The sequence below is a fragment of the Hyaena hyaena genome, unplaced genomic scaffold, assembly GCF_003009895.1.
Source record: "Hyaena hyaena isolate Hyena2069 unplaced genomic scaffold, ASM300989v1 scaffold_446, whole genome shotgun sequence".
Classification (NCBI taxonomy): Eukaryota; Metazoa; Chordata; class Mammalia; order Carnivora; family Hyaenidae; genus Hyaena; species Hyaena hyaena.
Window position 1 is genome coordinate 1,092,404 of NW_024081081.1, and position 475,471 is coordinate 1,567,874.

The 475,471-nt window shown below is 44.3% G+C and overlaps 2 protein-coding genes, 1 long non-coding RNA gene and 1 other non-coding gene across 10 annotated transcripts in view; 2 read left to right on the plus strand and 2 right to left on the minus strand.

The window, feature by feature from the left end:
• ZMAT4 (zinc finger matrin-type 4) overlaps positions 1-162,253 on the minus strand; it is a 338,356-nt gene extending 176,103 nt beyond the window's left edge. Inside the window, exons 1-3 of the mRNA XM_039253399.1 lie at positions 162,189-162,253; positions 92,881-92,986; positions 32,645-32,734 (exon numbers count right to left, since the gene is read on the minus strand). Of these exons, the coding sequence (XP_039109330.1) occupies positions 32,645-32,734; positions 92,881-92,982 (192 nt within the window). The 5' untranslated portion in view covers positions 92,983-92,986; positions 162,189-162,253. The remainder of the gene's footprint in view (positions 1-32,644; positions 32,735-92,880; positions 92,987-162,188) is intronic.
• A 38,912-nt stretch (positions 162,254-201,165) lies between these two features.
• Positions 201,166-456,840, minus strand: SFRP1 (secreted frizzled related protein 1). 3 transcript variants are annotated; one of them, XM_039253402.1, is made up of 3 exons: positions 455,973-456,840; positions 450,703-450,780; positions 201,166-201,273 (listed from the first exon to the last, which is right to left on the minus strand). In XM_039253402.1, the coding sequence occupies exons 1-3, from the start codon at positions 456,514-456,516 to the stop codon at positions 201,263-201,265; spliced, it is 633 nt and encodes a 210-aa protein (XP_039109333.1). In that variant the 5' UTR covers positions 456,517-456,840; the 3' UTR covers positions 201,166-201,262. The 3 variants fall into 3 exon arrangements, with proteins under 3 accessions (XP_039109333.1, XP_039109331.1, XP_039109332.1); XM_039253400.1 differs by lacking the exon at positions 201,166-201,273 and adding an exon at positions 411,228-414,811; XM_039253401.1 differs by lacking the exons at positions 201,166-201,273; positions 450,703-450,780 and adding an exon at positions 455,031-455,604.
• Positions 204,451-204,535, plus strand: TRNAK-UUU. The gene has a single exon. It is a non-coding gene; the product is annotated as a tRNA-Lys (tRNA).
• Positions 220,227-227,622, plus strand: LOC120246081. Of its 5 annotated transcripts, XR_005531961.1 has the most exons (6): positions 220,227-220,313; positions 221,552-221,728; positions 224,204-224,309; positions 225,525-225,669; positions 226,500-226,832; positions 227,256-227,622. It is a non-coding gene; the product is annotated as an uncharacterized LOC120246081 (long non-coding RNA). The 5 variants fall into 5 exon arrangements; XR_005531962.1 differs by lacking the exon at positions 224,204-224,309 and having other exon boundaries at positions 225,525-225,704; XR_005531958.1 differs by lacking the exon at positions 224,204-224,309.
• Positions 456,841-475,471: the final 18,631 nt, after the last annotated feature.

Below are 475,471 nucleotides of genomic sequence, written 5' to 3' on the forward strand. Positions count from 1 at the left end.
GATGGGCATGGAGGAGGGTATTTGTTGGGATTAACACTGGGTGTTATATGGAAACCAACTTGACAGTAAACTATTTAAGAAAAAATAAATTAATTAAAAAATGAAAAAAGACATTTTTAACATATTTGCACGAATACGCCATCATATGGTGATCACTGTTGAGTTACCTACCCTAACCTATTGACAACATTGCATCCTTTATTGGCTTTAAAATACTTGATTCGTACACATTGTATATTTCTGTGTATGTGAATTTTTAAATGTCTCCAACATGTGTGCCATAAAATAGTTCAGACCTAAGTATATACACAGAGGGTCTGATTGGTGTAGTCTTGGCAAGAGTCTCATAAGGATCTGGGAAGTCTTGGGGAAATAGCGCCCACTGAAGGAAGGATCTGGCTCAAAGGAAGATCAACCGGTGACAGGCACTGGGAGGCAAGAAGGCCCAGCATGCAAGGGAGAGCAGGCTTTGGCATCAGTCGCCTTTAGAAAGCTGCAGCACAAACAACAACGATACGGGGGCTGCAGCACTTGGAAGCCTGGGGGGAAGCGAGGCACCTGCCATTAGCACAGTGGATGTGTGGAAGCAAAGCCCAAGCCATTGGGCTGGATTTGTGACCAGAAATCCTTTTGTCCAGGAGGCAATGGAAACTGACAGGAATGGGTTCCTGACTCAGAGTAGCAACTAAAGCCACCAAGACAGGACTCAAGTAAAGGAGGAAGGACAATGTGACACCTATCTAAAGTGTCCAAGTAGCCCATGAGGCCAGGATCAGTCTTGAAGCAGGCATGACTGATGCTGATTTCAAGAATTGTGGGACAATCCTTCATCACCCCTTCCCCAAAAACGGTCTGAGGCCTGCATGCCCCACATAGTTGTGGGAAGGAAAGGAATGCAGAAATTGGGAACCAGGAACACCCAGAAGCCACAAGCTGATCGTCACCTCTTGTTTAAAAAAAAAAGATCTTGGGGAGCTTGGGTGGCTCAGTCGGTTAAGCTCCTGACTTCAGCTCAGGTCATAACCTCTTGGCTTGTGAGTTCAATTCTTGCATTGGGCTCTGTGCTGACAGTTCAGAGCCAGGAACCTGCTTTGGATTCTGTGTCTCCCTCTCTCTCTGTTCCTCCCCTACTTGCATTTTGTCTCTCTCTCCAAAATAAAGGTTAAAAAAATTTTTTTTTAAATCTTGGGACACCTTTGTGGCCCAGTCGGTTAAGTGCCAGAGTATGGCTCAGGTCATGATCTCCTGATTCGTGAGTTCAAGCCCCCCTGTCAGGCTCTGTGCTAATAGCTTGGAGCTTGGAGCTTGGAGCCTATAACCTGCTTTGGATTCTGTGTCTCCCTCTCCCTCTGCCCCACCCCGCTGCTCGCACTCTGTTTCTCTCTCTCTCAAAAATAAACAAAAAAAAATGTTTAAAAAAATCTTAACATTCTTTCATAAGAGCCTGAATCCACCTTTGCAGGGAGAAAGTTATCTCGGGGGTTCAGTGGGCAGAACAGACTCCATTCTTTAACCTCCAGTAGGGCCGCTAATGTCTTTGCAAAAATCAGAAACTCTGGTATATTTCACTTCCAAAATGCCTCGGAACTCTCTTCTGTTCTACATTTTCAAAAGTCTTTGCCAGGAAGAAGGTAACTGCGTCTAATTTGTAATGCATGCCTAGTCATAATGTTAATTTGCAGGACTTGTATTAATAATATTATACACTTCAAAGTGAATCCTGTATATTCTACAGAATTAACTGGAGTGGTTCAGGCGCCTGTTAACAAGTTGCTGAAATGCAGAAGCTTTTGGGGTTTGGGCAGTCACAGCCTATTACAAGTTGTGTCAAGGCAACTCGAGGGGCAAGCAAAAAAGAATTGCTACCTCTGCACTGCTTTTGAATTTCATTAAGAATGACATATCCATGGATTCCAGATAACTATTATAGGTGGGCTTCATTTTAAGAAATATTAGTTATGAAAGGCAACCTTAGAAATTGTCTAGATTAGCAAGAAGTTATTTGCTTCAATAAAGGATTTTCTATTTAATCAGCAACTACCATTCATTCATTCATTCATCCAATAAGTGCTGAGACTTCCCCTGAGTGATTACGCTATGAGTAAAACAAGATCCCCGCCCTAAAGGAGCTGACACCCCTGACGGAAGATATTAACAATTAGCCATATCTAGGCAGTAACAGGTACAAACAAAACGTTCTGAACATTAAAATAAGAGAGGCCACTTCCAGCAGAAAAATTCAAGGAAGGCTCCGCAAAAAAGATGGTAGAGACTCAGCGATAGCAGGATATTAACTGTTAGTGATTGCAGGTAGAAAAGATGAACAAGCTAAACATGCACAGAGGAGTGAGCAAAGAATGAGAACCGGAAGCAATAAGGCATGTGTGAGGTGTGCCAAAGAGATCTATTTGAGTGTGGCTTTTGAACGAGACTGGGAATTAGAATTGTAAAGGTAAGTTGAAGCCTAATCAAGAAGAGCCATAAATGCCAGGGAAAGGAATGTGCGATGGATTCTGTTCAGCAATCAAAAGCCGCTAAGCTGTCTGTGAAGAGAAAGAAAGGGATTAATGCTTATTTAATGAGAACAACATTTGCTTCTGAAATGCTGTGCATCTTCTGTAGGGACAGAAGATTGAGAGCAGCAATATCAGATAAAAGTACATCACCAGAGTTTGGTAGAGAAGTGATAGGGGCCTGAGCCCACATAGTGTTATCCACTGAGTGTGTTAAAACAGTAATGTCACATGAGCTGTTGCCTGGAGGATGTTCCATTGTGCTACACAAGACATGTCACGGAGCTGCCAACATTGAGTACTGAGTACAAATTTTTAGTTGAAACTTCAAAGAGAAAGAGATTCTTCCTGCCAGAAGAGTTTTTCAGTGGCCCCATCACCACTGGCCTTGAGAAGATGCTGCGCGCACACACACACACACACACACACACACACCAGGTTAGAGGGATAGAACCATAGCACAGGTACACAGGACCAAACTATGACCAAGTTATTGATGAGTTCTGAAGCACGTACTGGAAGTTCCAGAGCAGACCAGACTCTTTGGGACAAGAGCAGTGGGAGCCTCAGAGATCAGCTCAGAAAGAATTTCCACGGAGTTGCCAGTAAAGGTTACTTCACTGCATCCTTTAGGAAGGATGAACTGCAGACTGACCTGAAAACCCACTGTCTATTCTTACATTTTGTTGCATGTAAAGCTATCAGAAAACCAAATATCACTCCTCTTGGAGATGTAGATGGGGTTATCCACAGCACACTCTCTTGTCAGGGCTGGGTACCAAGAGGAATGAACCTCTAGGACCCTTCTCAAATTTAAAGCCCAGATTCCTGTGTCAGAGAGCAGGTGTTTGGAGGTCAGGTCAAGAAGTTATGGCTTGAGGCTTGGATACATGAAAGAGAGGAGCGAGTATGACTGGATGTTTGAGCTCGGGAAACTAGGAGAACAGTGATACTCCCAGTCAGATGATAGGCAAGACGGAGAAACAATTTGGTTAAGATGATCATTTCAGTTGAGAATATGCGGAGTTGAGGTGGGGAATCCAGAGCAAGATGCAGTAACTGGAAAGACAGGATGAAAGATCAGCAGAAAAGTCACGGCCCAAGATCAAAGATTTCTCAAAATAAAACACAAACCAATAAAAAGATACTTTTGGAGCAAATTATTCCCACGTAGAACTTTCTAGAACTATCTCAAAAGTTTAAAATGAGGTATGCCTTTAATTACCTTAATAGTATATTTGATATTAAATTGAAAATCCTTTTATACATTTTAGAGTAGTAAGTAAAAAACTACTATTTTTAAGGAATTGTAATGTTCTTGTATGTTCCTCATTCTTGGATTAGTCAATACTTTTCTTGAGATAATACTATCGTGACAACACAAATTTTTGGGTGCAATAATTGCTAGTAATCTCAAATAGAGGTGGTGGATGTTTTAAGGTATTCTGAGCATCAGGTGTGCTTTTTATTGCAAATTAAGAATCAGTAATTTGCAAAATGTTATTAGTGTTTATGATATTTGAAAACACAGAACTAGGGGCGCCTGAGTGGCTCAGTCAGTTGAGTGTCCGACTTGGGCTCAAGTCATGATCTCACAGTTCATGGGTTCAAGCCCCGAGTCAGGCTCTGTGCTGAATGCTTGCTCAGAGCCTGGAGCCTGTTTTGGATTCTGTGTCTCCTCCTCTCTCTGCCCCTCCCCAGCTCACACTCTGTCTTACTCTGTCTCTCAAAAATAAATAAATGTAAAAAAAATTTTTTTAAAGGAAATACAGAACTAAATCCTAATTCTAAGGATTAAGACATGTTTTATGTTTCTGTCTTATAGATCTTTCTCCCCCACTGTCACCCAGATGTGCTGATCATTGGAGTTAATAACTTTAAGTCCCTCTAGAAACAGAATTTATAAAGTGTTTCATACTGTAAGGCAGCCCACCCATGCCCCTTGAACTTAAGGCCATCTGGGCAATTGTTTTTCACCTCTGCATTCAAAACAAAAATAAAACACACCTAAGCAAATTCCTGAAGTGAAGGAAACACAAGCACATTAGATCACTAAATTACTCCAATTCACAAGGACAGAGACTTTATTCATTATATCCTCAATGCCTAGAAAACTGTCTGGAATACAATAAGTGTTCAGTAAATACCTGCTGAATCTCTCAATCAATCAATATCAAAGTTAAATTTTTATTTCTCAGCAGAAGCACTTTTGTCATCTTAGATGGGACTGCTCTCACCTGTGAAATAGTCCCTTGTACCTTGCAAGACAGAGGATCACTCGCCATCTCCCTTTCAATGCCATTAGACTCTACTGTAGCAACCCAAAACACCCTCCCACATTTTCAACTGACTCTTGGAGGAGGTACTGGCTCCACTTTAAGATCCAGTATGTGAAATGTGTAATTAATGACTGGAGTCTGTCTATGAACCACAACCAATTTCATGAGACTCTGAAAAATTAAAGAAAACAAAATATGGAACATTGGAGAGCAGACTTTGATGATTTCCACATGAAGGGAAAAATGCCTCCTGCTAAGAAAGCGCCCAGTGTCCCAGATTCTGAATTAGAAAAGTACTACATGTGGAGACAAATAAAACAGGAGTGACCTGCTAGCATGAGACCATGTCTTACATTCAAGAAGACCCTGGCAAGCGGCCCTTCTTCAGAAGACTATATTCATCGGCCTACTCCTCACCGTCTATAGAAAAGCATGTTGTGGATTATAGTAAAAGTCAAAGGGGAAGGAAGTAGGATTCACTTTACATCATTTAGCAAATTTTGTAGAACACAGCAACTCCACAGGGCTACAGATAGCTACTCCAGTGACCAATCTTGAAAGTTCCCTACCAAAAGAAACCTGAGTTGCCCTAAATTTAAAACATTAATGTCTTTAAAGACATTAACACAGAAATTACATTTTTGCAACAATGCCTTCTTGTTTGAATTTTACAACAAATATTTTTGGCTTTGGAATTAAATATATGTGCAAAGATTTGAAAAATACCCTGAGGTGCCTGGATGGCTCACTTGGTTAAGTGTTGGACTCTTGATTTCAGCTTAGGTCATGATCCATAGTTCATGGGTTTGAGTCCCACATGGGGCTCTGGGCTGACAGTGTAGATCCTGCATGGGGTTTCTCTCTCTCTCTCTCTTTCAAAAAAAAAAAAAAGAAAGAAAAACAAATCATAAAAATATTTCAAAATTTTTTGAAAAAGGAAAAATACCCTAAATATATCATATGGGCTCTATGTCACCTTTTATTGCAAATAATACAGTAAAATCAGTATCTATTGTGAGCTAATAATTACAGGGTTGGTTGAGTTCGAGTTTTAAACAACATAAACTATTTCCAGCTCTTTCTTGGGAAAACACCCAAAACTAGATGCCTAAAAGACTGGTCTGAGGCACGGCTGACTCCACTTTTAACTGATGGAACATGTGATGATCTGAACTGCTCGCCAAACTGGATGTTCTGGGCAGAAACTCCACCTTATCATTACTCAAAACTCCAGATTTAGTATATCACAGCACAATAGTCAAGGTGTGTAAGTGGAGCCGTAATAGCAAGGAACCTCTGGTGGTGATAAATCTGTACATGAAGATACTAAGTCCCCAACACTTAGCACTGTGCTTGGCACATATTTGGAGTTAATAAATATTTGCCAGTTAAAGGAGTAAAAGAGATGACCTTAGCCACCCAGAAAATTTAAGTTCTAGTCAATAATTTCTGTGAATAGTGGATAAGATAATGTTCCATACAATTTTATAAGGTTTTCCATCAACATGGTTAAATATTTCTAGTGCTCACAAGAGTAATAGTCAATTATCTGAAAATGATTTTTGTCTAGCATAGTCCATTTCTAGACAGCGCCAGATTTTTTAAAGTTTCTATTTAAATCCCAGCTAGTGAATATACAGTGTCATATTCATTTCAGGTGAGCAACATAGTGATGCAACATTTCCATACAACACCCAGGGCTCATCACAACAACTGTGCTCCTTAATCCCCTTCACCTACTTCCCCCATCCTCCCACCCAGCTCCCCTTTGGAAACCATCAATTTGTTCTCTATAATTAAGAGTCCGTTTCTTAGGGGCACCTGGGTGGCCCTGTTGCTTAAGCATCCGAATTCAGCTCAGGTCCTGATCTTGTGGTTTGCGGGTTCGAGCCCCGCATTGAACTCTGTGCTGACAGCTCAGAGCCTGGAGCCTGCTTCAGATTTTGTGTCTCCCTCTCTTTCTGCCCCTTCCCTGCCCATGCTCTGTCTCTCTCTCGCTCACTCTCTCTCTCTCTCTCTCAAAAATAAACATTAAAAAAAGAGTCTGTTTCTTAGTATGTCTTTTTTTCCCTTTGCTCATTTGTTTTGTTCTTAAATTCCACATGAGTGAAATCATATGGTATTTGTCTTTCTCTGACTAACTTATTTTGCTTAGCATAATACATTCTAACTCCATCCATGTCATTCTAAATGGCAAGATTTCATTCTTTTTAATGGCTGAGTATTATTCCATTGTATGTGTACATGACTTCTTTATCCATTCATCAGTTGACGGACACTTGGACTGTTTCTATGATTTAGCTCGAGTGGCTAATGCTGCTATAAACATCAGAGTGCATGTACCCCCTTCAAATGTGTATTTTTGTATCCTTTGGGTAAATACCTAGTAGTGCAGTTGCTAGATCTATTCTGTTTTTCCAGAGTGGCTGCACTAGTTTGCATTCCCACCAACAGTGCACAAGGGTTCCCCTTTCTCCACATCCTCGCCAACACCTGTTGTTTCATGTTGCTGATTTTGCCATTCTAACAGGTGTGAGGTGGTATCTCATTGCAGTTTTTACTTTGTATTTCCCTGATGATAGTGATGTTGAGCATCCTTTCATATGTCTGTTGGCCGACGGTATGCCTTCTTTGGAAAAATGTCTATTTGTGCCTTCTGCCTATTTTTAATTAGGCTATTCATTTGGGAGGTGTTGAGTTTTATGTTTTTTATAAATTTTGGGTACTAGACCTTTATCAGCTATGTCATTTGCAAATATCTTCTCCCATTCTGAAGGTTGCCTTTTAGTTTTGTTGACTATTTCCTTTGCTGTACAGAAGATTTTTATTTTGATGTGGTCCTAATAATTTATTTTTGCTTTTATTTCCTTTGCCTCAAGAGACATATCTAGAAAGAAGATGCTATAGGACAGTGCCAGGTTTTTTTTTAAATTACTAAAATACAGGATATGAGTTAGAAGCTTGAAAAACATGTTTGGGAGCTGGTTTTAGGGAGTTAACCCACTCTAAAGCCCGAGGAAATATATTTTTGTTGCAGCCACGTTTCCAACTCTCTTCACAGAGAATGGACATTCAAGAAGCCAGCTACCATCACTGGCAAAGTGTGATGGTCAGTCCGGGCAACAGTGCTCTTAAAGCAGTGAGCTAAGCATCTTTCTGTTAAGACACCGCAAACAAAGGCATATGGGCGTTTAACTACAGAAACCACCAAAGTACCTAAAATCCCAGAACAGCATGCCAGAAAAGAAGCTGGGAAGGTACCTTTCTTTTACAGAAAAAGAAACAGGCACAGAGAGTCAGAGGGACTTGTTCCAGGCCACATAGTACGTTGGTAGTCGATATGAGACTAGAAGTCAGATCTTCTTAATAGCTAAGAATCCCAGACAAATTACAGAGGAACACGAAAAGGAAAGATGAGAAAAACATCACCCTGCAATGCAGAGCAGCAGAAACACAATCAACTGTGCGCCTTCTGACTGTTCAAACCTACAGCCCACCAGGTGGAACGAGGAAGAGCCTGACTCATCTCATCTGAGTGCCAGGGCTGCACAATGGTCTCAGGAATATGAGGAAGAAAAGCCATCAGAGGAGGTCATTTGCAGTCTGGGGGCCTGAGTCCAAGAAAACGTATAAGGCCTACTGGTAAAAATTATGTTGGCTCCTCTAACTTTTTCCGGCCTATTGCCAAGGGCCCACCATGAAAATGCAAATAGAGGGAGGGGCCCTCTGGACCGTGTTATACCAATAACAAGGAGCCAACATCAGTCGGAAAATGGCAAGCACTTTCCTTCAAATTTGGATATGACCCAGAAGACTTTGCTTTCCTAGCATTTTTATAGGAAATGTTATTTTTATATCTTTCAACACTAAGTTTTAGCTAATAATCTCAAAGTAGTGTCCTGTGGTAGTCATTCATTCAGTAAACATTTGTCGAGCGCCAACTATGAGAGACGTAGAATACAAGCACTGTGGGATACAGAGCGAAAAGGCACAATGGCTGCTTAGGAGGAATGTAATCAAACTAGAGAAGAACAGCAAGAACAAAGAGCTGCAAAAATGCTGGAAGTATTTTATAAGTACATGACAAGTTATTGAAGAGGAAAAGGAAGCAGCCCCCAAGGAGGAGAATAGGGTAGGGTTGGAGGTAATAGTGTGAGCAAGGGAAAAGTCATCAAGGAATGGGTTTTGAATTTGGAAAGGTCCTCTGCCAGCTATGTGAAAGATGGGGATGGGTGAGGGAGGGACATCAAAACCAGAATGGCGCTGATTGGAAGAAACAGGTCACAGAGGCTATGTGGGTACACAGATGGGACTTATTATGCACTGAAAGCAGTGGATGAAAACAAGAATGACCCTAGGATATCCAGCTTAGAGCCTCATTTACCGAGACTGGAAATTCATAGAATGGGTTTAGTTCTAACTAAACATAAGCCATGCCTATGGGACGTCCAGATGTCCCATATGGAGAAATCAACGAAGCATGTGGATATCCAGATCTGGAAGTAGGGGGGAGGGCTGAATGTGAGTAGGCAGGGAGGCGACTGAATTCATGGAAGCAAGTGAAAGAACACAGACAGAATATTCAGAAAGAGAAAGCATGGGAGCCAAGGATGGGGTCTCTAAGTATATCAGAATTCAAGAACTTAATGAAAGGCAAGTAATCAGAGGAGAATGAAAAAAAGAGAAATAGAAGATGAAAGAAAAGTCATAGCATCTGAGAACAAGTTTGTTTGTTTTAATAATATTAGAAATCACTTCTGTCCTATGCTCAAATCAGGTGAGAAAAGAACTAAAAAGTCCCTCTGGCAGTGGTCATTAACAGGTCATTGCTAACCTTGGCCAATATGGCAGCTCTGCCTGCTGTCAGTGTGGGTGGGACGTAAATGAGATGAGAGGCCAGTATAAAACATGCCTTAGACAAGGAAGTGAAGTTGAGGAGAGATCTGATTGTATATCTCTACATTTATAAGCATAGATATAGATATACATAGACTTATCCAGAAATCTCTGTCTAGATATAGATTATGGACAATGACAAGGTGTCAACTCTGTAACTTTTAAAGTGTTTGATATTAAGCAAGTTATTTCATCCATTTTATCCTCAGCTTAATTTTTTAATGGACAGAATAATAGTACCCACTTCAAAGAGTCACAAGAAAGAATGCACGTAAAACATTCAGTTGAGAGTCTGGCACCCCTCGCTGCCCTCAGTAAACCTAGTCGCTAACATCACTACCACTACTGCTACTATAGCTAGGACACCGCAGGTGCCGGCCAAACACTGGTCTGGGCGGGCACAGAAAAAACATAGCAAACAGGGAAAGTGCTGGATGGGTTGAAAAGGAAAGAGCAAAGGAGCTACAGATCAGGGTGAGGTAAAGAGAAGGTGACTCCACAGTTAGGAACTGGAAAGTGAGAGGAATGGGAAGTTGCGACTAGAAGTTTCCATGCTGCAGGTTAACATTTCAGAAGAGGTTCAGCGCTGGGTAATAACAAAGGAGTGGTGAAGAAGGCAATGAGGGGCTGAACTGGAATGGAGACGAAGATCATTCATTGAGAAGACCTTACAGATGACTAAAGGAGAGCTAGAGGCTGATGGTGCGTGGCTGGAAGGAACTTGGATGGAGGAAGGGGTTTTGCAGGATAAATGGAAGTTAGGGGCCAGGAAGGGGCTGAACTGCTTGTGGGGCCCACAGATGGGGGCGCCAGCAGCATCTGCTCCTTTGGACAGTGGCCAGAAAGTGCCTTCCCCACAGAGCGGGAGTTTCCAGCGGAGTGAAGGTGGTGGAAGAAGGGTTCTGTGCAAAGCCCGAGTGTAAAGACTGAAGGCTCGCTTGGGGCAGCACAGCTCCCAACTGGCTGTACAGGCGGGGCCTCAGAGCCTAGGTCCTTTCCACCGCCTACAAAACAGACTTGAAAAACTCAGCTCCGAAATAGGAAAAGAAAAGTGCAAAATTGCTATTACTAAATGTTTAATTAAATGTACCTAAAACGTATCATTATGTCAACTTCATTAATTGTTAAATTTAGTGCTCATAAAAATTTCATTGCGTGTAGAAAACAATTTGTTTGTTTCCTGCTTTGCAAGAACCCCTGAGTAAGCACAAAGGTTGTCAAGAAATCGCAGTCAGTTGTAAATTAAATTAGTTTCTTTTTTTTTTTTAATGTTTTATTTATTTCTAGGAGAGAGAGAGACAGCATGAGCAGGGGAGGGTCAGAGAGAGAGGGAGTCACAGACTGAAACAGCCTCCAGGCTCTGAGCTGGCAGTCAGCACAGAGCCCGACGCGGGGCTCGAACCCACGAACCGCGAGATCATGACCTAAGCGAAAGTTGGACGCTTAACCGACTAAGCCACCCAGGCGCCCCTAAATTAGTTTCTTATAATCAAATAATTTAAAAAGTAAAATTACTATAACTCTTTTGAATGTTTATAATAAAAATGTATTTAATGTGGAATATGGGTGGATGCTAATATAGGTGACATAACATTTGAAAAGCTTCCTTTGGCTCATATCACATACCCCGGAGAGAGAGGAAGGATGCCAGAAAGCAGGAGTCAAGAACCCTAAATTCTCATCAAGGAATAAGTTAGAACGTTTTGGTAACTTTACCACTCTCTCCAGCTGAGATTCTTAATCATATGTGTCTTGGATGCCTTCAAGAATCTGATGAAGCCTAGAAACCCCTTCTCAAAATAACATTTTTAAGTGCATAAAACAAAACACACAGGATTACAAAGGAAACCAACAGCAGTGAAATGTGACTAGCAAAATATTTAATGTATTTGTGATTTTAAAAAAAGGAGTAACGTATGCTTTTTTATAAAATAGCAAAACTGGTTTCATTTCATAATAGTGATATGCATAAACGATACTGCAGGATCTCTTCAATAGCATGTGATTTTAAAGCAGTTGTGGTTTTTACCGGTGTCAGCTACCAGGAACTGCTAATATTACTGTGGTTTGCTGCTCACATTTTCAGTTGAAAGAAATGCTAAATTTCAAGACATCAGTGCACATAAAGACGTAATTTCTTCCTATTTAAGTTTACGAACCTCTATCATTCTACCCATAAATTCCTTGGAAGTTCATGGAACTCAGGTTAAAAACCTTAGCCCTTGGAGCACCCGGGTGGCTCAGTCAGTTAAGTGTCCAACTTCAGCTCAGATCATGATCTCACGATTTGTGGGTTCAGGCCCTGAGTCAGGCTTTGTGCTGACAGCTCAGGGTCTCTGATTCTGTTTTCCTCTCTCTCTTCCCCTTTTCATGCTCTGTCTCTGTCTCTCTAAACATTAGCCCTTGTGAAAACCAAATGCACAGGGCAAATAAGGAGATGGAACAGGAACATGCCAGCCGACACACAGGGACCTCAAAGTCAAAGGCGCTCTCCCAAATTTCCATTTCCTCTTTCTCACCTACTCCATACATTCTGGCAGAGTCTGTTTCAGTTGGTTTTGGTTTCATTTACTTTATATCCGAATAGTACTGACCTTTGACAAATATACATACACATGCACACACACGTCCCTCAAAGTTAGAAGACAATTTCCCAAATGGTGTGGAGGTGGGGACAAAGAACAAAAGTAAGTCAGTAAATAAGGATAGATGACATAATATAAAAATTGGAAAAAGTAATGAATGTGTAGACAAGATGAACATGCACAGCACATGATAATCGACCTTGCACAAAATAATGAAATCTTATTTTTACCTACCAAACTAGCAGATTGAATTAAAAAGGTTAAAGCAGAAAAATCAAAAAGATTAATATCTAGGGGCAACTGGGTGGCTCAGTCAGTTCAGCATCCAACTCTTGATTTTGGCTCAGGTCATGATCTTACATTTCATGGGATCGAGCTCCACATCAGCCTCTGTGCTGACAGTGCAGAGTCTGCTTGGGATTCTCTTTCTCACTCTCTCTCTCTCTGCCCCTCCCCCATTCACATGCACTTGCATGCTCTCTCACTCTCTCTCAAAATAAATAAATAAACGTTTTTTAAAAATTAAAAAATAAAGATGAATAATATCTAGCATGTGTGAGGATGAGATAAAATGTACATTATAATTCACTGATAGTGAGATATAATCAGTACAATCTTTTTGGTGGGCAATATGACTATATGTATATAGTGATATATATATATCAAAAGGCTATAAAATGTGCATACGTTTTAACGTCAGTAAGACTTTATTCTAAATAAATAACTGTACAAGTGTTTGAAAATATAATTAAAAAGTTGAAATAATATACATAAGTATTAAAAAGAGATTGTTAAAATAAATTGCAGAATATTCTTTCAATTTGGTATTAAAAATGATAAAGCATTAAAAAATAATAAGATGTATCTGTTAAGTGTTGGATTAGGAATCTGACTAAACTTTTTTATTACACAGAACATTATTATGATGTGACCCCATTTCTGTCAAAATGTATATATGCATATATAGTTCATACGTAAATCTTATATATAGCTTATATATAAATGTTGTATATGTATAAATACATATGTAAATATCAAAACATAATGATAGAAATGTTATATATATAACATATACATATATACGCAGGTATGATCCAAGTAAAGAAACCAGAAAGGATTTATACCATACTGTTAATGATACCTCTCAAGAAAAGGATCTTCATTTTTAACTAAAATAAATGAAACAATATAGAAAACAACAATCATTGTATATCATTTTCTAATCAGAAAGGGAAATAATTAAATAGTTCTGTTTGACAAAAGGTAACTTGGTCTGTGTTTGCAAAAGGTAGACTTCTTTGAAAGGAGCCTTTGAATAATTGAGCTTTTTCTCTACTCCACAAGAATTCAGGGCTTTAAAACACTTGCTTAATTGGGTCATTTCAGTTAACACCTGAAAGCAGTAACCCAAGATGACAGCTGAGCAGGGAGCTTCCATCCTGATTATTTCCTAACAGTCCCATGATGTCACGCAGGAGCCCCAAACAGCTGATTTGAGGTTGCCCGCTAAGCATTTCCTAAGAACCAAAAAGTCCACTTTAAAACTAATGACATTCTGCACTGACAGATGTCTGGCTGCAACCCAAGGGCCATTCTATCATGCATAGATTCACCCACCCTGCATGTGCTAAGTACCTCCATGAAAAAGGACTAATACAGCCCTTGCCCTCTGGATCTTAATATGGAGAGAGGGGAGGCCTTGGTATACAGGAAGCACATGTGTGTGTATGTGCGTGTGTGTGTGTGTGTGTGTGTGTGTGTATAAAATGCAAAACAGAGTGCTGAGAAGGGGTCATAGGTCAAGGTGGTTGTCATGATTCAGGTGCTATTCAAGCTGGACCATGAATGAGGAGTGGGCTTCTCAAGGTATAGAAGGGGGAGAACAGGCATTCATTCTGGGAGGGTGAAGAGCTTTAACAAAATGAAACAAGGTTAATGGTGAATCTTTCCAGGGATGGGGAGTATCTGATCTGACATGATCTTAGGGTTCATCTGAGTAAATGCCAGGAATAGAGTCCAGAAGGTTGACTGGGATGGGATAATGAAGGCCCATAAAAGGGACTCTTTGTAGAAAATGCCATACCTGGGACTGAAGGTTCCCTGGCACTGCATACTAGATGTCTCTTGAGGGAAGTCAAAGGGATTGATTCACAGATTGTGTCTCCTGTCATAGGTTCTTTGCCCAGATTCTCTAAGAACTCTGGGTCCCTAGCCCTGCCCAAGGGTAGTGGGTAGCAGGATAAAGAAATAGAGGAGAAGCCATGGGGCATGCCCCATCTGTAGCTCCCAGCTGGTTGAATCATAATGCTTGCTCTCTTTTATGTTTCTATAAAACACCAGGATGCTCTGCTCATCAGTGTCCCAAATGAGGTCAAACAAATGTGATCAGATGCATTCAAGGGCCTGTCATTTCTGTCCTAAGTAAAAGGATACATGGGATCTGATCCCTCTGTCACTTCCAGCACCTTCTGTTGTGTAGTCACCTAGAACTACTTGGCTCTAACTCGCAAGTGTCCCTCTAATTGAGTGACTGAACAACATCAGCCCTGGATATGGGTCCCCTGTACATTTCCATAACTGCATCTTCAGACAGAGGCATAAAACTACGGACACCACATTTGGCTGGGAAATCCTTTGGCCAGTCTTTGCCCTCAGTATCCTGCAATTCCTAACTAATTCAAGGAAAAACGAGTGAGGCAAGCCCTCAGAAGGGGCCACGGGCACTTATAAGAAAGTGCATCATCAAAGCTGTATAAAGAAGATGGGGACAAGATCAGATCTAGATATAAGAAAGGTAATTCCGGTGACAAAATTTCTAGGCTAGATAGAAGACAAGAGAGATTTAGAATAAGGGTCAGGAGGCAGAGGCCTCCAACCAAGTGGGAGTTGATGAAGGCTTGATCCGCTTCTGAAACAGCAGGAAGGGACAGAGATGAGGTGAACAGGGTCAGACAGGGCAGAATCCCAGGATCAAGATGTGGCAGGTTAGCAGAGCCAAATGTAATTCAATAGTTTTCAGCCTGAGGAAGCGGAGGAAGTTTGGTATTATTAAGTCATAAAAGGACATATAAGAAGGGAAACAGGTTGTTGTGGGGATAAAAGATAAGTCCACTGAAGTGTGGTTATTCTGGATTGAAAACACCTAAAAGTCCACAATTCTGGGTCCGTAGGGCTCTATTTTCAATATATAAAAGCAAGCTGCACAGTAGTAATCCAACGAAGTGGCACATTAAAAAATCCTCTCTACACTCATATAATTGCATTTTCCATCCTCTCTGTCCCTCTCTCTCTGTCCCACTCCTGCTTGTGCTCTCTCTATCCAAATAAATAAATAAACTTTAAAAAATTGCATTTTCCAGAACAGAGAGAGATTTCTGGTTTAAGATTTAGTGACATATGAGATACACACACACACACACACACACACAGACACACAGGAATATTAGCCATAAAAAAAAAAAAAGAATAAATTCAAAGGATGACTTCTGAAGGCATTATGTTAAGTGAAACAAGTTGAAGACGGACAAACACCATATGATCTTACTTGTGAATCTAAACCAAAACAAAATAAAACATGATTGTAGATACACAGAACAGACAGGTGGTTTCTAGACGTAGAGGGAGTGGGGGAGATAGGTGAAACGGGTAAAAGTTGTCAAGAGGCACAAACTTCCAGTTATAAAATAAAATCATGGAGATGCAATGTATAAAATGGTGACCATAGTTAATAATGCTGTATTGCATATTTACAAGTTGCTAAGAAAATAAATCTTAAAAGTTCTTACCACAAGAAAAAATTTTGTAAATTTTGATGGATGTTAACCAGATTTATTGTGATGATTGTTTTGTAACATATATAAATGTTGAATCATCATTATACATCTGAAACTAATATAGTAGTCTATGTTGATTAAACCTCAATTTTTAAAAAGTACTAAAAAATATTTAATGATCTGAGCAAAACAAAAGACAGGCTTGTCAGTCAGTTGTGCCTTAGTATGAATTAGCTTATAAGGTCCTTTCCCAAACAAAGGCTTTGGGGGAGAGGTGAAGAGAGTGTCTGAGAGTCAAGTACACTGGCCCTGGGAGGAAATAAAGATGCAGAAAGAAGACTTCTGACTTTACAACTGGGCCCAGAGCATCAGCTGCCAGACAACATTGTTCCACTTCCAGCTAGACAATGGGCTTATTCTATGCTGTCTCTAAGGTCACCAGAACCACTGTCCCTCAACCCCATGTGTCAGAAAGGAAGAAAGCCAAGGGACATTTGATATTTATTAGTGCTCATCACTCAACTCCCCTCTTGGGATACAAAAATAGGCCATTCAGTATTGTGGTACTGAATATACATAGTAAAATGTGCAAACTTTTGTTTTATAGCTAGTTTTATCCTCTATCACTACTTTGATAATAATCACTAAGCTTCCCTTACACAACACACTCCTATTTCATGTCATCTCCTAACTGTCCTAATCGCTTCTCAAAGTCAACATGTCGAAAGTAAACTGTCCCTCTTCCACCATCTCCGCTCAATGAACAGCTCTTGTAGCTACTGCTGGGTAACAAAGCATGCCAAAACTTAATGGTCTAAAACCACAACTGTTTGTTTAAGTCCACGACTCAGCAGGTCGGCAAGTCAGGCAGGGCTCAGCTGAGTGGTTCTCCAAGTTGGAGCCAGGCTCGCCTGCTCTCCACATTTGAAGTCTGCTATTTGATTTGCTCAGCTGGCGCTGGCTAGATTTTGAGGTTTGTGATACCCACACTCTCCACGTGTTCGCTCAGTCTTGTTGCAAGAGTCCAGGAGTATCAAGAGCCTAAGTGCAATCCTCGCATGTTTTTCAAGGCTCTGCTTGTGATGGGTTTGCTACTAGTCCACCGGCAAAAGCAAAGTGCCTGCCTGAGCCCTGAGTCAAGCTGGGCAGATAATACCAAAGGGCCTAGACATAAAGAGGTGGAAACAGATTAGGGCCTGTAGTGCAATCAGTTCTCCATCGATGATGTTAACTTTAAATTCTCTCATGTCTGCTCCCTTCTGATCTCTGCTAACTTCTTATTCCTCTTAATCTCTACAATAGACACCTAACAGGTCCCCCCACTCCATTCTGGGGCTTACTAAAGGAAGTAATGTTTCTACACATTGCAACAGAGCACTTTTATTTTCATATTTATTTTCACTGAAGAAAAACTCACATACAATTTTATTTGAGGTTCAGGTGTACAGCATGGTGATTCAACATTTGCATATATTACAAACTGATCACCACAGTAAGTCTGGTGACCATCTGGCACTGTACAAAGTTAATACAATATTATTGACTGTATTCCCAATGCTGCACTTACAGCTGCATGACTTATTTATTTCTAAACTGTGGAAGCCTGTACCTCTTGATCGCCTTCACTCATTTTGTCCACTCCCACCCCTCCCTTCTGGTAATCACCAGTTTATTCTCTGTATCTATGAGTCAGGATTTTGCTTTGTTTTGTTTGTTTAGATTTCACATAGAAGTGAAATCATGCAGTGTTTGTCTTTTTCTGTCTGGCCTCAAGGTCCATCCATTTTATCAAAAATGATATGAGTTTATTTTTTTTATGGTTGGGCAGTATTCGTGTGTGTGTGTGTGTGTGTGTGTGTGTGTGACATCTTCTTTATCCCTTCACCCATCATCGATGAACACTTGGATTGCTTCCATATCTTGGCTACTGTAAATAATAATGCAAGAACATAGGGGTCAGCATAATTATTAAAAGCCAAATCTGATTACTTTAGTCTCCTGGTTTAAAAGCTTTCAGTGGATTCTGGTTGCACTTAAAATAAAAACCAAACTTCTTAAAATGGCTTTTAAGTAGAGTCTTCCATCCTACATATTGGGTCCACCTGTTGTTCAGTTTCATTACTGTGAAAGTGCCCTTTCACTTTCAGAGGTGTCCAGGTTTGGATGATGAATTACACTGTCACCCTCCCCCAAAAAAGGGGTCTTCCTCTTACTTCATGACCCTTCTAGCCTCTTCTACTATCACACTTGCTGTATTCTGCACAACTCATACTCACCTTCTATCTATCCCCACATGCTATTGCCTCTCCCTGAAATGGTCTTCCTTTATCTCTTTATCCAGTTAATGCCTGTCCACCCTTCAGATGCAACTTAGGAATCACTGCTCAGAGAAATCTTCCCTCAATTCCCAGACAAGTCACCTCTCCTGAACGATCTCTCTCAGCCCCATGCCCATTCAGCCATAGCCTTTATCAGCATTGCGATTTCAGTTGAAGGCAAGGACTCTGGGTCTGGCTTTGCTCACCACTCACTCTATGTCTGGAATATACACAAAGCAATTATTAATGGATTACATGGCTAAAAAATTACTACATTAGAAAATAAAATAAATATTTGTAATTATAAACAGTCCATGATCTAGTTTATTTATGAATCACAAATTCTGGTTTCCAGAAAATGTTTAAATCACAATTAATTAAAATTAGAAAGCAACAAATGATCATTTAGTCCAGAGGAGGAAACAATCCATGAATGATTAATGAATGACCCATCCAAGATCTCTCAATCTTTCTTGAAGTCCAAGTGAAATGCAGACAAGACTAACAGTTCTGTTTTATTTTTAGGTGACAAGACTTGCATTGAGACGACTTAAAATCCCTTCCAGGCTCAAATATTCTTTGGTTATAATTTAACTTTACCTTTGCCTTGATAGCACTTTCTTCCTTTTTGCTTCCCCTTCCTTCTCCTTCTCTCCTTTTTGCATCATTAGCTATGAAAACAGAGAAATGCTGTCCAGGACACTATGTCACAATGCAAAAAATATATAAAAATGAAAAATCTGTATGGAGAAAGGGATGGGCAGGAAAAATACACCAACGACTCTTATTTCTTGGCCTCCAGAAAATTTCAGGTCATAAATCCATCTTGAATGTTTCCATTCCCCATTACAACAATGGATACAATAGATAATGAGAAATCAAACAAACTAATCTGTCAATTCTAGGATATGATATCATGACCATTCATTTCTAGGGTTGCTAATGCCAACCAGTGACCTTCTAGGATTATGTACAGCTGAAATGTGAAGAGGAAATTTAATTAAAAAAGGTCAACCATCACTCAGTACACCGATAAAACAAGATTTTTTTCTTTTACAATAAAAGCTCAAAAATTAAAAAAGAAAACCAACATTGTCTCTTATGATACACATTCAGTGCTTACAGCCCAAACTATAATGACTATTTAAACTATATGGACGATAATATTTGCTGAGCTCTTGAGTATCTAAAGTCATAGACATTCCTTTAAAGGTCAGCTGTAAAACCGAGTTAATAACTCCAAAGAAAAATGCCTTTTTCCCATCAGGAATTCACAATAAAAATCATCTCCTTCTCTACACAATTTAAACTACGCTTGGCAAAAAGACAAAACTAATAGACAAATTAAACATGATTACAAGACTATTTGGCTATTCAGTGTCACAGATCAAGAGGAACGGTTCCCGTTGCAAGCAAGTAATGGCCCCGTACCACATTCACTCACATATGCTTCCATAGAGAGTTTCGATGGGGCTTCAAGAATGACACGCTCAAACAGCCACATTTTTAATATCTATTAAAGTCACTGTGCCATGACTGCACAACGCCACCTGTGAGCAGGAGGGAGGGGAATCCGAACAACGGCACTGTGCACGTGGCTGAGGGGAGAGCGGGCTGTCACCCAGAGCTGCTCCAAATATCTGACTCTCTTCCAGCCAGACTGAAATATTGGTGTTGGATAACGGCCAAGTAATGACAAGATGTACGCATTCCCCCAAGCAACACTCCAATGTGCTAATGCCAACACCATATTTTTCCCTCTTTGTATTAGTTTAGGTTCTTTAAAACAAGAATGCTATTGAACACTGTAATATTTTCACAGTTTCTCTGATTCCTTGGCAATTACTTAGGGCTTCTACTGAAAACATCTCTTTCATCAGCATTGAGTCCTAGAATACAGACTGATGAATTTCCCCCACCAGCTTACTCTAATCGGCCAGTTGTGTGTTTTCTCCTGATCAAATATAATATCAGAAGGAAAGACAACCCTTACCCAGTGCATTAGAAAGGAGGAAGGAATGTGGGGCACCTGGGTGGCTCAGTCAGTTAAGCGTCGAACTTTGGCTCAGGTCATGATCTCATAGTTCATGAGTTCAAGCCCTGCATGGGGCTCTGTACTGACAGCTCAAAGCCTGGAGCCTGCTTTGGATTCTGTGTCTCCTTGTTTCTCTGCCTCTCTGCCTCTCTCTCTCTCTCTCTCTCTCTCTCTCTCTCTCTCAAAAATAAGTAAACATTAAAAACAAGAAAGGAGGAATGAGTGACAGTTGTTGGGCACCCACCTTCTAGGCCCTGTGCTCCCTGCTTTGCATTTACGTGATCATTTTCATCCTTCACAGTAGTCATGGGATAGACAGGCTATTTCCACCACTTTTCAGATGGCAAAACTAAGTCTTAGAAAGATCAAGGAATTTGATGAAGCCGACCCCGCTAGCAGGAATTGGAGGCCATTCTCGATCCCAGGGCAGTCCCCGATGCCTGTGCTATTCCTTTACATGACACTGAATTGGGTGACACCATAGTAACCACCTCTCAGATTTTCAGTATGTCTATAAGGCCATCAGTCCTCAGTGAGGGACCTGACAAAAAAACGAACAGGATTAGGATGACCCAGTGAACATTGCCCTAGCCCACTGGAGCCCTAAGTAGCTGGAGCCACGCCCATTAAAAGTGTCCTACAGGACACCTAGCACTACTAACATCACTGATACATGAAATGGCTGAGCCAGAAGGGAAATGAAATGCATCAAAGGCAGCCACAGAGATGTGGCTGGGTGGAAAAGGCCCTAGAGTTAGATGACCTCTAGTTTTGTATGCTTCTATTCCTCTCTGAACCTTCTTTATCTCATTTATAAAGTCGGCATTGTAATGCTCACATGATAAAATTCTCTCAGATTACCTAAGACCAGTAGGCAGAGCTCCCAATGTCGTTTGTGATAGGGGGCAGATACATGAGAAAGATTTGCCGGATCCAAATCCAAAAAGATATTTTACTTCAAATTAGTAGAACTCAGTGCATCATCAGTATTTTTCAAATATATTTTCTCTAGGTTTTCTGGTGTTTATCAGAGGACATTCATCATTGTCTCAGCATTACCTGCACCAAATCCAGGTCACATGAAGTTATAAATGTATCTTGTATTCTAACGGTACAACCCTTGGCTGCTTCTAGGGCAAGAAGAAAAAATATATATTCCTAAAAGAACGCAACAGTCTAAACAAAGCCAAACAGTCACAAACCAGAATGTCGTGAAGGAAACAGACTTCTATGTTCTGCAAGAATAATATTCTGAGCATGAGGAATGCCCAGAGGTGACTAAGGAGAAACAGAAAGGGCACATGGGGTCGCTTAATGGGAAGACAGCAGGCATGATTTATGACATAGCCTTAAGAGAGTAAAGACTCACTGTGCTGTGTAGGGCAAAGGAAAGAAGGGAGGCAAGACCCTCTCACACCCCTCCCTATAGCCGGGGAAGAGATGGAGATAAATAGACCCAGACCCATAAGGGAAGACATCTGATTAAAAGTGGGTGGTAAAATTTTTCAGGAAAGAGTTGGGATTTCAGAGAAGAACAAACTTAGGTTTTGTGAGATTCTAGGATGTGAATCAAGGAAATATATTTATCAGGGGAAAATACTAAGAAAGGGAAAATAGCTTGAGAAGAAGACACCTGAAAAGAGGAAACACAGCAGACAGGGCAAAGAGCCCAAGAGTGCGGCTGCCGCATGTTCATGAGCCATCAAGCTGCATTAAGCTGGGTAGAGGCTCCTGGTAATCCCTGCTGGCCCTCTGAAAGAAAAGCCAACATATAGACTGACATCTCAGAGCTGACATTAGAGAGGTCTGTCATCCCTAGAATTCTTTTATTAACTACCCTAAACAAACACATACTTGATTTGTTTTCAAGAGCCCATTTGGTGTGCAAAGTGAAAGACATGTTAAGGCATTTGCCCTCTACTCTCTTACGTGTTTTGCATCAACCAGTAAGTATGATCCATCTGTGGACCTTGGAGGCAATACCAAAATGTCCTGCAGAGAATTTCCTATCAGTTTCCTTTTTTCTTATGGCTGAAATTAGGTGGGTGTCTGGGAAGGACATTTACCTCCATTAGCTGCGCATCAAACCCTGCACAAACAGCCTTGGTTTGCTGTAAAATAGGGCCAAGCCTCAAGGGCAGACAGGAAAAGACAGACAACAGCTCACCTGAGAGCAGCCAGTGAGATGGAAACTAATAAGTGAGCAGGGTCTGCTGGGGCAGGGTGGTTACAGACAGGCCAGATGGAGCCAGAATGTGTGGGTCCCCACCAGAAGCACCTGCTGGAGAGACCAGCTTGTGCTCTGACAGCATGACCTCTCAAATCCTCCCCCTTTCCTTATATGTTTCCTGTTTGAAGATCACCCACATGAGACCAAGAACTTGGATAAGATTCTCATTGAAACAGGGTCCATAACTCTCAGATTTTCTTAAACCCAATTTCACAAAATCTTTTAACAAAGGTACTTTGATAGGGATATAACTAAAAGATAATTTCATGGTAATACTCTGTATGATTTTCCATACAAATGACAGTTTTTTTATTAACAACTATTTTATATTGTATGGTTTTGAAGGAAAAATAGGATAATATCTTATTATGAAACTATGAACAGTAATTTATGGAATGCCCCTGTGGGAAGGGGTATAAAGATTAATAAGTTAAAGCCCTTGCCCTCATGAAGTATAAAACTGAGGGTCTTACCATCTCTGCCTTTCCACCTAAGGAGGAACAGGATGGACCCACTGAGAGTCACTGGATCTAGGCCCTAAGACCACATCTGAGCTGTTCCAACTCCTTAAATAGCCTCCTATTGGATGCACGTCATTTAACCACCGACAACTTTGGCATCTCTCTGTAGAAGTCATCCAGAGAACTCCCTGCTGTCTTAATTCAGGATACCAAGTTTCTGATACTAACCTTTCCCCAGCCCCTGAACTTAGTGACAGCCTTGAATTCATTCAGCACACTGTCCTGGCTTTGGACAACAATCAGCCACCTGTAGGGAACCTCTTGCCCGTGCCTCTGTGGGATCCAATTCCTGGGCTGGCCCCTGGCTTGGCCTCACCTTCCCTAGTAGAAATGTAGAAAATCTTCACCGAGAAGAAACTCTGAAGACCAAAGTCCACGAGTCACTTCTCCCGTACTCTCCTCTACTATGAGGTGGGAGGCAAATTCACCTCTATGCAACTTCAGTTCTACTCAGCCTGGATCAACATGGAACAACCTGGAGAAAGGGTCTTCCTCACATCCTTCTCCCATGCTCACATCTTTCTGCTCTCTGGCTCATGCCCTTAAGGAGGAAGACTACTGTGTGCAGGAGGGGCAGCAACCACCCAGTGAAAGTGCTGAACCAGAAGTCATTTGGAAACGCCCTTCTGTTTCACATCTGTTATCCAGTTGATCCATTTTTACCGACTTAATTATCCCTCAAATTCATGTATTTCTCATTGTTGGCTGCTGTCATCAGCCTCATCCATGGCTGTACTCTCAGTGACCTATTGAAAGCCTGATGATCAACCATTCACCTCTGCTTCTCTTTCTGTAACTGATATCACTGCCTGCTTCCATGTCTGAACACTGGCTTTCATTTTCTTCCTTGAATGTGCCATGATTTCTTTGACTGAAGGGACTTTGACCATACTGTCCCCTCTGCCTGGCATTCTCTGGCTTCCCCTCAGTTCTTTGACTAGTTAAACTATCCTCACTTTTCGGACACAGATGAAGCATTTCTTGTTCAGGAAGGGTTTCTCTGATCCCAAAGACCTATGATTTCCCCATTCTATGCTTTTTCTATTACTTTCTTTTATTTGTATATTTGTATGATTAAAAAAAAAATTAATGGCCTGGCACCTGGGTGGCTCAGTCGATTAAGTGTCCGACTTAGGCTCAGGTCATGATCTCACCACTCATGTGTTCAAGCCCCGCATCGGGCTCTGTGCTGATAGCTCAGAGCCTGAAACCTGCTTCGGCTTCTGTGTCTTCCTCTCTCTCTGTGACCCCACCCCTTTTCTCATATTCTAGCTCTCTCTCAAAAATGAATAAATGTTAAAAAAAATTTAAATAAAATAAAAAACTTAATGGCCATTTCCCCCACTATCCTGTAAACTCTGTCAATACCAATTGTGTTTAATTCACATTAAATTCTCTCAATCAACAAAGTACCTGATTCTTAGTCGGAAGTCCATTAATGTTTCTTTTAAAAAAGGAATAAATGAAGAATACATAGTAATGCTGAGCTCCAGTTCCAGAGCCAAACTGTATTGTGTTTGAACCTTGGCTGTTTCATTCACAACAAGGTCTGTGAGTTTATCATAAGATATTTGACCTAAGCTTCAGTCTTCACCCCTTTTTAAATAGAGGCAGTAAAGATTCCTACTTGCATTTGTAAAGTTCAAATGAAATATATATCAAGTATTTAGTATTGGACTTGACACATAAAGAGGGCTTTATTAGTGGCCAGCTAACAAGAGACTATATCAGATGATATGTCAACAGTAAAATCAAAAACCCGTTACACTACCTCTGTTGTGGGGGAAGAAATTACTTTCATAGCTGCCTTTTGGGGAAACCTTTTTTTCCCTCCCCTCTGGATCAGATTTTAGATAGAAGTAATAACTATGATATATGTTTTAGCATAAATGTGTTTCAGAACCACAGTGCCAAGCTAGAGACCTAGTCTGGAGCCCAGAGAGTCATATACAGCCAAGTGCCATACTGCACAAATGCATTAATGAGGAGTTCTGGGTTGTTGTTTTTTCCTCTAAATTATTACCTGTGTGCCTGTATTACAAAATCTCGATTCCACTTTTGGGCACAGTCTGGAGAGGAAATGCTGGACTTTCCAGGACATACCACTGATTTGTAGTGACAAGAACGAGTATTCTAAATCAGGGTTATCTCAAAAAAGTCCAGGGTCTTGGGTTACCATAAGCTGCTACTGCTGTGTTGATGGCATAAGAATCCAAGTGTCCTCATTGCATTCACAGTGTTGCAAGCTTCAAACAAATTCTTATAACATACCCCTTCCTAAATTTCAAGAGATCTGCATTGAAAAAACCTAAGCAGAACAGCAAGTGTTGATTCTCGCACAGGGGTTTGGAACGATACTTCTTACTGGATAAAACCTTCAACTTGTTGCCACTAATAAACCAAAACTCAAAGGAACAGAAGGTAAGGCAGCTTGAAGAGTCTGGAATGACATGCATGGGTCATTCCGAGCTTGGGTGGCTCAGTCGGTTGAGCAATCAACTTCAGCTCAGATCATGATCTTGCGGTTTGTGGGTTTGAGCCCCACCCTGGGCTCTATGCTGACAGCTCAGAGCCTGGAGCCTGATGCAGATTCTGGGTCTCCCTCTCTCTCTCTGCTCTTCCCCCACTCACACTCTCTCTCTCTCTCTTTCTCTCAAAAATAAATAAATATTTTTTAAAAAATGTTTACAAGAGTAAGGAATGACCAAAAGGTGTCATCCCTGTGAGTAGACAGACACACAAAGAGAGGACTGACAATGCCCCCTCTTCCTTCACCAAATCTGTCCACTTCACATGGGGGCCAGCAAACACCTTCTGTGATGGGCCACAGGGGAAACAGTTTAGGCATGTGGAACACACAGTCCATCGCAACCACCCAGTTCTGCTGCTGCCCTGTGAATAGAGCTGTAAAGAACTGAGCATGGCCATATTCCACTAAGACTTTATCTATGGACATTAAAAGGTGAGGTCCATGTATTTTTCATGATAGTTTATTCTTCTTTTGATTTTTTCCCCCCAAACATATAGGAATATAAAACCATTCTTAGTTTGCAAACCTTACAAGAACAGGCCATGGGCTGCATTTGGCCAGCAGCTGTTTTCTGACTCTTGTTTTAAGACACATCAATAAACACCACCTCACACTTACTGGTGCCCTAATCGCTCCTCAGGTGTTCCCCGTGAACACAGCGGGTCTGCCCCTAACCGGACTAGAGAAGTTGTATATCACACAGTAAAGACCAATGATTGGAACCAATAGACCAAAAAATTTTAAACTCTATGAATGAACACTTCACACACACACACACACACACACACACACACACACACACACTTTATAGTTTATCATGCAGCTTCACGAATAGGAAGCTTTTATTTGAGTCTCTGAACAACTCTGAGAGGTAGGCAGGGCAGGGTTTATAGGCCCTGATTATAACCATGGCAGTTAAAGTTTAGAAAGTCCGAAACAAAGTTGTGAAACTAATATATGTAGCTGAGCCAGGGACAAAATCCCCACTTCTAGCTATAAATGTGCAGCTGGAGGCCAAAGCACACAGCTTTTAGGGGTAAGTGCACCTATCTTTGTGAACTGCTCATGAATTTAGCTGCAGACCACTTGAGAAAGCAGAAAATGTTGACAAAGCAAACGTTAATATACACAGCAGACGTGTGTGCCTTTCCCCACCACCCCATGCTTCACTTGTCTCCACCGCTCCACTGAGTGAATTCTGTGCTCCCTAAATTCATGTCCACCTCGAACAGGAGACATTTGAAAATAGGGTCTTTGCAGATTAATTCATTACAGTTATTATAGTGGCTTTCATTCTGACGACTGTTGGTCTTATGAGTAGAAAAGAAAACACACAAAGATACATGCAAGGGAAGAGACCAGGTGAAGAAAGAAGTGGACAGGCATGATGCAGCTCAAGTCAAGGAACACTGAAGGCTGCCAGCAACCACCAGCAGTGAGGAAAGAAGCACAGAACTGATTTTCAATCAGACCCTCCAGCGGGAAGCCCTGCCTACACCTTGATTCAGACTTGGAGCCTTCAGGACTGTAAGAAAATAAATTTCTGTTGTTTTTAGCCACCCGGTTTGTGGTAATTTGTTACAGCCATCCTGGGAAAGTAACACAGCCTCCCACCAGCATTTCATGCTCTAGAAATACCTTTGAATTTTGCTTCCCTGAAGACATTACTCATTTTGGCTCCACACTCAGAAGAGCGCTTTGCTCCCCCTTATTCACTGGGCTCACCCACATGTATCCCTCAAGAGTCAGTTCAGTGTCACTTTCTCCAGGCAACTCAGTCCCATCCCATCCCACCAGGAGATGTTGGGGACCCCTCTGGTGTGCTAGATGATGCCCTGGGATATGTCTGTGGGAGCACGTGTATCCGTGGGAGCACCTGTATCCATGGGAGCACCTGCACAGCCATCACACTGTCTTAAAAAACATGACCACACATTGGATCATCCCAACCCCCTCCTGAACTAGACCATGATCTCTGCTGCGGAAGGGTCCATGTCCTTTCTCTCTGTACCCCTAGCCCTTACTAGCTGATTACCACCTATTTCAGGAAGTGGCATGGTAAGCTAGTTTGCAGCACTAGAGGAATATTCTTCTGCTCTGTGCCACTTACCAGCAGTGCGACCAGAGTCAAGTGACTTAATTTCTCTATTTCAGTTTACTTTTCTGCAAAGTGGGGATAATGATAGTTCCCACCCTATACAGGAGTGATGATCAAATGTGTTAATATATGTAAAGCATTTAGAATGTAAGTGGGAGGTGCCTGCTAAGCACCAGCTATTATTACTTTGCCCCAGAACAGCAGTGCTCTCTGGCTCTGGACCCAGCAATGGCTTCAATGTCTAAATATGAGATAGAATTTCAAGATATGTGGGAGAAGCCTAGGAATAGAACTTAGGGAAGCAGGGAGGGTCTCAGTCTCCGGCCTGACCAATTTGGGCAAGTCATGGTACTTCTGTGGACCTTATTTTCACCTTTGTCACCAAACGAGTTGGATTAGATAGTCCTCCTGACCTGGAACCCAGGATTTTAGGGACCCATGAAAGTGATCCTGGAGGTTCTCCAGCTTTGCTGAATATTCCAGACCTACAGGAAATCATATAAGTATTTAAAAGTGATGAGCTTGATCACACTAACCAAATGTTTTTTTCCACTTAGGAGGAATTCTATTAACTCGATGTAAAAACACTATGTACTTAATACTGACTGGTGGTTTTTGTTGGCAATTACTTATCCTTACAGAATAAAATTAAAAGTAAAATGAAATCCTCCTTTTACTTTAAAATGTTGTTTCTTAAGTAGACTTTTTTTTCCAAAGCAAAGTGAGAAGATACTAAAAAGTGTCTTGAAAACCTGAGACTCTCAATGAACTAGATGTTCTCTACAGTCCTTTTTGGCTCTAATGCTCACAGGATTACAGAAAATTTCTCAAAGGCAATCAACTATAACAATTTATTTTGCATTTAATTTTACTCTGTGGCCTCAGGAGGAAACTCTCTTGCTCTAAGATTTCAGGGGGGAAAAAAACCATAGAAGATCTGAATGAGGATTCTAAAGAATAAAGCACCATGAAGGGGGAATTTCAAAAGCTGGAAATACCAGGATAGAAGGCAGAAATGAATTTTTAAGTTTTTGAAAAGCAACAACAAAGTCAAATGACCTGGAGTCAAAATGGAAATCGACCCTGGGAATAATCATAGGCACTTGTGTTCATTTGGAGTAGATTTGGAGTTACTGCTATTCCCAGAGGGCTAAGGAGTCGGGAGGGAGGGATGATTGCCATTACTCATCAGCCCCATCAGTTTTAGGAATTACTGTGGGCCTGAGGTTCAGGCGCATTCAGGATTTGGAGACTCAGCAACGAGTTTTCTCTAGTTTCGGAAGTCACTCAATTTGTTGGGTAGTCAGGGCAGCCATGAAACTGTTCCCAGTCAGGTAAGACTGGGATACAAATCTGTCACAGCCTGGGGAAGCAGAGCAGTGGGGAGGATGCGCAAGGATGGAGAGGCAGGTGGGACAGATTGTTACATTCTTCTAAGAACACAGAGTATTTGTGGAGAGGGAATCGATAATAATAACACAGGGAGAAAGAGCTTTGAAAATAAAATGCTGAATAAATGAGTTATCTCATTTGGGCCTTATGCTAAACCTGTATGTTAGGTGTTATTTTTATCTCCATGTTGTAGCACTGTGGAAATAAACAAGACCAACCAAATGTGCTATTTATTCAGAGCTTACTAGGCAAGGATGTCAGCTACCATCACTGGCCTTGGACTCCAAGGCAAGCGGATAAGTGGTAAAGCTTGTAACAGAATAAAGGGGAAGCCTCAGGTATGAGGCCTCAGCCTGACTGGAGGCTGCTCGTGTGCGGAAACTGTAGGTAGACGAACTAGAGGCGGACATCCTACATGATTGGTTAGGGGTGCCTATTTGGTTTTCTCTGGCTGGTTCCAAAGTGGGAGCAGGCACAAACATTAGGAGAGCTATCAAGTATTAATCAAGTCCAAACCTCTGGAGCCTATTGTTATAAGGGTTATTGTCTGGCTTCCTGGATTGTTACTAGAGATCGTGGTCTGACTTCGTATAAGTTTAACTTAGACAGGCTTCCAGGACTGGTTACTATATATTAATGGGTTAGATTCCCAGGATGGTTGCTAGAAGTTGTGGGTCAAAGTTCTATTTTTGTTTATTTATTTTTTTAGTTAAAGGATAGTTGAAACTTAATGTTATATTAGTTTCAGGTGTATCAAAGTTCTATTTTTATATGGCTGGCCATTGTCTATTTGCATACTCAGGCTTTCAGCCCTTAGGTATGAATCTGTACAAAAGAAAGTTGGCCAAATAATTACCAATTTTAAGTTTCATGGCCCCAGTGAGGGACCAGGGCAGCTTCCATGCTATATCCAGTATGTCAAAATGCATAAGGCAAATGATGTATTTACCTATGAAATCTACACACACACACACACACACACACACCCTAATAAAAGCATCGACAATCTCTTTCAAAAAGTAGAGTCATTATGTTGCTTTTCCTGCTTACTGATTTGCTCTTATACTATGATTATAGAAAGCTATAGAAAATGATTTAATAAATAAATCATTGGCAGGAGTACCTGGGTGGCTCAGTTGGTTAAGCGTCTGACTCTTGATTTCAGCTCAGGTTATGATCTCACGGTCTGTGAGTCCAAGCTCCATGTCAGGTTCTTCACTGACAGCACATAGCCTGCTTGAGATTCTTTCTCTCCTTCTCTCTCTGCCCCTCCCCTACTCACACATACACATGTGCCCTCTCTGCCTCTCCTGTGCATTCTTGCAAAATAAATAAATAAACTTTAAAAAAGTAAATCATTAGTAGATTCAAGTTTTCAAAACTCAGGATACATCAGAGGAAAAAGTTCTCAAAGGGGGCTTTGGTAAAGAATCTTCGCAAATAGTTCCTGCTCTGAAAATCCAAACATCTTCCTCTCCATAAACCATCCCCAGTGCTACTGGCAGAACCAGGCCCGAGGAAGTAAATCATGGGTCTAACCAGAATGGCAAAGACCATGTCCTCACGTAACAGCAGTTTAAGACCCAGTGTCCCCCTTCTGTCTGCCCAGTCAAGCCCTCCCTAGGAGCTCAGATATAAATAAGCACAACATTCATGATTAGAACTTGAGCGGATAGAAAATAATCTGTGTTCCAAGAGCTAATTGTCAAATGTATATGAACCCTATTGTTTTTGACTATTATGATAGGACATGAAGTAGCTACTGAATGAAGGGACACAGGCATCATCACTGGATAATTTCAGGAAAAGAAACTAATTTTGTCCTCTCCACTAATGGAAAGAATGAAAGCAGGATTCTGCTATAGCTACAAGGTTCTGAGACTACACGAAAGCTGGCTCAGGCCAACTCGCCTGGGGAATACACCCAAGTTTTTTGATAGGAATACACCCAAGAATGCATGTGTCCCCTCCCTTCCTCCTACTGGTACCCTCCATTCCAGCCCAAAGACCCCACCTCAAATGCCAGCTCTCAGTGACACCATCCCAGAGCAACTCATCTTGACATGGATAACTTGACCTTTGTCTCCATGGGATTTTGTGCAGAATGTTAAATAAACACCTACACTATATAATTACAATATTTTAAACAATGTTCATCTCCATCACTCCACTCTGTTTCTTTATGATAAGTCTAGGCCTTATTCATCTCTCTTCCCTCAGTACTTTGCATATAACAGTACACCTCACAGAAGCCTGGTGAGGAAAGTGTGATTATTATAAACTCACTGAGGAAACAGGTTGAGAGAGATCAATTATTTGCCCAAGGTCGTAAGGTTAAGAGCTGACAGAATCTGTCTCTATCCCACTGCTTAGCAGCTTGCAAAGTTTTTGTGACATCTTTTGCCTCCAATAAGGTCTAAGTGCTGTTTCACCAAGGCAGTAAAGACAACTCCACAGTGTTCCCGATTAGCCTGCCTATGCACAGCTCGTGTGTGATGTAAGAGCCGCGCTTGGAATTCGTTAACACCAGCCCTGAGGCTCACTACTTGTGGTCATCCACAGTTCTCTTGTTCTCTCTTTTTCTCTTGTGAAGAACACACAAGTGCAATTCTTGTCAAGTGTCTTCAATGATCATATATTAATTTTTAATAAGAAAAGAAGACTGGCATCTATAAGGCAGCAGAAGGAGAAAGGAATCACAAGTACTAGCAAAAGCATAGGGCATAAATTCTACGCCTGCAGCCTCCTCACAGCTCAAAGAACAAGTGATTTCTGTTTCATCTTGCAGTGTTTATCACAGAGGACCTCTGCAATGGATGGATATGAATATTCCACTTATTAGGAAAAGTAAGCCTGCTGGGAGGAAGGAATATTTATTTTACCAATTTCTGCCTTGGCCTAGCTGAGGTAAACCCTTTGCTCTGACTTTATATCCTCAAAGCAACTTCCTAATTGTCATTCTCTTCCCAAGTAAATGTTCTCTCAGGGAGAGGGGCACTGATCAAAAACCCTCAGTATTTTTATTTGCAAGATGTGCATAGTCTTTATAAATGAACAAATTGGCATTCAGTTGCAGACACCAAAGGAAAAACTAAATATGTTAATAGCAAAATATCTGATATTTCTGACAGGTTTTCTCCTTAGGCCATCTTTATGTGTTTTATTTTTTTCTTCCTTCTGATGGCTCCTGCCTTCCCTTACCCAGCTGCTCTTGGTCCCTTCTGTACCTTCTTTCTCTGCTCTGCCCTGGTGTGGAATCATCACAAAGTTCTCCAACACCATACTGGCAAGTGTGGGTGGGAAAAAGGAAAAAGACTTGCTTATGTGCACTATTTTCTGTAATATTTAATGAGAACAATTTCTACTCACTTAGCTTTCCTGCTAAGGTGGACATGACTATACTTCCTAGACTTGCAAAGTTCTTAGCAAATGGAACAAATCGTCTAAGGATATCAGACGGTGCCAGATACTCACGTTTTCTGACCGAAGCCTCTTGGCAGGACACCCGCCATCCCTGGGGTGAAGCATGTAATACAGTCGGACTTTGCTTGCATGTTTTCGACTCTACGAAGGAAAAGCAGAAGCAGATACTATGAAAGAGAAAGCATTTTAAACCCTTGGAAACATAGCCAGTGACCATAAGCGCAATAAAAACACTTTCACACGCTTCTGAGGATGATGTGGAGTGAAGCTTCACATAGGTTTAGTAACGTGCGCAAAGTTATAAAGCCAACATAATTTCAGGATTCGACAACGCAGTTAAGGAAGACAGTTAAAGTTAAAACACTGGGATCTTGAAGCGTAGAGTGCATAATATAATTGTCCTCAAAATAAGAACAGGTCAGCAGAGAGAATAATACAAGGATCAACTGTGATGGAAAACTTAGATCCCCTGTCTTGTGTCGCACTCCCACTTCCTAGCCACGAGGAGCTGGGAACTGCACCCCCCCATCCCCGACCCAGGAATTGGCACACATAGTATCCAAGAGAAGCCTTTGTCTCTGGTTTTCCCATGCTAGATCGAGCCTCCCTAATAAGCTCTCAAAAGAAATTTTTCAGAGTCAGATATCATGAGCAAACAAAAGATATCCTATGCAAGCCTGAGGACTGATCAGAGTCCAAGCTGCATGCAAGCAGGCAGAAGAGTTGAACAAATAAAGCCCCACCTCCTGGACGATCAACAGGAGTATGGGATTATGTCTGTATTGAACAGTCCACTCCCAGCGTGGAAAATTGACCACGTCTTAGATCCATCTTTCTTCTACTACTTTGCTCAACAGGGAGCCCACCTGAACTTCCCACACCTTTAAAGAATACTGCAGTTCTAACTTCCGAGTTGCTACCTGAGGCAGGATGCCAGAGTGAGACGGGCACTGCCAGTCACGAGTTCAGAACTCAAGTGCGGCTCCACCACCGTCTGGCTGTGTGATATTGAGCAAGTCAGTCTAATTTGTTTATAGCTAAAATGAGTCTTATTTTCTCTGTGTACAAAATGAACATGATATTTATTAGGGCTGCTGTGAGAATCAAATGAGGCAGCACATATGAAAAACTGCAATCCATGTAATGCTTAACGTGTCTCACCAGCGAGTGCACCAATCCTGAACTCCGAATCTGCACTGCTCTGATGTCAATTCTCCTTGAATCCATCACTACCTAATTCCCATCGCCTACCCCCTTCCTATGCTCAGGGCTGATTTCTTTCTTTTCCAGGCATTGGTTCTCCTTTACTTACAGTTGGGGCCTGGCCAGCCTGCTGCGTGATGATTTGCCTTTATGGATTAGCCACAAAGGCAAAATGATTTTCGGAGAACGCACAGCAAATTGCAACTTGTTTACAGGATATGATATAAATCCCTCTGTCTGGTTTTCCTTCCTTACCACATTTTTCATCCCCTCATTGTGCCTTGAGTAAGAAAACCGTGCTTCTAAAACAGTCCTTGAATACTTTCAAGGCCTTTAAATGGGGCTAAAAGGGCTAATGGAACAAGAATGATATTACAGGGGCGCCTGGGTGGCTTAGTCGGTTAAGCGTCCGACTTTCACTTAGGTCATGATCTCGCGGTTCGTGGGTTCGAGCCCCGCGTCGGGCTCTGTGCTGACTGCCAGCTCAGAACCTGGAGCCTATTTCGGAGTCTGTGTCTCCCTCTCTCTCTCTGACCCTCCCCTGCTCGCTCTGTCTCTCTCTCTCTCTCCTAGAAATAAATAAAAATATTAAAAAAAAAAAGAATGATATTACAGACGTGTAAAGGTACTGAAGTGTGATTTTGAAATATATTTGTAGCCATTTCCAGGTCATATTCTAAGTTTTAATCACGAGTTACCTGGAATCTTGCGTGCCTGGGAAATTGGTAGGACAGTGAAATAGAGACCTATGTAGACCTGTGCCAGATGATTTCGACAGCATGGTTCAGTTTCTGCACGTTCCTGAGAATGATGCAGTACAGACTGGTGCATTTTTTTTTTTCAGATAAACATGTTGATTACTAAAACCTGTCCATATTTTCCAGTTCTGTTGGTTTTTTGGAGGCAAGGAGTAGTGGTAAACTTAAGAATACTGCTACAGTCAAAAAGAGAAAAAAAGAACATTTAAAAACCTACAGGATGCTGAATATGGCCACACAGCCTGAGCTGAGGAAAAGCACAACAGACAGGTAATTAGTGAAAAGACAAAGCGGTACCAGTGTGAGCTCAAAGCTGGCTGAAGTGGGCTTTCAATGTTGCATTTGTTCCCATAGAAGAATGTATCACATTAAGCACCACCATCAATCTACTCAAAGCCCTGGATTCTAAGAAAACAAAATCAGGGCCAAATTGGAAATCTCATAATGTGGCCTGTTCCGGGGTTGGAGCTCTTCTCTTTGCTAAAATACTACGTTTCTTTCCAAAAGACTCTTCCCAGCAAAGGCAGAGGTCACTGGGCTCTTTCACTGCAGTTTGACAAAACTAGTAGGAACCGATTAGCTAAAAAGAAAAGAGAAGTGAATGATACGTCTGCTGTAAAGCCATTAGTGATGAGAGATGTTGGGATTTGAGTCTTATTAGCGGTTTTCTTCATTAAAGGCCAGTTTTTCTCCTTCAGTTCTGCCCACCTCCAATTTTGATAGAACAACTGACTGCCCTCCAGCACTGTCTTTGCCCTTGTGTGTGGGTGAAAAGAAATCAGAGCTTTGGGAAAACCCCGCGTCATTCAGGAATGATGGCAGAGACATCCTAGTTCATCAGTTAGCTGCTTCTCTATTGCCTGCTCTTCTCTCTCGCCTCTGCCCTCCCACTGCCTTCCCTGGGTCGCCTATCCTGGGTCCACTGCTTTTCCCACCCACAAGCCACCCCTGACTTCAGACAGACACTAAAAACTCCAAAGCCAGCCCACTTCTCAGGGAGAGGAGTGTGGAGTCACCCTTCCAGTTAGACTGATTCAAACCCTGTGCCACTTCCGAATGCTGTCAGTTGGGAAAGATAAAGAGGTTGCTATCAAAATGCTCTCAGGCCCCTTACAATTCCCCTGCCTCAGCTCAGGGCCCAGCTCTGCTAGTGAATCCTCTCCTTTCTTCCTGACATACTCACTTCTGCCTCAAGGTGGAACACACTGAGGAACCCACAGTGCTTTTCCCGCTTGGCTCTTCTCAACCCCTTTCCTACCAGAAATTGCTTGAAATTTGACATCGTGAGCTCCCTCCTTCCATTTTATTCTCAGACCAAACAAACAAAAATCTTCCCACAAAAGGTTAAACTTAGATCTGCGCAAAGACGTTCACTGTAGCATTATCAAGCTAGGAACGAAAAATTGGGGAGGCAGCTACATGTTGGATACGAGGCTTGTTCAAGTAGCCACTGGATGCCCTCATGTTCAGTTGGAGATTGAAAGAAATGCTTCCTACATAATGAATGGTGAATGGAAAATGCTAAACTGAAAATTGTGTACTGTGATTAAGATGATACAAGTATCTGTAAGTGTATCAGTAAGAGGTGGTAAGGAAAACGAAAAACGAGCATGGGTAGAGAAAGTACAGACGGTTTTCATTTTTTTATTTCCACAACCAATTTTCCCTTACCATAAAAGTAATAACTTCACAATGCTCAAGCCATTGTAATTCCTCAATAAGTATACTTTCTACTCACAATGATTGTAATTAGCAAAAAACACACTGATTTGGAATGCTTTTATACTCATAGATATTCATATACTGGCATAATTGACCACATTCCCAGCTACCCCTGTTAACGTCTTATCAACATTCAAATGCTTTATTTTTTTCACTGCAATCCTTGCTGATTAGATGAGACTACTTAACCCAAGAGCAATACACGTTACTTTAAATTTTAAACTTTTATTTGGGAACAGACAAGTGTCATGGTAAGAACGTGTCCTTTTCACAATGTGGTCATTTCTACTTCATGTATGGAGACTATGGGGACAGTGGTCAAGCGCAGTCCAGACAACCAACTTGGAAGGAAAGTTACTTCTGAAACAGATTTACATCATCCAAGTAAATATGAACAACAAAAACAAATCCTTATGATTTTTTTCAAATTTATTAATACCTCATACATGCACTGCTTTTAAGAGTTTAAAGGGACACCTGGGTGGCTCAGTCGGTTAAGCATCTGACTTCGGCTCAGGTCATGATCTCACGGTTTGTGGGTTCGAGCCCCACGTTGGGCTCTGTGCTGACTGCCAGCTCAGAGCCTGAAGCCTGCTTCAGATTCTGTGTCTCCCTCTCTCTCTGACCCTCCCCTGCTCACGCTGTCTATCTCTCCCTCTCAGAAATAAATAAAACATCAAAAAATTAAAAAAAAAGAGTTTAAAAAGACAAATTGCCAACTGAAAGGAAATATAAGGAGACAGAAGGACCTACATGTTAAATGTACATACGGCAGAGTTTCAGGGAAGAAAAGGGCCATTTCTTTAAGGGAAAAGACATGAAAAAGAAATTACAATCTCTTTCACTTGCACCAAAAGTCAGTCCCTGATTCTCACATTAATATTTGCATTTTAAGCAAAAGTCATTACTTTCATTCAAATCACATCAACTTTAAGCTTCCCAGAGAGGTCAGAAATTACCAACTCTTCCATTTTAATTAAAGCCTTTGCCCCTGATGCTGGGCATTGTGCAGGGGGCAGACCTATCTGCAGATTAGTTTCTTTGGCTGAAACAATCTCTTGGCACTCAGAGAAATAGTCTAAAGTAGAAATTCAGGCCAGCCTTCTCTTTGGGGGGATAAAGAACAAGACAAACCTCTATTTCCAATGTATTGTGTGAAAGAAGGGGGTGGACCACATGGAAATAGAATGGCTTTGTGCTTCACCTAAATAGCCATCTTCCATTATCACATACCCTTAAAAAAAATTCACAACTCAAATTTGCTTCCAGCAAGGCTACTGATTTCTGGTCTCATAAAATGTGAAGATAACAAAGCAACTTAGTATTTGCGTAATGCTCCAAACAGCCTTCAAAGCCCTTTGACATTCACCATTTCATTTTATCCTCAAATCACAGTTGTGAGGCTGGCAGGAGAGGTGTTATTTCAAATAAGCTTTAAGATCCATTCCTGATTCCCTAGTTAAGTCTTCACCATTTTATTTCATCTTAGGTATCTAATTATACCTCTTCCAAAAACCAGCTAAAATAAGCCTTTTTCCTATAAGAAAAAGGGAAAACCTGGAACAGACTGATAATTACAGAAGAGTGATCCTCACACACCACCAATTTTGAGCTGTTTCTACTCACTCTAGGGTAAAGAAGAGCCCATTAAGGGAAGGACGAAAATACTAAGGGTCTAACTCCCCAGCTACCCAAGAATGACTGGCTGATGTGAGAGGGGGCTGCACCTCTCAGGAAGGAGGAGAAGGTACCCCGGCAGCACCCCACCTAACATTCCCAGGCAGAGGGCCCCATGGCTGAGCCCTGGAAAAGCTGGAGTGCAACTTCACTAGCAAGTCAAGGTTAAGTGCAAAGAAAACCACAAGTGTGAGAGATACCCCCTGCTGACTAGGACTCTTTCCCAGAGTGATGTGTCATTCCTTCTTATCACAGGGAGGAGGCTTGATACAGAAACTGCCTGTCCCTAGAGTGGACCAATTAAAAATCTCAGAAGAAATAAATAAGAAATACATGTCCTCGGGGCGCCTGGGTGGCTTAGTCGGTTAAGTGTCCGACTTTCGCTTAGGTCATGATCTCGCAGTTCGTGGGTTCGAGCCCCGCGTCGGGCTCTGTGCTGACTGCCAGCTCGGAGCCTGTTTCAGTCTGTGACTCCCTCTCTCTCTGACCCTCCCCTGCTCACACTCTCTCTCTCCTAGAAATAAATAAAACATTAAAAAAAAAAGTTTTTAAAAAAAAAAAAAAAAGAAAAAAGAAATACATGTCCTCTGCTGGAACTGCCCAAAGACCTGGGTTCCAGACCTCCTACACAGGCCAATGAAGTGGTCCTACAAATGGAATCAGATCAGAAGATCCTGCAAGCTTTCAGGTATAACACGAAAGAATCAAAGGCCAATCATCACACACTAAGGACAAGTGACAGGACCTCGTAACCTCTGTTCACTAAGGATCAGTGGCACCTAGGAATGAATTTTGTAACAGAAAAGAAGACTTTGGGGAAACTCCCAAAGGAAAGGCATCAAGCAAGTATTTGCAAAATATTTCCCACAATAAATAGAAGTACATTTTAAATGCACAGTCTTTGTGCCGTTTAATGCAAGAGAATACAGACTGAGGGTAAAAGCTAAAAGATGAGATAACACAGCTGATTGAAGTAAAGATGTACTGCCTGCATTAATAAAGAACATTAAAAATATCATGCTTTGATTTTGAAGGTCTTTTCACAGCAGTAGAGGAGCAGAATCAACCCTGCAGATCAGTGTGTTAGTCAATATAGAGACCCTTCCTAGAATACAGAAGGATAGAATAAAGAAGTAGAGAGAAGTAATACTGGAGATCTTATATCGGAGAGATCAGAACAGACAGACAAATAGAATAAAAAGTCCCAAAACGAGGGCGCCTGGGTGGCTTAGTCGGTTGAGCGTCCGACTTTCGCTTAGGTCATGACCTCGCGGTTCGTGGGTTCGAGCCCCGCGTCGGGCTCTCTGCTGACTGCCAGCTCGGAGCCTGGAGCCTGTTTCAGTCTGTGACTCCCTCTCTCTCTGACCCTCCCCTGCTCACGCTGTCTCTCCCTCTCTCTCCTAGAAATAAATAAAAAACATTTAAAAAAAAAAAAGTCCCAAAACGGAACCAATAATTTGGAACAAAAAGAAAATTAGAAATACAAATAAGTATATATAACTTTGTAATTGGAAAGTTTTCTGAACAACAAAGCAAAAGAATGACTGATAAAGTGTAAAAATTAGGTGTTTCAATCTGAAATACATGTAAGAAGCAAGCCATAAAATAGGAAAAATATTTGCAATATGTAAAATAAAATGGTTTAGTACCTAAGATGGAGTACTCTAACACATTTATAAGAAAAATAGATTAAAAGAGGCAAAAGATAAAAATAGGAATTACAGAAAAGCAAATAGCTAAAAGACTTTTATAAAAAGTTCATCCAAATTCTACCTTATAACTTTTAAACTAAAAAATATATTTTTTCCACCATTAAATTGACAAATGTTTACAAAACAAGCATATCTATATTGGTGAAGATACAGAAAAATGAAGATCTTGTACATAGTTATTAGGCATGTAAGCTAATACAAGATTCCAGGATGGGAATTTTGCAATATGTATTCATAAGGGAAAAACTTGTTTGATCCAACAATTCTACTTCTATGAATTGATTTTAAGAAAGTGGAGATATATTTTGCCATTTATTTATAAGTGAAATCCAGAAAGTAAATTATGTATCCTAAGTCAGAGGGATAAACATTTTATCTGTATGATAGATTTCCAAACTGCCATCAAGAAATTATTGTAATAATATCAATGGCATTTTTAAAAATCTATGAAATCATACAAAGGACAAAGTCCCTTTGAAACCAAAATATAAATGATGCCAAGTTTTTTTTAACAATAACAACAAAATATATATATACGCACACACATATATACACATGTATACATATATGTGTATGCACATATATGTATGTATGTATATGTATTTCACATAGACATATAAAAAGTCTAGGGAGAAACATACCAAAGGTTAACATTGTTTATCATGGATCACGGTGATTTCAATTATTCCTATACATGCTTTTTAATTTTTTTCCCTGTCACTATACAACACAATTACACTACCATTGGCTATATTCCCTATGCCATGCCTTTTATCTGCATGACTTTTATTCCATACCTGGAAGCCTCTCACTCCTCTTCACCCATCTTGCCTATCACACTGTCCCCCTCCACTCTGGCAACCACCAATTTCTTCTCTGTATTTACGGATCTGTTTCTGCTTTTTTGTTTGTTCATTTGTTTTTCTAGATCCCTCATATAAATGAAATCATATGGTATTTGTTTTTCTCTGATTTATTTCACTTAGTATTATATCCTCTACCTCCATCTATGTGGTTGCAAATGGCAAGATTCTCATTCTCTTTTGTGGCTTAGTAATACTCCATTACACACACACACACACACACACACACACACACCCCACATTTTCCATTTTTTTATTCACATATAATTAACATAGAAAATTATATTAGTTTCAGATGTATAATAATTCAAAAGTTGTGTACATTTCTCAGTGCTCACCAGAATAAGTGTACTCCTAATCCTCTTTATTTTATCTATTTATTTTTTTATTATGTATGTATATATGTATGTAAATCCATACCTCCTTTATTCATTCATCTATCTATGGATATTTGGGTTGCTTACCTGTCTTGACCACTTAAAAAGTACTGCAGTAAACAGGGGTGCATGTAATTGTTCAACTTAGTGTTTGCTAATATTTTGTTGAGGATTTTTGCATCAAGGTTCATCAGGAATACTGGCCTGTAGTTTTCCTTTTGTTTAGTGTCTTTATCTGGTTTTGGTGTCAGCAATGCTGGACTTATAGAATGAATCTGGAAACTATCTTTCCTCTTCTATTTTTTGGAATACTTTGAGAAGAATAGCTATTAACTCTTCTTTAAATGTTTGGTAGAATTCACCTGTGAAGCCATCTGGTCCTGGGTTTTTGTTTGTTTTGAGTATTTGATTACTGATTCAATATCATTGCTAATGATTGGTCTATTCAACTGTTTTATTTCTTCCCAATTCAGTTGTGGAAAGTTGTATGTTTCCAGGAATTTATCCATTTCTTCTAGGTTGTCTAATTTGTAGGTATATAATTTTTCATTATATTCTCTTATAATTCTTCCTATTTGTGTGGTATCAGTTGCTATTTCTCCTCCTTCATTTCTGATTTTATTTACTTGCATTTTCTCTCTTATTTTTTTCATGAGTATGGCTAAAAGTTCATCAATTTCATTGATGTTTTCAAAGAATAAGCTCCTGGTTTCATTGGTATGTTCTATTGTTTCTTAATTTTATTTCATTTATTTCTGTCTTAATCCTTGTTATTTCCTTTCTTCTCCTTGCTCTTCTTTTTCTAGCTCCTGTATGTATAAGTTTAGGTTGTTTGAGTTTCTTCTTGCTTCTTGGGATTGTCCTGTGTTACTACAGTCTTCCCTCTTAGAACAAATTTTGCTGCATCCCAAAGATTTGAGATCCTTATGTTTTCATTTTTATTTGTCTCCATGTATTATTTAAATTCGTCTTTGATTCCTTGGTTGACCAGTTCATTGTTTAGTATCATGTTATTTAAGCTCCATGTAGTTGTGTTCTTGCTAGATTTTTTTCTTGTGATTGATTTCTAGTTTCATACCATCATGGTCGAAAAGATGCATGAAATTATTTCAACCTTTTAAAATTTATTGAGACTTGATTTTCAGCCTAACATGTAATCTATTCTGGAGAATGTTCCATCTGTACTTGAAAAGAATGTGTATTCTGCTGTTTTGGGATTAAATATTTTGAATATATCTGTTAGGTCTAACTGGTCCAATGTGTCATTTAAAGTCATTGTTTCCTCAACCTCCTTGACCTCCACCGCAGCAACTTCTTACTTGACACATCCCCAAAAGCAAGGGAATCGAGAGCAAAAATAAACTGTTGGGACCTCATCAAGATTAAAAGCTTCTGCACAGCAAAGGAAACAACCCAGAAAATTAATAGGCAACCAACGGAATGGGAAAAGATAGTTGCAAATGACATATCAGATAAAGGGTTAATATCCAGAATCTATAAGGAACTCACCAAACTCCACGCCCGAAAAACAAACAACCCAGTGAAGAAATGGGCAGAAGACATGAACAGACACTTCTCCAAAGAGGACATCCAGATGGCCAACAGACACATGAAACGATGCTCAGCATCCCTCCTCATCAGGGAAATACAAATCAAAACCACACTGAGATACCACCTCACGCCAGTCAGAGTGGCTAAAATGAGCAAATCAGAGAACTCTAGATGCTGGCGAGGATGTGGAGAAACGGGCACCCTCCTGCACTGTTGGTGGGAATGTAAACTGGTACAGCCCCTCTGGAAAACAGTGTGGAGGTTCCTCAGGAAACTAACAATAGAACTCCCTTATGACCCAGCAATAGCACTGCTAGGAATTTACCCAAGGGATACAGAAATGCTGAGGCATAGGAGCACATGTACCCCAATGTTCATAGCAGCACTCTCCACAATAGCTAAAACATGGAAAGAGCCTAAGTGTCCATCAACAGATGAATGGATCAAGAAGATGTGGTTTATCTATACCATGGAATACTACATGGCAATGAGAAACAATGAAATCTGGCCATGTGTAGCAACATGGATGGACCTTGAGGGTGTTATGCTGAGCGAAATAAGTCAGGCAGAGAAGGACAAATATCATATGTTTGCACGTATAGGAGGATTAGGAGGAACTTGACGGAGGACCAAGGGGGAGAAGAAGGGCGGAAATGGTGGGGGAAAGGGAGAGAGGCAAACCATGAGAGACTCTTGAATGCTGACAAAAACTGAGGACTGATGGATGTGGGGGGGAGGGGGGGATGGGCATGAAGGAGGGCACTTTGGGGATGAGCACTGAGTGTTATGTAGAAACTAATTTGACAATAAACTATTTGTAAAAAAAATAAATAAATAAAATAAAGTCATTGTTTCCTTTTTTATTTTCTGTATGTATGATCTATCCATTGATGTAAGTGAGGTGTTAACGTCCCCCCAATAATAGTGAATTACTTCCTTATGTCTGTTAATCATTGCTTTATGTATTTAGGTGTTCCTTTGCTGGGTGCATAAATATTTACAATTGTTATTTTGTCTCTTTTGGATTGTTCTCTTTATCATAAAGTAGTGAGTCTTGTTTTCTTATCCATTCAATTGCCCTATATCTTGATTGGAGCATTTAGTCCACATGTAAAGTAATTATTGGTAGGTAAGTACTTATTGCCATTTTGTTATTTGTTTTATGGTTGTTTTAATAGTTCTTCTCTGTTCCTTTCTTCTCTTGCTCTCTTCCCTTGTGGTTTAATGGCTTTCTCTAAGGATATGTTTGGATTCCTTTATTTTTTGCCTATCTATTACAGTACACCACATCTTTATCCATTTATCTATCGATAGACAATTGGGTTGCTTCCCATATCTTGGCTGTTGTAAATAATGCTGCAATAAACATAGGGGACAAATATCTTTTTGAATTAGTGTTTTCATTTTCTTTGGGTAAATACCCAGCAGTGGAATTACTGGATCATATGGTAATTCTATTTTTAATTTTTTCAGGAACATCTATACTATTTTCCACAGTTGGCTACATCAACTTACCTTCCCAAGACATCTTTGCCAAGTTGTGTTATTTCTTGTCCTTCTTATTCCATTCTGACAGGTATAAAATGATATCTCATTGTGACTTTAATTTACTTTTCTCTGATGATTAGTGATGTTGGGCCACCTTTTCATGTCGTCTGCCCATTTTTTGACTGGATTATTTGTGGGTTTTTGCGTGTGTTGACTTGAGGAACTTATTTATATATTTTGGATATTAACCCCTTACTGGGTATGTCCTTTGCAACTATCTTCTCCTGTTCAGTAGGTTGCCTTTTCATTTTGTTAAATTTTTATATGTGTTTTTTTTAATTTTCCAAATTCTTTAAGGAACCCAATCCTTGCAGTAATTAGAGGGAGGGGGAGAATCACAGTTTTAAAGATTCAATCCAGCAATGATGATTTATCATTCTTACAGTCCTACCTTAAGATGAGTATAAGTCTCAAAAGATCAAGGGACTTGCTAAAGATCCCACAACTTAAATTCTCAGAGAATAGAGATTATATCTGTTTTATTCATTGCTGTATTCTTATCAACCATCACACATAGTCAGTGCTCAGAAAAGGTTTGTCAGCTGAGTGTCTGAAGGCATGAATGAAAAAATGAGACAATCCCAGATGAGCCCAAGACCTTTGATTAATCAAAGCAATAGTTTTAAAGTGGTGTGCACATATTGTTATAGATTCCCTTCTATTCTAAAATGAAATCAAACCCATTACTCATCTATATCCATCTCTGTACCCCACTGCTGCAGTGTAGGTCAGAGAGAAGCAGGGAGCCTGCAGGCCAGAGAGAGTTCTAAGCAACAACTCCTGCAGGCATTTTGCAGAGTGTGCACATTGGAGGAAAAACTCTCAGCAGGTGAATCGATGAAAATTGTGCATGAAGCATAAACACTGAAGAAACTGAGGAATTGCTACAACTGGTACAAAAGTCAAGATTCAGAGTAAGTCATATTGCCAACAACACCATGGCACATGTGGATCTAGCTTGTTGAGGTAGAGGAGGTTTGGGACATGACAGAGTCAATTCCTCCAGTGTTCCTAAGAATTCCCCATTCACCAGATGCTGCCTTGGTAAAGTCTCATTTAATGTGTGGTCGGATAGGTAAGATGTTGTGGCATAGGATGATATTTCTCTTAATTTTTAATTATAGAATCTTGGGCATTTGTGCTGCATAGACTGAACTGTGTCCCTCCCAAATTTCATATTAAAGCTCTAATCCTCAGTGTTACTATACGTTGGAGATAGGGTCTCTACACAGTTCATTAAGATTGGATGTGGCGCCTAGGTGGCTCAGTTGGTTGAGCGTCCAACTTCGGCTCAGGTCATGATCTCACAGTTTGTGGGTTTGAGCCCTGCATCGGGCTCTGTGCTGACAGCTAGCTCAGAGCCGGGAGCCTGCTCCAGATTCTGTATCTTCCTCTCTCTCTGACCCTCCCCTGCTCATTCTGTCTCTCTCTCACACAAATAAATAAAAACATTTTAAAAACTAAAAAAAAGAAAAAAAAGATTGGATGGGGTCAGAAAGGCGGGGCACTAATTCAATAGAACTGGCGTCCTTTTCAGATGAGGAAGAGATACCAAAGATCTCTTCTTTCCATATGCACAGAGTAAAGGCCATGTGAGAACACACCAAGAGGGAGGCCTTTCTGCGGGCTAAGAAGAGACACTACCAAAAACCAACTCTTCTGGCCCTCACTCTCAAACTTCTAGTCTCCAGAACTGTGAGAAAATAAGTATCTTGTTTAAGCCACCATTCTATGGGATTTTGTTATAGCAACCTGAGCTAAGACATGTGCCCCCCTCTCAACTAGACACTTTCTTGGAGTCTTCCTTCTTGTACCCAGTTATCAGTCCATTTTTCAAAAGTGAAGTTTCTAGAGTTAGGTCACTTCAATTTTTCTGAAATAGTTTTTGAAGAGCATTTGAAATTATCTTAAGCCAGTATTAGGAAAACTTAATTTTTGTTGGAGAAAAATGTATATAGTGGGATGTGTAATATGCATGACTGTAAAAACATGTTTGCATTAAATCTGTACTTCTGTCTGCCCACGCAAGTGACTACATCAATGCATTACAATTTTAAATCAATGTCTTGCAACTCAAAAAATTAAATTACCACCAAAGTGTGGAGGAACCATTTTTTAGTGGTGTGAGTTTAGAGCTAAATATGTCTCCATGATGTCTGCATATTTTAAGCAGAATCATATGAAATATAAGAAAACACTGGAGGATAAATAATATGACATACCTCATCAGGACTTCTGTTTTGCTGTTTGGGGAAAAAAATATTTCCCAAGAGCCCTTTGTAAAGAAATTAAAGTTAGAGATAAGGAGAAAAATAAAGCCAGTGTGATCAGTAATTAAAGTCAAGGAATACTGAGCGATTTGCAGCAACAAACCTATAAAATCCTTGTGATTTCTGAAAGCTTAAGCAACATGAGCCAGTCTTGGGCTATCATTTCCCAAGGTCTTTTGGTTTCTCATATAAAATTCATTCCTGGAATAGGAAAAAATTGAGCATTTTATATAAACAGCACTGTGAAAAGTCTTCCTAGATTAACCCGACCACTACCATGGACAGATACTAGTGTAGTCTCCACCTATTTATTTGGAGTGAGGTTTAGCCTTAACTTAACCAAGTTAAGTTAGAGTCCCTGCCCTCATGAAAGGGATGACTAGCTGACAACTAGCAGGACAACCACCCAGACAACCACAATAAGGACAGCAGCAAGAAGGCTCACATCTAGCCTCTTTACTTGAACATTTTCACATTAGATTCTCTTTTTACCCTATTATTTTATACTCCCAGGCATGTACCATATAATTATTCTCAAATAGAACTCTGTTTTTATGACTGAATCCTTAATTTCTTGTTATTTTTATTGTTCTGATCCATCCCCACAATGCACCTTTAAAAATTCTGCACAGAACAGTTCCTCTACAAAAGCTTGTTAACTGTTTACATAGCCAGGTGAAGAAAGCTTTTCCATTCTGTAGTCTCACTTGCTTATTTTTGCTGTTCTTTTTGTGTTTGTTTGATAGTCTCACTTGATTATTTTTGCTATTGTTGTCTTTCCTTTTGTTGTAAAATTCAAAATACAATCATTGCCAAGACCAGTGTCAAGGAGATTTTGTCTATGTTTTTTTTCTAGGAGTTCTATGGTTTCAGGTCTGTGTTCAAATCTTTACTCCATTTTGAGTTGACTTTTGTGTATGGGTAAGATAGGGATCCAGTTTCATTCTTTTCCATGTCACTGTCCAGTTTTCCCAACACCATTTATTGAAGAGATTATCATTTCTTCATTGTATATTCTTGGCTCCTGTGTCATAAATTAAATAATCATATAGGTGTGTGTTTATTTCTTGGCTCTCTATTATGTTCTATTGACTTATGGGTCTATATGTATGCCTATATCACACTGTTTTGATTACTACAGCTTTGTAGTATAGGTTTGAATTAGGAAGTGTGATGCCTCCACCTTTGTTCTTCTTTCTCAAGATTGCTTCAGCTACTCAGGGTCTTTTGTGGTTCCATATAAATTTTAGGATTGATCTTTTTCTGTGAAAAATTCCATTGGAATTTTGATAGCATTTACATTAAACCTGTAGATTGCTTTGTGTAGCATGGACATTTCAGCAATATTAGTTTTTCTTATCCATAAGCACAGAATACCTTTCTCATTTTTTTTTTTTTTTGGTATCTTCTTTGATGTCTTTCATCAATGTCTCGTAGTTTTTAGTATACAGAGCTTCCACCATCTTGGTTAAATTTATCCCTACGTAGTTTGGTTTTTTCAATGCAATTGTAAATAATTTTTTTAATTTCTCTTTTTTTTAAATTTTATTTTATTTTATTTATTTCTAGGAGAGAGAGAGAGAAACAGCGTGAGCAGGGGAGGGTCAGAGAGAGAGGGAGTCACAGACTGAAACAGGCTCCAGGCTCTGAGCTGGCAGTCAGCACAGAGCCCGACGCGGGGCTCGAACCCACGAACCGCGAGATCATGACCTAAGCGAAAGTCAGACGCTTAACCGACTAAGCCACCCAGGCGCCCCTTAATTTCTCTTTTTGATAGTCTGTTGTCAGTATATAGAAATGCAACAGATTTCTGTATATTGATTTTGTATCCTGCAATTTTGAATTCCTTTATTACTTCTAACAGGTTTTTTTGGTGGAGTCTTTAGGGCTTTCTACATATATCATGTCTGCAGATAAAGGCAATTTTACTTCTTTTCCAATTTGGATGTATTTTACTTCTTTTTCTTGTCTGATTGCTATGGCTACTGTGTTAAATAAACGTGGTGAGAGTGGGCATCTTTGTCCTATTCCTGATCTTGAAAGAAAAGTTTTCAGTTTCTTACCGTTGAAGCTATGGACTTGTCACATATGGCCTTTATTATGTCGACATACATTTCCTCAATACTCAGTTTGTTGAGAGTTTTTATCATAAATGAATGTTGAATTTTGTCTAATGGTTTTTCTATACTTATTGAGATAATCATATGATTTCTATCATTCATTCCGCTAACATGATATACCACATTGATTGATTTTAAATGTTAAGCCATTCTTACATCCCTGGAATAATTTCCACTTGATAATGATATGTAATCCCTCTAATGCCCTGTTAAATTAAGTTTGCTACTATTTTGTTGGGGATATTTGCACTTGTGTTCATTAAGGATATTAGGCTATAATTTTCTTGTAGTGTCCTTGTGTGGTTTCAGTATTAGGGAAATGTTGGCCTCATAAAGCAAGTTTGGAATTGTTTCCTTCTCTTTCATTTCTTTGGAAGAGGTTGAGAAGAATTGGTATTAAGTCTTCTCTAAATATTTGGTAGAATTCACAAGTGAAGTCATCTGGTCCTGAGTTTTTCCTTGTTGGGAGATTACTGATATAATCTCCTTATTCACAATAGCCAAAATACTGAAACAACCTAAATGGCCATCAATGAAGGAATGGATAAAGTAGATGTGGTATGTGTATACAATGGAATATTATTCAGCCATGAAAATGAAGGAAATTCTGCAAATTGTGACACATTAATGGGCCTTGAGGATATAATGCTAAGTGAGATTAGATAGAGAAAAATAAATATTGCATGATATCACTTGTATGTAGACTCTAAAATAAATACATAAATAAAAAGTCAAACTCAGAGAAATGGATAGAAGGTGGTTGCCAGGGCCTGAGTTGGTGGGGGCGTTGGTAGGGAAGATTGGGAGAGGTTGGAAAAAGAGGAAAAATTTTCAGCTATAAGATGAATAAGCTCTGAGAACCTATCTAATCTGAAACACTGTGACTCAAGTTTATAACAATGGATGGTATAATTGAAATTTGATAATAGAGTAGAACTTAAATGTTTCTTTACATATTATATGTATATATTAATATTATATTATATGTATATTATATTAATATTATATATTATATTAATTAAAGCGTCTGACTTTCGCTTAGGTCATGATCTCGCGGTTCGTGGGTTCGAGCCCCGCGTCGGGCTCTGTGCTGACTGCCAGCTCAGAGCCTGGAGCCTGTTTCAGTCTGTGACTCCCTCTCTCTCTGACCCTCCCCTGCTCACGCTGTCTCTCCCTCTCTCTCCTAGAAATAAATAAAATAAAATAAAATTTAAAAAAAAGAGAAATTAAAAAAATTATATGTATATATTAACATTGGTATATTTATATATAATACATTATTAATTATGTATATAATATGTGAGGTGTTAGATTAATTAACTAGATAGGGAAAATCCTTTCACAATGTATATCAAATCACCATGATATGCACCTTAAATACCTTTTAAATTTATTTGTCAATTATACCTCAAAAAAGCTGAAATAAATACGTGACTCAGACTATATAACATTAAATCAGGCCTCAATAAATAACTCAATAAAATAAATAAATAAACAACAAAACAGTAGACTATCTGCCTAAGAGATCCTTTAACTTACAAAAGTTTTATATTTTAAAGTCAGAGGGGGGTGCCTGCATGGCTCAGTTAGTTTAGCTTCTGACTATTTCAGCTCAGGTCATGATCTTGTGGTTCCTGAGATGGAGGTCTGGGTAGGGTTCTGCACTTATAGCATGGAGCCTGTTTGGGATTCTATCTCTCCCTCTCTCTGCCTCTGCCTCTCTCTCTTTCTCTCTCTCTCTCTCTCTCTCTCTCTCAAAATAAATAAACTACACAAATAAATAAAGTCAGGTTCCTCTGGTGCACTTGAAACATGACTTTATATAATGTCAAAAAAACTAATCAGCAAATTTATTAGGAACATTTCTCAGTGTAAAATAATTTTCACAGAATAGCATATCCACTTCTCCTCACCTAGTGTTTCCCACCATGTTTAAGCTAGAGATTTGCACATGAAATTAGCCCACTAAAGTGGGGGAGGGGTGGGCATCCTCACTGCTGCTGAATTTGGAAAGGTCCAGTTGTGGTACTAGTGGCTGGTAGCTTTATTTCACCTAATGACCAGGAAATTGAAATTGTGTTAGAATCCCCAAACAGAGTCAAGTACCCAGAAGCATATTCAATTTTGCCAGCAACAGTTGTTTTGCTTAATACCACGCTACAGATCCTAAGGGGAAACATGCATGTGTCTGCCAGCTGCAAATCTGCTCTCGCCTGCTGCTCCACCACTACCTGATTTTCAATTTGCTTATTCAAAATCCCTGACTTTAGTCTGTTTTCTGGTTGTTTTGAACTGATAGCATGATTAAAGAAAAATTGGAAATTTCTGAAATAATCCATCCTCTCTAGGTGGGTGGTTCAGAGAGATATGTGTGTTCAGTAGAAGATGACTGTATTCAATGAATAGTCCCCAGATGTTCCCAGAGTCTTACTGTCACTCCTTGCCCTCAGCTAGTGGGACAAAAGAGGAACACAGCAAGGGTTCACATTTCCAGATGCTGTGGAATGCAGAATGCCCCCTCTTGGGGATAACAAAGAGGGGAGTGCAGGAATTCCTAGGTTCCACCTCATTGCCTACCCATCTGCATAGGGAGTAGACCTGAAGTAGTCATTTCCCTTCCAATCTTTCTCAATGTTTCGTTTTTGTGTCACTTGATTCAGAATTGCAGAGAGTTTGTTTTTGGTTTTCATTTCTCATAATCTCCTCTTTCCTTCTCTCTCCCAACATCCACTCTCTTCCTAACTGCTTTCTGAATGTTCCGCTTAGCTATCCTATTATCCTATGCAAACTCAATACTTCCCAAGAGAAGTCATCAACTTTTCTCCTGGGTCTAGTTCCCTTTTCAAGTTCCCATCTGTCTGGAACACCAACATTCTTGCAGGCAGACACAAAACCAAGTGAAGCAAAAATACCGGAATACACAAACCAAAACTATTAAATAAGAATGATAAATGGTTTAAGGAGTTGAGAAGATACCACCAATATGAGATAAAAACACAAAATCATAAAATATAAAAAGCAGAAATGTGAAATAGGAGGATTGTACACCATGACCATGTGAGGTATGTTGGTGTAACAGATGAAGATTCATCAATGTAATATACCTTGTTCACAAACACTGAGCCATGTAAAACCAATGTCCTTGTAAGTAAAAAAAAAAAAATGACCAGGGGTGCCTGGGTGGCTCAGTCAGTTGAGCAACTAACTTTTGATTTCAGCTCAGGTCATTATTCTTGGGTGGGAGGATCAAGCCTCATGTTGGGCTCTGCACTGGGAATAGAGCATGCTTGCAGTTCTCTCACTCTCTTTCTCTCCTCTCTCTCTCTCTCTCTCTCTGCCCCTCCCTTCTGTCCCTCTCCCCAGTCACTCTAGCTCTAAAATAAATAAAAAGGAAAAAATTTTTAATGATCAAATATTGGCAGTTTCACATGGATCAACCTTTTTACCTTTGTTCATCAGAAAAAGAAATCTTGACTTAATTGAAAACTTATGTCCACACAAAAGCCTGCACATATATGTTTATATAACAGAGAGAGACAGAGCATGGGCATGGGAGGGCCAGAGAGAGGAAGAAACACAGAATCTGAAGCAGGCTCCAGGCTCTAAGCTGTCATCACAGAGCCTGATGCGGGGCTTGAACTCAAAAATCGCGAGATCATGACCTGAGCTGAAGTCGGACACTTAACCAACTGAACCACCCAGGGACCCCTATAGCAGTTTTATGCATAATTGTCAAAATTTGGAATCAAGTTTTGAGACGTCCTTTAGTAGGTAAATGGATAAATTGTCATACACCCAGACAATGGAATATTATTTTACTCTAGAAAGAAATGGGCTGCCAGGCCATAAAAAGACAGGGAGCAACCTTAAATCCATTTTACTAAGTGATAGAAACCAATCAGAAAAGGCTACACACTGTATGATTCCAACTATATGACATTCTGGGGAAGGAAAAACCATGGAGTAACCAAAAAGATCAGCATTTTCCAGAGGCTAGGGAGAGAGAGAGGAATGAAAAGGTAAGGTGCAAAGGATTTTTAGGACAGTGAAAAAACTCTATGATATTATAACAATGGATACATATCATTATGTATTTGTCCAAACCCATGGAATATGCAACACCAATGATGATACTCTACAGTAAACTAGGCTCTTTTGTAACAGATGCACCAGTATTGTGGGAGACGCTGATAATGAGGGAGGCTATGCTCGTTTGGGACAGGGTATATATTGGGAACTCTGGACATCCCTCTCAGTTTTGCTGTGAACCTAAAACTACTCCAAAAAGACAAAGTCTATTACATTTTTTAAAATGTAGATGCCAAAACACTTACGTAAAATTAATGAACTGAGTACAACACTGTGTTTTTTAAAAGGTAATGCGTCATGATCAATCATGGATTATCTAAGAAGTGCAAGCATGGCACAACATTAAAAAAAAATCAATGTTACTTACCACAATAATAGACTGAAGGAAGAAAAAAATCATACCTCAACCAATGTAGAAAAATCATGTAATAAAATCCAACACCTATCTATACTTTTTAAAAATCTTAGTAAACTAGGGAAAGACAGGAATATTCTTTTCTCCAATAGGTTATATGAAGAACCTACAATAGCCATTATACTTAATAAAAAAAATCTGATAACATTCCTTTAAAGACTAGTAACAAGTAAAATATGACCACTGTCACTGTTGCCACTGAACACAGCACTGGATAGAGTTCCTTACAGATACCACTGGGGGAAAAGAAAGAAAGAAAGGAAAAGAGATCTAAAAATAGGGAGGAAAGAGCTAAAATTCATATAAAAATGGTAAAAAATATTTCTTTAGAAAATGTGAAGGAATCAAAAGAGCATTGGAACTAACAGGAGAGCTTAGTCACGTTGATGGACATGGAGATATACCCCTCAGATCGCTCTGCTGCTCCTGCTACTGGGAGGGAGTAGACAGTCCTCAGCCATCAACCCTTTTGGGGATTGTCTGAGCGACAGAGAACTGCCTTGCCGAAGGTGAAGTCCTTCCCAGGGTATGAGCATACAAGTGCATAAATAAGTAAATAACAGGGAGGCACCTTGCATAGACCAATTTTGAGAATGCATTATGAACTTTAAGTGTGATTGATTCATATATCCCTCTGGGCTTGATGCTAAGTTAAATTTAGCTTGTACAAGTCTGCACACAACGAGTACGTAGTGCACGTTCCTTGGAGAGCAGGGATTTGAGACTAGGTTTTGTGATTTCAGAGATTAAGTCTTAACTACAATGTCATGCCAACAGGATATTGTCCCCTTACTATTTATTGTAAGATCACAAAATGCGTACTCCTGTTTCTGTGTTTGTTGATTGTCTTCCCAGTTCCTGAGATACACATTACCTCCCACGGCACACTCACACGCAACAACCCTTTTATATCTGTCCCAAGACTGACTTCTCTTCCCCAACTGCTCCAGACACTAATATCATCCTATTCTAACCCCTCACAGCTCTCATTGTCTTTATCATGTATTTTAGCTTCCTTATTATTTTTATTTAAGCAATTCGTAAAATACTCCCCAGCATATCTGATGCATATCTAATAACTCCTGCATAGCTCATGTGGCCCCAAACCACAACCACCTGCAATGGGCAGTGTATGAATCTTCTAGATTCTCACAAGGCAGGATACACAGTAGATGTCCAAGGCTTCTTGATTTGAATTGATTAATACAGTCTATTAATTAGTCTTGCTGCCTTAAGACAGAAATTAAAGCAAAGGAAACAGAACTGTCAAACTCAGTTCTGCTTGTCTTGCTCAAACAGATACCAGGCTATAATTTCTGCCTTGCCCTCATCATTCTTGACAATCCAATTTGATCCAGAATCTCTTCTCAAAAGTCAACTCATAGATAAATATGCATATATGAAGTTAGCCCAAGAGTACTGAGAAGTGTGTAACCAGTGCAATCATGCATTGAAGCTGGACATTTGCTCTTCCAAGGAAAATAGCAATGTCTTCATGGTTATTGGGCACCAAACGATTATGCAGCACCAACATAGCCCCTTCCCTCCTGCCACCTGCTCTTAACTAGATTTCAAGTAAGCCTGCCCCACTTCTTTTTACCTGCTAACTGAATTGTGGTTTCATATAAATGTACTAAAATTTTGAAAACCGATGAAGAATAAGAGAATAAAAATTATGACTATTATTTTTTTAAAAAAAGGGGGTGCCAGGCTCAGCTGTCTTCAGCTCCTCCACAGCCCACTGCAGTTGTTTCTGGCTTATGTGACAAAACACAGCAGCCAAGGGGAGGCTGCGGCTGCTGGTTCCTTTCTTCTTTGCTGAATTAGGAATCCAGCAGAAATTAGTGCCTTAAACACAACCATCTGTTCTCCTCAATGCAGTCCTTTCTTCTGGACTTCAACAAGGGGTGATACGTTGATTCTAAGTCACGTTTAAATCTAATTCCTGGTATTTCAAACCTTATTCCTCTCAGCTGAGAGTGCATTTATGAAATTGGGCCAACAGGAGAGAGGAAATTAACTAATGCTGGTGCCCTATTAACTTTCTAGTTTTCTTTTGCTAGATTAAATCGACTCTACACGCACACTCACACACACAAAATCCTGTGGTTATTTCAGCTATGAGAGGAGCTAAATGGCCATGGACTGAGACAGGCAAATAGTGTGTACAATTACATGAAAGCCACCCATTCATTTATTTATTCTCCAAAACCTTGATGTGTATTATATTCAGACAAGGGTCAAAAATCAGTATAAGTCTTCTGACATGTGGATTATTTTTGGTTGAGTTATTGCTACCAAAGAAAGAACAGCCAGTATGCACCATCTAGTTATTCTTTTGTGAAATCTTACCATCACCTTCCATGAACATCCATTTATTTATCCTCCTCATTCAGTCCTTGTGCCTGTCAACTTATTGGCCAGAATTCACTCAGCCACTCTTCTTCGGCCTGATATTTCTTGATCCTCTTTTGGCTTTAGTACATCTAAAGGCACTCCCCTTCCTTGAGGGTCTGGGTCTCAGAAGGGATGTATATAAACACAGGTCACACTACCAGAAGAAAATTGGAGTTGCATTTTGCCAAAGGCTATTCCAGGTCCAAGAGTGAGTAGGTAGAATGTACTTTTAAAATCTGTTACAATGATTAAAACAGAACAGAAATCTGAAGTTTGTTCCTGCGCATAAAGATAGGTTAACATTCCAAAACTGGTTTCACAAGAAAATTTTTTTGAATTGTTTAAACACTAATAGAGGAACATACATTAACTTTGAGGTGATGGCTAATTTATGATCCCTTAACTATAAAATGCAAAGGTAGAACATGATCATTTTGAATGTCCCAATCAATGTTAACACTGTGATTCATGATATAGAGAATTTGAAAATGCCATTGCAACTGTAGAGCAGTAAATGCTTATATTAAAAAAGAAGAAGAAGAGGAAGAAAGGTCTCAAATCAAGGACTTCAACTTCTACTTTAAAAAAAACTAGAAAAGGAAGAATAAATTAATCCTAATGAAAGTAGAAGACAGAAAAGATAACTATCAAAATGGAAATCAAGAAAGTAGAAAACACAACAAAAGAGAGAAAAATCAATAAAAGCAAAGGCTGTTTTTTAGATGACCAGTAAAATTGATAAGCCTCTAGTCAGACTGGTCAGCCAAAAAAGAGATAAAAGACACAAATCATCAATACCAAGAATGAGAGACATAACATCATTACAGAGTCTACAGATACTAAAGTAATAAGAGAATATTAGAATGCTATGCCAATTAATTCTATAGCTTATATAAAATGAAAAAAAAAATCCTTGAGATACAAATAGTCAAAGTTCATTCAAGAAGAAATAACCTAAATATCATATCTATTAAAGACATTGAATTTGTAGTTAAAAATCTTCCCACAAAGGCAACATCATACTCAGATGGTTATAACAGTAGATTCTACCATTTAAGAAAAAAATCACACAACTGTACACAAACATATCCAGAATATTGAGGAGGACAGAATATTTTTCAACTCATTATGTGAGATCAGCATTATTTTGACACCAAAACCAAAAATATTACAAGGAACAAAAACTCAGCTAGTATTTCTCATAAACATAGATGAAAGAATTCTTCCTAACAATTTTTTAGCAAATCAAACCCAATGATGTATAAAATAGATCATACATCATGACCAAGTAATTTACCCCAGGAATGCAAAGTAGGCTTCATATGTGAAAATTAGTCATTGGAGTTCACCATACCTTAACAAAAATCAATAAGTAAAAAGGAGAGAGTAAAAGAAGAAAACTCATATGAACATCACAATAGAAGCAGAAAAGGTATTTCAGAAAATCTGACATCAATTCCTGATTAAAAAAAAAAAAACTTTTAGCAAACTAAGAATATAAGGAAACTTCCTCAATTTGATAAAAAGGCATCTGTAAAAACCCTAATGCTATCACTATACTTGATGTGAAAAACTGAATGTTTTCCCCAAGATGGATTAGGCAAGGATGTCCACTCTCACCTTTTCTATGTAATATTGTCCTAGAGGTGAGAACAAGTACAAGGCAAGAAAAATAAAATAAAATGAACTCAGATTATAAAGTGAAAGATTAAATATACAAATGGACAATGGCCAGACTGGATGTAAGTTTGGATCTCTGACACACAACAGTAGCAACTGGTTCTAAAAGTCAACCTACTACCTGCAGCTACTGGTCCACGAAGTCAAAATTCTATTTGTAGCAACCAGTACAAGAAGCCAAACAGCAATGCCTATAGCAATAGCCCCAAACTGTCAGAACATGATTAATAACTGAAGCTTCCCTAATAGTTTCCCCTGTTTACAGCTTAAGATCAACTGAAGAAAGACAAATACCTGTCCCAAACCAATCACATAGAATAGAATGCCCAATTCCGGTTAACCCACCTATAGCTTCCCGTTGCCAAAAGCTTCCAGTCAGGGCATGCCTGAATCCCTGCCATTTTTCAACTATTAAGCTTTCCCACTCTTCTACCTGCCTTTGAGTCTCTGCCAAATGCAAGTGATGGGGGATGACTCCCTAATTATAGCAAACTATGAATAAATAGCCTTTGCTTGTTCTTATTTGAGTGGTCTTCATTTATTTCTGCATAATGAAGAAATAAAACTGTGCTTATCACAAATAACATGATTGTATGTGTAGAAAAAACTATAGAATTTTTTTTTAAAAAGCTCTTAGAACTAAGTTAGGAATGTTTCAGGTTACAAGACTGATATTTAACAGTCACTTGTATATGTACTACAACTAAGAAATAAGGAATTGATTTTTTTAATTCACTATTTACAACAGATCAAAAATGTGAAATATTTGGGATAAATCTGACAAAATAGGTGTAAGACCCATACACTAAAAGTTATAATACACTACTGAGAGAAATTAAAGAAGAGAAATAAGTCAAGAGATGTATTGTGTTCATAGGTTATAAAACTCAACATTGTTAAGATGTCAGTCCTGTAAGTTATCTGTACATTCAGTGCAATTAAAGCCAAATTCTGCACTTATAAATATTGTTGAACTGAGTATAAAATGCATACGAGTCTCAATGTACTTAGAATAGCCAAAACAATTTTGAAAATAAAGGGCAAAGTTAGAGGACCTACACTATCCTATCAAGACTTATCATAAAGCTACAAAACTCAAGAGAGTGTGGTGTTGGTATCAATATTTAAAAAAAAAAAAAAAGATCAGTGGTACAGAATAGAGTAGTAGAAAGAAAGAAACTCATATACACATGGGCAATTGATTAGATCAAAGATAAGTTTTTCAACAAAAGGTACTGGAAAAATTGGATACCCATAGATGAAGGAAGGAAGGAAGGGAAGGAAGGGAAGGAAGGGAAGGGAAGGGAAGGGAAGGGAAGGGAAGGGAAGGGAAGGGAAGGGAAGGGAAGGAGGGAAGGAAGGGAAGGGAAGGGAAGGGAAGGGAGGGAGGGAGGGAGGGAGGGAGGAAGGAAGGAAGGAAGGAAGGAAGGAAGGAAGGAAGAATAAAGAGAACTTTGATCCATACTTAATACCATATTAAAAACATTAACTCAAAATGGATCAGAGATCTAACTGTGAAACCTAAAACAATAAAATTTCTGGGGAAAACAAGGAGAAAAATTTGAAACTATAGATGAGGCAAAGATATTATACATATGACACAAAAAGTGGAATCCACAGCATGTGAACAAATGGACTTAGTTAATGCATTAATTAATTAAAGTTGGACTTAATTAGAATTAAGAAGTGGTGCTTTTAAAAGATGTAGTTAAATTTAAAAGTGAAACCATCAGCTGCGAAAAAAAATCTGCAAATCACATATCTGATAGAAGACTTGTACACAAATATGTAAAGAATTTTCAAAACTCAATAAGAAAATAATCTGATCTTTCAAAAAGAAGCCAAGGATTTGAACAGACATTTCTCCAAATGTCAAATAAATTCATGAGAAGATGCTCAGTTGACACCATTAGGAAAATGTCAACTAAAACCATGACAAGACACCACTACACATCTAATAGAATGCTAAAATTAGAGTGACTGACCACACCAGTGTTCACAGGATGTGAAGCAACTGGCACTTTCTTACACTGCCGACGGGAATGCAAAATGGTACAATAACTTGGGAAAAGAGTTTGGGAATTTCTTAAAAACTTAAACATGCCAGTTCATCAAGGCTGCCATAAACAGTTTCCCAGACTGGATGACTTAAACGCTATACATTTATTTCCCCACAATTCTAGGGGCTAGAACTCCAGGACTGGCATGTTGGCAGCTTTGGTTCTCCTGAGATCTCTCTCCTTGGCTTGCAGAAGGCTGCCTTCTCCCCGTGGCCTACACGGTCATCCCTCTGTCTGTACTGTGTCTTAATCTCCTATTCTCGTAAGGACACCAGTCTGGGCACCTGGGTGGCTCTGTCAGTTGAGCATCCAACTCTTGATCTTAGCTCAGGTCGTATTCACAGGGTCATAGAATCAAGCCTTGCGTCAGGCTCCATGCTGAGGGTGGAAGCTGCTTAATATTGTTTCTCTCCCTCTGCCCTTTCCCCCCACTTGTGCATGGTCTCTCTCTTAAAAAAATACACCAGTCATATTAGATTAGGGCCCACTCTAATGAAACCACTCTAACTTAATGACTTCTTTAAAAGTGCTATCTACAAATACATTTGGAGACACGAGGGGCTAAGACTTCAAGCTATGAATCTTAGGAAGACACAATTCAGCCCATAACACTGACCATATAATCAAACTATTTCACTCCTAGGTATTTTCCCAACAGGACTGAAGCATATGTCCATACAAAGACTTATAAATGAAGTTCGTAGCAGCTTTATGTGTAATAGCTAGGAACTAGAAACAAACCAAATGTCCACCAGCAAGTAAATGGATAAACAGATTGTAGTACATTCACAGATTAGGATGCTATTCAGAAATAAAAAAGACTGAACTTTTGATATTCGTAACAATACCTATGATTCTAAAGCAAAAGACACAAGAGAAGATTATATATTATTTGATTCCATTTAACACAATTTCCAACAATGTAAGTAAGTGCATATGACAGAGCAGATGAATTATTTCCTGATGGAGCTGAGGGTAGGGAGAGTCGGGAAGAAGGAATTCTAAAGAGACACAGCAAACATTTGGGACAGATAGATATGTCTCTCTACCTTAATTGTGCCGATAGTCTCCCAGGTGTATACATATACCCAAGCGTATCAAAGTATACATGTTAAAAATATACACTTTACAGCATGTCAGTTATACTTCAATAAAACTGTTGAAAAAAATATTCCCATGTCAGGCAAGAAATGACAGACCTTTATCAGAATTGTCCCCAACTAATTGCTAGTAAAACTTCCATAAGAAACATGTGGACCCTTTATTGATTTATTAAACCAATGTCAATCTGTGTTACCTCACTAGGAAAGATGAGGCATGTGCTGGACATACTTTACCCACCAAATCCACTTTCCCCTCACCTCCACTATTCTGTGGGCCCCAAGATGCTGATTTGTATAAATTTCTCCTGCCAGCCTTCTTGTCCTCTGGCTTCTGGTCAAGTTCAGCCTCTGGGAAGCATGCAGGAAGGCCAGCTTCATGGGTATATGCTCTAAATATAGCATATTAGTAGAAGATGTGTGTATAGTAAGGCCAACAGATCAGGAGACAACTACTTTTGAAAGATAGTCTATTACTCACAGTTCCCAAAAGAAGAGAGCACAGTACATACACAAAGGCGGTGTTTGGGGGGGGTTCATATTGGGGAGCAATGTCTTAATTTATTAAAGCTCAAGGTCCAACCACCTCTGCACCCTCATGCCCTCTCAGTGCCTGGCTGAGTCCTTCCAAGTAGAAATGTAGAGCAGGTGGCAGGGCCTGGAAGCCTAGGGTTTTGTGCCCTCTCCCGCCAGCAGCTCTTAGGCCATGAAGCCTCCAGAAACCACACAAGGAATCCCCTGGGCAGTCATGATGTAGAGAGAGGGGAACGTGGGCAAGAGCTTTTATTGTGTTTTCCATAGGAAGGAATGGATGAGGCAGAGTGAGCAAATTTAGGGGTGGCTTGATTGACTGATTTCAATGTGCTCTAGGGCGCAAAGACTGTCTCTAGTTGTCCGGTACCTGGCCCTGGGATGATTAGGACAGGTGTATACTAGTCCGGGGTAGAGCCCAATATAGGAGGTGGTCAGGTGTGTGGGCTCCAGACTGGATGGTTTGTATCTGAAAAGTGCGCCCCAGGAGGAGTCCTCCTGAGGTCAAGAGGAGAGGAGGGAGGCAGGGGGCCAAGACAAGGTGACTCGGGAATATTCTCAGGTTGTCCAGAGCAAGGCATGTCCAGCCTATGCATGCAGGCAGATGTTAAAGCATCGAGTCTACAGAAGCTAGCAACACAGTTAACACAGTGCAGTCCACACAGTCACAAAGGCCATGGCACTTAGAAAGGCCTTGCACTTGGTTTAATACTCTGCTCTCACCATCTTGAAATTCTTAATAATTTTTGAACAACATCCCATACATTGTATTGTGTAGCTGGTCCTGCACGGAAGAGCAGGAGAGAAAGAATTCAGGGTATCTATTCCTGACTGCCCACTACCTTTCTGCTAGGCGATGCTTTTCCAGTGCCTCCCTTTGTTCTGCCACCAAAGGCCACAGCCTCTGTTACCTGGCCCTCTCCAGCTCTAAATCCCCCAGGTTCCAAGGATCACACAGCTCCTGTGTCTCCTGAGGTGGTAAATTGAAGTTGTAAACCCCAGGGAGGTTCGCTGCTCCTTGCTGGTTTTCCTAAACTCTTACCTAGGCTTTGTGACTCATCTTTTCAGCCAAACCTCCTGTGTGCCCTGTTTGCAGCCTGGCTGGACCCTGCCAGAACCTTCTGAGTAAATGGATGCACAGGAAGAGGAGAGGAGGAATACAGGATGACATCCAGAGAGCATGGAAGAAGTAAAGATTTAAAGGTACAGAAGTACCTTTACAGAAGTATGGAATTAAAGGCTGCATGGAATCTAAAGGGCCCTAGGAGTTCCCATGGGTCTTGGCCTATGAAAGCCCAGCCTTTCCAAAGCAGAAGACAGATTTTGAAAGCCAATAACCACGGAAATGACCCTGAGAGAACAATGCATAATTTACAGAGTAATTTCAAATACACTAGCCCATCTCTTCTGATCCTCTAAGAACGCTGAGGTTCAGAGAGGCTGAGCAGACTGTCAACATCACACAGGCCCCTCATGGTGGCTTTGGCTGAATCAGGACGTCTGCTCCCCTCCCCCCTCTCCTACATCCAGGCCTCCTCGGAGTAAGCTCCTTGAGGGTAAGAGCTAATCAGAGTCATCCATTAACTCTCCAGAGCTCAGAACAACACGTGGCATAGAGAAGCTTTTAGTATTTGTTGACCAATGATTGACTCTGAGGCCGGTACACCTTTCATGACACTGAGCAGTATGCCCCCCAAGGTTTTGTCTCAGCCTGACTAGTCTATGCTCTGCTTTATATGCTATATACAGAGAAGCTGTAGAAGGCCAGACCTGTGTCTTGGTGCCTATTGGCCATCTCACCTAAGAGATCACTGTGAGCATCAGCAGGCTTAGTGGGGAGGGTCATGGCATAGCAGAGGTGTGACATCTCATGGAGCGAGTGGCTTCAAAACACAGTAGTGCTGCTGCCCAGCCAAGATGTTCAGTGAGTTTACCTCTTCTGGGATTAGGGAGAAGGTTCAGGCTGGAATGAGGTATCTCTGGGTGAGACAAGTCTAGCTGAGCCCTGAGGCATGACACACCCTTTCTGTGATTTTATATCCCTTTACCTGTAATAAAAATCCTGTTCTACTTTCAATTGTCTACACTTCTGTATTTGAGCTATATCCTATGAGCATATATTATGTGAAACCACATTAAACTGCCATCTCTATAAGTGAATAAGGTCAAATATTGGCAATTTCATATGGTTCAATTATATATTTATTTGGTGATAAGGAAAAAAATTCTTGATTTAAAAAAGAAAACTGAAAACTTGAGTCCACGCAAAATCTGTACATGGATGTTTAAGGCAACTTTACTCTTAATAAACAAAATCTGCAGACAACCGAGATGTCCTTCAGTAGGTGAGTGGATAAATAGCCCACGCTACATCCAGACAATGATGTATTCGTGCTAAAAAATTAATGAATTATCTATGTATGCAAAGACATGTAGGAAACCTAAATACATATTACTGGGTGGAAAAAAAGCAATGGGAAAAGGCTACATACTGTATGATCTCACCAAGATGACATTCTGGAAAAGGCATTATGGAGACCATAAAAAATTCAGTGATGGCCAGGGGTGAAGGTGGAGTGAGGGATGAATGAGCAGAGCACACAGGATTTTTAGACAGTGAAAGTACTCTGTATGGGATTCTAATGATGGTATGTCCTTACACATTTGTCCAAAGCCATGGAAGGTGTAACACCATGAGAAGTAAAACTAGATTTACTAAGGTGAACTATGGACTTTAGGTGGCTCTGATGTGTCAATGTAGGCTCATCCTGGCTTTGAAAACAAAAAGTACCATTCTGGTGAGTGATGTTGATAATGGGGGAGGGTACGCACGTGTGGAGGGCAAAGTGGTAGGTGGAAAATCTCTGTACCTTCCTCTCAACTGTGCTGTAATCTAAAACTATTCTCTCAAAATGGTCTTTAAAAATAGCAGACTAAACATTTATATTTTCCCGATTTTGCCACTTTCTCCTATTAATTTTAGCAATTCTAATATAACTTAAGGAATAAAAACCTCACCATCAACCACCAAGGTACAGTAGGTGAGTGGATAAACTGGACTGTGGTACATCCAGACAACAGAACACTGTTCAGAGAAAACAAGAAATGAGCTACCAAGCCAAGAAAACACACAGAGGCAAGTTAAATCCATATTGCTAAGAGAAAAGCCAATCAGAAATGGCCACCTACTCTTAGAATTCCAACTATCTGACATTCTAGAAAAAGACACAGTGAAAAGACCAGCAGATGCCCAGGGTTTAAGTGGACGGAAGGATAAACAGGAGCAGCACAGGGGAATTCAGGGCACTGAAACTATTCTGTGCGGTTCTATAATGGTGAATACACACCTCTAAGCATTTGTGAAAACGCATAGAATGTACAACACAAACTGGAAACTATGGGCTTCTGGTGATAATGATGTGTCAATGCATGTTCTTCGATTGTAACAAGTGTACCACATGAATGCAAGATGAGATAGGAGAAGCCAGGAGGTAAGGGAGTATACAGGGACTATCTGCACCCTTTGTTCAATTTCTTGTTGTTGTTAAGCATAAAACTACTCTAAAAAATGGTTAAAAAAATAAAACCACCTTGCTTTTCATCACCCAGCAGAGAGACTGGAGGTTAAGGGGAGAGAGAGAGAGAGAGCTTGGGATGGAACGGCAGGCTCAGTGTCCACAGGAGGGGCCCTCGAGGAGTTCAGGCAAGTCCCACAGACACACTCCATCAATTTTCCAATCTGCCTAAGGCTGACCTTTCTTTCCTAATAGGAGGACTTAACAACCACCTTAAAATCCTTTGGTGTATTTCCTTTCGAGCATTACAAATGTTCCATTTGGGGGTGTTTCTAAAGCTCTAGTGATGTTCCATCTTATCTCCAAGTCATGCTTCAAAGTCCACCACTTGCAACCATTTCCAAGTAAAATGAATAGCTCATGACACGTAGAGTCTCATTTTTATCTACGTCATTTTTCTGGCCCTGAGGTTTCTCAGGGTTGAGGGGTCCCCGGAGATGTGACGTCTGTAATTACACTCCATCTAGATTCCTCTCATTACTTTCTTTAGGAAAAGTGTGACAGATTTGCCCCTCCTTTTTGCTGTCTTGGTAGAAGCACATATTTGTGTATTTTCTGCCCCGGACCTGTACACCCCTCAAGGACATCTGCAAACTTCCATCCGTGGAAAACAAAACATGTTTCTTTCTCCCCATTCTCCTGTGTTCTCGTTCAGTTAACCAGAATGTCCACTTTCAGTGAAAAGAGAATTTCCCTTGGAATTTGTGATCTGTGGGCTGATTTAGGAGGGGTTAAAAGGACATTTTTATTTTTAGCTTTAAGAGAATTATTCAAACTAAAATGTAAACATCATTAAATAAAAATCCACGATCCATTCATTCTGGTACATAATATGGCACCGTACTGGGAAAATGCAACTCGCCAGCTCTCTCCAGAGACTGGGATATATTAAGGAGGGAATTGTCCTCCATGGCATGGATGAGAACTAGATTGCTTGCCTGCACCATCATCTGAGGAGACTTCACCGGAGGGCTGGGATCTGCCCTGAATGAGACATTGAGTGCTTGACACATGTTCTTGTTCAACACAAAGAGAGCACTTCATGCCTACATTGTGGATATTAACTCAGACCTGGTACACCTAGGGAGGAAATACAGGTACACTGTGTTGCATTTCATAGTGCTTCACCAACCAAATGACCCCAGACACTCTCTATAAGGGAGTCAATAGTTAGTTTTCAGGCTTCTTGTTAAGGTGCTTACTTAGGCTTTTTACTCCCTCACTGTGGACCCGCTAAGTGATAGGAGAAAGATAAGTAAGGAAGAAGCAACAGACCGCTCACCAGGGTGTGTGGTTTGGACCAGGAAGACACAAGACAGGGTTCAGATACACACTATACCCTCCCCATCCAACTCCCTTACCTTGTGGACACAGGCATTCGCACACCAGGTATTTCCCAACCTTGTAGCTTCATTCCCCTCCTCCTCGGGCCTCTGTCTCAGCTGGGAACCAGACGGCCAGCAGTTATCACATAGGTGTGGTGCTATTGTGTGACAAGGTTGTGTTACTGGGGGTCAAGAACTTAGAGATGGAGATGCAGGGGCAAGATGGCGAGGAGTAGGGAGCTCTGTACATCTCACTCGCCCCCATCTCTCAAACCGAAAAGGCCTGAAGCCATAGGAACCCTTACAGGACGGCAGGAGTTTGGGAGGAAGAAGAGACAAAGTCAGCTGAGAAAGAAAAAACAACAACAAACCTTATAGGTACCTGAGTATGAACTGGGGAAAATAAAAACGGGCCGGCAGGGACCCAGAAACGCGGAGGGAGGGAAAGGAGCCCCCTTTGCAGGGAGCTGCAGCGAGTCGAAGGGAAAAGAAGGAGCGGCTGAAACTGCTCAAAGAACTATCCCTGTCCCTAGAGAAGAGAAAAACCTCGAATCCGGTTTCCAGCCTGTGGTGCTGACTGTGAGCTGAAAGCCCTGGTCCTGGCCGGGGTGGGGACAGGAGAAACTTCTCCGCTGCACTCTCCGCTCCATCTGCAGGGAAGCGGTGCGGCTTGAAACCTCTCTGTAGCGCCCACCCGCTAGACCCCCCCAGTGGGGAGGCGGCGGGCTTGAGGCAGCTCACCAGGACTGGGCCTGGTGAGTTTATATTTCCGGCGGTATCAATAAAGCGGGGGGACTGAGATCTGGAAACGAGGCGGGGCTTGGGATGTAGAGCACGGCCCACCCTGGCTACGCCTGTGGCACAGGGAGATCAGACCCAAAAGAGTGATTTATGAAGCTTAATTCCAGAGGGGACTGGGGCGCCGCCATTTTTCTTCCACAACCACCAGAAGGAGACCTCAGGGAGCTGCCCCAGGATGCACTGGAGGCCAAGACCTGCCTACACCAAACCACGCCCATCCCCCCAGAGAGCTGCCTTCTTTTTTTTTTTTTTTTTTTACTGGAGACCCGGGGTAAGACCAACATAGATGCCCTGCTGTGATTAATTCTAGATCAATTCTTTCTATTCAGATATATTTTCCCTTGTCTCATTCATAACCCTCCATTCGGCTGGACTGGGCACTCTGGTCACTGGTTTGCTTAAACAGTCACGTTTAATCCATTCTCTAGATGCGTATTCTACATGCACGCCCGCCACTACTTTTCTCTCTCTCTCTCTCTCTCTCTCTCTCTCTGGAGTAATCAGGGTATATAGTTCCTCTGAGTAACATTATCTTCGATTCTTTCTCCTCGCCTCTCACCATATTCTCCTCTTTCTCTCACTGAGTTAAGCCTCTTAGTCTCTCTGCCTGGTCATCACCCAATTTCGCTTTCTCCTCACCCTGTATTTTCTCTCTTTGTATATGTTCCTCCATCAGCACTGCAGACACCCTGCTCTTTATATGTAGCTGGGAATTCCAATTTTATGCTTTTAGACTGTCCTTTGTCTTCTGGGTTTTTTTTTAGTTTTATCTTTTCATTTCTTCTTTCTTGTGCTTTTCCTCCTTTTTCCTCTTTTTTTTTTTCTTTTTTCTTTTTTTTTCCTTTTCCCATTCGATTTGCTTGTTTGTTGGATTTGTATGTGCATTTGTGTGCCTTTGTTCCTGGTGTGTTTGTCTGTTTTCTTTTCCAGGGCTACCTCAAGAAACAAGCCAAAGTACACATGGTGTAGAGTCCCAAATACCAATACGAGTAGGGAAATAAAATAACCAACGTCTCAACAAGAGAGACCAAGAGACACCATTCAAAGAACACTTCCTGAACAGACAGTCAAAGAGCCTTCTGTAATACAGCAGTACTCGCAGGTGCAGAGTGCATAACAAGCTTTTAAATCTAACAAGAGATTTGGCTAGAAAGCTAGCCAAAATGTCGAAACAGAAGAACTCTCCTCCAAAGAAATTCCAAGAAGAAATGACAGCTAAAGAACTGCTCAAAACAGATATAAGCAACATTACTGAACAAGAATTTAGAACAATAGTCATAAAATTAATCGCTGGCCTTGAAAAAGCCATGGGAAACATCAGAGGAACTATTACTACAATGACTATGGAGCTTAAAAATAGTTGTGACGAATTAAAAATGCTATAAATGAGGTGTACAATAAAATGGAGGCGTCCAATGCATGGATTGAAGAGGCAGAGAGGAGAAAAGGTGAATTAGAAGACACAATTATAGAAAAAGAGGAAGCTGAGGAGAAGACAGATAAACTGATCCAGGAACACGAAAGGAGAGTGCAAGAGCAAAGTGATACAATCAAACAGAACAATATCCGTATCACAGGAATTCCAAAAAAGAGAGGGAAAGGCACTGAAGGAGTACTTGAAGAAATTATAGCGGAGAAACAGACATTGAAATCCAATAGGCACAGAGAACTCCCCTCCGACGTAACTTGAATCGACCTTCTGCACGACATATCATAGTGAAACTGGCACGATATAAGTACAAAGAGAGAATTCTGAAAGAAGCTAGGGATGAAAGGGCCCTAACATACAAAGGGAAACCTATCAAAGTGGTGACAGACCTACCTACTGAAACGTGGCAGGCCAGAAAGGAATGGCAGGAAATCTTCAATATGATGAACAGAAAAAACATGCAGCCAAGAATCCTCTATCCAGCAAGCCTGTCATTCAGAACAGAAAGAGAGATAAAAATCTTCCCAAATAAACAAAAATTGAAAGAATTCGTTACCACTAAACTGGCCCTACAAGAATCCCTGAGGGGGACGTTATGAGGGAAATGTTGCAAGGAACACAAGGTACCAGAGACACCACCACAAACATGAATCCTATAGAGAACACAATGGCTCTAAACACATATTTATCAATAATAACACTGAATATAAATGGACTAAATGCTCCAATCAAAAAGACAGAGGGTAGCAGAATGGATTTAAAAAAATACAAAATCCATCTATTTGCTGTCTACAATAAACTCATTTTAGACCTGAGGACACCTTCAGATTGAAAGTACAGGGATGGAGAAATATCTATCACGCTACGGGAAGTCAAAAGAAAGCTGGAGTAGCTATACTTATATCAGACAAACTGAACTTTAATGTAAAGGCAGTAACAAGGGATGAAGAAGGGCATTATATAATAATTACAGGGTCTATCCGTCAGGAAGAGCCCACAATTATAAATGTCTATGCACCGAACATGAAAGCACCCAAATACATAAAACAATTAATCACAAATAGAGACAATCTTGTGGACATGAATGTGGTAATAGTAGGGGACTTTAATACTCAACTTACAGCAAAGGATAGATCAAATAGATAGAAAATCACTAAAGGAACAATGGACCTGAATGACACATTGGACCAGATGGATTTGACAGATCTATTTAGAACTCTACATCCTGAGGCCATAGATTTCACTTTCTTCTCAAGTGTGCATGGCACATTCTCCAAGATAGAGCACATACTGGGACGTAAAACAGCCCTCAATAAATATAAAAGAATAGAGGTCATACCATGCACACTATCAGATCACAATGCTATGAAAATTGAAATCAACCACAGGAGGAAGTCTGGAAAACTTCCAAAATCATGGAGGTTAAAGAATACCCTACTAAAGAATGAATGGGCCAATCAGGCAATTACAGAAGAAAGTTAAAAAATATATGGAAACAAATAATAATGAAAATACCACAATCCAAATGCTATGGGATGCGGAAAGTCAGTCCTAAGAGGAAAGTACATTGTACTCCAGGCCTATTTCAAGAAATTAGAAAAAGCACAAGAATCTAACAGTGCACCTAAAGGAACTAGAAGCAGAGCAACAAGAGCACCTCAAACCCAGTAGGAGAAGAGAAATAATAAAAATCAGGGCAGAAATAAACAACATAGAATCCAAAAAAAACAGTTGAACAGATCAATGAAACCAAGAGTTGGTTTTTTGAAAAATAAACAAAATTGACAAACATCTAGCCAGCTTCTCAAAAAGAAAAGAGAGAGCACCCAAATAGACAAAATCATGAATGAAAGTGGACTCATTACAACCAATCCCTCAGAAATACAAGCAATTATAAGGGAATACTATGAAAAATTATATGCCAACAAACTAGACAACTTTGAAGAAATGGACAAATTCCTAAACATACACTCACTACCATTATTCACACGGGAAGAGATAGAAAATCTGAACAGACCCATAACTAGTGAAGAAATTGAATCAGTTATCAAAAATCTCCCAACAAATAAGAGCCCTGGGCCAGATGGCTCCCCTGCGGAATTCTACCAGACATTTAAAACAGAGTTAATACCCATTCTTCTCAAGCTAGTCCAAAAAAATAGAAATCAAAGGAAAACGTCCAGACTGATTCTACGAAGCCAGCATCACTTTGATTCCCAAGCCAGACAGAGACCAAGCAAAAAAAGACAACTGCAGGCCAATATCCTTAATGAATACGGATGCAAAAATCTTCAACAAGATACTTGCAAATCGAATGCAACAGCACATAAAAAGAATTATCCACCTTGATCAAGTGGGATTCATTCCTGTGTTCCGGGGCTGGTTCAATATTTGCAAATTAATCAATGTGATACACCACATTAACAAAGAAAAGATAAAAACCATATGATCCTGTCGATAGACGCAGAAAAAGCATTTGACAAAATACAGCATCCCTTCTTAATAAAGACCCTCAAAAAAGTCGGGATAGAAGGAACTCACTTAAACATCATAAAAGCCAATTATGAGAAATCCTCAGCTGACATCATCCTCAATGGGGAAAAACTGAGAGGCTTCCCCCTGAGATCAGGAACAGGACAGGGATGTCCACTCTCACGACTGTTGTTTAACATAGTGCTGGAAGTCCTAGCATCAGCTTCAGACAACAAAAGGAAATAAAAGGCATCAGCATTGGCAAAGAAGAAGTCAAACTTTCACTTTTCACAGATGACATGATACTCTACATAGAAAACCCAACAGACTCCACCAGAAGCCTACTAGAACTGATCCATGAATTCTGCAAAGTTGCAGGGTACAAAATCAACGTACAGAAATCAGTTGCATTTCTATACACCCATAGTGGAGCAACAGAAAGAGAAATCAAGAAACTGATCCCATTCACGACTGCACGAAAACCCATAAAATACCTAGGAATAAACCTTACCAAAGATATAGGAGATCCGTATGATGAAAACTAGAGAAAACTTATGAAGGCTATTGAAGAAGACACAAAGAAATGGAAAAAAAAAATTCCCTGCTCATGGATTAGAAGAATAAATATGGTTAAAATGTTATTACTACCCAAAGCAATCTACACGTTCAATGCGATCCCAATCAAAATTGCATCAACAGTCTTCTCAAAGCTAGAACAAATTATCCTAAAATTTGTATGGAACCACAAAAGACCCCAAATAACCGAACTCATATTGAAGAAGAAAACCAAAATGGGAGACATCACCATCCCAGACTTTAGCCTCTACTACAAAGCTGTCATCATCAAGACAGTATGGTATTGGCACAAAAACAGACACAAAGACCAATGGAATAGAACAGAGAACTCAGAACTGGACCCACAAACACATGGCCAACTAATCTTTGACGAAGCGGGAAAGTGTATCCAGTGGAAAAAAGACAGCCTCTTTAACAGATGGTGCTGGGAGAAGTGGACAGCAACATGCAGAAGAATGAAACTAGATCACTTTCTCACACCATACACAAAAATAAACTCAAAATGGATAAAGGCCTTGAATGTGAGACATGAAACCATCAAAACCCTAGAGGAGAAAGCAGGAAACAATCTCCTTGACCTTTACCGCAGCAATTTCTTACTTGACACATCCCCAAAGGCAAGGGAATCAAGAGCAAAAATGAACTATTGGGACCTCATCAGGATAAAAAAAACTTCTGCACGGCAAAGGAAACAATTAATAAAACTAATAGGCAACTAACAGAATGGGAAAAGATAGTCGCAAACGACATATCAGATAAAGGGCTAGTATCCAAAATCTATAAGGAACTCAACAAACTCCACACCCAAAAAATAAACAATCCAGTGAAGAAATGGGCAGAAGACAGGAACAGACACTTCTCAAAAGAGGACATCCAGATGGCCAACAGACACTAGAAATGATGCTCAGCGTCCCTCCTCATCAGAGAAATACAAATCAAAACTATACTGAGCTACAACCTCACGCCAGTCAGAGTGGCTAAAATGAACAAATCAGGAGACTATTGATGCTGGTGAGGATGTGGAGAAACGGGCACCGCTGTTGGTGGGAATGTAAACTGGTGCAGCCCCTCTGGAAAACAGTGTAGAGGTTCCTCAGAAAATTAACACTAGAACTCCCCTATGACCCAGCAATAGCACTGCTAGGAATTTACCCAAGGGATACAGGAGTGCTGATGCATAGGGGCACATGTACCCCAATGTTCATAGCAGCACTCTCCACAATAGCCAAAACATGGAAAGAGCCTAAGTGTCCATCAACGGACAAATGGATCAAGAAGATGTGGTTTGTCTATACCATGGAATACTCCATGGCAATGAGAAAGAATGAAATCTGGCCATGTGTAGCAACATGGATGGACCTTGAGGGTGTTATGCTGAGCGAAATAAGTCAGGCAGAGAAGGACAGATAGCATATGTTTGCATGTATAGGTGGATTAGGAGGAACTTAATGGAGTTAAAGACCATGGGGGAGGAGAAAGAGAAACATATTTGGGGAGATGGAGGGAGGCAAATCATGAGAGATTCTTGGATGCTGAGAACAAACTGAGGGCTGATGGGGGTTGGTGAGAGGGGAAGGGGAGTAACGGGCATGGAGGAGGACACTTGTTGGGATGAGCACTGGGTGTTAAATGGAAACCAACTTGACAATAAACTATTTTTTAAAAAATAAATAAAAAATAAAGTGGTAAAAGAAGTCAGGAAAAGGGATCAACAGGGACATAGCCAGCAGAAGATCAACATGTAAGGGCTCTGTTAAAGATAAAAATAAATAAAATAAAGAAGATATTACTAGGAGGCTTACAAATGAGTGGCCAAGAGGATAGGAGGGAAATTGGGATAAAATGGTATCAGTAAAGGCAGGGCAAGAGAGGGTTTCAACAAGGTAAATGTGTTCAATAACTGTGGCACACCCTGTGAGCTGCCTCCTTAATTAATATTCATTCTCCTCTTTTTTCTGCTACTGAAATCCTTATTGTTTTTCAGAGTCACAATAAACCTGGTTGAAAAAAAGAACTTACAGATGGAGTAGGAGGGAGATTGGAGAATAGTGTCCAATGGAACCTCATCCTCCTGACGACAGAGGAGAAAGAAGGCCATGGAAGCTCAGAAGAGGAAGACTAACAAATGCAGAAATAATTGGTCTCAGCTTAAAAACCCAAGACAAAGCCATCGGAAGCTCCTTCTGGGGCCTGTGCTTCCGAATCTGCTCACTAAGGTCTCATCTGCAATTTTATTTTATGGGTCTGTCATAATGATCATCACTTCTGAGACCCTTGTCCAATCACACATCTACTCTGGCCTTGAAAGCCCTAACCTTGAGCCTATATTTATGACCACGCCTCCCATCACATGACCTGACTTGGGGGTAGACCTCCATGAGTAGTCATAGCTAATGGCTTGAACATCCCTACCATGCACTCCTGCAGAGAGGCCCTGATGCCCCTGATTCCCAAATACGAAGACAGAAATGCCACTGCATCTGATCCAGTAGGCATTCAAAGGCAGGACTGAAAGCTGCAAGGTATCCTTATGAAATACCATGATCACCAGACCATGAGACTGCTTTTTAGTGCAATTTCTAGCCAACACAGTTAACTCTAGAATTTACAGTCACAGAAATTCAATTCAGAGTCTCGGCTGTCCTTAGGCTGAGGGGAGAATTTAGTGTCACACCTGCTTCCTCCCTGGGGGCTTCCTATTTGCTTTGACTGGCTGCACTGATACATCAATTGGGAAACTGTTCTCATCAGTGGAGTATTGATTTAAAGGTCTGAGGCTGTGGGACTCAGGGTATAAACCTTCTCCCCAGATTTATTTTATATATCCCATTGCATTAATGCTGCATATAAAATGTTCCCCATAACTTATAGTAAACATTTTCCATTCTGCAAATTGCAAACCGATGGCATTCTTGAGCACCCAAAGTGATGTTTGCTATTCCATTCACTATCACTACAAGCATCTTAGGGTTTATACAAGATGCCGCTTACACAGATTTTTGTCCCTTCCTATCACAAAATGAACCTGAAAAGCAAAAGAAGCGCTTAGAAATATAGCTGTGACTTTTAAATTTTCCACATTTTCTTTTTCTCGGTCTCTGTGCTCCCACCTCTCTTTTCCACTGAGTCTTAAATAGCGACTGGAACTGTGCAAGGAAATGGGGAGGTTTATGCTGTATATAAGAACAACCTCACTCCCACCCTCTCTGGCTGGCTGTCAGGGGCAGGGTCGGATATATGGAGATGGAAGTCACAGGCCATATTTAACCTGCCTTGAAGGTTGGTCTGGGCGAAAGGTATGTATCTACAGGGAAGCGTGCACCTAACAGAGGCTCCAGGGTGCAGTGCTGGAGAGAAATGTGGGACCTGCCATTGCTGTCCTGCCCCAAACTTACACCAGCCGCAATCCTCCCCACCTTTCCCTTCCGAAAAATAGTCTCTGCTTGAGTGTACTCTGAACAGCGCTGAAAGTGAAAGCAAGAAATTGATATTCCATCTCAGGATGTTTCTTTTTGTACCAGTTAGCAAGGAGGACAGGCTGAAGAAAGGAAGTCAAAGAATAAGCGCTTAAGTCAGCAGTTCACAAAGCAATTCACAAAGTTGTCCGCAAACTGCAACCGGTGAATTTCACCCAGCTCTTTATCATTGTCTCCGTGGTATTTCAAAAACAAAACAAAACAAACTTTCAAAACAGCAGACCTACGGTTCTGCCCTTCCGTGCACTAATTAGAACATCTCCTTCCCTCCCGGGCCCCGCCCCTTGCAGCTGCTACTGGAGACCCGGAGGTGAAGGTGCCTGGGTGTGCAAGCCTGAAGCAATTTTTACAGCATTTCCTTCTGCCTCTACATCAAATCCAAGCTGGAATTCATTCCCCCTTCAGCCAAAAGTCACCTTGTGGTCTCTCTTCGTTTTGGGTGTCTTCCTTTTGGGAAGCTTCATGAAGTTCTAGGCCAAATAGCCACTTGTGGTGTTTGGAGAGCTGACCAACGCCCAGACAGGATTAGCTTCAGCACAGACCCTTCCAGCCCCACACCCTGTCGCCTCTGGAGTGATCTCCCCCTGCATGGCAGGGACGGGCAGACACTGGGGCCACAGTAGGTCACGCTTCTCACTCTGGGCTCCGGCCGAACCACGCTGCACACCATTCCCATGCAACTCTGCCTTCAGAGCTCTGTGCCACCGGCCTGTTGTCTCCTTTTTCCGTCTCACTGCTGGAACCTTCCTCACACTTCAGAGCCTCCCTCAGCCCTCCTCTGTGAATCCAGCCTGAAGATCCCCCACGCTCAGCTGCCAGCCCCACCAAAACAAAGTGCCAGCCGCCGTCTGGACACCAGACCTAACACTTGGGGCGACCCGAGGTGTCTGACACGGGGCACACACTCGCCCCGGCCCTCCAGGGAACCCATGCGATGACAGAGACACCACCATTCATCCCATTTTCTTGGACCCTGGGCTCAGAGCCTGGCACATTCTGAGGAAAGAGTACATGCTTGAATTGGAGACAGATGGATTCAACTGCACTGTCACCTGTCCCGTCTCAGACAGAGGCAACGGGGAGCATGACGGGACCAGACAAGGTAGTATTGGGGAAACCGCCTGAATAGCGGGGCCTGGGTATCACAGCTGCACAAATCATGCAAGGTCTTGAACTGCAATTTCTTCGAAGGGCAAGTGCAAAATCATACCTAACTTGAGAGTCATTGAGAGAACGACATGAGATGATGCCTATGAAGGCTGGCACAGGGCTGGTCCTCAGTATATGAAACTGTTGCCATAAAATAAGGTCTGGGGAGGGGAGCACGCCAGGCAGGGAGGTAGTTGGCCAGTCTCACACTCCTCACCTGCAACATCCTCCATGTTGAGATTGCTTGGTTGGTAAATACCCTAGAACAGGCACTTTGGACGTGGGGTAAGACCGCTAAGTCCAGGTCAAAGCCCTCCATGGGTGAGCGAGGTGGGAAACAGGTAAAGGTATCAAGGAAGGCAGTGTCATGGCCTTGACGGCCACCCAACTTCATAGCAGGGCCGCAGGAGGACACAGTGCACACTGAATAAGGCTCTACTACAGGCTGAGGGATCGGCTACTTGTCCCCTGCCTCCACTCAGTCCGGGCAAGTCTTCAAAGAACTCTAAATCCAAGCATGAACCAGGGCAGCTGTGCCTAGAAACCTGATCTGCAAGTTAATGTCCCCTCCCGGCCCACACACACACGCTCCTCAGGAAGAAGTTTCTGGTGTTCTCTTCCTCCTCCCCTTGCAAATATTTATTAAACTCCACAGTGGGATCTGTTCTTGCCAACCTGCGTGGCTGTGTTCCAAGGTCCTAACACCAGGCTGTTAATGTATGACAAGCCGCAGTGGGCAGGACATCTTATTTTTCAAAGCCCGCTCGCGAGCCAGATGAAAAAAGACGTTCTGAAAAGCAGAAAAGAACACTTAGAAACCAATAAACCTCTCTACCCCCTGACCGATTCTACTTGAAGAGCTGCCTTGACTTTCCATATGCTGCATAAATCTACCCTGGTTTGGAGCCACGGAGGTCCCTGCGGATGCTCCTCACAGTTCCAATCACCTCCAACTTCGGTGGGCTCCGACAAGGGAAACCTTCCCTGATAAAGGAGACAATGTGCACTTGCTTTCCCAAAGCAGCACTCAGTGGAGATTAATCTTCTCTTACCTTCACTGCTGTGGCGGCGATTTCTAAACCTTACTTCCCGGGGCTTCATCCCGGGCCAACACAATGTTTCACCAACACTAAACAGTGACTAAAATTATAGACAGTTTTAGTGAAAGGACCTTCCTCCATCACCTGCCCCCTTCTCCATTCCAGGTTTTGAAACACTTTTCTACCATGAAATGGGTTTATGTTTTTTCCCAGACCAGAGCTTCCTCAATTGAATGTGAATAGGACATATCCCTGCTCTTTCTCCCTTTGCATCTACTTGACCTTATCTCTCCTTGTGTTTGTTTGTCTGCATCTCTCTCTCAGACAGATAGATAGGAGATGATGGATAGATGATGGATGGATGGATGGATGGATGGATGGATGGATGGATGGATAATCAAAAGCTCTGTTTCTCTCTCTCTCTTTCTTTCTAATATACGGACAGAGACAGGTATATATTACATCTCTAATATATATGGACAGAAAGAAAAAGAATCAGACAAGAAGGGATACAGTTTTTTTTCCATTATTCCAAATGTTCAGATTTGTCCCCTTCACCAATGGAGTTTTCTCCTGAGGGCTCTCCCTCTCCCAACAAAATGGTTTTCAGCTTGAATATACAAAAAAAGGGCAGCTATTCAAAAATTTTTAAATATAAAAAATTTTAAAGCATCATTAACATACTTAGAAAATTAATATAGCTATCATTAAGTGAATCAATCCAGTGATCATTTTAATAATATAAATCATTGCCTGACTAGCTTTGGAAGTCATTGGCACAAAAGCAATTTAAAAATATTAAGACCCCAAAGGAGTGATCAAATAGTAAACTCCAAAATGCAGTATGGTTTAAGCCAATCTTTCTCAACTATAAGCAGGAGAAGACATTCTCAAGTGTGGACAAGAAAAAAATTCTCAATGATCTGATGACTCCTGTCTGAGAAACAATAACTTCACTATCTAAAGTCTTATTTTATAAAAATGCCTTTTAATTGTTACCTCAGAAAAGAGAAATGTTTCCTCTCTATATCTGGTCATATAAAAGCATTAAAAATATCATTAAAATTTTTTGAAGTCTAAAAGAATATGCAGAATCTCAAGATTACATCTGTGTGTGTGTGTGAGCGCACGCTTGGTTTGAGGGCCATTCCAAAGGTCTTACATATGGACAGTCCTCGGAGCTACAAACTCCTAAAACCCTAGGGAACCAAACACTCCAAACACTGAGCATCACTGTAAGGGTTCTGCTTTGTTTCTTCTTCTTGTTTCCTTTTCTCTCTTTCTTTTTCTTTTTCTTTTTTTTAACTTAGGGCCTTAGAAATGACTTTATTTCCTGAAGACAGGGATAAGTACTTCCTTATGATCACACACAAATGTCCAAGTAAAAAAAAAAAAAAAAAAAGGCAAGATTTCCTGAAGTGTGACCTTGAGCAGCCTTAATTTTTAGAGATGTGCTGCTGTAATCAGGGCTTTGTTCTGTATGCAAAGCAATCACATTTCCCCTTTTTAATTATTTAATATATTATAATACATATCTAGTCTACAGACAAGACACAGGCAGTTCTTTTTATTATTTTCACATTTCATTAAATAGAGACGAATAAGTCAAATTGCCTTTTCCTTCTAAGCAAGTCATTTTAAGTCTCTGTGATGCATAACACACACCTATGCTTCTCGCCTGCTGCTCACCCCCTTCTCATTTGTATGGCTGTCATTTCTGCGCCTGCCTTAACTTCCTACCCGAAATAAGTGCACTATCTTTGTCTTTTTCATCTAGGGATCCCCATAGAGGAAGAAAATGGAATCTATTATGGTGCATTTACAGAGCGTAGATGTTCAGGAAAATATGTTGGGAGAATAAATGCAGGCAAATGTCAGAGGTGTTCATCATCATGCTCCTAACTCGGAAGAAAACGTTCAGAAATAGCTGCAAGTCACCCACCTCTCAGAATCCAGCACTACTTGGCTGACCTAAATATAAACACCTTAACCAGTGTGTCCTTCTGCACACAACTGTCACAGAACAAACTGGAGAGACTTGCAGTTGCCTACATGAATGTCCCCAGAGGGCAGGATGAGACCCTTCTGAATTCCGGAGTCAACCCTGAAATGAAAGGCTGAGCATGCTGATTGGAGGGGAATAGGTTCACCCCAGGTACTCCATATGGTTCAAAGATTTAGGAGATGGCCCTGGATCTCAGGACTCAGTGCTACTCTTGATTTAAAAGGGCATATGTATCTCCACCACATTAATATTTTAGCTAGAAGATTGCTTTGATGAGCAAACACACTTTAGTTTTTAAGGTGCTAGTGTAGTAAACATGATTTTGTATTCCTTTAATCAGATATCATTTCATGAAAAATTCTAAATGCCATAAAGACCCAGTGACATCAGATTAACTTCAAAACTGTGTTTCCTCCTCAACTGAATCAGAATATTGATTAGCCCGTAACTATCACCCACCAGTGTCTTATCTCAGGCATGCCGAGACAGTCAAAAGACATTTGCGTTCTTCAAGTACCAGAACCAAGGAATCTCATGCTTCTTTAGTGGCCTCAACTTAGCATTAGACTTTTAATGATTTCTTTCCAATGTAGTCTTGCCTTCTCACTGCCCACAAGTCTCAAAGCAAACTGACTTGATTAATTCCTTGCACAGTGACATAATCAGATTAAAACAGCTTTTAAGCTAGGAAAACCTCATTATCATATAGCTTATTGTTATATTGCATTTGGAAAGGGCATGGGTCAGATCATGTCTCTGGATATGAGAATTATATAGATTGAAAAGCAGACACAAGGCAGTAACACCCAAAAGGGTAGGGGTTAAATATGTCACTAGCAAAATAAAGAGGATCTACTATGACACTTTCCTTTAAAAAATTTTTTTCCCCTTTAGTTCAAAGGAGACTATTAAGGGATCACCTGAAACAATAAAAATTTCAATAAAGAACATTAGAGCACTTTACAAAGAAAATGTGGTAATGAAAATGCAGCTTAAGGGTGAAATTGGAAAAAAAAAGATAGCATATTTTGGCTTTTTATTACAGGATATTTAAGAGACAGCTTGGCAATAAATGTTAACATCTTTCTAATGGCTGGGAATGCAGTTGTATAAAGCTGAAAACTCACCTTGACTTATTGACACAGCAGAGTTTTAAGTTACATTGCTCATCCCCAGAGGAAATGTACCACATTGCAAAAAAAAGTGCTTAGCCTCACTCAATAAATGGAGGTAGGTGTGAGCTACTGTTACATAGCCACATTAGGCATTTTGACCCAGGGGAGACAGATAGAAGGGGCAACCACACCAGTAAAGAAGAATAAAAAGGGGAGGGGGAGAAGTCAGAAGGGAAAACAAACAAACAACCCCAGTAGTCATTATACCCCTCTAGGTTGAAATACAGTGAAGGGAAATAAAAAACAATATTAAAAGCATGGCCCTGTGGGGCGCCTGAGTGGTTTCGTCAGGGTTAAGCATCTGACTTTGGCTTAGGTCATGATCTCACAAGTTCCTGAGTTCAAGCCGTTCAAGCCCTGCACCGTGTTCTCTGCTGTCAGCACAGAGCCCGCTTCAGATCCTGTCTCCCTCTCTCTCTGCCACCCCCCACCCTGCAGTTTCTCTCTCTCCTCTCTTTCTCTTTCTTTCTCTCAAATAAATAAATAAACTTTCTAAAAAAGCATGGCCCTTGTCTTCAGCATAATTACAGTTTAGTTGAAGAGCAATAATCAAACCTTAGCAAAGAATAGGACAGAATATACACATTATTAAGAACTAAATTACACAACAATTATATGTGCTCCTGTGTTAGATGTTAGATTTATTTCTGAAAATTTAATATGGAAATTGACTTAAAATGAAATGGATAGTTATCCCTTCCGAAGCAGGGCATGACCTGATACTGTAAAAATCCTAATTCTCTTCAAATTAATTCTTACATTTGATGGAATTCCAATACAAATTTCAACTGAGTTTGTGAAATTTGTTCAAGCATTTATACCAACAACAAATTACACACTGTGTAAAAAGCTAAGTCAACTCTGCAACAGAAGAAGAAAAATAGGACTTGTCACTCTCAGATATTAAGACATAACAGCAAGGGATGGTAATTAAGTATAGCATGGACGGACCAGATGAAGACAAACAGAACCACGGAACAGTGTTGAAAGGTCTGATTTGGGGTCAAGCACGTGAAGAAAACTAACATACGGTAGAGTTGAACCACAAATTATGGGAAAGAAGAGGTCGTAGGTGGTGATAGGAAAGCTGGTGAGCTGCACACAGGAGAATCAAAGTGGATTCCTACCTTACACGATATATGAATGCAGGATCCAAATACAGTTAAAGATGTGAATATAAAAAAATAGCAGTGTCAAACTAATAGAAGCTAGAATATGGAATGTTTTTGTGATCTATCCATGGGAAGAACTTCTTAAACAACGTATAAAGCAAAAAGTTTGTTAAATTTTTCACATAAAAATTGACAAGCTGGGGTGCCTGGGTGGCTGAGCCAGTTAAACATCTCACTTTGGCTCAGGTCACGATCTCACCATTCGTGAGTTCGAACCCCGCATCAGGCTTTGTGCTGACGGCTCAGAACCTGGATCCTGCTTCGGATTCTGTGTCTCCCTCTCTCTCTGATCTTCCCCCACTTGCACTCTGTCTTGCTCTCTCAAAAATATAGATTACAAAAAAAAATTTTCTAATTGACAAGCTAAACAAACAAAATTAACAAAGCACATCATGAATACTTTTCATAAGATGACCTAATAGAAGACATTTACAATGCCTGAATCCAATGAGGAATAAATGAGGAAATCAAAATGAAAAATACTAGAATACCAACAGAAAAACTGATGCAATATATGAACAGAAATCACAAGAAAAGGAAATCAAAAGGACTAGTAAGTATACCGAAACTTGTTCAAACTTCCTAATAATTAGAGAAGGGTGATTTAAAATAACAAGATATCAAATATCCAGCAGATTAGAAAAAAATGAGAAAGCTGAATATGGCCAATTACCATCAGAGATGTGGATATGGGGAGCCCTTATGTACTGACCCACTACCAAGCAAGGCTTGGACAAGCAAGTAATAATATGGCTTTCTGATGCACAGGATCTACTCTTGCCTTACATCCATCTCACATAAATTCCCACACAGGTTCTTTTGGAAACATGTTTAAGGATGTTTGTGACAGCATTACTTTCATGAGGGGGCCCCGGAAGCAATCTGAGTGTCCATCCCTGGAGGAATGGGAAATCAAAATATGATCAATGGAATGTCATACAGCAATTAGGAGCAAGAGATTCGACACCGTGTGAGAACATAGATGGTTCTTAGAAACACACCACTGACTGAAATAACCAGGTAAGAATGAGATTCACATCACAATGACTTTTGTATACATTAAAAATACATGCCTACACTGTGCATAATGACTTGCTTCCAAAGAGAAAAGGGTAAATTTACAGTGGATTCATCTGACAAACACTACCTTGAGCTAGAAGATCAAGGTGAACATCAACAGTGATAAGTCATGTTGATAATACTACCCTTGATAAGCTGTGATGTGAAGGATACTTCACCTCTGATAGCTTCCTCACCAAGAACACAGAACCCTAGATGAATCGTGAGAAAAACACCAAAATATCTCCACTGAGATATTAGTCATTCAAATAACAACCTGACCAGTAGTCCTCAAAATTATCAAGGCCTTCAACAAGCCCTTTCCTTTACTTTCCCAACAAGGAAAGTCTGAGAACCTGTCAGTCTCTGGGAGCCTAAGGTGACTACATGCAGGGAGGGATCCTGGAACAGAAAAAGGACATTTGGTAAAAACTAGGGAAATCTAAATAAAGTACAGACTTTACTTTATAATGTAGGTTACATAATAATAGTAATAATTATAATAAATATTGTGATACATCACACATGTCAATAGCATGACAAATGTGCCATAGTAATGCAAGATGTTTATATTAGGAGACACAGGGTCAGGGTATACAGAAATGTTCCATACTAGGTTTGCAACTTTTCTGTATACCTAAAACTAATCTAAAATGAAAATTAAAGTATACATTCCCACAAAGCAATACATATTTTAAAGAACACACACAACTAAAAAGCACGTCACCCCTAATAAAAGGATTACCTGTGGAGATGGGCATGAGGTGTGGGGATAAAACGAGAGAAGACATTGAACGTCCTCATGTTACAGAAGAAGAAGCTATATTCTAGAAGGGTTAAGTTACTTGGCCAAGATTGTACTTACAACATAGGCCTTCTGACCTTGAGTATACCAGAAGCTCTTTTTATAACTCAGCCCTGCTTTGCTTGCTCTAAGGAAAAGCTGAGAGTGAATTTACTATACAGACAGAAAATAGTTTAGCAGATGAGCCAAAAAGGAGCATGAACTTTTCCATAAAGTTGAAAAGGATGAAGGTATTGCTCTGGGGCTTAAAGCAAGTGACGGTACCCCAAAGGCTTCTGAGGTTAAACGTGGGAGCTGGCTTTAGGGCCATAGAACACTGGGGAGTAATATCAAGAGGTATTGTTTAGGCAGAAACTGGAGAAGCTTAGTTTCTAGAAGATAGACTTATCAACATTAAGCACATAGCCACAAAGAATGGATACAAACATGAAACGAGTAGGATTTCTTGGATCAGAACGCAGGGCAACGTCTCAGGTCAGGGGCAAGATTTGTGACCGCAAGGCCAGAAGAGGTCCTCTAGAAGTCCGGAGGAAGATGAGTAGCACAGGTAGAAAAGAGTTTTGTTCTAATTTTCCTATTTTCTTGGTAAAATCTAAAAACTGCCTGCAGGTTTTTCACGATGAAGGAAGGACTGTTTCTAAATTTGAATCAGTAGACAGTAGACCTAAGAGCCCTTTTAGCAGAGGACATAGTGATGGCCTCCCAGTGACCAAGGATACCTGAAGGCATGACCAAGAACACAGGAGCTATAGGCACAGGAGGGAGTGATTTGGAGGTGGCATGGACATTTCCTGACAAGGTGCATTTACGTCTTTATATGATCCTCAGGGAGAGTGATAGAAATCAAAGTTAGAAAAATTCTACCCCAAATTAAGTCATCTTAGTAAAAGCCTCAGGAAACTAATTAAATTCTCAAATCACAGAGAAGAAGGAAAGCACGATGTCTTCAACACCCTCTCCCATCATCAGAAGAAATACAGACAAAGACACAAGGCTTAGATCAACACTCAAGCCCACTTACTTCAGTCATTAGCCTTTAAGAATCCTCTGTCTGCTAATGCCTTAAAAAAAATTCAACAAGCCCAGATGGCTTGGTGATGAGAAGGTCAGGAATGCATATGTTTCCAAGTGAATGCTGGGAATGGAAAGCTAGAGGAAAAACTGTCCCTTTCAATAATAAACTAGTACAGGCTGGGATCTGAAAATCAACAGACATGTAAGTGCCTCACTCAATGAGGGCTCACAGGGAGAAAGGTTTTTTTCTACCAATTTTATCAGTGCTACCAAAAAGTCATCAGTCAGTTCAGTAAATATTTCTGTACAAATTATGACACATTCGTGTAATGGAGATCTATTTCCCAATTAAAACAAATAAAAAGTGGAGGGTCTAGCATGTCGCCACTTGCAGAAAATATCTCAAAGGAAAAATTAAGTTTTATCTATATGCATAGATAGATTTCAAAGAAAACTGGTCACACTAATTTCAACTGAGAAGGATACTTGAGGAGATAATGGACAGGTGGGAGACTTTTCACATTACACACTCTTTCATGCTTCTTCAATTCTGAATCATGTGAATTTACTGCCGCTTCAAAAAATGAATAAAATGCTAAAATAAAAAGATTAAATATTTACATATTTATACCCCACTATTTTCCTCAAAGACTTTAAGAAGACAGATCAAGTTACATCTACGTCTAATGCAAAAGTGTAAAATAAAGAACTGAGAGATACAGATTTAAAATAAAACAAGGAAAAGAAAAGAATAGAATCTAGACGTAAAGTGAGGACAGAAAAATCCTATATAGAATCCTGTCTAGGGGCACCTGACTGGCTTATGTGTCGGTTATGTGTCTGACTCTTGATTTTTCAGCTCAGGTCATGATCTCCCGGTTCCTAAGGTTGAGCCCCACATCAGACTCCTTGCCAACAGCGCATAGCCTTCTTGGGATTCTCTCCCCCTTTCTCTCTGCCCCTGCCCTGCTCATGCTCTCTCTCTCTCTCTCTCTCTCTCTCTCTCTCTCTGTCTCTCTAAAATAAATAAATAAACCTAAAAAAAAAAAAAAAAAAAGAATCCTGTCTAGTTTCTGGACATGGACACGAATTTGATGACAAAAGCAAAGCAGGAAACAAGATCAAAGAGTCCAGTACCAATAATAAACTAGCCTCTGAGCAGAGGAACAACCTTTCCTACAAGGGCAAGAACATGGAAATTTCTCTCAAACACCCATCTTTTAGAAGACACTGAGATACCACGTCTGTGTCCTCAGCCTCAGCGCACAACTGGACACCTGCAGAGGCTGCTCCTGAACCACCTGAGTGTGGAAAGAGCAGGCCTTTCAACTCAGAATTCAGGGCCTGGAGAACCAGTTGCCTAGGCCCACGAAGGTAGAGCAGAGAAGAAATCCTACTCATCTGACATGCCACTCGGTACACAGGCCCCAAGTTCAAAATGGAAAATCCCTGTGCTTGACCAATTAAGTGAGAGGAACTGGAGAGAAAATCCTATTCTGATAGCATTTTATGCCCTTGTCTTTTTTTTTTTTTAATGTTTATTTATTTTTGAGAGAGAGAGACAGAGTGCGAGCGGGGGAGGGGCAGAGAAAAGGAGACACAGATTTTGAAGCAGGCTCCAGGTTCCAAGCTGTCAGCCTGAAGCGGGGCTCAAACCCACAAACTGTGAGATCATGACCTGAGCTGAAGTCAGCCACTCATTCGACTGAGCCACCTAGGCGCCCCATATTCCCTTGTCTTTTAGACAAACAACATGTTTGTTTCCGTCTCCTACACAGCACTGTGATGAATAGGTACCACCTTCATGGTAGCCCCCAGGCACTTGATTTCCAGAGTCATTTCTGTTTGTTTGCCAAGCCCACTCCCTTTGGGATGCATGGCACCGCCTCTCTTTCTCTCTCTTCTCCACCCCTACCTCATCCTCAATATCCCCAAAGCACATCCTAATCACCACATCCCCTGAAGTGTCACACACATCATATAGTGCACTGAGCCAACACTATGTGCACACCAAACTGACTCCATTTTCTTCCTGAGCACATAGCTAAGCCCATTTCCCAACCTCTCATATAGTCAGAAGAAAACACAACTGAGTTTTGGCTAGTGGAATGTGTGTGGATATGATGTTTCTTCCAGGCCTGGCCCCCAAAAATGTCCTGCACAAATCACCCACAATGCCCATCAGTTCTTCAGGTGCCTTCTGGATTTTGATACTCAGGTCAATATCAGGAGCAAAGATGGTGGAGCCTCTGTTAGTTTGAGTCTTAAATGATTACGCAATACAAAATCCCCCTTTGGTAACACACAAGGGGCTATAATGTGAGCAATAAATCATTTTTATTTTTTTATTACTGCATTTAGCCCACGTTGGCCAACACAGAAATGGAGGTTCTCCCATAACAAAAAAAACTTAAATATTTGACATTGACTTAGATCAGACAGATGGTAAGAAGGGAAGGTACAGATATGGCAGATCCAGGCTATTCAGTGGCAAACACTGGCAAAACTATTGACTACAATACCATGGAAGGTAGACCACCTGCAGACTGAGCTTACAGTTCTTGGGGAACTAGATGGTTCTGGGCTCGGAGATGGTTACAGTTCTAAAGAACCAGAAGATGATGGAAAAACAGAATACTTGCATACATGTTGTTTGCTACTGTCTGTTATTGATTATTGGTCAGGTATTTTATAAAAGAATCATAAAATTCTAAGAACTATAATGTGTAACTGGCACATTAGCAGATAGAAATAAAAAAAACTATTCTAGAAATTTGGGACTTAGTTAGAAAGGTCATTTATTTGCTAATTGCTCCCAGTCACCAAAAATGAAAGATGTCCTATTAAAAGACATTATGTGTTGAAGAGCCAGTGAGACTTCTCAGTTGCACATCGTGGCTCAGGACTTTGGCAAAAACCAGATTGAGGATGTTATCTTTCTACCTACTTTCAGATAACCACAAGATGGCCACCATTAAACTAAAAAATAGAAAGAGGCACATAGACAAGGCAGCAATAAAACAAGAACCAGCCTTGAAATTGTGTCTAAGAAAGAATTGTAAGGTGACAGCACATGAAACTTTCTGAAGGAAAATAAATCAGAAGGCTTCTATATCACTAAGAGAATTGTATTACTGAAGCAATTATTACCATGAATGAGAAAAGCTTTGAATATGAGGTAGGCCTTAAATCAGTCTCAGGAAGGAAGCGGTCTATGAATACTGGCAGTCTCCAAGGAAAGTGTAGGACCCAAGATCCATTTCAGATGTGGTGAGGACAATGGATGGTGAAAGAACTGTGGAGGGTAGAAGCAAGGGTCATTAAGCAAAATGGACAAGAACATCCTTCTCACAGAGGAAGATCAGAATCTATTCGGGGAACCTCCCCCACTCCCTGAAAAGAGATACTTCCTAATGCCTTCCCTGCAGGATGCCAACTCTGCTATGGGCCAGTGATTCCTCTGGCTGCTTTTCTTCCTTTTTCTGAGTCAGAAATTACCACTGTCCTCACCACTCTAAAGTGGGAGGAGGAGGACTGACCTTTCTGTTTTCCTCACCGGCTACTGAGCCAGAAGAATCACATCACATCTGAAGCATAGACTCACTCCCTTCCTGGAGACTCTGAAATTTGAGCTGAACAAAGTGACTAGGTAGGGGTTGAGGGTGTTCCCATGGAGAAGGGACATGTACTCTATGTGTCAAAAGAAAAATGGAATGGATTTTTGGTGACCAGAGGCGTAGACTGTGGCAGAAATGATCCTATGTGTTTTTTGAACTCCTTTTATTTTCCTTCACATTTAAATTATTTTCCCCAACTTCCCCTGCAGCGAAGTGAGACCAAGTGATTGAGTTCTAGACAATGGAAGGCAGCCTGGCTCCTAAAATCCACCAAGTGATGTCATATGCTCTCAGCAAATGAGAACTCATGCTACAGAGCATCCTCTACTACCCTTAACCAATGAGCATTAAGCACACACCACCTGACAAAAATTCGTAGCCAATGTGTGTGTTGCCCTGAGTTGAAATTGTTCTTCAGCCTACTGCTGTTCACTTCATTGTAGCCTCTCTATTAACCATTTATTTTGTGTTCCAGTGAACTATTTTGACTAGTAATAATTGATAGAAGATACAATGAATAGACTTGCTGGAATAAAAACAATGGAAAATATAAGAATAGTTAGAAATTTTAGAGGCTCAAGAGTCTTCAATGAAAGCGTCAAGAAACAGAGGTAAAGACCATTAGGCAATGGGGAATAGGCTGAAGTCCTCTGACATTACAGAGGGTAACAAGAATAGCATGAGCGTTGGCAAATGAGCCAATAATTGTATTAACAGCATCTGGGAGAAATTAAGCATGTCATGACTGTAAGAGGTTCAGAGAGACTGAAACAGTGATTCCCAATGCACAGTGCAAAGAAGCATCTCCACGGGAACTTTGCTATAAAGATCTTTTATTGTCTTCACCCAGGTAGTATCTGCATCTCCAGGAGCATCTCACCTGCAATACCCAGGATGGCTGTTGACCCAGTGAGCCCCGACAGAGCTCAAGGCCAGTTAGTACGGCTGACAGGTTGCAGAAATGTAACACAATATTGACCAACTAGTCTCATACATAGAAAAAGAGTTGTCCAGACTGCATGCTTACTCAGAAAAAAAGAAAAGGAAAAAGCAAAGTTGAGAAGGTATGAGAGATGAAGGGAGGAAAGTCATTAAAGCCTTAGTAGTAGAAAACATCATGCTGCTTTAATTGGCACATATTAGGAACCTCAGTTTTTACCTTGTTATCACTAACCAGAAAGCACTTACATCCCGCCAACGACCAGACTTACAGAGACCAGAAGGTCACCCTTTGGCTATTCCCCTGGATTAAACAGAAGCTAGGGAAGGCCACGGTTCTGTTGGAAGACATTGAAAACAAGTGAAATAGGAAAAATCGGTTTCAGCATACCTCTGTAGACCGTATGTGCCTGCTGTTTCTCTGACTAGAGAACAGTCCTGGACTCTGCCACTCCTGGGTGGCTTAATGGGGTCCATTTATCAAGAATGACATTACTTCAAGACTCAGAAAGGTTTGAAGGTTTTTTCATCAATTTAGAGTCGTCTTTCCTATTAACTACAAAACTATCACCTATACCTTGAGTCCTGAGCACAGCTCCTGAGTACAGATTGACCCCCAATGTAGACCAACACCTCTTCTGGCACATCCATCAATGCTTCCAGTAAACTTAACCCACTGCTTCTTTCTACCGGTCCCCAACCTCAGCCTCTTCATTAACCTACAAGTGCCTATGAGCCACAATGGGTCAAACTCTAGAGTGGGCACTGTAGAAATAAATGAAGAAACTCAGCGCATGGCTCCTGCCTGCCCTCAGGAAGCCCACGATCTTGTTTGAGAGTGCCAGGACACCTGAGCCATTGATTTTGCAAGGAACAATTAATTACACAGGAAGAAACAAGCAGCAGGGACTGGCCCATTTATGCTGACTTCATTGAGCCTGCCTGACAAGAGTTCTCTCTTTCCTTCTAGATCACTCATTCATATTTTTCCTTTAGCTTTACTCAAGAAAAAAAAAATTCTCTGTCTTTTTTAGTTCATTTCTCATGGCCTTCCCTATACAAATCCTCTTCTTCCTACACGCCAGAAAACTACTCACTCCTTCACTCGTGCAAGCAACTCTTTCCTTTTGCAGAAAATTATTCTTTAGCCGCTTAAAATTATCAACCAACTACTCAAGTAGCCTCACTGGAAAACTATTACTAACCTCTGTACCATCCGAGCATGTTGAAAGGCACACGTGAAAGCTTTCTCTTCCCCCTCTGCATCTGTGCCTGCTTGTTCTATTGAATCAGTGAGCAGAGACAACATCTAATTATATTTTCCACCAAAACATTAACATGTTATTAATGCTTAGCAAGTAAGAAAAATAATAATGTCTTTATATTTCCCATCTTTTCCACTTCAGGATTTCATATGCAAAAAGAGATTTTAAAAGTATAGCATGCAAGGGTTTTTGGTCCATTAGATATATATTAGGTTTCTCTGTCCTCCTCTACAAAGGTTCGGCCTTTCAAATGAGGCATGCAGCTATTAAGCATTAACCCATCTGTTGTGTTTTTCTCTTTTACTTCAAAAGACTGGCACACTAGTCCCATAGCAAAAGTCATACCAAAGCTGTTCTTTTCCTAACAATACACCTTGACCACCACCAATGGACTGTCATTCAGAAATGCTCAATTATACTGTTAAGTTCCCAAATGCTTAAGAGCCACAGGGGAGTACAAAGTCCCCTTTCCTTTACCTTCTGACCCCAGGCTACCCCTACGTACTACTGTGCACCTCCCTTCCCTCACACAAATCCTCCTCAAAGCTCTTTGGAGATACCAAGACCTCTCATTCCAGCAACCCTTAACTTAACCCATCCATCAAGGTCTAGATTATTCATGACATTTCCAACAAATCTTTCTTGACCATAGTAGCTCTTAGTGGTGACTTGCTCTTTAGAATTTGGAACACGAAAAGATCTAAAAAGTTAACAGCACGACATAGCATATATCAGAAAGTCAAATGAGCAGAAGAATTAACACTGTTTACATCACATCAGATCAGCAGCGCCTTCAAAGCAGGCAGCAGAATTCTTACAGATCACGTCCTCAATATCACACACATATTTATACCACACTGAACCACCCATGGCTTTCCGCCCAGCAAAGTTTATGAGCTTCTTGGGGGCAGAGACTGTTTCTCATACAGCTTCAGAATTCCCTGTAATAACTAACACTAATAGTGCTGGACATGCAGAAAGTACACAGTGGATTCTTTTTGATTTGCCCCATAGGGAAGCTGGGAATATTTTCTAGTTGAGTAAAATCAAGCTAAAGCAATACATCAGTGATAGAGCACTGAGACTCAGTGTGATAACATTTTCAATGAACTGAGTGGGATTCAGACTCATAGAGACCCACTCTTCATGCAATTTCAGCAGAGAGAGTGTATGTGGCAGGCGGGGCAGATGAAAAGGGTCAGATTATCAGTTCTCAAATGGCCTTCAAGAACATCAGATGGAAGCCATCCTCTTAAGAGATGAAAAAGTAATTGGGGAAACCTCCTAACTGAACCTGGAAGACCAGATTGCTCATGAGGTGTGAGCCCTGTTCACAGCTTTGCAGTAACAATGTGCAGTGCTGTTTGTCCCTGAAAAATAAAGTGCCCCACCTCTGCCTCGAGGCAGGGAGTGAACCATCATTCAGAGTCCCCATCCATGCTTAATGGAAATGCATTTAATGTTGCTTTGATGATGTGTAACACTGTTGATTGCAGATCTATTGTAATTGCTTTCTTTTTTCTATGTCATCTATGCCACATGCAACAAATAGTAACACATTCTCTAAACAATTAAATTGTGCCACAGCAGAATACAGAGCGGCAACGGGAAAACCTGCGTTCAAATAACCAAACCCTTAATTGAGCAGCTAAGATTTTTTTTTCAATTTTCTGACATTACTTTTCTAGCTCAGATAGCAATAAAGCAGTGTTGGACTGTGTCACCCAGATATTTTTGTTAACAAGCACTAACTGCACATCTGTGATGTGCCAGCACTATTCCAGGAATTACGGAAGATCAAATGAATAATCTCTGCTTCTGCCCTCAAGAATCTTAGTAAGAAGATTAAAAATGAACACAAAAAGTCTAATAAAGGGAGAACATAAAAGGCTAATAGGAAGCTATGGAATTTGAGAGTAGGAACAAATTCCCTAATTTTCCTTAACTGGGGAAATCATATTAATAAAAACCATGTGTGTTTATAAAGCAATATCCACCGAAATTAGAAAGTTCTTAATTTCAAAAGATGGATATCTTCCATTTTAGATCATTCTTGTGAGCTCACATTTACTTCTAGCACTTGATTGCCTACTGACAAAACAATATGCTAACTTTTTCACAGATTCTGATTTTTAAAAGTTTTCTCAGAAGAGCACGCCTTATTTGCCTCTATCAGAATATTGCTGCCATGGAGTTAATAATGAAAAGCAATATAATTTTGTATGTCCAGCACACTTTAAAGCTTCCAAAGCATTTCCACAAACACTATTTCAATAGGTCTCATTTGGTCAAGACAAAACCCCAGGAAGTATGCAGGGTCAGTTGATTGTGTTCCTGGGTGTGTATGTGTGCATGTTAATGTTATTTTTTTCATCATGCGCAGAGGAACCGGAGGCTCGGAGAAGTCTGGTGAGTGACAGTGACAACTGGCATTTGTCAGGCTTGTCAGACAAAAAGAAAATTGCTGGCTAAGCCCTCCAATCTAAAATTACTCACAAGTTATTACACTTGAAAACACGTGTTCCCACTGGTATATGTTCTCTCGAAAAGTGAGTATGTCCTGGGCAGGACTCAGCATCTGGGGGCGCCCCGCATCCCCTTGTCTCCATGTGCGGCCCCTTGTTCTCTTCCAGGACAATGGCCAACTCCCCTTCTCTCATTCTCTGTTCTCAGCAGAGGAATAAAAGGCAGGTATTTGTTCTTCCATCCTAAAGAGCCAAAGCTACTGAATTATGTCCTTTCAAAGTATTTGGATTTTAAAACTTCGCTACAACTTTACAAGGAACGTCCTTATGCTGATAAACACATTTAGGGCAGCGGCCATCGTGTGGAAGGAAGTTGACACTGAATCACTGATGCTGCCATCTCTTTGGACAGTGATTAACAAAAGGCCTCTGAGCTTATCTTCAGGGTCATAGAAGGAAAGAGAAGCTGGCACTAATGCACCCTGCCCTGTGTCCCTGAAAGGAATTTCAGGGATGAGCAATGACAGATTTAACAAGTAGAGAAAGCCCACTGAGTCTCCAGGGGACGAGGCACCAAAAAAAAAAAAAAAAAAGAAAAAGAAAAGAAAAAGAAAAAAGAAAGAAAGAAAAAGAAAAAAAAGAATCTGGGAAGCAGCCAGAGCCTGAGACTGAGTCCCTTGGCCTCTCTTCCCACCCACCCAAGCACATTTGCCCCAGCTGATCTCAGACCGTAAAGGCTCAAGCCCTGTGGTTCTTAAAACATGCCCCAGGACCAAATCTGTCCTCAAGTCCCACAACCCGTCTGCACCACTCTGTCTTCCACTGAAAACATCGAAGGGGAAAAGCCGTCCTTACCTCGTAGTGAGCCACGCGCTGAGATTCGGATATCAGTTGTGCACTGCACACTTTGCAGTAACTGTCTGTAAATAAATCCTGATCGATATCGGAGGACTTCATCAGGCTAAAGGAGAATCAACAGAAAAGAAAAATGAGTCCACAGCTTTGATGTTTATGCAGGACATCAACTGCGTACAAAAGCCAGAAGCACAGTAACAGACCCCATGATCGTAGCAGTGGGGGAGCCCTCCCTACACCTTAGGTGATACCATGTCAGTTAACCACGGTAAGTGTAGAGTTTATAATTTTCTCATAAATGCCCAGTAAGACTGCTGGTACCCTGCAAAATAGAAATGCACCTTTGGTTTTCTCTTTTTGACCAACCAGACTTCTATCTAACGCACTGCCAAGGATTTATGTGAGAGGATATTTTCATACCTGATTTATATTAACAAACTATTGTAAGCATTCAATATACGCAACATAAGAAGGAGGTGGAATGAATTTTGAGATATCACATACTAGACTATGTTGCGCCTACCAGATCCAAATGCAACTCAAATTCTTCTTTAAGAGAATGTTTAATGAAATAGGAAAAAGTTTACCTTTAACAACAGAAGTGTTTACAAATCAGTACGTACAGTATTATCCTAAATTTGTTTTAAACTATGTATAGGTGCATAGAAAAGCATCCCAGGAAGTTTTAATAAAGTCTTAATAGCAATTATCTTTCAGAGATTATGGGTAATCACTTACGTAATTTTATTTTTTAATTTTCTATAATGAACATATATTACTTTTGAAGTGCATAGAAAAAAGTTAGCTTTGTCAAGAACCTTATAAGCAATATAAAATTTAGTTTTGAGTTCAATAGCTATATTACAGAATTAAAAAATAAAATCAGGCTAAACTATAACTTTTCTTGCAAGCCTATACCTTATAAAGTGAGAAGCCCTCACCATCCATGCTGACTTTTCCACGTTTAGGGTTACTGATATTCATAAAAGCCACCTCCATCATTATACACCGCAATTGAGCCCACAAAGGCAAATAAACATATTGTCAAACCCCAAACCCTGAATCAAAATGCAGCCAAGGATCTCACGCTTGTGAAAGCGATCTGTCACAAAGGTATCTCATAGCAGCTGCAGTGTAACGTTACCACCGTAGAAACACACACCAACGCAATGCTTTCCTCCAACCCAGAAACTCCACTTCATTTTACCTCCTACCTGCCAGGTAAAAAAGTAAGGACTGTACCCAACAGCAGGCATATAGAGAGGCAAGAGAATTTCAGACAACAGTGAGTTTATTTTACTCCCATGCCCTCATCTGATATACGAGACTGAAGTCACATAGTTGATTATTGGCAGGGCCATATAAGCTGCCTGATTTGCATGACTCCAGTTTCCACACTGCAAAACCATCCCCGGTCCAGCCCAGGTTTCATGATACTTGCCAGCCGTGTGATGTTGGATGAGTCACTAAACCTTCTAGACTTCGTTTCCTCCTACACAAATTAAGATAAAATATTATCCATGCCTTTTTTAGAGAACTGTGGTGAAACTCGGGGGAAATATAGGAGAAGGTACTCTATAAATTATAAAACTCTCTTCATTTGAAAGGGGTAATCGTCACATTTTCAATAATATCCTAATGTTGATAAGATGTTGGCCAGGTCTTAACCAATGCAACAAAATAAAGGACAGTGGTTTGTTTTAAGTGATTTTTGAAATCATCTAATTTTGTAGCTGGGTTACAAAATAAAGTACCTGCCTGAATGAAAAGCTGCCTGACTCAACAGCTGCAAATCCACTTTCTATCCTTGGCCTCGGCTGTAGTGGCCCATTCAGGGCATTTGATTTTCACATTTCAAAAAGATACACAGATTTTGCTCCTGAGAGATGATGGTGGTTCTGCTTTTTCAATGCCCTGAGTGCCAACAGTAATGTCAGGTAGTAAGGACTACTGACTCTCATAGCTGAAGTGGGTTGTTATTTCTGGAAGGCTCATTTCTGGCAGAAAATTCAGTCAGCCTGGAGTCTAGCACCTGCAGTGCCTGGAGACTCACTACCTAACATGGCAACCTGTTCCAAAGAGTCTGGCAACACTAGCAGGTAGGTATTTTTCAGCTTGAATCAAAGTCTGTCCCACTGTAGCTTTCACTCACTGATCCTGTCTTTGGGTACAACATGCAAAAATTTTACTCCCCTTTTTCACGAGATATCCCCTCTCACGTGTTTGAAGATAGTTCTCTTCTATCTATTTTGAACCCTGTCCTGACTTACCATCTTGGTCTGTGTCTATTTCTTTATTGCCCATCTTCAAAGGCAATGCCAAGAACAGAATGAACATTTCATATATGGTCTAATCAGGCAGAGGATCACAAATCCAAATGACCATCCAAAATATCCATCATCATGTGTAATGGTCTCGATTCACTTCCCAGAATGCAAATGGAGAAGAGGTGTTTTGATGATGGGAAAATGTAGTACAACATTTTGAAATGTCAAATGGGAAAAGAAAACTTACCAAGGTGTATTTTTTAAGCCAAGCTTCTATAAGTAGTTGTGTTTAAATATCATCATGTTCCCTGCTATTTCTAATAAAGAAGTGCACAAAAATAGATTCATGGGTGACCTGGTTAATAGGAATCTCCAAACTCACTGCACACTCCTTCCTCATTATACAAGCGACTGCAGAAATCAAACACTGTGAAAGGATATTCAAGGTACGTGTCGGACAGAGTGGGGCCCGTAGGAGTCTGAGTCTCGGTAAAGCAGCTGTGCAGCAGAAATAGCTTTAAAGGCAGAATATAAAAATGTGTATACTAAAAAAAAAATTCAAAGGAAGAAGAGAATATCATGGCTTTTTCCACTGTTTTATATAAGAATATCGATTCGAAGAAGCCCATATGCAGTAAAATGGCAATAAAGACCCCTCTGAAACATACAAGGCCCAAATGGAAAACCTAAATAAGTTAAATTCCAATGGGAAGCAATTAGTAGGCAAGTGTCGCCCTGGCTTATGTATAAGGCCGTTTCTCTAAAAAAGAGAACTCTCTCAGTGTAGGTCACTTTAGACAACTAGAGAGCCTGATTTATGATTCAAAGAGTGGAATTCCCCAGGAAGAGGGCTGCCATTTGTTTCCTCCTCTGGCTTGTTTAGAATAGAATTCTCAGCTTCTGTGGCCTTCAAAAGTACAGGTGAGCTGGTAAGAACAAGGAAGGAAAACCAGACTAGCTTTCTTTAGCCTTGTCCATGGTTCTGAGTCAGCAGCTAGAGCAGAGACAGAGCAGGGCCATTGATCCGTTAGTAACCGCTCAGCCCTACTGTCTCATCAGAGCCAATGTGTAGGTCTGTCCTGCCAACCTGGGGACATGCTGACTATCCTGCATTCTGAGGCCCTGGCACATTCTGACGAGGGAGAGAAAAGCAAGGAATGGAAGGAGTTTGATTTCCTGGATTTGAAAGTGACCTGAGTGAAAACTTCCTCAGTGTTCCCCACCCAGGCATGTTCCAAAGCAAACACTGATGATTTGAATAACCTATCACTCTTCAGTATTCACAGAGGACAGTGTGCTACCTGTATTTTACTAAAGAAGCCCAGAGGGAAGTTGGAGGCGGTAGTATAACAGGAATCTGATCAGATTCTCATTTGCTGTCCCAGGTCTCTATACAGTAATAAATCTATTTACATCTGGTAGCAGTGACAAGAGTAAGGCTCAGAGGTGTAGCTAGGTGTACAAATAAAAGAAATATAGGGGCAAGAGCTTTTGTTTATTCCATAATTATTACTGACCATCCACTATGTGTGAAGCACAGGAATAACAGAGGGCACAACTTCTGTCTTCCAGGCCTTTATGAGCTATTGAGTGAGAAGAGATACACGCACACGAAATATCTAAGGCACAGGCAGCAAGTGTAATTTGGCTGGTACAAAGCGATACAGGATTTGAGAAGACAAGGTGATTATAAGGAAGTCTTCAAGAAGGCTCTATAAGAGTTAAAAATTTAAGAATGAATAGGATTAAAGTAGAGGGAAGTGGGTTTAAAACCAAAAGGTTCCAATTCTTTTTGCTGGCATGGAGAAAAATATTACTAGTAGGCATGAGAAGATATATGCAAGGGGCTTCAGTGGGACTTATTTGGGAATGTGACATAAGGGAAGGAGGCAGCGAAGTGCAAAGGAGAGAAGGCTACACAAAGCTCAAGACCCAGATGGAAGGAGGAGAGACTGAGGAAAAACAGCAGATCCCAAAATGTTTCTCAAGGTGCAAGGAATGGCCTTTTTTAGGATCTTTATATGCAGACATGAAGCCTTCCCCTCTGCTTCTTTCTGGTTCTCAAGAACAGATTTCGGGGACACAGTCTGAAAAGCCAGAGAAACCTGAGGTTTCGTGGCCAAGAGTACTATTCTTCATTCCGTTCCACTTCTGATCATGCTAAAATAGCTTCTGACTCAAAGGTCCTAAAACCTATGCGGGGCTCATCAGAGGAAAAAGACATTACTTCAAATCCATGTTTGGTTCCTTGACAACTTGAGTTTTTAGTGTGAAGTTACACATCCTCCCTGGGCCACCATTTCCTCCTTGGTGAAACAGGAAAAACACGCTCACAGGTTCATTGTGAGGATTAGAGAAGATGTAGATAAAAAGCACCAAAAAAGACTGTAGCATATGGCAGACACTGAAAACTGGATATTACCACCATTATGATGAACATTATTAATACTGCATTATCATTACTCCTACTTCCAGAAGGGATTCTGTCAATATTTAAGTAAAGAAATAAACAGATAAATAGAACCACATTGAAGACTAAAGGGGCAGTTGGTATGTGGAAATCCTAACTTTGATGGTCATCACTGGCCTCCTCTTCTGTATTGACAACATTTTCCACCAAAATGGCTCACTCCCACCAAATTCCACTGCCAGCTGACACTCAAGCCATATGCCCATGAGGACCCCATACTTCACAAACATTTAAATCCATTTTTGTTGCCAGTAGGTGCCGATATCGGCAGATGGAGCAGTTTGATGAGAACTCTTCCACCTTCTCTGTCACCCACTAGAGATCAGCTGGCTGTGACTTGCCCCCTGTGGGACACAAAGGAAAGCGCATGCCATCCAAAATCTGAATTAGACCAGCTTTCTGGACCCACAGCCACTGACTACAGCAGCTCTGATGTGACCACAGCAGTCCTGCTGCCCAAGTGGCTTCTCCTTTACCCCAGTCCCATGTTGAGAGAAGCCCTTGGCTTCTTGATCACCAGTGTGTGTCTTGTCACAGGTTTGGGCATTTTCACTCATCTATAAGGGGGTGCCTGGGTGCCTCAGGTGGTTGAGCATCCAACTTCAGCTCAGCTCATGATCTTACAGTTTGTGAGTTCATGTCCCACATAAGGCTCCCTGCTGTCAGCGAGGAGCCACTTCAAATCCTCTGTCTCCCATCTCTCTGCCCTCCCCCTCAGGAATAAATTAAAAAAAAAAAAAAAAAAAAAACATTTAGCAGAACTCACCTGTAAAATATAACAACTGTTTTCAGCCCATTTTTCTCACCACACTAGTCTTTTTAAAAATAGTATTTCAGACCCATGGCAATTTCAACCAAAGATCTCGTCTTGCCTTTAGGGACAGAGTTATGAATTTCTAAACTGTCACTCCATATGACTTTGTGGACTCTTCAGTATCAGGGATTGTGGCTCCTTTAAAGATGCTCCCAACAGCACTTGACCCTCATGAAAGCTCTGGACCCAGAAGGCATAAAGATTTTATTTTACCATTATAAATATAGGAAGTGCTGCTCCTTAGCCAGGCTTAGTGCTAACAGCCTTACCACCTGATTTAATTCTCCTCAAGATGCAGGTAGAGTCATCAGCCTCATTTTCTAGATGAGGAAGCTGAAGCTTAAGAGTTGAGTAACTACCCAAAGGTCACAAGGCTCCTAAGTGGCAACGAGGTTGCCAAGCCAGGGCTGACTATGCCCACTGGCTTAACCCTCACCCTCTGCTGCCTCTCTGGGGCAGAACTCAGTCCATCAAGCCCTTCGGTTGGCTCCCTTAACTGCCACAGTGTAGGGAGCTCCACACAAAGCACTTAACATGAAAGTAGAGGGCAGACATCTTCCCCAGAATTAACACGCTGGGGCCTGGAGAGCCCCAACTGTCCAGATGGAGTCATGCAAACTGTAGTTCCTTAGGGTCCAGACTCTCTTCCCTGTGTTTATCTGAACCAAGCTGGGACGCTTCCCAGACACACTTCTCTGCCTCTGTCTGCTCATCCAGAGTCTGTGCCTCTGGAACCCAACTCACCCGCAGACCTAGTACCTGCTTCTCTCACTCTGACACCCGGAAAAGACCACTACTCCCTTCTGTCCAGCCTGCCTGGCTCCTCTTCATCCAGTCCAAGAGCCTCCGTGTATGCCACATGCCCAACCCGTCCAAAGGGCCCAGATCCCAAGGCCACCACTCTGGCAGCTCTGATCTTCTGCTTCCTGTGCCCAGTGCAGAGACACTGAAAGAGGGCCTGTCCTCTTTCAGCTTTGATAAGCTGAACAGTAGACAAAAATGCCAGAAACTTCCCCTGGTTAGGAACGTGAAACAGACATGAGCCATGCCACTGTTACTTGAAAGCAGCCACATTGTAAAATTACTAAAATCCGAAGGCTATAAAAATTGTTCCTGCTTTGTTTTTTCAATACTGGAGGAGATTCCACTCTGCTCAGAAAGGAGAAAGCTAGGAAAATGAGAGCCGGCCCATTTCCAGCATGAAACAAATAAGCCTTTGTGATCTTTACTCCACTTGCAAAAGGGCCCCAGAACCAGAATCCACCTTGTGGCTGCAGGTTGGTTTCTACTCCATTCCTGTTTCAGACCCTGCTACTGTCCTTTCCCTCTAGCCTCCCTGGCAATAAAAGGAAAAGATTTGTGAGACACACCTGTGGCTTCAGCAGGCATCTCCACAGTGACCACCCACCCCCACTCAGGCCCGAGAGCCCAAAGGGTGAGCTGGGAGCAGGGTCTGTCCTGTCCCCTTCACACCTCCCTCCACAAGAAGGGATAATGCAGGGGCACCTGGGTGGCTCAGTCGGTTAAGCGTCCAACTTTGGCTCAGGTCATGATCTCACAGTTCATGGGTTCAAGCCCCGCATCGGGCTCTGTGCTGACAGCCAGCTCAGAGCCTGGAGCCTGTTTCAGATTCTGTGTCTCCCTCTGTCTCTGACCCTCCCCTGCTCAGCCTGTCTCTCTCCCTCTCTCAGAAATAAATATAACATTAAAAATTAAAAAAAAAAAAGGGGCATAATGTAGGGCTGGCTACCACAGCAGCAGACCCAGCAGCCTTAGAAGGAAAACAGCCATGAACATATTCCAGAAAAGAAAGTGGACTGGTCTCCAGTGAAATTATACTAGAGAAAGGGGCAGGGAGCAGCACAGGGCAGCTCAGAAGAAATAGATGCCCCAACCCAGCTCACGGGGGTTGCAAACTCCAGCACATCCTTTCCTTTAATTCACCACACCCCACACAGGTGGCCAGACAGGGGAATCTGGAACCTCCTGAGAAGCTGAGATCTGGTGAAGGTCAAATACACAACCAGCCTAAAGAATCTTTGGAGTCCCCCTCTCTGTGGATGGATCCCTTTCCCAGGTCTGATGCTACGACTGCCATTGCTGATGTTGCTCACATAAAGGGATCTGGCTGTCCAGCCCGTACCGTACATCATCCACACGCAGGTGCAAGCTCTGCTATCCAGCCTGGGCTTTGTTTAAAAAAGAGAAAGAAAGGGAAAACTCCCCACCACCACTCCTTGCCCTTCCCTGGCATTGCCAGAAGCTGCAAAGCTGACTCACACCACTGGAATAATTGCCTTTTAATGGCACCATTTTCCTCACTTGTAAAACCCGGCTCTGTGATTCCTGACTCGGAGGCATCTGCCACTGCCGGGCACACACGCGTCACCCTCAGCCCCGGGCAGTGGAACCGAATCTGTCGGTCTCATTCACATATGGCACAGGCTAGCCTGATGACATCTGGGAAGGAGAGCAGCAATGCCCCCAGCCTGGGCCAGTCCTATGGGCACGCACGTATGCCTCTGCCACATCTGAGGAGGCGCGCGCATGCCTGGGTCCTTGCCGCTTCTCCCCATCTGGCCCCCTGTCCTCTGTCTGAATGTGCAGTCTGAATAGTAGGTTCCCAGAGCCAAGAGTCCAAGGTTCCAGACCCACTCTAGCCCCTCGGATTTTGTGAGACAGTTCACCAAGTGGTCTCTACCCAAGTCCCGCACATTACACAGCTCCTTGGGATTCCTCCTTCATTCATTAAACAGATTTTTATAGAGCATGTACTGTGCATGATGCTATCTAGGCACTAGGCTTGCAGCAGTGAACAACACCCACAAGCGTTGATCTTGTGGAAAAAGCTCATATCCTGGGATCTAGCGTACACCGTTCTACATAAACATGAACAGGATTCCTGTCTCCATCTACACATAAATAAAATATTCACCTCCCCGCTGGTAGACCATGGCTCTTGCTCTCCCACATGTCATTCTAGAATCTCCACTTGCTGCATGGCCCAACAGCCTCACCAAGATTCCAGTGTGGGACCTCTGTCTCCACCTAATAGTAGAGGCTGAGGACGTGCACAGAGGCAGACAGGCCAGCAGGTATTTCAAATGATGAAAGCCATTCTGTCTGGGTTTCCAAAAGGCCCTTTCAAAGGCCTTTGTGGGAGGGCCTGAGGTGTCTGGCAATAACTCCACCCAGCTGACAAGTCTGGGCAGCATGACGGTGCTCTCATCGGAGAAAACATCGTTTGCTTTTGTAGGTTATTAATGGGGAAACTTGAGCACCTTTGCCCGTCAGTGGGTCAGAAGCATTTTTTTTTTCCTGCACTTTCAGAGAGACAGAGGCCGTGGATGGAGAGTTCAGGTTTTCCACTGGTTCATCATTTCAAGCCAAAGTAAAAGCGAAGCCCCCCACCAGAGGAGGGAAACCAGAGGGAGAGAGAAAAAAGATCACTAGTGTAGAAAGAGAAGGCGCGAAGAGGAGGAGAAAACACGAGGCAGCAGACCATGCTTACGTTCTCTGTCGCTCATTCCATCAGACTAAAGGGCTGTGCACCCACGTGGAAAAGCCACTCATATTTTAAAAACTAGGCTCCCGCCTGCCCCCACCACTCAGAGGAGGCAAGCCGACCTGGATCGCTCACTTTCCGATACGTTAGCTTCCTGTTTGGAGAAGGTGCGTACTCGAAACGGGAGGATTTTCTTAACAAGCTAAAAGACAACAAGGCCTTTCTTTTTAACAGTGGTTACAAGCCTTCGAAAATACGGTTCATACATAAGTATTCCATCACTATAACTTGTTTACATGATTTATCTTCACAAGGCTGCCCCTACTGAACCAGACAGATTGAGGGCAGGTTTAAATGGAGCTATCACATCCAGAGCTCGGAGGCACAGTTCTGCACCTGTACCCAACTTCAGAGAAGGGCACAGACAAGACAGACCACGCTGCTGCTGGGAAAACTATCACTTTTATTGTAATCTGTTCTCGAGGCTGCTGCACCGGCTGTCAGTCGGCCAGCGGACATGTTCAGCTCCGTTCTCCACCGCAGCATACGGACTGGACTCAGCTTCTCTGAGGAATCCTGTTTGGTCTGCATTTGTCTTCTCCTTTTCCTAAAATCAGCAAAATTGTAGAGTCCACATATAAGCGCCTGGAGCAGCCAAAGATGGGAAGACACAGGAATTCATATGTTGCCAAGTTAAGGACTGCCCGTCCGTAAATTGATAAAAGCCTGCACGCAGGTCTGCCCCTTCCCTGAAATCTTTCAGTCAGAATTTATTTTCCAATCCGAGAGATGCTTGAGATCTTGTGCCACCTCTTGCATTGTGATGCAGCAAGAAGTATTAGAAACAATGAGAGCTTAGGAAATTCAACTGTCAGGGGGAAGCTAAGCATCTAAAAGTATGCCTATTATGCTCAATAAACAATAAAGGTATTAGTAAAACTTAAAATATCTGACGGTATCAAGTGTTAGGAAGGGCATGGACACACAGGACTTTTTACACATTTCTTGACAGGAGAGACTGTTGAAAAGTTAAGCATGATCTCATCAAGTTAAACAACCCAGCAACCACACCCCTAGTTTACAGGCAGGAAGAAAACTTGTGCTCACATACAACACGAGGCATGTAAAGGATGATGATAGCAGCATTGCTCCAATAGCAAAAGCTGCCATCAGCCCAAATGTGCATCTACGGGAACATGGACACATAAATAGACTGAGGTACAGTGACGACAGGAATGAAGTAGGACAACACATCAGAAAGTGGATAAATCGTAGCAATGGAAGATTTACATGAGAAAAGTAAGTCAAAGAGCACATACGCCAAGATCCTTTTCATAAAATCAAAACAAGAAAAATGCAAATATAGACGTCTTGGGGATACACAGAAGTTAAGATACAACTCGAAAAATGTTTGGCAAAAAAAAAAAATATATACACGCGCACACACACACACACACACGGACAGGATTCAGAATGAAGATTACCTCAGAAGGGCAGGATGAGAGAAAATCATGTGACTAAATACAAGTTCTTGCCAGATCCTCACTTTGCTTTGGAAAATGTTATAGGGGTGCTCATTATATTATCAAAGATGGTAAAGGATAAACAGACGACGATGGGTACGTAGGTAGATAGAAAGATAGATGCCAAGTATGCACCAATGATGAGAGATGATTTTCTGGAAATGAATCCTCCACTCTAACAGAGACATATTTTTTTCTCTTCCCTCAGCCACAAAAAATTAGGCTGAAATTCTCACCTTCCCTTGTAGTTAGTATGCAAGGTCACTGAGTTCTGGCTGATGGAATATAGGTAAAGGTGTTGTGCACACATCTAGGCCTGGCCCTTAAGACCCTGCTACATGGGGCATGGCGGGGGGGAGCGCACCTGGGTGGCTTAGTCGGTTAAGTGTCTGACTCTTGATTTCAGCTCAGGCCATGATCTCACGGTTTGTGAATTCAAGCCCCACATTAGGCTCTGTGCTGACAGTGCAGAGCCTGCTTGGGATTCTCTCTCTCTCCTTCTCTCTCTCTGCCCCTCCCATGCATGCTCTCTCTCTCTCTCAATAAATAAAATAAACTTAAAAAAAAAAAAAACCTGCTGCATGGTCTTCTATCTGCTCTCTCTTCTGCAGGTTAGATACTAATGTCTTGGTCAACATGGGAAGTCACAGATAAACAAGACAGGCTCTCTGAAAGCCAGAGCTCCTGAATGACTAAGTGGAGTAGAGCCTTGTGTCCCCAAGACTTGGGGGGCATGGGATTTTATGTGACTGGGAAATAAACTTCTAGTACACTAAGTCGGGGTTAGTGATTCCAGCATTTATCTAGCATTATACTCAACCCAAACATTAGTAGCTTGACCATCTGGACCACAATTACACACAAGTGTACTTTTCACCTAGTTACACCTCTTACACTATTTGCGAGGTAGCTGGAAGAAGACAAAGACTTTCAAAGGTCAGAAATGTGAAGGAATAGATTTTAACACTGCCTCTTCTGCTCAGTGCCCTGGGTCATGGCATTCAACAGCCCAGACTTCACTGAGAATGTTCATTTGGGCCCGTACCAACCTATTCCTCATTTTAAGGGAATGTGGTGTAAAAACAGAGGCTCTAAAATCAAGCAATGTATGAGCAAGCATACATCATTTCAGGACACAGACTTTGTGCTGATGCATAGGCTGGGAGCCCCTTTTTAGGTATTTGAACTCGGAGTGCCTTTTCAAACAGCATTGCTACCCTCTAGGAAGGCCACTCCATTTCTCTCTAGTTTTGGGCATATTTCACTCACCTATCCCCTGGCCTGCTAGTGCTGGTGTCTTGCAAAATCCGCTTTGCCATCTTGTGAGGGGGCAAACTGAGCAGATGGTCATGACCACTGGGATGCCAGGTAATGAGCAAGTGCCTCACATCAGAGTATCGGGGTCTTGTCACCTCGCCAGAAATGACAGCTTGGCTGTCTGGCAACAGCCCTGATGTTGGGAGGAAGCACACATCGCACCACTTCAGTTCCTAATGTGGTCATCCTTCCAAATTCGTGCCCCAAATCAATTCTTCTCATCTTTTCAGCTGAGGTGAGCACAGATTGGATGGTTTCCAGGTAATGAAAGAAACCATATTGATATAGATTCATCACCTGGCTGAACAGTTTCTGGCTTCAGGGAAAAGAGCAAGCATATCAAGTACAGGCAGGGTGATGCCTTTTGAAAGCACTCCTCACTCTTCTGTGATAGCCAGACTGACCCTAAATCAATGTCACCACCCCCGCTCCTTCCTCCCCACCTTCCCTACTTGCCAGGAGCAGGGAGGGACTGCTCAGCTGAACTGCAGATCAGTGTCATGTAACATGGACACTTCAGCTGGAGCTAGAAGTCAAGGCAGGAAAAAAGTAAAGAGGCATGGAATTCAGGCAATCCAGAACTGAGTAGACCCAGAGAGGGCATGAGTCCACATCCCGTAGTGGAGAAATCACAACACTAGAAAGGACCTTAGGGATCACCTAATCTCATCCTTCACATGCACAGAGACTCAGAAAAGACACCCAGGAAGATTATGGGAATTAATCATATTTGCCTTGTAAGTCAAAGGGAAAATGGGGGGTACTTAACCCCTAAAATAATATTCGTCCCTCACACCTTACTGCCAGTCCAGGATATTTACTATCTTCCTTTTAGGAATCATTTTGGGCCAGGGGGATATCAAACCCTTTTAAACCTGGGGAAATTCAGACACTTGTGACTTTGACCAGAGGGAGCCAGTCATGGAGAGATACTCAACAAAAACCGTCCTCAGGTCAGATCCCAGGAGGGCCAGGGAGAGGGGCTGAGACGAAGAGGAGCATCTGAGTCAGGGCAGGCTCACCTCTTCTGCCACATCCTCAGATTTCATGGGCAAGCATTTTGTCAAGAATGATAAATCCTAGAGACCTGTGATATGTGAAGATGTTAGGGTCGGAGCAGGAAGTAAATTTAAGTACTGATTTCACATAAAACTGAGCCCTAGCAATGCAATTCTTATCGCAAGCGGCAATTTCTGCTTCTCACCACGCAAAAATAATAGGCCATCCTCCCAAGTCATTGAGCTGTGACTTGCTTACTGACTGAGTGATCTGGACACACATCAAGGAGTACTTGGAACTTCTTATGGAGGACAGGGACACGTGTGGCCCAGATGCCCTTTTGAGGAAGAACTTGTCCTAACTATTCCAATGGAATTGGCGTTCAGGCTTCAGCCGTCTACTCCTTTAGGAACGGCATTTGCTGTGGACAGCTGTTTCACCCAAGGTCACAGCCATACCTAAGCTGGCCCGAACCCAGTGACTGATGATGCAAGGATGAAAAGCCCAGCATGGGACAGACCAGACAGGCTCCTATGGCCCCAGAAGTCCTCACGAGCTGGCTGAGACTACTGCATCTGCACCAAAGCCTAGCTGTCTGACCCTGCCTCTGCTCCTCCCTTCCTGGGCATCCATCCCCAGAGCCATCCCTAACAAACATCCCAAGCACTTAACTCTGTAGGGTCTGTCTCCTGGCAAACCCTCAGTGGATGGACATTTCTTCACACTTGCCTCCTTGTGAAGCAAACCTCACATGGTGGCTCCACTATGGACCTCACCACTTCAGAAATTCAGAGACCTGATCAATTCCCAAAGCCTCAGAACTTCATCAGGAGTCCAAAAATGTAAATTCCCTTGTGTCATTTTCGCGGTAGTAGGCAAAGAATTGTTTCTGGTAATGCTGTATCCTGAGACAGGCTCCACACTATTTAATAATACGCAAAAAAGAGAAATATGCTAGTGTTGAATCCCATTTCCCCGTTCTTTTGATCCACGGTCTCCAATGTGGTAACAGTTACTATTGTACCATCTGACTTGAACTGATGATTCTAAGTTCCATAATGTCAAATAAGTCATATTTCAGCAACACTTCCTACCCACTGCTAAAAATACTGTTTCTTCCCACACAGTTATTCCTAATGAGATATTTCAAGCCACCTGACACCCAGGGAAGTTCCCTGGCTAATCTTCTATGGAGCCCCACAAAATGGAAGCCATATACAATAGAATCCCATCAGATGCTGGTGTCAGAGGGCAAGAAGAGCAGCGACAATACAGGTTATTTTGTCCTACAGTAAGAGATGTTCTTTGGAGAGATGTCATTGGACCCACAGTCACTGTGACCCTAGGGAAAACAGTACATTACTATGTGTTTTTGCAGGGAACACACCAAATTGGAGTTGGCCCTGGTTACCGGCTGGCTTTCCTCCAGGACCTTAGCTGCTCTTACAGTTTCTCATGAGAACCAGTTTGAAATCTGAACAACTGTGAACTCCCACTGAAATGTAAATGCATCTGGGAACCAGGCAAGCCTTCTGTCCAGCTGCACTGCCAACTGATTCCAGCCATTCCCAAGGCTTGCCACGCCTTGCTGACAGCATGCCCTGTTTGCCCTTCCTTCTCTATCCTGTGAAGTGCTACACTGAGTTTTCACCTGTTCATCACCCCACTAGGCCATGTGTTGGGTGTTCCTTCCCTGGGACTCTTCCTCCACCTTTCAACCAGGCTGGGCCAGGGCCTCTTTCTAGATTTTCCCAGCTCCCTGCATATGCCTGCACATAACAGATACAGTGTGCCCCTGTAACTGTGTGCTCCCTCACTCTCTGGGAACCTTAAGAAGCAGAATTCACTCTTCCCTGTCCTCAGTATCCAGCACCATTGTAGGCACTTCAGCTAGTACTGCAGTAGCAAAACTAAAATGCTCTGGTGTGGCCAACCGTGTCTAAATGGCACTTTCTGCTTCTATTCTTTGAGCCTTAAAATTATTAAGAAGAGCACAGAGGAAACTCCAGAAGCACCTCCAGGACATGTGTGGGCTGTCCCAGTCAGGGCCTCCTCCAGGGAGAGCTAGGCAGCACACATCTACTTGTGCAGACATGTCAGTACCTTCATGTAGGGGCTCCACTCTCTATGTGTAAGTTGAGGCTAGGTCTGGAAGTAGAGGTCAGTATTCTGTCTCCCTTCTGTCATCACTAGCCCCTCCTTCACAGTGGAAGGTCTTAGCTAGAACAGGAGGTAACACTGAGAGAAAGAAACAAATGTGCCTTCAAATGTCAGCAGCATCCCAGAACAACCAAGTGAGTTCACTAACTCTTCCTCTTCCCACAAAGTTCATCTCTAAGTCATATCATCTCATGACCTTAAATTGAGCTTCATCCACTAATCAGACCACATCTGTGGGACATCTGCGAAAACGTTACTAGATACTCATCTTCATAGCCAACTTCAATAGCCAATTCAACTAACTTATGGGTTGAATTGTGTCTCTCAAGACAGGTATGTTGAAATCCTTACTCTCAAGACTTGTGAGTGTGACCTTATTTGGAAATAGGGTCTTTGCAGACGTAATGAAGTTAAGATGAGGTCATACTGAATGAAGACTGGTCCTAATTAGTGTCCTTATAACGAGAGGGGAACTTGGACAAACAAATGGGGGAAAATGCCATGTGAAAACAAAAGCAGAGATTGGAGTCATACATCAACAAGCCAAGCAATGCCAAGAACCATCAGAAACTACCATCAGCTAGAATAAATAAGGAAGCGTTCTCTCCTAGAACCTTCAGAGAGAGCAGGGTCATGCCCAACCCTCAATTTCTTGGGAACTAATACACTGACCAAGCATTTATGCCCTATTTAGTAGTCTCACACAGTGATTTTACACAAACCTCACAATTATGCTGGAAGTTGGATACCGAAGGCCCAGAAAGCCCATGTGACCTGCCCAAGGAATGGTCAGTATAAGGTCCATATAACTAGCATAAATAGAGCAAGGATTCAACCTGATTCCAAATCCAGCCATCTTTCCAAAGCTTTTAAATCAAATTGCTGTTTCAGCATTTGCTTTAAGGATCTTCCAATCTTTATTTAAAACATTCCAGCTACCTTCGTTTCTTCCCACCTGCCAAAAGGAGAAATAATTTGAGACTCTTGTGGAATTCCAGATCTCATGGGCAGGAAAGGTGAAGCCAGTTGCAGCTCCTGCCTGCCCAGTTTTGTCAGAGATCCTGACTGGGTTGCTGCACTTGATTTGGGGGTCAGGAGAGAGCAGTAATTTACAAGCTGTCTTCACCTGCCAATGTCATAAAAGGAGTCCATAAGCGATTAGGCACTTCTAATCACTTAATCCACTTCAAATCTCTGCAAGAGGAAGGTAATAATTATGGAGCTCCGATCTGGCTGGTCCTTGGTCGGCCTTCAGTCAACCAGAATACTGCAGAATATTAGAAAATGTATTTCCTAAAGACTTCTGCAAAGGATCTGTGGCCCTGAATTCGAGCCATGTTAAGGAAGGCAAGGCCAGGAACAATTTGGGTTTCCCTCTGCATGAAGCTGCACTGACTCAAAGTCCCCCACTACCAGGATCTTGATTATAAATAGGAAGCTGATCCTTCATCCCATCATGTCATGTGGGTGACCTCCCCATCACCACTCAGCTCCATAGCCCCATGACAAAGGCCCATATATATATAATTTACCAGGTTCTGCTGGATCAGAGTCCCAGCATAATCTCAGGGCCTCGGTGTCCAGCTCACTGCAAGGTGGCATTTATATGCTGGAAAAGAGCACAGAACCATGGAAACTGAGGAACAGACTAATGCAATCCCTGTTTCTCCAGGGAGCAGAAGGCTTTCCAAGGGCATGGACACTCCCTCCATGTGCCTGACTAAAAAGTCTCCTCGGACCTTCCCAAAGCAGCAGAGTTAGCAGTTTGAGATATTTCAGGCTTTTATCTCCAGGTCCCCAGAACTTCTCCAGGCTTCCACACTCTCAGTGGTTATTCCATGGAAGTATATTATTTATTCAACAGCTGCCAGTTCTATGTACACACGTGTCATACCTGGTCTTCCTGGTCTACCTTCTGGAAAATTTGTGCCTTCAAGTCACCAACACATCCTGGTGATATGAGAGGCTCTCCCTCAAGAATTACCAGCCAAATGAGGATCTGTTGAATGGATCTGTTGCCAACTGTGATTTTGGGGCAGTGGGGCAGTGCAGAGTGTAACTGGAAAATGAATCCAGCCTTGCAATGCATTCATTCTCGGTGTCTATCCCTTCTTTCTTTCCTCTCAGTTTTACAGGCTATGTAGACACTGCATCCAAAAAATCCAAGACTCATACTACCCAAATTGGAACAATTCAGCTAAAGCCTGACCAATAGACGCTGAACACCTTCTTCAGCCCAAGGAGACCTCTGAACAATGCCCAAGGGTATAACCTGCAGGCCTGACAACTGAAAAATGATGAAGAAAAGGACATTGGCAAAAAGCAAGCAAACAAAAGTATATGTGCACATAGGAGTTAAAGAAATACTAGTTTGCCTTGAATTAGCAACAAATCTAATTTTCCCAAGTGAGACTACATACCCTCATGACATTTTAAACTCACTTGGGGTAGTAAAAGTATCTTCATCTCACATCTGACAGAGGAGAAACTGAAGCCTAGCAAAATTGAGAGACTTGACTTATGTCACATGGATTGCAGCAAATTTAGGGTATGAACTCAGGTACTTGTGCCAGTTGTGTGAGCAGAAATAACGGGTTCTTTCCGGAGGAAGTACACAGGGTAGCCTCAGTACTGTGGACTGTGTGTCAATGGGACAAAAGCAAAGGTACAGGATGCCCTATACACTGGGAGAGCGGCTATTTTAAATATTCATTTATTTTTGAGAGAGAGAAAGAGAGAGCAAACACACATGTGCGTGCATAGGAGGGGGAGGGGCAGAGAGACCGGAGGACAGAGGATACAAAGTGAGCTCTGCACTGACTGCACAAAGCCTGATGTGAGGCTCAAACTCATGAACCATGAGATCATGACCTGAGCTGAAGTTGGACTCTTAACTGACTGAGCCCCCCAGTTATCCTGAATGTAGGTGCTGAACAGGGCTCTGAACTGTGTATCAACTACCAAGAAAGATCACATCTGCCAGTGCTTAGAGCCCTATCTTCAACTAGTTCAGCTCCCTCATTTCCCTGTGAATTGGGTCTTCTCCTGAAGAGAAGTGCGTGGACACCCTGGACCTATTCCCAGATCAATATGTCTGAACAGAATCAAATAGAACATTTGATTTTAAGCATCTTCATTATTACTTTTAAAAGCTTTGCTTCTCCGGAGAGAATACTCTTGTTTCAAAACTCAACACTCTGCTGACTGCCCATGGAAGGAGACAAAAAGTTTAAAGTTATTAACGGCCACCTCCAGGCAATTACGAACACAGTGCCCGCACTTAGGTTTCTGGTCTGCCCAGATGCCATGTGCCAGTTGGGAGAGACTGCTGCTTCTGAGAGATAATGCAGCCTCTGCTGCAGTTGCTCAGATGCTCTCACAGACCTGCAGGTTGGGGCGCTTCTGAAAAAATAGCGGCATCCTTTAATTTGACTGCAGGCAAGACAGTTGCTCGTGTTCAGGCAAGATAGTCTTGACACGGCAAGAACCCCAGGAGATCACTAGGAGAACACGGTGAAAACCTGTGTTCACTGTGCCAAGGAATCACAAAGAGGCTGTTCTGAAATGTTTCGACCCCACACTTAATAAATGCACTTGCTGGTTTATAAAAACAAAACAAAACAAAAAAACAAAAACTAAGGTTGGAGGGGGCAGTGAGGGTGAAAATGTATTTAACAAGATAGAACCGGGCATCAGTTAGGACCAGCCCCAAGAGGAGGCAAGATGTCAAAAGAAGGGAGCAGCCAGCTGACATATGGGCTCCATGCAGAGAGGAGGCAGGACCTCTCCTGCTCTGTGAATCCCGGAATTCCAAAGCTTGGACTTCAGCCTTGTTCAAACCCCAGAGCGAGTAGCGTCACCAGAGCCTTCCTGAAGCATCGGAGAATGGATGTGCCAAAGTTGCACTAAGTAGGCTGCAGACCAGCCCGCTCTGGCTGAGACCTGGGAGCCAGCAACTACTCATGAGCTCCCTTCCCAACAGCTGCCCCAAACAGCACTTGTTTTATCCATCGGCTGAATGTCACGTATTTCTCTCCCCTCAATCCATTCCACCATTGCCCTGACCCTCACACTCAACCCAATCAACCTTCAGCCCCCGAGGCAGACAGATCCCCCCGTTTCCCTGTGCCCTTCTCAGACATGAAGGAGAACAGGGGTCCCAGGGGAGCTTGGGTCTAGGGACCATGGAGGTCTGTTCCGCAGGGGGAAAGAGTTCCCTGAGCAAGGCTGCAGCAGCCACGAACGCGGTGAGGGCTACCTCTGAGCTGCCTGCCTCTGGATTCCGTAATTAAAGTCACCGGGTGTTTGATCACCTCCTCGATGCAGAGTAATTAAAATTGCTGCACTGTTTGTTTTTCATTTCCTTTGATAAATCGTGAGAGTGTTGATGAGCAAAAGCAGCAATGTTCATCCTCCCTCACCCTGGCTTCCTCATTCATACAGGTGTTTTGCTTCTGTGCCCTGCTTCTCTCTGGCGGGAGCACAGGAGCAGAGACTCCGCGGGATGGATCTGACCGGCTGCTGGGAAAATGTTTCAGGATGACCCCTCAGGGAGAGCTGGCTCTGTCCCATCAACCTCTTAAGGGTAGAAAGGGTCCAGGTAGGTTTTTGTTCCAGAAGGAAAACTACAAGTATTAATCTCAGGCCGTTGTTTGGCTTTTAAATGCATCCCCCTTCCTCAAGCCCTTTTAAGAGAGAAATGGGGCCATTCAGTCACCCTGGAGAAAGCAGCCTCTCTGTTTCAGTCTCTCCATCCAGAAAACAGGCATCACCACATTTGCCCTGCTGATCACACTAAGGTGTAATGAGGACTGAATGACACGTTAGACATGAAAATGCCACACGAACCACAGTGCTCTATGTGACTTCCGTAAGTTCCTTGCATTATTCTTGCCTCCCTGCGATGCTGAGTACACAAACCGAGAGCTTGGCTGGTTCCCAAAGCAATGTAGTCTCTCTAGTTAAAGCCCAGGCACTGAGGAAGGACAGGGAAGGGGAGGAGGTGGGAAACAAAGGGCATTCCAGGGCAATTTCCCCACCTTCCTCTCTGTAGCAGGAGTTCACCACCCTGCCTGCACACTTGGAAAAGGTGATCCTTTAGACCCAAGGCAGCTGGCTGGCCTCACATCCCACAGGCTGCTCTCTCAAAGAGCTCCACTCCATTGGCAACTGGAAGAAAAATGCCCTGCCTCTAATAACTTACATGGTCTCTGTAATTTGGTTGTGAGGCAAATGAAGGCAGCTGCAGAGGTGACTCCTGTCCTGGACTGTTCCCTGGTATCACCTCTACATGGCAGCGAAAGTCCCTCACCCGGTGCAGGCCGGACCCGCTTCAGTCAAGCCTGGTGCCTGCAGGGCTCCGACAAGAAAACCTGAGGTCAGCCCTTCCTGGCCTCTAGAGAGCGCTAACCTACCCGAGGATTATGAGAAATCTATTTCAAAAGCACACACGATACGGCCTCTAATTTAAGCCCCAGACTTTTCCTCAGAACAACAGGGACCAGGCAACCTTCTAGCACCGTGTGATTTTGACAATGAGGAAAGGCTTATCTGCTGGATTAGATGCGCCTTCTAGTCTACCTCTTCATGCCATCAGCTATCCTGGGAAATCAATGTTAACCCGAACAGAGGAAAATGAGATCCAGCAAACTAGAGAAACAAGGGGAAAGGGCTTTGAATGGTAAACAGCGATCATTGGAAGGAAATGCTTCTGTCCCAAAGCAACACTGGGCCATGAGAAACAAGGCCACCCTGAAAGTAAAACATCTCCACATTGATGACACTTTCCTGTCCAGGACTCCGGACTACACCCGTGGCCGGCGTCCATCATGTCAGGTCCTACTGAGTGGTCCCAGAAATGAAATAAAGTGTTTTAAATAAAGGCCCCCACCAAAATCACCCCCCAAAAAGACAGTGATTATTTGTAGTTCTTTGGAGGAATCTAAGGCAATTTAGCTTTGGGGGGAAAAAATTTAGCCTTTTGGGAGGTGAGTCAGGCATGAGTTAGACGACAGAATGTAATGGAGAAGGAAAAGCACCAGGACATGTACATCACGGTGTGATGGCCACCTTGGCTACTTGCTGCTTATATGACTTTGGGGGAGTCATTTAGTCTCTGACCCTCAGTTTACTCATCAGAAAAATAGGGATGTTAACAACCACATCATATCATTGCGGTGAGGAGAACAAAGAATATAAGCTCTTGGTGCATATTAGGGATTAAATAAACAGTAGCTACTATTTTCTTTATTACTACCAATAATGCCACTGCTTTAGGTGGGGGAGTTGTATAATTCTTCAACCATTCCCTTCCCCAGTTCAAAACTCTCTTCACTAGGCTTCCTGGTCATAAACAAAAAGTCAGCACCCGCATCATTCCAGCTGCCCCCAAAGAATTTGTTTTAGGGAGGACTCCAGATTTGGCACCAGGGAGAGCTTCTCAGGGGTCCCCTCAGAGGCCAGTGCTCTCTATTCCTGGCAGATGGCAAGTCATGCAGGGAAGACAAGCTACTGTGAGGTTGGCAGATGCCACCCCATGCTAGCATCACAGGTTGCCAGACCAGACCAGCACAGCTGCCTGGGGAGGGCCAGAGAACCCAACCTGCAAATCTAGAAATGATGTGTGGCAGGGAGGAGGTGGGTGAGGAAGACACTAAGCCCATCAGCCTCTTCCCTGATCTGCACTCACCGTGGCTGACCACAGGCAACTCGCAACACACAACTGCCCCGATCTCATTGTTTTTAAACCAGACAAACATGGCCAGACGCTCCACAAGGAACAGTCTTCTTTTCTGATTTTCTGAGTACTTTCATTATTTACTCATAATATATTTATAAGTAATGACATTCTTCCGCCCACCTCTCTCCCACAGATACAGGAAGGAGGAGGAAGATGAAATGCTCTAAGCTTCTAAGGAGAAAGAGATAAAAGACTTTATACTGATGTCTCTTGGGTATGCTTGCCCAAATATGCCACCTGTTCCCTTGAAGAAAACACAATACCCTGATTTCTAGAGGTTCCCCTATACCTGTACCTTGGTCAACATATCCCTGCTACTGGGGTGGGAAGAGAGGAGAATTCACCCAGATGGCATTAGTCACTCCATTTCCTCTACTTCCAAAGCATTATGATGAGAGAGATAAATAAACATGATGTGTGTGTTTCTGTGTGTGACTCATGAGGATCTCCTTCAATACCTAGATCAATGACCAGCACAGAGTAGATCCTAGACCAATGTCTGCTTAATTAGATTGTAGTGTATATACTTGGATAGTCCACAGGGCTCAAACCCAACCTGAATCTAAAGAGAACTACTGAATACCATCTGCAAATTCACTGCTCTCAAGGTTTCCCCGTCTCAGTAAACAGTACAACCATTCCCACAGCTGCTCGGGACAGAAACCTAAGATCCCTCTTTGACTGCTCTTTCTTTCCTGCCCACATCCAATCTATTGGCAAGACATGCTCCTTCTAATTCAAAACTGGATCTTGAACCTGATAATGTCTTACTATCATCGGCAGCACACCTGGAGCCTGAGCCACCAGCACCTCTCCCCTAGACTACTGCAAGGCACCTAACTACTCTCCCTGTCTCCAACTTGCCACCTTAGAGTCTATACTTCATGCAGCTAGGATGAGCTCACCAGCCAATCAGACACTCTCACTCCCCTGCTTAAAGCCTAGTAAAGCTTCTCAGGCAAGGAGAATAACATCAAACCCCCGATCTAGGCCATGAGCCCTATGTGAGCTGGATGCTGCCTGCCTGTAGCCACATCTTCCTGGACTCTTCTACTCACTTATGACCCTCTGGCTGCACTAGCCCTCTCTCCACCCAGTCGAAAGTGCCAAGCTCATACTTGGAATGTTCATCCACCAGGTCCTCACCTGGCTGCCTTCCTCCAAATATGACCAAGCCCAACATATGCACCAACCAACTCTTTCCTACTGACATCACTCTCTATCACATCAGCCTATTTTTTCTGCTTTAGAGCACAGACAGGTATATAAAGTAATGTGATTTTTTTCATTTATGTCTTGTCTAACTTTCCTCCAGAGAGGAAAGTTAAGCTCTTTAGATAGAGACTCTCTCTGTTTTATGGATAGCTATATCCTGAGGATCTGGAATGCCACCAGGTACACAGTTGATGCTCAGTAAACATTTGTGAGTTGACCAAACTAAGTGGCTTGATCTCATGTTGTCTCCAGCATCCAGGGTTTTGCTCACTGAATCTAGTTTTGTACACTTGTGTAGTTATAGATTGCATTGAGGAAGGGGAGGAGGGAGGGAGGAGGGAGGAAAGGGAGGAGGGAATAAACTCTCCAGAGATATTATATAAACCCTCAACCTTATGACTATCCTTGCGGCTTGCCGTTTGCAAATAAGATTACTCTTCTCTTACGGTATATTCTCAAGCATTTTGTTCTCAGGACCCCTTTACACACTTAAAAATTATTGGGACTCCAAAACAGCTTTGGTGGTTCATATCTATCAGTATTTATGGTGTTAGGGATTAATGCTGAAATTTAAAAAAAATATTTATTAGTTTATTTTAAAATAATAACCATAACAGTTTCACATATATATTTATAAAAAATTAATTATTTTCTAAATGCAACATGGTATCCTAGATTGAACCCCAGAACATCAAAAGGACATTGATAGGAAAGTGAGAGAAATCTAAATAAAGTCTACAGTTTAGTTAATAGTTGCATACCAATATTAATTTCCCAGTTTTGACAAAATATCCCATGGTAATGCAAAATATTAATGTTAAGGGAAACTAAGTGGAAAAATACACAGAAACTCTTTGGACTATGTTTTAAACTTTTCTATAAATGTAAATTTATTTTAAAATAAAAGGTTTATTTTTTACAAGTATTTTTTTAAAAATTTGTGTGAAGAGTGGCATTGTTTTATGCTTTTGCAAATCTTTTATGTCTAGCTTATTAGAAGAGAGTTGCATTCTAGTATATCTGTCTGTTTTTAATTCTGTTGTGATGTGTTGTTTCAGTTGAAGTATATGAAGAAAATCGAGTTCACACAGATCTGTAGTCGGAAAGGGAAGATATATTAGCCTTATCAGATCATTATGAATATTTTTTCTTTGATACTACACCAAAATTTGACAAGGGTTAAGTGTTAATTGTAATGTGAAATATGAGACCATGATCGGTGAGTTTTTTGTACTGCATTTTGTTAAACTCTGTTGGCTTATCTTGCATTTTGGACAGATCTTTTTCCCCTCAATGATTTTGTAACAACGTGCACCGATCATCTGGGAAACAATCGAGTTGTATAGATCTTCCAAATGTTGACAAATTTCATTACATAATGTCAAAGAAAGAACATTCATTAATATCAACCATCTCATCAGAAAAGTCTTTAAGGTATAGAAAGCTGTCAAGTTCATTGTTGAGAGACATAAATTTTCAAAAATTCTAATTTTTGCTTGAATGCGTAAATTGTATCCCTGGAAAAAAAAATACATTCAGATGCATGCCTTGAAATGACAGGCTTGTTTCATTCGCTTTGAAGAAAATGTTTCCTAAATATTTAAATCTGAATAGCCACAATTTGTCTGCCAGCCATTTTTTTTAAAGTAAAAAGAGTGTTCATGAAAAGAATTTTAAGTCAGTTCATAACCCAAAAAACTGCACAGGTACTTACCCATAAGACAATCTTTGTACATCAATATGGAACAGGAGGGCCTTATGTACCATCCCCACTTAATCACACAGGATATTTAAAAGATGGCTGCTTGAGGCTTGGCATTTATAACACAATACTCATTTCTAAAACCTCAACTAGGACATTCTTAAGTGAAACTGGCATCTTGTTTTTGTTTTTATTTTCTACTGCAAGTGTGTGGCAGTCACACTGACTTCTAGTATAGTTTGGTTCCATCACCATAATTTGAGCAGGCAACAGCAATTTTACCCCATCTTCACTTCTGCCTCATCAGTCTAAGTGGGAAAAACAAATAACCCTTTACTATTATTATGAAACTAATATCGACATCACAGAATTCCTGAAAGGATCTTGGGAAATCCCTGTGGTCTTTGGAATCATATTTTGTAAACCAGTGTTGTAAATGATTTACCAGTAAGATACCTCAAAATGCAAACACTTATGGAGCACTAGCTCTATGCAGACACAGCTCTAAACATCTGTGGATAACAAGGCTAGGACAGCACAAAAGAAATGAAGACCAAGTCCCTTCCCTGGGAGTTTAAATTATAGTGATGTAAACAACAGTGATATTCCCTGAGCAATGTCTGCGATAATAAAGTAGAAATTACAGTGAGAATTCAAAGTGCTAAGGCAGTGTAGACTATAGGCCTGCAAGACTCAGGTGGATTGGGTAGGTAGGGATTCCAGGTCAGTCCTCCGGCAGTGTTAGCTCAGGCTTCTGGATTTCTCCTCCCGCCTTACTCCAGCAGTCAGCCTAATGTGTGTTCTGAAGACCATGGCCTCAGCCCAAAGACGGCAGGTGAAACTGGAGCCAGCACAGGCAGGGAGGAAGGAGAGCAGAACGATGCATGAAAATGGCCTCTGGAAGTCACAACAGTATAGAAGAGAAAAGCAAAAGACCCTGGCCAGATACCAGTGGTGACCAATTTCTACGTTTGGGTAAAAGAAAGAAAAAAAGGATAGGAAATACTAGGGGATGTTCCAAAAGGGTTAATTTTTGAGGGCAAACAAAACAAAACGACGCACAAAGTTTGTTTAACAGGAGATCAAAATCCAAGGACAGGTAGGACATTTTTGAGATGAAGTTTATACCAGATGAAGGCTGTGCACCAGCAATATCTGAAATTCCCACAGCTAATCTGAACACAGTGGCTTTCACGGTTTTCCTCCATCCCCCGTTGTTTGTGTTCATTTCAAATGACACTAGATTTCAAAACTTGGCCACCTGCCCACTTAACTTAGGCTCTTTGTAAATGGTTTGTCCAGACCAGAAGCTATTTGAGCCTGCATTATTTTTCTGACAAGCTGTGGTCTTTTACCCTGCAAAGCCAGCATGTCCTGAATCCTAATGGAGCCCAATAGAGTCCATCAGAGGTGGTTATGGGCTTTTCTGCTGGCTGCTTTGATGGCCCTGGTGCCAAATGACTCAAAACCCCTCAGGCTCTCAGTTGCTAAGTTCCGATGATTCCAAGCAGAGGGCTAGAGACACCTACAGCAGAGATAAAAACTGCTGCTCTCCCAGCAAATCCACAGGCTCAGTAGGGGTGGGGAGCCACAGCTCTCCACCACAGAGCCAATGCCACTTGGTAGAATCAGAGCCAATTCTCATAGAAGCTGGAGCATTTTCCCAAAGAGAATTGACTAGTAACAAACATCAATGACAGTAAAACTTGTCTTCAGGCCTTCCAGCCACTTATAGGAATGACTCTATCTCTTGGGCATTGGGTGCAATCGTGAGGCCCACCACAACTTTTTAAAGAGAGGTTCCCACCCAGTGATCATCTCCCAGAAGACCCTAGCACTCTGGACAGCGCATAAACGGCAGGAAGTCATAGTCCACTCAGGCTGGATAAGCCAGGGAGGCAGTTCAATGAAGTCCAAATCATGCTGTTACTATCTCTTCCTCTACGTTTGTCCCAAATCTCAAGAGATGGTAGACCTTTAGGAAAGATATGATAAGTGATAAAGGAATTTAGAAATACTAAGTACAATTCAGAGGAAAAAGACTTCACTGTTAGTGAAGGAATTCGGGGATAGCTTAGAGAGGAAGTAGAATTAAGGGGCTGATAGAAGGTGGTAAGAGTTGGAAAAAGAAGTCGAAGGGAATAGGGTATTCCAGGTGAGGGAGGACATTGCAGGCAAATGTGTGGAGAGGGATCTTTATGCAAAGTGTATATAATATGAGCAGCACTCAGGCCAAGGTGCAAGGTTAAGGCATGGAAATTAGTGAACATAATATAAGAAAAGTAGGTTGAGACCATAACATAGAGAAAATGGAATGTGGGGCAGCTGGGCATTGGGGAAGCAAGGATGACCAAGAATGTTGTAGCCTAGTGGGGCTGTATGGGAAGGAGGCAGCACAAAGCAGGGAGACATCAACACTACAGACCTCATGAAGGATGGATATTTGAGCATCTTGACACAAAGAATGCCATATTTCCCTGGGCAGACCCTGGGAGATGGACAGAGAAGCCCTTTCCAAGGACAGGGAACGGCAGAGGCAGAGCCCTTATGGCTTGGAACTCCATTTGAATTCAGAAGCTAAAAGCACTAATACATGGCTGGAAGGAAATATAATGGAGATGTGGGAGCTGGTGCTCCAGAAGCAGACAGGTAGCAGGTCAGGGAGTGTCTGGTCAGCTGGCGGTTCCCAGCACATACAGTAGAGAACACGACGGATGCATAAATGACCGTCAGAAGCCCTGACTGGGCAGTGAGGACAAATGGAGATCATGAATAAGCAGGTTCCCATCCCCTTTTAACCAGATGAGCTCTGTCCTGAAGTTTTTCAACACAGTTATACTTAATCAAAAGTTTGAAAATATCAGCATTAGTCATTAAAGGCTTTCAGCAGCAAAGACCTGACGTGATCAGGAGGCCACCAGGGCAATATTGCAGCCTGAATGCCTTCAGAAAAGGAGGCAAGTGAAGAGATAGATCATTGCTCAGTTCAGATGAGAGATGATCAAGACTGGCATACGGCTATGCAAGGAAGGAAGGAAGGAAGAAAGGGAGGGAGAGTGGGAGGGAGAGAGGGAGGAAGGAAGAAAAAAAAAAAGGAAGAAAGAAAAAAAGGAAGGAGGAAGGAAAGGAAAGAAGGAAAGAAGGAAAGAAGAAAAAAAGAAAAAAAGAAAGAAAGAAAGAAAGAAAGAAAGAAAGAAAGAAAGGAAGGAAGGAAGGAAGGAAGGAAGGAAGGAAGGAAGGAAGGAAGAAAGGATACATCTAAAAGACAATGTTAAGAAAATATTCACTGGTGCTGAGGCATAGGAGCACATGTACCCCAATGTTCATAGCAGCACTCTCCACAATAGCTAAAACATGGAAAGAGCCTAAATGCCCATCAACAGACGAATGGATCAAGAAGATGTGGTTTATCTATACCATGGAATACTACATGGCAATGAGAAAGAATGAAATCTGGCCATGTGTAGCAACATGGATGGACCCTGAGGGTGTTATGCTGAGCGAAATAAGTCAGGCAGAAAAGGACAAATACCATATGTTTGCACGTATAGGAGGATTAGGAGGAACTTGACGGAGGAACAAGGGGGAGAAGAAGGGCGGAAATGGTGGGGGAAAGGGGGAGAGGCAAACCATGAGAGACTCTTGAATGCTGACAAAAACTGAGGACTGATGGATGTGGGGGGGAGGGGGGATGGGCATGGAGGAGGACACTTGTGGGGATGAGCACTGGGTGTTATGTGGAAACTAATTTGACAATAAACTATTTGTAAAAAAAAAAAAAAGAAAATATTTACTGGGATTTGATCAATTTTACATGAGGAACTACAATGAATTGCTGTGCATCTACTAAAATGAGTACAACAAAAGGCCAACAATACCCAGTATTTGGGAAGAAAGAGAATCTTTCAAACTCTCATGCATTGCTGGTGAAAGTGAAATATTACACATCCACTTTGGAAAACTGCCTAGCAGTTTTGTTAACATAAAATATACACCTAGTCTATAATTATTTCACTCCCAAATATTTACCCAGGAAAAATGAAAACATATGCCCCTGAAAAAACCCATGTAAGAATATACATAATAACTTTGCTCATAAAAGTAAAAAACTAGAAATATTTCATATACCTAGTAGCAGGAAAATGAATAACCAAATTTTAATATATTCATACAATGGAATACAACTTGACAATAAGAAGGAATGAACCACCAACATAAGGAACAATCTCAAAAAGTATAATGCAAGCAAAAAAGTTAAGAATAAAAAAGTATATAATGTATGATGCCATTTATATGAAGTTCATTAACAGGCAAGACTACACAGTATGAGATAAATCAGAACAGTGCTTGCCTCTAGAGAGGGGGAGGTATTTAGAAAGGGGCAGGGACAAACTTTCAGGGGTGAGGGACAGGTTGTATATTTTTATTTGGCTGAGAGTTACACAATGTAAATATTTGCCAAAATACATTGTACTTAACTCTGTACTTAAGATCTATGCTTTTTACTGTATGCTTCAAAATATATTTCAATGATTTTTTTTCAACAGGAGGAATTTGGAAAAAGGAAAAGTCAAAAGTGACTCAAGAGTTCAATGAGCTCACCTGGGTGGCTTAGTTGGTTAAGCGTTCGACTCTTGGTTTTGGCTCAGGTCATGATCTCACAGTTTCATGAGTTCAAGCCCCTCATCAGGCTCTGCACCAGCAGGCTCTGGCCTGCTTGGGATTCTCTTTCTACCTCTCTCTTTGCCCCTCCCCTACTCACCCTCTCTCTCAAAATAAATAAATAAACTTTAAAAGAGAGAGAGAGAGAGAGAGAGAGTTCAACAGGACAGATGGGAAAAAGACACTTGCCACTAATAAATTTCACCTCCTTTGAAACATACTCTTTATCAATATTTGGTTTCTGTCTCTCATCTTCTACTAGATCACAAGCTCCCTGAGATCTCCTTAGTACCAGGTCTTGGGAAGAACAGCCCCTCAGTCACTGAGTGCTGTCTGGGCACTGAGATCGGACGGTGACTTTGTCTCTTTCCTCTGGATTGACAGGTTTCGTAAGTTAGCATACGGAAGCATTTATGAAGGTCAACAGGTCAAAGTGTTACATGTGCCCAAAAAGACGGCATCACTTCTGTGGGTCTTAGACTCATGCCTGGATCCAGAGGAATGGCTGACCAGAAGGGTATAGGCACCATGGAGGGCTACCAGCTGATGAATGAAGAGGCTTTCCCGACCCCTCAGCTCATATTGCCCACTCCACCCATGAACCTGAGTTTTCCAGGTACTGGCGAAACCCTTCTCATTCCTTCTCCTCACAGCTCTCCTGCTCTGTTCCACCACGTTCATCTGCCTGCCGTTGTGGTCCTTGAAAACATGATCAAACACGTGAAATCTATCCACCTTCATTATCCATGGGTCTTTGCCATTCACCTACTTGGGAGAAAAATGGTGGCCCCAAAGGACAGCCGTGCTGTGACCAATGGTAAAGCATGTTGTGTCCTGGCATCATCTTGTCTTTAAGATACATTTCAGTCGCATGTAACTAAATTGAGGCAGGGTCTCCTGGGTTCCAAAGAAAGCCTTTGTAATTGCCCTTGACCACAGAAGAAACACTATGTAAATGCTGTTTCCTCCCCAGCTGGGACAGGCTGCCAATGCCCGCCTTGCCATCCTGACCTCAGTAACTTCAGAAGGATTGTGTTTTCCAGGGAAATGAGATTTATGCAAAATTCCCAGAGAAGTCACATGCCTGCCCTCAAGGCCTCCCTGCTTCCCTTCAGCCTCAGAATCTGTGAGGGAGCAGTCCCATGTAGCTCTCCCTGACAGGGATGGTGGACCCCACCCTCATCAGAGGATGAAAAGCCTTAGCCAGCATTACAAATCCACAGAGAGAAAATTGACACTCCTTTCTGTTTCTCCCCACTCCATCCTGTCCCCACAAGCAGCAGAACATGCATGGGAACCCAAATCTTTAATCTCCTAAATTCCCTGGCAGTGGCAGTTGGTGAGTCTAGTAACACACACACACACACACACAGACACACACTCTCACACACTCACATACACACACACACACACACACACACACACACACACATTTTAAGGATTCTGAGTTAACTGGAAAACATAAGGCCAGCTATTGGCTTCAGTGGACCTTTAACGTAAGCAAGACAACTCTGATTAAGAGCAGAAAGAAGCTCAAGGTAAGATGTAGCAACTCTGCCATGAGTCTACACATGTCCCAGCCAGTATCAAAGCCACATTCTGTGTGTTCACATGAGAGATGTTAATTATCAAGAGCAATTATAAAGGCTTTCTTTGGACCCCAGGACAACCTGACTCAATTTAGTTACATGCAAGCCAAAGGCATCTTAACGATAAGAAGATGCCAGGACATAACAGACTTTACCATTTGTCATAAACACGGCCATCCTTGGGGGCCACCTTTTGTCTCCCAGAGCAGATGAATGGCAAAGACGCATGCATTTGTAGTGGTGGTTAGTTACCAACAGTATAACCAAGCTGCTCTATAACTGGGAAGAGCTGAGTTAAGACACGAGGGTTAGTGGAAGAAGAGGGGAGGAAGGCTCACAGGATTTCACATGCACACTCTCTTCAACATCTCCCACATCTACCTCTCAGCCTTACTACTCAAACCACCCTAAAATATAGAAAAGGATGCTGAAGCTGAAGGACGAGTTGTGAAATCTGTTGACTGAGAAGTGATACAATTCTGTGTGACATGGCCAAAGGAATCAGGACTTTGTGGCCAGTTGGATCAAGGTTTAAACCCAGCTCTGGGATCAGTGCCTGGGGCAAGTCACAGATTGTGTCGGCTCAGTTCCATATCTGAAAATATGGGTAATAATATTTGTTTATATAGTGTTTGGTAATGACCCCAGCCACAAAAGCCCTTTTTTAAAAAAGAGATCTTCCAATCTAAAACAAAATGATCATTGGCATGGTTTTAATACTAGCCTTAGGTGAGGCAAGGGATTTATCAGATGAGTGGCAGCAAACTGAACCCAGATAAGAATCATTATCATACTTTGCCCCTGAGAATGTATAGGCATGCTTAATTTATTGATTAGAACAGATGTATTTTCACTTATTAGAATATCCACTCTCTTCATAGGTCCTTTCAAAGGATAGGCTATTTCTTTTGGTCATGATATTGTTACTTTGGACAATGGCAATGTCACTTCCTGCTTGCTTCCAGGGTCACACATGAAGCTCAGAAGAGCCATGATTGAGAGTGACACACAGCTCAAGAGATGCAAGTTGGTCACCTTGGATATTAGGAAAATGGCTCCCGAATATTTTTGGGCCATGGAGAATTCTGGCAGGGAACACAGACCATATATGACCGTGTCTCTCCCATTATTGGGAAGAGCTTCCAAGTTTACCTAATACTGTCAACAGATACTCATGAACATTCACTCGTGTGCTGGAATTTGGAGATACAGAAAGCCAGTCTCTCATGGAGCTTACAGTCTGGAGATGGGCAGGCGATTGCAATATAATAGAACAAAAAATCTAACAGGGAAGCGTGTGGTGCCACATGAGCCCCATGGAGGCCATTAAACACAGCTGGGAAGGCCAGGAGAAGCTTCCTGCAGGAAAGACATCGAAGAAGAGCAGCACTCAGATTTCCTCACTGCCTCAAAGAAGCCCTCCTGACCTCTCCTCCCAATCTAAATGAGGCCCTTCTCACATCTCATATAGCCCTGTCCTTTCCCATACTTATCACAATTTGCATATTCATATTTAACACTGGCCTCCCTAACTAATCAAAAACCTCTGAGAGGAGGAACCATACCTATTTTGTTCACCAGCCCTCAGTACAGGACCTGGCACCTGCTTCGTGCTCAGCATGTATGTGTTGGATGAATTAGGACTGAAAAGCTGTCCTAGTCAGGAAGCATTAGCTGTGCAAAGGACTGAGGGTTATAAACAGATGATGCATTCAGAGAACAGAAAGCCATTCAAGTGATCCAGTGATCTTTTGGAGGACAAACATAGTAGCAAGAGAGGAGTCTGGAAAGGAAAAGAAAGCAGGGAGCAAACCAGACAGTGCCATGTAAGCCTTATAAAAGATCTTGGATTCTATCACAAGAAAATGTGGACTTTGGAAGAACCTTAAGTAGGGAAGTGAAGTGATCAGATTGGCATTTCTCTTACTACGGGGTAGAAAACGTTTGGAAAGAACCAATACTGAAGGGGAAACTCATTAATAGCATATGTTTAGGGGCACCTGGAGGGCTCAACTGGTGAGGCCTCCAACTTTGGCTCAGGTCATGATCTCACGGTCTGTGAGTTTGAGCCCCACATTGGACTCTATGCTGACAGCTCAGAGCCTAGAGCCTGCTTCAGATTCTGTGTCTTCCTCTCTCTCTCCCTTCCTCTGCTCATGCTCTGTCTCTTGCTATCTCAAAAGTAAATAAAGATTTTTTAAAAACAATTTTAAAAAGAGTATATATATATATATATAACTATGTGAAAGATTATGGTGAGCTACTCTAGAATTGAAAGAGAATTTTTTTTTGAGAGAGAAAGAGAGAGAGCATGCATGTGACTAGAGGGAGAGGGGGAGAGAGAGAGAGAGAGAGAGAGGGAAAGAGAGAATCTCAAGCAGGCTCCATTATGTCAGCGTGGAGACCAATGCTGAGTTCAATCCAACAAACCATAAGATCATAACTTAAGCTGAAATCAAGAGTTGGATGCTTAACTGACTGAGCCACCCAGGCACTCCTTGAAAAAGAATTTTGAGAAAACTGAGGTACAAAGAAAATAAGCAAGAAGTATAATTTGCATGCATTGAGGATACTTTGAAAATGGTTGAAGAAAAGGAAAAGCCAAGCTGTGACATTGGCTTGAATGGTGGTGCCACTCACTGGGGCAGAGAAAACCCCAGAGGTAGGTGGAAGATGAGGCTGGGAGAAGGGTTAAGTTTAAATTCCTATGAAACTTCCAGCTTCTATAGAAATGTAGAAGAATAACCGAATGTACCAGAGTAAAGTAACTCAGAATAAGAACTAATCTGGAGATATAGATTTGAGAGAAATCCATAGAGTGGCAGTCACTGAAATGGGAATAGATGAAATTCCTCCCAGAGCTAATCAGAATAGTATACTTTTATGAGATACCAATTATAGAAGACCTTGTGAAAATCATTAATTTATGTCAGAAACCAAAGTAAAGCTATCTATCATGAGTACTCATAATCAAGTATTCATTTCAAGCGCACACACACACTTTCATTGCAGCATTTACCTATATAAAGTAATTATCACACGTTATTTCTTGCTCAGTAACAAGATCATAAAATCCTGGAATACTGGAATATATTTGTATTCATATTTTATTCATCTCTGTATTTCTTGTGCCTTGCACAACATCCAAAATATAGACAGGACGCAAGCAATGTTTGCACATGGCACAGAATTGTACGCCTTGATTAAATGACCTTCCGAACCCCTTCCCCAGTAAATAAATGCATCTGACTTTGGCTTGGAGAGAAATACAGCCGGGTTGTATTGTCCCAGGCTCGGGAAATTTGGTCCACCTCAGACAGAAAAGCCAGTTCAACTGTCAGTGTCGTGATATCAGCAGCAAATGGCCTATGTTGAGATGCATGTCCCCTTTGAGAGTTTCCTCCTCTCCCCTTACTACACTGGATATATGCGCACAGATCAAACACAACACTAATACATCACCTACCTTATAATGTTTGTATTTCAAAAGAATTTGGAAGAAAATTGAGAAAAATGACTCTGTAATGGTGAGGTGACCCTAGAATAGATGGCCCTAGGTGATTTAGGATAGTTAGCCATGCTGGCATAGCTCAAGTCCTCCCCATCTAGGCAGGAAGGGACCTCTCTGATGGCTGAAGCACCTTAGTGGCAAAGGCTAAAGAGGTCAAGTGCCACGCTTACCCTGTGTGGCGTGGATACCGCCACAGTTGGTGGCAGCCATGACTGGTGACAGCATCATGATTCCGGGTCATTCAGGTGGCACAATGTCTCCGTTCTAAATTCTTGGTCTCTGACTATAGTGGGGTCATGACTTGCCCAAAGGACGGGTATTTTTATGCACTGTGATGGGATAAGTTGAACTTGAGCAAACACAGAGACAGCCTCTAGCACATTAGGAGATGGCTATAAAAAGTCCACCAAATTACATTTCTCAAAAACTGAACTCTATGTCACCACCTATCAAAAACTGAAAATGCACTGAAGGTGATTTGGATGATATGAAATTCCAATATTTATGAAGTACCAACCTCCTAAAAATAGAGAATCCTGAACACTTTTATGGAAACACTTATTGAAATTCTTTCTGTATTTAGGAGGTTGGTTCTTTGAATCAAAGAGTGACGCTGCAAGCAGCACAGAATTTTACCGAATGAAATCTGAACAGGGTCAGGCAAAAATGGGAAATAAAATGGTATTGGCAAATTTTGATTCAAGATTCCCCAGAAAAATGTTGCTTTGTGCGTGAGCGTGGATATCTCTCAGCAAAGGAGAGGGCTGAAAGAATCACCCTTTTGCTGAATTCACAAGTTCTCAACGACTCGTGGCAAGAGTGACAAATGCTACTTTCTCCCACTTCTGAGCTTCACATAGTGTTTTGCATTACAAAGTCCAACACAAAAAGGAAGTCACGAACGCAGAGTCAAATGTGCCAATACAGGCCACAACTGACATCCCTCAGAAAATGTCCACTTCAAACAAAATCTCACCCAAAATTCTGCTGGCACTGCCATCGGAGCAGGCAGAGAGCATGGCAGAGAGGGTCTTTCAGGCATCTTAGTGGCAAGACACGATCTGACCCTCAGGACGATCTCCCAGTGATCCCAGGGCTCTCCACTCCCAGGTCCACAAAGGATGAGCAATGAACACTGACCCAGCATCTGTCCATGCTAACCCCCAGCTGGGTGATTTAAATACATAATTTGTCTCTCCCAGCAACAGCCTAGGAGGGATTGCATCATTCATACTTTACTGGAACCATAAAGAAGCTGGAACTTGGAAAGTTAGTTACCTAAAGCCCACAGCCTCAGTTAATAAAGCAAAGCCTTAACCCCAGACGCTGTGATTTCCATCTTTTGCTGTTTTCGCTGCACCAATCAGGACGCAGAAGTCCAAGTCTAAAAGATGGCCTTCTTTCTCCTACTGTTTGCTGGGTATCAATCTGATTTTTCCCAGCAAATGTTTGGTTTATAGGACACCAAAGCAACTACCTTTCCACCTCCTCCAAAAGAAGCAGAGCCATGAAGCAAGTGAATGGGGGTGCAAAAGCCTGTGCTCCAGGAGCCGCCTCAGATATACCTGACAAGCTCCAAACCAGCGTGGTGCTTCTGAAGGTCTCCTGGCTGAGAATACCGTTCAACAATTCTGTTTCACAGCATCCGCAGAACACAGCAGCATCCTCAGAATGTCGTACGGCGGTCCCTGACCTTCCAGGGCCCCTAAGAAGAAGGTGATTCCTGCAGTTCCCCCTCTGGAATCTGAATCTGTCACTGCACAGGCACGATGCCTGCTGCTGCACCTCTTTGTTTGTGTCCCGTCTCCCTGGCCCACTTGTAAGGGTTGGTGAGCCCTGGAGCATCGAGGGCTGAGCATGAGGGCTCTACATGCAGTGCCGATGTCCCAGGCTGCTTACAATTGTGTCCCATTGTAAGCAGATCCATTTCCACTAATAGCTGGTAGATGTGCATTCCGAGCCCACAGGCACCTCAGGCACATTTCCAACAAACGATGTGGCACACACAGGAATTCATCCGAATCCAGCAAAAATCACTTAGCTTAATAACGCTGCCCTGATTTAATTTTAACTTTTCATAAAGCATGAGAGATGAGTGGGGTGTGTTTGGTGTTTTATGGATTACTGATGAGACTGGGCTCACATCTGGCTGTTTTATGTGGGGGTTTTTTTATAACTTCCAAAAAGGAGGGGGTTGAGAAAGGAAGTAGATGGATAATTAAGAGGAGGGCAACACCTGCAAAATGTGCAACCATGCTCTACCCGTGGCCAAGGGGAAGTTTTTGCTTCTCTCTGGTGGGTGAGTAGCTGGTGAGAGCCTGGGAGTCCGGAGCTGATGGCCTCTGTTAATGGATTCAGTGTGGTGGATGTGAGTGTCCAACAGGAAAGACACCACACGTGCACATGCACACATATGCATGCATACACATGTGAACACATGCATGCATACACACACGCAGATATCGGCACACATAGGGCACACAAATGGAGGAACATTTTATACTCTTTTCTACTGGTCTGCATTCAAGCAGCACCTTCAGGGCACAGTAAGCCCAATGGCTACCCACAGAGTGACTGTGGTTTACAAGCACTAGATTGGAACAGATGTGCTCACATAGTCCTTAACTCTTCACTTCCTACCCTAACCTCAAAATGTGCCCAGCGCGTCGCCATCTCTACAGATATGCTGTCGGAAGGCACCCATCATCTCTCACCTACAATGAAACCATATTCTCCTCCCAGAAAATATGGGAGATCCTCCTTCCCCTTATTCTATTCTCAAAAGGACAACCAGAGTGATCCTGATCAACGTTAAGTCAGATCCTATGATCCTTTTGCTAAAGCCTCCCCAGTGACTTCTCATTCCCCTCAGAGCAAAACCCAAAATCTTTATAGGGGCTTAGGGCCATGCAGAAGGTGTTTGGTGTGCGCCCTTCCTCCCTCTTTGCCTATTTGTCTGAGTCACACATTGCCCTACCCCTGCCCCTTAGCTGCAGCCACACTGACCTCCTTACTGCTTCTCAAACATGCCAGGCAAGCTCCACCTCAAGGCCTTTGCACTTGCGGTTTTCTCTATCTGGAAGGCTCTTCTCGGGTATCCATGTGGCTTACTCACTCCTTTTGTGTCTTTGTTCAAACAAAGGTCACTAACCATCTCATGTAGAATTCCATCCATCTCCAGCTACCCTTCCCCCAGCATTTCCAATTCTTCCCACGCTGCTTTATTTTTCCACCCTGCACCCACCATCCTGTAAAGCACTACAGAATTTGCCTATTTATTTTTCTCATTTGTCTCCACCTAGCAGACTGTGAGCTCCATGAAAGCCGGGGATGGCCATCCTCAGCTGTACCCCAGACACTAGCACAAGGTCTGGCACAAATAAAGTTGAGCCCTGCAAGTGGGAACTGCACAAGCCCATTTACACACTGATTTTTTTCAATAAATATCTAAATCTGGTAGCAATAAGTACAGTGCAGCACTATAAATGTGTTTCTCTTCCTTACAATGTTCTTTTCTCCTTTTCTCTAGCTTACCTTTTGTAAGAATACAGTATATAATGCAAATAACATTATATAGTCAACAGTAGCCTATTAATAGTTAAGTTTGGGGAGAGTCAGAAGTTGGGATTTTTGACCACATAGGGGTCAGTGCTCCTAACCTCCACATTGTTCAAAGGTCAACCATACGGGGGCCCCTGGGTGGCTCAGTTGGTGAAGTGTCTGACCTTGGCCCAGGTCATGATCTCGCCGTTTATGAGTTCGAGCCCCGCATCAGACTCTGTGCTGACAGCTCAGAGCCTGGAGCCTGCTTCAGATTCTGTGTCTCCCTCTCTCTCTGCCCCTCCCCTGCTCATGCTCTGTGTCTCTCTCAAAAATAAACATTTAAAAAAGTTAACAGACTTGCATAATATATATATAGTAATACGTTATGAATATATGTGTTGAATAAAGAATCAACAAACGATTTGCTCTGATTTTCAGGTATATTTGTATAAAAATATTTAATTCCATTAAGTTTATATTTATAAATCTCCTGTATTCAAAATAATAAAGCTGGACAAAATCAGGAGAGCCATGGGATATCAGGAGACCAGTGGGCAAAGCAACCATGGCCAGAGCAGCTTGGAAAACTCTGGGAGGGGAACAAGTCGTGTTCTCCTCTGTGCTTGTCATTCCCAGCCACTCTAGGACACTGCCTGAAGGAATAGCTACGCTCTGCTACAGAACCATGGACACAGAATGAAATCTGGCACACCTCCTGTCCTGCACTGTCTGAGGCTTTTTTACTCCAATGGCTTTCTCAGGACACAATGCCTCCCTGCCCTGAGACTGGGGTCAAGAAAGCCCATTAATCACAGCCTCTATGTGGACATTATCAGAACTCGACCAGGGCCAGGACAAGAAAGCCAAAGGAAAGAAAATGTAGGGTTAAAACGTTTAAGGCGAACAGAGGCAAAAGTCACTGACCTTCCCCCACCCCACCCCATCTTCAGGCAAAGATCATCACAATCCCCTCCTTTTCCCAAAGCCGACTTGGTGGGCCCTAAAGTTGAATTCTTACTTTAACAAGCTCTTAAGGAACATCTGTCCATCCCTCTCCATTGCTACCAAAGGCCGTACACCAGTCAACCTCCCCGACTTCCGGCTCCACTCATTCTGGCTCTTCTGCACACCACCACCAGATTCATGACTTTACACACCATCACTCGAATGAAGCCACCTTATTGAAAAGTCCGCAATTTTACCTATTACACTAAACTGAAGCTCTCCTTCCTGACCTCACAGTCCCGCAAGATGGGCTTGGTTTCACCTGTCCAACCCCGTTTGCCACAGCAGCCCCCCCCCCCCGAACCGTCTGGTTCAGGCACCATTCTTCATTCTCGCCTACCTTACATGTCTCATGCTTATCCTCACCTCTACTCACTTATGTTTATGCTATTGCCTTTCACTGGATGACCTTCCCTTTAGCCTTTCAACTACTACTCATGCTTCTAGAAGACTCAGCTCAATCTTCATCTTCACCAAGGAAATGTATTCCTCTTCTACAACTTTATAACATATTTGGTTTGGTCTGCATAGCACCACTGTCTTATGTAATATGCTATTAGTTGGATATATATAAGCCTCCCATAAATATTTACCAACTGACTGGTGCCTACTGCCTTTGTACTGATATCTGGAGGATTATTCTTTGCCTGTGGGTGAGGAGCATAACACCATGCTTCAGTGTCAGGCAGAGGTGAACTTAAACCTCCAGCCTGCCACTTACTATGCCCACATTTGGCATATTACTTAAAGACCTAACTTCTTTTAATCTCAAATTCATTCTCTGCAAAAGACGAATAAAAATATATGCCTCCCAGGGCTATTATAGGGACAAAATGAGATGATCCCCAAACTCTATTAGGGCAGGGACTTTGCCTTAGTCACCTCCGTGTCCAGGATGATAACTGACACACGGTTTTTCTCAGTAATAAAAACCGTGAGTGAGTAGCGTGCATAAAACTCATGTAATCTGGTGAGTGGTAGATAATTTGAAAAAAAACAGAGCTCTCACTGAGAGCCTCGTTCTGATGCAAACTTAGAATAACGTACAACCTCTTCCTGAAGAAATCCTCCATGCACCTGACAGCCATCAGCAGGACCTCCTCACCTCTCTTCTGGATGAGGCAGGCCCCTTAGCTCTTTCTTATTGACCTCATTCCCTCATCTTTTCATCACCATCCTTGAGGATCTTTCCAATTTCACACAAGCTAAAAATTAAGAAGTCTAGTTAATTCTGGAAGGGAAGATGATCTTTCCCGCAAGTTATTTATTTCACTCGTGTCTTCCTTGTGCTACTACAGACTTCCATACTAGCCTTCCGGTACCTGTTCTATGTTCTCCTCCCAGACTGAAGACGGGTACCTAGAGCTACAGAGTGGTTCTGGTACGTATTTGTCCATCAAACATCATGTACACAATAGGTCCTGAAAAAATACGTGTGGAGCAATTGAATGAATGTACCAAGTGATTAAGTAAAGCCAATTTTGCAACCGCGGACCTTAGAAACGACTGGCAGAAATGAGTCTAAACTATGGTCTTACAAATAAAGCAGAAACTTTCTTTCCAATCTAAGGGAGAGGATACTAGTGCAACCACAGTCTTAAGAGACACTCTCTCTGACAAGGAGCTTTTGTTTGCGGGGCCAGCTGCCTATTATGCATACTTATCGGGATGCCTGTGTCAATCCTCCCCTCCCTTCACCAGCTCCTCTATTTGTAGAACAAGTCCCGCGACCTTTCCATGACCTTCCAAGGAGGTTAGCTGATGAGTGAGACGGTTTACTGGAAACCTTCTCCAACCCCCAGAGAATGGGAATGCTTCAAAGGAAGCGTGTTATTACTCCACTGTCAGGTGAAGATGGAGCTGATGTCTGACTGCCCCACAGAGATGCCAAGAAAGAATTTCTGTTTTATAAGAGTTGCTACACCATCTGCTTAAGATTGATGCCGGGCAGGTAAAGAGTGTGAAAAAGAGGAGGAATTCCTGAAAGGGCCTACCTCTCCCTCATCTGTGGGAATGTAAACACAACCAGAGTAACCAGGGGCAGTGGAGAAAAGACTACCATACTTCTCCAGAAATTTCAAGAGCGTTAGTTTGCAATGGACAGAGATTCTCAAAACCTCCATGGCACCTCAGAGAAGGTTAGGGAGGAGTGGAAGCAAGGAGCTGGTCGGGAAAAGCCATGAAGGAGAGATTCCCCACCTGATTATGAGGTGAAGGACAATATCGCCAATAGTGAGCCAGTCTTCCAGAGGATAAGTAGGACCCGCCAGCCAGCCTGGGACAATGCTGAGATGTGAAAGTAGCCATCCTATACACCCACCCTGTTTTCCACTGAGCACCTCTCTCCCTCTGCCATGGAAGCCTACCCTGCCCTTCTGTTGGGTGGCCCAGCTCCCTTGCTCTTGTCTCCTCTGTTAAAGAAGTACTCTCGGGGTTCCTGGGTGGCTCAGTTGGTTAAGCGTCTGACTCTCGACCTTGGCTTAGGCCATGACCTCATGTTTTGTGAGTTCGAGTCCCACATCGGGCTCTGCGCTGATAGCGCAGAGGCTGCTTGGGATTCTGTCTCTCCTTCTCTCTGCTCCTCACTTGCTTGTGTGCATTCTCTCTCTCTCTCTCTCTCTCAAAATAAATAACTAAACTTTTAAAAAAAAAAAAAAAGAAGTGCTCTCAGGAACAGATCTGATAAACTGCTTCCTGTTGAATCTGTTGAATATATAATGATAATATGAACTCATGAATTACCACTCCTAAATATATGTGTTTTGCAGCTCAGATTAAAGCCTAATGTGAAAGAAATTCATCTCAATTTTGGGCTTTCTGGGAAACGCATGTGACATGATTTCCAAGAAGGATGGGACAGCTGAAATTAGAGCCAACTTGGGCAAATTTGGGAAGTGTGGTCACTGCAGCCTCCAGCCCAAGGGGTTGGCTTCTGTTTGAAAGCTGAGGGCCACTCCAAGACATCTGGAATCATCCCGACTGAGCTGCTGCATGCACTCCATTCCTCAGCACGGCCACCATGCTCATGCATTCACATGCTCACACACACACACACACACACACACACACACACACACACACTGACACATGCTCACACATACACATGGGCACATGCATGCTCTCACATACTCATGCATACACATATGCTCACACACATGCATGCTCATGCATACACATGGGCACATGTGTGCTCTCACACACTCACAAACATGCTCACGCATACACACATACACACACTCACATACATGCGTATGCATAAACATGGGCATATGCATCATTACACATATGCTCACGCATAAACATGCACACATGCGCACACGCACATGTGCACACATATACCTGTCCATGCATACACACGTACAAGTGCTCTCATACATACTCAAACACACACAGGCTCACATGTACACATGCACACATGCATGCCCCTACAAATGCGGGCACACATGCTCATGTGTACACACATGTGCGTGCATGCTTATACACATGCATGTTCACACATGCTCACGCGCACATACACATTCTCACACACACACACACACACACACACATGCTCATACACTCCTCACACCTTAGTAGGGAGGCCCCTGTTCAGGGCAGGAAAGGCACCTACAGTGGGAAACTCTGAAGGAGGTGCCCCACAGAGCAACCCAAGATCTCCCCAGCCAGCTCGGGGAGCAGCGCAGGGAGCCTCTCCAGGTGCCAGTGAACACATCTTTCCTTCCAACACAAGTCCTGTCACAGGATGTGGCTGTTGCTAGGTAACAAGGATCCCCTCACCTTCCGCCTTCCCACCCTGGACAGGAGCACAAACGACCTGGTAAATGCCTCCAGTGTGTTCTCAGAGCTCCCTCCTAGGAAGGCAGGCCCCTGGTCCCGCCTCAGTGAGCTAAGTGGTGACGGTGTGGCACTCCTTCCAGCAGCCCCTCACCCTGACCCCCTCACTCCCCCCGAGGGTAAGCCCTGAGTAAACTGCGTGCAACATTTCTGCCACTTCAAGTTGTCAGACAATCATCAAAGAATTAGATCTGGATTTGAGGAGAGACGGTTGACGGTGGCGTGGAGGCGTGCAGGGGACTGGCTTGTTTTTCCTATTTGTCAGCTGTTTTAGAATTTAAAGGGAGGTTTGCTAGTCCATGTGGCCCTTAGAGCGTGTACCACCAGGGTGGTCAGTGGGGGCCAGCCAGCTGAACTCTCTGTGGACCAGCACAGCAGAAATCGTGGCCTCCAGGATTTTAAATAATCGGGGGCTGTCAGTACCAATAAACCTCAGTCTCTGAAGCCCCGAGAGGTTAAAAAAAATCCTCCATGCAAGGTGACAAAGAGATTTAGTCGAAGAATCCTTGGGGAAAGAAGGGGGTGGCCACAGCCTGGAGGGATGTGTTGACTTCGGCCCATCTGAGAAACCCCCGGTGTCACCTCACTGGCAATCCAAGCCCCCAAATCAGTCTTCCCTGGATGCATAGGCACATGTGCACAGAAAAGATAATGTTAATGTCGCTCCTTATTTGTTTTTCTGTCTGCAAAAATGCCCACTTATCAGTATTTAATGACTCTCAGAAATAAGCTATTTTAGAACATCATCCAAGATGCAAATGAGTCGCTGAAAGCTGTCGCTCTGACCTTTCCCTGTCACTGGGTAGATGTTTCCAAATCAACAGTCGTCTTCCCAGTGGTCTAACTCAGTGCCAGCATTCCCTGATGGAGCCAAGGAATGCCGATTGCTTAGACCCCTAGCCTTTGCTCTGGGGAGTGACAGACCCCCAGATGGGCCACAGATCCTTGAAGAGGAAGTCCCTGCAGCAGTGATAGATAAAATGTTGTCTCATCAAGAGGTTGTTTCTTTAGCTTCCTGGCCTCGATGAGGAAGCCAAGTCTTTTGGTGACTGGTGACAAAGAAGCCCTACCCAGAGAGCCCTCAGTCATTCAGGAGATCCAGACACACACAAACTGGTCACATAAGTCCCCCCAACAAAGTAGTCCCAAACCTCTGAAACTAGTTAACGGCACTGACCTTGTAGAGCTCTCCCCATTGTTTTCGACTCCTGTTGTCTCTGATGATGTCAATTCCACTTGGACAACCTGATTCCACCCTCAGACACTCAAAGAGTCAAGGTGGTTACTATTAATTGAGTAAGCTAGGCTCACAGGAGGGCATCCCACTCTCACCACACACAGACTGTTCCCACTTCAGAGGAGGAACAGGTGAAGGGAGCTGGTGCCAGCATGACCACCGAACCGCATTTTCTCATATCCAAGATTCTTTCCCCACAGGAACACACTCAACGTGACTTTTCTTCTCTTCAGCGGCCACCCCAGGCACCACCCTTTATGGAACACTCGGACTTGTTGGCAGGATTTTCGTATTTCCCTAGATCCGAGAATCCCCAAACTAAGCCATCCTAGACTCTTCCCTTTCCTCATTCTCCAAAGACCATTCTCTCTTCTTCATTCTCTTCATCCATGAAATGGGGTGCTCTCTCCTATCCTGGGGTAACAGTGGCATGGTTAAGGGAAGAGACTGTGAAATCCCTGTTTATGTGAGGCGTTGGGCAGCTTATCCAAATCTATGCCTCAGTTTCCCTCACACAGGAGTTCTTAATAGTACCTACCTTACAGAGTGGTTGGAAAGATTAAGTGAGGAAAGTGTGCAGCTCTTAGTAAATGCCATCATTATCATTATGGAGGAGTTTTAAGGATCAAAAGTAACCTAGGTGCAGCAAGGTACCAATGCCTCTCCAATTGGTCACCACCATTAATGCCTGGAATCTATGTCACCATCACTTCTTGCCTGGACTGTTGTCAAAGCCTTTCATCTCTCTAACTCCTGAATCTCACCTCTCCAATCCCTCTTTCATGAAATTCTAGGGACCCTGTCATTAATTTTCATCATCCCTCTGCCCACAAGCCATTCATATCTATCTGTTGTTTATTTGATAAAGTTCCAACTCCTTATTATAGCCTAGGAAGCTCTTCATGACTGGGTCTGCCTCTTCAGCATCATGTCCCCTCACACTGCTCCCATCTGCCTGAAATGGCCTTCCCATTTCATCTGCCAGAACCACTGGACACCCTTCTCCCCCCAGCTCAACTGCCATCTTCTCTAGAAAGCTCTTCTGGGTAAGGCTGAGTAACTGATCTCTACCTCTTCTGAGACTCAACTCTACCTACCCCTGTTTATACATCTGTCTTTTCTAGTAGAGAGTTAAAAACAGGGACAGTATGCCAGGCCTCCTTATGTTCCCCCATGCTTGGCATGATGGCTGGCACAGAGTAGATGTTCCCTAAGTACTTGTGGGTGAAGAGTCTACTCTTGCAAGGACATAAACATAAGCAAGTTCAATGTCAACAATTCAATCACTGGTACAACCCCATTGGGGATATTTTAACAAAGTAACCTCTGTGTTATGCCTCCAGCCAAATCTCTATACAATGACGTGGGATTCTGCCCAGAAATCTCTGTAGCATAGGGCTATATGGAAAGCCAAACACACCATCCCTTTCCTCCCCACCCCCATTCTAGTCTCTCCAGAATCCAAAAGGAACATTTAGTTTTTAACAGTACTCACACTCTGTTGGCATACTAATTAACACCAATTAATCATCTTCATTAGGTGTGATAATGACTGGGAGAGAAAAGATTAGTTCCAACAAAATATTCTGTGCCTATATCAAGTATCCTGGTGGCTCATGAGATTAACACACCTAAGGTCAAATTTTCATCAAACTACCCCTGCTCTGCTGGAGACCTGTCACTAAACCTCTGGATGATGTCAAAGAAGCAAAAATGTCTTTCTGGGGAAGCAGCCAGACATAGGATCTACTCTAAACAATCATGGAGAACCTAATAGATGACCTCCCAAAGCAGGAATTCTTTGCAATCTTAACAGCCCCGGAATATGACACACCCATCAATTACAATTCCTGAGTCCCTAAGGAGACAGCAGAGGGCATCATATGACCTACCTATTCCTACGTTGTTTCCAGTCAGTGAGGACCAGTTCAAACACTCCTCGCTTACCAACTGCCCCTCTCACGGCCTGTCCCATCACCGGCATTGGCAACCCCAGCCTTTCAACTATTCAGCCAAAATCCTTGCAGTCATTCTTGGTTACTTTCCTTCTCCCATTTATCACAAGCTACTCATTAAAAATAAAATTCAAGGGGCGCCTGGGTGGTTCAGTCAGTTAAGTATCCAACTCCTGATTTTGTCTTGGGCCATGATCTCATGATTCGTGGGACTAAACCCCGAGTCAGGCTCCGCACTGACAGTGCAGAGCCTGCTTGGGATTCTCTCTCTCCTTTCATCTCTTCCTGCCCCTCATGAGCATGTACATGCACGCACTCTCTCTCAAAGATAAACTTTTAAAATAAATAAATAAATAAATAAAAATAAAATTCAAAATAAATACAGTATCTGACCACTTTCTCATTGCCTCCACCTAGACCACTGCTGACCACACCCTCTCCATTAATCTCCCACTTCCACCTTTTCCTGCCTTTGGTCCATTCTGAACACAGCATCCAGGGTGAGTCTATTAAACAATAAATCTTATATCACTCTTCTGCTCAAAATCCTGCTGGTCTCTGGCAGTCCTTAAATTGGGCTACAAGGCCCTATGTGATCAACCCGCCCCCTGCTCTTCTCAGACCTTCCCTGACTCTCTCTCCCTTTCTCAGTCTAGACAACAATAGGGCCTCCTTGTTGCTTGAACATGTCTGGCACACTTCCACCTCAGAGCCTTTGCCCAAGTCTGCACCAGGTAACCTTCTTCAGGAGGCCTTTTCATAGACCACCCTCTTTGAAATCATAACCTGATGCCACTAGCTCAGCATTCCCAGCCCCCAACCCCTTTATTCTGATTTCCTTTTTCTTTTATCCATAAGAGTTAACAGCTTCTAACATTTCATATAATTTACTTATATATCATTTATGTTATTCATTACCTGTCTTCTTCAGCTAGAATGTAAACTCAGTGAGAGCAGACGTCTTTGATTTAATTCACTGATTTATCCAAAGTATGGAGACTAGTGCCTGGTACATAGTAAGTACTCAATCAATCTTTACTAGTAAGTAGCAAGAACATTGAAGAGAAGTACACAAAAGTGACTTATGAGTATCCTTTAGAGCCAGGGATAGGAGACGAGAGATCAGGGCAGTTTCCACAGAGGACCTAACATCTGAACTGAACTTTGAAAAGACAGGGTAGGATTTGAACCTGTAGAGTTGAGGGGAAGCCTTTGGGTAGAGGGGCCAGTGTACAATGGGCCAACAGAGGGCCTCCTAAGAAGAGTCAGTGGTTCAATTAGGCACATGGCAAGTGGTGGGCAGGTAGGTGGTGGAGAATTGGGCTGAACAGAAGCCACAGCCTTGCTGGCCAGGGAAAGGGCTTGCTAATGGCAGTGGCTAGGGATTCTGTGAGGAGATGGGGGTGTCCCTTCCCTTCATCACTGCTGCTTTATAGAAACATGAACTAGGAATGCTCTGCAAAGCATCATCAACCTTCAATGGCTGGTGGCCAAGAGACCTCTAGGGTCATTTTCCTTTTCATCTCACCTGCCACACTCATGCCATCTAGAAGCTTTTGCTGGTGCCACCATCCCAGTCAAGTCCCTGGCTTCTTCTACCTCCCTTACTTCCTAAGACTGACTGAGCCCTAGCTCAACCCTTCCTTGATCTTGCACTTGCAGCCTTCTCTGACCATGACCCTTCCTTGATCTTGCACTTGCAGCCTTCTCTGACCATGACCCTGTGGTCACCCTCCTCTTAATGTTCACTGCATCCTTCGGTACCCATGAGCCTTTCCTCGCTCTCTGGTCATTTGATGTATGTCTGTCTACTCATCTACATTTTGCAGCTCGTGGGCAGGGCCAATGTCTTAGCCTCTCGTGGTCTTGGCACACTCGTGACCACTTAGAAGGTGCCGCATTAAATGTCTGTGCCCAAGTGCTCTTCTTGAAGCCCACTTGGTCTGGGCCACTGTGGCATCTGTAACAGTGCATGCATCACATCCAGCTGCTCAAATCATCAAAATTTGTCTTTCTCTTGAAGAAAAGAACCTCTGAGACAGGGAGCGTTACACATTCTGGGCTCACCTTGAGATAACAGGGGCGGAAGGTACTGGTAAAGTATGTGTTTGTTCTATTTGTTTTTAAATGAACAGATATAACGAATAACATATACTGGGAATGGGGGCGACCGAGTGGCTCAGTCGGTTAAGTGATCGATTTCGGCTCAGGTCATGATCTCACAGTTCCTAAGTTCAGGCTCTGTGTCAGGGTCTGTGCTGACAGCACAAAACCTAGAGCCCACTTTGAGTTCTGTGCCCCCTCCTCTCCTCAAAAATAAATAAACATTAACAAAGTTTAAATAAGAAAACATATACTGGGAAGACAAGTGGAGTAAACTCCAGCATTCACCTAGCAGTTTCCTACCATGTTGTTGGAACGATCCATCCACTAAATATTACAACTGGGGGTCCACAGCCATGGCTGACACCCCCAGAGGAGAATGCTCCCCCAAGCTGATGAGATACAGCTTTCCTAAGCTTTCCCTTCAGTCCCATCCTTAGGTGAAAACTATCAAAGCCTGCTTTACATTTGGCATTGTTCCTCGAACCCCTCCCAGGGCAGCTGAGCGTACTTAATTTAAACACAATTTCTTAATGGTTACACTTTTGCACATGAACGCTTCTTGGCTACTGGACCTTTTTTAGTGTATCTGATCAGTGGCCCAAGGCCTTCCCTAATTATAACTTTCTCCAGACTGGCTGCAGCAGGTGTGGCTTCTGACATGGCTTATCCTAGTAGCAAAACCAAAGAAGGCGGTGGTGTCTGTATTCATAATTCAACAGAAGAAAAATGCCTCCCCTTTTTCGCATTTTCCTTCTGGACTTTCCATCTGTATCACACAGAATGTCAGAAGCAGGGCGGATGAGAGAAAGAACATGTACCTGCCCATCATCCATGCATTGACTCTGTGTCTGTGTCCGGAACTGGCCACTATATTCCCCTGCAGCATAGAGAAAGGTATCAGGACGTCCAGGAACAAAGCTAAATTCTTTCTTCTCTGTCACAGCAGGTTCTATGCCGGTCTTTTGGGTTCTGGCTCTCCTTGATTCTCCCTGAGCAAACTTATACCCCCCTTGGCTTCCTGTCCAAAGGTCACCTATGGGAATACACGTAAAATCTGGTGTCCAGGTGGGTATACTTAATACAAAGTTATCCCGAGTCTAACTCTTGCCTCTGCCCAACACCATCCACTTCGATGTACTGAGCGTGGTATGAGAGCATGAAACACTGAGCGAGGAGACCAAAGAGCATGTAAACTTGGTTCAGACAAGGGGATAGGTTAAAAAACAAAACAAACAAACAAACAAAAACAGCTAAACACATGAGTATGTGTCTGAAAAGTATTAAACACAATACAGCACACTGGTGCCCGCAGCCCATTAGATAAAAAGAAATGAATGAGCATGTGTCTGAAAAGTATTAACTACAATGCAGCGCCCCCTGGAAGCGACAATGCTAGCTATTAACTATGGGATGTCCAAGTTAAGAAGAACAATGGAGAAACAGGCGCTGTGTGTTGTATATGCTGTCTTCACCGGGTGTGGAAGAAGGAGTGAGACATGGTGTCAGGGCTTGGGCCCCAGAAGATAGCTAGGCTGGGAGCTGAATGCGGATGAGCTCCTCCCCTGTCCCCAGCAGCCAGAAGTCCACCCACAGTACTCAGGGTCACCCAGCTAGAGAAGGACAGGACCCCCTCCAAGATGTTCCTTATAAGATCCCACTGGTCAGGTTGCAGGGAGGCCAAGACAGGAGTGGGAAAGGAGACAGAACGTCATGTCCTTCAAGATGGCTTCTAAGCCACCAGATCAAGGCAGGCGGCCACCTGTCCTTCCTTGGCTCCCCAGAAGAGGATTTGCCTACAGTAAGGAGGATCGGTTTAGTAAAATTAAGTTTTAAAATAACGTGCGAAGTGGAAACCCATCCCTCAGTGAGGGAAGAGGGTGAGAAATATCATCAATCTCGGATGGTTTAAGGAAAATTATTCCCAGCTGTTCAAGTGTTACCTAAAAGACTGTTGTGCATTGAATTGTGTCCCCTCCCCCCAGAAAATTCATATTTGAAGTTCTAACACACAGCACCTCAGACCGTGACCTTATTATGAGACAGGGTCTTAACAGAGGTAATCAAGCTAAAATGAAGTCATTAGGGTGGCCTCTAATCCAGTCTGACTGGTACCATTAGGAAAGGGGGGAGATTTGGATGCAGTGACAGTCATGTAGAGGAAAGACAACATGAGGAGACACGGGGAGAATGGTGGTCGTCTACACACCAACGGGAGAGGCGTGCAACAGCTCCTGTCCTCAGGCGCTCAGGAAGAACCCTGCCTGCTGACTCCCCAACAGAGGACTAGACCTCTAGCCCCAGGACACAAGAAACTTCCGTGGCTTACACCACTCAGGCTATGGGACTTTATTACTCCAGTCCTAGCAAACGAATACAGCCGTTAGAGATTCCTTCCACAGCTATTAAAAATCTCCAGGAATTAACAAAAGGATTTTGTTTCCATGTTATGCCCAGGAAGCCTGGTCGGATTAGTTCCTAACAAAGCTGCCCTCTTGCTGGACTGTGAGTTTTGGTGACAGGGAGCGACTTAATGGAATACTCTGCCTGGACATCGGAGATACTTGGGAGAGTCATTTCGTTTTCTGTTGTTGTTGAAAGCTCTTTAACTCCTTTTTACCCCATTCCTAAAAAAACGAAAGAAAAAAAACATAATATGTGTTTGAACACATTCAGGGTTTTTACTTATGTCTAAATATAACTATGAGAGAAAGGGAGAGAGCGAGAGAGAGAGTGTGTGTGTGTGGTGTGTGTGTGTGTGTGTGTGTGTGTGTGTGTGTGTGTGTGTGTGGAAAGAGAGAGAGAGGGAGAGAATTTTCTCCCAAGACTTTCAGTGGGTGGCAGGAAAAAATATCAGCATCATGCCAGCATTATAGCTGATGTTTGGTACTATTTATAGAGCCGGCCATGGCCATGTCAGATCTTTAAGAAAAGCAAAACATCTGGGTGCATTCCAAATCAGACAGGAAAAACCTAAGTCACAATATGTTGTACAGAGGAAGGCCGCATCTTTACAAAAGTTACAATTTACATTTGCTAAACATAGTCCTGTACCTCAGAGGATCTTCGGGAACCTGATTCTGGCCTGAGCCAAATGAAAAAATAACACAATAACCGTCATGTTTTCAAGGTTAAAAAAGTTCTGAGGTGATTCCCCCACCCCCACCCTCCGCCACTGACAGCCTGACAGAGGGGATTCTCTCTTCCCTCTCTCTCTCTGCCCCTCCCCCACTTGTGCTTGCTAGCTCTCTCTCTCTCTTTCAAAATAAATAAAACCTTTAAAAAAAGTTCTGAGGTGAATGAATGAACGGTTTCCAGAGGACAGAGAACACACTGCATCTCCTCAGGGAAGGGCCTCCAAGTGGCCAGTGGCCATCGACAGTCAATCAAGACAGACAGCCTCATTGAACTGAAGTCAGCAGCCGCTCTGGAATGTTTTCAGCAGGGCCAGAGTTAGAGCCAAAAGTGTTCCTTCCTGCACCTCACTTGAAGGCAGGCAGCTCCCCCTCCCTGCCCCGTCTCGCAGAGACGTCATAAGGATGAATTAAAGAAAAATATTTAAACTTATGTAACTCTTGGGACATCTGCACTAAGAGAAAAAAAAATCACTATTTCTACAATATTTCGCAGACCTAAAACAAGTGTGTCCTACTTTAAGCAAAACCAATATATTTTTAAAATTCCAGATTTTCAAAGATCTATATCAGAGCTAAATTGTCCAACGTAAAGAAAAGAGTAAAGAGTAAAATCCGCAAGGATTTGGGGCTCTGCTTCATGCACGAGGGGACACCCCACGCCAACCCAAGACCTGGTACCTGACATGCCCTCAAAAGGTATTTGTTGAACACAAGAATTATTTCTGTTAAACATCCAGCTCCATCAGTAAACTCAATGAATTCTAAAATTTGCAAGCGTTCGGTTCAGATGCTCCATCCTGCAAAATGCATGATGCGATAGGTGAGACACTTCCGTAACACAGTCCAGGCTTGGGGACAGCTGTGTCCTGTGCAATGCCCCTGCCCTTTCCTACATCATCCCCAGCATCTCCAGCCCGCATGTTCTGTGAGCACCCATGAAGTTTCAAGATAACCTCTTCCTGGGGCACCTGGGTGGCTCAGTCGGTTGAGCATCTGACTTCGGCTCAGGTCACGGTCTCATGTTAGAGGATCCAAGCCCCACATCAGCCTCTGTGCTGACAGCTCAGCGTCTGGAGCCTGCTTTGGATTCTGTCTCCTCCCTCTGTCCCTCCCCTGCTCACGCTGTGTCGCTCTGTCTCTCAAAAAATACATTAAAAATTACAAAAAAAAAAAAAAAAAAAGATAACCTCTCTCTGGTTTCCTAGTGACAACCGTAAGGAAAGAAGGCAACAGATTTCAGTCTGGCTGTGGCCTTGGTAGTGACTATACACGTGGGTTGTTACCATCTGTGGCTCCCGGGAAGCTACTGGATTTCAGGGCTGAGAGCACACCAGGGCAGGCTTCCACTCCGCTTGATTCTGTCTTCACAACATACCCACTGCTGCCTCTTCATTTCTAAATGTCTGTTTTTATCTCCACAACATTTGTTTCTTCCACACTGGTCCGGAGCGGGGTGGGGGGGGAGACAGAGAAGGAACCATACACAGCCTCCCGACAGGCTTCCGGGGAATCCACACCAGGCCCGATCCACAGAGAAACACTTCCCAAAGAGGGCGAGAACCTGATCCACTCAAGGAGCTGGATTTCAGGTTCTCTCCATAATTTTTATTACTTTTATTACAAAAATTCATAACAGCTCACTGTAAGATATTTGGAGCTGCAGAAGAACATGTCAAAAGGAAAACAAAAATCCTCCATAATCTCACCGTCTGCAGAGAATCTCTATTAGCTTCCTAATAGGAGGCCGCTGTATTCATGTTTGTGCACACAGGTATGTATTTCATTACGCAGTTTAGAAGACAGCTTTAGGGGCACTGTCTCGTGTCACTGACCTTCTTCGAATATTTTTATTTGGCTGCCTACTATTCCACTGTATGGATATACCATCATTTATTTAACTAGTTCCTGTTATGGCGGAGAGTGAGCTCCAGTTTTTCAGAAAAATAAATAGCACCACAGTGTACAATTTTATACACGCATATTTCCTCACATCTCTGATTACCTCTTTAGGATAGAATCTTAGACGTAAATCAAAAGTTCGGAACTCCCCAAAATCACGCTTACCAGGACGTAAATCAAAAGTTCAGAACTCCCCAAAATCACGCTTACCAGGAAGGTTGCACCAACTGTGGTTCTAATAATAGGGCCTGATACCATTCTATCATATCTCCATGACAGTGAACAATGTCATTTTTAACCTTCAGTAATTTTACAGCTGGAAAAATGGCATCTCATTTCCATTTTAATTAGCACTTTTATTATTGTTATTATTGAAATTGTTATCAGCGGTAAAGCTCGACTGGCCCTTAGTCACTGCCCCACGGCATCCCTGTGCAGGGTAGGCCCTCTCATCCTCACACCACAGGGGGAGAAACTGAGGCCCACCTGAGTGACTGTCACAAGGTCGAAGAGCTAACTTTCAGAGCGTGGATCGAAGCCTGACTCCAAACCCCCATCCACCTACCTGTTCGACTCTGCTGATTAGTGCTAGAGTCACATATCTGTCTTGTGTTTTCAGTCACTGTATTTCTCTTCCTCTGAACTCTAGTAAATTTATTTTTCTGTGTAGAAAAACAACCCTCAGCATTTTGGATGTTTTGACACTGCACGCTTGTGCCAAGATTCACACAGCACCCCCCGGCCCCTCCTTCCATAGCCCAACCCAACCACCCACCCATCTCCTTGCACATTGAGTGCAATACTTCAAGTGTCTCCTCTCTGTGTTGCAAAAAGTTTAAACCGGCCTCACCTAAACCCTCTTGAGATTGCTCGGAATGCCCTGGAGTTTATCTAAATCCAGAACGGGAAATATCCATACATAGTCAAAAATGTGATACTCAATCTTAACCGCACAGGGCCAGACAACATGGAAGGGCTAGAAAACGCAGCTGTCACAAGCACCCATCCTACTGGGGCATCCACTCCTTTACTTGTAGGAGGCAAGGCAGAGCAAGAAATGCTCTCTCCAGACAGAGACAGGAGTATCTCCTGACAGACAGCTCCACGTTTAAGTGCACAGGCCAGTACCTGTCCACCACCGTCACTCCTCAGAGGCCCATCCCCCACACACAGGCAAAATCCTCTCGAACGATGAGAGCCCCAGGGGCTCTGCCGCGGGCAGACTGGAGAACACCCTTCTACCCACCAAACTGCCTCGCACTGACAGCTGAAAGGGAACTGGCTAAGGGGGATCCCCTCCTTGGGAGGTACCTGCTTGCCCTAGAATTCATGTCGCAGGAAAAGTTCTGCAGGGTCATAAACCAGCCTTGCGCCTGCCTCAGAGCTCACTCTGCAACTTGCAGCCATCATTTGCTTGATTCAACTCAGGTTAGGGAGATGGATAGGATTTTCCCACAAATCACTTGATTAGTGTGAGAAATCTATGTTCCTGCTGTTCTAAGCATTGCAGGGATTTTTTGGTTCCCTTTAAATCTCTCTCAATATTATGGTTCTTGCAGCTTTCAGAGTTTCTTCCCCAAGATTTATTTTTTTGAAGGCACTGCACTACTTGGCAATTCTATATTGTTCCTCTCTGGTATGTTGACCAGCAATATTTGGGAAGAAGCATCTGAGCTCTGAAACTCAGAAACAGGTATTCGGACCTTTTTACTAACCACTCTGGGATGCAGAACGTTCTGGCAGCAGGATGACATGGAATCCATCATCTGGCTCCTGCTTACCCCAGCCCACTAGCCCAGCCCATCCTGGCCCAGCGTTAGAGAGAAGCCACCCCTCTCCCCCACACCATCATCACCCTGCATTCCCATAGATTCTTGCAAACTTGCTACATTAGAGGTACTACATGGGAAACTTGATGGCTACTATTCCACTTAATCCCTACAACAAATCTGTAAGATCGGTATCATTAGGCATTTGAGAGAGGAGAAGCTAAGGTTTGGAACAGCCACACAGACTCCTTGAGCCAGGTCTGTGGAGATACCTTGGCTTTAGGCAGACTCAGGGTCCCTACCCTCTACTTTTGTGTACCCTCCACTTTATCTCAGAAAGACCGTACCCTCTGTGTTTCCGTACCCTCTACTTTATCTCAGAAAGACCATCAGAAATAAGATTTGGAGAAAAGATGAATGCACCCTGTTCCTTAGTCAGCCCTGAACCACAAACTCTTTGCTGCCTTTGTCACTCACACAAACAACCTCGTATCCTAAATATCCTCAGTGTTTTGGACCCTTGGCCATCTCTGAAACACAGATGGGCCCAGCGGCAGGTGCGTGTCTTACACTTGCCAGGTTTTGCACGAAGCCACACCCCTTCCTGGGCTGTCCTGACAGCACTTGGAGGCAAACCTGGTCCCTCAGCACATTTTCGGAAGTTCCCCGAGCAACCCCCTCCCCTCAAGCTGCAGTTACCCCTAAGTCCTGCACATAGAACAGTCTGGGAGGTAAGTTAACTGCTCTGCTTTTCTGCTGGGCCTGCGATCTTAGATTCTTCTCTTTTCTAAAGCCCCCAGGTCGTTTCCTTCCACCAATCCCGCCTGCCCCATGGGCTGTTTTCCTTGTTGTCTTCCTTCAGACGTCTAGCTAGAACTAAGGAGAAGTTCTAGTTCTCCCTATATATATGAGTGGTTTCCTCTTCCCGAACTGTAGGGACTTCTCTCTAGTCCTAGGGCATCTGAGAGGAAGACACCAGAGGGCTCAGCCTCACCTTATGGGTTCCACTCCACATTCAGATCAAGGACCTTTGATACATCCCTTTCTCCCCAGAACAATGTCTGCAGGTAAAAATTAAAGAAGGAATTTCCCTCTCCTTCCTCTCTCCTGCCGCATAAAAAGATGTAAAAAAAAAAAAAAAAAAAAAGAAAAGAAAAGAAAAAGAAGAAGTCTCAAATAAAAAACTTTAGGAGGAGAAGGGGAAAAAATGTAGCGAGCCTCCCCCTCCCCCCACCCCTAGGCCAGTGATCGCTCTCACCTCACGTAAGGGTCTGATTTTGGAGAAGTTACGGGAACTCCAGTAAGCAAGTCCATTTTCTGAGAATACAATTGTACCAAAAAAAAAAAAAAAGCAACTATGCATAGTGATGGATTTAACTTGACTTATTGTGGTGATCATGTTACAATATATCCATATATCAAATCATTATGTTGTACACCTGAAACTAATATAATGTTATATGTCAATTATAGCTCAATTAAAAAAAAAATACAGCCACACAAGAGCTACCTGGGTAGGCAGCTCCAGGCCCGTGGGAATCTGAGACTCTTTTTTGAGGACTTTTAATCCACACCCTCATCTTGGCCTTATTAATTCAGTCATAACTCTTCAGAATTTACAAGGCCCCTTTTACAGTGAAAAGCTCAAGTGATGGCATCAGCACAAAGCTTTTAATTTTGATTTAGAGACTCAGACCCTCTGTCACTGTCTCCGTCCCACTTCCCCTGTGCTCAGGGGACATCTGTTTCCAGGGCCCTTGGCAGAGGTCCCCTCCCACCTCCCAGCTCTTGACGTTCCTTCCGACTCACTGACAAAATGAAGCAACAGGAGGGCGTCACCACTCTGATCCCCAGCTGCCCCACCACACCCTACACCCAGCCAGCCACCCAACTGCCTTCTCACCATGGCTGCCCTTCCCTCCCTTGGCTGTCCACTCAGCAGCCTGGCCATGCCTGCCCCATTCACTGGATCCCAGGCCCTCCCTCAATCCCTCACTCATGACCGTCTCCCAGAAGTTCTCCCCAGCTTCTCCTATGTCATCTTCATGCTCTTGACTGGATGCTTTCCACCAGCACACAAACACCCAAATAGCTTCCCCATTTTAAGGGAGTAATACTAACTTTGACCCCATCCACCCCTACAGTTCACCTTTCATCTCCTCGCACCCCTTCCGACCCCACTCTTCCAGAAGGTCATTCACATAAGCTATCTCCAACACCTCTCCACCAACCGGCTACAACAGGGCCCTCCCCTGGTGCACTGTCAGCACACCAATGGCCTCCATGCTCTTGTTCGATTCTCAGTCCCCACCTATTTCACACACCAGCAGTCTGTGATCCAGCTGATCACTCCCTCCTCAAAGATGCTTCACTTTGTTTCTGAGACAACATCATCTCATGGGCTGCTCCTTCTCAGTCTCGTTTGCTGGTTCATCTGCATATCCTGGAACAAAGGTCAACAAACATGGCCAGCGGACCAGTTGCCTGATTCTGTAAATAAAGTCTCACTAAACACAGCCATACTCGTTCATTTATATGTTGTCTGTGCCTGCTTTTGCGCTACAAAGGCAAAGGGGACTAGTTGCAGCAAAGACCATATGGCCCACAGAGTTTAAAATCCTATCTGGCTCATCGACAAAAAGTTTGCCAACTCCTATTCTAGGTCTTTAAATATTGGGATTCCCAGAATTCAGTCTTCATACCTCCTGTTTACACTTGCTCTCGAGATTATCTCGTCTGGTCCCATATTTTAAATATTGTCAATACACTGACAACTTCCAAGATTTTTCTCTAGCATAGACTTCTTCTCTGAACTCTAGATGCATAACCCAACTGACTAGCAGGCATTTCGTTTAGATAGCCAACATCTCCCTAACACAAACATCTCACCTCCGGTCTCCTCCGATGTGTTCCTTCCACAAGCTTATCCGTCTCAAGCCAAAAGCCTTGGAAGTCATCTTTGAACCCTCCTTCTCTCAAACCCTACATTCAGCCCATCAGGAAATCCAGCTGGTACCACCTTCAAAATATATCCAGAATCTGAGTGCTCCTGACTCCCCACTGCTACACTAATCCAAGCCACCACTTGACCTGGCCAGAATCATTGCCTCCACGCAGCTTTCCTACAATGTGCTCTCAGAGCACGTACCAGACAGCCAGAATGAGCCCTTGAAATCCTACACTATGTAACGCCTTTGCTCAAAACTTTCCAGGGGTTCGATAAAGCTCACCTTGGCTTCACCTCTGTAAAATGAGATGGCCTATATCTGACACCACAGGGGTCTCCAGCTTCAGGGCCTATCCTGGCGTGGACAGCCCTTCCCGCAAATATCTGCAGGGATCACCCTCCATGGCCCTGGGTCTCTGCTCCAGTGTTATTGTATTACTGAGACCCTCCTGGACACACCCTCTCCACACATACTCTCCATCCCTTTACTCTGCTTCATTTTCTCCCCTTTCACACATCAGCCTACCTACATATTGACTCATTTGCTTACTATTTGTCTCTACCACCACCCCCCCTACCTAGAACATAAGCCCTGAGAGGATGGGGACTGGATCAGTTTTGCCTACTACTGCATTCTGAAAGCTTAGAACTGTGATTGTCAATTCTCGATGTTCTGAGCAATGAATAAATGAACACATAACATTTCAGGAGCTCACGTCCCTGTTAAGGAAACTGAAGGATGAGGGAGAGAAGCACACCATTTCCATCATGGCCACGGCCTCAAGCTCTCCCAGCCCAGTAGCCTGCAGCATCCCTCACTGACCTGTCCCAGGGAATGGACAAACAGCCCGGTCCCCAGTGACAAGTGGCCTGCCTGCCTGCTTCTCCTGGCACCTCTCTGCAGAGCCTCCTGGAAGTAGGGGGAAAACAGAACAGAGAAATGGAGAGGGGCTACTCTGCAGGCAGAGGGAACCCCATTCTGCTCTCCCTCAGACCCCCCACGGTCACAAGGTCTGGGGCCAGAGGGGGTGGCCCAGCCAACAGAGCACCAGGCTGCAATCCGCCACTGCCTGGCAGTGTTACTGCTGACTGTTGGCCACGAGGTAGCTCGCCTCAGTTTCCTCAGAAAAATGAGACTGATGACCAACTGTTCAACAATTTGAAAATCGGGGCCTCTGGGTGGCTCAGTCAGCTAAGCATCGGACTCTTGGTTTCAGCTCAAGTCATGATCTCAGGGCTCATGAGATCAAGCCCCACATCGGGCTCTGTGCTGACAGGACACAGCCAGCTTGGGATTCCGTCTCCCTCTCTCTCTGCCTCTCCCCTGCTCACCTTCTCTCTCTTTCTCTCTCTCTCTCAAAATAAATAAACACTTTTTAAAAATGAAAATAAAGGGTAGCCTCAGACTCTCTTTCCTGCCTTATTGTGTCTCGTCACATTTTCAAAGACTACAGTTTAGACAGAGGTTACACTTCTGCTTTTCAGTGCGCTAGAAAGGCTCCCTCGCTTCCAAACACCCCTCCTGGGTCCGCCCCCCCCCCAACTCCCCAAACCTGCTCCCTTTTTCTCACTTTCCCTGTTGGCTCCTAACTTTTCCTTCCTCTTCTCCCATTCTGGAAACCCAAAGTTCCAGGCAGGCAGAGGAGGCCTCGCAGAACAGGAACCATCCCGATCCCCCTTCCTGTCTTCCCGGAGCCCGACAGGGAAATTCCGTTTTCAGCAGAGGCAAAACCAAGAGTGGCAGCGAGAAGGAGGGAATCCACACGAGAACCCCAACTCATTTCCTCCTCCCGCCCAGTGGCGTTGCGCCCAGCTTATTACACAGGACGGATTTCCAATAATAAAGCAGAGCCTGGGATGAGGGACACCAAGCCACTCTCCCCGTCAGGCCCTGACTGAGCCACGTGACCCCTCGGCAGCCCCCAACATGGCTCACGGGCTCTTGGCTCTGGCTGGCCGCTCACACCAAGAATGTCCCTCCTTCTGTCCAAATTGCCCTCATCCTTCAGGGCGCAGACTTTGGTGACCACACACGTTCTCTCTGCACCCCACTTCTCCGGGCGCCGCCTGGACCCGGCCTCGGGCGGGACTCAGCTAAATGCACTCGTCTTTTGGAAGTCACCTCACGTGTGTGCCACTGTCAACTCATCAAGTGTCTGTCAGGGCCACACAGGGCGCTGTGCCCCCCCCCCCCACCACTGCACCCGGGACACGCAGGCCAGCAGAAGCCCCTGTCCATTAGGAGGTAGGGTGGGGTCTGCAGGCTCCTTCCAAAACTCCGGCCCTTGTGTCTACTGCCCAGACTGGGGCAACGGGCGTTACCTTCCCAAGTATCAGTTTCCTCCCGTGCCCAATGAGGATAAAGACGCCTGCCCCCCTCCACCTCCGAGGCTTGCGAATGCAAAACACCATACAAACGTGCCGTTATTATCAAAATAAATAGAGCAGCAAATCAGCAGGGCCCGCACCGATCCTCACCCAGGCCTACCCAGCCGTACCTTCTCCGGCCTCTTCCCCTTTGCCCAGTTAAGCCTGTGAAAGCCCCAAGGCCGTGCCCATCCGGAGCCGCCCCCTGCCCTGAGGAGGGAAATGGCCCCGGAGGCCCCCCCACCCCCACCCCCACCGTGCAGCCTGGACACACACCGCGGGGCCAGCCGGCTGTGACTTTCGCGGAGAGCGGAAAGGAACGCAGCAGCCGGGCAAGCAAAGGCGCTCTGGAAAACCGGCAGCAAACGAGGCGCAAAATCAAGAAGCAGAAAGGCGAGGGCGCCCCCAGAGACCCCCGCACCCAGCGTCACTCCTCCAAGGGTGATAGCTGTCGGTGCCTTCGCCCGGTCTTAATTAATAAGTGAATGAAGCACAGGCATGGCTTCTGGGAAGGAGGGGAGGGCGGCTCCACACCTTCCCGCTGGACATCTGCCAGCTGTCCTCAATAACACAAGAAGAGAGCCCCCTGGAGAAAGGGTGCACGGGCTCAGACACCCATGCTCCCTGCCACCTAGCTCTGCCACTCGTGAGATCTGCGACCCTGACCGAGTCACAGCCTCTCTGAGCCTCAGCTTATCCACCCAGGATGTCTGGAGATGCATGTAAACACAGCCGCTGAGGCCTAAACTAGGGTCTGACCACTGTAAGGGACAGGCTGGGGGTGTGTGTGGAGAGGGGAGGAGGGGAGGAAGAAGGGGTAAGGTTGCCACTGCCCGTGGGCACCTTTCCCTGCACAGAGATCCTGCACCCCCAACATGTGAAGCAGTCTTTTCACAGGGTAGCATGTGGGTAGCACGTGCATTTATCTGATCTCACCAAGCAGATTGAGAACACCCGGCTGGCATGACTTTTTTTTTTAATGTTTATTTATTTTTAAGAGACAGGGGTGAGGGAAGGACAGAAAGAGAGGGGGACAGAGGATCCAAAGCAGGCTCCATGCTGACAGCAGAGAGCTGGATGCAGGCCTCGAACTCACAAACCGTGAGCTCATGACCTGAGTGGAAGCTGGATGCTTAGCAACTGAGCCACCCAGTCTCGCCATGTTATGACTTTTAGCGGGCAACACAGTGCCTGACACATTGCTACCTCGATAGTCCCTGCCAGAACATTTGCGGTTTGAGTAACGGATTTACAAAGCGTGTTTGTCTGGTGTGTAAGGTAACACGTTTACTCTAAGGAATTTGGAAAATACAGAAGAGTTTAATAAAAGAATCAGGTGTTTCCTGAAACCCAGAGATATCCACGGTTATCACTCTGATATATTGCATCCCACTCCATTTTTCATGTCTGTATGCATCTTTTTTATTTTCATAAAATTGCATCTATACTCTATTTACTTTTAAACATTTACTTGATATATATTATTAGCATTTTCCCATATCCTTATACATTATTCAATGTAACTTTAATGGCTTCCTTGATTTCCATTTTATGGATGAGCCATATTAGATTTAATTAATCCCCCCATACAATGTTTTGTTATAATGAATAATGCTGAAAGGAATATCCTTGATTGGAACTATTTCGCACAGCTCTGATTATTTCCGTAGGATAAATTCCTAGAAGACCAACTGCCTACTAGTTTAAAGGATTTCTTTTTGAGACAAGACTCCCGTGTTTGCAAATGATCTTCCCACCAGCTATGTCTGCAAATGTCCACTTCTGGGCATCTCAACCACACGGAGTGTTTCATTTTCATTTTTGCTCCTCTGGTAGGTGGATAATGAAACCTTGTTTTTAACGTAATATTTTAGTTATTCGGGAGGCTGGACACTTGTACGTCTTTTTCTGGACCTTTGTTTCTTTTCTCTTTGTTTGAGCTACCTATTTACACCCTTTGCTCACTTTTCTATCAGGGGACAGACTGATTTTTGAACACTCTATGGAGAAGAGAATTAGTCCATAGCAGTCTTCGCTGTCCTGGCCCCGTGTCCCCATTAAGGCATTAATATGAATGTCTAGCTTACCCATTTCCTTCTCCTGTTGTTGAAACCCATTTGCCCCTATCCCGTCTTCAGTGGGGAGCACTGCTCTCTCTGTCATCTACCCGTGTGACCTTCCTTGCCACCTGTCCGCATCTCCTCCAGGGGATGAAAAATTCCTCATTGTTGCCTGATCAAATATAACTTAAGAAGTCAAAATATCACCCACTGATGCTGTCCCCTTCTCTTCTTCCATTGCCACCATTTCCTTCAGGTCCTCGTCACTGCTCACCCAGAGGCAGCAAATGACTTCAGGACCAGCCTCCCTAGCCCAGCCTTGCCTCTCCCAAACCTCACCCACACCGTCCGTTCCACAACTGCTTTGTCCTAAATGCAAATGTGACTGCCTTTTCCTGCCTAAAACCCTTCTGCTCCTCAGTCTGGCCAGCTGGTCCTTCCCTACCTGAGTACACGTCCGCCCCCTCACTCTCCCGCACCCCCAAAAACCAACCTCATGTGCTCAAGATGTAGCAGCACCCAGGTATTACTCATAGGGCTCTGACACACTGTGCTGTTTCATGCGTCTGTGTCTTGCCAACATGGCTGCCCTCCTTCTCACCCCCCATCCACCTGGTGGGATCCTATTTATTTCTCAGGTGTTCCTCTCCCCAAGAGGCCTCCTCTGACCACGCCGAATAAGGATAACCAGGTGCCCCCTGCATCCAGGACATAGTACCAGCAGGCCCACAACACCTTGCTGCGTCCTAGTGCAGTCTATGGGACCAACGCTGTGGCTGTGAAGTGTGAAGTCAGCTGACTGCCGTTCTGAACGGAAAGGGACAGTGGCAGTGGGATTGCGACAAGGCCACCCTGGGTTAGCCCACTCTTCTGATGAATCTCTCCAGGTCCTCTCTATGGTCACGGGCTCTTTCACCTTCTAAAGACAGGTTCTGGCATCCCTTGGCTTTCTGTCATTTCTTGTGCACCCACTCCCTGCCTCTCCCCCAGCTCCCCCAGCTCTCTCCACCCTTCAGGGCTGCCTCACCACCCGGGCAGCCTGGCCCCTGGTGCCTACTGTGTTCCCTTCTCCTTTGGCTCCTGCTGGGCTGCCTCAGGGGCTCATGGTCTTCCCAGGCACGTTCCCACAGGACAAAGATCACACCTATCTCCTTCCTGAGTGGTGGCCAGAGCACTCAGGATGCCTTTGTTAGCACAGAGACGCGCCCTAGACACCCCCTGCAGGCGCCTGGCTGGCCCAGCACAGACCTCCGTGGTGTTTCCTTCCTCTTAGTGACCACACACGTGCACTTCTTAATTATGAATGTATTTAGCTGTGTTCACTTCACCTATTCATCTTGCTTTCTACATGGCTCAAACCACTGCAAGGCAAAGCCCGTACAGCCTCTCGGCCTCATTCTTGAGAGCGTGAGGCTCTGTTTTCATCCGGAGGCTGCCAGGGGGACAGCAGCACCCTGTTCCTCCCCTGAAGCCAGAGGGAGCCTGTCTCTGGGCCTTGAGACTCCCCCCTCCCCCCACTGCTGCATGCTCCTGCCCTGGGCCTTCCTGAAGGGGCTCCGAGCACGCCCAAGAGATGTGAGTGCCCAGAAACAAATCAAGTCTGGCTGGAAGGAACACGAAATTGCAGCCCCACGTTGTAGAAGCTTCTCTCAGAAATGACAATCTGAATGAAATTCCAAACTCTGCTTCGTCTTATAGAGGTAACTGGCGATATAAGGGTCTATCCAGATCTTACACGCACTGTGGGCGCCTAGTTTAATTTACCCAACAAGGAGCTCGAACTAGACGTCTGAAGTTGCTCACCTCTGTAAGATTCAGATTAAATCATTGTTTTCATATCACTCCCGCTGGCGCCCCCCCCCCCCCCCCCCCCCCCCCCCGCTGCACCCCATCCCCTCTTTTCCACTGCACTTCCTGGCAGGCATTTCTCCAGCCCTGGTCTCACGGCAGTGCTGCCCAATCACCGACTGGAGCTGAAGAGTTTGCTGTGTAAATCAGGGAAGGTGGACTTGAGTACGCCATGCTAGTAACAGGCACTCCATAAACACTGCTTAACTGCAGGTGCTTGTCTCCACCATTTGCTTAGAGAAAAATTAGGAGCCCAGAAAAAGGAAATCCAATTTGATTTGGACGCGAGGGGGAAAAAGAAGCCACAAAGCAAATAACACTGCCTTACGGGACGGAAGACCGCGATCCTGGTTCTGGCTCTGCCATGGGTCAGTGTGTGAGGGGGACACCGAGGCCCGCGTCCTCTGGGCCTCATTTGCCACATCTGGAAATGAAAGATTAGACTCGAAGAGAGAGGGCTTCAAGCAGTAGACAGGATCTGTCAGTCAAGGCAGCACCTGGAGGGCCAGCAGGCTGGCCAGCCCTGCTGTCTTGGCCACTCTGATAGCCCCAGAGCAAAGGGGAAGTTTCTGAGAAACCCAAAGGGCCCTCCTGGGGAAAGGGCCAGGATCCCTGGACCAGACGGGTCCCTCCCTCCATCTCCTCACAGCGCTCCGCCTCCTCCTCCAGCTGAATCTTCTGCTTATCCATTTCCTAAAGATCATCACGGAGGCTCCACAACCTTCCCTTTTTAACAACTCTTGCTGACGGAAAATTCTTCCTCATACCTAATCTAAGTCCATCTGCTGCAATTTCTGTCTATTTTCTCTCGTTCAATCCTACTGGAGATGGAGAACAGCTGGTCGCCATCCTCCATATAACATCCCCTCCTAAACCAAAATCAGTTATTACATCACCCTCAGCCTGTTTTTCTTGTGGCATTGCATCCACCGTCCCTCCGACCTGCGTCCGTGGATTCTAGCTCTGGAAGCATCACTGAGCACCATGGCCCACACTGGAGGACGCTCTGGGAGCTCCAAGTCCTTCCGGGGCCATAACATCCTCAGCTGGACGTAGGACTCCAGCGGCAAAATCCAGAGAGAAGGTCAGAGCAGAAAGGGATCCATGAGAATGTAGTCCAAGTCCCCGGCTTTATGTATGAGAAAACTGAGGTCAGAGAGGACAAATAAGTACAGAGCCCAAGGTCAAGTCTGAGGGATCAAGCTCCAAGTGCTATGCCCCAAATATTGCCAGCACAGTGCCCTGAGTGGCTGTAGTGTGTCCTCGACACAGTAAGAGTAGGACCAGTCTTCACTGACAAGCAAAGGCTCACAACTGCCCTATCCCAACTCCATCTTCCAAACCCCAAGGCCGATGTCTGCAACTCCACTATACGTGCTTGGATTTCCATTTAGAGCTCAGATACCTCTGCAAGTGGCACCGCTCTTAACTATTTACACCTTAGTATGAATAAGTAGATTTGATCCTTTCTAACACTTGGTAGAGAAACTTAGGGGTAAGAAGAGAACAAAGAAATTGGGAGAATGACAGGCACATTTCACTGCTGGCTAACGTATCCAAGGTCAGCCCAAAGCCTGGGGACTGAGGGTGGGCAGGCCCCAGGGGAGCAGCAAGAGTCATGCCTGGTGGAATCCCTATGCATCTAACAGGCCTGTGCTCAGTACATCTGGCCCACCTGCCTCCCAAGGGGTGGCTACACCACCACAGGCGCTCTGGTAAGGTGTGCGTGGAACTGAACGTGGTGAAGGATTGCCTCACTGCTCCCGCAGGGCGACTCCATGTTCATCCCAGAATTCTTGACGTCCCCTGGTTAACTGTTCCAGAAGTGAGGTGAGCAGGATGTCTAAAATTAAATCTCAACCTCTAGGGTGCCCTGAAGTGACAGGAAGGAAGAATCAGAAGGGAAGGAAGAAAGAGAGGCATATATCAGATTAAGTAACACTGTTCAGTGTGCAATAGCTCCAGAATGGGGAGGGAGGAAGGGGCATGCGTGTAAGGAAAAGTAATTCAGGTGCACTATTTGCTAATCATTTGGGCTATGAAATCTACTGAACTGAAGAATGACAGGGGAAAATAACCGTGTGTGGTGAGTACATTTCAGAACCTAGGTTTCCAAACAGCCTTCATCCCATGATAAATAAACAGAAGCATCATGCCAATCTCCTCACCTTTCGAGGGATACTCCAGACTATTTCAAACCTCCAGACACGCCTCCCCAGGGTAGCCAGGGAGTTCGCACATCCACCCAAGAAAAAAGAAGACATCTCAACGGCCCCCTACAAAAACACCTACCACAATAAACGTGCTTATTTGATTTCCCCAAAATGACAAAATTAAATTTTCTCATAGAAAGACTAAAAGGCTCTTCTCTGATAAAAAAAAATTTCATATGTTTTCAATCCTTTTTTTCAGGGTTTCGGGGGACAGGTTTCTTTAACTGCAAAATTGGCACAAGATGACGAGATCAAAGTAGGTTGGCAAAGAGATTATTTACTGATGTGTTTATGATGAAAAGAGATGACAGGAAAGAGGACCAGAAAAGCAAGGAAGGGACTTTGATTTGCCAGGTAAGTCACCTGGGGCTCGCGAAGGCACAATGAGCCAACCCCGCTTAGCACAGTAGTTAAAAGAGAAAACCGAGTTGCCCAAATGGGGAGAGGAGAAAATGCTAGATCTGTAGATGGTGCTCGCCCAGGATTCTGGCTACAGCTACCATGTTTGATGAAATGACGAGTAACAAACTTAATTTTCTGAGCACCAATCAGTCCCTCCGCACACAAACCGGCATCAGGCTTTGCAAGGAACTAATCAGTCTACCACCAGAGACAGAATTGTCCAAAGTGGATCACAGCGGTGGGGCTGGATCCTGGATTTCATGCCCCATCCAAGATGAAGTTGCAGTGATGGTGTTTTGCATTTCATCAATTATTCTTCAGCTCCTATTATGCTTTTTTTAGTCTAGAGTTGTTATTTTAATGATCTTTGTTCCAAATGGGGAACTACAAGGAAGAGGGATGAGGAGGTGGAAGAAGGCAAGTGCTCCAGCGTGTCCCACTTGCACTTTCCACGCTCCCTCTGCCCCCTCCCCCCACCCTGCCTTTTTCCTCTCCCGGCATGAGTCACCATTCAGGAGCTGGTTTAAAAGCCTTACTTTGAATGTCCTCTATCATGAGAGAAATCTAGCAGATCAGCATCAATTGAAAGGACCCTCGGTTTTTGCTCCTGGTTTTTGATTCGAGGCACCCCTTGAACTCAAAAGCATTTTCTAGTTTTATGACTGCCTTCTTGAAAACCAAAGTGCCCCCTTTTCAAACTCCCCCCGCCCCCCACCTGCTGGGTGCTGCCTCTCTCTTCTCTCTGGGACTCATGTGCCCTAGACAGACCCCAGGGGTGAAGGCGTGTGGCCGAATATGCCCCAAACAGCAGATAAAAGCTCGGAGTCCACTCCAGGCTCCCAAACACAAAGGCATAATTTGCAGGGCTGCAAGTTTGTTGTGTTTACTGTCAGACAACATGTGCAGAAGAGAAAGCTGACTGTACCCTGACCAAAGGAAAAAAAAAAAGTCAGGCAGCTGTTTTTTTAACCGTTGTGAGTAGAGCTTCCACAATAACAACTGCCACCCGAAACAGCTGCCTAGCGGAGGTGGGGGACCTGTTGTGGCAGTTAAAGAAAAGAAGAGTTAAACACTGAAAGTGATTTGCAGAGCTAGAGAAGGGTGACTGTCATCTGCACCTCAGCAGCAAGGGTGTCCCAGGGACAAGGGGTTGCTGGAGGAGCCTTCCCAGGACTGGAAATTGAACTCCCCGGCTTCAGGTCTAGGATAGAAGTCAGGGTGAGGCCATGCACCTGACCCTGCTAAAGCCCCAGGGACTTGTGAGATCGGTCCCGGACAGGCCGCTTCAGAGCATCCCAGAGGTCAGAGGACAGACCTGGCGAAATGCTGTCAGGCATTCAAACAGGAGCTGCCTGCGCCAAAGCAGGCAGGAAGTTCAAGACCAAGCTTATCACCTTCTCTCCATGCTTCCCAGGGGAGGCCTACCTACCTAACATCTCCCGTTTGCAGAAGCTCCTGGAAAGGAGCCTTCCCCAGGTGCAAAAGTGGGTCTCAGAGCAAGTGAGGCCTTTGTGGTCCCGCAATTTAGAATACACAAGGGTGCTTCCACGCTGAACCAGCCGCTGGCCATGGGGAGATTTTTTGCTTGAAGAGCAAAGATCAGAAGCAGTGTAGATGGCGGCTCCAGCACCCTCTGGGGCACAGATGTACCTGCGCACCTAAATAGAGGCAGCCCCTCAGAGCCTGCCCCTCCCGGCAGCCTCCACCTCCCAGAGCCCTTGGCATCCTTAGCGCTGGACAGTCCCTCTCCGGTAAGGGTGTACCCTTCACACGGGATACAGTTTAGCTCCAGCCCCTTTATTTCAGGACACACCAAGCCTGGAAAGTCGTCTAGTTTTCGGGAGCTAATCAATTAAGTTATTTCTTTTCCTCTGAGAACTGTTTCCTTGGTTTACCACCAAGTTGTGTGTCACACAGATGCCCAGCAGGTCAAACAGGACAGCGGCCAGCACCCCCCAAGAAATTTCTTTTTCCACCAAACCAAATGAACTGAGACAGAGTGGGCACGGGGCAGGAGGGGGGAAGGAGGCAGAAGTTTGAGGAAGGACTCAAGTTGAAGGTCACATGGTTGGGGGAAGGCAGGTCAAGGTAGCGGAGAGGGGGCAGACCCTATGGCAGAAAACCCAACCAACCAGTCATGTTTCTCAGTCTCAGCCTCCCAACGACGGGTCCGCCGGGAAGCGGCACATCCAGGGGGTCGGATTCCCTTCACCCAGCAAACCTGAATTTACACCCCAGCCGTGCAGCCACCCTCGCCCAAGACCAGACCTATTTCCACAGACCTGAGTGCAGCTAATTGAGGGAGTAGTAAACAAAGCCAGTTCTAGACAGCGCAGAAGTTTTCCAAATTGTCAGCTTGTTTTCATCCCAGCAAAAGATGGTGATCTCCTAGATCTGTCACGTTTCCTCGCCTAAACTTTTCTCTTCTTTCTGCAACCCCTCTACATATGCTAAGCTGCCAGCCACCGAGAAGGGGAGAGCGGGAGCCGCACCCCCCGGGACGCAGGCAGGAGTACCTTTTCCGCGGAGCAGAGGGGCTGGTGGCCAGAGGCTCGCTGCCCTCCCAAGCCGTGGAAGGATGTTGCCGGGATGGAGCACGCTGAGGATTACGCGTTCGCGTCTCTGCGACCAGACCTTTCGGCAGCTCGGCCCAACTGTGCTAGCGATGCACTTAGCAATTATCTGCTGGCGCCGACGCCCCGCCCTCTGCTCCTGCGATTGGCTCTCCGGTCCCGGGCAGGACTGCATTGGTTTCAGCCGACCTCACTCATTGCTTTGGCTCCTACTATTATCTAAGCCATCAAAGGAAATAATTCCATGTTTCATTGACAACCTGTAAGGCTCTCCCCGGGCCCGGGTGGGGGTGGGGGGAGGCAGGCCTGGGAGTCCAGTGGTGGGAGGAAGGGAGAGTAGAAAAAGTGGGGGGGTGGGGGGAGGTGGAGAAAGAGAGCTCGAGAAGGGATGGGGGGTGAGAGAGAGGGAGAGAGATGGAGCCATCAAGCAATCAGATTCTCGCTCCAGCATTTTAACTTCCACAAAACAGAGCCCATAGCAACAATTTTCTGGCCTTATTTTTCCCCCAACTGGTGAACGTTCCTGAGGGCAGAGAGAAATCTAACAGTGGGGTTTCTGCCTGTGTTCAGGCAAGCTCTGGAAAGCAGAGCAGGTAAGGGCTGAAGGAATATAGTACTGTTCTTCCTGGGGCCACCCTGGAGGGCATGTGAAGGTCATCTTAGATTATTGGGGGAAAATATTATGCATCTTCACTTCATAGTTTATCCATCAGTTCTTTCCCTCATCGTCCACCGAAGCCCCCAGCCTGGGAGACGATTTCCCTGGCAGCCTATTCAGAGTCTCAGAAGAGCTGTTCTAAAAGTCAGTAAAAGTCTGGAATTCCTCACCGCTCTCACTGGGAGCTCCAACGACACAGGCATTCCAGAGCTAACCATTCAGAACCCTCACTTTTGCTTACTCTGACCTGGCTTCAATTAATGGTCTAGATCTGTGTCATCAGGCAAATCAAGGAGAGAGGGGGAAAAGAACTCAAGGGATGGGAACAGTGTAATGCTTCTCCACATTCAACAACAACAAAAAAAAAATCGTAAAGCGCACATTTTGGCCTTTATTTCCCCTAACATAATTTTTTTACCATACGGGAAGGACATTATTTGGTAGGTGAATTTTTTTTAAGAAGAAAGAAAAATTTAAGGGATCTTTTAAAGAAAGCTCTTAGAATGTCAAGTTTCAGATTAGTTAGAAACTAACCCTTCACCATTCTCCTGGGGTCTGCACAGCTTTGAGCCCAGGCTGCTGCTGTTCCGGTTCCACCGCCATGGCCTTGAACAACAGCAATCCTTATCACCATCTGTGTCCTCAGAAGCAAACGGCATGTTCCCCGTGCCTTGTCCAGTGAGCTTCTGCTTCGTGCGTACATGCCTGCCTTCCGTAAATACATCATCCGTAAGAGCAGAGACAGCATCATGTATATCTTTATAACTCCACAGACAGCACCTAGCGCTCAGTGAGTGGGTGGACTAATAAAACCCAATTCAAAACAAAAAGTGTGCATGGCACTAGCTTCTTGGAATCGTCATTCCGCTGTGAGTACTCACCCAGCTGGGCAGAGTGGGGAGGGGGCCGGCCTGGAGTCCAGGAGGTGAAAATTCAGGACTGACTCCATGGCCACTGCAGCTAAGAAAGTCCTTCCAAACTCTTGGTGCCTCTGTTCTCTCTGGAAAATGAGGCAGCTCTTCATCAGTGCCTTCCTTCTCCCTCGAGCATTAGAAGGAAATGAGATATGGGATGCACATTGTGTGAGACATATGCCTACAAAAATTAAGTTGTTTCATAATGGCTTTCCAAATATCGGTATAGCTAAAAGGAAGGTGACCAAATATTAAGAATTAAAAAAACTAGGACAGGGGATGTAGCAAAATATTTGTTTTCCATTTTATTCATTTGTCTAGGTGAAATCCTTATAAAGATGCAATTAAACTTAGCTCTTCATTTAACATTGACACTGCCCCAGAAAATCTGGCATGTTCTGTCATGGTGTAAAAACCACAAATAACACCTTTGTGATTTAAGCAGTAAGATTTCCATGTCCAGGGGAAAGCAGGCTTCAGCTTTGTTGCCTCACACTTTCCCTCTGTCCCCCCTAAAAAGAAATACAAGAAATAAACTAAATTATGAGAACTCTCCTGGGCATCGATCAAAAGTTCAGTTGTCCTTAAAGGAAAAGGAAGACATTCCAAGTGATTTTCTAAAATGTTTTGTCTAAAACAGCTTGTCCTTACATGTACTATTTGCCTTTTGAAGATGAGAGAGAGAGAGAGAGAGAGAGAGCGAGCTGCAAACAGTTGTTTATGTCAGTGCCTTTTAAACTGCCTGGTCATAAAATATTCTCTTTGAGAGAAGGAGGATCCCTTTGTGTCTCATAGATCAACTGCTTAATTCTGAGAGTTAGAGAATGCATCTTAAGTATGCAGTTTCCACTGGTACTCGCATTTGTATTAAATATCAGCTTCATACAAATTAAATGCATTGGGGTATGAAATGTACCAAATTCCATTTTGTGGCCAGTACCCTGGCAAAGCAGCCCATTTTGACTGAACAGTTTCGGTGCGTTAGCGGTCTGAAAGGCTTTGGGGGGTTCGTGTTCCACTTTGAGTAATTAAGGAAAGAATGTGGGCTTCTTTATTAAAACACAAATTAAGTAGCCACCGCTGGAACTACCATTTTTCTTGCGGGTAACCACTTTCTACGACAAATCACCCTGACCTTCCGTGGGAGGCTGGAGAAACCCTGCGTTTACGTTTGTGTTTATACCATTTTCTCGGTTATCATTTATTTATGCCAAATTCTGTTCCTAAAAGGGAGAAGAGGAGAATAAATCTAGGCAATGCCAAGAAAGAAGGAAATGTGTGAAAACAGGAGGGAAAAAAAGAGGGTGACTTTCAACACTACATCTTTGCTAATCGAGTTGAGCCATATAATACCATTTCAGTGAAAACACGATATTAGCGGAATTTCTTAAAACCGGCACTGGAAAAAGGGAAGGTTTCTCAGAAAACTTCTCCCAGCACAGCTCCCTGAGTAGAGACACTGGGAGGAAGATGCTCACAGCTCTCCCTTCCAGCTGATGGCAGTTGTGAAACTTCATGTAATCTAATTCCTTCTCTCTCCACCCGCCCCCTCCGCCCCCCAAATCAAACCTGTGGAGCCAGTGACATTTCCACTAAGTACGAGAGGGGACTGTGGCCGCCAGGAAGGTGTCAGTCACCATGAGCCATTCTTAATGATTTCATTAATTACTAATGAGTCTTCAGAAAGTTGGTATTAAAATAGACAGGGCTCCGTGAGGTTCGAAGACAGTAAGGAATCCTTTATTATTTAAAATACCCTGCTAAATGAAAGCAGGTGGTTCTGGGGGCACCTGGGTGGCTCAGTCGGTTGAGCATCCAACTTCGGCTCAGGGCATGATCTTGCGGTTCGTGGGTTCGAGCCCTGCATGGGGCTCTGTGCTGACAGCTAGCTCAGAGCCTGGAGCCTGTCTTCGGATTCTGTGTCTCCCTCTCTCTCTGACCCTCCCCTGCCCATGCTCTCTCTCTCTCTCTCTCTCAGAAATGAATAAAAACATTAAAAAAAAGAAAAAAGCAGGTGGTTCTGGTGGTTCAAATCAAGATTGTATTTACTAGCAAGCCAGAGTTGTAAATAACCTGAAGGAGAGAGAGAGAGAAAGACAGAGACAGAGATTTGGAAGATTAAATTGCCCACCGAAATTCTGTTTTGCTTCAGTTAAATTCTTGGTAAGAAATATGGAGCTGAAAGCTGTCATTAAATATTGTCCAGCAGTGCACCAATTGACAGAAGTTGGAGAACTGAATTAAGAAGGTCAGCATGCCTTCCGCGAGGCTGGCTGATCACATGTGGCATGAAGCCCCCTTCCAGAATACAGGTCTGCACACATGAATACAACTGTCAGACCCCCTGTCTGCCAGAACCCGTGTCCTTACATAGAAGTCTTCTCGAAAGGACCCCTTGAACATGTTCACAATACCGGCCACACATCATTTTCTCTTTTGTAAATCAGAGTAATAATAATTATTTCTAGGGCTGCTGAGAGAATGATGGCAAACCAACCTACAAAGGATTACAGAAATGACCTGCCACTTGGTATTAAGCAGTGATGTCTTGGCATGAGCCACTATTACTGTGATGCATAACTACTTCGCTCCACTGGTCCAGGATGTCAGCTCAGCTCTTGGAGTGGGACCAGTAGATACTCAGAGGGGCAGAAAATGTGCTCCAGGCACAGGGCACAGCTTTGGGTAATGCGGTTTTACTTCTCCCCGCCTAAGGAAATCCTCAACGTGGCCCATCAATGTGCAGCATGTGGAAGGGACTACCTACGCTGTGAGGGTGTCATCCGAGTGATCTGCTACAAGCCACAAATGTTTAAATAGACATATTTTATGGGGTGCCTGGGGCGCTCAGTCAGTTGGGTGTCTGACTTTGGCTCATGCCATGATCTCACGGTTCGTGAGTTCAAGCCCCACATCCAGCTCTCCACTCTCAGCAAGAGCTGGCTTTGAATCCTCTGTCTCTTTCTCTCTCTGCCCCTCCCCTGCATGCACATGCCCTCTCTCTCTCTCTCTCAAAAATAAATAAACATTAAAAAAATCAACATACATATTTTATTATTAAAGTCATGTCAACTTTGTATTCTACTACAAAATATATCCATGTTTGTTTTACTACATGAATTAAAGAATGATGTGTCCCAAATATCGTGTAACACCGAGTTTCCAGGAAGATGCTTCACACATAGGAGTAGACTGGGGTTTGAGAAACATAGGCTGAAAGTTCCTAGCCTGTTCTCTGTCCGGGTTCTGAAGTTAGGTGACACCTGGCACCAGCCCACCTGTCTAACCTATTTCACCTGATCTTCATGTACCCCAGGCCCCTCACAGCCCCCTTCACATGTGCATGCTCAACCTGGCCTCCGAGCCTTCCCCTGGCTCCTCTTCCTACCCTGCTGCCTCCTAGTGAGACCACAGCCAGCCTTCAAGAGCCAGGCACATCTCTCCTTCCCTCAGACTCCGGTCCGCTTGGCTGTTTCAGTTTCCCCTTCTGAACTACTCTGTAAAGACAGGTGCTGGTCAGCTCCCAGAACCCCAGCTTCCCGTGGCTTCTCCCCACCAAGACCCTCACTGGTTTGCTGGCAGAGCTCTGAGCCTTTTATCCTATGTCCTTGAAGGCTCTGACTGCTCTTAAAAGGGAGTCAATAAGATTCCATCAGGTTCCCCCTTGCCACCACCTCCTGGCAAAAACAAAACAAAAACAAAAACAAAAAAAACAGCCCCTCAATGAAGAATGCTTCTATTTTTACCACGTAGTTTATTAAAGGAACCAGACACTTTTTCTTCTGACTTTATTTTAGGATCATAAGATAATCAAGGCCTATTTTAAACAAGGTCTCTTCACTTGCGTGAAGAGTAAGGAAGAGACCAATTGTTGCTGACTCCCACAGAGACCAGGGCAGAGGGCCTGGCTTTGTCCCATGTTACAAGACAGATGGGCAAAGAGACGGGCTTGGGATCCAGGCTAGAGAACAGTCCTAGCTCTTCCAGGATCTTAGGAAACAGGAACAGCCTCCTCTTGTGGGAAGAGTTTCAGTGAAAAGTCCTCCTGAAGGTCAGGGTTCCACACTCCCTTCAGTTCCCCTCTTATCTCTCAACTCCAGTGGTGGATTTCTTCTCACCCCTCCTTCCTTTCCCTCATGCCTCTTTCCCTCCCCTCTTCCCTTCCTTAGGACTCCTGCTTTCCTTTTTAATTTCCAATCTTAGCCCCTCATGATAAATATTCCCCAAATTGTCTTCTTCCTCTTATAGTCAACCTCTACTGATCACTGAGCCATTTAGAGAAAAGAAGGCATGAAAATCTAACCAAATGGAATAAATAAGATTCCCTCTCTTTGTGTAGATTGCCTAGAGGGGGAAAAAAAGAAGAGCAAGTGTTTAGTTCTTCAAAGATTATTTTCTACAAGGTGTCTATGAGGGCAGAGTCTTATTGAGCATGTTCCTGATTTTGCTCAGGAGTTGAGTTGGGGGGTTATTCTCAGGTAACCTCAGTAAATGACTCTAAAATTAGCAAATTCACAACAATCAGCCCCATTTCTAAGCCTGCAGCATGAGTGTCTGAGGGGGTGGAGGATGAGGAAGGAAAGAATGATGGCGCCATTTTAGCTTAAATCTTCTTAACATTGGTTTTACAAAATGTCTGGGCGATGGAGTTTCAGAATCCAACTCTGACTTTTAGCTATTAAAGAACCGTTAAGAAGGTTTTAAGCTTCCAGAGGAAAGCTTTGAAATCAACACAAGCTCCTTAAGATAGTCTCCATAGCTCAAGACATTGAAGGGCTAGAAAAGAACAGATATGCCAATGTATTTATAGCAATGTCACTGCCATGATTAGGCATGGACTTTAATGTTTTTTTTTCCCCAACTTTCAAGGCACTACTGGGATTCTGTGATCTACACTTCTATGAACTGGTGTTCTTTTCATAGTTCTTCCCTCCTGGCTCCGTGGAGGGCAGCATTTCTGCAAGGAAATATGGTCCTTCTGCCCTTGTAAATAGGCACAGTGCAATGACCCAGTCTATGAGAATAAGGGCACGAATGTTGCAGACTCATAAGTGGAAGTTTTAATGAAGCTAATAATCAGTTGCACAGAAAGGCCCAGCTGGGATTCTCCATCTCTGCAGGTTAGAAAAATATTTCTTGATGTTATGAAGTGAATGTAAAGCTTCTCCAAAACTAGGCTGGGAAAATTCTGCTGGACACCTCACTATGATACTAAAGATGTTAATAAGCAGTATGCAGGGGCTGGGGGTGGTGCCTGGGTAGCTTAGTCGTTAAGTAGCTGACTTCGGCTCAGGTCATGATCTCACTGCTCATGAGTTCGAGCCCCAGTTCAGGCTCCGTGCTGACAGCTCCGGAGCCTGGAGCCTGCTTTGGATTCTGTGTCTCCCTCTCTCTCTGCTCCACCTCTGTTCACATTCTGTCTATCTCTTGCAAAAATAAATAAACATTAAAAAGAAGAAGAAGAAGAAGAAACAGAAGAAGAAGAAGAAGAAGAAGAAGCAGCAGCAGCAGCAGCAGGGTGAGGAGGGACATAAACATTTATCAAAGAGGCCTGACCAATGAAACATTTTAAAAACCAAGATCAATGAAAAGAATATTTGCTATTCAATATGTAATGATAATGGAAGTTGGGGAAACCCAAGAGCATCTTTCTGACCTGACAACAGCACAGAGTCTGATATACACTAGGGCTCCATAAGTATTTTTTGAAGAATGGATGAGTGGATGAATGAATTATATCAGTGGCTTACTTGGGCCCATTTATCATGATTTTCATCTTCTGCAGTAACAAACTATATGTTTGTAGGAGGGAATGATTTCTTTTCTGGACATTTAAAGATTAGGAATGTCCCCTAAACATCACATCCTTGTGAGTTCCTCTACACACAAGCAACTCTACACAAAACTACCTTTAACCTTGTCCAACTTATTTTGCCAAACATCTTCACCAAGTTTTGAGGGCTCCCTAACATTGACTAAAATTTCCTCTGGGTAATGGAGTATATATGATTAATAAAACTTTCTTTAGTTGCTCTGGAAGTCTCCTCACCTCATTGCTAACCCTTTATTTATAGCTGATCACTGTCAAGGTCACAGATGCTAATGAAAGGTAAGGAGTTCGAGTTTAGGGAATTATTATAAATAAAATAAAATGAAATGAAATGAGTTGAAATTAAATAATATAATATGTTTGCATTAGCATGGGATTATATATCAAAAATTCGTTTTCTCATAGCTCTAGAGGCTGGAAGTCCCAGGCAAAGTTCTGGCAGGGCTGAGTTATGGTGAGGGCTTTCTTCCTGGCTTACAGATGGCCATCTTCTCACTGTGTCCCCACAGGGTGGAGAGAGCTCACTGGTGTCTCTTCTTATAAGAACACTAATCCTATCAGATCAAAGCCATGCTCTAAGACCTCAGTTAACTTTAATTACTTCCCCCCAAACCCTACCTCCTATAGTCACACTGGGCATTAGGGATTCAACATATGAATTTGGGGAAGACACAATTTAGCCCATAGCTATGTTCTTTCATCTTACGGGACCAGTTTAATTCTGCCTGAACATATAGGAATGGAATGGTTGACAACCCAACATCTTATACCTCTCAAATTGTAATTTTTTGTGGCTGATGGGAACTTCCTTCCCTTTCCTCTTATTTTGCCTCTTCTTACTCTTTCTCTTCTTGCTCTTATTATTATTGACTAATTTTCAATATCAGAACCTTTAAAAAACATAAGAAAACAAAAACCTCACACTATTTTTACTTTACAATAAATGATATCTTACACTATTTGCAACCTTTCCTTTGCTATATTCCTCCCTTCCGTGGCCTCCAAGCTCCTTCAATCTCTGAAGCATCCTCAAAATCCTTGGTCTGCATTCCTCTTGAGTGATCTCCTCCTCTGTTTCCTGGTGACCTCGACTCTCCCAAGCCCTACAACCTGTCCCTTTGCGTAAGCAAACATTCTGCATGGCAGAGCAGCTTGTCTACTAGGAGATCTCTGTGCAAGGAGGGTCTTGTAGAAAGTAGGTGCTCAATAAATGCTTACAGAAGGAATGAAACATTTGTCAGTCTGACATAATTGCTATTTTCAGAGCTGACGTGAACAAAGAAATAATGGTTGACCAACATTTGGCACATTTTTTTAATTTGGCAAAACTGGATGAGGAATCAGAGGGTCTGGTGTTAAGTCTCAGCTGTGTCCTTTCCTACCCAGAGCAAGCAACCTTCACCATAACATTAAAAGGTATATTGATGCCTATCTTACAGTTAGAAGGATTGTTACATGAGCTACTGTATCTGAATTCATAGCACAATACTGGATATGAAATAGTTCTCAATAAATGTATTGTGAGTCTGAATAATGTGACAAGAGAATAATGCATTACTTCATGTTAATGTATACATGGAAGTTTGCTAGAGTATTTACCATCTCTTACGTAAATTCTCCTTGATTGAAGTGCAGTGTTACAAAGTAAATTATGGTTTCTCCCTTAGGAACATGAATATTATAAAATACTCAGCTCTTCTTAAAATGGTTACGTCAAAGGAGACCAATGATAATAATACTTTCCTTTTCTTTCCCCCTTGTAACCTAGTGAAAATAATATGTTTATCCTTTTAGACATGAACATTAATTCCAAATATTGTATTTGGGAACAATGTATTAAGAAAATCAAATAATAAAGACAGTTTGGCACTTTTAACAATTATCACACTTATTTTAATGTGACCTGATTTTATACTCCCAATGTTTGAGTCGAAAACTATTTCAAATAAGTTTATAAGTCTTAATCTTTATTCCTCTAATCAAAAGTCTTCAAGATCATGGTACTGACTCTGGCATTGTGGGGAGACAGGCCAATTCAGCATCAATAGTCCTTAGCTGTGAAAACACTATGTAATAGAAACTACAGAAAATAGTGTTTTGAAGAAAATTTTTAATAATGGATTAATAAAACAAAATGTTTCAAATAGTGGCACCTGGGTGGCTCAGTCAGTTAAGCGTCAGACTCTGCATTTCCACTCAGGTCATGATCTCAAGTTTGTGAGTTTGAGCCCCGCATCAGGCTCTGTGCTGGCAGCATTTGTGCTGTGTCTGCCTCTCTCAAAATAAGTAAATAAACTTTTAAAAGAAAGCAAAATACGCCTAAAAGAAACAGAAGCAATGGTTAATTAAAACAAAACCAGAAATTAATAAATTAGGAAACTAAAACTGGAAGGAGGAATCCATAATTAAATGGTTCTTTGACAAAAGTTAACAACAAAAATAAACTGCGAACTCACTCAATGATGCCAAAGAGAGATGTATAATTGTTCCAAATAAGAAGTGATAAGGAGGAAATAACCTCAAATATAGCAGAAGCTATCTAAAGAGAATATTTTGTTCACCTTTATGCAGATAAATTTGAAAACCCAGACACAATGGAAAATATAAGAGGCTAAAATTAACATAAATGAGATAGTAAATCCAAACAGACCAGTCACCATAAAAGAAACAGAGAAATTTGTCAAAGAACTACACCCCAAGAGACAGCGGGCCCAGCTAATTTGAAGAGGAATCTTGCCACAAACCTAAGAAAAAGATAAATCCAACATTATTAAAACTGACTCAAAGCATATCAAACAGAAAGAAATGATCGAAATCTTTCTATAAAGAGAAAAAGGTAATACAGATACCAAAATGTGAAAAAGATAGTGCATCCAGAAAATAATAGGCTAATTTTACTCATGAGTCAAAGCAACAATCTTGAATAGAACACAAGACAAACAGTATCAAGTAGTACATGCCTGCATGAAGCTTACTGTAGAAATCAAAGAATGATTTGATATTGGAAAATTGAATAACATAATTTACCATGTTATTATATCAAAAGAGATTACTATTAGACCATAAGCAAGTAGAGACCTGTCTTTTCTGTTTGTTAGGATATTCCCTGTAATTATAATATTCTCTGGGGCATGATAGGTGCTCTTATGCTGAATGAATCAAATGCTTCAGAAAGTATCATATAATAATTGCCATAGATTTCAAAAAGTACTTGATGAAATTAAAATCAATTATTGGTAATTTTTATGAAATAGAAATAAACAGGCACTTCATTAAAAAGTATAAGACTCTTATGTATGTATTTGCATGTATCCGGATATAGATATCACCCCAAAGCCTAGTGTGAGGCATACTATAGAAATAAAACAAGCATTCCCATTAAAATAAAAAATGAAATAATGACACATATTATCATCATTTTTATTTGACATAGATCTGGAGGCACTAGCCTATATAATTACATAAAGAAAGAAGAGATATGAATTTTGAAGGAAAGGAAATACAACTTTTATTATGCATGTATGATATAATTGCATACTTAGAAAACATAAGAGAATAAATTCACAAATAATACAAATAAAAACATTGATAAACAGTCTATGTCTGAGTATAAAATTAATATACCAAACGAAATAATCTTTATATAAATAAAAATAAACATTAGTTGGCGTATATAATTAAACAATAGTTAAGTACTAGCAAAGTTAAAATACTTGGGAAGATACATAAAAAATATGCAATATCTACTTCATTAAAACTTTAAAGGACAGTGAGGGACGTGAATGAAAAATTTAATGAATAAAAGGAATGCAGTGTTCTTGAGCAGAAATATTCAGCATCATTAAGATGTCAATTCCACCTAAATTAATCATAAAGTAATGCTACCCACAGTACTTTTGGAAGAAAAGGGGCAAATAGGCAAATGCGTTTTATTCTTCATAATAAAAATAAATAAGCAAAAAGAGTGAGCAATGTTTTTAAAGTAGTAGAATCCTACCAACTATCAAAATGTATTGTAAGCTGTAAGAATTAAAATGTTGTACAATTTCTTGACTTGCCAGACCAATTAATGTCTCCAAATAGAAGTAGATTTGAATTCATGTAATAAAATAGGATTTCAAATCAGTTTACTAACCCTGGATTATTTTATAGAAATGGTATTGGGACAGATGTATTAGCATCTGAAAAAAAATACAAGTATATTCTTTAGTGCATATTTTCCATTAAAAAAAGGTTCAGGTGGATCAAAACTTTAAATATAATAATGAGAATACTAAAAGTATTTGAAGTAGGGGCGCATGGGTGGCTCAGTAGGTAAAGCGTCCGACTTCAGGTCAGGTCATGATCTCACGGTTCGTGGGTTCGAGCTCTGCGTCGGGCTATGTGCTGACAGCCAGCTCAGAGTTTGGAGACTGTTTCCAGTTCTGTGCCTCCCTCTCTCTCTGACCCTCCCCTGCTCACGCTGCCTCTCTCTCTCAGAAATAAATTTTTAAAAAAACTAAAAAAAATTTTTAAAGCATTTGAAGTATACTATGAGATTTCATATTATAGTTTCTCATGGAAAAATTATTAGTAAACACTATACAAAATCCAAACACAAATAAAGAGAAAGATCCACACATTTGTTCACAATAAAGAAAGCTTCTGCATGCCCAATGGGGGGTAGGGGTGGGGTGAGATACAGGATAAAAAAATACCAGAGGCAAGTAACTAAATGGAGATATTTACAAATAATAGTACAGATGAGCAACTAATTTTCTTAATATAGAGAAATTTCTTATGAATTAGTGAAAGGCTGGTAACCAGTAAGAGAATGAGCAAAACAAACAGAATATTTATTTCTGCAAAGATTTAAACATAAGGATGTTTGACCTGGCACTGAATGCAAATGAAAAATACAACCAGATACAGATACTTTACCCCTATCATAATTTCACATAGCCTAAAAATTATAAATAAATAAATAAATAAATAAATAAATAGAAGCAGCTTGAAGCTTGATAGTTTCATGTGTTGGCCATGGGGTGGGCAAACAGGTATTCCATTCTTCTAGTGGTATAGAAAGTTAGAAACCAACAAAATGCAGGGCATATCCCCTTTGTCCCCATAACTTCACTTCCAGGAATTTATACTACAGATTTATTCCCGCATGCACAAAATGATGTATGTATAGAGATATTTATCCCAGCATTGTTTGAAAGAGCGAAGAGAGAACGCAACCTTCAAATGTGAGTAAAAAAATAAAATAAAGTCCCAGGACTTCAAGACAATAAAAGACTGTGTAGCCATTTAAAAAGAAAGAAGTACTGGATAGAATCTTGACATGTTAGCACTCCCCCAAGGTAAGTTGCTGCTGGGGAGGAGAAAATTTCTCCTAGATCCTTTTGGCTGGTCTAAGTAATCTGATGCAAGGCACATTGATAGGAGGGAAAAAATGTATTTCTTATGTGTAGGGGTCTCATAGTATAGCACCTGAAAGTGACCAGAGCAGTCTGTTTATATACCTTTAAAAAAAAATTTTTTTTTGTTTATTTAGTTTTAGGAGAGAGACAAAATATGAGTGGGGGAAGGGCAGAGAGAGAAGGAGACACAGAATCTGAAGCAGGCTCCAGGTTCTAAGCTGTCAGCACAGAGCCTGATAAGGGGCTCAAACTCACAAACTGAGATAATGACCTGAGCCGAAGTAGGACAAGTCGAAGCTTGACCAAATGAACCACCCAGGTGCCCCCATTTATATACCTTTTAAACAAAGAAACAATACATTTGTGAAGAACTGAGAAGACAAAGAAACAGGCTTCAGTGACAAACTTAAGCAGAATTTATTTACATAGCCTTCTTTCTCAGCCCTTTATCTCTTGCGGTAAGAATGTCTCTCAAATCCTGGCTCAGGGAGGGTAGCTTTCACATGGAGATTTATTTCCTGCTTTCAAGAGGACAGACAGGAAGGTCAGAATGTCCTCCTTGCACTGCCTATTTCTAAAGGAACTTTAATTCAACATAATCAACATGCACCTTTGACATATTTAGGGGCAGCCTGCCCTGAGCACCATCATTGCTAAATAATAAAAACAAGATGAAGGACATCATGAGGAGTGTACTTTCATTTGCGTAAACCAGAAAGAAGAAGAAAACTGCATATCTACATATGTGCTTATCCATGGATAGGATCTGAGAGGTACACAGGGGACCTGTTGCCTGTGAGCCCCTCAAGGATGGAGAGCTGCCTGGCTAGAGCCCAGAATAAGAAGAGATTGTTTTCTAAATCTGTCTTTTTCATAACTTTTTGATTTTTATCATATGCACATATTGTTTTAAAAAATAAATAGGGGTGGCTGAGTGGCTCAGCCTGTTAAGCGTCTGGTTCCTGATTTCGGCTCAGGTCATGATCTCAAACTTGATGGGTTCAAGCCTCCCATCAGGCTCCATGCTGATAGCACAGAACTGGCTTGGGATTCTCTCTCCATCTCTCTGTGTCCCTCCACTGCTCTCTCTTTCAGAATAAATAAATAAAAACTTTTAAAAAATAAAATAATAAAACAATATTTGAAGTCCTTGGCTTTTGTTCTTGTAAGGAGACCTTACTGTTTACGACTAATCAAAAAAACAAAGTTTAAGGGTCACCTGGTGGCTCAGTTGGTTAAGTGCCCAACTCTTGATTTCAGTTCAGGTCGCGATCAAGACCTCCATCAGGCTCCCCACTGACAGTGTGGACCATTGGTTGGGATTCTTCTCTCTCTCTCTCTCTGCTCCTCTCCTGCTTGCTCTCTACCTCTCTCTCTCAAAATAAATAAATAAATAAATAAGTAAATAAATAAATAAACTTTTTTTAAAAAAACTTTGATATTGGAAGAAAACAGAGTTTAAAAGGCAAATAGTACTAGAAACACAAATGTTCTTCACCTTTTCTACCTTTTCTGCACACAACTATTCAAAATTTGTGCATAACAACTACATCTCCATGACTGTCGGGAGGGTGTGCCTTCTCTCTCAGGCTCAATTCCTGCATTTTTATAATGAGATCATTGGAGTAGATACTTCCGAAGGTCCCTCTAGCTCCAGAATTCTATAAACTTCACTCTGATCTTTCCCTAAGGTCATTTTATTTGCTGGCTTCAACATTAGCCCACAAATTAGGGATTACCAGCTGCTAACCATTGCTTGAAACTTCTTCTTCATTTAAATAAAATGGCTCCCTCATCAACCTTTCTCTTAAAGCCAAGTTTATACGAACAGACTCTGTCTCTCTCTTTTTAATTAACAAAGCTTGTGTTTATATACTTTATACCATTTTCTGTTTTCTAAAAGCCAGTATTCCTTCTGGTTCAAACTATGTCTAACTGAAACTTAAACTATAGCAAAATTTATGTCTAAACTGGAGATATAAAGTAGTTTCCCCTTACAGGTTATTTGAAAAGACAAGATAGTGCTCAGGAAAGAATTGTTCACCTCCTGTTAATTTAAGTGATTTGCAGAAAGGTCCTCTGCTCTCTTTGCTGAAAGGCACCTGAAGCCCAGGATGTGCTCTCTTATGGAACCAGGCCCATCTACCCCTCACCGGAGGGGTTTCTAAAAAGTGGGTCTGTTTTGCAGCAGAGGCATTACTCATCAGTTTGGGTCCTTTTTCATTATTCCTGCTTGACTCTATCTTTTGGTCATTTCTGGGTAAGCACCAGTGTCCTATTTTCTGCTTTAGTGATAAGCCTGAGGGAGAGTTACTTAAGCCACTTGACCAAAATATGTTTTGGAGCATAGCCTTTTTGCAAATGACCGCAATTCAAATCCCTGTTGAAGGACTTGTTAGTTGTGACATAGTAACAAGACACACATTCCTCAGCTGGTCGGAGCCTCTACTTTCTTATTCATAACAGGAAAATAGTAACACCCACCTTGCAAGATTCTTGCAAAGATGGTAAAAAAAAAAAAAAAAAGACACAGTACATAAATATATGTAACATGTACCGTATGTATTGCACATATATAATATATGGAATATGATATATATTCCGTAATATATATTAGTGTGGGGGCATAAAAACATGGAACACTGTTATTTAACCACGCTGAACTTCGCTTTACATGTCAATAAGATAGGCATATTAGTAGGTCCTAACTCACAGTGTTGTCCCAAGGGTTAAATGATTGGACTTAAGCAGTTACACACTGTCCAGAAAACCATAGGAGCTCAACAAACACTGTCTGATGCCACTATATGGCAAGGGCCCCCTCACAACATCAGCACTCAGTAAGTGGTGGGCATTGTGGTTGTTCATTTCTTTCGGTGGCTGTCTGTGAGCACGGATGCAGAGGGTGGGTGGGATTTGAAGGGCGGCAAGGAATGGACCCCACGCAATACACCCAGGAGGAAATGACCCAGAACTGGCAAGGCAGGACTTCGGGAGAACAGCAGAACATTTGCTCTTCCTGCTCTCTCAGCTGAGGTGGTCTCTGTCCCTGGCTTTGTATTTTCAAAAGATGGCACAGTGGCTGATGAGGGTGGAGAGAGGGGGTTTCCACCTGCCACATTAATACTCCACCAATTCCTGGCTCTGATTCCTCACCTAATTAATGAGGATATGTCTAGTTTCAGGACAAGTATAGAGTATGATTCTTCAGAAATCTTACCTTCGGACCTGGTTCCTAGATCTCCTGGGAATGGATATGAGGGAGGGAGAGTGGAGGAGCGGGCAAGAGGGAAAATGAAAACAGAGAATGGTCGGGGGGGGGGGGGCGGGGTGTGCATTTGGAAGTGAGAGCTTCACAGAGGCTCCTTCTCCTGGGCCCCGAGCAAAGGAGCTGTTTGGGAAAAAAAAGAACTCCATCGATCAGGGGAAATCCCCTGAAGTCCCCTCCAGGAAAATTTCAAACCACAAGATGGCCAAATCCTCATATCTGAAAAGAAGAGATCACTAAAAGCAGATGGACGTCAGGGCACACATTAGAGTCCTGTGGGCACCAGCCGTTTTGAGGGCAAACTGCTCACTCCAGAGTATTGATTGAGCCACAGCAATAGGCATTCTGCCTAAAAAAGAAGTCGTCTGTGCATAGCAGTCCCATACCGTCGAGATGGAGAAGATGAACAGCAGCAAGGGGGGGACAGAGGCACCTGACCACATTCTCCCCAGTCCATAACTCCAGACACGGCCAGGAGCCCTTTATTGCCAGTGAGTTTTAGAGCATGAGGGAGAAGCTTCTGAACTCAATTAGCATTTAATAGTCCTGATGCTCAATCACAGGCATCAGCTGCGAAGTTACTAATGCTGGGTAACCAGGGACTGGAGTAGCCAGTTATGTTTGAAATGTCAGTGCATTTCACCTGACACCATCTTCCCCCTTTCACCATCCCTCCCAGTCAGAGGTCCTGATATTTAGCAGCATTTCACAAGGGCAGGGAGTCATCCTTCAGCTTGGCAATCAGGGACCTTGAAACACCCATGGAGTCCACCACAGTTTTTGCTCTGTCCCTGGGAAAATAAACCTGTGTTGAAATCTGAAAGGAGTTGGTGATACAGGCAGCACAGGCATGTAGGATCTTCAGCAAGTGTCAGCTCCTTGTCCCAGATGGGGTCCTGTGTCCTGCCAGAGCATCTGGGGAGACAGAAGAGCTGTAGGGTGAAGAACCTGAGAAGAGCTTTGAGAAGATGTGGGAAGACCCAAGCTCAATGTCTCTGTAAGCAAAAGACAATTCCCTGGTATTGGCAAAGGACCATGGGAATGTAGCCTTTTGTATTCTAGAAATCAGAGAGCAAATCGGTATGGCTGATTGTTAACCAATATCCTGTCCTTCCCCCTTTGCCTGAAGCTAGAATCCCTCTCCAGGTTCCTTTCATCTAGGTGGAGCTATGCCTTGAGTTCTCACCGGTGGACTATGAGCAGCCTCTGGGCTTCCTTCTTCTCCGTCTTCCAGATCAGAGGACTCAGTGCGGGGCTCTTAAGAGCTGAGCAGAGTGAAGCCACAATCTGGAAGCAACCTGAGTATCTGCAAAGCCATCTGCAAACAACAGAGCTCCCCCACTCCAACCTCAGACAGCAAACTGAACAAAAATCTAAACCTTTTTTTGAAGTTTATTTATTTATTTTGAGGGAGAGAGTGAGACAGAGAGAGAGAGAGAGAATCCCAAGCTGGCTCTGCACTGTCAGCACAGAGCCTGACATGGCACTCAAACTCACAAATTGTGAATTCATGACCTGAGCCAAATCCCAGAGTCAGGCACTTAACCAACTGAGCACCCATGCACCCCCAAAAACAAACCTTTTATCTGCTAAGAAACTGAGATTTTAGGTTATTTGTTTACATTAGCTACCGTCAAGTACTCTGACTAAAAAAAATGGCATCATCAGAATTACAGACAAAAATATTCATACAGATCTATTCATAAACAACAAAATATGTGAAATTAACTGTCCCAAACCAAGAGATTGGTTAAATATATTATGGTACATGATATAGCCATTAAGACTCATATCTTTAATAGAATGTTTAAGGACATAGAGACATGATATAAAGTTAAGTGAACGGAACATGTTTTTTGATTGTGGAGTCCAGCAACCAAAAAGGACTTGGTGTTGTTTGCTTGTTTTCTTTGTTCGTTTAAGTTTATTTATTATGAGACAGAAACAGTGTGAGGGGAGGGGCAGAGAGAGAGGGAGACAAAGAATCCCAAGCAGGCTCCCAGCTGCCAGCACAGAACTCAATGTAGAGCTCGAACCCAAGAAACCGTGAGATCATGACCCGAGCAGAAACCAAGAATCAGACACTTAGCCAACTGAGCCACCCAAAAAGTATTTGTAAAATAGCTCAAGTACCTTTGTTAGAGTCTTTGAAGGGGATTTATAACTCACAGAATTTTCTTTTAAATTCGCCTTTTTCTCTTCTGGCCACTCTTCTTGCCACAGGAGCTGCTCCCACACTTTTCAAAAATTTTGGCACCAATTCTCCTCCACCAGCCCACTCACCTATAGCTGCCTCCTTCCTTCTTCCTATCTGCGTTTGGCAGCCCAAACCTAAAGTACAGCTCCCAGGCAGAAAAGGAAGAATTAGCAAGAGGAAGCAAAGGTTGGTAACAGTCACACATCTGTACACATCATTCATCCCTCACTCACCACACCTGCGGCAGGAGGACCTTCACTCTTCTACATCTTCTCAACATCAGAATCTTGCTCACTTCTCCCCCAGGGTCGAGGACTCTGTCATTAGAGAAACATGAAGGAGCTCTCCCTTGTCAGCCGAAGTATGAAAGAATGCTTTCTAATGAATCTCAGGAAGGGAAGGAGAAGATGTGTAGCCAAGTAAAGGTCTTGAGACAGTGAAACCGAAGGGACACCATGAGAGAAAAAGCTGGGTTTTGGCCTTTGCTTCTTATCCGCCTTCTATTCTGGCTAGGACCTGTACCCCACCTCACTCTACACATGCCTCAGAATGCAAATAGCATATCTCCTCCTCCTGTGGGACGAGAAGTTAATGATTTCTCTAGAATAGATAACCTCTAAGGAAGGACCAGGTGAGAATGCCCAGAAGAAGCTATTGTGCATGTATTCCAGATCACTGGTGCTAGATATCTTGATGTCAAGACTCCTGGCTTCAGGGATTAAGTGACTCATGATGGACACCCGGACCTCGTTCTCATTCTGACCAGTTCCCGGATGCCTAAGATGACATGAGCACCACAGTCGTCAATAAAAAACCTCCAGCAAAGATAAGACTCCCTCTTTTCCTTTCCTAGTCTCCCAGAAGCTCTGTCTGTATCTCCCTACATATCTTGAGTAAACTCTGCTTTCACTTCTTGCTAGCTCATGTTTGATTTCCATTCTGTGTGAAGCCAAGGACCTTCTTGGCTGGTATCCTAGCGGACCCCCATCTGAGTCCTCAGACTGGCCTGCCTGCATCAATCTCAATCATGACATAGAAAGAAAAGGGTCAAAGTGATATTAAAATGAAAAATAAGGTAGTTCTCTTATTGAGACAAATCATTTTCTTGATGGTGAGATCATTTTTTTAAAAAAAATATATATTAGGGGCGCCTGGGTGGCTTAGTCGGTTGGGCGTCCGGCTTTCACTTAGGTCATGATCTAGCGGTTCGTGGGTTCAAGCCCCGCGTCGGGCTCTGTGCTGACTGCTAGCTCAGAGCCTGGAGCCTGTTTCAGTCTGTGACTCCCTCTCTCTCTGACCCTCCCCTGCTCACGCTGTCTCTCTCTCTCTCTCTCCTAGAAATAAATAAAACATTAAAAAAAAATTAAAAAAAAATATATATATATATATATTAGAGAAGAAAGTCAGATGCAGCCTGGATAGGAATTCCCTCCCCAATGCCAGCCACCTCCAGATGCATGTCCTATTTTCCACACCACAACGCCTTCCATGAAACCAATTTCCCCACTCCGTGGAGGGGGGTGCCCCTTGTTGGAATTATCCTAACTTCTGGAGCAGCTGCATATTATTTTGCAGATGGCTTAAACTTGAAAATGTGAAGACACAGAAAAGACCTGGTGGAATGGCATTGGATTATTTAGCAGGGAAGGGAGATACATCCTGGAGAAAAGGATACTGCAGGAATTAAAGGAAATGAATATGCAAAGTGAGAGAAAAGGGGTGTCAAATGGGACACACCAGCACCATCCCAAAAAATACCTAGATAATCGTGATTGGGTCCAAGAGTGAAATTGTTTGATCAGGGATACAATACTGAGCCAACTACCTGAAGCCTTTAATAAAAAATTGCTTAAGTTTTTACTGGGTCTCATGCATTCAAGTTTAGGAAAATAGCAACTGGTTTGGAATCCTCAGCAATTAATAAAAGTATCATCATCTTCAGACACTAGATGGCAAGAACTATTCCGCTAAACAAACCTGCCCTCCTCAGCTCCCCAGAGGGTAACTAGAGGCACAGCCCCATGGGACATGCCATTTCCTCATGAAGGATATGGCCCACCAATAAGGTGTATCGGTGTGTTTTTAATTTACCCAGTCAGCTAAAAGAGCAAACTCACAGAAATATTAAAAGTGGTTACCTCTCTGTGATAGGATTAACGGTGAAAAACGGTGTTTTCCTTTTTATATCTTCAGTACTTTCTGAATTCCCTACAATGAGAATAAATTAATGCACAAAGAGAACAAAAGAAACATCGTTGTAAATAAAACCGCTGTAATCCTATTACAAGTGAATGTGGCATCGAAGAGAAGCTGGATTTTTTTTCCCCTCAAATGAATTAAGTAGAGTGGAAGCTTAGTCCAGGGGTAATATGCTACTTGTAGGCACCACTGATTTTTAGCCCTCTCCATTAGCTCCCTGAGTCCTCACAGGATCCCTGGGCAGCTGGTGGCTATCACCCTCATTTTAGAAACTAGTAGCAGGGTAAGAAAGGCACCTCAGCTCTTAGTAAATGGATCCTAGTTAGAGTCCAGAGCATGGACTTGACACCTCGGGTGCCCCTGACCAGCACTGCCTGAAATGGGAAGCTTTCCCATCCACAACACATGCACACATACCCCAGGCCCCTATGGGCATAAGCCCACAGCTCATCTGCTCCCAAACATCTGAATCTGGGACTTAAGCAGGAATAAAGAAGGGAATGTGCACCCCCGACCATAATATTGAGCTCCTCTTGGTTCCATTGCAAGAGGAAGTAAGCAGGGTGGTCAGTAGAACCTGGGATTTCTCCTCTTTCAGATGGTCAAGGGCAGATACCCTGGGTGAGCTGCCCTAGCCTGTTAGCTGCTTCATTACACTAGTTACATGACCAGTTTATGACTGCACGACTTATCAAATCAGTAGCTCAGACTTACACATTGATTAATGATAAAATGCTTCCTCACCCCAGTAGCCACCTTCCTCCTTAGTCTCTGGCTTTTTCTAATCACTTTGCTAGGGAAAGTGTTTTCCCCACTCTACATGAGTCAGATAGGCTGGGAATGTGTCACTCTGAAAAGAAGATGCCCCAATACTTGTACATAAAAAAGGCAGGGTACCAGTTACCTCCACCTTGCCAGCTGTTCTGGACACCCATTCAGAACTTCAAAATGATCCCATTAGCTGGGCCTTCACAGTTGACAGATGTGAATTAGTTAAAGAAATAAAGCTCTAACTATTGCTACCATTATTTCATATCTCAATAAATCTAATCTCTTCTAAACAAACCAAAAAAAAAAAAAAACACCCAAAAATATAAAAATGAGAGCTCTAGACTGACAGAAGGGATAATTAATGGTGGTTCATAGAACACGTATTTTGTCCTTTTTAAATTTTTTTGCACCATGGAGGTCTTTCTCAACTCTGACCCCAACTGAAAGATACTTTTGCCCACCAGGTATAAATTTCAGCCTCAAGAGAACAGAAACGCCCGAGCAGACAGAGAGACCTCAGAAAGAGAAAAAGAAGAGAGCTGCAACACCAAATCTTACAGAGAGAAAGGCACTCTGCAGAGAGGCTTAGGGAAAGCACTGTTTCTATTTCACTGAAGATGACTCCACTCAAAACAGAACTTTGCACTCCTTCAGCTGCAGGGACCAGAACTCTCTCTAATTAGTAAATATGTATGGTTGCATCATCTCAAGAGAATATTCTCAGATAAGGCAAACGATAAGGTGTTGCAGAGTAACATAACCTTAGTTTTGAGTAAGGAGAAATTTGAACTGGAAAGAATGGAGGGTATTGTGCCAGACACAAAACGCTGAGCTCACCAATCCTTCTAAAGAAGGTTAATAGGAGGAACTTCAGTAAGGGGCGCTTGGGTGGCTCAGTCACTGAAGCGTCCGACTCGATTTCGGCTCGGGTCATGATCTCACGGTTCATGAGTTCGAGCCCTGCATCCGGCTCTGCGCTGATGGTGGGGAGCCTGCTTTGGATTCTGTCTCTCCTTCTCTCTGTCCCTTCCCCGCTTGTGCTCGCTCTCTCTCTCTCTCTCTCAAAAATAAATAAATAAACGTTAAAAAAGGCTTCAGTAAAAATCACTTAGAAATTGTTCAATTAGGGGCACCTGGGTGGCTTAGTCGGTTAAGCGTCCGACTTTCGCTTAGGTCATGATCTCGCGGTTGGTGGGTTCGAGCCCCGCGTCGGGCTCTGTGCTGACTGCCGGCTCAGAGCCTGGAGCCTNAGGGCTGATGGGGGCGGGGGAGAGGGGACGGGGGGTGATGGGCATGGGGAAGGCACTCGTTGGGATGAGCACTGGGTGTGATATGTAAACCAACTTGACAGTAAACTGTTAAGGAAAAAAATAGAAAATAATATAGGGGCGCCTGGGTGGCTTAGTCGGTTAAGCGTCCGACTTTCGCTTAGGTCATGATCTCACGGTTCGTGGGTTCGAGCCCCGCATCGGGCTCTGTGCTGACTGGCAGCTCAGAGCCCGGAGCCTATTTCAGTCTGTGACTCCCTCTCTCTCTGACCCTCTCCTGCTCACGCTGTCTCTCTCTCTCTCTCCTAGAAATAAATAAAACATTAAAAAAAATTTATAAAAAAAAAAAGAAATTGTTCAATTAATCCTTTTGCTGTCTTGATAAAAGCGAGGGGAAATAGCCTTAGTAGCTCTTCTGAATCAATATCTGGACTAGAGATGTGTCACTCACAACTGCTTACAATGGTATTAATAGCTATTCCTTGAGTGTCACATGGGCTGGGTACTTGCAAATATTGTGGCTGATCTGCCCAGCCACACTGCAGTGTAGGCAGGAGGAGTCCCATTCTACAGAGCAGTAAACCAAGGGTCAGAGAGGCCATGTGTTTCTCTATCGGAAGCCCCAAAACCCGAAGAGTGTAAAGGAAAAATTCCTCCTGGTCAAACTCCCACTGTTATTTTAATCACTTTCTCTGTACTGGTACTATTAAAATTTTAACAAAATTGGAATACTCCATCTAGTATTCTGTGCCCTGTGTTTTCACTATTTCCTCCCATCATTAAATATTCCTTGAGAAAATCATTGTTAATGAATGAACTGTTTTCCATTTTTTAGTTGTGCCGTTAATTATTTATCCAACCTCTTATTGTGGGACTTTTAGGTAGGTTCTCATATTTTTTCTATTGCACTAATGGCTGAGATGAATATTCTTGAATGTGAATCTTATACATAAATTTGATTGTTGCCTTCAGACAAAATCGTAAAGTGAAATCACTGGTTCAAAGTCTATGAACGTTTTAAGACTGTTGATACACAAATTGCCAAATTACACTCCAGAAGGTTTGCCCCCAGTTTACATCCCCACCAACAGTAATGAATGAAAACATCCTTTTCCCTATATCCTCAGCAGCAAATTTTGTGGGTTTTCTTTTAACTTTACACCAATTAGATGAGCAGAAAAATTATAGATTTATAACTTTCATTTCTGTGATGAAAAAAGTTAAACATCTTTCCTTGTTTATTGGGCATTAGCTTTTGTTCTATCACAAATGTCCCTTCATGTCCTGTACCCATGTAGCTATCATTGTTTGGAGATGCTGGCATTCAGACCCCTTCAGTGCTAAGTGAGGTTCTGCTCCTGACGTGGCAGAGTCCTCTCTCCACGAAAGATGACTGGTCCTTAATACTGAACAAAAGTTATCATCCTAGAACCTGGCCAGGGAGCTGGATGGAATACTCCCTCAGTCAAACCACAGAGGCTCTGTAGGAATTATCAGGCTTCTGGATTTAGAAACTCACCAACAACCAGGCCTTGTATCTCAAGACTAAATGACTCTGCAACGTATAATTTCTCACGAACTTCACCACGCCCCTGCCTTCACCCAATGACTGAATCTGGCCAAATTGCCATAGAGACACAGCTGTGGCTCTCCCCCCAGGCAGGAGTTGGGGCTGAAAGGCCAGCACATGAGCAGACCATCCCTGCAGATGGCAGGCATACCCTCGGGTGGCCTTGGGACGCAGCAAGAGGAAAGAAGGCTGGTAGTCCCCCACTTCCAAAGAGGGAGCAATGCTCCAGAAAAGGATGCAGCAGCACCGGTGGGAATCGTGGGAATAAACTTGAACCACAGCAGAACCCCTGATGAACGGGACCTCGGTAGTTGGAGTTCATAATCTCTTCTCTGTGCAAGCCCACCGCCTGCCCCATGCCTCTCTCCCTTGGGACGGTGTGTTCTGGGTTGCAATCATTAGAGTCGGTGGTTTACATCCTTGTCACCTCAACCAGAATGTCAGGTTTGGGGCGCCTGGCTCCTAGTATGGGCTCAACCCTGTGTGGTTGCTATAGGTGGATGAATGAATGAGTGAGAGAATGAGTAAAATAGTTATAGTGCTGCCCTCCAAACAACTGCAGACCCTGAAGGCATTTATGTCTCTTCAGATGCCCAGTACATAGGAGGGTAAATGCTTATTGGAGAAGGAACCTATTTCAACCACAATAACACCTACTTGTGCCCATCGTTTCAGATTCTCTTCCCTTAGGAGACAACTAAAATGCAGCAGGATTCTCAGCCATTCCCCATCGCCGCTCGTGCTAGATGGAGCTTTCTCCATTATTGTTCTGTGCTGGCCGTGGGCAGCTGGAGTAACACCGTGTGACAGCTGCCCCCACAGGACTTTCGAAATAATGAAATGTCTGTCTTCCCAGCCTGACGCTGCTGACTATACCACGCTTCCCAGAGAAAGAGAAAGATCCGGCCAGTATACACCTGCGTATGCATTTGTTTACATATGCAGATCATGACAAGAGCTGTCAGGACAGAAATCAGCTTCAATCATGGAACTTCACGGTCCCGGCCCCCGATGGCAGCTGAAAGGGGTGTTTGCAACAGACACAGCCTCAAACCAAACCCCAGACTGACTCCGACATAGATTCTGTTCGAAGAAATAGGCTGTTGCTACACTTTAATTACGAGCTTAGTCACAGGGAAGCACCCCAGAGCTCAAGCGCTCTGGGGAGAAGCTCCACGTCACCCACAGATCACGATAAATGACAGGCCTGGGCCAGCACCCCAGTTGGCCCAACAGGGAGGGGGGCCTCCCAGCCTGTTCCCGCCTTCCCAGACTCCCAGGGAGCTCTCGCCTTACTGAATAATTGAACTTCCCATCCAAAAGAGGTTCTGTTCTCTCCTCGTACAAACATTAGAGCTTCTAAATATTTCAGGATTCCTGGGTTGTGTAGGTCATTGGGCCCGCCCTTTGGATAATGGAAAGCCAGTGTCAGCTGCTTCAGGGAGGGCTTTGAACAAAACTGTACAGACAGCCCCTTCCTCCCCTTCCTCCCTAATCAGGGTCCTCCTCTAGTGCATTCAATAACCTGTCTGCTTTATGAGCATTTATTGAGCGCCTGCTGTGAGCAAAGTTCTGAGGTCCCTACAAAGAATGACCCAAAAGAGGTGGGTGTGTAAAGATGGAGTGCTCTGGGGAATCTCTCCAATGCCTTCCTCCCGTGCCTCCCACTATAGTGATGAGCCCCAGTTAATCACTCTGCTGCCCACCCACATATAGGCCCCCCTGGGGCCTTGAGAATGACTGCAACACAGCTCAATCAGCCTCAGGAGGCCTGTGGGACCACTAGGTCTCAAGCGGGTTACTTGGACCTTTCTGGGAACTCTGGCATTACCACAGAGCAAGCTCCGTAAATATCCAGCTTCACCAAGCTTGAAAACTCTGCCTTCTCCCCAACTCCATCCACATCCCTTCCATACACATATTTGTTTTTCCCACAAAGAACTCCCAAGGGGTGTGGATGGGGTGGGGGGTGCCTTACTGCTCTGCCATAACAATAGCTTAAAGGTGGCCCCTGCAAGATCCACCTGCAGCAGGGCAAGCCTGGACAAGCCACTGCCACCATGGATTGCCACCTCCCGGCTCCCATGCAAGCCCACAGAGGGTTCTTCACCCCATCAGAGCCACTGGCCCAACCAGAGCCACTGGCCATGGCCAGCTGCCCAAGCAATCACCACCCTCCTGCTTATCGCTGTGGGTTCCCCCAGTGCGTGTGCTCCTTCTCTGCCTCCTGCTGTGTGCACACCTCCCTGTGCAGACAGAGCACGGCCATGGCAGTGTGAGCCTCACAATAGACACCTATGCTTTGAGAAGCCAGAGGTGGCTGCTTCCAAGTTGGCTTCTCTCCCAGGGAGCTGATGGAACCCCACAGACGGGAACCCCACGGAAGCTTCTCCCTACCTGGAAGACAGACAGAGGGCGGCAGATGACCTGTACCCAGAGTTAGGCTCTCTAATGCCAGATCCCTCTCTCACCTGTCTCAGTCACCTGCCTGGGAACTAACTCTTACACCCCCTCTGAAGATATGAGCTAATCCTCCCTGGGCACAGCCTGGAGAAGGCAGCTCTGCATGGGGCCCAAGCACATCTCGCTCTCTCCTCACCTCCAGGCCCAGGAGTGAGGCCCGGGCCACACCACAACAGCTACACTCACAGCACTGCATCTCTTAAAACCCACCAAATGGCAAAAGGGGAGTCCACCCTGAAAAATCCTTACTCTGCTTCCAAGAGGCAACAAGGTCCTGGAGGTTTTTCTGAAACCACCACCCTGACTTTCTTAGCCTCGGTGGTGTGCACACCGGGGATGCCAGGGTACACAAGCATCCTTTCTCTATCCCCACTACCCTCACTTACAGTCTGGAGCTGCAGCATTAGCTGATAGTGAAGTATGAACTGTCCAGAGATTTCTCATTTCCAAGGGCTCTTGGATGCAGAAAGAGCTCTAGGAGTCAAAGGAATTTCCCTCTAATGGTGAAGTTACAGGTAATCTGGCAGATATCTAAGCATCCCTTCTATCTCTCCACATAGACAGCTGCCCATATGAAAGCCCCTCGGGCTGACATCCCGCACACCCCCTACTGGCCAGTGCGGTTCTCCTAAGGATGCTTGGCACATTGATCATGTTGCTGTAATTCCCAGCTGAAGACATAGCCTCTGGGTCCTTCTCGTCCCAGACCATCAGGCAATCATATTTACCCATTGAGCTACCATCTTCTTCTTTCCTTCCTCCCTCACTTTGGAAGCTCTAGCAAAACATATTTCGACTCCCACCTCAAAGTGAAATTATTAGCATCTAAATAATTAACCTCGCATCAATAGGAGGGCATGCAATCTGCACACACACCTATACTGGTCGATCTGCCCAGTGAGGGGAGGAGCAGAGCTTTCCCCCAGGGTTTTCTCAGAGCTTCAGAGACTGAAACTTGAGGATCGATGAAGTATACACATTTGGAGGTGAAAAGGGGAGACTATAACTGTAAGAGAGGAGGGAGACTCTCAGTGCTGTTCCCAGGTAGCAAGCTTTTGTATATATATATATATACAATATAACAAACAAGCCCTTCTAACACTAAAATATTTTTTAATATCTTAACTTTGTGTATTGTTTTACACAAGCTTCACTGAATGGTAGAATTAGAACTGGGCTCCTGCTTCTATAAATGGCAAAGTTAATAACTGATACAGCCAGGATGCACTGTAGCCTCCTGGGACCACCACACCCCCCTTCCTAAGTGCCCAAGACCACTGTGCGCTGATGATCCACCTGCCTGGTCATTGATCATCCACCTGCAGTTTTCCTGTCAATTGCTTACACAGGCCTCCTGTCTAGACCTTCCCAGAGCCCAGCCCACAGTGCTGGACTGTCTGAGCACCAAGCATCCAGAACCTCTTCTTCGGGGCTCATGGAACACTAATCTGGAGACAGATGCCACCCAAATAGGATCCTGTGGTCAATTAAATGAGAAATCTTGCACAGCTTATGCCCTCTCTAGAGATCCACAATTTTTTTTTGTTGGTAAAGCCTTTTAGATGACCTTCAAGAAGGACACCTACTTTTTTCCAAACTCAGTAACCTTTCCCCATAATGAAATTTTTATTATTATCCCGCAGACCTGTGCTCCACAAAAACACTTGGAAAGGCTTTTCCAGAATGGCATAGGATGATGTTTGCAACAATAGTTCTTCTGCAAATGCAGCAGTGAACTTTGCATGACTGTTTCAAGGATGTTTAATTAAAGCCAAGGGCATGGTTTCTAAAATGCAATTCAAAGGAGATAATTATGCAAGGAAATAAGCTAATATGGTTCAAGTAATTGGCCTTCTGATAGTCCAAGGAGATCCACAGGTCTCAGTGCCTACAGGGGTGGACAAGATGGGGGACCTTAGACAGTCACCCCCAAAATGGCACTTCTCTCTCAGACTTTGTGAGTACTAAATATCCTACGATTCGAGGTTTGACTCTCAGAAGGAAAACAAGAGCACCATTATCTTATTTCAATAATTGAGGGTAGAACCCATATGCTTTGGAAACAAGAGAAAAGCAAATGGCAAGATGCCAGCTGAGTAGGAAAATTGAAGAGCTGATTGGCATTCTTACCTGAATGGAAGTCTCCATTCTCTGCAAGGACAGGAGGCAAGAACTCACTTGCTTGAGGTCACACCATGAGTTGGTAAGAGGGGAAAGTCGCGTCCAGACTCTTGACTCTCCCCAGGATGACCCTGCTTGGTGATTACTCAGCCCACACTGATGACCCAAAGACTCTGCTTTTCTGGGTTATTTGGAAGTGAGCTGCACGCTGGGCATTTAGTGTGTCCAGAAGTTTTTATTATTTTCTTTTGTTTTGTTTTTATTAAGTAGATGGGAGTCTGGGACCACGGGCAATGAGGAACCAAAGAGGAAAGAGAAGGAAAAGAGGAAGAGGCAGGTGAAGTGCATGCTCCTGAACTCTTGCTATTTGTGCCTGAAACTTCATTTCCCAGTACTCTAACCATACACATAGTGGTGCTTCTGAGGGTGGTGGCTATCTTTTACTAAACGCCCGTTCTGTGCTATGTACCATGCCCTATCTTAAGCACATCTTCACAGACACTTTTGGTGGCTTTGTCTCATTTTTTTAACTTTTAAACATTGGAGTATACCACAAACTCCTTCTTAAAGGAGTTTATTTATTTTTTAAGAGAGAGAGAGACAGAATGTGAGTAAGGGAGAGATAGAGAGGAGACATAGAATTGAAAACAGGCTCCAGGCTGTCAGCACAGAGACTGACATGGGGTTCGAACCCATGAAAGGTGAGATCATGACCTGAGTTGAAGTCAGACACCTAACCAACTAAACAATCCAGGCACCCCTTAAATTTTTTAAAAATAATTACTTACTTTTGAGGGGGGAAAGGGCAGAGAGAGATGCAGACAGAGGCTCCCTGCTGTTACCACAGAGCCCAACAGGGGTTTGAACCCACGAACGTGAAATCATGACCTGAGCCCAAATCAAGGCACAGGAGCTTAACTGAATGAGCCACCCAGGTCCCCCCCACCCAGACCCCTTCTTTTCTCTATCCTCACTCACTCTCTTGATGACAACATGCAATCCCCAAATTTTTAAACTGTCTCAACACTGATGATTCCCACCCTGTATCCCAGCCCTAGCTTCTCCCCTGGGTCCCAGACTGTCTTTTGCAATTGTCTGCGCATCACCTCCACTGGATGTCTTAACAGACACCTGCAACCCAACATAGAGCCAGACTCTTCAGCACCCCCGCAGGCAACTGAAGTGTTTGCTTCCCACCACATTCCTCATTTCAACATACGACAATTCCCTTTCATGAATTGTTCAGGGCAAAAATCTTAAGGTCACTCTTTGAATCTCACTATTCACATACCTCACCCCACTTACCAGCAAATCCTGTAGGTTCTCCCTATAGAATATGTCCAGATCCTGACTACTGTTTTACCACTAGCACCACTGCCATAATCCAAGCTGTTGTCATCTCTCACCTGAAGACTCACTAGTCTCCCAACTGGTCTTCTTGCTTCTCCACTTAGAGCCTTAAAATCTATTTTCCACTGAGCAATCAGAGGGGTTCTTCTAAAATGTATGTCAGACCATGTCATTTCTCTGATCAAGGGCTCCAATGGTTTTTCCATCTCATTTAGAGTAACTCTGCAAGGCCCACATGATTCCACCATCAGCCACACACACACACACACACACACACACACACACACACACACACCTCTGCTCTCTTTTCCTCCACTCTTCACTCAGCCCCACCCCTCCAGCCATACACAACATCTTCATGTTTCGTGAACTTGCCAGGCACCCTTGTACCCCAGCACCTTTGAACTTGCTCTTTCCCATGTCTGGATATCTGTATGGCACCGCATTCTCTTCCAGTTTCTGTTTAAGTATCACTGTACTGAAGATGCCTTCCTTGATCATCCTCGAGGAAAGAATCATCCCCACACACATCCACTGTTTCTCTCTGTCCCCTTGCCCTGCTTTGTTTTCCTTCTTAGCATTATTACCACTGGACAGAGTGTATAACTGTTGAGATTTTCATCTCCCCACATTAGACTATAAACATCTTACAAAGAGAGACTTTGTGTCTCCTTCACTCCTTTCCTTCCAGCACCTAGAATACACCTTAGTATGTATTTATAACTGTTTATATTATTTGGTAAATAAATGAGTACAGGTATCATAATCCAACTTTACAGATGAAGAAGTTGAGACTCTTAGAAGTTGATAACCTGCTAAAGGCCAGACCATGGTGCAGGCAGCATGTGAACCCAAGTTCACCAGGCTCCAGTCATAGAGGCTTTCTCTGTAATCTTTCCCTGGTGTCCAGTCCTCCATGGGGTCACCACTTCCATTGTGTCTACAACGTCAAGCCTCTTCTTTCTGACTCGCCTGCCACCTTTGGGAAGGAAGAAGCTCTCAGGGGCCGTGGCCAGGAAATGAGCGAGCAGGTGCAACGGTTACAGAGGAGGCATGAGCTGTTTGAGGGTTTCTTTGTGCCACACACCCTGCCTCTTCTGTCTCTTGTAATCAGCATGCTGGACTGCCTGCAGCTGGCACCGATCCCAGAGCACCTACCTCAGAGGACAAGCAAGGCGCCCAAGAAGTCGGAAGCATCCCCACAGCCGCGCTGCGGCACCTCCTTTGAGCCCGCTCACCATGCGCGCTGTTTGGGCTTCTGTATTAATGATGAGATATGGAAAAGAGCAGGAAATCTATCTCCATAATTGCAACTCCGCTTGGTTCCTTAGGGCCTTTTCCTCCTCGGCAATGTGATCCCCACTTTGCTGGTCCTGAAGTCCCGCGGTCAAGGTGAAGGTACCTCGCCCCTCCCATTAGAACAGAGAGTGCCCTGGCCCGCCACCGACCGAAGCTGCAGGTGGAGAGTTGGTGGAGCTCCCTGAGTGAGACCTGCACCTGCACCTGCGCCGCCTGCATGGCAGGTCACACTGTCCTCCCGGCCCCCCACCCCCACCCCACCCCACACTGCCCACCAGCCCCCCACCAGGGCAGGGCTGCGAGGAAGAGGGCAGCAAGAGAGGCGCTTTAGCAATGGACAAGCAGGGGCACTTGGGTGGCTCAGTCGGTTGAGCATCCAGCTCTTGGTTTCGGCTCAGGTCATGGTCTCATGGTTCTTGGGATCAAGCCCCGTGCCAGGCTCCGTGCTAGCACAGAGCCTGCTTGGGATTGTCTCTCTCCCTCTCTCTGACTTTCCACTGCTTGTTCTCTCTCTCTCTCTCTCTCTCTCTCTCTCTCTCCCTCAAATAAATAAACAGACTTGCATTAAAAGAGAGAGAGAGAGGGGCGCCTGGGTGGCTTAGTCGGTTAAGCGTCCGACTTTCACTTGGGTCATGATCTCACGGGTCGTGGTTCGAGCCCCGCGTCAGGCTCTGTGCTGACTGCCAGCTCTGAGCCTGGAGCCTGTTTCAGTCTGTGTCTCCCTCTCTCTCTGACCCTCCCCTGCTCACGCTGTCTCTCTCTCTCTCCTAGAAATAAATAAAACATTAAAAAAAAGAGAGAGAGAGAGAGAGAGAGAGAGAGAAATACACAGGCAGCCTCCCGCTGTCGCCCTGGGAACACTGACCCCCGGCAGCCCTTCCCCGAGAACCTTGGCACCCGATCTGCATGTGCTCAGAAGAAGGCCACTGCCACAGCCAAGGAGATCTCAAGCTGTGTCCCTCATACTCAGCCTCCCAGGCTCTTCGCTGAGGCCACGGGAAGAAGTTTCACCAAAAGAATATCAATCTATTAATATGGGTCCCGACAGCCTTTCCGAACAGAATACCAAAGCCCAAGCCTGCTCTGTCTCCCGCTGCAGGTACACCTAGCAGCAGCCCAGGGCTCCACGTGCCTGAATCTTGACCAGAGCCGTGAGCTGAGCTCTCAGGTCTCAAGGACCCAGCCCTGCTGAGAGGTGTGCAGGGGAGCACTGGAGAGGAGGCAGCCACGCCGGCAGCAGCCCAGCTCCCGCCCCCACTTAGGAAACTTCACTGTTCCTCCTGCCTCTGACCATCACATCCTCTTCCCACTTCACAGACCGCTCTGACAGCCTGCAGCAGGCGGCAAGCTGGACCCTCTCTGCTGCTGCTGCTGCTGCTATCGCACTAGCTCTCCTGATGTTTCCCTCTTCTACTTTCTCCCCACTGCCCTCCTCGTAAGCCCCAAAGTGCCAATGAGTCTCCAGCATATTAAGAGCTGTCAGGTGCAGGGGAGCTATGGGGGGTGGGGGGAAGGTTGGGGGAAGTATCATCGCAAAGTAGGGAAAGTTGGGCAAAGGAAAAGTAAGCAGGTTTCTTTACTGCGGGACTTCTCAGACCCTTTAATATATATATTTAGATTGTGAATCCCCAGGAGGAAAATCCTAGTGTTCTCCTAACTCATTTTATGAGAGAAGGTATTTGTCGAGGTTCTCAGCTACAGACTAGGGCCACAGAGAGCCATTTTGGCACATAAATGGACGTGCGACAAGGGGAGGGATTGGAAAAAGCAGGCCATGCTACAGCTCTGGTGGCACAGAGGGCACCCCTTTCAGAGAGGCAGGACCCCTGCCCCCACTGCTCTACCCTGCCAGGAGCTGCCGTGTGTCTAGAAAGGAAGGGCTGGGGAGAGAGAAGAGCTGTGTATGAGGCTGAGGTGGGCACCCAGAGAGGACAGGGGATGACAGATCGGGGCGAGGAGCTGTGAGCCATGTCAAGCCATGCTAGCTGCCACCTCCCACATGCCTGAGACCACCCCCCACACCCCTGCACCCCTCGGCCTTTCCAAGAGAAGAGAGGGAAGAAATCGGAGGAAGGCTGGAGGAAATGTTAGACTGGGGCTTTGCTCCCAAAATTCAGGTTTCGTTCTGAATTCTGTCACGTGAACGTATGGAACCAAAGCATTTCTATGCACTTCGGTTCGTTCCAACCAGTATTGATTGCGTGCCTACCACGGGGCCAGCTCCGAGTCAGGGGCTGCGAGGAACTCACAGTTGTGTGCAACTCAGTGCAGCTTTCACAGAGCTGGCGGAGCTGCTGGAGAGACAGGACCACACAGGCAAACGATTAGCAAACAAGAGGAGGCTTCACCAAGAACAAAAAGGAGGAATACCGACAATCGGTGGCAGTGCCATCAGGAGGCAAGGGCTGTGTGCACGGAGACGAGTGAGGAAGGCATTGGACGGTCTCCATTTATGAAGATATCTGGAAGTGAGGAGGCACCCAGTCAGGGAGTCTATGTGTCCAACACAAGATGGCGGGAGCTGGAGATACCAGCCAACCTGTTGGTAGACTTTGGTCTTGTAAGGAGGCTGGAAGGATGATATGGATCCCCTACGGGGTGCCCTTAGACCTGGTAGGAAGGCAGAACCGGGGAGGGAAGGGGACAGTGCATGGTCCCGGAAGTGCATGGTACTGGTCAGAATACCCCCCCATGCGACCTTCGTCACCTTCCCATGGGCCAGACTTGAATGTTGTAGGCTCATATGGGTCCCCCAAACTCATATGATGACGTCTAACCCTTAGTACTTTAGAATGTGACTGTATTTAGAGATAGAGCCTCTAAAGAGGTGATAAGTTAATGGCTCCTAATCCAAAGTAGTGGGTATTCTTATAAGAAGAAATTTGGACACAGACATACTGAGGGAAGGCCATGTGAGAACACAGGGAGAAGACGACCATCTCGAAGCCAAGGAGGGAGGCCTCAGAAGAAACCAACCCTGTCAACACTTTGATGTGGGACTTCCAGCCTCCAGAACCGTGAGAAAATAAATCCCTGTTGTTTAAGCCACTTGGTCTGTGGTATTTTGTTCTGGCCGCCCAAGCAAACTAATACAGGGAATCTTGCCATCCCCCTAGCGTTTCCTCGAGGAGTGCAGCCAGGGTCCTTGTTTCCTGGGCTCATATCCCTTCTCTCCATCACTTACAGTCCCCTCTTCTCCACAACCCTGTTGCAAGATCAAATGAAATAGCAAGAGCGTGAACAATTTCTGAATGAACTTCATATAAACATCTGTCAAATAGCAATGCGGCACTGTACCGCACACCGGCAAGTCACAGATGCATAACACAGGGGCCTCCCTCACAATGAGCTCAGAATGGAATGGGAACGACATTCTCAGACACAAGTGACCGGATACTTGACAGGTGGGAACTCGGTGGAACTGGGGGAACCCAAGGAAAACTGTCCAAAGTGAGGGCATTCAAGATGGGATCCGAGGAATTAAGAGAAGATGGGCTGAGAAGCACAGCTGAGTATTCTCTGAAGGAAAAGAGCAGAGAAAATCCGCTTTGCACACAGAGGCACAGAATGTATCATGTGTTCAAAGCACGGTGAGAGGTTGGGGTGTCTGCATGGTTCACGTGGGGAGGGGCGGGAAGGAGCTGGGAATTCCGATGAGTGTTGTAGGCCAAGGATGCCTGGGAAACAGGCTGGCCTTTGACACAGACCTGGTGAGGAGCTGAGGGCGAGCACTGAGAGGGCCTGTGTAGGGAGAGCCCAGGGCAGTGAGTAAGCCAGCAATCTGTTTTTGGACCCCTCTGAGAGCGTGTGGCACATCCACATGGCAGGCAGCAAAGACACAGGCACACAGCTTAGAGGAAGGACCGAAGGGGGGCTAAGGGGCCGAGTAAGGTGGCCTAGACCACAAAGAGAAAAGGCAGTGGGAGCCAAAAGCCCATCTGGGCCAACTATTTAACCCTTCTGGGCCTCAATTTACGCATGGGTAAAACGTGGGAAAAAAGAGCTCTGAGCCAACATGACCATCATAAGAGGGACATAAACAAAAGAACCTGTGAGAAGCTCTCAGAAGGGCCTGGCAGGTATGCTTGATGACACTGGCCCTGACTGCTGTCCCTGGTCACGGAGGGACAGGATGGACCCTGCCCACACAAAGTGGAGTCACATCTAAAATGACCAAAGACACCAAAGCTCCTTGGAGGCAATGTTAGTCTCAATGCCTCATCTCTCCAACTATGGATGAGCATAGATTCAATCATCCCTGACTCCAGACGAAACCAATTCTGGATTCTGGAGGAGGGTGTGAAGCAGGCCCTGCTGGGAGGTTCGGGAAAGCAGGAATGGAAATTGCAGTGGGTGATTAGGGCAGCCAGGGAAAGGGAGAGCTCACAGAGGCCTGGAGAAGGCAGTTTGAAAAGTTGTCAGGAAGAGACTTGCAGGCTCAAATCCAAGTCTCATGCTGGGAAGGGGTGGGTGTTGTGTGGGTCTGGGGGCTGCAGCAGGCCCCACTAGGGGGGAGACCTTGTTGGGGGAGACCCTCAGGGCTGCCCTGGCCACCGGACGAGGCCTCTCTCCTTGAGCTCTGCCATTACGCTCTGGGTCCCCAGTGTCACCATGAGGAACACTGACTTGATTCTCCTCTTTGCATCTGAACCGCTGCATCTCAGGCACTCTCACCCCCCTTGGCAACTTTGGCTGCTCGGCCTTCACCTTTCCTGCTACTCAGCTGAGTGGAAATGAAAGCCGACGGAGGCAATTTTTACGAGGCAGACCAAGAAAGGTACTTGAAATTCAACACAATGGCACATTTAGATGTCTGGGATCCCCTGCATGGCTAGACTCCCCACTTAATCATTTTGAAGTGTAGCACGGAACACATTAGCACAGACTTTCCTCATCTAATTGAGGAGGCTCTTATATCTAATGCAAAAGTTCTATGGAAGATTGACGTTCGGAAGGTTACCTAGAAGCATTATTCTGCTTTTACATGGTGCTTTCCTTGTGTTTTTACATGGTGGGTTTACCAAAGGTTGGGCTCTGTCTGGGTCTCAGTTTTACAGATTAATAAATTAAATTTTATTGGTTCATCTAGGGATGAGCACATATTTGGGGCTGAATGCATAACCATTACATGCACAAAGCACTGATTGGTAATCCTTGCAATCACACAGGCCTGCCCAGCAGGTAACCCATTCAGGTCATTGCCTAAATTTAATTTGGGGTGGGTAGGTTCACACCCAAAATAAGATTTAAAATTCTGCTCAGCAAATGCCTTCTAAATTCTTATTATGAGCAAGGCACCAAGCCAGATGCTCTGGTGGGGACAGCAATGAGTTCCCCATGGGTCATGCCCTCGAGAAGCTTCCTTGCGCATAAATATGATACAGATAAAAATGTGCAGGAAGAAGGATGCGGAAGGCCCGCTAGGAGAGCACAGGGTAGGGAGGAGTACCTCGAGCGGGGGGTGGCGGGAGTGGAGAAGGAACCAGAACCAAAGAAAGGGGCAGCATTCGAGCTGCATCTTGAAGGAGCTGTGAAGGTTTGTACCCAAGGTTGGGGGGCTTGGGGGAGTCATTCCAAGGAGATGAGCAATGACAAAGAGAATGGGAAATGAGTTACAGGTTTGATGTGGTAGAGGGGAGGGGGCTAGAAAGATAAGCAGATACCAGATTGTGCCTCACAGTCACAGAACGCAGTGAGAGGGAGGCATGAGACATGGCCAATCAAGCGAGGAAAACTCAATGAAGTTGCTTTTTCCAGGGTATGGAGCCTTCTGTCTACATAATCAGAACTGGCTGCTCGAAACTGCTTCGTGCATGAATTGGGGGAGACATCCTGACATGCTTCAGTCTGTTCTGCTCAGGTCTCTAATTCATTCTCAGTCATTAACGTCCTCTGTCATTGCAACAGGACCTGTGACAGTATCTTCCAGCTCGTGAGACTGTAGCTTCCCTTGCGTGACTTACTCTGTACACTGGTGCCTTCCTGAGAGCGTCCTAGGGAGCACGCAGGTTCTCAGTGACAGCCACAGGGTCCTCTGCTCTTACCAGTCATGCAGAGGCACACTGCTCCCGGGAGTTGGCTCCTTTCTCGGAGACTGAGCTCCTCCACCTTTGGCAGGATTTAATTTGCTGGCATAACAGAGGGTGACATTCATGCCCAGCCTCAGGGTCCACCCTATCTGGCTTCCACAGTCCTCCCTGACTCCAGTGGGATTAGAACTAAAGACAGCTGGGGGCAAACTAAACATGGCCAGTTCGGTGAGGTCTGTGAGCTCCTGCAGCAGAGAAGCAGACATTGGAAATGGCAGATGACATTTCCACCACCCGATTGTCCAGGGTTCCAGAAAGGGCCTACACTTTGTGTCTGGTGAATATGGTTAGGAATTAGGACACTGTGTTTAGGAAGCTGGGTTCTAGACCCAAACAGATTCAAATACTAGTTCTGCTACTTACCAGCTGTGTCACCTGGGCATGTTATTTAATCCAAGCCTCAGTTTCCTTGTGTGTAAAATGGGAATAAAGATCACACTTACCTCCCAGGGTTGTTGTGGAGACTAACCGAGATGTCCACACAGCAGCTAGCAGTGCCTGGCCTGTTAATGAAGCTCAGTATGCATTGGCCATTCATTACCACGGGCTTCTGAGGCTTGCATGAACAGTATCAGGAAAGCCCGTGTGAAAAGCTGCATCTCCCTGGGGATCTGGGAGACTGAGATCAATTGCTGGCAAGTTAATCCTTCTTTTCTGAGGTGACTACAGTGGCTTTCCACTTGCCCTGCCTCCCCCCACCCCACCCCACCACCACCACGTCTGACTCTGTAGCGCCGTCAGGCAAGCCATGCAAAGCCACGGAGCTCAAAGGAACTCTCCAAACCTCCACGTGACTTCCCAGTTTCTAACTTCTCCATTGATGAATGATGCTGGGATCAGAGTCCTGGCCACCTGAGGCACAGGGAAGTAAGATGCCTTGTTCCACTGTGGCTGATGCTAAAAGGCATGATGGCAGCTTGGGTTTCTAAGCCACCAGAGGCAGCGGGACCAGTGGTGTGATGGAGAAGTCACCTACCAGCTTGTGCTAAGGCTTCAGGAAGTATGTGAGCCACTGGACATCCCATCAGTAGCATGAAATGGGTGGTGTGAGAGTATTAACACCACAGAAATCAGGAGCTGTTAACCAATCAAGGGTCCCCTTCCAACCCTAAGAGCCTCTTGTTAAACATTTACCAGTTGGCAAGACCTTTCTGACTCCCTGCCTCAGTTGCCTTTAACTACTCTCTCACACTTGCACCTCCAGACTACCCAGCTAAAACTCCAGTAGTTCTGGAATAAACTGCCCAACACAGGTCAAAGAGGAATTGCTTGAGAGGTAGTGCTCCTCGTGAACTGGTGTCAAAACTCTAGCTCTTTCCCTTTACTCCTCTCAGAAGGAAGTCAGTCAGCTGCTATTTTTTGTTTTAAGTTTTTATTTACTTGAGAGAGACAGAGTGCGAGCGGGGAAGGGGGAGAAAAGGGGGAGAGAGAGAATCCCAAGCAGGCTCACAGAGCCCCATGTGGGGCTCGAACTCAGGAACCCGTGAGATCATGACCTGACCCAAGACCAAGAGTCACATGCTTAACCTACTGAGCCACACAGGCAGCCAGGTCAGCTGGTATTTAGACGCAAGGACTCATCGCACCCATCAGTGGTGAAAGAGCTTCCTGCCGGTTCTCAGAGGTGTCCTGTGGATCAAAGGGGAAAACAAAGCAATGACTCAGAGCTCTGGATTACCGACCTCTGGGGGACCATGTAGGGTCACAGGGCCTTTTAGACAACACCAGAGCATGAAAGGAAGTCCCCGCAGAGAGGCCTCTTGAGTAGGGGCTTGTGAAAAAGGGAAACTATCCAGCGTCTTCTCCACCCCTGCCCCACAAGTGAGCACTTGCAACCCTTTGACACCGGAGCTTCACTGAGCAGCAGCACTTACAAGAATCCGGGAGTCCCCTGACCCTGGCAGTGGCACCACAGAGCCCCCATCCCTCCTCCCCCCATCCATCGCCAGCAGAAGCCGCTCCCCTCTGCCGCAGTAGGTTTCTCCCTTAACTGTATCCTTAAGTGTATCTGCTACATTCGCTACTGCAATATTCATGCCCCACATCAATTTTTAATCCATCCCATCACTCAGCTCTCCAGGGGACTTTGGAAACTTCTCGGAGTTCTCATTCTCCTTAGGTTGAGGTGGGGACCAGAGTAAAGCCCCTGAGACCTGCTTCCCCAAAGTTGGGGCCCCGGTCCTCTCGGGGCCCAGGATGCAGCAATCCAGCATCTGCCTCACTTTCCAGGCCGTTTACACTCCCATTACACCTCGCATATCCACAATTACCCCAGGTGAGGCACAATCGCAGCTTCTCCTCCTTCCTTGGGGGGCTCTTGCTGCCTCCACCACCTGGAGAACACTTCCCTCCCAAGATGCATCCAGAACTGCCTCTTCCTCCAAACCCAGACCCATGCCACACCATCCACGAAGCCACCTTTTCCCTAATCTAACCCTACATGTCCCTGTTCATCTGTTTCACCTCTGCCATAACTCGTGACTCCGCTGTTCCGTCACTCTTCTCTCCCGCTGAGCTGTGAGCGCTGTACAGACAGCCTAAGCTTCCACATCTCTGGGTTCCCCGCAGGGCTCCCCTATGTTGTGCTGGCTACGTGCTAGGTGCTTCATCAATAACTGGGTAAGTCAACAGCAAAAAACAAAACAATGGAAAATAAATCGTTATAAATAAATAATTTAATAAATAACTTGCTTTGTTGAAAGCATTAGGGATGTTTCCTGTAATAATTGCGCTAATCTCAGATGTAAAAATGATAATACTTGCAGACACATTCTTATCTCTGAGACATACATTAACGCATTAATTGTATTCATAATAATAATTGCTCTCATTTACTGAGCACTTATGCTGTGCTCAAAACAGCAACGTATTTTACAGGCATTTCCTTATTGACCTCTCAGGTAAATATTATTACAGTCTCATTTCACACGTAAGGGTCCTGAGACGCAATGAGGAGGTGACTAGTCTGAGGAACACAGCTCATACATGGTAGAGCACACACTCCAATGCCATAGTCTAGCCCAGGGCCCGTGCTCTTAAACATCACCTCGTTGCTAGCATCCCTGCACACATCCTACAGGAGGGTAGCCTGAAGTGTGCACATGAGCAGTAGCCGCCAGCCCAGCAAAAGACAAGAATCTTCAGGTAGATATGTGGAATAAACACAAGCATTTATACGTGCCCCCTTCTGAAACAGCGGCCATGTTCTGGTAAAGGAGCAGATCCGCAAAGACAATGAGAGAAGAGCCTATGGCCGAAGAGAGATATCAGCAAAATTCCAGGAGTCGGAAAGTGGGTGGGAGAGTGGGGACAGAGTAGAAGAAGCTGAGCCGCTTAGCAGTTTCACTTGAAGGACCTTGGGGTTCCCAGCTGAAGGTGCTGAATTCTGAGCAAAGTTGGGGAAGAAGAGATACTGAAAATAAGACCATCTGGAAGCTTCGATACAAATGTATCAGGACCCCAAATCTCTCCCGCATCCCTGCACAAACAAGGACTGACTCCCTTTATATGTCAGCTTGGGCTGCCACAACAAAATACCATAGACTGGGGGCTTCAACAACAAACCTTGTATCTCACAGTTCTGGAAACCAGGAAGCCCAAGATCAAAGTGGCCAATTTAGTTCCTGGAGAGTGCTCTCTTATAAATGGCTTGCTGTAGTTTCACATGACAGAAGGGAGGGAGGAAAGCTCTCTGGTATCTCTTCTTGTAAGAGCAATAATCCCATCATGGGGCTCTACCTTATGACCTCATATAAATCTACTTACTTCCCAAGGGCCCCCTCCTCCAAATCCCATCACATTTTGAGACTGGAGCATCAACATATGGATTTGAGGGAACAGAAGCATTCCGACCATAGCCCCCACAGGATGGACTGCAGTAAAGAGCACTAGAGGCACATTGGCAAAAGCATGGGTAAGTTATGAAGCTGAAGAAAAGAACTTAATGATGTCTGTCTACAGAATAAAGAAGCCACCCCTCCTCAGTCCCCCATGACTCCCTCCCACTCCCAGTCTCCAAATGCCAGTCACCAGATATATATCCCAACACAGGAGGTGGGACAATATTTTCTCAAGACACAGAATTCTACATTAACAAGTGATAGCCCAGAATAAATATACAGATATTTTGAGGGTCTCCCCATGAAAAAGCCCACTTGCAGCCCCACCACCCATTTGCAATGCCTGGGAGTCAGCGCCCTGCCACAAATCAGAGAGCTTCACATCAATTCTTGAGTCCCTTATTCTGAAATGTGGACAGATGGTAAAGCATCAACAGATTTTTAAGGAAAGCATTCAACATGAAGACCAAAACAAAGAAATGAATTTTTTATCAGGAAAGAAAGACAATAAGGAAAACAGAGGAAAAGTTCTAAAAACCATCAATATCTTTAGAGATATATAGAAAGATACTATGCTCATAAAATAAAAATAGAATGCTGTAATACCAAAATGGGAGCAATTAGAGAATAAAAAACTCCTTTTAACATAAAATTAAAACTAAATTATGAACCTTAATTTTTTTAAATTTATTTTTGAAAGAGAAACAGAGCATGAATGGGGGAGGAGCAGAGAGAGAGGGAGACACAGAATCCAAAGCAGGCTCCAGGCATTGAGCTGTCAGCACAGAACCCGACGCTGGGCTTGAACCCAGGAACCGTGAGACCATGACCTGAGCCGAAATCGGACACTTAACCAAATGAACCAACCAGGAGCCCCGAACCTTAACTTTTTTTAAATCAATATATGATTCAATAAAATCCAGAAGATATTTCAGAAAGTACTTTTAAAAGGAAGAAGAAGAGGGGCGCCTGAGTGGCTTAGTCGGTTAAGCGTCTGACTTTTGCTCAGGTCATGATCTCACGGTTCGTGGGTTCGAGCCCCGCGTCGGGCTCTGTGCTGACTGCCAGCTCGGAGCCTGGAGCCTGTTTCAGAATCTGTGACTCCCTCTCTCTCTGAGCCTCCCCTGCTCAGGCTGTCTCTCTCTCTCTCTCTCTCTCTCTCCTAGAAATAAATAAAACATTAAAAAAAAAAAAGGAAGAAGAAAGAAGACGAGAAGAAGAAACAAACAAATGAACTATAGATAGGCAGACAGGAAAATGCAATGAGCAATGCAGGTAATCCAACACTTAACTATATAGAAGTTCCATAAACAGAGAACAGGAAGAAGGGACAGAAAGATATTAACAAAGACATGAAATAAACAATATAGGAAAATTCCAATCTGGGAAGATAAACAGGGCCTATGTATAACCAATGCAATGAATGGGGGGGGAAATGCCTACAGCAAAAAACTCTAATCATGACATTTCACAATCAGGACAAAAATGATCATTGAAAGAAAAAGAGAATGAGGAGGAGGTGGAAGAAGGGAGGAGGGGAAGAGAGGGCAAAAGGAGATCTGAATGGCATTGGATTCTCAAGAATAACATCTACTAGATGTTAGAACCTCTTCAGAATTCTGAAGGAAAGCATGATTTTCAATTTTTAATCTAGAATCAAATTCTTAACCTAACCATTAATCAAATTTGAGAACAGAACAAGACACTTTCCGACATGGGAATACAGAATGAGAGTTCTATCTCCACCGCATTATTTCTGAGGACCTACTAGAAGATGAGTTTCAGCAATATATACACACATACATACACACATATTGTTGGCTTGCAGACTCCTTGGGAACATTCCAGGTATAATCTGAAACTGGCCCATGCAGTCAGAAGAGAGGACACTCTAGGTTGGTAGGCGGCAGTTTTTAATAAACAAAGGGAACTTTTATATACAAGGCTTGTCTTTGGTGGCAGCAAGACTAGCAGATCTTTCTACCTACCCACCAACTCTTACAAGTTTATGTAGAGGCTTTAACTGGGTTCAATCACATGTACTGTCCAGGAGGCCTCTGAAACACATCACTATCTCCAGGCCGTGTCCTTGGAGTGGCTTCTGGCAGTGGGGAAGACAAATGGAGCCCATATTCTGAGGACAAGGGAGAGGATCCGGAGCCTCTGACTGTCAGGGTCCAGCTCAGGGGTCAAGCAGGAGTCATATCTTCTCAACAATCCCTCCCAACACACCCATGCATACATCTGTACATAAAACTAAAAGAAGAGGAAGTAGGGATTAAATCAAGAAACAGGAAGGCTGGATCCAGGGAACCAGAGCTAAATCAAAGAAACAGTGAATAGAAGCCCCAAGATAGCCATATCCCCTGCCTGCAGAAAGGAGCAGAAAAGCAGAAGCTACAGGGGGAAGATACCCAGGAACAACAGTAGAACTTAGACACACACACACACACACACACACACACACACACACACACCTGGTAGTTCTGCTTTTGTATCAAATCCTGATCAATACCAAATAAAGCAAATGAAAAGAACTTCTAATTATGGGGGGGGGGTTATATAAGAACAAAATTATAACAGTAAGACACTATGTGACTTAGCAGTGAACAGCATTTGTGTGAGGCTAATAGTAGAACAATGAACAACTACTAGTTTATCCAAAACATGTGATATAACTATGTTGAGAAGATTGAAAGAGTATGCATGCATGCACGTAGAAGGGATAAGAAAGCTAAATCCTCAGACAAGTTCATTCCTACCTTTGGTCTCTTGCCCTGACCGTTTCCTCTGCCTAGAACACTGTCCCCTCAAACAGGACATGGCCCGCCCCCATTTTTTATTCGAGTCTCTGCTTAAATGTCACTTCTTTGGCCAATGTATCTAAAATAGTCTTCCCCCGGGGCACCTTGGTGGCTCAGTAGGTTAAGCGTCCGACTTCGGCTCAGGTCATGACCTCACGGTTCGTGGGTTTGAGCCCCGCATCGGGCTCTGTGCTGACAGCTAGCTCAGAGCCTGGAGCCTGCTTCAGATTCTGTGTCTCCCTCTCTCTCTGACCCTCCCCAGCTCACGCTGTCTCTCTCTCTCTCTCTCTCAGAAATAAATAAAAAACATTAAAAAAAAATGAAATAAAAATCTTCCCCCAATCTATAGAACTCATCATCTTTGGTTTATTTTCCTTGATAACATTTTCTAATGTGTATAATATAAGCCTTATTGAATCTAGCCTGCCCCATGGTAGACAACTTAATTGGTTGAATAAAATAGTGAATAAATTACCATGATGTGAAACCCATAGTTAAGCTTGAGTTTCCCCAGAAGCAGACCCTGAGACAAGGGTTAATGCAAAAGCCTATTTGGAGTGGTTACCCAGAGCTGGGGGCTGGATGGTGGAGGGGAAATATGGAGTTATTGTTCAGTGGGTACAGAGTTTCAGTCTGAGATAATGAAAAATTCTGATGTACTTAATGCTGCTGAAGTATACACTTAAAACAGTTAAAATAATTAATTTTATGGTATCTATATTCTACCGCAATATAAAAAGGTATATCTTAAAAAAAAAAATAAAAAGCTTACTTGGGAGTTACATAAAACACCGTAGAGGAGTGGAAAGAGGCCACCAACAAGAATTCATATCAGCCAGGATCCACCTGGGGCAACTAGATCTTAATTCCGCACAGAGAGCGTGGGGAATGTTGTGTGTAGCACATGCGTCCAAGTTAGTCTGCCAGCACTAGACAATGAGGAAAAGTGATACACCAAGTCCCACGAGGTTGGCTGCTACCTCTGGGGTAATTCCTCTACACTTCTGGCCTGCCCTCAGCACGGCAGAGCAGTGTCTGAAAAGTCTTCAGGCAAAGATATGCACAGATGGGCAAGTTAGAAGCAGGCCATCTGCACTAAAGAAGTAAGACCCAAGAGACATGAGTAAGACACGGGCAGGTGCTACAATGCCTAAAATTGATAATATGCACAGGTTTCTTAGAAACATGGAGTTAAATACCACAAGACACAGCGAGGAGAATTAAGAGGAGTTGTATCCGGGCAACAGGACTAAGACATGGGAAGGAAATTGCTCTATTTTGCCATAAATTCTTCTAATTTTTAAAGCACTATTTCACATCTAAACTATGTCCATATCTTATCTTGAAAAAAAAAAAAAGATGAATTGTAAATGAGTGTGAATACCACCAGGAAGTCATCCCACACTGATTTGGTTCTAATTTTTCATGAGAAAATGTCACAAAATGATTAACCAGCCCTGTGGAAAGGAAACTCAGTGAATGTTAATTGAAGAGAACTGTAGCCAAACATACTGGAAGCCAGTAATCAGTTGCATTCAATTGTGAAAACTTTTTGTTCGGCTCCTACTATGAGGCAGAGACTGTGCCTCATATTAGCAAGATGAAGAGGTAAAGACATGAGTAGTGGGGTGATTAGTGTCCCTCCAAACTTCATTTCCACCCAGAACCTCAATAGGTGACCTTATGTGGACATAAGGTCTTTGCAGGTATAATTAGTTGAGAGGAGGTCATATTGGACCCAGTGACTGGTGTCCTTACAAGGCGACCTTGGGAAGACACACAGTCACAGAAGAAATACCATGTGAGGATGGAGGCAGAGGCTGGAGTGATGTGTCTAGACCTAGGAATGACAAGGGCTGTCAGCAACCACCAGAACCTTGGGGAAAAAGCATGGAACAGATCCTTCCCTAGAGCCTTCAGAAGGAGCCCGGGCTTGCCAACACCTTGATTTCAGAATTCTGGCCTCCAGAACTGTAAGAAGATAAAGTTCTGTTGTTTTAAGTTTGTGGCAATTTGTTTGGGTGGCCCTAGGAAGCTGATACAACTCCGTTCTCAGATGTCTGTGGTCCAGGGAGGTGGCCTTAGCCTGAGGACAAGTGTCCTTCATCCTCCTCTGGGCCTCCCTGCTGGCTGGAGTGTGAATCCAATGGGCTGAGCTGGCATAGCCAACCATTTGGACAATGAATGGAAGCTGTATGTAAAGGGAGGTGGGTCCACCAGGTAGAAGCACCTGGCAGTCATTCCGGCCTGGGACCGCCAACTTACATGTGACTTGGAAACAAACACCTGCGCTGCACTGTTTACGCCACTGTTATTTGGGGTTTCCTGTCACTTGCTGCCGAATCTCCTCTTAATTCATATTGGGCGACAGATTTACAAATGAAAATATGCAATTCAGTGTGGTAAATAATATTGCAGAGACAAGCCGTGGTAGGGCGCAAAGAATAAAAGATTAACTTACCCTGGGGAGATCAGGGAAGACTTTTCAGAAAAAGCAATGGCAGCTGGTTTTAAGAACATGAGGTGTTTGCAGACAGCCAGGACACGGGATGGCAGATAGGCAGTTCAGAGGGACAGCAACAGTGGAGTGAAAGAACAGTTCCTTGGGACCACCTGTATGCAGTTCTGCATGGGCAACATATACGGTATGAGACAGGCAAAGGAAGGCAATAGATTCAAGGTGACGAGAAACTTAGAATGCCATTCCTGGGTGCTCGAACCATCTCATGTCACAAAGAAGAGCCACTGATGAGTGCACAACAGGCGCTATATTAATTATCACATTAACTTTTAGAAAGATCACTTTGGCTAAGGCGTGGATGGCTTGGAGGGAACAGGAAATAAGTCAAAGCAACCAGGAAGGAGGCCATTGCAGCGGTTACTTAGTTTTGATGACCGCAAGGCTCAGCACGAGAGCAGAGGCACCGGGGACAAAAAGGAAGGAATAACTTTAAAATACAATTTAGGAGGCTGTAGGACACGAGAAAAGACAGTGTCCAGGCGTGCCCCCACTTGGCTGGCTTGGGGCATGAACAGCTAGAGCATTACCTGGGACACGAGACACAGGGAGAGGAGCAGGTCTGGAGGTGAATGGAGAAATGCTAATGACCAATTCAGGTCCAAATCCTCCTGAATTCGGAAGACCACACGGCTCCTTTTCCAGAGGGCTCTGTGCTAGCTTCTAGCAACAGGGGCCGCTAGAGGGCGACCGGGAAGGAGAAGGATGAGCCCGGCTTGGCTTGCTTCCCACCAGGGCTGCCAGTGAGGCTCCTTACCGAGCGGCAGACGGAGATGCAGATGTTCTTGAACCTCCTAGAGCCAGCCTGATATGTCCCTTCAGAAACAGCAGCACCAGTGGACAGTCCCCTTATCAGAGCCCTGAGTCCCAGCCTGTGGTTTCTCCCAGCTCCTGAGGGTCCAGCAGCTGCCGCCGTGCGCCCTCCGCATGGTCTGAATGTCCGCTCTGCAGACAGCCCCTTAGAGCCTCTGGCTTCTGTCACCCCCACGTCTTCCTGGCTCACCTGGCTCGGGGTGGGGGCTGCTCCCCTCTGCCTCTTCCATCCCCCGGTGCCCTTTCACCGATTTCCCAGATTAAAATCACTCCAATAAGCACGAGGTCCTGAGGAATACAGTCATTGGCACACGGGGTGGTCTCAGGGAGGAGGCCCCCCCAAGATGAGACCATAGGGTTGTTTTTCCCCTACCCCAACCCACTCCCATCGGGGTCTCCGGAGAGGCAGCCGGTGCAGCTGTCTGGGAAGCCATGATCGAAGGAGTTAGGAAGGGGGCATTTGTGCACCCTTACCACGTCATTCCCCCCAGGAGCACAGGAAGCCAGAAGAGCAACGGCTGAGTCGGAACCCTAAGAGACCCCAGAGTTGAGGGGCTTATGCTGGGGACAGAATAAGACACCATGACCTGGGAAAAATCAGTGCAGAGCAATGTTTCCTCCGGAGGAGAAGTGGCCCTTATACAAAAGCTAAGGTAATGACTGAAAAGCAAACAATGGCTCGGCAGGAGCCACTCGTGACCTTGTGGAGGGTCCTTCGAGTGGCGTGGGGGACACGGAAGGCAATGGGAGAAGTTGGAGGAGCGAGTGGAAAATGAGACAAGGCAGACAGAGCATGAGCTAGAGGGCCTGCAGAGAGGGTTTCTATTTTTACCTGAGAGACTCCGAGCTCCTTTCCAAGCTGCGGGAAGGAGGCAGCAGCAAGTGAGGGGCCTGCAGGAGAGGATGGGAAAGAATGGGGGAGCCGCCAGAGAAGCCGCAGCAGCCGGTACTGAACTTCCACTGAGGCTACTCCTTCAGCTGACCCCCATTTCCCAGGGACTACGATGTGCCGGGCACTGTTCAAGATGTTGGGGACAGCGGTAAATAAGAGATCAAAATCAGAGGCTGGAAGCCAGGGGGCGAAAAGGGGCTCAAGTTGTGAGATATAAAGGAAACTGTCATCAGGTTTCCGGAGAGCAGGGCAGCAGGTTAGGAAGCTGACTTCCTCTCTCCGCCCCACCCCCCACCCCCCACCGGAAGATAATTGGCAGGTTATTTCCTGAGCGAGGTAGGTACCACCTGTATCTTGGGGCTGGATGGCTGAGTCCCAAGCCAACGATGCGTAACGCACCGTGGGGTCCCTGCCTGCGAATGAGAGGCACGGAGAGTAACACACTTGCTCCAAATGCCCTTTATATGGCCTTGGGCTCCACAGCCCGTGGGGATAGCTTTGACCATTCTTTTGGCTTTCTAATGCATGGCAGCTTTCCTTTTCACTGGATGCTGTCAGTGCAATTACTACTGATTACTATCATCACAAAGATGACCCACCAACCGTGTCTTAAAGGAAGACAGCAACTAGTGCGTGGATCCCAGACTGCAAGGAACAGCGACAGTTGGTCTATCGCAGCGTGGCGCTGCAGGGTCCATGAGGCTGAATTATTAGAACAGCCCCTCACAGGTGCCCACGGTTATCGTCTTCCCTTCCAATCCATTGGCCAAGCTCTCCATTTCCATTTTCAAAACCCTTGCGTACAAAGACATGATCCTCACCCACCCCTCAGAGGCAGCCTTGGGCACTACGTCGCGGCCACATAGATGTGTCATTCTCCCTTGTGAGTGTGCTGGTCTTTCTCTGTCTGAAACACTTTTTCTCCATTCTTTGGCCGACTTCTACTCAACCTTTCAAACTAAACCCAGCATCACCTCCTCCAGTAATCACTGTGACGGAACCTATCACTAATTGCCTTTTACTTACGTCGGGCATTTTGCAAGCATTATCTTGCACCACAGTTATAGAGACACGGAATGATGAAACTCTATCCTTCGCCAACCACTCGGGAAAAATCTAGCAAATAAAACACAGGTCCTTGAATCAAAATCACCCAGGGGCTTATTAAAATACAGATTCCTGAACCCCATACATGTTTACAAATTCACTGATTAATTTGGGCATGGACTTGTTACTATTTGTCAACGTAAGAAGTTAGGAAGTATGATTACCTGGGGCCAGAAGGGAAGTGAGTGTTCTCAGCATTATAAAGCCAGCATTATTTGTTCATCAGAAATAAAATCAGAGCCAAGATTTTAACAGTCATCTATCCATTTTCTTTTCAATTCGAGTATAGCTAACATACAATGTTATATTAGTTTCGAGTGTTATAGTGATTCAACAATTAATTCACATTACTCAGTGCTCGTCATGAGAAGTGTATTCTTTCATCCCCTTTATCCATTTCCCCCTCCCCCTCTGGCAACCACCAGTTTGTTCTCCATAGTTAAGAGTCTGGTTTTTTGTTTATCTCATTTTTGTTTGTTTTGCTTCTTAAATTTCACATATGATAAAATCATACGGGATTTGTCTTTCTCTGACTGATTCATTTCACTTAGCATTATACCTTGTAGATCCATCTACATTGCTGCAAATGGCAAGACTTCATGCTGTTTTATGGCTGAACAATATTGCCTTGTATGTGTATACCACATCTTCATCCATTTATCCATGTGTGGACATTTAGACTGCTTCCATATTTTGGCTGTTGTAAATAATACTGCAAACAGATATCCTTTTGAATTAGTGGGTTTTTTTAAATGTTTATTTTTGAGAGAGAGACAGAGACAGAGTGTGAGCGGGGGAGGAGCAGAGAGTCAGGGAGACACAGAATCTGAGGCAGGCTCCAGGCTCTGAGCTAGCTGTCAGCACAGAGCCCGACGCGGACCTCAAACCCATGAACCGTGAGATCAAGACAGATCTGAGCTGAAGTCAGATGCGTAACCAACTGAGCCACCCAGGTGCCCCTGAATTAGTGCTTTCATTTTAGAAGTATCCATTTCTTTATTCTCTTTAAATCCACTTACAGTCCTCATCCCTCCAGGATGAAGTGCTAAGCTCACTTCAGAGAGCTCAGCTTCATGAGGTGCCCAGAAACTGGGCAAGCCCCACAAGTTCTCGCTCAGTCCTGATAGGTGCTGGCAGAAGTTTGCCACTTGTGTGCTGTCCCAGAGGCATAGAAATCCTCGCTGAGGCTGGAAATCTCCCGATCCCGTGGGATGACCTCCCATTTCCATAGAGCTCCAACAAGGTGCAGCTTCTCATGGCTCCCAGGGTCCTCCAGCCACCTCCCTTTCCCCCGTCACTCAAAATCCCTTCCTCCTCTCTCCTCTTCACCCAAAGCTCTCCGTTTCTCTCTCAATGTCTCTCAACCATGACAACTAAAATAGCACAGGCCTTAAAGAAAACAAAAGCCTAGTAGGCAATGTGCTAGGTGCAGAGTTTGGCCCCACCTCCTGGGGAGAGCTGTCAGCCATGGAGACCAGAGCCAATCGGAGCACAGAAGCCATAGGTAGAGGGGAAAAAAGGCAGACTGTCCAACAATACCAGTGGCTACAGTTCTGGCAAGACATATGAAGAGACTGAAAAAACAAACAAACAAACCCTCCTAAAAATGTATAATTTCTATAGGGAAGAGTGACAGTTCAGTATAAAAGAAGAGGGGAAGAAATGACAAGCAAAGAGCTCTAGAAAGAGAAAACGACAGATGAACCCATATTACATGAAGAATGCCAACAGAACAAAAAGCCAAGCTATCAAGAAAATACTGGACAAAACCCTTAAATACTTGATGGAAGAAGAAACAAAAATAGCCAATAAAGATAAGGAAAGATGGGGCACCTGGGTGGCTCAGTTGGTTGAGCGTCTGACTCTTGATTTCAGCTCAGATCATGATCTCACGGTTTGTGAGTTAGAGCCCGCTTCAGGCTCTGCTCTGACAGCATGGAGTCTGCTTGGGATTCTCTCTCTCCCTCCCCTCCCTCTCTCTCTCTCTCTCTTTGATCCTTCCCCTACTCACATTCTCTTCTCTTTCTCTCTCTCTCTCACTCTCTGTCTCTCAAAAATAAATAAATAAACATTTTTTTTAAAAGAAAAGAGATAAGTAAAGGTGCTTACACAAAGCACCACAAGTTAAAACCACAATGAGGTACAGTTGTGTATCCACCATACTGTCCAGAATATAAAAATCTGGTCATATCAAGTGTGTTGAGAATACAGAGAAATGAGAATCCTTTTACTTCCTTGGTAGGAGTGGAAATTGTTGCAATCACTTAAAAGATAACTTTATGTTATCTAGCCAACAAGAAGATATGGATGCCTGTATAAACCAGCAATTGCACTACCGCACGTGTACTGGAGAGTGGAGACACTCCACACATGGTCCACAAACTCCTTCCCAGGGCGTCTGCAAGGTCAAAACTATTTTCATTATAATGCTTAGCTGTGTTTTCTTTTTTTTCACTGTGTATTATACACTATCACATACTCATATTTTTTAAATGCCATTATTGCTTCAGAAAGTCCTCAAAGCAGTAAAAGGTAGTAGTTTTATTAAATCTCAGCCCTCGATAAAAAAAAAATTTTTAATATTCTACATGATGAAATGAGAAATATACCTGCAACACTTCAGTTGCATATTGAAGTATAAAGATTATCCTGAGAAAAAGTCCTTGTGTAATTGTTTGGGTTGTGAGCTGAACTAACTACTTTTTTCATGGAATATCATTTTTATTTGAAACAAATACTGACAGACAAACCATGGTTATTCAGACTTGAATATTCGAGAGACATTTTCTCAGAAATGAATGATGCAAGCCTTTCACTCTAGGGAAAGCTAACATTATTTGTTGCCAATGGTAAAATTCAACCTTTCAAGCAAAACCCAGAATCTTGAAAACCTTGTAATTACCACCATGAGCTTGACAAGTTCCAATACTTAAAGACTTTTTTAATGAGATCAGTAGTGATATTAATGAATAGGACCTTTTGATAATTTGTAATGAAATGTGTCACAATTTATAATGTCCGCCTAACTCAGTGAAACTGATATCCAAATGACCAACATGTGAGGTTATAAAATCACACAGGAGTAAAAGATCCACTCAAAGTTCCAGATAGAACAATACATTTTAATATAACAGAGTACAAAAAGGTCGTAAAAATGGTTTCAGATTTTATATTGTAACTAATCTTTAGAGAAACTACTAGTTGTCAAGTTTGGGTATACTTGGGTATACAAGGAGGTACACTCCCACCTTACCTACAGGAGATACATTCCAAGACCCCCAGTGAAGGAAGGTTAGAAACCACAGAGAGTACCAAACCCTATACATATTATGTTTTTTTTCTAAACATACATACCTATGATGAAGTTTAATTTATAATATAGGCACAGTAAGAGATTAACAATAACCAGCAATAAAAGAAAAAAAACAATATACCATAATAAAAGTTATGTCAATATGTTCCCCCCCCCTCAAAATATCTGATTAGGCTGCACTCCCCCTTCTTCTTGTGCTGATGTGAGTAGATACAATGGTTATGTAATGAGATGAACTGAGGTGACACAGGCATGTGACATAGCATTACACTAACTATTGACTTTCTGATGATACATCAGGAGGGCCACCTGCCTCCAGACTGTGGTTGATCAAGGGGGCACTACTGTAGTATCAGAGGAAAATAACCCCAATGACCTGAAAAGACTACTAAAATATTACTATCTTTTCCAAATACATATTTGACTGAGGCCAGGTTTTCTTCATGTACTTCAACCAAAACAACAATTTAAAATAGATTGTAGAAGCAGTTGTGGAGATCTAGCTGTCTTCTATTAAAGAGATTTTTTAAAATGTAAAACAATGACACTCTTCATTAATTTTTCTTATACTGGAAAATAGAGCTATGTTTCACAAAGATATGTTATTTATATCAACCCATAATGGGTTTATTATTTTTTTATTAAGACTGTTTTTTAGAGTTTTTAGTTTGCAGCAAAATTTAGGGAAGGGTGCTGATATTTCCCGTATACCTGCTACTCCCACACATGCACAGCCTCCCGCATTATCAACAACCCCCCTGAGAGTGGGGGACATTTGTTACAATTAATGAACATACACTAACACATCATAACCACCCAAAGTCCGTAATTTACATCAGGGTTGACTCGGGGTGTTGTATATTCTGTGGGTTTAGACAAATGTACAATGACATGTATCCATTGTTATGGTATCATACAGAGTTATTTTCACTGCCCCAATATCACCATTGTTTAAAATGGATCAATAACTTTAAATTTTCCTCAGTTTTAATGCCTGATACAGTAAATATAATTGGATATAACCCATATAATCAAAAGTTTTTTAGAGTCCTCAATTATTTCTAGAAATGAAGGGAGTCCTGAGGCCCAGCAGGTTAAGTTCTATTGCAGGGCATGCTTGTCCATGAGCAGCAGGAGAAACATGTAAGGATGTTATGGCAGCATCACCACTAATAGCCAAATGCTGAAAACAACCCATTCAACATATGAATAAATCATTAATAAAATATGGGGTGTTCATACAATAGAATACTGTACATTTGTGAAAATTAATGATCTAAAACACATGTAGCAACAGATATTAATTTTGCTAATATAATGTTAAGTGAAAAAAAGAAAGGAAAAAGAGAAGAAATTGATTATAATTCCATTTATATGCAATTAAAAATAAGCAAAGCTAAAAACAAAATCTCAAGGGGCAGCTGGGTGGCTCAGACAGTTGAGTGACCAACTCTTGATTTTGGCTCAGGTCATGATCTTGCAGTTATGAGATCGAGCCCCATGTTGGGCTCTGTGATGATAGCATGGAGCTTACTTGGTATTCTCTCTCACTTTCTCTCTCTCTGTCCATCCCCCACTCATGCACTTTCTCTCCCTCTCACTCTCTCTCTCTCTCTCTCAATAAATAGATAAAAATCTAAAAAAAACAAAAAATTTCAAACCTAATAATCAGTTATATAAATTACCAAGACAAGCAATATGGTAAAGTTTGTGTTTGAAGGTAGAGCCACAAGAATGGGTTATGGAATAGTGCTCTCAGAGCTTCAAAGATAATGTTTCATTTTATCAACTGGGAGTAAATATATAGGTATCTATTATATGTTTATTCTTCATACCATACCCATGTTTTATAAAGATGTCATATCTTTCCACTTTTAATCAAAACAATAACAATATATAGGTGAATGAAACTCATAAAATTCTCAATCAATTTTGAAAATGAAGAGTAAGGTGGGAAGACTTTCCTTACTAAAAATACTATAACACCACCGAAATGAACAGTATAGAACATACATGAACAAACACAATCCAAAGGAAGAGAAGAAAGAGTTAAGATGGAGCCCTGTGTAGATACGGGATTGCACATCCCCACAGAATAGACCAGAACAAACCATCAATGCAAGGTTTAATGCATTAATGTCACAAGTAGGTAATAACAGAAGAAATAATGTTTATAATCTAGGACTTTCAGAAAACTACTTCTTAAAAAAATCAAAAAAGCATAAGGTAAAAAATGAATGGATTTAATAACATCAAAACTAAGGAATTTTAGGCAATAAAAGTTCATTGACAAATAGTGAGATGGAAGAAGATATTTACAGCATCCAAAACTGACCAAGGACTGGGGTGCCTTGATGGCTCAGTCAGTTAAATGTCCAACTCTTGGTTTCAGCTCAAGTCATGATCTCACAGTTTATATGTTTGAGCCCTGCATCCAGCCTGCATTGACAGTATGGGGCCTACTAGGAATTCTCTCTCCCTCTCTCTCTGTCCCTCCCCCACATGCACTCTCTCTCTCCCTCTCTCTCTCTCTCACTTTCTCTCTCTCTTTTTCTCTCTCTCTCTGTCTGTTTCAAAATAAATAAATAAACTTTAAAAAAACTGACAAAGGACTGGTATTGAAAATCTTCAAGGAACTCCCACAAATCCAAATATCAACAAGAAAAAGTCAGAGACCTCAAAGGAAAATGACCAATAACCACAGATAGTCAGTTCACAACGGAGGAGACCCAAAAGCACAGCAAGCACATGAAGAGATGCTCACGTTGATTAGTAATTAGAGAGAGCAAATTAAACACCAAGGCTCTGTCACTTAACATCTACCAGCTAGGCAAAAATCAGAAAGCTAGATAATGCCAGTAGTTTTCAAGGATGTGGAGATATAGGAGTCTTTGTACAATGCTGTTACAGTGTAGATGGGTGCAGCCATTCTGGGAACCATTTTGGAAGTGCTTACATTCAGCATTCAGATACTCTGTGGCCCAGAAACTCTGCTCCTGGGTATAGATGGCAGGGAAATTCTCAGAGGTACCCACCTGGGGCTGCATTGATTACAGTGTGAGGGTTAGAGCCAATCTAAAGGTTTATTTCTGGGGGAAGAATGGAATAAATATGGTGGATACACAGTGATGCACTCCACAGCAGTTAGAAGCAACAGATCAGAAGCACACAGACCAACAGAAAGAGATATTACAAATATACTGCTGAATTGAAAAAGGAGAGAAAAAAAAACCTCAATTCTGTTTATGTACATTAAAATACTTGTTCTATATGATATGTACTCCACAGTGAAACAAAACTAAAATGAAAAAATATATATCGAGGGCACCTGAGTGGTTCAGTCAGTTAAGCCTTTGCCTTAGGCTCAGTCATCATCTCACAGTTTGTGGGTTCAAGCCTCACGTCAGGCTCTGTGCTGACAGCTCAAAGCCTGGAGCCCACTTCGGACCCTGTGTCTCCCTCTCTCTCTCTCTCTCTCTCTGCCCCTCCCTTGCTTGCGCTCTGTCTCTGTCTTTTTATCTCAAAAATGAATAAATATTAAAAAAATTAAAAGAAAAAGGAAAAATATATATTGAGTATGTTAGAAAGACCTCAGACAGGGAAGGAGAATAAAAAGGAGCAGCATAGAACGAAGCATAGCACCAAGAAAGGGGCCCAATGAGAACATACGGTAAGATGCTCTGAAACGGGAAGAACGATGAACTGAATCCTCTCCACCTACAGTAAAAACAAACAAACAAAAACAATACAGAAGCAAGACTTTGGAAATCATAGCATGGCTTCCAGGGCCTCCCTCACTGCCTGGCCCAGAGGTCTTACCCCCAGTTAAAGGTTCAAGACAGAGGAGTTCCTAGGGCCACCACCTTCCATACTCTACCACTGCCCTATATTTCAGTGAAGAGATGCTTAAATTTCCATAGGGTCCGTGTGCATTCGGATGGGAGAAATAGTAGAGATCTGGCATATTAGTGCTCTCTAGAGAAACCGAACCCATAGGTGAGATAGATAGATAGAGAGATAGAGAGATAGAGAGATAGATAGGGCATGAGCCAATTCTGTGAAATTCCCTTTCCTTCTCTACATATAGATGAAAGACACATCTCTGTGTATGTATCACATATGATATATATAATTGATTATGATAATATGACATATATACACAGCATATTATGGTATATATGTATATGTGTGTATATATATATATTACATTATATATATATATGTATATATAATGTCTCTTTGTAGAGAGAGATTTCTCGAGTAAGATGTATTTCATCTATATAAAGAGAGAAAAAGAGATGCACTCAAGGAATTGGCTCATGCTACTGTTGGGGCTGGCAAGTCGGAACTCCACAGGGCAGGCCAGCAGGCTGGAGTTAGTGCTGCAGTCTTGAGGCATAATTTCTTCCTTCTTGGGGTAATCTCAGGCTTAAGGCATTTAAGGCCTTCCAACTAATGGCTTGAGGCCCATGTACATCATTGAGAATAATCTCCTTTACTTAAAGTCCTTTACTTTACTGATTAAAAATGTTAGCCACAGCTATGAAATATCATCACACCACCACTTAGGTGAGTGTGTAATTGAATAACCATGAACTATTGACCAGCCAATTTGGCACATGAAACCAACCATCACAGATGGTATACAGATCAAATGGGAATAGTCTTTGGCAACAGACTGATTATGGACAGTTGGCCGCCAAGGAATATCTACTCACAAATTCTACCCAGGTAAAACAGTAATATCACCCCTTCTCCCTTATTTTCTACCATATCCCCTCCCCAATTCCAGCATAGCTAGAATTATGTCCTATCAAACAGGTTGTAGCATTATCCTCTTCCTTTTACAAATGAGGAACCGTGTTCAGAGTGGTAATTTACATACCTTGCTCTAGGCCACTCGCTAGTGCTGGAATCAGTCAGATTCCTTCCACAGAAGTAACCCTGCTTTCAATATCCTACATCTTCCTAAGTCCCTTCCCCCAGTCACATCGGCTGCCTCTCCCTGGAGTTCTCATAATAGCTCATGAAAACCTCAGTTTTTAGCTCTCATGTCTCTATTGTTTCTATTCATTTTCTTGTCTCCCAATCAAAATCTGAATTCCTGGCCCTTTCTGTGTGTTCATTGCTTCATCTGACTGTGACATATACATGGCATAAGAAACAGCAGTCTCCAGTGGTCCCCTTTCCCGGAAAACCCTGAGAGATGAAGAGGTAGGGAGCCTCAATGTTTACATTTCCATGACGACCCTGTCTCTCTGGCAACAGCATATTGATCTCAGGATAGAGACCTCCCCTGAGCTGGGCCAGTCAGATCATCTCATGGGAATTGGAAGCCTAAACGAATAGAGGCATCCAGCAGTGACAAGGGAGAGGAGTCCAGGTAATGGCAATGCCCAAAGAGTCGATATACAAATCTAGCTGCTTGAGACGTCCAACGCTGCCTCGCCCTCCTTCGCAAGACTTGGCTGTTGTTCAGTTCTCTTGATTCAGTCTCCTGAATCAGTTAAGGTAAAGGTCAAACTGCTAAAACAAGGGGCCCTAAAATGCAGGGGCTCAAGGAAAGTAGAAGCTTACTCCTTGTACAGTAACCCTGGGACAGTCCAGCTCCATCCAGCCCTGCTTGCCATAGCTCCGCCCCTTTCAGCCCCACATGCCTTCACAAAGCTCCAAGGTTGAAGCCACTCCAGTCAGAGGGAGGAGGGAAAGATGTGCAGGCGTGAACCCACGAAGTCTCAGGGGCCAGGTCTAGAAGTAGCTCATGCATCCTGCTCATGCTTATTGGCCAGAAATTGGTCATCCAGCCTCACGGGCTATAGAGGTGGGACTAGGAAGTGTTGTCTCTGTCTGGGCAGCCACCTCCTGCTTCAACTCTCTTGCTGTGGAAGAAAGGAAGAGCAGCTCGGGTGGACCCCGGCAGTCTCCAGTGTTAGAAGTGTCTACAAGCTCTCTCCTTCCTGCCCTCGAATTAGTCAGAGTCTGTTTCTATTGCTTACAATCATAATACGCTCCGTTGATATAGTAGGTGCCCTATAGTCCCAGTGAGTGAAGGGTTCATTGATTGATCCTGTAGAATATACGCCTGGGGGCAGAGCTGCTGTGGGAGATCAACAAAGACTATTCCTAATCTGTCTGGGGCCAGAAAAGGACCGAGGTTTTAGGTCTCATGCAATCAAAGCGATGAGCTGAGAGTGCTCAGGTGAGAGTTGGTGAGAGTCTGACCTATAAGGAAAGACTGTTCTTAGGGACCCAGATGTCTGCCTCAGGAAGAACAGGACTCAGTGCTAAAGCCTTATCACATCAGCCCAGTCCTGTGTATAAAATGGGCAACATGTGGAACCACGGGAACGTTCAAAGGTCCCATTGCTACACACAGACCCCAAAGAGATGACCAGATGTTGCTAAGTTCTTTGTTTAGGGTCTGTTTCTTCAGAAGAATCCAAACGGCTTCGGGGGGGGGGGGGGAAGGGGGTACAGAGCCTGAGCACCCATGAACATGACCCTCCCCCAGGCCAGCCCCAAGTTCCTCAAAAACAGAAAATCCCCAAATGCCTTTAAAGTAGAGGTTTTCACAATCATTTGATAAGCTAATAAACTACATCTCTTTCCCAAATACAACAGAGCCCTCCCAGGTCCAGAGGGACCCAGAACGCAGCCACCCTAAGTCACCCAGGGACAAATCCGCACTGGACTGCATCCAGTGGTCCACCTGCTTGACTCCAGAGTGCCATCGCTACTGCTCCTTGCCAACTCCCTCTTGGAAGAAGCACAGATGGACTCCTGTCTGTAACGAAAAGGGTACTTTCAGTTCACATATTATGCGCAAGGGAATTTCCTTAAGTCACATACAAGAAAATAAGAAGGAAAAGGTCCATGTAGCGGGGGTTGGGGGGAGGGCTGTACACAGGTGAGGAGACATTGGAAGCTGTTTATATTAATCTTATAGATGTACGTCTTACCTGATCAGCTCTCTGTACTCTGACATACACCATCTCATTTGATTCTCAAAGAAACCTTGCCAGGTAAGTCACGCGTTTGTTTTCATTCCATTCTCTGAACAAGAAAACTGAGGGTTTCTTACAATACATTATATTATTTTCCCATATTTTTCATGTTCCTTTCTGAGTCCTAAGTCCAGTGACCCTAACTTCAGACATAAGAATCATTGTAGTTAACATTTGTAAGCGCTTGTTACACACACGAGGCAGCGTGCCTTCGCATGCACGATCTTATGTCAGTCTCCGAGCATTTAAACAACCCCGTGAGAGGTACCATTGTTACTCCCATTCGACAAATGAGCTAACAGGCTCCAAAATCCTGGGAGGAAAGCTTCCTACAAATCGTGATATAAAATCTGAACTTCACAGCATCATAAGATCTTAAGGCTGTGTGGTTTCAAGGGCTGACCTAATTCTTGCACCTGCCTTGAGCAAGAGACGAGTTGCAGAGAGATCCAAGAGATGATTTCACCACCTCCCTTGGCTCCTCTCACCAGGTCCCTTGTAGATTCCAAATCTTAATTGTAGTAACCTCTTTTTATTTTGGGTTTGGGGGTTGGGTTTTTTGATACAGACACAACTCTTAAAGCATGGAAAATGCCCCCCAAATTAATCTGTAACAAGAGACTCCAGATTGGCCTACACCATCTTCTCCCCAGCTATGTTCAGCAGCCTAGTGACCCTGTGCACTTTATGCATCAGGGAGCACCGTGCATCTCCAATTTAATTTAAAGTAAGACAAAACATGGATGAATAGCTTTCCTCCTGGGCTGCACTCTCCTGGCTACAAGCGATCCTCACTGGTGGGGGCTGTTGTGTTTCAGCGGCGGCAGGATTGCCAAGTTCTGGATGCATTCTCTGAGTTTCAGGCCACCTGTCCAAGGTTTCTCAAAGCTGTGAGTGAATTAACAGCAAACATCAGTGTAACACACACAATTTCACTTAAATAACATCTAAGTCTCAAATCAGACAATCCTTTAGGAGCACCTTTTAAAATCAGCCCACAGCCTCAGTGGATATTAGCCCGAGTTCGGTCATTGTCAAGCACCCAAGCCAGAAAAGCACCTTCTGTCCTGGACAGGGAATAAGATATCTCTCCAGGATAGTAAGACCTGTCTGAGAAGCTGTGTTCTTACTTGGTCCTGGCACTCGCTAGTTTCATATGTCAGTTTTCAATTAGACACTGTCACACACACTCCACTCCACTGTACCCCCACCCCAAACTACTTGGGTTCAGTTTACACTGGTGACTGGGAGCAGGGACTGATCCCTCGGCTTTTTCATCCTGCCTGAGATCCTCCTCCTTCACACGAGCTGTAAAATCTAATTGCTCTTTGTCAGACGTCTGTATTACTTTTCCATATGACTTGTTAATGGTGCTCAGAAGAATTTGAATGGCAAAACCCCTAATTTTAAAAATGCTATTAACAAGGAGGTAACACTGTCAACACTTGCTGGTAATGACACTCCAACTGCCTTTTGCATTTAAGCTTATTTATTTATGACTGACACCGAAACGATCCTGTTTCGGCAGGGAATCAAGGACAGCTCTTTGTGCCAAGCTCATTTTCTGTCCCCTCCAAGGGCCACGATGGGGACAGCAAATGTGTCGTGTGGAGAAGATGGCAACCACAGGGTAATTTGCTTTGAGAAACTTTGCTGGAGATTTTAACGCAGCAGACAGGAATGTTCTGCTCTTGGCAGTGTTTGGAATTTGCCAGTACTTACAGGCGGGTGCTCAAAGTTCATGCAAGATAAATCTGCAAATGTGCTACCCATTCCTTGACAATTAGCTGAGCAAACTGCCTTTAACGATAACAAACACATAGGCGTATGGAGCAATTTTATTATGGTTTTCCTTAAAACCTACAATTAAAAACATTGAAAATTTACTCATAGGGACAGTCCTGGCCTTCAACTTGGTTTCATATGGGGTCTGGGTTTTCTTCCCATTTCATCTACTGATCACCTAGAGAGAGGTAAGCATGCCACGGCACCCCATTTGAGGGATCCAAAAAGTTGGGACAGGACAGAGAAAGATAGAAGGAAGCAATGTGAATTATGACATGTATTTGGTCTCTCGGTAAACTATATGACCTTGCAGGCACTAGGGTACCTTGCAAATTCATGGAAATCTGTAAATGCTTTTTAAAGAAAGTAAACCTTTTTGCATCTGTACTAATTACTTTGAAAATATTAGTGGGTACATTTAGAATCAACACATTGTTTTACCCAAGTAGGTTATCAGTGGACATCTTTTGCTTATACCAAATAGATAACAGAAAGCTGGATGTCAGACGAGAGGCCTGGACCCAGGTCAGAAGTCCTGCATTCAGGTCCTTTCAAGTCCCAGCTCTGCCTTGGATCTGTGCAAACTTGAAGTAACTACTCTCCTTCTCTGGACCTCATTTTCCTGTATAAGATAGCAAGGCCACCTATGGTTTATAAGATCTGTGGTTTCTAGAGATGTTAGGTTTTGGGTACACACTATAGCAGACACTTTTGAGGTTCACCTAGACCTCACTGGCCCTCTGTATGCACACTTCCCTGCAGGATGGCCATACCTGCACTACTGCCATCCCTGGAGTCAACTTATCCCTAGTCCCAAAGAACTGAAGTGCCTGGGAGTCCTCATCTCCCTTCCTCCTTAGCCAATAACTGATTTGGGAGAGTAAGAGACTGGCAACCTTGCCTGAGTCAGGACAAACTCTGAGGAGCAATTCCCGCTCCAGAGCTCCACTGTGGGTCGGCCGGGGCTGGCCCCCTCACTTGGCTTCTTTCCTTCCCCATCTGTCTCCCTCTCCTACTTTCTCCAGAACCATCTTCTTGGTCTGCTTCCGGGGAACCTGACTTTCATGCACATCTAATAGGCATAGCAAAAATAATAACAATACAAGTAAAAAGGCTTTCTGTCCCCAAGATGCTGCCTTACTGAAAGTTACAAAGGTTTGCACCTGAAATAAACAGACACATAGAATTTCAGCACCTGGAGAGTCTGGATCTCCATATCTGATGGATGAGGGGGTGTTCTCGTAAGGGATCTCACTCAGTTTTAAACTCTTTCCATTTCCAAGCAGTCCTGAAGAAGCACCTCCATGCCCTGAGCTAGGTAACCCAACAAATGAGGGTGAGGCGGTGAGAAATGTGCATTGCAGGGCACCTGGGTGGCTCAGTCAGTTAAGCGTCTGACTCTTGGTTTTGGCTCAGGTCATGATCTCATGGTTTGTGGGTTTGAGCCCCTATTGGGATCTGTGCTAACAGTACTGAGCCTGCTTGGGATTCTCTCTCCCTCTCTCTGCCCCTCCACCGCTGTCGCTCAAAATAAATTAATTAAAAAAAAAAGAAACGTGCATTGGAATAAAGTCTAAAGGCTGATGGAGGGCAGGAAGTGGACAAAAAATGTTCAAAGCCAGCATTCAGCATTGGTTGGGTGAACAAACAGATGTCACCAGGAAGCAGGGTGTTATGTCAATTCTTCACCAAATACCCAGGTCCAGAGGACTGTTGAATATCGAGGGGCTTTTCCCCCCTGTATGACATGTTATGCCCTTCTTCTCCCCTCCCCTCTCCCCCTTCTTTCTCCCCTCCTGGACAAGAGTCAAACATCCGGCCACGCCCTGGATCTGAAGAAGAATCCATCCACGAGACTTAGGAGTCCAGGCAGGGCTAGGAGGAAATGCAATGACATATCATCAGGGGTGTTTTCATATTCTCTGCCAGTTACGAGGGAGGAATCCAATGGTAAGAAATGTCCTCCTGGAGAGGAGGGTCTTGAGGTGAGTCTTAAGAAAAGCCAGGTAGAAGCAAGAGGAGAGAGAAGGGCTTTCAGGGAGCAGGGAACCCCAGGAGCTGCCCAGATAGGGAGGCCCTCCGGCCACAGTGTGCGTGGCTGGGAAGACAGGGGGAAGGGAAGCCATCGGTTAGGCCAGGAGAGGCAAGCTTTAGCGGGAACAGCAGGAGGCTTTTTAATCCACAGTAAGGAGTTTGAACTTCATCCTGTGGACAGTGAGCGGGAATAGTAGGGCCTGCCCTCCAAATACCTCCAAGGGTCACTCTGTCCCTGCTTGCCTCAGCCCTCAAATCTTGGGAAATTTCTTTCCCTTCCCAGGACTTCCTATTCTTGCCTCACCAATGGTGCTGAAGGCAGAGACTGCTAATTTAAACAACCATTAAGCTCTGCTGCGGGTCCTGAAGCCACTTAATGAATAGGAGCCTGATAACCTGGTCTTCACAAAAGGAGGAATTAAGAACTCATTTATATCAGTGACAGGGTAGAAAGAAAACAGCAATCTTACTCCAGCCAGATCATGGAGATACCAGTCCCTGCTTTATGGAGTCTTAATTAGATCTCCTTGGTCCTCTTGTTTTTATTTTGTGGTTGCCTTTCTAAAAAATAGAGGAAGAGTACCGATCAGCTCACGCCACTGGAGTGCGTATTTTATGGAAAGAATACAGATGATGAGGCTTTGTGCCCTAAGAACTCACAGGGGTTTAAGGAGTGAGGGAAAGGTAGAATTTGCTATGCCTGAGGCCTGTGAATAATTACTTTTCCTAATGAACTCTCGTTCTAGAAACACCAGAGCTACCTGCAGAGGATGCTCTATGTGCTGCAGAACCTGAACACAGGTGGTTCCCTGGGAGAGAATGGAAGATGGGTTAGAGCAAACGATGGGAAGAAGTTGTAAGCTGTGGTGCTGAGACATTTTCTGGGGGGCTCTCCCACATGCATTGGCTTGTTCTTCTCAGACTGGAAATACAACCCACTGGAAATTTCCCACTCGGGAAAGAGGCACTGAGAAGGAAGCGTAAGGGGGAAGGTAGATGCAATGCAGAAGATAGATGCCAAAGTCAGGCGACTTGGGTCCTGCCCACAGCTCTGCTGTTGTCTAGCTGGGTGAGGCTGGGTGAGTTGTTTTATCTCTCTGGGTTTCTGTTTACTCATCACTGAAACACATTAAGTTAGACCCAGTGACCTCTAGCCCCCCCCGGATTCCAACAGGTTTCCAGTCTGTGTAGAAAGAGCGACACCTCAGAGATCCAGTGAGAGGCAGATAGAGAGGCCTAACATGGAGGAGGAGGGGGACAGAATGACATGCATATCCTCTGAGGGTCTCCATCGGCTCTGGGTGACATCCAAAAAGTCAAAAGATTTTTATCCATAACTCTCAGACTATAGGCCGGCCTGGACCAGAGTTCTCTAAATGAGTCCCTAGAGCCTCACCAAGCACTCTAGAGTTGGTTTCATTCGAGAGAGATTCTAAATAGTAGTCTCAGCTAACTTAGAAAACAAGCTTGGCTGAATTCTCTTCTTCATCCATCCATTCCAGAGATGGACACCTGCATTTTTCCTCTTGAGAATTCCACTGTGTCCTCTGGCACTGCCCTTGACTGGCCCCCTGGTTCTTCTTCTCTGTCTCTCTACATGTAGCTACATCAGCGTCAACTGTAATAAGAGTCCAGCCTGAGCAGAAGACGCAGCCAGCAGTTGGGGCTGGGTGACCAGGCTGGGGTCAGAAATACAGAAGTCATGGTCTACGGGATTCAGCAAATTGAAAAGAAAGTCAGGAGCACAGAGATCAAAATCAAGTTGTCAAGTCAGAGTGATAAGCTTCGGGAAGGGGATAGCAAACTATATAGTCCACGGGTCAATTCTGGTCTGTGCCTATTGTATAAATAAAATTTTATTGAAACACAGCCACACTCGTGTATTTATGCATTGTCTATGTGTGAGGCCTTTGCACTCAAGATGGCTGAACTGAGTAGTTGTAACAGAGTCAGTATGACCCACAAGGTCTGAACTATTTACTCTCTGGCACTTTACAGGAAGAGCTTGACAAAGCCTGGCTTTGACCATGCACTCACATGGCTCCCTTGCTTCTCCATGAAGAGTTGACAGGCCAGGTCTCCCTCCTTGACCTCCAAGCAGTTTCCTTCAGGAAGCACATCTACTCAGAGCAAATCCCATGCACAGCAATGACACTGGGCTCATCTCCCCGGTGGTGGGAGTGGAGAGAAGAACCCCGCCCTCCCCAGCTCCACACAGAGCCAAGGAAGATGGCAGCAGAGGAGAAAGCCACTGAAGCTCTTCCTCCCACTTGGAAGAGCCAACCCCGCTCCAGGTCCACATCACCACCATCTTGCCCACTGTTTCCCAGGCCCCACAAGAAGGACACCCCCACATCCATGAGAGCCCCATTTTTGAGAGCCATACCACACACTCGGCCACAGTTCTGAGCACGCCCACTCCCTAAGACAGGGCTTTCGTCAGCTCTTCATCTTGTTTGATCAACACAGGATTTAAATTGTCGAGGAGATCACACTGATCCACCCACTGGCTGAATCACGCCTGAGCACCCACTCTGTGCCAGGCACTGCGCTGAGCACACGGGAACGAGAAAAGTTACTGTTTGCCGGCCAAACCTGTGGCTCATAGTCCACTGTCCACAGTCTCCTTGGCAAGTGGGAGTGGCAGAAATCCCTATTCCTGATCATACAATTATTTATGATGTGTAATTTATGATGAGCCAATCCCCAAAGACTTAGAAGTAGAGACAAAGGAGAACGAAATTAAATGTGTGTACTTACATTTTTCATATATATTTGAAATGTATTATATGTACACATATTTCAGCAGATACAGAATCAGTTGCAAAAATGATATTGGGACAAGTTGTATCCAATGTGAGTGAGGGCCAACCTCAGGTTTTGGAACATCCTCAGAGATTTCTGGGGAGGAGCCTTCATGAGATACACATTTATGTATGGCTATTCCTAGTGATTGAGAAAACCATCAGCTCGCCAAGCGGGTTACCCTGATGGAGCAGAGTGATGGGGGAATAAGTACCTAAGGAACAAATACATATGTGAGCCAGAGTAGAGCAGAGAAGAGAAGGGGACAAAAAATGGAAAAGTGTTATGCATAGGCGGTGGGAATGTAATCAGGATGGGAAGATTGCTGTCAAGTCTGAGAGATGTGTATTGATCAGGGGATTTTTTTTTGTAGAAACAAGAACCTGATGACAGCCCCCTAATTCTCCCCCAGGTGAGATGTATTTCTCAGAGAGGTGAGATTTAGCCCAGTAAAAATGTGGGGAAGGTTCCCTCTCTTAGGGAGCTCCATCTTCTAACCAGACCCTGATTGACTCTTATGGGATTTGTCTTTGATAAAAAGAGAGAAATCAGTGAACCAAAGTAGTGGCTTTTGCCCTCCAATCTCTGTGAGAATCTTCCAAGGCCGTTTCCCTTCCTGTGCCTTCTGGGAGCATGGACAGAGCAGACACTAAAAGAGTCTCTTTGAAGCTGTGTTTTTATGAGAGGTCAACCAGTCTACACAGCACCAAAAAGAAATATTGGGATTGGGTCTCATGGGGTCATTTATCCCAGGAACAGGTAATTGTAAAGAAATTCCAATAATTTTAATAATGAATTGACATCATGTCTCACTGAATGGCCGACTACTCACCAAAGTTAAATCTGTGGCTTACGTGGATGGGCCTTTTCCTTCTGCAGTGTGGGTCCCACGGGAGGAATATGTAAACCCAGAGTTAAGTGTATGAGTTTCCGTATGGAGAAAGACTTGCTCTCAAAGCAGTCCAGTACCCCTCCAGGGTCCCATGACTGTGCGCCCACTTTTCTTTGTGCCTAAGGCGCCCCTCCCAGCTCCCTCCCTCCCACTTCTGTCCAGGCATTAGTGGTCTCTCAGGCTTCAGTCACAGCCAGATGGCAAGTTCCTCTGTATGGTCATCCTGGCCTCCCCCAGACAGAAGGAGTGGCCCCCTCCTCTGGGGTGACTTTTGCCCAGTCTCCATGAGAGCACCTAGACATGCAAATAATTCCCAGTGCTCTGACATCCCCCCACCAGACACTAAGCGCCTCAAGGACGCAGCTGCGTGATATCCATCTTCACGTCTCCTACTGGGATATTAGGCAATAAGACATAAACGATTTCAAAACCAGCTGGCAAATGCCTTGTGCATCTGCTGAAACAGGGCAGGGGTTCCTGAACAGCAAGATGGCTGAAAGACACCCCTAGGGGTTGAGGTCCCAGACGGAGGGCCCCTTCGGATACACAGCACCCAAAGCTGCTGTCCTGGGAATTGTTATCCCTGGGAATACACTGTCTGTTTCCTCATCCTCTCCTGCCTGAGTAGCCCTTTGCTTCCTTACCCCTCTACACCCACTGCCAGCTCAGCTCATTCATCCCTAACTATTTTGTGAGCAATCCCAACAGCAGTTCTGCCAGATGAAATCACCACCTGTCAGAGCTAGAAGGGTCTTCACACATCACTGGGGCTGGGGGGCTTCCAGCTGTACTGTGGAGAGCCTTTGGGGTAAAACAGAGACACCTCAGGAGCCACCCGTGTGTGCATTTTGAGGAGACATTCTCAATAGGCAACACTCTGGGCCATCCCAACCCCTCCCCTTCTCATTCAGAGCAGTTTTGCTTTTGATTTGATCTGCAATAACCATAAATTTGGCTTCCACATGAAATATCTTTTTAAAAAATGATTCTGCCAGTAAAACAAGATTGAAAACCTTGAGGGCTGGGAAAGAAAGGTGACTTGTCCAAGGTCACAGGACTAGTCAAAGGCAGATCAGGGAGTAAAATTGGGCCTTTTCACTCCCCCTGGCCCCCCACCCCAAGCCCTCCCCATCACCCACCTTCTGGTGGCAGCAGTGAGCCATTTCCAAACCCAGGTGCACTTTGAGAACCTGGTCAAAGCTCATGCTTTTGAAGTTACTAAGCAAATACCCAGAGGCTTCAACAGATGGTGACAGTTGCTGTTTACACGTTTAGGTGGAGCTTTACAAATGAATCCTCTGCATTCTACCATGTGACCATTTAATCACACTGCTGCTTAAGTCCCTACAGAAGTTTTTCATTGTGCACTCCACCCAAAGTCTGAGAGTGAATGAGCCCATGAACTGGGCAGAGCCAGTATGGAATGAATGACACCTGGAAGCCAAAAGCCTGAAGGTCACCATCTCTAAAACTACTGGCTCCCATGGCACCAGGATGGTTCAGTCGGTTGAGCGTCTGACTTCGGCTCAGGTCATAATCTCAAGATTTATGAGTTCAAGCCCTGTGCCAGGCTCTGTGCTGACAACTCAGAGCCTAGAGCCTGTTTCTGATTCTGTGTCTCCCTCTTTTTCTGCCCCTCTCCTGCTTTCTCTCTCTCTCTCTCTCTCTCACTCTCAAAATTAAGAAAACATTTTTTTAAATAAAAAATATAAATAAAGAAATAAAACTACTGTCTTTCATCTACCCTTTGCATCACCTTATAACATGACACAAAGCCCCTGGTACCATGATCTACCAGGGAATCCATCAGAACCATCTGGGCCCAAGCTGGGATCACAACCTGCTCTTTCCAAGAAGAGGTCTAGTGTCTCTGAGGTAGGACATCCATCCATACCAGATGAAGGAATATAGGGAGAGAGGTTTCAGTCTTCTATCCAACAATAATAAGTACTGTGAATATATGAGCCAAGCCCAATAGCATTATGATATAGGATGTATTATTACCCTACTTTTCAGATGAAAAATTGAGTCCTAAAGAAATATTAAGCAATGTGGGCAGGGTCATACAGATGGATTTCAAACCCAGGAGCCCACAAAACAGAGCACAAAGCTGCTAGAGTATAATCATCTATTGAAAAAAGGGACCTTTCTGACAAAAGGTACCAGAGGAGGGTGGCAGGCTATTGGATCAGAGTTTAGACAGAGACTTGCCATAGATACCACACTAGGAACTGTCTCATCCTACAAAACCCCTTTCAACAAAGTTTCTATCATCTCATAAATAATTACTTACCACCTACCCTCTATTGCCAGGCACTATTCTAGAAACTGGCTGTACAGTGATGAACACATCTGCCACAGTCTGACTGATAGCTCATCTTGTGCCTCCCGCCACCAGTACCCCCACAGAACAGACCTCCAGCAATGACTAAAGTCATTCTCAGGCTCTAGTCTCAAACCTCGTCTCATGATTTCACTTTCCTCCCTATATCCATGGCTCCCTGATTCCTCTTGCACTTCCCTTTGGACTCTGTTTCCTGTTTACAGCCTCTCATCACCCACTAGACCTTAGGCTAGGCACCAGCTGACCTGATCAGCTGCTGAGAGCACCCATGCAGCCTGGACCAGCTCAGGCCAGCCTGAAGCCCAGTGAGAAGTGACCCTGGAGATTTGTCACCAATAGGACAGCCATACACTGGAGGGCTAATGAAGATAGGCTGAAAAGGTGGGGTCCTCAGACAGGAGGAGATAGCATGGTTATGTCCAGCTCCTGGTAGAGACTGAGCTGTTAATGTACTGACCAGCTTGTGTTCATTCATTTATCCATCCATCCATCCATCCATCCAACGATTATTTATTGAGTGACGACCATGATCCAGGCACTGTTCCAGGCACTTAAAATACATCCCTGAATAAAATACGTGAAGATCACTGCCTTACAGAGTGTCAGTCTAGTGGAAAGAGAAAAGGAAACGATAAACATAATAAATAAATATATGCATGAATATATAGTCAAACGTGCTATGGAAAAAAATAGAAAACATAGAGCAGGATAATGGGCGTAAGGGTGCCAATAAGGTAGGGCGCTCAGTATTAACCGGGTGATCAGAGAAGACCTCATGAAAAGATGATGATAACTGAGTGAAAATTTGGAGAAGGTGAAGGGGGAGCTGATGAAGAAGATGTTGGGGAGAGGGTATTCCAGGTAGAAGGGTACAAAAGGAGCGAAGGCCAGCAGCCAGAGGAGGGCCCAGCCTGTGTGAGAAAGAGCAAGGAGGCCAGTGTGGATGGCGTGAAATAGTCGTGAGGGGTGGCAAGAAAGGACAGTGGGAGATAAGGTCAAAGAGGTAACAGGGAGACAGATTTTCCTGCAGGCTCCGGTAGCTATGGTGGGGACTGTGGCTTTTACCCTATAGGTAGGAGCACTACCAAAAGGTCTTTAATTTTTAAGTTTTTATTTATTTTTGAGAGAGAGAGTGCATGTGCATGTGCATGTGCATGAGCAGGGGAGGGGCAGAGAGAGAGGGAGAGAGAGAATCCCAAGCAGCCTCCACGCAACAGCATGGAGCCCGATGAGGTGCTCAAACTCACAAACCGTGAGATCATGACCTAAGCTCAAATCAAGAGTTGGAGGCTTAAATGACTGAGCCACACAGCTGCCCCCTAAAAGGTTTTGATCAATAAAGTGATGTGATATAAACATCACTGCCCATAGAGTGGGGATGAATAATGACAGGGACCTGGGCCAGGCTGGTAGCCATAGAGATGTTGAGAAATTGGTTAGATTCTAGACATATTTGGAAGATAGAATCAGTAGGAACCCCAGATAGGTTTGATTAAAGAAAGGAGGAGTCCATGACAGTGCTCAGCTTTCTGACCCGAGCAACGGTAAGGATTGAGTCACCATAAAGAGACGGTAAAGGCCACTAATGGGCAACTTTGAAGTGTGGAGACAGAAGTTCAGCTTTGCACATGTTAAGCTGCGATGGCTATTGATTGCCACATGGAAATGTTGGAAAGGCCATTGGATATATGAGCGTGGAGTTCAGCAGAGGGGCCTGAGGCCTGGAGGGGGTGCTGGGAGTCCCTGGCATGCAGGCGGGGATTAAAGCCACTGTACTCATACAATCACTAAGGGGGTGAGCATAGTGGAGAAGGAAAGAGGTCCCTCCCCAGGGAAGACCCAGCCAAGGTGATGGAGAAGGAGAGCCGAGTGGGGTGAGAGAGCCTCCAAAGAACATGTTGTCCGGGAAGGCAAGTGGAGGGCAAAAGTGCAGCCAGGGGCAGGGAATGGGTAGCGGGTCAAATGCTGCCTGTTCACACAAATGGAGAACTGTGAGCCAGCCCCTGAATTTACCAATGAGGGAGTCCCAGGGACCTTAGTAAGAGCAGTTCCCATAGACTCACGGTGCCAAATCAGCCCGATTGGAGAGGGTCCAGGAGAAGTGGGAGGAAAGAATCCTTGTTGCAAAACAAGGCAAAATTTGAAGAGAAAGTAGGTGGAAGAGGTAGAGTCAGAAGATATTTTGTTTTTGCTGATTCTAAGTTTATTTATTTTGAGAGAGAGAGAGAGAAAGTGCATGTGACAGTGAGCCGAGAAAGGGCAGAGAGAGAGAGTGTGAGAGAGAATCCTAAGCAGGCTCCAAACCATTAGCACAGAGCCCGACATGGGGCTCCATCCCACCAACCATGAGATCATAACCCAAGCTGAAATCAAGAGTTAGTCACTTAACCAACTGGGCCATCCAGGTGCCCCTGAATTTTTTTTTTTTTAATTTCTTAATGTTTATTTTTTTGAGTTAGAGATAGAGTGCGAGTATGTGAGCAGTAGAGAGAGAGGGAAACACAGAATCTGAAGCAGGCTCCAGGCTCTGAGCTGTCAGCACAGAGCCCAACACGGGGTTTGAACTCACGAACCATGAGATCATGACCCAAGACGAAGCCAGACGCTTTACCGGCTGAGCCACCCAGGTGCCCCCAAATGAGAAAATCAACAGCGTGTTTGTAAGCTGAGGGAGAGAGAAGGCAAAGTTGTTGGAGCCATGGAGCCATTGTCCCTGGATGGCGAGAGGGAATGGGCCCACATGCAGCTAGGTGTGCCCAGGGGCCTGGACCGCTTCTGCGTGGTGCCAGGCAGGGGTGTGATTCTGGGGTCTTGCGGAGTTCCCTTATGGTTCCTTCAATTTGCTTAGTGAAAGAAGGTGAGAGAGAAGTTTGAGGATCAGAGGAGAGAGGAAAAGTTTCCGTTGACATGTAGGAAAGGTAAGGCAAATAGGGCATGAATGCCTGCAAACATGAAGACCACTGAGGTTCCAATGCTGTGGAGTGAAGTGGGACCAGTCCTTGGGTGTGTGGGAGCCAGCCGAGGCTGGATGTCCCTCGGCCCCCTGGGCCTGCCCAGAACAGACTTCTGGTCCCTACTGCCATTTTTAGGGGTCAGACAAATGTGATGCTGAAACCAGGAGCCTACCTCACCTCTAAAATCCCATGATTCACCCTCCTACGTTGAGCTTTGAAAAGCAATAGATTTGGAATCCGAGGAACTCCTTTTGAATCCTTAGGCAGACTATCTTGAAAAGGGGGCATCCCATTAGTATTATTCCACTGAAATTGCTTCTAGGACAAGTCTATAGGATGCAATATGTGCCCAGGCTCCTTGGCCTGTAAGCACCCAGTGCCTGTCCAGCCTCTCCGTCTACACAGCTGCTGGCCTCCCTGCCCCTGCGTCGGCTCCCAGCAAGCTTCCCCTCCCAACAGCCTCCTCTCCTATTCAGGTAACTGACCGTGAGTCGCTTTGGTGCTCTCGGCCTCTGCTCTGAGCGGGTGTCTGAGGCCTTCTGAATCACACAGCTCTAAGTTCAGGAGGGGAACCACGCCTCCCAGGCTTCAGCCCAGGAGCAGTGAGCGGGGATCGCTGATCCGGCGCCAAGACCAAGAGAAGAGTGCAGAAGGGGAACGAACTCTGTCATCTATCTGCACGGTCCAGTTTCAGGTGTTCTGGGAACTCATCCCCTTTGCATGCGATTGCAAACCAGTATCGTGAAAAGTGATTGACTTAGACCTCAAAAGATAAAACCGTAGTGTAAGACAAGCGTCCGGCAGAGAGTAGGCGCCCACCCAACTACTGTTTTAGCGGTCTTCGCAGCGAGAGTTTTCTGAGTTCTTTCTTGTTTCTTTGTACTTTCTACTTTTAGGCTGAGCATAAAAGGTCAGAAGGAGGATTCCAGCCTGCCCTAAGTTCTTTATTTCGTCTCAAGTAAGAGACCTCCGTATTTTTGTTGGGAAGTCATTTCTGAGAACGCGTTTCAACAATTAGACAAGAAAGCAGCCGCACAACCAAGGGGTCAGGATTTGGCGGGCTGTCTTGATGACAGTACAAGCCTGTGATTGTGTGAGTTGGGGAGGGCCGAGGTGACACACATCTGTGCCGAGCCCACGTGCGAGCATCATCTTAGCAACACAAAGGAATGGCAGAAAAGCCATTCACCACTTTCTGAATTACTTAGAACAAGACAGCAGGGAGATGTTAACTAATGTCACAGGAAAGAACAACCACATGGGACGCTCGTCACTTGTGTCTACCTGTCCGTCGTTTCTCCCTTCTCTCCCTTCCACGTCCTCCCCAAGATGCTAACATTTTTGCCTGATCCAGTATAATAAGCGTGCATTGAAAGGGTTAAAGATTTACTTGTTTTAGTTTGTTTGTTTGTTTTTCTAAATAGAAAAGGCAATAAACATCACCAAGAATGTATCCGGAACATACATTCTCTCTGATGCATTAACAAAAGCAATCAATATAAATTATGCTGGTCAAGGAACATAGTCTGTGATGGAAGCCACGCCTCTGAGTAGGGAGTGGGCAATGGCCGGCAAAGAGCCCCTTTTCCAGGCACAACCTGCCACCTTGTGGAATATAGTGGAACTGCCGCCGCCTGTGTTTAAAACAAAACAAAACAAAACACGTCTTCTTGCAGATTTTCACTGCAAAGGGATGTTCTGAGCCAAATCCCAAGGCGGAAACGAAGCCAAAACCTCCTCTAGACAAAGATCAGTGAGAAGCTAATCCCATCCCACTTTCAATCAGCTTAGACCACCAAGGAGATATTTAAAATAAGAAGAGAGCTGGGTTTAAAAATCCAGCCCTGGCTCTAATTCTCCTGCCCCGGAGGTAAAAAACCATCAGAGGAAGGGAAGTTATGGCTCACCTACTCCATTCTCTCTCCTTTTTTTTTTAATCAACAGGTAAAGGAGGAGTGACAGGATGGCCAAGATCTCACTTGGGCGCTGGGTCCCTTTCTATTCATGATTAAGAGAAGGAAAGGCCCCCAGCAGACCCGGGTTATGAGCGCTTTTGATCCTGAGGAGTGAGTGGATGGAGGTTCCTCTCCTGCGCGGGCTCCTGCTGCCAGCACCTCAGAGCCGCTTTCCGGTCAGCCGGGGAGGCCCTTGGACAGTTCGTGGCCTGTCTCGGAGCAGGTGAGGGAGGGAAGCTGTTCTCCGGAGAACTGGGACCTCCAGGAGAGAGGAGATCCCGGGCCGGTCAGTGCACGGCTTCTGCGCACGCGCCAACCTCACCCCGGCGATGTGGCCTTGGCCTGGGGTAGACGGCATTCATGACGCAAGGCATCAGGCGGGGACCCCGCGCTCGTGGACCTGGGTGAGGTAGACACGGCCCTGCTCTGGCCCCTCGGAGCGTCCGTGCGGCCCTCTCCCGCCGCCCTGTTGCCTGTCTGCGGCCCACCTGGACTCTGAGCCTGGGCTTCTTCATCTACGAAAACCCCGGGGCCTAACGCAGCTCCCGAAGTGTTTGATGAAAGAGGAAAAGCAGGAGAGAGGAAGGGCGGGAAGGCCGGGCGGAGACAGAAACTGAGTCACGTGACACGGGACATTCCAAGGGCACAGTGATGAGAACAGTGGTTGGTTTGCCCTCAGATACATGCAAATTGTCCACCCTTCGTGCTCTCCTCACCAATCAGCAGGGCAAAACCTGGGGACGGTCCTCTCCCCCACCGTCTGGACATACGGACAGCAGGCTGATGAGGAGGAAGGGGGGGGGGGGGCGTTGTTTTGTTCTTGAAAATTTCAACACTTCTTTTACTTCAGACTCATCAAAAAAGTTAAAAGAAGGGGCGCCTGGGTGGCTTAGTCGGTTAAGCGTCCGACTTTCGCTTAGGTCATGATCTCGCGGTTCGTGGGTTCGAGCCCCGCGTCGGGCTCTGTGCTGACTGCCAGCTCAGAGCCTGGAGCCTGTTTCAGTCTGTGACTCCCTCTCTCTCTGACCCTCCCCTGCTCACGCTGTCTCTCTCTCTTTCCTAGAAATAAAAAAAAAAAAGTTAAAAGAATAATAGAACAGTGAAGCCAGTATTGTTCACTGTTTTATGAGGGTCTAGTTTATCCTTTGTATTTTCTCTCTGCAAAAACAATACATACACAGGTATGTATTTTAATTTCCCCACGCTTTGTATACAGAAGTTAACAAATGTTACTGTTTTTCCCATTTTGCTTTTTTCTGTTAATGTATTTTTTACTGTTTATTTATTTATGAGGGGGGGCAGAGGGAAAGAGGGAGAGAGAGAACCCCAAGCAGGCTCCCACTGTCAGCACTGAGCCCGATGTGGGGCTCAAACTCCCGAACATCGAGATCATGACCTGAGCAGAAACCAAGAGTTGGATGCTTAATGGACTGAGCTGCCTAGGTGCCCCTTCTGTTAATATATTTTGGAAAGGACTCAACGTCAGTTCCTAGAAATCCTCCTCAGCTGTAATGGTGTTAACGGTGCTCTGCTGGGTGAACATACCACTGTCTCTTCAGCCAGTCTCCTACTCAGAGGCTCTCATCTTATTTCTCGTTATCTTGCCTGTCCAAATACCTGTCACAGATAACTTTAACTTAAATTTGTGAAGAACGATTTTCAGGGGAAATTTCTGGAAGTGGGATTGCAGGTCAAAGGGTAAATGCACGTATATGCCTCTTGTTAGCTGTTTCCACGTTCCCCAGTCCACAGGGAGCATCCTATTCTGTCTGAGGGTGTTTGCTCCCCCGCATCCCTGCCCACCGTGTGCCCTTAAACCTTGACTTTTTGCCAAGTCTGCCGGTGAGAGGCGTGGCTCAGCCTGTTAAACATCTGAATCTTGATCTGAACTCGGCTCAGGTCATGAACTCCTGGTTCATGAGTTTGAGTCCTGTATCGGGCTCTGCCCTGACAGAGCAGAGCCTGCCTGGGATTCTCTCTCTGCCCCTCCCCTGCTCTTTGTCTCTCTTGAAAATTAATGAATAAACTAAAAAAAAAATTTTTTTTAGAATAGAGGTGAGAAATTACACCTCAAAGTGGTTTTAATTCACTTTTTTTTTTTTTTTACGGTGAGTGAAGTTGGACATCTTTTATAAGATTAGCAACCACTTAGATGTGTTTTTCTATGAACTGTGCTCATTACTTGTTAATTTTTCTCTCAGGTTTCTGATGGTCTCATCCACCTCAATTTCAAAGATTTCCTGGGGTGATTAGGCCAGTATCTGTGAAATATATTGTAAATATTTTCTTCCAGTTTGCCATTTCTTATGGTGTCTTTTGATGTTAAAAAAAAAGTTTTATAAAATTTTACGTAGTCCAACTTTTTTATGTAGCCAATTCTTTTATTACATCCGGATTGGCGATGTTAGCCATCTTGCCTTGTTCCCAACCTAATGAAAAGCCTCTAGTGTTTTATCAGTAAGATGCTAGTTTAAGCCTAAGGTGTGGTGGTCCACTTTGTAATGTACATGTATATATACATGATATATATAAATCATGTTAAAGAAATATCCATCTGTTACAGGATTCTTTACCTCAAAACCCAGGGTCTTGTCTCACCACTTGGAAGAATGAAGAGGTGGACACAAAACGAGCAACAGGCAAGAGTTTATTAGAGTGTTAAGATCAGAAAAGGAAATAGTAGGAAAGCTCCCTATGGAGAGGGGACATTCAAAAGTGAATGCCTTCGACTGTAGGCAAGGGTCCTTGTTTTATAAGGTTCTGGTCACTCCCCTTCCCCCTTGTTTCTTCTCAGGTTTTACCCTGACTGGCTGGATAACTCTAGGTGCTGGGTCGTCCATTCCTGATTGGCTCATTTCCATTGTATGAGGGCTGTTCTATGGCCATGTCATTCCTTGTGGATCATATGTTTTATGGTCTACTTATTTTTAGCCATGTCTTTTGTCACATTCCTGAGGAAAACCTGAGGGGTAGTAGGTGGGTCTGTTACATTCTTAATAGGAACCTTATGCCTGAGGGAGTTTGCTGCAGTCAGACACACCCAGCATTGTTCCAAAATATGTGTCTGTCCCCACCCTGGGAACTGTGATCCTAACCTTTCCTCTCTGCCTATTTTATCCTATCTTTTCTTATCATACATCAGTTACTATTTTATTGTATGTTGGATTGTGTTGAAGGCCTATACCCACCCATGGACATAAATGTAATTTTCCTATCTTAACTAATATGGTGAATTATATTAATACACTTCCTAATAGTTAACCTTTTTCTTGCATTCTTGAAATAAATCTCCCTTGGTCATACTGTATTATTTCCTTTTTTTTTTTTAATAGTTTATTGTCAAGTTGGTTTACATATAACACCCAGTGCTCATCCCAACAAGTACCCTTCTTCCTGCCCATCACCCCTATTTTCTTAAAATGATATTAAATTCTGTTTGCTGCCTTTTAGGATTTTGCCAAGATATTCATAAGTGAGCAGAGTCTGCATTCTCTTCTTTCTGTGGTATTTTTAGCACATTTAATATTAATATTGCATTGCTTCACAAAAGTAATTTTAAAGTAATCCTTTATAAACTCTGAAAAAAATTGGTACAATAGGTTTGATAGAAATTGATATCAAACAGATTTGATATAAAATTGGTATCTAAAGCCTTGATAGAAATCACCTTTGAAACTATCTGGGCTTGCTGATTTTTTTAATGCTTATTTATTTGTTTTGAAAGAGAGAAAGAGAGAGCACAAATGGGGGAGAGCCAAGAGACAGGGAGAGAGAGTATCCCAAGCAGGCTCCAAGCTATCAGCAAAGAGCTGGATGCAGAGTCTCTCTATCTCACCCACTATGAAATCACGACCTGAGCCAAAATCAAGAGTCCTAGGCTTAACCAACTGAGTCACCCAGGTGCCTGTTGGTGAGTTTTTTATTTTTATTTTTTGATGTTTATTTGTTTTTTGAGAGAGAGCAAGCACGAATTGGGTCGAGGCAGAGAGAGGGAGGACAGAGGATCCAAAGCGAGTTCCGTGCAGACAGCAGAGAGCCTGGTGAGGGGCTTGAACTCACGAACCACGAGATCATGAACTGAGCCGAATCAAAAGTCAGTCACTTAACTGACTGAGCCACCCAAGTGCCTCCATGAGTTGTTTTTTAATGGCATAGTTCCTTGACGTTCTGTATTCCTTGAATGGAAATTAGTCTGTTTAATAGCTCTCTCTATTGAAATCAACTTTGGTAAATTGCATTTTCCTAGGGAATTATCTGTTTCATCTAGGTTTTAAAATTTATTTATATAAAAAATAATGGTTCCTTCGTGATATTGTTGCGGAATCTGGTCTGGATCACTGGCGGAAAAACCAAGTGGCACTCGGAGATCTCGGAAGGGAGGAGGTTTATTTTACACTGGTGGTCTCAGAGGAGATTATTCTCCAGAGGTCTGAGCTCAGAGCATCAGCTGAGGGAATAACTTATAGCCTGTTACTTCCACATTCCTCATTAACTCATGCGACAAGCAGGGTGGGAAGAATAACCCAGAAGGGGGAGCCTTTGATCAGGGACAGGTGTTTCCTTATCAGTCCTGTCGGTCATCTTATAACAGATTTTTCTCTATCAATATTGTGATATAATACAAATATATACATTTTGGTTTTCATCTCACTTTTTTTTTCACGCAGCTTCTAAAACCCTGTAAGCTCCTGAGTAGCAGAGGTGGTAGGAGCATGTTTTGTTATAATACTTGCTCTTAGTCCCCAGTCCCTGACACAAGAGCTTCTAGACATTTGGAATCTCCTGAGTGATATGAGTGCCTTTGCATGCTAATGAGATGGTTGGTGGCTGAGGGTCCCGTGATAGATGGGGGCTGGTTGCCAGAAAGGCCCAGCCATGATTAAAGAGTTGGTACTCTCAGCCCCAACCCCCAACCTCTGGGAAGGGAGAGAGGCTGAGTGAGTTCAATCACCAATAACCAATGGTTTAATCAATCATGCCAATGAGGGAGCGTGGGGCAAGCTGAGGGCAAAGTACAGACTACCAGCACCCTCCTACCCTAGGTGGGATGTGTGTGACATCCCTCAGGCACTCCTGGCTGCCCAAGGACAAAGGAAAGGAAACAAATGGTTAAACTGATAGAGTCTCCATCAGTTTACAAATATCTTAGTAAATTACCAGAAAAAGACAATCTAATCAATAGCTTAATCTCCAGAAACCTGTAGACTCGGTTTCCTGGAGCCCCAACATCACCCTCCTCTCCATAGTGATTCGGGGAAACAACGGCAAGAAGGAAATAGCAGGTAAAACTAAATTTCCTTATAACCATTGACAAATAACTTGAGGCGGGCAGAGTAAAACATTTCTCCAGGAATTCCCACTGTCTTAATGTTAATGCTTTGCTCTGGGGAAAAACAAGTAGCTTCACAATAGCTAGGCTTCCGGTATCCTGAGTCTTTAGCATATGAAAGTAGCTTTGGAAACTCCCTCTAGACTTTATCTCCCCCATCTCTGTAAAAGTGTCACACACACACACACACACACACACACACACACAGACACACACTTGTAGTACAGCTCTTACCGACCAGGGGTCCTGTCCCTGTGCTTTAATAAAATGACTTTTTTGCACCAAAGACGTCTTCAAGAATTCTTTCTTGGCAGTCGGCTATGGACCCCATGAAACCCCGCTACCACCCCAAAATCCCTTTGATGCCTGTATAATGAAACCCCATAAAAACCCCAGAATGACAGGGTTCAGAGAGCTTCCTGGTTGGTGAACACATCTAATGCTGGGAGGGTGGTACCTGAGAAAAGAGCATGGAGGCCCAATGCCATCCCCACCCCATACCTTACTCTATGTATGTCTACAATTTGGCTGTTCTGTTATAATAAACCAGAAAACGTAAGTATAGTGTTTTCCTGAGTTTTAGAAGTCATTCTAGTGAGTTATCAAACCTGAGAAAGGAGGGTCTAACTTTATAGCCCATTGCTCAGAAGTATAGGAGGCCCAGGACTTATGATTGGCGTTTGAAATGGGTGGGGGGCTGTCTACGGCCATACCACCCTGAACGCGCCCGATCTTGTCTGAAATGGGTGGGGGGCAGCAGTTTTGTGGGACTGAGCCCTGAAGCTGTGGGGTCTGCACTAACTCTCGGTAGCTAGCGTCACCACTGAATCACAGTGTCATCCTTGCCTTGTGTTTGAAGTTGAGAATTTTGACACCCGTGCGATTTTCTTTCCTTTGTAAGTGATTTGACCCATTCTGGAGACCCAGAGGATTTTTTCCCTTTATTTGTAAAGTCAAAGTATTCTATTAGGATAATTGAAGTTGATCATTTCAACCCTCACAGGTACATTATAGGTTTTTCAATATAAGATTTCAAAAGTTATTTTTGGAAAGATTTCTGAAGCTATCGCTGCAAATATTAGTTCAGTTTCTCTTTTTCTCCTTCCTACTCCTTGTCTTCCTCCTTCTGCTTCCACTCCAATTATACGTGAGGATTTTCTTGGCCTCTTTATCTATACTTGTCATTTTCTCTCTGATCCCATTTATCTCTAATTTTCAATTTGTTTTGTACTTTCGGTTGTTTTTATTCCTTTCTTTAATGCCCCAATTTCTTTTGATTTGGTCATTCTATCTTTAATGTTCAGATTTAGGGTATCAGTTGCAAATCTGAATATTCTTATTTGGAATACATAGATTGGGTGAGGTGTTGAGCTACACTTTTTTCTCCGCCTTACAGTTGGTTTTGATGGAGAAGAGGGTAATATGTACTGTCATCTTTGACTTTCGTCTCAGGGTAGTTTTGTATGAATGTTGTATTTTGTGTTATGTTTTTCTAAAATGTCTTACATTTTCCTGAGTCAACAATAACAAGTGTAGGTAGGTGGGGCCAAGGAGTTAGGTGACTTGTTGGATTTCTTGACTCAAGATCTCACTTTTGTCTCACTACAGTCAAAGGAAGGTTTGTTTATTTTAGTTAAAGATGACTTCTTTTTGGTGTGTGCTTCGATCTTTGCACTCTTTTGTTTCTCCAGAGCCTTAATTTTTACCTCTTACTTCCTTCTTTCTCTTTCCCATCAAGCCTCCAAGGAACACCTGTCTCTTCTGAGTCACCTGCCAGAATTGGTGCTTTCCCAACAGCCGCCTCTGGCCCTCTGCACTTTCATTTCCTTTTCTTTTGATTCTCCAGTGGTCAAGTATCTGATCCCAAGTCTCAGACTCGCTTTTGTATTTCCCCCGTCAGGTAGGTCTCTCACTTTCTAAGAGTTTCTGAGATTTTATCTGAATTTTTTCACTAATAGGATCCAGATATACTTTCTTCTGTCCTGCACAGTCTCCACCCCGTGGGGAGGGCTCCAGAACTGAGGCCCTTGGTTCCGGATGTCTGTTCCTCACTTACACCTCTCTGAAGGTTGTTGTGTTCCTTGTCTTTTAGTTATATCATGGGCATGGGTTACAGGTGTTATATGTGTTCTATATAATTTTTACAGAACATGTACAGAGATTCCAATTCTGGCAGCTACTATTATTCAGAGAGCACTGGGAAGTTCCTTGACCTGACTTTTAAAGACTCTTTCTTACTTCAAAATCTCCCCTGAAGTTTTTTTTTTTTAACTTGGCTTCACTTAAAAAAATTGTTGAGTGGCAAAAAGGGAAGCCACAAAGAATGGTTGAACAGCCATTCCCTAACCTAAAAAGACACTTAACCTACTTAGGAAACATTTCTCTGTGTTCAGAGCACTTGCAGGGTCCAAAGATCCCACAGGAAGCCTATACCTCCATCTCCTCCTCTTCTGCATCTTCCTACCACCGAGCCGGCCACCCCATCAGTCATCCAAAAATAATCCTTTACCTCATCATTATAAATGAGAGGACAAGTTCTACTCACAGTGGGAGTAGAATGAACAAATGGTCCATATAGAGTCTAGCGCATCAAGATCGGGGCCAGAATATTTAGACTCCAGCTTCACTTCCATCTCTGCATCCCAAGTAATTACATGTCCCGGCAAAAGTCATTACCTCTGAACTCAGTGTGCTCATATAGAGAGCTGGAGAGTTATCTGACCTCAGAAGATCTTGAAATCTCTTATGAAACATGAAAGTGCTTTAAAAAAATAGACAATGCCGTGAAAATGTGAACTTTTTAATACAAGCCAGAGACAAACATATAGATATCACTGCATCATGTATTTCCTTAAGATTAGTGACCAGCTTAGATGCAGAGTTATTTTAGGCATTGGAAATGGAACACTAGAGGCAAAGGAATGAAGAAATAATTACCTTTGCTATTGACTTGAACATCATCTGGGAATGCTCTGTAAGTACCACGGAGATGTATATATTGGGTTTGAATTTCGAAACCCTAAATTAGTTCATAATAGTTTCCTCTGGCAACAGACAGTTTGGTACGAGGCCATTTGGGGACCAAACTGAGAACAAAGGCAGCTGCCCTTGGCATCTTTAAAGGATTTTTATTGTTTCTTTTCCTTCCCATCTTTATTTACTCCAAGAATAGAATACAAAAATTGAAAAAGGCGACAGCTTCTTCTCCATTTCTTGGCTTGCTAACCCTTTCTTGGGCTCCTAAACAAATGAAAGTGAGGGTTGCTTTTTACAGAATTTTAAGACAGAAACTTTAAAAGCTGCTCAGACTCAGAGTAGCTGCATTTGAATTTTATACACTTAGTTGTTTATAATATGGTTTGCAAAGTGACAGTCTGAAGCCTAGTTCTGCCCTCTCTGAAGGTCTTTGGGACCACCAAGGAAGACACCATCTTCTCTCTACTCTAGAACCCATTAACTTAACAGAGAGTCACTTAGTGTCTTTGATGCGTTTTCTTTGGAAAATTATCTCAGCACCTAATTTATGCTTAGTAATTTTAACTAATCTTCTCTGCTACCATTTTAGGAAGTTCACAAAAGAGAATTTATACTGTATTCTATAGTATGCATGTAGTATGCTATACTAAATAGACAGATTTAGTAGACACTGTTAATTACCCATCCATTTTCTATTTCTCCTTCTTCCTTGCTAATAGAATCCTATTTTGTTTAAGTATCAGCCTTGTGTAATTCAGGGAAAGGAGATTCCATTCCCAGGTGTAGATCCTACTTAGTCTAAGCCAGTTCTAATAATTCCATCTCCCTCCAGTGATTGGCTTAATAGTAGAGCATGGTTTAATTCTGACCAATGATACATGATAGGACATGTGCTGTGGCACTTCTGAAAAAGAATTTCTCACTTCTAAGAATGAGAGGAAAGAAAAAAAATCCCTATTTTATCATATATGGAGACAAGGACTGTAACTGACTCAGCCATCATGTTCCAGCCTGAGAAGAAAGCCAGACTTCTTGCCATGTGGAATAGTAAGCGTTCTTTGGTGTAAGCCAGTTACATCAGAGTTTCCAGATCCCACAACTAAAAATATCTAATACAATAATGTGGGTAACATAAACAACTTGTATTTTCAAATGTCCACACATAGTCATCCATACCAATCTTTGCATCTTTACAAACCTGAAGAGTAAAAATGCTTCTGTAGAAGAGAGAGTAATTTTGATGTACTGAAGATTTCTCCCACAACCCTTTAATACCACAGGGTATGCAAATTTTATACGAAAATAACTTCTCTACACTTAGGCACTTCTCAAGGAAAGTCTTGTTTTAAAAAGGTATACCTTGGGCATATGACATTTCAATTTCAAGAAAGTAGAAACCTTTAACTTATTCTATAAACTGTCTTCTCAACAAAGGCTAGAGACTAATAGAAGTTAGCAGCATTTGCCTAGCTTATAAAGGGGAACCCAAATTGAGTCTTCTCCACCAGCCATCTTGTGTGCATTTTCTCAGTCATTTTGGGTTTGCCATAAGATCCTACTATTCTAACCAGCTAGCCTAAGGTTGTTATCTTATTGAAGATGAAAAGAAGCTGAAATTGGAGCACTTTTAACTCCCATAAATATCACCAGAAAACCTGATAACAAAGTAAAATTAAGTTTATCTTAAGCCACTGTCACAAGGAAGAACATGGCCTTCATTGAATCTTAGCTGTGTCTTCGAAGAGGACACTTGGAAGTGGGCTATTTGTAAGGCTTTGGTGTCTCAGCTCAAGTGTTTAGGTTGGGTCCTTTAAGGCAACAAAGTGACTGGGGAGACTGAGATAAGATAGTATAGGATTGATGGACACAGTGAATCAAGAAACCAGAAGCATATCTTAATAGGTAAACTTTTACCAGATAAATGGTGGTCCACCCAGGTGAGTAGACAATTGTCTCCAATACAAGAGAGAAGCAGCATTGTTGATAGATTTGTAGTATTATATTTTCCCCAGAAAATTTTCTGTAATAAACAACTTAGTCATGTTGACACAGCTGATCTCAGCATTGTCACAAAAGATCATGTGTGTCAGGGAGCAAGAAAGATTTGAATTCAGAAGCGTCTTATTGCCTAACATCCCCCACTATATTCTGTCCAAAAGTGGCTGGATTTGTTTTCTTTTCTTTTCGAGGACATATGCAACTGTCCATGGGAGATGTTTTGTATCAAACCACTATCCATGCCCATGTGACCTTAAGCAAGTCACAGTTCTCCTGAGCCTTTATTTCCACAGCTAGAAAAAATAATAATACACAAGCTTCTGCACAGCAAAGGAAACAACCCAGAAAATTAATAGGCAACCAACGGAATGGGAAAAGATAGTTGCAAATGACATATCAGATAAAGGGTTAATATCCAGAATCTATAAGGAACTCACCAAACTACATGCCCGAAAAACAAACAACCCAGTGAAGAAATGGGCAGAAGATATGAACAGACACTTCTCCAAAGAGGACATCCAGATGGCCAACAGACATGGGCATTTAAACTTTGATAAAGGAGGCGTGAATATGCAATGGGAAAAAAGCAATCTTTTCAACAAACAATAAACAAATCTTTTTCCAGTGTTGAGAAAACTGTACAGCTACCTGCAACAAAATGAAACTGGACCACTTTTCTACACCATCCACAAAAAAATTTGTTTTCATGGAATGGGGACCAAAATATAAGACCCAAAACTATAAAAATCTTAGAGGAGACCACAGACAATAGTTTCTCTGACATTGATCATAGGAACATTTTTCTAGGTAGATCTTCAGAAACAAGGGAAACAAAATAAAAAATAAACTACTGGGATCACATCAAAATAGAACGCTTCTGTATAACAAAGGAAACAATCAACAAGACTAAAAGACAGCCTACTACTAAAAAAAATAAAATAAAATAAAATAAAATAAAAGACAGCCTACTGAATGGGAGAAGATATTTGCAACTACATAACCCAATAAAGGGTTAGAATCCAAAATATACAAATAACTTGCACAACTACACACACACACACACACACAAAATCCAATTTTAAAACAGGCAGAAGACATGAACAACGATTTTCCAAAGAAGAAATACAGATGCTAACAGACACATGAAAAGATGTTCAGCATTACTCTTCATCAGAAAATACAAATCAAAACAACAATGAGATATCACCTCACACCTGTCCGAATGGCTAAAATCAAAAACCCAAGAAACAAGTGTTGGTGAAAATGTAGAGATAGGGGAGTCCTCTTACACTCTTGGTAAAAATGCAAACTGGTGCAGCCATTGTGAAAACCAGTATGTTTTTTGAGAAACAGATGTTCCTCATAGAGCCTGCTTAAGATTCTCTCTCTCTCTACCCCTCTATTCTGCTCATGCTCTCTCACTCTCCCTCGCTCTCTCTTTCTCTCTCGCTCTTTCTCTCTCTCTCAGCACTGGGGTGACTCATTCAGTTGAGCACCTGACTCTTGATTTCAGCTCAGGTCAGGTCATGAGATCTCTCTCTGCCCCTCTGTGCTCCTCTCTCACGCACAGACACACACACAAAACATTTAAAAAAAGAAAATTTTAAAAATAAGAAAAAAGATTCTCTCTCTCCATCTGTCCCTTTTCCCTGCTCACATGTACTCTCTCTCTTTCTAAAAGCAAAATAAAACATAATAATAAGATGAGCAGAGGACTGGAAAAGACCTTTACTAAAGAAGACATACAGACAACCAACAGACACATGAAAAGATGCTGAACATCCCCAATCATCAGGGAAATGCAATTAAAAACCACAATGAGATATCACTTTACACCTGTCAGAATGGCTAAAGTCAAAAGGACAAGAAAAATGTGTTAGCAAAGATGTGGGGGAAAAAAGAAACCCTCTTGCACTGTTGGTGGGAATATAAATTGGTGCAGCCACTGTGGAAAACAGTATGGAGAGTCCTCAAAATGTTAAAGATAGAAATATTATATGATCCAAATATTCCACAACTGGGCATTTACCCAAAGAAAACAAAAACACTAATTTTAAAAAGATATATGCATCCCATGTTTATTGCAGCATTGTTCACAGTAGACAACATACCATATATTCATGTATTTATATGAATATTAACCATAAAAACAGAAGAGGTCTTGTCATTTGCAACAACATGGATAAACCTAGAGGGTATTATGCTAAGTGAAATAAGACAGACAGAGACAAATGTCACATGATTTCACTCATATGTAGAAAAAGCAAAACCTATAAAGCAAAACGTATAAATTTTTAAAAAGTAGAATCACACTCATAAATGCAGAGAACAAACTGGCGGTTACCAGAGAGAAGAGGGGTAAGAAGTTGGGCAAAATGGATGAAGGGGAGATACAAGCTTCCATTTATGGAATGAATAAGTCACAAGGATGAAAGTTACATCATAGGGAATGGTATTGTAATAATGTATGGTGACAGATGGTGGCTACACTTTTGGGGAGCACAGCATAATGTATAGAGTTGTTGAATCACTAACTTTCACATTTTAAACTAATGAATCATTGTGTGTCAACTACACGAAGAGAAGAAGGAGGAGGAGGAGGAGGAGGAGGAGGAGGAAAAGGGGAAGAGGAAGAGGAAAAAGAAGGGGGAAAAAAGAAACAAATGAAAAATAAGAAGTCCTTACCCCTACTCCTTACCCCTCAATATAAGTTCTATCCTGAATCCTTAACTGCTTGACCTCACAACTCAAAAACTGTGCCACATAATCTCACAAAGATGCCCTTTGCCAGTCCTTCTTGGAGCCACTGAATCAAAGAAGGTAGCTGGCACTCAATCTCTTCTTCTGTGTCCTACTCTAGCTCTTCTAATTTCCCAGAGATAAAGATGCTCTCAGGCAGAAGGTATCCCTACCCTAAAGGGCAGAAGCAGAGAGAGGGACTGAGACCCAGGGGCCAAAACTTTCCATCCTAAGACAGCCGCAGAATATCTCTCCCCCAAAAGACTCAGCTCCCGCTTGAGCACCCCAGCCTGTTACATCTCCATCAGGAAGCATTTCCTTTTTCTGCCCTGGGAGGCATAGTTGTCTCACTTCTTTCTCTACCTTTCTTTGACTGTCAGGACACCTGCTTACAATACTCCCTGAACTGTTGCAAGGCTGGACTTGAACTCAGGACTACTCATTCCTGCAGGGCTTGGGCTGGAGTGAAAAGCTACCTCAAACTACGGCTCCAGCAAGCCCACACAGATGCTGTGGCTATCGTGGCATCCATGTCAGCCTAAAGCTCCTGGAGAAACAGGTCTTGCTGACCTCTCATTTTAAATTGCACTGGACTTAAGAGAGACCTGCAAAATGGATGGGAATGCCCACACCCAGACCTTTCAGGTACGATGGTTCTGACTCTTATCGCTCTACAGTAGAATATAGGTGCTTTTCATTACATTTCTTACAGGCCCCTCCTAATTCAAAGTTGACTAAAGATAAGCCTTTTCCAGATTCCTCTCATGGGAGATGGAGAAAGCAGCAAAGAGCAGAGCTCCCATTGTAGAAAAGGCAGTGGTGCACATGGTATAATTCGGGGGGAGGAAGGAAGGAAAGAAGGAAAGTATCCTAAGTGCTACAACCTAGAACAGTCCATTTATTTATTTTAAAAAATTTTTTAATGTTTATTTATTTTTGAGAGAGAGAGAAACAGAGCACAATCAGGGGAGGGGCGGAGAGAGAGGGAGACACAGAATACAAAGCTGGCTCCAGGCTCTGCACTGTTAGCACAGAGCCTGATGCAGGGCTTGAAATCACAAACTGCGAGATCATGACCCGAGCCTAAGACAGAAGCTTAACCACTGAGCCACCCAGCCGCCCCTAGAACAGTCCATTTAAACTCCAGAATCACTTTGAAGAATAAATATTGATAGTCCCCATTGGAAAAGGCCATTGAAAAACCTGCCTAAAATCACACAGTTGATAAAGGACAGAGCCAGGGTATAATAATTCACATCATACGCAAAGTACTTTCTACCACATGTTATTTCTCAAACTTTGGTTTTTGACGACCACTTCAATGGTTTTGCCATGGACGCAGACAAATGTGCCATCACTCACTTGCTTTTTCTTCAAGTGGACCCCTTTTTAACTTAAATACACTCTATATTTATGTGTCTAATTGTATTTATATTTAACATATGTAAGTATATGTTATATTTAAGGCACATTATATGTCTTCAATAAATGGAAAACCATTTATGGATCAGTTACTACAAACAGAAGATAACTCTGAAGATAAACACAGTGCAAATGATATCAAGTTATTACTTTAGCTAGATACTATTATCTGCCCAATGGGCCAACCCTCAAGCCTCCTCTTTCAGTTTTCAGAAGGAAAATTAGCCAACATACGACAAAGGGTGGAAGTGACCTACAAAGGCTTTCTCCTGGAGGAATTGGAAGGACTGGTGGAGAATTAAACAACAAACAGCTTCCTCATTGAGTTATCCGATTTAACGCAATGCCTGTCCACCTCCTCAAATTATCTTCAGTAATACCCTCAGTAACACCCTACCTCACAGGGAAAACTTGTTCTTTATCTTACTGCTTCCGGGTCGGGGAGGAGCTGTTTCTGACTACTGTCTGCTCACACATGCACAGCACAGTTAGGAGTCTTTAGGGTCAGAGAGTGTGTCCTGGGCCGGGCAGAGAGCCAGCTTCACAGTAGGCTAATAGGGAGTGTTTGCCAAAAGGATAAATAAAAATGTTACCTGGAAAAATGTTACCTGGGAGGTCTCCACTAACCTCACCATAATGCATTAGTCTTGATCCCTTATGTTTCTACCAAAAAAGGAGATAAAAGGAAGTCAGTGAATGAAATGGAAGCAAGTTTCCTATTAGCAAGTGAGACAGGCCATAGAGTGGTAAATCTCAGGCAAAGATGGCCAGGTAGTCGGTAGGGGGACATGGAGAGAGAGACAGAGGGAGGCTTTTATAAAATGCTTTTTCAAAAATCCTGGCTTTAGGAAGAAAACCTCCAAATATGAGACCAGGGATGTTTTTGAAAGAAAAAAGCAAACTTACAAAGTACGTACAATGTGCCAGCCTGGTAATTAAATGGTATTAAATTATTTAATTCTCACAAAAACATTTTGTAGAAGATACTATATTTGCCCTTTTTACAGATAGGAAATTTGAGGCACAGGAAGTTCATGGCTAGCCAATGTCAGAGACAAGTTTCCACCCAAGCCCATCCAACACCAGAATCTGTGCTCTTAATCATGACCTTCATCTGTACATTAGGACACTATAGATTTTTCACCAGAGCATGCACGTGGGTCAGTTCATATATAGGCAGTTGAGCCTGTTCTAGAAACTTATGTGCCCTCCCATTCCCCCCTCCCAATAATCCATTGTTATGGGAATATTTAACGTTTGGGAGTAAACATGGGTGCCAAGATGTATTTTAGTTATGGTTCTGAAATTCCATATCCATAGGTGACTATCACAAAAGGGCACTGAGTATATATTACATGTCTAGTACTGTGGGGGAGATAGAAGAAAGATCAATTAGATGTAACCCTTTCCCCGATAAAGTCAATGGTCTAGTGGAGGGATCTGCCTCGTGCACAAGATTAAGACCTGTCATAACTACTTGTTCAGCTGCACGAAAGCGATGGCCAAGAGCCTGGGGATTCCAGCAGACATACTTGTCCTGGAATAGCCAGGAGATCTTCAGGCAAGAAAAGACGCTTGTAGGATGGTCAAAATTGGTAATGACACAGAAAGGAGAGGAGGGTGTCTGTGTGGGGACATGAGTAGTGGGTTTACCAGCAGTGAGGAGGAGAGGCACACGTGTGAGGTACAGCCTGGGGTCCAAGGGCAGACCCAAAGGAAGCCACCACCATAAAGTGCCCTGGGGTCAGCAGCCTCTGACACAGCCTTTCACAGTGTGCTCTCAAAATGCCTGCAAAAACACAGGAAAAGATGAAAACTTAAAACACCTGAAAGCTAGCATAGATGGCTAATCTATTTCCGGTATCTGGGAAGAATTCCAATTAACTATGAAACAGATGGAGGTGAACTAAAAAATACCCCACCTGTGCTCTGCTGACAGTCACAAGGTAATCCCATCCTCCTGAGAGGTGGTTGGGTCCCTCATCTCCACCCCCCTCTCTGGCACCTGGCTCAGAAACACGGGAGTGCCAGGGAGGTATCTATTTAACACACCAGTCTTTTTTGATGCATCCATGATCTCTCTTTCTATGTCCAGTCAAAGACTGTAGCATCCAGAAAACACGTGAATGGGAGGAAGAGCCTTGGGAGTAAGATGTTGGGAGATATGAACCCTTAAGTAAAGAGAGAGGCAGAGGGCATGTGCTCAGGGCAGCGGGAAGAGAGAATTTCATATCAGTCCAGGCCAGCAGCACTGGAGAAAAGCCTGCAACCACCATGAGTTTTGACACCCCAAATCCACTTTGACCATCATGTACGGGGGACAGGCAGTATAGCCTAAGGCAGTACATAAAACTTATCAGCATAGATGAACTCTTGTTAGAGTAAAGGGAAACATCTTTTTTTTTTTTTAATGCCTGCATGAGACCAATGAGGAAAAAACGCTGAGAATAAGGAAAATGGATTTGAAAATTTAAGAAGGAAGGAAGGAAGGAAGGAAGGAAGGAAGGAAGGAAGGAAGGAAGGAAGGAAGAGGGGGGCCTGGGTGGCTCAGTCAGTAAAGTTCAGGTCATGATCTCATGGTTTGTGGGTTTGAGCCCCACATTGGGTTCTGTGCTGACAGCTCAGAGCCTAGAGCCTGCTTTGGATTCTGTGTCTCCCTCTCTCTCTTCACCTCCACCACTCATGCTCTGTCTCTCTCTGTCTCAAAAATAATTAAAACAAACAAAATTTAAAAAACAAAAGAGGAAGAAAGAAAGAAAGAAAGAAAGAAAGAAAGAAAGAAAGAAAGAAAGAAAGAAAGAAAGAAAGAAAGAGGGACACCTGGGTGGCTCAGTTGGTTGAGCATCCAACTCTTGATTTCGGCTCGGGTCATGATCTCACAGTTCATGGGATCAAGCCCTGAGTCAGACCCTACACTGACAGCACAGAGCCTGCTTGGGATTCTCTCTCTTTCCCTCTCTTTCTGCCCCTCCCATGCTTGCATACACGTGCGCGCTCTCTCTCTCTCTCGCTCTCTCTCTCTCTCAAAATAAATAAATAAAACTCTTTTTAAAAAAGAAAGAAAAAGAAAAAAAACCTTACTTCTAAAAAGTACTTGCTATTACAACCGAATGAAAACCTTTAGGGTGACACCCAGGTGGCCCAGTCAGTTAAGCATCTGACTCTTGGTTTCAGCTCAGGTCATGATCTCAAGATTTCTTGGGTTTGAGCCTCCTATCATGCTCCATGCTGGCAGCACAGAGCCTGCTTGGGATTCTCTGTCTCCTCTCTCTCTCCTCCTCTCTCACTCATGCTGTCTTTGTCCTTCTCAAGATAAATAAAAATAATCTAAAAAAAAAAAAAAGAACAACCTTTGGAAAACTAATTTAGCACTGGAGGAAGGGAAAGAACAGGCTGTGAGAAAAAGATGGTAGCATAACCTCGGTGAGAGAAGATTTCAGGAAGACTAAAAATGCAATATCAGAATTCAAATTTACTTCTAAGCAATGAAGAGTGCAAATGCCGTTGGGAAAGTAACTGCCATAGTTATTTGCAAAACAAATTTGAAGAATGTTCCCTAACGTGTAAATGAAGAAGGCCACTGAAAACAAATTTTAATTAAAGTAAGATTGAGAATATAGAGCTATCTAAATTAAGCAGCATATGTGGTTTTGACTGTGTTGGACCCAGTTTGCACTCCTGAGTGATTTGTCTGACATCACCTGCCCTTTGGGTCCTTGGCCACTTGCTCAATGGAGAGCCTTGACCTATGGTGCCTTAACTCCTTGTACCACCAGTGCCTAGGGGTCCCTCATGGTGAGGAGTATTCCTCCATCATAGGCAAGGCCTCCATCATACTCACTGTGACTGAAGCCACAGGGGCAGCCCAGACCCCACCAGACCCCAGAGGCCCTGGATCCTCCTTCCAACATCTTGCTTCAGGGCATAGGATGAGTCTTCCCCAGTGAATGATGTTAGAAGAAACGAAGTATCAGAATCTGGAAATAAGGGAGAGTTTACATCCCACGGGGGAAGGTGGAGCATGAAAGGCTAGAAACTTTAAGGAAAGCCAGATCCTAGTCTAGTGATGGTCCCAAGGGGTGGTGCTTCCATAGCCCCCATTGGGAAGACATACTCATACTCACAGAACTAGCGATGTTATTTTATGAAGCTATAGCCCCCTCAGTAACTCAAAAATTCTGTTTGTTTCCTTTCCCTCCTTGCCTCACACTCAACCTTGGCCTCCTGGGATTGTACCTTTGTTAGTCTCAGCATATGTATGAACTTTGTCTCAGGTTCTGTTTCCTAGAAAACCCAGACCAAGACAAAGACCGTGCACATAAAAGTCCCCACAACAAGGATTAGTAAAGAGACCTGATACACGGACAGACTTTTGCAGTGTTGATGCAAAAATTAAAGAAAAGTTCTTAAAAGACTTCAATCCAGGGAAAACAATACACATTTTTTAAAGCTCTATAAATTGAACAAAAACCAGTTGACTCCATGTTTTTCTATAAAAATAAGTGCTAGAAGATAATGCAGCTACATATACTTCTGGGGGAGATGTTTGTGTCCCAAGAATATTTGAACAGCCATTTTGTTTTTCATGCATGAAACCTTTCAGATACCCAAACAAACAACTATATATATATCCTTATATGTTTATTGAATATTAACATAAGCTATATTAGAGCTAACCAATAAATAAAAATTAATAACTGAAAAATGGAACCTCGGTGATAAGAAGATAGACATTCTTTTGTTGTTGTCATAAAGCCCCACTAAAATGACATCAAGAGGCACTGTAATGAAAAGGCAGTACTTCTGAACCAGAGAATGAAGAGAGAAAGGGAGGGGGTGTCCTATGTATAGTTCCAACATACATATTTATGAATGAATCTATGAAATCTTATTAGCACAATAAGCTTATCATAGAAAGAAAATATTAAGGAAGAAAAGGAAATGTTTAAGTTTCTCAAAATAGGAGATGAGAACTTACAAAGAAAAAGTGGAGGAGAGATACTACCTTAAAGAGAAAATAAAAACCAGGAGGCAAATGTCCCAAGACGAAAGCCCAGGTCTCCTTTGGTTGCGTATCTTTGTGCAAATCACAAAGCAATGTCTTCATTTATAAAATCAGGGTCATAACGAAACCTACCTAACAGAGTTACTGCAAGGATAAATTGCATAACGCATGCTAAAGCTCTCACAGAGGACTATAAAAATGAAAGGAATTCTTATCAACGGAGGTATTCATTTTTGTTCTTACAGGTTCTCTAGCAAGAGCACACAGAAGAGGTATCTGTCCTTTCTAGACTGTCCCTGATCTTCTACATTGTTGTCCCGCCTCTATCTGTGAAGAAAGTATCTGCGGGTAAAAAAAAAAAAAGTCACATGGGAAAGTCATAAGTACCCCATTTGGATTTCCAAATATCTAAGTTCTAGATCTCACTGAAGAAAACTACGCAGATCTAACACATCTGCATCCCTGCGATGCAGAAAACACACCTCCTTTGCCTGGTTGACAGGCTCTCTGAAGTGCTGCTGTGTCCTAATCTGAACGCTAAAGCCAGTCCCCTCACCAATCCTTCCTACACAGACACATTCCTGTTGTCGCTGCTGGAGCTCCCCAACCGCCTCCGCTGGCACTGTCATGCTCACGGCTGGCACTGCCTTGTCCTGCCTCTGGCAGCAGCCTCTGCCTTCTGCATGGCCGGCCACCACTGCCGTCGCGAGAGGACCCAGGCCAGTGGAATGTATTTCTCTCATCTCCCGCCAGCGCCTCCTACTGGCAGAATGTGCCTGCGGAGCAGCCGGGATACAGGTCTGAGACGTGCCTTTCCAGGACTTCTAGCCCCTGAGACGCGGGAGGACACAGTGCATGCCAGAGACAAAGCCAAAGTGTGTTGGTCAAACATCAAATGACCAAAAATGTTAAATTCCACACTTGCCGACAGTCAAAGAATCAGCCTGAGACATTGTTCAATAGATAACTTAGTATATTCTTATCATTAGAGTGTTAGTGGTGAATCCGAAGAGTTTAATATTATTGTGTGGGAAAGATGGTATCTGCTTTGGGGGCATCTCATGTTTCCTACATACTTTTTTTTTTAAGTGAGCTCCATGCCCAACATGGGACTCTACCTCATGACCCTGAAATCAAGAGTTGCATGCTGTAGGGACTGCACCGGACAGGTGCCCTTCCTGTATACTTTTTTATACTCTTTATGTTTGAATTAATAATAGTCTATCTTGGGAGTCATAGCATATGATTTTGGAGTGCTTTTTTCTCTTTAGAAAGTTTTACATTTACAAAAATGACAATCGGCTTTGAATTCTTCACCAAATATGAAAAAGTCCAAACAGTATTTTGTCCTTAAAGAATTTGTGGCCTAAACGGGATTAAATGACAAAAATTAAATACAGTTTTCCAAGATCTTTTGAATGTTCAAGTATCAATTATAGAAAAATTAAAAGATCAGACAATAAAATTTGTATTATTCTGTGTCATAGGATTATCTAAATGTTTATAAGCATTTGCTGTCTCAAAAAATACATAAGCATCCTTCCTAAAATTATGCTACTCACATCCTGTCTCTTAAACTTGTATAGGATCAGTCTATTTCCCTGTTTATTTAAGAGTTCAAAGGTGCTTGATAACACAGTTTTCACAAATATTATTACAGATTTCAGTGATAGAATAGAATTGCAGCATACGAAGCACACAAGAGATTTTTCACTCCAAATTACCTCTAGAATGCTTACCTTAAATGAAAGCAAATATTCACTTAGTAATAATCCATGTAGATTATATGCCACGTGAATATGATTAACATTAAATATGCTATTAACCAATGTGACCACATAGTCTTTTTGTTTTAAGTTTATTTCTGTATTTTGAGAGAGAGACCATAAGCAGGGGAGGGGCAGAGAGAGGGAGAGGGAGAGAATCTCAAGCGGACTCTGCACTCATCATGCAGAGCCCAAACTCATGAACCCATGAGATCATGACCTGAGCTGAAACCAAGAGCCACCCAGGTGCCCAGCCACATGATCTTTGAATTCACAAGTCCAGAGGTGGCAGAGATGACATCGGCATCAGCATGGGGCTATTCGACTTTCCAAAGGCCCCAGTCAAAGCCAAATTACAGATTTTAGCAGAATATCAAGGCTGAAGTTACTCTTGAGGTATGGTAAGCTGTGTGTTTTATTTTGTTTCATTCTTCTTAACCAAAACACAAACGAAACGAAACAAGCAGCAAAACTCCCTTCGAGCCCACGCCTGTGTGGAATTGGCTGCACTGAACAAAAGCAGCTGCTGATGAGGCCAGGGCAGTTTCCTCCCCTGAAGAAAAGCCAATCCAGCAGGCAACTCCGGGCCATCCTCAGATCTTTTGGCAGCCACAGTATCAAGGAGGTCTAAGCTTCCAATGCACTTGTTTGTGTTTTCAAGCCAGGAAAGAAAATGTTCTTGCAGAAATGTGGAAGAGGCAAGCATTAAAAGCCTAAACCACGTGTCTCCAGGAAGCTCCTGTGTAATCGCCTGTCTGGCTGCACACAGCAGCTCAATTTCCCTCTCCTCCCCATCACCCCCACCAGCCCCTCAAAAGCCTGTCTTCTTACTAAAGATGAAAGAGTTTGGGAAAAGCATTCCTGGAAGGTACCCCAAGAGGAAGGCAAAAGAGGACATTTCATATCTGCTGTGGCAAAGCATCAAATTAAAAACCTTGTTCTATCTGCACATGAGGCTTTACAGTCCATTAGTTTCAGCCTGAGAGGACATTCCACCCTCCCGACCTGCTGCTGGTTGAGTTCTGACCCACCCTGCCCTTGAAGGTCAGCCCAGGGCCTTCCCTGAAGGAGTGTGGAGCCGGGGGCTCACCCTACTGACTGCCCCTCCCCCACTTCCCAGCAGGGTCTCTGGGAGAACAGCCACCATACATACCTTGGAATAAGACCAGGACATCACCAGGGGTTTGGCTGGAAGGGAGCAGTTGTGCTGAACTAACTCCATTGGCAAATTGGCCCGTGTGCCTGTTTTTATATCTTCTATGAGCTAAGAATGATTCTCACAGTTTTCGTGATTAAAGATTTTTTCACACTTAGAAAAAGAAGACCATTTTAGAACGTAAGAGTTAAATGAGTCCCAGTGCCATCACTGATAAATAAGTGGCACAGCCATGCCTGTCCATTTACAAATTGTCTGCCGTTGCTTGCACTCCACGACAGGCTTCCCTCCTCCAACAGAGACTGTACAACCGTAGGACACAAAGTATTTACCATCTTCCCCTCTGTAGAAACTGCACTGACCTCTGGCCTTAGTGATGGTGGGCAGTGGTTTACAAGTGACATTTAGTGTTTTGAGCTTCAAGCCTCTTTTATTAGCTTTTATCCAAACCACTCACTTGCCACATCATTGTCATGTTAAGGGACACTCCTCAAATCATGGGGCTCTGGTTGCCTCATTTGATCCCATGCCAGGGGATAGCCATGGATATAGCCCAAGTGTCGTTCCCTGAGCATAGGTGTTGATAACAATGGTGATGATGAAGATGATGATGATGAAGAAGATGGAGAAGAAGAAGCCTGTGTTAGGCTTATTTATCAACCCAGTCAATTCCCACACCACCCCTATGAGATAGATGCCATTGTTGCCCTCATTTAACAGATGAGAAAAACGAAGGCTTGGAGAGGCAGAGTATAGTAAATTGCCCAAGGTCACACAGGGAATGGTCGCACTCAGTGGTAGCCCAATTTTCCAAGTCCTGAGCCTGTGATCTTACCATTATGTCAGATTGCTCCCCCAGCCCCCTTCTGAGTCCCAGGAACCCTTCTGAATTCTGTGCTGCAACCATGATTGATTTCGTTCAATCAGACTGCCTGCTCAGCACCAGGGTACATAGGGAGACGAGGCAAATAGAGAGTTGTCAACAGCAAAGAAAGGTGATTCTCAGAAACACTATTAAAGGTAAGAAAATATCAGTCATCCACAACAAAGAAATATTCCCAGTGTCAAGGGACATCATTTCCAAGCCAAAAAATCAAACACAGTAATTAATTTCCCACACATAGAACTCAGGTACCTGGCCAGATCCAAATCTTTGTAAGAATGAGTCTTTGTGATGAATGAATAATGTTCTATACTTATAAATAAAGATTTTTAATAAATGTAAATGCTGTTGTGGCTTACTTAGAAAAGAAATTCATTCAAAGGAATTATGGGGTGTATATTACCTTTTTTTGTCAATATGCTTGCTTTTTTCCAATCAATAGTTTCTGAAATCAGAAAAACTCATCCTCGATATGTTCCTGCAGAAAAGTGATTGGGGACCACGAATGGAATATTTGGTCTGACAGCGGAACAAAATGTTTGTGATTGATGCTTTCCAAACAAACTCAGGGTACATGGGCACGGAATTCAGAGCCCCTCCATTTCCACGAGTCTTTCAGACTGAATCAGCCAGTTCTATCTATGTATATCCACAAGAAATGAATATGGAGAAAATTTATTTTGGGATCCATACAGAAGCTTATTCTAGAAACATTATATTTTTGGCCAACTACAAAGAAGGCACTTGCTAACATAAGCTTTCTGTTTTCTAATAATAAATGGCGGCCTCAAGCTGCAGTGAGCTCCCTGTCACTGGGAAAGTGTGAAGAGAAGCTGGATATAACCATTTATCAGGGTCACTGCAGATGGGATTTCTACCCTGGGTAAGAGATTCTGATAACCTCTAAGGTCTATTCTGATTCAAAATCTATTATTCTAAGACCCAGGAGCATTTTTCTGCGACTGCCCCAAAGAAAACTGAATAACTCCAGACACACAATGCCCCTTGTTCATTCATCATTTACCTGTGGCTACTGCCTGCCTCCCCAGCTTTCCGTTAAGTTCACAAAGAGTAAAGTTGGCTTCTGGGCTGCAATTTAATATGTGTGTAAAAGTGATATGAGGATTCTGCCATCAAGAGGGCTGAAGCCCAAGGAACAGAGCTTGCTTTATAAGTTCCTCATCAATTAAACAGGGAAACCTTCAGGTTCCAAAATGAACTCTGTCTCAGAGGCGACAGAGCGAGATTATTTTGTCTAAGGGAACAGAAATCTAGTGAGGACAATGGAGCTTCTGTCTCACATGAGAAAAGGGTGGGGGTATCTTATCTGCCTTAAACAGCTATTTCCAGTGAGGAAGAAAATCCCCTTTGAGGGAGGGGATGGCAAATAAAATTACTCAGGGGACTTTCTCAAATTCTATAAACTTTCCCACTAAGATTTGGATACATCCTACTCTTTAGGAACATACTCCTTTCCCTATGAGACTCTTCTTGTAAATATATATACATATAGGTAGTAGTGTCTTCTTTCCATTGACATGTTGGTACAGAAAAGATTGAGAACTACAAGCTGTGATAGGTGTGTGTGCATGGGGATAAGAAGAAGGTGGTGGATTTTCGGTGGTATCATGGTATACAGTGAAAGGTAGGGACTATAGAGTGATAATGTTAGAAAATGAGGCTGATGCTTATTTACAGAGGGCCTTGTGTGCCAGGCTAGATACTCCTGCAAGTGTTATAGAACCAAAAACGGATTATAAGAAGGGAAGATCTGTGAACCATCTCCTGGGGAAATATACTTGGATGACCCAGAGGCTTCAGAGGCCAAGGGAAAAGGCTTTGACTGCAGATATTAATTTGGATATCATCAAGGTATGAGTAGTTGATGAGGACATAGGAGATGTGAGGCCCTCAAGGGAATAGAATATATGAGGGGTGTAGAGAAAATCAGGAACCTATGAGTGAGATCAGAAAGCAGCAGTCAAATTGGTACAAGAGCAACCAGGAAAGCCAGGAGACCAGGGAGATCCAGAAGTCAAGATAGACACAATCAAAGCACCACAGCACACCACCCTCCTCTCATCCCAAACACCACTTCCTCTTTGGAGGATGGGCTGGGAGGGGGAGGGTGCCAGGAGCCACACAAATCTGAATCAAGGGTGACCAGTTCTTGGATATCAATTTCATTCTTGGAACTAGAAGAGAGGAATGCTGGGGGAGGGGACACAGGTTGGAAAAGTGGACAAGGCGCCAGTCCCAGTACCAAAAGTTTGAGTCTGATCTCTGACCCTTTCTGTGTGCCCCTGGGAAAGTCACCTTATTCCTCTTCGGTTTCATTGTCTCAACTGGAAATTCAGGGTGTTGACTAATCTGCTCCCTACTCTCAATTCAAACAAACTCCATTTCTATAAAGAGATGAGTTGATCAATCATCTCCCAAGGCCAGCTGGACCAACGATCGTCATCCTCATCAGTTGCCAGAAATACAGCAATAAAAATAGTTCTTGGGGGAAAAAAGACCTCTTACTACAGATAAAGGCAGTCCTCATAAAGAAATCCCTGACCACTTGTTCAAATAGCTATTTCCACATAAAGAGCAAATGTGACTGGAATGCATCAAGACAAGGGAATTGAGAAGTATCAGTGCTTCTCCCGTCACTTCTTCATGCGTCCTGATTGCCAACAAACGGCAGAATCTGTTTGAAAATGTTGAGCTCGTGGTCTTCAGCACACAATACTACAAGCATGTTACACTGAGATGTGTCAGCTGTTCACTCTATTGGTGCACGCTATAATGTACATAATAGCTGATGGAAGAATCATTCAGGGTCGAAAAAGATTTGATAGCAGGACACACCATCCTGGCCCACCCATGAGTGTTGGTATGCTGCCATTACACATCCCTAAGGGCTCACCCCAGTCCAGGTACCACCTCTCCAAACTACAAACCTGTGCCTAATTGCCACTGCCTACAAACCACTGCCTGGACCTTGAGTGATGGTGAGGGAGGAGAGAACCCTCACACGAGAGCTTCCTTCCAGAAACAACAGAATCCTGTGAGGCCTGAGAGTCTAACACCTGCCGGGGACTTTCAGGTCTCCACTCACCGGGCCCCACATCTCTGTTTTCATCCTGCATATTCCCAAATGTAAACTATTTAGTCTTTCATTGTCTATTCTTATCACAAGCTGTGTTCTTCTCCCCAAACCTGTCACCTGCACGCAGGCTTTTCCATTGTCCATTCTGGAATTCCCAGTCCTTGATGGTCTCATTCCCCTATGGCTATACACCAACAGTTCAAAGAATGGTCTGTAGCCCGGACTGCTCTCCTGAACTGCAGTTGGTATGTACATCTGAGCACAACACATCCAAAAACAACTTTGTCATCTCTGCCCCAAAGTTTGCTATTCCTACAGCACCAGTCTCAATAAAAAGCACCATCATTGCTCAAGCCAGCAATCTGACAGTCATCCTTGATATCTGCTTGTCACTTCTGCTCTTAACCTCTCTACATCCAACCCATCCTGAAATCTCTCTGCGACTTCTTAAATCTTATGGTACTGTTCACTTCTCTGCACCTGCATTGCTAGCATGTCTAGATGGACCATCATCTATATCCTGAACCATTGCCACAGCCTGCTAATCATTACCCCGTGTCCAGTTTCTGTCCCCTCTAATTCATTCGTCATACAAAAGTGATTTTTAAAAACAAATCTAATTAAGTCGTATTTCTGTTTAAAACCTCTCGACAACTTCCCTTGGCTTTTGGGCTAAGTGTACATCTTTGCTATGGCTGAGAGGCCCCCGAGTCACCCCTGCTTCCCACTATGACCTCACCCTTTCTTTGCTCTTTATTCCTTTATTCTCTGCTCTAGCAATTCTAGCTTTCTTCCAATTTCTTTATGTTCAACTTTAACATCAATTCCACAGGGAGGCTTTCTCTGTATTTCATTTTAAAATGCAGGCTCCATATTAACCTCTATGTCTCCAATGTCTACAACTGTGGAGGGCACACAATAAATGTATATTGAAAGAAGGTATTCATGAGCACATGAAGGAATTCACCCTTAACAGGGCCATTGGTGTTTCCAGGGAACTGTGGTTTGCAATGAGAATTGCAATTACTAAACCCACTTTGCCCTTATTAGTCAGGCCTAGGGAGACCTCATCGTTAGAGTGACCATTTATCACTCAAACTAAGACACTTTGAAAGTAAAACTGGGGGCGCCTGGGTGGCTTAGTCGGTTAAGCGTCCGACTTACGCTTAGGTCATGATCTCGCGGTTCGTGGGTTCGAGCCCCGCGTCGGGCTCTGTGCTGACTGCCAGCTCAGAGCCTGGAGCCTGTTTCAGTCTGTGACTCCCTCTCTCTCTGACCCTCCCCTGCTCATGCTGTCTCTCTCTCTCTCCTAGAAATAAATAAAACATTTAAAAAATAAATAAATAAAGATGTCTGCCTCTTGACTACAATTGCCAGGAGGACAGTAGAGGAGAGACAGCTGAGGTTGTCTGGTCCAGCAGATGGAAAACGTGCTCTGCATAGCTCTGGTAGAACCAGGCTTGTGGAGGGACGCCTGGGTGGCTTAGTTGGTTAAGCGTCCGACTTACGCTTAGGTCATGATCTCGCGGTTCGTGGGTTCGAGCCCCGCGTCGGGCTCTGTGCTGACTGCCAGCTCAGAGCCTGGAGCCTGTTTCAGTCTGTGACTCCCTCTCTCTCTGACCCTCCCCTGTTCACGCTGTCTCTCTCTATCCTAGAAATAAAATAAGAAAATATTAAAAAATAAAAAAATATTAAAAAAAAAAGGAAGTAAAAGTGGGTGCCAAAAACATTTAAATATATACATTTTTAAATTTGCATTTGTTGAATGCAAAGATAAAACTATTTATGAAAGTAATTTCAAAATAAAATTCTATTTCAAAAGTAAATAAAAATTCCAAAATAAAAATATTTTTAAAAAACTGAAATCCATCCAGTAAGGGAAAAAATTCACTTATTTATATTGATGACCTCAAATTTGAAAAATAACATTAGCAGACAATTTTTCTTTGGTACTATTGATGTATTTAAATTAGCCTGTGAAATTCATTTGTCACAAATCCCACACCACAAATTTTCCTGATTTTTTTCCAAAAAGATCTTATTTTTAATTCTTTCACAAAATTGCCTATGATCATCCTCAAAGTTGCACTTTATGATTAATAATATGAAAGTGTTGGCGCATTAAATGGATTCTTTCTATAAACCACAGTATTTTTGAGAAAATATTCTAAGAACAAATTCTGCTAAATGGAGGATAGTCTTGATTCTCATTTTTCTCATTATGAGATGTGGACATATTTCAGCTAAGGTATTTTCACAGAAAACTTTTCTTAACCTCCATTCACAGCTTTCTTTGACAAATACCTTAATAAGACGAAAAAACATCAAATAAATTGCCTGATCTTTTTGGATAGTTGACTATATTTAGATGCTGCGTTTTTGTAGATCTTGTCAATTTTAATAATGAACTTATATTTTTCCCTTAAAAACAGAAGCTCCCATAAATTGAGCTGTTTCAAAGTAAAGTCAGAGAATGTCAGTATTAGCTTTTGTTGACCATACACATTCACATTCCTTAAATTTGTTCAGGTCCTTCTTGACTTTGATAGGGATAAACTTCAATGTTTTCCCATCTGCAAACTTCATGTTCAAAAATTAAAACATAGCAATTTTCTAAATTTCAAAAGCTAGTGGTTTTTAGTGTTCTGTGTATTCAATACTTTTCATTAAAAGATGTTCAACAATGTTTGAGCACAATTCAAGTAAAATTTAGAGTACTCCTTTCCAAAAATGTCAAAATCATTTTTTGATTGATACACAAAAGTTCAGACATTTCTGAAGTCCAACTGGTGGCAAGTAATGAAGAAAGAAAATACAAGCGGACACTAGTTTTAGAATTGGATGTCAACTTCATCACAACAATTTTGTAGCTCAGTTATTCTTTGCATATCTGAAAACACTCGTAAATGGAGACACCTATGACTTCCATTTTGATTGTTACACTAGGAGAGCTTGTTTGGACACAAATATAAATTTTTAGTTTACCACCACCAATTCCAAGTAAACTTACTCCATACTTTTTTTTTAAATGTTTATTTATTTTTTAAAGAGAGAGAGAGAGAGCATGAGTGGGAGAAAGGCAGAGAGAAAGGGAGACACAGAAACTGAAGCAGGCTCCAGGCTCTGAGCTGTCAGCACAGAACCCAACATGGGGCTCAAACCTGCAAACCTGGAGATCATGACCTGAGCAGAAGTTAGACGCTTAACCAACTGAACCACCCACGGGCTCCTACTCCATAGTTTTTTTTTAAATTTTTATTTATTTATTTTTAGAGAGAGAGAGAGAATGGGAGTGACAGAGAGAGAGAGAGACAGATTCCCAAGCAGATTCGCACCATCAGCACAGACCCCAATGCAGAGCTTGAACTCTCAAACTGTGAGATCATGACCAGAGCTTAAACCAAGAGTCAGAGGCTTAACCAACTGCCTGCTCCATACTTTTCTTAATTAAGAACATTAGTTTTACCATAAAACTGTATCTTACCAGACTGTGTTCATATTATCACTGTAAAAATATTTTATCTTCAGTATTTATTTTTTAAATGTTTTATTTATTTCTAGGAGAAAGAGAAAGAGACAGCGTGAGCAGGGGAGGGTCAGAGAGAGAGGGAGTCACAGACTGAAACAGGCTCCAGGCTCTGAGCTGGCAGTCAGCACAGAGCCCGACGCGGGGCTCGAACCCACGAACCGCGAGATCATGACCTAAGCGAAAGTCGGACGCTTAACCGACTAAGCCACCCAGGCGCCCCATCTTCAGTATTAAACTTTATAACCACATTTACAATAGCATTCACAACAATGTCCAGATTTTGCCTTTGAGAAAATAAACTTCCAAAAGCTTTACTTGGATGTCACAAATTAGATAAAGTATCAAGCTTTTATTGGCATTGACTGAATTTTCTACTTGGAATGTCTGACGACGTTTTGTAAAATCAGTGTCAGTTAACTGTGTGAAAAGTTCTTCTCTTGATGGAGTCTGCACATCAGACACCGTGTTATGTTTTCTAAGTGCCCAGAAAAACTTGAAATTCAAGATGAGTGATTCTAGAGATCTGCCATACAAGATAGAGCCTATAATCAATAATACTGGGCTATACAGTTAACTATTTGGTAAAAGAGTATTTCTCGTGATTAGGTATTCTTTTTTTAGAAGTTTATTTATTTTGAGAGAGAGAGAAAGAGCACATGCATGCACAGGGTAGGGGCAGAGAGAGAGAGAGAATCTCAAGCAGGCTCCATGCTATCAGTGTGGAGCCCCACTTGAGGCTTGATCTCCAGAACCATGAGATCATGACCTGAGCTAAAATCAAGAGTCAGATGCTTAATGAACTGAGCCACCCATATGCCCCTCATGGTAAGTATTTTTACCAAATAAAGAAAAAAAAGGAAACTTTTGAACATAATGGTTCTGTTAGCTTCATCGTGGTAACGGTATCATAGGTGTATATAAATCCCAACTCAATAAGGTGCATACATTGCACATTTGCAGTTTCTTGTATATCAATTATACCTCAATAAAGCTGTTGAAAGAATTTTTAATAAAATAAATTTTTAATTTAAATGAGTGGAAATAATTTAAGAGATCTATATTATATAAATAAATAAACTGATAAAAATGAAAGTAATATTCTTCAGACTAATTTGAAAGTACACTTTCTAAAGCTACATAGTCTTCTTATATTAACTACCTGAGTGACTTGTGAAGCAGATGTGGACCTTTCTTTATCAGATTTGAGGTTTCTCATTTTTGAGGGGTCACTGATTCCCCTGTGGCTCCCAAAGAGGACATCAAAGACCAAGAACATTTTCTGCACACTCCATGCTCATTATCAAATTTCTTAAGCAGAAATTTAGTGTTTCATTTAATATTAAATATGCACTTAGTTTTCCAGCTCACTTAATTTTTCATCGTTTTTGCAAATGGATTTAGGGCAAAATAAAAATCATCCCAAAAAAAATCAAATAAATAGTTACATTGTCCCATAAAGGTAAATGACAAAATTACTGTAGTTCGAGTGTTTAAACTACTCGCTATCCGTGCTGCACTCTATACACCTATTTCACATACACCTAACCTAAAATTTCTCACACTTTCCTGCAAGCTGATGAGTGGAGTGACCTGGAGGCTTCCTCATGCAGGCCACAGCACACACATCAGCAAACGAGGCCAACACATCAGCTGGTCCCCAGGTGCAGGAATGGCTAAAGCTTCTTCCACCCTCGCTTGAGACCTGAGGAGTTTGCTGTCCTTAGCAGATCCTGTCTGAGAGTGCTTCATTTTCTCAGTCTTTGACAGAAATCTATTCTGTCTTTCAGCTGTGAAGGCCAGGAAAAGAGAAGAGTTGTTGCTGGTTATCTTCCAGATAAGACTGTTGAACATGCATCTCACGCCCTGCTGCATACGGCCATAGAGAAGGTTGGAACCACCAAGAGGAAGTCTACCAAAGCCATCCAGACTTATTTTAATGGAACTATTGATAATACTATTTCTTTTAAAAATGAAGAATCCAACAAATGCTAAACCAAACTGGATGCTGGGCCAATAGGCACAAACAGACTCAATCCCAGGCCAACTAGATCTATGCACCACTTTGTTCTGAGCTAGCACCAGATTTTCATCCATGTTCTTTTATTTTATATGGACCAAATATGATAAGAAAAATTTGGAAGATGTTTGCAACAATCAGTATGTATTGTCCACCAACAAATTTTCCATTTCAGGAAGTTGATCTTAGTGCAAAGGAAGGAGATGGGGAAGGAAGGCCAGGAAACAGACAAGACATCAACACTCAGACAATGGAACACAATTTTGGAACTCGTCATTTTAGAACAAAACAAAAGTGAAAAGTAGCCAGTTTTGCAAGCACTGTTTAAAAATTTTATGTGGGGGGCGCCTGGGTGGCTCAGTCAGTTAAACGTCCGACTTTGGCTCAGGTCATGATCTCGCGGTTCGTGGGTTCGAGCCCTGTATCGGGTTCTGTGCTGACAGCTCAGAGCCTGGAGCCTGTTTCAGATTCTGTGTCTCCCTCTCTCTCTGCCCCTCCCCAGCTCATCCTCTATCTCTCTCTGTCTCAAAAAAACATATACAAAAAAAAATGTAAAAAAAAAAAATTGTTTTATGTGGGAGGCCATCTTTCCCAACTGATTGGTGGACGTTGGTGAGACAAGACAGTAGAGAAAGCATGAGAACCATGTAGAGGAGGTGAGTGTGTGTTTTGGTGGTGTAGGGCAGGAAAATGTGTCATCCCCAAAGTATTATTCCCCTAAAGCCACGCCTTCTCTTCACAATAGCTGATGTTTTCCAGTTCTACCATGAAATCTTTTAGAAAACAAAGCAAAACAAAAACCTTCCTTCCAAATGTTAAACTTTCCAGTAAGTTGATGCTTGGAGCTCGGCATGCTACAGAATACAGACTAGGTTCCCAGAAGCCTTTGCTCCAACTCCCAAGCCTCCAACAGAGGCTAGAGGATCAGAACCAGTGTGAGGGGTGATTGGAGAGGGTGAGGAACAACTCTGGCCTTGGGTGTAATTCAAAGTGATCTTTGGCTGCTGAAATTTTAGAAAAACATCATTGTCCCCAAATCTGCACAAACGTCTTCTTCCCTCTAGCATGTCCCCTGAAATACTGCTTTAGCAGAGTCTTGCTAGCAAAATAACATGTGTCTTGTAATCCACTCCAGCCCCTAGGGCATCCCCAAGGTTAGCTATCTGTCTCTACAGAAGGTGCCAACGCCCTTTCCGCGCCCCCCCCCTGCCCCCCCTCAAAGGGAGTTGCTTCAGTTCAGGTTAAGAACTTTGGATGTTGTCATTAGCAGGATGAACCTGGCTTGCAAACTACCTAGAGTCAGAACTCATCAGTGCAAACTTGGTTAATCTCAAACTCACAACGGTTTCTTTGTCCTGGATGACGTTAACTTTGGCTGTGGTTACTACGCAGGGCACATAGGGGAAATTAAGGGCTGAGCAGCTGAACAATGGACGCAAATGCTTTCTGGGCAGTAAATTATTTTTAAAATTCTCAAGGCAGGGTGGCCTCATTATTTCTACTCTTTCCTCTGACAGTTGTGCTCAACACACGGGTATCTGAAAACTGAAGTACAGAATTTGGCTTCAAATATTTTCTATTACAGATATTCTGGTAACACACAGGAATCCAGCCCCTCTGGCTGCATGTAAGCATGGCTTTGTCAACTGGTCTTTTCTTAGCCAAGAGAGACAATATTGTCAGAGCATAGGAATCTACTATCAGCAGAGCCACAGAAGCACTGAGTGACCATGGACCACAGCAGGTTCCTCTCTGCCAGCTGCCCCAAGCATGTGGTGAGGGTTCCAGGTTCAGAGGGGCTGTGATTTCATGCAGGTAGATGTGGGGATGCAGCTGGGACAAGCCTTGATAGATAGTCACTCCCCTGAGGGCAGAGATCCAATGGCCTCATTCTCATATTCGCCACGTTACCAGGCACAGTGAGTGCCCTGCTCACAGCAGATACTCAGCAAACATATCTTCGACTGAGTTCGCTGCCCTCCTCAGACGGGCCGGTGCCAAAACAATGACTGTGTGCCTCTCTATCGGAATAGAGTTGCACCTCATTTTGCCTCCTGGCTTGAGTAAACCCACACTCCCAAGAGTGGCAAATTCGATTAAAAAGCACAAGCATTTTCTTTCCTTCTTCTCCTTTTTCTTTTTTTTAATGTTTATTTACTTTTGAGAGGGAGAGAGACAGTGCGTAAGTAGGAGAGAGGCATGGAGAGAAGGAGACACAGAATCTGAGCAGACTCTGAGCTGACAGCACAGAGCCTGATGTGGGGCTTCAGCCCACAAACCGTGAGTTCATGACCTGAGCCTAAGTCAGATGCTTAACTGTCCGAGCCACCCAGGCACCCCAAGCACAAGCATTTTCAAACAAAATAGTTTGGTCAGGACATAATTCTTTTCATCATGACCTAGACTGGGGAAGGCAGACTGATAAGGAGGCACTATGGAAATAGCGGGTCAAATAGAAGGAGGGTGTAGACAAGGAAAGACAGAGAACAGACTCAAAAAGAAGTATGCAATAGAAGTCTTTTTCCATAATTCTCCAAATTTTTCTTTGAAACAAGCTTGATTAGTTTCTCAACTTTTTGAAATGTTAACATTGTTTTTGTCTTGGCTTTCCACTTGTGAATAGGCTGCAGGGCGGTTGAGGGCTGAGAGGGACTGACTTTCTGGGTCTGCTCTCCTCTTTGTGCCCTCAGGGTCTGGCCCAGGGCCTGAACCACAGGGCTAGCGTTCAATTTTTCTTTTTTTATTAAAAACATAATTTTTAGTGAGCTTTCACATATATTATCTGAGATTCTGATACTATCCCCAAACCCTTGCTGAATCAGATGGTGCTCCCCAGAAAAATGGCACTCCCCAGAAAGATGGCACTGCCAGCTTCACCCCAGCAAGAAAACACAGTTCTTCCAAGAGGAGCAGAGGCTGGAATTCACATCCCAGGCAGTCTGGGTAATTCTTATCGGCCACACTGTGCTCTCGCCATTGCCAACACTTCAAGATCACAGATCGCAGCCACTTAGGGGTGAGGAAAACTGAAATTAAAGATACCATTGACAAAGACTCAAGAGCTTGACTGGGAGCATGTGCAGCCAGAGAGATTCAGAATTCTCTGTAATTAATATAGCAAGTGGCAGGGAAATGGATTGGTACTGCTTTTGGAACTCATCCAGCCAAGTTGAATTAAAGCAGGGATGGGGTGCTGGTTTGGAGTCCCTGGGGAAAAGGGTTGCCAGACTCATGGATTCCAGGGAGGAAGCTGAGACTTGGAGATACGTGGGCACTGCAGCTGTTTCATCATAGCATGAGAGTTTGGTCCTGCTGAGGAGTTAAGTGCACGAATGGGGGGAGCCCAACGTCTGCAAACGTTGCTCAAAAGCAGGCATTCTCATCTGAATATCTGGAGGGGCCTTGGAAACTATTCATGCCGGGGCCTCACGCCGGAGATACAGATTTCACCAGTCTGGGGTACAGTCTGGGTATCCACGCTGTTTACTTTTACCTTTGTCTTTTAAAAAATATTATTAAAAAAAATTTAATTTTGAATAATATTACATGTATAAGGCATAGAATTCAAAATGGACACAAGTGATAGGGAAAAATCTGTTATAAGATGACCGACAGGACTGATAAGGAAATACCTGTCCCTGATCAAAGGCTCCGTCTTCTGGGTTCTTCTTCCCACCCTGCTTGTCGCATGAGTTAATGAGGAAGGCGGAAGTAACAGGCTATAAATTATTCCCTCTGCTGATGCTCTGAGCTCAGACCTCTGGAGAATGATCTCCTCTGAACCCACCAGTGTAAACTAAACCCCCTCCCTTTCAAGAGCTCTGAGTGCCTCTTGATTCTTCTACCGGGTGATCCAGACAAGATTCCGCAACACAAGGACATTATAATAAGTCTCTATCCAAAGTCTGTCCTCGGCCACTCACTTCTCTCAGAGACAACTTCTAGAGATCATGTTAAAACAGATAAGAAATCATATATATTTACATATAAAATGAGGAAAGAATAACATGCAATGTTCAGCATTTTGCTTTGTTATGATATCTGTATGTCTTGACTCTCCTTGCTATTTAAAAAGTTTCCCCATTGGGGCGCCTGGGTGGCTCAGCTGGTTGAGCATCTGACTCTTGATTCCAGCTCAGGTCAAGATGTCACATTTCATGGGATCAAGCCCTGCATGGGGCTCTGTGCTAACATGCATTGTCTCTGTCTCTATCTCTCTCTCCCTCCCTCCCCAAAGTAAGTAAATAAACATTTAAAAAACATAAATTAATCTTTTAAAAGCAAATAAATAAAAAGTTTTCCTATTAATAATATCTTGGATATCATCATTGTATCTCTCCTTTATAGGATTCATCTAGGTGCTAGAGGTTATCTGTTACGTAAATACTAATCTCATATATTTTGCGAGAACTGTGTCCCCTCAAAAAGATACATTGGAGTCCTAACCTCCAGTACTTCAGAATGTAATCTTATCTGAAAACAGAGTCTTTACAGAAGTAATGAGTTAAGATGAGTCATTAGAGTGGGCCTTAGTTCAATATGACTGGTGTCGTTATAAAAAGGGGAAGCGTGGTTGCAGAGACTGATACGCACAAAGGGAACACCATGTGGAGATACGCAGGCCATGTGGCTGGGGTGATGTGGCTCCAAAACAAAAATCCCCGAGGAATGCCACCAACCATCAGAGAAGAGGCAAGGAAGGCTTCTCCCCAAAAGCCTTCAGAGGGAGACTTGATTTCAGACCTGTGACCCCCAGAACCAAAAAAGAATGAATTCTGTTGTATTAAGCTCTCCAGTTTCTGGGACTTTGTTACAGCAGTCCCAAGAAACTAGCACATCTGTTCAGGTGAAATAATCAAGGGATAATGACATTATGTACAGTGTCCAGGTTCACCCAGGTGGGAAAGGGGATCATTGCTATTTGTACTGTGGTCTTATTTCTGCCGCTCCACCTCACAACCACGGTGCAAATCTCGAGAAAGACGTGTTTCCCAGTCATGTGTAACCAGACTCAGGTAGACCCAATGTTATCAATTCAGCCAGGACTCTTGTGGCCCAGCATGAAGAGACTCTCATCAGGGGCTGGTGCCTGAACAGAGTTTTTTTCCCACCTGGATGAGCCACTGTTCTTGCCCATGTAAAAGGAGATTTTTCGGTAGGACATTTGACCCAATTTCATTTTGGAGAGAGATACAGAAAAAGGGCATTTACTGGGATCCTAATTACAAGGGAGAATTCTCTTCAAAACAAGGTGAATATAAGGTTAAGATCACAACCAAAATCCTGGGTAAATAATTTCCCCTTTAAAACACTCGCCTAAGGGTCACTCCCAAGGGGATCAACATGGAATTGAAGACCTAAAGAAATAGGGCTAGTTCAGGAGCTGCCCTGAATGAATGAGGAAGTGGCAAGTTGGATGAGTGAGCTCACAGAAAAGTGCTCTTTTCTTCAAATACAGAAACGAAGAGTGGGGTGAAATGTGGATCGAGCCAGGGTGGGTGGGGCTGGACTGGCTCCTTACAGAGGCGAGGGCAGGAGGGTCCTCAGCACTTCCTGCCGATGGCTCTGTAGTAGCCTGCGGCTGACTGCTCACTCCCTCACCGCCTGAGAGAACTTTTCTAGGGTAAGAGCTATAAACAGCTCCCCACAACCTGTCCTGCTTGCCCCTGACTTCTCTGCAAAGGGGGAATAGCACGTAGCAAGCATGCACATAGCAAGTGGTCCCTGAATGGAAGGTCATGCAGAATTTGTAAACAATCCAGAATGCAAAAATCACAACAGCACCAAAATGTCTTGTCCAACAGTGGAGTCTTCCCAGGCTGTTCCTTTCACTTACTTTAAGTCACGAGTAGACAACCGCTTCATCTGAGGAAGACACTAAGGAGGGGCACGTGGGTGGCTCAGTCAGTTGTCTGATTGTAGATATCAGCTCAGGTTATGATCCCAGGGTCATGGGGTTGAGCCCCATGTTGGGCTCCACATTGAGCATGCAGCCTTCTTAAGATTCTCTCTCTCTCTCTCTCTGCCCCGTGGAATCTCTCTCTCTAAAATAAAATTTAAAAAACAAAACTTAAAAAAAAAAAAGAGGAAACTAATGAAAAGTGAGCATGTTTGTAGAGCTTATTGATCAAGTAAAACACAACCAAGAAAGTTACATGTTTAGTATATATAAATGCTATCATATTACACGGCAAATGAGCTTAAATTATCAGTCATGTTCATAAATGACTGCTATTAATAATATTCATAGTGAGAAAACCAAATTTTAGATTGTTGTTTTCTTGCTATTCTGCATTATTCATATTTGACATCAATGCTCTTTCCCCTGTATTTTTCAGGTCTCAATTAATCAAGTATCCTTTGAATCTTTCAGTTAAACTGAAACTTAGAGACATTCTATTTGAGCTTCTTCTTAACACAGAAAATCTTTTCACTGTAAATGCCCACTAACACCCCCATACGCATGTACACGAGCACAGGTACACACACACACACACACACACACAGTCCTCAAACAGCTACCTCCAGCTCACTTTCTCAAAGGTAGATGTTCTAGGAGCTGAGAACCCAGATTTCAGACACTCTGGGTCTTGGTCCATGGCTAGACTTCCCAGAGGTCATGGTTACACACAAGGAGAAAAAATGAAGGGGAGAGGATATGGCTCTGGGAGAATCCTGTGCACTTGGGAGTCTTGGATTTGGAAGGAAGATGAGGTGGGTTAGAACTAAGAAGGAGGTAGAGAGAGGAGAAGGGACAGCCTGGTCCCCTACTGTCTCCTCCAACCCAGCTCTGCTCCCAGATAAACCACAGCACATTTACTTTCCCAGGCAGCCTTGGCCACAATGAGTTCAGTAGCCAGGAGAGGTCTATCTCCACCTCTCTAAAATATTACCTTGCTGATGCCAGATGTTGCTCTACCAGAGGCAGAGCACTCCTGGACCCATTACAAATATAAGCAAACACCTAGAAGGCAGAACTTATTGGTATGAATGAGTTTCTGTTACAGTGTAAAAAACATCAGATATTGTTGCTATTTTGATAGAGCCAGCCAGATGGCAAAGAATTCAAGCAAGAGCAAAACAGAAAAGAAGAAAAGGTCAGGGAGGAAGAACAATAGACTTTGGACTTTCTGATTCAGGGTTTGGCTGACAATTGATCTTATTTCCCAATACAACTTGAATTTTTTGTTCCATGAGTTTTAATACATTTCTAGCGTCTCCACCCTTGTGTCAGAAAACTCAGCTTTCTTTCCCAAGCCATGTGGCCCTGTGAATTCATTTTACAGTATTCCTTACTGTATACCTTGTACTGTACTTTGGGAGTATTAACTACCTCTCTCACTAACCCTTGAACATCTTTTTTTTTTAATATTTTTAATTATTTCTGAGAGAGAGAGAGAGAGAGACAGTGTGAACAGGGGAGGGTCAGAGAGAGAGAGGGAGACACAGAATCTGAAACAGGCTCCAGGCTCTTAGATAGCTGTCAGCAGAGAGCCCAACACGGGGCTCGAACCCACGAACCGTGAGATCATGACCTGAGCCAAAGTTGGGGGCTTAACCAGCTGAGCCACCCAGGTGCCCCTAACCCTTGAACATCTTAAGGGTCCACAGCATCTGTGCCTAACTTCTCTCTTTACGATAACTTAGGGTGTAGAAGAGTGGGCAGAAGGGACCTGTTATCAGGAGTCCTGAAGACCACCCTCAGGTTCAGTGATTCTCTAGAAGGACTCACAGAACTCAGAAAATCTATTATACTCACAGTTATAGCTTAGAATAGCATGAAGATACAGATTATAGTCAGCAAAGGTAAAGGGCACATAAACTGGAGTCCTGAAGATAGGGACCACATGTGAGCTTCTAGTTGTCCGCTCTCCATAGAAATTTACAGACAGGACATGACTCTCCCAGCAAACAATGTGTGACAAGACCACGAGGTATTGCCAACCTGGGAAGCTTACCTGAGCCTTGGTGTCCAGGATTTTTATTAGGGGTCAGTCACATAGGCATGAAGTGCCCACATAGTAGATCATAATTTCTCAATCTCCAGCCACTCCAGCAGTCAAACTGATACTGTATGGCCTAAGGCCAGCAGCATAAATCACATTGTGAGCATAAATTATCTGTTGCGGCTCAAGATCCCACTGAAATAGAGACATTTTCATCAGGCTGGATATTCTAAGGACTTAGAGATATCTCCTAGGACCAGTCAAGAGCCAGAACTTCTTTGTAGTGTGTAGGATTTGAACCTCCCAGATCCACTGAGCCAACCTCTTATTGCAAAGGATCAATGGAAGAGAAACTCTTTACCATGATATCACATACTGAGCAATCACAAGGTGTTCTAAGCAGGCCCTGCCTAACCTTATAACCTTTCTTGTAACTGAGATCCAGTTCTGGCTGATGACGTGGTTCAAAACCTTGGGAACTTCCAGGATGAAATATGAAAGTGGCCGCCATATACAGAGAGCAAGGAGAAGCCAAAGAAAGAGGCAGACCACTCCAGATTGGTAGGTGGCAGATGGCAAAGGAACTTATATATAAGGTTTGTCTTGGGCATCACAAGGTAAATAGATCTCTGCACCTGCCCACCAGCATCTGAAGAGTGCACCAGTCTTACAGAGTGGCTTTTAACTGAGCTCAGTAACATGGGTCAGATAGTCTTGACATCATCTCTCTCTCTCTATCTCAAGGCCATGTGCTTGAAATAGCTCTGCTGACATCAATGGTAAGGGGAATATATCTTCCAAGGACAGGAGAGGGAGGGAGAAGCCTCTGACTCCCCAGGCCCAGCTTTCAGGTCAAGTTGTAGTCATGTCCTCTCAATAATCTGCTTGAACAGGATGGAGTTCCTATAAATGAGAACAGTTAACTTCCTGGTCTTGAACGTTTAAAATGTTATATTTTATTATATTTATTATATGTATATATATTATATATATAAATATTTTATTATATTTATATATATATTTTATATATAATAAATATATATATTTATTATATTTTAAAAAGGAAAATGTCTCCAAAAGAATATCTCTCATCTTTGTTGAAGTTTTAGCCATGAATTTTATGATCTTCAGGGAAAATGTTAAAAAGAGACCTAAGGGCTTATGTTTCAATATGCCAGATACACCTGCTTTCACTACATGCAGTGAGACTCCATTACAATAAAGGATTGAAACTATAAAATGGAGTAAACCTATATCAAAAAGAGAATTTAAAATACCTCTGAAGGAAAGTGGATGGGAATGAGTTAGTGGATAAAATAGACCAAGAAAGACATGGCCTGGATGAGCAATTCTCAAAGTGTGGAATGCAGAACACTGGAGGCCTGCCTGATCCTTTCCCAGGGTCCATCAGGTCATTGTTATATTGTTATATTTTCATACTAATACTATGCTGTTACTGGCCTTTTTCACTTTGTTGGTGTTTGCACTGCACAAAAACAATGGTGGGTAAAATTACAGAGGCCCACCATGGACCTCGGTGGTACACTGCACCATACTAGTAATGATTGCATTATTCACCCCCCCCCCCATGAACTTGCAAACAGAAAAACAATTTCACTTAAGAATGTTATAACAATTGTTACATGTTGAAACAGTGGAAGTTTATTAATTTTAACTCTAAGTTTTGGTGTAGAATAGAATATACAGTTATCTAGAAAGGCTATTAAAATATTCCTCCCTTTTCTAGCTACATATTTGTGCAAAGTCAAATTTTTTCTCTGTATACTTCAACCAGAATAGCATATCACAACAGGTTGAATGCTGAAGTAGATAGGAAATCCAGACACTAACCTAGACATTCAAGAGATTTACAAAAATGTAAAACAATGCTACCCTTCTCACTAAATTGTTTCGACTTGGAAAATGTAGTTATTGTTTATGAAAAAACATTTTTCTATTAACATGCAATGAATTGTTTATTATTATTATTATGATTACCTTAAAATAAATGAATATGTATTCAATCTCTCATTTAATTTCTGGTATGGTAAATATTCACAGATATAACCCAAATAACAAAAGGCTCATTGGGGTCCACAATAATTTCTAAGAATATAAAGGCTCCAGAGACCAACATGTTTGAGAACCTCTGGACTAGATCAGTCCTCACAGAGGGAGTCAGTCTGTCTGGCAGTCTACCTGGAGATCTTGAGGGTGGGTCGACTCAAAGGGTAATTCTGGGAAGAGGAACTGAAAGCCAGGGATTAACAATAGGTCTGTACGGGAGACAGTTGCACTCTTACTTGTTTTCCTTCTCCCAGAGCATAGACGTTCCAAGGTAACCACTGCTTCACTTTGCTCAGGACTGTCCAGGTACTTTCACTGGAAGTCCCACATCCAGGGCAATCCTTTCCAGATGTGAGAAGTGCTGATTCCACCATAAGTGTGGGATACCAGGGCAAAGGAAGGGGGAATACAAAATACATACAGTGGCCCCTAAAATAGGGGCTGAAAGCAGCCCTATCTTCAACATCAAATAAACATGGCACAGATTGTCCACCTTCCACGAATGCCGTCCCTGTCATTTCTCCTGAGTGCTGATGTTGGTAAGCATGATTTCTGGTTCACTATATGGATCTTCCATTGCTTTGTCACCCTGAGTGACATGATTTATGTGTGTAATTTAAGTGCATTGTAATTTTGACTTTGCTTCTGGAGAACTGTTGTACTTTGGATTGAGATAGCGCTAGTTTAATTTTTCACATTGTGAATACTTTGATCGTGTTTTCTAAGAGTTCATACAATCAAAATGAGAACAATTACAATATGCATACCCTCATGACCCAGACATCAATGGACAAGAAGACTAAATGGCTGTGTTATATTCATGACAGATGCAAGGACACATACAATTGGCTTAGGGAAGTTAGTAACCAAAACAGAGCATACTACACAAAATGCCAAAAAGAATTCTGGTAGAGTGAAGAAGTGGGCATAAAAGCACACGTAGAAACTGGATCTCAAGTATCCGAAGTATCCGGGATGAGTCAGGCAAGTATTTCTACATCCACTCAAGGTTTTCTGTTTCCCCAAAGGACACCAATGTTGTGGTTGTTGAATCATCTTGAGTATATCATGGAAACACACACACATTATTGTATCCTTGACTGTTCTATAATAAAGTTGAGTAAAGTCATAAAATTACATATTCTGATTAAGAAAATGCAACTTAAATGCACTGGAGGTGAGGGGCGCCTGGGTGGCTTAGGCGGTTAAGCGTCCGACTTTCGCTTAGGTCATGATCTCACGGTTCATGGGTTCGAGCCCCGCGTCGGGCTCTGTGCTGACTGCCAGCTCAGAGCCTAGAGCCTGTTTCAGTCTGTGACTCCCTCTCTCTCTGACCCTCCCCTGCTCACGCTGTCTCTCTCTCTCTCTCTCCTAGAAATAAATAAAACATTAAAAAAAATGCACTGGAGGTGAATAAAGAGCAAATTCTGATAAATTTTGTGTTGGTCTCGTATACTAATTCTGCGGGATCTTCCCAATGATCATGCTTCCTACTGTATATCAACAACTGAATTGCAACAAGTAAAAAATTCTCCCCTCCAGCTCTTAGTTACTTTGATTTTAAAACTAGAATTTCAAATTATCTTAATCAACAATTTTTTCCAAATAAAAATAGACTTTGCTAATCTATCTGTATATTTGGCAAACCGTGCAAGCCTGTATTTTGACAAGTTCCATTCAGTCTGTAAACTTCCTTAACAAAGAAAATAAAAGGATTTTACCTGTCAAAAATGTCCTCCACACTTTGTACAGAACATTGCTAAAAAAGAGATGTGATTTGCTTACCTGTGATATTGAGGCTCTCATAAAGAAAGTTTTTGATCACTTTTCATGTTATTCAAAGTGTGCAGATCTCAAGTAATAATGAGAACCTCATAAAAAGCATCATAAAAGTCAAAGGTATCTTCTTGCTTACAAGATAGCTATCATTGTTGCCTGCCATAGAAAATAAGTTAAAAGGTTGGCCTACCATAAAATCATATTGTCTAAATGTGAGACAAGAATGCCCTTGTCTGTTGAGAAATATATTAAAGATGAGAATGGAGAAAAGGTAGATAGTAAAACAAGAATTGTATGCTGTGCCTCCAGAGCAGTTTGATGATGCATGAAGAGGCCATGAGGATCCTAGGAAAGGGTGAATGGACCGCAGGTGAGCTATTTGATGCTCTACGTAGGTTGCAATAAAATGTCACATAGCAAGAAAATAACTCACATTTTGGGAAAGAGGATTACTTCAGAACTCATAAAATTGTTACCAGAAATGAGCATCTCAGTTAAATAGAATTTCCTTAGTTTGTTTACTAAAACTGTAGCTTATTTGGAAGCTGGCTTTGATTTCACAAGTCCAAATTACTTCTGTGTTTTAAAGCCATTTTCCCTGAGAAAGAGATTTCATTTATGATGGCACCCAATGTGCTTCAGAGTGTTTAACAATGACAGACATTTTAGATATGTAGGATGACCTACATGATAAATCTATAGAATTTGATTGACAAACATCTGGTCTATAGGAACAAACCTGTAGATACAAAGTGAATGAATCCATCCCATGGGCGCCTGGGTGGCTCAGCCGGTTGGGCTGCCGGCTTCATCTCAGGTCATGATCTCACAGCTCGAGAGTCTGAGCCCCACATGGGGCTCTGTGCTGACAGCTCAGAGCCTGGAGCCTGCTTTGGATTCTGTGTCTCCCTGTCTCTCTGCCCCTCCCCCCGTCGCATTCTGTCTCTCTGTCACTCAAAAATAAGTAAACACTAAAAAAATATTTTTTAACTAAGTGAACAAACAATCTGGAGAGATGGAAAGTAATTCCTACAGGTCTGAAAACCTGCAATTGTAGTAAGTCAAATCCTAACTATCCCCTCTGGTTAAATGCCTTTGTGGAAGAGGATATGTAGCTGCAGACTGTACATTGGCCTGACGCCAGAAATCAGTATAATGTGGACTCGATAAGGGCAGAGTTGCAGGTCAGTAGATTTTCACAGTTTTCAGTTTTACCACTACAGAAAAGAAGTCTGTCCAAAAAGCTGTAAGCAGTTCAAAGAAGTATTATTGTAAAAGGAAGCAGAAGGAGTAAAAATATCCAAGTGTGTCATGGGACAGAAAAAAATATGTCACTGTTATCTTTCTATTAAATGTAAGTAATAACTATTTAGTTATTCCTATTATATTTCCCTTTTAAAAGGGATACATTTATATATCCTTAGGAATATACAAGGATATTGCTTAAAAAATGAAGATATTCATAAATAGTTTCCCCAAAAGTATTAAAATAAATTGTATTGTGGACAGAAACATTATAAAAATATTATTTCATTTCCTCACACATACTGTTTGCTTAGATACTATCGATTTTTTTTAAGTAATCTCTATTTCCAATGTGAGGCTTGAACTCATGACCCCAATATCAAGTCACATGCTCCACCGACTGAGCCATCCAGACACCACACTGCTATCAATTTTTAGAAATTATCTATTTACTATTAATTACTACCAGTTGCCACTATTAACTAGCCCTACTGTTATTTTGTTTAAATAATAATATGTATGTAACAGAATATTAGGTATTACTTTAAAAGTATTACAGGATATGGGGTGTCTGGGTGGCTCAGTTGATTGAGTGTCCCACTTCAGCTCAGGTCATGATCACACAGTTTGTGGGTTTGAGCCCCCCGTCAGGTTATGTGCTGGCAGCTCAGAGCCTGGAGCCTGCTTCAAATTCTGTGTCTCCCTCTGTCTCTGCCTCTCCTGCATTCATACTCTGTCTCTCTATCTCCCTCTCTATCAAAAATAAGTAAAAACATTCAAAAAAATTTTTAAGTATTATAGGATAATATATAGCTTCAAATAGCCAGCTGTTTTTCACATTTTTCTGTTACATTATAACACATACAGATATAATTAGTTTATATTACACTATTATAGGGTTTTTGGTTTTAATGTTTTGTTTTTTGGTGTGGTTTTGTCTATTACAGCCATATCCCAGGTTGGGTCTCTAAACAAAAAACCTGATCTACATTTACCGTTAGTATTGCACTATCCAGGTCTTCTCTAAATAAATCAGATCAATTTCAGGGGAAAGTTGGGTTTCTGGTGTGAATATTGATGCGAGAAGAAGGCCTTCTTTCAAGCATGGAGGTCAAGGAGGCCCTCATTCTGACAGTTTACTCTTCTCTCAGCTAAAGTAAAAACTGCCAGTTAAAAGGCCTGCTTTTCCTCCTGTGAAGTTCTTGCTAAGAATCCGTCCTAGAGGGAGAGGCCCGGCCAGGACCCAGGCTACTGAGCACCAGACGCAGCCCATCTGGCTACACAGTCCTTTCTCCCTAAATGTGAACAGAAAGCCAGAGATCACCAGGAATATGAAGAGAATCAAATATCTTCATTCGGAACAAAATTTTAAAAGAGAGGAGAAAAAAACAGAAGAAACAGAAACAACTCGGGAACACGGAAACACTTTAAAAACATCCTAGTCAAAAATATATTTTACATCGTCAAACAATAAAAATATGCCATTTAAAAAAAATCGGAGAATAAGAGACTTTAGAAATGTAAAGTATGTCTGATGAGGATCGGCCAAATTCAATAGAAGCTCCAGAGAACAAAGTGCAAGAAACTTCTCAAACTGTAGAGGAAAAAATATTAAGATGTGAATAAAGAGAAAGAGAGATTAATCGAGGAAGTCCACCTAATGAATGTCTCAGACAGAGCATGAGTCTAAGAAACGATCAAAGAAATAATAAAAAATACAGTTTTCTCCAGATGAAGGGACTCCTTAGGTAAAAGAGGCCTCCAGGGGTGCCTGGGGGACTCAGTAGGTCAAATGTCCTACTCCTGGTTTCTGCTCAGGTCATGATCTCACAGTTTGAGTTCGAGCCACACATCAGGATCTGTGCTGACAACTCAGAGACTGCTTGGGAGCCTCTCACACCCTCTCTGCCCCTCCCCTGCTCACAAGCTCTCGCTCTCTCTTTCAAAATAAATAAGTAAACTTATATATGTATATATTAAACTCACATATGTATTATTTATATGTATATGTGTATTCTTTATATATAAATATATTTTATATAAATAATATATCTATAATATTTCTTATATTAATATATAAAATATATTTAATATAAATATCTACATATTTATATTAAACTTATACATAAACTTATATATATATTAAAAAAGAGGCCTCCCGAGGGAGGATCCTACTCAATAAATGAAAAAGGCCTCAACCCGTTCTCATGAAATTATAGAACATCAAGGATAAAGAGAACATCCTAAGGACTTCCACTGAGGAAAAAGAAATTACCTACAAAGCGGGGTGCCTGGGTGGCTTAGGCGGTTAAGCGTCCGACTTTCACTTAGGTCATGATCTTGCGGTTCGTGGGTTCGAGCCCCGCGTCGGGCTCTGTGCTGACTGCCAGCTCAGAGCCTGGAGCCTGTTTCAGAGTCTGTGTCTCCCTCTCTCTCTGACCCTCCCCTGCTCACGCTGTCTCTCTCGCTCTCTCTCCTAGAAATAAATAAAAATATTAAAAAAAAAAAATTATCTACAAAGCAACAAAACGCAGACCAGCAGCAGGTTACTCTCTAGAATCACCAGTGGCTACAAGATAATGGAGTAATGACTTCTGCTTCTAATGGAAATAATTTTAATTCTAAAATTCTGTCAACCAAGAAATTAGAAGGGAGGGAAATGAAGGAGAGAGGGAGGGAAGAAACAGAAGGGAGAAAAAGAAAAAAGAAAGAGATAATTAGAAACTTTAGGGGAAAACTCTAAATGCCAACATGGTCCAAATGAGAGGAAGAATAAATTATGGCATAATTTGGACCAACAATAAAGTATGAAAAAAAAAAACCCTATCTTGCTTTAGGAACATGCTTCTTTGAGTGATGATGGCATCTCTAGACAGGAACATAAATACATTTCCTCTCCAGAGATCCCATCATCATTTAAAGAGACTCACACCACTTGGCGGAAATGTAGTAGTGTTTACTTAGAACTTTTTATTGGTTTTGCACTTTCAGATTTAACTTTGTGATTACAAGAGAGAAAGTAAATATGAGCAACCTGAATGAAGATGGTAAACTTACATGTAACTGGCAAAGGGTGAGGAGTAGAAATGCAAAACGGAAGGGGTAGGAATCCTGGTATCTTAATTGCAAAAAAAGGTATGGACTTTAAAGTTGTTGAAACAAGAATTAATAATTAAAGTACATTATTCAAGGGACACCTGGGTGGCTCACTTGGGCATCCAACTGTCGTGGGATCGAGCCCTGCATCAGGCTCCTTGCTGACTACGGAGCCTGTCTAAAATTCTCTCTCTCTCTCTCTCTCAAATTCTCTCTCTCTCTCTCTCTCTCTCTCTCTTCCTCCCTCTGCCCCCTCCCTGCTTGCACTCCCTCCTAAGTAAATAAACAAACAAATTAATGAATAAATACATAGGACATTATTCAAAGCTGAGAGAACCGAAATAGTCACACAAATATTAAACAGGAAAGAAGTGTGGAGCATACATTAGTTAAGTGCACCTAAGCAATATAAAAATTACTTTAAACTAAAAACATCTGGATGATCAGAAGCCACAGAAACTATCGAAACAATCCAAATTTGAGCAGATCCTCCAAAAATCAGCTGCCATTGACCCTCCTCCAAGAGTCTCCTGTTTGGGAAGGACTGATACTTAGACCATGAAGTGCACACAAGTCCAGCTTCCCATTAGCATCAAAAAGATCAATAGACTCTTCCATACTTTCAACTGAAGCCTAAACCACTCCCCTTTTTTTAAGTTAGTGTATAAACTTTTATCTCTAGCTGTTTACTACTGCATAATTCACTCCCTTATGCGCAATAAACTATTCTCCTGTTAATCTGTTTATTGCCAGTTAATTTGCAGGTCATTACTAGTTGGATCTAAGTGGATAAAGGAAAAGGTTTTTTCCCAAAAGCGTTGGTAACAAGGATTGGATGGACTCGCCCAGACTGCAGCTCAGTTATTAGGGGCTCTGACCAATTCAGCAAAAGTAAGCTTTCTTAACAGACTCCTAGATTCCTGCTCAGGGTCTGGTTGAATAAGGGCAGTAAAAGCCTCTCTCTCTCTCTTTCTCTCTCTCTTTCAGTAAAGGATTACCAAAAATTTAGATTTACAGAATAAAGTGTTTTTTAAAAATAGTTCTTGGGCATTGTGACTCTTAAATTTGTATTACTATCCCCCAGATACAGCTACCTTCTCTGTTTATCACTATCATTTGTGTTACTGTTTTTTATTGTTCTGTCTAAAAGTGTTATTATTTTTTAATCTTTTTAATGTTATTTTACTTATTGTTGAGAGAGACAGTGCAAGTGGGGGAGGGGCAAAAGGAGAGGGGCACAGAGGATCTGAAGCAGGCTCTGCACTGCTGACAGCAGTCAGCCTGATACGCGTAGGGCGTGAACTCACACACCGTGAGATCATGACCTGAGCCGAAGTCGGGCACTCAACCAACTGAGCCACCCAGGCGCCCCCCGAGGTGTTATTATTTTTTTAAGTGTTATCATTTTGTGTTTGGGGAGCTTAACTCTGGAAGCCAGAAAAGATGTTCTTTCTGCAAAGGGGCACAGATTGTTGAGTCTCTGTGTAGAGACGGCCAGCTGTCAGGCTTGTGATCTAACCATTCCTACTGATTGTTACCAGCTCTCCTATGATGGTCCGAATTCAAATCCTTTAGGATCTCAGTCATTGCCTTCATAGTGCTGAGAATTACCCCCTCAGTATCCATCCACAGTCATGAATTAATGGGTTTATGATTAAAGGTAATTGACAGTTTCAGCCTGTCACAGATTCTGTTATTCACAATCACATCCCAGAACTTTCCATCAAAGTTAAAATAGACAATCAGTAACTGAGTTTGTTTGTTTGTTTTTAACTGATACTGGTGCAACTTTCTCTACTATCCCCTCAAAAGAAGCTTGCAATTATAACGCCTTTCTCTTCCCCTATGAGATATACCTATGACCCAGAATTATCTTCTCAAGGTCTCCTCTGAGTAAGCAACAATTAACACTCTCCCCCTTCTTTAACTCTTGCTGACTATATACTCCACCACTCCACTCCAGCACTGTTTCCTTTCTTATTCGAATGGCTTTGCTACAAATAATTTACAACTTCAAAAGCTTCTTTGAGAAAACCTGAGATCGATCAGACTGGATTCCTTAACACCTTTCTTTTCCCATTCAGCCCTTAAACTTGATGTAGTCACTTAAGCATTAGGCCCCTTACTCTATCAGGGGAACTCAGGAACATCCAAAAGCAGCCACTCAAAATTAAAGAGGCTCACTGGAAGCAGACTGAATATTTTGTCTACTCAGGTGAGCTTTGGAGACACACAGATAGCTGTGTGATGGCCCCTGAGCCCTAAATTTAATCCACAGCCTTCATAAGATTACATACCAGGGCAAGTGAACATCCTAACAGTCTTCTCAACAAATATTGGTTAAAAAGCTTCGGCCTCACACTAAACAGATAACTCTGACTTGCTCTGTCCACCAGAAACACAGCTTGGATAAAAAAATAAAGATAAAGAGAAGCTAAGATGTGAACTGACTCTTAGGTAAACCAGTAAGTTTTGTATTACTGTGTTTATGCCTGACTCATAGCTATAATTTTGGACCGGAGGCTGTAGGACCTCTGTCTGCATCTGTCTGTATGCTCATGCAGTTATGTGCAGGTGATATTTTCCTATCTCCTGATGACATAGCCAATTAATTCGTAAAATCCCTTAAAGGAGCTCTATGCTAAATTGGCTTCAGAGAAAAATGAGCACTTATATAAATAAAATATTCCTAAAATTCTCAGAAATGTAGAAATGAGCCCAAATGCTTTTCAAGTTCACGTGATTTTGGTAAATCTTTGGTGAGTAAGACTAGTCGGAGGGGCGCCTGGGTGGCTCGGTCAGTTAAGCATCAGACTCAGACGCTTCGGTCAAGAATTTGACTCAGGTCACTATCTCATGGTCTGTGACTTCGAGCCCCACACTGGGATTCTCTCCTCCCCTCCCTCTCTCTCTATGCCCTTGCCCCACTCACTCTCTCTCTCTCAAAATAAATAAACATTAAAAAAAAAGTCAGACTAGTTTGAGATCATTAATTTAATAAAAATGGCCGTGGCTGCAGAGTTGTCAGAATCAAATACAATTCAGGCACACCCTGTTACTCTACCTGCGTTCACTAGCCAAAGAAGCTAATAGAATATCTACTAGATGTTTAAGATTATAAAATTTATAGATTTGAATGTCATCAAATTGAGTCATTGTGCTGATGAGTTTATTTGAAAAATAATTATATGTTATTATATCTGCCTAAAACTAGTCTCCAAAATCTTTTTTGGTGACTTGCACCCTTAGAGCCATGCAAAGATAAATAATGGATATTTATTAAAAATCTAAAATATTTTAAAATCAAGAAACTGCTAAAACATTCAGTATTAAACATAGATTCAAGTTTATATACTTCTGACTTCTTATTTGCTCAGTCAGTTAAGAATTCAACTTATTTGCTCAGTCGGCTGAGCGTTTAAGCCAAAATCACGGCTCAGGTCATGATCTCACGGTTTGTGGGCTCTGTGCTGACAGCATGGAGCCTGTTTGGGATTCTCTCTCTCCCTTTCTCTCTGCGCCCCCTCTGCTCTCTTTTACTATCTCAAAATAAATAAATGAGCATTGTTTTAAAAAAGAAACTAACAATTTATCTGCTCATAAATACGCTCTTTTCCCTACTGAAAGAAATGTTTACCTTAAAGAAACATATACTGTAGAAATTGTGAGATGGTGTATCTACTCATAAAATGTGCTACCCTTATGACAGACAATTCACAATTGTCTACTTCCTAGTTTTCTCTGTATAATAAAAGAGTTACTAATGGTTAAAAAAATATATAATCAACATATGTAAATGAAACCACTGGAAGTAATGAGTAGAGGAAAACAACTTTGTATGCAAGGAATGGAAGGTGTGTTTCAGTTAGGGGAAAACAGTACTTCTGTCCTAGGTTATTCCAAAATGAGAACTAGAAAAATAAAGGATGAAAGTGTTTTAAAAAATGTTTTTCATGTTTTAACTTATTTTTGAGACAGAGAGAGACACAGAGTATGAGTGAGGGAGGGGCAGAGAAAGCCAGAGATACAGAACTTGAAGTAGGTTTCAGGCTTTCTCTGAGCTGTCAGCACAAAGCCTGACATGGAGCTCGAACTCACAAACCATGAGGGATCATGACCTGAGCTGAAGCCGGGTGCTTAACCGACTGAGCCACCCAGGCACCCCAGGACAAGAGTTTGAATGGACATAGAAAGTTATAGAACGTCTGCAGAAAAAGAAGAGTGCTCAAATGGGCTAAGATTAATTCATAAGGTTTAATTTCCATATTTGTAAGGTTTTAAAATGAACTTTAATATCTATTAGTAGTGTACAGTACTACTAATATCTATTAGTAGTGTACAATAAAAACTAAGGTTTACTTAAAATGATTAAGTTTCTTGGGTTATTAGTCTGCCCTTCATAAGAGATGGTAAAAGGTGTTTCCTTACCCCTGAAGTAATCCATCCAGGAAACAGATTGTGTTTCTTAGAACAATTTCCTGTGCTGTGTTAATCACATGCCTGATTACTTAAGAGAATCACATTTTCTCATTGTTTAAAGAGCTGAGGTATTTTTTTTTTAATCAAACATGTTACCTCCTATATTTGCCTTTAGTATCTCTTATTGTCACTTTGGTTAAGTAGATAACTAAGTATTTTTTCACAGTGACCTCTGATTGTATTTAATCAAGTGTTTTGACACATTTGACAATTTTTGACAATCTGCCTTCCCCAAATCATATTGTAAATGAAATCTGTATTTCGAGCTGACGTGAAGATTTTTCTTTCACTTTCTAAAGGGTGTTTTCTTTTACCTGCTATGAAGAAAAATGTTAAAGCATAATTAGTTTTATTTATGTTAAACTGTACGAAAAGCACTGTCAAGTAAGAAGAGATACTTAACCGTTCCCTGGGTTATATTTGTATAGGCAAATGCTATTAATATAAGTTTAAGGAAAATATGAAATTCTTAGAAATTTGTCAAGGACCTTGCTGTTCTTGGTATGTCCTTAAACTGCTTGCCTGAGAATGGATAAAATGGCATAATGCTATCAGACATAAGTATTATTTTAAATGTTGTATGTCAACTAAATAACCAAATTTCTTAGTCAGTTGCATTATTTTTATAATGAATGCTCCTCAGACCTTTAATCATGGCTGCATCAGGTGTTTTAACATTCACAGATAATTATTGTTTCTCTCCAGTTCTTCTCTGAGAGCCCTTGCAAACAGCCCTAAATCACAGTTCCTCACCATCAACAAAAAGAAACTGTCTCAAAAACCCGTGAAAAAGACCATGTCTCAGGTACAAACTTCTGATGGCATTTTTTTAAATGTTTACTTATTCTGAAAGAGAGAATGTGAGTTGGGGAGGAGCAGAGAGAGAGAATCTCAACCAGGCTCCATGCTGTCAGCACAGAGCCCAATATGGGGCTCGATCTCAAGAACCATGAGATAATGACCTGAGCTGAAATCAAGAGTTGGACACTTAACTGACTGAGCCACCCAGGTGCTCCATGATGGCATTACTTAATCTTGATCTTATTTCAGATTATATCACTGGACTGAGTCAGGATTTCCAAAAACTCTAGTGGAGAAGCTGATGAGGTCATGAAATGGTAACCCCAGTTCAAGCAGAACAAGAATTAATTACCCAGGAGTAAATAAGCTAATGAAAAATAACTATGATATTTTTTAATGGCTTTTGTTCAGAAAATTGCTGGTTCTTTTTTGCTTTATTTTCTGGATATAAGGAATCGGGAACCTCAAGTAGAGAGGAATTCACCCACATCTGTAGGGCATACAGGTGAAGTCTGATGGCAAGTTCTTGGTATGGCTTCCTAGTCCCAAGAGGCTTTTAAAAGGTATCTGAGATTCCTTATAAAGGTTCCAGCAAAACTCCTTAAACAGGTCTGTGTGGTCAATTACTATTCTTGCTGCACTTAGGTAAATAATCAGGCCAGGTTCAACTAGACCAGACTTATTTTGGAAACGAGAATAATCCCACTTTGATTACCTTTGATCAAAGCAGAAGTTAACTGTAGAGAGAGTTCACACTTCAACAGAAAACTATAACACAGCTTTGTGGGCTATCATATTCTAGTCCTGTTTCTTTTCTTTGAGGTTTTATTATCTATTTGTAAACTGGACTAGATCATGCCATCTTACACAGTTTGCTGGTCCTCGCCAAATTATCTATTCTAGCTTCCTTCACTATCTGGTTATAACTCTCAAACTTCATGCTTTTCATTTTTCTCCCACCTTACTGACTTATTGTTACTGAAAACTAAGACCTTACTGTTCAGATCCTTACTGAGACCCTAGATTGGCTTGTAGTTGCTCTTTTACCCAAGGATCTGAAAAAATCCTGCAAGATGAAGCTGGTTAACTTGATAAAAACGTCAAAGGACTGATCACGACAACAGACCATGTATGTGATGCCATCACCAAAGATACTCAAACTGAAAACCAGAAAATCCGTGTCAAGTTCCCACTGCCACCCATGCTCCACCATCTTGAATCCAATATTCAACCCTCTAGATTCAGAATCTACACTCTTTCCCTTTGAGAGTTGTTCAGTTCCCAATTTGCAAACCAAGTCTTCTCTCCATAGCAACTAACCCAGCTCTTTGTTTGTGAAATTTCTTGGGAAGTTTCAATGGGGGAAATGAAGGGATTAACATCCCACCAAAGCAATATGAAAATTACTTTAATTCAAAAATATCTGAACAATCAGTAGCCACAGAAAGAAATATTACCTAAACTTGAGCAAAGCTCCCTCAAAATACAGCTGCCATTGACCTTCCCCCCTCCATCCCACCCAGGGAGTTTCCTGTTTATGAGAACTCTGGCCGTTCGCATTGGAAAGTGAGAATTCAGCTACCTAGTACCATCAAATGACCAGTCAAGCCTTCCAGACTTCTCCCATTAAAATCCTAACCTCTCCCTTTTTTGTTAAGTTGGTATATAAACCTTTACCTCTGGCCACTGAGCCAGTTACTACTAATTCTTAAGTGCTCCCACAAGCATAATAAACTCTTCTCCTGCTAACCTGCCTATTGTCCACTAATTCACAGACCAGCTTCCCTCCTAACATATATATCCAAAACTGTCTACAATTGATAAAGTCGGAAAACAGGAAACTACGTCTTATAAACATATTGTCTGTAGTTAGAAAGGTAACCGCAAAAAAATAAGCACAAGAGATTTTCTTGGGAGAATGGGAATGGGGCTTAGAAGGGAGAGGAGGAGCCTGGCACCTGTTTTTCATCACAGACTCTGTTATTAGTGTCTGATTTTTTGATGCGCACACGTCACCTTGAGGAAAAGAAAACAAAAGAAGTGAGTGCAGAGGAAAGTCCCCACAGTGCCTGAGGACAAGGTGTTCATACCTTCATCCAGTTTACAGGGCCGTTCTCTCCCTTCCCAGTCCTCAATCCCTTCAAAGGATGTAGCACAAAACTGTGATCACAAAACCCTTACCTCCCAGGGGACTCACATCTGGGCAAGAGTCCCAATAAGAGTATGAGGGGCACATGGAAACTGATTGAGACTTCAAACTCCAGACCAAATGTTAAGTGGATATTCAATTGCAAATGTGTCTGCTTTGCATTCCCTGAGGCCTCTGGTTGGGCATTCATGTGCTAATCAGAACTCACCAAAACAATGTTGCTCATCAGTAGCTAAAATCAGTACAAATTGTTAATGCAGAGAAACTTTCAAGAAGCCAAAAGGGAACATACTTCAAAGTAAAGAAGCCTCTTCTACTTTATTATGGAAAATGTGATTTCCCCACCTCCTCCAAATATGTTATGCCTTTCTTTGGACTATCAAAGGATGTGTACATAAGATCAATCTGAGTTTGCAAAGCTTCGACTCCACACACAAATTTCTCAGGCCTTCATTAACCCCCAGGCCTTGTTGAACTGTAGGCACTGCTCTCGCTATTTCATGCGTATGTGCCTTTTTCAAAGAAATCCTGAAACGGAAGGATCTAGCCAAAAGTTCCCAGATTCTCTAGGTTCATGGTGCCCTCAGTGTCTCAGTAATTTTTTGTTCCAGCATCGCCGGCTGAAACAAGTAACTAACAATTCACTTTATTAAACAGTTAGGTTCCAAACAACCCCAGATGTATTCATGTTCTACTAAAAATAGGAAAAAATAGTTGAAAAACTAATGGACATAAATTGAAAGGAAAATAATATTTCACTCTTAACCACAACTACTTGCCACTGGGTGTGTGCTCAGTGTGCACACGTTGTTGGGCACCGCCATCCTCTTCTCCTGTTCCGCGTTCATTTTTCACTTGATGTGAGAAGTGTGAGAAGTAGGGAGATGATTTATTACCAGAAATATCAAGTAAGAGCTGTGCTGTCTACAAGGTACTGGAAATATGCACGAACCCCCACCCCCCCCCACACACACACACAGTGGAGTCCCAAACCCATGGACACTTCACTTCCTGCTTCTTTCTTCTTCCCTCTTCAGTTCAAGGGTTTGTTTTCTTGGGCTTTACAATGAACATGAGCCTAAGAACAAAAGGAGGAGGGACTGAAATTCTCTCTATCACCTCAGGGAATGTACATTTATTCCAATCAGACTACTTTTGGGCTTACATGGACATAAGTGACTCTGAGTATAGGCTGTAACCTCTGTAGTACTCAGCCAATGAGGAACCAGGGGAGGGACTTGCATGCTCGGAATAAATCATTGGCTGTAACTGCCCCAAGTGTGCCTGTCCATCAGACATCGGCTCTCGCAAGAACGTTGATTAAAGCCTCACCTCACTGTGCTCCGAGTCTCCACACTCCTTTGATTGGGTCGGTGGGCTCATTTCTCACACATGATGCTTCATTTTCATCACAGAATAAAGAAAATAAAATAATTTTGCCTCTGCCCTTCTGAGTTCTTAGCTGAGACCCTGTATTTTTTTTTTTTAAATAAAAATTAAAAGACCGTGTAGGGGCACCTGGGTGGCTCGGTCTGTTAAGAAGCATCCAACTCTTGATTTCAGCTCATGTCGTGATCTCACAGTTCATGAGTTTGAGCCTTGTGGTGTGGGGCTCTGTGCTGATAGCTCAGAGCCTACTTGGGATTCTCTCTCCCTCTCGCTTTGCAACCCCTCCCCCCAGCCACTTGTGCTCTGCTCTCTCTCAAATAAATGAACTTGGAAAAAAAAATTTTTTAAGACAGGTTAACAAGAGAAAAACAAACACAAGTGTATTAACATGGATAGCTCATGTGTACATGGGACATACTAAGGGAAAATGAGTAACTCTTTGAGGTGGTTTAAAATTCAGGCTTAAATACAACCAAAATAGAGAAAAGGAGAGAGAATATAGGTCTTTTAGGAAAAAGCAAATGATTTTTAAGAAAGATGAATAGCCCTTAGAATAGTTGGGAGATAGGATAGTTTGTGACTAAGTTTATCTGGGTGTTTTATCCACTTCTACTTCCTCTTTTGTGGTAAGAGTTAATCGTCCCTGAAGACAAAATTCCCAGGAAGGGTATTTATGACAATGGAGATCTTTTGGAGACTCTATCTTTAAGCACTAATGGGAGTTCAGAGAAAGCCTTTCCATGCATTTGCTGTTTTTGAAGTTCTTACCCGTAATTTACATGCTAAAGTAGCTTATCTTGGGGTGGCATGTCCTGAACTCCCACAGTCACCTTGTTAGGGGTGAGAGGGAAAATGCATTATGTGAATGGTGGTCTCAGTCCGTGGATTCCCCACAGGAAGATTTTCGTGGGGATCCATGCTCAAATAAAGACAGCCAGAAGGAAAGTTGCAAGCACAGAGCAGTTTATTAAAGCAACTGTATACTCTCAAGGTGGGAGAGGTAGCAGCTTCCTGGAGATCCAACCCGCCCTTAGGTGGTTTTGGAATTGAATGTTATTGGCTGTCTGTGGAGCAGGAGGAATGTGAGATGCACTGGGGTGGTCTCTAACGGAAGCTCTTCCAATCATTTGGGAACCTCCTCCCACAGGTCGGGAGAGGGAGTTTTTGATGCTGCAAGGCTTGTGCCAGAACTGTCAGGGAAAGCTTCTCTCCATCCAGGGGGACTGTACCTGCAACGCAATTGAATTATAATGAGTCAACAGGTTATGCTGGGGCAGAGGTGGAAGAGAAGAGCACCTGTTCCACACTTGTGGCTCTTGAGCTGTCAGGCCTAAGGTCTTGGAAGCCACAAGGTCAGGATAGTAGGCATTAGGCTTATAATGTAAAGCTTTTTTATCAACATCCTTGTCTCCAGCTCATGTCTCTATCACTCCCCTTCAAGGACTTGGGAGTCTGTCTTGCGGCATTTCTTCCATTGCTCATACCTAACAAGGCTTTTAAGGGTCACATCCTGTTATCCCTTCAGCAGCTACCTCCTAAAATATAGGCTCGCAAAGATTTGATCGGAAGGAATTAATGAAATCATATTGAACCTATGGATTGTCTCAAGCTAGTAATTCATGAGGTGAATAAATGATGACGTGTCTGATGGGTGTCTTGTCCCCCACCCCCTCACCCCCCAAATTTCACTCCTATGAATCCAGGTGACTTAGCACATAGTTTAGAAATCATAGATCTATCCCAAGACAAAATTGAGGCCACACATACATTCCTAGAAAGTTAGGTAGATAGTATTAAGAGGCAAATGATGGGAATTGGAAGACTGTACCTTAATGCCAAGTAATCAGGAATTTCCAAAACTCTACATCTGAACTTGCTATCAGCAGAAGACCATTACTGCAAAAACTACTGGAGCATTCAAAATACTTCTTGTTCTAGAAAGCAAAACATGCGTAAGCCTCAAAGAATGCTTAAGCTAGGAGGCATGCTAGAGATTAAGTAGCCCAACTCCTTCATTTTAAAATACACACTATTATAACTAACATTATTTAATGTTTACATATATCAGTCAGCTTTCTAAGTGTTTTACTGCATTAACACCGCAATCCCCTGAGATGGTATTATTATTCTAATTTTATAGATGTGTAAAAACTGAGACCCAGAGAGGTTTTGAAATTTTGCCAGGATCACACAACATGCACGTGGAGAAACTGGCATCAGACTCCAGACAACTTGGCCCCAAAGTCTGAGCTCTTCCTGATATAGAAAATAGACCCCAAGAAGATTCTTCACTAGTTCTTTGGTTCAATACTTGACAATTTACAAAGTGCTTTCCAATCAGGTAGCTTCTCTGAGAACATAAAGTAGGCAGGGCAGGTATCATACCCAAAAATCAAATGGGAAACTGAGGCTAAGCAGAGTCCAATCCAAGGTCAGGTTGACAGGGAGTAGTGCTAGGGGGCAAGTCCTGCTTCTGTCTGACTCCAAGTTTACTGATCTGCACCACATTTAGGTGATTTTTTTTCCTCGTACATTCTCTAAGATAATACAAGTGACTTCTCAGAGAAAATTAAAAGGCTATTGTTCACGAATATTCAGATAAAATAACAATAGTTTGAAATCATTGCACCAGGTGCCAAGCATTTTACCTCATTAAGTCCCCTCAACAGCCTTACAAGATAGATGCTTTCCCCCATTTTTACAGATGAGAAAACTGTGGCTCAGAGGAGTCAGTTAGCCAGAATCCCTGTGAGCAGATTGTCTGGACTCTAAAAACTGAAGTACACTTAACCACCGTGCAGGCTTCACAAAACCTGATTTGCAAACTAATATGCTCAATTCCAGAAACTAAAGAGGGTTTTAAATGGCAATCTTATTTTCTGGGGGGGAAAAAGTATCTACTTGCTATAAAATACCATTGGAACTTCGTAATCACTATTTTCTGTTATTGGAAATTGGTGGAAACAACTGGAATGATAACATGAAGAAGTCAAGAGACACGGTCTTTATTTAATTTGGCTTCTTGTATAAGTAGAGCAGTGGAATTTTAAGGAGATTAAAAAGTCACCAAGAACTACAGGTGCAAAGAGTGTAACCTAGAAAAGCAAAAGGAAATGAACATGTATTAAACCCCTATGGTGTACCACAAGCTTAACACTATTTCCTTCTCAAATCCCCCAGCTGGTGAGGAGAGTTAAATGACCAGTAACATTCCCACAGTGACATTGGTTAGGGATGCTGGGTTTAACTCCCAAACCTGACCTCCTTCTCCTTACAAAATTCCAGACCACAGAAATTAAAAATGCAAATACTGGAAAGTAATGATTTGTGCAAATATGCAAATCCACAAATGAGAGCAATATTCTGTGCCCATTTCTAAAGGATCGATAACAGACAATTAATTTGAAGATCTCGTTTCATAAGGAAAGAGAAGTAAACAAACCCACTCAGAGCACTCAGAGGCCAGTCAGACAGGTTAGAGGGTGTGATCCTTGTCTCCCAAGAAGCCAATACCTTGTATTTTATATTGCCTTGATCAAAAAGCAAATCAAACTTTTCTTACCCATGAATGGTTCCCAAATATTGTGCTTAAAAGAAAAGACAAAACCGAAGGACACTCTATTAAATATGAACATCTAAGCTATAAACAGAAAGTTTAATACTTGCTAAGGAGTATTACAAAGCTTTTTTTTTTTTTTGTGAAAAGGTAAGTTCCAGAAGAAAATTACCAAAAAATGAGAGGAGGGGATGGGAGGGAAGGGATGGGGAGAAAGATTGCATTCCAATAACTTGTCAAAGGTATATGTAGTGCCTTTCTTGGTATTTACCAGTATAGTCTATCAACCCATGTTTTTTTGTTTTTGTTTGTTTGTTTCTTTCTTTTTTATGACAGAAGTTGACATGTATTAAACTAACTGTGACCCTTACAATACCACCCAGGCACACCCAGGAACAACCTTCAAGTACTCATGTATGTGGACTCAAGACTTACAGAAGAGAAATATGAAGTGTTTTATGGTGATCTGTACACTAACAGGAAGAAAAGAAGAAAGAGAGAAAGATAGAAAGGAAGGAAGGGAGGGACTTTTTTTGTTTGTTTTCCTTTGCGTTTTTCAGGTGAATATCCACTCTATGTGATTATTGTTAGGATAAATGAATTAATTTGTGTCAAGTCCTCAGAACAGTGTAAGCACATCATAAGCATTCCAAATTAATGTTGCCTACTATTATTATTACCATCATTATCATTTCTATACTCATTGGTCTATACTGGCATCTGTGTAAGGCTCAAAAGCCAGAAGTTGCAATTCCACAAAGGTCAGAACATGAGCTTAGCCGAGCATTGGTTTGCCCATCTCCAACCAAGGGAGCCGGTCTAGGTAGGACCATCTACTGAAGCAGATGTGCTTTCGGTGTTTAGAATGCCACTGCAACCATTAGAAGACACATCCTCACGAGCCTAAGTATTGAATCTGAATTCAGTGTTTGGTTTATTAGAATAAATTACTACTGCATTAGGAACTTGAAAAAAAATGGGTTCTGTTCTAATCCTTAATTTCAACCAATTTACAACAAGGAATAACATAAATCGATAGCATCTGTTTCTATTTCTGTAGTATTAAAAAAGAAATTAAAATAATAGGTGACGGAGGCACAGGAAGAAGGGAGAGGTGCAAATGGCAGACCTTACCACTTGCCAACAAGTGGAAGAACATAGAATGAAGAGCAAAGATTGATGGTTGGAAGCGGATTAAGAGGTACAAACTTCCAGTTACAAAATAAATAAATCATGCAACTGTAAAGTACAGCATAGGGAATATAGTCAATAATATTGTAATGACTGTGCACGATGACAGATGGTAACTAGACCTATCATGGAGAGCATTTCCTAATATACGTAATTGTTGAATCATTATGTCGTACACCTGAAACTAAAATAACATTGTATGTCAACTCTACTTCAGCTAAAAACGGTGGTACCACATATTTTTAAGTGTTCCCTTTCCCAAAAGTAACATGTCTATTATATCAAATAGAATAGTGAATAAACCTCTAACAGAGATCAGAAGCTTAAACATGTATGTGTCATTTTATGCAACCAGTAAACCCATACTGCACTTTCTCTGTACTATTCTTTTGGTCTTTTGTACCTCCTTGGCAATAAGTGAGTTACACGAATTTATCTCCCCCATTAGAGTTGAAAGCTTATTAGAAACTGAGATAACTTTTATCTTTGCATCTTCAGAGCATTCCCTTTTGTGATTTAGGACATGATAGCCTCCCGATTATGATTTACATGAATAAGCTAATCCAACATCCAATGAGTATTTAATGAATATCTACTTATTTATGTAGTCCTATCTTTACATCATGGAGGATACAGAGAAATATGAGAAATAGTTTACATCTGAAAAGAGTTCAGAATGTATTTTTTTAAATTTTGTTTAATGTTTTTTATTTATGTTTGAGAGAGAGAGAGACAGCATGAGCAGGGGAGGGTCAGAGAGAGAGGGAGACACAGAATCCGAGGACAGGCTCCAGGCTCTGAGCTTGCTGTCAGCACAGAGCCCGATGCGGGGTTCGAACCCACGAACCGTGAAATCATGACCTGAGCCGAAGCTGGACACTCAACCCACTGAACCACCCAGGCGCCCCTGAAAAGAGTTTAGAATTTAAAAGATTTGATAGAGAGATAGATGAAGAATTACAGTTGATTCTTCACATTGAAGCATGAGGAATAATGAGCATGGATATGTTGATTGAGGGTGGCCACCCTCCCACATCCCCATCCTGGAAAACCACACAGTGTATCACTAACTGCACATGGCAGGTGTCCTAACGCTGCGCGTGGACTGAATCAACAAATGTGACAAAAGCCATCAGATTTGAGCGCAAATTCAGAACTTGTGAGTCCAACTTCCTCATTTTACAGAGAAGAGCTATTCTTTAACAGGGGTCGTCTCATTCAGACCAGTGTCCCTCTTTTCCGTTTTTCGAGACCCAGGTCTTGTACTTCATCTTGGCAGAGTCTTTCCTGACTATCGCCATGCAAGGAGACCTTACAGCCCCCTGAATTCTTAGACATTTTTGCTTCTCTTCCTGATTTCTTTCTTCCTTTCTTCCCTCTTCCTTTCTCTGAGTGTCTAATTCATTAGTTACATAATGCACATACAATTCACTTATAATCTTTTAATTATGAAATATTTCAAGGATGCAGTAAAGTAGAAAACCAAAAGATAAAACAGAACCAAAGACCCACTATCCAGATTTATCAAATGTTTACATTTTGCCACATTTGCTTCAGCTCTTTATTTAAACATACGTAGTGAAAAAATTCTTTTGGGAGGTTATAGTCCAATTACAGTGTGGTAGTTATCTCTGAGAAGGGAGGGAGTTGGGAAGCAATCAGATGGGGACAGGGGCTGGGAGGTGAGCTATTAACTCTCTTAGAAAAATTGACAGCTAGGGGCGCCTGCGTGGCTCAGTCAGTTAAGGGTCTGACTTCAGCTCAGGTCAGGATCCATGCCCAGGTCCATGAGTTCAAGCCCTGTGTCAGGCTCTATTCTAACAGCTCAGAGCCTGAAGATCCCGTGTCTCCTTCCAGCTGCCCCCTCCTCTCTCTCCTCCTGTCTTTCTCTCAGAAATAAACACTAAGAAGAAGAAAGAAAAAGAAAATTGACAGTGACAACAAAACATTCTGGGGACTGATTTCTGCTTTCCCTGCACACTCCGCCTCCACCCTTCCGATTTAAGGATCCGACTGTTTCTTTTTCCCTGACTGAGGCCATCTGGCATGGTGAGGCAGCTTCTCTGCACTAAGTACTCATCTCATCCACCCATTTGATTGCAAGCTCCTAGAGGGTAGGGGCCATGTCTTACCCACATTTGTCTTCTACTCAACACAGAGCCACGTGGAACACATTGGAGGCTTATTTCATTTTATTAAACCTTGTAGTTCCCGTGAATATGGCACATGCAGCTCATTTTTGTAAAAAAGTTAATAAGGGTTTCTCTCTCAATTTATTAACTTCGCAACGTCTTCATTTACCATCTCATTCCAAGTCTTCCCAAGAATGTTGTTAAGTGTAACAAATTTACATATGATCTCGAACTTGTTTCCAAGGGATTCCCATTACAATGAGGATGAGAAATTGCCTGAGGCAGTTTTCAAACCCATCTGCACATACCAGTCTTTAGGGATTCATTAGACACATTTTCTTTGCTTATTTTGAAGATAAACTATCGCAGCGTCTCCATGCTAGGGCAGATGTAATCTTCCCTGGCCGGGTCCACGGCAGATGCTTTAGCTGCGTGGTGGAATTGAATGTCTCAAAGGGCAATAACTCTTTCTATCATTTTTCATTAAAGTGCTTGGAGCGAGAAGTTCCTGAAGGAATAATTATTTGGAATCTGGCAAACCGTTTTTGTTCACCCCAGTGAGTTAACCTTGAACATTCCACTCCAAAGCCAGCCCTTGACAGGTTTTTGTGGGGGTTTCGCCTCACACCTTGGAACAACTGAAATGTCTTAGGAAAACCACATTTCTAAAGTGAGAGTTCCCAGGCTGGGTGCAGAGACATGAAACTCTCTGATCACCAAGCAGGAGGGCGGGCAAATTTGCCAGATGGGGAATGGAGGGGGTGTGGGGGAGGGGAGAACCCTGGTGTGTGTTTCTTGAAATTGCTCTTTTCAAACCTGGGCTTCCTTATAGGTTCAGGGGGAGTCAAACAAAGCTGTTATTATTCTAAACTCCAGGCTCTGGTGACATAACCCCGTTCCTCTGCACAACCTCAGCTGGAACCAGACTCCCTGGTCCTGCCTGACCAGTAGAACCTACTAGTCCAAATGCAACTCCTGTGGCCAGAGATAAAGGTCTCTTGATCTGTAGTCAGACCCAGGCGGAGGCGTGATCCGGGTCTGTGGAGGCAGGAATGATGCAGTCCAGGTGGTCTAGTCCTTTCAGACTGGGCCGGAACATGACCTGTTGGAAGCATTGGAAGGTTCTCTGGCAGAGCCACAGAGTCATCTGTGCAACGCCCCAAGGAGATTTCCGTTCAGTTGGTCTATTAAAGTCTCTTTGGTTACAAATGATCCAAAGTGCTCTGTCTAAGGTAAACCACAAAGAGAACAGGATGGAAGAAAGCTGGGTTGGCTAAAGGAAGAAAAGACAGCTGAGTAACCCAGGTCTGCGGAGGCTGGGAACCACCCAGCCCCAAGGGCCTCGTAGACCTTTCCCCTGGAGCCGCTTTGTCCAGAGGAAATAAAATTCCAACAAACATAATTTCAAGTTTTCCGGTAGTCACATCTTAAAAAAGTAAAAAGAGACAGGAGGAACTCATTTTAATGATACATTTTATTTAGCTCAATATATTCAAAATATCATCAATTCAACATATAATCGAAGAACTGTGGATGAGATATTTTAGATCCCTGTCTTCATATCAAGTCTTTGAAGTGTGCGCTCTTCTCTCGAAGCCCATTTGCACTGGCCGTGTTTCGAGCGCTCAGTGGCCACATGTGAGATCGCTATCGGGCAGCACAGCTCTAGCGCACTACCACTGATGCAAATTATTACCAACAATGTAGTAGATCAATGGATCTTAGCTCAAAGCTCCAAATTTCTGGGAGACAGAGGTGTGACTCAGCCATCTACTTTCCTAGATCAATTAGCCAGGGCAGGGCAGGGCCACTTAGCACAGACATGGCTGCCCAGCGTCCAGATGCAGAGAAGGGGGGTTCAGCACTACCTCAGGAAGTGGCAGCCGGAGCAGATCTGGAGTGCACAGGGATGTTTTTTGTTTTTTTTTTTTTTTTAGAAAGACAGAGCATGATCAGGGGAGGGGCACAGAGAAAGAATCCTAAGCAGGCTCCATGCTCAGCACAGAGCCCAACATGGGGCTTGATCTCTTGACTCTGGGATCATGACCTGAGCTGAAATCAAGAGTCAGATGCTCAGCTGACTGAGCCACCCAGGTGCCCTGAGATTTTTTTAAGTCCCCTGGGTAATTGAAGATGCGGCAGACGTGCAGATCACTGACTATTACCCTTCTTTTTTTACAGATTAAGAAGTGAGGCCAGAGTGTTCATTTAACTGTTCAGAAATGGACGTCTTTTCCTGGCCATGTCGCTATAGTTTAGTGGTGAGGGGCCAGCAGCTTTGATGACTGTTTCTCCATCACTAAGGAGTTCTCAGTGAATGCTCCCAAGCTCCCAGGGAGGGATTGGCCCTTCTTAAACCCCAGGATTGGGTAGTTTTGGTCATGTGCAATTTCACCATCCACTCCACCAATACTTTAGAGCACTGTCTAGACCACATCAGCCCTTTCCAGCCAATGTCAGGCTGAAGGCTTCAGTGTGCCTCCCCATGGCTTTCCTTCTCCTGTAAGCAAGTCATGTCCCAGTAAAACTACATAGTGGGGGAAACAGGAGCTCTGATTTGTGGTACTTGCCAGTTTCTGTGGTGTAAATGCCCCCACTGTGGCCAGTTTCAAGTTACCAACGTGACATCAACCTGCCTGCAGAAGTCTTGAAAATTTAATAGTCAGGTCTTACAACTCAGCACAAGCTAGATCTGGCACACCCCTGCAGCAGACCCCAAACATTTCCTCCTCTGTGCCAGGCCTATTCTCTCCCTTCTCCCTGGACCCAAAAGCAGCAGCATGGGATGTACTCTGGCTTCAGAGTCAGGCAGAACACGGTCTGCCTCCTGGGTCAGTCTCTCTTACATAGCTAGCCGGGACTAGAGCCTGCATTCGCATACAGAAAAATCTTTGCAAGGATCTCAAGCTAAATTACCCAAATTCTGCAGGTCAGTATGGCATAAACACATACGACATTTCTTCTGGTCTCCGCAGGCATCCCTGGGAGCAAATGGGAGAAGGAGCCCAGGAGGGAGAGATGAAATTTCATTATGAATTGTGATGACCGGAAGTGAAAAATAATAGTCTGTCCTGCCTTAGTTCTTAGGGATGTTGTAAGGAAGCACCACAAAGTGAGTGGTGTCTGATAACAGACGTGTGTTCTCTCACAGATCTGGAGCTAGAAGCCTGAAATCAGGGTGTGAGCAGGGTCACTGTCCTCCCAAAATCTCTAGGGGTGGATCTTTCCTGGCCTCTCCCAACTTCCCAAGGGACCTCTTGCTAGATTTGAGTGGCCATCTCCAAGCGGTATTTTCTGACAACTAATTCTGCCCCCCACCCCTCCACTGGGGAAGTTTCCAAAAGAGGGGTGGTAATGTGCTTGGGGAAGGACAGAGAAGGAAGCCCTTAGTGGGAAAGAACTGACAAGAAGTGTGGGGAGCAGGTTACGAATAAAGGATGTTGTGGGAGGGAAGCACCTTGTGAAGAGGTTACCATGTGAGTTAGTTGTGAAAAAAGGGGCCATTTCAGGTGCGCTTTAGACCTTCTTGCCTTCTGTCACCACTAGTCTCTTGCCCTTCAGGAAAGATTGTTCGCACACCTGAAGCACTTTGCTGGCTGGTGGCAAATTTAAAGAGGAAAGAGACTGCCCCGAGCCCACCAGGAAGATGGAGCCCTTGTCTCAAAGCTCCGGAGGATGAAGACTGCATTGTGGCTCACAGGCAGGCCGGGGTCACCCAGTGGGTGACCTAGAGGGACACTTCCAAGGAGATTGCTCTGGAGGGACACCAGAGCACACCTGTGCTTTCCCAGCGTACATCAGGGAGGCCGAGTGGTGAAGGAGAAGACGGGACCCCCTTTATCTACCTCTTGCTTAGCTAGATGAAAGTGGCAGTGTCTTCAAAGCACGTATTTACAATTACCCAAGGCAGGCCAGGGTGACTGCAGCTGTGTGCGCAGCAATGGGGCTGTGGCTCTGGAGGGTCCAGCAGGGAAGGGAGAAAACCCCCTTCATCTGCCCTGCACTGTGGCAAGCCTCACAACCCTCTGCGCCTCTGTGTCCTGGCCTAGTCCCGCCCCAGCACCCCACAGATTGTTCTGAGACCTCCCAGCTCCGGGGTACCACGGTATGCCCCCGTTGTGCCTGGGCCTCTGTCCTGGCTGTCATGAAGGAGCTGACTGGCTTCCTTCCCCATGCTCCCACTGGCCTCCATAAGTGGAGGTTGGGGAGCACAGCAGAAAGCAGAGTCCCTCGTGATATATCTGTATTTCAAACCTGGGTGCGTGTCCCTAAGAGAGCTTCAGAAACAAGATGGTTGCCCAGGCCTGTTCCCCTCCTCCACACGCACCCCACCCCAACATCCTGCTGGGCCTTTTCCAAGAGCCTCTAGATTCAACAGCTAAGGAAAGATAAAGGTGGGGAGCGGCTCTCCCTGCCTCAGCTCTCTCAGCCCGCATTCCTGTCAGCCCCTGGAGCAGAGCCAGGCAGTGACTAATTACCCCCCTTTCCCACTCTTCATTCTCTTCCCCCTGAGGCAAACAAAATCCTTCAGGCTTTCACAGTTCTTAGAGAAGGCAGAGTCTTTAGGGCTTTTTTTCTGTGCAGGGATCAGGATAAGAAAAGGCAAAAACATCCCAAGGCCCAAACAATGAAGTCTTTTGTTGCTGGTCAAACTGGAGGCTGTGGTGCTGGGCCGCTGGGCCAGGGCTGGGTGAGGTTTGCAGGCCTTTTGAGCCCAGGCGGACTCTTCCTCACCAGCCTCAGAACCCGAGAAGGACTGTGGGGAGGTTATTTTAAGTAGATTCTAACAAGCAGGAATTGAGTATCACCCCTCCTCAGCACTGATTGTGCTGAGACAAAAAGACAGTGTCTGGTTGGGGGAATTTCTAGTAATTTTCGTCTTTAAGTCATCTTTTACTTCCCTTGCTCTTTCTTCAGTTCAAATTTAGTGAGCGCCTACTATTGGTAGTTCTCTCCTGAGGGACTCTGAGGGGGATAAACCCTGAATTACCTGAGGAAACTATAATGGACTCCCTCGAGGCAGTTTCTTTGTAAGACACTCCCGTTTCTCCTCCGGACCCACCCCTACACCCCTCTTTGCTAATAGACCTGTAGCTAGAGTCGGTTCCAAACGCTTGGAGACAGAGGCCAAGAGCCATCTGCCGGCACAGTTTTCTCTTGCTCAGGGGAAGTCCATCTTTGTTCTCATTCAGTCAGCCTTCAACTGACTAAATGAGATGCACCTATATTAAGAGCAGTCTGCCTCACTCGAAGTCCACTAATTTAAGGGTTCATCTCGTCCAAAAACACCCTCACAGAAACACCCAGCGTAATGATTGACCACATACCTAAGTGCCATGGCCCAGCCAACCGACACATAAGATTAAACCATCACAAGTTCTACCCTCTTGTCTGCTCGGTCTCATACACATCGTCTTAAACCAAACAATCTCCAAATGAAGATAACAACAAGGTTACACTTCCACAACATGACACAACTAGTTGCGTACAACCAGAAATGCACAAACCCCTTCCCCAAAAGAGAATACAAAGTCCTTGCATGACATTTATGCTTCTCCTTGGTGTCGTGTAAGTAATACTATGATGTAAAATTTAACAATACTTAAATACTACGATATAAAGTCGATACATCTTATGTTCCCCGATACAGGGATATCTGTATACACACGCACACATATTCATAACAAAACAAGGAAGAAGTACCCATGACAATGACATCCCTCCTTCTGTAACTGGTCACATGATCATGGCTGGTATTTATTTATGACTATCTTCTTTCACTACCCATTCTGTATTCCTTTTTCCCTCAGTAAGCACCTCACTTGGTCTTGGCTCTTTTTTTTTATCCAATTTCATTTTTTAAAGTGTATTTATTTATTTATTCAGAGAGAGAAAGCATGAGCAGGGGAGGGGTAGAGAGAGAGGATGAGAGAGAATCCCAGGCAGGCTCCATGCAGTCAGCATGGAGCCATACGTGGGGCTCGAACTCACCAACGGTAATATCATGACCTGAACTGAAATCAAGAGTCGGACGCTTTACCAACTGAGTTCCCAGGTCTTGGTTCTTTACCTGTGGAGTGACCCAAACCTTCCTTCCTGAAGGTTTTTGGTCATTAGTAGCCCTGCCTGGATTGGGCTGTTTTAATTTTCCAGTGACCTTAATCACAGGGCATGGTAGTACTAAGAGATTCCCTGAAGGAGCTTCTATATTTCAGACATACTCTTCTTCATATCCAGATTGTGCAGCAAAAGTCCAATTGCTCTTTGCTGGTCAACTCTTTTAACAAGCACCCATGCCTAGCCTCCCTGCAGGCCATTGAGAGCTTGTCTGTGCTGGTGGCTCCTGGAATCTTGAAAGGTCTCTCTAATGACTGTAATATGTGTCCAGGGCTGAGATCCACTAACCCCGTGGAAAAGTCAGAAAGGAAAGCAAGCGAGGGGAATTCCAGGTGGTTACAGCTGGAGCACGTGGGCAGGAAGGACACATCACTTCTGCTGTGGGTGCATCTGAGGAAGTCTTTAATGGGAACAAAGGCCCCATAACAGAATCTAACAAATGAAATGTCTCCTCAAAAGTCTAATCTGGGCCATAACATCTCAAGAAATTAAAAATATGGTGTAATTTGTGAAAGAATAAAATTAGCCTTGAACTTGAGAAGTGTGAAGGAAGAGGAGACAGTTACCAGGATCATGATTCAGAGGACAGTCCCACATTAGCCAAAGGATTTTTAAGCAAAATCCCAGGAAGCTGTGTTTCCTTTAGATACAAGAAGAAGCAGATAAACTAGCCTGAGTTTTCTCTTCATGGCTGATAAGGCTTCAACACTACTGGCTACTAAGTATACTCAATTTCCCTTTTACTCAAAGAAGTGCAAATTAAAACAAGGCACCACCTTATGCTCACCAGGGTAGGAGTAAGTTGGAAGTCAGTGTTCTCAGCACATTGATAGGTGTGTGAGTTGGACAGCCATTCTGAGATACCTTCGGGCCATCCTTCATGAAATCAGGAATGCATGTGGCTGCAAGTTGAAATATTCTTTCCACGGGGGAGGCTCCTGAGAAAGTTTGCATAGGTCTACTTGGAGATCACACACACATCTCCAACTATGCATGTTAAACTCATAGGACTAGGTGCATATTGGGAGAGTGGATAGGAAGAGGGATGAGGAAGGAGAGGAAAAAAATAACCTAAAAACTTAAAGCCAGACGGGAGCCTTGCAAAACCAGTTGTGATAGCATGCCATGAACTCCATGCCATGGCGTATAATTAACTAGACACTGTCCATTTGAACTCCAATTTACTTAATTAATTAATTGCTTTGACTCAGCCCCTCAGGGCCAGTTCATCCCTTGGCACTGACAAAAGGCAAGTCTCAGCCTTCCAAGCTGAGCCACAGCCAGTTGCAACCAGGCTTGCCTTGGATGATGTCATTATAGGTCATGCATGCAAATCATTTCTACAGGTAATAATATTTTTTAAAACTCTGTCATTCTGATGAGTGGAAAATGTTCAACTGGATATTGGAAGATACACAAGGTTTTAAAACTTAGAGATTTCTGTAAAAGTCAAATGTTTTTTTGTAAAGATTTAAAAAAATTTTTAATGTTTTATTTCTGAGAGAGAGACACACAGCGTGAGCAGGGGAGGGTCAGAGAGAGAGGGAGACACAGAATCTGAAGCAGACTCCAGGCTCTGACCTAGCTGTCAGCACAAAGCCCGATGCGGGGCTCCAACCTGTGAACCATGAGATCATGACCTGAGCCGAAGTTGGACACTTAACTGACTGAGCCACCCAGTAGCCCCTGTAAAGTAAAGATTTAGCATCCCCTGTTGATGTCCAAGAAATCTTGAACTGTCATAAGATATGGCTCCGTAATGAGATAGGCATAATTGTGATCCCCCCTCCCCTTGCAAATTCCACATCCTAATCTCTGGAACCTGTGAATATGTTGCCTTATAAGGCAAAAGGAATCTGAAGATGTGAATGAAGTCAAATACCTAGCGATGGGGGAGACTATGCAGGATTATCTCAGTGGGCCACATGTACTCATGCAAGTCCTTAAACACAGAGAATCTTTCCTGGCCATCATCAGAAGGAAAAATGTGACTGCAGAAGTAAGATCAGAGAGATAAGCTGTTGCTGACTTTGAGGATTGAGGAAGGGACCATAAGCCAAATATTCCAAGTGGCCTCCAGGAGCTGGAAAGGCAGGGAAATGGATTCTCCCCTAGAGCCTTCAGAAAAGAATGCAGCCTTGCCAACATCTTCACTTTGGCCCAGTAAGACTTCTGATCCACAGAACCGTATGGCAATACATTTGTGTGGTTTCAGACCACTACGTTTGTCATACTTTGTCGTAGCAGCAATCGAAAACTAACACAGTAAGCACAACTTGACCTAACTTGATCTTGGCAATCTAGAGTTAGCTTTTTTTTCTTTCTTTTTTCTTAACTTTTCCTGCTAAAACCCTACAGAGTCTTTAGCAGTATGATTCAGATGAGTCAGGACTGTGGGAAGCTCACAGAATGTTAGAATTGGAAGCCATCACCAAAGTTACCCCCTCCCACTGCCACCCAAAGCCAGAATCTCTCCTTCAACATCCCTGACTGTTGGACACTCAGCCTCTCCTTGAACCTCAGGAAGAAAGCTGTAGCTTCACATCCACCCACATCTACATTATTGAATTTTATCTTCACAGCTGACTTAGTTCTGCTGTCAGAGAACATTCCTCAGGACGAAGTCTGTGCATTGCTTGAGGGCTCTATTAAAATGTCTTTTCTTGCTGTGAACCAAAATCTATGCCTTAAAGTCCCTGTGTTTGGGCATTAGTTGTGTTCCAAAAGTGACATAGAACAAAAGATAAAGGGTGTATCCAAGGCTTTAGATAAGAAGATTGGGTTCAGAAGACAGACTAGCAGATTATTGAACTGTCATTCAATTCAAGCCTATCCCATTCCATATATGTTCATTGAGCACCTGTTTTATGCCAGACATTCTGTTCACTACTGTGTATATATTTGTGAGCACACAGTTACAGCCCCTGCCCTGTTGGAGTTCAAGTTTATGTGAAACAGTGAATAGATACTCTCAAAATAAAAATGTAATTACAGGTTGAAATACATTCTGTGAAAAATAGGTACAAGTATTATATGCATGTATAACAGGTACCTGACCACTTGTCACAAGGGTTCCCATCCTGAGGCCCAAGTCTAAGTTTGAAATGAAACTTTGTTTCATCACTAGACAATCCTTCAGGTTCTCAAAAGTTGAGATGGATATAAAGCTGCCAGTGTAACCTGACTATAATATGGTAGTTTGAATTCAGGTGCTTCTGATATGTTTAACAGAAAGGCATGGCTGCCTTCGCTATGTGTTTTTGATGGATTTGTCAGGATGCTTTTGCCTAAGGAGCCAATCCCAAAAGTTAGGCCATTGTTCCTGTACTTGCACACCCCATCACATAACCACATGGTCACCCTGGCCTGGCTTGGACAGCTACTCCAGAGAAGAGTCAGAACACCACCCAACAGATCCTACCAAGAGGACCCTGACAACTGCCTGGGTTGTCCTGAGACTTTACAGGACATCCCTCTCATTTCCGATGACCTCCTGGGACATACAATAAGAGTTTGTCCTTCCCCTGGCCAACCTGAGAACCCTCAGCTGTCAGGATCAGAAAGCTGGTGTATCTGTATTAATCTATGAATCTATGTAACTAATATTATCTATAGTAATATAGCTAACATTTTTGGTGAGAGAGAGGATCACCACATTATGATAATAGGTTCCATTTGCTTAGATGCTGCTGTAGACTGAATGTATCACCCCAAAATTCATATGTCAATACCTAATCTCCAACGTGACGTATTTGGAGGTGCATGCTTTGGAATGTGATTGGGTCATGGGTCATGAGATGGAGACCTTATGAAAGGGTTTATAAAGGAGATTCCGGAGAGCTCCCTTACCTCTTCTACCATGTGAGGACATAGCAAAAAGACAACCATCTATGAACCAAGATATGGTCTGGTCTCACCAGACACCAAATCTGCCAACACCTTGATTTTGGACTTCCAGCCTCCAGAACTGCAAGAAATCAATGTTTGTTGTTTATAAGCCACCCACTCTGTGGAATTTTGGTTATAGCAGCCCAAACAGACGAAGACATTATTTTAAAAATGTACATACCTTAAAAAAAAAGTCTGAAAATATACAAAGCAATAAATAAGATCAAACTTTAGGGACAAATAAGAAGTTCATCCTCGTAGTAGAATATTTAGGTATATCTTTTTTTGTTGTTGTTTTTGAATGATCTAGAAAACCAAAAACAAAAATCAAGAATATAGAAGATCTATAAAAGTCAATTTAAAAGCTTAACCTAATGGACAAATAATGCTGCACGTAACTTTAAAGAATATATATTTTTCCCCCCTTGAGAATACATGGTAGATTCCTAAAACTTGAATATGAGTGATATCATAAAGAAAAGCTCAATAAATTTCAAAAAATAAGTGACATACAGACCACGATCTCTGAATACAACACAGTTAGGTTAGAAATTCTCAGCTACCATGACCAAAAATTCATCAATACAGAAAGGGAAGAATATACAATAAAATATTATATAGCATTTGATAGTTTAGGGATCTGCCAACTTTTTCTATAGAGGGCAAGTATATTTAGTATGCTTAGTATATTTAGTATATTTAGGCTTTTGGAGCCAGTCTCCATCACTCAACTCTGCTTTTGTAGTTCTAAGGCAATCACAGACAATATGTAAATAAGTGGACATAGCTGTGTTCCAATAAAACTTTATTTATGGACGCAAAAAACTGAATTTCACATGAAACAAAAATCTTTTGATCTTCTTCATCTATTAAACATTTTAAAAACCATTGTCAGCTCATAAGCCATACAAAAGGCAGCAAGGAGGCTGGATTTGGCCCATAGGCCACCATTTGCTGATTGGCGGTGCAGATGAATGTTAACAACATGTTATCAGGTTAAGGGACATCCCAAAAGATTACACATAAATGAGACTCTTTTGGTAAATAAAGTTAAAAATGCAAATAAAAAGTTATACACACACACACACACACACACACACACACATATTTGTGTGTTGACATGAAACCATGCCCCATAGGGTTAATGAAGTTGAAACTAACAGAAAATTGAAGCTTGTTTTTCAGAGAACTATTTCTCCCTAATCAGCTACTGTGTCTTTTCAGACCCTACTAATCACTGCTGTCTCTACAGAAGCCTGGACTCAAGGTCAACTGATATGGTTCCAGCTTATGAACAAGCAAGGCCCTGCATTCTTTCCTTATGGGAGATAATGAGAGCCCAGGACCCCATCCAATTTATACCATTTCTTGGAGCAGACGCATAGCCTCTTCTCCTGACATCAGAGGCTGAAATTTGCCTCAATCCGGTAGTAAGTCTCCACCTCAAAATGAAGATGGGATGTATGTTACATATATGTTTGCTCAATGCACATGCTCCATCTTTCCTCATGAATATTATAAGTTTCCTTGCCCTTTTCACCAATACGTATGTAATCTCCTACCCTGAATTTCTCCTTTAAAAACCCTACTTCTTGACCCAGAATCTCAGAGTTGGTCTTTGGTCATCAGTCCACCATCTCTCCAGGGTGCCAGCCTCCTGAACAAAGCAAGCCTTCTTTTCCAACCAACGCTTGTCTCTGGAGTATTGGCTTTCCAGGGATGAGCAGCTTAACTTGGGTTTCAGTAGCATACAGATACTGCCCTAATGCCTATCCCTGCCCACATTCAATCCACTGATCACAGAGAAAGGACCATTTTATTGCCAGGCACAAGGAGCTCGGACTACAAATTACAATGAAAAAGCAATGAAATAATTCTGCACATGTATACTTGCTAGGAGCATTAAAAAGGACACAATGAACACAAGATGACCTCAAGTGAAGGGAAGGAAAGAGACAGAATGGGAAGATCATGGCTGTGGGTTATTATCAGGGTCCTGGCTCTCATATGTAATGGTGGGTTTGCAAGTGCTTATTACACCAAAAATAACTAACTGTATAAAAGTAAGCTGAGCATAGTGAGAGTATGTGATGGAACAAAGATTATAATTAATCCAATTCTATGTACTTGAGACCCACCAAAAGAAAGCTATAGGAATTAGGTAGACACAGGGAAAGGGTGTGGGGATAGGTGTAGGAAAAGTGATCCAGGGAGATGGGATTAGGTGTGCAGGAGCGTTGAGGAAGGGTCCTGGGAACCAGAAGAAGGCAGCACAATTGCCTCTGAGAGAGTAGTGCAGAAAGGGGATGCAGAGTTGGAGAGGGCCAGATGGCACAGGCCTTGGAAGCATTTGCATTTAGGTTCTAAGAGTGATAAGAAGCTACTGAAGGGTCAGAAGCAGAGGAGTAAAATGAGCAGATCTACACTTGATAATGATCACTATGGCTGCAGGGGGAAAGCCAGTCCCAGGAGTGAGGCAATGGCCTCTGGGGACCAGGAAGTTGATACTGAGGTCAAGGCTTGTGGTCTTCTTCTCTTTGACAATCCCTGTAGCCTACTAGATGTTCATGGGATTTTCCCCTGCTCAGGCCTCTCTTGACTTCAAAGGAAGAAGAAATGACCTTCACTAGACCTAAGAGTTGGAAATGGTAGGTCCAGGGAGCAAATGGTGCCTGGTACTTCACTTCTAGTTTTGTCTTTCTCCATCAACAACGGCAAACTCTCTCAATTACTTAGGAGCAGCCTATCACACTTTCAATCGTCTCGCAGTGTAGCTTCCCATGGAGCATGAGGAATACACGTCCTTTTCATTCAAATAACATGGACTTCTAGCCAAATCTCCCATTGTTGTATTGAAGGCATTCAGTGCTCCTTCCTGGCCTGTTTTCTCTAGTCAGAGCCCACATGGGGGGTTGCTAAGCATGAAAGTCTTTATGTGTCAGAGCTACCCCAGATAGTTCTCTCTGACCGCCAAATTTCTCTCTCTTGTAAATGGGGAGTAAAGGAAGACCATTTTTGTTCATTCCATTATATATGCAAGGTCTTTTTTAGGAGAACTCCAGCCTTAGCAGAGAATAAGGAGTGATAGGATTAGGAGGAATAAGGATGCTGAGCTGACTTGGATACACAGAATCTGATTATATAAGCAGATAAATATGAAACAGGGAAAGCAAAAGCTTGCCACATCTCCACGGCAGTCAACATGGAAATCCAATGGCACGCTTTGTCTTTTCGGTGGAATTGTCATTCCATAACAGGTAAAATTGTTTCTCACAAACGGATCAGTTAAGATGGGAGTTAATTGATCTTCAGTGAGTATTGGTGGTCAAAACTCATCAATACAGGGGCATCTGGGTGGTTTAGTCAGCTGGGCATCCAACTTCGGCTCAGGTCATAATCTCACAGATTGTGAGTTCAAGCCCTGTGTCAGGCTCTGTGCTGACAGCTCAGAGCCTGGAACCTGCCTCGGATTCTGTGTCTCCCTTTCTTTCTGCCCTTTCCCCACTCACACTCTGTCTCTCTCTCTGTCTCAAAAATAAATAAACATTAAAAAACAACTCATCAATGCTGATGTCTGGGGTCTTGGTGAAGACTTCAGTGGACTGCATGTCATGGGACAGAGGCTATAGTAATGGCTGGCAGATGGCGTAGGAGGAGTTTCATAACTGAATGCCTGAATGCCAGGTACAGTATGCCCTGAAAGGTTAAGAAAGTGATAAAAACAATTTGTAGATTTAGGGAATAGAGATTTTTCTTCCAAACTCTCTTCATTATCCCAAATAGAATTATTTGCAGGCCACATGCAAATGTTCTGATCTTCAAGGCACAGTAAGATGGGTCTGTTTGGACACCATGTCCCCAGCCCCTCTCCACTTATAGGAGAGAATCAAGGATTTGAGTGTTCAACTTGCTTCCTACAGAAGGCTAGGCGAGTGTGCCCATCCTCACCTTGATACCAGCCATGTGGACAAGGAAGTTCGCCGTGAAGAATTGCACCTTCCGATCCAGGTAGGACGGTGACCACAAAAGTGCGCTGGTCGGGGCTGATGCCAGGGAAGAACTAGTTGCCTGATATTAAAATATCTTGTCTAATGACTCGCTTATTCACATTCAATCCACTGACTGCAGAGAGAGAACTATTTTATTACCAGCCACAAAGGTCTCACTTTCCAACTTATACAAAGGTAATAAATTGTCCAACTAATTCAGTCTTATTACTTTTACTACCTCATTCCTCTATCAGACTAGGGGTAGTCTGGTTCATGATACTTTTCTCTTGGACCCATAAATTCCCAATACTACAGCCCTGGCTCCCAGGGCTACTCTGCATCCTTGTGTGGGCCCTGATCCACTTTCAAGTCCAATCCAGATCTGAGCTGTCTCTCTGAAGAACCCCAAGCCCTGACCTAGCTGCTGTCTCTTTCACTAGTATCCACCCAAGACCGTCTTTCCTGAGCCTTGCATCCCCAGGATCTTACTCCACGTCTAGACAAATTACTCTCTTCCCTTCTTGCAAATCTTCTCCAGATGTCTTGCCTTTGATTAATTAATGTATTAAAAGCTATGCTTGCTTGGAGAAGTCTAGTTTGACTCAACTCATCCTCTTATCTGATTTTGTTTCTTCTCCAGATTCCTTTATTGCTTGATTCACACTCCCACCCTCTACCGAGTGACTGCGCCTCTGGGCCCTGTGGTCACTCAACACACTGAGTGTGCTGAAGAGGAGTGTCGCCCACTTTGGGTCCCTAACCAGTCCCCATCCCCATTTTGAAGGAAACTTCCCCTGTTCCCTAACTCAAGCCTGTGTCCAGAGAAACGGCCCAGGGTGGGTCTTTTGTCTGCTCTTTGGTTCTGTGTAATTCCTTCCTCCTCCCGGTGGGCATCTGACCTCAGGGCAGACAACCTGAGAAAGCTCTGACCAAAAATGGATGCGAGGGAACAGCACAACTAATCAGGACCTGTCTCATGAGCAGTTTGGTTGAGGTGGATAGTCCATTCTCATTATTCGTGGTAGTTATGTGCCGTAAAGGGACCCTAAACACTGAATTAGCCAATACTGAACCATTGCTCCAAGGGAAAATACAGGGTTAGGTTTCTATGAGTCTCTGATCATAATCTCATCAACAAATTAATACGTAACCTCATTGTATGTCTATTTCTGTTTAAAGACACCTTATTTAATATATATTGTTGATTACCATTGAATCCACAGCCAACAGCGCTATAATGCATTCCTGAACGAAGCTTATACACATATTTTCTCCATAAGACATATCACAGCCTTCTTTCTTTAAGAACTAGACAGCACTTCAGCAATACCTTTGAACGGGTATTTCACTGTTTCATTTTAAACAGTGAAATCACCAACAAAAAGCACACAAGTGTCAAAAAAAAAAAACCATAGCATTAAACTACAAAAAGAACACATTTACAGTGTGAGAATTCAGGTGGGAACATGGACATTCAGCTAGTCTAATTTTTCATTGTTCTGCACATGTCCACAGATGACTTCAAAAGCCCCAAAGGATTGATCTGGGAGGTTACAAATAAATTTTAGTGAGCAGAACATTTTGTAGGTACAGAACCCTTAAATTATGAGGATTGACTACATCTGGTTGGTTGCTTGGCTGGTTGGTTAACAGTCAGAGCAAATTCTGAGAGATCTAAAGGGAGACACCACTTTGCATATTCTAAGGGGCCGTGGGAACCACAAGGCAGAAGAGACGTTATGGGAACATCCTGCTACAAGAGGTCTACTAAAGAGTCTCTGTTCCTTGCACTCAAAAGGCTAATCAGACCACAATATATAGGCCCAGACCCATATTTTACTCTTGCTTTGCCCTGGCAAGGAGATAATAAGAGTTGTGGTAGGTGATCGTTTGTTTCAAAAGGCTCTATTAAAACTGAATTTGCACTTGAAGTCAATGGGACTGGTTATACCACTTCTAGGTCATGTGGCTTTGAGTTCCCAAACTCAGTTGTTTCATCCTTATGGGACAGATACCTGTCCATAACCTGCCCATGAACCTCCAATTTCAGAGGGTTATTATGAAGGCCATGTGAGATCATGTATACATGGTCCTTGTTATCTTCTGGTCCAGCCTTTCATTTTTCTAGAGAAGGACTGCAAGGCTCAGCAGAAGGAAATGCAAAGATGGCCAACAAAGGAAATTCAGCAGGTTGACACTCCCCTACAGCAACTCCAGATCTGCCAACCTCACTTTACCCCAAAGAGAGAACAACGCGTTCCACAGCGGTTTGGGCAAATCTGTCCCGTTGCTCTTATGCGACAACTAGGCTGCAGGCAGCTCAGTGAGAAAATCAAGTTGTTTGGCTTCCTTGTCCAGGGAAACAATATCTTTGCTTTCCTGAATGAGTACAAATGGTCAGGACATGGGGATTAGTGGCCTCACTGTCTACAAGAATGGAGAATGCTCAGATTTCTCTCCCCCTGCGACTGTAACTTCCCTGAAAAAGTCAGAGCAAATTCTGGATTAAAATAAGCAGTCTGAACCTGGAGGGTTCCGTGAGAATGACAGACGGATACTTAGAGTACTTAATTCTTCCAAGCAATGGCTCCCGGGGGCTCCAGACCCCTGGTTTACCCTTATTTTTCCCCTCTGATATGGGAAATCAGTGTTTTCTCACATTACATCCGAAGCTTCAGATCCTCTGCCAAACAGATTATTTCAAATAATTTCAAATAACTCTCATCTCTATCTCTTCACTGGATTCCTTCTACTCACTTCAGGGCAGACTATTTGGGACATAACCATAAAAGTACAAGAAGATATTTTGGGGGAAGGAGAGAGAGGTAAACTTTTATTAGGCACCTACTCTACTATTTCACCATAGCCACTCAGTGTCCCAAATATTATGACCACCATTTAATAAATGAAGCTCAGAACAGGTGCTTGTCCATGGTCACACTGTTTGGCAGTGATGAGGTTAGAAGGTCAGCCCATTTGTCAAAGCCTGGCTTGTCCCCACAGCTTCTTAAACTTTCTCAGGACTACATACCACTAACGAGAAAGATAAATGAATCACACTTCTGGGTGATCTGGTGCCCAGTGGACACAACCCATGGTATTCAGACTGTATGGGGCATTCTTCCTGACCATTCACTGGGCAAACTCCCCTCTCATGCTTCCAATCTCAGCCAATTATCACTCCCAAGAAGCCATTGCTGAGCTCCCCTGTCTGGGTTTAGTTGCTCTCCCATGTGCTCCAGTGTTGCACGACCCTCTGAGGGCACACTGTGCTGCCTGCTTACTTGTCTGGCCCCAAGAGATCAAGTACTATGCCTGCCTCTGCATCTCCAGCTCCCAGCACACTGCTCAACATAGTACAGCTGTCCAGTGAATACTTACTGAGTAAATGTTGATGCTGGCTAAAGTTTCTCATGTGTGAATTGCCTCTAGAACAGCTCTATTAGTGACAATCCAGTCCATGCAAGCACAACATCAAAAACAGAAGGGGTGCCTGGGTAACTCAGTCAGTTAAGCATCCGACTTTGGCTCAGGTCGTGATCTCACAGTCTGTGAGTTTGAGCCCCGCATCGGGCTCTGTGCTAACAGCTCAGAGCCTGGAGCCTGCTTGGGATTCTGTGTCTCCCTCTCTCTCTGCCCCTCCCCTGCTCACTCTTCATCTCTTAAAATAAAGACATAAAAAAAATATTTAAAAAAAAGAACAGAAAACAAAGAGACCAACCCTTCCATGTTAATGCCACACCACATCCATTGTGCCTCATGTTCTCTGCACTCCGGCTACACTGGCCTTCCTTGAGTTCTTTAAACATGCTGCGTTCTCAATACCACAGGGCCTTTGCACATACTGTGCCCTTTAAGTGTACCATCCGTTTTTTCCTCCAGATCTCTGCTTAGTCATGGTTCATATTCTTAAAGCAACATATACCTATTCTTCATGTCATTTAGTACATAATCTAGGTCTGATTGCCCGCAAAGGTAGGTATGGAGCCTTTTTGTTTGTTTGTTTATTTACTCTTATATCTCTAGCATCTAGCACAGTGGCTGGCATATAATAGAAGTTCAGTATATTGTGCAGGAAAATGGGAGTGATGCTTAAAGTAAGACCTGTGTGGGGCAAAGAGTATTCTAAACAGGAGGAAGAGTTTGAGCAAAGCTTTGGACAAGAGACACACTGTACTTACAAGTGTGAATGAAGCCCAGTATGGCTGCATCACAACAGATGAGGGGGAGAGTGACATATGATGAGCTATAGAGAGGTGGGCAAGGCCAGACGCTGCAGGGTCTTGCAAAGCATGTTAAGGACTTGGACTTGATCCCAGGGCTAAAGGGAAGCCATCGAGGGGTTCTTCCACTCCTCACAGGAACCCTGCTAATCCATGTCATCACATGCCACCACACTTGTGAGGCTCATCTTTAGAACAAAAGTCAGCATTTTGCATGCACACCCACTGAGGGCCGCCATGTTTAACTACGTTCATTGTTCTAACCTCCTGAGAGCATTTGAGCGTCCCCTATATCTTGTCTTCCAGCTTAGTATCATTTGCATTTGGGTGATAGAAAATACCCCCACTGTTAAGAAATATTAGAAAAAAATGAAGGCAGCCAAATTCTTTTTTTTAATTATTTTTTCAATGTGTATTCTATTTTTGAGGGAGAGAGAGAGAGAGAGAGAGAGAGAGAGAGAATGAGTGGGGGAGGGGCAGAGGATGAGGGAGACAGAATCTGAAGCAGGTTCCAGGGTCAAGCTGTCAGCACGGAGCCGCATGGGGGGACTCAAACTCACAAACTGTGAGACCACGACCTGAGCCAAATTTGGAAACTTAACCGACTGAGCCACCCAGGTGCCCCAAAGGCTGCCAAGTTCTTACAAGTCTTCTGTCCACAGCTCGAATCTGCTTCTGTAGTATTATAAATTCCATCCTTAGGGTTCAAGGAATCTGACCACAGACACAAGTTAAGCAGCCTCAGTTCTCTGTATGCTATAAGTTCATGTATTTGTCTTTATATATATATATATATAATACATATTTATTTTACAAATAATTAATTTTTAATGAAATATATATATTTTTTAATTTCCATTTCTGGTCCTCTAGTTTCCCTGAGTTCTAGTTTTATGGAATACTATTTTAGGATAAGTATGTTCAATAAAGAGGTGAGGAAAAAATTTCCTTGCTGACTTCGTTTTCTTCCTACTTTCTGATGTGTTTCAATGAATGAAATAAGCTTGGTTATTGTTTACATACATTCCAAAAAAATTTAAAAAGCCCAAGATTTGATAAGCATTTTGAACTTAAGAGAAACTTCAGTTGCTGGCTCTTTGAGAGTGACAACCTCCTGGTTTGAAGCAATCATCACTGGGAGGGGGCCTCTGCTTCTATCCGACACAATTACACCAGGATGAACCACACTGATAGCTTTTTGTTACGTGTTATGTGTGTGTGTTTTATTTGATTTTGGTTTTTGAGTGTTTTTTTTCCTAGACATCAGATCACATGGACAGAAATAATTCCAAAATCACCGCTTTACCATTATCAGTTGTGAGAACCCAACTCTTGAAATGATTTCCCCAAATTTGTGCATTTTAAAAAATCAAAGTAGGGGCACCTGGATGGCTCAGTCAGTTAAACATCCGGCTTTGGTCAGGTCATGATCTTGCAGTCTGTGAGTTTGAGCCCCACATCAGGCTCTGTGCTGACAGCTTAGAGTCTGGAGCCTGCTTTGGATTCTGTCTCCCTCTCTCTCTGCCCTCCCCCATCCAACTCGCGCTCTGTCTCTCTCTCTCTCTCAAAAATAAATAAACTTTAAAAAGTTAAAAAGAAATCAAAGTAAAGAGTTGTCGGATATTTTTTTCATCTTTGGTTTATATGTAAGAAAACCAACAGAAGAAGGAAGAGGGGGAGAAAAGCAGTGGAGAAAAATGACTATGCCCTCTCTACAGCTCTTATTCCAATCTTGAAACACTAGTAAAGGGTGCCTGGGTGACTCAGTGGGTGAAGCCTCTGACTCTTGATTTTGGCTCAGGTCACGATCTCAGGATTCATGAGTTCGAGCCCGGCATTCAGCTCCTCCCTGACAGTGCAGAGCCTGCTTGGGATTCTCTCTCTCCCTCTCGTGCTCTCTCTCTCTGCACCCCCTTGTGCACTCTCTCTCCCTCTCTCTCTCCTTCTCTGTCTGTCTCTCAAAATAAATAAATCTTTAAAAAGAAAAGAAAAGAAAAACTAGTTGAAAACAAAACCCAGAATTACAGATTTGTTTTATCAAATTGAGACTAAAAGAAAAAGAAGACTGTTCTAAAATAATGAACCCAACAGTGGAAGAAGTCATTGTTAAGAACAGAGCCCGAGGCCCCAGCCAATGCTCAAGGCCTCTCTGCAGGGTAGCACCTGCCCGTTGGGGGCTTCAGCTTATTGCCTACTCTTGAGGGCCCCTCATGTCTCCATCTTGCCTACCAAGACATGAAGAGCGGTGGTCAAAGATTGTGCTGACACCCAGAGATCGCAAGCCGGGCCACTCCACGCCCCGCATGTTACCCACACACCAGTTTCAGAACAGGAAGAAGGCGAGTCTGTGCCAACTTCTCAATGCGTCTATCTGCGTCTGGTCATCCTGCTTCTTTTTCCGGTTGCTTATACACACCATTCCTTCTAGACTCTTGGCAAAGGTGGGTACCCAGTGCACGGCTTGCTGTGTCACAGGTGGAATGGACAAACCTGTGACGGCTTCTCCCACCTGCAGCCGTCCCGCACTCGGGCAGAGCCAGGCACGTGCTGCCCAGCGTGGCCAGTCCTTTACTCAGTCAGAGCCTGTGGCCTCACTTCAGGAATTTAATGAAGCAGCAGGCGTCCAAAAGCAAAGCATCTTCATTTGGAAGGAAACACATTCTTCCCGCAACATTTTTTAAGCCCAAAGAAAGTGCCAGAATGTTTTTAGATTTAAGGTTAAATGTGATTCATAAAGTGGACTCCACTGGGGGACGGGAACTTGAAGCTCGCGTAACACATGCCGAGGGCTGCAGGCCCGACTCAGCACCCCCTCCCTCTAAGGTCCCATAGGACTCTAGCGAAGAGTCCACCAATACCACAAAGAGGCCCCAGGGCCAAAGTCGGCTCCAAGCTGCTCATTCATAACAAGTCCATAGGGAAGCTCGTTGTCCAGGACTCTCCGCCCGGCTTCCAGCACCACCTCATAGCCCATGCCTAGGGGTGGGGACTTCCATGGGGGACTGGAAGCCTGATTCTGTTGCCATCCCACTGATTAAATCCAGGTGTTCTGTTTAGTTCAGAGTGCAAAAAAACACACCAAGAGCTTAAAACTTACGTTACAGACAGGAAACGGCACCGCAGAGACTCCTACGTCTGAAACTTAAAGACCACGCTGGGCCTGTTCTCAAACAGGGGCTGTTTCTTCCCCGGCTGGGGCCCTTGCCTGTGCCTCTGGAGAGAGAGGGCGCTTCTGCCTCCTCACCCTGGGCAGTTCAAGGCTCCGCTGGCTATAAATTACATATTTTAAATGTACTTAGTCGTCCCTTCTCCTTACTTTTAAAAGCAGATGGTTTAAACTTGATCCCGGCCACGCTGACTCAAAAGAGACAGTCCTTATAAACTGGCCATTAAAATCTCCCTCAAAATGTATTCCTAATGCCCAGCAAGAACAAGAGTTCTTGTTCTTCTATCTGGGCAGCCAAAGCGAGGAGCTGGGGAGGGAAGGGAGGGTTTTGAGAACAATAACAGCCTCATTAAATCTAATTACTTTCCAGTGCTTACTGAGACCCAGAGCCAGAGAGGGAGTTTGGGGATGGGATTTCTGAGTCCTTTGCATTAAAGTGACTCCGCTCTCCTCCCCCCCTCCAATCTCTCACGGGCAGACATCACATGCCTGCCTCCTCACTTTCCATCTCTCACATCAACAGCTCTGAGATTTTTTTAAAACGGACCAATCAGAAAAGAAACTTCTTTTTCTTCCTTGATGCATTAGAAGTCGCTGCCTCTTCTGTATTTTCGTGGGTGATGTGGATCAGCAAGAAAACATAAAATCCCATCATCTCCTTTGAGAGCCCTAACGCCCCATGTCCACCTCCCGGCTTGCGGACTGGGATCCCTGCAGCTGTGTGCTCTGGACAGCTTCAGTGCCAGCAACCGTTGGCCCCAGCAGATTGTGCACCCACGGACCAAGCCCTTCCCTGCAGCCCTCGGTCTCCTTGGCTGCCCAACAGGAAGAACCCAGGAGAACCCCTCGGGGTTTTTCAGCTCCGGAGTCTCAGTTGTTACCAAGCCCTCCTGGTTCAAGGAGGCTGCGTGCCTCAGGAGCCTCTGCTACAAACCCTCTCTGATACCCCACCGAAGCACGCAAGCAACGGAGAAAAGACTAGAAGGAAATTGGTTGAAATGTATCTGATGCGTCCACTTCAGAGCCTTTGGTTATGAGCTGTAACAATCTAACAATTTAAGAAAGGGGAGTCTGATGGACTGACTAGGAACACACGCAGACCAACCAGGAAGGGCAAGTGCAAGGGCAGATGTGGAGAATTTCTGGAGAAATTCTGTGAATAGGCCCATTTTGTTGCTGACATCAGAATGAGTCATCTCCAGCTGACTTCTGTTCCCGATTTCTTTACTAACCATCCCAGTTCCTGGCGGAGTCCCAGAAGGAGTAGGAATACATACCTACCCAGTGGCTACGGGCATGGTCCAGGGACTGACAGCCTAACCAGGACCTCGGTGGGAGGTGGGGGGAGGTGTCGTCCCCAAGAAAGGAATGCAGCACGGGCAGAAGCCCCAGCACCCAGGATCGGCGATAGCCTCGGGGATGCCATGATTTCCCTGCTTATTATGCTTTTCTGGGATCTGTAATTGTTTAGACATTAAGCAACTACTATTTTGCAATTAAATCAATCTATCTATCTACCAAGAGACTGCTTTAACCTAGAGGAGCTCCATCCAGCACTGAAACACTGAAAGCCCTAGTAGTAGAAAAAGCCTTACGGGTAATCGGGGCTCCATCAGTTCCACTCAATAAAAGTGGAATAGGGAAAAGCTACAGAAAGTGAAGATAAAACCCAACGACCTCATATGGAAACCAGTCCTATCCACCTGCAGTGACCCAGGTCACTTGACAACGTACCGCACCCCCACCCACCCTAACACACACCCATGTAAACCAACTCTATTGCTTTACTCCCTCTCTTCAGAGAATGGCTAGTAGATCCACTTGGAGAAGAATTTTTCTGTCTTTAATTTGTGCCTACAAATAAAGCAGAGGCTAAGTCTCTTCCTCAGTCCACGCCACTGCCTGCCCCAAATATGGCCTCATATTTGAAGGGCTGGTATGTTGAACAAGGCAACAAGTGGCATATGGAAAAGCATACGTCCCTATTCTATTTGATTCCCACTAGGCCATTAAACCTTTCTTAGCAGAGAAAGCTTTCCCTCTGCCTCTAGATGACAACTCAGCAAGTTAATAGCTTGTCTCTGTTGACTGTTAGCTTAGAGAGAGTCGTTTTGGAGAGAAACAGCTTGTACTTATCCATGAGAGCAGGTTCAGGCCGCCCTCTGGACGACGTGCTGTGTTGTCACAGCCCGAAATTTCCTTCCAAGTGACTAGTGCTGGTATTCTTGTCCCGAGGGGAGTAACCATTGCCAAAACATAGTCAAGAGCCTGGCTAGTTCTCTAAAGAATTTAAACTTGATTTTGTCCCCCACTCAAAGATTTGGTCAAGACAGGGATTTTGTAGAGAGAGCAGAAAGACATGAAGAAGTGGAGGCGCCTGGGTGGCTCAGTCAGTTCAGTGTCTTCCTCTTGATTTCAGCTCAGGTCATGATCTCACAGTTCTTAAGATCGAGCCCCGAATTGGGCTCTGTGCTGACAGTGTGGAGCCTGCTTGGGATTCTCTCTCTCTCTCCTCTCTCTCTCTCTCTCTTTTTTTCTCTCACTCTCTCTCTCTGTCCCCCACCTCAAAATAAATAAATAAACAAATAAAGTAATTAAATAAATAAGCAAAAATTTTAAAAAGAGAGAAAGACATGAAGAAGGACACGGGAAAGAGGAGGCAGAGAGAAAGGAGAAGGGGCTTCAGATAAGGAAAGGAAATCCTCCAGCAGCGTGGGGACTGCTACTCTCTGTTCCGCACCACCATCCACCTGTCCCCCACCTGTGGCCACTGAGACCCCATCATCACTGACTCCTAGGGACCAGAGCTCTGCAGAATTTATTCAACTTAAAAAAAAAAAAAAAAAGCTGCCCCTTGGGTGCTCTGACCTGGAGCCCCTTCAGCCGAGCCCCCCTCACTGCCATCTATGAAGACCTCATTTGGGCTCAAAGGCTGCTGAGTAACCCCAGCCACCAAAAGAGACACAGGGAGCTGTGGCATCCCCTGAGCACATCCCTCAAAGTCATCACTTGGAAGGTGACAAGATGGTCTTGTCATCTAGGCTAGGAAGAACACATGCTTGAGAAAGCAAGACCGTGAGGCCCAGGGAGGAGGTCCTCAAACATGGTTGTCTGTGTTAGGGTCCTGCTTCCCTCCTCCCCTCACCACTGGTGCAGGTCCCAAGCCCTCTCCCCCAGGCAGCCTTGCCCCGGGCCTTCCGTCTATACCTCCCGGCTTGCCTTCACCCCCTGGCTCCCTCTACAGGAGCTGGGCCGCTGGGCTTGGGCAACGAGACAGCAGGCACAGCCTCATTCACGTACATCATCTTGATGTCATTTTCTGCGGCTTGGTCGCCGCTCCTCATCTGAAGTGTAGACTCACGGAGGTCAAGGGTTGTATCCTGTTCTTTGATTACCTTCCACACACACGCCCCACCCCTCCAACCCCACCCAACACTAAACCCATGGTGGGTCCACTCAAAATCTGGCCCACACTATAGCCTGTGGGCCTCAGCCCTGTAGCTGGTAGCTTCAGTAAGCGCTGTGCTGCCTGGGGGTCAAACCCCACCCGGAGCTGGGGCCACGCGGATCCTCAGGGTCTGTCCCTCCACGCATCCTGAGCTCATTCCCTGTCTTGGCCATCAGATGGCACCACGGTTCCACGGGTCACCGAGGATTGTGGCGGCTGAAAGGGGAGATTTCCCACCCTGGTGCTGCCCCACTGCCCACCCTGTGTGGACAGGATTCCGGCCCCCACTTGCTCTCTGCAGGGAGTCTCGGGACTGTCAGAATGCCTGGGGCGGCACCCTTGTTTCAGGCTGTGTCCTTCTGCAATCTGGGGCTGGAGCTGTCCCCCACACACATCAGCACGGGCTGCATTGTCTAGCACGTGAGGACACAGCCCCTCCGTGCCCTGAGGGTGATGGAGCAGGTGCACGGGGGCTTAGCAGAGCCATCCAGTGGCTCTCAGCTAGGGAGGTTCAAGGAAGCATGAGAAGCCCAGCTTTATCAATGAAACACTGCCTTTAAAGAATGTTCCAGATGCCCCCAAATCCACAGGCTCCCTTCATCTCTATCTGCTCCTGGACCCACCTCCTCTCCCTTTCTTGATTTGAGCAGAGGAGTCAAACACTTGCAAAGTATTCCCTCATGAAGGTCATGGTAGACAAAGGAGAGACTGCGCCCAGAGGATACTCTGCCTCAGAAGCCACGTTTTCCCATATCCTTTAACATTTTCTCTAAACTCACTTTGATTACTAGGCCTTTCTATCAAACTCTCAGCAAATATATGAGGAAAAAAAAGTATTTAGGGGCGCCTGGGTGGCTCGGTCGGTTGAACATCCGACTTCGGCTCGGGTCTCACCATTTGTGGGTTCGAGCCCTGCAACGGGCACTGTGCTGACAGCTCAGACTCTGGAGCCTGCTTCAGATTCTGTGTCTCCCTCTCTCTCTGACCCTCCCCTGCTCACACTGCCTCTCTCTCTCTCTCTATCTCTGTCTCTCAGAAATAAATTTTTTAAAAAACGTTTTAAAATTTTTTTAAATAAATAAAAAATTTTTTAAAGTATTTAGCCACAGCATTTATTTTTTAGCAGTTGATCTTTCCTCCCTGAAGCCCTACAGATTGGATGATATTGAATAATCTCGATTTCAAATCACTGCAACTGTGACCACAACAGCAGTGGGAGACCTTTCCTCTGGTGCCCCTGACCTTGGTTGTGGGTCTGTGGATGCAGCCCTTTTGGGGTTGTACACAACCCGTAGAGCCTCCAATGGTGAGAAAGAAGAATGAAGGAATACAACTTTAAACAATTTACTAACAATTTAAAAGATACTAACAATTTAACTTAAAACCCACACAATCAATGTAGTATGTGTGAATTACATGAGAGCAATCGCATGGAAACACGCAGAGCGTACAGGGGTTCATCTGTAAAGTCGGCTTCGTTTTGAATTCACCTAATCCCTAGGACGGATTCTAAACTTCAGTTTTCTTTTTTCTCTTTTTCTCTGTCTCTTACACACCACACACACACGCACACATCCTTGAATCAGATGTCAATTGATTGCTTATGCCAGAAACTCTTCCTCGACCGAACAAAATTGAGTGTGACATGCTCCAGAGCATCTTAAACTTACTCTGAATTATAAATATTTGTGGCCCTCACTGCACTGTTGGCTTCTTGAGGAAGGCAGCCGGGCTCCATTCTTTGGTGCTAGCCCTGGGCTCTACAATATTTGTAAAACTGATGAATCCACATGCGTGGGGGCAGGGGGTGTGCAGGCACACACACAGGTGAGCACGGGCACGCACACACACACACACGCACACACACACACACACACACACACAAACACACAGGCTCTTACAAGCTCACCCTTTCACCTAGGAACTAGACTCGAAGGAAATCTTCAGGAGAGCCGCCACGGTCAGACGTTCTTTCCCAACACCCAAGGGATGCTTTTCCAAACGCCAGGTTGTCGAGAAAGGAACTTGTATAGACAAAAGCAGTCCATACTGTCCAGCCTGATACTTGATACTTGCTGACTGCAGGCTGGAGGCTGAGAGACGGATACAGACACTGCCACGTAACAAGTTAGTAGCAAACATACTCAAATAAGGCATATGTGCATCCTCTCTTCCCCTGGTGCCGACAGCCTTCTACTTGAGAAAGCTCCTGAGGCTGACAAATAGCCCAGCTTGTCAGGCACCCCAGCCACAGCCACTTCATCTCCCCATTTGTCTGTTCAGCCCCAGCTCGTGGGCAACTTTAGGCCAGCTCTCCCCCTCTGAGCCATTCCAGTGCCAAAGCACAGAAACCCTTCTCTCTCTCTCTCTCACTCTCTCTCAGTCTCTACCTCAAATCTAAATCCATAACCTGCTCTTTGGGATTTTCCCCTCTCACAAAGTTTCTACATTTTCTGGGACTGAAAATAAATGCATAAAAATGTTTAAAATCAGAAGACTTATGATCGTGCTCTCCCCCAAGATTTTCTTTTGGCCAGAATAAGTAAGAGATTCTTGCTCTCTGCTCCTCTTGGCTTCACAAGCAGATAGGGAGGCCAGCACTGCTCCTGGGGCATGTCCAGATCTTTCAGGGAATCAAAAGGCCCCACAGAAGTCAGGTCTTCCCTGTGGTCTCCACTCAGTGGCCCCAAGTTCACTGTCTGAAATATTCCCCCCACCCACCTCACCCCAGGCTCCCTCTTGCCCTTCCTCGGTTTTCTGTTTCTTCAGAGCACTTACCTCTGTCTGAATTATCATACATTAGTTCATTTGCCTGTTCACGGTCTGCCTTATTTTGCTAGAATTTAAGCTTCTTCAGGAAAACAACTCACCTCACTTGGTGCTGTAGCTGCAGAGCACAGACAAATGCCCGCCGCAGTAGGAGTCTGATAAATGTTTACTGACTGAGTGAATGAATGAATGAATGAATGGTGATCTTTTCTGTGCCTTACCCTCTCCAGCCCAGTCTCCCGAGCTCTTCCCCTGGGCCTCTTCCTGGGCACCCTGGGTTTTACTTCCCCTGCTCGACTTTCTATGCCTGCACACCTAACTCTCCTCCACCACCTAACTCATGTCCACGCCTTCCAGATCTCAGCCTCAGAGCCTCCTACCCAGCAAAGCTCCTCGACACCACCCACTTACCCCAAGTGATTTCAGCTCCCCACCACACGTTTCATACCTGCCTTTACTTTTTCTTCCCAGCATCTGCCACAGGGTTGCAATGTTACATTTATTTGAGATTATTCACTCTGTGACTGTCCCCTCTGCCCAGTAATTGCCTTCTTCTTACCATTATATTCCTTGTTCTTAGCACAGGGTCTGCCACATAGCAGGTGCTTAATGAATATTTGCATTTGATCATTTTACAACTAAATGAACCAGTTTCCTTCAAATCTTTGAGTTTGGGGTAAAGGGTACAATTTATAAAGAGGGAAGTCATGTCCCAGATTACCAACAAGTTTTTTTTTAAGCCTTTCTGGGCAGACTTTCCTAAATTTTCCTGTTTTAATAAGCCAAACCACATAGGATTGGACCCATTATTTTAAGCTATATACTAACCATAATTTTTTAAAGTGGCTGCTCATAAGGATGGATAGATGAATTCAGGGATGAGTGATAATGGTGGCACAGAAGGGTTGTCCAAAAGAAGAGGTAAAGGTTACTAGTTTGTTCTGAGTTTTTGTCTTTCCTCACTATCAGCTGCTTTCCCACCCTTCTCCATCCTATTAGGAAAAGTCAGAAAAAAAATCCGTTATTACAAAACACCTTGGCAATTAAGATTGTGACTATATATGCTTTTACTTACTGCCGTAAGATGAGCAAGACAACCTTTGATCCAATTTCATAGCATCTTAGAACACTTAAATGATTCCAGAGGAATCGTGCAATCTGACGTTCTCATTTTACAGATACAGGAACTAAGGTCTTCAAGCTGTCCAAGTTCACAGAATGCAGCACTGTCTCCTAGAACTATATGCCACTCTCTCAGTTGCAAATTTTTGATTTTAACATTAGCTAACACTTCCCACAACATCGTTTGCTGTCTGGAATATGGTAAGTAACTCAAGACTCCAGCCTGCTGGCAAGGACACCATGTTGTTTGTTACCCACACAGCATGTCTTCGTTTCAGTGTCCCCCAAACTAGCCACTGAGACAAGGATTTGAGTGCACATAGTTGATTTCAGAAAGGATGGAAGGGACAGAAGGGACATCAGGAAGCTGGGAGGAAGTGGGGAAGTGAGATAATGATAGGAAGAAAGCCCGTGAAGGTGGGGCTGTTTTTCATCTCACTGGGAATACCCTAGGTTGGACCCACTGGAGGCCAGGCAGCTGGGTTAGTTATCCACAGCCCCCACCCCTCCTCAAAGGTACTTTCGCAGGGCACTGATGAAAGAGCAGCATGTCCAGCCTACCAGCCGGCCCGCTAGCTGTGTTTCTTCAGAGACAGCATCCCAAGCGGAACATGGGTGGGGGGAGGGTCCAGCCTCTTTATCTCTAAGGTAGATGGACAGGCATTTGCAGACTCCCTCCCTAGCACTGTGTAGGCCATGGGAAATGCACAGCTGTATAAGGCATAATGCCTGATCTCAGGTCCCTGCAACGGTGAACGACCTTTGCAATCATCTCCTCAGAGGTTGGCAAACGTTTCCTATAAAAGGTCAGATAGTAAATGTTTGGGTTTTGCGGGCGGTATGGTCTCTATCGGGGCTTCTCAGTTCTGCTGCTGTCGTTGGAAAGCAGCTGTAGACAATATGTAAAAAGAAAATTGAGTGTGGCTCTGCTCCAGGCAAACTCTATTTGCAAAAACAGGGTGGGGGGTTGGATTTGGCCTCAGGTCATAATTTGCTAACCCCTAATCTAAACAAATCTTTTAGCGTCAAGGAAACTGAGACCCACAAACCTACATCTGCTCAGGGTCACAGTTAGGGACTTGCTTCCGAGCCAGCTCAGGTTTTGAGTGGATAGGCTTTCAGTCTGAAACAACCCAGGACTTTTCCTGGCCAAAATTGCTTGTGTTTCAACCAGTGGAGCCAGTCAGAACTTAGATCCTGCTAACTAAGCCCTCAGGGAGCAAGAAGATGCACAGGGCACCCTCTCTGCCCTAGAGGGTGTCATCACTGGGAAGGAGTTGAGCTAAATGCACAAAACAGGACCTGATGATATGGGGCAGTACAGAGAAGTCAATCACGTTCAGTAAGAAAGGTCTATGAAAATCTCTGAGGTCTCCCCTAAAATGCAGTGCACATGGTTCCATGCACACATGATTTTGGATATCTTCTGCTTTTGCCTTCAGACCCAGTTTCCATTCATCTCCACTCTGCTTTAAGCCCCTGGAGAATGAACTATATGAACCCCAACAGCAAGCTCACAGCCTCTGACTTCCTGTGGGTTCGCCAATGGGAGACACAGGGGGAAAAAGTAAGATCAGGAAATTTACTCTCTCATCTCCCTTCCTGATGGGTCACTACTGACTGGCTGCCTCCCGCTACCAACATCTCACAGGCTGGTTCTGATACTGGTTCCAGCCTTTGTTCCTTCAAGATTAGGGATGGTTAAAGCGCCCCCTGATGCCAGCTCTGAAGTCCTATGCTATCTTTCATGCCTTCCCTACTTCCTTCCCACACTTTTGTAAGAGAGACCCTGTATTAAATATCCCTCAAATTACCTTATTTCAATGTGCCACCTCTTTACCACTGGATTCATGACTGCCAAGATATAGCATGTGTCAAATGAATATCAAAGGCAGTATGTGCTATGGAACTCTGGAGGAAAAGGAGAATCTTCCCCTGGCTGGTTGAATAGGGAATGCTGAACAGGGCCTTGAAGATGGGCTGAAAGACATGCATGGGGAGGCCATGTCTGGAGGCAGAGGAGGGTGTGTGTGTGGCAGTGGTCAGTTTCAAATCCTTCCTTCAGCCTCAGCAAGAGCAGGAAGCCCAGGAAATGCAGTCCAGACCCCATGAAAAGGCAAAAAGAACCTGTGCTCCAAATGGGGAAAGAGTCTACCCCCAACCTGCCAGCTCTTGCCACAGAGCTGCATGAAGAAATTAATCAGAGTTGCCTCAGAGAGTGGGAGAGAGCAGGCATGTTCCCAAAGGGCCCCCAGTGCTCACCACAGACTTCTAGTCCATCCTAACATCTGTGGGGCGGCCAGGGAAAGTTTGCAGTTCTTCCCAGCAGGGTGTGGGGTCAGATTCAGGGCCTGGTGTCTCTGACAAGTCCTGCCCTGCCATTGGGGCCAGACCCAAGGTCCTAGGCAAAAAGCCAGAAGGTGAAGAAATCTGCAAGAAACAGTGGTTGCCAGGCCTCAAAAAGGAGGTCCTTCTCTCTTGGTGGACTGTACTGGGGAAAAAAGCTAGCATCTTGGTCGCAAGAGAGCAAGGCGTCAAAATCATGCCCCTCATCCCTTCCCCCAGTAGAAGCACAGAAACACTGAAAAGGAAAGTACACACAGACACATAGACACTCTCAAAAGCCAGGACATGTCGTTCCCCAGTGGATTACATGGCCCATTTAGCAGACTTCATCATGGATTACTTAGGCCCTGTTGGAGTCAGAGCTCTATAAATTGGATGCAAAATTCATGCAGGTTTCCTATAGTTTATCAGGCTGGTAACTCCCTAAAACCAAAACACAGAGCAAAAATGTGCCAAAGAGCTAAGGAGGGAGGAGATGAGAACTTTCTGAAGTTAACAGTACATTGAGAACACAAGATTTAGCATGCTGCTCACTCAGCCCAGGGGTATTTTGGGGAGGATCTGGTTCTTCTACTTGACCTCGGCCTCCAAGGCAGGAGATGTTGCCCCCGGTTATTTTTTATGGATTCATTACGCTCAAATGTCTTCTTTTTTTTTTTTTTTTTCCCTCTGCAGAGATTGGTATTGTGAATCCATGCTGACTCTTGAGCTCTCTAAATTTACTACCTATGAAACAGCAGTACTTCCTTAATTTGTGATTCTTCCAGGAGCGTGCCTGAATTGGGTATTCTGGAAAGTCTCTCTTCTGTCTAATCCCACCCATCAGCTTATTAGACTTGGGTCATTTTGCTTTAGAGTCTCATCCATCCAATCGACAAGTTAGCCTAGCATCTACCATGTGCCCGGAAGTAGATTCCCTGGCTCCTTGCCACTCGTTCCTTGGATTGTTTTGATTGTTCTTCCCTGTTTCCCCCTTGACTTAACCATCTAAGTAGCTTCATTGGCCCGCAAAGGCCACATGAAAGTACCACTCTCCTTTCTTCACAAACGAACTGTGGTGCAGAGGTATTTTACTCTCAGGGGACTGCTCCCGGGCTGCGGCCTCACAGGGTGGAGGGGAGCACTGAGGTTCACAGGTGTGGCCTGTGATCACCAAGCCTGCCAACCTTGGGCACACGGATAAACCGCTCTTACTCTGTAGAATAGGGAGAATATCACTTCGCTCAAAACCTTGTTGGGGAGTTAAAAAGAAAAAACTCTCACATGTGACTTGGAGCAGTTCTCTGCATGTGCCCAGATCACTTGTTTGTAGAAACAAGGCCTTTCTGCTAGAAGAAGACACAAAGCTGCATAGGAGGCAGGCTGGGGTTAGGAAGGCAAGAGTCAGGGATTCTTTGTCCTTCTAACATGATGCAGGTCATGAGGAGAAGACAAAATTAGCCTACTGCCAAGTGTGGCTTGCCCCACCTACTTGGAATACCAGCATCCTCTCCCATCGGCCAGTCTTCCTTCCGACAGACGTCATGTAGATGCGCAGAGGACAGGCGTATTTCCAGAGCCATTGGAAGGATTAGACCCTTCCACTCAAATATCAGGCTAATGCACTACATTTAGCTGGTGCTATTTTATGGAATTCTGAAAAGATGTGTCAGTTTTTTCAGTGTTTACCCTCCCTTTGGCCTAAGAAAGAATTTCCTTCTAGATGGGTGTGAATGCAGAGGCTGAGAGGTAAACGTGGTGCCCTACTGAGAATAAAATTCTCGCTAAGCTAGAGAGGCTCAAAACCCTTTAGAAGAATCCTTGGTTGGGGGCTGTGCAGAGGAGCTTGGCTGTTTAAAGTCACATTCTAGGGGCGCCTGGGTGGCTCAGTCGGTTGGACGTCCGACTTCGGCTCGGGTCATGATCTCGAGGTTTGTGGGTTCGAGCCCCGCGGAGCGCTCTGTGCTGACAGCTAGCTCAGAGCCAGGAGCCTGCTTCGGATTTTGTGTCTCCCTCTCTCTCTGACCCTCCCATGCTCATGCTGTCTCTATCTCTCTCTCAAAAATAAATAAAACATTTAAAAATAAAATAAATTGAAGTCACATTCTAGATCTGGAAGGGTGCTGGAGAGGGGCCCCCCATGGGCAGACCCACAAGGGGAGCAGGCTCTGAGCGTTTTGTCCCTCCTGTGCCCCCATCAGTGGAATTTGCAGTGACCAACTTGGACCCCACACTTGTTCTCCACAAGCTTTCTGGCAGATGGCTTGTGCTGTGTGCTACCCTTGGGGCCATGCTTCTTTTTAAAGGAATCAAAGATTTGAAGCCTCCCAGAATACTTGTGTGGCAGGTGGTGGCGGTTTGGTCAAGGATTCTACTGTGATCCGTTCCGGAGCCCGTTCTACTTGCCTGAAATTTAGTACAGCCTGACTAAAGCCTTAAACCTTCGTCCAACAGAACGTGAACTGGAGACTGGCTGGCCAAAGCTTTCCTGCTCAAAAATAATATTTGCACAAGGACAGAGCCGTGGTTCTGAGAAGCTCTGAGCAGGTCTGGAATCTTCTCTCACAGGCAGGTTCTGTGTAACCAGCCACTCCCCATCCTCAACCCCATCCATCTCTCTGCCCTTCAGGGGGACACACTGGCCCCCTCAGAAACTCCAACAGAAACCAGAAAACAATGGACAGGACCTTTGGGGAAGTGTTATGAATACCCTCTCTCAGAAAGAACGAGGACAAGCACCAAAGCTGTCTCATTCCAAATTATTTAGTGCTGTTTTCATTTGCTCTTGGAAGCTATTTGTACATCCCTCTGCACTCCTGGAGATCTTCAGAAGGTTTCCGAAGATCCAACTCCTTTTTCTTGATTTCATGAGGTTTTCAGAACCTCCAACACCCCCCTCACCGTGAACCCCTCTGCTCAGCACTTTCCCTTGCCATCCTCTTCCCCAAACACACTACCCACGCCATCGGGGCACACTCGGCCCTTTCCCGTATCTGCTGGCAGTGCCCTGGCCCTTTGGAGGGATCCTCACAGCAATTCCTCCTCCGGATTTAGGACCTCCTCAGCATCAGAACCATTCTGACAGGTGTGTGCATACGCTGCTCAGCATTAGGCAAGAAATATTAGAGGTTGTGGGGGTACGTATCCATCAGTAAGGTTCAGTGAACATGAATTCCTTGCACGGTGTATAGTGAGGTTCTGTGAAAGAACAGAAAACATGACCTCAAATTCCTGCTTTCAAGAAGCTCTCTCTGACGGTGCTGATTCTCCTTCACTCTGCAGACACTGGGAGCTGTTTCAGATAGATGGGCTCTGTGTAGACTAAGTGATTTAGGGATTTGGTCATCACTACCCTTCTGTCAAATGAGGACAGATTCCCACAGGTGACAAAGCTTACTCAGGGTCACGTGGGGCGGGGGAGGGGGGGTGGGGGGACATGGTAGGCTGTGATGCAAAGTCAATGTGTCTAACCGAAAACCCAGTGCCCTTCCCACCCAACTGGGCTGTGACACCATTATCAGGATGGGAGGTCTAGACCTGAGCTCACATTTGATGGGACTTGCAAGTTGAGCAGTAATGTGATGAAAGTAATTGTTCCTGGAAGAGCATCTGGATCCATGTATGAGATGGACTGGGAGAAGGAAGAGTAAAGATTGAGTCACCATCTAAGGAGCTGTTAAAAGAATCAATATGATTAGGTGACTTAGTGGCTATAAATCCTCTTCCAGAACTGTGATACTGTAATTTATAACATTAAATATATATTTGGTCTTCCTCCAGATACATGCACAGAGTTCCTAACACCAAATTTCTTAAGTGCTGAAGGCCATAAGGTGTCTTTTGTTAGTTAATGCAGTGACTTTTGGACTTTTGGACTTAAGTCGGGGCTGGTAGCCAGGGGAACCAACCACGTGATTGGAGGGTTGCCTCTTTCAGTCCCACCCCTTGACCTGCTGGGAGGGGAGACAGGCTGAAAATTGAACCTATCATTAATGGCCAATGATTTAATCAATCATGCCCCTATAATGACGTCTCCATAAAAAGGCAAAGATTGGGACTTGGAGAGCTTATGAGTTTGTGAACTTGTAGGGGTCTGTGGAGTGTAGCATACCCAGAATGGGCATGGAGTCTTTGTGCCCTTTCCCCATACTCTGCCTTATGTATCTCTTCCATCTAGTTGTTCCCCTTAAAATAACTGACAGTCTAGTAACTGGAACATTTCTCTGAGTTCTGTGAGCCACTCTAGCAAATTAATCAAACCCAAGGGGATCATTAGAACCTCTGATCTATAGCCAGTTGGTCAGAGTACAGGTGACAACTTAGACTTGGTATTGGCATCTGAAGTGGAATTGAAGGGGGGAGATTTTGTAGGACTGAACCCTAAACCTATAAAATCTGACACTATGTCCAGGTAGATAGTGTCAGAATTCAGTTGAATTGTAGAATTTAACTTTTGTAGAAGCAAAAAGAATTGCTTGGTGGTGTGGGGAAACTCCCATCTTCCTCACATTGGAATTGCTATGAAAACTTTTTAAGGACAAAGCTAAAATCACCCTTTCGTCAGAGGATAGAATTGACCTTTCCAAGAGAGCCTACTGAACATCTATTCTCTCAGCCCCTAGAGTGAAACTAGTTTTCAAGCAGCTCCTTTTGATGCTCTTCTGCCTGCAGACCCAGGTATGCTGTCCTTATTTTAACAAGGCCACCGAGTTGGAATTTCACATTTACTTCCCCTCACTATCACCCTGCATTTGGGGTGTGAATCCTGAGAGCGGTTTCAAGTTCAGCCCACAGTGTCCACCACTCCGTGCTCTACTCTTCTGACAGCAGAGTTGTGATCTACTTTGTGAGTAGCCCATGATTCCCACTTGATGGCTCCTGCCTTCCTGTCCACACCCCAAACTGAGCATACCGCTTCGCTTCTAGGAAGTATTCATTAACTCACTCATCGCTCATCCAGTATTTGTTGAGTGCCTGCTCTGTGCCAGGCACTGTTTGGGGCCCTGAGATACATTGATGGCACCAAACACCCTCTACTTCTGAGTTTACCATCTGTGGGAGAGTGACAGGCAATACTCACTTCAAGTGGGTAAAAATGAAACTACCAGGGGCCCCTGGGTAGGTCAGTTGGTTAAGCATCTGATTCTTGATTTCAGCCCAAGTCATGATGTCTCAGTTTGTGAGACTGAGCCCTGCATTGGTCTCTGCGCTGACAGTGCAGAGCCTGCTTGAAATTCTCTCTCTCTCTCTCTCTCAGAATAAATGAATAAACTTAAAAAAAATGAAACTTCCAGATAATTCATAATTCAGGATGCTGTGAAGAAAGAACTTTGGCAAGAGGTGGGGAGCACTAGTGAAGGCCTTTTAAACTGGTGGCTGAGGCCTGAATGACAGGGAGGTTTAAGCCTCATGAGAAGCTGGAAGAGAAACTGCCAGGCAGAGGGGACAGCTCGTGCAAAAACCCAAAGGCAATCACAACCTTCTGTGTTTGAGTAACATGGAGGCAGACATGGTTGTAACTCAATACCATGAGCAGCCTAAATCTCAGCCAGTAGGTCCTACTGCCCAGATGCTTGTTTTTTGACTAACATCTACTCTGGTTGGTCAATTGCCCATTTTATTTGGGCAGGTGTATCAGAACCAGAGAGTGAAAATTTTCAGTATCATCATGTGATGTGACCTGAGGTCAAAGAGGTAAGGGGAGCCTGGGTGGCTCAGTCAGTTTAAGTGTCTGACTCTTGATACCAGCTCAGGTCCTCATCTCATGGTCATGGGATCAAGCCCTGAGTCTGGCCTATAATGAGCATGGAGCTTGCTTGAGAGTCTTTCTCTCCCTCTCTCTCTGTCCCTTCCCTACTCTCTGTCAAAAAAAAAAAAAAAAAAAAAAGGAGGGGGCAAACAGGGGCTAAAACATGTAGGGCCTTGTGGGCTGTAGCAAGGAATTTGGATTTTATTCTAGATTTAGTGGGGACTTCTAAGCAGATGAGTGAAGTAGACTACTCATATTTTTAAAAGTAGTATGAGCTGCTACTTGAGAATTGATTGGGGGACAATATCTCTAGTATTTCTGATAGACGAAAACGTTTTGAGTCATGGCAGTGGGTATGGGAAGAAGGGGGCGTTTAGGGTGTATCTTAGAGATAGACTTGGTAGTTCTTAAAGATGGATGGGAGGTAGAGGACAAAAGAATGAGAAATTAAGGACCTCTATGTTTTTGGCCTCAGGAACTATATGACCAATAATTTCATTTGCTGAAATCGGGCAGAATATGGGAAGGGTAGGTCAATGAAAGTTTTTAAATAAATAAAAACTATCATTGATTGGCCTCACAAGAAACTCTGTGGTTTGTGGAGCACAGCAAGCAGCCCATACTGTTATACTTTAAGCAGGTTAAAGTTGTATAATCCTAAACAGCAGGATTTCATCAGCCTCTTGGCTCCCATGCCCACCCCACTGCAGATTTTCACCAGCAGGGTCTAACCTCAAGGATTTTCCATGGTGCACAGAAGACTTGTCCCGATTTGTACTAATGGAGACAGTGTGTCCTAATGATGGTAGTCAGGGGTGGGAACCAATCTCTGCTCCCAGCCTGTAGCAATTACAAAGGGCAGGGCCACCAGGGACCTAGGGTCTGCAGCTGGTTAGAAAAGAACATCTCGGATGAGGTCTCAAAATTCAGCTCTTTTCCCCTTCACTGGTTTTCCCAAAAGGACTAGATGAATTTAGTTTAAGGTCAACCTGTCCTTTTACCCTTTCAGCTCCTCAACGTTGTTTCTCCCATCCCTTTTATCTCTGCCATAACAATAAGCTCCTGCTGTGAACTGCGCATTCCAACTTTCAAAGTTCCGTTCCCTGCATCACCTCATTTGATCTTCTCGACAAGTAGAGATATCATTTCCATTATAGATAAAAACCTGAAGCTCAGGGGCTGTCCCTTGCCAAAGCCATAAAAGTAGAACCTATAATTTTCCCTCAGATATGCCCTTCCTTCAGTTTACTCCATACCAATAAATAGATCCACAACTACCCAATGATCCATGCTGGAAGCCTGGGTGATGCTTTTGACACTGCCTCTTCCCCAGCCTTTATCTCACCAATTACCAAATCCTGTTATCTTTATCTTCTAGATATCCCTTTCCATCTCCCCCACTAGGACTATCATCTAAGTCACATATCTCTCCTTGGTACTGATAAAAGAGCCTCCTATCTACTCTCCTAACACCACTCTTGCCCTACTTCTGTCCATCCTTCACACTATATTGATAATTGTTGCATAAGCACAAATCTGATCGTGTCACTCTCTAATTTAAAACTACTTACATGATCCCAATTATTACTAGTGAAAAAAAAAAAAAAGGCAGAAAATGCTTGACATGGCTCCCAAGCACTTCATGGTTGAGCACTGCCAACCATTCCATCATCAACTGCGTCTTCCTCCCCTAACTCTGAGCTCCGATATCTTCCTCCAAGTTCCAGCCACGTTGGCCTTTCTTCAGTTCTTCAAATGTTCTAACCATTTCCAACCTCAGGACCTTATACTTGCTGTTTCCTTGCCTGGAATGTTCCTCCATTCATTCCAACATCACTTTGTTTACTTAATTTCTACTTAAGCTTTGGGTCTCAGCTTAAATGTTCCTTCTTCAGAAAAACCTTCCACAATCCTCCAGATGAGGTCACGTTGTTCTCTTAGATATTTTCATATTTCCTCACATTTCTCCTTCATGACATGTCTTACATTCAGAATTCATTTATTGTTTATGTAATTATAAAAGTTACCTACTGCCACAAAAATAATGCCTGGCAAAACTCAGTGACTTCAAACACAATCATATTCTCATGGGTTTGCAAATCAACTCATTGTGGCAGAATTGTGTGTGTGTGTGCGTGCATGTGTGTGCATGTGTGTGTGTGTTGGGATAAAGAGCAATACTAAGGAGCTCAATTCATGTATGTTTGAAAATCCAGAGTTCTAGTGCCAGTTCCAGTTCTAGTTCTCTGAGTTTCTTAACTTAAAAGCCTAATTTATATTGGATATTTTTGCACAAAAAGTATTTACTCTCCCACCTTCACCCTTGCTACACCACATGCCATTCACTCCTACTTTTCCAATAGAATGGCATCGCAATAGAGACTATGATGGTTATTTTACATCAACTTGACTTGGCCATCAGGTGCCCACATACTTAGTCAAACATTATTCTTAGTGTTTCTGTTGGGAGGGTGTTTTAGAATGAGATTAGCATTTAAATTAGCAGACAGATTGCCTTCTGTGATGTGGAGGCCTCATCTAATCCACTGAAGGCCTGAATAGAACAAAAGTTGCTGTTCTTCCCCTGAATAAGAGAGAATTTCTTCTGCCTAAGAGCCTAAAGACTGGGAAATCAGCTTTTCTCCTGCCTTCAGGAACTGAAACATCAACTCTTCCTGAGTCTTGAGCCAGGTCCTGGACTGCAACTACACCATCAGCTGTCCTCATTGTCAGGCATCTGGACTCAGACTGGAACCACATTGTCAACTCTACTGGGTTTCCAGCTTATGGACTTACCTTACAGATCTTAGGACATGTAGGCCAATTTACTAAATTAAGTCCCCCCCACCCCAGATACACACATGCACACACACACACACACACACACACACACACACACACACATACCTTATTGGTTCTGTTTTTCTGGAGAATCCTGACTAATACAACAATGATCTGAGTTTGTGGTGATTCAAAGTTTGGTGAAGTGTGTAGGATGGATGATATGGATGATGGGTTTTGTTAGTCACATCCTTGGTGAGGGACAGGGACCCAATACAGGTGGGCGGGTCATCATTGCTGCAAGTCTGGCCCTATCTAGTCTGTGCTACTCTCAGGACTCACAAAAATCAGGATGCCTGACACAGGGTTGGGCACACTGGATAAGATGAAGTTTATCTGGGGGGCTACCCTGTTGGATCTCCTCCCACCAATTTTTCTCTGCATGTGTATTACCTAAAACACTTAAGAAGAGAGAGAGAGTTGTGGAAGACAGGAAAGCCTTGAAAAGCTACAGAAATAATCTCTTAAAGTAGATTCTGGTATTGTGGCATGTTCGTGGACAAAGGGCATGCTTTGGGAAGCAGGGTCTTCCTCCAGGCCACACAGAAGGCAGGCTTTGGGCTCCAGGTTTGTCATTGTGGATATGGATGACTGTGAGCCACGATGGTTCCCTCAACTTAACTGTTTGTTTGAATGACCTGGTCCTATATAAAAATATACCAATGATTTGAAAAAGAAGAGAACATTCCTGACCTCCAGCTGTTAAGAAGGGCCATGTTTTCTGTATCCTGGCAGGAGATTGATCTGGGATCTGGGACTCTTGCAAAACTCCCAACAATTTGGAGTCTTAAATTGCTCTGAAGTGGGAGCACCTGGATGGCTCAGTCCATTAGGCATCCAACTCTTGGTTTCAGCTGGTGAGATCCAGTCCTCCAGCAAGCTCTGTGCTGACAACATGGAACCTGCTTGGTATTCTCTCTCTCCCTCTCTCTCTGCCCCTCCCCCATGCCCTCTTTCTCTTTCTCTCTCTCTCTCAAAATAAATAAAAAGTTTTAAAAATTGATCTAAAGTGAAACTTTATTTTCCGTACCTTTGGCTTCACTTCCTTCTAGTCAATATTTATTCTACCATTTCCGAGATGAAGATTATTCTCTTTAGTGGAAAAGATATGGTAACTAAGGAATGACTAGCTCTGTGCTCTCAGAAGGTAGAGTAGAAAAAGGAACATTATACTAGTAATACTAGAGTTGGGTTCTGGTCCCACTTAACCACTAACTTCTCAGCTATTTGACCTTCTTTTTTTTTTTTTATTTTTATTTATTTCTAGGAGAGAGAGAGAGAGAGAGACAGCGCGAGCAGGGGAGGGTCAGAGAGAGAGGGAGTCACAGACTGAAACAGGCTCCAGGCTCCGAGCTGGCAGTCAGCACAGAGCCCGACGCGGGGCTCGAACCCACGAACCGCGAGATCATGACCTAAGCGAAAGTCGGACGCTCAACCGACTAAGCCACCCAGGCGCCCCTCAGCTATTTGACCTTCTTAAGGCACATAAACTCACTGGTCCTCTTTTCCTGTTCTGCAAAATGAGACAGATTGTGTGTTAATTAAGGTAATAAGCTGTTATAACAAAACACCGTAGAAAATAAATGTCTTAAATAAGTTAGAAGTTTATGCCTCTTTCTCATAAGATCTAAATGTTAGCAGCTCAGGGCTGGTAGGCCAGCTCTACTCAAAAAGGTCATCTAGGGAGCCAGGTTAGTGAATCACCTCTGCCGTGTTCACATGTGACTTTCACTTCTGGATCCAAAGCAGCAGAAAGAGAGAGAAAGCAGTTTTGGGAAGTTCTTTTTAAGGAGATTAAAGGAGATTACCCAGAATTGCATATGTCATTCTCCTCTCATCCCATCTGCCCTCGAACATAGACACATGGCCACTTAGCTACAAAGAAGGTTGGGAGATACAGTTTGTAATTGGATGGGTACGTATTGTGCTCAATCTCTGAGTGGGGAAGGAGAGGGAAATTGCAGCTATTAGTAAATAAGAAAAAGAAAGAATAAATATGAGGAGAGAGTCCACCAGAGACAAGATGGTCCTGGATGTCCTTTTGGCTCTTCAGAAAAGAAGAGGTCAGTCTCTTCAGCCATTACACAAACCATACACAACCTTTCCTAAGTATTGGTTCATCCTTTGTCATTTATTTACTCTCAATAATCCATTTTGTTGTTTGACAGATTTCACAATCCATGATGCACTGTGATCTGGAATCCCAATGACATCTTTCATATGGATTGGCCTGGTTATGTGCATTTCCTTCCATCTTTTATATGATCGCTCTTTTATTTTAATATTTTATTTATTTCTGAGAGACAGAGACACAGCGTGAGCAGGGGAGGGTCAGAGAGCGAGGGAGATACAGAATCTGAAGCAAGCTCCTGTCAGCACAGAGCCTGATGCAGGGCTCGAACCCACGAGCCTTGAGATCATGACCTGAGCTGTAGTCGGCCACTTAACCTACTGAGCCACCTGGCACCCCTTTATGATCACTCTTAAAATCTGAGCTCTTTAGAAAGCTGTATGTGCAGTTACAATGTTTCTTTGATACCTTCCCTTTTCCTCTTCATTGCCATTATTCTTGGTTATCATTTGGATTTTCACAAATCAGAATCTCTTGGATTATTTTCAGATTTTATTCCCTTGGTAATCTCCTCCCTTAATAACTGAGGCTTTGGGTTTTTTTTTTTTAAGTTTATTTACTTATTTTGAGACACAGAGAGAGAGATAGAAAGAGAGCACACAGCAGGGGAGGGGCAGAGCTAGGGGGAGAGAGAGAATCCCAACTAGGCTCTGCATTGTCAGTACAGAGCCTGATGCCAGGCTTAAACTCACGAACCATTAGATCATGACCTGAGCCAAAGTCAAGAGTCAGATGCTTAACCAACTGAACCACCCAGACACCCCAATAATTGAGACTTTTATCTGGCAATGCCCAACATCCTCTTCCTTTCATTTCCCCCAAGGTTCCCATGAGATAGTGTTCAGCCCTAATAGAGAGAATTAAGGCCAGGGCAACCATTCCCACATCATCTATTCCATCTTTCAAAAGTTGAAAGAGACTAAGGCAAAAAACTCACACGGGTTGGATTTTCAGCAGTCTCCCCGATTACTTCTTCAGCGTAGAGGGAAATTTCAACACTTTAATATTTCACGTGAACACAGCCATGGCAAGATCCACATTTCCCAGCTTTTTGTTGGGATTTCTCTCTGCTAATTGATGAACTCTGTGCACAAGTTATCATTGTCCCACCTCATTCAGCAAGTGCAGCCAGCCTGCCAATAATGCCCTTGATAGCACTTCTGTAGCATGTTTCCCTTGCCTCTTAAGCCACTTCCCCTCTTCTTCATTCTGGGGCCTCGACTGCTAGTGATGACTCTCATTGTCCAGAGAAGACAAGAACCTTGTCTGCAGGGGAAAAAAAAAAAAAAAAGAACAAAGTGTGCAGTGCTAAAGGAAAGGGGGGGAAGGAGCCAAGGAGAAAACTGAAAGAGAGCAGAGGTACGCTCTGGAGGACGTGGCTAACAAATTCCCTGAGCCCATGAGTGATGGCAACAAAGGAAGGAAGTGCAGCCAGCCAGCTGGGTGGCCCTAGAAAGCAAGAGGACGCTGGACTCATTGGTCCTCAAGAGTGCCCTTGGGGTGGGAGGAGTGGCGTGCCTGGGTGGCTCAGTTGGTTAAGCGTCCGACTTCAGCTTGGGTCATGATTTCACAGTTCATGGGTTCGAGCCCCATGTCAGGCTCTGTGCTGACAGCTAGCTCAGAGCCTGGAGCCTGTTTCAGATTCTGTGTCTCCCTCTCTCTCTTGCTCATGCTCTCTCTCTCTCAATCTCTCTCTCTCTCTCAGAAATAAATAAAACATTTAAAAAAATTAAAAGCAGTGCCTTTTGGGGTACAGCAAAGAGAAAGGAGTTTCTAAAAGCCAGGCCTAATGAGAGAGCAACAGCCTCTGCTCAACAGATGGAGGAGAGAGAATGAAGAACTCTGGACTTCAGTCTCCAGGATGTAGGTGAAGAAGACAGCCAATCCTAGAAAAGCAGAGCTGGTCAGCAAATCCATGTGGACAACTCAGAAATGTTGTCTTTTGGTGGAGAGGGGACTAAACAGACCCAATAACTCTGAAGCTCTGTAGAGGTAGATATGATAAATCTTTGCTCTGCAGAGTTTGTTCGAATCCATTCATGTTTTCCAGGTAAGTGAGTAAGGGAGAGATTGGTGCTAAGACAGTACAGAATGTCCAAGGGGGGGGGGGGGGCTTCCATTTCTCTGTCTCAGAGGCTGAAAATAAATAGTAATGACATTTAAAGCAAGCCTGAAGTTACCCTGGTTTGAGCTTTGTTTAGGCCAAGGACAAATATTTGAACAAGCTTACATCAGAATATAGAACTGGAAATACTTCTCTCTATTTCAGATTTAAAACCACCCTTAGAATTAGTTTCATGTTTAGCAGGAGAAGGAGGTGGTCAGGGGTAGTAACTCTTTGGATCTGGTGCAGACTTCACCTCTGTGGAAAGAACAATTGCTTCTTTTATGACTCCTCCCATTTAAAATCTAAGATCTAAAAAAGAAAAAAATAAAAATAAAAATAAAATCTAAGATCTGATGAGAATAGAGGCCATGCTATACCCTCCTCTACAGCTCAGGAAAAAGAAAGGCAGAAACCCCCATCCCCTAGTCAAGGTGTGAGGTTAGACGGAAGTCTTGGAAAACTGCCCAGATGGACTGGGGCATGATGAAAAAGACTTGCAGATAACATGGGACATGTATAGACATTCTTTCCAGAGGGGCTGCCTTCTCAGGCTCTGCCCCCTCTGACTTTGAGAGTGAGGTAAGTCCCATTCTCCACTCTAATCAAGCACTACAATTTTCTCATTACTCTAGCACTTCTCAAAACTCTGGAGAAGCCTGTGACATGGTGTCTGTATCTTGGGTGACCAAAAGTACCACCATTTTTCCCAGAAGCTGAATGGACCTAGAGGAATAAAAGCAAATCCCTCTACGAGCTCTCTCATATCCACACAAACATTTTACAGGTGAAATCAGATTTAAAGTGTAAAAACATGGCTTCTTTGGAAAAGGAAATACTTTCCAAAAGGACAGGCCTTTTGTGTTATGCTGGGGAAAGTGCAAATGAGGGTAAGAAGCTGTCCTACATATGTAAGTCTTGGTGGTAATGGTAGGGAGGGGTGAGGGGCTGATTGAAGGGAAAGCAAGATTCTCTTGGGCCTTGTTAACAATATGAATTTACGCCACGAATCTTGGATACAAAAACTACTCATTTCCATATTTCTCTACATGAACTTAAATCTGACTCCGTCTCCTAAGTCAGCTAGCTTCAAATCCTTTTGGGTCAACCAAAACCCAGGATTTATATGATCCAGGAAGCGGGAGGTGCCTCCTGCCTTCAGTACCTGGTGGTCATCAGTTGATGCTCAGAGTCCAAGCTGGCACTCCCTTCCAAGACTGCTCCAGGCCCCCTCCCCCAAGCCAAGGAGAAAGGCCCAGGAACCCTTCACAGCTCCGAAGGACATGAACTTTCTGTTCACGCCAGACATCCCCACACTCATTTTGTCGAAGGTCCTGCCACCCTCTGCCACTATGTACAGGCAGAGCATGGGACTCCACTCCCAAGGAGCCCAACAACCCTCCTTCTTCCACTCTGGGCATCCTTCCTTGGTTTAAGCCACCCCTCCCTTCAACCTGAGAGGTCCCACTCTGGGATAAGCCAGCTCCTCCCCTGTACAAGCCCATGCTTGTTTTTCCCCCAGGGCAAGGGAAGTCCAGCTCTCCGGAACAGAGTCCTGGCTGTCCTCAAAGGAGGTGGGAAATACCACTCATTCTTTCAGAAGGCTCCTCTAGCCTGGGAAACAACAGGGGATGAATTCCTCAGTCAGGCTGTATGGCCATGCACTGTGCGGGGGAACTGCGTACCCCTGCCCCAGCAATGATTTCCTGGCCTCCTTGTGCCTGTAATTTGGAGAGGGAAGGAAGCCTGGAGTCTCAGCTCTACTCTCCTCATGTTCATTACACAAGGCACTGACCCAAGGAAGCAGGGAAGGCTGGATGCAGTCAGGGCTCTTCTTCCAAGTCCTGTGAGAATGCCTTTGCCGGGAGGAGGTGCCTTTCCCTAATCCACACAAAGGCACTGTGTAGGCAGACAGGGAGCAGCCCTAGACCCATAAGCCTGTACGGCCCTCGGGTGTCAGGGGCTGACTGCCCTGGACAATGTAGAACCACTGCCTAGGGCTCTGTGACATTTACACTTAGCCCAGGAGTTTCACCAGGAAGGGAGAAATGGGAAGCGACCTGCCAGGCCCAGTAGTCTGACAGGATGGGAGAGAGCCAGCAAGTTTGAAAGATGTGGCCCACCCTAGCAGTCTCTGCGGTGGGTCAGGCCATGCCAAAACAGGACACTTCTCCTTTGGACAGTCTCTTCCTGGAAAGCTTTTCTCCAGCTGGGCCAGCGTGCTCAGCATGCTGGAAAAACCCCGAAATAGGAACTGAGAAACCTGGGTTGTTATCTCCTTCAAACACCTTTGGAAAACAATTTCTCTTTTCCAATCCTCAGTTTCCCCATCTCTAGAGTACCAAGTCCTACGCAGAGTAGAAGGTCACATGAAACAAGATGGATAAAACTGATATGAAAAATACAAGGAAGTACACAAACCCGAACTAGAACAGAGTGGCGCTGTTATGTGTAAGGGTCCCATCCTCTTTTTCACCCAGATCTTTGCTGCTGCAAAGAGGAGGTGCCGCACAAAGAGAGAGTGCAGGCATCCATAAGGAAGCTATAGGGACTGTTCGTTGATGCAAAACCAAAAGTCCCCGGTCTCAGCTTGACAGGAGAGGATAGGTGGGTTCCTCCACTCTCTCAAAACTCCCAACCCCAGTTTCCAGGAGCTTCAGAAGATCTGTCTGTTTGGGTTGGGTCTTGATGTCTTTCCTCATCTGTCTGGAGCCACCCAGGGACAGCAGCCCATTGGGGCTGACACTCCTGAAGTCTTCATCTCTCCCGGTCACATCAGGGCCATGTGCCCAGCTTGGGGGAGAAAAGGAGTTGGGAGGAGGGGTGTTAGCACAGGGACCTGGAGGCAAGAAGGGAGGACAGCCAACCATTGGTGCCCCCTCCAAGAGCGGACTTGGACTCTAAAAATAGTTTCATGATGTCAATCCCAGAACAAAGGCTTCTTTGGCTTCAGGAGTAAAAAATTTCACTTTGGAATTCGACTGAAGGCTTTGTTACAAATACTTTATGTGACAGAACCTATTAATATCTCCACCTAATTGCTCCCAGTTTTGTAATCTCTGTGGCAGAAATTCTAGCCAGGTCAATTAGGGGGAGTGGATTTGCTCTATCGGGAGGCCCCCCAGGTTCCTGTAAATCAAGTCATGTTGGCATTTTACCCAACTCAGCAGCCTGTTGCTGTAACATGGTCTAAAGTCTCCTTTACCAGCCCAACCTATTGGCTTCTCATGTTGGGGAAGACAACAGGGAATTAGGGAGGGGGATGGAAAGAAATGTACTTCATGTTAAAATGAGGCAGAATCTCAGACAGCAAGCATATTTTAGTGAGCTTGCTTGTGGCTGGATGCGAGGAGTTGCTGAAAGCTCTGGTCCTGTGCTTTATAAATTGTATCAATCAAAATCTGCCCACTGGCTTTTCTTAGAGGAGCTCCAGACCTCAGGCGGGATTGTCAGGCGCTCTCTTCTCCCACAGGAAGACCCAAAATCATCATGAACAGAAATGATGGAAATTGAGAATACAGAAAATGGTGGCAGGAGTATTTGGCCCATAGCTCTGGCCCAACAGGACACTTGCAGATGGAAAATTCTTTTGAATTTATAAATATAAATATAAAAGCTTTATTAAAATGAATATGAATCGTTTCCTCCATGCACCACAGGTAAAGGCAAGGTGACTGAGGATCATCCAACACCTGCTGTTCCAGAAATCATCTGAAACAGCAAAGATCAGGGAATGTAAATTATATTGAAATTTAAGAATATTCCCAGAGTCTAGGGGGAAACAGACTACCTCCACCCACACATAGATTCAACAGCGATTTATATATGAGCAGAGCAGAATGCATGCTCAACCTGGCCAAGCTCTGTTCTTTAAATGGAGATGGAAATTCTCTTTCAAGATCTTATTCTTCTGTTGGTTTTTGTGTATTTGCTTGCTGACTTAATGTCTTCCCTAATTCATCATTTTTAACGCATTAACTGACTCATTCATCAAGAAGTTTTTGAGACACTCTATGATTCCAACTTCTATACTAGGTGCTAAGAATTCAATGAACAGCAACACTGCCAAGAATTCCTATCCCTCTGGAGCTTACAGTCCAATTGGGTGGGGGGTGGAGGAGAGCAGAGATCTTCAGAGGAAGCCAAGAGATGCTGCATTGTATGCAATGGCTTATTTGCTTTGGTGTTTGATTTTTATTGTTGCGGACGTTGCTGCTGCTGCTGCTGTTGTTGTTTGAAAGATGGACATCTGAAAATGGTGGTTTGGGATATAGTTCTTTAACATATAAGTTTTACTTGTCTCATTCTTATTAAATGACATCTCAGACTGTAACTAAAAGCTCCTCTTGGCTGAAACCACGCTAATGATCTATCCCGAATTGTTTGGAAATGTCAGGAAGATGAGTGCATAAGCTGCTGTCACCAATGTTAAATCAGAGCTCACGAATAACCGGCCAGTGACCTCTGATGCTTGCACGTCTGTGGGCTATGGTGCTGTCTTCATTTCCAGACTCTGCACTGGTCCCTGTGGATCATTAGTCTGGTGACTGCCCTGAATAGTCGTCTTTTCTTTTGAGTAATGACATTTTCCCGGGGACTGAGCTGGATGGACTCTGGCACCTCACACCAAGAGCTTAGGTCTAGAATGAAAGCCAATTAGAGGTGGGATGGGGGTGGGGTTCTGCATGAGCCCCTTCTAAATGCATTAGTTGCTGAAGTCTAGTGAAGCTCCTTATAATCAGGTATGTAAACTGAAGCCCACTTGAACACTATCTATGGTGTTTTCTATCCAACCTGGGGAGCAGCTGCTTCAGAAACAGTCCTGAACGATGCAAATTCTTGAGGTTACAGCTAAGAAACCATCATTTAATTGGCCCTCCCAATTTAACCATTAGCACCAGTCTTCCTTCTCTTCACCCATCAGAAGCTCTTCCTTTGGGCCTCCCAATTGTCCATCCTCCTTGAGTCTCAGAGCCCAACTTCAAGGTAAGATGCTGAGCCTGGAAAAAGGGGCAGTCTAAGGGAGCCATGTTTGAACAACGTTTGTTGGGGAATCACTCATGAATGTGGGGCAGTCAGGGGACTGGGCAATCTCCTAAGTTTCTACCCTGTAGCAAAATTTACCCCTCCCTCGTTTAGAAACTTGGAGGTGGTTTTCTATTTATCTTCTGGAGAAAATAAGTTCCAAGCAGGGTTCCTAAAAGCTGGCAAGGCTCCTAAAAGCTGTTAATATTCATCCATCACCATTTCATAAATCTTCCCTAATGCATCCCCTTACTAAAGCCAAACAGGCAAATTTTTTATTCCCCTCTCCTTCTCCTTCCTCTTTTTCTTCCTTTCTTCTCCTCTACCTTCTCACCTCACTCTCCCACTAGTAGGGGGAATGTGAAGGGGAACATGGGCCTCAGACTTTCTGTTTATGCAAAGGAATTATTCTCAAGGCAACAATTTCCCCAACAACAATGTAATTATGAAATATTACCCAAACACATTGGGTATTATTGAATGTGCCATTTCTGGACCCTGGCCAATGGCTTTGGCAGAAACAGGACTCAAAGGAGGAAAAGAGGGAGAAAAATTATGAACATGTCTCCCTTCTGTCCTGCTGTTGAATTAAACCACATGTAAGTTTTTCTAGAAGAGCAAGGCAGAAAGGAACAGTTCCAAAGCACATGTTTCAGAGGAGAGGTCTTGTCTCGGGGATTTTGAAAATTAGCGGCTGAAACAATATAACATGAAATTCAGGACCATGTGGAAGTTATTAAGTGCTATTGCCATGTACAGTAAGGGCTGTTAATCAGCACCTTACTACTGGCTACTTAGAGCTAGGATTTGAGTAAACATGGAATTGTGCTCAATAACTATACCAGAGATTGTGAGGATCCCGGTCAGCGGGGGTAACATTCATCTTCAGAAAAGAGTTAGAGTTAATGACATGACAAATCCTTCAGCAAAATAAATCCTAGAGGGATAGCAAAGCTGAAACCTCATCAACAAGGTTGTAATTGTATATGCCTGGGTCTCAGAGGAGTCTCTGGCATTTCTTCCTGCCTCCAGTACCAAGGCACCACAAAGAAGCACCCAAAAGCTAGGATGTGTTCAGCCCTCTTGCATTCCACTCATTCATTCATTTATTCATTTATAAATGTATTCATAAATTTATTTAAATGATAGCTAGTGAGTAATTACTATGAACACATACTATAGATTATATAAAGATCTGGTCCCTACTCTGAAAAGAATTATTACTTAGTGAAAACAGAAAACCTATAATTATAACAAGCTAAATTAACAACGCGAGACAAAACAAAAATAAATATATATGTGAATATATAAATATATAATATATATTAAATGTATGTAAATACATAATAATTCTGACAAGAAACTTTCAGGGACTTTAGAGGAGGAAGCCAAGAGCACTGTCATCCAGGGTAAACTGAAATGCATGGAATATTATTTGGGCTATGGATGGGTGGAAGAAAGAAGAGTCATTCCATGGCAGATAAACCAACTTCATAGTGGTGGTGAAACCCTTCCTTTTTTGCCCCATTCATGTGTAACAGCCATGCAAGAGCTTTGCCATCAAGGACAGGACTGACCAGATAACCTTGACATTGATGAGAGCTGCCAGAAAGAACGGCCAGAGAAAGGGGTGCCTGGGTTGCTGAGTCAGTTCAGCATCTGACTTAAGCTCAGATCATGATCTCATGGTTCATGAGTTCAATCCCCATGTCAGGCTCTGTGCTGACAGCTCAGAGCCTGGAGCCTACTTCAGATCTGTCTCCCTCTCTCTCTCTGCCCCTCCCCTGTTCATTGCTCTTTCTCTCTCAAAAATAAATAAAAACGTTAAATTTTTTTAAAAAAAAAAAAAAAAAATGGACAGAGATGGTTAAGTTAAAATGAGGCCATTAGGATGGACCCTCATCTACTCTGAGTGGCATCTTTATAAGAAGAAGACACCAGGACATGCAGAGAGATGACCATGTAAACAGGCAGCAAGAAGGAGGCCTTTTGTAGACAAAGAGAAAGACCTCAGGAAAACAAAATCTGCTGACACTTTGATCTTGGACTTCTGGCCTTCAGAACTGTGAGAAAATACATTTCTGTTGTGTAATCTACCTAGTCTACAGTATTCCGTTATGGCAACCCTACCAGACTAAAACATATGATTTTTCTCATTTCATCTGTTGATGTAAATTACGTTAATAGATTTTAAAATGTTAATCCATGCATGTATTCCTAGGATGGACTAAAGTTATTCAGAATGTATCTTTAATATATTTCACTTGGGATTTTTATACCTATATTCCCAAGTGAGATTGGTCACAATTTCCTTACTCACATTTTTAAATTTTGTTTTGTTATTAAAGATAAAGGAAACTTTTTTTTAATGTTTTATTTATTTCTGAGAGAGAGAGAGTGTGAGCAGGGGAGGGTCAGAGAGAGAGGAAGACACAGAATCTGAAGCAGGCTCCAGGCTCTGAGCCAGCTGCCAGAACAGAGCCTGACACGGGGCTCGAACCCATGAACCGCGAGATAATGACCTGAGCCGAGGTAGGACAGTTAATCGACTGAGCCACCCAGGCGCCCCAAAAAGGAATCTTTATAAAATGAATTGATAATCATTCTGTTTTTCTATATCATGGGAAAATTGAACAGCATTTAGTAGAATTCACCTATAAAAGGTGTATTCAGTTTCTGTATGTATTTTTGAGACAGTTTCATTTCATATATTTTCTGGGGTTTTTAAATTTTGTCTCGGATGATTATATGAGAATCAATTGCATTCACAAATAGCAGAAACATAATGTTACAGACTTTTAAAATATACCATTAACAGCATCACAAAGTATAAAGTGCCTAGAAATAAATCTAACAAAATATATGCAAGATTTTAGGTGACAGATGATAGACAGAGAGATGATAGAGAAAGAGAGAGAGACAGAGAGGGACAATCTAGAAGCACTTTCAGAATGGTGGCAATAAAAACCTCTGAAATCCAGTCCATTGGGGGAAAAATAGTTAACCTTTTAGAACTCTGGAAATAAACTAAAGTTTGCGCTAAATCAGAGCCTTTAATTCAAGAAAAACAATGGAATCTCGAGAACGACTTTCTGCCCCATGTAATTTTAAATAAATTGCTGTAATCCTATTCTCTTCTCCCAGCTCTATTGTAGCCTTAAAAAACAATAGTCTCACAACTATCCTGGCTGTGAACAGCAGAATCCTAGAAGCCACCAGAACTAATTTGAAGCTTCTCAAAAGTCCCATCCCCAGAGAATTGTCATTATTTGATATGTCTGGCAGTTTAATGAAGAGCGCTCTTCAGAAATTGTCTTTATTTGACTGGATCAGAGCTCTCTATGTGTGAATACCCTTATCCAGGTCATTTGTCAAAAACAATCAGTGACAATTGTTTAAAATTGCAGCTGCCTAAGGCAGTGTTATGAGTCATGAGCAATAATAAGCAAATGAAAAAATGTAAAGAAAAAATAGAAGAATTAGATGTTTACAGAGAGTTTTGAAAAGATCCCACAAATGCCTGAAATTTAGAAAACCACATGCATATATAGCCCTGTACATAAGCCCAGGAAAGGTTAGAGAAGATACTAATCTTTCACCTCTGGTTGACTTGGAAGCTCTGTGAAAGCAGGAAGAAAAAGCTAAGGCAAAGTTGTAAACTGCCTATTGAAGCATTGAAGTTTTTCTGAAATACACACATAGAGTCCCACAACAGAGGTTGGAGACTTACTGATTTATGGCATGTAAAGAAATCTCTGTCCAATCATTAAATTCTCACTAAACTAACCCAGCCAAGAATTCAGTAGCCACATATAATAGAAAGTAAAAGCTTTACAGAATTAGTTCATGAAAGCCACTAAACAAAGGGCAACAACAAATACTTTTAACAAAGTGTTGGAAGAGTAGTGAACTTGAATTCCAGAGTTATTACATTATATTATTAAAAATAACCAGTTTTCAACAACAAAATACAAGATATGTAAATAAACAGAAAAGTATAGGTCATATATTGGGGGCAGGGAAGCAGTCAATAGAAATTGTCCCTGATGGGTCCCAAACACGGGACTTAATAGGCAAAGACTTTAAGTTGGTGATTATAAATATGTTCAAAAAACTTCAAAAACCACATTTAAAGAAAAAGGAAAGTATGAAAATACTCTCATCAAATAGGAATTATCAATAAACAATTAGAAAATGTTTAAAAAACCAAATAGAAATTCGGGAGTTGAAAAGTAAAACAACTGAACAACAAAAATGGAAAATTCATTAGAAGAGCTCAGAGTAGATCTGAACTGGCAAATGAAAGAATCAGTAAACTTGAAGACAGATTGAGATTATCCAGTTTCAGGAACAATGGAAGAAGAAGAAGAAGAAGAAGAAGAAGAAGAAGAAGAAGAAGAAGAAGAAGAAGAAGAAGAAGGAGAAGAAGGAGAAGGAGAAGAAGGAGAAGGAGAAGGAGAAGAAGGAGAAGGAGAAGGAGAAGAAGAAGAAGAAGAAGAAGGAGAAGCAGAAGCAGCAGCAGCAGCAGCAGCAGGAAGAGGAGGAGGAGGAAGAGCGAGAGAAGGAGAATGAGAAGAAGGGGAAGAAGGAGAAGAAGGGAAAGAAGGGGAAGAAGGGGAAGGGTTAGAGAAAGAGGAAGAAGGAGAACAAGAAGGATGAGGAAGAGGAGGGGGAAGGACGCAGAGGAGGAGGGGAGGAGGAGGAGGAGGAGGGGAAAGTGACGATGATGGAAGAGAAGAAAAACGAAGAGAATCTCACAAGCCTGTGGGACACTCTCAAGTATACCAACCTACATATCATGGGAATGCCATGAAAGAGACAGGGATAGAAAAAAAATTGAAGAAATCATAGTTTAAAACTTGCCAATTTCAATGAAAAGTATAAAACTGTGCACCCAAGAAGTTTGACAAACTCCCAGTGGGATAAACTGTAAGACATCTATACACAGATACATCATAGACAAATGATTGAAAGACGAACACAAAGAGAAAACAGCAAAGAAAAAGCTTGAAAACAGCAAGAGAAAAAGCTATTTGTCATATATAAGGAATTACAAATAAGATTAATAGCTGACTTCTTGTTAGAAGCCATGGAGATTAGAGGCAGCAGGATAAAATATTCAAAGTGCCGAAAGAATGCCAACCAAGAAATCCATACCCAGTAAAAATATCCTTGGGAAGTTAAGATATTCTCAGATAGACAAAAACAGAGATTTTGTCATTAGCAGACCTGCTCAACAAATATACTTATGGGACACCTTCAGGCTGAAATGAAAGGACATTGGGCACTAACTCAAATCCACTCAAAGAAATAAAGAGCATTGGTAAAGGTAACTACACAGGTAAGTAAGGCAGTATAAAAGTATTTTTTGTAGTACTTTTCTTCTCATGGCAAATTTAAATGAAGCCAGGAAAAAAAAAAACATACTATATCCAAAGCAAGCAGAAGGAAGGAGATAAGAAAGATAAGAGCAGAAATAAATACAGAATTGAAAAATAATAAAGCAAATCAATAAAACCAAAGTTGATTCTTTGAGAAGACCAACAAAATCAACTAATCTTTAACTAGATTAGTTAACAGCTCTGGGAACATAAACTACTGAATTGTACATGTTAAGGGGATGAGTTACATGGTATGTAAATTATATGTCTATAAAGTTGTTTTTTAAAAAAGAAAACTTTAAAGACATGAGTATATGAAAGACAAACATAATGGCCATGGCTTATAAAATCAATATGTTAAACATACTAATTTGGCCCAAATTATTTTATAAAGCCAGCCTAAAACTCAATGCTTTTTTCAATTTTTTAAATGTTTATTTATTTTTGAGAGAGAGAGAGAGAGACAGTGTGTGAGCAGGGGAGGGACAGAGGGAGGGAGACACAGAATCTGAAGCAGGCTCCAGGCTCTGAGCTGTCAGCACAGAGCCTGACACAGGGCTTGAACCCACAAGCCATGAGATCATGACCTCAGCTGAAGTCAGTGACCCAACTGACCGAGCCACACAGGCGTCCCTCAATGGGATTTTTTTAATGGACTTAAAAATCTAATTCTAAATATTATATGGAAGAACTAGCAGTCAAGAATAGTCAAGGAAATTTTAAAGAACAAAGTGAAGATTAGGGATCTACAGCTGTTAAAACTTATTTCCAACTATACAGCCCTCAGAAGATAGGAAAGGATGAATAAAATGGATCAACTTCCTGAAGAGAGAATCTGAGGAAAGGAAAACCAAATAATCAGTAAATATATGAAAAATCCCCAACCACACCAGTAGTCCAGAAAATAAAATTCAAATCACAGTGAAATACCATTATATACTTATAAAATTGCAAAAATTAATATCTGACCAGTGATATGAATTGGCAATAACATGGAATGATGGGAATTCATACCCTGCTTTCAAGAGCTTAATTTGAAAAACCGCTTTATAGATTGATTTAGCACTATATAGTCCAGTTGAAGATATGAATATTCTGCAACCCAGCTATTACATTTCTATGAATATAGTAAAAGAATTGCAAAATGTTCTTAATAGCACTATTTGTAATAGGAAATACTGGATACAGTCTACATTTGCATCAGTAGGCTGGTTCCTGTCTTGTTTGCTTAGACTAGTGCCTGATGCATAGTATTGCTCAATAAATATTTGTTGAATCAATAAATCAATGTAAAAGTTAGGCAAACTTGCAGAAAGATATTCCCAAAGACACTCCATTTACCAGAAATCTAAGTAGGAAAAATAACTTTTGGTAGAACTTTCAGCATTTTCTTTCAGGCTAGTCTAGTCTGGGATTTACCTCCTCGAAGTCCATGAGTTTGTGATTTATATCATCCCCAGCAAAGTGAAAGGAAAGAGCCTTCTTGCACTCCTCATTTTTCTGCCTCATTTTACTTCTACCAAAAAGAGCCTTTGCAGCCTTCAGGTGTACAACATAATGATTCAACAATTGTATACATTACTCAGTGCTCACTATAAGTGTGGTCATTATCTGTCACCAACAGTGTTATTACAATCTTATTGACTATATGCCCCATGCTGTACTTTTCATCTCCATGACTTACTTATTTTATAACTGAAAATTGGTACCTCTTAATCCCCCTTCCTGATTTCTCCCTCCCCCTATCCACTTCCCCTCTGGCAACCACTACTTTTTTCTCTGTATTTAAGAGTCTGGTTTTTTGTTTGCTTGTCTCTGTTGCTGCGGCTATTTGTTTTGTCTCTTAGACTCTTGGACTCATATAAGTGAAATTACATGGTATTTGTCTTTCTCTGACTTCTTAATTATGCCATCAGGTGTCACTACTCCTGATGCTATCTTTGTCAACGAGCCTGAATAAATCATGTGAGATACTGATAGAGCCTTGAGGCCCCACAGATTCCAAGTCCAATCAGAAAACTTAAGTGGGGACATCAGTGCTAGAAGTCATCCCTTGACCCATTCCTTCAGGATGACTAATTGTAATTAGCTCATAAAATCTCTAATCCCAGTATCTCAAACCAGATGCAGAGAGAAGCTACCTGATGAAATTCAAACCATTTGTAAAGGATCTATATGAGCTATCTTCTTACAATGGATTCTTTCTGTGAGAAGTCACATTGATAATCAGAAGGCTTGGCTGTGTTATATGCAGGTTATCCAGGAATTCTTCATATGAAGGAATTGGTTAGAAGTTCTGATCTAATCCTGAAATTGTGAATAAGGAGAAGAGTGGAGTATGTGCCAGACTAGTCAAGGGAAGCAAGTAAGAAGTCTGGGGTAATCGCCAATATTTCTCAGGGATCATATTGGGATAGAATATTTCGAGTTTTTTTCTCTTCTCCAGATAGTGCCTGATTGTGGTTGATTATAGCTTCTGTTGCATCAGTCATACTCTGAGACAGTTAATTGCACATCATTGGTAGCCAGACATTATGGTTTCTGACTTGATATATCTCTGAATTGACTCCATCATTTCTCAAAGTCTTCACTCAAATAGCCTTACTACAACTACAAAGATATTACAGATATTCTGCAATGAATTGTTGAAGGGGACTAGCCAAGACAGCTTGTCTGGTTTCTCATCTCAGATTTAACAACTGGTGTCATTCTTATTGAATTGCTAAAAAGGAAACATCTCAAATCTTGCCTATTATTTTCAGTCAGATGTAGATGAGACCTTATAACACAATTAAGAATGCATACAGAATGCTTCTTAGTGATGCTCTTTTTTGCACCTACTTTATTGGCACTTTTTCCGAATAACACTGGCATTGTAGGAGCCATGGAATTTGAATCAGACAGACCAATGCAGCACTACTATAATAAAAGCTATCTATAGAGTACCTGAACTCCCACTATTTTTTAAGCACTTTAATTTTTTAAGGCCTTATTTTCAAGCAATCTCCACACCCAACGTGGGGTTTGAATTCACAGTTCATGATCAATTGTCCCATGCTCTACCAACTGAGCCAGACCGGTGCCCCAGGGGCTTTAGATAATTTATCTCTAATCCGCACAGCAATACAACATAGTATCTCCAGCCCCATTTACATGGGTTAGGAAATGAGCTCAGAAAGATTAACTTACCCATGGTCACACAGCTACTAAGTGGAATTACAATCCAAATCCAAGTCTGCCTTCATCCAAAACCCATTGCATTAAACAGAGCATTCTTCAAAATAGCAGTTATACTCAAAGACCTCCTTTTTAAAAATACATTGTGCTCTTTTTTTAAAGTTTGTTTATTTAAAGAAAGAAGTGGGGGTGGAAAGAGAGGGAGAGAGAGAGAGAGAGAGAGAGAGAGAATCCCAGGCAAGCTCCCCACCATAAATCAGCACAGAGCCTGATGCAGGACTTGAAGTCATGAACCATGAGATCATTACCTGAGCTGAAGTCATATGCTTAATTGACTGAACCATTCAGGTGCCCCCTCATAGCCCCATTTTGAGGAAACTACTCAGCCCACTGCACCCATCTGGGGAAAAAACCTTAGATGCTTTATTGTATGTGTTGCCCTGCTGCGAACAGGTGTTTGGTGCCTCTGGACAAGCTGGTTGAAGAGTGAGCTCTTGCCTCTATGTTGGCCAGATTGGTCAGGCTATAGGTGGAACAGGGGTCTATGAGCAAAGATCATGGCCCAGAAAGGATGACGATGATTCGTTTGACCCAAATTCTCTTTCTCTTGGACTTCAACAGGAAATACATGAAAAGAGAGTCAATAGCCAGGTTTGGAGGAGGAGGAAGGGCACTTAAAAACACATAGAAAGAAGACATAGAAAGAAGACAGGCCACAGGAGCCTAAGAGAAAGCAGAATAAGTGAGTAAGCCAAAGATCTGAGACAACAGAATATATATTCTGACAATAGAATATATTCTTCACATATGTGAAGAATAGAGGAGGAGATAATCAGAGTTGGTAGTCACTTGCATGCTAAAAGCAGAGACTGAGATGCATGAGTCACTATAATTGTAAGGGACCAATAAATGCCAAGGCTGGAAGGAGGGAATGGGTGAAAATAACCTAGCAACTAGAGCTGCATTTTTCCAGTTCCCAAACTAAGCTCCTGTGTTTTTGAGGCCAGCTATGAGCTCTGCGTAGAGATACTGTGACATTTCTGCTTCCCTTATTGCATACTGCCCTTATTGCATATCACCAAGTGACCAAAGGAGGTAAACACATGCACGCACCCTCTTTGCATTACATCTTGCTCCTCTCCATGGTGAGCAACTGCAAAGTTGTCTTTTGCTCTTGCTGTCTCCTGGCCGAGGGAGCAGCGGCAGCACCTCTCCAAAGCTGGCCGAGTCCTGAGCCCTCATTGACACCCCAGAGGAGACCTCTGGTCATAACTTCTGAACGGCAGACCCATGGCATTTTCATATAATACAGAGACAGCCTTAACCCAGTTCTGAAAGATTTCACCAATAGAAAAGGGATAGGATGGCTCTACATTGTGCTTTATGTTTCTTTCTGGGATTGTGGGCATCTGTTCCTCCAGGGTTACTGAAGTTGTGTGCTTCAGGGATACATGTTCAGCATGGCCTTATGAGTTTTTCCTGAATGTGTTGCTATACTTGACGATATGCTTGCCCTCTAAGTGTTCCTTGCTACTCTGATATAGTCAAATTTAAGGAGAGGATTTTCTAATCAGGAGTAAGACTGAGAGAAGGGTCCAAAACTTTATTTGAGACCCGGGGTGGGTGTGGGGGGAAGGAGTTTATTAAAGAATATGTACATCCTCCTCCTAACAGCTTTGGGATCTGCCTCAGAAAGAGATGAAGAATCCTCATCTGCCCTGACTTGAGTCAGAAAAGTCTGCCAGCAGCATGCTCAGGCACAAAGGACCAGGCACGTGGTTCAAACTTTCTTTGAACATCAAAGAGCTCACGGTCTTCTGGGTGACCTTGGAAAAGGGAAAGGGAAACAGGGAAGCTCAGACCCCCGTGTTGATAGTATAAAGATCAAAAAGGACCCAATGGGACATAATGCTTCCCTTTATCTCCTGACTCCAAGGGTGTTCAAACTGCCCGCCATGCCCTGAAGCTGGGGAATTAGGAAGGAATTGAGGTGTCTTTCTTCATTTAGGGAGACAGAATAATGCAGAAATTATACCTCATCCTAAGAAAAGCCTCCTCAGGGATTTTCACTTTCCCCGTTCTGGGCACAGCTTTTTCTTCTGAGAAGTTTCACTCCATAATCGCATCCACTTGCCTCCCTTCTCCAATGCCCCCGTCTCCCTGTTGCTTTGATTCTCTTGGGACTTAGCCCCCAGCACAGTACATGGCCTAGAGATGGCACTAATAAGTATATACAGAACAAAAGAGTAATACAGGAATGAATGAGTGTCAAATATCTTGTTAGAGGGGCAATTTAGTAACACAGTCTGCTTTCAGCATTTCACCCTTTTGCCCAACTTCAGTGAAAAAATGCTGTATACCAACCATGTGCTTGTGCTTGTGGGGAGGCAAGAAAAGCTTTAGACATAGAACCTGTACTCAGGAGCCATCAATTTACCTAAAGAGACAACATACGGACCCAATCACAGAAACGTGTGTGTGGATTCTCAAACTATCACCAAGGGAGCACTAGTTAAAACTGTATTTTCCAAGCCCTACTTCCCAGGGCTCCTGATTCAGATAGGACCCCAAAATTTAAAATTTGTGACAGCTCTTCATATAACTCAGAGTTTGATATAAAGCAGTACAGTCTCATAGAAGCACTTACTTGTGGGGAAAAATAGACTCATTAGGCAGGCATTGAAGACCTTGCCTGGTCTTTTCAGTGGAATTTCCCATTAGTCCTAAAAACCTCTGTAGCCTCCTTTCTACCCCCACTCCATATCTCACTGGTGACTCAGAGCTCTAGGATTCATGCTACATGCACGGCTAACTTAGGTCTCAGGGCAGGTATTTCTGGCAAACTGACAGAGAAGACTCAGTGAAGCTCATTGCATGGGAGCTAGGTATGACCCCTGGAGAACAAAACCCATTTCCTTCCTCACACTCCAGCTTTAGCTCTTGCTGGATGTCCTAAGGGAAGCAGGAACCAGGCACTATGGTCTGGGTTGTCAGAAATGAGGGGTACTGTGAGGATGGGCTCTGGCTGGTGCCATCTTCCCCACTGTTCTCTTCTGAGTCTCATGGAGAGTAGGGAGTCTATCAATAAGAACTCAAAGAATCATTCCACAAAAGCTGTATAATCATTAGGGAACAAACAGTATGTCCCTCAGGGTTCTTAACACTGAAAGAGAAGAAAGAGACATCTTACTCCCACCCTGCCCAAGTCATAGCAGACCAGCCTGTGGTGGTGGAAGCACCATGAGGCAGGACATGGAGAAACCATGCAGGGAGAGTACACTCATTCATGAGCACTTTCGAGACAGCCCTGAGAACCCCCCAAAACACGTGGGGGCAGCTGATGTGGGATTGCAGAGTCTTCAACGGAGCTAATGCCATTGAATTTGTCATTATGTTATCCCCAAATAAACAAAATTCCCAAGTATCTCTCAAATCTACCTGCACTTCTTTATCTTTTCATGGCTACTCAAATGATGTCACATTTGCTCTTCTTGTCACTTCTTCACTCTCCATTCTACTTGTGGTATTGTAGCCATAAGTATTATTTTTTAAATTGTAAATATGATCACTTTACTTTCTTTCTTAAAACCAGTCAGTAGTTCCCCCATTACCTTCAGGATAAAGCCCAGACTCTTACAGATCCTTCAGAGCTTGACTCAAGAATAAGGTCCTGCAAGAATCTGCCTCTGACTTCCTTAGGTAGAATGGACAACTTCCACATTGGCCTCTGCTACATTTTATACCTTCTTTAATTAAAGTATCACATTTTATAGAGTTTATGTATTTACCTGATTCTCTTAGATTGGAATCTCCTTGAAGGCAGAGATTGTATCTCTTATTCATCTCTTCTATTAGTGCCTAGCATAGTGCTGGGTAAATACTATGAATTTAATCAATGCTTCATTCATTTGTTAATACCTTCATATAAACCCTATTGAGGACTGCTTCCTCCTTGCACCTTAACATGTTCTTATCCCCACCATTGAATCTTTCCTTCTGTTCTTCCTCTTGCCTGAAATAGGCTCTAATATATATTTTATTCTTTTTAAAATTTCTTTAAACATTTTCTGTAATCGAGAATTGTAATACATCAAATACTTAAGAGTATCAGTCTGCCATTTGTTGTTTCTGTTGATTCTTGCTCATGGTGGCTTATTTCATTGTGTAGTTCGTACTTTGGGTTTATGAACTCATGTTTGGTAAGATGCTCTAAGACACTACCAATCAAGAAGCACTTTAAGTTAATTTTGTAGCTTGAAGTTTCATGTACAATGCAGGTAGTATAAATTTAAACCCAATACTGTGTAAAATAGAGAAAAAAAAATAAACCCAATACTATGTGAGTAGACCTACCTATAGTAACAAATTCATAGGGCAGATAATTTTCTTTTTTCCCCAGAGCCCAACCTGATAAAACAAGTTTCCCTGTCGGTTTTTCTTTGCCAGGGACCACATTCTCCTAGTCCATACTTTCCCTGGGGATCCTGTAGATGGGTGAGTGTTTTCTCAGTTCTATCTTCTCACCTTGTATGGGCTTGAGATCAGAAGATCTACAAAAGGCATTAAACTCCAGAATTCTAGATTAGAGATAGGCAAAGTATGGAGCATGGACTAGTTCCAGATTACTGCAAGTGAAATCCTCCTACACCCCTTTGTTTATGTATTGTCTATAGCCACATTCATTCTACAAAGCCAGAGAGGAGTAGTTGCCACAGAGACCATATGCACTTATAAAGCGAAGAATATTTACTGTCTGGCCCTTTACAGAAAACATTTGTTAATCCCTGATCTAGACAACCAAGACTGCCAAAAGCCTCAGCAACTTTCTGTTTTTAGCCTCTAGGAATTAATGTCACCTTTTTGCAAACTCTGTGATCCACTTCAAAAGAATTTTGTATCCAGCAAGTTTAGCTATATTGTATGGAGAGGTTTTCTAGGACATCTAGTTTACCGCATTGCCAAAAGCCAATGTTAGCCTCTTCTTTCTTCTTAGCCTCTCAAAATCCGAATCACCTTTTGATGAAACAGAAATTTATTGTAGGAGTGTTTGTATTTCTGTATATGTGTTTAATTACCCTCCAGCTGCACTGAACAGAAAATTATTTTCATTTGTGAGGTTGCCAGCATCTTAAGAACAATGCTTACCATTTAGATCAAGACCTAGTATTTTGGGTATAGAAAAATGAAACAATCCTGAGATGCTACAGAGCTTTAAATCTGGTAGATTAGAAAAGAAACTTGGCAGTGGAGCATATAGCGGGGGTAGTAAAAACTGTTCAGGTCTTGAGTTTACAAAACTGAGTTCAGGGGCGCCTGAATGGTTCAGTCAGTTAAGCATCCAGCTTCAGCTCAGGTCATGATCTCATGTCACATGAGTTCAAGCCCTACATTGGGCTTTGTGCAGACAGCTTAGAGCCTAGAGCCTGCTTCGGATTCTGTGTTACTCTCTCTTTCTGCCTCTTCCCTGCTCACACTCTGTCTCTGTCTCTCTCTCAAAAAAAAAAAAAAAAAAAAAGTTAAAAAATTTTTTTAACAAAACTGGGTTCAAATCTCAGCTCTGTCACTTACGAGTTATATAATCTCAGGAGATTGTTTTACCTTTCCAAGCTCTGGTTGCTTCATCTAGGAAGCAGAATATCATACCTGCTTTGGACAATTGAGAGACTTAGAGATAATGTACATAGTATCTGGCACAAATAGGTGATCAGTAGGCCATTATCACAGCGTTAAAGACAAAACTTGTTTATTAATGATCTTGACACCACACTTGAAGATGGATTTAAATATTTCAATACTCTGTGTGTCCAGGCAGGGATGTGACCTTCATTTGTATCTAAATTTGAGAGACTTGGCCAAGGAGCATAGAAAATACAAAAAGTGAGGAATGGGAAAGGAAACATTCCTAGACCTTACCAAAAAAAAAAAACCCAAAAAACAAAAAACCAGAATTTCAACATTTTCAGTCTGACCACAGAAATTCTGCAGGGCTAGAATATAAATAGACTAAAAGTTCTGAACAATCTAATCCACAAAAATTATTTACTGAATTATAATTACAATAACTATCAAAAAATGATACTACTACTACTGCAGATAACACATCTTGGTTTTGTGTTTGGCATTGGCCTCCTGAAGTTCTGTTGGTATTTTGTCCCACCATGCCTAGCCGGCCTGAGCTCTGCCAGCTAGTTTTATTCTTTAGAGAAAAAAAAATTCATTTGTTGCTTTTTTCCTTTCTCTTAGCATTTGTAACAGAGTAATGGGGCCCAAGGCAGGAACTGAAGAAGGAGATATAATGGCATGAATTTGTACTACCTATCTTGGCTGGCTTAGGCTGGTTTGGGGCTTCTAGAAGCTTACTCTAGGGGCTCTGCATAATGGCTTGGACTAGAGATGGCAGGGGAAGAGGTCAGAGATTTATTTCGGGCCCCAGCTACAGAAGACACAAAGGCAGTTCGCAGGTGAGGAAATTGGTCCTTCCAGGAATGGGGCCTTGATTCCCTTGTCAGTACTGACCAGTTGCTGATGACTTGGCCTCTCCAAGGCCTTGCCTTATGGCTGGCACAGCTCGCAGATCACCACACTGCTCCTGCCCTTCCAGCAACTCCTGAGTACTCACTGGTTTCATGCAGTGTTCTCTTCTACACAGTAAAAGGGATTCTCACTCTCATCCTCCGTCCATGCCCCTCTTCCCAGTTCCAACCATTTTACTGGTCCATCACTTCTGGCTTATGCAATTATCGATTTTGAAATCTACTTGTTTGAATCTCTCACAGTGCCAAACACAGGTGTTCTGAAGCATTCCTGACTCAAATCAGTATTTATCAGGATGCTCTGCATCTGAATAGGGAAGGCTCCCCACTTGTGAACATTTAACTTGTACAGGACTCTTTTTCAGGAATGTGATTTTGCGCATTTCAAGTAAATAAAGCAGCTAAACCAGGCCAATGATATGTTTTCCTGTTGTTTAGAGTGATCTATAACAAACAACAAATTAATGAAAGATTTGCAGTTCAGATTTCCCTAATACATAAAAAGCATTGTAAAATTAAGACACCAAACAAACACCACCACCAATAACAAAACAGGCAAAGGACATGAACAGACAGTTCATACAAAAGGAAATAAAAGTGGAGCTTAAACACAGGAAAGTGTGCTCAACCTCATTCACTATAAGAGAGAAGCAACTTAAAACTGTGTCCTTTACTGTCTTTTTGTCTTTCAGAAAGGCACGAGTTACAAAATTTTGGTACCATACCTTGTTGGCAATTTTGTGAGCAAGGGAAATAGGCAAGCTCATGAGCTGCTGTTTGGTACAACTTCTGTAAAGTGTAATCTGGCAATTTTCACACAAATTACAACTATATACACCTTTAACATAGCAACTCCTTTTGCAAGCAAAATATATATATACCCAATATATATTTGGGTGAGATAATATATACCCAAGATTATTCATTCTAGCGCTGCATATAATAGCAAAGTACTGGGGGGGAAACTTGGATGTTCATCAATAGGGAACATTGCTCAAGTGAATTACGGTACACTTATATACTGGAATATTATGCAGCTATTAAATAAAATATCGGGATGGGTAGTTTTTAGGGCAGCTCTTTAAGCTGTTAGTGATGTCATGTTAAGTGAAAAAAAAGCAAAATGCAGGATGATATATGACATACACTGTTGTCATCTGTATCAACAAAAGTGGGAGAGGAAAATAGATACTTACACTTTTGTATGCATAAAATATCTCTAAGGACACATGGGAAATGTAACACTGATTGCCTCTAGAGAGAAAAAATGATTTCTGGGGAAGAGGGATTGGATGCAAACTGCGTACTATTTCATACCATTTGAATTTTGATCATCAAAATAAACACAACATTCTAATCAAGTGCCTCCACTGTTGGTGACCAATGATGCTTCTACTGTGTCCAAAGCACAAATTCCTCTGAAAGGAAGATGGCATCCAAAATTTTGCCAGCTCCATAGTTACCACCCAAGCAGTAGTGGGAACTCAAGCCCAAATGTACCCTTGGCATTTCCAGAAGCTCTACAATGCCGCTTCTCAGGCAGCCTTAAACCGGTCTGCTTTGTCCGTCTGCTCCTGCTCATCCTCTCTTCTGCCCATGCTTCCCCCAAGAAGGCTTCTTGCAGTCGATCACCTCACCCCGGCCGTTGCTTCTGCCAAGGCAACTCCAGATGCTCGCAATATTTCCATTCGCTGGAAGGCTGACTCCTGGAAAGGCAGCAGAGCTGAAGTAGGTTGGCCTGACTGCAGAGTCTTGCGGTCCCTCAAATATTTCTATCAGCAATGAGTACTAACCTCCAGTCCCCTGTCTATTAAGATCAACCTGACAGCACAGGGCTGCCAGGAAACTGATTCCATAACACCCACCCACCCTCCACTGTTTTAGAGGGGACAGATGGTGGAAGGGGTTGCTTGCTTCTTCATAAACTCTTTTCCTTCAGAAGCAAAACAAATATGGGTGTAGGTAGGTAGAGGGGAAAAACTTTTATCTGAAACATGTGTAGTCAACCAAGAAGTTTTGCTAATTACTACCTTTACAAACACACAATTTTGGGCAACTCCTTATTTGGAAGGATTGTCACATTAAATTCTTCCTTGGCATTTTCCACTGCACTGATTCTGACCCTTGCTAACTCAAATCCATGTAAGCTATGAACCTGTAGCTCGGTTCCAACCTACACTTTGAGGCTGGGTTAGCCTTTCTAAAACCCTTGGATCAGACCACATCTGCAGAACTGACGGTCCTGAGACAGTCATACTTTTCAAAGAACCCTTGAAGTTAGAGCCTGTGCAAAGGAGACCGGCTAAGAAATGTATAACACGTTCAACAAGGTGTTGTGTGCAAGCTACATGGAAGTCACTGGGCTAATATGTAGGTAGGAGAGGGGCATCCATAAGATACAGTCTTGGTTCCCAAGGAGCCTGCAGTAGAGACTATAAAACTTATATTCTCAGTAGAGAATATAAAACTTTCACACAAAATGGCTGCCATGTAAGGCACAGAATGCCACGTGACTTAATCTATGTGCAGACGACACACTATAGAGGTTCACAGGGAGGAGAATTTTCATACAGTTGGATGAAGCAATAAAATATGAATTGGGTCACGAGGAAAGGGTTAGCATTTGGACCCATGAAGAAGGAAGAGAAGAGTCTGAATCAATACAGAGAGTACTTGAAACGTCTGGTAGTCTGGCTTGACTGGAGCACAGAGCCAGTGAAGAGCATGACGGGGAATGAGCCTGGGGTAACACTCAGGTGGCTGTAGTAAGTATAATTACTACCATTTGCATGGCCCTTCATAATTGCTAGAGCTCTTTCCTGTGAATTGTCATTTGACTTTTACAACGACCCTATGACTTAGATATTTTCATGTAAAGAAACTCAGACTCTGTAAGAGTTTGATGTAACTCATGCAAGGTTACTCCGTGGCAAAAGCTAGTTTTAAGCTAGGAAACTACAGAGCACTTTGCATGAGAAGGCACTAAAAATACCGTAAATATGTGTTAGTTGGCCCCTTGTTGCCTGAGGCTAATTTAAAAAGATTGTTCTCTTCCATAGTTTGAACATTCCCCTTGAGTAAATAATTTTCCTATATTAGTTTGCATTATGAGTCATTTCTTTCCCTTTTTAAAAAATATGTGAAGTGAGTCATTTGTTAATGTTAAATTTCTTCAGGTAAGCTCCAGGGTAAACTTAAATGTTGACCCTCTGAAAATTATCCAAATTCTGAATTACTGGTGGGTGAATTACTGTTCCTATAAATCAGGTCCCTGGGCCAGTGTTTCTAGTCTTAGAATTTTCACAGTTGCTTTCTAACTGGTCTTGTGAAGTCCTCAGACTAGTTAGTATGATGAACAGGGAGACCCTTTATCTTCTTCTCCTTTTTTGGTATTTGTTAAAACTGTTTTGGTTTGGTTTTAATGAAAATTAAAATAATGAAAGTGGCTCTGATACATCTTGAAGAGAGAATGAATGGATTTTCCCATTACTTCTATTCTGAAATTTCTTCCCATCAACTCCATGTTAACTCAGCTAGCTCAATAGCACATCATCACTTCCTGTGAGATGCTTGTTGTTAGGTAATAGTTTGCTTTTATTATTTTTGTGCTCTAATATCTGTTCTCCTATTTGTAGCTGGATCTCTAGTTTTGTTTGTTTTATTTTGTTTTTGTTTACCTCATTTTGTTTGGGGGCCCCAGAGTGTTGCTGAGTAAATCAGTGGTATGTGGAGAGCATGCTCAGCTCTCAAGGGAGAAGCCTTGCCTCACACTGGCACTGCCCTTTCCCACATCATGGGTGCTCTGCAGATGCTGGCTAAATGAAAGCAGTGATCATCTCACATGTGAACCTAGAACGTTCTAGAGCTCCAGTAATCTAGGGCTTTCTTCATTTTGTTATATAGAGAGAGGCACTTTGGGGCATGGATGCTTGCCAATTCATCCCTACTCTCCTCACGGGGCCTGGAAAAAAATACACACTTGGTTTTTGCTAGTCTCAGTAGTTATGTTCTATAAAGTCTCTGTCAATAGAGAATGAGTGAGGAACCATTGCTCTTAGAGAAACTCCAGGGTTAGTCACATTTTAATCAACCTATTAATACATAACCTCATTTTATACCTGTTTCAATTTAAAGGCATCTTTAAAAAATATTTATTGTTGATTCATTAGCATAACTCAAGGCCAAAAGCAAGGTAATTCACTCCTGAATGAAGCTTGTCTATCATGTGTCTTCTCTAGAGGCACATCACAGCCTTGTGCTTAAGAACACTGACCAGCACTTCAGTCCCACCCTTGCAGCTCATTTTAAACAACAAAATCACTAACAAAAAGCACAAAAATGCAAAACATGTGGCACTAAATAGATGACCAAAAGGACATTTGTGTGAAACAGTATGAAACAATGTGGCAGTGGATCATCAGCGGGGAGCACGCACATTAGAAGACCTAAATGTTCATTGGCATGTCCACGAATGACTGCAAAAGTACCATGAGTGTAGATTTGGGGGCTACAGATAAATTTTAAGAAGTAGATGAATTCGGAAACACAGAATCCACAAATAATGAGGATTAACTGAATATTGAAAACGTGTGTGCATTGGAAGAGTGTGCTTATGGAAAGAACAAAGGATCTTGCCTAAGGAGGGGCAATGTTGGGGCTTGTGGAGAGTCAGATCAGGGCCACTGCTGTCTATATGGTGTCTTTGTGTGAATTACATAGTGGTCCACTATCTGGGCAAGCTGAACCCTACAGCACACAGCTTGAGGAACAGACAGAACAGCAAAGAAAAGAAACCCCTCTCTCCAGAGTATTTATTTTTGCACCAGCACACAGTGCTTTGCTGATGGAGAGACAAGATTCCTGTCTCTTCTCACCCCTTGAGCTATGCAAACTATGCCAAATGTGGTGGCCTTAAAGAAGAATGTGCTGTGGACAGACCAACCTTGTCTGGAAGCAAAAACGAATCCTTCAAACAGACCCTGTCGAGCGACCTCCAAGGGGACCTCTATGTCAGGATGTCCATTCTCTGACTCCACAGAAGGCTCCAGGCCTTAGATTTCTTTAAAAACCCCTATATTTGTTTCCTGGATCTGTTGTAACAAATTACCATGAGCCGGGTGGCTTAAAACAACAGATATTGGTTCTCACACAGTTCTGGGGGCTAGAAGTTTAAAGTCAAAGGCCAATGGGGACATGTTCCCTCCAGAGGCTTCAGGGAGGAATCTTTTCTTATCTCTTCCAGCTCAGCATTCTGTGGCATTCCTTGACTTGTAGCTCCAGGCTCTCCCTCCATCGTCATGGCCTTCCTCCCTGTGTATGTCTCTCTGTGACCTCTCTTCTTCTTGTAAGGACACCAGTCATTGGATCTAAAGCCCACACTCATCCAGTATGAACTCATCCTAACTAGTCATATCTGCAAAAACTCTATATGCAAATTAAGTCACATTCTAAGGTCCCAGGGGGGCATAAATTTTAGGGAACAGTACTCAATCTGCTACCGCTTTTATAATTGAAGTCTGGGGGAACATAAAAATGGGGACCTTGACAATTATCAGTTGTCCTTTGGCCAGAGCTCCAGAACACCTTCCAGGTCTCCACTGCTACACTCCCTCCAGTTACAGAGTCTCTTTGATCTTATGTCCTCTTTGGGCTTAAGGGCTTTGAATCAATGGTAGTAAATGAAAAGAAAGAGAAAGAAAAACAAGTGACAGCCCTAAGAAAAACACTAAAAATATTTCACCTTGAAAGCTTATGTAAATATGCACAACCTCCTCAACAATATCTTAAAGTGTCCTGCGACCCAAGGGCAAATTCCAGGGGTCACTCATGGTCTGGGCTTTAGAACTGCAACCAGAATAAAACAGGAGGTTAGACATTAATGACCCTTTGGCCACAACATTTACCATGGTCTCAGGAGAACTGGTACTTCAAGGCATGCCTTCAAAATACACAGTGTGCTCTGACACATTCTGTAAGTGCCCTTCAGTCCACTCTGAATGTCAGAATCTTGACCATGATAATGAAAAAGTCAAGTCAGTGCAGTAGATATCTACCTACAGTCCATCTGCCAATACCTAAAGACTAAGTCCTTTAAATGATAGCAAAATAACCTCTTGAGAATGATCAAATCCACTCCCTTGTATAACAATGACCAAATACAGTTTATTCCACAGTGTTTTGACTGCTCAGGATCCTTTCTCCTTCCCTCACCCATCCATGTGTCACCTGTAGGTCAGGTTAACTCTACCCTTGCCTCCAGGTAGGTGTGTGAACTGACACATAGCCAGTTAGAGCACGGAATTCTTCTGGTCACAGCAATTAAATGAGAGATGCCCATAAGTAACAATCAGTGGCAATGAAAAGCAATGAGACAGTTTATGGGACTCTGGGGAAAGGACATGAGTTAATCCTGCTGAGTTCGTGGAGTTACTAGCAGCCATATTACCACTGAGGACTTACTTGGCAGTGAAGCCAAGATGAAGAACAGGAGAGACGAAAGAAGAGTTTAGACTGAGATGTACTGGCATCATTTGAGCCCTCCATCCAACCATAGGTGAAGATGAGACAGAATATCATACACTCTTAGTTACATGAAGCAGTAAACTCCCTTTTTTTTGCTAACTTCAGTTGGGTTTTGTGTCACGTGCAGTATCTCAACTGATATGGCATGATACAACTAACCATGAAGGTCACATGTATAACTCACCCAGTAGGTTCGGACGGCAGGTTTCATTTCCTCCTCACTGGGACAAAAAAGATCATTCTGAACCAGTATGGCAGAGGTCCCCATGATCACCCCGTTGGGTCTTTTTCTCTGGGTCTCACATCACTACCATGTCTGGTCTTCTGAGAGGTGTGATTCTTGATCATTGAGTCCGTTTTTGCTCATATGTCAGGGTCTCTAGATTCAACTTCCACCACAACCCAGACGGACAGAGAAAATGTAGTGTTTCTAGTTTGCCAATAGTTAATCTAACCTTTCCCCCCTGGAGTCACCACCCACTGGTTAACAAGAAAATATTAACTATATCCAGTTTAAACTTACTGTAGTCCAATCATGCAAAAAGCTTTTTTAGGAAACACACAGACTCATTTGGATAAAAATTCTCGGTTACTAAGACAAAATTTCCATCCCCCTGTTTCTTCTTATCAAATGTTCTCTGAGTGCATGACAGGAAGGGTACTTGCTCAACCTATGTCAGCAAGAATGGAGCGGAGACCTTGGGCTTGATACTCTCAACCTCTTCCAGCGTCTGGATGCTATCTTTTATCCACCGGTAGAAGGTTGCAGTAGAGATCTCTCTGAGGCTGGTCTTGCTTGTCTTTAGCAGAATCAAGTATCTACCTCAGACTGCCTTGGCGCCACCACTGGCTACAGATGCTGATGCTTTGCCTACCCATCATCTGGTTCAGTGCCCTAGAAGTCCAACACCAGCCTTACAGCAGACCACCTCCACTTGTCATGGTGGATGCCACGGCAGACCCCTTGGCTATTAGCCCAGTGTCCACACCACATATGACCAAAGGCAGCTTGAGAAGGCAAGCCCACGGGGCATCCCAAGGCTACAGTGCGTATGCCACAGGTTGACCTTAGTGTGGCTGTGCACAGGCTGATGTGTTACAGACTCTGCGTTCAATGTGGCTCCCATCCTGCCTGACTCCCCTGCCTGTCACCAGCCCAGGACTGGAGAGGACAGTTCTGCAAACGCAGGTCCAGGTGCTTCCTGGTACTCATTCTTTTTTCTCTCCTGTCCATATTCCTCAGACAGAACACACACCCTGCCTGTGCTTCCGAAAATACATAGTCTGGTTTGTATTTTGCTTCTCCTACTTCACACCCACTTTCCCTCTGACTCCAGCTAAACCTGACTCTCCTCTATGCTTTGGATAAATTTCTGAGCTGAGTTTTCCAGGCAGGGTGGGGTGGGTAAAGAGATATGGAAATTTGTTTCTCAGGACAACAGTCTGGCTTGCATGGGGCTATTTTATTGTTGAAGGATCAGATTCTGAATGTCAATGGCTGAATGTTAAGTTGTTCTTCCTCTTCACATTTCTTAAATAACTCTTCTCATTTCCTCTGTGGCTTCCCACCCCCAAACAGAAGAATGTCTGGGCAGTTGAGAGCCACACTGTCCAAGAGAGATTCAGGCAGTGGTGGAAATGCTCTACATCTGTGCTCTTCAGGACAGTAGCCACTGGCCAGATGTGGCTGTGGAGCACTTGAAATGTGGCTAGTGGGCCTGAGGAACAGACTTGTCATGGATCTACTTTCAGGTAGATTAAACCCATATAGCCACACATGGCTAGTGACTAGCACAGAGCTAGGGTAAAGGTCTCACACAAAGCAAAATACAGTGATAAAATCTGGTGCCCCCACCCCGTGCCCCTGGAAAATGGTTATGTAAATCCCACAGTCTTCATTTCAGTATAAATGTTCTGTGTGCTGAGTTCCTTCACAACCAGAACTTTTCGTCTTTGCCCAAAGACATGGAAGCTGACTTCTGGTTTTGTGGCCTTGCACTCCTCACCAACTTCTAAAATCTCCTGCAAGAGGTGCACCCTGTTGCAGAGAAACACATCCTTAACTGAGACCCTTGACTTTCTCATAGAGAAATCTCCCTCCCTTTTTTTTTTTTTTTAACAGATTTTTCTTAGTGTCAGCTGAGATGTAGCCAACCTCACAGGAATCTTTAGGAGGAAGGTCAGTGAACAGCAGGAAACAGCTCCATAAAAGCCTCTTCTCCCTGGCTGCAGGAGGTCTTAGGAATGAGTAACCTCCCAATTCGGCTTATTTTCTTTGGGAAGTGTCTGTCATCTTGGCCTCTCCCAGGAGCCTGCCTGCTTGCACCCGGCTGATTGTTGGAGGCTCCTGTGCATAGTAAGGGACACTGCATCCAAGATAATCCAAGGGAGCTGGGAAGGCCTGGTAAGGTGGGAAGACCCCCTACCTTATACCCCAACTCTGAGCTATCAAACAACGAGGTCACTGTGCTGTGCCCTTGGACTCACACAGGGGAAAGGGAAAGGAAGAGAAAGGCACCCCCAGTGCAGCCTGCAGTGGGGCTCACGGGAGTGGTCACTGCCAATACTGCTCCAGTTTGAGGAGGAATGACTGGCAATGACAATGAGAAAAACTGACATCTGTACAGCTTTCCGGCACTTTCTCATGCAGTATCTCACTTCAGTCCTTTAGAGCAAACAGCGTTATTAATATCCCTGATTGCAGGAAGAGGAGCCGAGCCTCTGAAGAGGCCAGTGTCCTGTTTGAAGTCACGTGTCAGGAACTGACGGGGCAGGGCGACTATCTCCAGAGTCAGGATGGTACAGGGCTGGGGACAGGAACAGCCACAGCAGTAAGGCTGCCAGGCATATGTTGGACGGATGAAGAAAGTAGTCACTGGGAAAAACTCTGGAGAGGACATAAGACATGTTTGAAGTCTAAGATGGCACTGAACTTGACAATACTTAAAGTGATCAATACCTCCGCCGTGCACTTGCCTCCCACCAGCCATTGGGTAGAAGAAGCATGAAACCCTATGTCATGCAACATTTTTCAGTTTGTCAAGTTGTCAGTGAGGTTTAAAAAAACGACAACACCTCACTGGATCTTCACAGCAACCCTGTGATGTAGGGAGCTGAGCCAAGAATGCCATTATATTCCCAATATGGATGAGAAAGCTGTCGCTCAGAGCCGTTCACAAACTCGCTTCCTATCACTCAGCCAGGAGTCGGGCACAGCACTGGCTCTATATCCTGCTAGCTCGGTATCTCCATCGCTTTGCTTCATGCTTCCCCTCATTTCCAGCCATTGAGGCAGGAAGAGTTAGGTGCCCGTCTGATCAGTACGCAAGTAGCTGCTGCCCCTTGTGAGTGTGTGGGCAGAGACCCTGCGTGCCCACCTACGAGGAGCCCGCGGCCCCCCTCCTCCCAGGGGCCGCAGCCAGCCAGCCCGTGTTGTGTCAGCAAGAAGCCCGGCCTGTGCCAGGCCCGCCCGCCCATCTGCCGGGACATGTCTCCATTAGTCATCACATTCTCTTCCCTCGGGACTGCTCTGCAGAGCTTCACACAAACACAAACTGCCTGGGCAGGCGACTCTGCAGCCAGCCGCTGGACTGGGAGCCTCCCCTGGAAGCTGTTTGCAGGAGGAAGCTCTGTGCATGATAGATAAGTCATCCCCTGAAGAGCCTCACCTTCCAGGACGCACCCACCCTGCTCCCCTGAGTGCCCCAAGGCCCGGGGGGACCTGGAAGGTGGGCAGCTTGGCCCCTTCCCCAATCCTATCAAGGCTGCTTCCTGAGGGAAGAGCAAGCCTGAGCAGCTCTGGGCCCGCCAGCTGGCTGCATCCTTCCAGAACGTGGCTGCATCCTGGGATGTGCTCTCTCAGGTTGAGACGTTCTGGGAAGAGGCTCAGAGTTTCCCAGGAGCATCCTGGGAACACTCTGTATTGGCTTCCCTGATGCATAGGTGTTTCAGACCTCTTTCCCTGGAGCCCCTAAGGAGGGAGAGGGTGGAGCTTCCTGTCGCCACACCACCCAGGTCCTGCTTTCTTCCTGGCTCCTCACAAGAGGCCTGTAGAGAAGGGGGGGGTTAGGGTGTGGAGGCAGGAATCTCTGCATCTGCCATGCCCTAGCTGCGTGACCACAGGCAAACCAGTCCAGTCTCTTCTCTGCCCCTCACCTCTTCCACCCAGGGGGAGCTAAGAGCTTACTTTACAGCTAGTCATTCATTCATCCTTTCATTGAGCACCACTGTATGCAAGGCACCCTGCTAGGAGCTGGGAACATGCTGAGGATAAATGTGCCAGGGCACTGCTCTCAGAGAGCCTACTATCTAGTTCATAAGGGAAAGAACCCCGTTAGCTCTGCCTGGCCCCCACCCACAGTCTGCTCTCCATAAATGTGTGTTGACACACATTTGTAATTAACACATGCCCCTTTACTCAGGGCTACTGGCAGAAGCTGATGAGATGGTGCAGGATAGGTACTTTGTAAACTATAAAGGGATCAGGGATGATTTGATTGTGGCTGTGACTGGCACAGCGCTCTGCCAGGCAGCAGAGGTGCACCCAGTGTGGGCAGGGAGAGCCCCAAGCCTGAAAGGAGATGGTGCTCACTGAGAACAAGTCCCAAAGGCGGCAAGACCATGTACAGGCACACACCCACTGAGGAGTCCTGGGCCTGTAGCAAGATTTATGTGGCTTGACAGGCAATTTCCCAGGCTCTGCAAGGGAGTTTGGATCTTCTAGAAAGTCACCACACTAACCAGGTGCCTGGAAGATAGTTTGTTCAGCCAGCAATCATCCTTCCAACTTTAAAAAGCAAAATTCTTTACAATTCTTATAAAGAAAAGCAACGCTTTTTCCTCCAGGTCTGAGTCTCCCTCTTGCCTAAACTTTGGAATCCCTTACCCTATTAGACACGGATTACCTGGGACCTGGCAGTCATTTCTGTGTACTCAAAGTCCCTGTCAGTGCTCCGGCCATTGCCCTGAGACCAAAAAGTTAAAAGTTCTTCAGCGTTTCTGAACTCCACTTTTGTAAAAGTTCCATGGTGAGACACAGCTCTGTAGGAATTCTGAAGTACAGCGAGCCTTGAGAATCATGGCCCCATGGGTGCTTTCTGGGGGGCCCAGAGGACGGCAGTGCTGATCTGGTGGAGGTGAGGGGCAACTGAGGCTTCTGTAGGTAGTTTGAGCAAGTTAGTTTTGCTAAGCTCCCCTGCAAAGCTCCCCATCTACGGGACTTGCATTTTCCACACTACTTTCCTCCATTTCAGTGAATCACCCATCCGAGAACCTATGTACTTACCCATTTTGTCTGCTTCAGGCAAATATTAGTGACAAATTTTGGATGGATGAATGGGTGTATGATTGGGTGTATGGATGGGTAGATGGGTGGATAGATAGATGAATGGATGGATGGAGAGAGGGAGGGATTGACAGACTGAGTTTTGGCCATAGCCACCTCCTTTTTCTACAGAGCCATTCATTTCCAATGATGAGATCATTACTCTGAAAATACCAATCATCACTAAAAGATCAACAAATGTGAATGAGTGCTTCAGGCTGCCTAAGAAAGTGCTTTGTAAAACACACACACACAATTAGACCTACATGATAGTTCTCTTCCAAATAAAGTTATTTGAAGAACAGCTAAGATTTTGGTTTTTTGGATTTCTTATGGATCAGAGCCCAGTACCTCTAGAGCCAGTTCTCCATTCTTCCAGGGACCCCAGCTCTGTGAGGCTTTTCCCTCTCCAGGCAAGGCATCTTGAGGTCAGAACTCAGCTCACCCAGATGTGTGTGGTCCCTAGTGCCTTGAACTACACTCAGCAGAGGCTTCACCAGCATCTGTTGAATTTGACTAAGTCAATTGGGATTGAATGGACGGCATCTACAGAGCAGGCGGGAGACCTTTCCTAGCTGCACGAGGGCACAATCTTCAGCTGCAGCATCAGTTCATTTAATAATAGTCGTGGAGGCTGCTCAGGTCCACAGCACTGAGCCAGGACTGGACAGTCAAGAGGTTTCTTGTCCTCAAAGACTTGCATGGCGAGGGCAGCAGGTCTCATTTACTCCTACTGCTCCCTCTCTATCATAAGCCATCCTCTCTCAAAAGAATTGAAAAGCAGAGGTTTTTCTGCTCAAACTACCAGACAGAAGCTTCAGTTTCCCCTCAACTCCACCAGATCAGCACTGCTGTCCTAGGGGGCTCCCAGAAAGAACCCATGGGGCCATGGTTCTCAAGGCAGCCTGTACTTCAGAATTCCTCTAGAGCTGGGTCTCATCATGAAACATTCTGATTTAATAGGTCAGGGCTAGGGCCAGGCATCTGCCCCAGAATTTCTGTTTTCAACTTTAGAATCAACTTTGTGTTCATGTCTATGTGTGTTTGTGCATGGGGAGGATAGTGGATTTAAGATACTTTTGCCAGGGCTCAAAAGGTGGAATTCCCACATTCTTCCTGGCACTGATTGAGATGTAAACATTCAGACAGTGGAAGGCAGTTTGGTGGGAGGGAAAGAATCCTGGGTTGAAAGTGAAGAGATCAGGTTTCAAAGTCCAACTCCTCCTTCACTAGCTATGTGACCCTCAATGTGTCACTCCATCTCTTAAGCCCCAGTTTCTTAGGGTCCAGGTCCAGGTGGTATAAAGGAAGAGATCTAAGATTCATCTTTGATATAACAAACAGTTAAAGAAAAGAGAATTGCTAATTGCCGCATTATCTGCTTTAAGGCCACCAAAGGAGAAACTCAGATACCATTCTACAAGGAATAGAAAATGTTAGAAGCCTCCTAACCCAAGAAGGCAAGAGATGGCTCTTGCTTCTAGAATATTCCACAGTCCTAGAGTCTCAGTCCCTCCGCACCACAACAGACAGTGTTCTAAGGCTCTGCCACTTTAGAGCACCTTCCTTTGCTCTAAAATGAAACATCTTGGCTTCACCAGGTTCCCCGTGGCATGCTGAAGTCAGAAGACAATAATAGATTGTGCTGCTGGCCTGCCTCTCCATTGTTTTGAATACGGAATCCTCAGTTTTCAAGTGAGCCTCGCAAGTCAGAATTGAGAACTACTGAAATGCAACCACTTTCTGTTTTTGCTTTGCAGAGCCTGCATCTAGCCAATGACAGTCACCATCCAAGATCTGCGGCAGCTCTTCTAGGCTGATAAAGAGATGCGTTGATGGTTTTCTGGGAAGTTACAGACCAATGGGGTTTTCTTATCAGTTTAGGAGTCAACTCCATCAATCCATTGCTCAGCCTCCACAGCTATAATTGGGAGCAGATGGCTTTGCTCACTGACAGGCTGAATGGAAGCAAGACAGGCCCATTGCTCTTGTCCTTCATCAATTTGCTCTCAGACTGAGAATAGGAGCTTGACAGAGGGGCTCAAACCAGAAAGAAGCCCAGGATAGTCAGCTCCCAGAGAAGCCTTAGCCTCACCAGGATGAGATGAAAGATCTCCAAAAGCTCAAACTGGGGAATAAGCGTCTTGAGGGAAAAGCTAACTGGTGTGGAGGCCCTGTTCCTAATACCAGTTAAGGTCTTTGTAACGGAAGTAACCGCACTGCCTGCAGCCATCTCATGCAATATCATCTCAAATACATGTTTGCTCTGGTGAACATGACCAATGACAATTTATGGGTGTGCCATTGAACACCCTGCAGAGGGGCAGCAGTAGGGCAGCAGCCCCTGATTAGCTGAGATCTACTCCTGGGGTTCACTAAGGTTCTTCATACCTGGGTTACCCACCCCCACCCCAGTGGCCAGAAAAGGCCTTTGCAGACCACATGAAATGGTAGGGTTTCCCAGTCATTTAGAAGCAGCCAGCCATTTACAATGAGGGGCAGCAGGAGGGAATTTGGCCTCTTTCGCCCATTGTGCACTGGTCATTTTTAGAGATTTGGCTGTGTCTCAAGGAAAGACAGCCACCCACTGTCCCTGTGGGTAGCTCTACTGTGGCCTAGAAGGATTGGGAATGGAACTTAGGCTTGGGGAAGGGCAGAGGTGGGCCTAAGCCAATTTACTAATTGTCCCCATTAGGGTCTCTTCAGTGGACTTCCTGACCTCTCCCTAAGTAGGAGAAGACTCGGTGAGGAAGGTGGGGAGGAGGATCCATCTGTAACACTCTTCTTGCTTCATAAGCCTGTCTCAGAAGCCTTCTATGCTCTCCAACATAGTGTATTATGGATTAAAGCCTCTCAAATCTAGCCCCACTAGACAATCTCAATGTGTCCACCACCACTCGACATGGACACGATGTCAACTAACATGTTTCCTCATTCTGGCTCATTTTCATTCCAGGCCCAAGTCCACATGCTTCCCACCCGCTGGCCCTCACCTCAGTCACTGCATAGGTGAACGTTGCTCCCTTGGCCCCCACGCCCATCCAAACCAACCTATTCTCCAAGCCACATATGAAGACCCATCTCTTCCAAGAAGTGTTTCCTAACCACTCTGGCTGACACTGGTCTATCTCTGCTCTGAAATACTCTAGTTCTTGCTATTTGATATCCTTATGGAGGAACTTGAAGTCCTGATGTAGCTGGTGATTTGCACTGTAATGTTTTCCCCTAGACTGTGAGCTTGGAAGTGGAGAAATCCTTTGAATTTTTCAAAAAATAATTTTTGTGTATGAATGGATGCTATACTTACAGCTTTCCTGTTTCTTCATTTAGCACTGAATAGAATGTCCCTGGGGCTGGCATGGTGAGGAGACTCCTGCTTGAGATCCCTTGCTTTGGCTATATAGGTATCACCTTCAGCCTTGTCCCAGTTCTTCAACACAGAACTGCCCATCTTGCGTCTGGATCTATTTCCAATCTGTGTCATTACACAATTCAAGAGAGTGCCATTCTCCTAGGCTACAATATGGCTTAGCCCCATAGAGTTGTTCAGTGCATAACCAGAGCCACCGCATTTGGCAGTACTGTCCAACTTCCTGTTGCCATAGTGGCCAAGAGGTCCATCTTTTAAGGCTGTATATTTATGGCCACTAGGAAGAAAAAAGATATCACACAGAAGATCAGCTGAGCTTGGAGTCTGGTTGAGAATTCAGCCTGTGGCCTGAGAAAAAGCCAGCTTCTGCTACTCGGCATTCTGTAGTTCGTGTGCCGGGAATTGTGCTAAACCACCACGTAAAGTCTGGTCGTGCCCTTCACTCCCTGCTCAGGATGAAGAAACTCTGGGCTAGGCTTTGGGCCAAATCAAGGGCCTGGGGCCATCTGGGATGAACTAACATGCTTCTGACTGAGCTTCTGACAATTGTCACCAACTATTTGAAACTGTTCCCAAAAATCTAAGGAACTCCTGAATTCCAAGCGAGTTTCCAACTCCACAGTCCCTCTTTGTTTCTCTGCCCCAGAGAACACCCTGACCTCATGGGCTGCCCACACAGTTGTGGGGAGTCCATTGCTGAGGGACTGAGCCTTTAGTCATTCTATTAAGAGTTTCCAGACGGTGTGTAACCAAGGGCAATTTTGCAGCAAGCAGGAAATTATCAGTAGAAGTGGAAGTGACAGGGTGTTTAGCAAACATTAAACCGAGGAAGCTTAAAAGGTCTTTGAGCATCGTTAAATAAACATTTAGGATGACTGAGAGGGCAGAATATGAAATGGAAAGGAAAGTATAAACACTTTCTGTGGGTGGGGGAAGCTTTCTCTCTCTTCCGTCTTGATCAGAAGGCTAGGAGAGTGCAAGGAGTGTCCTGGATGAAGCATCTCAAACTCCAAGCAAAATTATCCTTTGGAAAGATGGAGTACCAATCAGCAAACATGCAGAAGAAAGAAACTGGTCCTCTTAGCCTGTCTCGACAGTCAGGTTTGACTCAGATATTAGTGCCCTAAGATGGTCCCAGGAGCCCACCTGGCTCAAGACCTCACCCTCCAAGACACTGTGACTGGAATAAGCAGCAGAAAAGCCAGCATTGGGATCAAACAGCCCCAGCTGAGTGATGAGCTAGAGTTGGAAACCCCAATCCTGTGTATTCCAGAGCCCAGAAAGTACAATGAGAGACTCATGCCAAGCTCCTCCCAGAAGTACCTCAAGGGAGAATGAAGACAGGGAAGGAAAGGGGGCATTGGGAGATGAAGCCCCAAAGTGACAGGAGTGACCACGAGAGTGACAAGGACAGTGATGTCAAAGATCAGGGACCTCACCAGCTTCAGAAAACAAGCATCTGCTGGCATCCTTTTGCTTCTGTGTGGGTTCTCAGCGGCTAATTTGCACGGGTTCATTTGTCACGTGGCTTCAATGAATCCAGGGAGAGGGCAGTGGGGAGAAAGGCTGAGTCAGAGGAAGCATGGCCAGCCTACCAGCTGCAGGGGTGAGTTTTAGCATTGTCACTATTAACAGACAATTTAGAAGCCTCTCCTCATTTTCTTCCATGGGACTTAAGCTGGCTGGTAATCTCAGTGCTTCAATTATTCCTGATTTTGTACAGACATAGAAGACATAAGCATAAGGTTAGTGAGTGTGTCTGCTTAGAAAACACACACACACACACACACACACACACGCACACACGTACACACACTACCCTCTCTCCAAATAAATGGGATGGCTAAACACACAAACTACCATGAACCCACCTTTCCACAAGGGACCTGCTTCCCCCCTTTCAGCTTCACCTTCCAGCTCTACTAATTGGAGTACTTAAGAATGTAACATAGCTGGAGGACCTGGGTGGCTCAGTCAGTTAAGCCTCTGACTTTGGCTCAGGCCATGAACTCACAGTTTGTGGGTTCGAGCCCCACATTGGGCTCTGTGCTGACAGCTAGCTCAGAGCCTGGAGGCTGCTTTGGATTCTGTGTCTCCCTCTCTCTCTGACCCTCCCCCGCTCACACTGTCTCTCTCTCTCTCTCTCTCTCTCTCAGAAATAATTTAAAAAGCATGAATAAAAAAAAAAGAATGTAACGTAGCAAAGCAAGTAAATAAAGAATAATTCCGTGAGGGCAAATAAAACAGCAGCAAAACCAGATGCACCTACCAGACTCTTTCCCAGAGCCTCAGCGAAGGCTTGGCCATTGCCTATGTTATGGACTCATTCCATATCCCCAGCTCCTTTACCACCTCCATCCCCCAAATTGGCCCAGGAACCCTCATTAAGCAACTGGGAAGAAGTCAGTGCCAGTTCCCAAACTTCCCCTCCATCTGACTTGCAAAATCAGCAGGCATGTTGGTCTTTGCTAACCTTTAACCATGTCACCCCACTACCTGGATTCTTCAGCATCCCCAGGCCCTGGGCCACTCGGTGGAAAATTTGTTTCCTCCTTTCTCCTCTGCCTTCCTAAACTGCCATCCTCCCTCAAGCCCCGCCCCACCTTCCTCTTCATGAAGACTCCCTTGTCCATCGCAAGCCAAAGGGACACCCCCTGCCCTGAAGCCCTCTAGCCTCTCCAGGCCTGAAGCTTGGCTGCCTCGCTTGTACTGAAGAAATGAGTCCCGAATCCTTGCTGAGATCCTAAATCCTTGGAATCAGAGACTGCAGCTGCTGTTTCTCTGCCACTTGGCACACACAAGCGTTTGTTAGTCAGCCGGGCAAGAAGTGTCTGCCCTTTCTGTGAGGAAGTCAGGCCAGCAGCAATCACAGCAGCTGGGGTGGCAGCCTGGCTCTTGCTGGAGGAGCCCCACCAAGACCTAAGTGGATAGACCCGGGGACCCCAGGAGCTCTAACAGACACTTGGCACCTGTCCAGAGCAGCTACAGCTTCAACTTTTACCTCAGAGAGCAAACTTTGACCTTAGTTGTGTTGAACTAAGTCCCAGAGACACCAAGAAAAGAGAAATGATTTGTTTTTAAATTGCCCTCACTGTTACAAACTGAATCAGTGATGAACTTCCACAAGCAAGGTTCAATGCTCTCCAGATTAAAGCTATTTTTATTATTTCTTTTAATGTTTATTTATTTTTGAGAGAGAGAGAGAGAGCAAGGGAGGGGCGGAGAGAGAAGGACACAGACGACCTGAAGCAGGGTCTGGGCTGAGAGCAGACAGCCCAATATGGGGCTCGAACTCACAAACTGTGAGATCATGACCGGAGCAGAAGTCAGACGCTTAACTGACTGAGCCACCCAGGCACCCCGAAGCTGCTTTTATAGTATAGGACAATGGCCCAATGAACGTTTACCATTTCTGTGATTCAAACAGCTGGCTGGGGCTAGCCGCGGCCGCAGACATGTGCATTTGCTTACATGGGCTGGGATTTTTAACTCTCTTTTTGTTTTAACATAACGACACATTTTATGTGTGAGGCACTCTCCATATGGACATTTTTCAAAATACCATATTAGTGCCCGTGTTGGGAACCGAGTTCCCGAAAGCATCCAGGAGAAGGAGAGGCAGGAGAATAGCACCGTTAGCGGTGAGGCCCAGTGTGTGTAAACATGAGGCTACTGGCTGCCAGTTCGGGTCTGCAGGAGAGAACCTGGCTTTGCAACAAAGAGTGGGCTTATGTTTCATTTTGGCTACTTAGATCTGTGTGCCCTTGGGCAGGTTACAGACTCTCTCAGAGCCTCTATTTCCATATCTGTCAAAAGCGCTCATGTTAGCCTCCCAGGGCTGCCATAATAAAATACCACAAACTGGGAGGCTTAAAACAACAGAAATGTGTTCTCTCATGGTTCTGGAGGCTGGACGTCCAAAATCAAGTTGTCGCAGAGCTCCAAGGAAGAATCCTCCTCTGCCTCTTCCGACTTCTGGTTGCTGCTGGCAATCCTCGGTGGTCTTTAGCCTCTAGCTGTGCTGCCCCAGTGTCTGCCTCCACTGTCACATGGACTTTTCCCCATGGCTGGGGTTCTGGGTCTCTGTATCTGAATGTGCCTCTCCTTCCTTATATAAAGACATCAGCCACTGGACGGAGGGCCCACCCTAATCCTGTATGGCATCGTCTTAATTTGATCACATCAACAAAAACCCAGTTTCCAAAGAAGGTCACATTCATAGGTACCAGGGGTAAGGACTTGGACATGTCTTTTTGAGAACACAATTCACTCCTCTCTAAGGGGATAATAATGTATGCCTCCCTGAATTGTTTTGGGGGAAAGGCAAAATCAGTGTGTGCAATGACTGGCCTGTATGTACACAATAACTGAGGACTCACTGAGTCACAGTAAACTTGCCTTTACAAGGATCGGTCCTAACAAGCCCAAGAAGGTGGGGTGAGCCTCATAGCCGGAGTCCCTGAAGTGGTGTGTGTAAGGAGACACATGAAGAACTGTCTGGTGGACCCTCTGGTTTAGAGCAGGTATCTACCAGCTACTAGAATTACAGACTACAGGGCCTGATTCCCAGGGCAGAGGTTGACCGGGCAGTTAGGTCCTCAACATACTAGTTAGACCATACATGGGAATTAGAGCACCAACTAGTCATACACACTGGCCAAGCACAGCAGCTTGGGAGAGAAGAAACCTACAGGGTAGAGAAGTACCCCTAGCTTAAGGATAGAAAGACCACTGCTGGAAGGGACAAAGAGTGGGTCATGAGATGTGCCTGATGTAGTCAAGACTTACTCTGGAGTGGAATGGGTCTGTTGTTTGGGGGAATATCCAGAAATGAGAGGGGGATTCCATGGACACAACTAACCCAGGCCTGTATCATTTCTCTCTTTGAAGGGGTGAACTACAGTTGCTACAGCCAGCTCGGGGGACCCTGCGTCACCCTCTTAGTCTCCTTCTATGTTCCTCTTGTAAATCCTACCCACAGTGCAAGGACTTGGTTCAGCATCCCCCACTCCCCTAGAAATCTTCCCTGCCCACTAAGTGTCCTTAGTCACCTTATACTTTAACCACACCATTTACTCCTACAGAACCATTTACTGTGGTTCCACAGGTTAATCCCTCCTGAAATGGACCATGAGTTCCTTGAAAGCATAGACCATACCTTATTCTGAGTATTCCTGTGAGCTTAAGTGTGACACTCAATGTCATAAGTATTCAAAAAACCCTTGCTTATTAATTTCTTATTTTTCACCCCTCCTCCTTTAGAGAATTTTATACATTTCAATGGAATATTAAAAAAATACATATCCAGGAGGTAAAAATGTTAAAAATGTGGCTTAAGACACATATATTAAAACTTTGCTGTTTTTTGGAGATGGATTCTTTAAGTATTGTGGTAGGGTTCCTATAACGAAGTGTATCTTACAATTCTGTGATTAGTTTGGAAGCCTCCCACCCGATTGGGGTAAAGTCCTTCATCACCCCCAACTACAAACACTCTCTGATCACTTACTATGTACTAGAAACTATTTAATTATAGGAGATGTCAAGTCGAATAGGTCCTTGCCTTTAAAAAACCAGAGTGCATATTGGATTTGTTATAAAACAATATTATCCAACTTAAAACATTCTGCACCCTGCTGACCTATTTGGAAGGGGTGAGTCTCAAAAAAAGCTGAATCCATCTGCTTGAAAATGCCTTAGCCAGTGAGAAAAAGTTTTCTGAATTCAAAAGAGGACATAGTGGTTGCATATATAAATGTAGATCTGGAATTTGAAGGCCATTTTATTTTAATGACTGATTTGGGGGATTGATTTAGTTACTTTGCATGATAGCAATGCAAAAGAATGGAATAGATAAAGATAGTAGCAGAAGAGGGAGAAGTCCAAAAGACTTAGCCACTTCACTGCTCCCCTTTCTGCACACCTGCGGTGCAAGTACATCACCAGCATTGCCATTATAGAAAATTACTACTTTATGGAAAAGAGCCAAGAAGTTCCTTGAGGAGAAACCACTGTAACAAGGTCAACAATGCAGTATTCCTCCTCTGGGTCATTTAATTGAATAAGGACACAGTTTTGTTGTACAGAGTCCAGAAGGGTCTATAAATTATAAGCACCTAGATATACCATCTCCTGAATTAATGTCAACATAAGATTTAAGTCTATTTTTAAGGTCTTCAACTAATATTTGTGTATCATTATAACTGCATAAGCCCTTTCACCAGGCAAAATTTATTATTAGAATAATTATCTCCAGGAATTATGCTGAGTGTCAAGAATAGAATAATAGCTCATAACTGGAGGAATGGATGTCAAAAACCCACAAAGCACTCTATACCTCACCACTCTAAATACGTATCTGAAAATGTGATATCCCCTCTCCTAAGTATGTGTATTTTCAAAGAACTCCTTAGGAGACCCAACCACTCAAGGGGATCCTGGGTTTCTGTCAAAGCATGATTGGTTTCCAAGTAGCTAAAGTGATAACTAATTAACATGATTGGTTCCCAGTTCTGCACATTTCTGTCCACATTGCCAAGGAGATAATTAAAAACAGCATCATGGCTCTTAGCCTATAACAAGAAGATTCACTAAAGGTAAAATTGATCCCAAATCCTTGACTTGGGACTCATACCACCTTGTCTCTTACGGAGATGATTTGGACAAGTCAAACGTCTCTTGGCTTCAGTTTCTGTGAGAAGCTAATGAGGAAATTATGTGTATGTGAAAGCACTTTTCAAAGTTGAAACTAATATCATGGATCTTTGTGTGGACACCCAGAATCCAAGACAAAGTCCTACAGATACCTTTGGATGGGAAGACATAATGGAGGGCAGGCCTGTGACCATCCAGAGACCCTGAACCCAGAGCTCTCACACCAGGGGAAGGGTCTTACTGCTCAATACCCAGATGGCCACATCAGTGCAGGGCAGGGAAATATGTTTTAATTCTCAGAAACTCAGCTGAAAAGTTCCTTGTCTCTCAAGGTGTTAGCATTTCAAAAACCAGTGGAGTCTGGAGAAGAGCATGTCCCAAGCTTTGTGACTGGGTCGATATGTATGGTGTCAACTTTGTGAAACTGGAAGGAAAGCAGAAGCCACATTCCTTTGGCACTCAGGAGGTCAGGGCAGCATACCAGTTGCTGCCTGTCACAGCTCATGCACATCATCACTTACTGGCAGCTCACCTTATTGACATGGGGAAGCAGCCATGTCCTCGACAACACCCGATGCTGCCAGATCTTCCTCTTCAACAACTTCAACTCATGGGCCGGGTATATTCTAGCTCTATGACAAAGAGCACTAGTTTCTCCTGGCCACCGTCAAAGTTACAGGCTTAGATGGTGTCCTTAGATGAAGTGCTTCGGATAGGATAGGAGTCCATGGGATGGGAATCTCCCCAGCTCTGCTTTTCCCCACTCCCCGTGCTTCTAAATTTCTAGCCAGGCTCAAGTTCGCAGGCCCCAGAAGATAAAGTACAAAGTATGATCCATAAGAAAGTATGATATACACCAAAATAATCACATGATTTTGCCAATTTATGTTCATGAGAACCTGGAAAACATGTGGAATGGCTTCTCATGGTGTGAGATCAGACTGGAAGGAAAATAATTTTGGATCACGCAAAATTGATTGATATGGGCCACTCAGATTCAAATGTTAGCTTAAGGGGCTGATAGTGGCTTCTAACATTTTGCTTGGCTGGTTGACAGAAATCTGGACCAAAAGTTGACTCATACTAAATATGGCCAAAATGCCAAAATTTCCCTGGCGTATTGTGGAGAAAGGTAACTGGCACAGTTTCTGTAATGGACAGCTGAGATTTTTGGGTATCTCTAGAATTGATGTAGATGGGCAGCTGACTGAAGGCTTTCTTGATCAACAAGTTCCAGGTCTGACTTTTGCCACAAAAAAGAGTCATAGCCACTAGATTCATTCTGCTATGAAAGCCAATTCACATCTCACAGACCCTTGAATGAAGGAGAGGTCAGGCCTTTTTAAGGAAGAACCCTGCTATACAACCAAAATGCTGCACTTTACTTTTTCCTCTTGGTCCCCTCCAAAGGCACCTGCAGCCATTTGCCAGGGTGACTGTGCTTTGGGGAAAAGGAGATAATCAGAATTTGGGGAGAAAGCTAGACAGTGACTCCTAACTAACATGAATTCCTAGACACCCAAACACCACAATGGTGCACCAGTCAGTGTAGAAGCTTATGGAGAACAGAAAATCAAAGGAGTTTTAGCTCAGGTTTACCTCACAATACGCCCAGTAAATCCCCAGACACTAAGCCCACTCTGTAGCTATTTCCCTGGTCTGGGAACACATAATTGGAATACAAACACTCAACAACTGGCAGAATCCCACTCTGACACATGGAATGAGGGCTATTATGGCAGGGAAAGCCAAATGGAAATCACCACAACAGCCTCTATCTAAAAAAAAAAAAAAAAAAAATTAAACCTAAGGCAATACCAATTTGTAGAAAGACTGAAGAGATTAATAACACAACTAAGACCCTGAAAATTGTGTGGGTGGTAGTTTGTACCACATCCACTTTCAGCTCACCTGTTTAAGTTGTGCCTGAGAAAGACGGATCTTGAGAAATGACAGCAAATTACCATGAACTTAATCAGATGGTGACTGACGCCAATTACAGTTGCTGTTTTTGATGTTTTTTAGTTGATGGGGAAAATCGATACATCCCACAAATCTGTATGTAGCTATTGACCCAGTAAATGCTTTTTTCTATGTATGTTAGTTTCCTAGGTCTACCATAATAGAGTGCCACAGAGTACCACCAGCAGAAATTCATTCTCTCACAGCTCTGGAGACTAGCTAACCAAAATCAAGATGCTCCCTCTGAAGCCTCTCAGGGAGGATCCTTCCTTGTCTCTTCCAGGTTCTGATCATCCTAGGTACTCCAGTCTCTAGTATAACTCCAGTCTCTACCTCCATCATCGCATTGCTATCTTCCTTCTGTGCCCATGTCTTCACAAGATGTTCTCCTCTTTGTGTGTGTGTGAGTCCAGATTTCCCTTTCCTTGTAAGGACAACAGTCATGTGGGATCAGAGCTCACCCTAATGACTTCATTGTAATTTAACAACATCTGAAAAGAACTATTTCCAAATTAAGTCACATTCACGGGGACTGGTGGCTAATCAACATATATATATATATATATATATATATTTTTTTTTTTTTTAAGGGGCACAATTCAATCCATAACAGACTACATTTAGGACTCCCATGCCCCATAATTAAATTACTGTAATTAATGTTAATGGAATTAGAATTAATTAATGGAAAACTACAGACAGTACAGCAAGTAGCCCAGATTCTTCAGGAATGAAGGTTTGGGTCACTCCATGAGGTAGGGAACTATGACAAGCCAACACGCTTGCTAAGAACAAAAGGAAGAAATATGCACAGAGAAAAGCAAGAAGATACTTATAAGTCATAGCTGGGACCATGTGCACAATTACAGAATGAGAATTATAATGTTATGAATATTTTTATTTTGACAAAAATATGTTTGTGCACATATTGGCCAATTCTTTTCTTTCTCACTCTCTTCCAATTCCCTACCATATGAGTTGTGTTAATAATAGTTAACTTCATATCTCAGTATGTAAATTAGAGGATATTATTAGGGGGGTGTCACTCAGCTAGAAGTAGAATAAAATTCATCCTCAGGTGGATAAAGAGACTCTATATTTTAGGGAAAGACTTAGCCTGGTTTCAGCTGTATAGACGATAGTTGTATTATATTAGGTGAAAGTGTAATTTTGATATTGCCTTTGTTAGGAAATTAAATATGTTAAAAGTGATACATATGGGTAAGAAATTTAAAAGGGTCAATTGTCATAAATTTGTGTCAAGTCAATTCAACTAAATTCAATGGCTGTTTCCCAGAAGTTCTGGGTTAGCACTGGCCACAGGACACATTTTGTGTCTGAAAGGCAAACGTAAAGCTGAAGCTATATTCTTCTTATGCTCAGAACACCGGAGCAGGATACCAGGTGTTATTGCAGCTCACACACACTGCCCCTCACCCGCTGGCTCACCTTGATAGTGCAGGAACTCCAACCACTGTCAGACCTCTCCCTTCAGCTTATCAATTCCTAGACCAAATGTGCTTAGCTCTGTGACAGCACAAGGCAGCTTCCCCTGCCTATCACCACCCATCATCAAAGCTGGAGGCTTAGAAGTGGCAAAAGGGATCAATAAGGGTTCTTGTCCATTCTCATGGCTTCTGGGTCATCTGTGTCAGTCACAGTTTCTCCTTGCTTTTCCCATTTCATGCACATCTTCTCTTCCCAATTGCCTGACTTCCCAATTACTGACTTCAGGCTCCAGCACCAGACAAAGAGGAAACAATCTCTCATAAGGCTTTTAGCCAACTCTCACAATCGTAGGGAGTCAAATCCCCATAAAAATACCTTACTATTAATCCTAGTGGCTCCCATTCTCTGACTGAACTCTGGCTGATACAATGCTGCCCTACACCTTAGAAGGCACTGACATGCTGTTTTAGCCATAGGTCCAGCTAGAAGCTCTCAACTGTGTCAGACCTGTACTATGCAATAAGCTGTTAAATGCCTAGCATTGAGATGGTTATAGTTCACAACCATATAGGACCCACTTATTAATGTTTTCCCCTGTGGACTGAAAATAATCAAAGCTTCTCATCAGCCTGAGAAAGCCAACATCCCTACCCTGCACTGATATCACTCCAGTCAAAGGCAGAGACACTTGACATGTTGATGAGCTCCCCAAAGGAAGGAAGGTTGTCACACCTTCAAGTTTACCCCAGAAATGTCTATGGGCAGAGAGGAAGTGAAGATAGGTGAACCATGAAAACCTTCTCAGAGATTCTCATCAGTGGGGGCATGACAGTCCCTCAGCAGACCCAGGGGTGCAAGGGAAAGGGCAAAAGAATGGGTGGAAGTGGAGGTGGAGGGGGGTAAGAGATGAACTTGCTTTCATGGGGGGAATGGGACATTTCAGTAATATTCTGCCTGAGTCTATACCAGAAGAGAAGGCTGTCCCTTCTGAAATATCACGACAATACGACAACTGCACACAGGTCAACAGAGAGGAAGGCCTTCAGTCAAAGTCCTGTCAACCCCAATTTAGCTGATTATGTCAGCAAAGCTTGGATGATATAACAGAAAACTCAGCGAAGACAGTCACCCCAGCCTTGTTGCTGCCAGGCCTCTACAATAAGAAGTGAAAAAAATAGTTTATCCCATGAGTTACCTTGTAATGATAGTAACAAAGATGAAAATAACAATGGAAGCACCTGGTGTGAGTCAGAAGACCTATGTTCCCGAGTGAATGGCATCACCATTCTTGCCTTATTTTGCATATTTCAATAAAGAAGGATGCTGAACCATAGAGCTTCCTCGACAGAGATGCTTGATGTCCACCAGAGCCCAGTGTAGACCTACTTCTGGAAAGCAGCTACCTGGCCAGGTATTGCATTTTCCAGACCCCTTTGTGATTAGTTCTTACTAATGCAATAATGAATGGATCTAACTGGATCACTTTGAGTCTAAAATGAAGAAGAAATAGATGTGCCTTTTCCATGCTCTCTTCTTCTATATCTTGGCAGGGAATTGACACCGAGGGCAAACTTGAAAATCACATGTCTGAAGGCTCCATCAGTCCATATCCCTGAATGCCCATATATGGCAGAGCCCAGTCCCCACCAATAGGACTCTACATGAATGAAAAGTAACAGTTTATTGTGTTTGAGCAGTGAGATAATGAGGTTTCTCTGTCAAGGCAGCTAGAACAAACTGATACAGCCTCTAAGCTGTAGGTTTATGATCAATTACCAGTTTACAAATACTTCCTTAAAAAAGATTTTTGTATGGCCCTGAAGAATAACTACCCTGCGAAATAGTTGTTAGATATTTCTTACACTTTGTGCATGAAAACCTGGGACTCACAATCCTGAAGTGATTCCCCAAAAGTCATTGACAAGCAGGAGGGCCAGGATATAGAAGCAGGAGACCTGGATTGGATTTGAGCTCCAGAAGCAAGGTAGAGGGGGAGGAAAGGGCACTGTCATGCACATCAGAGGGCCCTGAGTGAGATTATGACTCTACCTGGGACTGCCCTTGTGAATGTAAGCAATTCTTTAAGAATCTGCTTCCTTAATAATAAAGAAGGAATAATAGGTAATATGAATTGTGCAAAATTGTCATAAAGTGAGATCTTCACATGGGTAACATAGTGACCAACTAACAGGCAATGATAATAGTTAACACTCACAGAGCACTTACCACGTCCCAAGCACTGCTCTATCACTTTACATCTACTGACTCATATGTTCATTCGACACCCCTCCAAGTGACACACCATTACATCATCCTTACTGTAAAGATGATGACATTCTGAAAAGTTAAGTAAAAAGTCTCCACAGGATTATATATTTTTGCCTAGATTTCCCCAGAAAGGGGAATCAGAGGGAAAGGAAGTGAGGAGAGGAGAAAGGAGAGTGTAATTATCATCAAGTTGGTTACGATTAAATGCAGCTGACTGCTTGACCCCATCAGACAGTCCCACAAGAAGCTTTATAAGATGCAACTCATGACCATGCATCGGGGGCAGGAGGACACATATGCATAACTGTTGGGTAGAGTCCAGGGAATCACCAGGGCTAAAGGCAAGGGGAACCCAACGTGACTGTAAGGTGAGGCACTATCAAGTGTTGACTGAATGAGGTCAATGGCATCTGTGCACAGTGGATGTTGGAATGAGGTAGATGAAGTTAGAAAAGTCTGAAGTTGTGCATAGTTGGCTATATTACAGATCTAGGAAGTGGTGGAGCTAGTTGAAGTCTACTCTTTGTATGAAAGACATGGTTACCACTCATCATTCGCCATGGGGTAGGGGCACGCATTATAAATTAGTTATTTTCTCAATGGAATAGGTTTACACAGATTGATATACATGTTCTCTTCCAGGCCGTAATTAATTCCTAGGTTTAAGGATTGGCTAGCCCAAGTCAGAGAAAACAGGTGTTAACCATACACAGCGAAACCAAAACCTGCTCAGGACAACCAGCCTGTGGAAACTACAGGTCCAGTGTCAGTGTGATGCTTCCTCGAGGAACCATAGCTGGAGATGTCAATACATGACTGGCCCATGGCCCTAGAGGAACTTCAGGCCACGCTTGTGTCTCCAAATCTGGCAAGAAAAAAAAACCCACATACTTTTGTTCTTTGATTGTAAAAGCAAAAGTAATATTTGTCCATTAAAAATGAATAAGTAAAAGAGTAACTTGTGCTTATTGTAGAAAATTTGGAGGTATAAATATACTGAGAAGTTTAAGACGAAAACAATTGTCACCTAAGGTCTTTTGTCTTCCTCCTCAAGATAACCATTGTTAACATTTTGGTGTATTCCTTTCTAGGAATATAAACTGTATTTTTAAGTAAAATTGAATCAGATGTTATGTGTTCTATTACTCTGCTTTGTTCTCTTAACATTTTATGGTAAATATTTTATTGCCATTAAATACTCTTTAAAAACACCATATTTATAGCTAAGGAATATTTTAGACATTCAGGGTGTTTATCATTTTTAACTATTAGATATAGAACTATGATGAACATCCTTATACATAAGTCTTTGATCACACTTCTGATTATTTTCTTTAGGAGATACTTAAAAGTGGACTGTTATGACAAAGGACATAAACATATTTACAAAAAGTCTCACTGCCAAATTGTTTTCAAAAATGTTGTACCAATTTATAGTCCTATCAGCAACATGTTAACACAAAAGCACAGCAAAAACCAGTCGGTATTTTTAATGTGTTTTTTTTTCCAGATTAATAGGAGGAAATGGTATCTCATTATTTTGATTCATATTTCTTTGATTAATGGTTCTATTGACCAATTCTTAGATTTGTTGACCATTTGGATTTCTTCTACAAATGGCTTGTTCATTTTCTTTGGTCATTTTTCAGTTGGCTATTAGTATCTTTTTATCGACTTGATAAAGCTGTTTATTCTTTGTCATATTCATTATAAATACTTCTGCCATTTTTTTTCATTTCACTTTTAATTTTATTACAGAGGGATTTTTTTTTTTTTTTGTATACAGACGCTTTTGGGTTTTCGTTTCTTATGTAATTAAATCTAACAACCATTTTCTTTGTGATTTATCCTATGGTTTTATGCTTATAAAACTCCCCTATCCCAACATCAGTTGGGATGTTTTCCTATACTTTCTTTCAGATAATTAAAAAGATTCATTAGATGTATAAAGTCACAACATATAAGAATTGGAAAAGCTGTCAGTGTCCTTCACTTTATAAAAGAGAAAATTTGAGCTTAGGAGGTAAAGTAACTGAAATCCCAGAGCATTTCAATAAGTGGCAAAGTGAGATTTTATTTTTGATTAAAGTGTAATTAGAGCACAACTACATCCATAAATCCAAAGTATTCAATTTGATAAGTTTTGACAATTGTATGTACTCTTGTAACCATCACCCCAATCAAGATACAGAATCTTTCTACTGCCATCAGCAACCACGATCTGACATCTTTTACCAAGGATCATATTTGTCTATATTTGGATTTTATTAAAATGGAATCATAGAGTAAGTACTTTTTAGTAGCTCCCTTTGTTCACTCAGCATAAATTATTTGAGTTTCATCCATGATGTCGAGTCTATAAGTAGTTTGTTCTTTTTTATTGCTGAGTATGAATATAATACAGTATGTTAATCCATTCTCCTGTTTGTGGGCATTTGGGCTGTTTCCAGTTTGGGACTATTATGAAAAAGGCTGATATGAATATTCTTGTAGGAAGACTTGTTTAGACATATGATTACGTTTCACTTGGGAATGGAATTGCTGGGTCATTGGATGGATGCATGTTTTAAAACTAGGGTTTGCAATCCGATTCTGAAATGCCCTAAGCCATTGGACCACATTGTCCCTTGCAGATCCAAGCATTAGGAGGTCAAGTTCAAATTCTAGCTCCTCCGTTTCCTTGCTGCGAAAAGTTGGGCACGTTACTTCACCTCTCAGGGTTTGTTTCCTCATCTGCACCAACCCCTCAGGGTGCTGTGAAAATTAAATGAGTTAAAACAAATTAAGTACTTAGGATAGGGGCGTGGCACGTGGTTAGCTTTCATTACTGTTGTGTTAGAGAACGTGTCTACATTTAGTTTGTCAGATACTGGATTAGAAAATGTTTCCCTTGAAACCAGCTGGGAAAGGCCTCCCTGTTAGGGTGGGGCCACGCTGTAAAGAATATTTTATGGAGGAAGATAGTCTCTTCCCACAGATTCAGCTGGACCTGTCACCAAAATGCCCATGTCTGGCCCAGGTAGCTTTGAGCATCCTTGCTGGCCCTGAGGCTCCCACCCTTCAGTTCTTGCATCTGCCCTTGTTGGGTTCAATGCACACAAGTTCTCCTGCTCAGTGTCCAGCCCCAGCCGGGCCCCGAGGACTCACAGCTCTTCAATCCAATTACCATCAGAGCAGGATCCCACACCCAGCTCTACCTCGCCTCCTGGGGCTCCAACCATATTACCCAAGGCTCCCTTAGCTTTGGCTCATTATTGATGTCCCGGCTTGTAGTCAGTATGGTGGTAGGTCTTCGGGAGGAACACATTAGTGGTCTGAGGTACTACCGTTGGGACTGAACTGAAGAACATCTTTCTCATCTTGAATACTTCCTAATTCCTTCTAGAACATCATCTAATTCTGCCTTTCCCTCAGGCCAGTACCTTCCACCAAATGGTAAGCACCTAAGGGCAGAATCTAGGCTATTTCATGCGCAATGGCACACTGAGTGCCCAGCAGAGATCCTGGCACGTGGATAGAAAGGCACCCAATAGATATTGTTGATGTATTGGAGAAAAACATATTTTCACACAAGTATTCAGTGCCTCTCTTCTCCTCTTACCTGCTGAGATTTCTGCCTTCCCTCATAGCTCAACTTCTGGGCTTTTATTATAAAGATCAGAAAAGAGTTGAGCAGGAAAGCAGAGCCCAGAGACATTTCTCATAGCTTTCCAAAAAATAGAAGCAAATTGTTCATCTATCTATAGGAGTCTTTATAAATAAATTATGGCCATGCATATAATAGAGTATATAGTTTAAATACACAGTCTGATATATACTAATCCATAGACTTTATTCATGTACTTATTAACATGGATAATCATAAAAAGTTCAGTTTCTAAAACTTGGAGAATGATATATACATACGTGATATATTTGATGCCAAAACTTTAAAAATGCAATATTATGCTATTATTGTTATGATGGACGGACATGGTTATGGATACATACTATGCAGAAATAGTCCAAAAACATATATAGAGAAGAGTATGAGAATGCTATACACCCAACTAGCTAAGGGTCACCTAATTCGGAACCAAACTATACAGTATAGATAAATGCATTTTATTTGTAAAGAATAACTGAAAGTTTTGGAGCTGCAAGTGACTTGATCAGAGCTGCAGTTTAGGACATGACTCTTAACAAGGGAAGGAGGGAAAGATTTAATCACTCAGCATCCATCAAGACACTGTTACAGGCACTCAGGTTATGTATCAGTGAAATCCCCGCTGTCAATTGCATCCTTGTTGTTTTCCAGGCCTGAGGTACAAAAGCCTGTCTCTTGGCCATCCGGAGGACAGCTGATGAGGGCCTGGAGGTGAAGGGAGACAATGAAAGGGCGAGATGGGAAGTGAGAAGTCACCAGGGAGAATGCATAGCCAGGTTCAGTGTGCAAGGTCCTGGGAGAAGGTGGGGAAAGGGACCGTGTCAAGTGTGGAAGGGGGGCCCAAAGGATAGGGTGCCCCTGAGAGAAGCAGGAACACAGGACAAGAAAGAACGGGCTTCTGCTCTAGGCCTAGCCCTGAGGCAGAGCCAGGTTCTGCAGAGATGGACGGCATGTTGCCTGCTCCCGGGGAACTCACAAACTAGTTGCGACAACCATTCACTCAGCAAATACCCTCTGATCAAATGTGCTGAAATCTACACTAGGTAACTTGTCATCCTAGTAACCTGGCAAGAACTTGATCTACAGCCCCTGAAGGCTACAGTTCTGGGGGCTTCGTGCAGAGATAGGAGACACCTGGCTCTGGACAGGAATGAACACGAGAGAGTTACGATGTGCACTTGCCTCTCACCCAACTTAAGTACTTGCGCCTCCCCTCCTTAAACACTGTTAATTCCCAACATCCTGGTCTCTGGCTGGCTCAGCCCCCAGAAGCAGTGGGCCGCTACCATAAACCTTCCAAACTCAAAGCATCCACTCAGGGAAGATAATTTCTGGTTCCAGGAAGACTGCCTGGAAAAGGCTATTAGAAAGACACACCCAGGGCACTGACTGCTCCAGTGGGTCAAGCATCAGTCACTAGCAGGGTGACCTTGTGCAATGGCTTAATCTGTCTGGGCTTCAGTTTCTTCACTGGCATGAAGACTTGTTTAGATGTCCTGGGGCCACTCCAGCTAACACAAATGTGTCAGTTTCCCAGGGCTGCCGCACCTAAGTACCACAAACTGGGCAGCTTAGAACAAGAGAAGCCGATTGTCTGGAAGTTCTGGAGCCTGAAAGTTCAAGATCAAGGTGTCACAGGGTTGGTTCCCTCTGAGGATGTGAGGGAGAATCTGTTCCAGGCCTCTCCCTGGCCTCTGGAGATTGCCTGGCAATCTTTGAGGTTCCTTGACTTGTATATACACCGCTCCGATCTCTGCCTCCATGTCCCCTGGCGTTCTCCCCATGTGCATGTCTGTCTTTTCACGTGGTTCTTTTTATAGGACACCAGTCATATTGGATTAGGGGCCCACCCTACTTCAGTATGATCTCATCACGCTGGCATTGTACTGGCCCCATTTCCAAATAAGGTCACAATTTGAGGTACTGGAAGCTAGGAGCTCAACATGTATTTTTTGGAGACACAATTCAACCCTTAACAACAATCCTGAATGTCTGATTCTTCCTCCCATGGGCCTCTAGGGTGACCATGAAACTTATCATTCAAATTAGAAATTCTGAGAATGAAAACGCTACTAAAACAATGGCAGACAACAGGTGTAACTGGGGACTGATCAGGCAGCCTGTGTCATATGGTCCCCAAAGGGCCTGTAAGATCCAACAGATGCACTTGACAAAAGACTGGGAAGCAGGACTCTGGATGCTCTTTCTTGCCTCCTACTGGGTCCCTCTGTGCCCAGGATGAAAATCACATCCTCTCTCAAAATGAGACACGGACAGAAAGGGAAAGAGGGAAAAGAAATGAAGCTGTTCCTGGGGAGTACAGAGGGCTGGGAGAGGCTGGTGCTGGGAATGTTGGTACGTACGGATGACTGCAAAAAGACTATCCCCGTTTCAAACTGCAGCTCCTCACTGAGATCCAAATATGGACCCAAGCCCAGGTCAGACCTGTGGGATATACATGGAGCCCCATGATGTATGTAACACACACCCTCAATGAGTTATAGGAAAAGAGACGGGACTCTAGAGATCAGAGACAAAGATCAGGCTGCGGCCAGGTCTCTCCTGAATCCACATCAGTGGCCTTGCAGTGGCACGGCTTGGGGTCAGATCCTCCTCACTACCTGTGAGTGTGCACCCCTGGGGGTGAGGCCCAGAATCTCAGCCCCTGCTCTCACAGACACCTTAGACTCGCGACTCTGTCCCACTATGTGGAACTCCAACAGCACAGTGCAGACAGGACATATGCTTTCTGCGCTCTGCGGGGAACGAGGAAAGATTAGTTTCAGCCAACAGGCCTCAGCAAACAGCATGATGTGGGAACACATGTTGCCAAGGGAAAATGGAACCTTTTTCAGGAAGAATGGCAGGGAGATGCTAAGGTGGGTTCTATTCAAACGGTGTCATGAAAGACTAGCTGTTTCTTCTCTCTAGGCTGTCATGGGGCTACGTTTTGTAAAACGCATTCAATTCAACAGACACCAAGCTACTCCATTAAATTGCGATTTCTGCACTCATTTCATTGTGTGTAAGTGGCAGCCAGGTCACAGCCAGCACATCCAAGTGCGCTGTGAGTGGCACTAGTTGGGCTCAGGTAAATGGCAGCCACTGCACTTCCAGGTTGGCCAGTCCTTAAAACTTGCAGGATTTTGACAGACCCAAGCCAAGAGACCTTTAATCTATTCCTGCCGGTCTCTCTAGCCTCCCTGGGGCAACTTCTGATGGGGTGAATCTCCAAGCATCAACCTTCTGGGCCCTCCAGCATCAGCTTCATGCCCTAGTTCTCTCTCTCAAACATCATGCTACTCCCTCTGCCCGGTATACCCCCTTCCTGACTTGCCATTCCAGTCCTCACTACTGCATGGGCCCAGATTCAGGGCCACCTGCCCCACTTTTCCGATCCTCCTGGATAGCATTGCCCTGAGGCATCTCACGGGGGCTGAGCCATACTTGTCTCAAGCATAGTTCACATCCTGCCGGCACTGTGGTGATTTATGCTCATGTGTTACCTTCCCTAGGAGACCGGAAGATACCTGGGGACAGGACCCATTCTTGCTTTACCTTTGCAAACTTCCTAGTAGCCAGCACGGTGGCTACCTAATAAAGTTGGGCTTTTATCAGTGGTTGAAAACAAGAGGACCTTCTCCTCAGTCTGGATAGAGCCAGCTGGGCAGAGACAAATAGCCGTTTGTCTGTTCTTCCTACCTCAAGTGCCAGGAGGTTTCAGGCCCTGATGGACCCCAGCCAGAGAAATCCCAACAACACTGAGGAAAATGGCTGGTTGCTAAGTGGACCCTTTTGAAGGGCTCCATGCCTCTCTAAGCTCTTCAGAAAATGAGGACACCAGCTGTCCCCTGTCTCTGTCAAGCAGGCGCTTCTTTTCATCTCTCCTAGGCCTCTTACTGCCCAGCGGGGTGTCAGAGCCCAATGGCAGTTGTCCCGAGATGGGGAAGCAGACTTGACAGATGGAAGATAGGTTAGCGTTGTGCGAAGGGAAACCGCTTTTGTTTGGGCCCCCGTGTGCACGACAGGCACAGGGCTTGATTACAGGGGGATGAGCTGTGGAAGGAATGCGCCGCCCAGCTGGAGAACAGTCCTGGGCTGTGTTTGCTCCTGCATCCACGCGGGCACCGGCCGGGTGGCAGCATGCGAGCTCAACGTGCCGCATTTCATACCTGCGGGAACCAGACCCACGTCCCTCCAGCCCCTTGGAGAGGCTCCGGTGCCTGCCATTCATTCCCCCACCGTGGCCCTGCCATAAATCAGGCGTGGCTGCCCCCGAGTCACAGGCAGTCTGGACAAGGCGACTGAGAAACGTGAGGAGGCGGGACAGCCTCCGGGCGGGCTCTGTCCTGGGTGAAGGAGGCTGCCCGGACTTCTGGGGCAGGGACAGGTTCCCTGACGGCGGCCCTGAGCTAGGCCCTGAGGATCCTCATCTGGCTGTGAAAGAGGGCCAGCGGGGGGGGGGGGGGGGGAGAGAAAGAAGGGCGGATAGGAAACCAAGTAGGGAGATTGCAGGGGGCTGGGGCTGGGAGGGGCCAGAGAGAAAGATATGAAGAGAGATGGTTCTTTAAAACAAAAGCGGAAAAGAGAAAAGGCAGAAAATGGGAGCGGGCGAAGAAAGAGAAAATAAGAAATTCTTAAAAGCTAGAGAGAAGAGGGGCGCCTGGGGGGCTTAGTCGGTTAAGCGTCCGACTTTCGCTTAGGTCATGATCTCGCGGTTCGTGGGTTCGAGCCCCGCGTCGGGCTCTGACTCCCTCTCTCTCTGACCCTCCCCTGCTCACTCTGTCTCTCTCTCTCTCTCCTAGAAATAAATTAAAAAAAAAAAAAAAAAAAAGCTAGAGAGAAGAGTTGGCAAATAGGAACGTTAGTGGTCCAGTTTGAGGGAGCCTGGTAGACTGATGCAAATGGTTCTTAGACGCGCTCCCCCTCCAAGGTGGAGGCCTTGACCCCACCAGCAAGGAGCAGGACTCTGCAGAGAAAGCTGTGAGTCTCTCCATGAAGCCCAGAGAAGTCCCTTCCTCTTGCTCCTCCGCAGTCCAAGTCCTGGAGGCCCTGGGAGTAAGTTCAGGGCTCCGCCCCAGCGCAGCACAGAGACCAGAAAATGGTGTCGTCTCATGAAATATATATGCTGAGGTGTCTGGAAAAGCTCATGTGTGTACGTGCATGTGTGTACGTGTATGTGTATATGTGTATGTGTGTGTTGCATGTATATGTATGTGCATTGTGTGTGTGCGCGTGTGTGCACGTGTGTGTTGTGTGTAGGTGTGTGGATGTATGTGTTCATGTGCCTATGTGTGTGCACGTGTGTGAGTCCAAGAGAGTGTGTGCATGTGCATGTATGTACATGTGCGCATGTGTGCATGTGTGCGCGTATATGTGCATGTGGGGGTGTATGTGTTCATGTGCCTATGTGTGTGTACGTGTGTATGCACGTGTGCAAGTCCAAGAGAGTGCGTGTAGGTGCACGCAAATGTGCATGTGTGTGTGCTCACATGTGCGGCTGAGAAAGAATGCGTGTGTGTGTGTGCATGTGTATGCGTGTGTGTTGAGGGACTAATGAGGAACTCTCCTGCCAGGGTTGGAAAATCTTGCCGCTACAGGAGTTCCGATCACTTTTGATTTGGGTGTAGCTGTTTTGTTCTTGTAATCCCCAGTGTGGTGAGCAGAGGAGGTGGAACAAACACTCCGCAGAGTTTTTTTCCATTAGGAGGCCACTAAACTGCGTAAGTAATTCCGAAATAAGGGTCTGCCGCACACATAGCTGCCAACTTATATATTCCTGTACTTTGGAGAGTTTCTTTTGTCCCAGAATGCCCAAGAGAGAAGGGACAATATTTTTTTAAATTATTTTTTGTGATAAATACACATAACAGAGCTTACCATACTTACCATGTTTTTAAGTATACAGTTCAACTGCGTTAAGTATATTCATTCTGTCGTGCAACCAGTCTTCAGAATTCCTTTCATTCTGCAGAGTTTGAAACACTGTACCTGTTTATCGAGACCCCAAGACCCCATTCCCTCTCCGCCAGCCCTTGGCAACCACCAGTCGACTTTCTGTCCCTACGAATCTGACTGCTCCGGGCACCTCATAGAAGTGGAATCTTCCAGTATTTGTCTTTGTGTGACTGGCTTATATCACTTTGCATAACGTCTTCCAGGTTCATTCATGTTGTAGTGAGTGTCAGAATTTCTTGCCTTTTTAAAACAGAATAATATTCCACTGTGTGTATATACCACAGTTTATTTATCCACTTACCTACGTTTCAGCCATTATGAAGTAATCCTGCTACAATCGCAAGTACAAATATCTCTTTAAGACCCTGACTTCAGTGCTTTTCAGGATACACCCAGAAGTGGAATTTCTGGATCATATTGGTAACTCTGCATTTTTTAAGCTTATTTTGAAAGTGAGAGAGAGAGAATGACTGGGCAAGGGGCAGAGAGAGGGGGGACAGAAGATCTGAAGCATTCTCTATGCTGTCAGCACAGAGCCCAGTGCAGGGCTCGAACTCACAAACTGTGAGATCATGACTGAGCTGAAGTTGGATGCTTAACCAATGGAGCCACCCAGATGACCCAGTAACTCTTTTTAATTTTTGAGGAACGGCCATATTATTTCCCATGGTGGCCATACTATGTTACATTCCCCATAAACAGTGCAAAAGGGTTCCAATTTCTCCACATCCTTGTCAACACTTGCTGTTTTCTGGGATTTAAAAAAAAATTTATTTTAGAGAGGGAGAGAGTGTGAGTGGGGGAGATGGGCAGAAGGGGAGAGAGAGAGAATTCCAAGCAGAACTCCATGCTGAGCATGGAGCCCAATGCAGGGCTCTATCCCATGACTCTGGGATCAGGACCCAAGCTGAAATCAAGAGTCAGACGCTCAACTGACTGAGCCACTCAGGTGCCCCTCTTTAGTTTTTTTGATGGAAGTCATCCTAATGTGTGTGATGGGTTTGATTTGCATTTCTCTGATGATTAGTAATGTTGAGCATCTTTTCATGAGCGTACGTCTTCTTTTCTTGTATGTCTTCTTTGGAGAAACGTCTATTCGGATCCTTTGCCCAGTTTTTTATCAGGTTGTTTTTTGTCTGTTTCCTTGTTTGATTTTGACTTGTAGGGGGTTTTATAATATTCTGGATGTTATATTATCACATATATGATTTACAAACTCTTCCATTCCATAGGTTGCCTTTCCCTGTTCACAGTTGATTGTGTCCTTCGATGCACAGAGTTTTTAAATTTGGAAATCATCCAATTTAATCTATTTATTTTCTTTTCTTGCCTGGAAGGAATAGCATTTTAAGCCAACTTCAATACCATAGCTCTTCTCAAGATGCCATTAAGAGAAAGAACAAGATAGAGCCCTGTCCCAGTGAATCCAAATGTATGTGCCCCTGTAGCTCAGGCCAGCCCCAAGGGAGCAGGCATGGGCCAGGTTAGGAGTGAACTTTTCCTTTCTGCTTCTTTTCTTGTCAGAGTTTGTACACAAGCCTATCAGACATTCTTTCCTTGGGGCGCCTGGGTGGCTCAGTCAGTTAAGCATCCGACTTTAGCTCAGGTCATGATCTCACGGCTCATGAATTAGAGCCGCACATCTGGTGAGCTCCAACCTCACTCCAAGCTCCGCACTCTTCCTCCCTCCCTTTCTCCCTCTCTCTCTCCTCGCTCTCTCTGCACTTCATGGGATTTTCTTTCTTTCCTCTTTGCTCAGTTGCGCATGCTCTCTCTCTCTCTCTCTCTCTCAAATATAAATAAGTAAATAAATAAATATTTTTTCCCAAAAAAGAAATTCTTACTTTGCAGACCTATGCTAAATTTAGGGTTTTGCTTTTGGCTTCTGTTGCTTTGTTGCTGCTGGTTGGGTTCTACAGCAAGGAATCTTGAACTATCCACAAAAAATCCAAAATGAACCACTTATTTAGGAGAAAATGGCCCGGGTTTTCTGGCCAGCTCAGATCTTCCCTATTTGCAGCAGAAGGGAGTCATCGTAAAAAGTCAATAAATGCTCCCAAAAGAAGTGAGCCAATTGCAGGCATTTAACTGTTCAGAAAGTTAAGGAGTGGAAAGCATCTTATAAGAGGGTGCTTGGCATTCAGGGTCCTGCCTCTATGCTCTATGAGCCTTAATTCAGATCCAATGTCAGTTGTTGGGTCCTCTGCCAAAGAAATACTGGAAAACTAGTTTTTCTCTAATTTCATTGATTGTGTCAGCAACTGATGGACATCATCTGTGAACCCAGACCAATCTTAACCCATTCAAATCTACTGGCATGAATTCACCATCGTCCTCTCATAATGGGGGGAAAAGCTAGTTTATTGAAGACACTTTCAACTCAATCGTGCCAACAGGGGACAAGAAGGGGCCTCGTGTGCAGAGACAGTGAAGCTGTTGGAATGCTGCCAATCTCTTCACCCTTTAGCATAACGTTCCTTTCTCCTGGAATGCCCCACCTAGGCCACAACCTGCAACGCTGTCACGTCCAGTTGTCTGCATCCATCCCTCTTCCTTCTTAACCATTCAGTCCAAGTAACTTCACTGCAAGCCTCAGCACAATGCCAAGGGCAACGGCAGTGGTGAAGGACAGCAAAGAACTGAATTACACACGTATAATACTCGTATAATGCATTGTAATATATAACGTGGATTCTACTGGCAATACACTTGATGGTGCCTACAGATAGGTTGAAGTGATTAAAAGATATCCCCTGGATGCTCAGATGGTTAAGATCCCAACTCTGGATTCAGCTCAGGTCATGATCTCATGGTTTGTGAGTTTGAGCCCTGCATTGGGCTCCGCACTGATGATGCAAAGCCTGCTTATGAGTCTCTCTCTTTCCCTCTCTCTCTCTGTCCTTTCAGTTCTCTCCCTCTCTCTCTCTCAAGATAAATACACAAACTTAAAAAAACATACTTCTAAAAAAAAAAAAAAAGAAAAAAGATGTCCCCAAAACAAGAGTGATCAGTATGAAATGGACTTGTTATCACGCAGCTGAACATTCCACAAGACAGCAAGTACAGTGAGTATTGCAGAGGAGGGGTCTGTGAGGAAGGGAGATCCCAGCGATCTGATGTTGAAGCCACACCACCCACAGACACCTACCAAAAAGCAAGCAAACATATCCCAAAACCATCAGCTGTGTGCTCTGACCCTGACAGACACCCACACCCACACACAGATGCCCATCCGTGCATTACTACACCCTGAAAAGAGATGTGCTCTTCACACACAAATTCAAGGATAAATTATTTTTTAGTTCCTCATGAAAGAACTGGGAAACGGACCAAAGCCCAGGGTCTCCTAGAGAGGTCTGGTGATCTGAGACAGCACTCACAGTTGAACCTATATGTCATCACCCCTTTGTCGCATCCCAAACAGGTTTCAAGTGCACCCCAAAAGAAAATGCACCCTAAGTTCCTGAAAGGGTTGGGTTTTGTTTTGAAAGACTGAATTAGTGTTTGTGGGAGGCGGCTGCTGAAACTTCAGATGAAGAGAAGAGGCAAGCGCGGGGTGTTTATTCCAGAATTCCAAATGTTCTCCGCAGACATGCATTTATTTGTGTAAACAGATAATGGTCTTTTAATGTACTCTGGCTCATTTTCAGCACAGGTCAAGTTCAAATGCTTTGGGCTGCCTGGACAGTGACTGGGCCTTGAGGAGATCCAGGTGGTTCTGGCTGAGATGAGAAGCACACACGGCTCATCCAGTAGAGAACCCACTCAATTCCAGAGGTCTGTGTTCCTGGACTCCCCACCGAGTTTCATTCCTAATGGAAAGCTGCTTCCTGGTTCAAAGACGAAATATTTGATTCCTTCCTCCCACCTACCCTATTCACAAAAAGTCCTAAGAGGGGGAAAAAAAGGCTGGCTAGGAATAGAAGCCCTAGAGGTTTGTTTGGACATCACAGGCCCTTTGTAAATCAACATTTGAGTGAGTTAAGTGCATGTGAGTGAGTTTGAAACACAAGGGTCACATTCCCTCTAAAATACTTGGGGTGCAAAATGCACTCTGAATTTAGCCTAATCCCAAATTAGGAGGCGGGCCAGGCCTTGTCAAGTCTCCCTTGCCCTGAAGTTTGGCCCAGCAACCAGGAACCCCAGCTGGCAAGGACAGAGCTAGAGCTCCCGGCCCTGAATTCCTGTGGCTGGCTCGTGACAGCCGCCTGACGGCCTGCCCAGGAGGGGGGTCCTGCTCCCAGACTCCATAATCTATACCAACAATACCAAAGCCGCTGTGATGGGTCTTCCCCAGCAGGCAGAATGTGAGGCAAGCGATAATAAGAACAATGAAAGGGCCTGACATGGAAATTTCAGTAGGAAACAAGCAATTACATGAGAACAAACATTCCCAACGCCACTCACAATCATCAGAACACATAACAGTGATTATAAAAATGATAGCAACAAATTCAGACCCGGAGCAGTTTGTGCTTTGGAAAAGAGAGTTCTCCTGGGGCAGAGCTGTGAGAGCTGTGACCTTCCCTGGCACATGCGGACAGTGTGTGTGTGTGTGTGTGTGTGTGTACGCGTGCATGCGCGCACACGCACGCCTTTTGGAACACATGAATTTCATTTGACTTGATTTAAAGCTGGATCGCTTTCCCCTGCAGTTGAAACCACTTCTCTTGAGCAAACACATTTCCATCCACCAGGCAGGGAGGAAATTGTGAGTCAGAAAAGAGGCCAGGAGTTTCTCTGGACCTGCTGTATGTTCAGTCTGAGGATTGCTGGAAAATGTTCAGACTTGGAGAAAAGAACATTCTCCCCTTGTAGAACTGTGCTCTCCAGCCCAGGACTTGAGGTAGGGTCACAGTGAGGATGGTCTTGAATAGAAATATCTTGCTAAGATCCAAAAGGACAAGGCCACATCAGCTGTCCTTTTTCAAACAAGATTCACAGCACCATCGATCCAGTGTCTAAGGTTTTAAAGGTGGGTTCTTTCCTTTCACTGAATGGAAATCGATGCAAATCTGTGGGATCTGGCACATCTCTAAACTGTCCCTGCTTAGCCTCCATCGTGGGATGCCTTTATCACCCATCTCTGGCCTCCATATCATAAATAGTCATTACTCCTGGCATTGCAAAGATGAGGCATCCAAACATAAGGAGGCAGCTTGAGAGAATTATCAGAGTATGCTAAGGGTTTACACGTGACAACAGTTGGCAAGTCGGGGGCAGACTTCGGAAGGCGTCATGCTGACATTAATTGCAGTTTATGGCTGGTGCTTATTTTTCCCTCTAGCCAACTACAAGCTGCCTCCTTCTCCCCTCACACCCATGTGAGCCCTTGGGGCCCCCTCTAGGCCTGGCCCAGGTCAGGCCCTGATTTATCATGCTGGAAGGTTGTACCACAGCTAGAAGTCACTGAGTCACCTGCCAAGGGTAGCAGCCAAATTTAGATTCCCAGTAGCCTCAGCTGCCAGCCTTGGGAGGGAGTGCTGACCCCAGAGGAATCCAGTTAATTCTGTAGAACCCACCCTGGCTGATGTGGGCCACATTGTGAAATAGGCACGTGGGTTTTGGCACGTGTCGCCTTTATTCCTTCGGATTATAGGCTTAATCTTCTAGGCAAAGAGGTAAAACTACTCAGATCTGCTTAAACTCTCCAGAGAACTAGATAGCAAAACTGGAAACTGAGGTCCTTACCCCAGCCCCCACCCCCACTCATTCCTGGTACAAATAGTGACAGTGGATGCTGGTGTGAGTTTTCAAGACAAGCAAGAAATGAGATTATGTAGAAGGCGCTTCAACAGGGGCTCTTCTTTGTACTTCTCTTTTTTGAAAGGAAATCTAAGTTCCGGGTTTTGATTGCTTTGTCTTTAAGCCCTTACATCTAAGGAATCTCAGAGAGGCTCTGGCCAGGGACCCCACCTGGCTAGCCAATGAACAGGCTTCCTGAGCATACATGGTTGTAGGGCCCAGGACTCGGGTACTTTGGGGAAAGGGCTGACGTAAAACTGGTTCTCTTTCCCTGCAGTTGAAATTTTGCTAGGATCCAAACTGACTGGACCCACCTACCATCCTTTTTTTTTTTTTTCCATCAAGATTCACAACACCATCAATCCAGTTTTCTAGGTAAGAATTTTTCCTTGGAGCTCACGCTGCCCTTGGCAGAGCTTAGCTGAATCCCAAGGACGAGACCATGAGAATTCCAAAGCCATCACCCCCGCCCCCATCCACCACTTCTGGAGCTCAGGTGATGGGAAGGTCATCCTGATTAAAACCACGTGGTGGGGTTTCAGCTGTGGAAAATTGCTGGATCCTTTCTCCTTCCTCCCACCTCCTCTTTCTCTCCTTAAACACACACATGCAACTTTCCCTCCCTTTATTTAAGCAAACAATTCTCTCCATGATTAAATACAGCTCCTTCTTATCTAAATAGTCCACAGATGTATAAAGACACAGGAGCTTTCTGCTCCTATTTGAAGCTCTTTCTGGTACCCATCTTCTCCAAACCTACAAAAAGGCCCTCGCTGACAGAAATTCCTAACGCCTGTTCCTCAGTAAATCAGCCCTGCTCGGCAGGCTGTCCTCAATTTATCAAAGAGGTGGGATTTCCCCTCCAAATACTTCAGTTTTCCCCTCTTCATGGCCTCTTCCATAACCTGAGCTTGAAACTGCCCATATGTGAACAAACGGAACATGCAAAGTCCCAATTCTGTTGTCAAATTCTGGTATGACTTAAGTGGTCGAGGTAAATACCACCAGTTGGTCAACTTCAACGACCTCTGGTGGTCTAGGGCTGGGAACTAAGGGGATTCCCTAGAGGGCAGAGGCTTGGAGCGCTCATAGTTTGCTGAAGAAGGAAAAAAAAGAAGGGATCTGTGAGTTTCCGGAATAAGTGGAGTCGGCGGAGGAAGAATCAACCGTCAAGTCTGGGACAAAAGTGAAATCCGGAGAGTGGGTTGGGAAGGTTAGCCTGCAGCTTTGGGTTTCCAACTGGGGCTCTCCCACAGTGCGATTTTCTTTCCAACCCACAGCATGGTTCATATTGAATCCCAAGGAGTCCCAAGGGCTGTACACGGGGATCCCAAACATGGCATTATTGTGGCAGGAAGCAAAGACCCTACTGAGCCCCACAGCCCTTCTCACATGCCCCTTCCAGCCTCAACCTCAAAGTGTGCTCTGCAGACCAGAAGTCGGCCTCTCCCCACCAGGAGAAGCCCATCAGAAATGCGGGACTCTGGCCCCACCCCCTTACCCAATCAGAATCTGTATTGTCACACAGTCTCCTGGTGGCTCCTGTGTGTATTCAAGTCTGAGAAGCCCTACTTGGGAAGCCACATGTGGCCGGCTAAAGGGAAGAGGCTCATTCCTGCCCTCATGTCTCTAACTGATCTCTTCTATTAACTAATACCTCGTAAGAATAACTCAGAACTTTAGAAAGGGCTGCAGCAATATGGAGTATGGGGTGAGGATAAGGGGACACCAAAATAATAGCCTGACTGTCATCCCCAGGTCACTCACATCCTACAAAAATGTTTTACGAAGTAAGATCCAGGAGACCGCTGGCATCTGGGAAACCTAGAGCACTAGTTCAGAGTTCCGATTCTAGGGCCCCCCGGCAAACCTTTGGAATCTGACATTTCCAGGTGTGGATGTCAGAAACTGCTTGTTAGCAGGCTCTCCTGGGTGACCTATGCTTAAAAATAAATTTTTTTTTTCAATGAAATTTTGAGGTTTATCTGCCATCAAAGATGTGTTCCTTAACTTTCCCTTACACGGGGAAATAAATTGGAAACTTCCTTCTGGTTCTTTTCTCTCTGAAGGGCATGGATAAATATGTGGGGCTTGGAATGGGCTAGATTCCTGGGGAAATAATAAAATGAACCCATACCTGCATCTCTTAGATAGTTCTAGGGATCCGTGCTAAAATTTCAGAGTGATTCCATTTCTTTTTATTACTATTAGAAGATTGGTACAGGTTTCTCTTCCTCAGGAGCAAAAGTGAATTGCTAATACTTCTGGACCCCACTGTGGAGAGATCGCCTTAGGAGTAAGAGTGACCTGGGGTGCCTCAGTGGCTCAGTCAGTTAAGCATCTGACTCTTGGTTTTGGCTCAGATCATGATCTCATGGTTAGTGAGTTTGAGCCCCACTGTCAGCACAGAGCCTGCTTGGGGTTCTCTCTCTCCTTCTCTTTCTGCCACTGACCTGCTTGTGCTCTCTAAATAAATAAATAACTTTTAAAAAAGAAATAAGAGCAACCTAACCTAGTTATAACATTGTGGCCCTTCATCTCTTTCTGTCCCTGAGTAGAAGAGCACCTGTACAATTCCCTGAAGAGATGTGGATGCCATAGAGCTGAGGTTAAGGCTGCCAATCTCGGTGTTAGTAGCATGTCTAGGGCACAAGGCTCAAGCAGTCCCGACTCTTGGGTACCCCACCGTACAAGGTGACTCCAGCAGCAGAAGCCTAGATGCCTTTGTACATACTTCATCATATTTTTGCTGATTTGTTAAAAAAAAAATTCAAAACAGCAGTGGGAAATTATGGGGTGCAGTGATGGGGCTTCAGCAGGGTCACAAAGACATCCTACCCAACCTAAAAGAGATTTTCCTTTCCATTAACCACGGGGAATAAAAAGGAAAAATGCCAAAAAGAAAAATGCCAATATTGGCCTTGACCTGATTAGCATATCACTAGTTCTAGTCATGTACATTCATATGGGAAGATCTTTAGATACTAGAGCACTTTAATGGGATTTTCCTAAATCCTCCTACCATGCCTGAGAAATGGTGTCTCTATGCTTAGGTATGGTTTTGGGTGACCTGGGAGTAGTTACTCACTTCTGGGTAAAATTGCCAGTTGTCTGAAGTTGGGGAGTGCCCTGTTAATCAGGGAATGACATCAAATGAAGTTGTCACCCTAATTGCTTATGGAATTAAAAGTCACACTGAGGAATCCCTTGGGCAACAAGCATATAACTTAATATGAAACAGCTTGGGCTCAGCAAGTGCCACACTCGGGGTCCAAAGGGAACCTCGGCAGTAACTCAGACATTGTTCCCACGCGTCTAGCTCTTAGGAGCCCTGGCTTCTGGTTCCAGCAACACCATCGACCTGGGAACCCCAAACTCCTTGTGAACCCCAGCCATCTCCCCTATCAGCTTCTCCATCTATATATTAAACAGTTGGACGTGGTTTCCTTAAAGATCTTATGTGGGTCCAAGACTCCAGATCCCAGAGAGTTTTCAACTTTTAGTTGGTAATTTTAACACAGAATTGGCTGAAGGGAAAAGGCATCTGAAACCAAAAACATGGAAAAGAAGGGCAGAATTGAAAAACACAGTGTTTGTAGAACAAGTATTTAACCTTTGCTCTGCTCTGAAACACCTACGGCCGGGGGGAAACGCTTCTGGAAGTTATTCACGGGAGCAGATGGTCAATGTGGGATGGGGGTGAGCATAGCAGGCAGTGCCTCCCAGGTGTGCCTCCAGCCCACCCACGCCCAGTTATCATTTGAAAGCTGTAAAACCAAGGCCAGAAAACATTGCTAAAGAAACTCAAGCAGGTTCCACTGTATGCACAGTGGAAGAGGGTTGAGTGGTCTATCACTGGGATTGGTGAGGGGGAAAGACACAACTCACATTATCATTGATTAATTGAGTGATTTTAGTCAAGTGAATATTGATACATGGCAGGAAAAAGCATGAAAGTAAAATGAACACATACGGGAATTACTATTAACATAAGTGATAACATCAAAACATCTGGTAAAATGCAGTTAAAACAACAACACAAATGAAATGGAATGTAAAACATTTTCACAGTATTCAAAGCTTTTGTAAAAGACTTAGACTCTATGTGAGGGGACTAGGGGAAACGGGAGTTTCATCTGAGCCCTACGTATCCGCTGGTGACAGATCAGAAGGGCCACTACGTTATTCCATGGGAGTTACCCAAGGTGCGCTTCGAAGACAGCTGTGAATTTGCAACAGAGCAACGAGTTACTTGGAGTCTGATGAGAAATACACATTCTAGCTTTGGGCACGGGGGTCTGTAATGCACACATCCAAGTGAAAACTAGAACTCTGAATGGATTCTGCCTCCAGGAGACCTTGGTGCTAATGCATCGGGACCATGAGCCAAGTGTCACAGGGGATATTCTAAAGGTAAAGTGTTTGGGGGGGGAGCCCTCATCTCACTTTCCATCTTCTGAGAGAACTAGTAATCTTCAAAGACTGAGCTGAGCTCTGCCAATGACGTCACAGGATCCTACCCAGCACGATTACTTCTCACCTTTACAAATAGGACCTTTGACCTAGCAATAATTACAAATTACATACAGACCTCCTCTTCTGGAAACCGATGACCAAGCCAATAGTCTACACATTGGTTCTGTTCTACCCTTTGTTGAGAAAAACAGGGTTTGTGATAAAAATGCTGCTTTGGGCTCATAGCCTCCCTTTGCATCCTCAAATTGCTGGTGAGTTGTAGACAAAGAGAGTGTGTATCTCAAATCCACAGTCAAACTCAAAAGTCCTGGGACCGTATGGTTGGGGTAAAACGTGCAGCTGCAGTTCACATTTCCAATTTATTTTGAACTCGTCCCGAAAATGTCACTTCCCGTCTGAGGATTCGCATGTAGAGAGCTGCACAGCATGGCCGCCTAATCTTCCAGTCTTTCTGTGGTAACAGCTAACGCCCCACACAAAACCCTTGCCGAGGCCCAGCTTTGGACAGACGCCTGCTGCATGATGCTCTTTGTCAAAATGAGCAGATACATATAAGCACTGAACTCTTGAGTTAATCAACCAAAACTAAGGCCCAGAACCATGCACTCACGAAATTGTACTGAATTTCAGTTAACAATAGTAAAGTAGAATATTTCTAATTAACTAATGTATATACACATTTTTTAAAAATCATCCAAACTTACAGGCAAATCACTTAAGATCCCCAACACTTTATGATTAAAGGTCAGAGAGAACCAAAAAACAAAAGTGTTAAAATAATAGGATCACTAATGGTGAGAGGTTAATTATATCAGGATCACCCTCAGGTAGGTAATGAAGTTGGCATGCTTATTTTCAGACAGGAGCCTTCAGAAGTTAACAGAATCTTCCACTGTTTCTGCGTCAATCCAGGGCCATGGGGTGACACATCCCAGCCCCCCTGCAGCTTCTGGATTGGGTATAAACATTCGCCCAGAAGGACAACCACTAGCTCACCACCTTCAGGTGTTACAGAGAATTAAGAATCAGGCTTGAGGAACAAATTCACATTAATTGCTTAGAATGACTTTTTATATACTCACCAGGAGGAGTAAAGTTGCTTCTGTGAATGAGCTTATGTACATCACTTATTAAACACAAGGGGTTTAAGAAACATCTTCGGGCAGTCAGGGAAACCTGAAGAGATGTGTGGTGTCTTTGAAACTCTCTCCTTGGATGGGGACATTTTTGACCTAACTCTCCCTTGCAGAAATTTTTTAAAAAATTGTTATAAGTGTAAGGAGGACAGGCAGTCTGGCTGTTCTGAATTTCTTTGATCTATAGACAGTCAAGTTTAAAGGAATCCACTTCTTCACAGGAAAGAAAAGCACGGGAAGCACTGTGGGTTCTGACAGGCACTGGGTTGGGTCCGGGGCAACCCAGAACCCCTCAGGAAAGAGGACCTTGTGGTTTGCTTTCAGGCAAATCCACCTCCCAACCCAAATGCCCCATGAGAGAGCTGCTCTGCTAGAAAGTAGCCTCAAATGCATCAAAAGACCCTCACTCAGCCCAGCACCCCTTTCAAATGTTAATGTTGACTTCTTTTATAAAACATTGAAAAGTAAATAGGGTTTTTGTCGTTGTCCTCTAAAAAACAAAAAACAAACAAACAAACAAGAAAAAACAGACACAAAAGTGAAATGAGCAAGCAGATGAAATTGAACACTAAACTCTTCACCCAATTACAGTTCACACTGACTGGCAATTTGCTGGGCTGTTCCTGATTTTTTTTTTTTCTTTGTTTTCTCGTTATGTTTTTCGAAAACCACTAACCATTGCCTTCTCAGGCTGAAAATCATGGTCTCTCTCATGCCGTGGGTTTGGTGTTTCCTCTTCCTCACACAAAGGCAGGCACGTGCCGCCCTCCGCATGTCTGGAGGCTAGATCATGCACTGAGGCTGATGTTCACTGCCACTTACATGGCATCTGAGACTAGCTGATTCAGATCAAAAGCCAATCACGTGGAGAGGCAGGGCAGACACGGCCTCCCTGTGTTTTCACTATTACATGCTGTCCTGGTGCTTTTCTTCCCTGCTCTTAACTTTCTGGATTTGATCTTCAGTTGTAAATGTGGTGTGTGTTTGTTTCTGAGTAAGGTAGACAGAGACAGAAGTTTCTGGAACTGAAAGTGACACATCAAAGGCATAGATGAGCTGATAGATCCACAAGCCATTTGTGACGACACGAAGTTGCAGAACTTAGTTTTTCTGCTGCTTTCTCTCACTTTTTGCCCAGTCTCTTTGCTTTTTGGTTTTGGGTTTTCTTGGTTGGCTGCTTGGTTGGTTTCTTTGTTACTGGCAAAATTTTCTTTTTTTAGTAACTGTGCCTGGTTGAAATGGTTTACACCTACTTTTCCTCAGTGATGTGCTGTTCCGCACGGTAGATCCTAAAAGACTTCCTAATCTAAATGGTTTTCCTTACCTGCGCATGCGGCTTTAAATACTGGCGGTATTGGGGTCTGGAGCGTGGCTATGGAGGGGATGGAGTGGGGAAGCTGCCAGAGCAAAGCCAGCTGGATTACAATGTCCTCTACCAACCAGAGGAGAAGTGAGCACAGACCTCCAGGCTCCAGGGTTGTATGCTCAGCCCCGCCCCTCACCCCAAGCCATGGCTCCCTCCCCTACCCACCCAGGGAGAATCACTTAAAGACCGACTGAAAAGTGGGGCATTCGTGATTTTTCATTTTCTTCATGAAGTTTTTGAATTCCTTGTTTTTCTTGTCCCACTTGTGGATTGCCGTCAGCAAGTACTGGCTCTTCACCTTCCGGCCCATGATGAGAAAATGGTGGCTCAGGTTGTCCAGCTGGTGACAGGGGCAGTCAGCCCCATTCTTCAGGTATAGAACAAGCTTCTTCAGTTCCTTCTTCTTGATGGGGCCCAGCTTCAGAGGCTTCTTCTTCTTGGGGACAATCTTTTTGTCGCCATTTTCTTTTTTCACTTCTTTTATTTTCATCCGCAGAGCTACAGACGGTGCAGGCAAGGTGGGGGAAGAGGAGGGAAGGAGGGAGAAAAAGCATTTTAGAACACAGCTTTCCATCTGAAACAATAACCCAAGCTATGGCTCAAGGGGGAGATGAAATGCAACACAACCGGCAAGTCAAAGAAAGAGGTGGTTTGAAGATAAGCACCAAGATCTCAGTTAATCTTCATGTTCTGCCCCCTAGTTTTGTGGTGTCTAACGGTAACTTAATAGGTGCCCTGGGACACCATGAGATTCTCAAATAAATTTTCAGAGCCAAACCATGTTTCTCTTTTTTAAAATTCAATGAATCCAAATATCCTACAATGCTTTAAGAGAAGAAGGGGATCATATAATTGAATCTAACCCATATAATCTAATGCTATAGACCTCAGGACTCAAAAAAATTTTACCCCAACTTTTTTTTTTAAAGAGAAAGGCATTGGTTTAATTCTTTAACATCCAAGGGACCTAAAATTCCTTGAAAGTTGGGTCCTGTAAACAAGACTGACAAAATCTATGTGTGCACACGTGGCAATGGAGAAATTAAACAGCACATCAAATGGTCATGCTTGAGTGCATCGAAAATCAGTGTCCAACTTCTGCATCGGAGAAATCACAGTCCCTACCACTGTGCCTCTGGGGAGTTTTGACAGCAGGTACTGCTAATGTTCTGTCAACCACAAGGCAACCACTAACGGGTGCCACTAATGTTTTCTTCCACTGGGTAGACCCACACACATTCAAACTCTGCTTTGAGCTCTTGACAGATTAGAGCAAGTCCTGGTGAAGTCTTGACAGATAGATCCGAGAGATGATCTCCTTGAGTCTAATACAGGACATGGGCTTCCATTCCTCAGCATAGCTATCTGCAGGAAGGGAAAGAGCCCATCCACTGAGTCTGGCTTATCTTTTTTTTTTTTTTTTTTTTTTGTCTCTGCAGACCCTCAGTTAACATGATTTTAATGTAAATGTATGGACAGGAAAATTAGTGATGGCTACACAAGGTCTCTTGGTGAAGATAATTAAATACACGTGGAGGCATTCTGTAACGATGTAAATGCACTAAAAATATGGCGTCACTGTGACACTCAACTCCCCCCTCAGGCTGGCCAGCCCAAGTATTTCTAAAGGAGATGAAAATCATTTTCTAGATGCTAGTCACCAGATAATTTGCACATCCCCTGCACTCTTCTAACTTCAAAATTAGCAAGACCCCTCTTTTTGGTAACTCAAAATTCCCACCCACGCTTCATGAGGAAAGGCTTGAATCTGAACAGAATAGCAATAGTTAACAATTATGAGAGCATACGGCATGCCAGGAAGTGCGCTAAGTATTTTCCATGAATTTCCTCAATTAAATCTAACAACTCCATGAGGAAGGTATAATTATTTTCCCCCATTTAATAGATGAGAAAACTGTGGTGTAGGGGGTTAAGTTAACTTGGCCAAAGTCTCTAAAGCTCAGTTTAAACCCATGTCTTAAATGTGCACTTTTAATCACCATGCAGTCCATGCAGACTCTATGGCTGCAAAATTCTTCATAATGAACCCCATATTTAGAGGACCAGCTAAATGGATCAAGAAAATGGGAGGAGCTCAGACTCACTTCCTGGTTTTATCCACATTTCAAAATGACTTCATTTACGAAATGGTAGAAGAGTTTCTCCTGGTTGAAAGAGACTGCTCTGGCAAAGGCTTTATTATTTAGTATTTAGCTGATTAGACAACATACCCTTGGCTAACCTAAGAATAAGAAGGAGAGGGGAAAATCCTAGGAACAAACCTTTAATGAATGTGTCAAAGTCAGTAAATTAAACACGCTCCCATTGCTTTCTTTTCCTTACAAAAAGAGTTCCAGATTTTGCAGCCTACTTAATCTCATATAATACCCCGGCCTGGTATCCCTTAAGAAATGCCTCACTCCCAAGGGCGGCAGAAGGTTCAGGAACTGGGCACTAAGCAGCAGAAGGCTCTTGCTGAGGATTAACCTTGACCTTTCAGGCTGGTCCAGGCTTCCCAGCACACATGGAAGTGAGTTGAGCACAGCCTCGCAATGAGTTCCTTTCTTTAAGCTCTCCCTGACCCAAACCAGCCACTGCCCAGTGCTTCTGATTATGCTTAATTCCCACCCCCACGGTGGACAGAGTGCATGGGGACCAGAAGGCAGGAGTGTGGCGAACAGAAAGCACAGAAACTACCTGTCCAGGGCTTCACCCCCGACATGCCTACACAGGCCTACACTTGGGTTAGTGTCCCTTGTTGGCTCACAAACTCCGTGCCTGGTGGTTCACTTGGGAAAAGACTTCAACTGTTCTGGCCTGTGGCTCGCTAAATGAAGAAAGTTCTCAGAGGGGTTGAAGAAGGGGCCGGCAGGAGGAGATTCGCTGCCCAGGCCTAGGGAAAGTCAAGTTTCCATCCCAGCCTCCTCTCTGCAAAACAGAGAAAACAGAACTGGGAGAAACCACGTATCAAAGAAAAGAACAGTGCAGGAGGATAACACAGTAAGAACAATTCTGCTCCCTTCACGAGACCCTCTAAATAAAGCGGCCCCACGATATTGGATGAATCCCAAGCTACTTCCCAAAACCTAAGGCTGGCAACCAAGCATTGTTGTAGAAGCAATGGATTGTGTCACCAGGAGAGATGAGTGCATGCCCCAGCTGACAATGTGGGCACCCTCTTTTCTGCAGAGAAGTGAGCCATCATTTCTTTGAGTGCCACACTCCACATAGGCTGCTCTATGCATGGCGCGTTATTTCACGCTCACAGCACTCCTGCTAAGAAGGCATCATTATTATTTATTACAATCAAGGAGAAGGACTCAGGTCAAGTAATGACAGCATGAAGCCACAGTATGTAAGTGAGATAGAATCAGAATTAAAACCCACACTTAACCCCAAAGACCACACTCTTTCCTACTATACCATGACTGGGTTTAAAATGATATTGCTTCAGTGGAAACTATTTCACTCTTTTGATTGTGTTGCTTTTAATCACAACTCAAATCAAAAATTAATGTTCCTTTGCCATGACCGTGTAAAGGAATTTAGTTTACATAGGTGGGGGGACAGCAAGGGGAGAGGGGAAATCAAATGATGGAAATGTGTTATGCATTAGACTCTTTATTTCTTGCCATTTGGCTCAGTTTCTTTTTTGAGGTGGGGAGAGTAAGGAAGGAGGAGGCACATATGGCCAGAAATTACTAACATCTTTCCATCTTTTAAGGGTTTATTTTAGGGATGCAGATTACCAACAATGTTTGGATAGGCGATTAGCCGGCCGAGGTTGATTTCTCCGTGCCTTGTGGATATACGCACAGCCCCCAACCACACCACATCCAGGGGCTTCTGGGACAGGGGTGGGTGCTGGCCCAGGAGCAGCCTGGAACCGATCACCACTTCCTCTTCCCCTACCCGGCCTGCACCACATAGACAGTGCCTGGGCCCCAGAGATTCACCCATAGACTGTGTGTTCACAGTTTGCAAGGCAAATGATGGTGTGGGCAGGGAGGAGAAGCCCCAGGAGGCAGCAGCTGGGGCACTGGACAGAGTACTGGGTCCTGGGTTCAATGTGACCACAAAATCTGGTTTCTCTGAATCTCAGTTCTCCATCTGTAAAGCATACAGTGCTGCCTGCTGGCTTGGTATCCAGAGAGCCCGTGCTGGGCAATGCTGGGGGCCCAGCAACCTCAACCCTAGCATCCCCCACCCCATACATGGTCTTCTTCATTGTGTGTCCTTCCCACCCCGGTGGGCGGGGGGGGGGGGGAATGCTACAACTACTACTACTTCCGGCCCTTGATCTCAGCTACTTGTAACACTTGGGCCCCGAACTAAAACAAAACTCACAAACAAAACAAAACACCTTAGCGTTTTTTAGCAACAACTTTACATCTTCTGAAAGTAGAATATTACTCCTACCCCTCACCTTGCTGGTCACTGCCAGCAAGAATTCAGAGACCCAGAAACGTAGAAAACCCCAGGTAAGGATGCCATTAGGGTTTGTCTGGGTCTTTCTGGTCAATGTTAAAAGAAATAACCCCTTATATTCAGGTAGACCCTTAAAAATTCATCCCACTTTTAGTCACCTGGAACCATATTTGTTGCTCCAAAATGATACTTCCTTGGTAGCCTCCCCATGAAGCTTGGCCATATTTCTGAGGCTAAAAGGAGAACAGGAAACTCTACACCGATTTCAAACCCACACCCTCTTCAAAACCATCTCTCCGTCCTGGCCCTCTAATGCTAATGGTGCCACCATTCGTCCACTTCCCTCGACAGGGTGCTGGGATGTATGGCAAGCCTTGGCTGAGAGCCAGTCATTCATACAGCCAATAACGTGGAATAGCTGCCGGACCTCAAGAAGGATTTGATACAAAAGCTGGGAAAGGGCTGAGTTAGGAATCAAATCTGTGAGTCAGCTGATTACAGTGAAGGGAAAAGAGAAAATGTGGACCCTCGGGGAGCACCATCACTGAGGAGAGAGGACGTGTTATTGTGAAAATGATCAGAGGTGCAGATGGAAAACCAGGCAGCCAAGTGTTTCAGAAGGGCCAGGGGAGGGCGTTTCAAATAGAGGAAATGCCCTCCCTCCCAAATGCTGCAGTTTAAGCATGAGTGTGAGGCGAGATAGCTCAACTTGGTGACTTGGGGTCACTGATGGCCTGTGGAAGGCCCGGATCCTGATCCGAAGGGTTGGGCATGAATTCCAGAGAGCCAAAAACCACCGGGAAGTGAAAAGAAAAGGTATGCCATACTGGCAACCATCACGCTTCTGGAATGTTTGTGAAGAGTTACCACTGGCTACTTCTAGCCAAACATATTAGATTGAACACACACAATCATTTCCATTCCATTCTGAAGTCAGTTTAAAATTAAAGTTTAAAAAAAAAGTTATAAACACATGCAAGAAAACAAGAACATATCAGCATGCAGTATAATGGAAAGCAAATGGATGGTGAAACCTGGCTTGACAGGGAGAGGAAAAGCTGAAACTTAGCAGCTTACAGATAGGGGTACCCATAAGAAACAAGCCAATCCACACTGCAGGACCCAGAAACACTCACGAACTGGGGCCACTGGGTATTTCTGACCTCAGAGGTCGTATTAAATATAAGGATTGGTTGTCTGTAGAAGGACATTCAGATCCATTATTCTTGGGCCATAAATCTGGTAACAGCCCTTCACCAACTCCAACGACAGCCAAGACCCTGATGCTAATAGGAAGGGTGACCAAGAAGATTCTGGGCTTAGGCACACCAGACACAAAGAGGGCAGGGTGGTAAGGTGCTACACTGAGTCCAAAGGGTTAAGTGAAAGTCTGCGCAATACATAGTGAGTCCTCAGGTCTTAGAACCCTGCATTTATATCCCCCAGAGAGGAGTGAAGGGCTTCTAAGTAAAGAAACTAGTAGCCCTAAAGAAAAGACCTACAGCACCCTTACCATCAAAACTCTCAGACAAGACCCAACAAAGCACAGGTCATGCATGCACACACAGAATGTCGAATATAGTGCTTCATTCTCCAAATGGCTGGCCAAGAATCAGCAAGGATTTAAGCAAAGCCTCTAAGTGTGAACAGCAGAGACCAAAACATACAAACTAAACAAGCAAAAAGAATTCAGAGATAACAGAGACCATGTAGGGGACATAAGAAACCCTTCTACAAAGATAATATTAGATAAGACATTGTATTCACAAAACCAGAATGGAAACCTTTTAGAAGAAACATTCAGAAGGGCGCCTGGGTGGCTCAGTCGGTTGGGCGTCCAACTTTGGGTCAGGTCATGATCTCATGGTTCATGAGTTTGAGCCCTGCGTCGGGCTCTGTGCTGACAGCTCAGAGCCTGGAGCCTGCTTTGGATTCTGTGTCTCCTTCTCTCTGCCCCTCCCCAACGAATGTTCTGTCTCTCTCTGTCTCCCAAAACTAAATAAACGTTAAAAATTTTTAAAGAAACATTCAGAGAACAAAAAGAGTATTTGATAATTTAAAATGTTAACAGCGCTATACAAATGCTTTAAGACACATTGAAAACAGTTTCCAGGGAAGCCAAACAAAATGACAAAGAGTTGGGAAATAGGAGACAGGAAGACGACACAGAACAAGAGAGAACAAGAAAAAGGATGGGAGGAACACCAAAAAAATCATACACAAAAATTTCCAGAAATAAACATGAGTTCTCAGATTAACAGTTACCCAGCGCAACAAACAAATCGTGACATTTAGAAACACCAACATGAAGAGAAGGTTTACAGTCCTCTAGAGAAGAAGAGATTATACATCGAATACAAAGGATCTGGCAATCAGAATGGCATTGGATTTATCAACAGCAGCACTAGAAGCCAGAGGATAACGGATCAATGCCTTTAGAAGTCCCCAACTCAACACTGAGCCAAGCTATCAATCAGTGTATGCGTGCAAAATAAAGACGTCTTCAGAGGTTCAATCGGTAGAACAGAGTTGTCTTCCATAGATCTTTTCTTAGGAAAGTACTCCATGACGTGTTTTAAAAAAGTGCAGAACAAGTCACGAGATTCAGGAAACCAAAGATCTAACATCTGATAAAAGCGATGGAAGGCTTAAAGTGATTTTTCCAGAACGATCGTGTGGCAGGCCTGAAGCCCAATCAGTCCACACTGAAACAGGAGGAAAGAGGGCTCAGGCAGATTACCTGCAGAAAAGTTCAGGGCTGAGTCCATGCTGTAAACATTAAGAACTGGGAAAATAAAATGAGACCACTGCTATCTCAAAGGAAAATAAAAAGGTACACAAGAAAGGAAATACAAATACAGAAGAGTACCTGGCTCAGCTGTGAATCATATTTATTTATTGTAATAAATTAATCATTATTAATTTAACCAAAAGTGTGATATAATTTTATCAAAAAATGGGGAGAAGTGGAGCTACAAGCTGGATAAATCTCTGTCTTTAATAATTCAAAATCAAAAACCAATGTCTAAAAATTAAAGTTCAGAAAGGATGTCTGAAAAATAAAATTAAAATTAAGAAATAACAGTAAGACACATAAGTCGTTGTCTTCAATAACAGAAAATCAGGAATAACTAAAAATGAAAATGAAAACTTATTTACTGACCCCATTTTGCTAAATATCACAAGAAGTAGCTAAATTAGTGGGAAAATACTCCCTCTGGGTTGTGAGAATTAGTGGTGGGAAAGCATCAGGCAGAGGTTTTGTTAGAGACCTTTCAACACTACGACTTTTAAATTGCATCTGTTTTGACTCAAAAAAACTTAAGCTTTAAAAAAGCTTATAGTCCAACAAAGAACTTAAATGTATAGAAACTCTAAATCAATCCCAAAAATGTGAGACCTTAAAGAAACGCAAATATTACATTTCTGGGTCTTCTATTCTCCATTCAACCGAAGCAGCTTGGCATTAGTTAGGGCTTCTCAAGGGCTTTGTTTGAATAAGAGCTCTGCTCCCTGCCTCTCCATCTAGAGCTCTCTGCTGTATTCCATAGTTCCTCCAAGCAGGGAGCAAGAAAGCAAAGGGGGTGCACGGGGTCCTGGCAGATTCTGGGGGCAGTTGAGCAATGACAAATCATCCCAGGACAGGTAAACAGATCACACACCCTGACTCCTTAGTAACTTGCTTTTTGTCCTCAGTTACTTTCTCCTGTGGAGAAGCCTGAAGATCCCAAACAGATGATTTGAGGAGCAGGGGGTAAGACTAGAAAACTCTTTACAAACTGACCTGTTACCAGCCCCTTGGATCAGGAGGGCCCACAGATGGGCAACCCATGCAGCAGCCCCATGGGCTTGGCTTACATCGCTCCTCCAAATGGAAAAGACCACTCAGACAGCAAGACCTCACTAAGCACTAATGACAGAGAAGACCTGATTTCTACTTCCTGGCCCCATTTTCACAAATCTCTCGGGTGGGCGACCCCGAGGCAGCAAGTGCTATCCCCAAATCCAACAATGCAGATGAGATTTGGTAACGGCGCTGGGTAAGGGATTGGCGCTGGCTGTGACAAAGCACAGCCTCTTTCCAACATGCAGCAGAGGGTCTGGGCATGGAGGCAAGCTGGCTCAATGAGTCCTACTAACAAAGACCCTGCAATGGAGGCTTAACAGACTTCCCTGTTCCCAGCGGGAGCCGGTGTTTGGCATCATTAATTCATTTAACAAAGAAAGAGGCTTGCACTTGGTCACAACAACTCAGACTCTGTCCCCTGGCCACAAACCACACGCTGAACACTTACATGCATTTTCTAACTGCAGGACATACACTACCAAACACAACGAATGAAAGCAGCTTTCTTTTTCTCTCATTTACAAGAAAACAACAAATGTAGAAAATGCTCCTGAGTGACTTATTTGGGGCAAATGATTTACTTGAACTTGTCCCGGTTTTTGGACCCCAAATGTCTTGGGGAGGTTGGGGGTGGAGGCGTCAGGTAGGAGAGAAGTCTGCAGCTTTACGGACCCTCCCCAGCAACCGCACAGAAACACACACGCAGCACACCAGCATCCGTGTCAGCCATCCGGAATCCCGCTGCCTAATTGCTTGATTTCATGGATTGCATTAAATCCCCACTGATTTAAGCTAATGGTGCAAATGAAAACCCCACTTTGAGAGCAAAGAGCTGCCTGGTGTGGTTTTATTTGGGAAGACGTGTGCACTGGCGGCCGTGGCGGCAGGGACAAGGGCCTCAAAGTGGGACAAAGAGGGGTTTTGGCCTTTCTCCTTCCCAGTAAGCCCCATAGCCCTCCTCCCCATCCCCAAGCAGGAGGCAGAGGAGAATAGGAGAATTGCTTAAATGCAGTCAATCATTAGGATTGATTGGATCTTGGCTCCAAGTCCAGGCAAACCTGCCAAGGCAAACAGTTTTTCCTGCCACGAGGTCACTGGGTTTCCATTCCTCTCCATTCTACCTTGCAATGTTTGCCCAAATGGCAAGTTGGAGTGTGGACTGGTTCCTTGGAAGAAAAAAGATGGGGAGTGGGTCTGCAAAGCCATGAGCTATTGCCAGCTCTGAGAGATAGTTAAAAGAAAGGTCCTCAAACTTTGGTGTCACCAGAACCACAGAGGGCTTGTTAAAAATGCAGATTGCTAGGGGCACCTGGGTGGCTCAGTCAGTTATGTGGCCAGCTTTTGGCTTCGGCTCAGGTCACGATCTTTCAGGTTCACGGGTTCGAGCCCCGAATTGGGCTCTGCGCTGATAGCACAGAGTCTGCTAGGGATCCTCTCTCTCTGCCCCTTCCCCGCCCCCCCCATGCTGTCTCTGTCTCTCTCAAAATAAATAAACGTTTAAAAAAAATGCAGATTACTGAGCCAGTTTCTGATTCAGTAGCAATAGAATGGGGCCCAAGAATCTGTATTCTTAAAAAGTTCCCAAGTGATGTTGATGCTGCTGGTCTGAAAGGATTTGAGGGTAAGGATAGGGTGGGCTCTTTGATTTGTCACCTTGGTTATACACAGCGGTGCATTCTGAGGACTCTTTCATGGACAGTGTTTACATATCCTGGAGGCCCGACACACTCTATGCCCTCCAAACTCACTGAAGTTCCGGCTGAGGTCAGCAAGTTCAACACAGACGTGTCCAAGACCCAGCTGACCTTGAGGAAACTGATGTAGCACCGTTTTCAGAATCACCAAGGTGTATGGGGCCCCGGTCTTCAAAGGTGGGTCTTGCGATATCAGGAACACAAAGGCTTCAGTACCAAGAGGCAGTACATCTCAGTGGAAAGGACTCCAGCTTCTAATTCAGACTCCATCACTAACTTTCCATATAAACTTGGGTAAATCATTTTACTTCTCTAGGTCTTCATGAGGCCACTTGGACCAATTAACCTCAATTTCCATTTCAGCACTGGCAATCTTTCTACGTCATCATACTTCCTTTCTCTGTCTTGAAAGCCAATATAGAAACACTAATCAACCAAGGAAAAGTATCTTCCATCTCACATGGTAACCACTGCCCTCACCTGCTTACATCACCTGGGGACCCCACCTAAATCGACCATAGTCCAGGCCCACAGTGCACACATTGGCACGAGAGTCCAGCCCTGGTTGTGAAGTTGTCTAAACTCAAAGATAGCCCAGGATACAGAGGAAGGAATATCGTCCATGACAGTGTAATAGCATTGTACGGTGACGGATGGTAGCTACACTTGTGGTGAGCACAGCATAACATATAGAGAAGCTGTGTCACTCTGTTGTATGCCCGAAACTAATGTAACACCGGGTGTCAACTCTACACAAATAAAAATTTAATTAAAGATGGCTCCAGAAAATCTGACATACTCCAAGCATGGTGGTTGACAGGTTTTCATGCTATCCCATCTGACAGATGGGAGAAGAGACCTAGGGTGTACCCTGACCCCAAGGCTGTCCCTGGACCCTTGGCTGGGATATCTCTGAAGAAGGTGTGAGTCTGGTCCCTCTGGCAACCGGGGCAGGCACACCTTAGCTCTTATCCCTTTATTGTTTTCTCAGCTGATCTCTCCAAAGGCAGAAGGCGTACTTGAAGCAAAATTCATGCTTTTTCTACCCATCCTTCTGGCCAAGCTACAGCCCATCTTTTCCCTGAAGCCTCCCCAGCCTGGTCCAGCTGTGACCTTCATGACCCTCCCTGTCTGAACCATGATTCACTATAGCATGATAATTACTCATGAGTGTGCCTTACCTGCCCCTCTCCCCACTATGAGCTCGTGCAGGGCATGGACCGCATTCATCTGTGTTCATTGACTAGTGTCATCGTGTCACAGAGCTCAATCTAACATTTATTGGCTATGCGAATGAATAAAGAGATGTAAACAGCAAACTCACTACCCTAAAGTTCACAGCCTCACTAGAGAAACTGGAATTATTTGCACAAACCTCTGCTTTAGCACTGGTAACAACGGCCATGGCCAACAGTTATTGAACATTTGCCCGAGCCAGGCGCTGGTCTAGGTGGTTCTGCACGCTAACTCCATGAATCCTCTAACGACCCTCTGAGGTAAATCATCTAATTATAAGCAGTTTGCTGATGGGGAGGGAGAATGGTTCAAGTAATGTACCAACGGGTCAATGGCAGAGCCAGAATTTGATCCCAGGGAGTCTAGCTCAAATATGAGCAAATGTGAATCATACCCGGGGGAGGAACTAACTCTGCCAGAAGGAGTAGGGACAAGGTCATTGTTGTCCGATGTCTCCGGCATAGGAAATGCTCAAAAAGGTCCCTGTGAACAAGCAGACCTCGCGTGAGGCCTGAGCAGGCAACCACAGCCCTCTGGGTCTATTTCTTCTCTTTAACATGCAGAGAATATTCTCCAAGTTCATCCTGAACACTGTCCCTAAGAAGTCCTAACAGAGAGATGCCTTTGAAACTCTTGAATGGTACCAGTAATTAAGATGATACTAATTTGATATAGTGAAACAGTAAGTAAGAATTTCCACTTTTAAAGGGCCTAGAATGGGGGAAACTGCAAAGTTTTCAGGATGGAAAATACCTACAATTGAGAGTTAACTGAGGAGAAATCACTATGCGCAATTGTGCACATCAATGATGCAGGGGAGAGAAACACCCCAAAGGTTAGCAGGAGCTGTCTATGGGTGCTGAGGGGATGGGTGATGTCGAACCTCTTTATATGCTTTCCACGATTTTCCAAGTTTCGTGCAATAACTATGTATTTTATGATCAGAAAAAAAACTTCTCCAAAAAAGAAGTAAGTCACATAAGGAAAATATCTGGTCAAATAACATGTTCAAAATCTACAGTTCGTGACTCTTTGGCTCATCGACAGGTGTTCAGAGGTTACTCTCTGTTCCTTCTAAGAGGCTCTGCTGCCTCAGGAGGGGAAGCAGGTCTTCACAGAAATCCCAGGGGCCACCAAATTAATTGTCTGTTAGTCCTGTGTGTGCATTTGAGCAGGATTCCCCACCCAGAAAAGATTTTAACTCCTTGCTCTCTCATGAAGTTTCCAGGGGAGGTCACCACAGAGGTGCCCTGGCCATGGGTGGGGGACCGACTGTGTAAGTGAGCTTCCAAACCAGAACACTTTTGAGACAGAAAGAAGGCAATTGGTTATTATGCCCGGACAGCAGGGATAAGCTGGGACTGTCCTGGGCAAACTAGAACATTCAGACATCCTAGCAAGAAACTAGCCCATATGTAAAGAGTGCATGCATGTTTTAAAGATGTGACTGACAGGATGCCTGGCTGGCTCAGTCAGAAGGGCATGTGACTCTAGATCTTGGGGTCGTGGGTTCAGGCCCCACATTGGGTGGAGAGATTACTTGAATAAGTAAAACTTAAAAAAAAAATAAAGGTATGACTGGCATAGAGCTGGTGGTGAGGAGTCTGGTGAACAGGAAGCGACAGAGCCCCACCTTCTCCCTCTCAGGGCTCCCAGAGATGCCAGCAGGTGCACAGGTCAGAGGATAAGGCAGACTTTATCTTACCCAGGAGCTCCCAACCTTTCTGAGGCAGCGAAAGAGACAGCCCTGCCTGGGGGAAAGCAGAGTCCAGTAGACACAGAGCCATTCAGCTGGTAGGAACCTTCGACACAGCCGTAGATCCTAGGCCATTCCCTCACTTTAGTGAGGAGACCAATGCCCAGTCAGTATTTGAGGCACAAAGCTATCTGAGGTATAATATGCAGAACAGAAGACCTGTGTCTTGGGGTGTCTTCCCTTCACTGCGGCAAGCTGCTTTTCAGCTCTGAGGTGAGGGAACGTTCTCACTCAGGACTCCCTGTCTCCCTTCTCCCTCTCAAGGGCATGCTAGGAGTGAAAGGACTCGGAGAGGGAAACACCTCTCTGACTCATCACAAACTTCTCCAAAGTACCAAGCTAAGAAAGCTCAAACGACAGGGGCTGATGCCCGAAATCCTTCATTCTGACCAACACACGGTTTGCTCTGAGGCAGAAACAGAAGCCTCATCTCAAGACCTGATCCCGTCCCTCCACTGACGGTAAGTGCACTTACTCATTTACGTTTCTGAGCCTACATATCTACCCAACTTTCTGCACTTAAATTTTCTCTGTTCCTCCCCCCCCCCACACCCATTCTAGGCTTTGTGTAAACAGGAGGGATACTCAGAGGGCCCCATTGCCCTAGCAACCTGCCCAACGGTGGCCCTTCACAGGCACCAAGGTCCAGCCTAAACCCAGGCTCCCAGTGCACACCTTCCCCATCCGTGGGATCTGAGAGCCTAAGGGGAGCACGTGGTGCCAGGGAAACAAAGGCAGTAGGGATGCCTATGCCTCCCTGCCCCCAGCTGTGCTCCCTTCTGTTTCTTCAGGACTGCCACTTACCTCGCTGTGAAAGCAGTGGTCCCCGGGGCAGCAGAAAAGGGACAAATAACCCCAGGCCCAAAGGAGAGCCACTCGAAGTCTGGTGGATAGGCAAAGACTCAGGGTACTGCAGAGACAGAACAGAGCAAGTGGATTCCTACCATTCAGGCAGCAAATGCCTTCTGGGTATTTACCAAGTTCTGGGCAGGTTTTCTTCTAATGTGCCCCAGTACTCTCCACGTAGATGCACCCCTTCCTACTGAAGACAATCAAAGTCCCAGGAGTTAGGGGCAGTGGTTCTGGCTCAGAGCCCCATGGGACAGTCCTGTGAGCACCCAGCTCCCCCAACAGCTGTGCCCAGTACAGAGAGAGGGGCAGCAGAGCCCCCCTCCATCCGCCCACCAAAAACACACTCACTTGGCCTAGTTCCTTTCCCTGGCTCTCAGTGCACCACCCAGCGAGTTAGGGGGAGGCCTCTGGGATTGCGCTCTGAGGTATTCATCACACCACCCCCACCGCACCCCCAATCATGCTCCCCCCATTAATCTCCCCCCTCCCTTGCATACAAACATAGTTAGAGCTCTTGCAGTCACTTCATAACACAAAATGTTTGAGTTCATGGCTACCATCCAAAGATTTCAGATAAGTTGGTAAGTGGGAATGCATCTTGTCAACTGCGGGGTACTATACAAGCACCAGTACCAGTTTATATCTTTTGTGGACAAATGTGTACAGAGAGACACCATATACATAACAGCCGCAGTGCCAATCCATAAAAAGTTGAGGGTTTGCTGAGAAACTATCCTTAACATGGCATGCACGCCTGAGCTGATTATGATCAGTAGCCTGAGGGGCTGTGTGCAGTGGTCAGAGGAGCCGACACACCCGATGGTATGAAGAATTGCATAAAGATGTAGTCTCAAGATCTAGGATCCCTGTGCAAAGCTGCTGACTGTTTTCTTGTGTTCAAGTCTACCCTGATCACGATTCCTCCAGCAAAAGGCAAGTATTGTGCCTAACATTCAACCAATACACTTATTAAAGTGTCTTTATTTTGCTGAGCTGTTGGAGCAACTCATTAGAGAGCTTCCAAGCGCTGTGTGGGGGCGCTTCTCAAGCACCTTCTGGGATGCTGACTGCCCTCCATGTCTGCATCTGACTTTCCCAGGTTGGGCTGCACAGCAACTGTCCTCTGACCTCAGTGTTCTAGAAGTGTACCTCATAGCTCTCGGTTTTCTTCGCTCCATTCACAAGCATGTCTGTCACGTTAGAGAGTGGGCCTTAGGACACCCCTGTCTCCAGCAGCTACACATCAGAGCCACCAGCTATTATGCCACGCTGCTCCCTGCTTCCCAGTAACCACCAGGAGCCAGGCTCTGCCGTGTGGGACACAGCACCACTTGGGTTACCATCTCATGCCTAGAATTTCCTCTGTCAAGCCAGGCACTCCAGGCTGACAATGCTTTCTTCACTGGAAACCCAGTGAAGATTCACACATCAGTACCCACTGCATGAAGCTGGCTTTGCTTCATGTAGCTGTGAGTCCATAATGCCTCTGATGACCACGCGGTACTGTCACCTACCAAAAGTTTGCCTTAGGGATCCCTGGAACTGACGGTCAAGTGCCAGGCACTGTTCTAAGGGCCTCATGGTTCATCTTCCCAGCAACCTAGTGAACTAGGTACTATTATCATCTACCTTTTCAGACAAGTGGGTTTAGGCCTATAATTTCCCAAAAGATACCAGCTAGGAAATGACCTAGAGCCACGATTCAATCCCAGGAAAGTTGACTCTAGAACTCTGTAGTGAGTTGAATAGTGTTCCCCCCAAATTCATGTCCAGCTGTAACCTTACAATGTGGTTTTGAAAGTCGTCTTTTGGGATATGATCAGTTACACCTGATTGTAACCTGGTTCCTGCCCCGCTGCCCTGTTGACTTCCAGCTCTGCTGTGTGACCTGGGGCAAGTCACTTAACCTTTCTGAGCTTCATCTTCCTCAACCTAAAAGGAAGGATAATACTATTTTCCATACATCACAGGGTCTCTGGTAGGCTCAATATAAAAATATTTTTTTTATTTTTATATGTATGTATGAGAAAGCAAACTCTTCCTATACTTTTAAACCTCTACTGTTTTGAACATTTTTATTTTATGCCAGGTGAATATATTGCCATTTCAAAACCGAATTACATAATCCAAAATAAATTATACATTTAATTTATATATAAGTAAGCATATAGGTATAAATTAATGGTTTATTTATACTTTGCTCATTCATTTGAACTTCTTCTCAATTGTAAGCACCTATCTGCCTTCAGGAGAGGCAGCGTAGTGTAAATATAATTTTCTACTGTGCTTAGGCCAAATTAACCCTAGCTGTAGAATTTTGGTTCATTCCCCTATGGTCTTTCAAGAAGCTCTCTGTAACTGTGCACAATCTCATTCTTCATCACACTCCCAAAGCCTGAAGATTCCAATGACTTGACAGATAAGAGCCGTGCTAAATTTAAATCCTTGTTTTCTATGATGTGACCTTTGACAAGGATCTCCTGCCCTGCTCTCCTTCTCTTTCTGTTGTTTAGATTTCACTATTTTTATTTCTTGAGTTCCAGGACACAGCCTCATCTTCGCTACAACAGAAAGTACTTCTCCATAATGTATTGGAATTAGAGGGGTTCCTGAAGGACTCTCAAGTTTCTCTCCCCCTCTGTGTCCGCTACAAAGTTTGTGGGTTCTCCAATTGAAATGGGAACGGAATGATCTTGAATGCCCTCTCCTGGGAACATGTCAAGTCTTCCTTACCAGACAGACCTGGTAGCTGGATAGGAAACCCAGGGAAATCATCCCTGGAAAGACAACATGCAGGCATCAGAGGGGCTCTTTGCCAACCATTCTCAAGATTTGCGGAAAGGCAGTCCAATGGAAGGAATCAGAAAGAGCAAAATCAGCAGCTGAGCTTATAAAAACCTCCCAGATCAACACCACTTCTAGATGGAGGAAAAAAATGCATTCCTCCAATTTTCTTGTATCTATTGATTAGTTCAACTAACATACCTGTTCCTTTGCCCCATCCAGCCTATCATTGTACACAGATGCCCTAGCTGGGCCAAAGCACAAGTGATAGCTGTGCTCACCATCCCCCAACCCCACCACCAGTACCTGTTTGCAACTGACTGGTTACATGAGTGCATGGAATTTTCTGGAGAAAATGAAACTCTTAAGATTCTTAGTGGGGCGCATACATAAGCAGGCACATCTAGGGGAACTGTCAGGAGCCACATCACTGAGCAAGGATATGAAGCCACTCGAGACATCCAAGAGAAGTAAGTGTGGCTCATTAGCCCCGACTCAGAAGCCGGACCTGAGGGAAGGAGGGGGTTGCGGCTCCAGGTGAGGCTGGTGTGTGGACCAGCCACACTGTGGGGAAAACATGCCATGTAAGCACATCAGAGAGCTGCTCCACGAGAGGCAGGGACACCTTAGGGGTCATGCACCCTTGCTTTAGGGCCTTTGGACATCTGGCTCTCCATGAGCTGGGACCCTCAGTATGACAGTGGAGCTGGCAATGCGCGGGGATCACCAGCTCAGCCAGCAGCAGCAGGGACAGGTGGCCCGAGTCCGTGGGGACCCACTCCAGGAGCCCTGCGTTGGCAGCACAGGGAGGAGAGTCCTGCAGAGCCTGCCCCAAAGCCTTTGGTGGGCAGGTGAGACCGCCAGTAAGCACAGGCTAGCAGGTTAGCAGTTTGGATGGAATTGTCACCATCTGTACCCAGAGGCTGCTAGGCCAGGAGACATCGGGTAAAGTCCCCAATGGTCCGTCCAGGAGGAAAGTAGAGCATGAGTGTCTCATTAGATAATCCCAGCCCTTCTTCCCTGAGGTCAGACACCCTGCCCCAGGTCCTGGTAACTTCACAACAGACTGTGTGTCCCATGTGCCCCAGAAATTTGTAGTGACCAGGCCAGTCCCCTCCAGGTCCCTTCTCTTTCAGCCCAGCAGCCTGTGTTGACCAGTTTTCTATAATGGAGTTCAAGGTAAGGCTTCCTATGAGGGGAAGTTTCTGCTCCATGGCCTGCACGTGTGTTTAAAGAACACTAACTTGGGACACAGGAGCACAAATTCTTAAGGGTGCTTGGGTGGCTCAGTCAGTTGAGCAACTGACTTCAGTTCGGGTCATGATCTCATGGTTTGTGAGTTTGAGCCCCGCATCAGGCTCTGCACTGACAGCTCAGAGCCTCGAGCTGGCTTCAGATTCTGGGTCTCCCTCTCTCCCTGCCCCTCTGACGCTCATTCTCTGTCTCCATCTGTCAATAATAAATAAATGTTAAAAAAAAAAAAATCTTAAAACATAAAGAAGTACAGATTCTTAGAGTAGAAGGGGAATGAAGAGACCATCCAGCCAGAATCTCGTCGCAGAAGCTGAGAGGAATGAAGTGTTGTGTCAGCTGTCAGCAGCTGGTCAGGTACCGGAACCGAGGCCACCAACTGCCCATGGCCAACGTTTCCAGTCCCCTCGTTGCCCAAGCAGTTGTCCCTGTCGTTTCTGTCTCTTCGTACCCACCCTCTCTCAGAAAGACCACCCCCAGCCCCTGCGGATCCAGCGCACGGGACCACGCAGCCTCCCTTCCAGCCTCCAAACGCAAGCGACCCTCCTCTTGCTATTTCAATGCCAGGACAAAATGCCAAACACCGGAAAGCTGAGCTCCATTCAGGCTGAAGAAGTGCAACCCCAGCTCACTATCAGATAAGTCATTTCCTGCAAGAAATGTGGCTGCACTGAAGGAGGAAAGCCGGGGCCAGAGGCCCCTCTGCCAGCAGCCCACGCCCTTCGGGAAGAAGCGAGGGAACTCAGCCCGGCACCCGTTCTGGCCCAGGGCCGCCGATCAGATAAAAGCAGGCTGCGGCCCCAGCACTCCATCCCTCAGTTCAGGAACTGAGCAGTCCCAGGGTCTGGCCAGGTGAGCCCTTGACCTGCCTGCCTGTGAGGAGCATTTTGAGGTGAGGCAGGGGCTAAGATAGACGGATGGGCTCCCAAGAGTGTCCTCGCCAGAGAGCATACCACCAGATCACGCCTGGGGCGGGTGTCAATGATCCACCACCCCCCTTGCCGGCCACTCCCGAGGTAGCCGTCCCCCGGTGTCCAGTGCCAGAGTCACTTGGGACGTGGGCCCAGCGGGAGTGTCCATGCTGCGGGCTCCGTAGGAGGAACAGGCAGATTCTTTACTGCAAGCTGCGTTCCTCATTCTAAAAGACTTGGAGGGCGAGGAAGGGGCACAGAGAATTTGCAGCTGGCCCGAACTAGATCCTGCTTCACCAACCGACTCCCGAGGAACATCAGGAAAGGGGGAAGGGGTGGGGATGATGAGCAAAAGAAAAGCGCCGAGTTCCTTGCTAGGCTCGCCTGCTCTCCACTTCGGGTAATCGTTCAAAACAAGGAAATCTGCCAGAAGACACATTAAGTCTGTAAGAAAAGAAGGCTCCAGGCAAAGAGCTGTCAGTCACAGAGAAAAATCAACACAGTCTTGATTCTCCTTTCCCAGTGAAGGGGCAGCTTCGTGCTCAACCTTCTCCCCGCCCTCCCCCATCACACACAGTTACACAACTGTGAAGGCAAAAAAAGGATTTTTTAAGAAGTCACCAGGAAAACTGATACCAGGGAGTGGGGGTGGACCAGATGGCTCTGCTTGTATGAAGGCAAGGGCAGGAGAGAGAGGCAGGAGAAGAGGGAGGCCCAGCCCGGGGTCTGGGGTCTGCACTTCATTCCCAGGCTACTGGGCCTCCCTTCCGGCAACTGGAGGACCAGTCCCCAAGAGCCACTCAAATGCTCCAAGCCATCTGGGCCTCACCACAGACACATACATTGGAATGACATCATCAGAATGACATTGGGACTGATTCTGCATACCTAGCAGCTGCCCCTTCCCTTGCTGAAAAGAGGGTCTACTCACTGAATAGAAACACATTTCTGGGGTGCTTTTCCATGTTGCTAGGTGCTCTAATGAGCTGGGGCCCCAGTTTCCTCAGGAAAATCATATGACTTGAGATGAGAAGGAAAGTTCACCCACCATGGCCAGAGGCCATTTGGCCTTTGAAGAGCTCTTGTGGTTCAGACCCCACTACCTTGTTGATCAAGGTTTTATTTCCTCCACAAGCCAGGCTCTTTTTTTTTTTTTTTAATGTTTTATTTATTTCTAGGAGAGAGAGAGAGAGACAGAGACAGCGTGAGCAGGGGAGGGTCGAGAGAGAGGGAGTCACAGACTGAAACAGGCTCCAGGCTCTTAGCTGGCAGTCAGCACAGAGCCCGACGCGGGGCTCGAACCCACGAACCGCGAGATCATGACCTAAGCGAAAGTTGGACGCTTAACCGACTAAGCCACCCAGGCGCCCCTCCACAAGTCCAGGTTCTACCAGAGCTATGCAGAGCACGTCTTCCATCTGCTGGACCAGGCAACCTCAGCTGTCTCTCCTCTACTGTCCTCCTGGCAATTGTAGTCAAGAGGCAGACATCTTTATTTATTTATTTTTTAAATGTTTTATTTATTTCTAGGAGAGAGAGAGAGAGAGAGACAGCGTGAGCAGGGGAGGGTCAGAGAGAGAGGGAGTCACAGACTGAAACAGGCTCCAGGCTCTGAGCTGGCAGTCAGCACAGAGCCCGACGCGGGGCTCGAACCCACGAACTGCGATATCATGACCTAAGCGAAAGTCGGACGCTTAACCAACTAAGCCACCCAGGCGCCCCGAGGCAGACATCTTTAAACACACAGACTCATCCACTTGAAAGAGGATCTGGGAGGAGAATTGCCACGCCCCTTGGAGAGTGGGAACCATCCAACCTGACTCCACAACACCTGGATGCAACGGCCCAGCAGCTCACTTTGCCCCCGCTCCACAGCCCCTACTTGCAAAAAATATCTGCCATTGTATCCTAGACCAAAGGGGTGCTGATCTCCCTGGTATACGTGCTGGTCTCAGTGCAAGGGAAAAGCACAGACTGCTGATAAAAGTCACTCTCGACTGAAGGATAGAGGTTCCCAGATATACCACATCTGCACCAGGGCTTGGCATGGCCACTGTCCCCTCTTTGGGGGCAAGGCTGGCATGAAATCTCAGACCTAGAATTTCCAAGTGTCCTCTCCCACCCAGTGCCTTGGATATCAGTTTTCAGTTAAGATTTGCTCCCAGGGAGCCCAAAAATGACCAGGGGCTACATAAGCCTATATTTTACATAACTTCCAAAACTCAGGGCACCTGGATGGCTCAGTCAGTTAAGCATCCTACTCTTCACTTCAGCTCAGGCCATGGTCCCAGGGTTGTGAGATCAAGCGCTGCATCAGGCACTGCACTGCTTGTGATTCCCTCCCCCCCTCTCTCTCCACCACTCCCCCACATGTGCATGCACTCTCTCTCTCTCTCTCTCTCTCTCTCAAAAATAAATAAACATTTTCAAAAATTTTTTAAAAATTAAAAAAAATTCTAAAACTCTAAAACTTCTCTGACCAACAATATTACCAGTACCATCCTGGTTCAGATTTGATATATCTCCAAAACGCATATCCACCCTTTATTTCTTTTCTTTTTTAAGGAAAGCCCAAACGTGGCTTTCTGTTATGAGTGCTTTAGCGAAATGCGGCTACACTGGGCGTGCTGACAGCCCCTACTTGAACCGAAAGCCTGTCCTGGGGATGCCAAGCAGAACCGTAAGGTGGCACCTGTGACCAGCTGCCACAGAGTAACAGACTAGATGTGAATTTGCACTTGTCATTCCTAGGGACACTTCAGTACAGCCTCATGGGGTCTACACACCAGTTCTGCCAAGTGTGTGCAATTATCCCTGCTCAGCAAATGAGAAAATAACGAGACTTGGCCAACGTCTCATGGCTGGAAAATTCTGGAACTGGAATTACAGTGCAATTCTGAGGTCTAGAAAGCACGTGCTCCAGGCTCCCACGCTGTTTTCCCGTCAGCCTCTCCTTCCCCATGCAGGCAAGGATGTTCCCATGCCCTCCACTCCTGGATTTCTGGGGAGACCCCAGGAAGACTGAGAGCCCTTGGGAAGATGCACAGGAGAAGGCTCTCCATGTGTGACCAGTCCCCTCAGGAGAGAGGCTGCTGGGGAAGGCTGATCCACAGAGCGACAATGCCTTGCCCTGTGCAGCAGGCCTGCAGCACCAACTCAACTCTGCAGTTAGGGCATCGAACTCACTTTCCCTCTGCTGTGCACTTAGACACGGGCTTCACTTCTACGGGTGCCGGAGATGAGGCCTCAGTGTTCCCAGTGAACATGCCTGGGGAGCAGGGAGGTGCCAATAATGACAATCGATCGGGAAACCACGTCAGAGTATTTGAGGGGAAAAAATAGTACCATTTCAGAGCTAGAAGAAGCATTAGAGATCATCACCTCAGGGAATCCCTTCGATTTGCTTAAGGAAATGGGCCCAGAGACTTTAACGACCTCGCCCAGAGTCACAAAAGCTATTGAGTGTCAGTGTTGGAATTGGATCCCAGGACTCTGGAAATTGTTTTCTGTCCCATGACAGAGTCTCTATTGCACAGAGTTTTTATTTTTGTTCTTTGACAGGTGGGGAAACTCAAGAGTCTCAGAGAAGTTGAGTGGCTTACCCGGGCTGACACAGTAGGTGGTAGAACCAGACCTCGGATTCAGGGCTGTATGACTCTTCAGTGCATGTATACTTTTTCCAATACACTGTTAACATCCTTTTTTTTTTTTTTTTAATGTTTTTTATTTACTTCTGAGAGAGAGAGACAGCATGAGCAGAGGAGGGTCAGAGAGAGAGGGAGGTACAGAATCTGAAGCAGGCTCCAGTCTCCGAGCTAGCTGTAAGCAAAGAGCCCAATGCGGGGCTTGAACCCACGGACCGTGAGATCATGACCTGAGCCGAAGCCGGATGCTTAACCGACTGAGCCACCCAGGCGCCCCACACTGTTAACATTCTTGAAATTGCCCCCTGCCCTTTATGAAACTCCCTGCCGACCACTGGACTCTGCTAAAGAAGTAACTCCTACCCACAGAACCAGCATGGCAATCACTAGCACCTCAACAAAACAGGCCTCGCTAGCATTAGAGATGGCAAACAAAACACCAAGATTCCAAGAGTGTTCCCCAACAAAATGGCCCTGGGTTTGCACAAAGACATGCTGTGGAGAAATCCCTCACGGACCTCCCTAAAGCCTTCCTGAGGTGAGGGACAGCCACTGCATGTTCTCGAAGGCCTCCCTCCAAAGTGCCCGCTGGGAGGGGAAAGGCTCTGACCTCACCAGGAGAGACTAAGCACCTGGAGAAGCCAGAGTGGCTGTAAGAGTGGCTTCTCTCAGCTGCGCAAGTGGCCGACCGCTGTGGCCACTCCCACCAGGCAGATACGCAGTGCACATGCACACACGCACACAGCTTGCGCCCCACGGCTACACACATGCACCTGTGCCCATGCCTCAGACTTGGCCTTACACATGCAGACGTGCACACACACACACACACACCACACACGTGCCCCATCTGTGGCCTCTCCCCTTGTGCTTTGCTGTAGCTACAGCTCCACTCACCTCCCTCTTCTAGAAAGCTCCAGACGCCCCAGCTGACCCAGCCCCTCAGGCCCTGGCTCGTGCCATTACCAGTCCAACGATTACGGGGCTGGCTCCAGAAGCACCACATTTGCTGCCCGCCTGGGCCACTAACAAGGTCTGGAGAGAAAAGTCAGGGCAGTTTATGACAGCTCCTAATGATGACTGCTCTTGGTAATGACCAGCTCCGCAGCGACCCGAGTATGAGCTGATTACGGGCTCTGGCTCCCACTCCCCACGACCAGAGCAAAAGTTTCCCGGGGGCCCTGACCGCAGCACATGGCCCCTTCCCTGGCCGCCAGGGATGCGTGCTGACCTCATCAGGCCGGCCTCTGGGGGGCTCCTTCAAGTGGTGGCCCAGAGCTGGCCCAGGCCCTGAGCCCTCCCTTAAAAGAGGTGACTTGAGGGCCTCCTCTCTCACCCCTCCTCACCCTTGCCCACAGACCCCCTATCCAAAATATCTCACTCGCTGATGCCTGAAGTTCTGCCATTTGCACATACTGCTTTGGATTACTGAGTACCTTCTCTTTCTGGTCCCCTTCCCTACCCAAGGTCTTCTTTTAAGATGTGAGTAAAAACATTTTTAAATGGGCTCCTGATGCCTCTCCATTGCCAATAAGACAAAGGTTCCATTCTTTAGCATGGCATTCAAGGCCCTTCACAAACTGACCCTTGCCTGTTTTGTCAATCTCATTTCGAAATGTTTGCCTCCACCTACCTTATAAGCTAACTGCAAAAAGACTCACCGCTTCCCAATATACAGATAATGTCATACCTCCATGTCTGGATCTCCCCTGGGCCTCCACATAGAATGTTCTTCTTACGCCCATCTCTTCAGCCTGACAAACTCCTACCAATTCCTTGGAGGACAACACAAGGTATCTCCTCTCTGGAGCTTCCTCTGACGCCTCCCCAGGAAGAACTGTCCCCTTCCATGCTCCCACAGCCCCCTAACTATTACAGGAACTTCAGCATATGATGACACGGCATTATGTGTCTCTGGGTTTCCCTCCATGTCCCCTCAGATGGTAAGCCCTCTGAGGACAGCCACGACATCCCAACCATCCTGCCCAACCATTCTCACGTGCACTAACCAGTGCCAAGGCAGACATGTGATACCCCCTGAAAACAGACATTTATTAAATCTCTAACACTAACATGCCATTAGTTCACCGAGGCACCTCAAAGGCAGGAAATAGCATATGAAGTAGCACCAAAGTGCTCAGTGCCAGGCCTGGGAGGCAGAACAGAAGCACCTTCAGGAAGCCCATGGTGAACTTGAAGCTTTGGCTTCAACATGGCACCAGGAATGGGGGGGGTGAGGTGTCCCAGTCTCCCATGAGCCTTTCCACAGATCTACCCCCCACTCCACCTCCAAAACTCACCCGCTCCTATTCAGTCAGATAGAGGCAGGAGAAATTGGTTGCTCTCACCTCCTCTGGTGGCTCTATGCATGGCTTCTCCCTTAGAATCCAGTGTAAAAGGCACCACGGGACAGAATTGGGCCCACTACAAATCTCCCCTTGCTTGTACTTATCTGCACAGCGATGAGCTCCCTTCTGGCCAGCTAGGGTTTTACCTTCCTTGCCAAGGGCTCACCTCAGAGTTCAGAAAACCTGTGGGGAGGAAGAGGCAGTCTCTCTGGCTTTGACTATGGGACTCCCTTCTTCCCAAGCCCTGCGAAGAAAGGATACAAACACTTGTGTGTGCCCACTGGAATCTCCCTGGGCGTGAATCCCAAAGTCAGCATACGCAGTACAAAGCAATAGCAAGGCCATGTACTCACTAGAGGCTCAACCAGTGTGTGTTGCATGTAATCTGTGCAAGAGTGCATACCTTCTGCAGATAGTCTGATTTGCAAAAGAAACACATACACACCCACACACCATATACCTGTTTCTAAATGAAGAAGGTTAAGAGTAACGAAGCTGTAACCTGAGCTCCTGGATGCTGAGCATTGCAGGCATCCAAGCCCCTTTGTGCCCCTGCATCTTAGAAAAGTGGGCCCCTTTCCAGTTAGCCCTGCTCCCTCTGGGCGGAAGAGTCATGCTTACGAGAGGCTGCCCTCGTCAGGTCAGCTGCCTCGCCTCCATGTCTCAGCACCTTCCCCACGGCACACAGCAATACTTAATGACTGACCTCCTTTCCTTCTGTAGCTGAGCCCCGCCTGGGGAGTTGGGGGGGAGGGGGTGCCATGGGCCCATGGCCACACTGAATGAGTAATCACCATAACACACCAGCTCATTCTAACTGCAGCTCCCTGAGGAGCAGGCCCAGTGCCAGGGACCCCCCACCCTCCCAGCGGGGTACACAGGCGTCCCAAAAGCCAACTCCTTCCATCGCACCTCAGCTAAGCCTTTGCGTGCCCAAGTCTCCGGCCAGGGCTAAGCTCTAACACAGGATGCCGACTTAGTTGCTAGAGCTGAGAAATGATATTCTCTACCCATATTTGATTACCTGAATTAGGTTCTGTCATTTTAAGAATTACAAGTTGTCTGGGGTCTTGACTCCTTTCCCGGCCCTTGTCTTCTGACACCAGGAATCCCTGTCTTTACTTTCTCCATTACTCTTGTCTGAGGTCAGAATACTCATCTCCTCTCGTAAAGTTCCCTGAATTTTTCCAGCCCCCACAGAAGACCCTCCCTCCTCAGGCCTGAGAGTTGAAACGACGCGGGAGAGCATCTGAAGTTCCCAGAGAACACAGACAAGTGAGCATGGCCAAGGGCCTGCCTCATTGACCAGATTCCTATATTTGCTGAGGACAAAAAAACAGGTCCTTGGCTCAAAGCTAAGACTGAAGGAGTACAGGCAAGTCCCTGGGGCCAGGAGGTAAGCGTGGCGGGCTGGGGGTGCTCACCCTCCAGGTGCCAGCTGTCTCTGCGGGTTAAAGTGCTCCCTCCACAGACACAGAGCTAAAGGGTTCCTTCTGCTGTAAAGCCATTCCCAGAAGCTGAATGGATCTGTTGTGGAAGACACACCAGTGTGAAGTGATTTTCAAAGGGCTCACAAAGACCTCTGAGGTTCTTCCAGAGGGAGCCGTCTGGGGGAACACGCCGATGAACACTCTTTCTGGCGAGGGAGAGCCAGAGAAAGCCGCCTTCCTGATCCTGCCTCAGTGAGTGAGAACACAGTGTGGGGAAGCAGGTTCCTCATTTTTCCCTACCGCCAAAGCACTACTTTGGCATCTCTTTACAACTCACAGACATCCTTTTAGAATTTATAAACGCCTTCCCTTAATTCCTGCCCTGAAGAAATACTCCTCTATTCCCCTAAATATCTGCCAGCTAGTATGCATCTTCCACCTGCACACTGATCCTCAGAGAGCCGGCCCTACACACACACACACACACACACACACACACACACACACACACCGCCCCTTCTGCCAGGAAAGCCCAACACCACTCACGCTCAAGACTTAACTCTCTTTAAAAAGAGAGCGTGGATGCTCTCTCTGCACGTGAGCTCAGACCTCAACCTGAAACACTCTTGCAAATCACACAAGTGTCACCTCTTCTCCTGGGTCCTTGCTTCGTCTCCCTGACTTACCAAGGGAGTTAGAATGAGAAGGACCTAAGTCACAGGAGGTGCCTAGGAACACCTGTAAATGCGGTCCTGCAGTAAGGCCCAAGGCCAGGGTGATCTAGAAGCTCCAGACTCCGGGACCAGGATCTTCAGAGACCGAGCTGTTTATCATTCAGTAGTCCCTCCCTGAAAAGCCGCTATAAACAATTACCACAATAGCTTCCTCTGAAAGGCTTAGAAGGCTTTATTTCATCTCCTTTCTTTTCACTGCCATTCGCTTGTTCGCTCAGCCCTTCACTCAAACATGCCATGGGCACTTACTACCGTGGCACCTCCAGAGCCACATCTGGCCCCGCTATTCCAGACGGATCTCTCAGCAGTGAGCAAAGCCAGAGGCCCGGGGGACACGTCCGCAGCACTTTTTGCCACTACAGTCCAAGCTCGGCAGAATTCACAAGGAGATTCCACCCCCTGGCCCCCGCGTCCTGGCCCCGGCTCCCAAATCATTCAACAGGGCCCCGCCCTCTGCCAATTTGGTCCAACAAATGCCTCTTTTCCAAGAAACCTAAGCTGCCCGCTTCAGGTGCACCTCCCTCGTAACATGTCACAGGCTGTCTGTGTGGCGCTGACGGAAGCCGTCCTGAGGTTGCCCCCTCTGAGCCAGGAAGCCCCCAGTGCCAGTGCTAAGTGGCACTCCAGCCAGGGAGGCCCACGCACGGGCCCTGCCAGTCCCTACTCCAGGTCCTCAGGGCCACGGCGGGGGTGACAGTGCCGGTGACAGGCTGGGCCTCTTACACAGCAAAGCTATAGCTCAAATATTTATTGTATGTGTCTGGCTTTCACACGGAATTTGCAACCTGCCCGTTACCAGTGTTTACCTTGGTAGAAATTCACGGGAAATTTTCGTCTGAACAGGCCCAGAGTTTATTTTACTGCCAGATAAACAACTTTCTTTGATAAATCATCCGTGTGACAGTGTTCCTGAAAGACTAAACAAAGATTTCAAACGTAATCTATAGGCCTTTGAGAAGCCTTCCAAAGCTAATGCATGTTTAATTGGCTGCTCGAAGCAGGCTAGGGCAGGGCAAGGGCCTGACATTTCTTTGGCCATTTGTTCTCCTTTAAAAAAAAAAAACAGATTGGAGCTCCTGGCTCATTTCTGCAAAACTGGACAGAATTCACCAATATTGAAATGCTCACTCGCTTCTCTGAACACAGCCTGTTTTTCTTGGCTGGAGGGGGTACATCTCACCAATATCACAAGGCGAAGCAGCAACGGCTGTTTTGGGGACACAGCCTAAGAAAAAGAAAAGGGCGGAGGGCAGCACAATACACAAGGGCTTTAACACCTTTCCTAACCAGAACCCAACAAAGTATGAATAGAAAAACTCACATCAGGAATAGGATTTCTAAAAATCACACACACACACACACACACACACACACACACACACACACACACGAAATACGCTCTGGAGCTGTATACAGTCAGCCCAAGTTCCATGAGTTCTGCCGTCACAAGTTTCCAGGGACTTCCACTCTGATGGTGCCTCAAGGGTATCATCAGACTGAAAACCAGATCTAACTTCTAGTACACGCAGGGTTGTTTGGGGGTTGGGTTGGGTTGGGTTGGGTTAACTCTAGCACCTTGAAGCTACACAAAGCTTTTTAAAGTTTTTCCAAATGGGCTTCTTAAAAGGCTTCTTCAGTTGACTCCTCTGTTCACCAGAGAATTAACCAGAATATTCCATTCCATTTCCTAAAACATCTTTTGCCAAACAAGCTGATTTCATTCGTGCCAGAATCCTTCTACCTAGGCTAATTTCCATCCTGAAATAATTCTTTCCAATAAGAAGAGATCATAATTATTACGGATTGAGCAGCGGCCATGTTCCAGGAACGCCACACACTTGACTGATTCAATTCTCCCTACAACATAGTAACACAGGAGTCACCACTCACGTTTCGCAAGTGAGGAGACACATTCAGGGAGGTTAAGAGACTTTCTCGTGGCTGCTCAGTTTATAGGGTTGGGACTTAATCCAAGTCTGTCTGGCCCAAAGCCTATGCTCTTTCTACTGTACTACCTGCTTCTCCACAAAGAAAGACAGCAATGACTGCTGAGCTCTTTCCGTGGGGCAGGCACACATATCAGTCCATTTATATCCACAAGCGCTGAGAGCAGTGAAGGAGCACCCTAGGCCCCCCTCCGAGGGAGCTTCCCCAGCACTCCCAGCAGGATGGGAGTATGTGAAGGAGGAAGGGTATGAAGTCTGGACTGGCTGCCCAGGTAAGTGCTGGTGGGAATGGAAACTGTAACGGATGCCAAGCAGAGCAGCCTTGGGCAATCAAATGACTAACTCCTTTATCTGAGTCTTATTTTTCTCAGTCCGTAAGAGGAGCCCTGGACCGGCTGATCTCTGAGGTTCCATCCAGCTCTGCTTATCTTTAGAATGACGAAGGGATACGAAGGAGCGACGCAGCACCCAAAGAAATGGGCCACACGTGCAGGCTGTGAACAGCCCCCTTATGTTATCTCAGCCCTTCCCCTCCACCTTTCTCCACCCACGCCCAGGAAAGCTTCACAGAACAGAGGTGAAGTTAAGGGTCAGGCCTTCTCCTGGCTCCCCGTCTCCATGACAGTTTATGCATGTATCAAATGATAAGGGGGACATTTTGCTAGGTCAAGCAAGCCAGACACAAAAGGACAAATGTTGTAGGATTCTACTTATATGAAGTACCCAGAAAGGTCAAATTCATAGAGACAGAGATTAGATGGTGGTTTCAGGGGGCTGGGAAGAGTGGGAAGGGAGGAGCTCGTGTTTAGTGGGGACAGAGCTTCAGTTTGGAAGGATGAAACATATCCTAAGGTGGACGGTGGTGAAGGCTATACAACACCAGGCATGTACTCAATGCCACTGAACGGCACACCTAAAGAGCTGGCGAATTTAAAAAGATAAAGGAATTTTAAGGAATGGGGCAGAGCCACTCAACCAGAGAATCACCAGTAGGAGAGTACCTCACAGGACATCCATCCACACCATTTGGCAACTGACTGTCCCAAGGAGTAACCCAACCGGACCTGGACTTAACCACAAGGAGGGGAAGTCCTGTGTCAGCCAATCCTGAACCAGTCGTGCCCACAGGGGAATCAGTTTTAGGACAAAGAAAAGCAATCACTCAATATGATGCAAGGAGGGGTCAGGGCTGAAAACAGAATTGGGAGTGGGAAAGAGTCCAATAAATATGCTGAGAGTGGAGGATAGAGGGCTTCGAAGATGCACCTCTCGTTTCTCTGGGGAGAGTCACAAGGGCCTCCCTCGTCTGCCCGGGACAGGTCACTGGGCTACTTCTGTCCCTGGAAGGCACACCACAATGAACGTTCAGTGAGACCAGCCTGTGTGCCAGCGCTGGGTTCCTGACAGGCAGCCTCATCTGCTCACCAAAACCTATGCCTGGGTCTATGAACTAGAGGGGAAACTGAGGCCTAGAGAGGTTAAGGGATTTGACCAGTGTTGTAGGAATGCATACACTGGCACCGGAAGGGCTAAACTCAGCTCCAGGGAGCGCTGTGCCCCATCCACAGACCCTCGCTTTCTGTGTCCTTTGTCATACTTTAGTATACTTTCTTAGGTTCAAATACACTAAAGAAGAGTGATTCCAACTGAAATTTGCTTTATCAAGTATCTTCCTGCCATTGTAGCCAAGAGAGACTTAGGGATGGAGACTGGGAGCACTAGGCTCACCGGAAGGGGAAATGTGGCTCTTTCCCACCTTCTCCCTATGGTGCCCTGGAAGTGGCTTCCGAACCCGTGTGACCTCAGCCCAAACTGCCCAGGGCCTGATTCTCTGACCAGGACCCCATGTCTGGGGCCTGCTCAGAGAGTCTCCAATCTGAGGCCTTGGGTGAGCAGGGAAGTGATATCACCACTGGCCCAGCCAACCGAAGGCTTCAAGGCTTCTGGTTCGGCCACGGCCTCTGCTCTGGATGGCACACCTCCATGCCTGAAAGGCTACTTCGTGTGGGACACAGGCTGCAAGGCTGTGAGCGACGCTTCCCATGCACTTAAAGCACCGAGCCGTTTTCCCACACACGAGATGCCTTAACAATCCCTTCCAAATAGTTACAGATTTGTAGCTGGGATATACATTTTAGAGATCTTCAATGACACTAAAAACTAGTTGTTTTCAGCCTGCTGACTGCACGCCGGGTAGCAGTGCCCTTCCGCACATCTATTTAATTTTACTTTGACCGAACTAGATTTCTGAATGTGTTTTGTTTTGTTTTGTTTTACACACACGCATATACACTCACTCACCTAAAACGGGGCGAGTAGCTTTTTTTGAAATTAATAAACATGTTATACACAGTCACTTGGAAAGGAAGCTTCTCCTTTTACAAAAAAAAAAAAAAGGGAGCCCAGTTTCCATTATACCTACCATTCTGTCATTCAAATACTCATCTGACAAACTTGCATCTCATGCCGACCAGGGAGAAGAAGACACTGTCCCAGGAACTATTTAAGTACAAAGAGGCCTTGTTTTGTTCATTCGAATACACGGATTATCTTCCCAGTTTAACATGAGGTATGTTTCCTTTGTCAGTTTGATACAAACGAATAGTGCGTCTCATAATTAGTGGGCATCTTACATTAGGTAAAACAGGGTCCAGGACACAGACCCTGCTCTCAAGCAGCTTACAGATGTTGTAATGACCATATTGGCAGCGCACGTTCCTCACCTGCGGGAGGAAACCCAAGGTTTAGTTTGGAAAGGCTGAACTTTGTGCAAGAGATCAAATTGCCCTGTGGAGTCCAACACTGAGGCCTCCAAACAGCAACGCAGCCAAGACACCTTGAAAGAAGAGCAAGGCAGAGTGAGAACAAATTAGTGAAGGTTCAGGAACCTCTGAAAATATTTCTTTCCTGGGAAATACTCCCAAACGCTAACAGTGAGAGCTGATTTCTTTTCTTTCCTATTTGACTCCTTTTGGTGTTACACAGTATGGTTTTACTCTTTATGAGGAAACATATAAATAGGGGGAAAAAGCCTTCCAGAAGGTAAGGAAAATTTCTGGGGGCAAAGAAATCTTTTTTCCACAGCAAGAAAATACCAGGGCAGAGGACGCTGCCACCTGAACTCTCAAGCTCAAAAAACTGGAGAAGACAGTCCAGGAGGAAGGTCCGAACTATCTTAGCAAAAGTACAGCACCACACACGTTTCTATCAGAGAGCTTAAGGGTGTTTACAGATACCGGAGAAGCTAAAGAGACTGGCTAGAGGCGGGGTCCGAACCCCACAGCAATTATAAATCAGACCCCCACACCCCTGGGATAAGCTAGCGTGAAGGAGAGATGACTAGGGGCACCGAGTTGTTACCAGCAGGGTTGCTGGTGTGGCCGCTTGCAAATACTGTTTTGGCCTGTTTAAGAGAAAGGAGTGGCACCCCCTTGTCACATAGCAGGAAAAGCAGAGAGAACAAAAGGCAGAGCGGCAAGTCCTAATTTAAGCGCGGCCGGCAGGCTGGCCACCATGTTGAATTCAGGGACTCTGCACCATCTAACTTTTGGCTTTTCCACATCTGGTACTTGATCCAGGCTGCTCCAGCTGCATTCCTGAGTACCGGCACACGGGTGTTTCTGCTGATGCTTTTCCCTGTTGGGGGGAAAAATGCGCTCTGAACTGAGGGGGTACAGTGGAGAGACTAGCGGCCAAGCAGACCTGCCAGGGATTTAAAAACGCACTGCCTGGGAAAGAGGTGACAGGTTGTGCACGCCCAGCTCCCCGGAGCCCGCAGGAGTCTGAGGACGCATTGGCAGGAGGGCGAGTGTGTGTGCTGACCCAGAAGGAACGCACCCCCTTATTCCTAGAGCTCACAGAGAGCCTTCCAACAACCTGATGCCTTCCCGCCAGGGATGTCAGGGCCACTTAATGCAAAGTTTGATCCCTGGCGTAGGGAGTAAAACATTCTTTTTCTTCTCTGTTGTGTGTCAGCTTGCATTGCTGAATTTCTTTGTTTCCTAACTGAATCCCATCAGCGTGGCTGACTGCCTCACTTACTTGAAATGAACTGAGCTAAGAAACAAGTTTCTCAACAAGGCTGCATTTTCCAGGATGCTGAGAAGGGCAGAGCTAAGCTCAGCTCCTGCAGAGTGAGGGGGAAAAAAAGATCCTATTTATTGCCTTAGAAGAAAATTACAAACAACAACAAAAAACAAACAAACAAACAAACAAAAAACGCAAAAAATCTCTCCTGCATCCAGTTCAAAGAACCTTGGCATACACAGTACCCACCATGCTGAAGGGATAAAGGCCTCCAGGGCAAAGCCCAACGGCCGTTCTTCTCCTAAATGAGGAAGGCAGCATGACAGAGAGTAAAAGAACTCCAGGTGGCAAAGTCAAATTCCTTATTTATGAAACAAGTGGACATGATACGATGACCTGTAGGGTCCAGGAAGACCTCAAAAATTCTCTGAACCCAAGAAGAAAATAGTCGCAGGGTGGGAGGAACGGTCCCAAACAAAGAATCGCTCCGATCTGCCAAGACCTGATTGGTTATTAAAATAAGATCTGTCCTCCCTCCCTCCCATAAGCAGTAAGCAGGTGACTTGCTGACTCAGCAGGCAGCAACTACACAGGGGAAAAGGATGTCCATCCCCAGATGGGTACGTGACACCCTCAAGACCCCTGCCCTATACCGTGAGGTCAACCTTCCACATTCAAATTCCTTTCCAAAGCTCATCTCTTCAGCCCCTAAAGAATGTCTCTAGGGGAGTCTGGGTGGCTCAGTCAGTAGAGCGTCCGACTTCAGCTCAGGTCATAATCTCACGGTTCGCGGGTTCAAGCCCCGCATCGGGCTCTGCACTGATGGCTAGCTCGGAGCCTGGAGCCTGCTTTGGATTCTGTATCTCCCTCTCCCTCTGACCCTCCCCTGCTCAGGCTGTCTCTCTCTCTCTCAGAAATAAATAAAAAACATTTTAAAAAAAAGAATATCTCTAGTTTAACTAGTTGCCACAAAGCCCCTAATCACCAGAATTATGGTGAGCAAGTGGAAATGGAGGGAGGAGACCTGACGACAAGTTCAGGTTGGTAAGTTCTAGACAGAGAATCTGAGCATGAAGACATGGGTTCTCTTCTCACACCTCCTTAACATTAACTTAGCCTTGAGTTCCCACGGCCCGCTCCTCAGTTGTTGAGTTAGGTCATGACTCCATGATTCTCTAGAAAAATCACTGACTAGTGTTTTAAGAAAAAGTGTTTAATTAAATTCTAATTTATTCTAGATAAGTATTTTTGAGTACAGTATCTAGCACAGTGCTTTGCTCTCAAGAAACGTTGAAAAAAGGGACACAGGAATCAATGAAGGTTCAGATACATTGAATTTGAGTTCTGGAATAGGAAGGCATAGTCAGCCAATCGCCTGTACACACAGAGTTCCAGAATTTGCCATCACTCTTCCCTCAGGAGGTGAGCCTGATAGAAATCACTGAGCACAAAACATCATCTAATATATTACCTTTCAGAGCTTACTCTAATACGGTTCCCTCGATTTGTTAGAATATCAGGGGGCCAACTTCTAAAAGGGAGCGTGCTGATTTACAGTATCTGAAGAGGATTAGTGAAATCAAAATGTGGCCCCTTGGGTATCCCTTGTAAGGATTCCTTGGGATCACAGCCATATCTTAACAGATTCCTTCTGCCCCAGCCATGCAGCCAAAGGCTTCTCGTCAGGGTTTCTGAGAGAGTTTTCCTCTATGTCCAAGTGCATCTTAGGGAAGGAATCTCAGCCCCATTTGTGGAAGAAAAGCTTGTTGCTAATGCAGTGTGGGGCTCTGCACCCACAGATGCTATAGCAGGAGACATATCATGATACCCTGGGCTTTCACCACCCCCTGATGAAGCAAGGAGGTGAGCATCAAGAAGCAAATGTCACTACCAGTAGATGGAAGGGTAACCAGAGTCTGCACATACCAACGTAGGCACGCTCTACAATTTCATCTGACTACATTTAAAATGGCAAAAAGAGGGGCACCTGGGTGGTTCAGTCGGTTAAGCGTTCAACTCTGATTTCAGCTCAGATTATGATCTCACGGTTCCTGAGATAGAGCCCCACGCCGGGCTGTTAGCACAGAACATGCTTAGCATTCTCTCTCCCTCTCTCTCTGCCCGTCTCCTTGTCACTCATGCACACATGCGCTCTTGCTCTCTCTCTCTCAAAATATATAAGTAAACTTAATAAAGAAATAAAATGGCAATAAGAAAAAAGTTGCAAGTCAAAGACAAGCGGGAAAATGCACACCAGATTAATCTTAGAGGCCCTGCGTTCCTCCACCAAGAACAAAGGAGGCAGAGACAGCTAGGGCAGAAATAAAGCATGCCAGACATAGCCGTCCTCAGGAAGCTCTCTGCGGCAAAGGGTCCGAATTCTCCCACTTGGGGTCTTCAGTCATGATGACAGTCCTGAGAATGTATGTGTCACATATACGATTTCCTTCAACTTGCATGTGCAGGCCCTATTTGTGTGACTTAGGCCCAGCGCTTTGCCAGCACAGGACCCTTTCGTACCGTTTATTGTGTTTGGTTAATGAAAACATGGCGTTGGCAGCCCCGAATGGACAAAGACTCACGTTACCTACCGTTCTGCTTCTCCTGTTAAGGAATCTCGAGACATGCCCTGTTCAGTGTCAGGCTGAACCTTCCTTCAGCAAGGTGGGCCTGGCCTGAGCCGAGCCACTTTTCAGCATCCGCATAAAATAGAAGGAGTCGGCCCTCCAGGTGGGTGCGGTTGACAGTTACCTTTCCCAGAGAAGATAGTCTCGGGGTGTCAGGTCTCCTATGAGACTGACTACAAGGAACCATCCCTGAAAGGCCCCCTGAGATCCGCTCCCCAGGCCACAGCCAGCCCTTTCCCCCTGGGGCTGCAGGTGCTGATTTGGAAGCCCTTTTAACCTCCCAACAGAGTGACTTGGGAGGAAGGGAAGAGAATTCCCACTACTGGAGGGATGTCAGTTGTCTGTGCCAGGAAGGACTTGATAGTGGCCCTTCTGAGCGCCCTCAGCATTGGACAACAGCCTCCCTGGATAGACACCCCCTCCCCGGGAGGACACCCCGTGTAGTCATTTCAGAGCGTGGGCATGGTGGTGCTGACACCTAGGGGTGGGTGGAGAAAGAGCCAGTGTGGACGGAGGGAAGGCCAACAGAGCTGTGTGCAGGACCGCCCGGGTGCACCTCCAGGAGGCATCCAAGGAGTGGTGTCGTCTCGCTGACTCCTCCATCTGTCTACCTTCTACTCCCAGCGAAGGTCCCCAAGAGTTGCCCAGTGATCCCTCACACAGAAGGGCAGATGCCAGGTTTGACTTTGATACAAACTAGCCAGCCCTCTCCCCTGTCTAGATTTCCACGGGCCCCAGAACAGCAACCATTCGGGGCGAATGGAGGGAGAGAACATAAAAGATGCGTCAACGGGCTCTCTGTTCACCAGGGATGCAGATCAGGAAGAACCAGGGAAAGCCAAACCTCCCAGAGGCAGCCAGGGGCGCTTTCTTACCAAACTCGCTCGCACAGAGATGTTCAATTATGGCTTCAGATTTCAACTCGTTGTCACATGGAGGACACACAGTTGTGCCTAAGAAAGGAAAGGAGGAAGAAAAAGGAGCTGTGAGTTCCAGGGCTAGGGGGTCTGGAAGGAGCTGCCCCTGAGGAAGAGGTGGGTCCCAGGGCCAGGCTGAAAGCAGTGAAAGGTCTTCTGGAATTTCCGAAGGGCAACTAGAGAATCCAAGAGAAGAGTCCTGAAGGCCTGGACCTAAAGCCAAACAGACACGGTTTCTTGCAAACCTGTTGAATACGGCACAACTATTTAAGCCAAAGTTATCCAGGGCTGGGGGGGGGCTGGGTCTGTGAACTCTGATGAGGTGTGGTGGTCCCTGGGAAACACATCTATTCCAGTTGTTTCTGGTTCTTTCCCCCCTCTCCCTTCAATATCCCTCTCTGACTCCTGCCCCCTTCTCATTCCCAAACTCCCAACAGGACAGCAGACCAATCTGACCTGCTCTCTAGGAGCCAAGAAGGAAACACAGCCAGACTCACAAAGTCCAGCCGCAGGCCCTGAACACCCCGCTCCAAAAGGGCTATTGCAGTGCGAGTTCCTGCCTGCCGGGTGGGAGCTGGGGGGGCCGGTGGGGGCTGGGGACCGACTTAGCAAGAGCGGCCAAATGGGAGAGCCGGGAGCGGGGGTGGACGGGGGACCCTCTGAAGGCGTTTTCACAACACAGTGAAGGGCTTTGAAGAGGAGGTGTGTGTGCGACAGGCATGAGGGCCACTGCCAGGCACCAGGCACAGGGGGAGGGCTTCTGAGGCCGGGGCCAGAGGCCTGCTCTGAGCCAAAATACTGCTGGAGGGGATCCCTGGGAGGTAAAGCGCCTCTGTGAGAGGACAGGCAGAAAGGGGGCAGTGGAATCCCCCAGAAGGGTGAGGTAGCGTCTCACCATCACCACCACCCCCACCATCATCTATCAGACTCTAGGAGTCGAACCCACGACCCAGGAAAGCATTTGCAAATTCTAAGGGCACTGCACCTTGGCCAACCACCAGAGGCCAAGCCCGGCTGGAGCTGCGGAGCCCAGGAAAGCCACCCCAAGGCAAAATGGTAAGAGGTGAGGCCCTGGGTCCTCCCCCTCACCACCCTCTCCTCTCCTGTGGCTTCTCTGGCTTCTGTGGCTTCCGTGGCAACATCTCCTGCTTGGGAGTTCCCCTGTGGCTCAGTGAAACGGGCGAAGCCTCCCCCAGTGCAGATGCTGTGGAGGGAGCTGCACAGCCCCACCAGGCCAGGGCTGCCCCCAGGACTTATATGGTCTGCAGCTGGTCATTCCCACTTCCAGGCAGGATCCCCTCATGGCCCTGCAGAGACCACACCCCTCCACCTTCACTCTGTACCCAGGGCCAAACACCATCTACGTCCTCGGGTCTGTAAGAACCACAGCTGCACTCCAAGCAGAAGACTGTGACTGCCTTTTGGCCCAGAACTTGGAAATTTGCTTTTCAGCCAGAACTTGAAATCAGGTTCTGGAGGGAGAGTTTCTGACAAAGGGAAACACTTACCCAGAATTTTGCATTATGGGTCTTGCTTCCATGGGGAGGAAAACAAGGAAAGGAGGTCCTGCGACATGGGAAGGACCTATACCAGGAATGTGAACTGTGCTTTGGAGTTTTCCGTGTTTTATTATTATTTTTTTTAAGTGGGCGTTATTGCACTGCAAATTTCTACGAATATCATGTTCACCGAACAAGTAGCAGGGCCAGGGCTGTGAGAATACACAACACCACCGCCCTGGCGCGCGTGCGCGCGCACATACACACACACACACACACACACACACACACACACACACACCCGCTGTCATCTCCTCTGGACCCTCTGAGTTCCTGATCTGACTGGCAGCTGAGGGCTCCGAAGCCAACAGGGACATTTTCTCGGTCCTATCAATTAATGCTTGACCTTCAGTGCCACTCAAGGTGGAAAGAGCTCTTGGGGTGAGCTCTGTGTGCTCTCCACAGGGCTAACCCCCATCTCGACTTTTCTTACGGCACTCTGGAGCAGCCCGATCCGGGGAAGGGAGGAATGTGTAATGCAATATTAATCTGCGCCCCCTCTGGTGTGTCCTCAGGGCCCTGCAGGCTGTCTCAGCAGGAAAAACTTACCATCCGAGAGGGAGAACTAAATCACTGGTGGAGGGTGTATTTAAAATAACATTTAAAGCAAAGGAACCAAAACCTGAAAGGTTTTGTGTCTCATTAATATTTTAGGGAGAGTAGAGGAGAAAGTCCCACACTGGAATTCCGATTAAGTGATCTTTCACAAAAATCAATGCACACAGGCGCCCAGCTTGCTCGCTCTCACTCTCTCTCACTCTCTCTCTCACTCTCTCTCACACACACACCAACACGCACACACCGATACACAAACACATGCACACAGTTACACACAAACTCACTCTCTCCCTCTCTCTCTCTCTCTCACACACACACACACACACACACACACACACGTGTGCACACGCGCGAGCACAGCAGGTCTTCCCTGACCAGCTCCTTGATCATGAAGAAAGGACCCTAAGTAAGAAAGGCTCTTGCGACAAGGGCAGCATGACCTCTACAATCTGCAATTAACACAGCCAGGCTGGTTTAATGCACAGCAGGTCTAAGCGACAAAACTAAAACGATGTGCTCCTTCACAGTACTTAAATCAGTGACACCTGAGCGGGAAGGAGGCCCAATAATTTATCGGCCTGGGACCATACAGGTCTCATGTAAGTGCAAGATTTAGAAACATCTTTCCTGGAAAGTTTATGAAGTTATGGCTCTTCTGGTAACAGATGTGGATGTAGCTGGGACATCAGCCTTTCGGAGGGAAAACCATCTTTTGACTCCTCTCTCACTGTCAAGTTTATCATGGCCACAAGAGCCTGCCCAGTACCCCAAAACATGACCAATTACGTGAAAAGAAAACAGCCTACAGCATGCAGAGATCCGCGTTGCTTTGAAAATTTGGTTTTGATTTCAAAGAATCAACAGAAAGAATAAAAGTAGCGCATGTGTGTTTATTCTCACCCAGAAGTAGCGGTTCCATTCTGGAGCCACTAGCCATGTGGTAGTTTGGTCTGTGTCAACCTGCCCCTACACACACACACGTGCGCACATGCGCGCACGCGCACACACACACACACACACACACACACAGCCCTCCCAGACCCACCTCAGCTGACAGTGGCCAGGCAGCCTCGGGGGAAGTCCTGTGGGACTCCCTCCCACTGAAGGGCTGCAGCGCTGGGGAGGAGTGGGTGCTCTCTCTGGGCAGGGCCTCTCACCAAAAACATTGAGGGGAGAACCAGTCCCTGAGCCCCACATCTGACTGCTCCTCAAGGGCTTGTCTCTGTTGGGCAGCTGGCCTTGGGAGGGTGACTGCCTAGGCACTGCTGGGGTAGAGGAGAGGGGAGAGGAGCATGGTACCGAGGCCCAGACTGAGGAGATAGCAGACAGTGAAAACAGTAGCCAAGGAGTCAAAGGCAAGACAGCAATAATTCGGTATCCCCCTACTTCCACCCCAGCCTTTTGTGGGCTTTGCTTCTCCCTTTATAAAGCAGGCACCTAGCCAGTCCCCATCTTCCCCTCTGAAAGTGCTCCCCCCACGGGCTCCATCTCATGCGCCTGGGCTGTCCCAGAAAGAGGCAGCCGGGAGTGGAGCAGAGGCCGCTGGGGCAGAGCTGGGCTAATCTCCGGGCCTGTGAGGAAGGGGAGAAGGAAAATCCTGTGGGCTGCAGGGGATGGCTCCTCACCGGCAGAACACAAAGTGCTTTGTTTGCTCTAGGTAATTGCTCGGCTCTTGCTCTCAAAGGGCGCGCTTCCCCAAAGGTTAACCCTGTGCAGACACCCAGGAAGTGGGGAGCAGAGGTGTCCTGGTCACTGCAGCCAGGCTGCCGCCTTTCCCACGCAGCAGGGGTCCATGCCACCTAATGTCCATCTCTTTGGACCAGTCTCCTCCCTCCCTAGAATAACCAGGAGCATCCGAAATTTGGGGCCCCCTTTCCCCATGCTAGCCTGGAAGAGTAAGCCCTTCAGAGGACACTTTTCCCTCCCGCATCCCTTTGAGATGGGCTAAGCCAGCAAGCAGCTGGTCCCCCACCCTAAACCCCTCCTCAGAAACCCCTCAGGACACGTGCCCTGGTATCCCTCATCCTAGACTATGTGCCCATCTTTCAGCCTCAACTCCGCTTCGGAAGAATTCACTTCTATAAAAGTCAGGCCACAGCGCTGCATTTTTTGCTCGTTTATTTTGATTTTTTTTTTTTTTTTTTTTTTTTTTTTGGCCTCTCCCGGATTTTTTTCTCTCCCACTCAAGAGCTGCCCTTTAAACGGGAGGGGTTCGGAGAGGAAGCCCGGGCCCCTCTGGGGCTGTTAGGAAAGTCTCCAATTTGCGGAGCCCCACTCCCCAAGGAGAGATGAACAATGAGCTAATTACATTTTTATCTTTCTAATTACCTGAAGATTTGTGTAAATGGGAGAAGCAGGGGGTATGCAGGGGTGAGAGGAGCAGCTTTGCAGCCCCCAACCCTCCCCAAGCGGTTCACCTGAATAGGGTGGAGAAACAGAAATCCTCAGTTTCTAAACTTTTTTTCTCAGCCCGCTTAGCTCTGCAGCCTTCCCCGAGCTCCGAGGCCGCGTGACTCGCCAAGGAAAGCTGGAGGGGGGCGAGGGGTGTTTGGCTTTAGGGGGTTTTTTAATCCTCGTCGAACCCATGAAAGTAAACGAAGCTGCGCCTTAGCATTTTCTCGGCCTTTCTGGGCTTTCTGCACTGTGGATTTGGGTGCTTTCTTCCTGGGGCATCGCGTCTCGGGTGTTAAAAACTTCGAATGGGGACTCGGTTCCCTCCCAGAGGGAGAAGGGCTCTCCTTCCCTGCGGAGCATAAGGCTTTGTCTCAGGTAAGGAGGCAGCGAGCCTGGGTCCCAGGCAGCGCCGCTCCGGGCACCGCACCGAGCTGGCCTGGGGCTGGGGCGCAGCCGCCGCTGCCCCGCACGCCCGCCGCGCACCTGGGTCGGTCGAGGTGCCAAGCGACACCTCGGACGGACGAGAGGACTTTTAAAACTCGTTTCGCACAGCTTGAGAGCAACCCCCAGCGAGCGCGTCCGAACTCCAGGGAGGAGCGGCGGGGCCGAAGGGGGGGAGGGGGTCGGCGTGGCAGCGGCTGCCCCGCGGCCGGTCCCCGGGTCCCCCGCCCGCCCGGGTTGGGGGGCTCGCGCGCGTGGGGAAGGGGGCGGCCTGACCTTGGGGCTTGGAGGCCTCGGTGGCATTGGGCGGGGTCATGGCGATGCAGACGTCGCCCTCGGGAAACTTGTCACACTTGAGCATCTCGGGCCAGTAGAAGCCGAAGAACTGCATGACGGGCTCGCACGAGTCGCGCACGGCCTCGCAGAGCCAGCGGCACGGGTAGATGGGCCGGTCGAGGCAGACGGGCGCGAAGAGCGAGCAGAGGAAGACCTGGGTGCCGATGTGGCAGTTCTTGTTGAGCAGGGGCACCCAGCTGCTGGCCTGCTGCTTCACCTCGGCCATGGTCTCGTGCTCCAGCAGGTTGGGCAGCACCATCTTCTTGTAGCCTACGTTGTGGCACAGCCGCAGGTCCACCGGGATGTCCACGCACTGCGGCGGCTTGGTGTAGAAGCGCCCGCTCTGGTAGGAGCCGATGTCCGACTGGAAGCTCACGTAGTCGTACTCGCTGGCCGAGCCCGCGGCCAGGAGCCCGGCGGCCAGCGCCAGCAGCACGCCCGGGGCGGCCCAGCGGCGGCCCCCAGCGCCGCGCCCGCTGCCCATGCTGGCTCGGCGCGCTGGCTCCCGCGACGTCGGGGCTGCCTCGGCCGCCTCCCCGCGCGCGTCCCGCCGCAAACTTCCAGGGACCTCCGGGGACAAAAGGCGCCGTCCCCAGCGCTGCCCGGCTCGGCGGCCGCGCGCTCCTGCCCGGTGCTCGGCGGGTGGCGGCCCTCGGCCTGCGGCGGGCGCCGCGGCGGGAGCTCGCGCGGGGAGGGGAGCGCGCGCGGCGGCCAGAGGGCTGCTGCCCCGGCTCCCGGACGCGCGGCGGGCCGGCGGGCGGGCGGGCGAGCGGGCGGGCGCGCGGCACCTACTCCCGAGGCTGCAGGACTCGAGTGCCCGGTGCTCCTGTTGCAAAGCCCTCGGAGTCTCCCCGCGCAGCCAATCAGCTCCCGGCTGCTGCGAGCCGCACTCATTTAGCACGTCAGTCACCGGCGCAATTAACCAATCGCTTCACTTGCAAGAGGGTTCGGTTTACTAGAACTAAACCCAGGTCAACACCCCTTAAAAAACAAAACCAAAAATAAATAAATAAATAAACAGCACAAGAAGTAGGGAAAGGAGAGGAAAAGAAGAAGAAACGGACAGGAAAAGGAAGGGGGGAGAGATAACAGTGTGGGCTGGATCAAGAGCACAGTTAACGCTGGTCAACTTGAGTCGGCTTGAAGAAAAGCCAGGAACCTTAACAGTACTTGCGAATCCATGACCTAATGAAAAAAAAATTTTTTAAATAAGCTTTTTCCTCATTTCAGGCAGCAGCCCACCGGTCAAGCAGCCAGCCCACCTCCCCGGTTTGGTCCTCCCTAGCTGCAGTACAAAGGCAGATCATTTCAAGCAAACCGGGGCTCAGGAAGGCTGAACCAAGGGAGGTTTGCTTTTAAATCCCCAGCCGTCCAGGCTCGGTTCCTGCAAACCCAAGGCGAAGGTGTAGTTGGGGCTGCTTGCTGGTTTAAAAATGCAGCACCTCTCCAGGTGGGACAACGTGACCTTGGCCAACCTCAGACAAAACCGGAGGCAGTAGGTAACTGTCCCAAAGCTGCTTGGGGTGGGAAGAAATAATTCTCACAAAGGTGTTAGCTTTGGGAGGACAGGAAAAGAAAGGAAAGGGGAAAAAAGAAAAGACCTACTCAAGTCCCAGCCTGACAGCACGTCTTCTGTGTGCACACATATGCACATTGACATGTTTGTGGTGTAGAAAGCCAAAACATTAAAAACACATGTGCACTTATCAGTGTGGCTTGTGTAAATATCAAGTCCATCACTCCGGCACACATGCTACATTCAGAGCTGGCCCAGGAACCTCAAGTCAAAACCCAGGGTCCCCGTTAAGGCAGAAGGCAAAAGAGTGTATCAGTAGATAGACAGCCAGGCCTTCTCTGTAGGCAAACCCCCTTGCCCCAAAGAAACAGAAGTCTCCCTGCCCTCAGACCCCCTGGGAATTTTTTGTATATTTTCCACCTTACCCTGAGGGAGAGCTGGGAGTGACAATGACTGACCCCCAGGACAGGTGACAACAGCAAACATCTCGTGAAGTTCGCTAGGTCTCCACACCACTTGTATCTCGAAGTGTGGATGGAGGGAGGACGAGGATGCCGAAACCCCACCTCTGAGCAGTGTGATACTACCACATGTGGCAAACGGGCCACAGATCTCAGAGCTCAAGGCAGGCACTGTAGGAGGTGCTGCCTTGCTGGGCCAGCTTGTTTGTAGAGCTCTGGGGAGCTTGCTTTGGACTCTGCAGACCTAATTTCTTGATGGACAGGTTCCAAGTGCAACTACCAGAGCTCATGAAGAAGCAAGGCTCTTTTCTTAAAGCACTCATGCCCATACAGCGACTGTGATTCGGCCATGCACACCGAAAGCAGCTGCATACGGTCATCCTGTCTGTCATTTCTCGGCTCATGAAAGGTGCACCAAAGCAAGAGAGTCAGAATGAAGGGAAAGAGATGAGAGAGATAGAGCGAGACTTTGGATGGCCAAGGGTTAATCCTCAAAACAATTGGTGATACTCAGCCCAAGAAGCTGGGGAAGACATTCCTCACAGAGAACAGACTGCAGGAGCCTGGGCAACTGTGGCTCAATTCAAGGGGCATTTAGAGAAAAATGCTGTTTGGTAGGGGGTCCTTTTCTTTCCTCCAGCCAGGCCCTAGGTCCCAAACCAAATGTGTCTGTTTACTCACTCATTGGAACGAGTTGCGTTTGTAGATAACATCCTCTCGCCTCTGAATGCACGCTTCGCTGACCTCTCACGCATGTTTACAGTTTCCCCCAAATGGTGGGACCTCGCGTCTATCCACCATGAAAATTCTGGAAAGGAACTACTTTCAGTAGTAGAATTCCACCAGTCTCGGAGGGTCTCAAGGAGTAAATCTCACAGTCAACACTCATGAGAGGACCTAGTCTGCACCTAGTTGTTCCTTGTGGACTTTGATCACCCCAACTCCCAACCCCCACCCCATCTTACTGCTTGGGAGAGAGGCCTCTTGGGCTGTGCCAAGGACACAGTTGTCTTGAGGACAGACAGGGAGTGTGAGTATAACTAAGAACCCAGAATCCTAAACCCAGTACACTCCTGTCTCTTCCAAAGGCCCAGCTGGAAAGGAAAGACTCGGGGTCAGCACCACTGGTAGACCAGAACCCGCACCTGGGATTCTGGAGAGTGACTGACTGCCCACTGCCAATCAGTTCACATGTCACCAGGCATAGAAGCCTGAAAACTGTACTTTAGAGGTGCATACAGTTTTCTGTCCTTTTACATATTATCAAAACTTTGCACTTCAAAGTCTAGTCTCCCTTTCCCTAATGACAAGCATTTGTATATGTAGAGGAGAAAGTTCTAGGACAGAGATTCCTTAAGCATGCTATTGATGTGACAGAGCTCCCAGAAACCAGGGCTTTAGAATGTGAGAGCTGTGAGCCAGGAGGCACACCTCCCTTCCTTGAACGGTTTAAATGAGCAGGGGCAAAATACAACTTGAAACTTGTGTTTTTCATCTCAAAAAAGTTTTGATTTTCCCATACTGCCAGATGCCCATACAGGAAAATTGGAAAGGTGTTCCCTGTTGCTTCATAACACCAGCTGAAGGAGGCATTCTTCTACCTTCCCATTGCCCAAACCCAAATGTTGGGCCCAAGCAGGACCACACAGGGACCTCCCAGAGGCCTGCCTGATGGCCTTTTCTTACACACAGAGCTCCTTCCTGCCCATTCCTAGAAAAAGCCGAGAAAGTGGGGGTTGCTTTTCAGCCTCAGCCTCTTCCTCCTCTTCTGTTCCATTCATCAGTGATTTCTCTGACACCCCAAAGATACACTCAGCATCCTCTCCATCATCCAGGCCGAGAAGGTGTCCTGCCTATGGCTGGGTGGTGGTGGGTCTGGTGCAAAACAGAGAAGAGCATTCTGGTCCAGAGTCAGGAAATATGGACTAATGCCTTGGTCCAGCTCCTCACGGGCTGCACGACTCACATGTGATCCCTCTGGCCCTAGGGTTCTCATCTGTAAAACAGAACTATTAATGCCTGTCCTGCTACTCCAGAAAATAAAATACAGTGCCGGCTTTTTAATAGTTTTTTAGTATAAGTATGTCCCAGATAGGGCATGGGACATACTCATACTATAAGGTGTTCCTAAACCAAACTCCCGTGTCCTGTATTTCATCGGGCAAACCCGACACCCATCCTTCCAGCATCGCCTCCTCCCAGCAGCCTCGCCTGAACTCTTCTCATTCCATCACCTGCCTCTGCACCCTCAGTCGGATGAACTGCTCTCTCCACCCTGCACCCAGAGTGTGCGGGCGCACTTTGTTACAACACTCACATGGGTGTTGTGGGGTTTCTACTACATGACTGTGAGCCGTTGGAAGGCCAGGATCTTGTCATATTTTGTCTCACGTGGGCATCCCCAGCATCTGTCACTGTTCTGGGCACACAACCAGAGCTCAGTGAGGCCCACCATCACAAACAATGCCATCAATACACAGTACAGGGAGGCAGGTATGCGAAATACTCAAGCTAAGGGAGGCGTTATACCTCAGCATTGATTTTGCACTGCATTTCCCAAGAACCACGGTAAAAAGTAAGCATGAATAACGCACGTCATTCTCCTTGTCTGCAGGAAAGAAAAATCTTTCCTAGATCTGAATTCCAAAGGAAATGATCAGGAGCCCCTTACACAAAGACTGTACAGAGGGTGTGGGGCTTTTGTATTGACCCTCCTCAGGTCCACGTCCACACCCGACCTCGTGCACAGATGCTCGCAGACTCACCTCTCTCTCCCCAGGGCACACACAGAGTAGGCTCTTCTAGGTGATGGGCAGCGGGTGGGTTGCTGAATGCAGTGGGCCATCCGAGGAAGAGAGCAGAGCTTCTGGTAAATTCTGCATGGATACTGTAGTGAACACTGAGCCCCAGGCTCTTAAGATAATCATCTTAAAAACAGGGGCTGGTACCCAGAAGTCCAGGTTTCCAGAAGCTTCTGATAATACCTGGGAGTGGAGTGGCCAAGAAAAGCTGGTAGGGGCTCTGGCCCTTTAACATCTAGTGCCAGGTTTTGGCTTCAGAGCTCAAAGCTTCCCTGGGAAGGAAAAACAGGCCTTTAGGGACCCCTCCCCCCTCCCTGGAAAGTAAAGGTGAAGTGGCACATGCTTCCATGACCGCAGCCCAGAAATCTACCCAGATTTCTCCAGAGAGGGCAGTGGCCCAGAGGCGGGACACATTCCCCAAGGAGCCCTGTGCATATTGACCTAACCCTTCCTGGCAGGCACACCAGGCAGCCCCACCACCTTTCTCAAGAACAGCTGGGATAAAAATGAGGTGCTGGGGGGAGGAGCAGGAGACAGCCATCATCACACTCCTGCTCTCCCCGTCTCCTCTGCAGAGCTGGGAAAGCGATCACCCTGGGCCCGCATCTGGGCAGCGGGCTGCCTCTTGTACCAGGCTGCCTCCACTGGCTAAGGCACAGTGCCCGCCCAGTAGAGTAAGCTGTCTTCCTGCGGGCTTTCTCCGTTTGTACCCGTCCTGCCTTATCGCCTTGGAGCCTCACAAAAATCCTCGGAGCTGTCAGAGAAGTTCATTATTCCCACTTTATAAAAAACCCAGAGTCTCCGAGTGATGGGCCCCTTTCCACCAGTTTAGCCACCACCACGCTCTGGCGCGGGACAGACACAGATCAGGAACTCGGATCTTTGGATTCCAATCCTGTTGACTCTGCATTAGGCTGAATTGCCTTTGCTCAATGTCCTTCCCTGGCAAAAGAAACCTGCAGAGCCTTCGGCTGTCCTTAATGTCTTATCATGAATTTATTTATTAGACTCTTCCAAGAGGCCAGCTAGAAGGAAAAGATAGCAGTGAAAGAGAGGGAAGGTGGAGATAGAGGTCTGAAGGTCTGGACAAGTTCATGGGGTGTTTTCCTATGGGATCCCAGGACAGAAAAAGAATAAGATAAAGTAGTGAGTACATAGAGACATCAGAAGTGGGGGTTGGGTGGCTCAGTCAGTTAAGCCTCCGACTTCGGCTCAGGTCATGATCTCATGGCTCGTGAGTTCAAGCCCCGCGTCGGGCTCTGTGCTGACAGCTAGCTCAGAGCCTGGAGCCTGCTTCAGATTCTGTGTCTCCCTCTCTCTCTGACCCTCCCCTGCTCTCTCTCTCTCTCAATCTCTCTCTCTCTCTCTCAGAAATAAATAAATAAATAAAACATTAAAAAAAAGAAGTGGGGGGGTTTGGGGACTGCTGCCAGGACAGGTGCTCTAGCCTGGCCGGGGTTGCAGAGGTGACCCCAGTGCTCTGTGCAGGCAGCTGCCCGTAAAACATGCATAGCTGGGGGCGCCTGGGTGGCTTAGTCAGTTAAGCGTCCGACTTTCACTTAGGTCATGATCTCGCAGTTCGTGGGTTCGAGCCCCGCGTCGGGCTCTGTGCTGACTGCCAGCTCAGAGCCTGGAGCCTGTTTCAGTCTGTGACTCCCTCTCTCTCTGACCCTCCCCTGCTCACGCTGTCCCTCTCTCTCTCTCCTAGAAAAAAATAAAACATTTAAAAAAAAAATTAAAAAAAAAAAAAAGCATGCATAGCTGGGCTGCCATCATGTGGATGTCCGAAAGAAAGGCTCCAAGGGAGAAAAGACTGTGAGCCACGCCAAGAGAGAAGGCTCACTATATACCCATGAGAGAAAGACAGAGAGAGACTATACAAAATCTGATCCAGGGTGTAAGGCAGGAAGCCTCCTATAGTCCTCTCTAGGGCCTACAAGTTTCCAGAGCTCCATGATCATTCGAGGGGTGATATTTAAAATCTTTAAAATCCGGGATGGAACGACCAGTTGGGTTGCATGTCACATGAGAGTCACCTGTGCAGCCTTACACACCTGTGCAGGCTGGTTCCCAGCACTGGGACAATTCCAACAGCGGTGTGAGTGGATATGCAGTTCCCAGAATGCACCATGCTGCCTCCTGCCTCTGTGCCTAAACTCATGCTGACCCCCCCCCCACCCCGGCATCATCCAAGACTCAGCTCTCCACCTTCTCTTGGCGGGCCACTCCCCAGAGCCTCTCAGCTGGAAGGGGCCAAGGAAGGCGTGTGTCTGCCCCTGGGGACCAAGGCTATCTGAGCACCTCTCCTTGAACACTCTTTGCCTGGAGTTCCTCAAAAAGCTTCCTGTGGACAGTAACTATATCTGTTTTGTCCTTCCGTCTCCGGGACTTAGTTCAGTGCCTGCCACACAGCAGGTGCACAGTGGGCCTGAGGTCATCGAAGGAGATCGGTCCTCTAACCCAGCTCTAAGCATTGAGAATTAAGTGCAGGTTGGTAAGTGGGACACTCTGGAAAGATTTTAAAATAGCCAGCCTTAGAAGGCATGCACCTTGACCTTTCCCTCTTCTTCCTGCCTAGAATTCAGGTGGGATCTCAAGAGGTACAGCAGCTGGCTCCCAACCATGAGACCACACCCATGAAGATAAATGCCCACATGCTAAGGTGGAGGAACGGAAAGATGGAGAGAGCCTGGTCTGTAAGAAATGACTGGATGGCCTGACCTGGGATGCTTGTCAGGTGAGACCTATAATCTCCCTCTCACTTTTTGAAATCCAAAGTCATTTGGGTTTTCTCTTTCACACAGCTACAAACAAACCTAACTGGCACAGATCTGTAGTTTAGGGACTCCCCATGCAGACAGAAAACTCAAAGGCTTAAAGTTCTAATTTTTACTCGTCCCCTAGGACTCTACTTTTCAAAGTTTGGTCTCCAGACCAGCAGCATCAGTATCTTCTGGGAACTTGTCACAAATGCAAACTCTCAGGCCCCTCCCCCGACGTGTCCAATCAGAATCTGCATTCTAACAAGATTCCCAGATGAATTTTATGCATAGTTAAGACTGAGAAGCACCATCCTAAGAAATCCTCCCAGGGGCCTGCTTTTCTCTTGTTTGGATTCCGATAGCTGCAAAGCACCCTATTTCCAAGCGTCGGGGGATTTGTTTCACAACATGCACTGCCTGTGTCTGTAGCCCTCGACTTAGCATTCCGCTAGAAGGACCCACTTTTGTGAACAGGAGACTAAGTCACAGACAAGCTCCTCAGCCACCCCAGGTATAGAGCATTCAGACAATTCTCTCTCTCTCTCTCTCTTTTTAATGTTTATTTGTTTCTGATTGAGAGAGAGACAGAGCGTGGGCGGGGGAGGGGCAAAGAGAGAGAGAGACAGAGAATCTGAAGCAGGCTCTGCGCTGTCAGCACAGAGCCAGACACAGAGCTCGAACTCATAAACCTCGAGATCATGACCTGAGTCAACATCAGACGGTCAACCAACCGAGCCAGCCAGGGGCCCCTCAGACAACTCTTTAATAATGAAATTAGGTTTTCTAACAGAAAGGGTGGACGGGCAACTCCCTTTCTTCAGGAAGCCACGCTGCAGAGCTGTTAGCAAGTAAAGATTAGGCAGCAAAGAAGTGCTGTCCCTTGGCCTCTCTGAAGCTGACTATACAGCAGCCAGGAGCGAACAGACCCTGCCTTCTTCCCCACGCACCATATTTTAAGCAGCTGTATATCTGGAGGCTTCTGTAATCTTCTAGCAGTTCCACACTCTATCATATTTAATATCTGTCACTATACAAACATTGCTTTTTATCAATCCTTCTAACACTCAGAGTGTTATGAGAAAGCCATAGCCCCCACCCCTCATAACTTGTCCATCAAACCCTTTGTTCTTTATTTTTAACTGTAGCCTAGACCACCAAATTACTGAATACCCAGTTTAAAGCTCCATAAATAACAACTTCCCAAGTAGAGCCACTCAGCCTTGGAGTGCTTCCCAAGTTCCGCATTAACTCCTCGGGTGTGAAGGGTTTCCAGCCATTTCGGTCCATAAATATATAACTGGCTCCTTCCTAAATTGCCACATAATCCTTACCACCATCACTTATGTTTTCTTTTATTGCCATTATCATTGGCGCCTTGACAGGAGAATAAATTACTCTTTCTAGAGGATGAAGTGTTCTCCATCCCACACCATTTTAACTCACCCACATTCCCAGATTTTTTACTTCCATCCCCTCCCCGAGGAAACTGCTTCCTTGCAATTAGCAGGGATTTCAGATTGGAGTTTATTCCATTCTCTCTTTTCTCCTGACTATAACCTCTGCCTGGACGGAGTCACATGAGAAAGAAAAGCCATCCAAGAGGTACAGTAAAACCTTGGATTGCGAGTAACTTGTTCTGTGAGTGTTCCACAAGATGAGCAAACATTTCTAATAAATTCTAAGTTGATAAACGAGCGATGTCTTGCAATACAAGTAGTACATGACACTGAATATCACATGATCACAACTGAGCCAATGATTCTTGAAATTCACTTTGACAAACAAGTGCTTTGGATTACAAGCATGTTTCTGGAACAAATTATGCTCACAAACCAAGGTTTTACTGTATTCCCAAACCCCTAAAAGCATAGAGGTAGGAAAGAAAGACACGCATCAAAGCAACCAAGTGGGATTGAGTGCAGAAGGGAGTGTTCCGGAGAGGGGAGGTGAGAAGAGTCAGGGCTGAGGAGATGTCACATTCAGTCAGGACAGCATGCTTTATCTGGGAGCATTCAGCTGCCCACTCCCTGCCCAGCCACTCAGAGAAGCCAACGGCCGTGCTGGGGCCATAGCCCTAGAACAAGCAACCAGAAACCCACCTCATTGTGACATTAGGTACATGCAGGTCCCCATAGCCCTCAAGTCTACAGTTCTGTCAGACTCGAGGACAGTTCTCTCTCTCTCTCCATCATTTTGTCCTCCTCCCCAGCCCTGGCCCCACCCAAACTATCCTAAACAAGTAGGCTCTCAGCCTTCCGGTAGCTTTCCAAAGATTGGGTAGCTGTTGTCGATGAGCATAAGTACACTTGCAGCAGATTAACGATGGTGGAAGGGCAGAAGAGCAGGGCAGTGTGGAGTCCAAAAAGGAGAGAAGGCTCCGAAGAATGAGCTCACCCAGCCCCAGAGCCAGGAGGGACACTCTCGCAAACCTCTGTCCGCTTAGGGAAGACAGCTAAACCAGCTGGCCACAGGCTGCCTTCTGTCCTCGCTCCCCCGGCTGAGGTCCCCTCTAGTTCTCCAAGGTGAAGGGAAATCCTGGGTGAAGACCTAGCTTTGCAAAACACGAGGAATAAGAGGTAGCGTCCCAAGACTCATACAAGCCTCTCCTTTGTGCTTAACAGGGTATATATGATAAGTGTGTGAACCCAGGCTCTCTGTCTCCAAGTCCTCTCCCCTTATCTTTCACACATCATATATTTCTCCGGGTTGGGGCATAACTGACCCTGGAATGAAAGATCTGCAGGCTGCTCAAAACAAATCCCATGACCTGTCCTGTTCTCCAGAGGAGGGATGTTCCTGATGGGCAATGGGCTGTAGCGTAGAGGGGGCAGCAGACACAGGCTGCATGATGGGTGGATGTGGGGGAGGGAGGGCGGGGCAAGGGCAACATGCCTGCTCCTCTCAGCACCCAAGCCCGCCTTTCCGTGCCCATTCCTGGCTCGCTTACTGGACTCTTGGCCACTCTCAACACCCTTTCCTCCCACTGTAAGGGTTACAGAAGGGACACCTTCCCCACAGCTGATTATCAAGGGCTCTTCCTGGGAGGTGAGATACCCATGGCCCCTGGGCTGGCTGAGCAGCTCCTCCCTGGGGCCAGTGCAGGGCTGGAGAGCAGAGTGCAGGGGAGGGAGGGAGCGTGTGTGGAATGCAACCCTCTCCCCAACACTCAGAGGCCAGCCTGAGGGGCATAATAGAATACATTAGTCCACAGCCCATTCAGCGCTGCCTCTTTAAGAACAATGGCGGCAACTGAGCTGATTTTTGCCAAATGACTGGCTTTAGTCCATTCGGAGCACAGTGGAGCTCGCCAGACAAAGTCCATATTCAGGACTTCATACGGGGTTGGCTAATGGACACTGGGGCACAAGCACCAGGTGACTTCCCGGGACCCCCCATTCCCCACCCCTCAAAGTAATCCAGGAATGATACTTGAGGCTAACACCAGCCACCCAGGCCCATCCCTAGACAGAGCCCACATGGGCCCAAAAGGCAGGCAAAGAAACTGCTACTTAAAGCAGGCAAGACAGCTTCATTTTTAATTTGAGTGCCCTGGCACAGTGGCTCATTCCAAAAAAATCTTGGAATTTTGCATCAGAAAAACCAACTTGGCTGCTGGAAGGGAATGATGCCGTAATAACATCAGCTCAATGGGAGACACCTGTTGTCGTGGATGGAACACGGAGCTAAAAAGTTTTCCAGCCTGAGGTCCTGAGCAACGTTTCCAATCTCTTCACTTCTCTGACCCTCAGGTCCTTAACTTATGAGGAAGTGGACCAGACAGGCTCTAGACCCCTTCAAACTTTGAAATTTCATGGGGAGAGCTAACTCTGACCACACTTCCTTCGCTTTACTATCCCATACTGCCTCAGGAACTCCAGAAATATCAACACTTGGAAAACTGTAGAGTGCAATAGAAATGTTAGTGATAATCATGACCGTTGGCAAAAATCAATGTGAAGAAAAGCAATGCCAGCACCCAAAGGGAGCTGTTCTAATGTGCTTTTTTTTTTTTATTCCCATATTTGCCCAAGAGGGGAGGCGAGAGAGAGCCACCACGTTGGCATAGCTGTGACACCAGCAACGCACCCCCTGCACCCCTCTCGCAAACCAAACCCTCCTTCCTTTACAGTGTGCTCGTTCCTGCCGTGGACATGCTCGGATCATCCTGAGGAGAAGACTCAGGACTTGGCCATGGGCTTTGAGCGCATTTCTTGGCATTTTTCTCCCTAGCTATTGCCTTATCAGTAGAGCTGATACAAGAATTTTGCCTAGATTTTTGTACACCTGACAAAACCATGCCAAAGTTTGGATCCTGAAAATGGGGGATCCTTGGAGAGAATATTGCCCTTCTGGTTTAGACTCAGACATCAGCTATTGAGGGAGATCTTTCCTAGTTAAATTGCACCCAGTCTCTCCCTATGCCCTTTTCCACCAAATCCTATCCCCTCCTCCTATTTTATTTCCCTACCCACTTCTTATGATCTTCTAACACACATGTTTTGATCATTTATTTTATTGTCTGCCTCTACCACCACTGCTACCAAAATGTAAGCTTCCCCAGGATAGAGATTTGCATCAGTTTTATTCGCAACTGTATCCCATAGAGCAGTGCTCTGGTACCCGGTAAGCACTCGATTAATAAATGCTTGCTGAATGATGAAGGAAGGAAGGAAGGAAGGAAGGAAGGAAGGAAGGAAGGAAGGACGGACAGAGACTGTAAAATACAAACTTATGTAATATGATTCAGATTTTGTGGAAAGAACAGCAGGAAGAGACGGGAGGCAGGCAAGGAAAGAAGGAAGGAAAAAAGCTTAAAAGCCTGGAGATAGGTACACTGAAATGTTAATTATCTCTGCTTGTTGGGATCATAGGCAGTTTGAACTGTCTTCGTTTTGTTTTTCTTCACTTTCCAAAATTTATATAATAACCATAATTTTTGAGAAAAAAAGGTAGAAGTATAAATATTAATTTTAAAGAAGAGAAGATGGGTGGATAGCATAACTGTCTTTCTCAGGCACAAGGAACAATGTGAGTCTCTAATACTAGCTTCAATTACATAGGTTCTTAAAAATCCTGCCTCATTTGAAATGTCAGGTAATTATTGCAAAAGACTTAGTGTGGGAGGGGGAGTGAGCGATGGCTCACATTTCTGGATAATTGCCCCCATTGTCCAGGTCGGGATGCATTTGCAGTCATATTCTGCATCTTTCTTCCAGACCACACAGAAGCGAAGTATGGAGTCAGAACCCTTGGGCCAGCAATCAATCAGCATATATTTAATGAGCTCCTACTATGTGCAAAGGCCTGTTCTTGATGTGCGTTCTCCCTCTCTCTTACACATGCCCTCCTCAGCTGCTCCCTGTCATCTTGCACCATCTGAATCTGCTTTGCTTGGGCCCCCTGTCCTCTCAGGGCACCACAGGTCCCGTCTAGGCGTCTGATCATTGCACCACGCATCCCCCTAAGAGAAGACATTCTGAGCTTCCTCCACTTGCTTTAACTCTGATCAGGGAGCATAAGAAGGTTAGAAACAGGCTCAGAGAAGTTAAACAGTCTGCTTGAGGTCACATAGTGGGTTATCTGCGGATGCCAGGCCACTTGCCTCGGGTCCCTCCACCTTGGCGGCCATACTGGATGTGGAACAAGGGCTCCCTGGGGTAATCCACCCATGAGACGGCCATGCCAAGAGGGGAGACTTGGAAGGTCATATACCTGTCATACCAGGGGAGTGCTTGGCAGCCGCCCTTTCCGGATGGCTGGAATTCATCCTGTAATAACTTGCCACACAAAACACACCTTTCCCGTTTGCACTGGACCCTGTCCCAGGACGGGAGGGATGATGAAAATGCCTCCTTGAGTACCGCAGGGAGCACCCGAGTGTGCAGAGGCCTGGGGGTGTTTGTTCTGAGGAAATGCTGGACAAACCATGTGTCATCCAATGAGAGAGAGGAGGTAGAGAGCCTGGTGGTTCGGACGTCGGGGAGCGTGTCCGGGCATGTGGCAGGATCCAGAAAGGCTTTGCAAGGATTTCCCGCCAAACTAATGAGGGCCCTGGCAGAGCTCCGCCGTCACTGGCAGGAATCCTCGCTCTAATTGCGATCCAGCCTTGGCTCTACTGGAGGGCATCAGCCTGTGAGTGAAGAGCCTTATTCTCCTCAAAAGCTTTCCTGCCCCACCTCCGGGCCCCGGTGTAGGGGGGTGCAGATCTGAGACACCCTGGAGAGCATGTCGCCAGCCTCACCCACAGCTCCTCTGCCCTCCACTTGCCCCATATCAAAATGCTTTAGACGATCCCACGGGAGAACCCCCACGAAGCCTCAGCCTAAGCAGAGGCAGCCAGGAGAGACCAGCTTCTCTCTTCCTGTGCAGCCTCAGCTGTGTGCTTTGGGGCTCCAGTCCAATCTCTGTGTTGGCCACCTCTTGGGGCTCTGATTAGACCTCAGACCGTGCGTGGTGCCTCCGTCCTCCCTGGCCCATCCCTGAGAGTATCCGCCAGAAATGGAACAGCATGGCTGGTGCTCCCAGCTGGACCTTGCAACATGGGGACCTGCTGTGTGGGGAGGGAAGAAACCCTGGGCTGGTGGAGCTTCCACACTCAGGGAACATCTCCAGAACTAAGGACAATTCCCCACCTTGCAGGCATGACCAACTTTTGATCAGCCTCTCCTCTTGATAAAGTTGTTAGAGTTCTCGCCTTTTTGGCATTCACTCAGCTACCCTGTGCTGGACCCTGGGCTCTGCTGGGGGAAAACAGTAAACAGGAGACAGACCCACCCTTAAGATGCTTCCAGCCTCCTGGAGAAGACCTCACTCACCTGTCCACAAGCTGAAATAAAAATCATATTCTGGTTCCATTAAGATTCACTGAATGCCTTCTTTGTGTCTGCCATTTTGGCCATCGTTTGTACGTACGTTAGCACAATAAAATCTCAGCGAGTCCAGGAGGTAAGACAGTTCTGAGGAAATGGAGGGTGACGTGTTAGGAGATTTGCCCGAAGCCACACAGTTGGCAAGTAGAAGACTGAGATCCAGGGTGCAGAAAATCTTTGACAGGATGTGGCGGAGGGGGATGGAGGGGGGGGGAGCTACTAGCTGAAAAGGTGAACAAACCTTTTTGAGCCTCCATTTAACATATCAGGTCCTGTGTCATCAAGCTAGAGACCTTCACTTTCACGCTGGGCCACACTGCACCGGGGAGCCAAGGCTGTTGCTAAGATGGGTGCCACTCAACCCCCTACTTGCCAGAGAAGTCGCCCCATCCCCGCCCATCCCAGGGCAGGGAGCCACGGAAGACCGCCATACCCCCTGCATTTTTTCAGGTAGCTGTGGCTGCAGCGCGCGGTAACACCTTCTACAAAGTGCAGGGAGGTGGGCGTTTGGAACTGCTTTCCAATCTGCACAGCTCCTTCCTTTCTGTCTGTCTCTTTCTTTCCTCTTTTTAAAAAAGAAAGCAGGGTCTCTATTGTATCCTATTGTGTACTGGCTGCCTGGCCGCTGATTTTTTCCGCCCTGTCTCATTAAGATGGATGGGGTTGCTGCCTTATTAATAATTGGGAAGGTTGCTCTTTGTTCCCTTTTCCTCTCCTCACTAACGAGGCCTGCTCCAGGGGCTCCATAGAGAGGCGTGCAGCCCCGGGCACACCAGCGCTCCCCTTGTACGCTGGGCGCAGGCTGCCCAGGCAGGTCCGCTGGCCAGGCCGGGGTGCTCGCACATTCTCACCTCCGGAGCTCTAGAATCATAGGAAGAAGCACTGGGAGTGCCATCCAGCCACCCACCCGGAGTCGCACACAGGGTGGATTTAAGAACCCCCCAATCCTAGGGGCGCCTGGGTGGCTTAGTCGGTTAAGCGTCCGACTTTCGCTTAGGTCATGATCTCGCGGTTGGTGGGTTCGAGCCCCGCGTCGGGCTCTGTGCTGACTGCCGGCTCAGAGCCTGGAGCCTGTTTCAGAGTCTGTGTCTCCCTCTCTCTCTGACCCTCCCTGCTCATGCTGTCTCTCTCTCTCTCTCTCCTAGAAATAAAAAAACAAAAACAAAAACATTAAAAAAAAAAAAAAAAAGAACCCCCAATCCTAGTCCTGGATCTGCTCCTGGACCCCTCTGCTGCTCTGCTTCCTCCTTTGCTCTCCTCACCATGCGGCCATTAGCTCTTTCCTGTGAGCCACTTATCCACTCCATTAACAGACATGCACTGGTTATTGTCCTAGGGAGAAAGAGGAGGCATTCATTCATTAGTTTATTTAATGGGTATCTTTTTTTTTTTTTTTTTGAAAGGTCTACAACATGCCAGGCGCCAGGGCCATGGAAGTGAACGAGGCAGAAAAGTTGTGTTCTTGCTTTACTCTCTAAGTGGAGTGAGAGAAAAAACAAACATACGCACAAACAAGATGTCAAGAAAGCGTGAAGTGCTATGGGAAAAATCAAACAGGGTGATTCTATCTGGAGGGAGTGACATTTCCCTTGAGACCTGAATGGCCAGTAGTATAGGACAGACCCAACTCCTCCACAAGAGGGTAAAGCCCTCAGAGGCCAGGACTCTGACATGGGAAACGATCAGGGAACAGGTAGGCCTGGAGTTATGTGGGGCCGACTCTTAGCTGGACTTGGCTGGAGATTTCAGGAGCTTGGTTACAGGAGGGCCAGCTAGAGAAGAGGTTGTGGAGTATTCCAGGTGGGGGAAGGCTGGAGCGAGGGCACGAGGCAGACAGGACACGGCCTACTCGTTAGACAGTGAGGGGGTAGGCAGAGCATGTAATCATGACCTGCCCCTGGGTCCTAAGTTTCTGTGACTGATGTATCTGGGCGCTTGGCCACCTTCGCCTTTCCTCACTCTCAACTCTCCCCATCTCATTCCAGATGCATGGGGCCTAATTCCAGAGGAACAGCCGCTGTGGGCCTGTTTAGCCTCTAGATTCTTCTTGGTCAACCCCCTCTCTGTGGCTGCGGAGCCCAGCTTAACAACAGAGAAATCAGCTAGGAGGAACATTCGGGGAAAGAGGACTCCCTAAGAGAGAGGTGATGGCCCCACCAGCTTGCCAGAAGTTTGAAAAAGCTTTGGCCGTACAAATGATGTTCTGCCCACGAGTTTAAACGTCATCAGACCTGCCCTCTCTGCCACATGAATGTCCCTTCACACCCTGCCCACTCTGCAGCCTCCTGTTGAGAACATGGGAGTCTGTTCCCAGAAACACTTCAAAGTCCCTCCACAGTCACAGAGTCCCCTCCACCTCTGCTCCACTCCCACAAGAGCAGTCAGAAGAAAAAGCAGAAATGATATTTGCTTTTCATAATGCTACTTGATTTTCTTCTGGCCCTCCTGACTTCTTTATGGCCTGGGCTTCTGAACTAAAGCTTATTCACACAGACAAGGAAGACAACGATCTCTTTGCTCCCAGGGATGTCCCAGTTTGAGGAATTCCAGCCCCCAACACCCCTCCCCCTCTCCCTGCCATGTCAAGAAGATTAATGCCCTTTCTCCAACCTGTGAATGGAAGGCTGGGCTGTCACAGACCTTCCAAGGAAAAGAAGCCCCCCATGTTTGCAGGGGGCTAAGAGAGCTTGGTTGAGCATATGCATGCGCACACACACACACACACACACACACACACACACACTCTTATGGTGGCATCCTCCCAGAATCCACCAGCGGAGGCATTTATTCTCAACTCAGTTTTAAGGCTGCATCAAAATTCATCATGGCATCCAAGTGGAAGAATTAGATTGATCCTCGGATTATGTCTGGGAGCTGGCAGTTCCCATCAGGGGAAGGGACCTGGGCTCAGTCTCATTCAGTGAATCCTACAAACCTCGTAGGCCTCCTTCTGTTGTCCAGCTCCCTAAATTTACTCTTGAGAATAAAAGAGCAAATCTAGCAAGCATGGACTGAGTGCCTCTCAAGCACTAAGCACCAGGCCAGCTTGGGGCTGCTAGGTAATCAAGTCCGGCCTATGACTAACCACCCTCCCTGATTCCACACTAGGACCTTCCCTGTCTCCCGGCTGGGCTGCTCTCTTCCTCCCGACCCCTCTCTCATTTGATTCTTCACACTATTTACATGTGCTTCATGTTTCTGAACATGCCTCCTCAGCCTAAAATGGTAATGAATCCTACTAGCGATCTTACAGGGATGTATTAATAGTTAAATGAGATAGTTCATTTATTTTTTTAATGTTTTTATTTACTTCTGAGAGAGAGAGAGAGTGAGCAGGGGAGGGTCAGAGAGAGAGGGAGACACAGAATCTGAAACAGGCTCCAGGCCCTGAGCTAGCTGGCAGCACAGAGCCCGACGCGGGGCTCGAACCCATGAACTGTGAGATCATGATCTGAGCCGAAGTCGGATGCTTAACCGACTGAGCCACTGAGAGGAGCCCCTCACAGGAGCCCCTGAGATAGTGAACCCCTGAGATAGTGCATTTAAAAGCATAATGATGCCTGCCAAATAACGCCCCTCACCTGCAGAATGTTAGCGATGTTTGTTCTTCACTGACTCACGGGCCCCTCTGAGTGTTCCCAGAACAGTGACAACCATGCCTTTATCTTTATGCCCCCAGCCCCAGCTCCAGCTTAGACCTTTGCGCATAGTAGATGCTTGTTAAATGTTTGCTTTGAAATACTCCATATCCATTCAGTTCTGGGTGCTGATCGCTCAGAAGCTGGTAATATCCAGATTTGTTACGTAAGGAATCCATTTGTATTGAGGCCTTAGGGCTCAACCGTTCTATGTTAACCTCCCCAGATACAGAATTTATAAACTGGGAGCCTTGTACTTCTTAAACCAAGTACATGCTTGATGGTGCCCATTTAAAGCACTGGGGGAGAGGGATAATTATTGTGGCCCACTATTTAGCTCATTAAAACACACCAAAAGAAGTAAGCTAACCTCTCATTAAAGATGACAGACATGATTGGGACAGTCACACCCACCAAGAGGTGCCTCTCTTTGTCACTGACGAAGTTTAATTGCCTCAAATCCTTCCTGCTAGAGACTTTGAAAAGTTTTTCTGGCCTGCGTTTCTGGTCCACACAGGCGGCACATCCCTTACTCATCTGGTCATGCCTGGCAGAGCCTTCTCATTGGATTCACACCTTAATGTGCGTGGCACTGACCGGCCACCGCGAAAGTGCTGGGACAGGAGGGAAGAAGGCTGACTGGAAAGAGGAGGGGCTGGCTGGCCATAAGGTCAAGGAGTGAGAGTAGGTGTGGTCTCACCCACTGCACGTCTCAGAAGAGCCATAAAAGAATCTCTCCTAATGCTGCTGTCTCCGCCAGCGTTGCCATCCCAAAGCACCACTCTGGACATGGCACACCCTCACCCACAAGCCTAGAATGGATCCCGACTGCCTACTGCACCAGACCTAACTTCAGGGCCCTCCGCACTGACCCACAACTCTTCTTCCGGCTCTACCTCTCACTCACTCCTGCTCCATGGCCAAACCAAACAGCTCACCTTCCCCTGAACACCCACAGGCTTCCCACCTTCCACCCATTACCTTTTCTGTTCCTGTTTCTTGAATCTAATCCTTTCCCCGCCATCATCTGAAATCCCCTCATCTATCCCCTCCTCCGGGTTCAAGTCAGTCACCTGCCTTGCTGACCCCCATCAGTGAGATGTCTTTCCTAATGCTTATGGCAATTGATACTCTGCTATGTGGCCCTGCTGTTTTTCTCCTTTGTTTTATGTGTATATTTTTCTCATTCGTCTTTCTAGATTGGAGGCTCTTAAAGAGCAAGGGCCTGGCCTTATCTGTTTCCCACACAGTTCTTGCACAATAGCATGGATAGTTGGTTGGTTGTATGGAAGGAAGGGAGGGAGGGAGGAAGGAAGGGAGGGAGGGAGGGAGGGACGAAGGAAGGAAGGAAGGAAGGGAGGGAGGGAGGGAAGGAGGGAGGAAGGAAGGGAG

Bases quoted from the DNA above. Each gene is read 5' to 3' on its own strand.
- SFRP1 (XM_039253400.1), bottom strand. From the start codon at position 456,516: ATGGGCAGCGGGCGCGGCGCTGGGGGCCGCCGCTGGGCCGCCCCGGGC. The intron at 450,781-455,972 runs GTCAGGCCGCCC...TTCCTTTCTTAG, and splicing joins CGAGGCCTCCAAGCCCCAAG to GCACAACTGTGTGTCCTCCA. The intron at 414,812-450,702 runs GTAAGAAAGCGC...CACCGTCTGTAG, and splicing joins TCTCTGTGCGAGCGAGTTTG to CTCTGCGGATGAAAATAAAA.